This window comes from Phyllopteryx taeniolatus, chromosome 14 (assembly GCF_024500385.1).
Source record: "Phyllopteryx taeniolatus isolate TA_2022b chromosome 14, UOR_Ptae_1.2, whole genome shotgun sequence".
In the NCBI taxonomy this organism is placed as follows: Eukaryota; Metazoa; Chordata; class Actinopteri; order Syngnathiformes; family Syngnathidae; genus Phyllopteryx; species Phyllopteryx taeniolatus.
Genome location: NC_084515.1, coordinates 10,846,806 through 11,252,281, shown reverse-complemented (window position 1 = coordinate 11,252,281; position 405,476 = coordinate 10,846,806). Strand labels below are relative to the sequence as shown.

The following is a 405,476-nucleotide window of genomic DNA, read 5'->3' as shown; positions in this document are numbered from 1 at the left end:
CCCGACCTGCTGCTGTTGTTGTTGTCGACGTTTCAGCTTCTGTGAACTGACTCACCCTACACACATACACACACACTTAAGCATCTTTGGCTTTTTAGGTTGAATGTCCAACAGGGGAGAGTGTGTGAATTCAATCTTAATTGAGACCAAAATCCCTAATTGAATTTCTATTGTGTGAGTGGAGCATTAACAATGTATACGTAGTATTACCAACCTAATTGCTTTACAGCTAAAGTATGCAATGCAACAAGTTTACCTAGTGACATTCAGTAGCAAAACGTGTGTGTACCTGCCAGTGTAAGCAAAGTACTACTCTAGAGAAGTAACAATATTCATACTAGTGACACATTGTCTGTATATGTGAAGTGCTAATGGAGGTTTGTCCCACCGAAATCCAATAGTCGACGGTGGGAAAGTTGCTGATAGAAACTTTTTGCCGCTCCGAGGGCACTGTTTGCTGCACACACAGGGTAAAGGGTGGTGGTGGGGGGGCGGTTGGCCAAGTTCCCCCCGGTTCCACCGCCTCTGGACATCCCCATTATTAGTTTCTGGTTCTAGGTTAAAGCTAATCATTTTTTTTCTAGGGTATTCAAAGTGAGTGTTAATTACGCAATTAAGAGGCTAATTTGGTATTTGTTGTTATTTGAACACGAAACCAGGCAACTTCAAGAAAATCTATCCATCCATCTACCTATCTATCTATCTATCTATCATTTCAAGCTTTTCTTGATACTTGCATAAGTCATAATAGATAATATGTATGTTTTCTGACCTTTTTGCAGTATCCTACTTTCGTACCGGCACGCGAACGCACCGTTGACCAAGAGGCGTGGCTTGCTTTAAACTACACCAGTGCAGCAACAGGTGCAGTCGGGACGTAGCTTTCCGCGTGTCAACACGCTTTATTTTGTCACTTAATCGAATAGTCAACAATTTCATTAACTTTTTGGTTGTTTAGCAAACAGCAGAGGTCGCGAGGTCAGCTAAAACTAATATATTATCAAGTTTAAAATTTTTTTTTTTTTTATATAAATACTCGCGTGAAAGACTCACCTGCATGCGCGTCCACACTCACGTATGAACTTACGTTGTGATTGTTTAGGAGTCACGGGAGATGTTTTTTTTTAAGCAGCTCCGATAAAGGCGGCTTCATTTGTGGAACCAGGATGGAAGTTACTCGGCGAAATGTGAACTTTTCGCCGCTGCTCGTCGTCTTGTTCGGTGAGTAGTAGTCGGTTTATGTTGCCTTCATGTGCGTGGCAGCCGAGTAGGGATTTCGAAGGTTTCCTTGTATTTGTAGTCAACTTGAAAGAATAACGCTACGTTTGTACTTCTAACCTTACTTTGAACGCTATTACGGATACATATTTGATCAAACATCGTACCGTTAGCGGTGCTTGTGAACTGGCGTGACAAATGTGGCAGGTATTGATAAGAATATTGAGGAAATTGGGGCTCCTGTGCAAACATTTGGTCTAGAAGTGACACACTGAAAGCGTGGGATACAAACACGGCTTGAAGTCAAACATTTGTACTTTGAAACCTGGCCTTTTGTGCTTTCTTTCGTTTTGGTTTTTTTTTTTAAACTAGAGGGGTTACTGATTGATGAGGCTGCTGATTAATGATTACAGCGCTGATATGGGCCGAACAGTAGCTCAGCGTGAAAAAAACAAAAAACGTTTAAATGACAACAACTCGGACAAACGCGAGTTCGCTTGAACGCACCACAGCTTTGCTGCCACACAAGCTTTTCCAGTTCTCAATACAAACTTGCCTCACAAACATGATAATTAACACACACTTGCCTCATAACAATACATATTTCATTTTGATTAATTGGCATTATAATGAGCGTGCACATAACCAAACCAGCTGCATAGGAAGAAAAAAACACCACAAAGTGAATCACTTGAGATTTGACTGAGCTTGACGGGATTTGACATGTTGTGTTTACATTGCTGCCAAATGTGCAATCTGGATCACATCTGGTTTTAACTTGACATGGGATGTTGTCATGGCGGTTGTTTTTTTCTTTTGTTAAATTCTTATGCAATTGTGTTCGCATTTAATTGAATTATTTTTAATTTAATGTTAATTGTTTTTTATTTTGGGCCCCTCTGAAGTGTTTCACATCTTTTCAATTGAAAAAACAAAACAAAAACATGCGCAATTGGCTAAATCTCTTTGAAAAATAAACAATTTACTCATAATGGAAGACTGACTGGTACAGTAAATTACAAAAACATAACACGTAAGATATTTTTAGATACATTTAAAATGTTAATATATATTTTATTTCAAGAATTGTTTTTTAACAGCAATTGTCTGAACTTTTAAATTAAGACCACTGATCATTTGATCACCCGATCACAAAAATCTTAAGAAGGGGACAGGAAATGGCGTACCAATAAAAACCCATGACCTGGCAGCGAGTGTCCGCAAGAAGTTCGGCAAGAAGTCAAAGAATGCCACATGGCCGCATTCTGTTCCGCCGCTCCCCCCCCCCTCCTCCATACCCGTTGCAACAGACTCGGCATGTAACACGGACACCCTGAACACATTATCAAGGCATCAACACAGTAAATTATTTTGTCTTTTTTTTATTGGCAGTATTTTCTAAATTACTATAAGAAAAAAAAACACTGGGAATTGTCTGGGAGTTGTCTTTCTAGTCAGGCTGTCACCATCTTGATGACGATAGTGTCGGAATAGACCATACGGGAATAACCTTGGGCAGTGAGCCACATCCTGCTTCACCGCAAATCATTATCTGATCGCATGTACATTTCAACAGTAAAAAGAGAAGATAAGCACTGTACGATACAACTGAAATCAACTAAAACTAGTCACCCTTTTTACAATGGCAATGTAAGGAACTAGAATCGGAGTCGCTTCTTGTGAGTGTTCTCATTTTGGATTTGCATGTTTGACTGTTTGTCCAGTTCAATAAATGGCTGAAAGAGCATCGACTGTGACTCTCCCTGCCCACACGGGCGGGCATAACAGTACCTTAATTACTCATTTCTTTTCTTTTTTTCTTTTTCCACCAGCGGCGTGCACGCACGGCGTCTTCATCGAGCCTCTCCGGGCCGTCACGTCTCAGCGCTCGCTGGCCGAGAGCGCCACTCGGCTGCCGTGTCGCTACCGGGGTGCCGTGGACGAGAAGGTGGTGCAGGTGACTTGGTACAAGGAGCTGCGTGACGGCACCAAGGACCAGATCATCACCGCCCACTTCACGGAAGGACACACGGGTAGGCAAAGCAGATTCAGTGTTACGGGCGATTTGGTTGTTTTTGAGTTATTACTGTTTTATGCCAAGCCTTCAAAACTTTTTCAGCAATACTCCGCTTCACACGCAATGAAAAAATTGCCAATGTTCGAAAATGTAATCGGCTATCTGTCTGGTATAGTATACAGTATGTGATTCAAATTTGGGCATAATTAAACAGTCGAAAGTGGTTTGTTTCTGAGGGAACCCATGAAGTTGTCAGAATGACCCTAACATGGCCACTTCAAAACAGAATTGTAAACTTCCTGTCTTTTCGGCTACGACTTCTGAAGAAATTTTTTTCGTACCTTGTTATTACATTTCATGTAGTTGTGTTTTATGGTGAAACATCACACTTGGTCGCCATGTTCCATCCACCCGGAATGATGAAAACTCAAATGTTTTAAAATTTGTCCCCCTGCCTAGTATAAGAGGTTCCGACTTGGTCAGACTTGGACGAAATTTGTAGTTTAAAAAAAAACAAAACAATTTATTAGTTTTTGAGGGAACTGTAAAAGTTGTCAAAAATTGCCCCTTAACACCAAAATGCCAGACTTTTTTGGTGAGTCTTATGATAGACGCACCAACCAGACGTTGCTAAGTACAGCTGTCTTCTGGGGCCGAATTAAAAAAAATAAAATAAATAAATAAATCCCGGGAATGTCACCAAATGTACATTTTTCAATAAATTGACCTTAAAATGTTGGTTTCAAACCAAAATGTCAAACTTCCTGTGTGTTTTCTGGCATGGCTTCTTTAGACTTTTTTGTGGGTATCCTCATGATAGACAATCCTATCAAATTTCATGTTGCAAAGTGAAACTGTTTTGAGGGGCATATCCCCCCCCCGCTCCCCAAATCAGGGGGATACCACCAAATTGACCCTAAAATGCCCTCTTTGGGCCAAAATGGCAGACTGCCTGTGTCTTTTTTTTTTTTTTACCTGGATCCTGTTTTTGTGCCTCTACTCATGATAGACATAGAAACGTAACAATTTAATAGCAAAGTGAAACTGGCTCTATGAATCAACTTCTCCTCCTGATGCATTGTGGGACATGTATTTTTGTTTTGTTTCTTTAAACCCGTGCTCCTTCCTTCCGACAGAGTTCGGACGCTACGCGGGTCGCGTGAGGTTCGAGAGCGACAACCCCATCGCCAACTCGGCTCTCCTCGTCCCCAACACGGAGGAATCTGACGACGGCACGTACACCTGCCACATCTCCACGTTCCCCAACGGAAACTTCGAGAGGCGCATCACGCTGACCGTGTGGGGTAAGTTTTGAATCTGCCTTTTTTTTTTTTTTTTTTTTTTTTTGCTCCGTCCATATGTTACGTGGTTGTCACGTCTTGAAGCAATGGAGGCGTTATTAAAGCCACTAGTTGAAGGTTCAGGCCCGACTGGTCTTCCGCCTAAATGGGTTGCCGAAGGAAACAAAACTGGAAGTAAACCGGGCTGAGAGCATTTGAAGTTCAGCGAGGACCTGGTTTTGAAGTCAAATAAAAACTAAAACAATAAATCAAATAAATTAGGAAATTTAGAAAAATAAAATCAACATGGACTAATACAATAAAAACACGATTACTTACTTGAATAATTAAATATTCAATACAACAGTAAATAATATAGATAAATAATCAAATGAAATACAATTAAAAATATAAAATAAAACTAATTTCAAACATTAAATAATGAATGAAAATAAAAAGTGCAGCAAGGAAGAAAAGCACAAAAAACATCAAAATATTCATAGAACAATAATTAGTTTTTGCATTTTTTCTGTTATTCAAGTAACTAATAACATCGTAAATACACTACAATACAAATGAAAAGTCAAAAAAATAACTATAAATAAAGAAAATAATGTAATAGAATTAAGTATATTAATAAAATACATAATGTAAACAATCAAATAACACATGCAAAATGTAATTAAAAAAATCAAGTGAAATAAAAGTAACAAATAATGCAAATCTCCAAATAATTAAAATCATACCCCACTTCATTACAGCTATAGTTGTTTTTAAAGTTGAGTTATTTTATGACATGGCAATTTTTTTACCCAGAGACCTCGCTGTCAATCAAAAGCAGCAGGCGGTATTACATTTTACCTTGAGTTTCTGTTGAATCAGCTCCCGCGCGTTTTTCGCCCCGTTCTCTATTCGTGCAAGGCACAAAGGGCTTGCTTTGTTGTTTATGCTAACTTCCTGTTTTGTGGTTTGTGCGTGAATCACTGTCGTGTGTCGGTAATGGGAGAGTAAGCGCACAAAAATGTGTTTATCTCCAAACGGCATAAGTGACATTCAACTCCGTGACATTCTACGTCGTCTTGTCATCGTGTAGGCACGTGCACAAATAGACCCTTAGTGGGGCTCCAGCACCTGCCCTTTTGACCTTGATGAAGAAAGTACCCTTTTTTTTCTTCATTCATCAAGATTTAAAAAAAAAATTAAAATGACCCTCTCTGTCATCAATTCCCCCCAAAAGCATTTTGATATCTGATCTGGATTTGCTGACCACCTCTTCCTCGTTCACCTACACTTAGCTCTCATTCAGTCCCGAGCAGAGTGAGAAGTACGGTCCAAAATGAACTACAATACTTAACGTTATAACGTGGCTGTCCGCTGAAAACATTACGTAGCTACTGGAAGTAAAATGTCAATATTTTATTATTATAGGATCCTGGCCCAAACTCTAAAGTCACCTTTACTCAAGGGGATATTTTCATGCAAACATTTACAGGATAAATGGGTAAAGGTTTACAAATGAGGAATAACGTTGCGAGATAATTAAAATTAAAAACTAATATACAGTGGACATAAAAAAAAAAATCTGGAACCTGTTCAACGCAAATTTCTTAATAATCTTTTAGAGATGGGAAGTAAAACTAAACAGCTGAGCTAGTGGTTGCACAAGTGTGCACACCCTCTGGGGATGTGGCTGTAAAAATTACATAGAACATTAAAACTCATGTTACTTGCCACCATTTCAAGTGCCTCTGGTGGAGGCCAAATCAAGTTCAGATGTTCTGGTAGGCTTTTTCTGCCCATTTTTTATTTATTATTTTTTTTTTTTTATATATATATTAGCAGAAGTCAGAAGGTTTTGTGCTAAGACTGAGTATTGTTTGTATCTGTTCATATTTTGGTCCACTCATTTCCAGCTGAAGAAAAACAGCCCCAAAGCATGACGCTGCTCTTCCTTTAGTGATGAGCAAAGTTGTGTTTGCGTCAAACATACCTTTTGGAATTATTATTATTATTATTGGAATTATACAAATTTTACTTTGGTTTTATCGGCCGTAACACATTTTCTTCCAACATGTGTTTGGGAGATTGTGTGTGTGTGTTAGTGTTAGTTATATTTTATAAGATAAGGCTTCCATCTTGTCAGCCTACCCCAGAGCTTGGACAAATGAAGAAGACTGCCGATTGTTGTCACCTGCAGTAGTCTGTACTTGCCGCAAATTTCTGCAATTTCTTCGATGTTGCTGTCGACCTCTTGGCAACCTTCCTGAACAGTTTTCTTCTTGTCTTTTTTTATATCAATTTTGAAGGGGCTCTCATAGTTTTATTATTGACTGTGTTGTTTTGACAAAAATAAATATATAAAATTGATTCTACTGTTTCTTCTTCATTTTATAATTTTTGCCATGGGTTTTGATGGCCTTTATTTGGCTTGAGCACCTGCCCCCAATTATGTCTGTGCGTATGCCTGTCAACATGCTTTTTTTTTTTTTTTTTTTTTTAAATAAAAAAAAAAAAGACTTTAAAAAGCCTTGTCTGATACTCGAAGACAGATGTTGTTGTTCTTGTTGCCTTGACAGAGGAAACAAAGCAGCACAAACACAGAAAAACATTCACTCTGACACACCCGACTCATGACTTAGTTGCAGCCATTTATAATCGGGCACTGATTAGTTATTTTTATTCTAGGAGAAACATAACAGGGTGTTGTAGTCGCCCAACTATTGCATGTGTTAAACTCGTGAAAGGGCCCCAAGTTCATAGAGAAATGAATATATTAAGATCAATTAATGAAGTATGCTTAAACCAATTCAATAGTGTTCTTATTGAGTCCAAAAGGACATTAAAATCAGCACACACACCAAAATAATTCGCAGAAATCTGTATAGAAATTATAAGAATAACAGAAATTATATGTACTGTATCGTGGAAAAAGACTACATTAAATTAGAGGTGCAATAATATAACGCAAAATAAATTAACATTGATACAATCGATTAAATTATATAACATGTATATATAGATATAAACATGTTGAATTAAAAAACATTTAAATGTTTGTTAAAATGTAATTTTATTTTCTGTATTTCTTCCTGTCATATTTAATTTACTCAGTTTATTTTCTTTGTTCCATTTTTGTTTTAAGTACAAATCTTTTTTTATTTATTTAACAAATACATATATAATACAAGATCCATTGATATTAATATTATGTATATTTTTTTTATATTTAAAATATAATATATTTATGTAATTGTCGCCATTACAATTTTTAAAATGTTTGTTTAAAATTGTACATTTTAGTTTTTGTTTTATTGTATTTAATATTTTGTCATTATACTTTTCCATTTATTTTTTAATTTACTTGGTTTAAAATTTTATGTTTAATTACATTTTCCTTTTTTTTTGTTGTTGTTTTATTGTGAGTGCGAATGGGTTTTTGTTCCTATGTGCCCTGCGATTGGCTGGCAAGCAGTTTAGGGTGTACCCCGCCTCCTGCCCGATGACAGCTGGGATAGGCTCCAGCACGCACGCGACCCTAGTGAGGAGAAGCGGCTCAGAAAATGGATGGATGGATGTTTTATTTGTATATTAATATCTAAAGAAATATCCCCCAATTCAGTCAAAATTCCTTGTTCACATAACTAAACTAACCTATTCTCTAAAAGCACAAGCAAACCACAAGTGATCCGAACACCTTTGCCTACTGTAACCACCGCTTTTATATTTTCATTCCAGTCCTTCCCATCTCTTCGCTGGAGCCGGCGGTGCTGGTGGAGGGCCAGTCGTTCCGCGTGGCCGCATCGTGTCGCGCCGTGGGCCGCCCGCTGCCCACCCTCTCCTGGGAAACCACCGTGCCGGGCCAGGCCCAGAACCGCACCAGCGAGGGGGGCTCGGTCTCCAGCTACTTCTCGCTGCACCCGCTGCGCAGCATGAACGGCAAGCGGCTGGACTGCTTGGTGCGCCACGCCGGCCTGGAGCGCCCGCGGAGGATTGCTAACCAGCTGGTGGTGCACTGTGAGTACACCGACACTGATTAACACCGATTAATAGGTCACTCATCAATGTGTGCTTTGACGTGTGATGACATTAAAAAAAGGGGAACTAAACCTTAAGATGTCAAAACTTTCTTATATTGTTATATTGGATAACGAGTGGAGCTGACGGGCTTCCTGGGTTCCAATTTGATCAGGTCTCCTTGCTGGGCAATCGATTGCTGAACTGAGTCAGGGGGCGAAGGCCACCACTCACTCTGGGAGCAGCAGTTGGAGTTGCAGTTCCTACCGAGCCATTTTTAACAAACCGGGCTTGCTCAAATGGAAGGCAACAAGCTAGTAGTTCCATTAATTTCACTGCCTTTGACGGCTGTCGAATTCAAATAGCCATGTTAACGTGAAGGCCTGGCAGTGAATGAGTTTTAACTGTGACGTCGCTTCCTCCCTTTCACCGGAAGGACGGACGGATACACGGCACATTCGCGCGACTTTTGCAAACGGAATGACATCAAAACGGTGACCTTCGTCGGTGAGTTTACGCAATAAATACAACATATTTTTAAGTAAACAGCATCAGATAAGGAAGATATGCACGTGTAAAATGTAACCGGAAGTTGTAACAGCTAGGGTTTGGTTCTCCCTGTAAGGTCCATATCCTGGTACTGGGGGTTGAACCACTTAGTCGACGAGTGGACTTTACTACTCTGCATCGAGGTTTAGCGCTTAAGTCGATTGATCGCTACTCACGTGTTTTTGGTATCTCATCTTCCAATTTACAGGGGACTTTCGACCCGCCGTCGCCGGACGACAACGCTCTGTGGAGTCGAAGTCGATTAATCGATGATGTCGTTGATATTTTTTTCAGCACAGTACAGGGGTCCCCACCCTTTTTTGCGCCACAGACTGGTTTCACGTCAACACGTATTTTGACAGAGAGGCATAGAAATGGATAAAAAAAGCATGTGGGTGGAGTAAAACTATAAAAGAATGATATGGTGTCGATATTGTGGATTTTCCCCTATTGCGGGTGGGTCTGGAACGTATCCCCCACAATAACGAAGGCTCACTGTATTGGAACTACCTTTTGATCTCCACATTCAACGGGACCATGTGTTGTCACGTTTGTTTACATCTCACGTTTCGTTGTCACGCTGGCTCATGTTGTGTTTTTATTTGTGTCCGTCAGATCCCCCAGACGCCACCATCACCGCCGCGACGGACAACTGGTTCTCGGGTCTCGACCAGGCGGCGCTCACCTGCAATGCCGGCGGCTTCCCCGCGCCCCAAAACATCTCCTGGACATGGTGGGACTTGTTGGCACGAGCCGGCGCACACGCAGTCACATTTACACGCACTTAAGAGGAATGTGTCATGATCCGCGGATGACACACAACGGCAGTTAGGAAAGTTACAAGGGGGAATATTTTCTCAGGAGCAGGAGACGAGTGCTAAGCGCTTAATCATTGTGTCGTGATTTAACTAGTACTATCATTGGGCTAAAACACACATTAGACGCGCACACTGGCACCAAACTGTCCATGGTCAATAGATACTGTGAATACAGACGTGAACGTGGACAGCATTAGGGCTGTCACGATCGAACCTTATTTGAAACGATTATACTATAGCCATTTCGTCGAGTCATCGCCGCCGAAAAAAAATCTATTCTTTATTTTTTCTTATTTATTTTACTACTAACATGCATTTTAATCTTACTGGACTTCTATCCTTAAACTGCATATGTTGGTACTGAGTGTATGGTATAAACTGAATTTGAGACAACAAAATCAGCCTTTGCTAAACAGTTAGCAGTCGCGATTAGCATTAGCACGCTAGTGATTACAAAAAAAAAAAAATATATGCCAACTACCATTCAGCTCACTCATACTGTACATGTTATATGTACATTACACATCTAATGGTGTCTTAAAAATCACTTACAGATGCTCCTCTGTCGTTTTTGGCAACGTTTATCAGTGGCCCAACAATGTGTCCATCTGCAATTTATATCCGTGTTAAACATGGTTTGGGGGTAACTTTTTTCCTTTTTTTTTTTTTTTCTCTTTGGTCCCGGCAGAGCTTCAAGGCAGGAATTCTGCGTCAACCTATTTTTGAACTCGACTCAGCAGAGTTATTCGAATCTTTTTATTCCCCCCGAGCCCTAGACAGCATTAATAGTCTGCAGCATTGATGTTCCACATAGAAAATAATCCACATGTATCACTAAAGTAACTAAACATGATAAAATAATATAAAATCAGACCATGCTATACATAAGATATATGTACAGTGGGTCCGGAAAGTATTCAGACCCACTTAAATTTTTCACTTTCTTATATTGCAGCCATTTGCTAAAATCATTTAAATTCATTTTTTCCCCTCATGAATGTATACACAGTACCACCCCATATTGACAGAAAAAAATGTAATTGTTGAAATATTTGCAGCAACACCCCTGTCTATGTAAGACCTTACAGCTCACAGTGCATCTCAGAGTAAAGCAGAATCATGAGGTTGAAGGAACTGCCTGAAGAGCTCAGAGACATAATTGTGGCAAGGCACAGATCTGGCCAAGGTTACAAAAAAATTCTGCTGCCCTTAAGGTTCCTAAGAGCACAGTGGCCTCCATAATCCTGAAATGGAAGACGTTTGGGACGATCAGAACCCTTCCTAGAGCTGCCCGTCCGGCCAAACTGAGCAATCGGGGGAGAAGAGCCTCGGTGAGAGAGGTAAAGAAGAACCCAAAGATCGCTGTGGCTGCGCTCCAGAGATGCAGTCGGGAGATGGGAGAAAGTTCTAGAAAGTCAAGCATCACTCAAGCCCTCCACCAGTCTGGGCTTTATGGCAGAGTGGCCCGACGGAAGCCTCTCCTCAGTGCAAGACACATGAAAGCCCGCATGGAGTTTGCTAAAAAAACACCTGAAATACTCCAAGATGGTGAGAAATAAGATTCTCTTGTCTGGTGAGACCAAGATAGAAATTGTTGGCCTTAATCCTATGCGGCATGTGTGGAGAAACCCGGGCACTGCTCATCACCTGTCCAATACAGTCCCAACAGTGAAGCATGGTGGTGGCAGCATCATGCTGTGGGGGTGTTTTTCAGCTGCAGGGACAGGACGACTGGTTGCAATGGAAGGAAAGATGAATGCGGCCAAGTACAGGGTTAACCTTCTCCAGAGTGCTTAGAACCTAAGACTGGGCCAAAGGGTCACCTTCCAACAAGACAATGACCCTAAGCACACAGCTAAAATAACAAAGGAGTGGCTTCAGAACAACTCCGTGACTGTTCTTGAATGGCCCAGCCATAGCCCTGACTTGAACCCAATTGAGGATCTCTGGAAAGACCTGAAAATGGCTGTCCACCAACGTTCACCACCCAACCTGACAGAACTGGAGAGGATCTGCAAGGAGGAATGGCAGATGAGCCCCAAATGCAGGTGTGAAAAACTTGTTGCATCATTCCCAAAAAGACTCATGGCTGTATTAGCTCGAAAGGGTGCTTCTACTAAATACTGAGCAAAGGGTCTGAATACTTATGTCTGTGTGATATTTCAGTTTTTCTTTTTTAATATGCAAAAATTTCAACAATTCCGTTTTTTTTCTGTCAGTATGGGGTGCTGTGTGTACATTAATGAGGGGGGAAAATAAACTTAAATTATTTTAGCAAATGGCTGCAATATAAAAAAAGAGTGAAAAAATTAATGGGGTCTGAATACTTTCCGGACCCACTGCAGATGAAAATGTTAACTAAAGCAGTAAGAATAGTCAGTGGCATTGTATGTAGCAATATAGTGTATGAACAGAGAACTACGTTCCGTGACGTGAACGTGAACACAAGCAGCAAGAATAGTCAGCAGTGCGCTACATGACTAAATATCAACAATGATGATATATGAATACTATACTATACATACTATAATAACAGATGTGAACATAAACAGCAGCAGAAATAGTCAGAAGCATTATATATGGCAAAAAAAACCAACTTTCCTCCACCTTTGTCTTTCTTATGCATAGCAGGTTAGATGGGATTCATCTACATGAAACTTGAGCTGACTCCATTTTGGGCTTGGGTGGGGTTGTTGGCAAAAGGAGGACTATTAAGTGATGTGTGTGGTGAAACTGGGGGGCAACCTGATCCAACAGTCTCCATTGTGTGTGCTTTCATCCCACTAAACTGACATTTAGAGGGAATTGGCTGGGTTTTTGTGGCTCAGGTGCCTGCAAATTGGTGGTTACACTTGATCCTTACAAAACTATAGAATAAAATAAATAACTATTAACCCGCACAAAATGTGATTAAGTTGCTGAAGTCATAATGACAATAGGATGAGTGACATTAACGAGGAGCACAATAGAAGATGGTTGAACATTAGAGTCAGAACACGTAGGATGGCGGCACTTAAACGTAAACCCCCATCACGTGAAGTAGGAGTAATGCATGCCGACTGACTTCCGGTCTTGCCTCCTTGATGGCGTGCGCAGGAGGGGCGGGGCTCTGCCGGACGGCGTCACGGCGTCAGGAGCGCGTCTGACGTTCGACCGAGGCTTGCGTCTGGACGACAGCGGCCTATACCAGTGCGCTGTCCGCAACGAAGTGGGCGTGGCCAAGGCTGACTACTTGATGACTGTGACCGGTGAGTGTTTTTTCTGTTTTTTAGGTTTTGACTTCATGAGACAAAAAACGTTGATTGTTGTGCTGCAACTTTTCCGTCCCTTTGTGGTGTATCTCACCAATTGTACTCACAAGCACTAGGCACAGTCCATCACGGTCCAAATATAAGCAGTAGTACCAAAAATCACAAAACTAACTAAATTAAGATTACTCACTAAATTTTATTTAGCAAGTCATACATTTTTCATGTTTTTTTTTTTTTTTTTTAAGAAAACGGGGATCCTATAGTTAAAACATATGATGGGCGAAACTGAGATTAGTTTTGGATTCCGCACCCAAAAATTTGTTAACTCAACCAAAATTGTGTTCCCCAGTGTTATTTTCTTCAGTGATTAAATGTAAGGATTTTTATAAATTTGTGTTTTAATTTATGGCTATTTTTGTTTTATTTATTTTATTACATTGTTTTTATTATTATCAGTGTTTTATTTTTAAAAACATCTAAATTAAATATAGGATATAGGATTCTGATTATTGTATAGTATTATTATTGTTTAGTCACTAATATTTGTATTACTTAAAAAATATCAGAAAGAAATCCTAACTTTTTAAAATGACATCCTGAATCCTCACCCTAAATATAATAAATAAATAATATTTATTGAAACTTATAATTATCTGAAATGAGCCTCAAGACCCAATTGTTTTTAAAGTAGCAGATGCCATAAGAGCGTGTGGGTGTACCTAATGAAGTGTCCAGCAAAGCGTGTATCTTCAGTACATTATTGCCATGTGAACACGTCACCATGTCTGTTAGCCTCTTTCCTCGCAGAGAAATCTCAGCGCAAGGAGTTGCTGGCATCCGACTCGTCCACCCTGATCATCATCATCGGCGCCTCGGCCGCGGCCGCCGTCCTGGTCATGGCCGTCGTCGTCCTGCTGCTCGTGCGCCACCACAGACGCCGTAACAAAAAGCTGGAGAGGCAGCTTAGCGTCAAAATGTGAGCCACAGCAGAAATAGAAAGTCACACACACGTTGAACATTTTAACACAAAGCCGTTTTTGTTGTTTCGCCTCAGGGAGGAAGTCAACACTTTGACCCGGCAGGCTTCCTTTAGGAGGCTCAACTCTGTCGGCTCTGACCCACGAGCACAGGTACACAAAAACACACACTTGAGGTAGTTATTTGTGTCTGTTTCTGTTTCCACTGCATGCGCCACATAAACACATCTGCAACATCAATTGGCATGTTGTCCTTATAACTTAAACAAATGATTTAAAAAAAATAAAATAAAAAAAAACAAAACACTGCTCTTATTGTAAAATGTGACATTCTTTTTTAGTTATATTTTGGAATATAGTCATTAAAAATATTGTATTTATTTAATTTTAATTATTTTTTAATTTTGTAACTATTATTAAAAAAAAATTATTTACCTGGTTTCTTATTTTTTTATTTATGTTTGAATTTGTTTTTCAATTCAAATTATTTAAAAAAAATTTAATTTACGTTTTTTTATTTTTCAATTTAAACTTTAAAAAATGTATACCATTTATTATACATTTGACTTTGACTTGTTTGTTATAAATTTCATTTTTTTTAAATTATTTTTAATAATTGTACTTTTTGTTAACATTTAAATTTGTTTTTTAATTTAGTTTTTTAAATTTTATTACTTTTCAGATCAGATTATTATTTTAAAATCTTATTTCATTATTTCACACAGCTTTATTTTTATTTCAATTACTTCTTTAATTTACTAACATTTTATTTGAATTTTAATGATAAAATATTTATTTGCTTGTTTTTATTTTCAATTAAAATGATTTCTAATCCTTTGTTTACTTGTTTATTTTTTCCTTTTACTTTTTACTTGTTTGATATTAAATTTTTTTATGAAATATTTAGAAACCTTCACAAGGGTAGAACTAAAATGTTTTTTCCCCCTCTAATAAAGACTTGATCTTACAATTAGAATTTCACGTATTCCAGTTGATTCTCATCGCATCACTAATATCCAATAAAAAGCTTGCACAGTATTACCATGTCAAGTCATTTTTAATAATAATAATATATTTGTATAGATAGGAAAAAAAAAATCCTAAATGTTAACCGCCTAATCCACGCCATTTCTTGTTCCCAGTCTGAAGACTATGCTCTGCTCAGATCAGACAGCCGCATGAAAACCAGCCAAGTGTCTCTGGTGAGTCCTCCCCGAAATCCTCCATTTTGACTATTATCGGAAATAATAATATTAATTTTACTATTTCAATGTCGTCTGCCCTGCAGGAGCGGCCCATCTACAAAGGCAGCCAGTCCACTCTGGGCGGCAGGTGGGCGCCCCTGGGGGGTTCGGAGGGGCCGGGCCGCCCCGTCGCCTGGCACGACGAAAGTGACAATGGCAGGGTGGGAGTGACCGACTTGGAGACAGATGACCCCAGGGGGAGGGCCAACTCATACCGGAAGAGCAGCAACATGTCGCTGGTACTGGTCAGCATCTGATGAAAAACATTCTCACCATAATAATGTTTTATTTTAATATTGAAATTCTTTTTTTTTTTTTTTTTTTTTTCACCCAATTTCTTATATATATATTTAGCAAACCTTCAATTAAATTTAAAATTAACTGAAACAATAATTTTATGAAAATACAATTTGTTTTTATATTTTCAAATTCTGATTTCAATATTTCATCTTTTATTATACTATATGTATTATTTAGATTTAATTTAATCATGTTAGATGCATTTAACAATCTAAAATATTAAAAAGTCCGAAAACATTTATTTGTAATTTGAGTGACAATCGACAAGTGAACATTTTTAAAATATAAGAAAAATATTTCAATGTAAAAAAAATTTTTTTTTTTATTATTGTACTCATATCTTTTTGTATTGAACTATCTATGGCTGTATTTACTGGTGTGTGTGTATATTTGTGTATGTATAAATAAATACTGTGTGTGTGTGTGTGTATATATATATATATACATAATATATATATATATATATATATATATATATATATCCACACACATACACAGGGGGATTGAAAAGTAACTGCCTATTTTTAAGTACTTGTAATTTATTTCTGAACTATAAATCTTACAAGAAATGAACATGAGAAGAAAGTGTATTGCATGGAGTTTTATTTCAAATTCGATATGGGCGCCAGCATTAGCCAGCAGTTTCTCAAGCCGCCTGGGAACCGCATTCATTGATTTCACAAGGAGCTCTTGTGGGATGGAAGACATAACTTCTCGTATTCGTCCTTCAAGTTCTTCCAAAGTCGCTGGTTTGGTAGAATAGACTTGCTCCTTTAATCATGGAACATACACAAAAAAAAATTGAGAAAAATATTACATCCATGCATCTATTACAACATATGAATAAATTATCAGTATTTTAAAATGGGGAGTTACTTTTCAATCGCCCTGTGTGTATACATATAACTATATAATGTATATACAGCATGTACGTACTATCTATAACATTGTGTGTAAACTTGCAGGATTCTGGTCTTCCATCGTCTCTGCTTCCTTTGAAAGTTCCTTCGGACGACGTCGTGGGACCGAGAGACACGTCGGACGTTGGCGAAATCTCCGTGCCCCCGCCGGAAGAGAATTGGTGTCCCCCGCCGGCACCCCCCGCGGGCGGGCCGGAAGACGAAGAGGATGGCTGCGAATCTTACCAACTGTCCCAAGCGCTCACCAATCACTTCTACTACAGCAATGGCGTGCTCCGGCCACGGCCGCACGCCAACGCCATCCTGCTGCACCCCCATGGTCAGGTCATATAGACAAGTTAGGCCATTGTCACCCTGCGCCTTTTGTACGCAAATGACCCAGTGAAGGCGGGATATTGGCACTTTCACAAAGTAACACAAGATCCCGCAGTCAGATCATTATCGCCAACAAGACATGAACTTTGACCCAGAACTAGGAACTTTAGAAGGACCACAATGTTTAAATTTTGCTCTGGGGTCATTTATTGGGGCCAAAACAAGGCCCTGCTAGATGGGGTAGTAAATTGTAGAGGTCCAGAAACCTTAGGAAAAATTGCTGTGACAGAAAGTTTTTTCCACCAGATGAACTTCACCCTAGAACCTTTGGAGGACTATTGTGAACTATTCTGTAAATTTTGTTCCAGTCAATTATTATGGTACAAAAAGGTACTTTCGAGAGGTGCAAGGACCAGGAAAATTGCTGCATCAGAGCCATAACAGAAGATACTCATTTCCACCATAGGAATGTTACCCTAGAACTAGGAACTTTTGGAGGACCATTCTATGTTTGGAGCTAGTGTCTAAATTGAGTTCAAGTGTAATTTATCAGGGCCAAAAGAGCCTGCAAAATGGGGTAGTACTTTCGAAAGGTCCAGGAACTTTTTGAAAATTGATGCATCAAAGCTGTAACACAAGATCTACCATTTCCACCGTAGGACCTTCGCCGTGGAACTTTTGGAGGACCATTGTGATCTATTGTGTAAATTTACTTCCAGTGTAATTTATCAGGCCAAAAAAAACCTACTAGTTTTGAGAGGTCTAGAAAAATTGCAGTGACAGAAGATCTGGCATTTCCACAGCAGAAACATTACCTCGGAACTAATACCTTTTGGAGGACCATTGTGTGATTGCACTGCAGGAACTATTCAATTATTTTAGTCTTGGGATCATTTATTCGGCCAAAAAAAGACCCTGCCAGGTGGGATTGTAGTTTTGAGAGGTCCAGAAACCTTTGGAAAATTGCCATGACAGAAGATCCGCCATTTGCACCGGAATAATTTTTCTTCTCTAACTCTGAACTTTTGGTGGACCATTGTGAACTATTCTGTAAATTTCGTTCCAGGGTCATTTATCAAGTCACAAAAAGCTTGATGTTGTTGTAGTTTCAAGAGATTTAGCAATCTTTGGAAAACTGCCGTAACAGAAGACCTGCCATTTCCACTATAGGAAGATTACCACCGGAACGAGAGAGTTTTGGAGGACCATTTATTGGTTGCACTTACAGGAGCTTGTGTATGAATTCAGTTCTATGATCATTTATCGTGGCCCAAAAACAAAAGGGTAGTCACCCCGTTCAAGGAACTTATTTTATTGGAACCTTTTAGTTCCAGGACCTGCAACTACCAATAACTAAAGGTTCCTAGAACTTGTGTGTGACGTAGAAAATAATTGCCGTACAGTTGCCTTCAACACAACAGGACGTGAAAAGTGACAGGCGTTAGCCCGATACTACCTTGAAAGCCGGCAAATTTGCGGATCGACTTTAAAACCCTATTACGTATCAGTACCTTTCACTTTTGTATTATTAATAGTTGAACCTGTAAAATTCCACATTTACTGTTTACACCGTTTCTGAGCTACGTGTATGAAATGCAGATGGCGGCAGGGTCAAATGCAGACACGGCCAAACCTTATGTTTTATAGCACAGTGTTGATACTATTGATTGTGTTGCGTTCAACAACTTGAACTGTTTACTTGTAAATGTTTATTCATCAAAGCACAGCATCAGCAATTTAAAAACATTCTTGTATTGTGACATTCTCTATGTAGATAAAACATTTTTGTAAGGGAATGTTTTACTCAATACTCAAGGAAATTTGTTTCAAACTATGCTAAGCTAACTGCTCTGTCAAGAAGCCATGGCTGAAAAGACGCGGGAAATCTACAATTTTGGTTTGAAGCAGCCTCTTTAGGGGGTCCTGGACAAATGGGGGAGGGGGGGTAGATAAATTGCGGACAATTTGGGGTTTCGTCTTTGCGTGGGTCATTTCCACTTTTTGTTGGTGTCCTTTAAAAATGAACTACGGTGCTACCTCAACTTAGATGTTTAATTTGTTCCGTTACCACGCGCACAACTTAAAAACACTTGTATCGCAAATGGAACTTTTCCCATTTAAAATGAATTGAAATGCCATTAATCCGTTCCAGCCCCTCCCAAAAACAAAATGTTTTGGGGCTTATGTTTTTAATAAAGAAAAACAAAAAAAAAAAGCCCTGTAAAATATAAATAAAACAACAAATGTAAATAAATGAACCAAAAGACGCACATAGACACACACGCAGTAGTACATTTGTGTGTTGTGGCGTGGACGAGCGAGTGCCGTCTATTTCTCCTTTCCTGGGTGCAGAGCGGCCGCTCCCGCAGCAGGCAGTCTTTCTTGGCACAGGTTTCATTCCAAAAACCTGAGCTGTGGCGTTCTCTTTGTACACACGCATGATCGGTTGCGCCGTATCTCCGCAGTTATGGGAACAGAACGCCGTCCCTCTTCTTAAGCAGTTTACAGCTCTTCAGAAGTAACAATTGAATAAAAACAGCACCCGGCGGCACGCGCCCAGGCCTGCTAGGCAGAGCTCAGCGGACGCCGCTGCAACGACGACACTTTCCAGGTTTTTTTTTTTTTTGATAGGCTTTGCACGATCAGGTTTTTTGGGGCTGATCACCTGTTAGCAAGCTTAAATAAACCGATCACTGAGATTTAAGAGGAAGAATACGGGGTTCTCCATAATATTAAAGGTCGGCCAGCACGATGAACTCCTTAAGTATCAACGTGCCAACTCTTCTCACTGTCATGGCTATTCGGGCGGGTGCTGTTTGCTTTTCTTTTTCCATGCTGCGTTTTCTTCAACTCGCTGTGCTCCTCCTCATGTTCCTTATACAAGCGCCGGATTAAATTTGTTGTATTGAAGCATTTTGTAGACTTGTCCCCCAAGAGGCACTGCATTGTTGCAGAATGCAAATAGTTTGACTTTTATCCGTCTCAGACACGACAAAGAAGTCTCACATCACTGACATGTTTTCACCGACCCCAAAATTTTGGGTGCGTCGGGAAATTCAATCTGACGTCCTAACTCTACTCTTCAGAAATGGTCCAGTGTAGCAGAGCGCCGTCCCAATATATTTCTGAATGGACCCTTTATTGGCCGTTGCGTACGTATTACGTCACAAGACACGCGACATGGCTAAGAATAAACTAGCTTTGGGACTACACGAAGGCAACGGAGAACGTCCCTTGATCCACGACCAAATGCAAGAACTAACTACAACTTTGCACATGCGCAGAAACTATGCGCAGTAAGTCAAAATGGCGACATATTTTTTTTACATTTTTTTAAGTAAATGCAGCGTGGCAGCAATTGCAGCTCTTGTCAGAATATATTATAAGATTCGTTCTGATTCGAGTCTGAAAATTCCGATTCGAAGGTCGCATTTCCACGCCCACTCGAATCGAGTCACCACTGATTCGTGCGTAGCCCTACTTGTCATGTACTACTGTCAAGTAATGACTGTTTTAGCAAATATGACAAAATGTGATATTTTTTTTAAAATTCCAAACTCCCTTTTAATTGCTTCACTTGAGCAGTGGAGTCTGAAGCGCACTTGTAACTAGTGCTGGGCAATATGGCCTAAATTTGATATAATTTTTTTCCCCCCTAATGTCGATATTCAATATGACTCTTTATTGTATTAAAGTTTGTAAATGTATAAAACTGGACCAGACCAAATTGGTTTACATTGTAAAGCAGAAGGTTTAATTAACAATTATAAATATCACAAAGAAATAAATTACTTTTCCCTGCAGGTATTTCAAAATATAATTATTGATGTACCGAAATGAAAATTCTTGACCAAAACGAAAATGAGAAACCCTAGGCCGAAAACTGAAACTCCAGAAGAAATTATTATGACAATTATTAGTAAAACTGCATTTATGGCTATGATTGCAGAGCTTCCAACCTATAGAAATTCACCTCCAGAACAATTTGTCTGAATTTTCAAATTTTGAAAATTATGTCAAGAACATATCGCCCAGCACTACTGATAACTCAAGTCATTGCTCACAAGTCAAAGCAAAAAAAAAAAAATCGTCCGACTGATGCCTCATAGCTCAAAAAACTTGTTAATTAGGGCACTCGTAAGTCGAGGTACTTCTGTAGTAGAATTTTGATCCAGTTGTTACCAAATTTGAAGAACTTCTACTCTACCGATGACCCCTAAATTTGAGTTTTCGTCATTGCGTGTGGGCGGAGCACGGTGGCAAAATGTATTTTGTTGTAATAATCCACGTATTTCTGTAAATTCCCATTCCCCTTCGTCTTGGAGGGTCACTGAGGTGCTAAGGCGTCCTTGTGCGTACGCTGGTGCGTGCGCAGGTTACTCCTCTGGGAGAAGGACTTGCCGCACATGTCGCACGTGTACGGCTTCTCGCCCGTGTGGATGCGCTGGTGGATCTCCAGGTGGCTGACGCGGTCGAAGCTCTTGCCGCAGAACGGGCAGATGAACCACTTCTCCTTGACCCGCCGTCCCGCTGCGCTTTTGCCCAACCTCTGGTCGTCGAAGATGAAGATGCCGTTATCCAGATTGAACTTCCCCGAGAGGAAGGAGTTCTGTCTCTCGTCAGATTGGCCGGGCCGGTGAGTTTGTCCAAAAGTCACGGGAACCCTCGAGTGACTGGACGCGGCGTGTCTGGCGTCCGCGAGCAACCTGTCGGAGGAAGTATCCAGGATGTCCAAAGCATTCTCGATGAGCAGGATCTCCGAATCCACATTCTGGGAATTGGTGGTCAGGAAGTAGTCCGCCTCCTCTGCGGTGTCGCTGTCGCCAACGGAAACGGACGACCACATGCGGCTCTCTTGGTCCTCGACGGCCTCTTCCACGCCGCGACCCATAGGCCTGTCAATGGGGGCGGCGCCCTCAGCGTCTGTCGCGTGCTCCACAATCATGACGTCATTCTCATCGTCCTCTCGCTTGACGGGGAAATCCCTGTCGGCTCCGTCGTCGTCGTCAAGCGTCTGCTCGCTCATGTTGTCCTGAAGGGGCGGTGCCACTCTCTGATTGGCCGAGGAGTCAGACTTCTCTGTGGCGCTCTGTTCAGCTGTTGGGACACCGTCGGTGGCTAAACCTGGGTTGACAAAAATGCCATACAGTAAACCTCTGTTATATACAGAGACCATATAAAAACACACTTAAACTTCAGCAAAAACACTTTACAACACACTTTTTAATCATATTAAACCTATTTGAACACAAAAAAATGCAAGTGTAAAATCTAGAGTTCCCAGCATATTTGCTGTCTTCATGCTTAAGCCATAACCCTGTCTGATAGTCAAGTAGTGGATTTATATATAACTTATATTTGCCGCCATCTTGTGGAATTTATAGGCACTTATAAACCTTTTCATTGTGTGTGACCTGAGCCAACATTTAAGTTTAAGTGTCCCTTTTGTTCTTTCACGGCTTGCGTCAGAACTGCCAATCAACAGGCCCCCACTCAGAGCCAGAAATATTAAACTGTGGTTGTTCACTCCTATTCGAGGTGCATTGTGGGATACATTCGAACATCACTGCAATATGGCAAAGTCCCTATAAAGGAGACTATATAGCAGATAGTGAGGGATTCCCAGCACAGGCCTAACTTCCGCGTTGCCTGAGACACAACAACAACAACGTATGGTGGCCCTGACTGGACAAAATTTGACGTTATGGTGTTGTAAAATCGCTTTAATCATTTATATTTCAATTAATAAGATTGCACCAATGTTTACTTTATTCCGTAGAATTTGGACGTATATGCAAGCGCATAGTTATATTAAGAAATGTATTTTATTAGACAATTTAAGTGTTGTACCATCGGTGGTGAGCGGCGGCTGGTCGTGTTGCTGCTCCCCGCCGGAGGAGCGGAGCGCCGCGGGCGACACACTCCAATCGCGCCGCTGGTTCTCCAGGAGTTTCCTCTCCAGAGCTTCCACTTCCCGCTCCCGACGGCGGAGCTCGGCGTGGACCAGGGCGAAGGCGTCCTCCCACAGCTGCGCGATCTCCAACACGGCCGCTTGAGCGAGCGTCTCCATGATGGAGGCTAACTTACTCTGGAAAGCCGCGCCGTGAGCCGGTTGCGTCGACATGGCGGATGTTGAAGTATATTAAAACGTAGAGCTGTTATTATTATTTCTTTTGGTTTCTTTCGTTTATAATCACGAGCGCCCTCCCGATGTAGCGAAAACAGACCGCAGTGTGTGTAATGCAACAGAAACAGGAAGTACTAACGGTCACGTGACATGATCCTACGGCGCTGGCGAGGAGACGAAATTCATGAAATCATCACAAACACGCGACGGCTACATGTGCTCGGAGGACTTAGAAGCAAATTTACGGTAATTAATTTCCCACTATGGCGTTCCACTTCGCTTCCAAGTTACACTTTCTTTTTGCGAATTGATGAAACCTTGTAGAATCGAGACGCTTCTGCCCATTTAAAGGTGCGTAAAGCGGTGCGTTCTACGTTTGTCCACCAGGTGGGGTTGGAGTTGCAGTGTAACGCCACCATCGAACTCAATTATGTCTTAGTGTTATAAAGGTGCGTTTGAATTCTAGTACAATTCTATGTTGAAATTACCACGCATCCATTTTCTGTCCTCACTCGGATCACGGGTGAGTCGGAGCTTGTCCCAACTGACTGGGCGAGACATACATCAAAACAAACAAAAACGTTTGGCCTTTTTTAACCAATTGTTCAAGTACCAATATCACCCCGTTGAAAAATAAGGACCAATTAGACAGAAAGATCGAACGATCGCAAGAAAGAAAAATAGTTTTGCAAATCATTATTTACGGGATTGATATAATAAAATAAATACAGTAAAATCATAAATATTTGTAAGACATGCACTGTCAAAACGACTTTCTTTTCTCGACGATATCTCTTCGAGCTCTCTTGTCCACCGTACACAGTAACATAAACGATATATCGATGGAAAAAGACGATTTCAAATTTTTTTAAACTAATTCCACATTTTTTTAATGATACCATTTATATTACTAGCGCTACATAAATGCGTAATATTATTAAAATTTAAAAAATGGGGGGGGGGGGGAATAAAAATTTCGACTTTTGACAGTCGCACATATGCGTTTTTGGGAGAAAATGCAGATTAGCCAACCGGCGTGTCAATCAAAGATGGGCGGGGTCAGTGAGAGGGAAGGGGAGAGTCGAGCTGTCAAACATCGCGCTGAATTATCGCCGCGGGCGGACAAAAACAGCGAACATGCCTCCACTGGTGGGAAGGAGAACATTTTAGAAAGAGAATTTGAGCAACGTCGTCTTCGGCAAACGTGAGGAGGACGTTTTGGGGGAGGGAACGTTGTAGGTTCGTGGTGGGCGAGCTAGCCAACCTCTTTGCTAGCTTGAGTTTTGTTGACAAACGAGCCGAGCCAGCGAGTTAGCTCCCAACACCCACTTACGTTGGACTTCTAACTTGATCTTTTTAAAAAAAAAAATTTGTTTTTTTTACTTTTCCTCGCTACGGAATTACCAAGCATGAACTACCCTCGGCAAGTCCAAACAGGTACGCACACCGTTGTGTATATGTGTGTGTGAGCTGAAACTTTTATTTCCTGTCTGGCGTCACACAACGACAACTTTCTTACACATTTGTGTCGCGTCGGGCTGACTACAGACGTTTACGAAGGGCCTCTAGTTAATGAGATCGCTTCGAATGAGTCCCTCTTGGCAGCCTCAGCCGTCAGCGGCACCTCGATAATAAGTCTCCGGAGCCCCCGCGGAGGGAGGCTGCCCATTAATGTTGCCGGAGCCCCCGCGGAATGACAGCTATGCGGCGTATCGCTGCACTTTGGAGCCAGATGGTCATCGGATAAGCGGGAACTGCTGCTGTTCGCCCGTTTGAATGTCACCTTGCTCAGGTATCCTGCAAACGTTGCACTTAACACGTTTAGATCAGGGCTTCTCAAACCTTTTTGGGTCCTTGAGGTCCAGAAATCTTTGCAAGAGCCCTTTTATAATTCTAACGGGGGAGTACTCAGACTGTACTTAAGTAAAAGTACTGATGCCTGTGTTGAAGAAAAAAAATGCTCCGGTAAAAGTATAAGTACTGATTCAACTCCTTGGGTAAATTACATTCAAAAGTAGAAATGATTTTAGAATACCCATTTCGGGTATTCTCTACAAACAGAATAGTTCCCTCTTTTATGAGCTTTCATAGTGCTCCTACTAAGAAGAAGAAAAGTCAAAACAAAGTCCCGCAGCTCTGCTGATGTCAACTGACCAGAGGTGGAAAACGTACTCGCACTCTTTTCTTTAAAAGTGCAGGTACTTGTGTGAACTTTGGTACAAGTAGAAGTACCTATTCTACTCCTGTACTGAGTTAAAAGTAAAACAAATACAAAAAATAATGAAATAAATATATATTTTTTTTTTTACTGTGAATTACCCGTTTTGAAAACTTTGCTCAATGGGAAAAGACTTTTCTGCACACAATACTTTTCCTCTTTTAATAACTGCCCAGTGGTCGTACTGAACAAAAAAACAACAACATGACGTTGCATGTTGCACGTTGTTGTTCAGGGTTTGCAAGTTTTGGCTTTATTTTTATACCGTCAAAATAATTTGTTCCCATAGCTTTTGCTGATCTTGTGAACTGACTACGGCTGCACCTATTCATGTTATTTTAGAACTGAATATTCTACCGATTAGCCCATCACTTAACTGAGTAATCAGATAAGAAATGATTTTGCATTATTAAACACCAAGCAAATAGCTTTTATGCCTGAAAGAAACGTACACGTTTTTATTCCAACAACAACTCAGGGCTTCAAAACTAAGCTGGTTTATTGCAACTTAGCCATTTAGTGCATTTACAATATGTGTCAACTAATATTGCAAAAACCAACAAATAATAGTACTGTGATGTCTACTTACTGTGGAACATGTATAACGTGCAAATCTATGAAATACAAATTAAATGGGGAAGGCTATTTGGCTTAAGTGTTGTCCTCTTAAGAAACAAAGAGGTTTGTATCTCCTGCAACAACCCATGTGAGAATAGAGAATGGCCCAAAAGTAAAAATCAAAAAATACAACACACAATAAATAGACATTGAGTAGCGGTAACCTACCAGCAAAGAAAGGGTGTGTGTTTGTTTGTGTGTGTGTGTGTGAGGAAGAGTGAAAACAAGAGATGAGTGTGTGTGTGAAAAGGATTTTTTTTGGTGTAGGTTCTTACTCATTCTTTGAGCTGACAACGTCAAACAGTTCTCATAAACAAGGTGATGGATGGAAAGAGCTAGCATAGCCAAATCTGTTGTGGGTTATCGTCGTTATTTTTCTGTGGTTCACGTTTCTCCATGCTGCTGCAGTTCGCTTGTTTGTGTGTCACCTTGTTCAGGTATCCTGGAAACGTAGCTCTTGAGAGCACAGGTGTCAAACTCGCAGCCTGGGGGCATGATCCGGCCCACCACGTCATTTTATGTGGCCCGCAAAAGAAAATCACATGTGTCAACTTGTTAAAAATTGTTGCAAAATTTCAAATGATATGAAAGTACATATGTAATAAATAATAATGTTGAGATATTGCATTTTTTTATTGCAACCCCCATTTTTTCAGTTACTTAAAAATAGTTGAACAAACTTATCCTTTACTTCTGATTTCAAAACTAGTTATCCATTTATGTGTTGTGTAGCTTTCATAATATGATGAGGCGATGTAAAAATTTTTTTACAGTCATAACGCCCCTCTGAAGGAAACTCGAGCTACAATTTGGCCCACAACAAAAATGAGTTTGACACACCTGTCTCAGAGAATTACATCAGGGGTTCTCAAAGTTTTTTTAGTCCAGGGAGCCCTTACAAAGTGAGTCATTCTTTCAAGAGCCCCCTCATACACCAATTATACTCAGGTAGCCAAAGTACTTACACTGTTTACTTTAGTTGGGAGAAGTGCAGGTAAAAAAAAAGATCCAAGAACCCCAGTTTGAGAACCACTGGTTTAGTTTAGGTGTTTTGTCACTTATATTTGGACTAACACCCCAAAGCAATGTTGTAGGTTGCATGGTAACGTTCCTGAGTGTCTAATATTATCAATACAGTAAAACAAACTTTAAACAGACTCGTATTCATTCGAAAGTACCATCATCAGTTCCATTAGTCAGCCAATTGAGACTGAGAAAGTGCAGAAAATGACCCATAAAGGAAGAGAACATTTGGAACAAATGGCTCCCCCCGCCCCCAAATTTGAATGGAGTTATTTTTGTTGTTACTTCTCAATTACAAGTTCCCACTGGGAGCACTTACTAAAAGTGCATACCTGTACGTGAAACGCCATTGTGAGTCACACCAAAGGTTTTAAACAATCAACAAAAAAATATTGCTGAAGAAAAAAATGCCCCAAGAACAAGAGAGAACTGAAGACAGTTGTAATAGAGGTCTAACAGAGTATTATCAGGGATGAAATCCAGCGTCTGATGTCTATGCGTTCCAGATTTCAGGCTGATATGCAAAATGGCAAAGTGTTACTATGAATTTTACAAGTCAACTGTTTTAAAATGTTAATGGCAACGGGAAAAGAAGCTCTCGGAATGTCTGCTGGTTTTGTTGTTTCATCGTTCGATAGCGCCTACCAGAGGCTAGAAGCTAGAAAAGGTGATGTCCAAGAGGATTTTGCCTGTTATTTCATTAGTTCTTGCAGCATGCAGGTGCTCAAGAGTGGCGAAGTTGATGATCCTTACAGCAGTCCCTCCCAGCTGTCAGTTGCAGTCTGATTTTTGTCCTTCTTTGTAGCAAAAACAAAGCAGACTGAAAAGTGTGACCAGATAACTGATTCAATGTATGTTGTGTAGAGGCAGACCATGCTTCCTCAGCAGCCACACGAAGTGAATCCTGTGCTCGGACAAAAAAACACACTTGGTCACCGCAAGAAGGTGGCACTATCAACCATGTAAAATGTAAAGCGCTAAAACAAGCACACACACAACAAGGGCTAAAATGATTAATCAAATGAATCTATTGCAAAAAAAGCCAAAGCAAAATCTCAGCCTCGAAGCTTCTCAGGGATAATTTTTCCACAAGGACTAATGTTACCGCAGATGCACACCCCACTCAATGTATAAAAAAAAAGTTGTCGCGATGGCAGCAAGCCAGGAGGAAAGAGTCTGTAAAAGACAATGTCCAAAGTTTGGGATCATTTCACACTTAAAATAGAAGATAACAAAGTGCAATGGTGTCTACTGCAAAGCAGAACTTGCGTACCACAACAGCTCGTCTTCAATCACCAACACAAGGTCTCGATGTTCGCTAATTTAATATACCATACCACACCTAGTTAGAATGCATTGTAGTGCCCCTACAAGCGGTTGCCTTTCAATCGCTTTATTGAACAAACAGTAACAAAAGATAGAAACATGTAATACATTTATACACGAGCTGCTATGGTCACAACTGACGCCCAGGCCTTCAATGAGCAGACTGGCACTCTCATTCGCTGGCGCACACGTCACTCACCAGGCCAGAGGCCGCCTTTTGAAGCCACACACATTCAAAGTCACAGATACTACAGCGTAGAATATGTGGATGGCGACCCCAAGCGGACAAAAATAATACCTTCAAAATACTCTTAATTACGAGTTGCGTTTCTTTTAAACAAATATTGCAATTGCGATTTAGCATGCGATTTTTCAGGAGGAAGTTTAGCAAACACGAGAAATAAATTATTCTATAGTATGACCAATACAACATAGGATATACTGTCGCAAACAAATAACTCTTTCCTGTAGGCCAGGCCAAAATGTTATCATGAATGGATATGAAGAACAAATCTTTATTTATATTTTACTATTGAATTGTAAAAAGAAAAACCTTGAACCACAGTAGGATATTGACTTGTTGATTTAACGTCATACCCTGTAAAAATGCAATACTGTGTAATAATCCTCTTGCCAGTAGCAGTAGCACTGGTGTCAGTGTCAGCCGAGTATAGAGATAAAGTGGAGAATGACACGAGGGACACTTTTCATCAGCAAGATGTGAGTATAAAAGCAGCTGAAATGGTAAACTATATCAAATGTTGATTAATGGTCTTATCAATTACAGTAAAAGTGTTAAATTTATTCACTTATTTGATAATCCTCAAGACGGATCTCAGGGACTTTATAGCTTATAGAATTTTATCAAATTCAAACTTTTTAGTTTTAAGGTAAACATCCATCCATTTTCTGTACCGCTTATCCTCACAAGGGTCGCGGGCGTGCTGGAGCCTATCGCGGCTAACTGCGGACCAGAGCGAGCCAATCACAAGCGTCGGCATTAGGAGGGGGAAGTGATATGAACACCCTGAACTGGTTGCCAGCCAATAGTAGGGCACATATAAACAAACAACCTTCGCACTCACGGTCACACCTACAGGCAATTTAGAGTCTTCAATCAACCTACCACGCATGTTTTTGAGATGTGGGAGGAAACCGGAGTACCTGGAGAAAACCCACACAGGCACAGGGAGAACATCCAAACTACACAGGCGAGGCTGGAATTTGAACCCCGGTCCTCAGAACTGTGAGGCAGATGTGCTAACCAGTCGTCCCGCATAAACATTAATATTCAAAATCTTTGGTGGTAAATATTAGTAGGCTTACTGTGGCTGTCAAATAAATGTAACATATTTCAAAAGTAGGACAAAGTGGTCTAAAGTATATTGGGCGGGGGGGGGGGGGGGGGGGGGGCACGTGACTATGTTTGCCTTGGGCCCCTAAGTGACTAGCTAGTTACGCCCTGCACCGAGTCATCGCCGCCGCCGCTAGGCATGACAATCAAAGTGGGATTGATGAAGAAGGCAGCTCGCAAGCAACGAGAACTAATGTGAATTGCAGGACACATTGCCCATCGACACTTCAAACGTATGTTGCGGCAATAAATATGTGTGCTTCAATTTGGCGCCAAGCTTCATCGGGTCTTGTGTTTCCCTGTGTGCCGCTCCCCGCAGTTGGGAAAGCCCGTGAGCCTGACTGCTTAGCTAGAAGCGGCTGGACAGTGGATAGAAGCTTTGTATGAAGCGGGGGGGAACTAAACCATTCACACCATTCACATGCAGCAGAATGAGTGCACTCACTTTTAACTTTTGTCACAAAGGGCTTTTGCATTTTGATGTGGGCAATATTCGCTTTGCCACATCCTGTTTCTGTTAGCTATTGACAAGGTGGCGAACGGGCAGCACAAACCCTGCAAATTGGTAGAATACTTGATTCTGTATTCAATAGCTAAAGCCGTTCATACAGCAGTCATTTTTAATCACACGCGAAAGTCAAAATCAAAGTCCTTTGTTCACAAAAAGTATGGGAAATCAAAAAGCTAACATAGCAGTCTACATCTTCACACCGCACAACCGATGGGAGAAAATGCATGACACCAGTCACAGATCGACGTCCTTTGTTCACATAAGACTGCATTTCCCACAAATAATTCTTAGCCGACAACATCATACGACACTTCTTTATTTACGTCTTTTTTACATTGTGTTGTTATCCGCGGAGGTCGAAGCAATTAATCTATTTGACAAAGTAAGGAGTAGAAAGCTAGCCTGAAATGTGCAGAATAAAAGTGAAAAGTATTTGTGGTTTGTTACTTCCCAACACTGCTATCCTTCCTCAAAAAAAATAAGAATTTTATTAAAACCGCAAACATGACCTCTGGGGTAGCGCCTCCAGACAACTATTTTCCCCTCCTCCCCTGCCACCAGTCATCGTAAACATCACTTGTGTGTGATTTATTGCTGACAGCCTCTTAGCGGGTAATCCAGTGGGACACATCTGGGTGGCGTAACTACGGTCTACTCTCCCCCACCCTGGGCTGCTCCCTGAGGACGCCCATCTGGTTTACACTAACAACAGGCCGCATTTTACGCTGCAGAAAAAGAAAATCCCACTCCCTTTTTTTACCCTCTGCTTCCTGTGGTGTTTTCAATGAGTGATCTCCACATACAGTTTGTACAAAGGGTGTAGTTATAGGGAGCAAATATAGAAGGAACACAGGCCTGTTTCTTGTTCAAATAAACATGAGGTAGAGTGCCCGTTCACATAAATGATAAGGCGAATATTTTGTATTTGTGTCACAATGACAGAATCAATAAAACACTATCTTTGATAACGTGATGAGACATCTCTAGTCAGGCGACAGCGAGCTATCTAGCTAGTTGCAAGTGCTAGGAGCTAACTTTAGCAGTTTTCATTGTCGTCTTCTCACATTCTTTTTTAAACACTTAGATTCTTCTTCCAGTCGTAAAAAAAAAACTCAAATTCAAAGATAAAAACTAAATCAGATAAACTACTATTGATAACAAGCGATGACAGGATGATACCCAGTCAACAGCTAACTATATAGCTGGAAGAATACTGCTAGCAGCTAACATTAGCGGTTGTCATTTTCGTCTCCTCGCCTTATTCTTAGCATATAAGTCCTTCGTTTTGCGCAAAAAAAAAAAAAAAAAAACACAAAGTCCAAGAATGAAGCAAAATAAAAAAAAAACACTACCTTTGGTGACACGAAGGTAGCCAGTTGACAGCTAGCTATTGACTAACGCTAGCAGTTAACTTCTAAGGTCGTCGTCTTATATTCTCATTCTCTTAACAACCAGATCCTTCCTGTAAAATAGCCACTAAATGTCAAAAGCAAAAGCACAAAAAAACCTACATGCTAATCCTTTGATGCTCGCTGAACTGAGCTTTCGCAAGGTACGTGGAAATTTGGTGTGACAAACCAAGTCTTAGTGGGACTTGTGAAGCTTATTTTTGCCCAAAAGTTTGGTTGGTTACAGAATTTTTTTTGGCAGGAACCAAAATGCTGGTTGTAGGGACCTGTGAACACAAAATGCCCCCGGCACCCCGCCAAAATACAAAGGCAGTCGATTGTGGTGCGTTTTTGCGGTGCTGCCAGCTGTTTCCAATCAAGCTTGAATTTGAACGGTAATTGCCATTTATTCTCAGCAGCAGTGGTGTTTAAAACAAGCGCGCCTCCTGCTCGTCTATTCTCGCCGGTGAAATTAGAGAGCCGAGGTTGAGGGCTGGCACGAGCCGCTCGCATTTTTCTTGGCGCGGCTTTGTCTCGGCGTTTGAAGTGGACAGAAAACGAGAGAAAGGAGGGAAGAAAGGAATGAGGAGCCTTTTAAGGATACGGTGATCTCATGAGTCATTCAGCTGCTTTGATGACATGTTAATAGAACGCAACAGACGCTGTTTTTAGGTTGTGATCTTATGACAGCGCAACTTGGCTTCGTGTTAATCAAGGCGTCGTTTCTTGACTTTGATACGTGTTATTTTTAACGCATCTAGAGTGCCTTACACTATTAAAATACACAATAATGAGTGTTCATGTGCGCTGGAAAGAACTCCCAGTACTTTTGAATTATGTAAATGACGTTATTGAATGGTAATCACAAGATCAGACTTTTGGTAAAAAGCTGTTGAAGGACATACCATGCACTTTCTAGGCCTGCATTACACTATCATGATATAGTAGGTGATGGGTTCCAGTTCTGGTTCTGTGTTGGGGTGATGTAAAGTTAGGTTTATGAGTTAGGGTTGGGGCTTAGGATGGTGATGTATCTGGAGAGAGGGCAGTGGATTAGGGGTTCGTTTTGGGTTAGGATGATGTCTCTCGATCTAGGGTTGGAGGTTAGGGGCGGGTTTGAGGTTAGGATGATGTCGCTGAAGAGTTAGGGTTGGGACTTAGTGGTTAGGATGACATCTCTGGAGCGTTAGCGTGGTGTTTCTGAAGAATTAGGGTTAGGGGGTCAGATTGACATTTCTGGGGAGTTGGGGTTAAAGTAGAAGTTTGGGTGATGCTGCTGGTGAGTTAGGATTGCGACTTCAGGGTTGTGGTTTTGTTTGGGGTGAGGGTGACTTCTCTGGAGAGTTAGGTTTGGGAGGGTTAATGTAGGGTGTTAAGGTAGGTTTGGTGTGATATCTCTGAAGAGTTAGGGTTTGGGGTCAGTTGACATCACTGGAGAATTTAGTTTAGGGGGGTTTGGGTGGGGTTAGGGGGATTTCTCTGAGAAATTAGGGGGCTGTGGTGGGGTAATTAGAGGTTAGGGTTGGGTGATATCTCTGGAGAAGTGTTTTATTGCTCCAAAGGCCAAAGTCAATACGATTTAATCAAAATCAAGTGTGAGCTCTTGGCAACTATGGATTAGTAGATTTATTCATCTTTCATAGTAGCAACTAATTTGTTTTCTTCCCTCGGTGCGCTTCGTTTGGCCGGAATGCAGGGATCAAACTAGCACACAGACAAAGTTAACCGGTCCGAGACGAGTTGAAAGCGGACTCCGCGTTTGGTTGTGGTAACAAAGTCATCCAACCTGCATCGATCCAGCTGGTGAATGAGTAGGGGTTTAACAGAAATATTGTTGTTTCTATATAGCAACATTATCGCTCACGCTGCAGTATCAGTACATCAAAATCAGATATTGATACAATCAAGAATAGGGCGCGCATGGTGGATGACTGCTTAGCACATCTGCCTCACAGTTCTGAGGACCGGGGTTCAAATCCCGGCCCCGTCTATGTGGAGGTTGCATGTTATCCCCGTGCCTGCGTGGGTTTTCTCCGGGTACTCCGGTTTCCTCCCACATCCCAGAAACATGCGTCATAGCTTGATTGAAGACTCTAAATTGCCCGTAGGTGTAAATGTGAGTGTGAATGGTTGTTTGTTTATATGTCCACTGCAATTGGCTGGCGACCAGTTCAGGGTGTCCAGTGTTTCTGATGTTTCCCTTTTTTGTTACATAGATATCGCAATGTATCATAGATAGCCACTGATATATCCTATTGTGAGATTGTCGCCCCTAAAAATGAGCCAATCAGGTTGGAGCCTTGGGGTGATGGTGACTTAATGACGTCATAAACTGATGAAACTTAGCGAAGACGTCTTGGGTTTTAAGCATGTTGTCTTGCCACTGCATAAGATTCTATTTAATATGCACTCTGCTACATTGTCCATGTCATGATTGTGGTTGCCAACCATGTTTTTTAGCAGTGTTTCACTCGGCAAAACTTTTTTAAATTCTTGTGACCAGTAAGAGACGAGTAATCTCACGTGGTTTGACTTGATGCATTTTCATTTCATTTTTTTTTTCTCTCTGTGAAATAATTATGGAAAAACATGCTATCAAAGGATTCTATTCCTGTCTAATGTCTATTATTTCTGACTCTCGTTTTCATGGAAATTGTTTTCTGTAAAAGAGAAAGGAAATGTTTATGAGCAGAGATAAAAGTGACCTTTCGCCTCAGCAAATTTCCTCTCTCGTCCACGTTGTTAAAAACAGACGGCGCAAAGGTTCACGCCACTTGAGAGCCATTTTCTTGACGAATCTCCTAACAATCACCCACTATTGCAGCCGTTATGTTTCCAAGCTTTATTTAGCAGTGCTCGTGAGAGCCGGTCCACTGATTCACCTGATGTTTCTGGAAAAGTTAAAGTCCTGGAATCGTATCAAATCGTTCTTGGTGATCCTAATACTGTTCTTACATAAAATTGGATCCATTGACTACTAATGATATAATTTTTTTATTGGATTGTTACAGTAACAATTTATAGTCCTTGAATTGAATTACATGATATTGTTCGAATCAGAACCGTTGTTCTAGAATCTAGAATCTGAGCCGATTGCTGTTTGGGTGATGCACCGACCAATTGGGACAAAATCTGACGTGGAAAAATCACTTTATAATCACTTCATATTGTACTGTTCTAGATTAGCCAAATATTGTTATTGAATCAAATTGTAACCTTGACAAATGATACTAATCAAATTGTTTCAAAAAATAATATTACTGTACTGATTTTTAGTCCTTGAATGGCATTGCATCGCATGATTCATATTTCCTTAATTCTCTCTAGGTCTCCACCGGATCACCGCCCTACATGTGAGAGCCCCTCCGCCCAGGAGGACCCCCACAGCCGTGAGCAGCCACCACTGAGCCCTCCTCGGCAACTGGACAACAATCCGGTGCGTTTGTCATGTGGGTACAGCACAGAAGAAGACTCGCGTTACCCCCACTGGTGTCGCCATCTTTATCGTCGTCGTCATCATCGTCATGGACCGGAATAAACGCAACTCGATCGCCGCGTTCCCAACGCGACCCGAACGCGTCGCCGAGGACAGAGATGGTGTCGGGGGGCTAGGAGTGTGCGAGATGGGCACGGGGCCACCATCGCAGGTCAGTCTATCAGCATACGTAGGAAAAGATGATATCATTATATGCACGGAAACGTTGACCTAAAAAGAAAGAGTTAGAAACATAAAGGATATGTTGCTGATTCGTGAATTTATTTTCACCCTTTTGTACTAATAGTTACAATATATTAGGCTTTACACGATCAGGATTTTTGGAACCAATCACCGATCAGCGAGTTTAAAAAAACGATAACCGATCACAAGATAGAGCAATGTGTCTATTTAAATTATTTGTTCATTTACTGTATATACTTGTGTACTGCATACTGAGTATCTTCAAAAGTATTCTCTGGTCGGGTCATGTATTCTAATCAGTCAGGTCAAACCAACATTACAACATGACAGAAATAATGGGTGCTAACTTACTGTAAGTATATTACTTCACGCACACCGAAACTTTAGAGCATGATTCTACAGAACACCGGCATGTTTACGTATAACTGTGTAAGCTAGTAAGCAAGCACTAGCTTGCTAGGCTACATAACGTTTTGTTGCCTGCTTGCGCGCCTTATCGTATTAAAAGTATGTGAACATATCACAAGCAATCCTTGAATGAAAGTCCTCTCAGGAGCACAGGTGACCACCACCACATATTTTCCCCCATTTTGTTCATGCAAACACGCGGCACGATCCTTTGTTGTTGTCGTCGCCGCCATGGTAACGAGTGCATCCAGTCGCGTTGACAAGATAAAGCCCAGTGATCTTAAAAGATGGGATGCGGTAGCATCAGAATACAAGAATTTATTGCAGTAGTCTGACATAGTGCAATCGTAAAAGACCAAATTTGGCTTGTAGTCTGGTCACGGCATTACGCGTGTTGTCTGTCCCACACTGCCGACATGTTTTTTTTTTTTTTTTTAAATAACTCTATTGGCTGTCAGATAGTTAGTACTACGTCAAAATACACGCGACAAGGCAAAAAATACTAGCTTTTGGATTCAAATATTCTGTACAAGATGGGAATGCGGAGTAAATGTCTTTTGCGGAGCTGATCAATGACGTCGTTGATCGGATCGGTGAATTATGACATTATAGCCGATTAGCATAAAATGCTAATTATTGGCCAATACCGATAAGGCCGATCAGATCGGTGTAAAGTCTACAATATATAGTTATAGTGTAGTTGCTGTCCAATGAAAAGATTGAAAAGAAAAATTTCTTTTATTCGCAATTTAAAAAGAATTTTTAGTTGTTTCATCTTCTCCAAAATGTTCCTTATATTTCTGAAAAATCTTTAGTTTTTATTGCTATTCAAATTTGTCTTCAGGAAAAAAAAATTCTCAAACATCATTCATTTTTTTTTTATCAGATTTTGACCAATTTTCCTTATATCCGAAAGGTTCCTGAAACATTTGAGTTCATATTTTAAGATTTCTTGATTTCCCCCCCCCCCCAAAAAAATGTTCTGCAACATTTTTGTTTGTTCTTTGATCTAAAGTTTTCTTGTTTTAAATGAAAAACAAGTCAGAAACATTTTCAGTTGTGATTTGAATGCATCTTTTTTAATCAGAAAATTTCTAAAACATTTTCCTATTTTCTTTTTTTAATTAAAACAATTATTTATTTTTTTTAATTAGAAAATAAAATCTCTGAAACATTTTCAGAGTTGGTTATTTTCCTCCATATTTTTCTTAATTTTATTTCCTTTCATTTGGGGAAAAACATTCTGAAATCTTTTCATCATCATCATCCAAAATCCTCTGCATTTTGTCCATCCATTTTCCAAATCGCTTATCCTTTTATTTATTCCCAAAAAAATCTGAAACATTTTCAGAGTTCATTCTTTTTCATCAGTGTGGACATCCACAACATGGTAAAAAGACTAAAACAAATTATAAGGACACTGGGTTTGACTAAAGTGCTTAGTTGTTGAATCTCAATGCTCTCCTCCAGGTGGGCAGGGTGTGCCCTTCGTCCTACAGGGCCCTCATCAGTGCCTTCTCCTGCCTTACGCGCCTGGACGATTTCACCTGCGAGTGGATTGGCTCCGGTTTCTTCTCAGACGTCTACAAAGTGAGTGGCAATTTACTGCGAATCACATCAGGGTTAACGTGGTGTCTTTACAGTGTGGAATCGTGTCTAATGAAGCTCACGGTCGTTTGTGCTTGGTGGTCTCCTCTGTTCACCGTCTCTGTGACGTTTTGAGGTCAAGATGGACGCCAATCACTTCTGAGACATCACGTAAGGGGTGGGGGGTTGTTAATGCTGTCCCTTACTCCCCTGCGCCACCAGACTTGAGGATGCGAGTCACGCGAGCATGAGGAGCATGAAATTAGGTTGGCATGTCTATCATGAGTAGACTCACAATAAAAGTCGGAAGAACCCATGTCCAAAATGACTGGTTTGAAGCAGCCTTTGTCGTGTCATTTCAAACATTTCCTGATGTTCTTAAACGGTCAACTCCTTCCAAATTTGTCTGATTGCTACCAAAGTTGAACATTTTATACTAGAAAGATGAGTCTAAATTGAGACTTCCCCATTTCACCCCAAAATGTTTATTTATTTATTTTCCACATTTATTGTATTAGGTAGATATTGTGCTGTTAGAAATGCATATTGGTCAAGCTCCTACACTTTTTTTTTTAATTGACTGCAAGCAGACAATGTACATGCAAACAGCAAAATATTTGCGCTAGCTGAGAGGGTTGTCATTTTTGGCTAGTGTTAGCATTTTATGAGCACATGGTGGACCTTCGCTTAGCGACATGATTCAGTTCGCAAGCAGAATGTACAGTATAGTGTTTAAAAAATGTTTTTTTATCAATTGATATTACACTATGACAAGGTGGACATGATGAGCTTGACATCCAACTGCACACGTAATTACGAAACAATTGTAGATATTTCTTTTGCAACTATTCAATGTTTCAGCCTCCTCCTGAAGAAAGACAAACTGCTGGTGGTATGAAAACGGCAGAGGGTTTCTGAAAGGGGGAGTTACCCCATAATGACAGGGTGGACAGCAATTACAGGAAAGCATGCAAAATGTTCAATATGAACATAAAATATCCGTCCATTTTCCACACCGCTCATCCTCACTAGGGTCACGGGTATGCTGGAGCCTTTCCCAGCTAACTGCTGAACTGGTGGCCACCCAGTCACAGGGCGCGTATAAACAGTCACACTCACATTCACACCTACGGGCAATTTAGAATCTTCAATCAACCTACCATGCATGTTTTTGGAATGTGCGAGGAAACTGGAGTACCTAGAGATAACCCACACAGGCACAGGGAGAACAACCAAACTCTACACGGGCGAGGCCGGACTTGAACCCGGGTTCTCAGAAATGTGAGGCGGTAGTGCTAACCAGTCGACCACCGTGCCGCCAACATAAAATAACCATAACCAAAGTTTTGCCAAATAAGTTGTTGTGGACAAGTAAAAAATATTTCATTTAGTATCATTTAACCATTTATTTTTAGTTAACAGTGGAGGACATACCAAAATTATGTACAGCTGATGAAAAGGAAGAAGGCTTATTGTACTGGTATGTGTGCAAATGTTTGGCCACTCAAGACCTCAGAGTTTCATTATTCTGCCACATTTTCATGATGACTGAGTGATTCTGATGAGGTCACCCAAAAAAAAAGTAAAATTATTAAAATTTGTAATTTTGGGACGGAGCAAGGCGACAAAATTAACTCATTAAGTCTTGCTCTCTAGTCATCAGTACAGGACAAGAATATATGGCTATTCAGGTTGGCATGGGGTTGAATGGCGATGAAGCTGGAGAGCAGGGAGAAGAAGATGGAGGATGTGATAAGGACTTGGGGGGGGGGATGAACATTGGGGGTGGGGTCGTTCTGACGAGTGGCCATCTGTTCGTCCCGCTGTCCTGTCAAGCAAAGCCCCCTCCTATTTTCCAGCCAGGCATGCTCACGTTAAGAATTAAAGCTAAAATGTATAATCGACTATCCGGCGTTTCTAAAGTAATTAGGATTAAAATCCTGGTTATTACATCACAGTTAGAGCTCAGACTCACCGAGTAAATCCCCATTCGCTATTCACATTGAATAGCGATTCCTTCCTTCATGTTTCCTTCTGGATTAATCTGTTGCCAATTGAATTTAAAATGGCTTACTTTAGTCAGCATCCCTCACCGAATCATGGTTTTGTTCTCTTTTGTGCCTGTCTCAGTGCTGTAAATATATTTTTTCCTTTCGTCTTGTCCCTTAAGGGGTCGTAATAGCCTGCCACCCTTTTCCATGTAAATATATATTATATACGTCTCTTAAAATGTGTCCTTCATTTTATACAATTTTTTCGTTCATTGGATGTAGCCTACGTAATTTTGGCGTGTCCCACAAACTGGTCTGTTAAATTCAGTGTTTAAAAAGTTATATGATACTAACGGAAACCAATTGTACATGGTTTTATTGTCCACAACCAGTTATTTTATCAGTCATATTGATCACATATATTCTATTTTCGTAATCATATTGAACATTTTGCATGTGTCCCTGAACTTGCTGTCCACCCTGTCATTACGGGGTGACTGTCCCTTTAACAAACCATCCATCCATTTTCAACACCGCTTATCCTGGTTAGGGTCACGGGACGCTGGAGCCTATCCCAGCTGACTTCGGGCGAAAGGCGGACTACACCCTGAACTGGTCGCCAGTCAGTCGCAGGGCACATATAGACACGGACAACCATTCGCACTCACATTCACACCGTCACTGAGTGGGAACTGAACCCACGCTGCCTGCACCAAAGTCAGGCGAGTATACCACTACACCATCAGTGACTTCCTTTAACAAACCTCCTGATGTTTTCAGTGACAAAACAACCAGCAATCTGTCTTTAGTGGAGGCTAAAACAGTGTATAGCTACAAAATAAACATACTTATGTCTCACAATTTTCATCTCATTATGTGTGTAGTTGGACATTGTCAAGTTTACCATGTCCAATCTGTCATAGGGAAATATCAATTGATATAAAAACCTTTCAGAAATTCTAACTATATTTGGTGAACACCATACAGGCAGCTTGATAACTGAATCATGTTGCTAAGTGAAGGTCCACCATTTGTTCATTAAATGCTAACATTAGCCAAAAATGTCCACCCTGTCATTGTCCACCCTGTCAGCAAGCCCGCACATTTTGCTGTTCGCATTTAAATTATGTGCTTGCATTTAATTCATAAAAATGCATTTTTAACACCATAACATCTGCTTACTAGAGTGCAATAAACATGAAATTCAATGGAAACTCTCAACTTTTTGGGGTGAAATAAGCAAGTCTCAAAGGCACCTTCTTGTGATTTTGACTCTGAAGCAGTATTTTTGGACGGACTATATAATGAAGTGTTTTGCCACTCAGTAACTGCTCTCGTTGGACTTCCAGCTGATGCTCTGTCCCAATCAACCAACATTTTATGACCGTTGTGTAATACTGAGATGGTGTGATACACTTATCAGCGTGTGTACAACACATGGCGAGCCTTGCTGGGTTACGTGAGCGTTATCTAACCGCCTGACGGATGGAAAGTAAAATCCCGATGATGCCCAATCAAGGCGAATTGATCCGCTTTTGTTTTTCCATTATCAGATGGCTGACCTCGCTTGCAACCGTGCAATGTTTCCAGCAATGGCTAATCGATGGCTAACGCATGGCTTCGCAGGTGTGCCACCGAGCGTCGGACCAAGTGATGGCGCTCAAGATGAACAAGCTGAGCAGCAACAGAGCCAACATGCTGAGAGAAGTGCAGCTAATGAACCGCCTCTCGCACCCCAACATACTCAGGTGGGTTCCTGCGTGATTCCGTCCCCCAGATAAATTAATAACAAATAAAATGGATACAAGTAATAAAATAAACAATACTTGAACAAAATGTGGGATTGAAATGCTGTCAGACAAAAAAAAATCAAATATTTATAAAATACAAAATATAATTGAACTACATTACAATCAAAATGGAAATACATCCAATCAAATATGTACGAGATATACAGGAATTGCAATTGCATTCATTTAATTGAAAAGTAAAAAAAAAATGAAAAAATAACTGAAATGAAAACAAAATAACCAGATAAATTTATATTAAAAAAGAAATTACTAATTTAAAAAAGGTTTCATTTCTGATAGTATAGCTAAATTAGTCATTTAGAAGTCAATGCATGTCACGAAGTCGCAGCAACTTTCATGTCCCAGTGTGTTGTTGTTGTTTTTTTTTGCATTCAGTAGTGTGTGGGTAGGGGCATGCATGCATAAGTGTGTGTTTGTGTGTTGTTTTACAATGCCATCTTTGTTGTGTATGCCTCCTGTAGCAGGGTGTGTGTTTCTCTGTGTTGTCGGTGGACACTGAAGGGGCTCATTGTTTTGCTCCCAACAAGATGACCTTTTCTTTGGCTAGTGGGAGACCGCTCATAATTGTTTATTCACAAGTTGATCACACACAAAAAACAAAAACATACATTATTAAAGCTTCGAAATGTGATAGGAGTGCTGTGAATAGAAGGGAGTATCTGTTGGACGTAAAAATAAAAAATAGATTTTGTAAAAAGAAAAATGTTTGTCATTGATTGTATAGTATAGGTTCTCATATTAAGAAGTTAATCAAATTTAATATAAGTAATCATTGGATAGGATTGCAAATCCAAAAAAAATAATAATTAAAATTACATTTTCAAAAGTGCTTACTTTTGAATTTATCTCCCCTCAAAAAGCATGTTTTATTGTAATTTTTAGAATACACTTAAAATGTTTTAAAACATTTGATTAAAAAAAGGACAAAACATTATAAATGCTCTGTTTGTTCTGTATTGTTTTGATCGGCAATAAAAAAAAAAATAACGTAGACAATAAAGGCTCACTTTTGAATTGAATCTCGGTTTTAAAAAAATAATTGAATAGTACTTTTAAAAAGCTGATTTAAATTTTTTTTAATAAATAAAATATTTTTAAACCCATTTGACCCAAAAAGATGAAACTTTTAAAATGCTCTTTTTTGACTGTATTGTATTGGGTCCCAAATTTTAAAAGAATGTAAAAAGAAGAAAACAATTTTTTATTGATTGATTCTCAAATCCCCCCCAAAACTAATTTCATTGTACTCTAAAAGCAGGACTGTATTAGTTAATTATTTTTGACCAATTATTTAATTTAAAGAAACCCATTAAAACTTTTTTTTGTTTTTTTTTTATCTTTTAAAAAAGGCAAACATTTTGCTTTTATTGTATTGGATCTCAAACTTAACAATAAAATACCTAAAAATAATTTGAATTGGAATGTATGTATGAATATCTGAATATAAATAAACAAAAAAATAAAAAAATTGACAAAATGTATAACAGTGACGTCCATTAGACAAGGAAGCACATTAGGTGACATAAACACCAGTCAAAATGGATGCCTCACACCTCACTATAAGGTAGTAGGAGCATGTATAAGCATGTTTATGAGGACTCTGTGGAGAACACCTTGACAGACCAGGTGAAGAAGAAAGGTCTGAAACAGCAGACCTGCAGGAAGAGACTCGTGTCTTGTCCGGTCTTGTCTCCTGCTGGAATTTCTGGAATTCTCTCTTTAGTTTTCTTACTTGTGCGCTTTGTCTTATTAGTACTTTGACTTTATTTTTGTTTAAGTGTCCGGTGGTTGACCTATTTTTACTCTTGTATGATAGTAAAGAAACGTTACTCAAGAATCCCAATTGCTCCTTACTGCTCACTTTAAAGGATCCCAGCCTTTTTTACAGGTTAAATGTGAAATAATAAGGCTATATAATGTGATATTTTGTGACGCGATAATCACTACTTGTGCTTTTTTTCTGGGTTGATGCAGGTTCAAGGGAGTGTGTGTGCACGAGGGCCAGCTACACGCCTTGACGGAGGTAAGAGAACACGTTTTTACAGCCCGGCTTTACTGAAATAGTTAAAGGGCTGTGGACATTATTCACCGCCCTGGCAGGTAAAACATTTGCAGCAAAAATAGAAGTGTCATGAAATAGCCGACATGATGCGCGTGTGTGTGTGTGGCCGGACTCTGGTGGCGGCCTCATGCTGTTTTGCTGTTTTGTCATCTGACCCTCAATATGCCCTGAGGGCAAGCGGGGACACCAAGCTCCCTTTGATGGAGAATGAAGTCACTGTGTAGGCCAGACCCGGCCCACATACACACAAACACAAGTATTCCCCATCCTCCATTGTTGTTGTCTTTTCCGGAAGTGACTTTCTTTTTTCTTTTTCAATTTTCCAAGGAATTTGGATTTATGTATTTATTGATGGACTTTTCTTTTGTGATACTTTGACCTGGGCTTAAAATAATTTCCAGCAATAATAATCTGGAGGACAAACTGCAGGATTACAGCTGCAAGCAAACAATGCTCCTTTGTGTCACTCTTTACGCACACATACACACAATATATAATCAAATAATGGACAAGTCTGCAGTACTGAAATAGTGGAGACGCATTAAACATATTATGACAGGCACAGTACCCTTCGCACACGCAGGCGCCTTGGAGGATGATAGAGTTTACCAAGCGTCCAATCAGATTTCACTGATGTCACCCCATTAGAGTGTCATTTCTTACTCAGAGTTATTTAGCAGCATCAGCCTCTTGCCCTAAATCCGAGCCTTGATCCATGTTAACCACTCGCATTCCGTGACGCCTTTATGTCGGGATCCTTGCGTCTTTATGGCGAGGTCAGCGAAGTTCGTTCGGATCAAAGAGCCAAAGAAGCCAGTTGCTCAGCAGAGAGCTAACTCCACTTCCTGTCAAGCCAATCAAAACGCAGTGGCATGACAGTGAGCCTGGCAGGCCTGCAGGAGAGTTGTCTAGTGACCCAGAACCTCGTCTTAGACATTTTGTATTAGTGTCTGATACCACTCTCCTTCCAACTGGTTCCACTGTGAAATGAGTCCCGAGTTCCAAGCATCAGTAGAGCGAGGACCCTATCGAAATTGAAGTGACGGCACAGATGCAATTTTTATCTAATATTTTTGAATTTGAGGGGATTTCTTTTTGTTTATATTGTAATATTTGAATATTTTTCATCTCACATTTTGGGATTTTTCTGCATTTTATATATATATATATATATATATATGTATTTTTATTGTAATATTGTTCTAAAATATTTGGGTATTTTCCACCTAGTTTTATGTCTATTTGAATTTCTTCCCCTTATATTTATGTATTTTCCATCTAATATGAGTATATTTTCCGATTTTGTATTTTTATATTGTGGTATAGTTTTCAAAACTTTTGTCATAGTATTTTATTATTTTAATCAATTTGTGTATTTTCCATCTGATATTTGTGTATTGTTTTTTTCACCTAGATAGATATGTTTTGGGGGGGGTAATGTTTCTGTATTCCTTTGTTAAATATTTTTTTATCTTGTATCGAACATATGTGTAATTTTTCTAATATTTGGATATTTTACATCTATTATGTTTGTATTTATTGTCTATTTTTATTTTCCTCTTTTTTTTGGTGGCATTTGCCTAATATTCTTTATTTGAATATTTAAAAATATTTTTTGTCTTCTGCTTTTGTTCTATTTTTAAAATAATTGTATATTTTATTTAATTTTATCATATTTTGTAATTAAAAAAAATCTGTATTTGTGTATTGTTATATTTTTAATATATATTTTTTGTAATATTCAGTATCCGATTTTGTCCCCTAAAATATATATTTTTCTCTATTTGGGTCTAAAATTGTGAGCATTGTCGCGTTGGCTTTGCGCAATTATCTTTTGTCTTTTGCCACTCCCATTAGTAAATCATTGACGTGTTTATTTTAGCAACATTGTCATTGTACTGATAAGAGTGATCATTTTGCTCACTATCGTTATAGCAGGTTCAGTGTTTGTTTACTACATATACATATTGTACATTTATATTTCTTGCTGTACGTTTGCAGTACATCAACGGCGGCAACCTGGAGCAGCTTCTGGACAGCAACAAGCACCTGAGCTGGTTAGCCAGAGTCAAGCTGGCCAGCGACCTTGCCAGCGGTCTGGCCTACCTGCACGCCAAAGGCATCTTCCACCGAGACCTCACCTCCAAGGTGGGTTGGCTGAACTATGGCCCAATAACAAAATGCGACCTGGGCTGGTGTAGTGGTACTTTATGTGTGACTCAGTACTGCCCTCTGTTGGCTGGACCCTGTCTAGACCGGAGGGGGGCCATCCGAGTGTCTTGATCGGTCGGAAGCTAATCATCAACGGTGTCGGGTGGGGTGGGGGCTGCCCCGTCTCAATTTGGAACAACTTGTAAACCAACCACTTTGGGGGTTCCAGTGTAGTTGGGACATGACTAATATTTACAGGATGAGAAAGTTTGTAAATAATAATGCGGATTTTGCTGTGATCTCTTGCCAGAACTGTTTGATCAAATGCGACGACAGCGGCTACACGGCGGTGGTGGGAGACTTCGGATTGGCCGAGAAGATCCCCGCCAATCTGTACGTGCAACTCCTCCGCTCCGCTTCACTTGCACACTTTAGTTCGCTTACGAGAAGGTCCAAATATTAGAAGCAGTTCTCAGTAGGATGCAAACCACAACCACAAAAGCACATTTTCAGGTAGTTGAGTGTGGTGAGAATTCTTTTAAACACATTTTTTCTTGTAATGTAATTTTTTTCATTTTTTTTTTTTCAAATATTGTTTTATGATTAATGTATTTTATGGCAATGTTATTATTTTTTGAAATTACGTTAAATTTTTTAACTGCAAAGTTTTAATCTCTTTGGCCATGACAATGATAATAAAAAAGAATATCAAGTCATGAATTGATGTATTTTTGGATGCATTTTTATTTATTTATTTACGCACTAATACTTTCTACCAATGGGGTTTTTGTGCAGCACGGAAGGAGCGAAGCTATCAGTCGTGGGCTCTCCTTTCTGGATGGCTCCTGAGGTTCTAAGGGATGAACCTTACAACGAGAAGGTTTGTGTGCATGGACACGGGCCGAGCAACCAGCAGTAGTTCAGTACCGAATGATTTTCTTTCTCTCAGGCTGACGTCTTCTCCTACGGCATCATCCTCTGTGAGATCATCGCCAGGATCCAGGCTGACCCTGACTTTCTCCCACGCACAGAGGTGAATGGAAAACTCAACTCAGCAGCACCCCATGGAAAGTTAGAAAAATAAGGAGGCAGATATGTCTATCATAACATGACACATGGAATGGCCCACCCACTCTTTATCTATAAAAAAAATGTAAAATGGCTAATAATATTGCGACAAAACATATTGCCCGCTCCTAGTGATCCCATTGAGTGAACAAGAGGTCTTAAATTTGAAACATCTTTGTCCTAACCTGCAGATACTCGGTAATCCCGACTAATGAGCATGAATCGAGTGATTCCCCCACCCCCGTTCTATTCACATATTTACACACGGTTTCTTTGTGCCATTGAGCAGAACTTCGGCCTGGACTATCACACCTTCCAGCACATGGTTGGGGACTGTCCGCCCGATTTCCTCCAGCTGGCGTTCAACTGCTGCAATGTGAGTTCATCTCAATGCCCTTTGACAGTCTTTAATTTCCTAAAAAGACAAGAGCAGCAATCAGATTATGTCTCTAATCTTATGATCCCCTCACCCCCCACCCCGAATCTCTAAATCTAAGTGAGCTGCTGGTCTTTATAGATTTTTTTTTTTATAAAAGTCATGAAAAGACTAAAGAGGATCATTTATAGGGATTTACTGGCATCATTTTCTGACCATGATTGATGTTTTTTTTCTTGTTTTTGTTCTTTGTGTGTCCTCCAGATGGACCCCACGCTGCGGCCATCCTTCCCGGACATGGTGCGACACCTGGACGAGATGCCGGTGCACCTCAAATTGGGCGACGCGGCGCACCAGTGCCCCACACTGGCCGGAGAGGGTGACAAAAAGACGGTGGCCCCCAAAGGTTTGTCAAGTATTGCTAGTGGAGTGTTATTTTTAAATAAAACTATCAAGGATAATCAACACACGGGAATGGGGGGGGATTATGTGATATGTTTATTGACAACATTTGAATTCATTAGAGACACACCTGCTTCTTTGTGTAACATCATGGGAAAGTTAAAAGAGAATTTTGGACTTGCACAAGTCTGGTTCATCCTTGGGTCTAATTTTTAGAGGCCGTAAAGTGCCAAGGGGCAGGGGGAATTGGTTTACCGTTAAATAATGATTTTGGACTTCCTGTGTGTCCACTCAAAGGGGAGAAGATTCAGGGCTTGAAGCGTCTCAACCCGCTGATATTCCCCGATGACAAAATCCCGCCCAAATCGCCGCGCCCCCGCCGCAACATCTGGCTGAGTCGCAGCCAGTCGGACATCTTCTCGTGCAAGACGGCGAGGATGGTGAACGTGCAGGACCCGTACTACGAGCCGCCGGCCTCACGGAGGGCAGCAAAGGCGCACAAGGTCAACCCGTTCATGGCGCGTGAGGACCTGTGCGGCGGCAACATCAAGTTCTACGACGTGCCCAGCAAGTCTGTGTTCTCGCTGGTCTTCGACCTGCGCTCGCCGCCGGGCAGCGCCTTCACCAATCGGCCGCCGGGGCACGCCTCGGGCGCCGCCGCCGCTTCCGCGTCCTTCTACTGGCAGCAGCTGCCGGGAAGACAGTGTCACTCCTTGCCGGTGTCGCCCCAGCTGCCTCGCTCGGAGTTCCTGCACCACCACCACGCCATCGTCGCAACCGCCTCGGCCGTCAACAACAACAACAACAATGGCCCCCTGCCCTGCAACACACACCCGCTGGCCTCCACCATGACGCGTGAGTGATCATTAAAATGGCTCTGCGTCAAAATACACTAACCTCCACTATCTTTTACTAATCCAGTATGAGAAATATCCCTTGTTTAAAACCCCGACTTGAAACCTTCATGCGAAACCCTAATTTTGAAATTCTAACACTGGCTTGAAGCCCTAACCCAGGCTTGGAACTCTAATTTTAAACAACAACCATGGTTTCAAACCATCATTTGTAACCCTAACCCTTGTTTGAAACCCTAATTTTAAACTGTAACCCTGGTTGTACTTTGAAATCCTAATTCAGGTTTGCGACTATAATTTGGAAACCCTAATTTCAAACCTCAGCCCTTGTCTGAAATTCTAAACCTGGCTTGAAACCCTAATTTCAAACCATGACCCTATCTTGAAACTGTAATTTGAAACCCTAACGCTTGTTTTGAAATTCTAATCCAGTCTTGAAACCCTAATTTACAACCCTATCCCTTGTTTGAAACCCTAACCCTTCCTTTGAATCCCTAATTTGGAACACCAACCCGAATTTGAAGTTCTAACACAAAATTGAAAACCTCATTGAAACCACTAAATTTGGCTCGAAACCAACATTTAAAACCCTAACCCTAATTTGAACCCTAATTTGAAACCCCAAATTTGTCTTGAAACCTTAACCCTGGCTCGAGCCCTTATTTTGAATTCATAACCCTACCCTTGCTTGAAAGTCTCATTTTAAACACTAATGCTTGTTTTGAAATCCTAACCCTTGTTTGAAACCCTAACCCTGTCTTTAAACCATAATTTGAACCTCTAAAACTTGTTTCAAACCCTTATTTGAAGCCCTACATGCCATACTCATAAAGTGAGTGCATAAAGTGCATAATACTGTATGAGGTAAATTTGTGAATGAGGCCCATTAATTGACTGAAAGTCATTTCCTCCACCACATATTGCAGTCGCAAAATATGCATTATTGCAGTTTTCTCTGTGGATAACAAGCAAGCGTGCGGCTCCCTCCTTCCTCACAGCGGCCGCCTGCCGGTCCGAGGCAGGCCTGACGGGAAGCGAAGCGAGACACAAGGTTGTGCTGAGTGGCTGGGCCGGGAAATACACAGTAGTGGAGATCCCGCCGTACTGCGGGCCGGAGGCCGGAGACGAGACGGTCAGCGGCAGCGGCGAGGACGACGACGTGTTTGGCGAGAGCTGGTCTCCGAACGCCCCCCTCGGCGAGGCCATGGACTGCTCCAGCATGTTGGAGGACCAACACATGCATGTCATGCCACCCCGGGACTGAAGGGGGCAACGTGGACTAAAGAATGTGAAGAAAGCGCATTAAAAGCTTTTCTAACACAGCCTTGATGCCAGTCGCATTCAAAACGCTGTTAATGCTAATATTGTTTATATTTATTATTATTACAGGATGACTTTGATTGTTTCCCTCGATTTCCCACCCCCCCCAAAGATCATGTTTATGTTTTGGCGCCCGAACGGATCTCACCAGTAAAAGTGGACAATTCACCGACCGCTTTGTCGTCTTCCCAACTTCTGACAATGTGCGTCTTTGATCCATTACGGCTTTACTTAGGTTTCCTTTGCCGTCTTTGTCGGTCGTCCTCAATGATTCAAAGTCAGCTTGATGCAGTTCCACACGTTCACCAGCAATCACGTTGTCTTGTTTTTTTGTTTTTTTTCCTATTACATGCGATTAAGAGATTATTTAGTTTGCCTCCGTAGGAACTCAAATGCACTATTTTGTCATCTTTTCTATGCAAAAAAATTATAATTTCACACTGTTGCGCAGAATCGAGGATGTGAGATTTGTGTAAAAAAACAAAAACAAAAAAACAAGTCTTACCTTTGTATATTTGTGTAAAAAAAAAAAAAATTGTGCCGACTGATTTTTGCTTTTAAATAACAAAGCTTCTTCCGAGTTTCATTTCAGTTTCAATAAAAACTCTGACTCGGACCCACTTGGACTTTTTGTCTCGCAAAATTCCGTGAAAGGGAGTTTGAAATTCTCTGACTTGAAACCCGAACCCTGGCTTGAAAATCTTAACTCCTATTTGAAATAACTAAATCGATACCCCCCCCAGTCTTGTATGAAACCCTAACTTGAAACCCAAACCAGGCTTGAAACTCTTAACTAACCCTGGCTTAATATCTGTATTTGAAATCCTAAACCAGGTTTGAAACACTGATTCGTTCACCCAAACTCGGAACCCTATCCTGGTTTGAAACCATACTTCTTAATCTGGTCTTGAAACTCTAATTCGAAACCATAAACCTATCAGGAAACCCTAATTTGAACCCTTAATCCTGGCTTGGAACTAGGGCCCAACCGATATGAAAAAAATCCAATCACCGATTAATCGGATGATAGTAATGAATAAAATAACTTCCTTTTTGGTCTCTTAATGCTTACAACAACAAAAATGAATTACATGCTGAACATTTGACTATTTTACAATAATTTGTCCTAAAGTATTTAACTTTACAACAGAGGAATTTTCAAGTACAAGTCCAAGAGCGTGATATATACTGTTCTCCATCACCACTTGTTGCTGACTCTAAGAACCAGAAGGTTTTGCTGTAAAGCAATATCATGCTCAGGAGCTTCACCTGCAGCACGAACGTAACCCAGTAATCTGCTGATGTTGTTGTAAATAATGGCGGTGTTCCCACAAAACCACGCAATAACCGGGGCGACATTTCATCGTCTTAAAATGCTTATTGGATATAATGGGGTCAGAGCTCAAGTCTAGTGGACAAACAGCTCGAGGGCGTCATACTGTGTGACTTGAACACTGAACAGCATTTACTGTTTCACGAGAAAGGAAGAATATATCGGCGTTTAATTGGCAAAACTCCAACCAATTATGAATTGGCCTACAGATTAATTGGTTGGGCCATACTTGTAACCATACTTCCTAACCAAGACTTGAAACCCTAACCCAAGTGTGAAACCCTAATCCCATTTTAAAATCCTAATTTGAAACCCTACTAACCCAGGCTTGAAACCCTAACTCAAAAACTAATCATCTTACATTAAAGAAATAAAGATGATGAACTGAGTTGTTCTTTCCAGATTCATTTCAGTGTCAATAAAACTTGAAACTCGGAAAGTTGTGCAAGTATCTCGAAACACCCGCGGAAGGGAAATGGACGCCATGAAGAAGAAGCAGCAGCGGTGAAGACTTTCGACCAATCAGAAGAGTTCGCAGCTGAGGAGCTGTTCAGGAAGTGAACAGAGGGGAAGTTTGGTGGTTTTCTTGCGTCACTCGCGCTTTGTGTGTGCCGATGCAGAGTGAAGGTAGGACAGCAATTTTTTGGTCACTTTACACAAAACCGTACCCTGTGGATGTGTTTAAGGCCTGGACTAAAGGCACAAGGTGCCGGGATGTTACAGGGAGGAAGTGATGGAAGGTTTGAGTGACGAACTTCAGGTTTTTAACGCTTCCGCTACATTGACAGAGAGGCCTGCTAGCATCTGTGAAAATGTCAGGATTGGGCAAGGGGGGTCGTCGGTTCACACGTCTACTACCTGTTCTTTGGTTTTGTCTTGTTTGAGGGACCCTAATCCAAAAGAGACCGATGAGATGGTTTTGCTTTCTTGAGTTGGACAGGCATGGGTGTGGCCTTTTGCAAATAAATCAAGTGCATCAGTTTAAGGAGGGAAGTGGTGAACCACATATGCACAATACAGGAGTTCTCAAGTATTTTGGGTCCAGGGAGCCCTTACAGGAGAGACAGTTTTCCAAGGACCCCTTCGTAATCCTAATGCCAATCAAGCATTGTCTAGCATTTTTTTTCCCCATCTATTTGTTACTCTTCTATTGGTTCAAGCCAAATTTTTAGACTAACCCGAAACCGACAAAAAGTCTTAATGTTATAGGAATAAAGGTGAGGGGTTTTTTTTCCAAGAAAAAATGTCATCTTTACAAGAGCAACGATATTCTATCAAGATAAAAGTTGTAATCTTGTGAGCCCGAAGTTGTATTTTTCCAAAAGAAAGTTGTAATATTAAGACATTAAAGTTCAAGTTTACTGAGGAAAGAAAGTCAAATTTTACCTTATTATTATTAAAAAATATATATATTTTTTTACAAAAATACAATGTTATACTCGTATTGTTATGCCTTTCATTCTGGAAAAAAAACACCTTTATTTGCTAAAAATGCGGGGGGGAAAGACTATTTTCTCAACAGTACAGTTTTTGCTCTTGATGAAAGAGAGGACCGTCCTGTAATAGTCCACCTTTTGTTCTAAAACAAAAAAGAAAAGAAAAGAAAAAGAAAAGCAGGGATGTCAGAGTTATGTGATGATATGTCACCATTATATTAGAGCTTCTAATTGGTCCAAAGCTAAGGTAGGGAGGGCTCAATGGTTTCGTATGATTGTTTTATTGGTGGGCGTGTCGCCATATGTAGGTTTGCACATCAATATATGACAATATTATTTATGATGGTGACACATTGGGCGTCTTCTTAGCACATCTGCCTCACAGTTCTGAGGACCAGGGTTCAAGTCCCGGCCCCACCTGTGTGGAGTTTCCATGTTCTCCCTGTGCCTGCGTGGGTTTTCTCCGGGTAGTCCAGTTTCCTCCCACATCCCAAAAATATGCATGGTAGGTTCATTGAAGTCTCTAAATTGCCCGCAGGTGTGAATGTGAGTGCGAATGGTTGTTTGTTTGTATGTGCCCTGCGATTGGCTGGCAACCAGTTCAGGGTGTACCCCGCCTCTCGCCCAAAGATAGCTGGGATAGGCATGCCCGCGACCCTAGTGAGGATAAGCGGTACAGAAAATGGATGGATGGATAATTTATGACTCAAGCTACGGCTCATGGACCCACAGGGGTCTGGAGACCCCAGTTTGAGAACCACCGCAAGATGAGAAACAGACCTGGAAGACTTACTTTTGTCACGGGCCACAACATACTTTACCTCAGAGGGCCATTGTGTGAAAATCATATTAATGTATGTAGGGTGTTATTACATATGCACAATTGCGCCTGTTATATACTGTATAGTTTTAACAACACATTGAATTTGAAATCAGACGTCATGGAAAATCAAATATTTTTGCATTCAACCTCAGTGGTACTTGGATTTTGTTTTGACCTTAAGTTTAATTTGTTGTGTGACCAACCTTGTAACTCAATTTACTTGTAAATCAAATCCATTTTCCCCATTGAAATTCCATTAATCTGTTCCACCCCCTCCCCCCAAAAAAGGTTATGTTTTTAATGAACAAAAATAGCATTTTGATTAATTTGATTTGATTTAAGATATAAATACAGCTCTTGAAAAATATGAGACGCTGCTTTTACTATTTATAGATTTGTTTCAGCAAATTTTACGTTTGGTCTCTTCTTTAAAATACTGAGAGAATAAGTACCAAATTTCAAATACAAATATTGTCATTTTAGAGCTTTTTTTTTTTTGCAGGAAATGAAAATTGGTAAAAATAAATAAAAGGTATTTTTTGTCTTTTTTTTTTTTTTTAATAAAAGAGAATGTAAAGAAATAATCTGGTTTATAGTGTAATTTGAAAGTCATGAAAAACAAGATAGCACTGCATTGCTTGCAAAACCGATTAAAATTAATTAAAGTAGTTTTCTGGCAAAATGGAAGTAAGACATCCATTTAGCAAGAAACACCCCTTCATAGACACTGTGTTTGCTTTAGGGCACATAAAATGATGTGGCAAACCCGATCTGGACCCCGAGCCTTGAGTTTAACACCTGTGCCTTACAAGATCCTTATTTGTACCTTGACAGACCCGAGTCGATCAAAACCACAATGTCCCTGAACTGAGGACAAGACCTCAATTCGCTTTAGTGTCCAGTTGTATCCGGACCAAAATCGGTCTCGATTGGCGGTTGGAATACAACAGCTGCGAAGCCATGAGGAGAGTCCGGAGAAAAGGGGCCAGCAAAGACAAGGTGTTTGGTTGTGATCTCCTGGAGCACCTGAACACCTCCGGCCAGGACGGTACGTTGGCAGTCCTGGACCACAAAACAACCTGACCTTGATTTTTGGGCTGATTCTTATAAGTTTGCCCCTATAGTCCCTCAGGTGTTGCGGTGCTGCAGCCAGTTTGTCGAGGAACATGGCGTTGTGGACGGCATCTACAGGTTATCCGGTGTTTCATCCAATATCCAGAAACTCAGGTCAGTTGTTTTCCCTGTGGCCGTGAATGCGTCGATCGCACTTGTGACCCGTCTTGTCACCTCCAAAAACAGGAGCGAATTTGAGAGCGACGGGACCCCCGACCTCAGCAAGGAAGTATACCTGCAGGACATCCACTGCGTCAGCTCCCTGTGCAAAGCTTACTTCCGGGAGCTGCCCAACCCGCTACTCACGTACCAACTTTACGACAAGTTTGCCGTTGAGTAGCATCTGACACTCAGCACTACTTCCATCTGTGTCGACCAGTTCCTGGTCTCTAGTGTCTTTGTGACATCATATTCATAAGAAACGGATCAGATGAGATTTGACAGAAATATTAGTGGCAAGAACACATTCCTCCGCAAAGCTTTTCAGAAAGTACATCACCTCACATGTTAAATGAGAGTTTCCATGTTAATTGAGATTGCTGCCGAAGATGCAACCTGGATAAGATCTGAAATCAAAGCTTGTCACCATCGGGAACATCCTTCGAAGAATACCTACCAATTGTACAGTGTGTAAAATGTTTGATTTTCATTGCTACAGATTTAAAAGAAACTGATCGGATTAGATTTAACAGACATAAAAATGTCAAATCCTCAAGAAGACACACCACCGCCAAGGCTTTTACTGTCGACATTTATCACCTGCAAAAGCATACCACGACCTCAAATGTTAGTGTTTTTTTGTGTGTGTTTTTTTTTTAACATGGATCCAGGAGAAACTGATTATCTGAGATTGGACAGAAATGAAAGTGTCAAACTCTCAGAACTCCAGACCTCCAACAAGGCTTTTATCACCTGCAAAATCATACCACTGCCTGACCTGTTAGCATGGGTCTGGAAGAAACTGCTCTGGTTTGACCAGTCTCAATACGGCAAATGCGAGTTTAAATGATATATTTATATTGCTGCCGAACGTGCAGTCAGGATCAGATCCAAATTGAATTTGTGGCTTGATATTGGAGGGATTGTCACCACTGGGAATATCCCTTGAAGAATACATACCCGACGGAGTTGCCACCAAACCTTGGCGAACTTGGTGGAGCGAATAGACGTCAGTTGTACCGACAGAAGTGACTGGAATTGATGAAAAAGATAGCTTTTTGCAATAGATGGGCTCCATCCATCAAGCCACCAATAACACTAACGTTTCTTCTTCCTGCTGCAGGAGGCTGTGGCCATGCAACTGGAGGCGGACCGGCTGGTAAAAATCCAAGATGTCCTGAAGGAACTTCCGACGCCGCATTACAGGTTCTCTTGCGACACGTACCGTTTCACGCCGAGAATCGAATGCACTCCTACCAACTGTGTGTCAGTGTTTTCCTGACTCCCTTCAGGACTCTAGAGTTTCTGATGTGCCACCTCGTCAAAATGGCTTCGTACTCGCCCCAGACCAACATGCATGCCAGGAACTTGGCCATCGTCTGGGCCCCCAATCTGCTTCGGTGTGGACGCCACACTTCTTCACCTGTACGAGGCTGCTCGAAAATTCAAATAATTTGTCAAATCTGCTCGTTAAGGTCAAAGGACATAGAGGTGTCCGGCTTCAACGGCACCGCCGCCTTCATGGAGGTCAGGGTCCAGTCCATCGTGGTGGAGTTCATCCTCACACACGTTCCTCAGCTGTTTCCTGAGCCGAGTAAGCGCAACACAAACACGCAAGCCTTTGCAGCACTTGTCCTTTCTGTGCAGTCTTTTAACACTTCTGCTTCATTCAGGTGTGGCATGCAACAGGAGAAAGTCTTTTCCCTCCCCGATGGCCATCTCCGGCCAGGAGGAACCCCTGTTCAAGGCTCAGCCTCCTGCCAACTTTGGACACATCAGTCCAGGGGATGGTCCAATTCCAATGAGACCATACCACGCTATCATAGAAGGCACCGACAAGTGAGTGGACTATTTAACGGCGTGTTCTAAAAGATGTTTGAGAATCACTCAGAGATCCAGAGAACTTCCAGTGTTTGGTCGTATTTGAGTTCTTGTGATACAGTGGCAAACTTTGTTCACCTCAGGAGGAAGGGCTCCTTCAAAGGAAGGAAATGGATGTCCATTTTCAACATTGGCAGTCGGTTTCACGACCCAAGAAGACGGCATAAACACTCGGCTAAAGGTACTTTGAGTAGAACCACCAACACACTCATTTCAGTTGGTTGATGTGGCAACTATTTGGTCTAAAGTGGGGTACAAACATATCGACAGTTGGTCCAAATTTGAGACTTTTGCGTCCTTTGTGATCCAAGTCAGCAAACCCCTTATTAACTCCTATTATCTGATTTCTCTAAAGATTATCTTGAGGGATTATCTTGTGGTGTGCGGTGTGTTAAGAGTGATCCGCTCTAGAAAAGGTCACTCCGACAATTGAAAATGTTAAACCTGTTCAATATTTCCGCTTGCAAATGCACCCGTGTGTGGTAAACACAGAGTTCGGCCGAGCCGCGAACTCTGTGACTGTGACGTGAAATGAAATGATAGCCAATCAGGAACCTTGCTGAAGCTCGTTGCCAGACACAAACAGAGCTGGAGCAACTGGTTGGGTTGAGTCTTTGTAAAATTTGTCTTACAAGTCCTTAACCACAATTAAAAAATGACAAAGGAGAACAGTTTGCAACTGTCATGTAGTTACCAGACAAGCTAACAGTTGGCCCAGCTACTTCTATTTCTTGTTCGACGACGCCTTTTTCTTCGTGATACTTTTCATCAGTCTGGATGCCCTGTGGCCCTGTGCTTGCTCACTCCAACAGTCTTGGAACTGCAAAAAAACATCTAGTTTGGGGGAAGAGACTCGTGATTGTCAGTGGAGAAATGTGTGGTTGGGGACCATGTCGGCCATCTTGAGTTCACCACACACGATGAGCCTGCTTTACTCAGTTCCCAAAAACGCGTGCTAAATGACATGTTCACTCATACTAATAGGTTACATGCGGTGTTGGCAACAGGTGTAAATGTGGTGGAGACGGCTGTCGTTACAAGAGGGTTTGTTTGATTTAATGGGCTTTGAGTCTGTGAAAATGATTAGTGTATATTTGCCTATCCTATGTAACATTGCCTTTAAAACTTGAGACAGCATGCCCGAAAAACTGCTCTGGGTAGAGGCCAGCACCCAATTGTGAAATGACCCAGACACAAGGAATTGAAGATTTGAAAGGAGTTTTGTCATAGGCGTTATGGAATGATTATGACTGGCTCCAAGTCAGCCCTCGGATCATTCAGAAGCATCAAAATTGCAAAATTTCTAAATAGACCATATGTCACAATAACAATTAAATTCTGGCATTTCAACAATGTTTACACGAGCAGAGAGATCCCTTCTCCCCGTGGCCTCTAATTTTTGCGGTGCCGTTTGAAACCCACCTTTCTGACATGGTATGTGAAGACACAAAATCAGCCATCGCAATTTGTCACATGTTTGATAAATCACTTTGCACATGCTAAATTAACCTATTTGGATCTACTCCTCCTAGAATGTGCAAAAGGAACTCCGCGACAATTTTGCGCGTTGGGCAGATCAGCTTCCACATTTATTTGCGTAAGCAATGAAGTTGGTGACTGTTTTTGAACGCGCAAACCTTTAGTAAATCAAATCGTATGAGAGCAGTAGAAACACACTGCAATTTTTACCCCTCATCGTATGTTAAAGCTCAAATTTAAAAAAGGGTAGGTTACGTTAAAAATCGGCATGTGTTTACCCTGCTTTACTACTCCAAATGGACTCGGAACCTATTCCTGTTTATATCACATCTGCAGTTAATACTGTGTTTTGTGTGTATAGAGAAAGACAGACCGGTGTTGCGTCCAGCTCGAAGCATGGACTCACTCAGCATTTCGTCATATTCAAATGAAGGTGCTGCTCTTCTCAACATCATCATCATTATCACCATCATCATCATCTTGCTGCGAGATGTATAAACCTCAAAGTGTTGGTCTTTCATTATTTCTTTCATTTTAGATTGTATACGTCCTCTGCATGCATCACGTTCCGCCAAAATGTCGGGCTTGGAAGTTACGTCGTCACCTAGCCCGTTAGGCGGAAGCGAATATGCCGTGACCTACCGCAGGGGAACGGGACTTGTGAGCGGGGGCACCCAGGGCACCTACACGGCCCTTGACCCCGAAGGCTTGGGAGGCACAGACGGCGACTCTGTCCAAACCAGGTCGCCGGGACTCTCCACGAAGGCGGGTCGGAGAGCGGCCATGCACATCACCGGCCCCACTATGGTCACGGTGCCGCTGCACATCACTTCCAACTTGGCTTTGGGCCTTCTACGGGGAGGCGGGAGCGACCGGGTAGTCCACCGCGGCAGGGATAAGGAGGAAGGAGATAAAGTGGAAAGGAAGGACAATGTAATAATGGAAATGAAAGTTGAAGAACTTAGGGAAAGTAAAGAAGAGAAGAAAGAGATGACACACAGAAAGGAAACTGTCCTAGTAGAAGATGCAATTGCTTTGGTTGACAAGGAAGAAGAGGACAAGAATGAGGAAGCAGTTGGGGAAGACTGTACATTGGAGCTAGCAGCAAAAGAAACATGTGCCAAAAGCTTGGATTATAATGTAGATGAAGATGTTTGTCAACAAGATTATGAAGGTATTGTCCCAAAAAAAAAAAAACGTATCATGACATACGCTAGCTCACCCCTAATTCAAACATCTCAATCACAGAAATGCAAGGAGTGGCATCAGCTGAATGCCATGAAAACAATGTTTTTGATTCTTCTGACGTCCTCAACTCCACCGAGGTAGAGCAGGACGACCAGGAGCTGTCGGGCTATGTTCAAGACAACTTTGAATTCCTGGATCACATGGACTGCAGCGTCTCCTGTCAGGTATTTGTGGTTTGGAACTGTCCTGCTCCTCTCATGTAAGGAAAATGTTTTGCGAAGATGGTTATTGTGTAACTAGATCACCAGGAGTGTCTCCAGAGCTTGTAGAGAGAACGACTTGGGTCTGGTTTGAGACTTCCTTAAAGACTTATGTCTTGAGACCCATAAGTCTAGCTGGGCTGTTTAGCCTCAAGACCCTTGATTAACACTCTGACCAAAAGACCTAGACCAGAAGACATTATTTCTTGCTTGAAAGGCAGACTAACAGACAGAGACCTTGAGGTTTGGGCCAAATGACCATTACCTTGGTAAAACCTAAAAGACCTGAGTGTATAGTATCGTTGACCAAAATTATTGTATTGTGGTTTCACAAAATGTCAACTGTTTCAAACTTTTCTTTTCAGATTCCTCTCCACTTCCTGCCGGACTGTGCTTCCCAAGTAAACGAATTCTCCGTTGAACCTCCCGGACATTCCGACGACGAATATGAACTCATGGAGCAACCCTTGCATCACACCGCGGGGCCCGACACCAGCCCAACCGTGAGCCCTGAATCAAACAGCCAGCTTAAGTCCCACAGGCCGCATAGTGTTGATGTGAACGAGAGACACGCAAAAGCCCTCAGCTTGCCTCACATGACCTCGCCTGTGTGCGAACCAGGGAAATGTTGTTCTGACAATGAAGACGATGCGACAGATGACGACATGACTGACTACTACAGCAGTGATGAAGACAACAGCTTGTTCGCTAAGAGCCTCCCTGCGGACTTCTTTCTAAGTAATTCCTGTGATCTTGAAACAAAAGATGCGCCAGCCATTACTGTAGATAGCATGCCGTTGGACCAGTCATGTGAAGAAAGGGAATTTAATCCTGAATGCTCTACCCGTAAGCAACCAAATGATGGTGATGAGAGCCAGGACGACATAGACATAGGAGAAGAGACGATACCACTAGACGAAGAGCGAGTCGACCAACCGGAGGGCAACAGTCTAAGGTGAAAAGTATTTGCTCTAAAAGAATTGCATTTGCAACATGAAGGACATTATGATCCTTACTAAAACAAGAACTTACTAATCGAAAAGAGAACTCAGTCGAGGGCAGACAGAATTAACACAAGTGAAAACAACAAGCTAAATCAGCACCTTTCTAGAAATCCGCGGCAGGTTTTTCCTCAGCCATGCCTTGCATATTGGTTAAGTACACAGCGATGTTTAACATCTTTAGGGATTTTTTTTAAATGTAAAAGACCGCACACGTGACAAAAATAAAATAAAAAAATCACTGTATGTGCTTTCTGCACTTAAAGTGTGGCATACTGGAGATGACCAACACGGCACACCGCACACAAAACGTGTCTCCCAGATGGCTGTCATTGTACCAAAACCGACATGGGAGAGGCAACATGGTGCCACTGCCACATCCAGACTGCCAGAAAATAATACAAAGTAGAAGAGTAGTGCTGGAGTAGAAGAAAATGGAAGACTCTAGGCTAATGGTTACCTCGTCTGGTCACTACGTTGTGGATGAAAACTCTTCTCCTTTTTTATTGTAATGACTCCCTTGTGAGACACATTATACAAACACTCTACATAACCAGTTGCTCCCATATTTGTATCCGACAACAGTGCCAGCTTCAGCAAGATTTATTATGAAATATTGAACACGTTTAACGTTTACAATTGTCAGCCTAGATTATTTTTCCATGGAGATCATGGAGGGAAAATCTAAAATCAATCTTAACACACCCCACACCAAAGAATAACCGCTCATGATAATCTTTTAGAAACAAACAATAATCTGGTCTTTTTTTATTTTAATCGCAAGAGAAGGAAAATGCTCACTATTGGTCCGATTGTTGGTTTGCATGTAACGCGCGTTCATGCAGTCCTGCCAAGTAATGGGAACGCAACCACTTTGCCAGGTGTGATTAATCAAAATGGATGTCCGGAAATGACTTCAAAGCACTTGTTTTAGAGTAGGAAGAAGCTGAACACTGAACTGTTTTCTTTTCTCTGCAGAAACGACAATTTCAGAATCAAGGAAGATTGTCCAGGACCTCTCCTCTTAGAAGTGCTATCACACCATTGTGAAGACTTATCAACGCAAGAGCACACCGATGAATCAAGTATTAAAGCCAAAGACAATTTAGAGGTGGGAAATGTCAGGCAGGAAGAGGATGAAGAAATCCATCACTTCTCCATCCCTGGTGGTGCTCAAAATGAAACATCTCCAGAAGAGGAACTCCTAGACGTTTCTGAAGAGACCACGGAGGAATGTAAGGAGGACCAGGATGATGGAGAAAGGGGTAAAGGGACTGAGGATGTGAATCCTGAATGTATAATAAGTACACTGGGAAATCTCTCAACAGAAGATGGCAAGGAACTGAGTTTGGGAAGGACACAGGAGGACGGCTTGCGGATGGATGACGCCTTTGTAAAAATCTGGGACGAGCTCGAGGAGGTTGTGTGTGAACTGATCGAGGACGAAGAAAGAAAGACAGTGGCGGTCGGAGATAGCGGCGAGACCAACAAAAGAGTGACAACATTGGGAAAGAACCCAGAGGATATGGAGATCAACTTACCTGAGAGATGTGACCAAGATGGAGCAGTTATGGACACATTAGAAGAAGAAGACGAACCAATCCTTGAGGAAGTGACAGAAACGCCAAGTCTTAGAAATACAGACCTGAAAGCTGTCAGGTCTGACATTCCAGAGTCCAGAGAAGGTGTGAGTGTTGAAGAGCAAGGACCAGAGAGCTGTGTACAGGAAGTGGTTACAGAAGTGTTGATGCCCAAAGACAAACCCATACTTGAGGAAGTGACTGTGAGGCCAAGTCTGAGAGATACATCCCTGAAAGAGGTCAGGTCTGATGTACCGGAGTCTGGAGAAGGCATAAGATTTGAGGAGGGCAACCCAGCGTGGTGTGAACAAGAAGGTACTGTTCCAGAAAAGATGGTGCACAAAGAAGACAGACAAATTTCTGAGGAAGAGACAGTGACACCAAGTCTTAGTGACTCACTGCTGAAAGAGGTGAAGTCTGATGTTCCAGAATCCAGGGAAGAGTTGAGATTTGAAGAGCGAGGACCAGAGAGGCGTGAACAAGAAGGTACTCTCAACAAATTGTTGGTGCCCAAAGTTAGAGATACACCCCTGGAAGAGGACATGTCTGATGTTCCAGAATCCAGGGAAGGGTTGAGATTTGAAGAGCAAGGACCAAAGAGGTGTGAAAAAGAAGGTACTCTTAAAGAATTGTTGGTGCCCAAAGAAGACAAATACAGTTGTGAGGAAGTGACAGTGACGCCAAGTCTTACAGATACACCGCTGGAAGAGGACAGGTCTGATGTTCCAGAGTCCAGAGAAGGAGTGAGGTTTGAAGAGCGAGGAATAGGAAGGCAGCTGGTCATCTCCAAACTGCCCAAAGTTTACCAAGTGAAAGCGGTGCCAGTAGTACCACCCAAGCCCCAACACTGCAAGCTAGCCGCCCGGAGTCTCCGACAACAACAGCAGCAGCGAGAGAGGAGGGACACCGACGCGCCAGACGATGTTGGTGCCATCTGCGGCAGGGACTCGCCCCGGAACAGCGCGCTCAGCATGTGCTTCGACGAGGCTGTCGCCATGGCCACCATGAGGCGAGAAAAGGAGCGCGAAAGCGAGCGAGAGCGGCAACGGGATTGGATGGGTGAAGTCCAGTGACGATCCAAAGCGACACTACTCACTAAAAGTTAATGATATTGGACTTCCGGGTGAAATTTTAGGACGAACCTTTAATGCAGTATAACCTTTAAAGGGGACCTTAAAGGCCCAAGAAAGTGACCAGAAAAATGTCATACCACAGAGAAGAGTATTGTTGACAAGCCTGCCAAATTTGAATTAATAAAAGAAAAACAGCAAGTATATGAAATCAGGCTTAAAAATGGTCCAAAATTGCGACATTATTTCAGCTTTCAGACACTGTTGTTGAAAGCTCTGAAAACCCCACCCCGCGGAACGTCCAGCTGTCAATCAAATATTTGGCTTCTCTCTTGGCTCCTTCCCAGCGATGCACACGCTCTCACGGGCCGCAGTGAGGTACTCTGTGGCGGCCAGGCAGCCTCTGAGCCTCGGCGTAATGACCGGCAGCCGTGCCAGGACAATTTTCCTCTCCTTCGCCTCTGTTGAATTTCAGTTGGCCATTGGCCTTGGCATGCTGCTGTGGCCGCCTCAAGTGCACTTGGTACCTTTATAGTGGTGGAGGGCCGACTCATGCTGGGTGCCCTGTTTATGTCACCTGGCCAAAGAATCTGGACAACTGAGATGGTGAAAAAAGAGCTTAATGCTACATCTCAATAATTCACTACTAAATTGTTCTGTCTTTGCACGTTTTCAACACTTCAAACATATTGAGTGTATTTAGACAATTAACACGAAAATGACTGTACTGGATCTTTCATTTGAGCTTCTCTAAATTTTTTAATACACATCTAACTGTTCAATGTTTCACTACTTTTTGCACAACTTTGTGTTCTCTAAACTGAACGATAGAATTCTCACAGAATTTGTCCTACTACGACAAAGAGCGTACTAGTCAATGGACATCAAGCATACTGAATACCAATTGTGTATAAATAAAGCAGGAAATGTATTGGTCCCTTCATGGATCAAACACCTCCTGTGAATTTTGCCGTTCAGCCCCTTGCTAGATAGATAACAGCAAATTGTGCAAAAAGCACCGAAACACTGAACAGTTGTTTGTGCATTCAAAAGTTGAAAGAAGGTCCATTTAATTTCACATGTAAAGTTTGTAGTGCAGTTTAGGTTCATCCTGAAATTTCCCCCGAAAAGCCCAATATCCCTAATGTTTTAAATGAGTAGTATATTTCTGTTGAAGATTTCCTCGGGACATGTGAATATGGGCCAGTTTTTGGTGAATGTCAAAGTTTGTGACAGTTAGGGGGTCTCTTTCACAGCCAAGTACTTATCACATATCATTGTTAGTCTTTACTAAACTTCAAATTATGCTCACTTCACGTCTGCTAGCTATTCGTGAATATGTACAGTTTTTTAAAGAAATGTAAAATAAACAATGACAGTTGAAAAACCTTGTCTACATGTTAAATACATTAAAAACAATTCTGTATCAATATTGGCACAAAATAATTTATTTGCTCAGAAAGACGACCAACACCAGATTTGTATAAAAATGTCAGCGGTAACCATAACAAGCCAAAATGGCATCATTTAATAATAATTATATTAATATAATTATTCTAACTATATAATGATATGATAATAATAATAATAATAATAATATGTATAACTATCCTAAAAACATGAACATTTTCTACTCAAATATTTGGCTAAAAGATCTGGACCAAAGTGCCAAGATCTTGCTTTGGCCTTTGACCAAAAAACCTAGGGCTGTTCAAGAAGACCTTAGTTTGGCTGGTGACTTTGGCCAGAACACGAGGACCAAAACGCCAATGCCTTGCTTTAAACCTGGACCTAAAGACATGCAGTAAATTGAAATTTGGTCAGAAAAATCAAGGCCTGGCTTATGACTTGCTCGTGTGGAATGGGACTAAAAGACCTGGACCGAAAGACATACTGTAGGTCAACATATGAAGCTTGTCCCCAAAAGACCTACATCTAGCTTGAGATGTTGGCCGAAGGACGAAGACCAAATGAGCATTATTTGAGTGGATCTTGCTTTAAGGTCAGACAAAGACCTAAGTCTGGCTTCAAACATGTCCCCAACAGACCTACTAGGTCTAGTTGAAGACACTGGCCAGAAGACTAGGGCCAAAACACCATGGTCAAGCTTCACACTTTGACTAAAAGACCTCGGTCTAGCTTGAAACTAGATGTAAGACTGGACCCAAAAAGACACTTGAGACATGAACCAGAATAGTAGGACCTAAACACCAAGGTCTTATTCAGGACTTTGACCTAAAGATTAGGACAAACACACATACCTGCAGATCTTACTTTGAGGTCAGACAAATACCCCGGCCTAGCTTTTGTCTTGCCTCAAAAAGACACAGTAGCGCTTGTTGGAAACGTTCGCCAGAAGACAACAAGGTCTTGCTTAGGACTTTGAGCCAAAGAACTGGATCAAAATAATTCTTTTTAAGAAGTCTCGCTTTAAGGTCAGACAGAAAAACCTACACCTGGCTTCTCCCAATAAGTGATTTCTCCACTAACTACAGTGCATTACTTTTTGTCCAGAATCCTACAAAATCCTACCAAAAACAGGACCAGTATTTAGAACTCATCAAATATGTGATACATTGTGTAAAACCAGTTTTTAAAAAGCAAAGAGCTAAAAATCTAAATATAGAGTCCATCATCTAGCAGGACGCTGGAACGATGAGAACTTTGACGACTGTGTTTGTGCTCTCGGTCACTTCCTGTCTTGTCCCTGTCACTTCCTCTCCTCTCCCGGTCACTTCCTGTCTTGTCTCTGTCACTTGCTCTCCTCTCCCGGTGACTTCCTGCATTGACTCGGTTACTTCCTCTCCTGTGACTCTCGGTGCTCCTTCGATGATCCTCCTCGTCCTTGCCGCCTTTCTCAAACTTGTACCGAGCGCTCTCGAGTCGGCTCCCTCGTTTTTCCTCGCCACGTACTTCCTCTTCCATCGCCCACCTGTGGTGACTCCTCTGGCTGGCTGCCATCTTCTCCTCCATGTAGTCCATCGCACTCGATTCGTGACTCCGGTCCGAAAGCCTGCGGTCATCGCTTCTTCCGTGACTGTCTCTAGTCATCCCTTTCTCCCCGTCCCGTCCGTGTATACTAACTGTATCGTCTGTCCTCCATTCCTTTGCTCGAATCCTGTCTGTCATGTTGCTTTCGTTTTTGGCGGATATGGTGCTTCCTCTCTGATGATTGACCCGCTCCTTGATCTCCGGTGTTACTTTGGGATTCCCAGTCATCCCTCTGTCTTGTCGGTAGCTTCTCTCATGTTCTTGCTTCCTTCTGGGGTCCTCCATTGGTTCTTTCCCCCCATGTTCTCGGTGGCTACTCTCCAATTCTGGCTTATCCCCAGAGTCTCCTGTTCTCGGTGGTTCTTTCCCAGCGTCGTCCTTCTCTTTGGGTTTCTCCTCCACTTGTTTACACAATGGTGATTCCTCATTCTTGTGCTTCTCCTTCCTAGCTGCGGTCCGGTTCTCAGTTTCCTTATCCAGTTTGTCCTTTTTCCTTGTCCCTTCAGTCTTCTCCTTGGACTCGCTTTCCTTCTCCACATTTTTGCCTTCCTCGATCCTCTTGTCCAGTTTCTCCTCCAATAGGTCCAGCTCTTGCTCCAGCTCGGCCAGCTTCTTGGGATCAGACTCCAGGTCGTCATCCACCTCCACCTCCACTTCCTCGATCTCCTCATACTCCTCCACCTCGATGCCGTCCATGGTCTTCTGCAGCTGCGTCTTAACCTTATTGAGCTCCAGGAGGCCATCCTGCAGTTCCTTGCACACGTCCCTGATCTTGGAGGCGAACTTTGTCTTGGCGCCTTTGCGCAGCTCATGGGAGTCCTTGGCGAGGAAGAAGACGTCAAGGGCCAGGAAGAGCGCCGACATGACCCCCGTGGTGACACTGATGGCCTGGGCGGCCTTGGCTGCCCCGGCCCCAGCGCCCAGAACCTGCACGGTGCTGATGAGCTTGTCAGTGTTGATCATCAGGGCTTTCCCTGCCCGGCCTCCTTCCTTCACGACATGCTTGATGTTATGGTTCAGCGCCTTCTTGGCGGCACTCTGCGAGTACTTCTCAAAATCCCACTCTTGCAAGGTGTCTATGCCCTCCTGCACGAAATCCATGCAGTCACGAATATCTTTTATCTGCTCCTGGTAGTCCTGGATCATCTTCTCCACCTTCTTGCGGTCCATGTTGGAGTGGACGGCGTCGGTGATGTTGGCTGTGGCCGAGGTGATGCTTCCCGCCGTGGCCACGCTGATGCCAACCGCCGTGACGATGATGGAGGCACCAAAGGTGAACGGCGCCAGGATGAGCCCCGTGATGGTGGCCAGGCTGCCGGCCACGCTGGCCACGCCTCCGCCCACGGCCGCGGAAACCGTCTTCTTGTGGAACTGGTCGGCGGCATCGGCGATGCCCAGCAGCTCCAGGATGCACTGTTGCAAGGACGCCCCCCGCTGGTTGAAGAGGCGCACGAACAGGCGCGCCGCCATGAAGACACGGTCGGCAGCCTCCTCCATCGCACTGCAGACACAGTCATGAAGGGATGTTTACCGGACACTTCATACTACAGAAACACGACCTGATGATATTTAATATTATCCTTGTATACGTCCTGCGACCATCTAGCAATCTAGCTATCCACCAACATAGCCATCCATCTACCAATCCATCAATGTATCACCTATCCATCCATTCATCGAACATCAATCTTGCATCCATGTATCAATCTATCGATCGATCAATCGCTCATTCATCCAGCCAACATCCATTTACTGTGTCATCACTCCATCATCCACCCATCAGTCTATCGCTCTGATCTAGCCACCTATTTATCAGTCTATCCATCAACCATCAATCCAAACGTCTACCATCTATCCATCCATCCAACCAGCTAGCATCCATCCATCACTCATCTACCCATCATCTGTCATTCAACCACCCATCCATCATCCATGTATCCATTCATCTATCCACCTAACATCCATGTCATTATCTATCACAAATCCATCATCTATCATTCAACCATCCATCCATCTATCACTTCATCCATCTAACACCCATTTGTCCATCAATCAATCAATCAATCAATCAAGACTATTCATCTATCACCCATCTATCCATCCATCAATAACAAATAAACAACAAAACAAAGCGTGCGCATACATTCCCTCATCATCTTCTTGGAAATTGGCCGTCTCGTTCCACTCGGCCCAGCCTGTAGAGACAGAAAGTCAAGACCGACCACGTCAGACACACACGCGAACAAACTGAAAAGCTTTTCAAGAGAAAACGCTCTGACGTCACACTTGCCTTCGACGTTGTTCCACCATTCCAACAGGCCGTCGTTCTCCTGCAGGGGAAAAAAAACAAAACTGCATGAACCTCAACTTTGACCTCATGTCATCACGTGATGTTAATTGGGTTGGTGATGGTGGTCGCACGCACGCACGCACACACGCACACACACACACACCTCCTCAGATTCCAGAGGGTTTCCCCCGGTCGGGTACGCTGCCATCTCCACCGGCTGGACTTCCACTGTGCTCTCCTGAAAAAAGAAACACCATAAAAAGGTTATCACACTGCTAACCTTGTTGGCACCACACACACACTAGCAACCTCCGTCGTACATGAAGTTACGAGAGACCTCACTTCGGCGAGCATCCAAAGATTGAGAAGGAACAAAAAGAAACTAACCTGTGCTGGGTTCATCTCCTGCATCTCCACACTTTCCTCAATGAGGGGCGTTTTTTCTTGGGCCTGGGGAGCAAATATGTGAGAGAATGACCGTCGAGGAAGGAGAAAACTCATTCTTAGCAATTTAGTCTTGGTCGCAATCGGAGAAAATCTCTGGGAGTTCGTCTTTGAAGGAACCCGGAAAATTGACCCCAAAATAAAGCAAAATGGCAGCCATCCTGGGTGTTTTCAGCCATGGCTTCTTGAGACTTTTCTGTGGGTCCAACCATGATAGACAAGCCTACCAATTTTCATGTTGCTAAGGCAAACTGTTTTTGTGGGCTGAATTTTAAAAAAATAATACTAATAATTCATTGCTATTAAATGTCATGTTACCTGTGACGACGCACTGAATTTGGGCATCCTGGGAAGAGTTGTCTTGACTCTGAAGGACACGACCTGGAGGAGGTAAAAGAGTGACACGACAGTCAGAGAGAGAAGACATTTTGGGCTTTGCTACTTAGCAACATAAAAGAAGCTGACTTTTCTTTTCCTCTTGATGGTCCTGCTGCGTCTCAGCCCGCCGCCCGCAGGTGGCGCCGCGCCCTCCTTGTCGTCAACATCGTCCTGCGAGCATCAAAAGCAAATTAACGCACGTTATCTCATCTTTCCTCGTGAAATGAAAAGCACCCTAACCTGTTTGTCAGCAGTTTTGGGCGTCCTTTTGAACATGCCTGTGAAGCCTCCTTTTTTCTCCTGCTCAACATAAACATATTGTCATATTCACAGAACAGCGATTACAGTATACGCCTGTCAATCATTGTGAGAAGGGTTCCTAATATTTGGTCCCTAAAGGCATCCATGTACGTACATAGTGTATATAGCGTGCTTACCTTTGCGACGGCAGCTACAAGATTGACAGAACTGCCTGATAGTTCGTCTCCTGACAAGTCGTCCTTGCGGGAAGAAAAAGACCAAAAATAAATCACGTCAGGGGATGACTGGAAAAGCAGTTTTTCCTCATACAATCACGAACAGTGACTGGTCAAAATAAAATAATAAGGAGCGCAGCTCCAAATGTAAAATATAAAAACAATAATAATAAATTCTATTCATTATTTTTTTTTATAGAAAAGAACAAGTTAAAAAGGTAGCAAAAAAATAAAGATTGTAAAATAATAATAGAAATTAACCTTATACAAACACTGAGAGTGATTGTTCCAAATGTCTGTCAAAATAAAAATACAATTCAACATTTCAAATCTAATAAGAAAAAAGGGATTTGAAAATGAAATGAAAACAATTAGAACATGTTAAACTAAAAGGTAATTCTACATACATGTATATTAATGTTACAAAATGACATTTAAAATTAAAAATATCTATCAAAATATCTGTCTGTCAGTCATTTCTCTGGGGTTGCCTTCTGGGACAAAAGAAAATACTGAAAACGTTTTAATCTCTCTCTCAGAGAGAGAGAGAGAGAGAGAGAGAGAGAGAGAGAAATTAAGGAATTTCTAAATAAATAAAAACTTAAAAATAAAATATAAATTCAAAAATGATATTTTTTTTATGTCTATGTAAAATATTATACTATATTACAATACTTAAATAATAAATAAATAAATAACAACATTAAAAATTCATTGTTTTTCCAAATGTCCTTAAATTTGTAGTTCAATTTCCTTATTTTGTTTACGCACTTCCGAAGTGACTGAAGTGTGGCTTCACACACACACACACACACACACACACGGTTTCTCCTTGTATCATCCCAGTTCTGGTAATTCACCTGGACACTTTCTGCCTCCTTGTCGTCACTCAGGGGATCCTGGAAGCAAAAGCTGATGTTAGTTTCTATTCTTCTATCATGAAAACCCCAAAAGAACGCCGAGTAGAAGATCAGCTGACGAGGTCACCTTGGTGGCGGTGGAGCGCGGCGCCGGTTTGGGCGACTTTTTGAACATTACCGCCAAACCTCCTGTCTTTTCCTGGGAACCAAATATTGTGTCAGAAAGGGGGAAAACGGTCCGAGTGAGACATATGTCAACATCATTTGTACCTTTGGTGTGTTTTCTTCTGTCAGGCTTTCATTGCTGGCCGATAATAACTTCTTCTCCTCACCACCGTTTGACTCCTGCACAGCAAGAATAACATCACAAATGATAAATAATAATAATGATAACAATGAGGATAATCTCTTGTGTTGTCACCTCGTCTGCTGTGGCCTCGTCAGCTACTTTCGGAGCTTTCTTGAACATGCCACTGAAAATACTTTTCTCCTTGAAAAGAGGAGGAAAAAAAAGGCATATACTGTGTAAATATTTAAAAATGAAGAAAAAAAAAAAAAAAAGGAATTTAATTTAAGAACAAACATGTTGAAAATTTAACGAATTAAAAAATACAATTTACAATGTAAAGAAAATGTTCAAAAATAGTGTTATTAAATTATTAAAATAAACTAACAATTATTTGTAAAGTACGACTTAAAAACGAATTAAATAAAAACAAAATGAATAAAGTGAAAAACATTTTAACATTAAAAAAATAAAATGTAAAACAATTACAAACTTAAGTGTTAATCACAAACAAATCCAAAAACTAATTACTATAAATATGTATATCAAAAGACCAAATACAAATTCAAAACAACTAAATTAGAAAAAAAAACTATTAAAAAAGTGTATGTTCAATGAAATAAATAGTCAATAATTAAATGATTAAATATATATTTTTTATATAAATATATTCAAATTAAATATTCAACCATTGAGTGTTCATTTTCCCTTTTTTTTTTTTTTTTTTTTTTTTTAAATGTCCATTCCTCATTTTGATGTTTGATCAGTTTGCAATACCTTAGTGTTGGTGTTTTCAGACGAATTGTCATTACTTGACGACTTCTCCTTGTCCTGGAATGACAACTGTGTGCGTTAGTAAAAAATAGCAGACAATTTGTCTCCCTCTTGAAAGCACCAATGAGTAAAATGTGTTGAAGGGTTAACTTGGGGTGACATAACAGTCAACTCACCCATGCAGCCTTGTCATCTCCAGACAATTTTGTTGTTGTTGTTGTTTTCTTCAGGCCGCTGAAGAGTCCACCTTTCTCCTGGATGGAGGAACATTCCATTAAAAAAAAATAATAATAATTTTTTTTAATAAAAAGGAAAAAAAAGATAATATTTTTCAGTTAGTTGAATATAAAAAGTATAATAAAACATTTTAAAAATAGATACAAAAATAAAAACAAAACGTTTCAAATGAGAACATTAAATATCTAAAAACAAAAAAATGTACAAACTTAAACATTAAAAAACAAATGTCAAAATTAATGAAGTAAACATACTTTCATTAAAAACTAAATGTGAAAACATATACAGTATTTGAAAAAAAAACATCTAAAAATGACTTTTTCAAATATTTAACATCTGATTGTGCATTTTCCCTGTTATTAGTAATTTATTATTATTATTTTTTTAAATACCCTTTCCTACATGTGAATGTTTGACTTTTACCTTGGTGTTGGTGGTTTCCGACAAATTGTCATTACTTGATGACTTCTCCTTGTCCTGGAATGACAAGTACGAAAGCGATTTAACATAAACAGCTGGACACCTTGCTTCCATTTTCAACATTCTGTTTTTGTGAAGAGAGATTTTCTGCAATGACAGTGATCAAAACATAATTTTGGAGTAGAGTGGACATATTTTAAGTAACACCAAGATGGGACAGGCTAGTTAAAGGGAAACAAGCGCAGGGCTGCCACTAATTACAACTACTACAGTGGATATAAAAGGTCTACACACCCCTATTCAAATGTCAAGTTTTTTGGGATATTTATAAAAAAAAAGAAAAAAAAAAAAGAGACCAATATTAATCTTTTTTTTTTTTTTTTAAATCTACCATTAATGTGACCTACGACCTAAACAACTCAATTGAAGACAAACGATCTTTTCAAGAGAGTCAGTCAAATTAAACTGAGATAATGTGGTTGCACAAGTGTGCTCACCCTTTTAGAAGTGGGATGCGGCTCGGTTCAGAATGAATCAATCACATTCAAATTGACATTAAGTGGGAGTCGGCACACACCTTGGAACTGTTCATATTTCACCTCACCTTGACTTAGGCCCCATTTCATAACAATATCTCCCAAACAAATATGGGGAAATGTGTGATGGTCCACTCTCTTGTGGTTCCAAGTGCACAAAAAGTGACGCTAACCTCATCCACCATGTTGTCGTTGCTGTAGGATCTTTTGAAGATGCCGGCCAGGCCTCCTTTTTTCCCCTAAAAACACTTGTTTGGGTCAAATAAAAGAAATAGCAATCATAAGCAATAACGCAGAAGATTTTTGATACCTTGGCGACGTTTTCCGATAAGTTCTCTGAGCTCCCAGATGTTGCCGCGTCACTCTTGAGCGCCGCTTCCTGAAAAGCACCACACCGATCAATCAATTAGCATTGGCAATAAAACCATTCATAACGAGAAATGTTTGAAAGAGGCACCTTGTCGCCCTCTGCAGGCTTCTGAGGCTTCTTGAACATGTTGCTGAAAAGGTTTTTGTCCTGTGGTGGGGAAAGAAAAAAAGTTTCACATGAACACAACTAATTATACATAATGACACAACCGCTATTTTTTGCGGGATTAAAATGAATAAAACCAATTCAACAATTGTATTTTTCCCGATTCAATTTCAATTTAATTAAATTATTTTACTTTTATATAAATACAGTAATAATGAATTAAATGTAATGAAAATACAATAAAAGAACAAAATAAAATGGAAATTAATAGAAGGAAAAAATATTTTAATTAAATATAAAAAAGCCAACTTAAAATTAAAAAAAATACCACTCTAGTTTTTGTTGAAAGATTCAAATGAGTGCCACAAAAACAAATGTATTTTTTAAATGAAACTAAATTAAATGAAAAATAATTAAATAAAAAAATTGAATTTAAATTAATTCAAGCTCAAATATTCCTCTACTATTCCGTGAGGGCTTCAAATTGGTTCATTAAATTCAATAAATTAGAATTTGAAAGAAATGGAAGAATAAATACAATTAAATAATTTCAAATCTTTAAATTAAACAGAACAAATTATATGCACAAAAACAACTGTTCTTGCAAATAAATGAAAGTAATATTCCACTAATATAAAGGATTTTATATATATATATATATATATATAAAATTTAGTGAGTAAATTAAAAGAAAAATACATTAAAATTAAATGTAAAAACAAAACTACTTTACATGCAACTATACAACATATGTATTACATTATGTATTTTTATTCAATTAATTTACATTAAAAAAAGCTAAAGCAACTATTAAAGTAAAAACATTTTATTAAGATGTAATAAAGAATTTAAAAAAAGGAATATAAAAAAATAAAACAAACAAACATAAATATTCAACAAGGCAATGAAATTGAAAAAAATAATAATAATACTACACAAACACAATTATCCACCACTGATACAAATTACTCCAAAAAGTTATACATAACATTTAAAACTAATTATATTCAATTCAAATCAATATTCCTCAAGAGATTGAAATAACAGACTTTTTGTTTTCTGTGACATCATCATTGTCTTGAAATGACAACAAATTGTTTTTGTCACCTTGTTGACGTTCCTGTCGGCCGCATCGTCGCCTCTTGCTGCCGTTGTCACCGCCTGCTCCTTGTCCTCCTCGCTATCCTGAAATCACGACGTTGACGAGTTAGGATTGATTAAAACATGAAAATACACTTTAAAAAAACAACAACAACAACATAAAAACACCCACTGATGATTCAGCCCTCTCTCCTTTGGGGGTCTTTTTGAGGAAGACACCAAACCGCCCTCGATCTTTCTCCTGATCCCCCCCCACACACACAAATGTTAACAATGGAAACACACACACACACAATATGGATCGATACGGAAATATGAAATTTTCCACTGCGTACCGCTTTACCCTCAGATAAATTCTCACTGCTGGTTGACAACTGTTTATCCACGCTCTCGTCCTGCAAGTGAGGAAGCGCCAATAAGAATTCATCGTCTCGTCTTTTTTAATATGTAAAGACAAAGCTAATATTGCTTGAAGGGACTCAATTAGTGCATTAAATACATTATATTTTACATCAAAAGTTTCTTGAATAAACACAATTTGATTAAACAAATAATGTTATACATGAATAGTATTTCACTATTTTACTGCATGCAATGAATTACAATCAGGTGAAACATCTAATATCCAATTAATATTAAAATAATGATTTTAAATTAAAAATATCTCTGTAAACACATTTAAATAAAAATAATAATTAGTTTAAATAAAACAATTTATATTCCACATAAATAATACTCCATGATGGGTTAAATTAGTACAATTAATTCAATGAAAATTATATTCTATATTATACATCTATATTAAAATTAGTTTAAAGGTAAAGAAATAGCACAATACATTCAATTAATGATTTTTTTTAAATACAATAAAATAATGCAATAAAAATAATTGGAAATTTAAATGAAACAAATTCCACTCATATAAAAAAGTAATTTAAAGAAAAACATTTTAAACCCAATCATTAAATTACTTTTATGAAATTAAAGAAAAAAGAACATATTCCAAATAAACAATTCTTAATCGGGGTTAAAATGAGTAAATAATAAATTCAATAAAATATATTAAAATGATTATACTAAAGTTAGTAAAGGTAAAAAAGTACAATAAACTAAAAATGTAATTAAAACAAATTAAACATAATTTCAATGAACACCCTATTTCTTGAGGAATTTAAAAAAGTACAAATTAAATGGGGAAAAAAAAAAGATTCAATAATACAATACATACGATAAAATACGAGACAATAATAAAATAAATACAAGTACTATTCCATATACTTGTCCCATCATATTCACTTGACTGAAATATTTCGATTTTTGAAGAATCAAATGTATTTCTTGACCTGCTCTGGCTGAGGTGCTTTGGAAGCCTTCTTGAAGAATCCGCCAAATATTCCTCCTTTTTCCTAAAACACATTTGTCATCATCATCATCACACAGCCATCAATATGTGTACTTCCTTCACACGCCACTTGGGATCACCTTGTTATTTTCCTCTGCGGGTCCGTCGCTGCCCACCGAGCGTTCGTCGTCTTGTGGCTGTTTGATGATCACATCGAAGACAATCATTGATCACATTATTTTATAATATAATATATTTATATATTTTGTTTCAGCGTATTTTTATCATATCTCATCTCGTTTCTCATCTTATTTGGCTTTATCTCACTGAATATCTCCTCTGGTCTTGCGTCTCATCTCGTATCCATATCTCATTTCAAATTTCATCTCATTCTGTATCACGTCTGATTCCATATATCTGCGTGCCTTGTATTTCACTTCTTATTTCGTGACACCTACTGTATCTCATATCGCTTTTTTGCCATCTTATATCATATCTTGTCTTACATCGTATTCCCCATCACGTCTCATAGTTCCTTTCATATCTCATCTTGTCTTTTATCTCACCTCATTTCATATAGCTCATCCTATATTTAACTTTTATACATCACTTAATCTCATTTGATGTCGTCTCCTAACGCCTCATTTCATATGTCATTTCCATAAGTGAGATGAAAAGCTTCTCACTTCCTCTGCGTTGGGAGCGTCGGTCGATCGGGGCGACTTCTTGAACATTCCGCCGAACGCGCTTCCTTTCTCCTGAAACACAAACACACAAAGTTACATTCAACTATCACACAATAAACACATGCATTTAAAATACACACTATACACACAAAAAAAAAAAAAAAAAAAAAAAAGTGTGGGTGAAGTCACTTTTGTCTTTGCGGCGTCGGACAGACTGTCATTGCTCGCTGACAGTTCTTTCTGCGCGCTCGTGTTCTCCTGAAAAGAAAAATCATACTTCAGACTCAGCGCCATCATTCTTCATGTTCACGCTAAAACAATGATAAATATGATGAATAATACAAAAGCGGGAGCCAAAGTTTCACCTCCGTGCCGGCTTTGGGCGTCTTCTTGAGGAATGCGCTAAATAAACCTCCTTTTTCCTGCACAAACAACATCAATCATGATTGACACGCGGTACAAACCGTGTGACAATCTGCTTATGCATATGTCAAATCACAAAGAAAACAATATCACACCAGCAACGAAAGGTCAAGGTCAAAGCCTCACCTCAATATTGTCAAAACGAATCTGCAAAGGTTGAATTGAGGCAACTGGACTCTTCTTGTTTTTTTGAAGACGTTTCACATTTAATCCAAAAGGTTTCTTCACTTTTGAATTTTATACAGTAGGGTGTTGTTGTTGTTGTTGTTGTTCGGCTTGGCTAATACTGTCAAGCCTAAAGTGGCAAACTACTACCAAAAGCATCTCGGATTGGATATTTAAAAATCAATAGGTCCCTCTTTTCCAAATAAAAAAGGTTTCAAAATAAAAAGTTGGTGTACATGATTGCTGCACCTGCTTTTAACCTGTGTAAAACCTTTTATTCCCCATGTACTATGACCTAATGTAATCTGTTATGTACTGTAACTACCGTATATAACACTGTCCAGGTTGTCGTCTGTGTTTTGGTATTTGCTTTTATTTTGCGTTGCTTTACACGCTGGCAGGTCAGAATTGCAAACAAGAATCTGTTCTCAATTGCCTAACCTGGATAAATAATGCTTCAATAAATCAGTTAATGAAAAAAAAAAAAAAAATGAAAACAATATATATAATTAATAAACAATACACTTCAAAAATTGAAATAAATTATACACAATTCGTGCTATCCTGTTTGGATATAAAAAAATATATAATAAATAGAAATTTTAAAAAATAATGATTAAAAAAAACCAATGTAAAACAAACTAATATTATCCTTATGGGATACAACATCTTTTGTTCATTAAATAAACTAATAGGAAAAAATATAATTAAAAACAATATATAGTATAATAAAATACATATAAAATAATATACAAATTCATGTGAACATATTTGTCTATTGGATGTTTATTATTAAAAACTAAAAACTACTATCAGAAAATAAGAACTTTGATCAATGTCATAATAAAATAAAATGTAACAATTAATAAAATACATTCATAATAATGTGCTTTTGTTCAATTGGAATACAACTTATTTTTATTAATTAAGAAAATATTGAATAATAAAATAAGACATTTAAAAATATATATATTATCCTATTGGAGTACAACATTTTAATTAATATTATCCTGCTGGAATATATATTAATTAAATTTTAAAAATGCAATTACACAATATGTAATATAATACATAATGGAAAAAAATGATCCAGTTCATAAAATAAATATTCCTTACTCTTAATTTGTTGGGAAATAAATCATTTTTGTTAATTGAAAAAATATTGAAGAAAGTAAGACAATAAAATCTATATTATCCTGTTGGTATACCACATATTGATTATCTAATTTTAATAATACATTTTAAAAAAAATCTAATAATTAAAAAAATAAAATGTTTTCAAAAAATGAAAAACAAAAAAACCTCACCTTGTTCTCCGACAGGCTGTCCGAGCTGCCCGAGAGATCGCCGCGGAGCTCCTCGGAATCCTACGAGAAAAAACATACAGTAATTGAATAAATCGGAACCAACCATCTCTATCATACTAGCCGCTAGTAACTCGCACTACTGGATCTGTGGAGGGACATAATAGCCCTCTAAAATTTTGAGAATTAAATATTCTGCATTGGTTACCTGCTCGGCTGGCGTCTCTTTGGGGATCTTGGGAGATTTTCGGAGAATGCTGCTGAAAAATCCTCCTTTTTCCTGCAAAGCAAATTCACATCACTGATGAAGATGACGACGACGATGATGATGATAATGATGATGATGATAATGACGTAACAGCACCAATTCACCTCCGAGGAGGGCTTCTGCAACAGATTGTCGCTGCTGTTCGACATGTCGGCGCGGAGAGCGGGCTGCTCCTGGAGTAGAACGTTACAAATGATTCACAGCGCTTCACTTTTGCCACATTTTGATTCATTGATTCTGCACACAACACCCCACAAGAGTAACAAGGGGGGGGGGGGAAATATACATAAATCTTTTTTACTAATGTATTAAAAATAAATAAAAAAACTAAGAACTAGCATGCATTGTTTTAAGCTATTAAAGAATTATACAATTATAAATTTGACCTCGTCCAGCTGAGGTGCTTCTGCAGGTTTCTTCTTGAACATCCCGTTGAAAATTCCTCCAGCATTCGATCGTTCCGACGTTTTCTCGTCTTCTTTGGTCGCCTCGGAATCGCTGTCCACTCTTCCGACCTGACCAAAAAAAATAATAATTAAAAGGATGACGATGAATGCGAAGACCTGAACAAAGACGAAGCAAAAGACGACAAGTTACCGTCACCATAGGAGGTTTCCGGAACATTCCTGCGAGCCGACCGCCGAACTCCTAATAAATATAAAAGTGTGGCTCATGTTACCTTCAAGTAATTTTGTTAAAAAAGAAATGATAGCAAATAGAAATTTTGAAATGCAATCAATTACAAAATAAACACAAATTAAAATGAACAAACTTGAAATATGTTCATTACAAAATACAATGAAAATACAAACGATACCGTCTAAAAATCTAATTTAAAAAATGCAAAGATTGAAAAAGATTCTTTTAAAGCAATGGAAAAAGGTGGAAATGAAATCAAATATGGAATAAAATGGAATAAAATTATAAATTAAAACGTAAATTCATGTTATCTTGTTGGGATAAAATATGTTTTTTAAATTGATTTTTTGAAAGATTGACAAAATAATTTTAAAAGAATATTATCTAACATGATAAATAAGAGAAATATAATAATTATTATTATTACAAAATAAACATTCATGTTATACTGATGGAATGAAATTTATTTATAAAGATAAAACAATTATTTAACAAAATAAATACAAATAATATTATGCAACATTAGTATAATGCTATTAAAACAATAAAATACCACAACAAAATTAATACAATTTGAAATTTTAAAAAAAGAAAAAAACTAAATACAAATTCATGTTATACTATACATTTTTTATTTATTTTTTTTAAATGTTACCCTGTTGGGATAATTTGTGCGTTTTTTAAAATTATTATTATTATAACAACAACCCAATAAAAACAAAACACCATCATATACAAAATACTATAAAAATAATAAAATATATAAATTAAGAAACAAAAGTAAACAAACGTTCACATTATCCCGTCGGGATTTAAACAAAACTGTGCCAATGAAAGGCAACATTTTTGATTGGTCTTTTATTGGCTCTCATTATGCAGCGTTGAGCGTGTGTTCTTTAGCACAAAGTGTCCTTTTTGCTGTCTTTTATCCCTAATGTAAACACGTAACACAATAAAGTCGACGAGCATCCTGGCTTACTTGTTTGGATTCTGCACTTCTGTCTTGTTTGGCTTTGTCGCCGGCCGGCCGTTCCTTTTCCGAAGCCGCTTCGTCCTTGTTGGGATCGGGGGCCGCCTCGCCTCCGCTGACCTTTCGAGGAAGACAAACGTCAACGTCGGCAAACGTGATGACATCATCATCATCATCATCAGAAAACGGGCTGCGCCTCGTACCTTGGGCGTGGACCTCAGGTGCTTCATCACGCCTTTCAGGACACCCTGCCAAGCGCAAGTCACATGCCGTCACGTCACACACACAAGTGTACAAGTACATACACACATGCAAACATACAAGTGTACACAGACAGACACACACACACACACAGACAGAGAGAGAGAGAAAAACAGAGGCACAAAAAGAGTGAAGTACCGGTTTGTTGGCGCTGGCCTGTTTGTCCGGAGCGTCGTCACCTCTGTCCTGGTCGTCAGTCACGTGACTCTGAAGCAGGCAAAACAGCGTGAGTCACATGGCCCGGGAACTGGTTTCGGGTTTGCATTTGTGTGCGTGTGTGTATGAGTGTTGCACACGTGACCACGCCCACACGCTCCCAGAAACCCGTTTAGCCTGAGTCCATCGAACCATCCCTCCGTGCGTCCGGCCGCCTTTGTCTCACCTTCTTTACGCAAGTCAATCTTACACCGTGTACAACATGGCCGCTGCATCCATTTGCTGCCAATGTTTAGATCAGCAAAATGACAGGAAATAACGACTACGCTAAAAGGAAAACATCAGTACATTGGCTTGGACTTGAACCTCAACTACAGCGGCCGTCTTGCACATTTGAAATCATTATTTTTCAATTCAGCTAGCAATCCAAAGCAACGGACACAGGTACCACAGGCAAGATCACATGGGAATTGGCACCCATGAATATGACTGAAGCGTTCTTGCTTTAACGTATTCAAAATGAGTGATCTCGCGCTGACACAGTCCAACTCAATCGTGTTCTTCAGCGATCTTGATTTAACGTACTCAAAATCAATAATGCTCTTGCTCGAACATATTCAAAAGCAATAGCGTTGCTGCTTTACCGTGATTCAAAATCAATAGTGTTTTTGACTTGACATCATCAAAATCAACAGTAGTCCTGCTTCAACACTTGACTCAAAATCAGTCGTATTTCTGCCTTAACATTCAAAATCATGATGCTCTTGCTTCAACATTCCTAATCAATAGCACACTTGCATTCGGAAATCAAGAATGCTCGTCATTTAGGTTATTCAAAATCTGTAGTGTTCTCGCTTGAACACATCCCAAATCAATTGTGTTCTTGCCTTGACAGACCCACTCGAAATCAATAGTGGCCTTGCTTTAGTGTCGCACTCAAAATCAATAGTAAGCTTTCTGTAAAATATTTCAAAAATCAATAAGCATCGTCCTGTCGAAAGGTAGAGAGGTGAGAAGAGAGATGCATTGATTTCATTGATTGTCATATATTCATAAGGTGAGTTGGTTAGTAGATTAGCATGATTAGCATGATTAGCATTAAGCGCGCGTGTTGCTTACAATAAATGTGCTTTTTTTGTCTTTTAGGCTTTGTTGAAACTTGGCCGTCAGCAGGGACGGACGTGTCTGGGTGTGAGGGGAATGAACCATGTTAAAAAAAAATATATTTTATGAAAAATTAAAATATTCATCCGACATACAAGTGACAAACCTGCTTGATGTCATCGGCCGTGTCCGATTGGACGCTTCCGGAGGAAATCTGAATAAAGGAGTCGACCAAGCGTTAATGGCAAACGACAAGATGGCGTCACAAGATGGCGTACCCGCTTGTCGTCGCTGTTGCGCTGGCTGTGTCTCGTCGACCGGTTCCTCTCCTGCACACGTTAACAAAAACAAAAATGAACTTCCTGTGCCCAAGTTGCTGGCCATTGTTGGTACTGCACCTGCTCTCCCCGTCTCGGCGGCGGCACGGGAGTTTCTGGCTTTTTCTCCCTCGTCTCACTTTGCATCACGTTTCGGGTGGCCTGAAGAAAATAATTAAATCACGTAGAAAATGTTTTTTGGGGAGTGGAGGGGGTTGGGTTGGGTTGGGTCAAGTTTTTTTGTCAATACTAATCGCCACAATGAGGGAAAATGTGACATGACATCAATGTTTATTTATATTGCTTTTGAAAAGTTTCAAAGACAACGTTCCGAAAAGCCTGTTGAGGCTGCAATGCGCATTCCAGGCCACTAGTTGGCGATGTCACCTTGTAAAGAAAAAACAATGAACTCCTAAAAAGTCTTTTGCATACAGCCCCCCCTCAAGATTTCGAAGTTACGAACGACGCATAATGAACTAGTTTGATTTTGATACAAACAAAAAAATGCTGATGACACCAAAACATTATAAATGTTTTTCATCAAATTTAATCGCTTTTAACGTTTTCAGTCTTCACAATGACACCATTTTTGTCATCTTTTCTCAAACAACCGTTTTCAGCCCAGATTCGTAAGTGATAGCATTGGTCGTTTTCCAAAAGTTTTCAGTTTTAAAAAATTATTTCCATCTTTAAAGTGAGGTCATGTTAACAAACATCAAAAACATTGACTTTTTTTTTTTTATCATTTCTAACATTTTGATCTACAAAAAAAAAAAGTTTTATTCAATCTTTAAGATATGTTTTTTTTTTTTTAAATGCTTTCGAAGAGTTTAACAAATAACACGGTCATCTCACCTCGCCATCCTTCTCTAATATTTTCAGGCGATACTGGGTTTGGCTCAGTTCCTGCAAAAAAAAAAATAAAAAATTAGAAAATAGCAACTTTAAATATTATTCCAATGACATCAGACCAGCAGCTAATGAGAGCTTGCACGCCAGGGAAATCAGCGTTTCCTTGCGCATTATGAGTCAGGTGATCAAACACTGCCCCCCTGTTGGCTTCCGAAGGAAAACAGGAGGATGCAATCAAGCAATCAACCTTTGAGGTTTACACCAAAATAAAGATGACATTCATTTAAATTAATTTTAAAAGGACATTGAACAAAAGAAACAAAACAAAACAAAAAATAGGACTCAAGGCACAATTTTAAATATTTGTGTTAGTAAAATACTATTTTGCTCGTACGCTGTACTTCGGTCGCGGAGGCACCACAGGAGCGGGCTTGTCCAACATTTCGGCCTCATTTTTTGGAGTCTGTAAACAAAATAGTTATATTTTTACTAAACACGGATTATACACATATGTAAACACTGAGTTGCCGGGCAGATTAAGTACCACAGGAGGCCAGGGAGGCAGTTTGGGCTGTGAAGACAACAAATAGATGACACAGAATTTTAGAAATATGACTTGGAAATGTGATTAACATTTATTTTAGACGTTTCAGTGTCTTTTCACCACCTTGGTTTTCTTCTTGGCTTCAGGCTTCATCACGGACGACTCCATCCTGCTTCCCTAAAAAAAGTTTGCGGTCAGAAACGTCATCTCCAGGGCAACCTGGCTACTTCCACGTGCGTGTGAAAAGGTGGAAGTTGGTATTGACGAGTTCATTTGGTGCCTTGACTCAAAACAATCTCGAATCATCTTTCCCCATTGAAATACCATTTATCTGTATTTTTTTTTCAAGAGAAATAACAGTATTATATTGTACTTTATGAAATATCGTGCAAAATGTAAATAATTGAACAGTTCCTGGATTATAATTCAACAGGCATTGTGCTGCTCCTTCTGGTGTGCATGCCTCGGCCACCAGGGGGCAGTATATTAAATACAGATACACTGCAAGTAAATTTGCTGATGAAACAATGAAGAAAACCGTCAACAACAAAGCTGCAATAATATTAGTCGTTTTTGCAGAGGATAAAGAAGATATGCTTGTGACGGTGTGAATGTGTCGTGGCCGTTTGTGCTCAAATATAAGTGGTTTTAAGGTTGATGTTGTTGATGCTTTATTAGCCTGCCTATGGCGTTTTGCATTGTACGTTAGTATTAAACTAGTGAACTTTTGTGAAGTTAATGTAGTTTGGGTAAATGCAAAATGTGTAATTCTTTGCTTGAAGCCTCTTTGTTGACTAATTGTTCACTACCTGCCAGCACTGTTTGCTGCCACCATAGCAAGCAGTCACAACTCATATTTGCTAAGAACTGAAAAGGAAAACAAATAATCATCATCATCATCTGAGCGATGATTTACTTGTACGGCTGTACAGTTCTTAATTTAATGAAGGATCTCTTTTTTTTTTTTTTTTTTTTTAAACGTTTGACATGTTTCTTCGCATTGGGAATGTTGAACAGAGTGAGAACTCATCCCGAGTTTGGATCGTTGGACAAATAGTAGTTCAAGATCTACTTTTTGGATTTTCTTTATTTATGTATTTGTTTTTGCTACCAGGAAGTGCTTCTTAATCACAATTTAATTGTGAAAACACACATATCCCGGCTATTTGATAGTGAAAAGCCACATTTCCTCACTTATCACGTGGTTCCCGTGAGGCACCAGAGTGCTAACTAACAAAAAAAAAAGTGCAATGAAATTTACATTTATGTCTCGATAAAGCGGTCAAACGTGTGCGATATTACGGAGAACAGACAAACGCGTCACATTTGAACACATCAGCCGCTCAAAAAAAAAAAACACGATAATTTCCGAGAACTTTAAATCCATTTTAAATTTTAATTGAGTGCTTAATGGCGCTCGGCTCACCTCGCTGCTATTCCTCTGTCACCCGCATCCAAACACACACGAAAAACACACGGTCAATGCTAGTCGAGAACATTTCCAAACTTTTCACCACACCCCCCAACGCATCTTCTGCCACGGAGGCGTTCAAAGGCTCCCTGAGAAGCTTCGAAATTTCGAGCTTCATCACAGCGTGTCGGTTGTAATCGTGACACAATAACAGACCCCCTCCACAAATTTTCCTTGTTAGTCAAAGCGTGAGCAGTTTCACAATGTGTCAGTCTTAAATCTTCATTTATATTGCTCATAATCTTACACGAGACTTTTTTTTTTTTTTTTACCAATGAAGCCGTTTGTATTTACATACAGACTAAGACAATTTTGGGGGTTTAAACCTGGCTTTTATTAGCTGTTAAAATAATTACATAAAATAAAGTAAATACAAATCAAAAAATTTAACTAAATACGTTTTAATAAAACATTTGAAAACTGAACGTTTTATCCATTTTTCAAATAAAAATAAGAACATAAATATTTTCAAGAATACATTTATCATTAAACATGTATGGGAGTAAAAATAATTAAAGGGAAAAAGGAGGAATAAAACCTTACTTCAGAACAAAACAAAAGACCTTTGGATGGATAACAACTGCCAAGAATTCAAATGAATTGATTCTCAAAATGGAATTCAGTGTTTTTTTTCCCTTTTCTTTTAAAATAAAAAGCGGTAACGTGGATTGTTAAAAAATAGTATAGAAGAAAATTAGATATATCAAGAAATACAATTAAACTTATTAAAAAATCCAATTAAAATACTTATTTATTCCTGTGTAAAAACTAACATGTTTAAAAGCAAATAAAATATATCAATAATTAAAATAAAAAATACAATATTCAAATATTTTTAATTAAACATTTAAAAACTATACCATCAATTATTACTATTACTATCATTGATATCAATTTTAAAAATAAATATAAAAAAAGTTAAATCAATACAATTATCATTATAAAATATGTTGCTTTTAAAGTAACGATGTATTGTTTTTACAAAGTAAATAACACATTACAATTCAAAAACATATAATCATATTATTTTTGTTATTAAAAATGCAGAAGAAAACAAATCACAAAATATATTTTTTTAAACGAACACAATTACAAATAAAAATACTAAATATTATTTTTAAATGTAACAGTTAAACAAGATTTAAAAAATAAATATAACATTTACAAAATAAGACATTGAAAAACATTTTTTTTAAATGACAAATACAAACAAGAAATTTAATAAAAGCTAAAATAATTTAGAAATAAAAGGCCTTTTTTGTTGTTTTTTTAGTTCCATTACATGTTAAATCTTTTCCGTGATCTGTCTTAATGCAGACGCTGCACAGCTGTTTATCCACTATTGTTTATTGTCTTACTGTACCTTTACGCAATGGCATGACCAAAATTATGCTGCCATTACGTGGACTATCTTTGAGTTTCTAAAAATAATCCTTTGTATGCTGTTATGTTTGTGCATGTTCCTGCTTGTTGGGACTTCTGGCAACTCCCGAAAGATCTCCTATTGCACTGATGCTCCGATGGAATATCTTGCTTAAATCTTAACCATTGTGTGTTAACAGTCAGGAAATGAGCAAACACTCGAACTATAACCCATCCATTTTCTAGAGCGCTTATCCATAATACTCATTAGGGTGAGCTGCAGCCTGGCCTGGCCGAATTTGGGCGAGAGGCGGGGTTCGCCCTGAACTGGTCGCCAGTCGATCGCACTTACATTCACACCAAAAGGCCCAAGGACAATGTGGAGTCTTCGCTGAACCTACCATGCATGTTTTTGGAATGTGGGAGGCAACCAGAGTACCCAAAGAAAACCCACACAACACATGAGAGAACATGCAAACCCCACACAGGAAGGCCAGAGCCCGGATTCGAGCCCAGAACTTTAGAACTGTGAGGCAGACGACCTAACCAGTATTTCAACGTGCTGCCAACAACAACAACAACAACAACAACAAAAAAATAATCATAATAATATTCCTCTTCGATACACTGTATTCATTATGACGATTGAAGATGGAGCAACTTCCCCACCTTGCCCTGCTTTCTGTTTACCAGCACGAAGACAACCACAACCTATAGACACACACACACACACACACTTGCAGCAACATGCCCTGTAAAACAACACCGCCATCATTATCATCATGTGCCAGGCTGATAAATGTGAAGAGCTTACCTGCCGATGATGTCGTCGAAACCTTTTGTTTTGTTTCCTTTGTGTGTGACTCACCTGAGAGAAGAGGAGGAGGAAGGGGCAGGGCGTAACCCACCTGTGCTTGGGTCTCGGCGGGTATGACTCATCAGTTTCAACCTCAAAACTGAAGGAAGAGGGACAAAACTATCCCCCAAGAATAAAGGTTTGGCAATTTTAGCCAATGAATGAAAGAAGGGCTAAGAAAGGACTATGACTAACAAAATGTATGCTGATTAATTCCAATTAATAATGGAAAATGGCAAAAATTAATACGTTTTTAATTAATTCACAGTTTTTGGATTAATAAAATCAAAACAAAAAAATATACAAATAAGTATTAATAGATAAGTGATAACTAGCTAGAGCAGTCCTTCATGTGTGTGTTCAAGGTTCTTATCCTTCTAAATTAAGTTATTTATTCACATTTTTGCAATAATATAATAAACAAAAAAAATATATAAACACACATTTTACTAATACATAAATCACAAATAGCTAGTATTTAGGGTTATTTTCATGCTTCTAATTAATACAAATATTAATTGAATAATTAATACAATTCTAAAATAAAATATAAAAAATATAAATACATTGAAATTAAATTGATGCCATTATAATTATGCGAAAATTCAATTATTTTCTATTAATTTCATAACAATTACAAAATTATTACATATTCATATAGCTACACTTTGTATTTTATTACAGTTTGTATTTAATGTATTTTTTGTGTCAGTTAAAAAACAAAATTATGAAGCTAGACAGATGCTTTATGCATTTTTTCAGTCTTACTATATAAATACATTTATAATGTATGATTAGTATTAAGTACAGAAAATGGATGGATAGTAAATAAAAACAAATACTGTAAAATTAGATATTCATAAATTGCTTCTGTCCTATGATTTGTTTTTTGTATCCAGTCATACATTAAAACAATATTAACCTTTATTTTATTAACACATTAATTAATTCAATTCATTGGCTATTGGATTTTTTTTCAAATTATTTCCCTACATATATATATAATATATATATATATATTTTTTCTGGACATACCACTTATATTTATTTTGATCTTACTTAATTTCATAATTTTTAACCAACATAAACAGCAAAACAATTACATTTTAATGAATTTATGTTTTTTTTTTATTTTTTTTTTTAAATACGTTGAGTGCATTTGTGTATTTTCATACATCTAATTAGTGTATTTTATAAAGTTCTTACCCTGGTTGCCAAACACACAAATGACAACAAAATAACAATCATTAGATTTAGAATCTTTATTGTAATTTCCGCGCACTCTTACTTTTGCCTTTATTTATAACACAATGAATATATTGCACGTAAAAATGTCCACCCACAAGACGACTTATAATAAATAAATTCATTAAATAAAACAGCATGGCGGATTTATCCAGTGAAAAAGTTAGCAATAAATGCATTAGCATTGTCAATCCAGTGAGCAAAACATTATAAAATTTTCAAAGAAGGTTCTCCACAAATATATATTTAACATGTTTCTACATTACAACCAGTCCAGTGCACATTAACGCTAAAGTTAGCTAGCTAGCATATAGTATTTATTACAACAAAGGCACTTGTCTTTTGTGATTTAAAAACAAAAGAATAAGTAAAACATTATTGGCATATCAGAAAGTGTCGTGTTCTATGAGCACAAACCTCGACTCTCGCGGTTATCATTCGTGATCCTAAAACATGCTTTTGAGCACCAAAAAACGAGTGTCACATAAAGCCAACTCGTCAAAATCGTAATCATGTCCCATCTTAGCAAAATCATGTTTTTAGCATCTTACAGAGAAAGAATGAGAAGAAAAAAAAAAAAAAAAAACATTGGAAGTGCTATGAACTTCCAAGATAGCAATGTCACTTCCTCGTATGGGAGAGTCATTTTCAGGTCGGCTACTAAAGAAACAACAAATTTGCGATGTCATCATTGTGCGACAAAATGACAGCTTGGATGTTACTTTGATACTCTTTTAGATCCTTTGAAAGGCATACATATAAATAGTTCTAATATTATTATTATTAGATGCTCCCTTACAATGCAGGACGACCTTAGATAAGGGCTGGGGAACCATTTTCTTAGCATAAGTTTTTTTTGGTTGTCATTAAAAATTGTATGAGTTGTATATTTTTGGTCTTAATGTTTCTCTGGTGTTTGTTTCTGCTTCTCTGAGCTTTGTCTTTTCCTATCGGGGATCATTTTAGTTTTTCTAAAGTCCTCCCGGGGTCATACGAAAATGTAGAGGTTGAATATTTGTGGGACCTCATTACAGTTCCTTTGATGGTCAATTAGTTTTTCCAGTGGCGTGTGGTATCAGGTCACACGTATTCTTTGTTGTCAAGGTCCTTCTTGATGGCTTTCTTAATGCGGTCGATCTCGTCTTCTTCCGAGCTGTCGTAGTCGTAGCCCTCCTTTTTCTTCTCGTCCGAGGCATCGGCCCCTTGTTGGTCTTCGTCCTGCGGCGTGGTGGTGCACTGCAGCTCCTCGCGTATGGTGTTGAGCTCCACCAGGCCGTCGTGCAGCTGCGTGGCCACCTCGCGGATCTTGCCGGCAAACTCGGACTTGGCGCCCTTCTTGAGCTCCTTGGAGTCCTTGGCCACGAAGTAGATGTCCATGCCCACGAAGAGGCCCGTGAGGACGCCGGTGGCCATGCTGGCGATCTGAACGGCACGCGCCGCCGTGCTGCCCGCCACGTTGGCGATCTGCACCACGCGCATGATCTCGTTGGCGTTGACGAGGATGGCCTTGCCCGCCATGGCGCCATCCTCGTAGAAGCTGGAGCTGAGCACGGGGAAGTCCCGGTTGTACGCGTTGTTTTTCATCTTGATGAGGTCGAAGCGCCGCAGGTTCTCGATTCCCTGCTTGATGAACTTGAGACACTTGTTGAGGTCCAAAATCTTCTCCTGGTAGTCCGTCACGATCTTCTCTACCTTCTTGCGGTCCATGGAGTTGTTGACCTGGTTGGAGATGCCGGCGCCCGCCGAAGTGAGGCCGCCGGCCGTGGCCACGCCCAGCCCCACGGCAGTCACGATCAGGGAGGTGCCGAAGGTGACGGGGGCCAGGGCCAGGCCGGCGATGGTGGCCACGCCGCCGATGGCGCTGGTGGAGCCGCCGGTGATCTGGGCGATCTTGGTGTTCTTGTTGAACTTGTCCAGGGCATCGGCCATGCTGTTCAGGTCGATGACGTGCTGCCACAGGCTCTCGGCGCGCTCAGAGAACAGCTTGTTGAACACGCGGATGCCCTTCTGAACCTTATCCGCCGTTACGGCAAACGCCCTGACCACAGGAAATAGAAGTAGATTTTTTACATCCCAATCCTACAGACTAGCACACTAAATTACGAGCTAACTAACCATTAACCGATGCGACCAATCAGAATTTAGTGGTAACTTTGGTGTACTCACTCACATACCAACTAACAAAAAAAGTTTAGTGGTGATTTTTGTGCAAGGGCAAACTATCTAACTAAAAAACTAATCAACTAACTAAGTAGCTAACATACTACTAATCAGAGTTGAGTGTTTTGTGTAATCAAATAACACTAACTGACACAAACTAGCTAACTGACTGACTACTGTTCATACCAATCAAAAATTGAATAATCCTACTTACATTAAAATAATGCTACCAATCAAGGTTTAGTAGTAGGTTTTGAATAATGCTACTAATTTATTCACTCACGATGAACTTATACTACCAATCAAAGTTTAGTGTTAACTTTTACAAAAACCTACTAACTAGCACACTACAAACTAACATTACAGATCAGAGTGGGAAATTTAGCAAAAATACTACTAACTAGGTGATTTAAGTTTAGTGGTAACTTTTGCATTTGATTGATAACCCACGAACTGACGGTCCAACCAACTGACAGACTTATGCAACCAATTACTGTTGAGTGGTGACCTTTGCATAATCCTACTAGCCAACTGATGGACCAACAGCCCAACTAACCCACCCGACAGACTTTCGCTACCAATAAAAGTTTAGTGGTGGCTTTTGCGGAATCCTACTTACTAACCAAACAACTGATGGAACAGACCAAGTAACTAACCAAGTTGACCTAACTGGACTGATGATTAACTAACTAACCTGACTAACTTGAACGACCAACTAACTAACTTGACCAACTAGACTGACCGACTACCGTAATGGTAAATAAATGAGCAATTTGTGGAATATCCATCCCAGTGTCATCCAACACTCACTTAGCTTCTTCTTTCTCCGTCATGTCTTCATTCTGAGGCGTATCCTCCCAAGCTGAGGAAGAGCACATTTTCAAAAAGGCACAAATCAAAAGATTTCACACCACCCATCCTTTTGAATGCTACAACGACCACCATTTCACAAACATTTGTCTTCAAACGTTTAGCGATTGTTGTCCAGTTCATTTTAGTAATGAATAGTCTAGCTGGAGTCTCTGAAGTGTTTTATTGTGACTTACATTCCACAGTGTCCCACCAGTCCATAAGGCGGTCCATGTCCTGGAAGAAGATTGAAAAAATGAAGAATAATAAATAAATAAATAAATAAATAAGGCATTGCCATGGAGACGGGACGCTCTCGGGACCGACCTGTCTGTCTTCGGGCTGCGACGGATCAATGCGGAACTCCTCCAGCTGTTCAAACAAACACCTGTTTCCACCCTCGTTCTGAAACGCAAGTCGTAGTAGTAGTTAGTTGTTACAGTCCACTTGCACTGGGGTCAAGTGTTAGCAGTCACATAAAAAGCAGAACAAGTTTACGAACTGCGTTATTGTTTGCTTTCAAAAATTCTAACTAAAAGTGCAAGTGTAAAAATTATGTCCTTTCCGGAGATTGCCAAATGCTATTAAATATTGTTGGGAGAATTATAATAATTATTAAGTGCTATTATGTTATATTGTCATGCTGCTGCTGTTGTTTTCGAGTACAATTAGGCTGTGGACTGTTTTTTCTCAGATTTCTTTTTTGTCTGGTGACAAAATTAATAGATTAAAACAAAATATATATGTAATTAAAAAACAAAGTAAATGCTATGCTAATGATAAATGCTTTAAATCTAAATGAAAATCTAATAGAACAAAATATAAAAATAAAGCTTCATTTGTTTCAAAATAAAATAATGAAAATACATTGAATTAGAACTCAATAGAAGAAAAAATTAAAACTAGAAAACAATGAATGAAATAACTAAATTACATAATGTTATGCATAAATTATTTGAATCCCAATCAATATCTAATTAAAAGTGTAATTAAATAAATTAAACTAGATCAAAATAAAATAAAAATAAATTAAGTAACAAAATAGAATACAAAAAAATGAAAACACAAATAATTTAACAAAATTTCACCTGGATAACAATAAATTAGAAGAAAAACAATTAAGAGATCAATAAAATGCAAATACATTCTATGAAAATAAAATAAAGAAATTAAAACAAAACAGTTCTATTCTTAATTAGATCATGATAATTACAAAACAATGTTTTTTAATTAAAACAATAAAAAAATAAATCAGGAAAATAAAAATAAATCCCACTGAAATAAAGATAAAGAAAATGAAATTAAATCAAAACTACAATAAATAAAATAAATTTAACTCTACATAAACGATAAATTAGAACAAAATAGTATAAAATATAAAAAAATACATTTTAAACCAAATAAAAATAAACAAATGGCAATTACATAAAATCCCAATTGGGGAAGTGATTTTTGCGGTTTACAGTAGAGGACTATTTTTACAATGTCTCACTAAACCAATTGTTCCAGCTCGATGCTGAAGAGGAGGAAGTGATTCTTTTGTGTGTCGTGTTGTTGCAGAAGTCGAGACTCACGTAAAGGAAAGCGGACAAACAAGTCAGGACACATTGAAGCGGCCTCATCTCGTCTTACATGCCTTCAACACAGCTGCTGCGGCGGCTTTTGTTTTGGAATGCAAAGGGGGGGGGGGGGGGGGGGGCAAAAAGAAACGAGAAAACAGATGCTGACCAAAAGTGTTTTCTCCGAGGGGACGAGGTCACGTGACCGAAACGGCCCTTTTATTGTAACAGCGGTGAGAAAGATGACGTAGTGTCATTGTGTGGGAAGAAAGCACTGACTGGGTGGAACCAGATTGACATCGTTGTGGAGGGTGAAAATGAAAAGTAATTATTGTGTCTCTGGGGGAAGATGGGGTCATATACTTTACTGTATGAGACCTTACAAAACAAAAACATGGGAGATGAAAAAAAAAGTAAATAATAATAATAAATAAAAAAAAAAGGGCCATTAAATGGATGGATGGAAATACAATTCAAACTAAAATGAAAGAAAATTATAACAAAAACATTTTAACAAAATACAAATAAAAAACGAATTGAAACAAATTAAAGTCTACATTGAAAAAAACAAAACAAATACATTTAATTACAAAAAAATGAAATAAAAAAAAAAATATATATAATACAAAATAAATGCCAAACAAACAGATTTAAACAAAATTCAATTAAAATTAACAATTAACTTGAAATGCAAATAAATGTAATCAGGACAATAAATATGAATAAATTAAATGAAAATAAAATACTAAAATGAAACAAGAATAAATTAAATAAAAACAAAATAAAAGTAAATTAAAACAAAATACAAAAACAATAAAAATTGTCTCAATAAAGTAGAAGTTTACCTCTGCATCTGCATCCTGTTTCTGTGCTATTTTGTTCTGCAACACACACAAAATAAAGTCAATTAAAACACTATAATAAATACACAATTAGGTCAGTGAACTTGCTTGACAACAATTTCCAACTGTAGATAAACATGCTGGCTGTCAACGCCACCATACGAAACACTTGACATCTATTAAATTCTTGAACCTTACCTTGACGCGAGGCATGAAGGGATTGTGCCTCTTAGGCTTCTTGACTTTCACCTAAAAATGACAAAACAAACAAACAAACAAAATGTAAACAATGATCGGGAACAATTTATCTTGTAAGGAAGCAAGACAAAAATGAAGACCTCTTCTGTCATGTTGGTGCCATCCTCCTCCCTTTTGTCCTCTTTGGATTGCTCGTGATCTTTTTCTTCTTCTTCTTCATCTTCATCTTTCAGCCCTTCGTCGTCCGATGGAGGCTGTTGTCCCGTGACGGAATCAAGTGTTAAACATGGCCAACTTGCGAAATGAAAACATGTGCCATTCACGTACCTTGGCAGCAGCACGTGACATAAACGGGTTATAGCGCTTTTGTTTCTTCTTGTTCTGGAAAGGTGACATATGGAGATATGGAGATAGTTCACACCTGCTATATCGCGGTTCATCGCTTGCCGCCCCGCTCTAGCGCAGATTTTTCAGCGATAATTTTTTTATGAGTGTTTACAGTTCACAGAAAAGTCTGAATTTAGTGTAGTACCACGGTGCGCCGCAACATGAGTTATAGCTGTTGTTTGCTGGTTGATAATTACTGTAACATCAATGCTAATTACCGCAAGCCCATCTGTTGCATTTCGCATTACATGTTAGCATCAAGCTACAAACTTTTGTTGGACAACATTTTATTGGTTTCGTAAAACATTTAGTTTTTTTTAAATATGCAATGTTTAATTCTCGTTTGTTTGATGTGTCAGTTTTATAGTAAACTTCAACTGGGAGTGAAACAAACAATTTGAAGCAAGCACGCTTGGCCTCTTGTTTGGAGAACTGTGCGATACAGAGAGGGAGAGAGTCTTCATTTCTTTAAAGTCATTTTATATCATCGTCTCCCATTCCTTGACAGTGAGAGTGAGAACGGGCTCTAAGAAATACTTGGGGAAAAAAAATGTGCTTTCATTAGTTTACGTGTGTTTTAATAAGTTTAAGTTAGCTTATCGATTCAGTTCCGCCCATCACACTGCTTGGTCACCTCATCGTTTTATTTATGGCATCACTTGCGAGGATTCTGCCAACAGTGATTCATATCACAGATTTTCACCTATCACAGGTGGGTCCGGAACGTATCCTCCCATGATAAATGGGGGGTTCACTGTATATGAAAATATCTCCACTCGCTGGTCACAACATTCGGTACAAGTGCACCTCACCGCTTTGGCCTCCGCCGGGGTCGCCGCGTCTCCCTCGCAGTCTTCTTTCAGCAACTCGTCATCTGATCGGCTCTGCGAGATAATGATCTGTTAATAGATTCGCATTCTGGCTCCATGTCACATGACGCGTGATAACAACCTGATGCTGGTTCTCCTGCTTTGGCACATGTGCGTTGGCAGCTCGGCTCCTCAGCTCCTGAAATCCAATAGCGGTGCGCAAGAAGCAGGTCAAGCAAACACACTTGCACGTGATTTCTTTGATCTTGACTGCAACGCTGACTGTGTTTTAGGCCAATTCTAGGACCCCTTTTTGACAATTTGAACACTCCTTTGGTTACAGACTCTGTTTTAGGTCAGTTTCGGAATGCTTTTGGAAAACAGGACTTTTGCTCTTGAATGGCACACTGACTGATGTTTTAGGTACACTTTATAACTCTTTTTGACAGCTTTTTAAATTTTTTTTAGGACTCATGCTTTTGAACGCTACTCTGACTTTGTTTTAGGTGGATTTCAGAACCCTTTACGATTGCTTTTAGACAACTCTACGCTGAATGCGTTATTGCAATATTAGTCTTTTGAACTGCTCTTTTTGCACAATTGTCAAAAAAAATATATATATATACACCGGCATTACCAGATAACTAGCAACCCTTTATTGCTCAGTGACTGTTTTTTGTCAATGTCTTTATGTCTTAAAAGTGTTCTGTTGTCGTACTAGAGCGGCTCCAACTACCGGAGACAAATTCCTTGTGTGTTTTTTGGACATACTTGGCAAATAAAGATGATTCTGATTCTTTTGGACGGACACAATCAAACAACACTCGAGGCTCCACCTACCTCCTGCGAAGGCTTGCGTGGGGGAACTTTGGGAGCTTCCTTCTCTGTCCTCTGTCGGGACGTCATGTCGTTGTTGACCTGCAGGAGGCAAGTACTTGCTATTTGTTGGCTCATAGCAAAATAGAAACCTGGCAGCAGGAAATCCAGGTATGAGTCAGTAAGTAGTACCTTAGTGTCTTCAGATGCTTTCGCCTTGGCTTTGTCCTGAACCTGTGTCCCGCTCTTCTCCTGTGAAGACATAAAAGTGACGCCAAGTCAAAGCGGACGCGTCGCCACGAAAGCGCCGAGTGGAACCAAACTGCGGGCAAACCTCTTGGGCGGCTCGACGTGGAAGTGGCGGCGTTTCACTTCGCTGCTTTCTCGCTCTGTCAACGCCGTTGTTTTTGAGCTGGCCAGGACGAATGACACACAGGAAGGATTTAAAGGGGGGAGGATGTGTGTGCGTGTGGTTACAAAGTACTCATGATAATGAAAACACAGTACTTTCTGTTTCCCCTCCACTTGTTTGTCAGCTTCTTTGAGCGTCTCAGTGTCCTCTGTGTCTTTCTGTGCAAAAGAGATAAGTACAAGTTAAAACCTTTTACTTTTGTATTGAAACTTTCTAAGGTCGATAAAAAACATTTGCCACAGCGCTTGGCGAAGAACACAGGGCCACCAAAGGGACCTCATCTCTCGTCCATTTTTTTTGGGTTCATGAAAAATGCAACAAAGGACTGTTTGATTTGGGGTGATGCCGAGTGATGAGGTCAGTGTTTCATTCTCAAGTCCTACAAAGCTGCGTTCAAGACCAAAAGACTGCCAAAAATGTACAAAAGCAGTGAGTAAGGGCTCTGAAATGGTCATACAACACAATCAGCGGTGTATTCGAAACCAAATAAGTTCGAGTTGTCCTGAAACAGTGAGTGTTGCTTTCAAAGCCAAAATAGGAACAAAGTTGTCCTTAAGCACTGTCAGCATATACGTTCAACACCAAAATAGTCCTAAAATTGACTTAAAACAAATTCAGTCTTTTGTTCAAATACCAAATGACTACTAAAATGTACTAAAACAGTCAAACAGGGTTTTCAAATGGTCATAAAACACAGTCAGTGTTGCGTTCAAAAGCAAAGGAGTCTCAGATTTGTCCTAAATCAGTCAATGTTGTTTTCAAAGCCAAAAAAGTCACAAAGTTGTCCTTAAACAGTGAGCATAGATGTATATTCAATACATAAAACAGTCCTAAAATTGACTTAGTTCAAATACCAAAAGACTACTGAAAATGCACTAAAACAGTCAAAAAGGGTTCTGAAATAGTCTTCTTTGTATTCAAAACCGAAGAAGTCCTGGAATTGCCCCAAAACAGCGAGAGCTGGGTTCAAGACCGAAAGAGCACAGCCACTAATAAGCTCATGATCCCATCACCACCAAGGCTCCATGACTAGCACCATCACCTCCAAGCTCAGCAAAAAGAAACAACGTAATTAAGTTACTTTATTGGCAGCCTTGAATGGGTTCAGTTTGGATATGGCTCCCACTACGCCGTTCTGAGGGAGGCGAGGACACATTAAGATGGACGCCACAGAGGACAAAGGTTACCTTTGACACCCCGACCACTGCGCGTGTGACCCGAGGAATGTATTGACCTGTTTGTGGCCGGAGAACTTTTCGCTGGCGACAGGCGTCTCCTCGTCGCTGGAGTCACTCTTCTTGTCCTTTCCGGATCGGAACGGATTCAGCTTGTTCGTAGCGACGGCCAGCTTGCTCTGAAAATAAATGGTTAAGGAAGAAAAAAAAAACAAAACATAAATCCATGAAGTTGGAGAAGACATAAGATTTCCTCAAAACAACTTGTAGAACCTGTTTGTGGGCGGCCTGGTTCTCGCCGTTGTCCGACGTCTCCTTGTTAACATCAGCGTCTGTGTTTTCCTTCTCCTAAACAACCGCGCACAATCTTTTCATATTCATATTTTTGTAGCTTTTCATGGAAAAAAGAAGAAACAAGACGAACGCACCGGTTTGTCAGAGTAGAAGGCGTTCTTCATCATGGCACTGAAACCGTTCTGGAGACACACACACACACACACACACACACACACGTTAATGCTCAAATTCTTCATGAAAGCACATCTTTTGATGAGCTTTATTGATTACCTGCTTGACTTTGGGCTTCTCCGACAGGTTTTCTTTGGAGCCTAGCGACTTTTCCTTAGACTTCTCCGCGAGACTGTCGCTGCTGTCGGAGAGCTCGCTGGCTGCCGTCAAGTCCTCCTAAAATGCAAGAGGGTGTGAGCGTTCAAGAGCAGAAAGACTCCTGAAATTGTCCTACAAGTTCTAGAATTGCCCGATAACACTCAGCGGTGTGAAATAACAAATATTGACTTAGAAACAGTTTGTTACGTTCAAGACGAAAAAAAAAAAATAGCCTTACAATTTTATGAAAATGCTTAAATTTGGCAGACCTAACAAAACAGTCAGATTCCACAAAAACAGTTGTGAAATGTTACTAAATCACAATCTCGCATTCAAGAACAAAACTGTCCTAAAACGCTCAAACACGGTTCTCACATGGTCTTAAAATGTAACGAGACTTGTGTACTTGTAAGCCTTAAATACCATCTTTGTTGCATTCAAGACCACAGGCGTGTTAAAGTTCTCCTTTAACAGTGTCACAAAGCCTAAAAGAATGTTAAAAACCAAGTGTTGTGTTCACGACCAAGAGTCCTGAACCCATCCTAAAACAGTCAGACTTGTGTACTTGCTTTCGAGACTAAAAAAATGTCTAAAATTGTGCTTTAAGTTTGTGTTGCATTCAAGACCAATAGAGTGTCAAAATTGTCCTTAAACACAGTTAGTGTCACAATAAGGACAAAAAGAATTGGGGAAAAAAACATAACTAAAACAGATTCAAATATTGCATTCGAGAGCAAAAAGTTTCAAAATTGTCCTAAAGCCATCAAAAAGGCTGTGAAATGGTCCTAAAACACATTGAGAGACTTGTGTACAAGACGGAAAGAGTTCTAGAATCGACCTACAACACAGTCAATGTTGTGTTCAAGACCAAAAAAAAAGTCCCGAACTTTCCCTTAAACACAGTTCGTGTTGCGCTCAAGACAATATTGTTCAAATTGTCCTTTAACGCAGTCAGTTTTACATTACAAAAAGAAAAAATCCTTGAACAAGATGAAAAACACAAAGTCATAGATGACTATCTAACCTGAGACAGAGTTCTGGTTGCAGCCGGTTGTTTTGGTTTTTTGAACACACTGCTGAAAAGTCCTCCTTTCTCCTGTGGAAACACAAAGAAATGAGAATTTTGCGGGCATCACGGTAACACAAAGCAATAAGTTGGAGTGCCCCTGACCTTAGCCCCGCCCTCAGAGAGGTTGTCACTGCTGGCCGACAGCTCGCTGGATTGAGACAAGTCATCCTGGAGCAGTGGATAAATTGGAAAGTGTTGATAAAAAAAATTTAATGGACAAATACAAAAATTGGCTCTACAGCCGCTCACCTGAGACTTTGTCTTTTCTTTCAGCGGCTTTGGGGATTTTTTAAACATTCCACTAAACATGCCAGCCGACTCCTGGGAAAGAGCACATTAGCTATGGATGTTAGCATTATTCGCGCTAAGGAAAAGTAACGCGTGTAGGTGTTAAGTCACCTTAGCATTGTTATTGTTGTTGACGCCAAGATTATTGTTGCTTCCCGGCTGCTCGCTGTTTTCGAACAAATCGTCCTGGAAAAGAATCTGATTGTTGTCCATTGCAGTAGGATGACTCATATATACATATGGAGGGGGGGGGGGTCTTGACACGTCTCACCTGAGATTGTGTTCTTTTAGGAGATTTTTTAAACATCCCGCTGAACATTCCGGTACTCTCCTACAGGGAAAACATATACATATACATGGCATGCAAGAAATGACAAATAATATGTATATGCATAGTTTAACAGTTCTATACACAGGCAGTGTGTTCAAGAACAACAACAAGTTCTGAAACAGTACAAAAACATATTTAGCTCTGTGTTCAAGAGCAAAAACAGCTCTCAAATGGTCCTAAAACTCCTTTGGCATTGCTTTCAATAGTAAAAGAATCCTAAAATTGCCTAACGGCCAGTGTTGCATTCAATGTCTAAAATGCAGCCTGTGTTATGTTCAAAACTGACAGAGTCGTCCAATTGTCCTAAAACACATTCAGTGTTGCGTTCAAGACAAAAACAATGCCTAGAATTCTCTTAAAACGGTCAGTGTTGCATTTAAGAACAAATGAGCACTACAAGTACACACAGACAGTGTTGCGTTCAATACGAAGAGTCCTCAAATTGTCATTAAAAAATCCAACCTGTGTTGCACTTAAGACCAAAACAGTCCCAAAGCTGTCCTGAAACAAAGTCAATGTTCAATACGCAAGGAGTCCATTTGACATTGAAGTCTTGCATTCAAGGCAAAAATAGTCCTGAAAATGCCATAAAACTCAATCCACAGTAAATTCTAAAGCAGAACATTCCTGAAATTATCCTTAAACCCAGCCAGTGTTGCGTTTAAGACCAAAAGAGTCCTGAAATGGTCTTAAAACACAGACAGTGTTTCATTCAAGAACAAGGAGGTACTACATCTGTCCTAAAACACAGTGTTACATTGAAGACCAAAAGTGTCTTGAGATGGTCCTAAAACATGCTGGCCTAAACACTAAAAGTTAAATTTTTTTTAGGTTTAAAGACCTTTTCATTTTGACATTAAAAACTCACCTTGGTGTTGTCGTTCACGTTGTTGTCGCTGGCAGACATGTCAATGTCTAGAAGATCCTAAAATAACACAATGAGATATTTTACACCACTTTAGATACATGTATAGGTTTAATTTTAGTATGGTGTGTTACCTGTGAGGGCCTGCGTGCATGTCCCCGTTTAGGAGGTTTTTTCAGTATGCCGCCCAACATGCCCGATTTCTCCTGCGAAGGACAAGTGAATTTAGCATCAGATGCTAACCGGTGGGAGCTAACTGTACAAGGGAGCGCTCACCTTGGACGATTTGCTGTCATCTAAACTGGCTGAAAGCTCTGGATTGTGCTGTGAGACCGCCACCTAGAACAAACAACATAGTGTTTTTGAAAACAACTCTGGAAGCGTGACGTCGTCATGCTTTGTCCGGATTTCTTTAGTCTGGCTAACTTCCCTGACAAGAATAGCTACAGAAAGTCAAAGCACCAACAACAACAACAACAACAAACCTGCTGTGGCTCTTTGGATGATTTAGGTTGCTTCTTGAACATGCCCTTAAACATACCTCCTTTGTCCTGGAATATACATAAAAAAAGACATTTATTTGGACGTCTTCATTAGCCTAATGCACGTCATGGAAAAATAGAAATTAGAAACCTTGGTGTTGTCGTTCAGACTGTCATTGCTCTTTGACAGTTCACTGCTGACTGACAGGTTGTCCTGTGTTGTACACATTCACAAGGAAATAAGGAAAACAAAATTGCAAGTTGATTATTACTATTAATATTTTTACAATTATTAGTGACATGGTTGTAGTACCTGTGGTTCCACCAATTTGGAGGATCTCTTAAACATTCCACCGAACAACGTTGCCTTTTGCTGAAACAAGAGAAGAAAATTCTGCTATTTCCACAAATGGAGATTGGTCATAACAACTGCAGATGGATGTACCAATGAAAGGGCACATTTTTATTAGAACTATGTTAAACGATGTTGGCGCTATATTGTGATTCATGTCAAGTGAAAGTTGAGTTTAAAACAACACATTATTTTTGATTGTTTCTGAATTTTTTATTGTTACATTAAAAAACATGGTTTAGTTCCCCCCCAACCCCAAAAAAATCAAGTTTATTTTGTATTTAATTTCAGTCTGTATATTTAATTTGAGCTCTAAAGCCCTATGAATCCTTACATCTGAATTAATAATAATGACAATGCGCAATGTAATATAGTTTATATTTAAAAACAATTATGTAATTGATCAATTCATTTCAAATTATTTAAAATTAATTATAAAACAATACATTTTAATGTGTACTCTGATTTCTATATTTAATTTGTATTACTGATTATTTATTTTACAGTATTATATTTATCTACATGCAGGCAGAATGGTGGGCAAAGTATAAACATTAGCATGATTTTTATATCTTCAACTTTGTTGTTTAATGTTTTAAAAATTATTTTATTAGTTTAATTGCAAGTGGGAATGGTGGCCACAGCGTAAACAAGGAGGCACACAACATTGCGTATTGATCACAACTGCCAGAATCATCTGGAATGCTAATAGTCGCCAAAGCACTGCACATAACACAAGAGCTTGTTGAAAATAAACATTGCACATTTACAAAACTCCACACACTTCATCTAAGAGACTGTGTGCAGCTGTTTTGGTTAGCAACGGCTCTCAAAAAGGTTCGTGTTTGAAACCTAATGCATTTAGCGGCAACAAAATTAAATCATTGTACTTACTACCTGTTTATGTTTTCCTGAGGGGAAAGGGGAGGGGCATTTATTTGTTTCACTCGGATGGCGCGGCATCGCGAGATCTCAGTATTGCTACAGTATCAGCATCAATGTTTTTTTTTTTTTTGTCTCTCTTGATCACATTAAAAACAAAGAATACAATTATTGGACACTCCTATATGTTTTTGGTAATATTCTGAAAAGTGGATTTTGGTACACAATTATTATTTTCATACTTTTTCAGCTGTGCATTTACATAGATTACATAGACCATATATTTTGTTGTATAGTTAAGCTAACGCAAATCACGGAATGTAAATATTTTTACTTATAACCCATATAAAAAATATATATAGCGTCAAGGTGGGAGGGGGCCAAAAAAAACAAAAACAAAAAACAATCAACACTACTATCTCCATGAAATGACACTCATTGAGTAAATGGGTTCTCACCGCGACGTCTCCTCCACCATCACACTCCAAGTCAAAGTCCAGATCACCATACCGATCCTGCACGAACACGTTGAACGTGGTAAATACTTTAATAACAACAAGAAATAATATAATTGTGTGTGTGTAGTATGGCTCCTCTCTCTCACCATTTTGTGTCTGTTTCAGCTTCAGCCTGTGAAGCAAACTCATAAATATGTTCACGTCGTTTTTCCTTTTCTCCGGTTTCGTGAAGGAGCCTTTCCGGACGTCTGAATTAAAAAGGTCCGCCCACCCCTGCTCACTTGAGGGGGGAGCAAAGAAAACCTTCACCCAATTCTTTGAGACGATGTTTAAACAACAACTCTTACAAGACCTGCCGAGCCAGTTCCACGAGCCTCGCCTTCATTAGCGAGGAGGGGGCGTGGCCTGTCTCACCTGCCGGCTGGATGCGTGCTACGTTGAGGGCTACTCGGAAATCTTAACATCCTGTTCGAAATGCCAAAACTAGAAAGAATTGTGTGCTGCGAGAGGGAATAAACTCACTAAAAAAGTGACGATATTTTCACGGAAACCAAGATTCGCTGATATTTGGTCTCATGTCAGTTTAAAATTACCATTAAAGTCCAGTGAAAATGATTGCACAACTTTTAAAAGTTTTTTGTTTTGTTTTTTTTAAATTGTATATGTTAAAATAAAAAGTCCAGTCGCTAATATTTTTTTTTGTACAGGACATTCATTTCATGTTTATGTGCTATTTAATGTTTTCGGAACGTTAAATAGCAATTAATAAATAGATTAAAAAATACAATACTTAAAAAGATCACAATTACTTTGTCAATTCTTTGTGTGCCCCATTTATTTCATTGGCTGTCTTGAAACATTGTTAAATTGCAAAAAAAAAAAAAATTATAGTAAATGATTTTAAATTGTTTTTAAACCCTTTGAGCAGCAGATTCATTTCACAACCTGTCTTGGAACATGAAGTTAAAATAAAAAATACATGAAATTTATAAATAAAATAGTAATATATTTTTCTTTTTATTAGAACTTTTCCGTGCAGCATATGGATTTTACACCCAGTCTAATTTTCATTTTGTAATTTACTTAAAACTTATTTTCATCTTTGTGCACAAAATTGATCTCATGCTGTTTTGGAACATTATGTTTAATTGAAAATAAATTATAGGCATATCCGATAACGTACACACACACACAAACAAAAAACAAAACCAATCAAATATCTCTATTATAAACATACCTCATTTTGTGTACAACAACCAACCAATATCACCTTAATGAATTGAGAAAGTTTTTAATTATGAGAAAGTGTTTCTTTAATGTAATGTATTTTAAAGTACAACAAACAAGAGCACATTGAAATGTAATTTATTATTCTCAACTGTAAAAAGAACACAGACTTTTAGTATATGCCATCTTTAATGATTTTCAAACAAATTTAGCCCACACATAAGCTGATCATGTATAACTTATACAGTAGAAGTCTGCTATGTAAACCAAAGGCACATGTGAGCATGCCAGCATAAAGCCCTCTTCAAAACTAATATTACACATCTTTCCTATTGATATTGCACAAATGGCTAGTCTTTGGGAATAATACGAAAGCTTTGGTTTATTGGGGTCATGCGTGATTCTATTCCCTCCAGGATAGGAAGTAAAGCTTTCCCAGTGCATCGCCGCACACCATCTCTGAGGGCTTTTCCGGGTTCACCTCCAGCAAGACCACAGGACCACTGCACACAAACATTCCCAGCTGGAAAAGAGAGAGCGAGGGAAGGATGAACAAACGTGACGAGAGGAAAGAAAGAGAGATGTTGGCGACTGACTTGTTTCTTGGTGCTTCTGTCCCACAGTTTCACCGTGCGATCGAAGGAGGCTGAGATGATGAGGCTGCGGGTGAGCCTCAGCACACTGATCTTGTCATGGTGGGCCTGAGCGGCGGTACACGGGCACATAATTCAGTTAAAAAAAAGGCGTGTTTAAGAACACCGCATAAACGCACCCCTCCAAATGCCAGCTGCATCCCTTTAACTTCCCAACACATTTGCTGTGCGACCTTTACCATTCCGCTGCACCCCCTGAAACAACATTCTCCAACATCCCAACACACCATCTTCAACACACCACCTTCTAGGGGTATACCATGTACCAGTACTAAAAAAAGTACCACAGTACCTTGTCATCAAAAACGATACTACCCATACCACGCTTTTTAGGTACTGGTATTTAAAACAAAATACAGCGACAGTGCATTAAGTGGGCGGCACCTTTTTCAGCATGTATGCAAGACTGAGAAGTGTCAGTAATGTCTAGGGCAGGGAGATCAATGGCTGGGTGACGTTATGCAAATTAAGACGTACTACTATGTGATATGTTCCTAACAATACATTGTCTTTTCCTATGTTTGAAAGGAAGCACCTTTCATCACTGCCTGACCCGGTGACATATTCCACAAAGGTTAACGACGCATAAACGTATAAATAACGTATAACGTATAAATGTTCAGATCTGGTTAGGAGATTTGACTTTCCGGAGAGGCCCTTTGTTACATCCTCGTTAAACGAAGATGCTGATTAGCCGAAGCAGAGCTCTGTGGATCTGCGATTGATTGCTATTCCTAAAGTCTGTCACAGCTAATTTGAAATTAAATTTGTCAAACTGAATGTGAATTGAGGAAACACTGTGAGAATATAGATTTGAATTTTCATTGAGGATCGAATCTCACATTTTGTTTCAAGTTTACTGGACTTCAGTCACAAACTGATACATTCAATTTCAAATTATACTATTCAGATTCAGTTTTCAATGCAATGATTCAAATTAAACAATACACATTCAAAGTATAAAATTCAAATTGAGTTTTTTAATGCAAGTATTATTACTATTATTATTCTTATTATTACTAGTAGTAGTCGTAGTGGGAGTCGTATCATACATTATGGCGACTTACCGGCTTCTTGCTGCTCCATGAGGAATCTTCTGACGGTTTGTTGAACCACATTTTCCCTGCCACATCTCCACACACCACAAATTCTGGAAAGGCACAGGTTGGACAACAGGCAATATAGAACTGAGGAGAAGCAGCAGTTGCCAATTTGTTTGCTTGTTAGCACCTTTGTCCATGGTCACGGCCGTTATCAAGTCGCTTTTCTGCTCAGCCGACGTGTTCGTCTCCAGGGTCATGGAGCTGAAAGATGAACTAATAGGATTCTGCGGGCCCATGGCAAACTGAAAGCAAAGACAAAACACTCTTACATCAACATGCACTATAACATCGGATAATATGTCACAGCATATCATAGCAATGAGGTGTGGAAACCCCACGCTGGGTACAATACGGTCTCGATACCTTCCCAGTGATTTCGACTCATGCGGCCTGAACGAGACCCAGATTGTCCCTTGATTCCATGCAAACGTTAAAAAATGGCAATACTATTAAACACCGTGGTGGCATCAGTGGACGTAAACTCACGATAAAGCCGACTTGGACATTTGTTTCCGACTCGCCCACCAACCATATGCTTTTCTCGTCGTTTCGGATGAGTGCCAGAACTCCGACTTGATGGTTCCAGCTGTGTGAAATCATGAACACAAACATACGCAAAGTGAGCGTCACTTAACCCTTACAAACTGTTCGGGTCTTTGACCCTGATTTGACTTTCAAAAGCAAAAACACCCGAAAATGTCCTACTTTCACCATGAAATTTGACTTTTCATAAAAGAGACCTAAAATAAAAAACTGTGTCATTCTTTAGTACAAGTGCTACAATGTTTGCATATATTGAGGCTGTTCTAGGTTAAATTTGATACGTCTACTAAAATGGGTTTTAGCTTTACCATTGTTTAAAATCAAGCAAAATTGTGCAAATGGATGGAATCTTGAAACTGTTAATTGTACATATAAATGTATTTTTTATGTCATCATGGTAACAGTTGTAGCGGACATGATCCCCGCAACCTGAGGTGTTACAGTGACTCCCCCACAGCTTGAAGAAGTGCATTCTTCCCTGCGCCCCTGCTGTTTGAGACAGCCACTAGAAGATGCCTACTGGACCCGAAAGTAATTAGCAGGTGCCCTCGAAATCTTGGTTTACAGTCCTTTTCTTCGCGTGAACTAACAGCAGCCAAAGGTGGGATCCTATCTCCGGGAGACCAAGCTGAGACAGATTAATGGAATGCAAATACAGCGGTGAACTATTTGCTTAATATCCAAACATGCACGCAAGGCGACACCCGCTGGCGCTGAGAGGAACTGCAAAGCCGAGCGTGGACTCGCATTTGATGTTTAACCAAAGAAAAATGTCTATTTTGATATTTTACAAACTCTGCCGAATGATTCCAAATGTATGCCTTGATGTCTGTGTCAGTGTGTCAACTTTACAAGCGCAGCTGGGAGATTTTGAGCACAGTTTGTCTTGATGTGACTGCAAGCAGCATGAAATGTGATTTGAACCATAATCAGTTGATTTGCCAAGACTAAAGTGTAAACATTCATTCTATATGCTTGACCTCTGAGTAGAGAGTACAAAGTTGGGAGTATTTTATATTAATATATGATTTTAAACCCATTTTATGGGTCAAAATTGTAGACTAGATTCAAGCTGATGAGTCTGGTCTGGTCCTCAGTCCTCTTCGAAACACCTCCGGGTTATTTAACCCCTGACTCCCGCTGCCAGCCTCTCTCTTGACTCTCTTGGTTCTAAGCTCTTGCTATCGGCTTCCCAGCTACGGGGCGCCCTTCGGCCACCCCTCCCCGTCCTTCTGTTTGGACACGCAGTTCGGCCAACGTGAATGCTGGGATAACAACAGACTCTGCTTCCCAGCCTCTACGTGGGTCACCGCTAGGCGATCAGAGCAACTGCTACGAATAGTACGAGGTACGCTTCCAGCGATTGCTCTGAAATATCTATTGAGTCCCTGAAAAGGCAGGAAGCGAGACGGTCATATTCTCCAAACGAGGCGTGACGAACAAAATTTTTTCTTCTTGCGCCTCTTTTGTTTTCGTTAAATTTTTCTGCATCCTTTTTCTCATTCGACCAAACCTGTCTCCGTGCTTCCCGAGACGACTGAGACAGACCACCCCACCTACCAGCTGATCTACGTTCGTGAGTAACACACCAGTGTTTGCCAGACTGTACAATATTAGTGTCTAATAACTTCGGGGAAATTACTAGCTTCACACAAAATCCCAACTTTGTCCTCTCTGTCTCTCTCGTCTGGACAGGACGCATTAAACACTCGCGTTTTAAACTTTAGTCCAACACACTATGTTCTATTTCCCTTTTCATACACCTATTTTCATGCTTTTTACCATTATTAGTGTTATATTCTTTCTTTAGTTAGACCCCTTTTGTGCGTTTCCCTCTAGATCCCTTGTAGAGGTCATTAAACATTCTATAGAATTCCACTCCTTTGTAGTGTTTTGTGTGGGTTGAGTTTAACAATGAACCTCTGTAGTCTAGGACTCAAAATTTCATAAAATGCAGCAACCTTCAGATTAAGAGACTGATAAAGTTTCTCGTTACTATTCCTAAATTTTATACTTATAAAAAGTGATGTGGTGCCCTCTACAAGACAAAATTTTGTTTGATTTTAACGGTAAAAAACGTAAATCGGACAAACACGGAAGTGAACGCAGGCATTTACCTTCCTTTGTATCTTTTCTCAAAAATTTTATCCGCTACGCAGTGTTAAAGAGGGAGATTGAAACATTCCAAAGAACAGTCTTTATTTGTACCACATTTGCATAAGTTTCCTTCAGAAACATGCACTTGTTGGTCTTACAAGGGCAATGGGGGGGGGGGGCTCTTGAAACAGTGAAGGGGTCCAAGTCACTTATTTATGTAGTCTTACAAGACAGTGGACATTGTTATTACGGGGAGATTTGAAAAAGTCCCGAGAACTGTCTGTCTTTTCACCTGTTGGTCTTTGAAAGGCCATGTGGGAATCCCGAAAAAGGGAAAGAGTAAAACAACAAAACAATTATCAGAAATAATAAACATAAGGTGATTTGCATCTGCAAAAATATACTTCACTTTTTATTTGAAATATTGAATTAATCAATTTATTAATCTCAGAAAGGCTATTAATACATTTGGAAAATATCTGTGGTTCATAATTTGATATAGACAATGAGGATATTCTTGGCTCAGGTCAAAACTGACATACTGTGTGTGTGTGAAAAGTGAGGAGTATTCAAGGGTTAAGTAGATGAAATAAAACCGCCCCGACCCAAGATGGAGAACGACGCGGCTTACCTGTGGACCATCATTGAATTCTGCTTGTCGTCGCCGCAGGTGAAAATCAAACTGCTGTTTGACACGCCAATGAGAACGGAGCAGTACGCCAGGTGTGCCACTTCCTCTGTCACCTGGTGCGACCTCACCTTGACTATGCTGCAACGCACAAAAGTCCTTCAAAAAGGAGCATTTTGAGCTCTAAATACAAGTTAGGGTTTATTTTATTGACACAAAATGGTGCAAATTTTAATCAATATGTTTATATTTAGATAATACAAACAATGAATACATAAATGTAAAAATTAAATAACTCCCTCTAAAAATAAATTGAAAGGATGTCAAGAAAATACTGTACATATTAGTGTATGTGTACATAAATGTGCCTTTAAGAGGCGGGGTCTGGTGGAGTGCTGTGCGACGTTGGTGACCTTGCGGGAGTGTCTGGGTATGAGCTGTGGCTGACAGCAGCTCCTGCATGTGTGTGCTCACGTTTGTGTTTTTCCGTTCTCCAGGCATTTAATAAACTTCATTTATCTTAACATGTGAGGGCATTCCAGTGGCACCTTGATCAAGCTTTAAATACGCTGCCTGTCGAATTAAGTGGAAAAAAAGGCGACGTCAAATCCACAAATACAAAATGCAAACACTCACAAGGAGCACAGAGCAGACGTGAACACAAAACTCAACATCACTGCAGCTCCTCACTCACTAGGCCACACCCTCTTAAAGGCACACAGCTTTGTCTTTCGGCTGAGTTAAACTTTATAAAACAAGTTTATTCCCCTACATCACAGGTGTCAAACTGGTGGCCCGGGGGCCAGATCCGTCCCGCCACATCATTTTATGTGGCCCGCGAAAGCAAATCAAAATTACTCATTGTGTTCTGGTGTAAATACCGGAGATATTTCCAAGCATGTTTTTGTTACCAATCCTCCTTTGAAAAGACATTTAATGGTGGAAAAACATGTTTTTATAGGCTTCTGATCTCAAAACTGGTTATTCATCAATGTGTTTTGTATACTGTATGTAATTATAATATATGTGGTTATCTTTCATTTATATGGGTTCACAGTCGTAGCGGCCCTCCGAGGGAAGTCATAACTACGATGTGGTCCGTGACAAAAATGAGTTTGACACCCCTGTGGCCTACATTCTCTTTCATTATGGTTTTATATTACAATTTTTCTTGATGAAAGACTGCTTTTTCATCAGTCTAAAAAACATTTTAGGGTGGGGCCGGGGGGATCCGCCGAGCCCCCCGCAGAGAATGTTTTGGATTTTAAAATAAATTAAGCAATCTGGAAGACTCAAAGAGTAGAATAAGGCAAAAATAAATAAATAAATTCTTCACACAGGAAAAAATTATTTACACTGCTATAGTACATGTTGATGTACAAATTTAAGATTTAAATTAAATTTGCCTCATTTCTTTGCTTTTTTTGTTCTGGCCTCAAACTTGAGCCAGGCCCATCTCCACCTGCACCTGACGCCTGCTTCAAGCTGTGCCACATGAATAGCATCCTCCTCTTTAAGCACTCTCATTCTGGAAAAGAATTGACTAAAATCATTGTCTGTTTCACTTCATTTTTTTCACTATTACACACTTCAAAGGCTAATCCCAAATGCATCCTCCAGGAAAATAAGTATAATATTTTTCTGTTTTTATTGGCCATTCCTGAATTTGAAGTTAGTTCATTCTGTGCTGTGACATAATCCTGAATAGCGCTCCGTTGCTTAATAAATTTAACATTAAGACCAGTAAACAAATTAGATAATTTTAGCCGCATTTCTTAATGAATACAAAATGTACTAGCGGATCAGCTCTTGTTGCCGATGTTACGTGTGCTTCGCGGTTCCACTTGGGACCACAACCAGGGCCCCGACCCTCAGTACCTCAACGCGAAAATACAGCGCAACAAATACCACACTGGCTGAAGAATGTTGTGTGGAATGGCTCTAGCTGCCAGTGTTCAAGGAGTACGAAACAGCCTATGACGTCAGTGACGGCGCCCCCCCCAAGAAAAACTCATCGGATCAATACGATTTACGTAATTGGCCTATTTTGAGTTCAAAATGGCAAATATCGCCAAAAGGAGACTGGTTTGCATGTATGGAACACTTTAGGTGAGCTTTTCAGCTCTTCCGTACGGGTCGACGTCTACATTTTAAATTGTTTCGTTATCCGTTTACCTGGCGGTGCTGCGATCCTGATTCCACGCCAGCTTCCAAACATCCACACAAGAGTCCGCACAGCTGACAGCAAAGAGGCCGTTAGGCATGAAACAGATGGCTACGACCCTGTTGCTTGAAGCCTGCAAGCAACAAGTTGGTGCGAGTGTGATGACATCATCAGGTTGGCTAGCGTGTGCTCACCTGTATGCGTCCGACCACTTGGCTGCGCAGCCACACCTCTAGCAGGCCCGACTCGTAGCCGGCAAGCAGCACATGATGGTCTGCGTCGGAGAAGCAGAGAGCGGTGACGGCGCCCCGCAGGCTGGGGGGCCGCTCTGTACGGACAACAAAAGGTGGCGAGCTTGTTACATGGACCACCAGGCGGCGGCACGCCAGACCAAAATCGCGTGACAGCAAATGTCAATTCATGCAGAAAAGAATGTGGGCGACTACTAAGCAGAAATAAATAAACTAACAAGTCCAGAACTTGTGTATATGTATGCATCTGAAGTTTATTTTTTTTATCAGAGACAAAATATGTGTTGAATGTTTTTGCCAAGCAATATAGAAATTACACCAGGAATTTAAAATGTTTTCAATATATATTTTGTAAATTAAAATGAAGATATAAATGTAAAAAAATAAACGTGCAAAGAGTACTTTAGAAACAAACAAAATGAATAAGTAAAAAAAAGAAAAACAAAGTTTCAACAACAAAAAATAGCTACGAATGGTAACGTTTTAAGATAAACCACCGATATTTAATTAAAAAAAAAAGATAAAATACTGAAAAAAAACTAAAGAATAAGAAAATGATAAAATACAACAATATATAAAAATAATGACAGCTTGATTAGTAAAATAAATAACAGTAAATGGAGAGGTCAAGCTAAAAAGGAAAACAAAAAGAAAAAAGCTTTAAAAAGCAAAATCAAATAGGGATTTCATCCCTAGTAAGCACAATGATTTTCCAGCAATGTCAAGACATTCTCCTCTGTAAGTGATCTTGCAGAAAAAGTCAAACATTTTAGTAGTTAAATATATCTGTAGCTTCTCAGTTTCCAGGTCATGGTAATCCACAAAGGTTGAATTGAGGCAACTGAACTCGTTTGTTGAAGAGGTTACACCTTTAATCCAAAGGGTTTCTTCAGTTCAAAACATGGAGTCTCCCTATTTATGGTGGTGGCTATGTCCCTTGAATGTGGTCACAGTATGATTGTTGTTGTACAGAAATATAGTAGTAAAATTTAGTATTCAAAGTAGAATTAAGTATTTAAAAAAAAATAATAATAATAAATTATGGTTACTGTGAATTAATCTAACTTTACCGGTTTCCCATGTCCAGCTTCGCAAGGAGCGATCTTCTGACACTGTGAGGAACTCTGGATTGTTTCCCTCGCGAGCGATACTGCGAATGCTACCGCTGTGACCCTGGAAGGTGCTGAAGTGTTCCACCTGTACACCACCAAGAACCCCTTCGTTAGAGTACACTGCATTCCAAATTACCATGAATGTAGGACTTAAGTTACTATAAATACATATTTAAGTATGGCATTTGTTTTTCTGGTTAGGTTTCTGTCAAGCAAACGTATCCTATAAAGAGAGCAGCTGTTAACATTTTATGGGGCTAAAGGGGGGGGATAGTCATAGTGTGGCTACCATCATACCCTGACCTCAACTCCATTGAGAACACCCCAAGATATTAGGATGGATGGCAGGATGCCCACAAGCAGCAACTCCAGGGGTTAAATGTTGCATCTTCAAATAAAATACAAGCAGAAACTACCCATGGACTTATGTTCAATGGATGAGAGAATTATTATGATATTGATAATATAAATAAGAATACAATATATAAAAATATAATGTATACATATTTACTCATAAAATATTGAATTGGCACAATAAAAATACAATACACTTAAGAATAAAAAAATACAATATTAAAATAAACAGAATTACACAAATTAATAAACAATACAACTATAAATAAGAATACAAAAATATTTAAAAATATATATAAATTACAATTCATATATCAATACATTAATTAAAAAAATAAATTACATTACAAAATGGAATGAAATTCCAGCTGCAGTTCATTGTTGTACTATGCTATGGAAATGGAGCAGTTGTCAAAGCGCCTAAGTTACTGTAATTTGATTGCCAAAGAGGTGTTTTGGGTCAAAATAGCATTTTTCTATGTCCATCCATCCATTTTCTGAGTAATGGCTGAAATACGTCAGTTTTGCAACCCCTTTGTTTTGTGGCATAATAATTTGAAGCATTGTATTTTGTGTATTTTGAAAAAGAAGAAGTCATCATGGTGATGTTTTGGCGCAATTACATAAACTATTATTTATAAACATAATGGACCAACCTGTAAGGGCTTCCAGAATCGCACAATTCCATCTTGGGCAGCAGTGACAACCGTGAGATCCTCTGGGTTGTTTTCTTTTTCTTGAGAGAAAGAACGCATGAATAAAAACAAAAAAACAAACAAACAATATGAAAAATATTTTCACTAGAGGTTTACCCGCTTCAGTGACGATGGAGCAGGCGTGGATCCATCCCTCGTGGGCGGCAATGTGGCAGATTTCCACACTGGTCTCCCATTTCCACACGTGCAGGTTGCCATCGGCGCAACCGGCCGCCACGTAAGGCCCCTGCATGTGCACACGCAGCCAATAAGATGCCTGCAGGTATGTTTAATGTGGGAGGAGTCTCACCAGGCAGCAGACGGAGGTGAGAGGACTCGTCCAGGTGATCTCGCGCAGGCTCTGACCGGCCTCGATGTCCCATAAGCAAAGTCTGCCATCACTGGATGAGCTTATCTGCCAATCAACAACAACATGAATAAATATTATTTTTCAAGGAAAAGAGGCGTGACCATGACAAAGCTTGGCTGCTTACAAATTCAAGCACTTTAAAAGCACTGTGATGAAGCAGCATTAAGATTCAAGCATTTTCATTAGTGGTCATCAATTTTGTGATATTTAAAAACTGAGCATAAAAACCCACCTACAATAAATAGTAACAAAAAACAACAACAACAAAAAATTTATACAAATAAATGCAAAATAAAAAATATCAAAATGTAATAAAAAAACAAGTTGACGTGAATGAATAAAGAAATAGTACAATTAAATACAAATATAATTAGATTAAGAATTAATACAAATAAAATCAAAGTATTAATCCAAATAATAATAATAATGAAACAATAAAGTATGAATCTGAGTCAATACAAATCTCAGTAAAATAAAATGTAAAAAAAATAAAGAAAAAATAAAATAAAGAACCAGTCATAAAATAAAACAGTACATAATTAATGCAAAGAATTTAATTTGTGCAATAAATATCCAAATATAAGATAAAATATAAAAAATTTAAAATTTGTACATAAATACATTTTTAAGTCAATGAAAAAATTACAAAAGCAATTAATACAAGTAACAGTCCATGATTCTACTGGAAGGGAGCAGAGTCTTTTCCTACTTAGTCAGTATCAAGAAAATGTGTTAAGTTGATCGCCGGTTACTTTTTCCACATGTTGTTCCATTATAGCTTTATTCCTAAATTGATGAAATTATTTAGAATATTATTTTGGTTTCTCTCAAAATTCATGACAAAGTGAAAAAAAGGGAAGGCCCACCACACAGTCTGAAGTCCAAACACAACTGGTGATCCAGTCTCTGTGGAAGGTCGGGAGCACTTTGGAAAGACCAGGAGCCGTCGAGGTCACGTCCCACACCACCAGAGCCTGAAAAACACTCACACACATTTCCTTAATAAATCGAACATATGTCATTTTGTATTTGTGCAGGTTTGTACTTCAGAAACTCGTTCATACTTTGTCTTTCCCCCCGGAGAGCAGCTGCCCACCGTCAGGGCTGAAGGCCAGGCAGGTGACTGCCCCACTGTGGCCCTTGAGCAGGCCAGCAGGGGGCTCTGAATGGTACTTGTCACTCAGCTCGCTCAGCAGCCACAGGAGTATAGTGCAGTCATCTATTGACCAGACAAAGTTGATAAGATATAAAAGCTGCGCACAGAGATGAAAGGGCACTTGCACCGCCACGCTCACCAGGGACCCCTAGGACTTGATGTAAGTAAACACCCAATTTCATCATTCCAGCCAGTATGGGGCACCTATTTACCATGTTATCACACAACTTTGTGGAATTGGGCTATTGGAATTTCGTCTTTTATGGTGAGTCAAACTTTGCTGCTGTGATCTGTCCACACGTAATGATGAAAATTTAAATGTTGCACGATTTTGCAAACCTGCCATGTTGAGCCATTAACACTGCATCAAAGAGAGAAAGCCATTTTCAATACTTTTTATCAGTCAATAATTTGTAAAAATAACATACCCATGTGGGGACTCACCAATAGTATAGATTTGTGAAAAAAAAACTAAAATTGACTAAATTTGGACTTTGGAGATTTCAGCCAGAAGCCAGCAATATGTGGTTCAAATTTGGTCGCAATTGGACAAATTCTCTAGGAGGAATTTCTTTTATCTTTTTTGTGCATCCACTCATGATAGACATGCCTACCAAGTGGCATGTTGCCAAGTGAAACTGGCTTCAGGAGTTTAAGACATTTGGTCAAGCGTTGAGCTTGTAGAGTTGAGCTCTTAGACTTTGGTGTTTTATGGCAAGTCATGAAACTGGACCACCATGCTTTGCCCACACACAATGATGAAAACTTCAATGTTTTGCAATTTCATCTCTACAGTATCTATATCGGTAAAATTTGGAAGCAATCGGACAAAATCTCTCGGAGTTAGTCTCTAAAGGACCACTGGAAATGGCCAAAATGACTGAAAAGGGACAGCTTTAAAGCAATGGTAGACTTCCTGTGTATTTTTGGGCATCGGTTCTTGAGAATTTTTGGTGGGTTTACTCATGATGACATGCCTAATACACATGTACAGTATTTGTCCCGTCTAGTCACTTCTCACCCGAAGCAGTGGCCAGGTAAGTGGCGTTGTGCGCCATGGCGAGGATGATGCCAAACTGGCTGCCGAACATTTCCTTCATCTCCAGACCTGTCAGTTCTCCGTCCTCCCCGAGGGTCCTCCGCCACAGCCTCACACGCTTGTCGTGGCCCGTGGACAACAACAGCGGCGACGGGTCGGACGACAAGTCACCCGCACATACCCACAGCAGGGACGGCACAGACAAGCGGAAAAGCCCTGACTCCCAAATCATCTCACCTGCCAAAAGAGAAGAAAACCCCTTCCAATTCATCTACTAGACAGCCTTTTTTTTTTTTTTTTTTAAAACGATAAACTGCATCTATCCTAAGCTTGTCTGGTGTTTCCTTCAAGGACCACCTAAAAATCACAGTTTACCCTTACACAACTGAATGATTGTTCCCATTAAATCAATCAACCAATATCTAACAAACCTAATATTCTAATAAAGTCTTCTGTTGCCTTCAAGTATCATTTTAAATCACACAAGTTAAATTGCCTGCCTGTCTACCTATTCTGAACAAATGTGTTGCCTTCATGTATTGTCTGACATCACACATTTAGTTAAATTGCTCTCTCTAACTATCCTTATCGTGATCAAATGTGGTGTTGCTTTCAGGTACCGTCTGAAATAATACGCTTAGTTAAATTCTCTAAAATGTATCTATCAAATCTGGCGTTGCCTCATGGGCCGTCTGAAGTCGCAGTAGTTCTCAAACAAATAATATATTGTACCCAATATCCTTACATATTTATTTGTCAAATTGTTATTCTATCTACAGCATTTTAACAGAGTCTTGTGTTGGTTTGGTTAAATTTTCTCTCTGTCTGTCCGTGCGTGTTCTGGCATGTGAAACCCACCCGAGCTGAGGCGGAAGAGTTTAAAGCCATCACCATGGTAACCCACGGCGACGTAGTCCCCGCTGACGGCTGCACACAGGGCGCCTGCCTCAATCGAAGTGTCACGTTTGCTCTTCTTGTGAGGAGGCTCCTGCACATCCTGAACGAAACATGGAAAAACAGCGTTTTTCTGACACTTAGGTCACGCACATGCGCAAACAACGGTGCTAAAAGGTAACTGCAGATGCGCAAACAACGGCGCGACGTGTGTCAAAACTAACAAGCTAGTCAGTGAGTTACCTCCAATTTTTATCTCTCAAACTTAAGAAAATAAAAATGAGTGGGGGACCTGGACCAAGTAAGAACACAAAAACTTACCACTTGCAAACGGAATGGGAGGAGGAGTATTTTTTCACGATGACATTTTCGAAATGCGTATGCCTCATTTGCCAGTCTGCCATCGCATTACCAAAGAAGGGAACTGTGGAGCGGCATTTTAGGACTGTGCATGGAAAATACGACACCGACCAAACATCTCTGGCTGATTCACTTCAGTGCAAGTCATCGGAGTAAACTCAGGTAATGACAAAAAAATTTTACATTGTTAATTATGTTGTGTTGCGCAAGATTGGCTCATGCGGTAATGCAAGGTACATCAACATACATTGGTGCTGAGCTGTGTCGGCAGCCCAGAATTTTAGCCCACTGGTAGCGCTCTGCGCTCTCTAACCGGAGACATGGTCGCGGCCCCCACCCCCCCCAAAGAAAAGGTAGATCGCGGGAGGTTGGCTGCTTGAAAAGTAGATCTTGGGGCAAAAAAGTTTGGGCACCTGTGGTTTAAGCACTTTTATCTCAAATTTGTTGTTTACAAGTCAAAGCAAAAAAAAGGGCAGAGACAGCTCGTATCTTGAAAAACTCTTAAGCGAGGTCACTTTTAAGAAGAGGTAACGCTGTATAAATGGAACTTACCCGGTGTTTCTTTAAAGTGGCGATTGAGCGTCCAAGTCCACCTGACCATAGCTGGAGCTGTTTAAAAAATAAAAAAAATAAAATTAAAAAAAAAAAAAAAAAAAAAAAATCTTATTGTCTTTGCAAGTTGGCTAAAACACAAATCTACGCAGCAGCCATTTTGTTGTGCCCACCATTTGATCGGAGCCAGCGGTCAACAGCAAGCGGCCCCGGTCGAGGAAGGCGAGGGCGTTGGCGGCCCCGGCGTGCGCCTGGAAGCATCCCACGCAGGTGCAGGCGTCCACAGACCACACACGTACCTCCCCGGACACAGACCCCGAGCACAGCATGGACGACGACGACGACGGTGAGAAGCAGAGGCTGCGCACCGAGCGGCCATGACCGCACAGCCGCTGTCGATACGGAACATAAGCGCGTTCATCAAACGTAACATTTAAAAAACATTTTAAGGCGACTTTGATCAAATTGAAGTCTTTTTGAGAACACGATCAATTCTAACCTGTTAGAGGGCACTTTGCTTAAAGTGAACGCATTTTAAAGCAATTTTGATCAAATTTAAGATGTTTTCAAATGCCACGATCAAATTTTACCATTTGACTAGGACAATTATCAAATCTAACCATGTTCCAAGGTCACATTAATGGTTAATAATACCTTTAGGAACTTTTAAAAAGGCTCCTTTTACAAAATCTAGGACCTTTAAAAGACATCATCATCATCAATTATCCACAGATTTTCACAGTTTCAGCGTGACTCACTACCTAGCCTCCATGAAGAGCGAGGGTGTCTAGGTTCCACCGCTCCAAAAACCAAATAGCTGAATTTGTGAATAAGTGCGAATGTGTGGGGGATTACTGCATTTAACAGTAGGGATGAGCAAATGTGTCAGAAATCATCTCTTTATGGATCCTCAGACACCCTGGTGAAGACCTAGCTGTTCATCTGTAAGGAGCTGCACTATTGACGCAATCGCAGCAGCGACTCACCACTTGGGTGTTATCCTGGAGCCACTTCCACACGACGACCTTCCCATCCCAGCAGCCGGCAGCCAGCAGGCGATCCTCGGGGTCGAAGGTAACGCAGTTCAGAGGGCTGTCGCTAGACAGAACAGCTACCTCGTGACCTTTGGCTGAAGACCACACCTGAGGAGGTCAAGATCTTCGATCAATGATAGCGCAGAGACAGATGACTAGAAGTAACGGTAACTCGCTAACTTTCAGGGTGAAGTCCAGTGAGGCCGTGGCCAGGTGCTTCCTGTCAGTGGTGATGTCGCTGGCCGTTATCACGTTAGCATGGCCTTTAATGAGAGACGTTCTGCGAATGGCCAAGACTACTATGATTAACCAATGCCGCCGTTCTTTGGGGATGTGTGACGAGAGAGGTCGCTTACCGACATCCGTTGGCGGCATCCCAGATCTCAATTTGGCCGTCGAAAGAGGTTGTGGCGAGGTGTCCATCCTTCAGGAGGACGCAGCTGGAGATGCCGTCGCAGCTGCTCACCAGCGACTTCACTTCCTGTCCAGGCGTGACATAGGAAGTATGTCACAAAAACACAAAAATCAAGAAAATTAATTCAGCTTTAGCAATTTTAAAATGCATCGCTATTGGCCATACTACCCCTGTATCTACTTGGTATCAGAACACAAAAAGACAATAGATAAATAAAATCATTAAAATTAATTCAGATTAAGCAATTTGATGATGCGGCCGTCTGACTTATTTGAGATTTATTGGTATCAGTATAGCTACTGTGCCAGTATCTACTTGGAATGTGATTATAAAAAAAAAGGTAACAAAAATGAATTGCGATTCAGCAATTTACTTTATTTATTAAAATCTATCAGTATCAGCAATACTGTCCTTGTATCTGACTGGTAATGGATCACACAAACGTTAAGTCACGAAAATTATTTCCGATTTATCAAGTTGATGGTACCTTAATAAATAAAAAGTGTTGTGAGAGTGTCCCTGTATCTACATGCTACCGGATTGATACCAAATTGTACACTCACATAGATGTAAACAAAACCTCCTTGGTGGAGGTAATGAGCGCCTTCTTTGCAAGTAATTCATATTTACGGAATGAGTTTTTAGGTGTGTTTGTACCTGTCCTGTGTTTGCGTTGATGAAATGCAAAGTTCCCTGTCCGGTCCCAACCACCATCTGTCTTTCGCAGCCCACCGCTAAGCAGGTGGGCTCGGATGTGAAGGTGGACACCAGCTGGCTATGACACAAACAACATACACAGCAAAAAAAACAAAAACATTTGGATTCAAATGTTTTCAAATATAATCTGTCTCAATGGGAAATGTAGTTTTGAAAGTCGATTGGCATCACTGAACAGATTGAAATGTCAGCTATACCTGCTCTCCGTAAAGGTTTGATGGTCGTTGTTAAGCCATTCCACCGCCCGCACACTTTCTCTAGCCAGCAGGCCACGGGCCCAGGTGTTAGCGGGGGTCTCGGGAGGTTCATTGAGGGCCTGTTGGACGAAGAGCACCGGCGACTGGGACAGCACGGCGGCATGGCGCTGCAGGAAAGCTCGGCAGTCGTCAATGGCGGCCCGCTGGTCGTTGGTTAACGGGGACGACTTTCTACCTGCGGGGAAGGAAAGAACAAGCAAAAACATTACATTCCATGTAATTAGGCCAAGCAAGCATCGCACACTGATGACTCACCATGCTCGTTGTAGGTGTCCAGCAAGTGGTGCAGCAAGTTGTGACGCACATTGGCGTACAGGAAGTAATAGCTGGACAACAGGGAACGTAGCACCTCCAGCTTGTCACTTTGTATCTGAGCAGCGAAATAAAGTTTTAAAAAGATCCAATACAACTTTTTTCCTCCAAAAACTATGAGTCTTTCTCAAAGAAATTATGACCTTTAAAAAAAAAAAAAAAAAGTCCTATAAAATGACTATTTTGACAAAAATCTACTTAAGAAATTCAATTTATTATTGAAATAATATTTAAATTCTAAAAAATATGTATTAAAAATACTTTCAGCCATTTCTCTCAAAAATATAGTTTTCTTGAAAAAAATAATTTCAGAAGTTACAGTACACAAATTTTCACTTTTTTCATACTTTTTCCCCCCTCAAAAATTTTGACTTTCTCAAAAAACTGACTTTCTAAAAAAAACGCTGCCTTTTAATCTTTAAAAAAATGACCTTTTTTCTAAATTTAAAAATAAATATTTAGATACAAATATACAATTGACTCTAAAATGTAAAACATGACTTTCTCAAAAAAAAAAAAAAATCAAAAAAAAATTGACGATTGGTTAGAAACAGCTGTCAGCATGATGCAGTGCAATTCTCCATCAATAAACTCCCTCTTTTCTTAAAGGAATACAATACAGTTGCATATATGGCACACCTTGGTTACCTACAGTATAGTTAATCAACACAGTTTAACTGTGCATACGTGTGTGTGCTCGTTCAGAAGGTGACCAACCAAACTAGCAGTAAGCTGCTGGACGGCGTCCGCCTCTCCGTGAAGAAAAGTATCAGCACCCTGAGCGTCGGCCCGCACCCACAGGTGACCTGCAGAGGGACCCGGAGAGAGGAAAACAAACAACTAGCGAAACTTTTAAACAAAAAATGTTTTAGGTTTTTTGTTACCCGCCAACACGAGGTGAGCTCTTCTTCTGTGGTCTTCTGAGGGCAGGAGGACCTCTTCAAAGGCCCGCCTCACGTCGGGATTAGACAGAGTCAGCACGTAGTCGGTGTCGTGGCGCTGAGACGGAATCATCATACTGCAAAACACCATCCATTTAAAATACCGCAACAAGCACAAAAGCACAAAACAAGACATTTGTTGGTCAGTTCACTTTGATCAGATTTGACCTTTTTTAAGGCTATCTAGGACAAATGTAAAGTTCTCTAAGGTCACTGATAAACTATTACCTTTTTTGAGGTCACTTGCAAATTTCTAGTTTAATTTAAATTTAAGGGCACTTTGATCAAATGTAAGCTGTTTGACGACAGTCTTAGCCCACTTGGATCAACTTTCCCCTTTTTAAGACCACTGATTAAATTTATGACTTTTTTGGGCCACTGATTACGTTTGACCAGTGTCTGCGCAAGAGCACATCTGATGGGTGCGCATTCCGTCAACACTCGGGTAGCCCATTTTACTGCTCAAAAAAAGGTTTGAAAATAGTTCACCTTTATTACGAGTTCCATAAGGTAGTTGTCATTGTGTGCCTTTAGTTATGAATAGTCTGAGTTTTATGCACCTCCTTTATTATATTATTATTCGTTACCTTTCAGTTATGTTGCACGTACTGTGAGTGAATGTTGTCCTGTTTCGTGAACTGCCTCATTTTACTTGCTAGTGGCGATTGTCCGCTATTGCCTATTGTGAAGTAAAGCTCTTTGTGAGCAAAGAAAGCTAAAGTGCCTCTCTCTTGTCCTTGCGTCTCATCTTCGCCACAATACAAAGTTTGGCATGAGAGGCTATACTGCAGGGGACAGTGGCTGGGGGGGGGGGGGCACACTAACTCATTTGGAGTTAGTGTCCCGACAGCGGGACTGCGTTTGACCTTTAATAAGACCACTTTATTTCAATGAAAACTTTTTTTTAACGTCGCAATGAGAAAGGTTTATCAGTTTTAAGCCCCTTTAATCAACCTTTGACATACTCACCTTTGCAAGCTTCGCACGACCTGGCTAAACGCTGCCATGGGAACACGTCCTTTGGGGCTCCTGCACAGTGGCAGCACTTCCTGCCATGTGACCTGTCCTTTGATCGAGCATAGGTCGTTGCACGCACTCAGCAATGAATACAAGTCTCGCTCCCTTAGGCCTGGAGATGAAGAGAAGATGATGGTTCGCTAATGAAGCAAAACAGATGAACAATGTGAGTGGTTTGTCATACCGGAGGTGCTGACTGTGAGTGCCGTCAGAGCCCACCGGAGTCCCAGCATGCCGCTGTGGTCTGAACAGAGTCTCTTCAGGCAGTACTGGACCAGCAGATTGAGAGACTGAGGCAAAGCTTGCAGGTTCTCATTCAGCTGAGGCACAAAGACGCCATTTCAAAGTTTTATTAACATGGTATCTGAGGATCACTTTGTCATGCTGTGACGGGACAAAATATATTGCCTCGTTATCACTCAGGATGCATTTTTTTTTTTTTTTTTTTTTTAAATATAATTTACAACACAGGGTATCTAAAAAGGTGTAAGGAAGCCTTTTATAGGCCATTTTGATTTTAAAAATGTGAAAAAAGTCAGAATGTTACTAGAATTTTTTCATTTTTTGGACAACAGTCCAATAACAGTTGAAATATTTCAATAATGAAGTTGAAATAATGTTACGACAAAAAATAAAATAAAATAAAAAAAAAAAGTTAATTTTTCGACAATAGTTTTGGGGGTTTTTTTTGCAAGAAAAAAGTGGTAATTGACGAGAATAACGTTGGGTTTCGGGAACGTGAGAGAAACTGAACCTTGTCAAACGAAGCAAAGTTCCTCAGCTCTTCACAGGCCATGTGCAGGTAGAGAGGACACGCTGCCCCTTTCTTCATGATCAGCGTCTGCAGCTGTAGCAAACACCCAAAATCGTCACAGAGAACGAATCAAATGTGGGAAGATGATGATGATGATGATGAGAAGGAACCTGGTTGTTGAAGGCAGCGTCACTGAGTTTCTTCCCGAAGGTGTCCAGTTCCTTCCAAACGATTTCCTTTCGCTCTGTCATGGTGAGCAGCGGCAGGGTGAAGAGCAGTGTAGAGCTCTTCTTGGACAGCGCGTGCAACAACGACGAGGTGGATGCGGCACTAGTCACCAAACAAACACCCTGACAGCCAAAATAACCAGGATTATGACATGTTGTGATTTCAAATTTTGTCAATCATGTGGAATTAGATGTATCGATGAGGATATGTTGGAGTATTAGGGCCAAAAAGGAAGAACATAAACATATATATACACACACACACACATACGTATATTTATACACACATTTTTTTTACCATGAGAATAAAGTCAATCATTAGAATAAAGTTATATATTTGAGAAAAATATAAAGCTTCAATAAAAAAATTCCAGAATAAATTAGTTTATTTTCAAAGTAAAATGTATTTTGTCAAGAAAAAAGTTGCACTTTTAAGAGATATAAAGCTTGATTTTTTTTTTTAAGTTCTATATTTCCAAGATAGTGTTTTTTTCAGTTTTCTTTCACACAAAAAAGTATTACAATAGTTGTACTCATGAGAAAAAAAAATTGCATTTTTGAGGTGAGGAAATGGCATTTAGAAAGAAAGAAAAACCTTTTTAATTTTACAATAATATATTTTCAAGTTAAAGGTATTTTTACTTTCAAACCAAGTGGTATTTTTCAAAGATAAATATTTTTATTTTTCAAAATAAAGTAGCATTTTTTAGAAAAACAATATTCAAGTAAAAAAAGAATCATTTTCAAGATAAAGTATTTTTTCCCAGTTGTTTGGTTTTCAGAATTTTTTAAAATGTATTTATTTATTTATTGTTTAAAGTTGGAGTGTCACAAGAATAATTAGCATACATTTGAGAAAAGAACAACAACTTCTTTTTAAGATTATAACAAAACAAAACCAAAAAAAAGCCATTTTCTTCTTGGCGGAAAAAGTCTAAAAGAAAAAAAGATTTAGTGACAGACCTGGGGTAGATAGTGTGGTATCCAACCAGAGCTGAGCTGATCCCAGTCATCACGCACAAGATCCACCCCATCTACCAGGAGCACAAGAGGCTTGTTCCTCTTCATGTCTTTCAAAGTGGCGTGAAACTCTGACAGCAAATCCCTTTAAAGATTTCAGGAAACATCCTCGCATCACACACACACACACAAACAACAAAGATGATGTGAACACACTTGTAAGTGACGGGAAGAGTCGATTCCTCCTCTTTCAGCCCCCTCAAACAGCAGACGAGACAGCGCAGGAGGTTCGCCACGGAGCGAGATGATTGGCTTGCTGCTGTCGAGTATGAGATGACATCACAGGCCACATTTTTCTTGGATTTGGTGCCGCTTCTGAGGGCCTCGGCTAGAGCAGCCTGCGTGGGGAGAGGAGATGTCAGAAAAACTTAATGTGTCTTGTCAAATGTCTTACTTTGCCGACAAAAGACTTGTATTTTTTACAAGCTAAAAGTTGAATTTTATCATGAAAAAAAATGTAAACATTTTCTCTGAGAAAGGGGTCAAAATATTACAAGAAGTAAGTCGTATTATCTTGTAAAAAAAGACGCAACTTTACCAAAATAAATTGGTATCATCAAGCACAGTTTTAGGGGTGGAATGATTTACCATGAAGACCGTCTTGCCCTGACCAGCTGGTCCCTCCACCAGCACAGTCCCTCCTTTGGCCTGCGTTTGCTCCACCATCTCCACGGCGGCTGACAGGAGCTTGGCCCGGCTGAGGAACTGCCTTTGCAGCACCTCCTGGTGAACCTCCTGCTCTAATACCCCAGATTCTGCGTTGGCCTCGCCATCCTCATTCTCCTGGGAAGAAAACAAATCGAACTTAATGATCGTTTTGGCAGCTTGGATGAGATGTTGCCATTAAACCGCTTACATCGACAAACTGCTGGACAACAGCCTCCCAGATGTCCTCCAGCACCGCTTTGGCAAAGTGCTCCAGGTTCTTCAAGTAGGGTTTGCCATCCACGACACTGCCCCACTCGCTCGGGTAACTGGCACAGACACGCACAGACACACACAGGCACTCCATTCATTTCTTATGATGGCAGGTTGTCTCAAAACTTTTGTATTTAAAGTGGAGAGTTTAAAAGTGTTAGCTTTTCAATATTCACACACATCATCACGTACGTTTGTCTCCTGAAAGTCTGCTAGCTTAATACTAAGACACTATGCAAAAAGTCATATACAGGCTAACGAAACGAGCAACGATTTTGCAGTGGTTATAACTTTTTAAGCAATGGATATTCAACAGAAACGTCAGACAGACAAAAAATACATTAAGGTATATATTCTTTATGCTTAGCGAAAAACTACTAATATTATTATATTATTAGTTGAAACAGTCTCCTTCGGTGACCCCATCAAAATTAAGTGTATTCTATCTATGTCTGTATTATACTATACCAGGGGGTAGTATAATGTGGTGTCCAAGGCACGCACACAAGCAGGCCAATTGAATTCATGAATAAAATCCTGATGCAAAACAGTTATCATTATTTACATTGTATCACATTGTATCTAATTACTTATGTTTTTGTAAAATACAATACTGTGGAGTGCTATTTTTATTCATCAAACACACATTACTTACCATTGCTGACAGAGCTTAAGTTATATTGGCCAGCACAACTTATTGTGACGACCCTGAGCAATTTACATTGACATGACAAAAACAATCTTACATCCATATGCACAAACTGGGAGGAGTGCGGTCAATAGAAATTCTACAAAATGAAGAGAATAGACTGTTGGGAATAAATTAATACAATATAATGGAACAAATACTAGAATTTAGGTCATAAATGTAGGTCAGTCAGTACTTCTGGTAGTGTTAAGGCCAGCAGAGACTTCTGGTAAATTTATACTCCACCAACATTCAGTACATTTTGAAAGCCATCGAGAGAACTCACTTGTTGGTGAACTTCAGCTTGTGGACTTGAATCCATTGCTTCAGACGCGCCATTTTGGACTCTGCCTCCTTGGATTCAGGGGCAAAGTCGGACTTCCAAGCCACAGGTACTGTTCTGGGGAAGGGGGGTTGGGGGTTGGGGGGGGAGGAAATGAGTGTCTTTTTCCTACATCAGATTTTGATGTATGAGAAAAATCAAAAATACTTGATGACGTCGGGGTCCCTGAAGTAGCATAACATCCGCTGCCTTGCCGCGTCGCCATGGAGAGCCTGAAAGTGACGGATCTCCATATCTGTCATTGACAGGCCCTCGGGGCCCGACTCCAGCTAGGACACAAAAACGAACATTTGACAAATGACAAATTCCTGGAGACAAATCATTAAATGGCTGACAGGGAACATACAGTACATGGCAACATTTTAACAGAATTTGTATCTCTTTGTTTCTTACACAAGATCTGGTAGCATGGCTTTTCAATGCGTTCCAATGAAAAGTGTGCAAAGACTTTTGCAATCAAAAATACACTCAAATCATTATTGTATTTTTTCTAGAAAAGTCGTAATCCTACGGCAACTTTTTTTTTTTTTTAAACAAAAGATCCATTAGCAGAATATAGTCATATTTTTGGAGAAACTAGTCACAACCTTACAAAGAATAGTCATTTTTTTACCATGAAAGTTGAAAAATTAACAGAATAAAGTATTTTTGTTCTACAAAAGTCATAAGAAAAAGAAAAAAAAACTATTAAATTAAATTAAAAAAAACTTGCAATCTTAAAACATATTTTTTTTTACTACTAAAGCTGTAATCATTTGAGAAAAGTCTTTCAAGTCGTAAATTTATGAGGAAAAAGTCAGATTTTGTTTTAAAGTTGTAATCCTGAGGGGAAAAAGCTGTATTTTTTTTAGAAAACAGTCATATTACAATAGTCTTATCTAGAAGTTAAACTTACGAGAAAAACAGGAAAAAAAGCACTATTAGATTAAAATTGTAGTTCTGAGGGGGGAAAAAAAAACAAAAAAAAAACCATGTTACGAGAATGAAGTTTTATTTTTCACAAGGAAAAAAGTCAATGTTTTATTCTACAAAAAAAACCATCTGTATATTAACAGAATATAGATAAGTAGAATAAGTATTTTCTTTATAAAAAGGTAATAATTTTGAAAATGTTATTTTTGAGAAAAAAATTGAGAATATAAAGTTCAACAACATATAAGAAACAATAATAAGAGAATAAACTAATATTTTTTAAACGTTCATGTCAATGTTAGAAGAAAAAAAAAATGGGAGAATATATTGAGAATGAATTCATAGTTTTTTTGAGAAAAGTAATCTAGCGAGAATGAAGTAAAACAATTGTAACATTACAAAAACAAATTTAAGTAAAGATGCATTTTTTCTTACCCATTTGTACGGCGGCAGATCCGGTAGAGCAGGTGCGTCCGGCACGAGTCCGTACCTCTGGCCCAGGATCGCCACCATCATCTGGCTGCGACCCACCTCCGCCAGGCAAAGGGCGGCGGCCCGGTCCGATTCCTCCTCGGTCACGCCCCAGCGCAGCTCCACCTCCTGCAGGTGGAGGTGGTGTGGTGCGGCGCGGCGGCGAAGCTCCGGGAAGACGCTGCGCACCAGGATGTCGCGCTCGCCGTGCATGTCGCGGAAGGTGGACGAGATGAAGACGCGCACGCCACGCCACCTGTGGACAGACCGACGAGACCGTCACAGAGAAAGATTGCATGCGAAACAATCCCCAGTCTCTTGCTGAAAAAAAATCACCAAATATATACTCTAAGATTTTTTTTTTTTTTTTTTGCTGTAACTAATTCACTTTGAATTATCTTAGTATATTATTATTTTTTAAAAAATAAACTCATTTATTCAATTTTACAAAATTATCGTAAGCACATTTTAGATTAAAGTTAAAATTATTGTTTTGAATTATATTGATCAACTTAAACTAGTCACTAGATTCATAGATGTTTTCTTTTTTTACTTCCTTAAATTATTCAGCTTTTTAAAAATTAAAGTAATTTTTATACCTCAATTAAGAATATTTTTTAATGTATTCATTAGTCTTTTTAAATTACCGTAAACTATTTCTTCAGTTTTGTTACCTTAACTTTTTTCAGTCACCCTAACTTATGTTAGGGTGACTGAAAATGTTTTTTTTTTTTTTAAATGTTTTTAAAATGACAAATAGTTTTTTCAAATTACCTCAACTATTTTACTCTCATTTTTTAATTTTTATTACCTTAGCTTTGGGGTGATGGGAATTGACACCAGGCTGTTGGTCATCTCAGGATGTTTGGCTCCTTCTGGCGGTGGGACGTTGTACACTTTGTCCAAATGCTCCACGTGGTCGAGCAGCCTGGATGAGCCTCGCTCAGCCACAAACCTGTTTTAAAAATGTATATATACACACACAAATGTATCAAGGTTGAGCTTTTTCTTGACTGGCTGTAAAATGCAGCAATTCATCCATTTTGTTTTATCAAGTATTTTTGCCTCAATTTTGTGTTTTTTGTTGTTGTATTCTTTTTGAAATATTTATTATTTTTTTTGCTTAAGATTTTTATATTTATGCACCCGATGTGTGTATATTTTTCATCTAACATTTTGCTATTTCTGGTCTTATATTTCTATATTTTCAAATGTTTCCCAGTTTGTATTCAATATTTTTTGTATAATAATTTCTTAGAATCTTTTTGCAATATTTGTTTATTCTTTACCCAATATCTTGGTATTTTCTATCTTTGTATAGTCATGTAATTTTCAATCAGTTTTGCAATTTTGCCAAATATTTGTGTAATTTTCATCTAATAGTTTTGCATTTTCAGTCGAATACTTTTTCTAATATTTGGTATTTTCTAAAATGTTTGTCATAACATTTGTAGTACTTCATTTGAATATTTTTCACTTTTTTCCTCTGATTTGTGTATATTTCATCAAATATTTGTTTGTATTTTATATCTTATTATGTCCATTTTCCTTTTTCTAGTATTTTCTATTGGGCATAGTTTATTAAAGCATCACAATATGATGTTTGAAAACATTTTCCTGAACTGCCCATCCAAAACCAATTTTAGCATGGACTGAAACTGCTGTTTTACCTCAGCATTTGTTCGCTGAAGCCCTTCAGAGACACGTGGTTCGGGTCGGAGGTTTTGGACTCGTACACGCTACAGAAAGCCCCCCCCCCAAAAAATTTTTTACTTTAATTGAGGAACATAGGAGAGATTCTTACCATTTGTCAAAATGATTAAGCCTTACGTGTCCGACATGCAGATTTCAACATAGAGGCATTTGTTGCTCGTTTCTTTCCTGTAGCTATTGATGGCCCACTCCACCTCGTGGCTCGTCCAGCTCTCAGTCAGCATGATGATGTTGTCCGCCTGAGGGAGCAAAGTTTGTGACAAAGATAATTGTAACATTGATGTGAAGTGAACAAACACTTTTAAACCTGCATAACATGGCCGGGCCTTTTAGTCTTAATATTGCCCCCCCCCCCAAAAAAAAGTCTTAATTTTATCAGAATAAGGTGGTATTTTTCTTTAAAGAAAAATAAGGATAAAGTCATATTTTTCAGAGAAAGATGTTGGAATACTATGAGTATGAAACTGTATTTTTTCCGAGATAAACGTCACAACATTACAGGAAGTTTTTTCAAGAAAAAAGTCATAATACCACACGAATGAAGCAATACCTGAGAAAAATCATATTACAAAAATTGTTATTATATTTTGTCATGAAAAAAAGTCATGACAAGAATAAACTTCAAAATTTTGGAAGTTCATTATATTAAAATTATTAATTGATCTTTTTTCCAAGGCAAAAGTCATATTACAAGAATAGTTTTATATTTTCATGAAATAAGTTGTAATTGAAGTGACTAAAGCTTTATTTTCGAGAAAACAACATCACTTTACACAAATGCAGTAGTCACATTTCTTAAGAAGAAAAGTCATATTAGGATAATAGTTATATACTTTTCAAATATGTTAATTATAATGTTATGACAAAGTTGTATTTTGGGGAGGAAAAAGTACGCATGTTATGAGCATTAAGTCGTATTCGTAAAAAAAAAAAAAAAAATGTCCGACCATTACAAAAATTAAGTTGAACTTTTTCGAGAAGTCAACTGGGATAGGCTCCAGCACACCTGCGACCCTAGTGAGGATAAGCGGTACAGAAAATGGATGGATGTTTTAATGTTTTCAGAACAGTCTCATTTTTTAGAAAAAGTCTCTATTATGAGAATAAAGTTGTCTTTTTTTTTAAGAAAACATAACATTTCGACAAAGTCACTCAGGCGCTCCGCAGACCAATTTGTATACAAGCCATTATAAAAAGTCACTTTCATATAATGCATCCCCCTTCAATCTAATTGGAGTGAACATCTGACAGCTTGACAAACCAACAAACCTTGTTTTTCTGGAGGACCCTGTGGAAGCAAGCGCTTAATTGGTGCCTGTTGTCCCTCGTCTCGTTTCTCAAAGCCTGTGAGGACAGCCAACGGCTCAGTCAGTTTGTGTCATATTTATTAATATTTGCGCATCTTCTACGCGTTTGTTATACCTTGATTTGCCGCATAACGCTCCGCACGTTCTCCAAAAGCAAATCAGACTCCAGCTGCGCCTCTGCGTATTGGTAATAGTCCAGCAAGCAGACGTGGGCATCCTCGCAACTGCTGGCGATCATCAGTGAGAGCAGAACAGTAACCTCCAACATCTGAAAATAATCACTAAAGGTCACTTTAAGAGGACAAATGATGGTAAATTGACTTTATTATTATAATTTTTTTTTCTTTAAAAAACACTTTCTCCCAAAAATTTGACTTCATTTCCCTTGCCCCCCCCCCCCCCCAAGAAATATGGCTTTATTTCCATAATGTTAGTGTTTTTCTTCTAAAATATTACTTTATTCTCATTATACTTTGTTCTCTTGGAAATAAATGATTTTATTCCGGTTGCATGACAGTTTTTTTTTTTTTAAACGCAACTATTCTCATAATCATGTCTTTCGTATATGCGACAGGACAATATTCTCTTAAAAATTACAACTTTTATCAGAAAAAAATACGATTATTTTTATAATTAGAGTTTTTTTTCTTGGAAAGGTCTAACTGTTGTAAAATTAAAAAAAATAAAATTATTCCCATATTTTACCTTTTTCTTTTGTTACAATGTGTTACTCTGGTGACACTTAAAAAAAGAAAAAAAAAAAAAAAAAAAAAAAAAAAAAAAAAATTATTCTCATGAAAAAAAAATGCGACTATTTGCGAGAAATTGACTTTTTTTGTGTGTTATGACACATCTAATTTATAAAATATCAGCCCCCTCTCGACCTTACAATAAAGTTGAAACTTTCAGGGGGAAAATAAACAACAACAAAAAACAGTAATATTACAAGAATAAAGTTGTATTTTTTCGAGAAAAGTCATAATGTTCCCGGAATCAAATGGTATTTTATGAGAAGATAGCTGTAATATTACAAGAATAGAATCATAATTTTTCCCAGAAAAAATCAGTTATAACAAAGTAGCACTTTTTGTAATAAAAGTCAGAATATCACAATAAATGACTTTTTTTTTTTTTTTTTTTTTTTTTTAAGAAATTCAACATTCCAACATTACAAGATGATGACAGCAGTTTTAAATTTATATTAAAAAAAAAAAAAAAGCATGTTTTTTTTTTATGGCTGATAAGAAAAAAAATGATCTTACAGAAGGAGCGAGCTTGTCCTCCTCACGCTTTCTCTTCTTCCTTTTATCTTCCTCTTCCACCTCCTCTCCCTCATTCTCACTGTGCTCCGGGTCGGGTGGAAGGCAGAAGTCCAGCTGTTTGTTCCAGGCGCGTCTGTCATTCATGTCGATGTTGATCATGATGACAGTGCGTCCCGGCAGGGGCGGGATATTGTAGCGGCAGGAGATGTGGACCGCCGTCTCCAGAGCTTGCCGATAACGGTCCAGCACGCCGACTGTGTACTCTCTCTGACTGCGCACCATTTCATAATAATACATTTTCATATTTTTAATGAGTAATCTTTTCATAGCAAATGTAAATGTGTAAATACATTTAAATATATACAGTATAAACATCCCCAAAATAAGATGCAGTGGTGGCGTGAGGTAAAAATGACTGGAGGTTGGGGACTACTGCTTTAAACAAGATATTTGAACACAAATGGTGAAGCAACACGCGTTGACTGACATAATACTCACAGGAATCTATTCTTTATCTTCTACGAAAAATGACTAATACTACTGCAGCTTACTGTGTCAGTCGTAAAGCGCTTCTTTGTATATCTCTCTAGTTCTGTATTATATTGCCCCCAGGTGGCGCACACACCAGAAGGAGCAGCACAATGTCCCCATTGACTTAAATCAAAAAAGTGTTCATTCTATTGAATTATATCATTACTGAATGTTATAGCAAATACCAGTTATTTATCTATTTAATAATTGACATTTAAACAACAAATAATTAGAAATAAATAGTATTTGAATACTATTCTCGTTAGCATAGCACTTGTTGTCATACTTGGCCTTGAAGAGTTGATCCTTCTTCATGCGGTATATCCGGTAGACAAAGGGCACGCCGAGCGCCACCCGCAGTCTCTTCCTGCTGGCTGTCTCCCAGTCTAGGCGGCGGAAGCGCTTGCTCTTTGGGAGCTGCTTGAGGATATTCTTCAGGATCACTTGGTTGCCAGGGGCCTTTTGCGGCGATGCTGTGTGTGGGGGGCGGGGGGGGGGGGGGGGCTATATTATATGCCAGATATGTGTGTGTGTGCTGTATGTGTATAGTAGATCTGTATGATACATCAAATCATGAAAACAAATTCTTAGGCCACCCTTGTTTCTTCAATTTCTTTTTCATTTGAATGCCTGCATGGTACCACTAAAGAAATATTACCTGAAGAATACATAAGCTTAATTGTATTATTAAATATGATTTGGGTTATCATCAAGAGAACCATGGAAAATGGCTGGCTATCAGCTTGAACTCTTTTGAGCTATTTTCCTTGTCATCATTATAGGTGTCCAAACAAATGTACCTTTAGTTGTACCAGGCATTCAAAATGACCATGAAACTGAATAAACAAGGGTGGTGTAATGTTTTTCCCATGATTCTATTAATGCATTTATGTTTTTCTATACACTGTGCGTAGGCCGTCAATGGTTGCGCATATGTGCACCACGCATGGCGCAGAGTACCAATTTAGAATAAGGAAGGAGAGAGCCAATGATTGCTGCAATGACAGCACTCGAAATCTGACCAGTCAGAGGGATGTATCGTGCGTCGGCGCCCAGCTGGCACTTTGTAGAGCAACAAATACAGTTTTCCCATTTGTTCCAGTGTTCCAACTCCACATTCTCCAGTTTCTGCAGTGTTTACTTACAGTCCAGTTTTATTCCAGTCTATAATTGACTGGAGTGTTTAACTCAACAATTTGCTTTGCTGCTGTATTATTTTCCACCGTCTCCACTTAGCTTGGTTTTAACGCACAGTGCCGCAGTCGTTTAATAGCGTGTCTCGGTTTTCGCAGTCTCCAGATGTACCGGAAGTGGAAATTAGACCGCCTCAAACCAAGGAGGAGCAGAGACGGGAAGGCACAGTGGAAAACTGCCACAATAGAGCTGCATTCTCTGCTGCCCCTTTGTGGTCATGAAAAATAAAAATATGATGACTCACCAAGAATGCGAAGCTCCATGATGACTTTGTAGGCAGACAGGAACCGGAAGGGAAACTGACGGCTCTGAAGAACCGCTTTCTGTAAACAAAACATAATAGCTTATTGTTATCTATATGTACATCAACCCAAGGATCAAACTTTTTGTGCCAAGATGATGACGAAGGCGAGCGCCTCACCTTATTAGTGAGCCTGCTGAGGATCTTCTTGTGATGCGCTGTACTAATACCCTGATTGATCATGTTCCTCAGGTTCCTCAGCATAGCCATGAAGGGCAGAGACTTATTGTCTGGACACAAGACATGCACTTGTTATCTTCTATTAAGTAAGTAGCTATAAAGGAGCAAATTGTTTCTTCAGGATCCAAATTGTAATTTGGATCAAAATAAACAACACCATAGAGATTTGCCACATGACAGCGACATAAGCACCTGGGCAATTTCAATTGTATTTTCCACAAAGAATTTAAATTGTTATAAAATCTGATTCAGATCCAGATCAAACTTGTTGGACACTGCACATGCTGATCCTGTATAATCTTCATATTAGATAATGGACTGATTGTTTTCCTTAAAAAACAACAAAATAAAAATAAGTTAATTTGGTGGAGGTTTAAAACAAAAACAAAAACCAAAAAAAAGTGTACCAATGAGTTTCTCCCAGGTGGCGGCCTTGTTGCCCTCCAGACTAAGCAGACGTTCCCATGTCTCGGCATCCTTGAGCTTCATCCTTTGACCCGCTCTCTCCCGCTCCCAGTTGCCCTTCAGTCCGCTGTGGTTGAACGCTTTTGGGTCGGCTGGATACCTGCGAACAGGAAAAAGGAGAAGCTGAAGACATCGGGCCCCCTTTGTGTCACTCTGCCTCATTTGCATAATTCTGCAGTGTTGATCTGACTTTCGTCCCAGGATGGCCATGACGTGCTCGGCTGGTTCTTTGATGTGCAGCCTCCTGATCATCTTCTTCATGTTGAACTCGTTTTGCTTTTTGTCCACAGTCTTTTTGGTCTCTACCTGTAGCTACACGTACACACAAGTCACCATTATTCACCCTTAAAATGGATGTTGCGGATTAACATTAAACTTGTATTGACTATTGATTTTTTCCCCCCCCACTTACATATTTCTGCAGAATTGATGCGTCAGATCGGAGCAGGTTGGCCCACTTTTGCAGATCCTCGCTGCTTGGTTTCTGCAGAAAATGAAAGCGATTAAGAGAATACAAGGTGTTTATTTGAAGTACTGATTTGAGAGGAGGCCTTTACAATGGACAGCAATATTCGCAATAATTTATAAAAGGTGTGGTAGCCATTAGAGCTGAGGCTCACCATATTTGGAAATATACAGTGGGATTATCTGTGCCCGATGAATCCAGCTAAATATAATTGTTCCCATAAGAAACCCACAAAATGACCAGAAGACGCAGTGACAGTAAATACCATACCTTGTTCTTGCGCTTGTTGCGGTTGCTCTTACAACGGTGCTTACGTGTGTTGTACTTGGCCAGCTGATACTCTGTAAACTGCTTGAACTTGTCGGCCATGGCCTTTTTCAGGCACATGGGCAGCGAGCGGCTGAAGCACTGCAAGTAGATTCAAAGAGTAAGATGGGATGGAGGTCAGCCATGACAGAAGGGGGCGGGGCTAATATGTTATGACAGGATTGTGGTCAACATACCGTACTGTAGATGCGCACCACCTCAAGCCAGTCGGACGGCAGCTGAACAGTGGCGCAGAAATAGCGGCGCACATGCGACTTGGTGGCCGGGTGATTGGCGGCCAGGGCCAGCAGGAAGTTGGCGGCGATGCGAATGTTCAATTCTTGTCTTGTGTACAGTGCCACCTAGATTGAGTGAAGCACATAAATACGGTCCATAAATGACACAGAAAGCGGGGTATACACATACCGATAACCGGGACTAATTGGACCCCCCAAGTCCCCTTTTCAGATCCAAGTAAACAAAGGCCTGATTATTGGATGTCGCTAAAGATGATCATATATTGAATAAGTACTGTATACATGTACCATACACCAATTTGTAATATGTGTTATTGCAACCTATGGGATTGGAGTGGAACATTAATGTGGACATGTTTGGGATTGCACACTGCTGATTTACTTAGAGGCAGATTTTTTATAAACGTGTCAACATGCATGTGGTGACGTGTGACACTTTGTATTAGTGTCATTTGTTTTGTTTTTTTTCCCCTCCTGTATTCTTCCTGTACCTTGAGAACAAATTGGGGGTCGGACACGGCAATGTCCTTCACCAGGTTGGTGATTGTGGGCCACACGCTCTTCTCAGAGTCCAAGTCCTTCTGACCTGGGGCGGTGCTCTTGTTGACCAGGGAGAGGCACACGGCATTCAGCAGAAGATACTGAGGGGACATAGCGTAAAAAAGTAGCAGGTTGAAAAAATATTAAGATGAACATATTGGGACAGTGACGCACATGACTAGTGTTTTGCCTTGTAACCAGCAATTCTGGGTTTGAATTTCAGTTGAGCATATATTCATATTCAGCATCTTTCAGGACGGAACATCTGGTACGTAACAATAGGCGCCCCCCCCGTGGAACATGTTAAGTAAGCGACAGCAAGTATAACTGCCTTGCGCTCTGGCCCCTCTTCTGCTCTCCTAACAAATACAGTGCAGCTCAACTTCTGGCTAGCAACCATCATGGCTAGCAAAAGCAACTTCTAGCTGCATTTGAACAGCCTCTACTGGGCTCTTCAGATGGATCCATAGCAATAACAAATGTAAATGTGTTTATAGCAAAATAATTCACACTGTTCAAACTGTTACTGTTGTCTGCAGCTTTGATTTCCTAAAATGACGGCCACATTTGGTATTTCCTCTTTACCTTCTTATTCTTTAGCTCATCTTCGATCTGCTGCTTGTCACGGACCACCTCTGCAAATTCCTCCTGTCTCTTGACCACAGTTTGCTCCTTCTCCTGGTGCTCTGGTACGCGCAACTCCATGGATGTGGGAGCAAACACACCCTCCTCAGATGACATTTGATCATCCTCGTCTGAATAGATCTGAAGTGGAAAACACCCAAAAAAAAAAACTACTCGGTCGGCACTGTTGATCAATTGTTGGTTCCGCCATACACAGTGATGAAAGTGACTGAACTGGACAATCTTAAAGTGAGGAAACTGCAAAGAAATAACAATTTGAGAATGGGGCAAATACTTTTTCAGGGTACTGTACCTGTTGTGAATTTTGCCATTCAGCTACTTAGAGAATAGAAAATTGTGCAAGAAGTACTGAAACACTGAACAGCTGGACATGTGCATTCACACATTTAGAGACGGTCAAACTAAGTTCATCTCTTAAAGTTATAATGCATTTTAGGTTCATCCTGAACCCCAATATCCCAAACATTTTTGTGATAAGTAGAGAGAGAGAGAGATGAGATGTTCACTTACAACGCTTGTTTCTTCAAAAGAGCATGGCTGTGCTTCCGATATTTCCTCTCTGACTTCATCATCCTTCTTCTGCTCTCCTTCTCGTGGAAGGAAAGAAGGTGGCTGGGAAAAGCGAGAGAGGAGAGCATCACCGCATAAAGAGGTGGTGAGGAGAGGGTGGGCAGAGGATGGTGTCAAAGAGGCGAGACGGGAGGAGTTCAGAAGTGTGTTGTTGGTGCTGAGGAGCGGCGACGAGACGGAGGACGAGGAGGAGAGGAGGAGGGCGGAGGAGGTGGCGGTCAGGCCGGAGGGCTGGAGGGAGGTGCTCTGTAACGAGGAGGACGTCTGCACCAGGAGCTTGTTCTCCAGACAGGGCGGGATGTAGTTGGAGGACAAGCTCCTGCCGCTCGTGGAAGAGGCAATGTTGGTTTGCAAATCCAGCGCCCTCATGCCTGAAAGGTGATAAATCAATCAATTGGACAAAACATGGCAGACAGATGAGGTGGTTTAGCATTCCTCACTTGTACAAACTGACGACAAAAGAGAAGGGCGTGTTGATAACGTCAGGGAGAGACATTCATAAAGTGGGAACAAAGTCTGCGAAAGCTTGGCTCAAACACACTTGAACAAGATCCAATGCAAAGACTAAATCATATAAAAACGTCTCCACAGTGGTGGGAGGTAATTGAATATTTGTACTTCTTACCCCAATCATGAAGTAGATTTTAAAATAAACATTGAGACATGTGTACATCAAAATCAACTATTTGAACTATTTTTATACCTTGAAAACACAACATTTAAGTAACATTTAACCAATATACTGAGCCATATATTAAAAGAAGTAACATAAAAGTCCTCAAGTCATTTTAGGACGCTTTCCCTCCTGTTTCGGAATACGTTTAAATTAAAGTTTATTTACTTTTTTGGGCGCTTCAAAAATAGCTTAAACTGGTTAAACATGAAGAGGGAAACAACAAGCAAACACTGCGTTGTATTGCTAATTTGCTCTGGCGGCGGCTTAGCAGTGAGCAGCCAGTTCGTATGAAGACAAACTCAAGCGCAGAATTATCGAGAATATTCTAATAAAGCGCACCTGTTTTATTTGAACGTGTGCTGTCAGCGTCTCCTGTCCCGCTGTGTCGTTCGTTCGCCAAGATAGTTCAATCTGGCGAGACACAAACTTGTCTACTTTTCCTGTAAATACCCTAATGCAACCCAGCTGCTTCTATCAAGGGCGCCGATTGGCTGACGTCGGCCAGCTGTTTCTCTCGAAGGCGCCGATTGGCCGGGAGGACGTATCTGTTAATATACCCGCGCGTTGATTGGTAGACAGAGGGCCCATTTTTACCGTAATTCCTGACCTCCGCGCACCCCTAGGTTCTGAAAATCACCTCAAATAGCGTTAAATAAAAACGATGATTTTGAATGGGGGAGCTGTAATAACTGTATGTATAGACAAGAGGAGGCAATGACTTCAAATGAGGTGTTTATTGGTTGAAATGGCAAAGTCGTCGCGAAACACGGTGGCGTTACCGTAACAGTTTGGAGACAGTTCAAAGCAGGAAACGAAGGCGCTCTATTTCCGCTGCAGCAACGAGAACCACTACGTCATAAAAGAAAGGAAAATGTGGACTGGAAGGGCAAACTAAGGCCAGGACAAGAAACGCGAGTCCAGCTTAAATCGCTCCTCGACGTCGGTTGCCAGGCAGCTGCTGGCGGTTGTCGTTTTCCAGTCGAGTCCGCCGCGGTAGAAAGGGTCGAGTCGACGTCGTTGTCGGCGTGTTGCAAACGTTCCATAGCTCGGCTAGCCAAGCTCCATTAGCGATGGGCACGAGAGCGAGTCGCCTCCAGGAAGACCCGGTGGTGTCGTCCACTCTCGGGAAGGATGGCACTGCCAAGCGGGATTCGTACCGGCGACCCCGCTGCGCCAGGCCCACGAGCCTCATGGTGGACTTCTCGGGCAGTTTCGACGACACCGAAGTGAACCGGAGCCGTTCGGAGGAGGGCAGCGACTCTGACCTAGGGCAGCATGGCGCGAGCGCCGACGGAAGCCCGGCCGACCACCACGGCATCCCGGCAAGCATGAACCAGGCGTCCCCGGCGGACGACAACCACAGCGAGGGCAAGGCGGAGGAGGACGGCAGCACGAGCCCGGAGGCTCCAGCCAACGCCGAACACCAGCCCGGGGAGGAAACGGGCCGCACACCCCACCGCACTTTCTCCGAGCGGCTGCCCGGAAATCGGCACAACGGGGGCCGCAGCGTCGGCGCCAGGTCGGCCAGGGTCCGGGGCACTCACCAGCGGCCGGTGTCTGAGGCTTGGATCGGCCTGTACCGCGTCAACAACCGCCATGGCAGTAAGTCGAGACGAGACGTGACCACTCAACATTCCAATGTCCTGTTTAACTCAAATAAATATAAATACGACACTGACGTCACTACTGATTTGATTGACAGTTCGCATCGGTTTTAAGAATAGTACCTAGTCGACTCTACTTTCATCACATTAGTGTGGACCTTTGATTGATTTTAGACTTACTAGTGTGTTAAGTCAAGGAAAACTGTTGAAACTGACACTGTAAATGCCATAAATGTATTTTTTATGGGACAGTGTTTAAGAAGGAGCTCAAAACATTCATGAGAACTGTCTGTGTTTTTTCACCACGTTTCACAGGTTCGTGCAGAAACTAGGCTTTACGCGATCTGGATTTTCGGGGCCGATCAGCGAGTTAAAAAAAACGATAACCGATCACCACTCCTATCGCAAGATGGAGCAAAGTGTCTATTTAATTGACTTGTTCATTTACTGTATTATACTTGTGTACTGTATACTGAGTATCTTCAAAAATATCTTGCCAGGTCATGTATTCTAATCAGGCAGGTCAAGCCAACATTACAACATGACAGAAATAATGGGTGCTAACTTACTGTAATTAAATTACTTCACACACACACACACCGAAAGTATAGAGCATGATTTGACAGAACGCCGGTACAACCGTTGGGGCAAGCACGAGCTTGCTAGGCTACATTACGTTTTGTTGCCTGCTTGCGAGGTGTATCATATCAAAAGTATGTGAACATGCCTCAAGCAAGCCTTGAATTAAAGTCCTCTCCCAAGCACCAGTGACCACCAGCACACATTTTTCCCCTTTTTGTTCTTATCATACACTCGATGCGATTCATTGTTGTTGCCCTGGTAACGAGTGTATCTGGACGCGTTTGAGTTGCCAAGGTAAAGCCCAGTGATCGTAAAAGATACAGTGGTATCGGAATACAAGGTTTTATTGCAGTAGTCTGACACAGTGCAATCGTGAAAGACCAAAGTTGTCGTGTTGTCTGTCTCAGACGTGTTGTCTGTCCCACACCGCTGACATGTCTTTTTTAATAACTTTATTGGCTGTCAGATATTTACAGTACTACGTCAAAAGACACACGACAAGGCTAAAAATAAACCAGCTTTTGGATTCAAATATACTCTACACGAAGGCAACGTGGAGTAAATGTCTTTTGCGGAGCCTATCAATGACGTCGTTGATCGGATCGGCGAATTATGACATTAAAGCCGATCAGCCTAAAATGCTAATTATCGGCCTATACCGATCAGATCGGTGTGAAGTCTAGCAGAAACATGAAAATTTGTTTCTGTGTACATATTTATATGAGACAGTGGAGCTGGTGTTCACAGGGGAGTTTGAAACTGTCCCGAGAACTGGCCATGTTCCCACCACATTTTGCACAGAACCAGGCAGCTGTCAGTTTTTGAAGGGTCATGGGGGATTTTGAAACTGTAAAGGTATAGAACAGCTCAAGAATCATCATGCACACTAAAATGACTCATTGTGGCTAGGCCTGTCACGATAATTACTATGTTACTTGTACTTATTGTTCGATAAATAAAATGAACACGTTAGTTTTTCCGGACTTGATAAATTGTTGTGGTGAGCCAGTAGAGTTGGATGGCTGTGTCATTAGCTGTTTCGTGGGCTGATGGAACGCCGGTGGACCAGTACCCTCTTGACGATATTTGCTCCATCCAATATTCCACAGCTTTCTCCATGTGCAGCATGTAGATTTCACACAACAGAGACACTTTGGGCAAAGTTAACTGCTTATGATGTTCGTTAACCCGCCAGCTAGCGATTTAAGAAGCTAAACAGCTCGCTCCACTGCGGCAATGTCGTTTAAAACGTCAGCGCCTCTCTCAGAGTTATTGTGTGTGTTAGTCCCCAATTAACACAATCACGGGAAAGTCCACTGTTTATTAAGATTACCCTCAGTGACACACTTTATTCAGCCAGGGGTAGGATTTATATCACAGACTGTGCCGGACTGCAGGCAAAATATTTCTGCCATCAATTTTCTTTACCGCTTATCCTCACTAGGGTCGCGGGCTGCTGGATTATGCGAATGAAAAATAATGCGACACATTGCCGACTGGCTGACTTAGAGCCAGTCAGTCACAAAGAGTCGGGCCAAGCTATGAGGTCACGTAAGTATGACATAACTCCTGCATGATGCATAAGTCTGCATCACCGTGCTTTTCCGGGTGTACGTACTGTCCCAAGTTTTACGGATGTGTAAAATAAAACAATGACCCATGTGCGGTCCCCAAAGGGTCAGTTTTCATTTTATTTGGCATTCCTCAGCATGGCGGCACGGTTAGAGCGTCAGCTTCACAGTTCTGAGGGCCCGGGTTCAATCCCCGGCCCCGCCTGTGTGGAGTTTGCATGTTCTCCCCGTGCCTGCGTGGGTTTTCTCCGGGCACTCCGGTTTCCTAAAACATCCCAAAAACATGCATTAATTGGAGACTCTAAAATTGCCCGTAGGTGTGACTGAGAGTGCGAATGGTTGTTTGTTTGTATGTGCCCTGCGATTGGCTGGCAACCAGTTCAGGGTGTACCCCTCCTCCTGCCCGATGACAGCTGGGATAGGCTCCAGCACGCCCGCGACCCTAGTGAGGAGAAGCGGCTATGAAAATGGATGGATGGATGGATTCCTCAGCATTTATTTGTTAGGCTTCCACAAAGAATGTTCAATGTGGGGAAAAAAGCACTTCTGGCTGCCGTCTTGCTCGCTTTCCCTAATCAAGTGGCCGGCCTCACAGATATATATATATAAAAAAACGGCTTGTTACTTGAAATCACCACGAAAGGAAATAAGAAGATAATTTTATGTCGATGGAGTTTGGTTTGCTTAAAGATGTTGGTAAAATGTCAATGATTGTCTCGCTTGTAGTTTTGACCAAAGAATGAGTGGGCTATAGTGAGCTAACTTTATCTATGCTAGCTATGCCTTAGTTGATGAGTCCATATTGAACTCAAGTATTGATGTTGATGAATACACTTTTAATAATACAATTCAACTTGTTTGGCGAAATGTGTGCCTTTGAGTGAATCGTAAATAATAATTTGCCGTAGAGCTCAACACACCGGAAGAGGCGGGCCAGGATCAGTCCTTAAAACCGGAAGTTAAACTCATAACCGCCGTTGATTACAGCGAACGTCAACATATATTTGATTGACAGGTGAAGGGCTCGTCTTCAGCGAACCAACCACAGTCTTGCAGTTTGAGGGTGGGCCTTACTTTCCATAATTTCAGAGGCATAAAAAAACAACGATATTATTGTTTTAGTTTTTGGGAAAATAAACTACATTTGTCACAGTCAAGCAGTAAGACTGTTGTCCAACAATGTGTAAAACTGAAACGGATTTGAGGAACTTGCATTCTTCTGCAGATAATCTCGTGCATTTATGATGAGGGGAGTCATCTGAGGCCGTATTGTGTAAACTGAGCTTCTGGCGTAAGGAATGGAATGACATGCAGGACCACCCTCCCATCATGTATCAGGGCCGTGAGGACAGTTGTCACAACGGAGGCCTGGAAACTGAACGAGAATGCGGTTGACGTGTGTCTTCGAAGAAAGCCTAGTTTCACTTTCAGCGGAGCCAGGTGGTGGCAGTAGATGGGACAAATCACCATCGGGTGTTTGGTCTTTTCCCGGGCAGGCCCTCCAGCCAATGTGAAGGGGAAATGGGGTCAGGAGGAAATGCTGGCGTGGGAAAATGTAGGCCTGGAGGGAACGCTTTGGACCATCTGTGTCGTGCACATAACGGCAAAACTTGTCAACATTTATAAAAAAATAAAAAAACTCAAGCGATCCTCTTTCACACAAAGAGCCTGCAAAATAGCCACATCACAATTATAACCGATAATTTGGCTAGGGCTCCAACTATCAAATATTTTTAGAATCTAGTGTTCTACTGATTATCCAATTGAGTAATCAGATACAAAAGGATTTTCCATGATTAAGTACAATAGCATACATGTGAGTGAGGTGCAGGTATATTTGTGCCTTTGGGTTGGCCATCCTCACATTCTACAGTAGCATCTGACTGAATGTGTAATGGCGTTAAAAGGTGGGGCCTGCTGATTGACGCTGGTGTCGGCGAATGAAAGCGCAGCGTTGGCTGGCTGTTAACCGGCTAATCCGTCAGCCAGTTTGCGTGTTGGGTGACTGCATGAGTTGTGGCCATCGGCAGCTCGTGTATGAATGTTGTTTTCATACAGTTTGTTCAAACAAGGGATTGAAAGTGTCGACTGTTTCTATCCTTGACCAATTGCGGGGGTATTACAATACGCTCTTAACTAGCAATGGCAGGCTATATTAAATAAACTAACATTGGTACCAGGGCTGCGACAACTAATCGATAATATTAAATTGACAAGTGTTGGCAAAGAATTTCATTATTGATTCGTTGTGTCGTGCGGTTATTACGTTGCTCGCGCGATGCACTGTGTTGTAAAATGCCGCAGAAAAGCGGTGTATGTTGGAAGTACTTTATAACCGTGTATAGAGTGGAGCTGGTGTTTTTATTTAATTTTTCTTACATGGCTAGGCCAGAGAGTCATCCAAAGCAGGGGTGTCAAACTGAGTGCAGTTCAGTGGAAAAATGATCCCTTGGAGGCTTCGAGGCATGTTTCTTCAACCTTTTTTTTAATTGAGTTATTCGATTAGTCGTTGCAGCTGTCTGACATTGAGATTTTTACCTTTCACATGTAACCCAGGGAAGAACCTGCGCTTTCACACAGCGATACAGCATCCTGCAATCAGATTATTAGAAGACGTCAACGTCTGGACTACATGTAAAATAGTTTCCTGACAGCGCTAAAAGGGAAAGTGAGTGTCTGGTGTTAAACTTCACACCCGGCCTTTCTGGCATTCCCCTACACACAGGCAACGTCTCGCCTCATTTACATCCCAAGGCTGTGCGCTCGTGAAAAAATTGGCATCAGATTTGTAGCAGAAAGTCAGGATATTTCCACAACTGTTTATGCTTTTACAAAGCGTTGCAATCAGATGATATTGCACCTGGTGTGACGAATGAAATAAAATAGTTCTCCATCGACGACATTTGCTTTTGACGCAACTGGGCAGGCAGAGCGAGTGTCGGGTGTTTAACGTCGCACCCTTCTCCCGCCTCTCTGGGATTGCCAAACACAGAAGCAACATCTCGCCTTTGCTGCAGAGATTCTGCAAAATGTTACGCATCTGAGTCCTAACAGAAGGGTGTTGTCACACTACCAGAATTCCGACTTGGATACGACAGTGCTGTGAAAAAGTATTGGCCCCCTTTTCGAATGCTTATATTTTTGCAGAGTTTCCACACTTTAAGATCATCAAACAAATGAAAATATCAGAAAAATATAACCTAAGTGACCTTAAAATGCTGTTTTAAAATGATTTAATTTAAGGGGGGGGGGAAGAAAAGTTACCTGGCCCTGTGTGGGAAAAGTAATTTCCCGCCTTGTTTGATCATCTTAAACATTAAAGTGGCACTAAACGGGCCCAGAAAATTTACTGTAAATTTGACACACCACAGAGAAGAGTAATGTTAACAAGCCTTCCAAATTTGAGTGAATTAAAAAAAAAAACAGCAACTAATTGTTTTTTTAAAAAAAAAAAAAAAAAAGAAGGAAAAAAAAAGGGATTTCAAAACTAATAAGGGCCACCACTCAGCTCTCAGACGCTGTTGGCGTGTTGAATGGATGCGCCAAAAAGAATCAAACATACTGAGGGGGTCATAGCTTATACGATGTAAAATCACGTTCGGTGGCGTCAACTTAGCCTCATTGTTGGTGACACAATGTCACTGCCGAACACGGCACCTGACAAAAGCGGGACGGTAGGAGGAAGCCCAGGTAGTTAGACAGTCGGCACTGCCTAATTCACTAGTATCAAGTTACCCACAAAGCCATGTTGTCTCTGAAAGTTTACAAAACTATCCGTCGTAAAATGCGCATTGCAGAGTTGGCTGGTGTTGTTGATGTTCAACTCGCCATTTGCGTGTAGCTTTAAAAAGACAATACATTTCCTTTTTAAAAATGATTTCCTCATTTTTTTTGTGAGCTTAAAAAAACCTTACCAAGCTGTTCTGTAAATTGGGGCATCCAGCGAAGACGCATTTTCGCGGTGTACCCATCGTTGGCTTGCAAACTGCACGCTGGAGTGTTAAATGGGCCTTGGTATGGAAGCTAAGCACAGCTAACTCACAACTGAGCAGCACAGCCAAACCAAATGACGTCACTTTGTACTTATATAGTGGGCGAGGGAACTTGCGCTAGAAGGTACGTGCCCCGGGGCTGTGTTTTAGTCCCACCCACAACATCAGGAAAATTCAAACAGTGAGAAAGATGTTTAAGCTATAGCTCAACAATTCAGCACTATATTGTTATGGCTTTGCATGTTTTCAGCACTTCAAAACTATTTTAATGTATTTAGAAACAAAACACGGATTTCTGCTTAGAGCCTTTTCAAAGTGTGGAAACTATGCAAAAACATTAGAATTTGAAAAGGAGGCCAATAGTTTTTCACAGCACTGTATATTTGCATAAAGCACATCCGATACAGAAATGATAGGGCAAAAAAAATAAAAAATAGTCAAAGCAGTGGAGTTATTGTTGGCAAAACATGGAACTTGAAATCCTTCACCTCAAAGATAAAAGGTCTCGAAGATACGAAAAAAGATATTGCATCTATCTTTGCATTTTACAAAGAACGCAGTGAAGGTTAAGTAATGCTGCAACTATTGATGTACCGATTACTAGTATCAGTGCTGATACTGTACGTCTGTACTCAGAGTCTCGGACTCGAAGAAATGCGCCGATACTATGCCACTGATACTTCAAGGTCAAGAAAGATGCCTTATTTTTATTTTAAGCTGACTCCAAATTCTGCTCTGCAAAATGGATGAACTATGCTCCGCCAGCCCACGAGTAGCAGCAACAAACCGTCCAGCAAGCAGCAAGTTTCTTAATCTCTGTTACGGACTTCTATTACGAAGCCTCTTGAAGTGCTGCACATCTAATGAAAAGAAGTTGTCCTTTGACAGTTTTATTTTAGAACTTTGCTATTCTCAAGAAGCAGTCCTGTATTTATTTTTACTAACTTTATTTTGTAGTTAACCCACAGAGGTAACATGGCATCCATATTCCTTCTTGTATGTTCTTCTTTGTCTCTTATCTGCTGTATGTACTGCTTTTATTTAGTTTTCACACCCCACATAACGGAACTACCTTGTGATACAGGCTACATTTTGAGTGAGATGTGTGGCAAGACTGTTAGGAAAAACATGCAGTTGGAAGAGTATGCCAGTCATGACGAGTTGCTACTCTAAAACGTTTTTTTGAGTGAAATTTGTGTTTGGTCTTTTTTAAGAATATTACATTTTTTTAAAAACACTTTCATCAGAATTGAGAGCCATAATTGCATTATCGGGTATAGGTACTCTGTTACGGCTCTGATGCGACCTCCAAAGGAAGTAAAATGCCATGTCAACGTTGTCTCTGCCATTCCGTGTCGTTGCTGTTTAATTCTGAACAACAATGCGGGGAAAAAGTCCTTTTTATAGTCAGCGTGTAAGGGGCTATTGGCAACTACCTTGACTCACAAAACGCACCACATCCATCATGTGTCTACGTATGTGTGCAGATATCCGCTGTCCTTTCTGCTCCAAGCTATTCCCGGGCGGTCGCATCGAGGATCACCTGTTGAGCTGCCTCACGTCGCCGCCGCTTCCCTACAACAGTAAGTCTGCGTGTGCTTCCTAAATCCCCTCGCCAATAAGAATCATTGATGACAATGTGTGTGTCCGTGCGTCCAGCGGATGTGCTGAGCAAAGACAGCGGCGAGTGCTCCATCTGTCTGGAGGATCTGGTGCAGGGCGAGACCATTGCCAGGCTGGCGTGCCTCTGCGTCTACCACAAGAGGTAATGACCTGCACTCGACTTGTAACTATAATCGATATCACACGCGCGCACGCATGGCGCCTTAGCTAAGACCGCCGAGGTAATCGGATATGTTGCTGCTCTGTTAAAGTAAGTCAAGGTTGCCCCGCTTCAAAATACAACACCCACTAGACATTTGGTTAGGTACAATCTAATGAGATCCAATACAATTATAATGCTGACTTGTACGATTGACAGTCAGGTGTGGTTTCATTCATTTGAACATGCTGTATGCTTTATGGGTCATTCGTTGAAATTGTTGGAAATTCAGGAATCTGAAAGTAAAAGTACAATGTACAAACAATTGTCAAAAAATATTTATTTAAAAAATTAAATATTTTTACTTTGGAATTCCAACATTTTCAGTGAGTGACCCATAAAGCGTTAAATGTTCAATTGAATTCAACTAAAACTAAACAAACAAAATGAGAAAATAATTGTGAAAAATATTTATTGAAAAAAATGTAATCTAAAATTGTTTTACGTTTTATTTTAAAACCAATAGACTGTAAAAAAAAAAGTATGTAGAATTAAAGTGTTTTTACATTTTATTTTTAAGATTACCAATAAAATATACAAAACCATTTTTTCTGAGGTCATGAATTAAAAAAAACAAATTTTTACTTGAGTAACTGTTCAAAATTGACCAGTATAAAACACCTTTTTTTCCCCATATTTAATTCAAACTTATTTTCTTTTTCATTACTGATCGGCTCGGAGGAATCACTTTGTCTTTTTAACTGCCTTTAAATAGTGAGGCATGTGGAGTCCATTTTGAGTTAAAGTTGGCTAGTGTCTTTTTTTTTTTTTTTTTTATACAACAAACTAAAAAAAAAAAATGTTTGAAGGGTTCCGTTTCGGCTAGATGTTTGCAAACAATTTTTTTGCAGATTGTAAAAGTGTTAGCTTTGTTTTTATCTGGACTTTGTGAGCTTTTAGTATGCCGCCTGTCATTGGAGCACAGGAAATGTTTATGTGGTTAGGCAACGCACATGTGCACATCAGGCGTGGTTACGTCACGAGTCTGACATCAGTTGCGTGCAGATGCGATGTTTCCACGCAAGTCTTGTTAAGTTCCTTCTTTGAGAAAGCACATGTTGAGAGGTGTGGTCCCTTTTTGGCTCCTCACGCTGAAATGCAGACGAAATGCAGATACACCCTGCAGACCGCTGGCATTTGGAACCTGGCCATGGCTCTCTCTATCTCTGCCTCACAAGTTTCAATTCCAGTCACTAAGTCACTCAAATGTACACAGACTGTCTATCACTTTCTTTCTGAAAACCTCATCGTCACTCACTATCAATCTCTGTCCCGTTTTCGGGCTCGCTAACTCACTTTGTCACTCTCGCTCGCTGTAAATCTCTCGCCATCACTCAAATTCTGTCGCTCATTTTCAGTCTGTCACTTCCTGGCGCTCGCGCCCGCTCTCACTCAGGCCACTCTTCATTTCTGTCGCGATCTCACGGAGTCTCACACACACACACACACACACACACACACACACACACTTGGCCACTAAGACACTCGCTCGTGTGGAAATGAGACGGTCGAGGAGCTATTTTGAGAAATAATCAAGTTTTACTGTTTGAACCAAATGTGAAGGCGTTTTTTGACCCGTTTTTCTATGAAGTCCATTGATAAGAATGAAGCGAGAAGATAATGATCTGCACGTCCACGAATGTGTTCTACTGAGCTGACCGTGCAATACTCGTACGGCTCGCCGTTTAGTTTCAAATGTGATATCGGTTGTCCTTGCGCCGCAAATGAGTCATTTCGTCGCTGGGTGAAATGTAGTCCAACGAACGGCGTAGCTTGAATGGAATCGCTACGAGCAATCGCGCTAACCCGCCTTGACGAGCTCCCGTGTGGCCGCAGCTGCATCGACGCGTGGGCCAAGGTGAAGCCCTGCTGCCCCGAGCACCCCTCGGACTGACTCCCAGGTCACATGACTTCCCCCGCGACGACTCAGGTAGGCTCAATGATTTTTGTCGATGGTTTACGACGGTACCTTGACTTCCGAGGAGATTTGTGACGATTAATCTATTAGCAAATTCATCGATACCCTTGTTTAACTTCAAATTGTCCAAATCCTTGGGCTTTAAGCCTCTCAACAGTAAGTAGTTATAATTATTCAGTTAATGAAACTGTAAATATTAATAATTACATTTATTTTTTTATAATAAAGCAGATCTTTGTTTCATCAAAATAAGACATTTGCAAACATGTTTTACTTTGAGTAGTTAATAGATGCCACAAGATGGTGTCATAGGGCAACTGTTTGTCTTAATGAAGTTCCTCAACTCACTTCAACAGTTCTGTGGCACCAAGTTGCCACCAGATGGAACAGCAAATTGGTGAGGTTTTTTTTGGTGAATTCTGAGAATAGGTACGAGAAAAAACGATCAATTTGCAAATGCCCAACCGTGAATGTCGGGGTTCACTGAAGAGTTCTATTTGACTTTAATAAAATTGCATAACCCCACAAATTGCTGTGTTTTGGAGGGTGGGGGGGACTGGGACAGATTAATGGCGTTTCCATGAGGAAAAACAAAGTCAAGGTACGGCTCTGTCCTACTTGCCGATGTCGTGTTTTCCCGTCAGCCTCACCTCGGCACTTTTCTCCTTCTTGTTTTTGTTTTTCTTCTTCTTGGCTCCTCACAGGAGACCACATGCCAACACTTTCTCCTTATGGAAGATGTCCGTCAATCCATAAGGAAGTTCCCCGCGGCGTGGACCTCCTCCTATTGGTCCGGACCATTTCACCACAAACTGTCAAATTCCAAACAACCGAAAAGGACGACGGTGGCTACTTTTTGGTTTTAACTCCTCGCTTGCTGGGCGTCTGATGACGTAATCGCCCCGTAAGGAGACGGGACGGTCGCCTCCTGTGTAGCCGGCGGGCGGCGCTTTGATGGAGGCGGGGTCGGGTTTCGTCGTCACCGGCTGTTTAAGTGTTAACATTTTTAAGAGGGGTTAGTTGGTTAGTGCGCTGTTCCGCGCTGGTGTTTGCACCCATTTGAGCACTTTTTTGTCCCTCGAGGCTTTTTTTTTTTTTTTTTCTTATTCAGTTTGCTTTCGAGCGTTGGACTGGAGATGATGCCGAGTGAGTGTTTATTGTGAATTACCCGCAATTCTTTGTTGGTTTTGTTACATCATGTTACATGTGGCAACGGTACTGCTTTTTGAAGCCCATCATCATCTTCCCGACCCCCCCCCCCCCCTCCCCTCCCCCGGATCTCTGGAATCCACTCTTTTTCGCCGTTTCAGCCTTAAAGGGACGGCGCTACCTTTTTGTAATTGTGATATTTTAAAGTATGATATCATAACGACCGTGATTATATAGCTTGACGTATGACTTTCTTTTCAAGCCTATGTGTGTGTGTGTGTGTGTGTGTGTGTGTGCTGCCTTTGCTTGTTCGCTGTTTTTTTTGGGGGGGGGGGGGGGCACTTTAGAAGCCGTCAGAAATCAAAGAATTAAGAACGACTGATGTAGGAAGTCTTTTTATTTTTCTCCCCCCCAATCATCCCCGTTTGGTTTGGAAAGCCGTTGGAGCATTTATTCAATCCTCTTGATATCCAGCTTAAGTCCACGTACTAGTAGGCTCTGTTTTTCCCCACGAATAGTGCCACTTTTGGCTTCCTAGACCGCATTACAAATAAATGCTGAAACATCTTGCCATAAAGCTGTTTGAGCATTTATTCCATATCCAAATGTCCATGTACTAGTATGCGCCACACTAGTAAGACAGTTAAGCACATTAGTAGAATGACTAGACAACACTAGTAGAATTACTTTCTTACTAGTAACGTTTTCCCCCCCCACCATTTTCGCCATTTTTGGCCTACAAGTACGCAGCAGGATTAAATATGAATAAATGCCCAAATGGCTTTTCATAAAGTTGTTTGAGCATTTATTCGAACCAGTCATTCTACTAGTGCGCTATATGACTTACTAGTGAGTACTAGTAAAGAACGTACTAGTACATGAATATGGAATAAATGCTCAAGCGGCTTTCCATTTTCTTGTCCCTGCTGAGGTGCTACAACTCGTCCTGCCACTAGGGGGCAGCCCTGTGCATGTTTAACAAGAAGAAGAAGAAATAAGAATAATGCCAAATTGTTGTGCGTGTGTGTAGATGCTCATTCGATGTTACGTTTGTTGTGGTGATAATTTATGACGTGTACTCTTGAGGTGCGTGCGTGCGTGTGTTTTCAATAAAGTGGGCGGACAGCCCTCATTTAATTCGCGTGGTGCAATACCTCAAATTTTTACCAATGCTAACTCGCAAAGCTCGCTCTGTGTATGTATGTATGTATGTGTGTATGTGTGTGTGTGCGCGCGTGCGCGCGCGTGCCTGTGTGTCCTCAACCAAGGATGGGATTTTGTATAAATAGACCCCACCCCAGATCTGTTCCCCCGCGTGCGTCCCTGTCAGACGCCACAGCTTTCGTCCAGCATATAACGGACGGACAATCTGGAAAGGGAGGGGGGGGAAAAAATAAAAAAAAATACTGCAGAGGCGTCATTTTATTTATTGAATTGTAAATATGTAATGCAATTATAAAAACAAAAAGAAACGGCTGGTCTTTGTCTGTTGGATATACTGTTTCTAATGCTCCAATCTTTTGTATGTCTCAAATTGTTTTTATATGTATTTTTTACAATAAATGTGTGAAGAGGAGAGCTCGTATCCTGTGTTGCATTTACATGTCTTTTCTTTTTTTTTTTTTAGTTATTTTAAAGTCATTTATATAAAAGAAAATAAAAAATCCTGAAAGACAGGAGGCACTGCTGGAGTTTGTTTTTAAAGAAGTATGTTTTAAGTTTGTTATTGAATGTTTTATGTTCAATTGCCAGATGCCGGTATAAAACAAATAAAAAATTAGAATATGGTAAAAAGAATTTTTTTTCTGTATGCATACCTTTATATAGTCATTAAACGCATGGGAAACTACTTTTCCAAAATAGGCTAATTTCTTCCGAATTTCTACATTCAAATAATTTCTGTTATTTCTTGATTGTTTGTTACATAATCTAGTTTCTAGAGAGGTAATTTGGGGTTTTTGTTTGTTGTAAGCGACAGTCATCAAAATTATTTGCACACGTTTAAAAAAAAAAAAAAAAAAAATTATATTTTGCTGTGTGTGTGTGTGTGTGTGTGTAGTGCATCTCTTGAGTTTTACTTTTTGAATTGAAGTACCTAATTAATTAAGCTTTTAAGTGACACTATTCTAATTTATTGAGATGTAGGTGTAAAGCACTTTGTTTCAAATTGCTTTCGCAATTAATTTCGTTAAGCCAATTGTATATTTTTCAGTGGAAGTAATAATTTCTATTTGTTTTTGATTTCTAAGAAACAAAGGTAGATTTTCCCAGAGAAGTCTTTTTTTTTTCTTTTTTTTTATATAATAAAAGTCAGATTTCTCAGAGGGAACAAAATTAATTTATAAAAAAAAAAAAATTTTTACTTTTACAGGTACGTCATATTTTGAAGTTTGAAGTTTTTCTTAATCCAGGTTTTTCAAAGGGAATAAATACCTTTTTTTATCGTTACCTCTTTTTTTGTTGTTTTCCTTCCCCCAGTGGGGGAAAGAGACAGATTTTCTGAGAAAAGGTTTATTTATTTTTTTTAGAACAAAGTTGTACCTTTACAGTATAAAGTTGTATTTTAGTAAATGTAAACAAAAAAAAAAAAAAAAAGGTTTTGTCATGTAAAAACTGCTTGAAGATTTAGCTTTGCTGTGAATCACTCAAGTCCTATCTGGAAGCATTGTGGTGATGCATCAAGAGTGTGACCTTGACACGATGAAGGTCGCGTCCTTTATGGTTACAGCAGCATCATGTCGGTGTGCATGCATCAGCGGGGGGCGGGGTGGGGGTCTCGCTCTGCTAAATAATTGAACAGCAGCGGTGGGCTCCTCTCTGTGCGGATGCGATGAAGAGCGGCATTGGCAGCTCCCAGCATGCAACTGTGCCGCCTGAATAATTTATGGTGGTAACATAAGATTGCAAAGGGGCAAACTCACATGAATATTTCGACGGCTGCTTCTTGATTTTCAGCAACGCCACTGTTTTTGCCAACTACACACCTTAACCTGTAAAATTGATACAACCTTCACTCTAACCTTCAATCCTCCCATAACTATATTATCTATTTAACCTCTAACCTGAAACTCTACTACTTTGGATCTAAAACTTCTGCCTGAAAAAGTACTTGACTCTCCAAGTACCATCAAAATGACCAACATTAAAATTACAGTAGCATGGTGAGTTTTTTTTTTTTTTTTTTTTTTTTTTTTTTTTGGGTGGGTGTATTTTTCATTATAGATCCAAGTGTTCATCAAAAATCTAGATTCAATTAGGCAACTGTAACGTGCAGTTTGAACATTAGCACTTAAGTAGAAGGGAAGAAATAATTCAATTATGATTTGATTTAAATGTATTGAAGATAAAGCTCAAATCAAATGGTACCTAAATAAATGTTTCACAACAAACCGTTTTAAAGGTTAAATGCAAATGTTTTGGACTTGAAAGTTGAAAACAATTGATTTAGGCAGTGATTATTTTGCTTATTACTAAAGGGAGCACACTCACCACTGAGAATCACAGCCCTACTAAAACCATAAGAAGAAAATTATTTTTCTACAAAAATAAGTACTAATAATTTGACAGTACTTTTGCTTTTTTTTTTTTCTGGGGATTTTTTTATAGTAGTATTTCTCTGAAGAAAAAGGTAATAGTTTTCTCTTTTTTTCCGATAAGTCATATTTTTCCAAAATGGCTTTTTTTTTAGACTTTTTTTCTCACATAAAAATTGTCAACATTTTCAAGAAAATAATTCTTGAAAACGTTTGTCCCCCCCCCCAAAGTCAAATAGGGGCGGCCCTAGTGAGGATAAGAATTATGGAAAATGAATAAATGAATGAATCCTAACCTAACCATGAAAAAACGAATATTTTTTTTAATGGTGGCAGTCCTTTTTTTAAGAAGGAAATCCTATTTTTTAAACCATTTTTTTGTCTGACAAAATCGATTTTATTCATGATTTAGTTTTTAAATTTTTTTTACTGAGAAGAGAATTTGGATTTTTTTCTAGAAAAAAAAACCTATTTCTCAAGTCTCATTTTGGGAGTTATTTTTTCTCCCGTGAAAAAAAATATCAGATATTGGGGGGAAAAAGGAGTCCTTTTTTTCAAGAAAAAAAATTGGTATTTTTCTCTAGAAAAAAAAGTTATATTTCTTAATATTTTTGTCAATTTGTTCTGAGAAAAGTCATTTTTGTTAGAAAAAAATGTACGGTAATATTTCTAGGGAAAGTCCTATTTTTGAAAAAAGTTGTATTTTTCCCAAGAAAGTTATTATTCCATGAATACTGTATTTTTATTTTTTATTTTTTTCCACTTCTTAAAACAAAAATTCTTGAAAATGTTTCATTTCTTTCTCAAAGAAATAGCTTTTTTTTTTTCTTTTTTTTCTTAACCCGAACTTCTAAAGCCAATTGAACCCTACCATAACATATCCTGTAACCCATGCTAACCCAGACCCTGTCTTTACTCTAACCCTAATCTTGTGTGTGCATGTGTCCCTGATGCTGCGTGACGTGTCAAGAGGATTTAGCTTCCCGGATGACACAATCTTCTTCTTGTTATTCACCCTGTGTGTCTGGTGTTGGGAGCTGTAATGACACAGCATTTGTAAGGAAAGACAATCTGAGGCGGTGCTGTTGTAAATACACATTCATGTTTAATGACATTTAATAGACTATGTACATGAGAGTATAGATTGTTTTCACTTAAGATTCTCAGCTAAAACATTCTTTTTTTTTTTTTCTTTTTTTTTTAAATCGAACACATTCTGCTCGGACGTACAACAAGTGTACAAAGACACATTGACAGGTGCAGTGGTCCACACTATAGAAAAACACAAAAAAACGAGAAACAGTTCAGTGTAACAGTGACGAGCGCTCATCTTGTACGTGCACTAAAGTGCTAGTGTCATGCAAATATTGGACTGATAACTGCCTGGCAGAGATTCATAATTCCTCATTCTCTTCACACGTGTTTTATATTAAAAATAAAGAAAATACACAAATGACAACGTTAGCGTCAGGAGGGGGGGGCGGGGGGGGGGGGGATGACATCATGTGTCTCCGCTTCGCACCACAGAAGCAGAAGTTCTGTTCACAATTCAAACATTTGGAATTGACGCAGTAAAACGTTCGAGTGAAAAATCAAAAGGTGAACGCGTACACAGAGACCAGTGAGGAACTCAAAGCACCGCAGATGCACATTTACTTGGAGTTGTTGCTCCCTGTCAGCAACTAGTAGGGCCACACGCAAAAGAAACAAAAACAATTGAAAACAAAATTATACTGCAAGTAATTTTGCAGAAACATTTGGGGGATGAAAAAGTCATATTTTAAAAACAGTCTTTATTTTTCAAGAAAAAATATTCTCAAACCTTTTTCCAATTTTTTTTTCTGGGGGGTGGGGGGCAAACGTTTGAAGAAAAAGTATGACATTTTGAGAAACTAAATCATACTTTTCAAGAAAAAGTAAAAAGGAATCAATCATAAAATGAATCTTTGAGTGACAGTGATTTTTGGTGAATGACGTACGTTATTCATTTTGTGAAACAGGCTTTAAAAAAACATTTTTACAATAGGTAATCTTACAAAAAATATTTTTGTAGTTTTTTTTTTCATTTATGTGTGTGTGGGGGGGGGGGGTCAAGAAAAGTTGAATTTTTTTCAGGAAGTCAGATTTTAGAAAAAAGGAAGTCATACTTTGAAATATTTTCTAGAAAAAGTAATCTCATGAAAATGAAATGTATATTTGTGAGAAAAAGTAATATTTTGCAAGAAAGAAATTTGGGGAGAGGAATGTATTTTTAGATAACGAGGAATGTTTTTTCAAGAAAATGGTTTTGTTTGGGGAAAAGTAAACCTTTTTCAAGGAAAAAGTCTAGAAATTGATGAGAATAAGTTATAAGCTTCAACAAAAATCCTTAAAATTTCATTAAAAAAAAAATTCCAGAATAAAAGTAAAACAAAAATGAAGAAAAAAATATGAGAAAAAGATATTTTTGGAGAAAAGAATTTTGTGAAAAAAAAGACAATGATTTTTCCAAGAATTCATATTTTTCAAGAGTATATTTTTTTTCTTGAAAAAAATGCAACTGACAAATAATATTTTGACTTTCAGCTCATCGTACAATTAGTTTTTTCTTTTTAGTGTGGCCCAAACACTCCATCGTATGAATTGCGGCGGCCGTAATATATCATTCAAGTCAAACAAATAAGACAAACAAAAAAACATGCACACATATGGACAAAAGACGAACTCAGGTGTGAAGAGGCACCTTTTATGGAAATGTGTGATGATTTCTATTCTTTTGTTCTTGATGATTACAGTACATTTCAAGAAGTTGTGTTGTTTTTGTTCCCCTGAGGGGTCAGCTGGTGTTTCTCAGGTGACCAATGAGCGTCTCAGTCTTATCTGGGGGAATGAATGAGGGGATGACGTCAGAGGTAGAGGACGAACGTCACGCCGGCGCGTCGCCTTCCGGGCCGCTCGTGCGCCGTCCCGGAGGCGGGAAGGTGAACCCCCTCCCGGACGCGGAGCAGGCGGGCGGAGAGAGGTTGGCCCAGCGCGAGGGGGGACGGCGATTGGCCGGGCGGGCCGGGCGCAGGAAACGGGAGTCCAAGGGCGGAGCCACGGGAGAACGGGGTAGGTCCTGTCGATGACAAACGCGATGAAAGGACGAGACCCACTTGCTACTTACTGGACGTGCCATCGGGCCATCACTACACACCGCAACCTCTTGAGTCCAAATTATGGAAATGTCCCAAAGTCAAACTGTGGCCTTCCTAAAACGTATTCACTGGCACATTTCAAGCATTATGAAATGTCATACAACATTGTCTTATAAATATGGTTGTTGACTAATTGTACTTGTCAGCTACGTCAAAAGGAAATTACATTTCCTGTTCTGTGGTTATCATCACACTTTTCAGCAAATACTGTATATTTACAAAATAGCTTTTTTTTTCAAGTCTATGTTTTTCGATATTTTTTTTCTAAAAACAAGATGCAATGTTTTTTCAAGTAAAGCTCCCAATTCTTTTCCACAAAAAAAGTACTAGAAAAGTAATATTTAATGACAAAATATATTCCCCCCCCCCCTCCCCCCAAGTAAACTAACGTTTAATAATGATAATGTTTCGTTTGTTTTTTTGAGAAAAAATGACTTTAAAAGAAGTCAATCTTATGACTATTTTTCAGGGGAAAATTATAACAAAAAATATTTTCAAGATTTTTTTTTCAAGAAACAAGAAAGAACAGTCTTTTTTAAATATTTATTTATTTATTTATTATATCTATTTTTTCTCATTCAGGGAAAATACCTATTTTTCAATAAAACCTATCTTTTTCAAAAGTATTGTTTTCAGCCTCAAGAAAAAAGATGTAAAAGTACTTTTTAAAAATATTTTTGACAAAAAAGAAAACGTTTTTTTTTCCTCATTCAGGGAAAATACCTATTTTTCAATAAAACCTAAGTATTTTTTTCAGTCGTTTTTTAATAAAGCGTGTTTTCAAGAAAAAAGCAAATATTTTAAGAAATAATATATTTCCATGATTTAAAAAAACAACTATATATATATATATATATATATATATATATATTTAAAATAAAATCTAAAGCATCATTTCAATTTAAGATAGACACTGGTAACAAGACCCAAAAGAGGTTTTATCTGTAGTAGCAAAGTAAAGGTGGTGGTGGTCGTGGTGTGCTTCCCATCACACAGCACAGATCATGCAACGACAGTGAGTAAAAAAACACAAACATGAACCACAAAGGAGAAAAAAAATCCACCTTAAAACACCTTTAAAGCATATTTTGTCCATAAATAGACTATTTGAATCCTATTTGGACTGTACTTCTAAAGAAAGGCCAGCGGTATGTCTCAAGGTGGACATTTCCACCTTAAGTGTTCAGTTAAATGACAAACAAGCAACAACAAGATGTGTACTGTCCAAGGTCTTCCGTCGTCTTGTTAATGCCACATTAAGGAATGGGACTGGAAGAGGAAGTGTGAGGGTAAATGTGGGAATAAAATAAAGATAAAGTTAATTAAAAACTAACTCAAGTGGAGGACGTCACAACCTGTCATGAAATAGTGACAAACACTCCAAAGTACATTTGGAGTGCTTTCGTCACATGAAGCTTTAAAGGAACATACCGCATGATTGATCATGCAAAATTGTGGCTGCGTGTCGTGCTGAACTCCAGAGGGCGCTAAAGAGCTCCACTGGCAAAACAGCAGTACAACAGTTACTCAATGACATGACCTGGAAAATTCATACAGATCCCTGATTTTCTTTTTAAGGTACACATTTTTAATGAAAAAACAACAACATCATTTTTCAAGGAAAATGCTCTTTTTCTATAGTAATTGTTTAGTTTTTTTTGGGGGGGGGGGGGAATCTTATGAAAATAAAGTCATATTTTCACAAGAATCCAGATAAAAAAATGTTTTCAAGAGAAAAGTAATAAGAAAAAAATGCAACATTTTTCAAGAGTAAAAAGTCCACTTGCCAAGAAATCATATTTCTCTCAAAAAGGCATAATTAATGAGAATAAAGTGCTATTATTTCTAGAAGAAAGTAATATTTTTACAAGGACATAAGTGATATTTGTGAAAAAAGTAATATTTTCCAAGAAACAAAGTAGCAATTGCACAACAATAAAGTTGTATTTAGAAGAAGAAATACTTTTACGAAATAAATGAAAATCTTTCTTAAAAGACTCATATTTCTTTCATGAAACAAGTTCTATTTTTTGAGTCCAGGTTAAAAACCCTTCTTTTTTCGTATGCCTTTTAGAGCATTTCCACTTTAAAATGATTTTTCCTGCACTGTGCGCTGTTTTGATTGGATTTTTATTTTTCTCTTTATTTTCAATGTTTATAAGCTGTTTTTTAAGTGCTTTTCATGTAAAGCACATTGTGTTACATTGTGAAAGAAATTAGCTATATAAATACATTTGCTTTGGTTTTGCGAAAGTCATATTTTTGGTGTTTAAAAGCCATATTTCAAGGATAAGAATAAATTAATTTTCTTTTTTTCCACAATAAAAAGGTATCTGCCAAAGTAACAAATCTTTTTGGAAAGAAAAAATACTATTTCAGAATCAGAATCATATTATTGAAGAAAAAACAATTGATATTTTCAAAATAAAAAAAATTCTTTTTTATTTATTTATTTATTTATTTTTAAAAGAGTGTTTTGTGGGAAAGACATTGAAAAACAAGTTGCCTTTTCCAAGTGAAAAAGTATTAATTTTGTGAAAATAAAGTTCTTTTTTTCCCAAGAAGAAAGAGGAAAACAAAAGTTGTAACCCCAGAAAATGATTACATCGCATCATAATTGGCTATACAGTGGTACTGCAACTTAAGAGTGACCTGCCTTAAGAGTTTTTTGAGATACGAGTTTGGCCTATTATTTGTTTTGAATTGCGAGGAAAATAATTAGCTACGAGCGCTAGCTGGCCAGTGGCGGTTCTAGATGAATTTTAGCGGCGGAGGGGGGGGGGTGTTTAAGGCACAGTGTTAAGGGGGTGCTGTCCCCCAGTCTCCTTTGCCATTCACCCAAACCAGGAGGAAGTGCTTAGACCGGTTTTACCGAATGCGGAAGTAGATTGCGCATATACTGGATTACCACTTCACTTTGACGAACATCTGTTATTTTAACGCTGACGCATAATGGGAAACACAACAGACGGGCTAACGAAATTAGCATTGATATGGCGGTAGTCCCATAAACCTTTAAACGCCATACAGAATTTAAACACAAATGGTAGGAACACACGCAGACAGAGCACACAACAATGCTCACAGGCAGCTTAGTTTCTGGGTTTCATTATCAAATCTATGCATAGTGTCTGTGTATTTTCCTTCCCCTTGGTGGCCAGGTCGCACACACCAGAAGGAGCAGCACAATGTCTATTGAATGAAAGTGTGAAATCATGATGCACAAAGTGTTTAATTCTTGTTTCTTGATGTTCTATCGAATGAAGTTATTGCTGTATGTTTTTTTTTTTTTAAAGTACAAGACAGTAGAATGCTATTTTTCGTATTAAAAAACACATTAAAAACAATTTTGGGGATACCGGACTGGATTAGTGGCATTTCCATTCATTTCAAAGGGGAAATCTGATTTGAGAGATACGAGGGTTTTGAGTTACAAGCGTGATCACGGAACGAATAAAACTCATAAGTTATTGTACCACTCTAGTACATTTTACACCCCCACAAAAAAAAACAAAAAAACAAAAATCATATATGGTTTAGAATGAATTTGAACACTCAGAGACACCTTTTGATGACGTATGCCGACGCAACAGCAGCATGATCCTTTAAAGGGGGACTGAGGGTACACGAGAACCTTTGCCATCGTTCTGCCCGTGGCCCTGTGAAGCATGCGTTCAAATGACTGACAGGATGACGGGATGAGAAGGGGTGATTGTCCGTGTGTCTCGGAGGAGGAGGAACTTACATCGTGGAGACTTACAGTCCCCATGGAGTTGTTAGTATGACAGTGTGCTTCTGGAGCAAACACGTGAGGAGAGGGGGGGGGGATAGACAAACCAGGAAAGGTTAAGTCGAGGAAGACGAGAGGGTGACCTGGGGATAAAAATAACAGGAAGAGCTGGCAGCGGTACAGTACGACCGGTCGCCATGTTGGATAAGGGCGAATCGTTACGCTGTAAAAGAGTCATGTTAGAAAGAGCACAATAAGAAAACCAATTGTTGAGTGAGAGTCTCAAGGACAAAGGCTGTAAAAGACACTGCCGGAAATACCCAAAGGGTGCGTTCACACCGGACAAAAATGGAACTATTCGTGCGACACGATGAGATATAAAGTTAACGCAAATGTGTGATTAGGCGCAAATCCGTGCCGGGTGACGTGAATGACACGTTTGACACGAAGTGAGTCCGGCAAATGCAAAAAAAAAAAAATGCGCTTCTTCGTTGATTCGCTCGAGTTTAAATTTTCCAACTCGAGCCACAAATTCATGCGATGCTGATTTGCGACAGCCGATCGGTGTCGCAAATATAAACAGCGTCCTGGAGTTGTTAAGCAGAACAATGGAGAATAAAATCATCTTTTCATAACTCTTGCTACCAATAACGGGACCGTACAAAAAAAAAGAGCAGGCCTGGAGAATGGTAAACAAGGAAGTTGGCGTATGGTGGTAAGCATATTTATGTTACTTGTTTATAGCTGTCGGCTGTACTTTACTATTAACCAAAGCTAGCAATAGCATTAGCCACAACACACAGTCTCTATTAGGAAATATTAGAAATGGTGTTGGTATCTACCAGGGGAAGCCCCTCCTCTTCTCCGGTACGTGTGGTGCGAGTGAAGCAAATTCACATTTGGTGTATGCAGAACTCCCACGGTAGAACTAAAGTAACACAAGGCGAAGGTTCTCTTCGCATCCGGCGTGAACGCAGCATAAAAAAGGTTTGTGGAAGATGTTTTCTCATCGGGATGTAGGAAATGTTCGGTTGGTTTCTTCGTCCTCCTCTTCTTAGAGCAGACATCAGCTTGTATTTGTATTATATCATTGCATGCAAGTTTTTTTTTTTAAATTGTATCAATTTTTTTTCTCATGGCGCTTGTCCTGTCTCTTGTGTACTAACCCGTTAACATTTGTCCCCTGACGATTGTCTGAGCGATTTAGCAAAACATAATGGCTAGGCTCCTAGCTAATGTCCTCTCTGCAACATACTTCAGCTTCAGAAGAGCTGATCCAAGCAACAAAAGTCATTTAATTAGCCAGTCCTTCAATGATTGTGTTAATTCTATCATGCGTAGACGCACAAAAAGTGTCAATAAGCCATGCCTGAAAAGACACAGAAAGTTTGCTATTTTGGTTTTAAGAGGCCATTTTTTTCCATTTTCAAGGGGCTATCAAACACAAAGAGATTTTGTTTGCTATCACATTTGAACTACATACAGTATACGAGACACATGTCTAAATGCAAAGTCTGATTAACTTGCCTTAAAAACGCTAATGATGAAGTGTCCGTGATTATTACCCCACAGCTTTTTGAAATTAATTGTATTTTCTTTGCTTTGGTGAAGATTGATTCTTGTTAAGAGGATTATCTGCAACTTTACCAAAATACTCTTCGGCTAATCCTGAATTACGATGAATCGTTACGCTCATTTATTCGCATGATCCCTTTCATATCTTGGCTGAGCCGACACATTGATTTGGTCAAGAGAAATTCCAACATTTCCATTAAAGTGAGACTCGAATCCCAGTGCAAGTCATGACAATTGTTTCCTAAAACTCCAGAACCCTGTAAGGATCTCTACCTAATCAAATTGAAATCAGAGAAAAAGTAAGGTCATAATTGTGGCCTATGAGGCACTGCTCAGGAAGGTTAGAGACATCTCTATTAACATCGAGCACATCCAACCTTCTCCTGAAGCCCGCAACTTTAAGACTATTCTTCATGACTTGACTTGAATCAGAACAAATTTCCCAATTTTATGACTGGGGACTTGTTTGGCTAATATTCATGAAAGACTGGACTTGACTTTTAGCAGTATCTTACCGTACAAGAAGCACAAATAAGTGAGTTTTTCAGCAAATAGCTGGGGTTTAGATTCCATGGGGGGGGGGGGGGAACAAAATAGCTTGAACCATGAATATGCGGGTGAATACTGTATATATATATATCATTTAAAGCTATAACCATTTGTTTATTATTAAGAATCCATACTAAGTCTATCTACCTCCATGCATCCGGGCTGTGCTCTCTCTGGGTCGGCCAGCTTGTTTCCCACTCCTCCTGCCTGCATCCTCCTCTCGTCTTGTAGCTTCTTGTTGAGGATGCGGGCGGCGTTCTCGGCCAGCGTGTACCCCGGGGGCGCTGACAGGTCCTCCCGAATGCTCACCACCTCGGCGTTCCGGTCACCCTCCGTTTCCACTATCAGCTGCACGGGGCTGGGCGAGCGGCCCCTGGCGCTCCTGGGGTCGGGGCTGGGCTCGGTGGCAGTTGCGGTTGCGGGGCGGCAGTGGCTGGGGGACTTGTTGAACTTCTGCATGGCGTCGTAGACGACTGGCGTGTGGTCGATGATGTTGAAGAGGCTGGAGAGGCCGTCGTTGATGGTGGTGTGGACTGGGCTGTCCCGCGTGGTGGTGGAGCGCGCCCAAGCCGACTCGCTGTTGCCTTTCTGAGGAGTGGTGGGGGTGGCGGCGCGGCTGGTGTTGGGTATCTCCGCCTTGTTGGACGAGGACATCTTGCGCTGAAGTTTGGGCGAGCCGTACTTCGGCGAGCAGCAAGGCCGCTCAAACTTATTCTGGATGACGGGCGAGTACTGGACCTTCCTGGTATTCCGCGACGGGGACGAGATGGGGGTGCCACCACCTTTCGGGGTGAGGCAGCGGTGGGGGCTGCTGGTCAGGTTCCTCAACAGGTCCGTCTGTAGACCCACGCTGATGGTCTGCGTGGTCTGAGTGCCTCGCGTGGTAAAGCCGTTGGTTTGGCAGGCTGTGTCCCGGACCACGGGCCCAGGTGGGGAGCAGATGGCTTTCCTCACAGAAATGGCCACCTCCTTCATGTCATCACTCATGTTCCGAGAGAGCTGGAGCTCCAGCGAGGAGGCGTAACCCACAGTGGGGCAAATGGGGGACTGGTTCGGAGAAGTCCTTAACCCCCCGGATTCTAGAAGGCCACATGGCCACCTTCCGCCAGTGAATACCTCATCTGACCCGCTAGCTGCCTCCCCGTCGCCTCTTGCCTTGCTCCCCTTTGTGTAAAGGAGGTCAGACTCTGGCTCTGGCACAGATCTGGTGGGGCTGTGGAGGATGTGGACCCCATAGGCGTCTGCTCCCACGCCCGACCGGCTGTTCAGGGTGCTGGTGGTGGTCAGGCTGGCGCTGGTGGTTAGGAACCAGGAGGGCGGTTGGAGGGACTCCCTGACCGGGTCCGCTCCCCTCGTTTCTGAGGGTTTGTCAACCCACGCCTCTCGAGCGGAGCCCGGGTCGTCGGCGGTGGATGACGGGAAGTCCCAGCCCTTGTTGTTGAACTCCTCAATGTACTTGAGGTCATCCGGTGAAAGGGGCGGAGTGACGTCATCTTGGCCTCGCTCACTGTGGCGCATCTTATCGGGGAGGAACGGTGAACTGTCCATCAGACGCTGGAAATCGCTCATGGAGCACACCGACTTGGCTCTGGATGGGATGCACAAGCAAAATGGCTCAACAACGGCTCATCAAATCAAATGTATTTATATAGCAGTCTTCATACATTAAAAATGGAACACAAAGTGCTTTACTTACAGGGATACAAACAGACAATAAAAATAGCCAGAAAAATACAAAAAGCCACCCCACCCATAAATGCAAACACACCCATACATATATGCCCGCATGAACAAACACACACAGCACACTTTGACTAATGGTGCAGATATATATGGCAAGGCACTGAGCGTCCAAGTGAGCAAAGACAACCTGTGGGAGTCATTCACACTAAGAGGTGCCACAGCCCGCAGCCGCAGAGGACGGCGCCACAGAGACCACCGCAACCCGGGTAGAACGGGGTGGGCTCTTCACATTGTGCAGAGCCCCCCAGTCCCCACGGTCCGGGGAAACTGCAGGATGACATCTCCGTGGGCAGACCGAACACACCTCCCAGTGTGGAGGCTCCTATCACGAGACACTGGAGTCAAACTTAAAAAGAGGTAGGACAGGACAAAAACCTGAAGGACAATAGGAAATACAATGAAATAAGAAAAACAAATAAATGAATAAATAAGTGAGTAATAAATAAATGTCTCAATAAATAATAAAGAAATCAGTTAAAAGCTAAACCAAACAGGTAGGTCTTGAGCCTACTGTTAAAAGCATCAACAGTCTCTGCGGCCCTGATGCCCTCCGGCAGGCTGGTCCAAAGATGCATTTCCACCCAAAGTGCACTTTTAGTTCTTGGCACTTGTAGTTCCTGGAACTAAAAGTTTCAAGTCACTGCAGACCCAAAGGTTCCTGGACCCCTGGAAGCACTATCCCCCCCGAGCAGGGTCTTCTTTGGCCCCCGATAAATTACCTCAGAATCGAAATGCACGATAAGTCGTCTCGTCAAGGGGTCACATCTTGTTTTTATGTGAATCTTGCACCAGCAGCTGCAAGCTCACCTAAGCAAACTGCCGCCGCCCATCTCCTCATCATGGTACAACTCCGCAGCGCCTTCTCTCTCGGAAATCACATTGAGGGCCTAGAAGACAAAAAGTGCCATAACTATGCATCCATTACATATACATTTTCTAGACCGTTTGTGCTCCTCACAAGGCATAGAGACACGCAAGCATTCACACCTACATACAATTTAGAGTGTTTGTTTCATCTGCACAGTAATTTTCTACCATTTATCCTGTTCAGGGTCGCGGGGAAGGCGGACTCACCTTGGACTGGTTGCCGGCCATTCGCAGGACACATTCACACCTAAGGTCACTGAGCAAACACTGAGGAAAATGTCCAAAGCTGCGAGCTTTACCTCCTGCATACAGGGGAACCTCTTCTCACCCTGCAGCCTGCAGGGCGGGGGGACCTCCAGACCGGCGAGGGGATCCAGAGACAGAGCGTCCAAGAAGGGACTCTCCGTCGGGCTTCTCAGTTTCACGAAGGCAGACCCCCCTTGCTCCGCGAGCACGGCATCCGAGTCGGAGAGGGAGCGGACGGGCGGCACCGGGACAGGGGCGGCGGCCCGCGGGGAACGCGGGGAGCGGGCGCCGGTAAATGAGCCGCCGTCCTCGGTGCCCTCACCTTGCCGGCAGTTCAGCTCCCTCTGCAGCTGACACATGGACAAAGGTATTGGGACACTTTGTGAAGAATGCACCTGTTCCCTGTTATATGAGCCCTCTTTTTCTCAGTTGGGTCTGTTGGGTTCTTGCATTGCGTGGATTGCTTAACCTTAGTTATTAGTTATTTAAGTTATGGTTATGTTGCTTAATAATTGTTAAAAAAAAAAAGTTAAAGATTTCCGCATATTAACATTTTTTTTCAAATATTTTCCCCATGGTTCCTGTGCAAAGTGTTTATGTAATAATAATAATAATAATAATAATATATTACTATAATGGCACATGCTAATAATGAAACAATTATAGATATTTCAAATGTAACAAATTTGCTATATGTTCAATTATTTCTATAAACGTTTTACAATTATGTTTTCATACTTTCAATGCATAGTGATGACTGATAATACAAAGACATCATGTATAATTAAATATGATGATTAAAAGGTCTTATGTACCTTGTTGTTTTATTTATTATGTATGCTATATCTATGTAGAATTTTTAATTATTCATAGGGTTCCAATGCACAGTGTTGACATAATGACATATCACTGTGATTAAATCTAACAAAAATATTTGTATGCAATAAAAGGTTTGACATTACAGTGTATGACATAATATTTTTAAATATTATTTATATATATTTATTATATATTTTTGTATCAACTATCTTTTCAAAGTGATGCAAATATCGTGACATAACACAATAATTCAATCTGATTTTTTTTTTAAAATTATCCCCCAAAAAACAACTCACCAAAAAGTGAAAAAGTCTAACCAAATCGTGACGGACTCCTCACCCTGTCCATCTTGTGGTGGAGTTCACGGGTGCCTCCGTCCCACTCCTGCCTCTGCCGCTCAAACTGCTCAAGCAGCTCGGCCCTCTCGCGGCTCCATCGCTTCTCGCCGTGCTGCAGGCGCCAGCGCAGGTCCAGCGAGGTGTTGTGGCTCTCGGCCAGCAGGCGCCGGTGCTCCTCGCGCTCCTGCTTCAGCGCCCACTCGCCGTCCCGGGACGACGCTTCTCCTTCGCCCCCCTGAGCTTGGCCTCGCGCTCTCCCTCGCGCCTCCTCCTCCACCTGCACGACACGCGCGGTTATTACTCAAGTGCTGTCCTGGTTCAGCTATCGTCACATCACGATATGCAACAAGATTAAAAGTACCATAAAGTTCTGTTTTTGTTGAATAAGAGCTTTTTCTTTATGAACAGGCTTTGCTTAGACTTTGTCTAAAGGTGTGGCAGGGAGGCTCTGGAAAGTGGAGTCATATACAGTGGTGCCTTAGAGTGAGTGCCACTCTATGATTATTTTATGTATTTTTGTTTTTTGAGATAAGAGCCGTTTAGCCGATTTTTTTTTGCTTTGACTTGCAAGCCAAAATTTGAGATTTGTATGGTGGCAGTGAACGCAACTCAACCCACTTCAGTTAGTTTAGTGCTAAAAAACAATGTATACGAGTGCCATCGGTGTTGCGGTGTTATAACCCTTTAAACAACAGCTATTTAAACACAAAGAGTGGAGCAACAAAGGTAGACAGACATTATAACAATACTCACAGGCATCTATTCTTTATCCTCTGTGAAGAACGACTGATATTACTGCAGCTTACTGAGCAATTGTGACCATCTCCTTCATGTATATCCGCATGTCTGCATTATACTGCTCCCAGGTGGCTAAGGAGCGCACACCAGAAGGAGCAGCCTCATGTCCGTTCAATTGAAGCAAAAAAATGAGCAAAAACTGTATAATTCTTTACCTTCTATTTAATTATGTCATTACTGTGAAGTAAATTATTATAGTGCTGTTTCATTAAAAAACATATTACAAACATTTTTGTTGTTTGTTGGGAGGCTGGAACGGATTAAAGGACTTTCCATTGTATTCAATGGGGAAAGATGATGTCAGATACAAATGTTTTGAGTTAAGAGTGTAGTCATGCATCACAAGGCACCACCGTATACAGGGATTCGCAAACTGTGCACATTTGCATTGTCCCACATTTACATTATGTTTGACTTTTTCGTGCACCAACTAATACCATCATGCTGGCATGCTAACAATTACGATTATTCATGTCTTAAAGGCTCCCTCCTACCAATGATTACCAAACTGCAAATGTGAAGGGCAGCGCACCAGCGAGCAGCACGCGATCAGAGCCAGCTACGTCAATTAACTCTCACGGAGGGGCCCGTTGACCTCGGTGTGGCTCCGTGCAACGATACGGAGCGTGCAAAACCGCACAGATTAAGAGTGAGCCCGGATGGATAATCGCCCTCCCAAAATCCCTCAGAACAAAATTTCCTTAATTGGTTCCCACTGTTGTGTGTTATTCGGCGAGCTCTGAGAAAAGTTGTGCGCGTGTGTGAGTGTGTGTTTTTATGATGACATCACGTCATAGATGACATCATAGCTGCGATACGAGTTAGTGCATCACAGTAGGAAAGTGACAAGGGGATCTTGGTGGAATTTTCTAAAAAAGAAACATCGAATGAGCACTCTAAAATCCTCCGTAAGAAATACATTACTGAAAAAAAAAAAATTACTAAAGTACATGACCTATTCGACTGCCCACACTTCTCACAACGTTGGATTTGCGCCCTATTTAAGTCAAGTCGTTTAGGGAAAGTTAAAACACCACAGTAATTTTTAGGGAGTCGACTTGGAGAACACTTTGGAATTTCTGCCCGTATGAGCTTATTTGTGGATATTTTTAGCTGAAACCTGTCAGCGAATCGAAGAAGGGCTTCTCCTAGTAGTAGATCAAAGGGAATAAAGTGTGCACACACACATATATATATATATATTTCGCAATAAAACAATAATGTAGTTTGACAATAGTGTTGAAAATGATTTTTTAAAATATTTTTAAAAATATTAAAGATTTGTTAAAAAAAACAAAATGCTTATTATTATAATTAGTTATTTTTCAAAGATTTTTTTAAAAAACTCTTAATAATCTCTTTTTATATACCTTTAATCTGATTGAGGAGATTCCGCTAATTACACTCCCACACCACCAACGACAACATGTTCACTGTCGCCTCTTTGTGTTCCGTCCTATTTAAGGTCGAGCTGCGCGGCCATCTGCGCGTACCTGAGTGAGTTGGCACTTCATCGCGGCCCATTTCACCTCCCAGGCGGCTTTGTCGTTGGCGTAGGCCTGCTGCAGTTGGCAGCGCCGCGTGTCCTCCTCGCGCAGCTCCTCACGGAACTGCTCGAGCAGGGTGCGCAGCGCCTGCAGCATTCGCCGGTTCTCCCCAAACTGCGAACATGATGGGTGTAAGTAATCATTAAAAAATAAAAATAAAAAAAATAAAAAAGATTTCCAGGTCATTTTAGCAAGGTTAATTATCATTTAAATGCAAAAACAAGCTTACAAGTAACTGTTGTAAATGGTAACACTCCCAACAATAAAATGTTGAGTAAGAAGATTACTGACGTTGAGAAGTTTGTAAAAAAAAATAAAAAATAAATAAAAAAAAATTCTTAAAGGACTCATTATTTTTTAAAATAATTATTAACCAAGGACCAAATACAAATAAAGGACATGGAGTCCCTGTTGATATTATTTACCGGTTGTTAAGATAAAAAGATAAATACATACTTTTAAAAAAAATAATAAAACACTTTAAAAATGCTTTAAAATTATGTATTTTAATCAAAATGAAACAAAAATAATAAAAACTTATAAATTCATTTTTATTTACAACAAAAATGGTTTAAAGTTTATATATATATATATATATAATGAAATATTATTAACTATAATTATCCCCATACAGAAAAAACAACATCATTTGCCTTTTGTCAAAATAAAATAAAAAGAAATTCATACAAAAATAGATTTTAAAAAGAAAATACTTCAATAATTAGTTTTCAAATATTTTTTTAAATTAAAAATTTAAATATAGTATCTATCTTAGGTATCTTAATTTTGTTTTATTTCTGTTAAACTATGCTGCAGGCCAATGAAAAACACCTCTGGCTTATCGTAACTATAGCTATATCGTAACTATAGGCAATACACACAAAAAATCCAGAGAAAAAGCAAAAAACAGATTGAGGTGGTGAGTTAGTGTTCAGCTGCTTTGTCCCATCTGATCCTGTTTTTGTGCTGAGTCTGGATTTTTGATTCATTTTTAGACCATATTTTCCATACACTGGATTGGTCCAAATTCCAGACTATGGGATTACCTGTTGCTGGTACTGCAAGTGTCCATCGGGCGACACGGATGGGAGAACGGACCCTCCGTTGCCCTCAGTCTGCTGCATCATCCCACCCAGCTCGGGGACGCCTTCCAACTTCTCCACCTGCATAGACAAATAAATGCCACCACCTTAAAATCACAGGAATTACAGAGTCGAGATCCCGCCAAAGAATACACACTCACTTGCTAAGATTGCGGCTCTCCTTTCTGACGTGCGAGGAGGGCATTACATTATATTACAAATACAAAATGTGAATATCATCTACAAATCTGTCTCATCTGTTCATTTTAAAAGTCAAATGTGAGCCTTGAGCACAAAAGTTTGCCCACCCCTTCTTCCCATGCTCACCAAGATGAAGTCTCACAATATTTGCTGACCTCAAGCTGCGCGCCGTCGTCGGGAGATGCGCCATCCCTGCTTCCGAGCCTCCAACGCACCAGGATGGACTTGAGCTTCATGTAGAAGATGGCTGTGTTGCGTCGGAAGAGGCGAATTTCTTGCTGCAGGGAGGCTCGCTCCTGAGCCCAGCAAGCTTCCGGACCCTGGAGGAGGCCAGGCAGCTCCAGACGCGGGCGCTGGGGGTCCGGACGCGACCGCTCATCCTCCTGCAAAAACCAAAACATCGGGACCATCAAATCAAATAACTGCCGCACTCCACAAATAGGAAGTCAGGGGCATTTATTAACTCGACTGCAGATGCGAGAAGGTGTCTATTTAGGGATGGCTTTATTTGTAAATATTAAACAATGTTAGTTGTATATTACAATTTATGTTAAATGAATGTGGAGTTTGAAACAAAAACAAGAGAAAACAAGGGGAAAACAACTATTGTGGCACATAAACATACACAACATTATGGAGAGACTACACAGTCAGTCAACTGGAACGCTATTTGTTGCTAAACACAAAGGGGCAGATAACGGCTAACTGCAAATGGCTAACTGCTAACGGGTAACTGCTGAAAGCTACCTGTTAATAACTAAGTGCTAACAATTAATTGGTAACGGCTAACTGCAAAAAGATAAATGCCAATGATAACTGCTCATGGTTAATAGCTAAATGCTAACAGCTAACTGTTAACGGTGTAACATCGTCTTTGATACTGCTTAGGACAGAGTGCACACTCTAGTATGAGACTGATAGCATGCCTCCGGAGGTGCTTCTTTTTTGGTTAGCAACTGCGTACAAAAGGGCTCAAGACTTAATTCTTTAAACTGAGGCAGACTGGGCAGAACAAATAAGTGCCGGAACATAAACATGAAGGTACACAATACTGTGGAGCGACCACACGCCAGAGTCTAAAGATAGACCAAATGCTAATGGTGCTGCTGTTTTGGTTAGCAACAGAGCTCAATGACGCTCAGCAGTTAACTTTTTAAACTGAGGAAAATTGGATGGAAAAAATGTGCATGCTTCCCAAGAATATAAACATGTCTGCACACGACACTGCAGCACCACCATATGCTTGAGCCTAATAGAATGTTCATCGTGCTGCTGTTTTGGTTGGCGACAGAGTTCGAGTATGTGTGACGTATCGCCCTTGAAACATAAGCATGGACGCACACAACATTGTGGAGCGACCACATGTCGGAGTCTACTGCAAAGCTGCCACTTTGGTTCGCCACATAGTTCAAATGGGCCCGTCAATTAACTCTTTCATGTTCATGTTTAAACTAACTCAGTACTCTTTTTTTTTTTTCCCCCTTGATGGGTAAAAAAAAGGAGGGAGGCATTTATGGATGATACATACAAGGAATAATAATTGTCCATATATTGGAGGCAGGGCCATTATTTGAGAAAATCAAATCAAAGAAATCTCCAAGAATAAGAAAAAGTTTTTTTTCTCATACCTGAGGCAACGAGACAATCGGAGAGTCCCGTTCGTCCGCAGCGATTCTCGGCCGCCGTTCGTGTTCCGGACGAAGGTTCACGTCGAGAGCGGGCGCCTCCCGCAGCTGCGCGCAACAAAAACGAGTCTTACTTTTGTCACATGAGAAGAATACGCCGATCATTTTGGGAAAGGCCCTCAACTCTCTTGCTATGGTGCAGGTTAAATGACCTGTTTTAAATCTCAAAAGAAAAAAGATTTGAAACAAACATTTGCATAAGACACCCCCAATTTTACACACAAACAGTGCGGGTACGCGTTTATTTTTTTGCATAGTTACTATAAACATGCAGCAGGTCACATTGACTCATTCAAATTTTTGGGTGTAGCGGAAAAAGAAACATGACAGGAGAGTTAAGGAAACAAACTGTATAATAAACGTATGCTCGCGTTAAAGGTTCAGGAAGGTCACAATGCGACCTGGTTTGTCGGTCAAATGTTTGCGCTAATCCCGCCTCATTCCCTCCCCACCTCTCGGATTATGGAAGGAGCACACGCAGATGTGCTGTAATAGTTACATCACATTCAACCAATTGTACACTTGAACTGACTGTGTGTGTGCGTGTCTAAATTGTGAGGCACCAAGGTGATTGAGTTATTGATGCAAAACGAGACTCAAATCATGGAGGTTTTTTTTTTTGATTTTGTTTTTTTAATCAATTCAAGCAGGAAAGCAAGCAAAGTGAGGGGTGGCAGTGAAGAGTGAAATAAATCATCCTAACTGTGAGTCACTAGACAAGCTGGAATAAGCAGCATAAATAAATGGGAATTTGTCGTCCGCTGTTCAGAAAACTATTTTTAAAAATATATTCCAAAGTCATGTATTATTTTAAATCGACACTTTTTTTTAACAGTGCGGTTACCCTATTTCCTGACATAGAGGCCCAGCTGTGTGTTTTTTACTTAACTGCAGAGGGTACCAGTTATCTGTTAGTAGCAAAGCATTATTAGAGGGGCAGGCTTTAATTTCTACAAATGGATTTAATTACAATATAATAATAGATTGTTGCTGTACTGCTAAAGTTTGTGACTTTTATTTTATAACTATTTTTATATAACAAATTAATTTATATTTTGGCTTCAAACAAAAAAAATTAGGCGCAGGGCTTCATTTTTACAAATACATTTTTGATAACACTACTGATTTTTTTTTATGTTTTCAATAATGAAATGAGACCTAATTAAAATAAAATAGCATATGGTTGCTGTATCGATGCAATTAGTAATTTTCTTCACAATTGTTTGTGTCTTAGATGAAAATGTAAAAAAAAACAACAACAAAAAACGCACATTTATTGGGGGTTTATTTTTACCAATGCATTTTTATTATAATAATATGTATATATGTATATATACAAATACATGTCCCCACAAATTAATGCCACTTAAATCCAAATTACACTATTTAAAAATATATAACCATATTTAGTGCTGTATTAAATTTTGTGAATTATTATTTTTTTTACTATTATTTAGAACAAAATATTTTTATTTGTTTTTTGGATGAAAATGTTTTCAAATACTTGAATTTATTAGTGGGGATGCCTTTCGTTATAAAATGGATTTTTATAAGAAAAAATACTTTTTAAAATATATATATATATTTCACAATAAATTATGATAATTACAAAATCTATAAACTATATAATCATATATCATTGCTATATTTTTTGTTAATACATTTTTTGGTTTGTGTTTCTGCCCAAAAAAATAGGCATCATTTTTATTATTATTATTATTTTTGTTGCTATTGCTTTGATGATTTCAATGCAATTCTGTCAGTGACTTGAAGAATTTGACGATTATTTTGTAAGGTTATTGAGGAAAATAATAACAGGGTTCTAATTGTCCACACAGTCCCACAGGTAGAAGGGAGGGATAGAGGAAGTAGAGGGGGGCCGGTAGGGTGTGGGCGTCACTGACCTCTCCTCTTAAAACCAGGGGTCTGTGGTACCTAGCGAGTCCTGCGGCACATCCCCTGCTCTGGTTGTGGGGCTCCACGCATCGCTCCTGTCCTACTCGCCACTCCAGCTCATCCCTCTGACCGGACTGTGAGTGAGGAAGGGTGGGTGGGGGTCCGGGAAGTGGACGGGTGGGGGGTGCGGAGGGTGGTAGTGGAGGAGATTGTGGTGATGTGGCAGGAGGACAAAAAGACAAGAGGACAACAAAGCGGGTGAGGAAGAAAGAACGCGAGCGGGAAATAAAGAAAAAACAATGAATGGCTGATGAATATAAGCAAAAACGAGGGGATTTCGGTGGGGGCTAAAAAGACAACAACAGACTAGAGTAGAAAAAAGAGCGCAAAGAGGAAGACCAACTTAAAGATGATGGCATATGACAGAGATGAGAAGAGGACGAGAATGAGGATGAACAAAATGGCGGGTTGGAACATCTGAAGGGGGAAGGGGGGGATTCAAGGAGGTTTGGGGGGGTGGAAAGAATGCAAAAGACTCGTTATGAAGCGCATGCAATGACGGACACGTGAGTCCAAACCAAAGCAGCTGGCTTGAGAGGTAATCATGGCAAAAAAAGGTGCAGTGCGACAAGCGAGCGCCAAAAGAGGTGGTCAGGAGCAACAAAATGGCCGCTCAACATGCTCGCGTCTTGTCCAAAGCAGGAAGAAAATTAGCGTGAAAGTCGTTGTTTTTTGTAGGCTTCAAATTAAAGTGCCAGGATGGTGCATTCATCACCCTAAATGACATAAAACATCTTAGAACTACCAACTTAGATGTACAGTAAACCTCCCGCCTAGCCGCCATTCACCGTTTGCGAACTCGCCTCAGATTTTTTTTCTGTGGAACCTAACTAGCAACTATTCGTAGAACGTTTCACCTATTCACGCCTATCAGCGTATTTTTGTGCTCTTTCTGTCACGTCCAAGCTCCTTAGTAGCTAGCGTCGGGCGCCTAGCTTGACGGCGAACAGTAGCGTGATGGAAGATTCCAGTGGAGGTCAAGTGACAGGCAGGCCCTTAAGGCTCTTTGAAGCGTTGACGCCAGAAAAAGCAGGGTGGTAAACTTCTTAACATAATACAGAGAAAGGTTCGGATCGCAGCTCGCAGTGGTAAAAGTTAACGGCTAGCTACTCAACAAAACATGAAGCGTAATTTGCGATATACATTTAGAAAAGCACTGAATTTTTCAATGTGGATGAGATTTAAATGATCAAAAATATATAATTTTTCTTTCAAAAATAAGGGCGTTTCTAAGCCAAGCCCAAACTTTTGAACGGTCATGTGTGAATTTACAAAATGGGCATAACGTTGCATTACTGAGTCAAAAACAGAATTAAATGGCAAATAAGAAAGTAATAATTGGTATTTTTACAGGTTCCAAAGTTCCGGTGCATTTTTTTACTTATCCAAGCAATTGATTTTTATGGGTAATGTTGTGAGATGATTTTGAAATTATATTAAATAAAGTGTTTTGGAATCATAGTTTATAGTATATTTATGGTTTAAACTAATAGAAATATTTTAGGAGGTTCATTGTACCTTCAGTGGATGTGCCAAAAATGGTTCGGTCCTGTTGAACCAGGAGGCCTGCTAGCCGACAAACGAATTTTCTCTATTTGACGTTTGAGTCACGATGTCGTATTATCCCCCCCCCCCCCCCCCCGAATTAAAAACAGTACAGTTCCATCATATTATGTCATCCTCGGATGGCAACCCTAACCCAACCAATCAGGAAGTAGCCTGCGAGCTAACATAAGGATGGAGGATCAAAAGAGTTTCACTTTAGAGGACTTTTGTCTGTTTTACGTTAGAGTCATGACAGAATCGTCCCCTCCTACAACAGGAGACAAATGGTATAGTCGCACGTCCTTACATCATTCTCCATGAACCAGGAAGTAGCCTGCAGGCTAACAAATGAATGGACATAAGACATAAAAAAGTCACTCCACAATGTAAATAATTTTCCGTTTTTGTGTCATGATTTAACCGTCCCCTAAGCTCGCCCCCCCCCCCCCCCCCGAACACCAGAACACAAATGGTAGAGTTATACGTCCCTACGTCATTTGCCATGAACCAGGAAGTAGCCCGCAAGCTAACAAACAGACAGACAAGAAATGGCAGAAACGACACTCTGCGATATTTTCATTTTTGTCATTTCAGTCACATTGTGACCATCCCCACCCCCATCCCAGAAGACAAATGGTGGGGTCCGATGTCCTTACGTCATTCTCTAGGAACCAGAAAGTAGCCTGCTAGCAAACAAATGAAATTACTCCACAATTACGTCACTATTGTTTGAGGATTTTTTGTCGTTTGATTTATAATGGAATTGTTCCCCTTGGCCAAGAAAAAAATGGCACGGTCCTGCAGTCTTACGTCCTTTTTTTAACCAGGAGTGCCCTGCTGAGATATGAATTAAAAAAAAAACAAGCAAATATGCTGATTACCCATCCCAGTTTTGTTCAACCCTGGTGGAGATCAGGCCGACTAAAGGCCCGATTGCTTTAAACTTGTGAGAGCTGCGAGTGCAGAATCCACCCAGCTCCATCGGGACTCAGCCAGTGAGCTCTGCAGGAAGAGGAGGACGAGGAGTGGGAGGGGATGAAGGCAGCTTCCCTTCTCAGCCTGCATGGGCGGTTGGAGAACATTCCCGAAAGCCGGCAAGCTCCCTCCATCATGCAACCCTGCTTTAGAGCCTTTTTGTTTGCCGACACACAACGTGATGTTTGTCTCCTTGGTGACAACGTACAACACAAAACAGTGACGCCCATTAAGAGCCACAGAGATAAGAGGCAGGCCTGTTCAGAAGCCATCCACCATGCAGTCAAGTCAAAAGACGCTCGGATTGCGGCCAAGTGGGCGGGCAATACGTGCGGGCGGCAAGCGAGGCGGCGCTCTATGGGGAGCATGTGCATGGAGATGTAGATGGCAATGTGGCGGCGGCAGGAAGTGATGGCGGCGGGGTAGGGGTGGGCGACGGTGCCAGTGTGGTAGAGCTGGGTGGCTCCCGACAGGCGTCTAAACATTATTCTTCTCAAGACTTCGAAGCTAACTGAACGGGACCTTGTACCCACTTTTCCATGGTGAATCCTCAAAATGATCCAATTTTTGTACCATGCTCCACCCACATTTGATGGCGTAGGCAAAAAAAAAAAAAAAAAGCTTTGCAATTTAGTGTTGTCCATCCGTAAAGGATACCTACTTCCAGTTAGGACTCATTTGGGCCAATTCCTTCGCAGGAATTGGTCAATGTACCAGCCATGGAATTTGCCCAAAATTGCACAATATAATCATTACTCTATAATCATAATCATGAATAAATTATGGCTTCAATATTTGTTATTTTAATGTACAGCATTTATTATATCGACGCAGTTTCATCCTGAATCATAGTAGGCCTGTCGGAGATTTTAACGGGCCATCGTCAGAAATATCTGTCAGTGGATTAATTAGCCTTTCCCGATGTTCTTCTTGTACAAATGTACATTTTTGTATTTCCTGTATGCGCTATTGCCACTGAAATGACGCAAATTTGCCCATTGTGGGACTCATAAAGATTATCTTATATGATCAATATTTTTTATATTAATATACTTTTGACCTCATAGGCCGCTATTCTCAGGTCACGTGTGCGGTGGTGTACATTTATTTACATTTATTTCCGCTTTCAGAGGCATCCTGTGTCGTTGTGTATTATTTTGTCTCCAGACAGACATTAATTTTATTGCTATTTTGCTGTTCCAAGTTTGTTACTCTCTACTATAACTACGTGACAAGTGTACTGCATCACCCAATCACTTCTTCTGATGTTTTGAGACTACGCCTAGCTTAGCAATTAGCATTGCTTCTCCGTCTTTCTCCTGTTAATTACTCCTCGTCCTCCCGACGTGATGACGATACTTTTCAGTAGTCTAGCTTTTTCGCTGCCACAGAAGTGATGATTAAGTGACTTATGCGGCGCACTTTCACCTCCACGGCTCCGTGTTTAGCCGCTAACCAGTGGTAGCTCGTAGGTAGCTGGGGCAGCACAGTGGAAATCAGAGAGCCTGCGCGACTGTTCAATGAGGACATTTCTTTTTTGTTTTGTTTTAAATATAATTTAGTGTTTGCTTCATTGAATCCATTCATGAAATTCACACTCGCCAGTGTCTGAAGCGTCTTGGTGGCCCGACACCCCGCTGTACTGGCCCCGGGACACCGGTAATGTGGAACGCTGGATTTTTTTTCAGATATCCGGAACAATCAGCGTTATGGGCATAACGAGTTAGCCTCCGGTGATTTCCGTAATGAAACAAACAAAATAAAAAAATAAAACGATCCCTACCGTTTGACAGCTCTGCAAACCACATTGTCCAATTTCCTGTTCAATTACATGTCACGGGTTCTTGAGACTTCCGTATGTGTTCCGTTATGATAGACATGTCTACCCAATTTCACGCCAGTCGGTGAAACTGGGGTCAGGGGCTATTTTTTTTCAAACTTTCCAGGTCACTATATGAGTGAGTTTTGCAGGATTGTGTTTGGGACTCCTAAAATAATTGTATTTTTACCAGGTGCTGGCAAAAATGGATTAGTTTTCATGCATGCTGAGGGCCCCAAAAAGCTGAATAATTCGTCAGAAGATAAATCATAACATGATCCAAAAAGGGCCTTTTCATCAACTGGCTAAGAGCCCTCTTTCCACCAAGTAATGCAGTTCAGTTAGGAATTGTCTGCAATTTTTTGTGGTTGTCATTGTGAAGGGTCCCAAAATATTTGACCCGTATCATCCCACTTCTCCACACACTCTTGCTGGCTTACCAGACGAACAGGAGACAGGAAGTTACGAGTTTGCATCAACTGCTTACAGGTAAAGTTGACATAGCGCACCACAATGCACCTCTGTTGCGCTATGGTGTCATGCTATTTACAAAGTTCCGCAAATGCAACCCTGGTAAGGATTACAGATCCAAATAACCCTGCAGCCAACCAAAGTGAACTTTACAGCTTGGTGGAAACTATAGTTACTGTGATAGTTTGGGATACTCTCATCCTTCTGTCAACAATATTCCAGTTTTTATCAAAATGGATTTGTTCATTTATTTTGATGTAGGACTTCCTATTTACAGTTGCAGTAGTCTCATCACTCGGCATTATTTGCATATCTGTTGTCGACTAATACTCGCCACTCTCGGGCTTGAGAACCCTCTGCAGCCTTGGCACAATTGGAACTGTACCAGATTATCCCACTATTTGTCACATCAAACTGCTCTAAATTGCTTGAGAACTGCATCATTTGTCATTGTATCATTAGTACCACTTTTCTGGTAACCTTTCATTGCTTAATGACTCTCTGTAGTGTTTTTGTATGTCCAAAAATTAGATTTGTTCACACTTGCTGTCTGTTGTCGTACTTGAGCGGATTCAACTACCAGAGACAAATTCCTTGTATATTTTTGACATACTTGGCAGATAAAGATGATTCTGAAACAGTATCCCTCCCTCTTAGCTGACCCGCAATTTAACGAGGAATACTGGTGGCCTGAGCACAGAAAAACATTTAACATAGATCTCACCAGACAGTCGCAGGGCTAGGTCGAAGCCGACATTTAGAGATAGAGTATTAGAACATTATATGTAAGGTGGCATATGTTGCATCTTGCCTGGCAAAGAACGCCCAACTGAAATTACCTGGAAGTCCGTCATCAGGTCTCTCCCGAAGGTGCCAATGGGAGAATCCCGCGACATTGAGGTGACCGTAGACAGGAAACTGCTGGACTCCGTGAGGTTTGGCATTGGGGACAGGTCATCCGTCCTGTCCCTTAGTCCATCACCAACATGTTCCAGCTTCTCCACGAAGATGTGCAGCTCGGTGCGGAAAGCTTTCATGCAGGTATTGATAGTGTCCAGGACTTGGGGATCGCCTCCTCCCTGCAGACCCTCTGCCGTAGTTACCAGAAGTTTGCCCTCGAGGATCAGACTGTCCGTATCAGTGATAAGACGGTCCACAGACTTCCCAAGTCTATCTGCCTCTCTTTTCAAATTGGCAAAGGATTCCCGTTCCTCCCTGCGGCGGTTGGCGTGCTCTGCAGCGCTAAGCTCGATGCCATCCGAGGGCCGGATGCTTCCGAACCCCGAGGTGGTGGTTTTCTCAAACAGGTCTTCAGAGTCGCTTTCTCCGCCAATAGGGCCCTCCCTCTTGGGTTGGAGGAGAAGTAGTCGCCCTGCCTCCTCATCTTCAGTCGCTTCCCGCCGGCCGCCCTCACTGTCGGCGTCGCTGTCTCGCGGGCTGCCGGTTCTCAGGCCCAAGTGTGCCGCCAGGTCGCAACGCTGGACGTTGGATAGGAGAACCCGGTTCTCGTACTGAAGCTTCATCACTTTTCCGCTTAGCTCGTTGATCTGCATCCTGGCAGATTTCAGTTCCTCCATCACCATCATCCCGCCGTTGGAGCCATTAGTGGGTTTAAATAATCCTCCTTCACCGCTGTCCTCGCCTGCCGGGTCAGAACTGAATTTGAAGCGATTGAGCTCCGAGGTAAGCTGCCTGTTGTGGTCCTCAATCTCCGTGATGGAGCGACGGAGCAGCTCCGCTTCCTCTTCCACAAACTGAAGGTGACGACGGAGCTCGCCAGCCGACTCAAGTACGTCGCCACCGTAGGGTGACGAGGGCATGCTGGAGAAGGGCTCCCGGCCGAAGCAGTCTCGCTCGTACTGGCAGCGGATGTCGTCGTTTTCGGCCCGCAGGCTGCGATTCTCCACCTCCAACTCCACGATCTTCCTCCCCAGGATGTTGGCTTCCTCCTCCACCAGCTTGAGACGCAGTCGCAGCTCCGCTTCCCGAGTGGAATGGGGGCCGCCGCCTGAGCACTCAGCCAGGGGAAGAGGACAGTCCACATCCCCGTAGACCGACTTGTACTTCTGCAGCTCCTGCTCCAGTTCGTCCTTCTCCCGGCCCAGCTTGGCCATTTTTTTACGCATCAGGCCCGACTCCTCCTTGGCGAACTGGAGCTGGCACCTGAGGTCAGCACTGTCCTCCTAGTGGCGAGACATTTTCATTAGTCTCATATAGACATTTTGTTAAATGAATGCCTCTTACACACAGAGATCCGAAAAATAAATGAATCAGAGCCGTAACAAAAGATCTGGAATTTATTTATCTTTCGCACAGAACCTGGCAAAAAAAAACTATTTTGCCATGACTATGTGCACATCCACACAGCGGCAAGGCATCCCACCGTCTGATTATTGGATATCGTTAGCGCTGCTTTCAACACAATAGGATTGGAGAAGTGAGTGTCAAGCATTGAAATTCATACGCCTGTCCCAGCTCTCTACTATTTTTGTCTAGTCCCATGTCTTTTATGGCTCTGAAACGAGCTCAGAAACCTGGAAAATTGTCAGGTCGTCCTCCTCAGGTGAATAAGTTCAATTCAAATCTAAAAATAATAATATAGATACAATTGAGAAAACAAATCAAATCAAATATGAATATGTTAAAATAGTTTAGCCTTTACCTGGCTGGTGGATTTCTTGTCCTTAAATGAGCTCCCCCGTCGCCTCAGTGCAGTCTGTAAAACAAAAAACAACAACAACAACAACAGAGAATTAGGACGTATTTTATCTTATTCCGGTATTGACTCCAGAAGAGACACATAATGAGAGCCAAAGATGATGTTGAGATTTTATCGATAATAATCCCGTAAAAAATGGAGGCAGCAGAACATTAATCCTCATCAGAGAGCGTTACACATTTCCATCGTCAGGTCAACGTCTCATGACGGATGGAAGCCTTTCAAGTGTTTAACGCAGACTGGAGATAAGATTGCGGCCATGTTCTGAGCTTGCATTAGCGTCTTAGATTCGTCTTTCAGGCCCAGTGAGGAACATCCGGATGGGTATTGGGGAGATTACTCTCTTATTACTATTATATTCAGTTCCTCTGGGAGTCTAGATTCTAAATCTGACACCAAAAATGTCCTGAATATGCCTGTGATAAGTGTGAATGACAATAAAGTTGATTCTTCTTCTTCTTCAGTCATGTCTTGGAATTGTTGAAAGGCGTTGAAAGGAGGGTTTGGTCCCAGTGAGTCATCCAAGAGAAGTCCAAAAGAAGACCTTGACTCAGTCGCTGGCTCAGAGACAGGAAGAAAAACGCCCACTTAGCAACACCACCAAAACATTAACGTAAACTGGGTGGGGGCTGGGGCTTTATTTTCCCATGATCCTTCAATTTTAATTTTACCGAGCTCAAAAAGACTGCTACTCCCTCTAGTTGAATGTCCATCATATACTGTATATTTATCCATCCATCATCCTTTTATCCATCTCACATGAATCTATCATCCCTCCACCATCGACCCTTCCATCCATTCATCCATCTACATCATTCATCTACCATCCATCAGCCACCCATCCATCTAGTAATCTATCATCCAAATATCTATCACTCATCCATCCATCCATCCATTAATCTATGAGCCATAATGCATTTATCATCATCCATCTATGACTGATCCATTCATTCATCCATCCTTCCATCTGTCATCATCATCCATTCATTTATTCATCAACCAACCATTCATCTTCAGAATCCCCTACCCCTTCTCTCCATCCATCATTCTATCATCTATTCATTCACCTATGAAACCAACATTCTGGTAAAGACAGCGTGGGTCACACGACCAAGCCGGCTCGCGTCCGCTCACTTTGGCGCCCCGCTGAGCGCCTCCAACACAACTGCTGTTCTAATCCCTCGCCATGGTGACACAGCTAATCTGTCTGTCTGGGGAGACACCGGATTAGACGAAGCTTCACGAGACCCCTGACCGCCGTCGATAACGAAATCATCGTTTGTTGTAATATACTACAAAAGTCTCAAATCAATAGTGTTCTTGCTCTGAACGTGCCATAACCCTGAAGGTTGACGACAATGGTCTGAAACTTGTGACTTGCAGAACTCTGACAAGGGACATCCACCAATTTGACCCTTGACATTAGCTACAGCTGCCATATTGTGACAGAAGTCATTAAAATGAATAGTGTTCTCCGCGCTGAAAGTTCAATAGCCTCCTCAAAGATAGGCTGAGATGCATGACTCCAAGAAAGGTCAGAAGGTACGTGAACTACAACTTTCCTATAGAGACAGGTGCATCCATCCATCCATCCATCCATTTTCTACGGCGCTTTCCCTCCAAGCTACCACTGTACCTACAAAATAGTAAGGTTCCTTTAAAAAGGCTGAAAGTTTGACGACAGGTTGGGAAGTGGCAAGGAACGGGCGCTACTTCTGACAACAACTAACTTACTTACTTACGAAGAACCTTCAAAGAGCACGTAGCATACAAGCCAACAAGTAGCATGGTTAGCATCACCCATGGCTAGCTTGTCAGGTGTTGCCTCCAAATGCGGGTGGAAGACGACGGAGAAGGAGGACACTGCGGCGGCAGGAGTGTTGTCGTCGCGCTCCACTAATAGGATTTAACGGGGGGAGGGGGACGGGGAGCACTCCCCGAAAAAGGGGGAGCGGAGGCATAGAAGGAGCTTTTGAGGGCAGCTGGATTCAGATAAAGCTCATCTCTAAGACTCACACTCAACTGCGGAATAAATGTCGATATAAATTGTTGCCAGGCCGATTAGAAGTGTCAGATGCAGATGCTAATCCATTTCAGTAGATTCATTAATGCACCCCAGTGAATGTAAACACCACGCAGATAATAAGGGTCCAAGCATGCGGTGGGGATTTTACATCTTTATTATCCATGGCTAAATAAATTGCCACGATATAAAAGGAAAATGAACGCTAATAGCAATGTCTATCATAAGTAGAATCACAAAAAAGTCTTAAAACGCTGTGACCAAAAAGACACAGGAGGTAGGCCGATGTCATTTTGGGCACATTTCGTCCATTTCCAGGAGTCCGTGTTGTAGAGATTTTGCTCGATTGCTACCAAATGACCAGTGACCTGAACTGCGAGGGAGTGCTTTGTCCTGTTTTGCGGAATGCGGAAGTTGATTATAACCCCTATAAAGACAAATTGTAGGTTTGGTCGTGTGGGCGGACATGGCAGCCTTTCCACAATGCAGCAAGACGACAATGTGAAGCCCCTGCATATTTCACACAGATCACACTGATCTATTTTCAGCTTGCAGCACTTGCAGTAAAAGACTGCAGTACACACACGCGCACACACACACACGCACACGCACACGCACGGCATCAGAAGAGAGAACATTTGTCAGCGAGACAGGCGGGATGCGGCATTCCCCGAGGTCACGTCAAGGTCAGATTCCCCCTTCGCCCTCCCCAGAGGAGGAGGGGAGTGCCTCGTAAACAACACACGTCGTGTCGCAGATAACGCATAGATGTGAAAATGATTGGACGTGATATCAGACAAAGAAAAATTATGCAAGAGGTCCTTTTTTCCCGACAGTACGCTTGGAAGAGGCCACTTGTGACTGAAGTCATTACAGATGCTAAACGTCCACCTGCCAGTCTAGCCATAAAACTGTGAGAACACACGCTGTTAGTGTGATGAATAAGTGAGTTGTTGTGTGTGTGTGTGTGTGTGTGTGTGTGTGTGTGTGTGCGCCGCTGAGGGTACACTCGCACGCCGCCGCCTCTCCTAGCTAAGCCGCCGCTGACCCCAGCCAGGGAGCCGACACGCAACAGAGACTGGCACAATGGCGCTTCAATGGGACGTGTCAGTGGATGTGTATAGACACACACACACACGCACACATAAACACACACACTGATGAAGACCCCCCACACGCAACAAGGTGGCAAGCTGTGCACGGAAAACACAACCACCACCACCAAGGCGCCAGAACGTTCGGCCGGCTCGGCAGAACTCACGACGGTGAAGCTTTCCATCACGTCTCACGTATCATTAAGTCAATAAAGTACTTTTCTGAGGCTCAGTCAAGTTCGAATCTTCAAAGTTTGGAAATGATAAGTGTCTTAAAAGTTGAGAGGCAAATGGAGGATTAAAATAAAGTTAAGTAGCAGACTAAGTTTATCAGGATAAGAGCACACCAGAGAGACAAATGAGTCCTCTTATTTAATAATGTCAATGTCTGAATGATGCATATCCTTTCCATATACTGGCAATTACATTCCTCCATTCAGAAGCAGTGGAGTTCAAGCTTGATATGAAAGTTTGTCGAAGATTCTTCGAGAAGTGGGACTGCTCAAGCTAAAAGAAAACCCAATCGGACAACTGCCATCATGTTTATTTTGTGACAGGATGAAAACGTAATCATAATAATCCTAAAAAGGGGAGGACAGAAGCTAGTCTAAGTACCATGAAGGAACCAGAACCAGAGCCGTGACCTGTGGAACTGTGTCACGGGTTATCACGTCTCAAACGCGACTCTGGGCCCTCGTCGTGACCAGTCATCAAATGGCGGGCGGCCTTCGCTGATATTTGACCTTGCGGCTACAAAATCCTTTCTTTAAAACGTCCAGTGACATTGCATCATTGTGATCTACTATCTACTATTATCTAGTAGGGGTTGAACGAGTTAAGATTTTTTTGTAGTCGACTATAATGTGATGAAAGTTGATTTGAAGTTTGGAGTTTTTTTCAGCCCATAGACTTGCTACGGTTCTCATTTTTAGTCAAATCTTTCCACGGGCTTGGAGCATCTGTACGGCCGCATACACTGACGTTAGTGTCGTAAAGCGACATACAAGTGTTGCTTTCGGTGTCGTAAAGTTGGTGTGTGTTGTATTACACGCATTCTATGATCAATAAAGTTGTCATGAACACACAGTTGTTGTCTGTGCGCTATTACACAACATTTGGCCGACAAAGATGGAGTTCCACTTCGCGCCGCTGCCCTCGTTCCTCGCCGCCAGTCACGAGGTAGCGTATCTTTCAAAACTAGAGGCAATTGGAATAGCCGAGGCTAGCGAGGCTAACCGCTATGCTCTTATTTGTCGCCTTGTTGGCCGGACATTTTTCTGCTCTACGTAGCGTCGTCGTCCGACGACAGCAGCAGCTGGGCGACTCGAAAGCCCTTTTTGTGAATTGGCTGACTGGAACATGAGATGCCAAAAACATGTGATTAACGATTAGTCGATTTCAAACATTTAACGTCGATGCGGACTAGTAAAGTTGACTCATTGATTAATCCTTAACCCCAACACACGTTGGCATTCGTTCCAACGCAAAACAAGGAGTGAAAGATCGGTTTTAGCCAAACGGAAAGCAGAAAAAGTCACCTTCGGAAAAAAATAGCATAACAACAAGGGCAAACGGAGCATTAAATTAAGCTCCACCCCCGCAAAAGTCTGTTTTCAGTGTTTGCATGTGTCCAAAATGTCCAAACAAAAAGAATAGGAATGAACACCAGACAACAGAGGGTTACTTGTGCAGGGCGCTTGAATTTGAAAGGGGGGGGTGCATCCAGCTGGCTGATAATGAGACCGCCCTCGCGCAACCTCCGCACGCCTCTCATGCGTGTCCCACGGCTCGCAATTAGTCGCTAACGAGGGGGGAGGGGCCGTGGGGCCGGAGAGCGTTGACTGCGTGCTGTTATCGCCACCCGACAGACGCCACGGGGGGGGGCGGAGATTAGCGATACGAAAAACGGGGGAGAGTGGATTCTGTGGGGAAAGCGCATTGAACGCATCAGTCAGAGCCATACGAGTTCAATTCCCTGCAAAAGTGAAAATGTCCTCGAAATTGGACGAATTTGGTTGTTAACAACCCTGCACAAATGTTTTTGCAACTTTGTAAGGTGTGACGAGTCACTTGAGCCGGAGTACCCGGAGAAAAGCGGGTCCTCGGAACTGTCAGGCAGATGTGCTAACCAGTCGTCCACCGTGCCGCCTAGATGATAATCAATAAATGTGAATATTTTCCCAAATGTAGTTGTAAATATGTGGCCAAAAAATGGTTAAAAAGAAAAAAAAGAAAAGTCGCAGATTTACTGTTCCGGCCAACTTAAGACCAAATTGGGGTGAATGTGGCCCGCGAACTAAGATGAGTTTGACACCCCTGCTTTACAGGGACTTTAAGAGGTGCTAATATTAGCATGCATTGCTAACTTGATTTATCTCACTAAATACTAAGAATGCACATGTGATGAAATTTTGATCAATGACGGTGCAATTTGTCATTTTTAACGGCTATTTTGTGTCTCTGACTGTTGTGAACTCCCGTTTCCATGCTTGTTTAGCGTTGAGCAGAATGTGAGTTTTGTAAACTGAGCGTAGCCGGAAAACCGAGCGCCACAGCAAAGTGGAGACTGTGGAGCATCGCAGTGCACCGTCTAGCGCTGACGTTAGCGTGTAGCAAGTATCTCCTGTGCCTGCCAAAAACTGTGCTTCAAAAATGTCCTTCCATTTCAGAACCCCACCCATTTTTCCGCCACACCAATCAGATTGCTTTGATTTCATCGCTACTGTTCTCAGCCACTCGGAGACATATTTCCATTGTATCTAGCGTTTGCTATAACATGTTGTGATGTATAAACAAGCCTTCAAGTCACAGGATGTCATCGCCCAGCGTTATTTTACGAGACAAAACATGACATCGTCAAGCCGAATTGTAGATCTCGACATTTAAAGCGAGGAGACAGTTTCATGCCGTCCCGCGTGTCTTCGCGTCAACAGACCTCTGCGTCAGCCGGCGGGACGAAAACATAACTCCCAGACGTTAATCCCAATTTATGTCTACCTATGTCTGGCCTACAATATTATTTAACATAAACCAGCTGTCGCCAGTTCAAAGAAAGTTAACGCTGTGACGATGTGGCACTGTACTGAATTATAGATGATCGGCATGTATTTATGTTCAAAGGGAGGATGCGTGGGTATCCAGTGTATGTGTGGCACTGCGGCAGTGAGTCTCCTCACTCATTGGCAGACACACACACACACACACACACACACACGGCAGCAGCAGCACATGCTAACTGGGTCAATGAGATTCCCTCATGCTCTTCTCCCAGCTTCTGATAAGCGACACATACTCGAATCTTCAGCGAAGTTGTCCAAGTGGGGATTGGGGGTTATTCGTGTATGGCTTATGTGTCTGCTGCATGCGCCACATGCAAGGATCTGCTACACCAGGGGCAGGCAATGACCCACCGAGCAGTCGCATTATCAAGCTCCGCCCCCGTCATCATGGTAACGGAAGCCAGTGACAAAATTACATAATGCTGTATGTCTCCTTGAAAGTGAATACCTCAAACACCCATTTTTTTTTTTTTTTATACAGCTTTTGTATTGGATCGTGTACCTAATGTTGTAGCTGATGATTATTGACGGCAGTGAAGCCCTGTGCCCTTTTTGAGTCATGTCACATTGGCCTCTTGCTTGTTGCTAGGCGGGATTTGTGAGGCACAATCATTTTCTGAGTATCTGTCCGACTTTGTCTGCTACTGTATGTAATGAACATCAACTTTTTTTTTTTTTTTTTAATTGGGATTTTAGGGCACAAGTGATTGAATTCTGCCTCGAAACATGTGGTGACATGACCTAAAACAAATGCTTTGCCATGGTGTACGTACAAGTAATCTATACCCACAGGAACCCGTTTTGTTTTCGCTGACCTCTTTGGCCCGCTCCAGCTCGTTGTGCAGCGCCTGCTTGGAGATCTCCACCTCGATGATCCTCTGGCGCAGCTGCTCGTTCTCGTCCTCAGCTCGGCTGCGCTTGTCCTCCACGCTCTCCAGCTCGTTGTGCAGGCGCACCGACACGTCTTTGGCCACCTGAGGTCACAAGACGACCACGGTCGGCGATATGTACGCACTTCTCAGGAAACCCTTACTTGATCTTAACTCATTTTTCTTTCACAGAGTACAACACAACTGTTACAAGTGGTCATTTCTCAAACGAAATCTGAATTCAATTCGGGACACCTTTAATTCATTTCCACGTGCGCGGACGGAGAGACACGACAGACACCTTGAGGTCCTGCTCGAGGGCGCGCAGCAGCTCCCCGTCCACGTGTCCCGTCTGGGCTGCACGCAGGCCCTTCTGCTCGGCCTTCCTCAGGCGGTACTGCAGGATGCGGCAGTTCTTGTTGGAGCGCTCCAGCTCGCGCCGCAGCTCCTGCAGCTGGTACACCTCCTCGTCCATGTAGGTGTCGCGCAGCTCCTCCATCTCCGCCCGCAACTCTTCCGCCTCGTCCTGCAAGCGCAAGGGGTTTTCTATTGAATACGGAGCAGCGATTCACTTGCAAAATGAAAGGAGGATGGTATACTGTTTGTGCTATATACTTTATGTATTGCATATCAAGATGCCACATACAGTATAACAAATGTTTCCATGCTGATTTCATATTTAATACGGAGCAGTGATTGAATTATGGAAATTGAAGAGGATGTACTGTTTATCTTCCATCCATCCATCCATTTTCATTACCGCTTATCCTCACTAGGGTCGGGGGCTGCTGGAGCCTATCCCAGCTATTTTCGGGCAGGAGGCGGGGTACACCCTGAACCGGTCGCCAGCCAATCGCAGGGCACATGTAAACAAACAACCATTCAAACTCACAAATTTAGAGTCTAAACCGGAGTGCCCGGAGAAAATCTACCCAGGCACGGGGAGAACATACAAACGCCACGGGATTTGAACCCCGGTCCTCAGAACTGCGAGACAGATGTGCTAAACCGTCGTCCACCATGCCGGCACTGTTTATGTTTTGAAAAAAAATATATGTAATCAGATGATTTCTTTGCATTGTTGAAATGCGGTTCAATGTTGTGTGTTTTGGGCACCTTCTACCCACTTTACATGAACTCTCAAACACGGCAAATAAATAAATTGACTTTAAATATCATCGGAGCATTCGGAGGAATTTTTATTTTTTGGCGGGCAGGGGATGTGGGGGGGGGGGGGGGGGGGGGGGGCTGCTTACTGGGGTGGGATCATTGATGCACATAGATTACATGAGAGAATATCAATACTTGGTACTGGTGTACAATATTGATACTAAATGCGACTGACAACAATAAGATACGTCACAATATCGATATTTTGTCCCACCTGCATAGCAATAATAATAATAATAACAATATGAATCTCCTGTTTGGTTCATCCCGTTACTGTATGTACTGTACACCCAAATTTTGTGTCGATTGGTCAAAGTGGTGTTGGGGGATGATGATTTATTCATTTATTTAATTTTCTTTGTACTTTCCGCAGTGCACAACTGAGTTGGGTTTTCAGGGGTGGTCATGTTGGGCACCCTAACAAATTTCACAAGGATATTTTGTAGTTTGGACCGCCTGTTGCTGGGGCCCGAATAAGTCCTGATGTTGCCTCCCGCGCCGTCCTTCTTCGAGCCTGATGCAGTTCGACGCAACGAAGAAGCCCCTTCGCTCATTAGCTAACAAAGAAACTGCGCTTTTCCCCGTTCATTTTCCTCAATTGGCTTTCTCCCGCCTCGAGCATCCGGCGGCTTCTTAAAAGATTGCAAGTGAACCTCCAACTCTATTACTAAGCAATTATCAAGCTGTCAAACTAAATCGCGCACGGAAACCGAGTTTGATGCTGAAAGGAGACATGAAATATTGGAGCGTCCCACAGAGATAAGATGCTTAGTTACATCATCATCAGTAGCAGCAGCAGCAGCAGCAGCACTGCCGGACTTCTCTGATCACAAGCGCGTATTAGCATGTAATCCCCAAAGGTACGCTCTATTCTGTTGTACATTTATATTCATTTCTGTGTACTTGATCCAAGCCATCATCTCTCTTTTTTTTTTTTTTTTTTAAATCTCTTAGACTTGCTGTTTATTCTTCTTCTGACATAGGAATCACCTTTTTTGGGGGGGACCTCAGAATGCCTGAAAAGTTGGCAAATTTTGCAAGCTTGGGTATCCTGCTAAACGGTGTCAAAGGGGCTCCCAAAGAAGAACCCCCAAAATTCACTCAGTTGCGCCGACTCCTGCAAGTTAGAAAAACATTCCCCCGACACCGGTTTCACAGATTGACAGGGATTGACCTTTGCCCACATTTGAACTGGGACTCGGGCACTCTTCATCTTCATCGCTGACGTGACTTCATCTCGCTCTAACTGGACGTCATAAAATGAGGAGTTTGTTAAAAAAAAACACACACACACATTTGCACTTATGTCTGCTGTCCATGGACAAATCCACAATGGTTTTGCCGTTTCCTCTGGCGACAGAGGCTTTTACGAGAAACGAGCCGTATTGATTCATTGAGCCTCGACAGGAAATACAAAGGCGAGCGTTTTAAAGAGCGAAGGGTTTACGGTACACTATTTAAAGTAGGTAAATAAAAGCCTTTAAATGGATGAAAAATGCATAATTCACAACTTTAGTCTTACATGAAAAATGAGTACAAGAGACGTGATTTTCAAACCAATTCCAGTGGCAAAATCAATGTTTCTATTACAGAACGCTTCATTTGGTACATGATGCTTTTTTTTTTTTTCAATTTTTCAAAAATGATAATTAACTGAAAATTTCATTGAAAATGTATACAGACTGCATGGCATACAAGCACATTCATGCCATGGCGAACTAATACAAAATAAAAAATAATAATAAATAAAAGAGAATTTTGGCTTTGATTTAAGGTTGAATTGTACTTGGATCAGTTCACTGGCTTATTATGATTTCAGTATTTTATATATATATATCTATAATTTTTTTTAAAAATATATATAGTTTTAAAAAAATATGACTACAGTATTTTACCCGAAGATTACATGGCACCGAGACCTGCATCTCGTTCCTTCAGTTCTTTTCAGGCTGTGAATGACAATAAATGTCAGTGAATGTTTTATAAATATTAATAAACATTCCCTCTCATCCAAACCATCGCCCTTATTAGCATTTTACTCACATAAATTCCCAAATCGAACCTGTAAATCCGACTTTTTTGACAATATGTTTATATTTGGGGCCTGTAATTTGCGGTGGTGTGCAACATTATACTGCATTATAATGAGAGCTGTTCCGGAAATTGTACTAATTGAGCCACATGAGAGGTGTCAAAATATTCGGCGCAGCTCTTGGGATGATGAGAATGTGCCAGTGTATCTAATATTGCAGACAGTGAGAGTACAACTGGTTTAGTCATTGTTACTAGGTGTGTTATATCAATGACATACATGCACATTGTGAGTAGCATGTGTGTGTTTGGGGGAGTTAGCGGATTGAGGAGTACACCAGCTGGCCCTGTAGGAGGCCGCTTGAGCCTGAGCACACATGGGACACGCTCGTCCTGAGGGACGGGGTGGGGGGGGGGTGGCTTTAGTGCGGAGAGCAAAGCTGATTAACCACTAGCAATGTTGTCACTGAGGCCAAGACACACGCAGTAACTCGCTGGCAACACTGTTGCCAGTAAATTACTGTAAATTAACGGGGCTGGGGAGGGACTTAAAAAAGTGGGAGGTGAGGAGTCTTAATTGGATTCTGGAGTCATGCACTACTTGCTACATCACACTCACACACAAGCTGTGAATTATTATTTGCTCAGTACTACTTCGATTAAAGACATTCACTGCCATTGACGGCTTTAGAAGTCAAATATCCATGTTAACTGGGAAGGCTGGCAGTGAATGAGTTAACTTACCTGAATCAGGTGACACTAAGCGAAAGCAGCAATTGGCTCCCGTCTCTTGACCTCTACAATAAGCTTCCTCCAATGGAAACATACCGCTACTACCAAACCCACATTTATATAATAGAAGCATATACAACGACACTTTTCTGCAACGGTGCCACATTGTTAGTGTTCAGTATTTCTACATAATAGATTTTTATGATCACTTTTTCTTGGATCATCCTATTTTCTTGTTATTCACACCGAAATGCTGTGGAGCTATAAATATTACAATGCATGCTAGGAATATACAGTATATTACAGTACACTTAAGACATTGCTGTAAATTCTACAGTTATTTACCACATACCATGCAGTAAAATCTTGTAAAGTGATTACAGTTTCATTGAATGACGTTTCCAATGCATCATGGAATTTTGGTTGACGTCACACACTATAAACAGAGAGTTACCATATATATTTTTAAATCCATGTTTGTATTCTTTGTGGCGCTGATGAGCCACACGGGGAAAATGTGAGAAATTAAGGATTAACGTATTTATTACGGCAACAACAGCTCGTGGCGCAATGCATGCTGGGAGCCACGCGGCTTCTCCTACAAAACACAAGTCACTCTCTGTGTGTCAAAACTGAGTATTATTACTTAATTAAAGGCTTAATTTGATCATATTTTGGGGGGAAGCGACAATAGCTCATAGACCAAAGGGTCAAAGGCATCTAGTTGTGATGAGAAGAGGTGCTAGTCTGCTTGCTGGCTAGTGTCAAGGTGCCTCTGAGCAAGGCATGTGAAGCCCTCTTTGTGTGTGCCCTGTGCTCGCCTTGTAGCGGCACGGCGCCCTAGTGGTCAGCACAAGCGTCTCACACTTCTTAGGTTGTGGGTTGGAATCTGAGTTCAGCATACGTCAGGATCATTGAAAGCTCTACAGTGCACGTGAGAGTGAGTGACTGGCCCGGGTGTACCCCGCCTCTCGCCGCGTGTGTTGAATTTCCCCATGAGGGATTGTGAGAATAATACATAATACGTGAAAAAAAGTTTCAATGAACCAAAACGTTTTGCCAATGTGATTAGATTCGAGCAGGTGTACCTAATGAAATGTCCTGTGAGTGTCATAGTGGGAAAGGCTGCTGCAGTCCAGACAATTCAACTCGACAGTAAATCTTAGGCTATAACAGGTAATTACCTTCAAATAATCGTTCTCAGACCTCAAATCCTCCATTTCTCTCAGCAGCTCTTCCTCGGTTCCTTTGGCTTTCTTCTCCGGACCGGACCGGGCCGGGCACACCGAAGCCTTGGGGGCGGGATGAGGCGCCGGAGCCGCCGGAGTCGCCGGAGTCGCCGGAGTCGCAGGTGGCTCCGCCCGCAGCGGACGATCCCTATCACTGGAGCCGGTGCCGGACTCGGCGTCGCTGCTGGCCACCGGCGCCAGCTCGGACGGGCAGTCCGACAGATCCGAGCTGCTATCGGTCTGGCCGACCAGACCGGTCGGTACCCGGACCGGGGAGCCATGGCCGAGAGGCCCGGTGCACGCCGGGACGAGCTTGCCCTTCTTGGCCTTGGCGAGGGTCGGGCTGCCGGCTGCTTTCAGTTCGCTTCCGGGGAGCCTGCCGGGCTTTTTGGCCAGGCCGGCCTTGGCGTTGCTCCTGGCGGCCGCGGCGGCGAGATTGCGCCTGGAGCCGCGGTTCGGAGCCTGCTGCTTGCCGAGTTTGGGCGATTTGGGTCCGATGGCCGGCGGCTTCGCGGCGCGGGCGTGCACGTCCTTCAGGAAAGGTCTGGCCGGGGAGGGCGCCCGGTTCGGTCTCTTCTTCTCCGACTGGCTCGCTCTGGTATCGCTGCCTGCAGAGCCATTGGAGCTCTCCATCATACACCAGCGGGAGGAGGAGGAGGCTGACGGAGGAAACACTCGGTCCTCCTCGGCACCGTGGGACGGGAACAACAGTTGTGGAGCGTCTTGCCGGTCGGGCTCGAGATGGGCATCATGCGCGGTACCGCGACCACTAGTGTGGACTCACGCAGGGCGTCATTGTGGTCCCCGCGGAGGAGGACGACTGCAGTCACAGCGGATCAGGGGGGAGGAGACGGGCACATTGCACACATGCTGGCGGCTGAGGCGTCGCTAGTCTGGGCTCTCCGTCTCCATCCCCTCCGCCACTACTTCTGTGCTGCGACTCGACGTGTCAGGTCCGCAATCGCTGCGGCTGTGTGACGCCCGTGATTGGCTGCACGGCGCATGCGCTGCTTTGCAACACGTGTGCGCGCCCCCCGCGTGGGTTTAGGATGGAAGCGGGTCCCTCGTGCACGCGCATCCTCTCTCCGCTCGATGCACGCTCCCCTTTGCATTTCAGCTCTGCAGCATTAAATGAAGCAGACGCTTTATTTCACAACCACGTGACTCAGTCAACACGCAATGGACACTTGATGAACATCTTGCATCTTATTACAGGTGCGTCTCAATAAATTACAATAAGGTGCAAAAGTTAATTGACTTCAGTTGTTCAATTCAAAAAGGGAAACTCGTAATACAGAATTCAGAAAGCCAAATCCTCCCAAAATGAGCTATCAAGTATCATTTTGATTGTGTCTCGGAGCTGTATCAGCAATTTTCAGCTTCCGTCCAATCAGAGAAGTATCTATTATTAACCAAAATGTTGGGATTGCTCAGTAGGATGCAGTACAATAGTCGACATATTGTTAAATCAACTCTATATATTTGTAAAAGAAGAATTTTGGTTACGTTTCTGGTACTGGAGCTTATCTCGTGTACGCCAAATGAAAATGTTAAGGAAGCACTTCATGTATACTTCAACTACAAAAGCGTATCTTATTTATAAGTGGTACAGGAAATGGATGGATGGATGTTTGATGTTCGATCATAATTATGTACAACACGTTTAACACAGCTGCAGATGTGTTTTTTTTTAATGTGCTCTATAACTCTAGTTGAGTTGGTCAACACTTACAATATGCATGTAATGTGCCATTATCAACGGGACACCTGCGATTTGCTGTAATAAACAGATGATAAACGACTGTGATACGTGGAGTAGCACTGTTGTTGTCTGCAGATCTGCAGTCAAAGAGCGAGAGAAACAAGTCAGCAGCATGCATAAACAAGACGATTATCAAGAACACACGTGAATGAAAAGGAAGGAAAAAACCTAGGAAGCAATACTCAACATATCCAACACAGACCCCGTGAATCTGGTAATAAATATAGACACCTTTAATTTCATTAGTCCAACAATGCCGCAATAGTTATAAATAGCAACAAATCCAAATTGCAACGAGAAGCCCGAACCTCTCTGACACCATACCTACACTTATTTAATAGAAGAAGAAAAAAGAGCAGTATAAAGGTTAGTGGCAAAAAATTGCTGACAAAAATGGGTCCGCGTGCTTGTAAGCCTTCTAAAAGGTAACCGATAGACATCGCAAATGGATCCTGTAAGGTGGTGTACGGATACCGATTTGTAACATCTGAAAGGGGAAAAGCACTCAGGATAACCTTAGAGAGACATCCGACAATCGGGACTGTGCTGACTTTGATTGCTCACATTTGGCCCGATTTTCAGTATGCGTGTACGGCGCTTCATTGGCAATCGTCCAGTTCCACGTCACAGTCACCCGGCCCAGCTCGGTATTGACCGCACACACACACAAACACAAGGATTTGTGATTGTAACTACTGAACAGGTTTTAACAGTTACGATTTGAGGGCTCAACCGTTTTCCAATTGGGGAGGTAGAAAATCCATCTGAACACACACCACAGGTTATTAAGTCAGTATAATCTTTTCGAGACATCCGAGAATCGGGCCTTTGCTGACCTTGATCGCAAGGGAGGATGCTCGAGTTTGGCCCGCTTTTCGGTATGCATGTACCCCACTTAACTCATTTTAGTATGAACCCACGTCAAAGGGAATAGTGTTTTCTAAAATGCTCGAAGAAAATGTTACGTTGCAGAATTCATGTGCATAGACTTTTTCTTTTTTTTTTTTTTACGTGCAAGTGACGGGACGCTCGTATATTGAGTCGACAAACACAAGGTGGACTTGTTCCCTCACTGTAAAACCGTTTGTCTCTATGCAAAAAATGCTGATTACTCTCATTATCGTCAAATTCCTGCATCTCAGTTTCAATCCCAAACACATTCCAGAGCATTCTGGCCACATAATACCGTGATTAACCACCTACCTACTAATTTATCATCGTTGGCGCATAAAAAAAAAAAACCCCATATATATATATATATATATATATATATATATAGTGTGCTTTTGTCGAGTTAACAAATGACAGTATCGGGTAAAATGAACAAGGAAGAGAAGGAGCTGTAAATAAAGGGGAGGGGGCGGGGTGCTTGCTACCTCAAAGGCACGTGTGTGTGGGTGCACAGCTCGTCAACTGAGGTAGTCTGGATGAGGGTGGACTAAGTGTTACTAAAATTGCGACTTCCAAATCGCTGCTGCCCCCTCGCGGTCAGTTTGGCACACTGCACGTGTGAGCAAAATGTCTGTCGGTTGTTTGGCGTATGTGAAGGTGTTGAAGGGGGTTGGGTTAGGTTGTGTGGGTGGGGTCTCAGCAGCAGCGCACGCGAGGTGGGGGTAACTCCGGAGGCACTTCGGGTTCGGGCTGGAGGGACAGCAAACTGCCGGAGAGCTCCTTGTTGGGAACCTCAAGCGGCATCTGGAGACGGGAAAAGAGGAACAAAAACACAGAGAAGAGTCACTGCACACAGAATACAAAAATGACAACCATATATGAAAATGGTAACCACTCAAATGGCACCCAGAACTAAGCAAAATATGGCCCACTCTATACTTTAATCTTTAATAATTTAGTTGTTTTTCCCCTCGCTAAATTTGATTCATTAAAATGAATGTATTTGTTTTTTTAAGTCCATTTGTATTAAATAATTGGTTCATCTATTCATTGGAAATCCGATACTGTAAAAAAAAGATAAATACACACAAATAAAAAGGGTGGCATGGTGGGCGACTGGTTAGAGCGTCTGCCTCACAGTTCTGAGGACCGGGGTTCAATCCCCGGCCCCGCCTGTGTGGAATTTGCATGTTCTCCCCGTGCCTGCGTGGGTTTTCTCCGGGCACTCCGGTTTCCTGCCACATCCCAAAAACATGCATGCTAGGTTAATTGACCACTCTAAATTGCCCGTAGGTGTGAATGTGAGTGTGAATGGTTGTTTGTTTGTATGTGCCCTGCGATTGGCTGGCAACCGGTTCAGGGTGTACCCCGCCTCCTGCCTGATGTTAGCTGGAATAGGCTCCAGCACGCCCCTAGTGAGGAGAAGCGGCTCAGAAAATGGATGGCTGGATGGATGGATAAATAAAAAGCTCTGATACTATTACACAGAACAAAAGTTTGCCCAATTTCAAATTTGCACAATATCCCCACCTTGCTGAGAATGTCGTCCACGAGCTTGAGGAAGATCTCGTCCACATTACAGTTGTCTTTGGCACTCGTCTCGCAGAAACGCATGCCGCTTATTCGGGAGGAAAACTGCAACACAAGCACGCACACGCACACACACAGTATAGCATTAGCATCGCTAATAGCAACAACAAACAAACAAAAAATCTCAGGGACAAAACTTAAGTTTCTAAAGACTCACCCTTTCTCCTTGTTGTCTGGAGATGATCCGATCGCTCTCGCAGTCCATCTTGTTGCCCACCAGGAGAAGCTCCGCCTCCTCGGAGGCATACTGATGTACAAGACAAAGAGGAGACGGTTTATAAAACGATGCGCACTTGTTCTAACAGTTTTATACACATCCATGACTCAATTCTGATGACATACATACTCGCGACACACACACACTACTATCTAATGAGATCCAATACAAAAGTTCGGCCTTTACAAAGATAATAACGCACATGTTTCATGGACACTTTCAAAGGGATTCAATGAAAAATATGTTTATCATTGTGGTTGTAGTTTGCAGTAGTGTACAACAACACTGCATCATACAGAGAGCTGTTTCTCACATTTTGACTAAGGTTGAAAATTTTAGCAAACTTTCATTGGAAATTTAAAGGCTTGTTTCAAAATTAAGTTTTGGGGGGGATTATAATTTTAATAAACTGCTAATCAGATGTTCAAATTTAAAAATGTTTTAATCTTGTTTGATTATGGCAGTAATTTAATTGTTTTTATGCATTTTATTTATTTTGAATGAACAGCAAATAAGATTTTCAAATTTGAAAATAGTTTAACTCATGTTCGATTGTGACTGTAATTTTGTTTTTTATCAAGTAATTCTTTTGTCAGATTTCTTTGGTAAACTGGGAATTTAATTTACATTTTTTAAATATATTTTATTATGTGTTCTTTATGTGTACTTTAATACATTTTAATCTGTTTAATTAGGGGAGTAATATTATTTGTTTAATACTTTTTTATTTTCATCCATCCATCCATTTTCTGAGCCGCTTCTCCTCACTAGGGTCGCGGGCGTGCTGGAGCCTATCCCAGCTGTCATCGGGCAGGAGGCGGGGTACACCCTGAACTGGTTGCCAGCCAATCGCAGGGCACATACAAACAAACAACCATTCACACTCACAGTCATGCCTATGGGCAATTTAGAGTCTCCAATTAATGCATGTTTTTGGGATGTGGGAGGAAACCGGAGTGCCCGGAGAAAACCCACGCAGGCACGGGAAGAACATGCAAACTCCACACAGGCGGGGACGGGGATTGAACCCCGCACCTCAGAACTGTGAGGCTGACGCTCTAACCAGTCGGCCACCGTGCCGCCTTTTTTATTTTTGTTTATAAATTTTTATAATTATTTTTTTAATCAAATGTAAATGTATTTTAATAAACTGCACATTTGATGTTCAAATTTAGACACAATCTAGTGGATTTTTTTTTTAAATGTGTTATTTATTCATTTTAGGATACATTTTAATCAAAGTATACACAATGTTCCCAATAACTGCATGTTTATATAAACTACCCAACATTTATAGTAAATTCCCAGTGTTGTAGAACTGTCACAAATTTACCAGGATTGATTTTTTTGTTCCTGTTTTGAGCCTCTTGTGTGACTAGTTATAAGGAATAAGGAAACCAAAATACGTCATTTGAATACAGCTCATGAACTGGGAGCGTATTGGGTGACCTTGTCAATCATCTTCATCCACTTGGGAAGGTCGTCGAAGGTCTCCTGCTTGGTGATGTCGTAGACCAGCACGATGCCCTTGGCGCCGCGGTAGTATGCCGACGTGATGCTGTTGAAGCGCTCCTGGCCCGCTGTGTCCCTTTAACATTAATGACATTATCGTCACATTTGACTCTGGGCTCAGTCAGGATAGCTTTCATATTGCCTGTGAAATCAATTAGCTAGACTGTGTCGACAGCCGCACTGCGTCGCGTCACTCGAGTTAACTTCAAGTGTGGACTTTTAAAGGAGACATATTATGCTTTTTTTTTTCCTCTCTCACAATTTAAAAGTTTCCTTTTTTTTTTAACAACATGTTCGTGACATACCTGTCAAAATACACAGAGGATGAAGAATTATAACACACTTTACACACCGTATTTCTTGTCTTGCTGAACTCAGCCCATTTTAGGGGCCAGCCCTGTTTCATGCAGTGAGCCAGCCCTAATCTGGCCCTTATACTGATGGGCCGATGACAATAACAGATTTCATTACCATGACGACTTGAACCTGCCTGAACAATTAAAGCATTTGATTCATGGAGGCAGCAGTTCATACGCTTTGCTGTGTATGTGGCTCACAGACACATCCCCAAACGCAAATGCACACCCATCGCGTCGACAACTTTGCGGAGGAATCAACTCAGTGCTGCTTATCAGAAGCTAACACTGCTAGCTAATGCTAATCTGAGCAGTCAACAAACCTCGATGCAGCTCTGCTTACCCTTTTGCTTTGACACTTTTCTTAAAAATGTATTTCCATCCCTTTATTGAAAAACAGGACCTTATTTCAAATTGACTGAGAAAAGGCTCATCAGACTAGTTGAAAGTGGCTCTGGATCTTTGGCCAGTCTGGCTGATCATGTCATGGGGTGGAAAAACTGCGTAGGGCTTTGTTATTATGTATATTAGCCCTACTTTTATGTAACAGTGGGGTGGGGGGTGCTAAATGTCTCGCTCACAGACACATTTTCAGAAATGATCACGTAAAAGGTTTACGTGGTTGTTTAATTTCACACTTGATGGGTGGACAGGCACTCGAGAGGCACAACTATTTGTATAAAAGTCATTTAAAAAAAAAAAATAATCAATTTTCCATAATATGTCCCCTTTCAAGTTAGGACGCGTCATATGGCAGGCCCTTCAAGTGTTACTGTACCTGCGGCACCCCCGCGAGTCACAGCGGGAGCAGATACTAGATGGCGTCGCTATCCCGTAAAGATGGAAGTGAGGGTGCGGCTGTGATGGAAGCTGTTCAACGTGACAAAGCACACACAGAATGTGGGGAAGAGTGCAAACAAGTAGGGGTGGGGGGTGTTAGTTGACAGGAAAAGATGTGTGAATGAGACAAGCGAGGGTGGTGCCAGCGACACATGCGAGATCAGTGCTCAGCAGAATGAAATAATATGTCAAACATAAAACAGTGCGCGCCATGAGTTCATGTCTTAACGCCCTTTGATATTGTGCTCCATCTGGTTTTGGCACTTTGGCCAAAAGGGGGTAGTATAATTTAGACGTACATAACATGAAGGAGAGTTTCACAACTAAGTGATTCAGTAAGCTGCAGTAATATTTTTTTTGCAGAGGATAAAGAATATACACCTGCAGGTATTGTTATATTGTCTGTCTACATGTGCTGCTGTTATGTTTGTGTTCAAATATCCGCTGCTTAAAGCGTTAAAACTACCTCAACAGTTTTGCTAGCCCGCCTATGGCATTTTGTATTGTGCGTTAGCATTAAGCTAGCGGGCCCTGGGAAGTTATGTGATTTGATTAAATACAAGCCGTGTAATTCTCTTTTAAATTGTCAAAAATCGGATTTAATCACATTGCCACTCAAAAATAGTATTTCTGGCATTGTCACCCTCAATTACAATTTTAATTGAATTGTGGACGTATTTCAATCATTACTCAAGGGGAAATTCATTACCTGTTGACCATGTTTCTGCTAGACTTTACACCGATCTGATCGGCTTGATCGGTATCGGCCAATAATTAGCATTTCATGCTGATCGGCTTTAATGTCATAATTCGCCGATCCGATCAATGACGTCATTGATTGGCTACGCAAAGGACATTTACTGCGCGTCGCCGTCATATACAGTATTTTTTAATCGAAAAGCTAGCCTTGTCGCATGTCTTTTGACATCATTTACGATCACTGGGGTTTGTAAAATCAAAGGCGACCGGATACACTCGTTACCACGGTCACGACGACAACAACAACAACAACAACAATGGATCGCGTGTGTATTGTGTTGGTCAAAAAAGAACAAAATGGGGAAAAACGTGTGGTGGTCACCGGTGCTCGGGAGAAGACGTTTGTTCAAGTTTTCCTTGAGGTATGTTCACTTACTTTTAATACGATACGGCTCATAAGCAGCCAACAAATGTATGTAAATGTAATGTATCTTATGTAGCCTAGCAAGCTAGTGCTAGCACTAACGGTTGTACGTAAACATGCCGGCGTTCTGTTGAATCATGCTCTAATGTTTCGGTGTGTGTGAAGTAATTGAATTATAATAAAGTAATTACTGTAGTTAGCGGCCATTATTTTTGTCATGTTCTAATGCTGGTTTGACCTGACTGCTTAGAATACATGACCTGACTGGAGAATATTTTTGGATACTCAGTATACAATACACAAGTATATACAGTAAATGAACATGTCATTTAAATAGACACATTGCTCCATCTTGTTATCAAATTGGTGATCGGTTATAATTTTTTTTAAACTCGCTGATTGGTGATCGGCCCCAAAAATCCCGATTGTGTGAAGCCTAGTTGAAGCCTCTGCATGTTTTTATCTGTAAAGAGAATACAATGTGCATCTCTTCAGCACTGTACCCTTTGATTTAGACAAACTAAATTTATAAAATGTTATATTAAGACATCTTTCATGACTCAAGTTACAGAGATTTAAAGAAAATACACACGTGACACAGTAAGACTTATCCTATCGCATCCCATGCTACTAAAATACAATATGGTATTATAATTTAGCAGCCTCACGTGTGTGTGTGGGTCATTATTGTGCATTGAGGCAGCAATGATGTGTTGAAGCATGTGACAAATACGGTGGCCGACAGGGGCAAATACACTGAAAACAGCCCTTTGCTGCATAGCAGGGTTGACAAAAGACAAAAAACACACAAACAACTGCAAAAGAAAAACGCTGCAACATAAAAACAATTATCTCGCAGCATTTTTCCTCTGGAGTTGTGTTTTGTGATTGCAGAATTTCTTTCTTGCAGCATTTTTCTTTTGCAGTTGTTCTCTGTGATTGCAGCATTTTTCTCTTGTTGTTGCTTTATGTGCTTGTCTGTTTTTTGTTTTATGTCATTCCTGAATTTCCCCTGTCGGCCACTGCAGACAAACGAATAAAACATGCACAAAACGGATGGCGTTTAAAACCTTGTGCTCACCAGATCTGCAACCGGATCTTCTTTCCCCTCAGCTCCACCGTCTTGATTTTGAAATCCACTCCTAAGGCAAAGAAACACAGGATTTATTACCATAGTTATAATCCTTTCGATGGTTCTCGGTGAGTCGAGTGGAATATCATGACAGAAAATAGAGCTACGTCGTGATGACAGCTGCCTGCATACAGGCGACTATTTTAGGATTGGACATTGATGACGGGACTGCCGAGCTGTTTTGCTCAAAACAACAGAGCAGGAACGGAACATTTGACTGTCAACATCTACATTTATAGAATTCAAAACCACCTTCATGGGTGGAATGATTGGAAGTTTATTTTATTTGAAACAAAGTTGATTAAAAAAAAAAAACATTTAAATGTACAATATTAGGCTAGTTTTCATCTTTAATTTAATGACAAGTGGATGGTGCCTGAATAAAAAGTAACAAGTTAAATAAAGTGTCACAATAAAACCACAACAAATGGGCAGTTCAAGTGCAATGTTACAATAGTGGTCACAATAGTGTTTTATTTATTGTACAAGTAAGTGTAACACTCAAAAGAATCAAATCATTCCTTGTACACTATATGATTACACCGCTGAAACCCTTCTGCTGGCGCCATTTTTGTTCTTTTTAAAAATTGTATTAGCTATTAAATTAAGACCAAACATGAAGCAAGTCACATGAAACACATAATGCGAGGGGGTGGGGGATATTAAACACAACGACCATTTCGATACGGACTAATACCTGAAGTAAATACAATTTGAAATGTGTTTTGTTCAAATGTTTTGCAAGTTAGACTATTAGACTATTGAGAGTTAGCACCACTTGGCTAATTACAGATGCTAACTTGACACATTCAGTAAACATTACATCAAAACCTGTCGGTATTTCAGACAGCCGATTTTCCCCCAGGAAATAGACGAAGACTAATTTTTTGAAGGCATCCACGCAACTTGTATTTGACGGAGCCTTGAGTCCAACCCGGTTAATAGACTGAGCCCTACCATTGTAAATGGTGATTCAAAAACAAGTCACCCAAAGAAGGTGACTTTTTTTCGCCCTCACCTACGGTGGACTTGCAGGCCTCGCAGAATGTGTCGTCGGTGTATCGCTCCATGAGACTGGTTTTCCCCACGCCGCGGGAGCCAATAATGATGATTTGAAGCTTCAAGTCAGCGGGCCTGGGCGGCATCTTCCTGCGGCGCGACTGAGCCCCGAGAGCGGGTGACGAGTTCGAGGAGCTCCCGCCGCCGACCCTTCGCGAGATGTCATATCTCGGATCCATTAGTGACTCCACATTTGTGATTAAAAGTTGGAAGAAAAAAAAAAACAGAACTTTGAAACTTATTATTTGTGGCAACTTTCGTAAGTCTCCTGGGAAGCTTGGGAAACTTTGCTTCCCACTGCCGATTGTTGTTGTCCGGCCATTAGATTCCGAAAGGTGGTGACGTCATTGGCTCGCCTAAAACTGTTTCCGGTTCCGTCGGAAATGTAAAAAAAAAAATTATATATTGAAAATAAATATAATCTAAATCTCAAGGGACTTAAAGGGATTTCAAGAGATCCAGTGTTGCTAAAATGTAATTTTAATGAAATTCAGTTAAATATTTAATTATGTACAAAATAAATTTTTATTTGGAATATTGGTGTATTAATGAATGCGAAACAGGTTAGCCATCTACTGTCATTCACAGTGGCGTGAAGTGAAGGAAGTACAAATACTTCGCTACTGTAGTTAAGTCGATTTTCAAATAACTGTACTTAACCTGAGTATTTATTTTAATGATGACTCTTTTTTTTATCCGACATGGGAAAGTATTTTGTGTGCAGGTTTTTTTAATTAAATTTTTGCTCATAATGCCAAAATGCCCTAGGATGAAATGACCTTGACGAATGAGCATATTCAATTTTGTCTACACACTATAGTTTTGTCAACTGCGTCGAATTAAAGTGTTTAATCTCACACAATAAATCCTGGTTTCCATAACTACTGTTGTTATACAATTATGATGTTATATAACTGCTTCGAATAATCTAGTTAAGCATCGACTATTATTTTGAAATTGGCGACTTTGATACACAGCGCGTATAGCCGTGTGTTTCGGCCTTCGGCAGTACCCGTCGTCTGCGCCACTGAGTGACGTCACGCCTGCCGCCTGCCCCCCCCCCCCCCCCCCCCCCCCCCCCCCCCCCCCCCCCCCCCCCCCCCCCCCCCCCCCCCCCCCCCCCCCCCCCCCCCCCCCCCCCCCCCCCCCCCCCCCCCCCCCCCCCCCCCCCCCCTTCAGTTTAATCCAAACATCGACGACGGAACGTCCGCGGCCAATCGAACCATCACCGAACCTCCCTCGCATCGGCGTTTAGTGACAGCATGGCTGCCCAGAAAATAAACGAAGCCCACGAACACATAGCCAAAGCCGAGAAATGGTAAGCGTAGTTAAGTCGCTATATCGCCGTTAAAGGGACGTTTGGTGCTAGCTACAGTGGCGGCTAAAGGGCCACTGTTGTGGCTTCTTCGTGCGACCGCTTGACAGCTGAATGGATGCGTGTCATCCATCGCTTTATCATTAATGTGATTCATTGCAGCTTAAAGACAAGCCTGACAAAGTGGAAGCCGGATTTTGACAGCGCCGCATCAGAATACGCTAAAGCAGGTACTGTAATGCTCTTAAAAATAATAATAATCATACAAATAAAAAAAACTCAAGGTACACTACACACACAGTGAATTTTAACCGATTTTTTTTTTAATGTGACCCCACAAATCACGAGGAAAAAACCCAAACAATCTCTTGTTTTACAGTGTGTACTGTGTGTACTACGACATGTCTGTCGTAGTACCAAGACTGACCTGTGAGGGGCAGCATCATACTGTCAATATGAACGCAGGTTATAAGACACGCCCATTTTGAGTCTCGTGTCTACGACACCAAACTAGTCGAGGCAAAAATCGTCAGCGCGTTCCATGTTTGTGGACGGCAAGAAATCCGAAAGAAAAAGATCAAGGATGCCGGCACATTGTGCTGCATACGGATGCACACAGCGGTTAGTCATGACAGTGATTTACAAACCTGAATGTTACAGACAAGCTTGGCAAGACCCTCTTCCATCATGCCGACCCGTTGAAAAATGTACTTGACGGATATATTTGTCAGAATTCCAGTTGCTGAATGCATAAACAGAAATCTGTGTTGTAGCAGTTTTTCAAAGTAGTGTGACTATCACATTGACGGATTTCGAAGTGGCCCTCCGATCCTTAGATTAAATTTTTTTGTATGCGCCCCTCGTAGGAAAAGGTTTTGAAATCCTGACCCTTTTTCGAGCAGATTGAGGAGGACAAATATCTCCCAATGCACCCCACACTACAGAATAATCAGTCAAGATAATCTTTCAGCGACATCTGACAATCCTTTGTTGACTGTGAGTGGTATGCTCGTACCTCACTTAAGTATCATGTCGCTTGCTTTTAGCCGTGTGCTTCAAGAACGCCAAGCAGTACGAGCAAGCTAAGGATGCTTACCTGAAGGAGGCTGAATATCACACAGAGAACAAGACGTATCCGTCACTCATTTGTTATTCTTGACTTGCCGTTGCCACTTTTATTGGATTTCTTTCCTTAACTTGTCCCCTGCAGTCTTTTCCACGCTGCCAAGTGAGTGTCTTCTTATCCTTAAAAAAAAACAAACAAACAAAAAAATAAAAACACACGAAACGTTTTTTTTGGTCACGTGTTTGTCCATATTCCTCAGGGCTATAGAACAAGCGGGCATGATGATGAAAGAGCAGAAGAAGATGCCCGAGGCCATCCAGTACATCGAGAAGGCGTGCATGATGTACATGGAGAACGGGACCCCCGACACCGCCGCCATGGCGCTGGACCGCGCTGGAAAGTCAGTATGAAACGCTCAAAAACAAACACACAAAAATAGTGCTGGACGCTTCATTAGGTACACCTGTACTCAACCAGATCTGATGCGAACGTTCTGCCTTCACAATGATAAGCGTCACCAACGCAAAAGCCCCATTTAAGTCCAATTATGCAAAGTATTCATGCAATAAGTGCCCGGTGAGGAGTTATTTAATACAATGTGATGTGTATCTTCCTCCTTTGTGTGCCCAGGTTGATCGAGCCTCTCAACATTGAGAAAGCAGTGGACTTGTATCAGAAGGCAGCTGGTGTGTTTGAGGTAACAATAATATTCCATTGAATTATTCTTCTTCTTATTAATTTCTATTCAACTGTGTTGTCTGCTTGCCGTAGAACGAGGACCGCCTGCGCCAAGCTGTGGAGTTGCTGGGTAAAGCTTCCAGGCTGCTGGTGCGGTTAAAAAGGTAAAAAGAGCGGCAGCTGGCTCTGTTGCGTCTTCGTCGTCGCTAACGGAATTGCGCAATGTTTACGTACGTGCGTGTGCACAAAGGTTGGACGAAGCTGCCGTGGCTCTGCAGAAAGAGAAGAACATGTACAAGGAGATTGAAAACTTTCCAATGTGCTTCAAGGTGAGCGTCTTCTTTCAACCGTAGAAGGGGAGAAAATGGCTTCTTTACAGGGCGCAGACGTCTGCCAAGGCCAAATTAAGTCAAGTCAGAATCTCTTGGGTCCAATACAATCCTTTCGGCGACGCTCCTTTGCATTTTTTTAACTAGTTTTTAAATGAATATTAAATGAATCTCTCTGCCACCCTTTCAAAATCCTTAAGTGTACAGGCAATGTCATATTTTTAATTATCATGCAAATGTAAAATGTTATGATGTTAATATTAGGACGTCGGAGCAATATAACACTTTAATGATTAATGACATCTCACGGGTCTTAAATAAAAATAATAAATTGTTAAGATATAATTTAATTGAAAATATTTTTATTGCATTATTTTTATAACTACATTTTTTGCTATTTACACAAATTGTCATCCGCAATAAATGAACCACGATATACCAAGAAATTACTTTTTTTTTTTTTTTTTTTTCTCCTAATAAAACAATTGATATATTGATAGCATTGCAAGCGTCTGATTTTTTTTTTTTTTATTTAGCTACCACTGTACAAAGAGATGTGATTAACTTACATACCAACAACACAGCAAATGATGGTCATAATCATGAGCTGAATGATTCGTGTTTTTGTCCAGAAAACGACAGCTCAGGTGCTGATCCACCTTCACCGAGGTGACTACGTCGCGGCTGACAAGTGCGTCAGAGAAAGTTACAGGTGGGATCTGTTGATATGCAATTTTTTGTTCCTAATTCCCCAAAAATTTAATAAAACCATGAGAAAAGTTCTGATGTTCTTGCGTCAAAATACGCAAAGGAGAAAGGATGCAAAGGCACCACTGGCTAACTGTACTATATCCCTCCCGGCCCCATAAAACGAGCCTCCATGAGGATTCGATTGCATTTTCACTCTTGGAGGCAGCACTTCATCAGCAAGCAGACGATTTACACTTTTTGAATTGGCAAAGCTGATCCGTGCGTACGGCACGTGCGGCTGACATCGCCAAATACAATCCCCCGCAGCCATGTCAACAACTTAGCCGACTATACAAGTATGTCAGAAGCTAGCGATGCTAACACTGTTAGATAACCCTGATGTGCACGTCCGACAACACTGCAGCTCTGCTTTTGGATTTGACATTCTTCTGTGTAGTCTACTTGGTGAGCAGGCACTTCAGAGACATAACTATTTTTATACAATCAATAAAAAGTAGATTTTCCCTTGTAAAAAAAAAAGTCCTGCTTTTTTGGTGTGCAGCCTGCCGGGCTACAGCGGCAGCGAAGACTGCGTCGCCATGGAGACGCTGCTGCAGGGCTACGACGAGCAGGACGAGGATCAGGTTTACCGCGTGTGCAACTCCCCTCTGCTCAAGTACATGGATAATGACGTGAGTACCACAGTCACCATAGTCATACACCAAAACAGTAGCAACAGTTCACTTAAATCAAGCAATGCAGCCGCAGATTATTGGCACCAATTTTTAACAGGGACTTTGCTAGAATAGCTGCCGATCAAATGAATAAACAAAAATGGGTAGCTTTTTTTTTTGTTAAAAAAACCCAAAACGGTTTAATGCCACTTCAAGTTGAAGTTTGTCAAACTAAACATAAAACAAAGACAATTACGTGTTGCGTATTTAAACCAAGCGCATGGTTTTTTGCCTTAAGAAATTCCACTCGTTTAATGCTAATACACAATGCAGAACACCATATACCGGTGAATGAAACTAGCATCAATGGTACTGTAGTTATATAACCCTTTAATCAATGGATATTTGAACAAACAGGTGCAGCAACACATGAAGACAGACAATATACCAATACTCACAGGCATAACTCTGGCGGCGGCAGAATCCTCGTACCTCCGAAACTGTCACTTTTCAGGAGACCAAAAAAAACCGGCACATTTGTTGAACCATTAACATTGAATTGTCAAAGAGAGTAAGCCATTTTCAATCATTTAGATTGGTCAATAATTTATAAAGATATCAGACACACGTGGGGACTGACCAAGAGTGTAGATTTGTGAAAAATACGAAATTTACCACATTTTGACATAGGAGCTTTCGGCCCAACACCAGCCATATATTCTTTATCTGCTGCAAAAAATGACAAATATTACTGCATCTACTGAGCTGTTTGTCCTTATGTCTGTATTATACTGCCCCCTGGTGGCCATGGCACGCACACCACAAGGAACACAATGTGGGGCTGGAACTGATTAATTTCCAGTGGGAAGTATGATTTGAGATACAAGTATGGTCACGGAACAAATTAAACCCATTAAGGCATTCCAAAAGTATAATAGTGGATATTTTTTTTTTTCCTTTTTAAGTCAAAATAATTGGTAACTTTTCATTAAAAAAATAAATAAATATATATATATATATATATATATATATATAGATACAAATGAATAGCTTTATTTTTATTTAAAAAATAAATAGAATCTGTACATTTTTACAATTGTGCCCAAAAACAAGTGTTCGCTTTTTTAAATTTGTAGTAACAAAAATAAAATATGGGTTGATTTTTGTTTGGTTGAATATTTTTTAAAAAGTTTTTAAAAAATTACAAATAAACTGATATTTTAAAACCAAATTAAAGGGGTATTTTCTACATTGTATTTTAAAAAGAAATTGAGTTAAACTTTTAAAAAATATATATATATTTTTTACTTTAAAAATATATTTTACGTTGAAAAATGTTTTGCAAAAAATAAGGGGTTACATTTTATTAAGAAAATAGTTATCATTTTCAAATGTAAATAATGGAACTTTTTGATTTTGAGTTTAAAAATCAATTGCATTTTTACATGCTGTTGCACAAAAATGGGGTAGCTTTTAAAATGTGCTGGCCTATTTAAAAAAAATAATTCGTAGCTTTTTAGAAATGTATCACTAAAAATAAAAGATAACATTTTCAATTTGAATGTTTTTTTTCAAAGTGGTGGTTTTAAAGAAGTGTGTACATATTCTTTAAATGAAATATGTAAAAAAAAAGAAAAGACACTACCCATCTTTAGACTGCATTGTGTAATTAATTCCCATTCGGACGAATGTTTGTGTTTGCGACATGCAGTACGCCAAGCTTGCCATCTCGCTGCGGGTGCCGGGCGGAGGAGGCAAGAAGAAGAAGGCCGCCGCGGCTCCATCGGGAGTTGCCGGCGGGGACAAGGCCACCGTTGCTGCTGATGACGAAGATGAGTATGAGGGGGGCCTTTGTTAGCCTTAGCCCATCTTCCTTCTTTCCCTTTTAAAACCTTCACCCCTCTGCTGTGATGGCCGCAATCGGCCCACGTTGTGCAAAAAAAAACAAATCTAATAACACAAATAAGACTTCCAGTAGATGTTGCTGATTAATTTTAAGGTGGAAGTATGGAAGTTGTATCATTTCTGCTCATGGTGACGTGCATGTGTACATGTTTTGTGCGTCTTAACAAAAAGAAAATGTGTGTATACCGTAGCTCTTTAATTTATTCAGGGTCCCTATTCCCGGAACAATAATTCACCCAATGCATGATTCTCCAAGCTCAACATAATGCAAATAAATAAAAACAGTTCAAAGGTCAGCTTGTAGACAATTACGTCCTCTTTGTCTACCTCCAGCTGTGTGCACGTTACCCATTTCAATGCATTTGACCCTAAAATGCTGAGTCAGCTTACTGTTCTTAAAGGAAATAATAAAGGGATGATTTATTTCTGTATTTTTTATATATATATATATATATATATTGTGCTCTTGCCCATGTGTACATTCCTGAAGCAAATACTGTATCTGATGTATATACATGCGCATACATCAATAAACAATCCATCTGGTTGGCTTTTTTCAACTGTCTTTTCGAATTGTATCGATCGCACATTTTTCTCTAAATAGTATGACTACAAAAATGCCACGTAAAATGACATCTCTTTAAAAAATAAACCTATTCTTGTAAACGTACAACTTCATGCATAATGTTTGACTATTTTTCTTGAAAATATGCCCTTATTTTCTGAATTATTTGACTGTTATTACTAATAAGTGTATAATTACTAATTTATTCTCATTATATTACGACTTGAAACATGACTACCTTCGTAAAATTGCGACTGTTTTCTCTAGAGTTTGTGTTCTTGTGAAATGAAATTTTAAAAAAATACTACCGTAATTAACAACTTGTGACAACCATTTTTTTCTCAAAATGTTACTTTTATTAAGTTTAGTCTAATATTAGGACTTTAATATTGTTATATTTGGAGTTTATTTTTTAATTGTAAATTGTTTTTTTAAAAACAATATTTTGTAAAATTACATATTTTCCTTAAAATGTTATTGTTATTAAGTGTACAGTACATTATGTGTAGCGTAGTATTAGTATTATCTTGCTACATTACGAGTTTTTTTTCTGGAAATATTATGACTTGAAAAATTATTTTAATATTCCTTTGTATCTTGTAAACTTACTTCTCAAAATATATTACGTTATGCTCGCACAAGTACAACTTTATGATAACTTTTGTCCTTAACTGTGATAGCTTTTATTTACAAAAATAGTATGCGGTTATTCCCGTGAAATTACAACTTTTCGAAATTGTTTGACTTTCTTGAAATACTACGTTTTCCTTGCGATATTGTGACTTTTTTTTTGTCGTTACATCGCAGCTTTATAAATGTATGACTTTTGAGTACCTTCTGCCATCTAGTGGTTCTTCTCCAAACTTCAACGGCTGTCATCTTTCTAACCTGAAGCAAAGACAAAAGGTGAGCAACGGGAGGAGGAAATGCGGAAACAGGAAGCTTGTTAGAGTGATTGTCTGATTGGCTCACCTCTGTCTCTCGTGGGGAATGCTGGGAACCATTGCAAACAAGCTTAGTGAGGCGCCATTTTGTTTTTGCTTTTTTATTGATGACCTCCATCACAGCCTTTATTATCATACACGTTCACATTTCACACTTGTATTACGTCCTCTTATGCATTTGCAATAAAAATTAACAATAATGAAGTGCTTCTCTCATGCTACAATGTCCTCTAATGCATAGTTTTTTTTTTTTGCTTTTTTTTAACCCCTCACCCGCAATAAGCGAGCGCCAGGGAACTTCCTGCTCATCTCACTCTGATTAGGAAACTGCAAAGTGATCGATTGGCAATTAAATCTCATTTTTTTCCCGTACCCCCGGCGGGTTGCCACTCTATGTCGCTTGTGCAATAAACGTTAAGTACGTGGCATGCCGTACTATTAAATAGTTCTAATCAAGTTGGAGCCAACGTATCGTAATACATACAATGAATCCGGGTTTGAAAAGAGCGCTACCTAAATGGTGTGTTAAGTAAAAAAAAAAAAAAACATCTAAGCAAATCGTTAGCCTACTAGCATAGTTGCCCAAGTCATATTTGAAGTTTTTCAAAAAACAAGACAAAACTATTTTTTTAATTGATTGAAGTTAAAAATGACTTAGGCAATTTTGCTATGAACAAGAAGAAGAACCCAAATAAAAATGGTCCTTCATGTGTTCCATCTATATTTTATATATTCCGAAACACAAATCATTGTTTTACTGCAGTTTTTTTGTTTTTCTCTAATAATACTAAAACAAAATTTGAGAAAAAAACAAAAGAGCAAACAAATATTTGTTTCTTTGTGGTTCAGAGATTTAAATAAAAATCACAATCCTTTTTCACTGTATTAAATATTTATAATTAATTTCCACATTTTGTGATTTTATTTTTTTTTTAAATACCAAAGGACACTAAAAATTGTTTTTCGGTTGTTACTCGAATACAAATCTTATAATTTGGAGAGACAACCCCAAAAAAGTATTGTATTTCAAGATAAAAAAATTAAGTTTGATTTGTCATAGTTTTGCAAGTTGCTTTGCTTAAATAAAAATCTCCCAAAATGTTGAAATAAACAACGAAAAAAAAAATCTTATTTTGAGGCAATTTTCATTGTGATTATTTTTCATTTTCACATGTGTTTTTTTCATTGTGGTTTTGGGGTTGTTTCCCCCTAATAAAAATCTGGAAGAAATCCAAAAACATCTGCTCTTGTGTTTTGGGGGAAAAAAAACAAAAAAACTTGCACTGTATCCAAATTTTGTCAGTTTATATTTCTTCCCACAACATTTTGTGAGTGTTATTAAAAACCAAAACAAATGTTTTTAAAACATTTTAGCTGAAACACAAATAAATTCAGATTTTTTTTGGGTCAGTTAAAATAAAAATAAAAACTCATAAAATTGGACATATATAACCCAAAAAACAACATGAACAATATATGAATAGCTTCTGATATTCTGTATGAATATTTTTGTCTTTTGGTTATCTCCATTTTTTTCATTATTATGGTTTTTATCCCAAACACAAAGATGAAGCATCTTTGGTTGTTACTCTCTAATGAAAATATCACAAAGTTTGAAGAACCCCCCCCCCCACCCCCCCAAAAAAAATGTTTTTGGAGGTAAAAAAATACCTCCAATAATAATAATAATAATCTTTTTATTGTTGTTGTCCAATGTCATAATCACTGAGTTTGTGTGTTGTTGTTGTTTGTGCTTTTTTCCACTGTCAGCAGAAACACAAAGATTGTTTTCCCTTGTTTTTGTTGTTTGTCGGAAATGTTGTCCTTTCAAGTGGAATTTTGAATCTGTTATGTGATCACACCGACTGAATTTGTGTGAGAAAAGCGCTTCCTGAGAAACGCGTACATGTAGTAAGACCTCAAAAACAAATCAAACGTGAAGACGTGGTTCTCCCAAATAACAAAACAACTTTTTTTTTTTTTTTTTTTTTGGGCGTTCATGTGTTGCACCTGTCCACATCAGTATTGCACGGTCCCCTGTTCCAAGCATTCCAATCGGAGAAGAAGAATTGTGCTCATTTGGTGTGGGAAGCCCTTTTTGGGGTCCTTGCTAGAGCATTTTTTTTTTTTTTAAGTCTTCGGAGATGGGAACTTTTTACACTGTACGATGTCAGGAAAAGTCTTCGTTTCGTCCGCCGACAGCAGCACCAGCAAAATTTGTGCTCAAAAAGTCAGGAAAAAGTGCGGCGGGCGGGTGAGCGTGTAGAAAAAAAAAACTCACTGGGTCTTCTCACGCGTCCACTTGATCATGGTCTCTGGCGAGCGGTAGAGGAAGATGAGCTTGGCGTACATGTCCTCCTCCAAGTCCAGCTCGCCCGTCTCGCGCACTAGGAAGATGTCGGTGCACAGCTTAAGGATGCGGTCCACGTTGGGCAGCTCCTCGAACATGATGGTGTGCGAGATGCCGCTGAAGAACTCGCGCACGAACTTGCCGATCACCAGCACCACCGATGCGTACAGGCCCATAATCCTGACACGCACGCGCACACACAGCAGCAGGAAACAAAAACATCAAAAACGAGCATACAGCGACAAGTTCAGCTACAAATTTGAATAGTTTTGTATTTCTTAATCAGAAACATTTAGATTTTTTTTGTTGTTGTTGCTTTGTGGATGATTTTCTCCAAATTTTGCAAATATTTTTCTTTTGGATACAAATACAAAAAGCGAACTTCGGAGAGAAATGACAAAAAAATACTGGTACATGTTCTTTGTATCGAGGAGCTAAAAATGAACTTTCGTTGGCCAGCCATCTAACACGAGTATCGCTAATGTACAGGAGCGGTCGTACCCGTATCCGGCCAGGAAGCCGAGGCTGGGCGGGCTGACTTGGTCGCTGAAGACGTAGAGCTCCAGGCAGGCGTCGTGGTTCTGACTCTTCTCGATGGGGCCGCGTTCCATCTGGTTGACGATCCACCACTCCTGGAGCTGACATTTGGCCGTCTTCACTTGATGCAGGCTCAGGCTGATGTTCAGCATCATCTTGTCTGGTGTGAGCAAATTACACCATTTAAATCAGACTTTCGGACAGGAAATTGGCGCAAAATACAAAAACTCAAAAATAAAAGCACATTCTACAACAGTGTTGCAGCCATCTCAACAATATGTTGCCAGACAGGAAGTGGAGGTGGAAGTAAAAAATAAAAGCACATTCTATGACAGTTTTGAGCATTGAGAAGAACCTTTGTCAGATAGAATGTTGTGCTCATATTCAAAATAAAAGCCACCAATCACAAATAGAAGTGGAGGTTATATTAAAAAATAAAAATAAAAGCCCATCCTCTAACAGTGTTGCTTTCATATTAATTAGGGAAGGACTGTGTTCAGGGAGGAAGTGGTGCTAAAATTCAAACTAAAAGTCACCAATCACAAAAAGAGAACGGTGGACAGTCAGGAAGTGGAGGTGAAATTAAAAAATAAAAGCCTTACGCCACTTCAGGTATTAGAACTATGGTCAGACAAAAAGTAGTGGAAAAATTCAAAATACAACCCACCAACCACAATAAATGATAGACTTTTAATCAGACAGGAAGTGGACGTACTATTCAAAAATAGTCCATTCCAGAACAGTGGTGGTTCCATATTAAATATGGAAGAACAAACAGGAAGAAGAGCTGAAAATCAAAATAAAAGCCAACAATTACAAAGAGTAGAACTGCAGTAAGACAAGAAGCTGGGGTAAAATTCAAAATAAAAGCCTGAAAATATAAAAATAATGGAGAAGAAAGTAGGGGTGAAATGTAAAGAAAAATTAAAGCAGATTATATTCAGCGTTGAATCCATTGTCACTCGAGGACTTTTGTAGGCAGGAAGTGGAGGTGAGATGAAAAAAATAACAGTGTTGAGATGGGAAGTAGAGGTGTAATGGCCAAAATAAAGCGGTCTACCTTTATACAATTGCTCGACGGGCTTGGCGTCTGAATCGCTTGGGGCTCTGATGTAGCGCGGGAAGATGTTTTGGAGCGTCCTGCATGTAGAAAAGACAACGTGAACGGGATCCGCGCGCTCTGGCTCTCGGCGAACGGTCCACTCACACGTGCGAGCGGCTGTCGTTTCCGCTGAGCAGCAGCACGAGCTCCTTCTTGGTGTCCTCGCCCAGATTGGTCACCCGTTTGCCGGACGCCGTCTCGGCCTTGGCTCCCAAGCTGAGGTTGCGCTGCACAGACCAGGACACGGTGATGGGGAAGTCCTCGTCCAGGGTCAGCATGTCAATGAGGGTCTTCCTGCTCGGGGGGCTGATGGTCCACAGAGAGTTGGAGCTGCCCTTCAGCTCGGCGATCACCAGGTCGCCCGGCGTGTAGCCCCCAAGCCACTCCAGCGCTGCCTGGCGGTGCCCGTCGCAGAGACGCAAGGTCAGTGTTTTTACGACTTCTATTAAAGCAGCCAACTTTCCTTCATTTTAAAAATCGTTTTGGGCTGTTTCTCTCACAATTTTGGACATTAAAAAAAATATATTATTTCATTATTTTTTTTCACTCCAAATTAGTTTTTCTTAAGAAATCTGAAACACAAAGAAATTAGTTTTACCTTTTATCTCCATATTTGGTGAGGTTTGAATTTTTATTTTATCATTATTATTTTTTTTGGGGGGGGGGGGGGGGTTGTTTCGCTCTCAATTTTGCAAGTAAAAAAAAAAAAAATCAGAAATACAGTGGAACTTCAGCTTATGACAATTTGGTTACAGAGCAATTTTTTTGAAATAAAAATTACCTTGGGTTACATCCTATTTTTGGTTCACGATCAGTGTTGGCATGGCCGCGGAAGGCTCAGAACTTTGTGCTTTTTCTTGTGTCGCATAAACATCATTGGCACCGTGCTTCAGGTATCTAAAAGGGCTGCCACGTCCCACAATGCAACGCAAAAGCTGTGCTGCATTGTGGGAGGTGTTGGCCATTTCGAGCTAGCAGTAACCACAGTGAATGTAAACATCATTCTACCTGGGAAGGCTAAGACACGGCACAGTGCTTTGCGAACCCACTGTTATTTCATCATCAGAAATTCTTGTTTTCCCCCATTTCTATATTGTACAGCATTTATTTTTAACCACACAACGACCAAAATAAGGTCAACGTTCATTCGTGTCATTCAGCGGCTGGAACGGATGAATTGTTTGTTGCGATTCATTTCAGAGCTTAATGTGTGAGGAGACATTTTGCTATTGGTGTTGTACTCACCTCGTCGTCATTGTACAGTTTGACAAAATTGGTAAAGTCTTTTTGCGAGACGCCCTGCAGTTGTTTCTGCTGAGCACTCATGGTAAAGATGGGCTGCCGTGGACAGAAAGTAAACGCCATGATTGACTTGCTACTTGTTCTTTTAAGTTTTTCCCCCTTCTCATCTCACCTGGAAGCCGGCCAGCGTGATCTCGAAGGAGACGTCCAGAGGCGGGTTCATCACGCCGGCCACAGACTTGACGAGCGACATGAAGAGCAGCGGGAACCACACGATGCAGATGAGCAGCATCACTATCATCCCACCCATGCCGTACTTCACCACCTTCTTCTTCTTCTGGCCTCGGGGCTGAGGGTATCTCTGTTTGGTGGAAAGATTGCTTGTTATTGCCACTTGTCGCCTCTCTTCACTCGGTCTGTTCTCCCTCAATGGACATATCAGCGGGTGTTTGTGCTTGTTGCCTTTTTTGTTGCTCGTTACTATACATACTAGCAGGTGCTTCTTTTGCACTTTGGGTATTTTGTCTTTCTTCTCTGTATGTCCCCTCTCAAACCAGCAGGTGTTATTGCTATTATTCTATTTTGGTATTTCTTTTTGTTGTCTCTCTTCTCGCTCTCTGTCCCCTTTCAAACATCATAGTAGCACCTGTTATTGCTATTGTCATCTTATTACTATTTGACTTTTTCCTCTCTGTCAGTACCCTTTCAAATGAAATACTAGCAACTTATTGCTTTTGGCCTTACTTCTGTCTCTTCTCTCTTCTCTTTCTGTCCCCTCTTGAACTAAGTACAGTCAGGTTTATTGCTGTTGCTGTCTGTTTTCTTGCCTTTTGTCATTATTTTTGTTGTTGTCCATTTGTCTCATCTAAAACTAACTACCAGAAGATGTTGTTATCGCTATTATCTTGGGTCTTTCCCCTTGTAAACCACATATTAGCAGGTGTTGTTGCCCTTTGTTCTCTCTCTCTTCTGCCTACCTGTAAGCTCTCAAACGAAGTTCCAAAAGGTCTTATTGCTATTTGCCTTCTGTCTTTCACCAATGAAACCAAATGTAGAATTGTACAGTACTTTTGCTGTTGCTTAAATTTCTCTCTCTTTTGTCTCTGTCAACTTTCAAACTATTATTCCTATTTTCTTTATTTTTCACCGCCCAAACCACATATTACAGGTGTTACTTTCTTTTACTATTGCTGGTTGTGCTCTTTCTTCTCTCTGTACACTATCTGTGGCACAGTAAGATGAACAGACCAGTCGTACTGCATGACTAAGCTGTGGAACAGAACATTTTGGGGAGCAAAGAAAAGTTCAACCAAGTAATCATTTCAAGCAACACTTAGCAATCTCATTTTTCGCTCAGTTCCTCTTCCAAAATGTCACAAGTGGATTTTATTCCAGCACCTTCTCCGACTCTCGCCAGCATTTGAGGATGAAGATGTGCGCATATATGTCCTCCACGCAGATCCAGCTGGACAGAGACAGCGACGTGTCCGTCCACACCCAGTCCATCACGGCACGCAGCTCGGTCAGGAACGGAACCAGACGGAACCTGCAAACAATGCCTGTGTTTTTGTATTTTTGTTTTTCATGATTTTGTATGTCCAGCACGACTTCCTTACCCTTGGAAGAGGAAGAGGTTGACATAATTGTAGCTCTTAGTGAGGAAGTTGCCCAACACGCGGGTGGGATAACCGCAGCGGATCTGATAGGCCGACAACCCGAAGTAGATGCACTTGACAAAATACCACATCTGTGCCACATTGTTCTTGTTGAAACGCCTTGGCGGAGGTTGGAAAGGACACACAATAAACTAATGATATTTAATGCTGAGAGGGCGAGCGGATACGTTCTTACTTCTCGGTGACTCCCGGCAGGATGAAGAACATCCAGAAGTGGATGCCGAACACTAGGAAGACCTGGAAGATGACCTTGCCCATGACAGACTTGCGCAAGTAGAGGGCCCGGTCCACTACCATAGTCCCAAACTGGATGAGGACCATGACCAAAAAAGGTCCGGGGACCTGATCCTCTGAAAGGGACGAAGTGATGTCTGCCGCCGAGTGTTTCTACAAGACAACAGATCAGGATGGAAATTTGTGCTTTCCAGCAGCTTCCTCCTACAACCCCCTAATTCATAGAGTTACCTTTCCAACTGTACCATCTATATCATTTGATGTTGTTTGGAAGTGTCCATGCTGGGATTTGGGTTGTTTCGACTGTACACTGGTCTTTTGGAAATACATTTTGAACTAAGAGTCTTACAGAGATGAATTTCAACCACTACATTTGTAATCAGGCTGTTTTGACTGTCCTTCATTATAGTTGGAAATAACTTTTAAAAATAAAACCACATTGGGATCAATTTTACTTCTACCCCCAACATTCTTAGGTTACCTTTCCAAAGGTACTACACGTATCCTTCTACGTTGTCGAGTTGTTGTTGTTGTATCTGAGCTGGGAATCCTGCTGTTTTGGTGGTCACCGGATCATTATCGTTAGAAATAACTTTTAAACAGAAAATCTGATCTGGCTAAATTCAACTTTGACTCCCACATTTATAGGGGTGAGCTTTCCAACCATACCACTCGCCCTTCTATGGAGCCCGAGCCAGGAATTGGGCTGCTTTGACAGTCCTTGGATCTTTAAAGTTGGATATAACTTTTGAACTGAAAGCCAACAATTGAACTTGACCCCCAGATTTCTAGGGGTGAGCTTTTAAACAGAACCTACATCTCTTTATGCTGTCTGGAAGTGTCAAAGTCAGGAATAAGACTCTATTGGTGGTCCACGACTCACTACAGTTGAAAATAATTCCTTAAGAGAAAGTCACACCCAGGTGAATTTTACTTCTACCCACACATTTTTAGGGGTGAACTTTTCAGCAGTACAACCCTCTGAAAATCTCAGTGTACAGGTGACACCTACACCAAAAGCCCAAAAGCCGAAGACGATGATAATGAAGTCAACAGTGTCGGCGAGGAACATGAGCACATAGACGTCGGTCACAGCGCTGTACTCGGGATGGATGAGGTCGTAGAAGAACTGACGCATGGGTACGTAGAACTCCATGAACCTGAAACGCACAAACCAAGCTATGATCAACTGTATTACACGAAAATCAACACAAAGTAAACGTGAACACTGGAATGTTACAAAGATTGGCTGAAAAAGATGATGTGTTGTACTTCTTGACAGTGTATGCTCTGGCCTTGAAGAGCTGCTCCTTCAGCTTCTCCAGGATCATCTGCTTCTTGGTCTTCTTATGAACGCTGGCTTCGCTGCCATCCTTGTGGCTGCTGCTGCAGGATGTGACACTTCCTGCAGAGACAATCGAGTCAGGAACAAAGCTTCAAACGCAAAGCCCGAAGATGGTCTCACCGCGTTTGGCTCGGGCGGATGAGTGCAGGGATCGGTGCAAGACATGCGAACCCCCGCTGGAGCTTGTGCGCCGCTGGTAGGTGGGCTGCTGCGGGTGATGCAGCTGCACATGACCCGAGTCCATTGAGGTGCCGAAGTTGATGGAGCCTAATGTCTGTGTGGAGCCCCGCCACTCACGTACCCCCGAGGAGGCGGTGGTGCTGGCGGCAGAGCCGGCTTCTGACTCCCTCTCGCTCTCGTCTCTGGGAGTCCCCTCATCTTCCGACTCGCTCTGATGGGACGCCTCCCTCTTCTCCTTAGGGTCGTCCTCGTCCCACAGGCCGTGGCACTGTGATGGCACGGGGTCCCGCTCAATGCCCAAATCAATATGAACAAGAATATCTGCGTTTGTGCTAGCCTACTAAAGCTAACACTAACTGTAAAATAGAGGTGCACTGCACTCATGTTATATAGCTGGATAAAGCTAACAGTATATAAAATAGAAGAGGGCTAGTAGTCATGTTAGGTGGCTAAAATAATCAGTGTAGTGTGTAACCTCAATTTAACAGACCCAGAAACAACAGATTTCAGATTTAACGGACAGAAAACAGTGTCCCCGTTGGAACTGAAAACACCCCCTTTGTTGCGGACAAAGACCGTTAGTTCCACAATTGACCGCTGTCAATTGTTTACTAGTGCAAGCATCAGAGAGCGACTGGGTTGTGCCTCTGTTGTCACAGATATGAAGACTAGATCCGGCTAACCGACGTGCCTACCTGGCGGCAATTTTGGTAGGGGCGACGTTCCCATCAAAGGCAATGCATTGAAATTAGCTTAGCGTCGCCATACGCACGTAGCTCAAAAGGTGTCGTATCTATCTATTCATAACTAGGGCTGACATTTATTCGCGCGCTCATGTCTCATGTCTCGAACATTCTATACTGATTTTGGTACAGTTGTTTTTATGTCAAGCACTTCTCTATGGCACCAATCGTAATGGAGGTGGGAAAAGGAAGCGCGCTAACCTCACGGCTCATGAAAGCGACCCTCGACTCGCCATCACAATAACTTTCTTCCACCAGCTGCACGCCATTATCACTCCTCCCAAGCAGCAGCGATCACTGCACTTTCATGGCTGCACAGTATTATACAATCAAAACAATGTTTAAAGGTAGATTTAGGTCAACTTTAAAACTTTTCAAACTTTTATACATTTATTTACAATAATTTTGTACTGTACTGGGTGTGAAAGTGATTCAAACTAATGGACGAACGGCTTTAACGGACGACCCCACCCCCCTATTAGTCCGTTAAATCAAGTTTCCATGGCTAATGGCAAGTTCAATGCTAATTCAATATGAAAGGGAATAGCTGTGGTTTTGGTAGCCGGCTAAAGCTAACTGTGTGTAAAGAGGTGAGCTGTGGTTGTGCTAGCTGGCTAAAGCCAACGCAAACAGTGAGTGTTGAATATTAATTGTGTATGTAAAATAGAGGTGGGTTCTGGTCCAGTAAGCTGGCTAAAGCTAAATGCTCGTAAAATAGATGTGCGCTGTGGCTAAAGCTAACGCTAACTGGAGTTTACCTTGAGGATGGACCTGTGGAAGAAGAGTGCCAGGAGCTGGACCAGGTCGTAGTGGACGTAGCCATTCTTTTTCTCCACACCGATAATGTTAGGCGGGTGGTATGGGTTGTCCTTCTCAATCTTGTTCTGGTTGAAGGGAAAGAACCCGAACTGGAAGAAGTACTTGATCACGATGGTGACCTGATGAACAAAACACAAACAGTCACCTAAGATAGAGCTTAAATCAGTTTAGTTGTCAACTGTTACGTTTATATTGTCACCAAATGTAAATCCATATGATAATATGGATTTCAAAGAAATTATGTTTATTTCAATGGAATGAGTTTGTTTTAAAACCAATAAAAAGCCAATAGTACATTTCAAAACCAGTTCAAAGCTCATCTAGTCGATTTTAAACCCAGTTTGAAGTATTTTATGACCAGTAATTTTCAAACTCGTATAAAATTTGTCAACTATATTTGAAACCAGTTTAAAGCTCACCAGGTCACTTTAAAAACTGTTTAAAAATTCTTCCGTTCATTTTAAAATAAAACCAGTTTACATTTTTGCCCAGTTCATTTTAAAACCAGTTTAATGGTCAACCAGGTCACTCGAAAAACTGTTTAAATTTTGTTATCATCATTTTAAAACCATATTAAGAGTCATCCAGGTCATTTATAACCGGTTTTATAGTTTGTCCAAACAGGTTTTCCCAGATCTGTTCCCAATTGGTCACGATTTCAATCTGAAGTTTAAAACAAATTTTGATGTTTCTTTAAATGGATGAAATCAAATCAGTTCAAAGCTTGTCCACTTCACTTTAAAACCAGATTAAGATTCACCCAGTCAATTTAAGAATCCGTTTCAAGTTCTTCCAAGTAGGTCATTTTAAAACAAGTTTAAATCTTGTTCGTTTCAACGAATGATGGTTTTTCTTTGGATTTTTTACTATGACGTCACCAACAAAAGGGAATGATGGCGAAGAGGAAAAACTATAACCATGGAACAGGAAACAGGAAATAATTAATTAAATATCAACACTACACGAATTAAGAGATGCTAACATAAACAAAATTATTTTATCCTGGCAATAACTAAAATAATGGAACTTGGTGACAGGGGGGTCAAAATGCGAGGGTTTTTGCTTTATTTGGCACCTCGGTGTAGACGATGGCGGTCATCCAGTAGCGCTTACTGGGCCGTGGCACCGACAGCATGGCCCACAGGAAGATGGTGACGGGCAGTACCAGCGTGGCGAAGTTGGCCGACACCATGTGGTTGATGATGATGACCAGGAAGCAAACCATCTCAGAGTGTGCTACCAGCATGTTGTAGAGGGCATAGCACAGCTGCAGCACCAGTGGCTGGCTCTGGTAGAACTTCTCCGACTGGTCCAGCTCCTCGTCATAGAACATTCTAGCGATAGACGGAGAAAAAGTGGTTAGCGCGTGCTGTTCCTCAGGGTACTGTGCTAGGTACCATTGCTATAGATACAGTTGTGGGCATGTGCACCTTTTGCTAAACTTTAGAAACAGTTTAAAGCTCAAGCAGGTTACTTATTAAATGTTTTAAGTTCATCCAGGTCATTTTAAAACCAGTTTATGGCTCCTCCAGTTAATTAAAAACACGTAAACATTCAGTTAGTTTTAAAACCAGTTTAAAGCTTGTCCATTTCAATTTAAAATGAGGCGGTGTCTTACTTGTTGAGCAGCAGCTCGCTGGCGGTCAACTCAGTGGTCATGGAGGGCAGCATAATATCAGACCTGCTGTCCGAGCGGCTGTCTGAGGTCATGAGCATATGCCGCCGTCTCCTGCCCGCGTCGGTGTCATCGTCGCTTACCTCCAACCGGTCGAAGCTGACTGCTTTGCTGTAGCTGGGCGGCACATCGCCGTCTGACGTCTTGGAGGCATCTGTGTCAGGGGTGCACAGGAGACCCCCAGTGTGGCCTCCGGCCTGCGGAAAGTCCCTCTGACCTCCTCCTTCCCCTCCTCCATCCTCACTCTCACAGATGGTGTCCTCCTGGAGCCGGTGAGAGGGCACTTCCTCTTGGCTGAAAGACCCCCAGATGATGCTCTTCTCCTCACGTTCTACTTTCTGTCCACCATGGAAGACAACACACCCCTCATTGCATTCTGCTTCCTGTCCGTCTTGCATTTCCTCTTCAACTTCCTGGGGATCCGCATCGGATCCGCCACAGGCTCCACTCTCGTCCCCAGGCTCCTCCAGGTCCTGGGACTTCGGAGGAAGACGTCGCCCTTCCTCCCGATGAACCCGATTGTCCTCCACTTCTTCTTCTATGGTTTCCGTTGTGCCCTGTCTGGAGGACATAAGACTTGATAAGGATGCACTACTTACAGTACATTGGTTTGAAAATAAAAGGCAGACAGTGCTTTGGATGAAGATGGAGCTAAAATACTGTACTGTAATGAAAGGTAATATTTACTTACCTCTGCCAAGGAAAGTTGGATCATGCAACACCTATTTTCCATAACATTGTGGAGATGTAGGGCAAATGCCACAGAATAACCCATTAAAAGCATTTTTAAACCTGTTTAAAGCTTGTTCAAGTGTCTTTAAAAGCAGTTACAAGTGTACCCAGTTCAATGGTTGGGGGGGGGGGGGGGGGGGTGTTTATTATTTAAATCTGAATCAGTTCTATTTAAAATCAGTTTAAAGCGCGACCAGTTTGTTTTAACAAACTGTCAGTCTGCTTACAAGCCAACACAATCTACTCCTTGACCGAGGAAAAGCATACATGATGAAATGCAACTCACGCACATGACAAGATGGATGTCTGATGCATGCGTGTGCTTGTGTGTGCATGTGACTGTTGCCCCCTGCACCTGGACACGAAGCTGCTGCCGCTGTCCATAGACGAGTTGGATACGTCCAGGCCATAAATCTTGCGCAGTTTGGGCCGTGCTCGTTCGCTGGTTTTGGGAATGCACTCAGGCATCCCGTCCAGGTCCTCCAGCGTGGACTGACGGGAAAACAGGGTGGTGGCCTCGGTGTAGGCGCTGAGATGCGGCGACAGTGGTGGTGGGTGGAAGAAGCGGAATGAGTATTTGTTATAATAGATATGTCCATAAAATGTTGTGTCATTAGGACAATTTATTTTTTATTTTTTTTGCATGGTACTCAAGCGTTACAGAAAAATTTGTTGTGACTTTTTCATGGGAAATTCTCAAAATCAGCAAACTTTAAAGCTGTGCTCCACCCACATTAAATGCGATCGGGAAAAACTCAATTTAGCGTTGCCCATCTGTCCAGGATACTTGGTACCAATTGAGGCTCATTTGGGGAAATTCCCGCCTCTATGTATGGCTGTGGAATTAGCCCAAAATGGCTGCTTCAAACCAAAATGGCCAACTTCCTGTTCAATTTTGAGCATGGGTCCTCAACACTTTTTTGTGCGTGCTGAGATGTCCACGCAATTGTGTGTCAATCAGGAAAATCCTTTATTTATTTATTTATTTATTTTTTTAACCTGGAGCTAGGGCCTTAAAGATTAAATGAGATGAATGAAGGTGAACCTAATGAAGTGTCCGATGAGGGTGTCTTTAACCAGAATCTTCATGTACCTTGAGATGCTGTCCCTGGAGGCTGTGGAGGCCTGACTCTCCATGTGGTACCCTTTCCCCCGCCGCCGGACTCTCGACGAGTCCCCAGCCGACTCGTCCTCGCTGAGCAAGTCCACGCTGGCCTGCCGCGACATGTTGAGTCGCATGGCCTTCTGGTAGTACACATGAATGCTGTCCCTGGATGGCACATTGCCCTGGTGGAGGTTGAGGGTGGCGTAGGAGTAAGGGGATTATCAACAGATTACATAATAGGATGGGCCTGTCGAGAACCGAATGTTAGTACAGAATGCTGAAGCACAGTATTTTACCTTCTTGACCTCCCTGGTGAGCATGCAGCGCTCGATGCGCAGCACGGTGGAGATGTCGATGTACTCCCGGCACACTTCGTTCATCCAGCGAGTGAAACTGTCCACGGTGGTCTGCAGCAGCACCCACGTGAACTTGATGATGTTGTAAACACGCTTGAAGATGTTGTCTGTACGAGTTTAAACAAGTTAGGAGAAGCTAAGAGGAGGCAGAGTAAAAGAAAGAGAAGACACCAACCAGGACCAGAGTTGTTATCGTCTTGTACTTGGCTGTCAGAAAGCTCGTCCACCTCGATGCCAATGTGAGCTGCTGCACCACAAAAAAAGGATTTTATTCAGTTCATTTAAAACCACTTTGAAGTCTTGTCCTGTTCACTTTAAAACCAGTTTGAAGTTCATTCAGGGCATTTTAATACCGATTCAAAGGTCACCAAGTCTGCAAAGTCTGCCCTAAACATTTTAAAAGCAGTTCAAAGCTGGTCCGGTTCATTTTAAACCCAGTTAAAAGCTTGTCCAGGTATAAAACCCAGTTTAAAGCTCACCCAGTTCACATGTAAACCAGTTTTAAATTTGTTTCATTTTAAAGGAATTTATATCTTGTCCAGGTCATAATTTACCAATTAAAAGCTTCTCCGGTTTATTTTAATACCAGTTTAAGTCTTATCGAGTCCATTTTAAAAACACTTTGAAGCTCCTCCAGTTAATTTTAAAACCAGTAAAAGGTTTGTCAGATTTAGTTTTTAAATCAAGTTTAAAGCTTGCCCTGGTCAATTCTAATCAGTTTAAAGCTTTGCATGCTCACATTAAAACCATTTTAGAGCTTGTCCAGTGCCCTTTAAAACCAGTTTAAAGTTCACCCAGTGCACTTTAAAACCAGTTTAAAGTTTGTCAAGGTACTTTTAAAGCCAGTTCAAAGCTTGTCAAGTTCATTTTAATACTCGTTTAAATCTTGTCCAGTTCAAATTAAAAAGAGTTTAAAGCTAATCCTGTTTTTTTGTTTTTTTTTTGTTTTGTTTTTCTTTTAGTTAAAAGCTCACACAGGTCATTTTTAAACCAGTTCAAAGGTCATCCTATTCATTTTAAAAACAACTAAAAGCATTTACTGTAGTTTTAAAACCTGTTAAAAGTTCGTCCATTTCACATTAAAACCAGCTTGAAATGTCTGATTCCTTTTAAAAACCAGTTTAAATCTTGTGCAGTTCACTTTAAAAACAGTTTAAAACTCGCCCCGTTCCGTTTTTTCCCCACTTACCCTCCTTTTTGTTCTTCTTGTGTCGAACTCCTTTGGTGTATTTCTTCCAGAACTTGCGTTTCTCCTTGGCTCTTGCCTTCAGGGCCGCTTTGGGGTCTTTGATCCACGTGTGATAGAGGAACTGCAGTTTAACGTGAGACATAAGATGATAAGAACAAAGGAGGGATGCGCTCACGTGGCCTGAGCCACAAGCAATTGGAAAAGAGAGTAAACGGGTGACATGCATTCAAAAGGTTAACAACATTTATCAGTCTGTGCAATTTACCCGTTAAGTCACAACAACAACAACGACGACGACAATCATGACAAGCAAAAGGTCACAATTCTTGCTCACAACCACAACTTCATATTCACTTATTGGCTTTTGTAGCAGAACATGAAATGGACACTGGACGCACTTTGTGGGGTCATGCACAAACAAGGAGATAGCCGGTTGTTTACCTTTCCTGCCTTCACTACATACTGAAGCACAGTTTTAGGCAGCTTTATGACAGACTTCGGCAAAGCCAGAACGGCCAACACAAACTTCCTGATAGCTCGCTACAGGTGCGGGAAGACACGGGTGGAGAGAGGGAAAACATGGGTAGCAATGACATGGAGCGAGCGAGAACGGAGTTGTGGAGAGAATGCATATGGATAAGGGACACAGGTTGAGGCAAGGTGGCATGAGGACAACGGGTGGGAAGGATACAGGCGGGGATGGTACATATGAGGAGGGACGGCAGAGGTAAATAGGACACACAGAAAATGACACAGGTGGGGCGGCGATACAGGCAGGGACATGGGAAGGCAAGACAAATGGGGAGAGGGAACAGTTAGAGGGATGGTGGCAAGAGGACAACAGGTGTAGTAGATACAGGTGGGGATGGGACACAGGAGAAGGGGCGACATAGGTGGATAGGACAGAAAATAAATTATACAGGTAAGGAGAGGATGCAGGTAGGGACAGAAGTGGAGAGGAGACAGGTGGATAGAAGGTGGCAAGAGGGAAACAAGTGTGAAGGGTACAGGTGGAGAGAGGACACAGGATTAAGGACAGCACAGATGGAATGGACAGGCGACAAAAACCAGATAGGACACATGGGCAGAGGAGAGTATAGAGTGACACACATTAAGGAGAAGGTGGCAGGAGGAGAATGGGTGTGATGGATAAAGGTGGGGACGATACAGGTGAATAGGACAAAAGGAGAAATTATACAGGCATAGGTGGAGAAAAGAAAATGGAGGAAGGGACACAGGTGGGGAGAGGACAGGTCAGGACGCAGATGAAGGTGACACAACACCAGTCGATAGAAATACAGGTGGGGAGAGGACAGAGGTGGAGAAAGGACACAATTGGAGAAGGCATAGGTGGGCAGTGGGCAGAGGATATAAGCGATGACAGAAGAGGAGGGGGGGGGGGGGAGAAAACAAGGGTAAGGAAATGGGTGGATAAAACATGGAAGACAGAGGCGGACAAGGAACACAGACAGAGAAGACACAGGTAGAACGGATACAGGTGGGGGTAGGATAAAGGAAGAATGCCAGTGAAGAGCACAAAGATGGAGAGAGAGAGAAGACAAGTGGTGTCGGGCAGAGACAGTGGAGAGGGTTAGTGGAGAATCATGTATCAGTGTTACATTAAAGCAGATATATTAGGTTAGAAACGTTTTATTAATATGCAGGCTAAAAATAGCTGACAAGTCAAATAAATCTATGCAGAGAGCACCTGGAAGGCAGACCTCCTCAGCGGCTCCTCGTCTTTCAAATCCTCCTCCTCCTCCTCTTCCTCGCTGTCAGTTTCAAACAAGTAATACTCGCCGCTTCTCACCACTGACAGGGACAGCACAAGGGTTAATTTGGAGGTGCACAAACAACGGCAACAACACGGAAGGAAGGAAAAGACGCTGACTCTAACATGACGAGCACAAAGCGCTGATGTGATGTGTGTTTGTCATTAGAGTCGACAGCAGAGTTTGAAGCGACAAGGCTGACTTGTGTCCTTGAACAGAAGGAGGTGAAGGGGAGACGCTGGGGTACACCGAAATTGGAAGCAGTGGGTGGGGCTGCAATAGCCGACATGATCCATAACCAAATAGGAAACCAGCCTTTTAAGAATAAAAAATTGAAAATAAATCCATCTGTCTGCATCTTTATCCCAGACGTGTCCCACAATTTTATGCTTTCTCGTTCGGCAACCTTGCTACCGTGTGCTAAGGGAATAATAAATCATGACGCTTTTCTTGTGTGCATGACTGCACACAATAAGCAATAGTTTTGCTCCGTCTTTTGGCTTTTTTCGGTCTCGCCCAATGTGGTCCCGATGCAAGCAGCCTGTAACAGCCAGACCAGTCCTCGCATTATCGTACTACAAAGTAACACAGGAATCAATCATGGGGTTTTCAGTTAACTAACTAACTAACTAACTAACCGAATGGCCACCATCAAAACAGAACGCGACATAATAAAGCTACCATGTTATCTTTTTTTTTTTATTCCCTCTATAAAATAGAGTATTGAATAGAGAATAGACTTTCTCCACTGAACTGATGTGACAGGTGTTTCACACCAGTCCTGTAGGTGCCGCATTAAAAAGTGCCAAGTGCCACATACCGCAAGCTTTTTGCTTAAGATAGATAGATGTTTAGCTGTTTTGGGTCACTGCCCCGCTCGACTGTCACAGCCAGACCTGCACCAGAATCGGATGGTTTCTTGTTTGGCCCTTGCACCACCTTGCTACAAAGTGACGTGGAAATCGGGATCTTTTTCGGTAAGTGTGTCCAGTAACTAATAAAATGGTCCTTAAAACATCTCAATTTAATAAACTTGGCAGAAAAGTAAATATTTAATAGCTGGTGATGCGCGTTGGTTTTGATCATGTCTGCGGGCAAAGAATGAAACCTTTTGAGGTGAGAGGACTTCATATCTTTGCATGAACACGTTGTAAAAAGTGAGCGATTACCCACCGCGGGCTCTTCAGGCGTTCAAAACAATACCACAACCTCCGGCCGTTAGTCCTTTTCTCATTTGCCTCCTTGTTCTCGTGTCTATTTAAGGCAATGTCGCCGCACTACGAACACACGTAGTAGATCTTTTAAAGTGGCTCTTCAGCGACAGTCAAGCGGCGTCCTTAAATAGAGACAGAAAAGGACTAAAAAAGACCAGAGGACGACGGCCGGTGCCTTCGAAGCCCTCGGACGGAGTGGGAATCCTCGGCGGCGTTCTGGTCGAGGACACAAGGGCCAATGTGAGTGGAGGAATGAGCTAAAGAGGGGGAGGGGTCAACCTACTGGAAGCATGGTCAACCCACGGCCTCCACCAGTGCTTTTTTTTGGTCTTGGCTTTGGCTCGCTGCGCTCCTAAAATTTAACAAATGACATCAGTGCAAAACGACACAAAGTAAAGGATCAAAGGAAGAGTGGCTATGTTAGCTTAGCAACATCATCAACACGGGCACGGGCGGAGGCCTTCTCCATACCCTCGTCCTCCTCTTCAGGAGGAGGCGGGGCAAGCGTCTGTCCTTCTGTGGACTCCTGCACCATACTCAGCATCTTCTCCTTGCCACGCTTGAACTTCTGCTGCCTCACCTTAATGCGCTCCATCCTTTGCAGACAGACACGCGGGTGGGTGAGTGGCGCTAGTACATGGACTTTATGTAGCATGATACACTCCTTATACTTCCTTGTTCTCAATTAGGGCCCTAATAGGACATCACAATCCTCAAGTAATTGGGTTAGCACTGTGTGATGTTTCAGTATCACTTAACGTGTGGGAATATTCAGCATCTAAGACAACAATTCAACACATTCATTAGCTGTCCATTTTTGAGTGCCTTAACACGCCCAAAAGCTCACCATTTTTTTCCAGCATGTGTATCCTGGTGAAAATGTAGACTATGTATGTATGTATGTACGTAAGTACAATACTTATTTTAGGGGTCCTGAACATTGTGAGACGTTCAAGCCAAAATACAAAAATATATATAAATAAATAGATGAAATACAACACAATAGATTTAAAAAATAAATAAAACTAATTGGCAAAAAACTACAGCATATGTATTATTATTTACTAATAATAAAAGTAATATGAATGACTAAATAATGAATAAAATTAACAGATAGAAACATAAACATACACAAAAAAATAAACTAAATTAAACAAAACAAAAATACAACTAAAAATATTTGATAGTAAAACCACATAAATAAACTAAAATGAAACAATAAACCAAACCAATATCTGTGAAATAAATAAATCAAAATACAATAAAACATTAAATTATAAGAATAAAATAAAATACAACAAAAAGTAAATCAAATGAAATGAGTAAAATAAAATAAAACACCGAAACAATATTATTAAACTATATTATACAAAAATACAACAACAACAAAATAAAAAAACCCATCAAAGCCTATAATAAAATCTGATATTATAACAAAATAAGTAAATGAAACGAATTACAATAAAAATAAACAAAGCTAAATTAGTAAATGAATAATATAAAACCAAAATGAAATGAGAACAAAAGCTAAATAAAACTAAATTAATAAAATAAAACAAAATAAAACAAGTGAAAAATATAAGTAAATAAAAATAAACGTAAATTAGTAAAATACAAATTTAAACTAAATTCAATAGAAAGTGAAATAAAACCATATAAATGAAATAAAACCTAATAAAAAATAAGCAAAACAAAGCCAAGTAAAATAATATTAAATAAGATTAATAAATAATAAATGAATAAAACTAAATAAAAACATCTCACTGTCGCTTCAGCTGCTCCACAGATTTGCGCTCCTCCTCCAGCCGCGCCCGCACCGCCTTCACGATGGTGGCCTGGAAAAGCTCTGCCCCCCTGGAACACAGTACACGCACACACCAGCACTGAGGACGCCATCCGGCTCTCTATCCAGTACAAGAAGGAGACGTGCGTACCTGGAGGCGAGGATCTGCGAGGCTCTGATGTCGGCCACCACGTGCAGGAAGTAGTAGCTCATGAAGACGCGCCGCTGCAGCAGCAGGAAGGCGAAGCAGATGCTATCCCAGATGATGCCCGCCTCATCACTGGGCAGCTCACACCGCTGGTCGACATCTGCTCGGACCACACGTGTCAATGGGACTGCTGTGTGCATATGTTTGTGTGTGTGTGGTTGTGGTTGCCTTACTGAGATGTTCCTGGTTGGTGTTGATGTTGTATTCCTTGATGGTGCAAGCCAGGCTGAAGAGCTGAATGAGCCAGCACTTGTTGGGGATCAGAGAGTTGATGTAGCCGCAAGCCAGGATCTGGAAACGACAATGTTAGGAATGGATAACTGGATGATCATTTTTAACAATACTACGAAAATTGTATCACAACAAATTCCAACCTGATCTCATCAGATTTGAAAGCGATAGAGATGTTAAATATCCAGTAAAGTAAATTAGAGCACATTTTTAAAATTAAGTTTAACAACAGAACATCAAATATTGTATTCTTTATTTTGTATTTACATTTTCTATTTTAATTTGATATTTGTCATTATTTTACATTTTCTTATATTGACTCAAATCTATTTCTACAACACTTTAACAACAACAACCGCAGCTGGAACAAAGTGCTGTTCTTAAAACACAACAACAACAATAATAATAATAATAATAATAATAATAATAATAATAATACTACAAAGTAAGGATAATTTACATCTGAAAAAAATCTCTCATATAATACCTGAAGATTACATGTATGATTGAATAACTTTCTTACATAAAAATTACATTTCCATAAGGTTTGAAATTGTGAATATTTTAATTTTCATATATAATAACATTTCCATAAGTTTTGAAATTGTGAATATTTTAATTTTCATATTTTATAGATACAGTTATTATATGAATTAATGAATAATTCTGATAACAAATCAACAACAAATATTATATATATAATGTATGTATTTTGTATTTATATTTTATTTATTTGATATTTTTGTATTATTCTACATATTTTCTTGTAATCAATACATTAAGATTGTAATCATTATATTATTATCTATTATTTAACGGAATAACATATGCATAATTGTATGTTTTTCCAAATTAATTTTCCATTGTTTTTAAATATAAATTATTTTTTATTATGTCTAATATTCATATTATAATGGAATATTTTATGTTTACTATAAAAATTGAAAAATTATTTTGATATTTGACAGAATTATCTGTATTTGTTATATTTATTATACTTTATTATAATTATATTTTGAATTGATTGTTAATTCTGAGATTCAACAGAAAATAGACTTTTTTAATCTAAAATGTGAGCATGAAATCATTTCTGTGAAAGATAATTTATAAATATTCTTGTATTTTTTATTGTATTAACACCTTTGGATATGATTTGATTTGCATTTCATGTTATATGTTATTGTATATTAATTACAATTTTATTTCGCTATTTGACACATATTATATACATATATATTTACATACATGCATACATTTCCGTTTTCATTGTTACTGTACAATTCATTTTATTTCATATTATTTTTTAGTTTTAAGGCTTTTTTTTAAATTCCTGATGATTATTTTTTTTTTTTTAAGATGTCATAAACATCCATGAAACTTGATAGGAAAAATCACGATGACATATTTATAAACTGACAGAAAGCCAAAAATCTTCCCCGGTGAATGTAATTGTGTCCTTTTGAGACAGGAAACGCTGTCACAAGCGCACAGCTACTTCCCATTTTGAAACGACGCTTGTCCACTCACAGACAAAATGTTCTTCATGGTGATGACAAAGATGTTGTAGGCTATGAGGAAGTCCCAGTAGTGGAGGATCTTCTTGATGGGCTTAAGCAGGAGCTCGCCGCCAAAGAGCAGGAAGTAGAAGCACGCCACCAGGTAGCCCATGCAGAACACGCTGATGCGCGTGGTGCCCGTAATAAAGATGATGGTCAGCACGAACCAGAACAGGTAGCTGAACATGATCACTTTCAGCATGTCCAGGTACGACCTGCAGGGCACAGCTGAGAGATAACAAGCTGCTGCTGCTGCTGCTGCTGCTGCTGCTGCTGCAGTGCTGACTAGAAACACAACTTGGATCACATACCATGCAAAATGAAAATGGTTCCTGCTTGGGTAAAGATGCGGGGGAAAAAGGATAAGCTCGGGGGAAAGGGTGAAGGATGCCATGAAAAAATGTAAAAAAATATATATGAAAAATAAAATAAATAAATAAATGATAAATCATTTTCAAAATAAATGAAACTAAATAAATTTAAAGCAAGAAAAATGCTAGCGAAAAGCTAACTGGTTAATCAAGGAAATTGGTGAGAGGATTAAGCAAAAAATACTACAAACAAACGAATGAAACCCAAACTAAAGAAAAAAAAATTTAATCCAGCACTCCGGTTTCCTCCCAGATCCCAAAAACATGCAGGGTAGGTTCATTGACGATTCTAAATTGCCCGTAGGTGTGAATGTGTGTGCAGATGGTTGTTTCTTTATATGTGCCCTGCGATTGGCTGGCAACCAGTTCAGGGTGTACCCCGCCTCCTGCACGATGATAGCTGGGATAGGCTCCAGCACGCCCGCGAACCTTGTGACGAGAAGCGGCTCAGAAAATGGATGGATGGATGTTTTGTTTAGTTTTATCACACAAAATAAATAAAAAAATACATTTTAAAAATTAACATAAAATAAAAAAATTGAAATAAATAAAACAAAGCAAAAGCTTGTAAAAAGCAAACTTGTCGTGAAGGAATTGGGCAAGATAGTTAAGCTGAAATAAAAATAAAGTAAATAAATAAGTTAAGAATAAAATCACTAGCTGAGTAAAAAGCCAAGGAATACAAATGGGTTTTGAGGTGGGTTTTAAAAACAGGTAGTGAGGGTGCTTGTCTGATGGACACTGGGAGACCATTCCACAGTTTAGGACCAGCAATAGAAGAGGCTCTATCGCCTCTAAGCTTCAGCTTGCACTTTTTTGGTACCTTCAAGAGTAGCTGGTCAGCTGACCTGAGGTACTGGGCATGTTCGTAGGGATGGAGCAGCACAGCAAGGTAAGGTTAAAGATTTAAAGACAAATCGCGGAATGTTAAAATGAACTCTAGTGCACAGGCAGCCAGTGCAGGGAGGCCAACTGTCTAAAACAGAGACAGTTGGCTAACTTGAAAGGCAAAGTGCACACTCTTCTGTAGTATGATGCAGTGCACGTCTACATATCAGCAAAATGCAATGGCACGCATGGCAGCGTCCATTATTCGTGATGGATGTGGTGAAAACATAGGAAGCAGCGTTCATTTGACGGTCTGTTTGGGATGATCAATCGGCGCCTTGATGGGTGAAAATACCTTTTCCATACTTGAAAGCTATTTATTGAGTTAGAGCACAGGGGGAAAAAGTGCCTAAGTAGCGCAGTGACCGACAGAGTGTTTTTGTAGATTATGGATTTCTACCCCCACTGCGACCCGGTATCCGTAATTTGATCCTGGAGGGGGAAACGGCAATGGAATAAGTGCAGGGCGGTAGTGGCGTGCTCTCGACCTTGTGGCGAGGCCTTGTTGATGGACGCAGAGTGTGTTAATAAAAGACGTGTCCACTTTGTGCATCAAAACACTGCAATGTGAAGCGCACGCGATCAATGACTGCGGACGACTAGGGATGCCTAACTCGGCTTAGCCTGTATCTCAAAAGACTTCCACTGCTTCTTGTGACCTCAACAATCCATACACTGGGGGCCCAAAAGACTGGAATGTGTGGCACGTGATTTGCGGCTGTGCACAAGTCCGTATGCCTAACTTGTGACATGCTCCGAGCGCTTCCTCATGAGAAGAGTCATGTGACCTCAACAATCCATACACAGGGGACCCTAAACACTGGAATACAAGGTGCACACAATCAGTGACTGCAGACAAGTCGGGATGCCTAACTTAGTCTTCCTGAGTCGTGACTTGTGACCTTAAAAATCCAAATGGGGGGACCCTAAACCCTGCAATGCAAAGTGCACACAATTACTGGCTGCAGGCAACTCGAGATGCCTAACTCAGCCTTCCCCCGTCACAAAACTCACCTAAGCTTCCTCCCGGGAAGAGTCATGTGATCGCAACTGTCCCTTTTAGGAGTCCCTAAACACTGGAATGCAAATTAGTGACTGCATACAAAACGGGATGCCTAACTCAGCCTTGTTAAGTCACGAAATGTTTCCCCACAAGACGACTCGTGACCTTAACAATACGTACAGAGGGGACCCTAAACACTGGCATGCGAAGCAGGTAGCAGACGGCATACCTGCAGTGGAGGAAGTCGGGGACGGGGTTATGTACGCTGAAGGAGGAAGCGTCCAGGTCCCTGCAGATCTCGACGTTGTCTCCGGCCATGATGCGCACGGCTGCCTTGTTCTCATCATCAAACACTTGCCTCTGCATGGAGGCGCACAGCAGCAGCATGAAGTCGTCTGGAGAAGAGAAGGTCACACTCACCTTAACTGGACTATAAATGTGGCGGAAAGGAGTTGGGGGAGAAAATGTGACAGGACCTACAGATGAGAAAGGACGGATTGGGCCTAGAGAGGAAATCAGGAACGTAGAGCCACTTGACCACCTTGGAGTCGGTCGTGGAGCTCGGGAATCTCCAGGGATAGTCTGAAAATAGGAAAAATGTAAATATTAAATAGCATCTCACATACCAAGTTTCAACTTTTGCTGTTTACATTATAAGCAGTATATATATAATTGGATTTCTATTTTATTTTATATATTAGATTAACTTTTGGCAGAAATATTTTTACATTCAATATTTTATATTAAATTATTTTGTTGAAATGTGTGTATTAGTTATTTTATTACTATATTAATTCTAAACAAATTAGATGAGTTGTGGTATCAGAGACACATGAGACTTGACAAAAGATTTTTATATAAAATTGTATTATTTTTGTTAGAATATATATATATATATATATATATATATATATATATATACAGTATATATATGTATTATAAAATATATAGTGTTTATTTATTATATTATTTGAATAGCATTTGAATAAGATTTGTTTTTAAAAAATCATTATTGACAATTTATGAATTTGTATGTATCATTTTATTATGAACTACTTTATTATTATTAATCAGTTTATTTTGAAAGGGGACAATGCAATTTCATAAAACACATGAAGTACACATGGTTAAAAGAGCTAGAATTAGCCAGAAGGCTAGTTTTCATCTGTAGTCGCCTGGCCATGATGTAAAAAAACAGTAAAATACATCTACAAGACAATATAATACAGGATACATAATCAAAGACTTACTATACTATTAAGAGAGAATAAAACCACAAATCATTTGATCATAACAAAAAAACATCATAACATACTTGTCTTTTAGTGTTGGCAGCTGTTAGTGTTAACTAGCCACATTTTCAGTTTTTTTGTGAAGGCCTTGTAAGCAGTTTAACCTCCTCAGGTACTGAGTTCCACTTACCAGCGCTCAACACTGACCAGGCTAACTTACTGAAAGTGCTCCTGCGCAGAGGAATGAGACTTCTAACTTGTATTTTTTTTAATTTATTATTTCAAATATGTTATATTAAGTTATAATTCATATTTCCTTGTATTTTTGAATTATGTTTTATTACATTCATTGACAGTTAATTTTGATAAGATTTGACAAATATTTTTTCTAAAAGATGCTAAATATTGTAAATATATCATAATTTATAAATATACATTTTTTAATGTTTTATGTACTCTATTTTATTGTATTAACAGTTAAATTGAATAACGTGACGTATATATAAAACTATTTTTATTTAAAGTATTCTAGTCTATTATTAAATTAAATATTTGTATTTAAAAATACTTGTATTATATGTAATATTTTAATTTAAAAAATAATAATTCAATTTTAGTAATTAAATTTTATGTAAATACATGTGTATTATCTAAATACACATATCAGTGATTTAAAAAATAATAATTTTTTATGATCTCATGAATGTCAAAATTGAAAAGAAAAGCTCCTTGGCAGAGGTAATTCAATGGCGGAGATTAAACGGGGAATCGTTTGCAGACCTTTACAGGCTGCGGGCGGGATCCCGATGCAGACGAAGTACTGGAAGGTGAGCATGGAGGCCAGGAAGCAGCAGTACTTGGGCCAGATCTCGGCAATGGCCTTCCTGCGGCGCCGGTACATGACAACAATGAGTGCGAAGGCGTGCAGCATGGCGTAGAAGTCCATCCGCTGGCCAATAACATTCACGCCCAGCAGCAGGCACGTCTGCGGAGGAACAGAGAGAGAGGGGAGGGAGACAATTCATTTATCCACCCGGCGACGTGTTAGCAGGATGTGAACTAGAAAAGCAAAGCCACCTCCAGTCCAAACTTGTAGAAGAAGTAGTTGATGAAGTATTTAATGAAGCACACGATGCCCACGTCCAGGTGTTGGCGGGTCACGTCATGGAAGATGATACGGGCAGCGGGAGGTGACAGCTTGTTCCTCAGACGGAAGTACTGCTGGTGGCGATAGATGGTCACCTCAAATGCCAGCACAGCCAGGATCAGGAGGTTGTGCTGCATGTGCATGCATACACACAAACAAACACACACACACACACACACACACACAAACACTAGTGGAGTCCGTTGTTTCATTTTTGTTTTTGGTTTATTTTTATTAACACTTAAATTTTTCCATTTCAATTTTCATTTATTTTTAGATGTCTACAATAGTACAAAAATCCACTCTTTATTATTTTTTATTTTTATTGTATATTTTGTTGTTGTTGTTTTTAAACTACTTTGGTGCCTTGATTCAAGAGTTGAAATCATTTTTCCCCATTAAAATGTATAGAAATGCCATTAATCTGTTCCAGACCCAAAGAAAACACCAACAAAAATTTTGCAACATGTTTTCAAAACTAAATATAGCACCCTACAGTATTGTACTTCATAAAAACATACAGTAATAATAATTAAACAGAATATAAAGAATTACCGTAACCAGTTTGTGCATCAGGATTTCAGGCATTGTAACCACCGGAATATTGATGCTAGTTTTGTTAGCTCGTGTATGGAATCTTGTATTGTGTGTTAGCATTAAGCTATTTCAAGTTATGTGATTTGGTTAAAAACAAAATTTTGAACAAAACGCTCACCATCTGCTGCTTATTGTGAATTTTACTGCCACCATTTAGGGTTCATAACAAATTTCTGGTCACAACTCAGGACAAAAAAAAAAAAAAATTGGCCTAGTGACGGCTCTCGAAAAACTCGCAGATCAGGTCACTCGTAAGTCGTGGTACCACTGCATTGTTTTTAGATGCTTACAACAGTACTTGACACGGGCCAAAAATGCTCCAAACTTATTAAATTTGAATTTTATCCAGGGGGTGCGTGAGTACCCCCTTGGGGGTGCACTACTAGGTACAGCAGGGATTCCGACACGGTGGTGCATCCCTGGGGGGGGGGGTCTATAAAATCACTCCAGGGGGTGCACATAGGTATTATTAGGGATTCCCGAACTGCGGCCAGTGCATGCCTCTGAAAGTGTGCGAGAACCCTGCAGGGGGTGCGCGAGTGCCCTCACATTCCCAAACTGAGGTGCCATGTGGTAATTTCCACTTACCCTGATGTAGCCCAGCAGGTCATCAGTCTTATGCAAGCCCACCCAGTTAGCAGGATCCACCAGACCACTGTACAGCAAAGAGCCCGCCATTTCCTTCTCCTGCTTGGTGGTGTAGGCCGCCGGCTGTCACAGGGAACCCCAACAGGCTCGTTCAACAATGCTCACTGCTTTAATTCATATCATTACAACAATGATTTCTTACCATGGTGCACTTCTGGGAGTAGGTGAGTGGCTTGATGGACTTGAGCTGGTACAACATCTTGCAAACGATGATGACGCACGTCCAGACGCTGCACACGCTAGATGCCAGGGGGCGATACTGACTGTAGGGCAGCGCAAAGGCCCACGACGCTAGAAACACGTAGTTGAGCAATGACACCTGCGAAGTGGGCAAAATTCTAATTTGAAATAATACCCATCTACAAGGCATGATGTAAAATCATTATCAATCTGCCTTAACGCTTTCTCTACACTGGTTCCTCTCTGGCTATATGTTAGCATGTTAGCAATTTAGGAATCCTAATTTGAAACAGAGACCGACGACAAGGCATGATGTTAAATCCTTATCTACCCATCTTAGCGCATTCTACACTTACTATCTCGCTATATGTTAGCAAACTAACTGTTAGCATGTAAGCATTTTATTAAATCTTATTGGAAATATTACTTCACTACCGGGCAAGATATAAAATACATTTAGATCGACCTCAGCGCTGTCTGTACTTACATTGCTATCTTGATATACTGTACCCTAGCATGTTAGCATCTTCCTATCACAGTCGACTTTAGCACTACAAGCACATGTTGAATGAGGCACAAGATACTCCAGAATTAGCACTATGGGTCCAAGCAGGTTGCATGCTTTATCTTTGAGTTACCTCTCGGATGGAGACCAGTACAATGTAGCAGGAGACAATCTTGATGATGTGGATCTCCAGTAGCCACCAGATGAACAGCTGCAGTTTATGGAAGTACTCAAGGAACTTGAGGAAGAGCACGGCCAGCCGGTCCACCACCAGGTGCCATTTGCTCTTCAGGTCTGGAAAAAACAGCTACTGTCACACAACGTATCCCCCAAAATAGCCACATCACAGCTACAACAAATGCTATCTTTCACAGAGAACCCAATGAAGTAGGACATTAACTTTTTATCCTGAAATAAGATCATCAGATGTGTGGAGACAGCGTCTGGTGTGACCTATAAAATACTTGTCGGTCAGTGCCAATTGCTTTCCACACAACAAGTGAGTATCGGGTGCTAAACTTGACACTCTCAACATAAGATTACGGCATTCACCATGTACACAGGCGTCATCCTGGCTCTTGTACTATCTCTGAAAGTGAAAATAAGCAGACAAATTGGTTGGTGCCATCATTCTGTGTCAGTACCATTTATACAGACCAAGGAACTAGGTAATAGGCAGAAAAAAAGGGTTTTTATGGCCCCTTCAACAAAACGATCAGGTTCCAATAATAAAGTCAGCTCACAATAACTTTTAACTGTCTTGTGAATTATAAAAGAATCCATCAAAATTGAACAAAGAGATTTTTTTACAACAAACATGAAAAACCCGTAAAGCTCATTGGAAGAGGCAATGATTATATTCCATTGTAAATACACTCAGCATCTTTGCTTGCAGGAAAAAGAAGTAACAGAGTGAAGTAAGTGTTTGAGCTATGCACGGTGTCAGGACTGAAAACGCCACATAAATTTGGCCGAGGCAAAAAAAAAAAAAAATGCCCACTGGACAGACTGCTGCCGCTCTGGGTGGGATTAACGGGTGGACTTTGGCCCATGCCAGCCACGTAAATCTTCCAGGCAGGATCTACCTTCCTCACAAACTTGTTCAAAACTGCACCATCACGGATTTAAATGAATTAATTCTTCAGAAGTTGTTGCCCTGTAGACATTCTGTTTTCGGCGTTAGTATCAGAAACATAACGTAGCTAGAATGGTGCCTGGCGGGATTCACCTCTCCTGAGTTGTGTTTAGAGCAACTTGGACCTTGAATGTATTAAGTATCATAAGCCCCTGCACGCAGTCTTTTAATGTCAGAATTTTCCCACCTTTTTCCTTGTTGCCCCACCAATATTCCTCCTTTGGAGGTTGGATCAGGACTGTAACAGAGCCAGAATGATGCCTACGGCACTTATTTGTTCCGCACACAACATTGTGAAGCGACCGATGTCGGCAACTTTTGTCTAAATGAGGCCCTTCAGTTTCGTTTCAGTATAGTTCCAATACTTTGATTTCATTTAATTTTTTTGCTATTTCATTTTTCAGTGAATTCCAGAGGATGGATTCATAAATAATAATCTACAAACGGGTGAACCGTGACTATGGGGGGATTCTCTGTACACGTTTTTCTTTCGTACTGAAGGGAAAAAGACATGTGCGGCAGTGAATGACTGCATTACACAGTAGTCATACCAGAGGAGCTCTGCTCGGTGCTTGGTTCCGGCTCGGTGCCCATGCTGAAGCGCTGGCTGTCGTCCGTTCTGGACTGCCTAGCGTCGGAGAGGCTGCCGGGTTTGGTACCACCGGTCGAAGAAGCCGAGTCGTCTGCCACCACCACCAGTCGCTCGCCCTGCGCCTCTTGCTCGTCCTCCTTGCCCCGGGACAGCGAAGCGTCCGCAGAGCTGGCGCTGAGCATGGTGAGGTCAGCCAGGCTACCTTCAGGGTGAGCCAGCCTGGCAGACATTGGACATTGTTATTACATCCAACAAATAATACACGCTACGTTAGGCCGCTACATTATGCACTTATGAGGACCTTCGATGGCTTTGTGTCTTTAGACATTCGTGTTAATTTGGATTGTTAATCACATGGAAAAAAAGTATGCACACTTTTTTGCACCTTTGCATTTCCTTCATAGCTAATGCTACAACTCCCTCACTCTCACTCACCCCTTAAAGGGCCCACACACGTAACACAAGGAACTGTTTATTTAACGTATTCATTATACATGAAATGATAGATTACAGAAAGAAATGGCATGTAAAATAATATAATTCATTAAATCTCACTTTTGTATTTTGTGTTTCCGTCATAGCTTGTGCTACAGCTCCCTCACTCAACGCCTAAAGGGGTCACAATTACAAAATGTAAAGAACTGAGTCTTTAACTAATTATTTCCAATTATTTACATTTTAAAAAGTGTGCTAAAGAAAATTCAATCGTATTTAAAATTGTTCTGCCTCATTCTCTTTCTGAGGCTCACCCCTTAAAGGGCCACACATGCATAACACATGGGACTGTATCTTTTAATGCGCTATTTCTGATTAATTAGTCACAAAAAAATGCATTAAAAATATAACTCACTTAACTGCACTTCTGAATAGAAGTATACCTAAATATCTATTGCTACTGCTCCCTCACTCTTTCTCACTCACCCTAAGGGCCACACAGACGAATTACTTACAGAAACAATATGGATTTAGAAAAAATATAACACATTTAATCACACTTCTGAACACAAGGGACTGTTTGTCTGACTGATTACATAAAAAAACAGCGTGCTGAGGAAAAAGAATTGCACTTTTATGTTTTGTATTTTCTTCATATCTAGCGCTACTGCTACCTCGCTCTCAATCTCGACCTCAACCCTTAGAGGGGCCATTCAAACTCGCAACAAAGGTGAGTGATTCTTTAATTATTTCTGTTTGGGTCAACAAAATTGTGTCAAGTGCATTTATTTAAATAAAAGGCTATTCATTAATAGCTTAGTTTCTGTAATAGAGTACCACCACTAGTTTCAAAAATAAAAATATTAATAATTAATTAATAATATATTTGTTTATTTTATGAAGATCACGGGGCATTAATCTTTCCCTAGGACAGCTAATACATTTTTACACTGAACTGATGTGGATTAATCAGCGCACTATTACAGTTTCAACAGCTCCATTATGTGCCGACATGTTATGAATTGTGATGAACAGAAATTGTCAAACTACACGTTTCGTCCTCATGAGTCCATAAACAACACAAGACATTCATGCACACGCACTGTAGCTGATTCTCCAAGGGCTCTTTTGCAAACGCTCGTTCTTTATTGAAGCAAGTGAAGCGATGTTGCATCAGGCAAAGCGGTGCAACATTTGTTTTTTGGAGTTACACTCGATCGGAGAGGGGTTTGGCTGCATGTCAATCACGAGCAACTGCGCTATTATTATTATGAGGATGCTCACACTTACTTGCGCTGTTGACTTATTTTTTGCTTGATACTGCTCAGGACAATAAAGTTGCATAGAGTGAGGAGAAGAGAAATTGACAAGAAAACAGACAGAGTGTATGTAGAGAATATTGTTGGTGCTTTAGTTGTGTGTGTGTGGGGGGGGGGGGGGGGGGGGGGGGCTTCAGGCTTTTGGCTAAAGACATCTTATGTCCAAGCATGCTTCTTGATAGGTTTGTTTACCTAGATACGCATAACCTAAAAGAGGGGGGATTTTCTTTTTTTTTTGGGGGGGGGGGGGGGTTGAAGAGGATTCAATAGTCGGGGCTACAGGCACATTGGAAGACATGAATTCTTTAAAATATCCCAAAGTTGTGTTATTGCAGGCCAGGTGGTAATCAGGTAATTAAAAGAAGGGCAGGTTGTAATGAAGGGCCGGCATTTGGATGAAAACGGGTAGTAAGGTAAAGTGGTAAATTGGGAAAAGACAAGTCAGGTTGCAAGTAGGAAAGGACGGATGGAAAGCAGGGACAGGTTAGGTGGTAAATCGGAACAAAGCAGGGGATAAAGTCAAGTTGCAAGTAGGTAGGGGTTGTGTCTTAAGTTAGGCCTGGAGAGGTGGTTATCTAGGGATAAGGTCATATAATAATAGTATTTTCTGGAAAACTGGGACATTTCCAACATCTGACCAGGCAAAGTGAATTGGAACACAGCTTGAACTCTGAACTGCTACTTGTACCAAGATGAAGAATGCTGCTGACTGTTGCTGCAATTCGGGTGTATATCTAGTATAGTACGCATAGTACAGTAGAGTCTTGTGTTTATAAATTCTTCTTATATGGATATGTATTAGCTACTTTACTGATATGTTGTTGTTGTTTTTTTTTTTTTGCTACATAAAATTCCGTCGACTATTCCTGCTGCTATTGTTCATAACACATTCACCGTATAGTTTTGCATTTATGTAATTCATTATCGATACGTTTGTTTTGCTACATACAAGATTGCTGACTATTCCTGGTGCGTTTGTTTGCATTCACATCTGCATGCAGTACATGCAATGCATAGTATTAGCAAGGTCTTGTTTATTTGTTATTTACTACCAAAGAGCTACTTTTTTGATACATGCTGGTTTTTGCTACATACAACACTGTTGACTATTACTGCCACTTTTGTTGACATTCACATCAGCCTATACAGAATGCATAGTATAGCAAGGTGTTGTTTAATCATTATTACTGTATAGCTGTGGCGACCCTGTTTATTTACTTTCAACTGGACTTCATTAGCTTTCATTTCTTATTTCCCAGCTGACTTGAATGCAGCATCAGGTCACATCGTCGGTAGTATGTAGGGAAAGGACAGGTCAGATGGTAATCTTAGGAATAGGTGAGGTGAGTGAGTGTGGCAAGACCCAAGGCAGAGGGGGACAAGGAGAGAACTGAGGACGGTGAATTGGGAGGATGCTGATGGATGTCACAGAAAGCGAGCCTGTTACCCACCTATTCATGATCAGATACACACGCCCACTGACTTTTGCATGGCTGCGAGAGGAGGAGGAGGAGGAGCGGTGGCGCGTGAAGAGATTACAGCAAGTCACACAGGGAGAAGCAGAAACTCACCCCCAAAAAAACCACCACACCATTAACTGTGACACGCGACGCAGGCATTATACCATGCGTTATAAAGGATATTGTGAATTAGGCATGTTTAAGGCAATCTAAAGAAAAGAACAAATAGAAATAATCCAATAAAAGAGGTAAATCCATAGCGATAGCCAGTTATTCATGATAACTGACACCTTGCATAATAGAAATAAACAGAGCCACTAGAAATAATCCAGAGTTTAAAAAAAAAAAGAAAAAGTCCACAGTTCACTTGGTCATGTACTGTATCTTATAATTAATGCAACTGATTCTTTCACTCCTTATTCATGATAACCACCAGTTTGCACAATAGAAATAAAGAGACTGGCTAGAAAGAATCCATAGTAATCCACAGAGTAAAAAAAAAAAAAAAAGCCCACAGTACACTCAGTCATGGACTATCATATAAGTGATGCGAATGCTCCTCTCCCCATGATAGCCACCAGCGAGCACAATAGAAATAAACAGGACTATAAATAATCCATAAAATACAAAACTAATACTTGCACAATAGCAATGAACAGAACAATTACACATACTCCATATATGCGTGTAATGTACACGTCATATGATGATGTAATCGCTCTTCTTGCTGGTTATTCATGATAACCACCAAGTTGCATAACAGAAATAAACACAATGACTAGAAATAATCCATGGGGTAGAAAGAAAATCCACAACACTAGGTCAAGCACTTGCACATCAATGTACTATCATACAATTAATATGATGGCTAGTCTCAGTACTATATCACAATAACTGCCATTTTGAACAACAGAAAACACGACTGGAAATAATCCATACTGTAAAAAGAAAAAAGCCTAGAGCTCACCCTGTCATGCATATCATATCATTAATGCGATCACTTCTCTCTTCAATATGTCACCATAAATGCCACCTTGCACAACAGAAATTACGAGAACTATTAGAACTAATCCGTTAAGAAATAAAAAATCCACGGCACCCTCTGTCAAGCACCGGCACATGCGATGTACTATCATATAATTCACGTGATCGCTCCTCTTGGAAGTACAGTATGTCGATAACTACCACCTTGAACAATAGAAATAAACATGACTAGAAATAATCCTTTTAGTAAAAAAGAAAAAAAGTCTACAGCACACTCGGTCATGTAATATCATATAATAATGCAATCATTCCTCTCGCCAGTTGATCATGATAACCGATACCTTGCACATTAGAAATACACAGAACAACTAGAAATAATCCCAACAATTAAGGACACCAGTTTCACCTGTAGATGGTGCTTTCCTCTTTGGCCACCACCGCCTGCAGGTCGGTCAGCTGCAGGAAGCGGTCGTGGAAGTAATGCAGGTGCAGGATGCACACCAGAAGGAAGGAGGTGGGGATGAAGATCCTGGTGAACAGTTCAGCCACTGAGAACTTCTCAAGGCCCAGGTCCTTGAAACTGCATAGTGGGAATAAAGAGTCTGAAGAATTAACTCCAGTAGGCGATGATGCGATACACTGTAACCACAGTGAACCTCACCTGTCTTTGTTCTCCGCTGAATCGGGTCTGAACTGGAAGGTGTAAATAGCGATGAGGACCAGCATGGTGTACATCACCACGGACATCCAGAAGTACTTCAGGATTTTTCGCCACCACTCGTAGTGCACCTGTGAATGGGAACATGGTCGGTAAGGTTTCAGGGTTGCGGGGTTTAATGGGCAGACGTAAACGGTGGAAATGCATTGCAATTACACAACACGCTCACGGGGACCGAGGGTGACAGTTTTGCCTTTAGGGTGATTCGATTATTTAGTGCTCAATTTTTACGGCACAGCAATAATGGTCAGCACCTAGGCGGGTATTGAATTTGCAATTTGGAAGAAATAAAGCAATAATAACACAGTCTGCAGCCACTTTGTTTGAGGAATGCTTAACAGTTTACGGGGATCATCGTAATATAAGCTGTTAAAAAGATGACTTTATTTTAAGAGTAATTTTAAATGTATTCTTATAAAATTACAAATTACATTACACACACAAAATCTAATTTATCTAGTAGAATTTCATCTTTTTGGTAAGTATTTTATGCCTTCATTCTTCTACTTTTATTACTTTATAGTCGTAATACTGTACTTTTATTGTTACAAAATTATGTTTTTTTTACTTTAAAATTATGACTCATAAAATCAGAAAATTTTATCTTCTTGACTTTATTAGAGAAAAATTACATCTCTGTAACTGGAAAGTTTTATTCTTATAAAATTAGGACTTTAGTCTCAAACTTTTACCACTTTAATTCTATATGACATTCTTATACTTCATTCTCGTAAAACTAGGTATTTTGTCTTTAAACATAACTTCATTCTCATCAACTTGTGACTTTATTCTTGTAATATTACAACTTTTTTTTGTCTTTCAGTGTGCGCCATAATCCCCTCCAGCCTTGCCAGATAATGCACGCAAGTGTGCGTACCTGGTAGAGCGCCACGCAGGAGAGGAACATCATCATGTAGATAATCTTGTACATGACGATAGTCCCCTCGAAGCTGACGAAGAAGAACATGCCGCCGCAGATGTAGACCCAATACTTGACCAACAGGGCCATCACCATGTTGCCCAGCACATGCATGACATCCTGCTCATCCTCAGCCTCAGACTCCTCTTTCTCTATAGGAGACGCAGAGTGTCAATCCTTCATCCATTCATTCAGTCACTCACAGTCTCTTCTTTTCGATTCACCTTTCATCTTTTGGTCCTCCACCTTAACGCCTAAAAGACCCGCCTCCTCCTCCTTTTGCTTCTCTGACCTCTCGGTGAGTGTCTGCCTCAGCAGCAGCCAGAAGCTCAGCAAACACAACACCTGCAAAACATGTGAGAAAACCTTTAGCTACGCCTGCACAAGGCAATCACCAATAGTAAGTAACTAAGTTAAGCGAATAAAGCAAGTAACTGGGTTAAGCAAATAAGTATAGTAAGTTAAGTAAGAAAGTTCATATAAACAGGTATGTTAAATAACTAAGTACATTAAGCAGGTAAATTGGAACAGTAACTTACATAATTTAGTACGGATGTAAGGCGAGTCAAATAAGTAGAAACGTTAAGTAATTCAATAATAAGTACATATATTAAATAATATAAAGTAAGTGAAGTCAATAAATGAAATAAGTATGACAAATCAGTAAAGTCAAGTTAATAATTTAAGCAACTAAAGTAAGTAAGCAAGCAGGTCAGTAATACAAGTAATTTAAGTCAAGTAAGTCAGTAAGGCAGCGAGGCACCAGATGAAGGTGCGTTGAAAAAAATGTATTTAATAATAACACACATTACCAGCACGGATCTCCTGACCAACAACGAACAAGCATCTATCTCACATGATAGTGGATATATATCGAAAAAGATTTAGACCTTGGAGGAGATGGAGTGAAAGAGGTTCTTCTTGGGCACGGAGAGTCCCGGCACATGTGTGATGTCCTCAAAGCTGAAGAAGTACTGCAGGACGATCAAGAGGTTGCCGTAGGCCACCATGAACGGTGATGAAAGCATGGCGTAACGCCGACGGTCGCGCACCATCCACAGCATGCACGACCAGATGAGGAAGACGAAGGTGAACCACGTGATGTACGTGATGCTCCACGCCTGGAAGAACCAGAGAAGAACCATTTCATGTGCATTTTTTTCTATATATCTCTCCTACATGCTTGAAACACAGTGTATATGTAATAATATACGCCGATCATACATTTATATGGGTTCACAGTCATAACGGCCCTCTGAGTGGAACCATAACTACGAAAAATGAGTTTGACACCCCTGCTGAGTGTACAACATCATTGGAGGAGATGCATGTCAAGGTGTGGAATCTCACCATCATGGCGATGAGCGCGCAAATGTAGCTCTGCTTCATGATGAAGTGAAAGACTTTGACCATGGCGCCCACTCCGCGCTTCCTCAGGGCGTCCCCGCTTCCCTCAGACTTCTCCTCTCCCGATGGCGATTCTCCGTCCTCCGGAGGAAGACTCACCTCGTACACGCACACGTCCTCCTTCTCTGCGCCGACGCGCAGGCAAACACAGTTGATAAATCCTAACCTCGTCCTGTAAATCGTCCCAGTGTGGAAACGTTGTGGTCATCTACCAGTAGACTGACCTGTACAATGACCGACGGACTGGTCGCCTTTGTACTGAGGGGTGGCGTACAGATCCAGATAGCGCGGACCATTTTCAGTCACTGTGAAGTCGAAGGATGTTCCGTTGGAGGCAAGCACAACCTGGTTTGAAGAAAAGAGGAAACACACACATCAAGGTGATGATTTTCAAAGTAAAGCAAGAAGGCAAGTAAGTCAAGTCAAGAAAGTAGGGAAAGTAAAGTTGTTGTTGTGACTTCCGGCTGGTCCCATCAGGGTTCGCCACAGTGAGTCACTCGCATGATTTGTTTGGCACAGTTTTATGCCTGATGCCCTTCTTGATGCAACCCACCCACATTTTTTTATCCGGGCTTGGGACTCGCTGTCTGCATGAAAGGAAGCAGCATGTACCACTCCTCCACCAGTCCCAGGTAAGTAAATAAGTGCAATTGTACATTTGTTGGACATGTTACCTCCGTTGTACTGATGGCATCCTGGGTGGAGAGCAGCTAAGGTGACGGGAGAAAAGAGCAAAGAAGGGAGGGCCGGTTAAGACTGCTTTGAACCTTTGCTTGTCATAAATGGAGGCAACTCATTATGATAATATTATGATCCATTTTAAACTCGAGTATTAGCTTATGAATGGTATGTTGAACGCAGGATTAAGCAAAGTAAAGAGACCATAACATGGAGCTTGAATTTGCCCAAATAGTGAGGCCTCTCTTCAGATAAAGAAAACATTATTATGACCCCTTTAGGGATGTTTGTCTTAAACTTCAAAACTGTTGATGAAATCAATGCACATTTTTCTCGTCCGTGCCTTGCCGGGACTCCCACCACATCTGCCTCTTCCTGTTGGCCGAGTTATTTGTCCCGTTTCCGACCAGCTCGTCTTCCTCGCACACGTCTTCCTCCTTGTCGTCCTGAAACAACACAGATAGTCGCTGTGGATGGAGGTCGAGCGTCTTTCATCTTTGGATCGGATTTGTACCGGAAAACATGAATCACTGAAGGCTTTTTTTTTTTTTCTGCTACTAGTCATGCTGAGCCTCTTTTATGCAAAGAGCCCTCAAATTGCCACATTAGAGGTGCAACAAATGACCTAGAAATCATCCGTCTACAGCCGACAACTGCTTTCAACACAACAGGGTGGGAGAAGTTGGAAAGGACGAGGGTGTTTAACAGAAGACAGTCGCTTCTCTTTACGTGAATTTTGCGGAAACTGTGTGAAAGGGGCTTTACTTTATTAGCCAAGGCGGAGGTACACATTTTGTTTTTATAACAAAGAAAAAACCTTTATCTGAGAGATTGTAAAAGGAATCAGCTAAGAACACAAGGTCCATTATAACCTCATTACCGGTACTGAACACGCCTGTCAACTGCGGATTTATGTACAAACCATGTTTTATTATTAGCATCTTCTAAAGTGAACACACACCCAACAAAGGGATCAATACATGAATACAACCCTGTAAGGCTTACAAGCAAGTATTGACCTTGCGCAAAAAAAAAACCACACTAATCTATAACTTCATTACAGGACAAAGGGCCAGTGCTTCAAACTGTGATGTGAAAGTCATTTTAAGCTCCAACACACCATGGAACATCCTCGAGACACAATACAGGTATATTGTGCTAAGAAAGTTCAGCCTCGCTCCAATAAAATAGGTCCTGGCTGGGTTAGTTTCACTTGTTGTAGAGGGACTATGTCCCAGTACTTCTGTCCATAGAGAGCAGCCTTTTACTCAAAACTACACAAAATGACTCATGCTGGTTTAGGTTTTAACTACCAGTAGATGTTCCCCGAAACATCCCAACATGGGTCCAGTGTCAGTTTTATTTCCTGGAGATGGAATGTGTCTTAATACTTTTTTCACCTTAACTTCCCCAAATGGCTCAGAGTTCAATTTCACATGTCCCTATACCCTTGTCTCTAGAGCACATCCTTTTCCCAAACTTTTCCAAAATGGCTCCCAGCTCAGTTTTTATTTTTTTCATAAAAAAATGCCTTTTGGTTATTTTTAGTTTGTATTGATCATTAATGTATATTTAAGTGCCACTATTATGAAAATAAGCAATGTATTTATGAGTAAAAGTGTATGTGGGGGGGGGGGGGGGGGGCCTTACGGTGAGCTGGTCGATGGGCTCCTGCAGCCAGAGGCGTATGAGAGTGGCCAGCGTGTAGTAGAGCAGCAGCAGCATGATAGGGTTGACAAAGTGGTGCCACTTGCGCTTGGAGTGCACCATCAGCTTCCACGTGTGGCTGCAGTCGCTCTGAATGATGGGTGTCATGCCGAAGTACCTGCAGGGGCGGGGGGCACACACAGAAGCTTTTGTTGATGCCGTGTGGCAGAGTGAGCGCCATGTGATAGTGCAGAATTCCAGACAGATCATCAGAAGTTTAGAACGTTAACTTTTCCTCCGTACCCATATGTGATTATGACGTATGCCATAAGGTTACTTTAAACATTCGATCTGTATCTGTTAGGGATTGGCGAATTTGTTGATTCATAAATTGGGAAAAATACATTTCCATTAAGACCTCAATTTCTACATTACTGTTGTCTTTTTAAATGGATGAACCTTGTTGAAAATTCAGAAAGTTATTTTAAATGTAAATTTCCATTTGAATTATTGCATTTGAATTATGAATTTGAAATACAGTGATTATCTCTCATGTATGAATAAACTATCACAATATTACCTCACAGTTGTGAGGACCGGGGTTGAATCCTGTGTGGAGTTTGCATGTTCTCCCCGTGCCTGCGTGGGTTTTCTCCGGGCACTCCGGTTTCCTCCCACATCCCAAAAACATGCATGGTAGGTTCATTGAAGACTCTAAATTGCCCGTAGGCGTGAATGTGAGTGCGAATGGTTGTTTGTTTGTATGTGCCATGCGATTGGCTGGCAACCAGTTCAGGGTGTACCCCGCCTCCTGCCCGATGATAGCTGGGATAGGCTCCAGCACGCCCGCGACCCTAGTGAGGAGAAGCGGCTCAGAAAATGGATGGATGGGTGGCTGGATGTGAATATATTGACACAATTATTTTCAAAATATATTGAAATATAACTTAAGTTTATTTAATACACAGAATGTCTATACATTTATATTAATAACAATTCATGAAACATTTTTATAAACTGATGCAGTTGCGTTGTTCTTCCGGATCAAAATATTTGAAAAACTATGAAAACTCTAATGGTGGCATGGTGACTTAGTGGTTAGCACATTTCCCTCATAGTTCTGTGGTACGAATCCAGGGCGCAGCCTTCCTGTGTGGAGTTTGAAATGTTTTCCCCATGCTTGCGTGGGTTTTCTCCGGGTATCCCGGCTTCCTCCCGCATTCCCAAAACATTCCTGTTAGGTTCAGTGATGACTAATTGTTCATAGACGTGAATGACTATTTGTCTATATGTGCCCTGCAATTAGCTGGCGACAAGTTCAGGGTGTAACCCGCCCTCTCGCCCAAAGTCAGCTGGGAAAGGCTGCAGCTCACCCGCGACCCTAGTGCGTTTGCATTTGTCTTTTTAGCGAAATAAAAAGCAGTATTTTCAAAACGTCGTATGTACTGTGTACGTGTGTGTGGTCCAGGTGTGAAACAAAGTTACTACACAAACCGCAGCCCGTCGCTACGGCAACAGATTGTCTCCTTCCTCATGCATAATACAACAAGCAGGGTGCTTGTAGTAGAGCTCTTAAAAGCCCTGATGTTTGTGCGTGTGCTGAGCGGATGAGTTTGCTACATCCACCCTGCGGCTGCTTTTGTTGCTGTTTTGTTGCCTTCTTCCTGTCTCCAACAACAAGTAAATATTTGCAGCGCTTTAACAAACTCCTGCAGGCTCCCCAAATGTTATGTTAGGTTTTGGTGTGTAAAAGGCAGGGAAAGCACTCGTGCATTAAGGAGTTACAGTACCTACGTCCGAGTGTTTTATAGCGAATCATCAACCTTTGCCGCGAAAGCTCCGCCAACATCCTATGATGAAAACGCACAACTTTTGCAATGAAAGCGGATATGTTAGGGAAAATTGACTGTTTAATAGTTTGCATACAAAAGCATACCAGATCAAAATCAGCTGGTGGACCTTCCGTAATAAATATTGAACAAATAAATAAATTGTAACATTATACTGTTTTAAGCAGAGTGTATTTTAAAAATGTATGCCCGGCCATGTTGTGATGTGTTGACTTATGTATGATAAAGATATTTTCACACCACAACTGATGAATTTGTCTCATGCCGAAAATCACACAACACCCCAGAAATGGAAGATCTTTTTTTCCGCAATGCATCACGGGATATATCGCTTGTCTAGTGACCATTGGTTGCTTTTCAAGATGCATTGTGGGATACATTGAGGGCACTATAAAGAGGATAACTTACTGTACCGTATGTTCAATCCCCAATCAAACAGCATTACACAATGGCAAACTCACCGTGCAGTGCTGCATTATATAGCGGCTAGTGAGTGATTTGGAACATAGCCTACTGTAGGTTTTTCATGATCAGGGGCACACGGCGTGCCGGTTCCCTGATCAATGCCACATTTACAGTGCTTTTTTTCCATTGAGGACCTGACCTAATGTAGCCATCTTCAGGCGCGACAGACTCCTGGAAGAACTGGAACTGGTAGAGGTAGAGGACCACCAGGTGGCCGGCACTGAAGATGGCCATTAGCACGCACATGCAGCTGAAGAGCAGTGTGTCGAAGGTGCGGCGCAGGGACCACCAGGTGCACAGGAACAGGAAGATGAAGAAGTAGACGGATGAGGTGAGGGAGGGCAGCATCATCCCTGGGAAAAAAAATGTAACGCACAAAATGGTGGACTCCGGTGGCTATGGTGACCAAATGAGGCCTTACCTGTGGCCCCCAACAAGATGGTCACCACAACCTTCCCCGCCATGGTGATAAGATTCCCGATGACCTCCTTCACTTTGGACGCCACCGCCGCCACCAGCCGCAATATCTTCATCTTGGTGCTCTCCTTGGCTTCTTCCTCTTCCTCCTCCTCCTCCTGTTCCTCACCCTCGTCTTCCTCTGCCTCATAGCCTCCGTCTGAGTCCTCCTCCAGCAGGATGTGGTCTTCCAGGCTCAGCTTTTCATCTTCTTCCTTTCAGTGACAATGATGGACTTTAGCGTTAACACTTTTCATACAAGTGGAAAAAGAAAGTTAACCACGATTAATGGTAAAAACAATAAAAGTTTAAGTTGGATAACGAGTGACGATGCATCATTAATTACATTGCTGTCTATATCCTTCTCAATATAATATAATTGTACTATATATTCTGTATTAAGTCAATGAATAATTAAGATCATATTTTGTTTACATTTATTATTATTTTAAGAAAATATATTTTAAAAATACATCATATATGAATAACATTTTATAGTATCTTTTTTAATTTAATATAAATATGTTAGCCGGCACGGTGAACGACTGGTTAGCACATCTGCCTCACAGTTCTGAGAACCCCGCGGGGTTCAAATCCCGGCCCCGCCTGTGTGGAGTTTGCTTGTTCTCCCCGTGCCTGGGTGGGTTTTCTCCGGGCACTCCGGTTTCCTCCCACATCCCCAAAACATGGAAACTCTAAATTGCCCATAGGTGTGAATGTGAGTGTGAATGGTTGTTTGTTTCTATGTGCCCTGCGATTAGCTGGCGCCCGGTTCAGGGTGTACCCCCTCTCGCCCGAAGATAGCTGGGATAGGCGCCAGCAGCCCGCGACCCTAGTGAGGATAAGCGGTGAAGAAAATGGATGGATAAATATGTTAATATATTAAAAAATGTACGAAATACTGACAAAAGAGTTAATATTCTATTTATCGACATTTAATAATGAAATGTACATTGCTATATTATATATTTTGTAATTGTCACTATCAGTTAATTTTGTTTTTATAAGTTTGTATATTATACATGAATAGATTGTCATATCCATCCATTCATTCATTTTCTTTTACCGCTTATCCTCACAAGGGTTGCGGGCATGCTGGACCCTATCCCAGCTATCATCGGGCAGGAGGCGGGGTACACCCTAAACTGGTCGCCAGCCAATCGCAGGGCACATAGAAACAAACAACCATTCGCACACACATTCCCTCCTACGGGCAAATTAGAGTCTCGAATCAACCTACCACGCATGTTTTTGGGATGTGGGAGGAAACCGGAGTGCCTGGAGAAAACCCAGGCAGGCATGGGGAGAACATGCAAACTCCACACAGGATTTGAACCCCGGTCCCCAGAACTATGAGGCAGATGTGCTAACCAGTCGGTCACCGCACCAGCATTGTCATATCTATTCAGAATAAATTGTATAATAAGATGATGAATATTTTATTATTATTTATTATTTGATGAATGATTTCTGTAATGCCAGCCATCCATTTTCAACACCGTTTATCCTGGTTAGGGTCGCGGGGTGCTGGAGCCTATCCCAGCTGACTTTGGGCGAAAGGCGGACTACACCCTGAACTGGTCGCCAGTCAGTAGCAGGGCACATATAGACACGGAAAACCATTCGCACTCACATTCACACAGTCACTGAGTGGGAACTGATCCCACACTGCCCGCACCAAAGTCAGGCGAGTGTACCACTACACCATCAGTGACTGATTTCTATAATGTCTGAATTAAAATTGTATAATTATATACATCCATCCATCCATTTAATGAGCCGCTTATCCTCACAAGGGTTGCGGGCGTGCTGGAGCCTATCCCAGCTGTCATCGGGCAGGAGGCGGGGTACACCCTGAACTGGTTGCCAGCCAATCGCAGGTATAATTATATAGTTTTATTATTATTATTATTTATTATTATTATTATCTTTTATTTCCAATCAATTATTAAACTTAATAGAATGGTGTTAAAATTGATATAATTCTCTTGACACGCCTTGTTGAGGCTGCTCCTTGTTTTCGGGGTAAATGATGCAAAAAAACAAAACAAAACAAAACAAAAAAGCCCCCAAAAAAAGCAAGACACTCATGAAAGTTCAAAGACTGCTGAACCGCGATCTCACGAACATCACACGCAGCCGCAGTCAGAACTCCGGTGTGTTCCCGTGACTTCCGAAGCATATTTTCCCCCCACACAGAATTCTCCAAGTACACGCAGGTGAGCAAGTTGGCAAAAATCAAGATCGCACTTGTTCCTCTGCTTGGAAGTGGGCGTTGTCCTGAGCCATGTCCTCGGGTGGCCTCTTCTGGACCAGATTGCGACACAGAAACCAGATGGCCCCGCCCACCATGCACATGCCAATGTCCGGTATGAACACTCTGATGCCGTTTCCTGCGTCCGCACCGATCACGCTGGGAAGACAAAAGGGAAAAAAAAGTTATACAATCCCAGTACACTTGAACGCATCACATCATTGCGAAAACAATAGCTCTTCACATGAGGACTGTTTTCGTTTATCCATCCATCCATCCATCCATTATCTGAGCCGCTTATCCCCACAAAGGTCGCGGGATGTTTCCGTTTATTCAGGTGTTATTTTAATGTGTGTTGCATTCTTTGGTTTTTATGTGCACTTTAATGAAATAATGCCTGCTGCTTTAAATGCTTCGCTCTAAACAAGTGAGTGGGGGGAAAAATGTTCAGTGCAAATCCAGCACCACATATTGTATTATAATAAAGAGGTTGTTTTTTTTAAACATTATTAATTAAATCAAGATTTGTATGGAGAGGAAAAACTACCAAAACAAAACAAAAACCTAACCTACAGTAGCAGTGAGCTTGGCGTGACTCGCTGGGATTTAGTGGTGCCGCTTGAGGACATTATTTACGAGGGCGTCATGATTTTCCCAAAATGACGAACAGCTTTTCAAAAACCTTTAAACTGGCTTTTTATCATCCCAAGTATTGCTCCTGCTTGTGTTTTACGCCAGATGCCAAGGCATTCTGAGCCTGATTAAATTGTTGACAAAAAACAGAACATGGTAATTATCACTCAAATGTAGAACTTTTTTTGGTCATTGACAACGTATGAGGGTATAGTATATTGCCCAACTAATGACATATCTAGAAAGCCATCATTATAACCGTTAATTGGATGCATCACTCGATTTGGTTTGTCACAAATGCATTTTGAGGGGGTGGGGGAATGTGTAGTTTGTAGTTTGGACAAAAAATATATCTTTTGAGACATCAGTCCTGAAAATTGACACACACGCACTTCGTATTATGTACTGTATATACAGACAAACACAGACAAACGAGCATTCGCACTTAAAATTTTTAATTAGACACAATGAAAGAAAAAGTATTGTGTCATTTTTAAGTATACTAAGGTAAATCAAATCAAATTCAGGACTTAACTAAAGACCTAATTGAATTTAAAACATTTAATAAAATGAATGTGAAAACAAATGTGTAAATGAAACTAAAGCCAAAAAAATTACAATTTGAAGAATTTCATTACAACTTTTAATTACACTTTTAAAGAATGACATTATCCATCCATCTTCTATATTGCTTATTCTTACTGGGGTCGCGGGTGTGCTGCAACCTATCCCAGACGGCTTTGCACGAGAGGCGGTGCACAACCAGTCAATTGCACGACACACACAGACAAACAACCATTCACACTCACACTTAAGGACAATTGAGAGACTTCAATTAACCTAACATGCATGTTTTTGGAACGTGGGAGGAACCTTCAGCCATCAAATTTAACGCTTACTACTTACATCCCTCATCGTGCTTGTTGCGCCATCATTAGCAGCACTAAGACCGCTCCAAGACGCTCGCCTTAATGTACATACAATCTGGGTGAACGCGGCTAAAAACTTCCACCACCTGGTAGTGGAGGAAAAAAAGACACTGGGCGAGTTTTGACATTCCCGTACTTGGGAAGCCGCAGCTAACGGGATCAGTGCAGACATGGCGGCAGCCTAACTGGGTTTATTTTTCATCATCAGCCCACGGAGGGACACCAAAGTGCTCTTTACCGTCATTGTCAGGCCTTTACACTGCCTGGAATTTGTTTCCGCCATTTGTTTCCCCTGTGTTGCTGTTCAGTGTAAACTGCGCAAACAACATGCAATGAGGCAATTTTTCACCTTGGAAGTCGGGATATTAAGGGTATTCTACAATGGCGGAAGAAGAATGTGACGTTTCCCGCACTTACTTCTCCTGCCCTGTTGTGTTCAAAGCAAATGTCGCTGCCTCACAACTATTATTACGTCCAAAAAATGTCTTATTACTTATCTGATCACGGGATGGTGTTTCTCTGTGTGACTCGCACAATAACCCACTTTCCCTGGGTTCTGTGTAGAAGGCACAAGCAGTGATTAATCAATTTTGTGGCATCTTGGTGTGAACACTCGCAGAGACCCCAAATCCGGTACTGTAAATGCAAAACCTACGTCCACATTCGGCAAACCAGGTAAAAGCACTTCCTCCTCGCTCAGGTGAATAGGGAAGGGGACCGTTTCAAAGCACCCGTAGGAACTTGAAATGTCTACAATGTCTTTTTAACACAAGATGTTAACACTTATATCCTATTGGTGTAAATAAATGCTACACTGTACATGCATTTAACCTTTATCCAAAGACACCAACCATTAAGAAAAGAAGTTCGGCTTCAAACAATTACGGTATGTCATCAAGCCAAGTAATGGTTTGTAGCATAGCATAAACTGGATGTCAGCTATTCCGTGTTCCGCGGTGGTCACGTGACGTTGCCCATACCGCAGATCGCACAAAGTGTGGTCATGTCAGCATTGCAAAGGGGAGAATTTTCTTTTTGCTGACTTGGCCCTTTACCAAAACATTAGCCAGTCTCGCTGTTCCTGATGACCCAATTGCTCAACTGTGAGATAAAACCAAGCACACCCTCCACGCGTTAACCTTTAGAGGAAAATGCCACACTTAAACACTTACGGCCCACAGCAAAGTACATTGAAACACGTGCACAATAACGTTATTACGCGCACATTTGTGGTCAAACTTTTGCTAGGAATCTTACCTCTCAAATCCAATTTGTCTGATGGATTTCTCCCACGCAGAACCTGCGTGGAAAGAAAATGTTTAGTGAGCATTATTATGATTATATTGAATAAGCAAATAGTGTCCACACTGCTGGTTTGAATAAATGTGTATTGTCATTTTACCCTCCACAGTAATCCCACCTGGGGTTACTGTCCAGACCACACCCACAGTATCTGAAACCACGATGTAGAAATACCCTATTTAAATAGGCCCTAGGCATGTTTTGATAGCATTTACGCTCCTAACCCAAACCTAAAAAGTGAAAGGTTACATAAGAAAATACAAAAAGCTTAACTAAAAATAAAAGTTTCAACAGTGACAAGCTCAGAGGCTAACTATATTATAAAAGGTACCCAAAATATTAGGAACGGTTCTTAGTATGATGCAGTACAGCAAACCTTAAGCACAAAAAAATATATATTTTTACATTAATTTTAAAAAATACAAATCACAAGCCACTTCATCCTTCAATTTATTATTTTTTTTAATTTCTATTTTCTCTTGGTATTTTGTTTTCTTTAAAAAAAAAGCTTTTTTTTAAAAAAAAACACTGCCATGTGCTGCTGTAACACCTACATTTCCCCTATGTAGATTATTATCTGAATTTGTAGAAGGATTTTAATGAATACAGCTCCTGTACTGAATCTCAGGGGATGAAGAATGCCATCTTTCCTTCCGAGTACTTCAAGTGTTCCCGAACGTCACCCCGGAGCAGCGGGGTTTCGTTTCCAGCCATTCAGAGAACTCAGAAAAACAGCCGCAACATTGCCGCCTTTGTTGTGCCGCCAGAAACAAACACTGCCAAGTTAACTCCGAGATTCGGTGAAATATTTGCTGGTTGTTAAGCCTCTCATTGAGGGGACCACAAGTTTGTGGTTTGTGGAGAGTGGCGATACTCCAAAGACAATAGAAGGCAACAGCACAAACCACATTAGTCCTGCATACAACATTAATCACAAAATATACAACTGAGTGTAAGATGAATTTTCCCTTGAGGAATTCTAATTTGTAAGCTAAATTAAAGGAGGTAAATATGCTACATTAGAGTTATAGAGAACAATCAATATACAGTATAAATATAGTACATTCGTGGGGGAATATAGAGCATTAAATACAGGGGTGCACATAAGTGGTGCGGAGACGCGCATGCGTTTTGGAAGTATTAAAAGTGGACAAAAAGTGTCATTTTTGCTGCAGCCCATTTTTTTCTTCATTCATCTATTTTTGAGAAAATAAAAATGACCCTCTCTATAATCAATTCCACCCCAGTTCCACAATATTCGCATCTGTGTCAATTATTTGATTCAGTCATCCACGGAAATCCTTCTAAATGTAAACAATGTTGCATTTTCGAAGAAATATTGTCATACATTAAAAATGTGATCAATTGAGATGAATGAATTACAAATCCTCTAATCAGATTAGATTTTATTTAATCGAGTCCCACCCCAATTGGGTTGTCTAGGTTATAGGTTGCCATTTGAACAGGGTTGTGTAGACTTTTTATATCCACTGTAGCTTCCCTTCAGCTCCTTTGTTAATTGTTGTATTATTGACTGTGGTAATTGTGGTAACAGAAAGAGATCCATCCATCCATTCTCCACACAGGCGGGTGCGGGATTTGCACCCCGGTCCCCAGAACTGTGAGGCAGATGTGCTAACCAGTTGTCCACCGAGCGCAGCAACAGATATACAAATTAAATACATATTACTGTTTTTTTCTTAATTGTATGAATCATTTTGACGATGGGTGGCCTTTTTCTTGGCTCGAGCACTTGCCTCCAAAAATGTCTGCACGTGCCTAAAGTCAATCCATTAAGGTCGTGGGTTGACGGAAAAGAAATGAGTAAATACGGTATATTACAGTTGTGGGGATAATTAATTATGATACATTAGCTGTATAGAACAGTAAACATGGTACATTAGAGATATATATACCATAAAGTATAATGTAAATACGGAACATAAGGGTTGTATGGAACATTAAATATGTTGTAAATATGATATTTTAGAGGTATATATAGTAGATGTTAAATATGATGTTAGTATAGTACATTAGGGCTGTATAGAACATTAAACATGAGGGGGAAGTGAAAGTGTCGTGTTTGGGTGTATTTTTCTGCCTTCGACATCCTTTCCTGCATTTCCAGTCAATGCCTCCCTTATCTGACCTTTCTAAATGTGGTATTCAACCCCTTGACACCCTTTTCCTTCTGGCTGTGGCGTAAACAAGAAGCCTTCCTTCACACTGAGGCGGTTACCCATACCACCCGCCCGCCTCTGCCTCTCCCTTCAGAGAACTTTCTATTTCCTCTTAACCACGTCGGCCACCGTGAAGCGGAGTAGTTCAGCCGAAACCCTCACAAGCACCAGCTGCTTCCGCAGGTCATCTACTGGTCACCACCTTTTCCTTAAGACTCATCTGCCATTCCTCTGTGCTGACTGTGTTTGTGAGTGTGTGTGTGTGGGGGTGTGTGGGGGGGGGGGGGGGCATTTACAAAGAGTTTTGGGGCTCGTGTGCTGTTAACCGTCAAAGACATGGGTGGAGCTGGCGAGAAGGAGGAGGAGGGGGGGACGTCTTATCTCGTCCAAGCTGTCACGTTTTCATGTCATTTTCCTGCCACGCACCGCGCCCATCTGTTGACCAAATAGTAAGACCACCACTTTCTGACTACTACGTGTAGCATACGTCGTTAGCCTCAAACATAATAATTGTACCCCCAATGAAATGCTGGATTGTGCTCGAATAAATAAATACCACACCACACAGATGTGTTTAGAAAAATGAGAGCAACGGAGCTGAGTGAGTGACAGAGGCCCTAATACAATAATGTGTAAACGAGTAAACAAACAAAGTTCACTTTAAAAACCTTTTCTATTAAACATTTAATTTATTTATTACATACAGCATCATTTCATAGTAAACTAATGTTGATAAAACGTACACAAAGTTTTTTTCTGAAATAATACTAAAATACGATTCAACATTCTAAATTAAAACATTACTTAAATTATAAAGGCCCCTGATATTTTCTAATAAAATGCATTTGCAAAAAAAAAACAAATGACATTTAAATGTAAACATTACATTTAATATATTACTTAATATATAAAATGTATTTTAATATAATACATATAATTATAATTAAAAAGCAAAACAAACCAAGACAATAAATAAAATAAATTAAACAAATACATTTCATGGAATAAAAATGAAACCTGAAAAAGAATTTTCAAAATAAAAATGCTTTTGCACAAAAAAAGACTCCCCGTGAATAGGTGCCATTCACTATATAAGTAAATACAGTTTACAATAAGACAGTTTGTACCATCTTCATTCATTCTACTACATACAGTATTTCAGTAAATGATGTTATTTAGGAATAATCATTAAATGCATTACCGTAATAGGATTTAATATTGCAGTGAAAATTAATTTGTTTAAATAAAAGCCTTGCCCTAATACACACTTTACCCCTTAGAAGACGCTTAGTACTCCCTACAGTTGTTTAAATACAGTAAAAAAATAATAATAATAACGGTGAATTCTAATACACTCATTAGAAATTTCGATGTGATCGTTTGCAGCACCGAGTCGTTTACATTCATGAAAATGAGCATCGTACACAAAAAATGAATAGAAGTTGAAGTGTTGAGTGTTCATTTTCTGTGACCAGTGAGCGACATTTCTTAATTACACTGAGTAACTTCATTTTACAAGATAAACACTTAATGGAGTTTTCCGCCTTCCTGGCAGCCAACTCAACATTTTCATTAAGTCAGTTTTGTGAGGGAAGAAGTACTTTTGGTTCATCAATGATTTCCACACTGGGGCTCAGGCCATCAATCATTGCTGCTACGTTGTTAGTTTGCTAAGAATGTGTTGGGAGTTGTGGGATCCTCCAAACACAGATGTTTGACTTTTGTTGCGTCCGTTGCTAATGAATAGTTTGTTACTGGTTTCTTACATTCAATGCATGCCGCACGAGGAAACAGAGAAAGAAGAAGAGATGAACCGAAGGATATACAGTGAACAGAGGACGACGCAAAGTGAAGAGGCAAACTGAAGAAGACGCAAACAGAGAAGACTTAAAACAAGAAGACATAAACCAAAGAACAGATGGAGAAAACTAAAACAAAACAAAGATGCGAACAACAGAAGAAAACACAACCAAAAGAACACCAAAGAAAACCCAAACCAGAACAAGAAACGAACCGAAGCGAGTGCAGACACAAACCAAAAAGGGAATAAGAATAAGACGCAAATCAAAAAAGAAATGCAAACCAAAGAAGTGAACCAAAGAAAAAGACAAACCAGAGAAGACGCAGACCAAAGTAGCTGTGAAGCAATGAAAACCCAAACAGAAGACGATGTAAACCAAAGAACAAACCTGAGGACGATGAAACTCAGACAAAAACGCAACACGAAGACAAACTGAGCTCGAAGATAAAGATGAAACTCAGACAGCGAAGACACAAACCAAAAAAATGCGAACAGAAGACAAAGCGCTCACAAACCAAAAATAGGAACAGAAGAGGAAGACTAAACCAAGGAACAAACCTGAGGAAGACAAAGATGCGACTCTGACAGCGCCGAAACGCGATGCGAAGAAAACAAACTGAAGTAGAAGATAAAGACGCGACTCAGACAGCAAAGAAAACACAAACCAAGAAAATGCGAACAGAAGAAGACAAAGAGGATACAAACCAAAGAAAATAGGAACAGAAGAGGAAGATGCAAGCCAAAGAAGAAAACATGAATCAAAGAATAAGATGCAAACCAAGGAAGAAAATGCTAACAAAGAAGATGCAAACTGAAGATGCAATTTAGATTGCAGATGAAGATGAAGACGACAACAACTCGGACACCAAGAAAGAATACACAAATTCAAGGCCACAACGCCATTTACAACCTTGAAAGTCGCTTTGGTTTATGCTGACAGCCTTGGGGGCCTTCTGCGTGGTACTTACAGTTGAAGTCGGAGCTGATTGAGTTGCCGGCTAGGAGACTGTTGACCGCAATCTGATAGATGATGTGCAGCAGCAAGAAGGACATACTGGTGAAGCACAGCGACTGCAGCAGACGACCTGTGTGGCCTGGACGGAGGACAAAAACCTTGGTCACCCATCAAACCACCCTAAGTCTAGAAACTTCTTTTGACAGGAGCACATACTGTACGAGGTGTGTCAGAAAATTTAAAGGACTGGTGTCACAAAAGATATTTCAAGATATGTCAAACCCAAACTACATGTTTCTGCCCTTCCAAGTAACTTTCCCAGCCTTCTTTGCCACGCCTTCGTAGACTCCTGAAAGGAATCTTCCAGGATCCTGCACAGCTGAGTCATCACAGCCATCTTTATGTCATACTCGACTTCCAAACGGGTCCACTTGATAACACCCCTGAGCTTGGAAAAGAGGGGGAGGGGGGGGGCGAAAAAAAATCACACTGAGCCAGGTCGGGTCAGTTGTTCCGGCATTGTTGTTTTCAGCCAGGAACTGTCGAGATGCTCAGGCCATTGTGTAGCAGGCGCGTTGTCATGATGAAGCAGCCTTGAGTTATCCTGCCACAGCTCTCGCCTCTTCTTGCAAAATGAATGACGCCACAGGATCTCTTTGTAGATGTGGTGGTTGATGACCTGGCCCACATTGAAGGGGAACTCTCATAGTTTGGGTTTGAAATATGTTTTTAAATGACACCAGTCATGGAGATTTTCTGACACACCTCGTACTGTAACTTAAAAAAAAAAATCACAACATGTTACATGGCATGCTAGCGAGTTTGCCCCCTCTGGTGAAGATATGGATTATGTAGTTGATAATGGTTCTCCTTAATGACCTTCACCAAAGCCATATTTTCTTCCCAAAGCTGCCCTCAAATACCAGAAAGCTACCACAGCTGTTGCGCACATGTATGCCGCTTTATAGCGCTCCGACAGGTATTTGGAGAAACGTTACTATGGAGATAGCATGCAACAGTGGGACTCCTTTGATGAAGATCCTGGGACTTATTATGGTGCGAGCAGGTTCAATTACTATTTAGTATGGTGGTTCTGTGTGGAAAAACTTCTCCCTTGGTTCTTTCTGCTTAACTTTATGACATTTAATGCCCCCTCCTTCGCCTCCCTACGGGGAGCACCGTTCAGTTTTACATTACCCTGGCTTAGGTGAAGCGCTACCCGCCGGACCTTATCAAATCTGCTTGACAGACCGCAGGAGGCGCATTAAAACCTTGAGCAATCTGTGCTAATTTCCCCACGCGATTCCCTGGGCGGTCACAAAGCCTGGACAAGAACGCTTGTAAACAGGGAGATCTGGGGAGTATTCTGCAAGAAAAACTGGTGCAAAGGATCAACTTTGCATTGGGAACAGATTTCCCCCCCCCCCATTTTGTATAGAGGCTTTCGTTACCTCACACTCATCTTTTGAGTTCATTTTGATTTTTACAACATGATTGAGCCATCATCCCAAGAGAACCTTTCAGAGGTTTCCAAAACAGAAGGCATTGTCTGGCTTAACAATCCCCGCTTGTTTCCAAAAATGATACAACCTTTGTGCAAGAGTAAAACATTTGAGCCATGATATTGTTAAGTATTCATTGCATACCTGAATCTATTCCATGCTCATTCGAATCACCACGGATACATTTGGTTAAGTGTAATAGAGTTGTGTTATTAAAGTTTCATGTTTTATGGCGAGTCATCAAGCTTTGCTGCCATGCTTCGCCCACACGCAAAGACCAAATCTACAATTCCTGGCAAATCCGTGCCATCCATCTGCCTACAATATGTTGTTCAAGTTTGGTAGAACACAATGTATAAGACCATTTCAGAGACTTTTCTTTTGTGGGTCTACCCACGATAAACATTCCAACCAAATTTCATGTTTGCTAAGGGAAACTGGCTTTAGGGGTGTGTTTTATGATAAGTCGTTAAACTTCACCGCTATGTTCTACCCAGACGGAATGATCACGCCTCAAATTTCTCACAATTTAGCATTGCCCATCTTTGTAGTATACAGTACGTGCGTCCAATTTAGTAAAATTTAGGTGTCTTTTAAGGACCCGTGAAAATGGACAAAATGGCCCAAAAATGGGTACTTCAAAGCAAAATGTCAGACTTACCGTTTGGTTTTTGAGACTTTTTTGTGTGTGTGCGTCTTCTCATGATAGCTATAGGCATTAAATTTTATGATGCTAAGTGAGACTGGCTTTAAACAGCCCTACACAAGATTGTTGGTCCTGCTCTCATTTTATGGAGTTGTGTTATTATAAGAGTTTACAGTACGTTTTAAGGAGATCATCAAACTTTGCCGTCATACTCCATCGACATGCAATGACCACACCTAAAATTTCTTGCAATTTAGCATCGCCGAGCTGTCTAGTACACCTGCATCCAATTGAGTAGAATTCAAGATTCAAATTTTCTAGGACAAGTTAATATTTTAAAGACTCCTGGAAACTCCCAATATGTCTTTAAAAAGGCAGACTTTGTGTGCCCAGTCAGATTTTGTAGACTTTTTTTTTTTGTGTGTGTTTCTACCCATCCAAATGTCATGTTGCTATGGGAAACTGGCTTTTGTCAGTGTTTTATGGTGAGCCATCAAACTTTGCAGCGACGTTCTGCCCACACGCATGCCCAAAACAAAAATTTCTCACAATTTAGCATCTCCCATCTATCGAGTATATCCACCCATGCATTTTCTTTACTGCTTATCTTCACTAGGGTCGCGGGCGTACTGGGGCCTATCCCAGCTGTCTTCGGACAGGAGGCGGGGTACACCCTGAACCGGTCGCCTGCCAATCGCAGGGCACATAGAAACAAACAACCATCCGCACTCACATTCACAACTACGGGCAATTCAGAGTCTTTTGGGTTGCAGGAGGAAACCGCAGTGCCAGGAGAAAACCCACCCAGGCACGGGGAGAACATGCAAACTCCACACAGGCGGGGATTTGAACCCCGGTCCTCAGAACTGTGAGGCAGATGTGCTAACCAGTCATCCACCGTGCCACCCTGTCGTGTACACGTGCTTAAAATTTGGTAGCAATCAAACAAAACCTCTAATGTTTGTCTTTGGTAGACCCCTTGGATCTGGCGAAAATGTCCCTAAAATTGCTGCTTCAAACCAAAATGGCACTTTCCGTTAATTTTTGGCCATGGGTTTTTTAAACGTTTTTGTAGTTCTACTCTTGATTGACATTGCCATTTAATGTTGTTCAGCGAGACTGGTTTCATTTTCGACAAACTACATAAGACGCTAAATCTATCTTTGAGGGACCCCCGGAAATGGCCTTTTTTGTAGCTCTACCCATGATAAACATGCCAACCAAATTTGATATTACTAAAAGCTTTGGGCTGTGTTTTATGAAGAGTCATCAAACTTCACAACCCTGCTCCACCCATACACAAAGACAAGAACTCCAATACCTTATAATTTAGTTGTCCATTTAGTTTTTGTATGGGTGGTCATATGTGGCAGCAATTGGACAAAATTGCCAGGTCCAGTCCGTCTTTGAAGGACCACTGGAAATTGCCAAAATGAACCTAACGTGGCTGCGTCAAGCCAAATTGGCAGACTTCCCGAGTGTCCTCGGTCATGTCTTCTTGCGGGTCAATTTATGATCGACATTGCTATTAAATGTCACGTTGTTGCCAAGTAAAGCTGGCTTCGGGGGCTCAACTTTTTTTTTTTTTATTCCATGAGGCGCTAGCGAACAAAATTTAATACAGCTCCTATACCAGATGTCACTCGATCACGCAAGTGTACCTAATGTTGTGGCCGATCCTGACTAAACAGATGTGTTTGGAGCTGCGGGACGGCATCGGTGAACATTCCTCTTCCCTGTCTCTTTAACTATTGATGAGCATGTAAGTGGTCCACTCTGGCTGTGTTGCTCGACTTCCTGATTGTTATTTCAGCTGGAGACACTTTGGACACTGCCCCGAGATGCCTTTATATATTATTGAGCGCCGCGGGTGCTTTCTTCCATGGTGTGAGGTGTTCTAGTTGGTGACCGCAGTCCAAACCGCTGCTGCCGGAAAAACCTCAGCGGTCGTTTTAAATTCATAGAAGTTAAACTTTAAGGAACGTTTGAGTTAAAGAGCATCAGGAATGACAACCATTACAATTAATAATCTGCCGCACACATTCAATAAAGCCTCAGCGCAGTTCTCACAATTAAAGCCAAAAAAGCTTTTACGCTCCTTTTTTTTTTTCCAGAACCACAAACCAAAACAAATCATTCATGCTTGGAATTTTTTGTTTGTAGTCTAAAATGTTCCTTCTTCACCTCAAGCAGATTAGATTAACACAGGATCGAAGGTGGATCATTTTTATGATTTCAGCCACAGCACTAAGCAATATTAACTTTCAGCCACTGAAATATGGGGCTAATTCATAGCCTGAGGAAAGGCTAGGTGTTATAATGCAGGTAAAACAAGAATCACAGACCTCTGCCAAGCCCAAACTATCATATTTTATTTTGTTTATTTCAAGATATTTTATTTAATGGAGTGTTTGCTGCTACCAGGTTGTATTTTTTGTGTCATTTTAAACATCATTAAGTCTGTTCCATTTGTACAAAATAAAGGCAACTTTATTTTTTGCATTTTATTCTCTTACTTTACCCAGTATGAATGTCTGCGTATATTAACGCAACGGCAGAAGGGAGAGATATCTGCTATTGGTTTTTCAAGGAGAAAAATCTGCAAAACGGGTAGAAAAAATAAGCCGTGAAAACATCCCTGGAAAATAAACATGGATGTACACAACATTGCGGAGCGACCACTTGAATGCTAATTGTTGCTCAAGATGAGCTCAATGCCACGCAGGGACTCAGTTCCAACATGTGGGAAGTCCCCACACTTATTTTGTTGTTCTGGTTAGCCACAGAGTTCAAATGGCCTCAGTGGTTAACTCTTTGATATATGTGTATGCCCGTATGCACCAATATGTAATCCTTGGTGGAGGTAAATATTACATTTCTGAGGTGATGAGATGGTGTGCGTGTGCAAGATGTCTTACCCTGCATGGTGGTAGACGTGGGCTCTGGGAAGAGGGGAATAAGCAGGAGGTAGATGAGGTAGATGAAGGAGAGGACGTTGTACCTGAAGAGACAAGCTGAGGACACAAAATAGAACAGTGTTGGTAATGCAGAAGTCATATGATGCCAATATAACACTAGCACGTCTGATAATTTGTTTAATAGTTGTTTAATTTGTTTGATTTTTTTTTTTTTATGTTTTGGGAGGAAACCGGAATACTCAGACAAAACCCACGCAGGCACGGGGAGAACATGCAAACTCCACACTGGTGAGGCCAGATTTGAACCCGGTTCCTCAGAACTGTGAGACAGACGTACTAACCAGTCATCCACCGTGCCAGGCCTGTTTATTTGATTTTCATTTATATTCAGGTATGCCCAAAAAACAGAGCTCCAGCAAAGCGGAGACTGGAGTATAACGTTAATCTTTTTAATCATTTCTAGCTGCGTATCCCAAGATAATGGAAAGCTACAGCCAAGTGAAGACAGCATAACATAACATCAGCATGTGTGTTCATCTTTTACTTGTCATTTCAAACCACGTATCCCAAGAAAACAGAACATTGTATCGGAGACAAGACTGTGACATATAATGCTAACGTCAGCGTGTCTGTTGCATTTGTTGTCATTTCTATCCAAGAAATTGGAGTGTTGGTAACGTTAGCATGGGTGTTCATTTTTTGACATTTAGCATGTATTGGGAAAAGTATGACAACAATCATTGTGAAAAAAAGTGGACACCTTAGAAAGCACATTAGTCAGACAGTAAAGTTATTTCCTGTTTTGGGAGTCAAGGATGCATCACTACAAATGAAACACACGCACTTTAGAGCAACATGTTCAAACAGCGAAGTGCAAACTTGCACTTCAAGTACAGTATGGATCTATTGATTGATCGAGCGTGTGCCCACGTCATCTGCCGCCTGACAGTTACCTTTTGGATGGTGCTACTATTTTCACACCTTATATTGTTTGCTGCAAGGATGCCTCGCTACTGAAATGATAAATGCATCTTGCGAATCGTGATTAACTCATTTTCAAGTGTAAAAATATTAATAAATATTTATTAATAAATATTTTTTGCAGCAGATTTCGGGAAGCTGACATTTTTTGTCACTAAAGTGGGATTTTTTTGTTTTTATTTTTAAAATTTATTTTAATTGGATACTGCAAAAAAAATTACTTTCCATCATTGCGGGACGTTCAATATCGTGGACGTATGCAAAACACTGGCCTTTAAAGGGTTAGAATAATTTTAATTTTACACAAGTGTGACTAAAACAAATTACAGAAAAAATAATTACTTTAAAGAATACGTGCATATATTGGACCCCCGCTTATTCGCGGTTCGACATTTGTGAATTCACCTATTCGCTAATTTTTATTTTTAAACCTATGCCGCTATTTGCGGAAATCCGTGCTGATTTGGAATTGTTTTCACCCTACTCCCAGTTTATTCACTTTTTTTTAAAACCGATTTGTGTGTTTTTCCATCGCAATTATAAGTGAGCATTATTCACAGATTTTCACTGTTCATGGTCTGTTTTTTTTTCTTTTTTTTCTAATTTTGGGAGGGTTGAATTTGAGGCGGGTTTTTGTTTTTTTTTCCAATATGAAAAAAATATTTCCAAAAAATATCTAGATCATGTTTTTCAATACAAATATAACTATCCATCCATCCATTTTCTGAGCCGCTTATCCTGACAAGGGTCGCGGGACAAATATAACTAAATATGTTAATATGTAATATTTTTACAGCATATTTGGAGAAGCTGACAATTTTGTTTCTTTTTTTCTCAAATGTTTTGTTGTTTGTACCTCAAGTGTCTTTTGTTATCTGCTTATTTCTAAAAATGTGCCAGTGAGTAAGCAGTTATGAATATTTGAGAATTGTGTCATCACAATTTGGCTACATTACACAATAACCGCTGCGACAGCGTGTCGCCGCCCATGACTTTACGAGGCTGGGCGAAGATTCGCCATTTTCAAGCCAATTCTTAAGCTTTGGAGTATTTTGATGAAAGCATGTCACAGAAATGTTAGTACAGTAAAACGACGTAACTGTTTGAAATTGTGGAAAAAATTCATAATGTCATCTTTATCAGCGATACAATCGTGCTTGAACTCATTGTGCAGAACCCTCTTCCCTCTTGACAAAAATGAATTTTTTCTGGAGGTATGTGCAGAGACCTCTCAGGTTCTCTCTTTGTTCTCTAAAATCAACACGCATGTCATTAACAAGCCTAAAAAAAATACACTGACTGGTAAAAAAATGCTGCTTTTATTTATCTTTGCGCACTCAAAGGACCCATTCACTGACATTTGCCTTGGCTCCCCTTACTGCTCCACATAAGTGCTCTCACACTGAAAGCCTAATCTAATTATTAAGAATATACGTGAGCCTCCAGCTAACTGCAAAAACAAAAAAAGTAACGCGAGCCAAGCAGTTTGAAGTATTTATCTGCATACGCTTGACCGCATGCTTCCCGTCTCCCTTTGGTGACTCACTCACCGAGGAGTTATATAAAAAAATAATAATAAGCGCCTTTTGTTTTCAGATATCACATGAAGCAAAAATGTTGAATTGGGCTTTTGTCTGGTCTCCTTTAAAAAAGCCACAAAAGCTGCCACAAAACCACTAAGAAGTAAGAGTTTGGCCCAGAAATATAAACGGGCGTTAAGGAGGCGCAGCACAGCAGCGCGGGCGATACGTGAGGAATTCTAAACCAACTAAAGGCTTTTCTTTTTTTTTTTTTCTTTTTTTTTAATAAACAGAAGCATATCAAGCCACGCCTGCCTTTTACTTCAAATTTGCCTTTGATAGACTTAAAACAACACACACACAAAATGATTTTAGCAATTGTTCATCAAATAAAATATCAATTGAGCTCAATTTTTGCTGTTTGTACTGCTTAAAGCATGAAGATCATGCAAGGGTGGCAAATGCTAACAAAAGCAAACGTGCATGCTAATTAGACCACACCAACTGATGTTATTTTAAAAGACTGTGATAATCAGAATGATCAAAACTCATACTTTCTTTGTCCTGATTAAAGCATCAAGTTCACTGGTCATGAAAAAGTAGCTAATGCTAACTAGTTACTAAAATGTTGAGCATCGAGTAGTAGCAAGCTTGTTTGTCCTTAATGGATTTTCAAATGTGAGTCATAATGAGTGAGTTTGTCCTACTTAAATCATCAAGTTTACGAGTCATGTGAATGCAACTCTTGCTAATGAGTGGGAGTAGTAATGAGCTAGTTTGCCGTCAATAGCCTATAACAGAAAACCTGAGTCATACTTTTTTGTTTATTGGACTAAAGTCATCAAAATTGCGAGTTGTGAAAATGTTCTAATACTAACTTGCCATTAAAAGGTCAAGCGGTGAGTAGTAGCGAGCTAGTTTGCCTTTTATAGACTTTAACAGCAAAGCAAATATGAGTCATGCTTTTATTGTCAGTCATACTTAAATCATTAAGTTTGCGAGTCGTGCTTAAGTGGCTAATGAAAAGTAGACACTAAAAGGCAAACGTGAGTCACACTAAAAGATCAAGTGGCCAGTCGTACAGAGCTAGTCTTCCTTTAATAGACCAATCGCAAAAAGCGAGTGGAGCTTGAGATTCGTGCTAAAGTGGCAAACGCTAACTAGCAACTCAAAAGTCAAGTAGTGACAGTAGCGAGAGAATCTGAGAGGATTTAGCACCTTTTCTTTGCTAACATTGCTGGGTATATCTAGAATCAGAATGACAAAAGTACTTTATGGCATTTACAGTACATACAATACCTTGGCTAACAAACTCCTAATAAACCAAGTAAATTGTCCATTCAGGTCAAGTTTGCAAGTCGTGCTAATGTGGCTAATGCTAACTAGTCACTGTAAAGTAGCAAAAACACAAAGCCTTATTGAGAGTCTACACTCTACAGTCAAAATGCATCTTGTCGTATGGACTCAAACTGTATGTGTGAGCGGCCAACTCACTGCAACCAAATCTCCCCTCGGGTACAAATAAAGTTACCTAACCCAACCTCATTAGAGAGCGCATTGATGCTCTGTTGAGTTACTTGTTGACTTTTGAGACACGCTTCTGCTGCTGTGAGGAGCTTGGCTGAGCCAGGTTTTTAACTGCGACTCCAGTCAGATAAAATATGCAAAACATCATCATAATGTGTGTTTTAGCAGACATCAATGTGTGTAACAGTATACTGATGGTAAACAGCTGTGGTAGGTGTTGTTTGGGTGTTGTACAGTTGTGTAAACAAGGACTCTGCACGTGTGGAGTTTCAAAAGAGGTGATGTTAGATGGCCGTCAGGGAAGCAGGATGGTTAAAAAAAAAAGGGACTACGTAATGTGAGCGGTGGTTGCGAGGATGTGCGGTGTGTGGTAGCGGACGGGAAGGAACTGGCAGGTGTTTGAGTCCCAGAAACAAAAACATCTGCTGCGGTCTGTCGTCACTCTGAGGGTCCCCGACTTTGGTCACTTTTATCACTTGGCTGTAAATGCACTCGAAACTGAGAGGCCATTCCATTTTCTTTTGGATTTAAAAAAATAAAAAATTCATACAAAAATATTTGGACAGTGGCAAGGTGGTTTTTTTTTGCCTTCATACACATCACCACCATGGATTTGAAATAAAAAAAATAACGGTTGATTGAAGTGTAGACTCCCATCTTTAATTTAGGCTTACATACATTTTATGCTGAAGCGATAGTGTAGGGTTAGGGGTAAAGGTTTGGGATCAGGACAGTTTACCCAATGACTGCCCCAAGTTGGCGGACACCTTGACGTATGATCTGGCCATTCGGTGAGGCATCTTGTTTATAACTGTCTTTGCATAGAGCCCATTTAAATACTCTTATCTATTGTATTGGGAATGAGGATAGTTATACTGTTAAAATAACTGACCCAGTTGGTACTATTGGGGTTAGGATTAAGTTTGTAAGGTAGAGCTAGGTTTAGGGGGTTGAAATGCTGTGCTCACACCGGACACTAATTGGAACATTCATGAGACGGGAGTACATATATAGTCAGTGAATAGGCGCGAATTCGTGCCAGGCGACGCGTATGACGCCTTTGACGTGACACGAGTGAGGTGAGCATGCAAAGGTTTGCTTCTTCGCCCATTCACTCGGAAATGTGAACTTCAAGCCACAAATCGCACAGCCATTCAACATGGAGAATGGTGAGCAAAGGGCCAGCCTGGGGGACGGGCCGCCGTGATCGCTCACAGCGGAGAAGAACGAGGAAGAAAAGGAAAAAAAAAATATTTTAAATCAAAAGGCACCAGCCAGGGCACATGTCGTGTTTGCTGTGGCCACTCACGGCGCGCAAACGTGCCGACGACCGGGTGAAGAGGGCAAAGGTGGGAGGGACATATCAATGCACCGAAAATGAAGTGAATCCGCATTCAGTGTGTATATAAATAACGTGATCAAATGTGTGCAAGTAACGCGATGCAAACGTTTGCTTCGCTTCCGGTCTGAACGTAGCATAAGGCTACATTTACATTTGTGGTCCCAGTGGCCGCGGTAGCCCCGTTTGCCCAAAACGTAGTGCGGCGTGGGATTTCGGCCATTTTATTTTGAAGTATTCAAGTCTTGTTTTTTCAAGCTCTGTCACGGCTGTGAAGGGAGGGGGCACAATAAATGTTTAATAATACTCTATTAGTTTTCTATCAATCAAGAATTTTCAAAATTCAAACAATTTTCTATCGATCAGCAATTAATTAACTAATCCATTTCTTGTACCAGGTCATGTAAAAGAGCTTGTTATTCACATACACTGCGTGGTGCGCTTGCACTCTTCCTCTCGCTCTCACTCTGTCTCTCTCACTCACGCATTCAAAATAAAGCGTTAAGCAGGTACGCCACAGCGGGTATCGGAGGGAAATTAAACACGACTTACCTTTCGAAGGATTGCAAGTGGAGTACCGGCATTACCAGATAACTAGCAACCCTTGTTTTGTCAATGTCTTTATGTCTCAAAAGTGTTCTCTGTCAATTGACTGTCTGTTGTCATACTAGAGCGGCTCCAACTACCGGAGACAAATTCCTTGTGTGTTTTTTGGACATACTTGGCAAATAAAGATGATTCTGATTCTGATACATATGCTTCTCGTCCCAGAGCGCCTCCAAGTTTTGATCAACCGTACTACGTTTGTACATACTGTCAGGTTTAGTTACATTCAACCGGTTTTATTACAGCCGACTAGCGTTCTCATTCTCACCATGACTGCAAATGATGGCAAATTTTCAGACAGTTTAAAAATCTCGCTACAGTCTCCAGCTATACACAGCAATCGTGGCCTGTCACATTTGTCCAAACTACCGGTAGTAGTAGGATTAAGGTTACAGTTAGGGTTTAGGGGTAACAGGTTGGAGTTGGGACAACTACCACTACTTTGCTTATTGAGTGACATTTTCATCAAGTCCAGCCGTTCGGCGGATGGAAAAAGGACCTTGCCCAATGACAGCAACCTGCAACATCGCGGTCTGGTGCTGCCGTGTACTATAGTAAACATTCCACTTTACATTTCCTCCTGCTTCCTCTCGGTGGCGACGGACAGGAGTGCTCGTTTTGCACTCCCAAAAGCCATAAATTATTAAAAAGGTACGCTTACGATAAAAGGCAAGTCAATTCGCTCACTAGCAAGCCGCATTATTAATTCATGCTGTTAAAACGGCTTTCCACCAATTAATGGAGGCCCATGCATGACCTCGCAATGGCTTCTGGAAATAACGATGCGGTGGTGATGTGCTGGTGCATTACAGCGGGGATTACGCGCTTAAAAAAAAATAAAAAAAGAGACGGGCTCGGACCACGGTGGCATCCTTATGCATTTGTGGCCTTACCACAAAGTGGCTGCTTAAATACCCAAAAGTAAACACCGGTTCATTGAGGCCGGACCACCACTTGACCGCACCTCAAATGAATCACTCAAAGAAGAACAAGCCGCAAGGTTGAACCTGAAACAGCCACACCTAGACCGAGGACAATATGCGTCAAAAGTCAAACAAATCTCTGGAGTTCAGCTCAGTGAGCATGTGAAGGATTAACTCCACAAGTGTGCTTTGCTTTGTTTGCGATGGGAAGGAGGAAGAGTGATAATGAACGTGGGACAGGAAATGGAACTTAATGTGATCTAGAAAAATGATGACACAAAAAAAGGGTGAGTAGTTTTACTTTGAGTTTTCTTAAACAGTACTTTTTTGATGATTATTATTTTAAACTACAAATTATAAAAATACATAATATTATGTAGACGGCACGGTGGACGACTGGTGAGAGCAGTTCTGTAAGTTCTGAGAACAGGGGTTCAATCCCCGGCCCCGCCTGTGTGGAGTTTGCATGTTCGCCCCGTGCCTGCGTGGGTTTTTGTCCGGGCACTCCGGTTTCCTCCCACATCCCAAAAACATGCATGGTAGGTTAATTGACAACTCTAAATTGCCCGTAGGTGTGAATGTGAATGGTTGTTTGTTTGTATGTGTCCTGCAATTGGCTGGCGTCCAGTTCAGGGTGTACCCCGTCTCCTGCCCGATGATAGCTGGGATAGGCTCCAGCACGCCCGTGACCCTAGTGAATTATATATATATATGTTTTTTTGTTTTTTTTATTAAATCCAGCAATACTAATAAAACGCCACAAGGTGACAGTATTGCGCCACAAACAACTTCTTTTTCCCGCTCCATTACATGTCTGTCAGGCTTCTTCAAACTGACGTATTGGGAACTTTTTTACCCAGGTAGTTTGTGGTAGAAAGAGGGTATTTCAAAATACAACGGTAAATAAGAAAGTTCTTGAAAAACGTCGTATGGTGTAAAAGCCCTTAAAGTGTTAGCACTTTTACTTACATTTAATAATTTTTTTAAATTAAATTCACCGTTTTCCAGAAATAGCTTTGCGTTGCCCTCTCCATTATGTACCTGTCAGGCATCGACAATGGATGAGTAGTTTTACTTTATTTTAATTTTGCTTAATTTGTATAACATAGTCCTTAACTAATTTTTAAAAAAATAAAATATAAAAATATATGAAATGATAAAATATATAAATGATTGTGTGTGTGTACCAGTATACCTTATAAATATAATTTAATTATAAAATGAAACAAAAAATTATATATTTGAATTAAAAAAAACAAAAAAACATAATCAATTCCACCAATATCTATAAATGGCCTTTCTGTCACCCTTTCTATTACATGGAACGGCTGAGCGGTTTCACTTTATTTTAGTTTATAAAATTAGTTTAAAATTATAAACTACATTTAAAAAAAAATTAAAAATTAAAATATTTAAATATTAAGCTTTCTCTCCCCCTCTCCATTACATCTGGCAGGCATCTTCAAAGGCTGAGCAGTTTTACTTTATTTAACTTTAACTTATTTCTACACTTGTATGTTAATATGTCAGTTAATGTAACAAGCTTACTTAAATCATCACCTGTACAGTTCAAAATGTTATGATGGGAACAGTTTTGACCATGTAACTCTGCTGACAGATTTAAGGCTTGACCTTGTGTGCTTTATTTTTAATGGCCGTCATTTCCATGTAAAAAAGGGGCAAAGGTCCTTTTCCCCAAACAACCCCAAAGGCGACATTACTCCTTAAAGTGGCTAATTTAACTTGTTATAAATATTATGACTGCAACTGGGTTAAAGGTACAACGAGCATTTGGAATGGATAGTATTTAAAATCAATAAGCTCCTCTGCAGATGTCATTTTTAAACTTTAATTCACTCACAGCAACGTAAATAAAGTGCCAGAGACCGTTTTCTCCACTTGTTTGGAAGGCAACATTTATTACAAGACACATTCGTCCTTAAAGGTGCGTTCATGTGTCTACTGTCAGATCATATTTAGGCTGAGGTGAGTCGAAGATAACGATAATGGTTCTAATAACATTTCTGTTGATAGAAGACATTTTGTTTGTACTTCATTAGATCTTGGGGAGTAATTGATGAGCCAATTGGGTCTAATGTGGATCAAAACATCAACAAATGCATGTTGCTTGTTTGATCGTTGCTCTTATGTCGGCCTCAGCTGACATAAAAAAGTAGGACAATTTGTTTTTCATAACAAATCCTCCTTTAAAAACATTGCTCTAATTATTTTTATTTTTCATAAATTCTTCACTTGAGAATTTAAAAGGGGTGAAACTTGTTTTCTCCTATCACAATCTTCCCTCAAAATGTTGCCTTCATGGCTTCTGGGTGAACACATTAGTTTTCTTTTTATGTTGATATGAATTAAGTTAAATTACTATGCAAAAGGTAATTTTTCCCCAGCGTCCCTTAGTGTGGCTTAGTTAAACTGTTGCCTTCAAGGAAGCTGGGGGAAACATGACTTTTGTTATTACATCGATATGTAATCGATAAGTGGCTTTGGTAACGGTAATTTTCCTTGGAAGCAATATTTTGAAGAAGATTGTTGGATTGAAATGTTGCCTTCAGGGCAGCTGGGGAAATACTCTATTTTCTTTTCCCATTGCTATGACGTTAAGTGGCTATACTAAAGTACTAATTTTGCCCATAAGCAGCATTTTAAGAACGATTTGAAATGTTGCCTTCGAGGTAGCCGGGGAAATTTTCACTTTGCTTTTTACCTTGCTATCACTCAAGTTAAGTAGCTATGTGAAAGTTAACTTTCCCAGCAGCCATAAAGGCAACATTTCATATCATCCCCTCCTGAACTCTCAGAACTCTAACCTTTCTATTTCTAAACTTATTTATGTTTATGTTATTTATGTCATAAACTTGCCAATAACTGTGCCACTGTCTGATCCCTTAATTACCCTGCGCACATAAATCAAGTTTTCTGAATCTGAATTAAAATGTTTTTTTCAAGGCTCTTTTGGAAGATTACCTTTAGGAAGATTGTGCCTTGGTTAAAATGTTGCCTTCAAGGAGAAATGTCACATTGATAATTGATATTCTTTTAACAATTCTATAAATCAATATAAATGGTTAGTCTAAATGTAATTTCCCCCAGCAGTCTTGAGCGCAATATTTTGAGATGGATTTAGTTGATAAGCTGCCTTCAAGAAATACATTAATATGACTCAAGATAAATAGTTATGATAAATGTAATTTTCCCTCGCATGAATCATGTTAAGTGGCTATGCTTGAAAGTCATTTTCCCCAGTAGCCGTAAAAGCAGCATTTAAAGAACGCTTGTGCATTGCTGTCATTTAAATGTTGCAGTCAGTGAAGTTGGTATTTTTTTATTTAATTTTTATTTAATTTTTTACTTTTTTGTTGGCTTTAAGTTGCTTCCAAGTAGCTATTCTAAACATCTCATTAGGGGTGTTAGTGGAGGTCGAGGGTGGAGGGGGTAAACACGGCGGTGACGTAATCCGTCATCGATCTCCAGTGCCCAAACAGAAAGGCAGAAAGGAAACAGAAATATATATATATATATATTATTATTATTATTATTATTTAAAAAATACTCACCGGCTGCGAGGCAAGCGGGCAGCAGCAGCCTGAAGACCAACCCACACACCACTTCCGAGGCCATGGCGCCTCCGGCCAGCGACAAGAATCTCTTTCTCTCTCTCACTCTCGGTCCTTAGAGTCTCCCTCGCATCCCCTTCCCAAAAACAAAGTGTCTCAAATCCCGCCTGTCACGAGTGTGCGCCCCTGCCCATCAGTCGGCTAAGGCCGGACGAGACACCTGAGCGCCGGCTTGTCCGAGGCGGCGAGAGGAGGCCACTTCCCGGCTTCATTATCACCACCATCCACGTCGGGCAGCTCATAGCCCGGGGGGGGGGAAAAAAAAAAAAAAAAAAAAAACTCTTCTTTTTTTTGGGGGGGGGGCGGTGGTTGCGTTCAAGTCATGTTCGCCACTCAGGTGGGTAAACAGTCAAAAAACAATGTTGCTGAAAAGAAGCAACAAGTTGTCAGGGTGTAACGAAGCGTCTTTGTAGCCGTGTCAAAGTGTAAGTGTGTTACACTTTTGCTAACTTTGCGGAGGTCCACAGCCTCTGCTCGCTGCCTGGTTGGATTGAACACTTTTGAGACACGCGTGGGCTTTCCAAGTCTTATCGCGAGGGCAACTTGTGATTGACAGCTACACCTGCCAATCAAAAGGCTCCTCTTGTTTGAGACCCCACCCTCTAAAAATGGGGGCGGGACTTCAAGACGAACACTTGGAGCAAACTATTAGCAACGACATCACACAAAGAGTATCTAGTTTTTTTTTTGTTACTCTCCACCATTTTTATTTTCACAATTTATATTTTAATCCTTTGGTAAGAATGTTCAACAAGTTTTAAGACGAATCTCTGCTCATTTAAACCCCGCCCCCAAAGAAAAAAAAAAGGATGACCTTACCTGCTCTCGAAAAGAGAGAAACAGTGCCCTCTATTGGTTACAAACGGGGTTGCTCAAGGAGCTGCTCATCCACTGACTGGACTGGAGTCAAAAGAACAGAAATGTTTTTGAAATTAGAAATACGTTCGTACTGAAATAATTGGTAAAATACATAATTATAAAAATATATATAACAGCACTTTTTTATCATTTTGCAGTCTTTAACTGCTTTAAAAAATATTTGAATATTTGTATGATTAATATATTAATCATTAAGTAAATTTATTTGAAAAATTACTATGAATTACAATAGTAATGTTCATAAGAAAAATATTTTTTCAATTCACAACAGGTTTGAAGTGAAATGCAAAAATGTACTTCAAAGGTATGAATGAATAGTAATGTTAAACACAAATAATTTCTCTTTCGAAATGTGTTTGGAGTGGTGTAATTCGTAAATTAAGTAATCATAAAGTAATTGTAACAGCACACTGGTGTCATGTTATTGTCATACTTAAGTAAAAATACTTAAATACTTAAAAAATAATAAAATGTTACTGTGCATACATTTACTTAGGAAGCTGTGAAAGAATACAAATTTAATACGGACATGTTGAATTAATACAATATAAGATTTATTATGACAAATGAACATCCATTACTACAAGTCATTTTTAGTAATTCAGTAATATTTCACAAAGCATTATTCTGTAGCATATCAATAAAATTAGGAGTGCCTTGATCTTTTTAAATGACATTATTCATCAGTTTCTGCAATGCATGATGGGACTGAGCGGCCTGCGTGTTGGATACAAGAAAAGCTTCACGCCGCCACAACATCAACGCGTGGCTCTGACCCAGACAGACCGGATGCTGCTATCGCCAAGGTGACCTAACCGCAGCAGTCGATAGTTTCAGGTAGTGATTTGTGTCAGGACGTGCCGCTCCTATCCCTCCCTGATAGATGCCAATGTTGGGGGGGGGGGGGGGGCGTTTGTCTTCGATCCATTATTCATCCCGCGCTTAAGAGCGACTTATTGACCAGCTCCCGGCCCAAATCCACCTGACTGGTTAAAACGTTGACAATGAATCAGCAGATAATGTGGCTTTGCATCCTGGCCCATAAGCATTGGCAGTAGACCCTTTCATGCAAAGATCCTGCATAGAAGTCTGAAGCAAACAAAAGCTTATTTGCACACACACACACACAAAAACATATCAGCGCATGAAACATGAACTAAAAACAATTTCTCGCAGAGATCATGTAAAAGAACACCTCATAGCATGTGAGTAAGAAGTGAACTAAAGCTTATTTTCCAAAGAAATCCTGCAAAAGAAGATGAATCCAAATGGAAAAAGGAAACCAAAGCCAATTTAACGCAGAGATCCTGCAAAAATCGCATAGGAACAAATAAGTGAGATGCAAACTCAAGGCTATTTACAGCTACACAGAGATCCTGCAAAAAGCCGTAACTGAACAAGTAAAAACAAGCTGAAGCCCATTTCATGTGGATCCTGCAAAAAAAAAAAAAAACACCTCACAGCGCGTACCTAAGATTTGAAGTAATGTTTATTCCACGCAGAGATCCTGCAAAAAAGCCTGCATTGGATCAATGTGAGTGAGAACCAAAGTCGATTTCACACAGAGACCTGCAAAAAAAACTGCATCAGAGCCTGTAAGTGAAAAGCGAACCAAAGCCTATTTCATGCTGAGATCCTGCCCAAAAAAATCCATTGAGAAATCCACGAGAACCACAGCCTAATTCACACCAGCAAACCAAAGGCAGTTTCATGCATCCATCCATCCATCCATTTTCTGAGCCGCTTCTCCTCACAAGGGTCACGGGCGTGCTGGAGCCTATCCCAGCTGTCATCGGGCAGGAGGCGGGGTACACCCTGAACTGGCTGCCAGCCAATCGCAGGGCACATATAAACAAACAACCATTCACACTCACATTCATACCTACGGGCAATTTAGAGTCTCCAATTAACCTACCATGCATGTTTTTGGGATGTGGGAGGAAAGCCGCGCAGGCACGGGGACAACATGCAAACTCCACACAGGCGGGGCCGGGGATTGAACCACGGTCCTCAGAACTGTGAGGCAGACGCTCTAACCAGTCGTCCACCGTGCCGCCCTGTTTCATGCAGTGGTCCAAAAAAAACCCCCAAAAAAAAACCTCATAACATGTAAAATGCGAACTAAAGCCTATTTCATGCAGAGAAAAAAAGTTGCATCGGATAATGTAAGTAAGAAACAAACCAAAGCCTATTTCACACAGAGACGCTGAAAAATAAATCACATCGGAGCAAGTAAGAGAAGCAAATTAAATCCTATTTCTCACGGCGATCCAGCAAAAATGCTGCATCCGAACATCTCAGAAGCAAACAAGGCAATTTCACCCAGAGAAAAAAAGTTGCATCGGTAAGTTGCATCAGATAATGTAAGTAAGAAGCAAACCAAAGCCTATTTCACACAGAGACGCTGCAAATAAAAAAGCATCTGAGCATGTAAGTGAGCAGTAAACTAAAGCCAATTTTTGAACAGAGATCCTGCAAAAAAGCAGCAGCATCCAAACACGTAAAAAGCAAATTAAAGCCTATTTCACACAGAGATCCTGTTAACAAAAAAATCAGAGCAGCGTTTATCTACTTATGTCATTTACACAGAACCCAGCAAGGGCGGGGTATTGTCCTCTGCCACGGCTCTGAAACGACCATCTTGCAGGATCTCTGTGTGAGAGAGGCTATATGCAGTATGTGATAGGACGCCCACCGGGATACATTTCGGTCATCTGCAAACGCGGTTACGGCGCTCAAGGCTTTTCCTTGGTAATGATGTTTCATTTTCACTTAACGCCGGAAAAGGGCGGGAAAATGAGAGCGAACGTTAGCAGTGAGTTGATGATGTCGGCCGGGATAATGGCTTTTAAACACTTGTTTATTGTTGTCATTTCGATTTTTGGAGACGCTGCACCTAATGCACCGGCTGTAACGTCCGACTGTGTAGTCTGCCTGGCGGCACGCACAACAGTCCTCTTTTTAGCACTTCTTTCTTTTTAATCTTACCTTTTATGATCACTTGTGTTTTTCTTTGCCTATTTTAGGGGAAAAAAACAATAAAATAATGTAAAAAATAATGATAATAATAAAAAAAAAAACATCACCCAAAAAAAGTAACAAAATAAAGTAATTTATCAAGATCGAAATTCAATTAAACAATGGAATAAATACAATCATTCTTAAGATTGAAATTGTTCATTCTTAGGATGTATCAGACAAAATAATAAAAAGTAAGTGACAAAACAAAAAAATGGAAAGGTAAACAAAAACCTTTTTTTTTTAAACAACAAAGGAATAAAATAAAACAACAATAATCGAATACAGTAATACATTAAGACGTGGTCTTTTTGCTGAATGTTACTTATTTCTACATCTCCCCTTTTTAAAAAAATCAGGCAATACAATAGGAATAATTTAAGATGAATAAAAATTAAGTACAACATAAAAATACTATGATAACAATATAACCAAAACAAAGATATACAATGAAATAATAACAAATAAAGTAATAAAATAAAACATAAGAAAAATAGAATTTTCAATAAAAAAATAATAAAATAAAAATAATTGAACGTTGAAAAATAAAACGGGATAGAAACAATTTAAAAATACAATAACGTAATACAATATAATTGCAATTTAATAAAAGAAATTAAAATACTGTTTATAAGCAAATAATTAAGAAGTGATAAAAGGAAACAATAAAATACAATAAATAAATAGTATTTTTCAATAAAAAGAAATACGAATAAACATTCTAAAAATAAAATGAAACAAATAAAATGGAGAAAAAGGTACTTTAACATATACAAAGATAACAAGTAAATTAATAAATACAAGCATTAAAATATCGCTTAAAATACAAATAATAAAAGAAAGATACAGAAATAAAACAAAACGCAATAAATGAATTCAAATACAAATAAATACTAAATAAAATATGGTTATTCAATAAAAATGTACACTATTAAAATAAAACCAAATTAAAATAAAGCTATTCTAACAATATAATATATATAATAAACAAAATTACAAGCAAATAAGTAAATCAATTTAAATATTGTTTAAAGGGTAATAAATAATATACCATTATAAAAAAGAATAAAAACAATAGAAAAAGTAAATACATTAAATATGATTATTTAAGAGAAAAGTAATACAATTAAAATATGATAGAAACACAGGGCACAATTTGAGCTGTTTACTTTGACACAAGTTTGGGAGCAGCATCTCTGAAGTGCGGGAGGGACAAAAACGCAACAAGTTTCCCATAATTACCTCCTGGCATGTGCTGTATAATTTAACACATTTAGGTCCATACAGAAGCATCAAACTAAAATTCTAAATTTGATTTTGGAGGGGGATAGGAAATTTCTTGCAGAGAACATACAAGGCCTTACGTTGTTTGTCATCATTATCATCGTCATCATCATCATCATTACCGTCATCATGGTCATTGGCACGAAGTCAGTGGAGCGAAGTGGTGTATCGCTCCGCCTAGTTTGTGGTGGGTTTCAAATGCACAGCTAATTGGATTCCACAATCCTTTACTGTGCAGACCCCACACAGCTCATCCGGTAGGCTGTGCATTAGGTGTAATGCAATTAGAACAGGGAACCAAGTTTGTCAAACAAAAGTTTCCTGCTGAGGCTGCAAATTCACTTAATGGACGGCGGTGCTTCATTATGGCTGCTACCAAAACTTATAAAATGTCACCGACAGTTAACACATTGCACACAAAAATGTTTTTAGTATGAAACAAACCGACCTTTTCCACATATTTACTGTCTTACGTCAGAATGTTGTTGTCGTGTCCCTGTTGGCCGCAAGGGGTCGCTATATTGCCTACTAGTCACGTTACAGAGCGACTCCAAGATGGCGCCCTCCACGGCTGTACTACCGCTGTTACGTTGTTGTTATTGTTGTTTTTTGTTGTTTTTATCGTTTAAAAGCGCTGCTCAACTTCTAAATGAACCATGTTACAAACCCATCAATGACAGCAGGCCACACTTTGTCCGGTGAGTTCGTGGTTGTCACCATTTTGTTGCTCATAGTCGTTGATTTGCTGCTCTGTTGAGGCATATTTTTGTTGTTGTTGGTGTTTTCAAAAACTATTCTACCTCCCTACCTAGAATTAGGAACGACTTTTACATAACATTACTGAGATGTATTTTCTAAAATAATGGTGCGTTTATATCTTATCTTATATGTTAAGTAAAACACAAAATAGAATACAAATATTACAACTAACAACAGCAAGTAATAAAGTAATAAATACAGTAATAAAATAAAATAGTAAAATTAGGTACTAACATGAAATCATTAAATATTTATAAAAATAAAATAAGTGTTGATGAATATAATAAAGCTCAACCCATAAAGTAATACAATAAAAAATAGTTAGAAAATAAAAAGAAAAAATGTTGAATCGTAAAAAATAAGTAAACTAATTAGACATGAATCATAAAGTAAAACAATAGAATATAAGTCATAAAAGTAAACCAGAAAATAATAAAATACAGAAATAAAATGAAAACAATAAATATAATACAATACAATCACAAGAAAAAGAAAGTACTAAATCAAAATAATCAAACATGAATGAAAATAAAATATAAACAAAACATAACCACAACTTAATCAAGTCAAGTACAATAAGTAGATAAAATAATTTTAAAAGTGATAAATCAAAATATTTAAACAAATCATAAAAAAACAAAAAACATATATTGTAGTTTTACAAAAACAATACACAGAAAGCAAGATACCAGTAATGAAAACAATACAATAAAACAATCTAACATTCGTAAAAAAAAATAAAGTCCAACAAATTAAATAGAATCAAAATATACCATCACAATATTCAGTATAATGCATTTGTTTTCATCCATTTTTGGATTTTCCACAATGGTTTCTATTTCATATAGTCCTTCCATCCATACATTTTCCATACCGCTTTATCCTCACAAGGGCCGCGGGCGTGCTGGAGCCTATCCCAGCTATCTTCGGGCGAGAGGCGCCTGCCAATCGCAGGGCACATATAAACACACAACCATTCGCGCAAACATTCACACCTACGGGCAATTTAGAGTCCTCAATCAACCTACAATGCATGTTTTTGGGATGTGGGAGGAAACCGGAGTGCCCGGAGAAAACCCACGCAGGCACGGGGAGAACATGCAAACTCCACACAGGCGGGGCTGGGATTTGAACCCCGGTCCTAAGAATTGTGGGGCAGATGTGCGAACCTGTCGTCCACTGTGCCGCCTTCATATAGTACTTAATGAATAAAAATGAAATGTCTTTTACTGTAGGACGCGCCCTCGGCCCCACGAGTACACGAACGTGTCTGACCTTCCCCGCTCGTGGGACTGGAGGAATGTGGACGGACAGAATTACGTGAGCGTCACCAGGAACCAGCACATCCCGCAGTATTGCGGCTCCTGTTGGGCCATGGGAGCCACCAGCGCCCTGGCCGGTAACCGTGGCGATGACGGCGCGAGACTGCCGGAAGACGACCGCGCTAATGTTTTGTCGTTGCCCTAGACCGCATCAACATCAAGCGCGGGGGAGCGTGGCCGTCGGCGTACCTGTCGGTGCAGAACGTCATCGACTGCGGGCGGGCAGGGTCGTGTTACGGCGGCGACGACCTGGGGGTGTACGCATACGCGCACGAGAGTGGCATCCCGGACGAGACCTGCAACAACTACCAAGCCAAAAACCAAAGTAAGACACACGCCATAAACACCATTTGTTTTCACTTGTTGCTAGGCAGAATTCAGAATCTAAATTTTTAAAAAAAACCTCTGAGGTTGCACAATTTGGAATTTAACCAGAATTTGCTGGGTGAAAAATTTACAAGAGTGATCAGTTCAGTTATAGTACAGTTACAGCACAATACGGTTCAGCGAGCATCAAAGGATTAGCTTGCATGCGTTTTGCTTTTTCTTTAACTTTTTTTTCACAACATTATTTTCAGCTGTAACAAGAGAACAAACTCGAAACCTATTTGCTTACTTTTAACACATTCACTGCCATTGCCGGCTTTAGAAGTCAAATATCCATGTTACCTTCTTTTTACACTTATGTAACAAACAAGAACGGTGCCGTCATGCTCAGTCTTGTTGTAACACCTCCTATGGCCAGTCGGAGGCGTGCTGTGCATATTTTTTGCTCCACACTTCCAGTGTTTCCCTTTTTTGTTCTCTTTTCCCATATTTGTTTTGCTCCCCTGGCAGAGTGCGAGCTGTTCAACCAGTGCGGCTCGTGCGCCTCCGTGGCGTCGTGCGACGTGGTGAGGAACTACACCGCGTGGAAAGTGGACGATTACGGCAGAGTGTCCGGCAGGGACCACATGAAAGCAGAGATTTACACCAATGGGCCCATCAGGTAAAAAGGGACGATGATGACTTACCTCTAACCGCCAGAAGGGGGAGACAAGCGGAATGTTTTGTTGTTGTTGTTTTGTTTGTTTGTTTTGTTTTTGTTGTTTTTAGTTGCTCCCTGATGGCCACCAAGAGCCTGGAGGTGTATTCAGGGGGCATCTTTTCACAATTCCACCCCCTTTCGCTGCCCAATCACATCGTGTCTGTGGCCGGCTGGGGCGTCGCGGATGACAGTACCGAGTTCTGGATCGTCAGGAACTCCTGGGGAGAGTTTTGGGTTGGTTTAATACACACACAATCACACCAGTCAGACACTTTTGACATATCGACCAAGTTTCAGGTCGCTAAGGGAAACTGGCTGAAGGGCTCAGAAAAATGGGCAAATAGAAAAAAAATATATGGCTGACCTCCTGTGTCTTTACGGAAAAAAAATTACCCAAAAATGTCGGCTTCAAACCAAAGTGGGAGATTTCCTGTGTCTTATCGGGAAAGTGTTCTTCAGACTACACATGCTAGACCTTGCTATTAAATTTCATGTTACTAATGGAAAGTGTTGGAGGACCCCTTGAAATGGCCAAATTGACCCCTAATTGTGCGCTTCCAACCAAAATAGATGACTTCCTTTGTCTTTTCAGGCATGGCCTCTTGAGACTTTGTGGGAGGTCTCCTCATGATTGACTTCCAAGTCCACCCAAAATAAATTCCTGTTTGTGTTTTTTTTTTTTTTTCAGGGAGAACACGGCTGGGCCCGAATAGTCACCAGTTCCTTTAAAGGCGGCAAAGGCAACTGGTTTAACTTGGGGATTGAGAAACGTTGTGCATATGGCGATCCTATTGTTATTACTTAGATGATTTACTACAGGGGTGGGCAATATGCAGCATGTGTGCCGTAATAATACTGTGACTCGCAGCAATCCAATAATAAAGGTTCCTCACACTTATGATTTAGCCTGTTTGCTTTATTCAACCTGCGTCCATTGTCACAGGGAGGCGAGGTGATGGTGGTGGTCTCGCCACAATTTTGTGTGCATCCATGTTTGTCTGAACCCTAAAAAAATAAATAAATCTTGGAATGAAATGGTTGAATTATGACTCTTTCAAGATTTGAGATGTCACTCGGACGATTTTGACTTACTAGCAAATTCTTGACATACGAGGGCCATATGGCGGCAGTCAACTCTACTCACTTCACAACAAACTGCAGTTTGGCAGACAGTAAAACAATACTTCCAAAAGGAGGCTTCAACACGTTTAATACCACTCCCATTTGCGGTTTACTGTCAAACTAAACAAAAGAAAGAGAATTACACATCATGTATTTAAAACAACCACATAGATTTGCCTGAGTCCATTTAGCTCAATGCTTACAAACAATGCAAAACGCCATGTACGGGCTAACGAATAGCGTCGGTGTCACAGTGTTGTAAACCTTTAAGCAACAGATATTCGAACACAAATGGTGGAGCAACACATGTAGACAGATAAATCCAGTCCAGTAAATTGAAGCACAAAAATGTGGCAAAACTGTTTAATTCTTTTCATTCTATTTATGTCATTACTGTATGTTTTGTAAGCAATGATAATACAATATTATCGAGTGCTTTTTTTTTTTCTTCTTAAAATTTTTTGGGGGGTTTTTGAAGGACACTGGAATGGATTAATGGCACTTCGATTCATTTCAACGGGGTAAGATGATTTGAGTTAGGACTATTTTGAATTAAGAGTGTGGCCACAGATCAAATTAAACTTGTATCTCAGGCCACTACTGTATCTTGTTGCATCAAATAGAGTTACACGTGAAACGAATTGAAATTGCAGTGTGAATAATAAAAGAATCAATTTAGCAAGTAAGCTGAAACTTGAGCCCAATTGAAGGCTGTTGCGAACCAAAACAGCAGCACCCAGCGAAGCACGTAAACAGACGGATTAACATTTAGGCGGTTTTTGAGATGCAATAAAACTAACAATAAATAAAACGAATGCTCTCTTATGCAATCACTTGAAAATCAACTGCTGCACAATAAACAAACAATTTATGAAATAACATAAAAGTTGATTAAAAACTATTTTTCTTCTTGTTAGCAATGATGGTAGCAATGGTGTATGGTTGTAACTAACACTTTTCAAGAGACCCAAGGAATGCGGCAACATAGTTTTTTCTGGTCACTTGCTGCTGAGCATAATTATGAATTAAAGGTGCCATATTTTACCAAACCAACATTTTCTAGTATTTGTGATGTAATATTGTCTCTATGGTGCCTCAAGAAACATGTGAAATATGAATTCAAATTATCCACGCATTCCTGAGTTCCATGCATTTTTCTGCCGAGAAGCCTGAAATCAGGTCATTTGAATTTCTCGAGCTAATCCACGTCACTAGTGAAGATCTCCGCCTTCCCTTTCCGCTCCCAAGCCAGCGCTGTAAACATAACAAACGTGTGTTCTCACAAGTGGGTCGTGTACAGAGACAACCAATCAGAGGAAAGGGGGGGGGGGCATAGCCAAATATGGACAATACGGATACAAAACTGGGTCAAACAGAAGTAGCTGTCAGATGGGCTATTTTTGGACACTTGTATGACAAAACCAAGGACTTTTTAAAAATGAAATTGACACTTATATACTAAGTCCATGTTAGAGAGTCACTCTATGGAGGTCTAAATAGCCGAAATACGGGACCTTTAAAACTTTGTATACGTACAAATAGTGAAACCTTGATAATTACATTTCAGCCCCAAAAAATTATCAAGTTTGTCATACTTAATTTTTGTAATTTTTAAGTGCAGAAAGGAATAGAGAAAAGGCATGTCTTTCAGATGAATACTGCTGGTCTAAATCAAGCGTTAGTACTTTTTTTTTTTTTGCGCTCAGCACTTCTCCTTGCAGCCATGAAACTTGAAAAAACACATGCTTGAAAAATGGCAAAAACTGAGTTACCCCACCCTAGCTTTTAGTGGCACAACTATTCCTATTATTTCCTATTATATGTGGAAAAAAACAGTTGCGAATTGAGAACCAGTGCATAGAAGTTGTCGACCGATAACAACAAAGACGCTTTGTGCAACACTGTGAACCACTTGAAAGGCTGTTTTTCTGTCCCACACACATAAACAGCAATGTTGTGTCGTGGGTAGAGCACAGGCTGAACATCTGGAGAGGAGCGGGGCCTCCGCCTACATTTTTGCTTTTGGCTCTCCAGGCCACCGGGGCATCAACGCCACAACAACTCGCTGCTATACAATTTAAACACTTTTGAACTGATCTAAGTACAAACGTTGCATCTAGCATCTGAGTCACGCTAAAAACGAAATAAAACATCAAAAGGGCTCATTTAAAAAAAAAATAAAAAAAACTCCAAACACACAAATGCTCATCAAATGCAATAATAAGAAACCTATGGACAAATAAGTGTTCACACTCACATTTATGGACAACTGAGAGTCTTCATGCATGTTTTTGGAATGTGGGAGGAAGCTGGAGTACCCGGAAAAAACACACACACACAGAGAGAGAAGCGCAGGGACAACATTCAAACCCAGAACCTGAGAACTGTGAGGAACGTGCAAACCACTTGTACACCGTGCTGCCCCACCCAACTTTTATGTGAGCTAAAGTATTAGAACTACATTACATTACTACATTACTTTTCCCGGCGACAATCCTCTATGCTAGTTTCACTATGCAAAGTGGAGCGTGGGAGAGAAAGAAACATGGCTAGAAATATGCCAAGACAGATTTAGAACCCTGAAATTGCAGACCCTCTGAATTTATGTCAGCAGTATTGGAGGATTTTAGCTAGCCGGTTGAGAAGAGAGATGGGAATTGCATAGTCGACAAAGCGATTTGAATCCATTTTATACATCACACCATCGCACCTGTGTGTAAGGCTAAATGTCAGATTTACTATTATGGCTGTGATACTTCCTCCAAAGGTGAAAAGTTGCCTTAGTGTTCCAATACAGTATCTTCACCTGCACTGACTAATCCACAAACCATGTCAAATATATCCCTCAAATGACCTGTATTACGGCTGTCAAATGGCTGTATTGAGGACTAGAATGTATGTGTGTGTTTGTGTGTGTGTGTGTGTGTGTGTGTGTGTGTGTGTGTGTGGTGACCACTCCCCTCGCACCCTTCCTGCTGGAGCATTTCGACTTAATGTTACGAGAAAGAAGTCGCTCAACAAACCACGCAATGACTGGTCAAGCTGGTACAACCAGAAGCGCTCTTGAAAACCGGTTTCTTAATCTTAATTCCATTAATCCGATTTTGTCCCATCTGCTACAATGAGTGTGTGTGCGCGTGTGTTAACGAAACTGACTGTCGTTGATTAGCAAAACGTACTTTATAGCAAAGCAAAGCAAAGCAAATGTATTTATTTGCCGCGTTTCATACACAAGGTAACTCAATGTGCTTTACATGATTAAAAGCATTTAAAAACAAAGAAAAAAACAGTTTAGAAAGATTTCAAACAAATATAGTTTCTAGTTGTAGTGTACGTTCCTCTTAATCAGGATTTAGCTGTGGTGTGCACACACCCGCACTCAAATAATGGGAAATTCTTACACACTACCGAAAGTCTACAGCTGGCTGTAATTTCTCTTAATGGTAACTTTAGAGATAATAGTATTCACCTAATGTCAAAATGATGGATGGCCGGAAGCGACGTCACCGGCGATGATTTATGACCCTTGGCCTCTGGCCTTGTTTTGACAGGTTTATGGCTTTGACTTTTGACCTTTAGAGGGTTTGTTGTGAACACGTGACATCATTATGGCTCCCTCTATCAGTCATAAAACAATGAAACGAGCACTTCAAAGGGTCATGAGCAGCCACCTGCCACTTCAAATGGTTATTGAACAATAAAACTGGTACTTTAAAGGGTTATAAAACAATAAAAGTATCATGAGCATTAAAATTGGTACTTCAAAGGGTTATAAAACAAAGGCTGGCACTGAAGTGCCAATCAAAGGATCACGCGAGGTCAGACAGGGTTACGTGAGGTCACATGATGTAATTATGGCAAAAGTCAAACAAGGTCACGCATGAACATGTGACATGTGTGATCAGGAAACATGGGTTGGTTGACAAAGGGACAGTGAGAGGAGTCTACCAGCTTTTAGCCGAAAAGTATATGTTGTAAAATCTCCTTTGATGTCTTTGAAATAACGTTTTACATAACACATTTACCAATGAAACAACATTTTTACAATGCATCTTCTCAACATTAACACATTCACTGCCATTGACGGCTTTAGAAGTCAAATATTCATGTTAACTGGGAAGGCTGGCAGTGAATGAGTTAAAAGTATTCGAAGGTAGAAAACAGATCTTACCATATCAGCACCAAGGAGGATAGGTTTGGATGGCTAATATTCACTCACTGGCGCTTCCTTTGTGGAAGTCTTTTTAGCTTTTAGTGACATTAAAAAAACTAAATTTAAATGGGCGTGCTGGAACGCAAACGAAGCAGGACTTAAAATTAATTTTTGTTTTTTTTGTCATTCTGTTATAACAAATACATGCCTTTGTACCTTTAAAATATATTCTATGTTCATTGTAACCTCATATAATCTTTTCTATTTAGTGCAAGGATAAGAACGTTGACTGTTTCTCTCTCTCTCTCTCTCTCTCTTTCTGATATTGTACTATCACTTTGCTGTGTGACAAAGAAAAATGTCTGCGGTTGGGAGGTTGATGGCAATTGCACGAGGCAGATGATAACTTCCTGTTTCATGTGTGTAAAAATGGAAGAAATAGGGGAACTTCTTGGAGCCATCCGGTTCTTTCATGCGCATTTTATATTCAATTGTATCATTACTCTCAAAGTGCTTCTTCTCCTTTCTCTTGTTTACCAGAGTGTTAACATTTTTCCATTGACACATTCCCTGATTATTCCACTTTAAATATACATATTTGACTGATTCAGCTTTATTTTGGGTGGTATTTAATACTGAAATGACTTCATTATGGTTACTACGCAATGAAAGTCTGTGAAAATTAGGATGTAATTTGTTTTCAAATGCATTTGGCCACATCAGGAAAAATAAGTTTGGATAGTTCTACACAGTTTTTGCATTCCACATAATACATCAAGCAACATATCAACTGGAGGCATATTTACAAGATTGCTTGTGAACAACTGTTTCCATTTAAGCTATTCACCTGTGAAATGTTCCAAACAGGTCTTTTCTTTTTTTTTTTTTTTTTTAGCATTGCTCAACTTTCCCAGTCTTTTGTTTGCCCCTGTCCCGCACTTTTTTTGGGAACGCGTAGGCATCAAATATTTGCACACACACGCAAAATAAAAATAAATAACGTTCATCAGTTTGAACATTAAATATCTCATCTTTTTAGTGTATTCAATTGAATATAGGTTGAAAAGGATTTGCAAATCATTGTATTTACGGCTCACCTAACGTCATTGGATTGACTTTTTTCATTGCAAGGATAGCCTAAAATGAGTTTTCTTTTCTTTTCTTTCTTTCTTTCCATCCATGCAGCGCACTTCCCTTTTGTGTACTTTTATTTTGCAAGCCAAGGGGAAGTGCGTCGCAAATGCGAGCGCGGCTTGATCGCTGGGCTCGACAGACTGCGCGTCTTCTCGCGTTTCGCTTTTGTTTTTCCTCTCAACTTGACCCGACATCTTTTTCCGCCGCCAACATGAGCCGCGTCGGGCCGGGGCCGTGAAGAAGAGGAGGAAGAAGGGCAGGAGGAGGAGGAGGAGAAGGAGGAGGAGGAGGAGGGGGAAAAAATGCCTGATGGGTCGCTCCATCACGTCGTGAGGGGAGCGCGATGCCCTGGTTCGGCGTCAGGTGGCTGCTCGCCGCCTTGCTGCTGCTGCTGCTGCTCGGCGGGGCCTTCTTCTTTTGCGAGTATCTCATCTACTTCCCAGTCATCCTCAAGTGCGAATGGCCCCGGGTGCGGGAGCATGCGCGCGGCGGCGGTGGGGAGGCCATCGACGGCCGGCCGCCGGACTCGCCGCCGGTCCGCGCCATGGTTCTGTCCGACACGCACCTCCTGGGGGCCGTCGGCGGCCACTGGTTCGACAAGCTGAGGAGGTAAATGGTGGGGAGGGACAACAAGGACCTTGTGTCCTCTTTTCTGATTGATTGATTGATTGATTGATGACATAATAATAACCGAGGAGCCGTGTGCGCGTGCGCAGGGAATGGCAGATGGAGCGCGCTTTCCAGACCGCACTGTGGCTCCTCAGGCCCGAGGTGGTCTTCATCCTGGGGGACATCTTCGACGAGGGCAAGTGGAGCTCACACAAGGTCAGGCGAAGAAAAAGGGGGCCGGGGGTTTGTTTATAAAAATAATGTAAAAAAGGAGGTTTGGCATGTAATAACAGCTGCTGATGGCGTCTAATTGAGGCAATACGGAGTACACTATTTGCGGCCCCTATACTCTCTAACAAAAGGGCAACTATACAGTAATTACATTAGTTGTAAAGGGAAAGGAGAAGGGGTCTATTTGAGGTGCGGTGCTTATTCAAGTGTATCACACATGGCTATTAACTCATTCACTGCCAGCCTTCCCAGTTAACATGGATATTTGACTTCTAAAGCCGTCAATGGCAGTGAATGTGTTAATTGGAGGTACAGCATCTATTTAAGGAATTGTAGTGCATTTTTTGCCCTGACTCTAACGGACGCCAAAAACGTTCACCTCTCAAATAAACACTACACCCATTTTTCTTTATGAGAAAACAACAAACGACTTTAAGTGTAATGTTCGCAGTTGGTAAGCGTGCGACATAAGGCGTCATTGTCCCTGCAGAATTGGGAGGATGACGTGCGGCGCTTCAACAGGATCTTTCGGCACTCCGGCGACACGGAGCTGGTGGTCCTGGTCGGGAATCACGACATCGGCTTCCATTACGAGTGAGGACACACTTTGTTGCTTGTAACGTCTCGCGCGTGAGTCTGTGTTTGATAAAGGCCAAGACAGAGTAAAAATCAGTCTTTGTATAAAGTACCCTAAAGCGATACTTGAGTAAAAGTACAACCCCAATTACAATGAAGTTGGGATGTTGTGTTAAAACATAAATAAAAACAGAATAAAAACGATTTGAAAATCATGTTCAACCTATATTTAATTGAATACACTACAAAGACAAGATATTTAATGTTCAAACTGATAAACTTGATTGTTTTTAGCAAATAATCATTAACTTAGAATTTTATGCCTGCAACACGTTCCAAAAAAGCTGGGACAGGGTCATGTTTACCACTGTGTTACATCAACTTTTCTCTTAACAACATTCAGTAAACGTTTGGGAACTGAGAACACTAATTATTGAAGCTTTTTAGGTGGAATTCTTTCACATTCTTGCTTGATGTACAGCTTCAGCCGTTCAACAGTCCGGGGTCTCTGTTGTCGTATTTTACGCTTCATAATGCGCCACACATTTTCAATGGGAGACAGGTCTGGACTGCAGGCAGGCCAGTCTAGTACCCCCACTCTTTTACTACGAAGCCACGCTGTTGTTACACGTGCAGAATGTGGTTTGGCATTGTCTTGCTGAAATAAGCAGGGGCGTCCATGAAAAAGACATTGCTTGGATGGCAGCATATTCTTCTCCAAAACCTCTATGTACCTTTCAGCATTAATGGTGCCTTCATAGATGTGTAAGTTACCCATGCCATTGCCACTAACACAGCTCCATACCATCACAGATGCTGGCTTTTGAACTTTGCGTCCATAACAGTCCGGATGGTTCTTTTCCTCTGTGGCCCAGAGGACACGACGTCCACAATTTCCCTAAAAAATTTGAAATGTGGACTCGTCGAACCACAGAACACTTTTCCACTTTTCATCAGTCCATCTTAGATGAGCTCGGGCCCAGAGAAGCCGGCGGCGTTTCTGGGTGTTGTTGATAAATGGCTTTTGCTTTGCATAGTAGAGTTTCAAGTTGCACTTACGGATGTAGCGCCGAACTGTATTTACTGACATTGGTTTTCTGAAGTGTTCCTGAGCCCATGTGGTGATATCCTTTACACATCGATGTCGGTTTTTGGATGCAGTGCCGCCTGAGGGATCGAAGGTCACGGGCATTCAATGTTGGTTTTCGGCCTTGCCGCTTACATGCAGTGATTTCTCCAGATTCTCTGAACCTTTTGATGATATTATGGACCGTAGACGATGAAATCCCTAAATTCCTTGCAATTGTACATTGAGAAACATTGTCCTTAAACTGTTCGACTATTTTCTCAAGCACTTGTTCACAAAGAGGTGAACCTCGCCCCATCTTTGCTTGTGACTGACTGAGCAATTCAGGGAAGCTCCTTTTATACCCACTCACCTGTTCCCAATTAGCCTGTTCACCTGTGGGATGTTCCAAACAGGTGTTTGATGAGCATTCCTCAACTTTCTCAGTCTTTTTTGCCACCTTTTTCACCAGCTTTTTTGGAACGTGTTGCAGCCATAAAATTCTAAGTTAATGATTATTTGCTAAAAACAATACAGTTTATCAGTTTGAACATTAAATATCTTGTTTTTGTAGTGTATTCAATGAAATATAGGTTGAACATGATTTTCAAATCATTGTATTCTGTTTTTATTTATGTTTAACACAACGTCCCAACTTCATTGGAATTGGGGTTGTACATGCATCTTAACAGAAAACTTTCTTAGAAGTAAAAGTCACCTTGTAGAATAGTAAAAGTCAGTCATTTGCTGTACTTAAGTATACATTTTCTTTTGTTATTTAATACACTTAAGTAATGGAAGTAAAAGGTACAAGTATTAAAAAAGTGTTTTTATTTCGTTTGATTTCTTTTTGTTTACTTCAGTGGTGTAGTGAAAGGATTTATGTGTTGGAAAATGCAACACTACCGGTCCGCCCATAAAAAAAAAAAAAAAAAAACACTTCCTGATTATCATTATCAGTATCTCTACACTACCACATGAGTACAGGCAGGACTGTTAAAATGTATCTGAGTAAATGTGTACATTTTATTTAGGAAAAGTAGTGGAGTAAAAGTTGCCAAAAATATAAATAATGAAGTACAGACAGGCGAAAAGTCTACTTAATTACAGTAGCAAAGTATTTGCACTCTGTTACTATACAAGACTGCTAACACAAAAGTTAAGCAAAACTGCTCACACTTTGACCCGGTAATGGAGTGAGAACAGGAAGGCGTTGGCGCAGCCATACTGTCACCAAATGGCCTTTTAAAGCTACTACAGTGGGGCCTTCAGGTACAAGTTGAATTTGTTCCGTGACCACACTTGTGACGCAAAACACTGAAATCTCAAATCATCTTTCCTCATTGAAGAATGGAAAAGTCATTAATCTGATAATCAGATCAAGCTCCCCCTCCACCAAAAAAGTATCACATTATTTTGTTAAAGTAAAATAGCACTCGGCGGGCGACTGGTTAGAGCGTCAGCCTCACAGTTCTGAGGAGCCGGTTTCAATGCCCGGCCCCGCCTGTGTGGACTTTGCATGTTCTCCCCGTGACTGCGTGGGTTTTCTCCGCGCACTCCGGTTTCCTCCCACATCCCAAAAACATGCATTAATTGGAGACTCTAAATTGCTCGTAGGTGTGACTGTGAGTGCGACTGGTTGTTTGTATGTGCCCTGTGATTGGCTGGCAACTACTTCAGGGTGTACCCCGCCTCCTACCTGACGACAGCTGGGATAGGCTTCAGCACGTCCGCGACCCAAGTGAGGACAAGCGGCTCAGAAAATGGATGGATGGATGGAATACAGCCCTCTACATTATTGTACTTGTATAAACACAGTAAGCTGCAGTAATAGGATAATGAGTATATGCGTATCTAAATGCACCAATGACTTTATGTATTCATTGTAAAAAATAAATAATAAGCTAACCACTGGAAACCCCTCCTTGAGCTGTCACCTTATCATGGTAGAGGGGTTTGTGTGTCCCAATGATCCTAGGAGCTAAGTTGTCTTGGGCTTTATGCCCCTGGCAGGGTCACCCATGGCAAACAGGTCCTAGGTGAGGGACCAGACGAAGCACAGCTCCAAAAACCTTTATGAAGATGAAAAATTCAGGAGGACGTTTTCCCTTGCCCAGACGCGGGTCACCGGGGCCCCCCTCTGGAGCCAGGCCTGGAGGTGGCGCTCGAAGGCGAGCGCCTGGCGAACGGGCCTGCACCCATGGGGCCCGGCCGGGCACACCCCGAAAGGGTAACCTGGGTCCCCCTTCTCATGGGCTCACCACCTGTGGGAGGGGCCATAGGGGTCAGGTGCAGTTTGAGCTGTGTGGTTGCCGAAGGCGGGGACCTTGGCGATCCGATCCCCGGCTACAGAAGCTGGCTCTAGGGACGTGGAATGTCACCTCTCTGGCAGGGAAGGAGCCCGAGCTGGTGTGTGAGGTCGAGAAGTTCCGACTAGATATAGTCGGACTCCCCTCCACGCACAGCTTGGGCTCTGGTACCAGTCCTCTCGAGAGGGGTTGGACTCTCTTCCACTCTGGAGTTGCCCACGGTGAGAGGCGCCGAGCAGGTGTGGGTATACTTATTGCCCCCCGGCTCGTTACCTGTACGTTGGGGTTCACCCCGGTGGACGAGTGGGTAGCCTCCCTCCGCATTCGGGTGGGGGGACGGGTCCTGACTGTTGTTTGTGCCTATGCACCAAACAGCAGTTCAGAGTACCCACCCTTTTTGGAGTCCTTGGAGGAGGCGCTGGAGAGCGCTCCCGCTGGGGACTTCATCATTCTGCTGGGGGACTTCAATGCTCACGTGGGCAATCACAGTGAGACCTGGAAGGGCGTGATTGGGAGGAACGCCCCCCGCCCCCCGCCCCCCATCAGAACCCGAGCGGTGTTCTGTTATTGGACTTCTGTGCTCATCACGGATTGTCCATAACCAACACCATGTTCAAGCATAAGGGTGTCCACACGTGTACTTGGCGCCAGGACACCCTAGGTCTCAGTTCGATGATCGACTTTGCGGTCGTGTCAGCGGACTTGCGGCCACATGTCTTGGACACTCGGGTGAAGAGAGGGACGGAGCTGTCAACTGATCACCACCTGGTGGTGAGTTGGCTCCGATGGAGGGAGAAGATGCCGGTCCAACGTGGCAGGCCCAAACGTATTGTGAGGGTCTGCTGGGAACGTCTGGCAGAATCCCCTGTCAGAAGGAGTTTCAACTCCGACCTCCGACAGAACTTTGCTCATGTTCTGGGGGAGGCGGGAGACATCAAGTCCGAGTGGACCATGTTCTGTGCCTCCATTGCCGAGGCGGCCGACCGACGCTGTGGCCGTAAGGTGGTCGGTGGTTTCCGTGGCCTTTTTGGCCTGTGGGACTCCTGAGGCAGTTGATGGGTACCGGCTGGCCAAGCGAAATGCAGCTTTTGTGGTCACTGAAGCAAAAACTCTGGCATGGGAGGAGTTCGGTGAAGCCATGGAGAAAGACTTCTGGACGGCTTCGAGGAAATTCTGATCCACCATTTGGCGGAGGGGGAAGCAGTGCACCATCAACACTGTGTATAGTGGGGATGGGGCGCTGCAGACCTCGACTCGGGATGTTATGAGTCGATGGGGAGAATACTTGGAAGACCTCCTCAATGCCACCGACACGCCTTCCCATGAGGAAGCAGAGTCTGGGGTCTCTGAGGCGGGCTCTCCTATCTCTGGAGTTGAGGTCACCAAGGTGGTTAAAAAGCTCCTCGGTGGCAAGGCCCCGGCGGTGGATGAGATTGGCCCGACGTTCCTAAAGGCTCCGGATGTTGTGGGGCTGTCCTGGTTGGCACGCCTCTGCAACATCGTGTGGACATTGGGGACAGTGCCTCTGGATTGGCAGACTGACTGCTATTTCGAACTGTTTATAATTCCCTCAACCATGTCTAACAAGATGCTTTCACTGTAAGTATGGTGTTCTTTTGGTGATGAGCAGTGTTGTGTTTGTACCAAACATAGTTTTGGAATTATGGTATAAAGGTTTAACCTTGGATTCCAGTTGGAACTTTTATTGATTGATTGATTGAACGAGCCAGTACTTGCCAGAAATGTCTACAGCGCCTTCAGTCTTGCAGTTGCCTTCCTGGCCTCCCTTACCAGTTTTCGTCTTGTCTTTTCATCCATTTTGGAGGGACGTCCAGCTTTTAGAAATATCACAGTGACAGCTGTGCCATCTTTTGTCCACTCGATAGGGTGTGCACACTCGTGCAACCAAATTATCTTTTTTGTTTGTTTTGTTCATTCAAGGCTTTTGTCTCCCCACTGCAGGATGGACTGGTTCAAGCTGCAGCGCTTTGAGAAGGTCTTCAACGCCTCCTCCACCAGGATCGTCACCAAAAACGGAATCAAGTGAGCTGTTTCGCCTGTTTTTGCCTGAGCAAAATATTAGGACAAACTGTCCGAATGCTGGTTTGTGCTCATCCATGTTTAGCTTCTTACTGGTGAACAGCGTGGCGCTGCATGGTGACGGCTGCCCCATCTGCCAGTCTGTGGAGAAGGAGCTCTTCAGACTCTCCAGGGGACTCAACTGTTCTCTGCAGGCAAGTCGGCAGCACGCACGCACAAACAAAACAAAACAAATACAACAAAGCAAACTCATGGTTTTGCAGAGTTCGGGGGACGGCTGCGAGGGAACGCAGATGTATCCTCCTACACCTCCCATCATGTTACAGGTGAGCTCATTAACCACTGCACCTCAAGATAATAAAGCAAAGCTAATCAGCCCGTTAAAGGCACCATTTTGAAGCCAAAAAAACCCAAAACAAAACATCAAAGCAAATGTCGCTTCATCATGCAAAATAACACATTTATTTTGTTAGCAGCAAATACAATTTAGCATCTTCAATGAATCCATCTTGCACATTTTAAAAAACATTTGTTTTTAAAGATAATTTTGTGTCTTCTGTGAACCAAACATACACGTTTTGGAAAACGTTCAGCATTTTCAAAGAACCTAACTTGTATATTAAAAAATAAATAAATTAATTAAAGACAGTTAAGTGTCTTGAATGAACATAACATTTGTGTATTTTTTTTAAATTAAAAACGAATTACGTTATTAAATTAACCTAACCTGCGTGTTTTTAAAAACTCAGACAATTTAGTGCCTTCAAGCAACCTAACACATGCGGCTCCATAAACATCAGTCAATGTAGCATCTTCAAGGACACTTAACGTGCAAATTTTTTGTAACCAAAGACAATCTAGCGTCTTCAAAGAATCTAACGTATGCGGTTTGTAAACACGGTGTGTAAACATCAATGAAGCTAACAAGCAAAACCCAATCATGTTGGGGGGATGCCTAATAAATAAACAAAAATACAATAATTTTCTCATCTTTTTAAACTGATAATCAATTGAATACTCTACAAAGACAAGATATTTTATGGTCAAAATGATCAATGAACAAGCCTGGAAAGTTAAGGAATGCTCAAAAACACCTGTTTGGAACATTACACAGGTGAACAGGTAAACTGGAAACAGGTGAGTTTTATGATTGCGTATTAAGGGAGCATCCCCAAAAGGCTCAGTTGTTCACAAGCAAGGATGGGGCGACCTTCACCACTTTGTGAACAACTGCGTTAGCAAATAGTCCGACAGTTTAAAAACCTTTCTCAACGCACAATTGCAAGGAATTTAGGGATTTCATCATCTACGGTACAGAATATCATCAAAGGATTCAGAGAATCTGGAGAGATCTCTGCAACAACCATCACTGTATGCCCGTGACCTTCGATCCGTCAGGTGGCAGTGCATTAAAGACCGGCACGATTCTGTTAAGGATACTGCCACGTGGGCTCAGCAACACTTTAGAAAACCATCGTCTCAGTTTGACGCTACATCTACAAATATAAGTTAAAACTCTACCATGAAAAGCTAAAGCCATATATCAACAACACCCAGAAACAACGCAGGCTTCTCTGGGCCTGAGCTCATCTGAGATGGACTGACGCAAAGTGGAAAAGTGTGCTGTGCTTGGACGAGTCCACATTTCAAATTGTTTTTGGAAATCATGGATGTCGTGTCTTCCGGTGCCGGAGGAAAAATACCATCCGGATTGTTATCAGTGCAAAGTTCAAAAGCCAGCATCTGAGATTGTATGAAGGTGTGTTGGTGCTCATGGCATGGTTAACTTACACATCTGTTAAGGCCCCATTAATGCTGAAAGGTACATACAGGTTTTGGAGCAACGTATGCTGCCATCCAAGCAATGTCTTATTTCAGCAAGGAGCATCAAAGACTACTAGCGTATTCAGGGAACCCAATGTATGCCTTTTCACAACCATCAAAGACAAGTTAGCATCTTCAGGGACGCTAATATGTGCTTACATTTTGTTTTGCTTGAATCTAACATTGTAGGAGCAATGATGATGACGATGTTGTTGTTGATGATGCGGTTGCTGCTCTCTAGCACTACCCGTTGTACAGAGTGAGCGATGCGGGCTGCACGGGCACTGATGCCGCGCCGGCCGGACAGCGACACCTTCTGTTCAGGGAGAAGTACGACGTGCTGTCCAAGGAGGCCTCCCAGAGGGTGAGGAGCACTCCCACATCTTCTGTTAAATTACGCTGATGATAATTTTTGTTTGGGTGTCCTCAGCTGCTGCAGTGGTTCAAGCCCCGCCTCATCCTGAGCGGCCACACCCACAGTGGCTGCGAGGTCCTCCATGACAACAAGTACCCAGAAGTCAGCGTACCGTCCTTCAACTGGAGGAACCGCAACAATCCCAGTTTCATCCTGGTGGGTTGCCCATGATCGCCGTCATCATCTAATTCAGTGTGCCGCAGCACATAAAAAATTTTTTTTGCTTTAGTTTTAGGGGAAAAAACAAATAGAAAGTTGATATTCCATTGACACGCCATACAAGCACTTATTAACGCATTCACTGCCATTGACGGCTTTAGAAGTCAAATATCCTTGTTAACGGGGAGGGCTAGCAGTGATTAAGGGAGACTTTTATTTATAATACAATGCACTTTTTGAAAATATTGAATTGTTTTTCCCCCACAAATTACAACATACTGTATATATTTTTTTTCTTTTCTTTTTAAATGTTTAAACTTTCGAAACCTCCATCCATCCATCCATTCATAAATTTAAAAATATCTTATTGTATTTCAACTTTTGAAATATTTAAATTGCAAACCCTGCTTTATAAGTGTTTTCACTTAGTGTTATTTTAATATTTTGAAATATTTAAATTGCAAACCCTGCTTTATAAGTGTTTTAATATTTAATCAATACTATGTGGCAGTTAAATGTATTGTTATGAAAACAACGTTTATAAAAATATAACTAAATAATAAAAATAAAACAAGTTATTTTAGTATTAGTCTTTATTGAAAAAAACAACAACAGCAGCATTCATTTTATAATCAATTCAGTCGTTGGGGTGACTGCCGACCTGTGCTATGCCTCACATATTTTTGCGCTACAACGATTGACAATATTCAACGTACTCAAACACATTCTTGAAATCAAATTAAACCTTTTTGACGATTGTAATACAAATACGAGGACGTACCATTTCTTGTCTGTTTTGCGTTCATTGATATTTTCATGTTGGTTACACGTCAACTGGCCCTTTAAATGGTCCATTTTGTTCTCTCTCCTCCTCTCCCAAAAAGGCGTCCGTGTCACCGGCCAGCTACGCGCTGTCCAAGTGTTTCTTACCGGAGGAGAGCACCGTCATCAGCGTGTACTGCTCCGCCGGCGCGTGCCTGATGCTGCTTGTCCTGGCGCACTGCTTGTGGATGAAGGGCCTGCTGCAGTGCCTCAGCCTTTGCCTGCTGGGGAAGCACAAGCCTCTGTGAAAACTACATTACCCAACACCCCCGGCGTCCAGAAGCCGGAAGTGGAGACGAGCAGTCACTCGGGATACCGTTTTGAACGTGCCAAAAGAACTGTCTTGGTTGGTTTTACCTGAACATTCCACGACACTATGAAGTACGAATATTGTTCAATTATTATTTTAAGTGCGTTTAAATGACTCAAACTTGTGATTATTTATGAAGTGGTGAGTGTAGCTTGTGCCCCCACCCAAAAAAAAAAAGTGGGTTCGTTTTACCCTTCACGTGAGCTTGCCAAGAGGTGGTGCTTTGTCATTTTCAGGTAATTAAATCATCCGGAATGACCCAATTCAACAAAACGAGCCACCACTGACATTTAAGCACTTTGCCTTGTTTTTGGCATCCAGAAACACAAGTTTATTATTATTATTAAATGTCAATGTTAAATGTCAGACGTGCCATGTAATTCACTGTGAACTGAAAACTCACCGCTCATCTCACAGTATATTGGTTTATCGAGAGGTTTATGATCCCATAGGTTGTTTTTTGTCGGTCACCTTCTGTGCCAAATATTTGATGTTTTTTTTTGCCAAGTTGACATTTCTTATCAACTGTGCGTTAATAAATCACCATCTTTAACACCCACGTGGAGTTTTGACATTCGCACGGAAATCATGATATCAAACTCATTTTAGTCTTCAATGAAACCAAGGACAATTGGCTCTTCAAAGAATCCAATCTATGTGATTTTGTAAACTTCAAAGACAATTAGGGTCTTCAAGTAGCCTAATGTAAACAAGACAATTTACTGTGTTTAACGAACTTATAACATGATTTGGTATAGACAATTTAATAGAGGAAATGACCATTTTGCAATGTAAGTTTAAAGACATTATTAATCGAGGAAATGAACATTTTGCAATGTAAGTATGTTTAAAGACATTATCTCCCAAGCCCCTAATGTAAGCATTTGGTAAAAAAACAGACAACTTAGCGTCCTTAAAGATAATGTAGTCAGTAAAAAATTTTGCATCTTCAAGGGACCATAATCTTAAGGTTTTGTAAAAATGAACTCAAGTTGAAGAACCTAATGTGATTTTAACCTGATGTGTTTTGTAAACAGACAATTTAGTGTCTTCGAGGACTAATGTATGTTTTTGTGGAAAACATTTTGGTCTCTTCAAAACAAACAATTTTGCATCTTCAAGGAACAATGTACATTTTTGTATACTTTTAAGAACCTGTGTTTTTTGTTATTAAATATGAAATATAGTTTAGCATTTTTAAGGAATGTACTTTTATAAAAGCAAAGACAGTTTAGAATCCTCAAGGAGCTATACGTGGTTTTGTTAATGTCAAAGACAATTTTTTTGTCTTCAAGCTTTTGTAACCATCAAAGATTCTGCTGCTGTTGATTCTGTAAACATCCATCCATTTTCTGAGCCGCTTCTCCTCACGAGGGTCGCGGGCGTGCTGGAGCCTATCCCAGCTATCATTGGGCAGGAGGCGGGGTACACCCTGAACTGGTTGCCAGTCAATCGCAGGGCACATATAAACAAACAACCATTCGCACTCACATTCATACCTACGGGCAATTTAGAGACTTCAATTAACCTACCATGCATGTTTTTGGGATGTGGGAGGAAACCGCAGTGCCCGGAGAAAACCTACGCAGGCACAGGGAGAACATGCAAATGCCACACAGGCGGGGCTGGGGATTGAACCCCGGTCCTCAGAACTGTGAGGCAGACGCTCTAACCAATCTCCCACCGTGCCGCCCGTTGATAAACATAGAAGATATTCCACTTTTACTGTACTTAAAACAAGCTGAAATGTAACGTCCACTGTGCCGCCCGTTGATAAACATAGAAGATATTCCACTTTTACTGTACTTAAAACAAGCTGAAATGTAAAACTATCTTTGAAGTTCTTGGCATAGCTTCACCTACATCGGCTTGCTTTGAGCACGTTTGGAGAGAACGGTAGGTGAAAAACAACAAAGTGTGGATTCAGGACACACGTGCTGTAAATAAAGCAAAAGAACTCCTCTAATGTGCCTCTTTATTTAAAGAAAAATAAAAATGTCATTTCATCATCCTCCCCGGGCTCGAGCGAGGCGTCGGCCCCTGCAGTCCAAGTCGACTGTGTGTGTGTGTCTGTGTGGGTGGGGAGGGGAGGGGCAGGGGGAGAAGACGTGTATGTGTAGTGTAGCAGAAGAAAAGGCTGATGCTGACTTGTTGGGGGTTTTTTTTGTACAAGAAGAGCTCGTCTTGTTGGGTGCTGCTCACACATTCATAGTGCCTGTGCCTATATCGCATATGGCTCCCAAAGGACCCCCCCCCCCCCATTAGCCCCCCCCCCAAACATGACCAATATTGCACACGCTCATTTATTCAGCTCCATTCTAGACATGCTTTCCTATGTGTGTATGTATACATATTTAGCGTATACATACATAGGTATGTACACCTAGGCACACACAATTAAACATGTATAATTGTACATATATATTTATATAGACTTATAAATTTACATGTACATACATTTATAAAATTATTTTTCCCGCACATTCATACACGCACGCACACACAATGCATGTGTGTGTCTATGTACACAAGATCTCGCACGCACTTAAAAAAAGAAAATAAAAACAGAAATAATGTTAGTTCCTATGAAAACAACACCAGGTTGCAATTTGGACACTTTCAATGGATTTCCAATGTGTGTTTTAAAGCTGTTAAAATAAAATAAAAATAATAATATTACAATTTAAACAGGAGGGCAGAATAAAAATCCCTCAAAAAAAAAAAAAAAAAAAAAAACTGCAAAAAAGGCAATGGTGCTGCAACGTGGTCCTCACTGCAGGTAAGTGGTTAATTTGCATAATGTATATTTTTAGGATTCTTTCCCTTGTTTGTTTTTATTTCTTTTTTAAATAAACAGCAGTTTATTTAGATTTTTTTATAAACCAGAAAAAAACCTAAACTCTACAGAGAAAGTTCCCCCACCCCATTCCGCGCAGTCTCCCAGGTTTTGCTGCCGACGAAAAAAAGAACAAAAACAAAAGAAAAAAAAGTTTTTGACATCAAGCTGTACAGCGCGGTCGAAAAAACATTACTTACATCTGAGCTCGTTTTGTTTTTGTTGTTGTGTTTTTTTGTTGTTTTTTTTTTTTACAGGTACAGCCATAATCAAGGCACAAAGATCTACAAGTAGATTTGTTTTTCTTTTCAATTGAACTTGTACAAAATAATATTACACTTTACAGTCTGTACAGGATAATTCCACCTTGCACAGTGTACAAGAAAAAAAAGAAAAAGGAAAAAAATAATACACTTATCTCCCCTCCCCGCAGGTAAAAAGATGGTGTGTGTGTGTGTGTGTGTGTGTGTGTGTGTGTGTGTGGTGGGTTGGGGGTCCGAGTCTGTTGAGGCGGCAGGGCTAAAGTGCACGCAGCAGCAGCAGCAGCAGCAGTTGCTCCTTTTGGGGGAAAATCCTTCCGGCTTGCCGTACATTTTCATTATCGTGCGCCCCGTCTCTCTTTTCTCTCGGTCCACAAAGTGTTTTTTTGTTTTGTTTGTTTTAAATCCCCCCCCAAAAAAGTGGTGACGGGGTTAATAAATATCGCATTGATGCTACATTGTGTGTTCCTCTTGGGGGAGAATAATCCAAATCATCATCGAGAAAAAAAACTAAAAAAAAAAGGAACCTGAAGCAAAGTGCATTTATCTCTTCATTCGCATGGAGGAAGGCGCTAACGCACGCACGCACACTCTACACTGAGGTGCTATAGGTGTCTTCATGTATCCGAAAAAGACGGGGGGGGATAAAGAAAAGGAGGTAGCCTGAAGCTTAGTGGAATGATAAAATAAAAAATACAACTTAAAAAAAAGGGGGGGGGGGGGGGGGGGGGGGAACATCAAAGGAATCAATCGAATCTTCTCGTCGCAGAGGAATCCAAAAAGTGAAAGGAAAAAAAGAAAAAGAGGAGGAGGATTTGACACACTTCAGTAGTACTTGATGGTCCTCGGGAGGAGGTCTCATCACAAGAGTTCATACTGCCGCAGGTGCATTCTCTGGATGATGTCCCGGCAGTCGTTGAACACCCGCCGGATGTTCTCCGTGTCCACGGCGCAGGTGAAGTGCGGGTAGCAGTAGTGGCGACCGTCGCCGCTCGCCGTGCTGATCCGCTACACCAAAAGAGAGAGATGTGTCACTTCTTTGTGCTCCACAAATTTACATCTACATTTGCACACAGACAGACAGACACACACACAAATCTAATCTGACCCAGCTCCCCCTAAAACAAAACAAAAAAATGGTAACACGTTTTTGTAAGAGGAAAATAGCACTCTACAATATTTTGATGTATAAAAAGATACAGTAATATAAATAAATCAAATGTAAAGAATTAAAACAGTTTTTGCATTTGAGCGATATCATGCATTCATACATGGTGTGACTCTGGGCAATATAACTTGATAAACATGCATATACACAAAGAAGAAGGTCACAACTGCTAAGTGAGCTGCAGTAATTTTGTTTGCAGATTATAAAGATTATATGCCTGTGAGTATTGTTATATTGCATATCCATTGCTTAAAGGGATACAACACCACGACATCAATAGTAGTTTCGTTCTCTCATCTATGGAGTTTTGCATTCTGTGTTCGCATCAGTTATCTGCGGAAGGTCAACGTACCCAAACTGGAAAACAGGGGAAACTGAAACCCATTAATATTCATAAGGGGTCATTTGACCACCTGCCAAAGAGGCAGATTGATGAGTCTCATGTGAGGGTGGTTTGTTTGTGTTGAATAATTTAACTACAAAATACTGTCGTTTGTGCAGTGTGGGTAAAAGCACAGTGTTGATGTCTCCATTTTAAGTGCTTTGCCACCATCTTGTGGCATCGACAAGCAATACCAAACCTATTTTTGGATGTCAAATATTCACAGATTTTCGCGATTCGACGCCCCGCTATTAGCAGGGGTTCACTGTATGGTAGTTGCTGTTTTTATGTGGTCCTTTCCTACTTACAAGAAACTCGTCTCGGATGAAGAACTTTGCTCTCGTCACTCTCGGGTCCTCGCCGGGCTCAGGAGTTGCTGAAACAATGGACAGATGGACAGACAGTTAACACACACGGAATGGTTTGCAAAATGTGTGTGCGTGTGTGGAACCCACCTTCATTTGGTATGGTGTAGCGAGCGTATTCGGGGAAGTAGTCTTCAATTTTGGATTTTCCAGCTAATACCTTCTCGGCGAGCATGTCCTGCTTGTTGAGGAACAAGATGACTGAGATGGTGCGTAACCACCTGCAAAAAGCAAGCGGACGACGCCACGTGTGATTCGAATGGTTTTGGATCACGTTGGACGGGGGGGAAAACCGGATCAAAACGGCGACTCGCCTGTTGTTCCAAATACTGCGGAAGAGGTCGAGAGCTTCTCGTAGCCGGTTAGTGTTGTTGTCTTCCCTTATTACCATGTTGTAGCTGCTGCTCGCCACCACGAAGATGATGGCCGTGACATCTGAGAGTGGACAGAGCGTACAAGGAGATATCGTGAGCGGCGAGGGGGCGATACAAAACAAAACAAAACAAAAACAAAAACAAAAATCACAATAACAACAATGGTTGAGGGTCTGACCGTTAAAGCACTGGATCCATTTTCTCCTCTCGTCCCGCTGGCCGCCAACATCAAACATGCTATGAACAGAGGACACAAAACACTAAGGAACAACTCACTGCCGCCATCTTGTGCTCACCATCCTATTTCCATTTTACTTAAACGTAATTAAAAGAAAAAGTCATTCCAAATTACGACACATATGTATTTTTGTATTCAATATATTTATGGTTATTATTATCAAAATCATTAGATTTATGTTAAATTGTAGTGCATTTTGTATCAGCTAAATTTTAGCATTTGACATTGTAAATTATTTTTATTTTGTGAATGAAATCGCTATTTTGTCTTTACAAATTCAAATTAAATTACAATATAATTTAGGTTAGATTTTTAAAAATTTATATCAATATAGGCAGTTTCAGTCATTTTTAAATTTGATATTGTAATATTTGCGTAAAAATTCTCAATGTAATATTTATACATTTTGCATTGTAAAAATATCTTAGTATTATTATTACAATAGTTAAAACAATTTAATTATTTTGTGTTATCGTTTATTTCAGTCACCTTTTGACATTTGATATAAAAATATTTTCTACACATTTTTTGAAGTGATCATTTTATTTAATTCACAAATAATGTAATGACGATATATTTTATTTTATATGTTTCAATTTAATTGTATTATCACTTATTGATATGATTATTATTGTTAAATCATTAAATATTTAAATATTTCAAAATATTATAATAGATAAAGCAATACATATTCAAATATTCTTGGATAGTTATTCTTATTATTTTTAAAATATTTACATTTACCTGCAACTGTTGTTTATTGTCCGTTTCGTTGACTTTCAGCATCATATTTTTTAATACATAAAGGACCTATTTATAAAATTAATGCGCTATTATTTTCATTCCATATAAGTATTAACATCACTAACACTACACTTATTTAACTTTGACACACTTACTGAAAGTTGACTTTGTCTACTTGGAACCTCGTCTCAAAAATCCCTGAAGTTAACACTCGGCAGCGTAGCAGGTCCTGAAAAACACGCCATGATCAAAACAGGCGAGAAACTTTGCTGCATGCAATGGTTAAGTGACGAGTTTGAGACTCTTCGGGAGGGCTTACCTGGTCTGTGGGCGTGTAGTCGCTCTGTCTTACCGAGTCGATTCTGTCCAGGAAACTGCACAAACACAAAGACAACACACAAATTTTTGAATGACATAAGCGTAGGTTTTTGTAAACATCAAGGAAAAATGATACGTCTTCACCGAGCACTAACGCCAAAAAAAACCCCCAAAAAACAGAACCTGATCAGAGTCTCGTTCACGTATGTTTTGGTAAACCTCAAAGAGATAATTTATCGCGTTTGATGCGCCTTCCAATAGTTTGTCGTAAACATCAAGGCATAGTTAGTCTTCAGTTGAACGGTTTAATGTGAAGCCTAGCAAACATGTTTTTGTAAACAAACGCAATGTAGGCTTCAATAAATCATTACGTGCTTCAATAAATCTAACGTTTAAGAATTTGTACACATCCAAGACAATTTACTATCGTCAATGAACATACCTAAGTTTATGTAAACAAATAATTTAACGTTAAACAAGTCTAACATACACGTTCCTATAAAAAAGAATAAGAAAGAAGAAAAGTTACGTTTTAGAGGGTTTGATAACATGAACGTACAAGTATTTGTAAACATCAAAGACAATTTAACATCCAACAAGTGTAACGATTTGTAAACAAAGAATTTAACATCTTCAACGAACCGAGCGAACATGTTTTTGTCAGCATCCGACAATTTAGTATGGAACATGACACACATAGCCAAGAGTAGAGGTTTTTGTAAACATAAATTTTTTTCTTAGCATCAGAATCAGAATAATCTTTATTTGCCAAGTATGTCCAAAAAAAACACACAAGGTATTTGTTTCCGGTAGTTGGAGCCGCTCTAGAACGACAACAGACAGTCAATTGACAGAGAACACTTTTGAGACATAAAGACATTGACAAAAAACAGTCACTGAGCAATAAAGGGTTGCTAGTTATCTGGTAATGCCGGTACATTTTTTATTTTTTGAGGATTGTGCAAAAAGATGCAGAGTCCTCTAGCATTTAGAGCAGTTCGAATGACTAATATTGCATTAGTCCGGCCGGTGCACTGACCATTGTGCAAAGGGCGCCGAGACTTCAAGGAGTGTATGCAGTTTAAAGTGACGAGTAGTGTGATAATCTGGGACAATGTTGATTGTGCAAATGTTGCAGATACTCCTCAATCAGTGTGCAAGTGGAGAAGATGCTAGTCTGGCATGAGTGGCCAGTATTGGTCAACAACAGATATGCAAATAGTGCAGCGTGGCGAGACTACTACAGTGAGTGCACGAGTAATAGTAATAGTAATTGGCCCGACAGAAATGTGACAACAAACTCAAGTCAAAAAATTGCCAGCATGTTGTAATGGAATTGTTAGGTTAGGTGTTTAAGAAGTTGATGGCATCGACAACACGAACATCAACAAGGCTAACGTGCAAGTTAATTTAAACATCAATGACGATTTAGTCTTCAATGCAACATACTAGTTATTGTTATCAACAACTAAAGGCTTCAACAAACCTAATTTCCAAATTTGGGTAAACATCTTCAATGAGGTTTTTGTGAACTTCAAAGACAATTTTACTTGAAAGCAACATCACAATTTTGTGAACGGTTAGCAACTTCACGTCGTCAACGAGCCAAGCGTTGGAAATGACAATGTCGTCTTCACTGCACATAGTCGTTTCTGTTAGCATCTAAAACACTAACGTCAATAAGACCAATGTAGGCCTACATGTTTATGTAAACATCAGACAATTTCCGACGAACCCAACATGTTTTTGTAAACGTCCATCACAATTAACATCTTCAATGAGCCTAATGTACAAGTTTTTGTAGACATCAAAGATAATTTAGTCTAAGGTGAAAGTTCATAAACGTCAAAAAAATCTGTCAAACTGACAATTCAAATTAGCAGCTTTGATGGCGTCTTTTCAATACAGTCAAAACTGCCAATTTATTATGTTGAGCATAAATACTAAATAGCAAGGGCTCTCAGTCCACTTTTTCCCACCATGCATCTAGGCTCCAAGCAGTCTGGCAAGGAGGGGAGGAGGTGCAGAAGCGGATTGTGTCCACAAGAGGGCACAGCTGCTCAGTCAAGGCTATTTTTGCTGGAGGGATTACATAAAACTGTCGTGGTGTGTGTGTGTGTGCGCGCGCGCGCGGATGATGGCATCGGCGGTAGCGTCAAGGGCCTAGCTCAGGACACACACACACACACACACACACACACGCACGCACACACACGGGGCCCAAGCCATACAAGACTCCAATAATACAATTACTGTTATTAACATGTATTCCCTTTATGATATTAGAAAAATCATAATTGAGAGAACAACAAGCTAAAGTAATGCGAACACAGGAAACAAGTTACATCATCGAGAGTTACTTATTGGATATTTTAATGTTTTTTATTTGGTTTTCTGAATAAATATATATATGATTGGATAACAAAGTATGATTTTTTCCCACTATTAAATGTATTTAAAAATATAATTTAAAAAATGTGTATTTTGTTTTAAATAAATAGAATTATATTTATAAATATACCTTTTCCCCAAAAATATAATTATAAAACATTTATACACATCTATAATTTTTAATGTATTTTTATTTCAGTGAAATATTCAAAATAATATAGTCCGTCTGATTTTTGAATAAATAACTTTTAAATATGAAATTTTTCAATACATTGCTTTTTAAATTTAATTTCTGAATGTTAAAATTATGGCGGAACAGTGACCGACTGGCTAGCACATCCGCCTCACAGTTCTGAGGACCGGGATTCAAATCCCGGACCCGCCTGTGTGGAGTTTGCATGTTCTCCCAGTGCCTGTGTGGGTTTTCTCCGGGTACTCCGGTTTCCTCCCACGTTCCAAAACCATGAATGGTAGGTTATTGAAGATTCTAAATTGCCCTTAGGTTTTAATGTGAGTGTGAATGGTTATTTATATGTGCCCTGCGATTGGCTGGCGTCCAGTTCGGGTGTATCCCGCCTCTCGCCCGAAGATAGCTGGGACAGGCTCCAGCACGCCCGCCCCTATTGAGGATAAGCAGAACTGAAGATGGATGAATGAATGAATGTTAAAATTATATATTGCTAAAATAAATACACAATTTTAATTCAATATTTGTATTATTATTTTAATCACATTATGAATATTAAAATGTATTGCCAACAATAAATAAACTACAAGTGTAACTAATCTAATACATATGAATAAATAAATAAATAAATTTGTATTCAATATTTATATTATGATTTTAATTAAAGGATAGATCCACTCGGGTGGGTTCCAATGCGTACGTCCTTGTATTGTTGTGGTTGTTGTACTGAGGGAGCAGCATGAGAGTATTTTTAGGCAGCCTTTTCCCTGCACAATTGAACAACGTTATAATTACTGAGTGCTTTGTAACTGTCATGTGACACCAGTAATAGAGACAGAGACCAACAGCAAGCGAAGAAAAAAAACACAGGTCATGGATTAGAGCAAAAAAAGAGAGTGAGAGAGAAAGAGAAGCGATTGATTGTTAGCGAGCGGCATATCCAGTCAAGTCATCAGAGTGCGCGTGTGTAGAACTCCGTAACTTCTACTGCTGGGCCTCGTGCAAAGCGGTCGTCATCGCATGCGACTCTGTGCTGCTCATGTGTTCGCAGCCTCTTATGTATTATTATTTCACATTGGCGACGTGATTTTTCATGCTGGGGAAAACAGTGATAAATAATAAAATGATGGGCTGTCGTTTTGATGCACGCGATCATGTTTGAAGTCGGTCGTTTTGTAGGGATGGTTTAAACGCCTTACTGGAAAAAAAAACATATCAATTTCAGACATTTTCAAACTTGAGTTATGGTGCCTACCAAATTTTCTTCACCCATCGGGTGAGTGTGCCGTAACGGCAAACAGAGAAAGACGACGACGCAGACTAAAGGAGAAAAAGTCGCTACTCAGCGAAGAAGACTGTTCATGCTACGCTGCTAAAAAAACATGGCAGAAGGAACACCAGGTGACAGGTATTCCACTCCCACCCCCCTTGCCCCAATATTTTTGTCTAGTATTTTTAATGTAATATTTTAGTATTTCTGTCTAATATTATAGTTCTGTTTTGTTTTTTTTTCCATAATAGAATGGTGCCTGACCAGATGTTTTGCTTTGACATGCAAGCAAAAATTCAAGATACGAGCACTAGATTGTGGCAGCAAACTCAACTCATTCATAACAAGAAGCAGTTTGGCATTTAGTAAAAATTATTTAAAAAAAATAGGCTTTGCTCTGTTTATTGCCACTACTAGTTGTGAGTTGAATGTCAAATTAAATAAAACAAAGACAATTACTGTGTATTTAATAAAACAACCCCACAATTTAGCTTTAAAAATGTCCGCTCGTTTAATGCTAATTTCTTTTCCTTTCAGCTTGTCCCGTTAGGGTGTCGCCACAGCGCGTTATCCTTTTCCATCTACGCCCATCTTCTGCGTCTTCCTCTCTAACACCAACGGCCCTCACTTCTTCCCTCACTACATCTATCAAACTTCTCTTCCTCTAGCTCTCTTGCCTGTTGTCTCTTCAGTGCCACCGTCTGTAATATCTGGATTAGACTAGCAGACAAATTACTCGTGATGGCACTATGTCAGACCACTGCCATAAAATCCTGCCGTGTCTTGAGCAAAACACTGGCAACAGTACACGACATATATTACAATATCATCCAATTCACGTCTTTTACGATCATTGGGCTAAACTTGTCAAATGAAACTGTTGGGGGAAGAGAGACTAAAAAACATGTCAACACTACAGGATAAAACCATTACCATAGCGGCAAACACAATGGAAGAAGAGACGCTAGTTTTGATTGCGGCAATGTTTTGTGTTGGGAAAATTAAAAAAAAGAAAAATGAGAAGAAAAAAAAATTTAAATTTAAAAATAGAAGACAAAAACGGTGTCATCCCTGCGTCCTCCGGACAGGACGGTTTGGGCTGTCAATTCCTCAAGGAGCGCTCGAGATAACGTTCATATACTTTTAATACTGCTCGCAAGCAGGCAACATACCGTTATGTAGCTAGCTAGCTAGCGCTAGCACAAATGTTTGTATGAAAACAATATGCCGGTGTTCTGTAAATACATGCGCTAAAGCAGTGGTTCTAAAACGTATCACCTCAGAAAATACTTTGCTCTCCAAGTACCACAGTGATTAAAGTACAAGTAATGTAGAAGGCCTAAGTGTTCATCAAAAATAGAAGTTTTTATTCTTAAAATGTATGTTCCTTATTGTAAACCATTATAACATTATGGAGGCGTTCAAGTATCTCGGGGTCTTGTTCACGAGTGAGGGAAGAATGAAACGGGAGATCGACAGGCAGATCGGTGCAGCGTCTGCAGTGATGCGGACTTTGTATCGATCCGTTGCGGTAAAGGAGCTAAGCCGAAAGACGAAGCTCTCGATTTACCTGTCGATCTACGTTTCTACCCTCACCTATGGTCACGAGCTGTGGGTCGTGACCAAAAGAACAAGATCCCGGGTACGACCCAGGACACGCTGGAGAGACTACGTCTTTCGGCTGGCCTGGGAACGCCACGGGATCCCCCCGGAAGAGCTGGATGAAGTGGCTGGGGAGAGGGAAGTCTGGGCGTCCCTGCTAAAGCTACTGCCCCCGCGACCCGACCTCGGATAAGCGGTAGAAAATGGATGGCTGGATAACATTATACACAGTTTGAAGATTAACACTGCTCCTAAATAATAATACAAAAATACTGGAATGATGACTCACTTAAAATGCAAGCCACATAAAAGTTAAATACACATTTTACTTGACATTTTTTTGAAAACAGTTTTTAAATATTTAATTCAAGTGTATTTGCACGAAGTCATCTGAGATAGGCGCCAGCACACCCGTGACCCCAGTGAGGATGAGCAGTTATGAAAATGGATGGATGTACTGTACTTGAAAAATAAAATGTACTATACTGGATAAACAATGTTTTAAACAGGCTAAATGCAAGCTTCATTCTAATATATTGGATTGTATGTTATGTTTTAAATGTTTCAAATCGTATTTGTATTTAATTCAGTGATTGTTTTGCATACAACGAGAGGGAGCCTGTGACGACCCGTGCGTGACTCGGACCACATTTTGAAAATCACTGCTCTGAAATTTCAGGAAACATTGTTTTTTGCGAGCGAATGAATGTTGACCACGACGACCAAGAGAGGCGAGGCGCTGCTGCAAGACGCAATCCTTTTGGTGGACGTCAAGGTGCTATGTTGGAGGGTTCTCGTTGATAAGCCACACTACATGAAAGATATATTAAAAAACATGGTAGACTTTCCATTTTGCCGTCGTAGGGCTTCTCTGATGCCAAATCGTTGATCGTGGATAATATCACACTACGAGGAGTTATAAACGTTCCCATTCATCTGAGCAGATACTCTTCTATCACATTGCACACGCTTTCTCCAGCCGTTCCAGCCTGCTTGGACCGGTTTCTTTACTTCCTTACCACACACACCATTGCTCTGGACTGTTGATGTTGACCCTAAGATTTAATGTCCTCCACCCTCGCTATCTCTTTTCCGTGTAACCTCACTCTTCCCCCTCCATCCCTCTCTTTTTTATGCACAAATACTCTGTCTTACTTTGTCTAATCTTCATTCCGCTCCTTTCCGGCGCATGCCTCCACCTGCTTTCACTGCAGTTCACAATGTCATTTGCAAACATCATGGTCCACGGGGATTCCAGTCTAACCTCCTCTTCTGTCAGCCTATCAATCATTATTGCAAAGAAGAAGGGGTGCACAGCTGATGCTTGATTCAGTCCGAACGCCACCTTAAAATGACACCTACAGCACACCTCACCACAGTTCTGCTGCTCTTATACATGTCCTTTATTATTCTAACATACTTTTCTGCCACTTCAGACTTCCGCATGCAGTACCACAGTTCCTCTTCCGTAGGCTTTCTCTAGATCTACAAAGACACCATGCAACACGTTCTGACCTTCTCTATACTTCTCCATCAACACCCTCAAAGCAAATATACCATCTGTGGGACTCTTTCTAGGCACAAAACCAAACTGTTGCTCACAAATACATACTTCTCTCCTGAGTCTCGCGTCCACGACTCCATAACTTCATTTATCAATTTTATCTTGTTGTTAAATGTTTTCATCGAAAACATATTTTGGTCATCCTTTTCTGTATTTAAATTAAAAATAATAATCCGTTTTTTTCTATTATCTACAGTATTTTATATATTTTTGTATTTGTTCATTATTTTGTAATATTTGTTGTAATATTTATATTCATATTTCTTTAAATATTTATTTGCGTATTTATGTAATAATTGCAAATGTATTTTTAATCTAACAGTTGCTTTTTTTGTCTTGTGAATTTTTGTTCAATATTTTGTATTTTCCCGGTAATTAAAAAAAAAAAGGTGATTTCTTTTGGGGGTCATAATTTTCAGGTATTTTTCAATTTATTTTTTGTCAATGTGTATTCTCGTCTAATATTTTTTGCGCCCCACCTAATCTTTTTGCATTTTTTCCTAATGTATGTTCTTTTTTGGTCATTTTTAAGAAGTGAAAAGTGTGACAAGAACTATTGAACAGGAAATGGAACCTCCTGCGACATAGCTAAAGGTATCTAGCTGCTCACTACAATACGCCCGGCACAATTAAAGATCCGTCATGTCCGTCTAAGAGTGATTAACTTGTATTACTCCTTGTCAAAGTTAAGCATTGTAAAACGTTACCTAAAACACCGCCTTGATGGCCTTGAAAATATATATTCAAGAGATTAGAAATGAGAAGAACTTGGACAGCAACTAGTGTCATTTTGTTCATTGTACGAGGTTCCACTGTATAGTTAAATATCCACTTGAGTATCATTACACTATTTGATATATTGTATTTGCTTGTCAGTGTTTATAGATGAGACAGTTGACTCCCGGTGTGTTTTTTTTCTTTCTTCCCATAAGGAATACAGGCCATGAGAGCCGGCAAAATCCAGATGGGGACATTTGACACGGGGGACAACTTGGGCCCCGGGCCCCATGCGGGGGTCACATGTTGGCGGCCATAGGGGGGGTTTGGGGGGGAAGAGGAGCTTTGGGGTCCTGTGCCTAGGACCGTGGTAAAATGGAGCACTTGTACTCGATAAATGCGGTAAGTGAGCACCACTACAAACAAATCCAACAACCCTAACACTCATGTGTTCATTTGATAATTGGCTTGACTTTTTACAAATAGCGCAGCTTCTTTAATTAGCAGCGCGGCGCGGAGGCCAGATCAATAGTTTCCATATTTTGAGTCGCCCGGGCCAGCACCATAATGGACTTTTTCACTTTAGTCTCCGACCCGCTGGCGAGGGACCGCACACGCCAGCAGCATTGTCACACGGACGGGAAGGGCCCAGAGATTAAACCCTTATGATAAAGGACCTGTATCAATGTAAATAGCGGACCCCTGCATATTCGCGGCTTGGCATTCACAAATTCTGAGATGCCAGAAATTCATCCGATCATCATGCTGCGGGTAATTGCATGCTGGTACACACCAGAAATTAATTCATCCAATTCCTGCGACCACTTGTTGAAGCGGACATTCCAGAAATTCATCTGATCACCTGTGGGTTGAATTTCTGGCACACCAGAAATTAATGTTAATATATGTTACATGTGGGACGGGGAAAAATGGTTAGAGCGTCTGCCTCACAGTTCTGAGGACCGGGGTTCAATCCCCGGCCCCGCCTGTGTGGAGTTTGCATGTTCTCCCCATGCCTGTGTGGGTTTTCTCCGGGCACTCCGGTTTCCTCCCACATCCCAAACACATGCATGGTAGGTTAATTGAAGTCTCTAAATTGCCCTTAGGTGTGAATGTGAGTGCGAATGGTTGTTTGTTTATGTGTGCCCTCCGATTGGCTGGCAACCAGTTCAGGGTGTACCCAATGATAGCTGGGATGGGCTCCAGCACCCCCGCGACCCTTGTGAGGATAAGCAGCTCAGAAAATGGATGGATGGATATGTTACAAGTAATTTGCTATGAATTTTGTTGTGTGACTCATCTGTTCAATTACTGCCGAACTGTTGAATTTGTGACACACCAAAAAGTCATGATTTACACAAACCTTCAAGTTCATCGTAGTTGTTAAATTTTCTGCAGAAACACATTCCGCCAGGAATTTATCTGTACCATTTGGGCCACTGCAACATTTACAGAACTCCTCCAGTAACGTTACCCATCACAAACCAGGAAGTACGCTGCACCCAAACTCTAGCTGTTTAAAGTGATACCATTCAGATTTTTTATTTTTATTTTTTGCTCCTACTGTAGTGTTAATAGTTAATAGAACTTGTACGTTCATAAGTTATACCTCATGAACCAGAAAGTCGCCTATCTAAGGCGAGCTAGTCCAAGAGACACAGTCAGCATCTTTTTACGTCTCCCGTACGTCTCCATTTATCAAAGTACCACAATGGTAACGTTACCCTTCATGAAGCACGAACTAACAGCTAGCCTGCTCACTCAGGCTAGCTGGTTCAAGCAACACAATTCAGATTTTTTTCTGCTTCCGTTTTATGTGGACCATTAGGGCCACAGTATCGTTGTATGGAACTCCAGAGTCTAGCCTGCTAACTTGCAATGGCTCATCTTTGAAGCAACATTATGATTTTTTTTATTTCTTTGCTCCGGAGTCACATAAGTTATGGCAGCATAAGCAAATGGAAAAAGTTAGGGAAGAGGGCCGATTTCATTTGAGGATAAACTGATTACATGTTCTGTAAACATGTTCATGTAAACTGATTTGTTCTTTTTTTTTTTTTTTTTAAGACTGCCATGAAAAAAAATTGTGTTGGTTGAATGCGAATGAAAATGCAACAGGATAAAGATCGGATATACACTGTAAATGACGTACTGGCATTATCAAAATGCCAGTCCAATGTTATGTACACTATGTATGTTGACTTTTGTGTCCCAAAACAGCACACTCACAGCGAATTAAAGACAAATAAATAAATACAATTAAATAAATATAAATAAAAACTGGTAAAGCAAAACCACAGACCATTGAATGTGATGTAAATATATTAAAGAAGAGGCGTATAGAGCAATAAATAAGTAAATATGCAACATTAGATATAAACTAATGTAAACTCCAGGAAAGTCTCTTTCTAAAATCTCACACATCACACTGTCTTGTCGGTCAGCCGGTGGAAAGATCTCAGGCCGTCCATCCAAACAGGAACAAGAGATGGATCGCCAAACGAGGCCAATCCATCAACGGCTCGGTGCACCCGTCCTAAATATAGGTGCAGCGGAACAGAGACACTCAAGAAAGTCAAACCAAATCTGGTGTAAACAAAAAACGACTGTTCTATGTCAAGGCCGCATTTCGGCCTTCCTCGTGGCCGCGCCGAGAGGTAATACTAGTAGCGTGCCACTGTTCAATGTCCTGCTTAAAATAGAGCCAAACAGATTTGTGCAGATTAAAGCTAAAAAAAAATTTTTTTTTTTTAAAAATCAATAAACCCCCTTTCGATCACAGCTGCACCTGAAATAAAAAAGCAGGTAAAAATAGTGTGGCCCGAATTATCTAGCAAGGGTTTTAAAACGGCAGCCTCGATGTCAGACTAGCGGTTTTGTTGGGACGTCGAACCCGTCAAAAATGGTATTTTTCCTCTCTACAGCCCAAATCCAAAGTCGATAATAAGCAGTGATTAACATCACAGCTGGTACTGCCGCCTGGAGACTCGGAACACTAACGCTAAAAGCAACATCATTTGTAACATGAGTTTTGAAGGCTGATCGTCCACAAAAAAGTCACAGATATCATGCCAGAAATTAATCTGATTGTCACAGGAAACATCAGTTGAATTTCTGACACATCAGAAAGTAATCCGATCGTTGTGCAGCCAGTCACGAAATTTATGACACACCAGAAATTCATATATTCGTTGTGTGATCACATGAATAATCTCTGACTCGTGTGTTGAATTTCTGGTACACAAGAAATTAATCTGACTGCTGTGTGACCAGTTGTTGAATTTATGACACACCTAAAATGTATCAGATAGTCGTGCAACCGCTCGTTGAATCTTTTACACAAAGATGCATCTCATTGTCACATGACCCGTCGTTTCAATTTCTGACAAGGCAGAAGGTTAATCTAATCATTTTGCAACCAGTCTCTGAATCACATCTGTCTATCTCCGTGTGCTCTATGTGCTCAATTGTACGATACTTACAGTCCCCTCCAAAAGTACTGGAACAGCAAGGTCAATTCTTTTGTTTTTGTTGTATACTTAAGACATTGGGGTTTCAGAACAAAAGATAAATATGAGACAAAAGTTCAGAATTCCAGCTTCTATTTCATGGTATTTACATTTATATGTGTTAAACAACTCAGGACAAGTGCCTTTTCTTTGAAACCAACCAATTTTAAAGTGAGCAAAAGTATTGGAACAGGATTATTAAATTAACTTAAAGTGAATAACATTTAATATTGCCCTGCGATTGGCTAGCGACCAGTTCATAACATGTGACTGATAGGTGTTTTTAGTTGGTCAGGTGTTGCCTTTTAGAGTGATTGCTTAAACATTAGATAGTGCTTGTTTTTGGTTTTGGGTTTCACCTGTGAAAACTGCATTTGCTGTTAAGCAAACATGAAGACCAGAGAGCTGTGTACAGGAGAAAAGCAAACCATTTTGAAGCTGAGAGATGAGGGAAAATCGATCAGAGCTATTGCACAAAACTTGTGTATAGCCAATACACAAATTTGTAATGTCCTGAAAAAGAAAGAAACTACTGGTGTACTAGACTGACATGGAACAGGTCGGCCAAGGGTATCAACAGCAGTTGATGACAGAAACATTGTGAGACCTGTGAAGAAACGTCCAAAGACAACAGTCAGTGACATCACTGCCAACCTCCACAGGGCAGGGGTGAAGGTATCACAATCCACTGTTCAAAGAAGACTTTGAGAGAAGAAATATGCAGGCCATACCACAAGATCCAAACAATCATCAACAAAATGAATCGGAAGGGCAGATTGGATTTTGCAAAGAAGTACAGAAATGATCCACAAAAGTTCTGGAACAAGATTTTATGGACTGATGAGACCAAGATTAACCTCTACCAATGTGATGGAAAGGCGAAAGAAAGTATGGAGAAAGAAAGGATCTGCTTATGATCCAAAACACACAAGCTCATCTGTGAAGCATGGTGGAGGTAATGTCATGGCTTGGGCTTGCATGGCTGCTTCTGGAACGGGCTCACTAGTCTTTTTGTGATTATGTAACTCATGATGTTAGCAGCAGAACGAACTTTGAAGTCTACAAAACCATTTTGTCTGGCAAAAGAAAAATGAATCCAAACTAATCGGGAGAAGCTTCATCAAGCAACAAGACAATGACCAAAAACACATTGCCAACACAACAAAGGACTTCATTGTAGGAAAAAGGGTAATGTCTTAGACTGGCCAAGTCAATCACCGGGCCTTAACCCAATAGAGCATGCATTTTACCTCCTGAAGAGGAGACTGAAGGAGAAACCCCCAGAAACAAACAAGAACTGAAAGCGGCCGCATTTGAAATGAAGAATGCCACAGTCTGGTGAAGTCAATGGGTCGCAGCCTTGAAGTTATTGCAAGTAAGGCTTATGCCACCCTATATTAAATGTCCATCCATCCATTTTCTACACCGCTTATCCTCACTAGGGTCGTGGGTATGCTGTAGCCTATCCAAGCTAACTACGGGCATGAGCCAGGATACATACACCCTGAAGCGGTCGCTAGCCAATTGCAGGGCAATAATAAATGTTATTCACTTTAAGTTAATTTAATAATGCCTGTACCAATATTTTTGCTCACTTGAAAAGTGGGTGGCTTCAAACAAAAGGTGCTCTATCCTGACTTGTTTAATACATCTAGATGTAAACACCATGAAATAAAAGCTGGAATTCTGAAGTTTTGTCTCATATTCATCTTTTGATCTGAAACCCAAATGTCTTCAGTATATAACAAAAAAAAGGAATTGACCTTGCCATTCCAATACTTTTTGGAAGGGACTGTTCATCGTACATCTCCTGTTTTGATTCCCTTGATGAGCTCAAGCGTGAGGATTCTCAGCAAAGGGTGCTATTGCGCATGGCGGCCTGCGGGAGGCATAGTTATGCTCACTCCACCACAGCAGGAGCAGCACACTGACCCTGCCTGTTTTTAGCAGCTAGGTTCCCATGGCAACCCCAGTCGGTCCATACCACTCATCTCCCTCTATCTCGCCAGGCCGCTCCGATTGCATCCTGCCGTTCGCATGCCGGAACCGAGCAGGACCGACCAATCATGTTCAAGAGAGAAATGTACTGTATTGTGACAATCAAACCTCCTTTTATGTTTGTTTCTTTGATACACCAAATATTTTCAAGAGTCAATGCGACCCGGGTCAAAATTTAAAAATAATATTAAAAATCAATACATCCATTTTCTATACCCCTTATCCTCATAGGGTCACAGGGGAGCTGGAGCCTCTCCTAGCTGTCTGGGGAGAAGCAGGGTACTACACCCCAGACGGGTCGCCAGTCAATCACAGGGCACATATAGACAAACAACCATTCACACTCACATTCACACCTGTGGACAATTATTGAATATTACAATAAGACCAGTAAAGGACAATTTATTTAAAGTAAAACTGGCCTATCATGCAAAAATAGACAACATTGTGGATGGGCTCATGGGACATAAAATCCTCAGCGAACATGCAGGAATCCTCTGCGAGAGACTGTTTACCTGCTTCAGTAGCTGCCACTGTTTTGGCTAGCAACTAGGCTTTACACGATCAGGATTTTTGGGGAGAGTTTAAAAAAAAAAAAAACGATAGATAACCGATCCGATCACAAGATGGAGCAATGTGTCTACCTAACTGACTTATTCATTTACTGTATATACTGGTGTACTTAATTGCTAAAAAAAATTATATTTAAAATAAATATATCTAACAAATGAATGGTCTTCTATTAGATGGCAGGAAGTACATACAGTAATTAATGTATCCACTTTTTGTGACATTTTCGTTTGTTGGTGTGCAGTGAGATTTTTCAATTATAAAATATGTGCCTTGGTTTCATAAAGGTTGGAAATCGCTGCTCTCGTCAGATCATGTATTCTAATCAGTCAGGTCAAACCAACATTACAACATGACAGAAATAATAACTTACTGTAATGAAATTACTTTGGTGTTATTACTTCACACACACCAAAACTTTATAGAGCATGATTCGACAGAACGCCTGCATGTTCGCTTAAAACCGTTAGTGCTAGCACTAGCTTGTTAGGCTACATAAGTTTTGTTGCCTGCTTGCGAGCGGTATCGCATTAAAAGTACGTGAACATTCCTCAAGGAAGCCTTAAACGAACGTCCTCTCCCGAGCACCGGTGACCACCAACACACGTTTCCCCCCATTTTGTTCTTATAAACACATGGCGCGATCCATTATTGTGGTCGTCACCATGGTAACGAGTCGTATCCAGTCCAGATGAAGCCCAGTGATCGTAAAAATCGGGAGGCGGTGGTATCGGAAAACAAGATTTTATTGCAGTAGTCTTACGTAGCGCAATCATGAAAGACCAAATTTGCTTTGTAGTCTGATCTGGGTATTACGTGTTGTCTGTCCCACACCGCATGTTTTTATTTTTAATTTTTTTTTTTTAAATAAATATTGGTGGTCAGCTATTTACAGTACTACCTCAAAAGACACACGACAAGGCTAAAAATAAACTAGGTTTTGGATTCGAATATACTGTACACGACGGCGACGTGGAGTAAATGTGTTTGGCGGAGCCGATCAATGACGTCATTGATTGGATCAGCGAATTATGACAAAGCCGATCAGCATATAATGCTAATTATCAGCATATAATGCTAATAATTATCAGGCCGATCAGATCGGTGTGAAGTCGACTAGCAACAGAATGAAAGTGGGATCAGTAGTGTCCCAACAATTTTTTGTCAGAGGAATTTTACTAAACAAATAAACACAAAAAAATGGCTATATAGCTAGTGTGTCTCTAGCTATTTCAGTGCAGGGTTTTCCCAAACCAATTAATGATAAATTCTTGATTAATTTTATAGTAAATCAGTGTCTTTGGTGTTCGTACACAATATATTTTTGCAAGTTCAGGTCAAACGACCTATTTTAAAGCTTAAAACTATTAAAAAATATATATTAAATGTAAAAAATGTGTGAAAATATGTTTTTAATGTACATGATTTTTTAATATTGGCCCACCATTGACACAAGGGGCTTAATGTGAGGCACTTGCTTTGTTTGTTTACAAAATTGATTTTCTTTAGGATTTTACAATATTCACACTGACTAATTTTTATTTATGTATATTTTTTAGATGAAACATGCAGTGGGTCATATTGACATTAGTAGTACAGCCAACACACAAACATAAGACTTAAAAAGATATTTACAGTAACGAGTTGTGTTTCTCCGCATTAAAGGGAGACGCAGATGAGCGCAAACATCGCAGTGCCCCCGTGCCGACTGACTGGGACAGACGGCGTGGCGTGTCAGTTGCGATAAATCCGACACTCGGGGGGGTTATACGAGTTGATAGCTGAAGTGAGGGGGATAATTGATAAGGATGTTGCCTGTCATGGAGCAGTTAACATGGGTCCCGTGAGACAGGCTGACCCACAGTCACAAGTAGCTGTAGTGATGAAAAATATACATCATACAAATAGGAGATTAGCTGCTAACGCTTAATCATCTAAATATTAATCGGTTCTTTCATTATGACGGAATGCAAATGATTAAAAGTAGCTTCCTGTTAATCTCAGCAGATCAGGTGGACGAGACTAGGAGGTGATTTGATGTGCGAGTGATTAACAGGATAACGGCGGTGGAATAATGCGAGTGACACCGCAACAACTGGGTGGACCGCAGCTTAACTGAATGCAGAAACAAAGCATGTAACATGCAAAACGTGCAAACATTGAAGAGAGAAGACTTTGCCGCCCAGACTGTATGCTGATGTTGTTCCACTTAAATCCTGTAGGTGTCGTGTCTGTACATTTCAACCTTTCGACTGTGACAACTAGTCATGAAGATAAACGTTTCAGCCATGTGTGAACTTGGATGTCTAATGCTAAAAACAATGCTAACAACAACGCTCGCCAACATGCCCAAGATAAAGTTTCAGCCATATGTGAATTTGGATGTTTAATGCTAAAAACAATGCTAACAACAACGCTCGCCAACATGCCCAAAAAAAAAAACAATCATCCGATCATCATACAACCTGCTGTTGCGTCTCTGACACAGCAGAAATTCATGTGATCATCCTATGACATGTCGTTGAATCCAACATGCCAGGCATTGATCCAATCGTTGTGTGACCCGTTGTAAAATTGCTGACATGCCAAAAATTCAGATGGTCACAAGATCCCCGGGTTCAAACTCGGTCAAGCTAAAAATCTTCTTGATCGTTGTGCGACCCGTCATTAAATCGCTGACACAGCAGAAATTAATCTGATCGTCATGGAACCCGAGAGTTGAATTTTCGACACAGCAGAAATGAATCCGATCGTTGTTGATGTTTGAAGAAATTACTGTATTACGATATGGACAATATCAACATTTTACATTATGGATTTCTTAAGGGCATTTCACACTGCACTTAGCAGAGCACAGCACGCCGTCAACAAACCCATATATTATGTTTGTGTTGCGAGAGCTTGACGGCAGAACGCTGTGTTGTGTCGCAGTGCGATGCGCAAGGTGGGCATTTGCTGTCTCGGACAAGTTGTGGCGCCACGCCTCCAGTTGAAAAATGTTTGACTTGGGAGGGATGTCATGGTAACGTCAGAAGGCGCATTCAATAGGAGAGTGGCCAGCGGAGTGATTTCCTAGTGCTAACAGCCATAGACCAACCAAAAGTATCCGTGCTACTTCCTAGTAAGCTGCTAAGCAACCACTTCCAAATATGGGCAAGCTTTCACCGGACCACCGTTGTCCTTGTGCACTGCCCGGCGGTGAACACCGGGAAAACCAAGTGTAGTATGAAAAGGCCCTAATAGAGCCTTTCGATTTCAGAATAATGCTAAATTTTTGGCCACCTTGGAATGTACGGTCATCTTTAGAAAAAATGTCCACACAGGTGCAACTTGATCATTATGTATTTAGTGCTCACATTGTGAGGAAGAAACAGTCGAAATCAGACCCACAAAGGGAAACCAGGACATTTTTCGCAGTTCAACTTGACCAGCGTTAATTATAACTGAAACCCAAGTGGTCACATAGGATAGTAGCCCCCAACATCCCACCCACTCAGCTCAGGCCATCTATGCAAACAAACCCCAGAGACTGAAAAGATATAAAAGCTTTCCATAAATAGCCTGTTGTGACCTCCTCTGACCACATTCCGCATGAGGTTAAAGTTGAGTTGACTAAGGGAGTCTGAGGAGGAAGCAGGGCCTATTTTTTTCTCCACCCAGAAGGGTGTGGCCGGCTGGACGATGCTAACAGCTAGCACAACAACTCAATAGGTGGTCTGGTCGTCGTCCATGGAATCGGTGTTTATTATTATTATTTCGATGACTGAATCACGTTTTTAGAATAGATTCTCCTATTGATTTTGGTCGAATAATAGCCCCTACACTATTAACCCCCACTATTTTATATATTTTTTATATTTTACTACTAACAGCTCATTTATGAGGGATGGATTTTGATCCTTAAAACTGCATATGTTGGTAGTGGTCACTGATGGTGTAGTGGTACACTCGCCTGACTTTGGTGCGGGGAGGGTGGGTTCAGTTCCCACTCAGTGACGGTGTGAATGTGAGCGTGAATAGTTGTCTGTGTCTATATGTGCCCTGCGACTGACTGGTGACCAGTTCACGGTGTAGTTTGGCTTTCGCCCGAAGTCAGCTGGGATAGGCTCCAGAGCCCCGCGACCCTAACCGGGATAAGCGGTGTTGGAAATGGATGCATGGATAGATGTTGGTACTGAGCGTATGGTATAAATTTGGTATACAGAATTTAAGACAGCAAAATACTAAATGGTTAGCAATTGCGATTAGCGCGCTATCAATTACCATTTTAGGTAAAAAAAAAAAAAAAAACACCAACTACCATTCAGCTCATCCAAATCATCCCACTGCCCACACTGCTCTTCGTATCAATAATGTTCCATTTGCACTAATGACGCCGTTTGAAACATCACAGTAACTTTGACACATCGAAGTCTTGGAATTTCCACTTTTACAAGTGATTGGTGGATTTTTTTTTTTTACTGAAACTTGTCAGCGTAGCAGACGAAATGAGCCAAGAAATAAGACAATTTTACTTTTTTACTCTAATTTGAAGACAAGATTTTCTATGGGTGACAACATACTTTAAAAACGTTCCCAGAAAAGGCCATTTTTGTAATACAAATAACAAAATTTCTCCGGTTTGGTGCGTTGTACTCAGGTTGAAGTGGCCCGTTCCATCTAGACTCCACATTGTGAAAGAAATCTTGTCACTTTGCCATTTAAAGACTAATTAACCAACTTTTTGGGGTCCTCAACATAACCCAAAATCCAAAACTTTTCAAGCATGTGTATCCTGGTGAAAATGTATGTGTTTTAGGGGTCCCAATCCCAACCTCCCAAAATTCACCCAATACTGCACCCCGAACATTAAAAAATAAACAGCTCCAGAAACCAGTTTCAATGATCGAGACTAAATTAGGTGCCCATGAATATCATAACAGGATGCATGGAAAGGTCTCAAGAACCAATGCTAAAACTAAACTGGGAGCCAGACATTTTAACTTGAAGCAGCCATTTTGGGCAAATTGAAGTCATCAAGTTTGCCGATCATTTTGAGGATTTGCGTGAAAAAAAAAAAAAAGGGAGCGAGCTCCCATTCATATTCTTTATTGGGTTTTTGCAAAAGAGAATGTATGTGTATGATGATATTCTTACACCTCCGATTCATTTACTATCATAGACTTAAGAGTAAAGGGTATATGGTGGGAGTGCTGGGGAGAGGGGGGGAGGGGGGATACGCACATTAACCTAACAGAGGCGTTTTGTGTCTCACCTTCTGCTACTGACCTTCCCTTTGTTTACAGCGCATTGCCGGGATACTCCCTTTGATTCAGCTGCGCACACGTGACCCGCTGCCAGTTTCTGCTCTGCAGTACTGCTGCTGCTGCTAAAAATAGCCTTCGCTTGCCCTGGCTCCACTGCTAGTTTACATAAGCTCTAAAGGGTGGGGGGGAAGGAGGGAGCGACAGAAGTGGGGGGTGGGCGTTCTATGGACGACCATTCCACAATTTCTCCGAACAGCGCCACTGCTGCTGTCCTCCAGCGGTCTGTGCCGTAACCCTCCCGATCAACAGCACTCTGTGTCGTGTGTTCTGTGCGTGTACGTGTGTGTGTATTCCACACACAGACCGGCAACATCCGCCATTCACCACATGCCTCGCTCCCTCCTCTCAGTCCTTTAAAATGGAAGCACATTTTAACCCAAAAATAAAAATCTATTTATAGCCTCTCTCTCTCTTTGGCTTTAACGTAAACGTTTCCCCCCACCACTGCTCAAACCAACTAACCAAACCAGCAAGGAATGCAAGAGGAGTTAATATCACAGGGGGAAAAAAAGACAAAAGCAATCATTTATGAGGTTGTTTTTTTTCTGTTTGTATACTTTTCATTTCATATCTGGGATACGCTCCAACTAGTGGGGATAAGCAGAAAAGATAAAATGATGGATGGATTTGTTTTCTGTATTCTTCATTTAATATTGTTGTATTTATGTCTAATATTTTTGCATAGTTTTTCTAATATATTTTTTCCAATGTATTTTTTCTAATGTTTGTATACTTTTTACTAATATTTTTTTTTTTCCTTTTTTTAAATTTTTCACCAAATACTTTTGTATTTCTTTTCTATTAATTTCAGATTTTTCCTTCGCCTTGATTTTGTATTTGTGTTTTTCCTTCGCCTTGATTTTGCATTTTCCTATTCCAATTCCTATTTTGTAATATTCTAGCGATATACTGTCAGATATTTTTTTTTACATTTTTCAAAATGTTCCTCATATAAGTGAAATTTATTTTTATATTTATTTTCTGATATTTGAATACATTTTATGTAAGTTTATATTTTTCGTAATATTTTTCTTCTCTTCTAATATCTTGTTTTTTTGTATGATAGTTTCACATTTTCTACCGAATGTTTTTGCAATTCCTTTCGAATATATATGTGATTTTCTAATATTTTTGTATTTCTTGAATAAGTTTGTATTTTTTCCCAATTTACTGTATTTTTACCCTCTAACAGTAGTGTATTTCTGTTGAAGTTTGCAATATTTTTATATTATTTTGCCGTAATATTTGTTTTAAATTTTACAATTTTTTACAAGTGTTGGTATATTTTCATTTTGTATTTTTTTTCCTAATACTTGTGCATTTTTCACGTAACATTTTGTATTTTGTCTCGTAATGCACAGAACTTTCAGCCCCCCGAAGAAAGGCCCACAAGTGCATTTTTGCTTTTCGGCCCAAAGACTTTTGTCACCGAAATAAAATGGACGAAACAGGATGCTGATATAACCGCAAGTAAAAACTGTGGACAGCACGTGGTTGTGTACACTATACTTAAAAAAATTATTATTTTTTTAAAATAGTAATAAAATCTCCCTGCTTTCCGCGTTTTGTATTGGGAAATGCTTGCTACGCGGCTAATACAATGCAGAGCTGCAGAGGCAGAAATTCGCTTCACGTCCAGTGTCAACGCAGCATAAGTCACTAATCATCGCCTCCATGGCAGCAATTTAAGCTAGACGTCTGGACACGTATCGTTATCATGACTTCCTTCCTAATGTTTTTGTATTTCTCTTCAGTTATCTGTGAGTGTAGACAGGTTGTCTAATATTTTAGTATGTTTTACCCCACTATTTTTGTATTTCATTTCTAATATTTGTGGGGAGACTGCAAATATTTGTTATTTTTTTCTGAAAATTTGATTTTTTTCCCCCCAATATTTGTGTATTTTCTTTAAATATTTGTCTGTGTGTGTGTGTGTGTGTGGGGTGGGGGGGGGGGGGGGTCTAACATTGCCTCTTTTTTACACCACAACTGTTCGAGTACAAAGATGAGCAGGACTAAAACTGGCATGGGATGAATAACAAGCTATGTAAACGTGGCAAAGCAAAACCGGGTGTGTTGCCTTGACAACCCGAGAGATGGAGTCGACATTTGAGAACATATGACCCCCTCCTCCTCCATGAAAGGACAAAATGGAAAAAATGAAAAACAGACACAGCGGCTAATCTTGTGACATGTTGCATGGTGCTACCCGGGGCAGGTTTAGGCCCTTGACACTTAAAAGCAGATGAAACCGTAATGTGTGGCAGAAGGTATGATACATGGAGAAACCGTTTCAATTAGACTTTAAACCGATTTTATCGGCCTTATCGGTATAGGTCGATAATTAGCATTTTATGCTGATCGGCTTTAATGTCATAATTCGCCGATCCGATCAATGTCCGTAAAAGACATTTACTCCTCGTCGCCATTGTGCACAGTATATTTGAATCCAAAAGCTAGTTTATTTTTAGCCTCGTCGCGTGTCTTTTGGCGTAGTCTTGTAAATATCTGACGGGCAATAAAGTTATTTAAAAAAAAAAAAAAAAAAAAAAAAAAAAACAAAGGTGGCGGTGTGGAACAGACAACAAACACGTAATGCCGGATCAGACTACAAGACAAATTTGCTCTTTCAAGATTGTACTATATCAGACTACTGCAATACCATCTTGTATTCCGATACCAGCGCATCTCGTTTTTTACAATCATTGGGCTTTATCTTGTCAACTCAAATGCGACCGGATACACTCGTTACCGTGGCGACGATCGCGCCAACTATGAGGACAAAATGGGGAAAAACGTGTGTTGGTGGTCACCGGTGCTCAGTAGAAGAGAGGACGTTCGTTTAAGGCTAGCTTGAGGTATGTTCATGTACTTTTAATACGATACGGCTCGCAAGCAGTGAACAAAAACGTTATGTAGCCTAGCAAGCAAGTGGTACCACTAACGGTTGTAAGCGAACATGCAGGCATTCTGTCGAATCATGCTCTATAAAGTTTTGGTGTGCGCAAAGTAATTTAATTACACCAAAGTAATTTAATTACAGTAAGTTAGCACCCATTATTTCTGTCATGTAATGTTGGTTTGACCTGACTGATTAGAATACACGATCTGACTAGAGCAGTGGTTTCCAACCTTTATGGACCCAAGGAATATATTTTACAATTGAAAAATCTCACGGCACAAACGTCACAAAAAGTGGATACATTAATTACTGTATTTACTTCCCGCCATCTAATAGAAGGCCATTAATTTGTTCTGTCTGTCACTATGCCTCACTGGGATAAATAGAGGAACAAAGATACATTATATTATTTATTGTAAATATATTTTTTTGAGCAATTAAGTACACAACTATATACAGTAAATGAACAGGTCATTTAAATAGACACATTCCTCCATCTTGTGATCGGAGATCGTTTTTTAAAACTCGGTGATCGGCCCCAAAAATCCTGATCGTGTAAAGCTTACTTTCAATGTTCACTTGAGTTGGAATTAGACGAGGATTTTTTTTTTTTTTTTTTTTTTTTTTTTTTTTTTTGCATTTCTTTGGCTTCTGTTTGCCTTTCAAAAGCATAATATCATGATAATAATTAAAATGACAACCTTAGAAGTAAATTAAAAAGGAAAGTTGTTACTCAGCAAAGATAAAGTTTGTAATGTTTTATTGTTTTCAACTATTAACAGCTACTTGTATAATTCAGTTTTGCACTCCGCTATTAAATTTTCCTCACAGGATGAATGAAGTTATTAACCATGCCATTTTATTTTCCTCGCATAATAAAACTACCTCCTTGTAGAAAAAGACAGGAAGATGATGTCAAACATGCATGTTACAGTGTTACGAAATTAAGGCAGCCCAGGTTATGGTGATGTTTTTCGCTGTTTTGATGAAATATATTTGTATATAAATTTATGATACATTTTTGTATTATTAATCTATTTTTGTATAATAATTTTGTTCATCTAACATTTGAGTACTTTTATTTCATATTTATGCATTTTGTGTAATATTTTGTCTTAATTTCTAATGTATTTTGTCTCGTATTTGCATGGTTCATCTATTATATTTTTCTATTGTGTATTTTTTAAACATGTCAGGTTGTTTGTAGAGTAATGTATTATTTTCTCATATTTTTGTAATTTCTAAATTTTTTTAGTATACTTCTGCCTAAAGGTTTTGCATTTTAAAAACGTGTACTTTTCATTCAATATTTTTATATCATTTTCTAATACTTTCTAATGTTTGTCATCATAAATACACATTTTAAAATATTTTCCCATTTATTTTTATATTTTTTTTCTTAAGATTTTTGAATTTCTTTGCTAGTATAGTGGTGCCTTCAGTTCACTTCCTTCTATGACCACCCTCGCATCGCAGTACTCTTATCTCAATACTCGCATCTCAAATCATCTTTCCTCCTTTAAATGAATGGAAATGCAATGAATGAGGAAAATGAGAGCATAAAACATGACTGTACCTAATGTACTATCTTTCCTTGTTCTCCTTCTGTGGGGGTGTCCCCAGGGGGAGCTGTAATAATCTTAAGGACAGTGGTTTGTGAAGATGGGAGTTCAACTGAACTTCCAGCAGATCACGTTGTGGAGCTGGTCTTAACACACACACACACACACACACATAATGCGCCTCTGGTACAATTTCAGTCATCTGACAACAGTGTCATCTGATTCCATTAAAGGACATTCAGAAATAATATGGATTGAGAGCTCTTTCAAGAAGAATACACTTTTTAGGACATGTGTGGTCATGTCTATGACTCCATTTCTATCTGAGTAAGGGAGCCAATAGGAGGACAGAAGAGGCGGGGCTTTTGCAGAATGGGACTCACAGCTCCACATGTCCGGAGCAGGCGCTAAAGTGCAACTAATCAAAACATTTTGCTGCAATTGACAGTTTGTAGCTGCGGGTGAGACCAAAATAGATGCACATTTTTGCTTCAGGGATACGTTATTTTTGCTTGTATTTTTAATTGAAAGTTAAAGAAAAGGAGCCGTGACCACACAGCTTGTGATACGAACACTGCAAATAAACATTTTTGTATTTTGTAATTATTTTCTTCTACTGTTTTTGTATTTTCCAAATATTTGTATATTCACCGTATATATTTTTTGTTTTGTCTATCTAATACTTTATTGTTTTCCAAAGTTTACATTTGTCGTCTAATATACTTGTATTTTGTGACTAATATTTGTTTTATATATTTGTGTACCTGTCCTACTATTTGTGTACTTTTAACTTTTACTGCATCAGGTACGTTTGTATTTTTTGTTGTAATATTCTCTTGTATTTGTTTAAATTATTATTTTTTTTTTTTAGTTAACATTTGTGTATTTTAGATTGACTATTTTTATAATTTCTGGGTTTGTATCTTTGATTTCATATATCTGTGTACTTTTCATCTATTTTTCTCTGATATTTTTATATATTTTAAAGATGTTATTTTCCCATTTAAATTTTTTCCAATGTTTGTGTATTTTTTGTAAACAATTTGTAAATTCCTTCTAACATTTGTCTTTTTATCAATTTTTTTGTGGTTGTATTTTTTGCTTTATATTTGTACCAATACTTTTGCACTTCAGTTTGTGACATTGAAACCATGTTGCTGCTGCACTGAGTTAACACAGACTATTTTGCAGGGATTTATTTCATGAAAATCATCGGTTTTGCCGTTCAGCCTCTAAATGGCAACTTCAGCTACAAGCAAAATCATCTTCCCAAAAATCTTGTAAAAAGTGTTGAAATAAAGCAAGTAACGCGTGTGTGTGTGTGGCAGGAGGGGGGTAGAGACCGGCGTATATAAATATATCGCTCTCTCGGGCTCTTCCATGAAGAGAAGAGACTCCTTATTGAGCAAAGCCACTGTTTGCAAAGCTCTGTTTTGCCGGGCCCTCCAGCGACCAGAGCCTGGCTGACAATGGCAGGCATTCTTAGCATTTTACTGCCCCAGATGACTGTGTCAGTGCCCACCTACCCCACCCCCACTGGAGGCCTGGTGGCGGGGTCCCGTGACCAGCACGAAGAGAACCAGCCACAGCCCAGCCCAGGAGAACCAGAACACGGCCCGACTTCCTGCGAGGCCTCTGCAGACACGCTAGTCTGTCCAGGACTCTCTACACCCCACCACAATAAAAACAAAATTTTAAGAGCACACCGGAACTATTTGAAAAATGAAATTAGTATAAAATGAGTAAAACTCAAAATCATCAGTTCACAGCTCCTTTCACACTGCCTTCCCAGAATTTATTCGCCTGTCCCTTTCAAATGGAACTTATTGAATCCAAGACATCCCCCATTCACACAGCCGTTGCAGTTTTACACATTCAGATCATTAGATGCTTTCGATTGCGTTCAAGTTAACACAAATGGGGCGTGTGGCCTATGAGTCTTAAGGGTTAAATCTGGTTGTAGCCACTCTCATGCAGACGGTACGGTAGTGTTATTACTGCTACGCCGGAAGCTGGCAAAATTATCCATGCAACACAATTGTGAAATAGTTAAGATAAACAGTGCTTATAAAACAAAATATTAGCTCAGTGAGTTCATTGCTATAATGACCATGACTACAATGTTCAATGGTCCTGGACTCGAAAAGCAGTTGACAGGTGCCACCAAAAATGGCCCAAAAGTGCATTTTCGGTTTTGGCCCGAAAGAACTATCACCGAAACAACCCGGCCAAGACATGATGTTGTAATGATGCAAGGAAAAACCACGACTGGCACGCAGTTGACTGGAAAAAGGGGCACAAATCGTGAGTAGCCTCAAGACGTTAGCCGAGGCTAACCCCAATGGCCGCTAGCCTTATTAACAGATTCATACCAGCGGCAGCGGGACCACGGAAAGGGACGCAAAGTGAAGCCTCATCGCCAGATTATTATATCCAAAAAGTGTCGGACAACAACTGTGTGCTAACAACAACTTTATTATAATAGTAAGAAAACACCATGACACTTTACATCACTGTAATGTTACCGTCGTAACACTGTGTGTAAATTTAGTTCTATGGTGTACATAACCACAAATATCTTCACATGAAAAAAGTCAGTGGCGCTAAAAGGTTTGGTAACTGAGGCATTTAAAAAAAAAAAAAAAAAAAGTAATTGTGCATTATTGAAATATCAGTGCTAAGTAAATATTTTCATAATTTTGTAATTGCATCATTCTTTGAAGCATTAATATTTATTTGTGCTATTGCAATGTGTGGATCTAGTAAGGTTACTACACAGTCATAGCCATGAATGAAATTGTACTAATAATTTCTTAAAGGGTCTTAAATAATACATTATAAAGACACTAAATATTAAACAATCACTAAAACTCAATGTATTATATCATGAACATAATGTGGCTCAAAAAGGCTTAATGTCAGCCCCTGCACATATTTGCAGAACAGGCATGAATGATGTAATTTATGGATGTATACATAGAGTTTGCTGCTCCTAATCTCTTAACTTTTCTCCTCTTTTGATTTTCTTCCTTACCAGCCACAATGGCTGCAGGTGGAAATTAGCTACATAGCTATAATCTGATGCAGAGCAGCTCTATTGTAGAGTTGAATCTGTTCTGTACATGGTCCTTGCCAAATAAATGAATAAACTGAAAAACTACCACTGCAAACATCAAATCACTCAGATATTACATTGTTTATGTTATTTCACTCTTAATAGTCATCGTGACCACCTCCTGTGAGTGGACTGTGTCCCAATACTTTGACACGTCCGAAGCACTCTGCAATGGAACCAGTCCTGCAGCGGCTGAAAATAGCTGGCGATCAATCAACTGGCAGACACATATCTATGCTGTTAAAACATATAAATGTGCAAAGCGCAGGGCGGATCGATGGATTCCAAAGTGTCGATAGGAACACGCTCTTTGGCTCGCGCTTATTTCCTGTCCACAGGGTGGTTCCAGCATGAGGCTTTCTGGGAAAATTTGCTCCTGGAAATTCTTAGAAGTTTTTTTTTTTGTGGTAAAATATAAACAGTCAAGTGAACAATCGCAATTTGGACAACTTTGGACAATTTGGTCTGTCTGCCTTTTGGGCACAGTTGTGATTCTAAAAATGCATCTTTAGAAAATAAGAAAATCTCATTCGACCACCTTCCAAGATAAATGTTCAAGAACTTCTATTTATACAAATATTCACAGACTAAACAGAGATTAGATTATACTTTAGACCCTCCTTTTTTGGTCTATTTTGCAGGGGTGAGCCCAACTCATGGAAATGAGCCACTGCGCACACCCCAACTCCCGTAGGGCCAAAGAGCACGGCTTTCGTTACCATGTCTACCGGGGTCGGAGTTAGGCGGGTACGATAAAGACTAGCGGCTTAAAAGGTGGATGCTCACCCAGCCTAGCAGTCAAGTCATGAGAGAGAGAGTCATCTGGGCGTGGTTATTATGTAAATGAGCTGTAGCATTACATTGCTGTGGAGGGAAAATTCCAAACGACTTGCTCACAGATCCATTTTCGGAAATTACTTTGTTGTGTTTTTCGCACTTGACGTGTAGGCAGGTACTCCAGGAACCCAACTATTTGTGTAGAAGCAATTAAAAAGCAATTTTTCCATATTATGTCCCCTTAAAAATGCATATTTTAATTCAAGCACCTGAAGGAACCCCCTGGAAAGAAATTATTTTCCATCTAATTTTCAGTTCCAGAGGGAAATTTTTATTCCAATAGGACTTATCGCACTTATATTAACCTTTTACACAAGGCAGCATTGGTTGAGGCCTGTGAGCCCACAAACAGGCTGAGAGCTGAGAAAGAGGAAGTTTGTGCTGTAAGGCGGAGTTTGGAGAGGCCATGTGAGCGTCACCTGACCGCCCCCTCCCTCCTCTATGCTCTCAGGCACAGGACTTGACCCATAGTCAAATTTATGTTCAAGTACTACGGTGTGTTCGGGAAGAAGTAAAAGAGCCTCCTGAGACCAAGGCTGGATTTAAAGAACAAGTTTTTAAGCGACACAATTCAGAGTTTTAGCACAATTTGGATTTGGTTCACGGCAGCATGAAGAGAAAATAAAAATGCTACATTGGAGGTGTATAGACATTATGACATAAAATATGGTACTATAGAGGTGTATAAAACATTTACTATGATTTAAATATGCTCCATTAGAGGTGTAAAGAACATTAAGATGCAAATACAATACATTAGGTGTATTGACATTAAATATAATGTAAACATGCTCCATTAGGGCTCTCGAGAACATTACATATTGTGTATGGAACATTAGAAGTACATGGACCATTAATATGATGTAAATATGCTACATTAGAGGTGTATTAAAAAAATATGTTGTAAGCATGTTCTCCTGGAGTTGTATTGAAGATCATGATGAAAATATAGAACATTAATGTAAAGAGTAGACCATTAAATATGATGACTACGCTTCATTAGCGTTGTATTGAACATTGTGTGAATATGGTACGTTAGAACTACATAGACATTGAATATGATGTAATATTGTACATTACAGGTGTATAGAACATTAAGCATGGTCTAAATATTGTACATTAGAGGAACCATTAAATCAGTCAGTTAATGTTACCTTCATTTGTATCAATGACTGGTAAAGAGTCAGTCCAGGACAATTACGCAGTAGGCAATATTTATTATCGTATCCTTGATATTGACACTAGTGACTAGTGACAATACTAACATGGTATTAACGTTGGACATGGGTCATAAGAAATATATGTAAATGGGTCATACGAAATATATGTAAAAAAAACAAATTAAAATAAATAATATAGGCACTAAATCAGAGTTGGACACTTAGACCTGCATTGTAAATCCACTAAAAGTCACTGATTAAGTGTGCCTTTGACCAAACCCTGTCAGATAAGGGCAGCCAACCTTTGGGATGGGGAGGGGACACGAGTAGCCCGCACATGTCCTCGTGCTCACCTACAAGTCAATCGAGAGTACAAGAAGAATTTTTTTTTTTTTTTTTTTTATAAACAGGCGTGTGGTGGCGCTGCAACAACCTCCCAAACATCAGCTCCAGCCTTGCCACACACCGCACCTATTATCAGTATTTCCAAACAGCACCAGGAGTTGTACAACTGTTTTAAAACAAAACAAAAAAACACTGTGCAGGTGCCAGGCTAAAAAAACATTGTGACCCATATACACCTTTGTCTGGCTGGGATTTAGCAATCCATAGGAGATTGTTGTTCAATGGATTTTAGCATACACTGTGCAAGTAATCAACCGCGACAGAAAGTCAAAGCTACTTTGACTGCTCACATTGCACATCCGGGCTGCAGCTGTTCCAGTTAAGTCATGTAGGTGTCGCTAGTGTGCATTTGAAACATGCATGTTTTTCAGATGTGGGAAGAAACCGCAGTACCCAGAGAAAACTCACTGTCAAAACTAATCAAAGAGCCATTTTCGTGGTCAGATAGGCACCACCCAGTGCAATAAATAAGGGGTGTGAAGACATATGTAATAAAAGGAGCAGAGGGGCAGAGCAACGCCAGGCCAAAAAGTGAGGGGGCTCGTGCTGCAAGTGCCCCCCCTGGTTACACCGACTCTGGTGGACTCTGAATGCTAAAGATAAAAACAACACAGGGAAGACCAAATTTCACACCAGAAATGTAGTCGATCATCGTTCAACCGGTCACCAAGGCCAATTGTCCCTCCTGTACACTACACAACACTTGAACAGACTAAGTTGCCCTTGGGCTCAATTCAAGTGTTAAGTATTGGGCAGCAACAAGTTTAGGCTTAGGCTAGCTTAGGTAGATGCTTTATTGATCCCGAAATAAATTCTGTGCCAATCAGTTATATTGGGATTCCCAATTAAATTTATTCACTCTTTGACTGGACATTATTCATATATTTTGTTTTGCTTTAGGTGTTCATTGACTTAGATACAAGTCTAATGAATTAAACTAAAGAAAATAACGTTCAAGTTAAGATAATTAAATGGTATAAAAGAAAGTCTAAACTAATGACTAATAAAATATGATAGCAACCAACCAACTAACTCACAAATGAACTAACCAACTGTGACCCTCCAGTCAAATTACAAAGTGCCGAATGCCACACACAGCAAGCTTTCCCCCCCCCCCGCATCTGGTGAATCTTGCGAGTCACTGCCCCATTTGGCCCTTATGCAAGTGGACTGTAACCAGCACAGGTGAACATTCCTTCCTTGGACTGTAACTGCACAGAGACTGAATGGCTTTTTGCTTGACAGGTAGCTACATTATTGCAACTCACAGCTTGTCACATCAGAGGTCCCCACTCCGGGTCACTATGTAAGGCAGCCAAAATATTAGAACAAGCCACAACCGAAGCAATAAACACATTCTTGATGATTATCTTTGCAAAGGCAGATAACATTACAATGTATTAGGTCATGCAGGTGTACCTTATGAGATGTCTGGTGAGTGTATTTACTGTAAATGGGGGAAGGGAATCTTCACATTATGTAGGCCAGCTCAGACTTTGCAAATGTCACACACGCGCGCTCGCACGCACGCAAACACACACAAAGAGGAGGTAAACACACACGCGTATAATTTTCCACAGGACAAACGCTCGACTGCCGGTTGTCTTACCACACCAAGAGCAAACACAAGCCAGTCATATTAATACATGACACGACAATGCCGCAAACCGCGGGGCTTTTTGCCTCTGGCCACACACACGACAACAACATTTGGCAGCAGAGCAGGGTCAGAAAAGATGGAAAAACATGCTGCTAATTGCTAAGCTAAACACCGAAATAAGTGATTGGGTGATAACAGTATTCTTGTCACAGGACTGGCTGCAACCGCATGATAGCAGAGTGTAACCCAAGTTTGAACAACAATCTAACAAGCCAATTAATATACATTTGGAGATATAAATGTTAAATAAACCACAGCCTCTCTACCGCAAATTAATTAATGTGTCACTGGAGACATCTGAGAAGAGGATCAGGTTAAAAGTATATTATTATTAATAATAAGTATTTGCGATATAAGATAACCTTTATTAGTCCCATAATGGGGAAATTTCCATCATATCAGTAGCAATAGTGAATATAAGAAATCTAGAAATTTAGAAATCTGAACTAGTGTCCATGCAAAAACTATCAAATTCAATCTATTGTCAAGTTATTTGTTTGTTTGCAAAATAGAGTGCTGAGTTTTGATTGACTTTTGAGATCTGATTAATCAGATTTAATGGACTTGCTTTTTTTTTTTCTTAAAACAAGGTTGAAAACAGAATTGGTAAAGGCCAATTAAAGATTTTTGACGATGGCATGTCGAAATCTCATATACTAGACCACCATTACAAGGTTGATGCAATATAAACATTAAAATATATATATATATATATATATATATATATATAAAACCCATAATTATTACCAATTACGGAGTAATTATGTTGTGCAATTGAACAGTATGCAGAATAATTTTTAACCTATTACATAATATATACTGCAATAACTGTCCCGCGGTAATGTTCTTGACAAAATTTTGAAAATATGGAAAAATTGTTCTGGAAGTGAATTTCTATTGGTTAGCAGCTCTGGAACAGGATATTGCAACTTGCATACCCTACATAGAAATAAGTGTCAAACTCACTATTGTGCGCAGTCGATCAGCTGGTACTCGTTGGACCTCTCGAAGCACGCCTTTACCCCTTCATCGTCCCACAGCTTCTTTGCATGGTCAAAAAACTCCTGAGGGGGGAAAAAGAAGAGGAAGCGGTGGTGAGCAAGGTAGATGGAGTCTTCAGTGACAATATTGTTACAAAAGGCTCTAGAGAGTAGGGTTGGGACTAACGTTCCGGTTCTCCCGGAATTGTTAAAATAAAAAAAATTCAGTTCCTGGTTTCCATGCCTAGTCTGCCGGCCCGGAAGAAGAAGTGGCGAAAACCAACGAAGAAGAACACGCACAAAGACGTGCTTGTGCACAACGGCGGTGCCGAACAGAAGTGTGTCTTAACTTTGTTAAAATTAATGACCAGTCGCCTCAGTGCAACACTTGGAATAAGGTTATATTATGCAAAGGAGGCTTTCACAATGTGTAACGTCTGACGCGCTCCGAGCCTCAACCTACACCACGTGGAGCTTCACTGAAGTCAACTCTCAGTCAATCGGCTGAGTGAAACAATAAAATACGTCTATACCAACATTGAGACCGCTAATAAGGTGGACACTTGGTTGCATTTTTGCACTGATGTTTATTTTTGTCTTCAAACCAACATAAGAGCCGATGACAGAAAAAAAAAAAAAAAAAAAGAAAGCTTACCACTGAGCTAAAACTTCACCGTAGCAACTTTACATCACAATGAATTGGGACAAAATTCACAAAGATTGTCTCACAGTATCACAAACACCAACCTTGTGCCTCATCGGTGGGTAAGGGAAGGAATCAACTTTTTATAGCATTTGGTTCCTTCAAACTAAAAAAATTAATTAAAATATCACAGGTGCCGTATGAAGTTACTTTTCGTGCCAAAATGCTGAGTTCTGCTGCGTACCCTTCAAAATAAAAGGCGACAAGCTTAAAACAGAAAGTCAAGTTATAACTTGCACATATAAACCATTTGACGTGATAAAACAGTCCCAAATAATGATTTTAACAATGATATATTTAACTTTTACCTGAAACATTAATTAATAAATATGAAGTCAATTGGGTAGGTTCCACACACATTGTCTTTTAATTCATAGGTTTGATATTGATACTAGCTATAAAGAACCCTGAGTCAAATGTTCATTTTAGTCTCTGCTGCGGGCTGCTAAGAAAATGGATGTTCATAATTTGGACACCCTTTATTTAAACCATGCAAACCTTTTTTGACCCAGCCCCCTAAAATAATCGGAATCGAGAATTGTTTGGAACCGGAATCGCTCAAATTCAAACAATGCCTCACCCTACTAGATAGGCTTGTACAACCGACAATAATAATTACCGGTAACTATCAGCCAAATACTGACATAGCCACATAGTGTATTTCCCAAATAGTGTTAAGGGGGTGTTTATTTACCCAACAGTAGAGGGGGGTAGGGGCATTTTTGTAATAACAAGCAATGTTAGCTATATATTACCATTCATCTCTAGTGAAAGTGGAGTTTAAAACAAAATAAAAGCGGGGCCATTGTGGAAAAATGCTGCTGAAACATAAACTATGGCCGGATTGGGCGCACACAACTTTGTGAATCCACCGGAATCTAGTGGTCTTTAAAGACACTGTCTCCAGATAATGCAACATCATCCATTACAGAGGAGGCAGAACAAATAATGTAATTTGCCATGTATAATGCACATTTCCCCCCCAAAAAATTGTCAAAAGTCAATAGTGTGCATTATACATGGGTATAGGGGCAAACGGGAGGGAGGGGAGGGGGGGGGGAACTTTCACATTTTATAAATGTAAGCCTCCATCTAGTGGTTATAAAAAAAGCTGTACACTTTCATTCCAAAATTCCACCGCCCCCTTGAAGTCATGAGAACAGTGTACACATTCATTCTAATGTCACCGCCACCTAGTGGTTATAAAAAAAGTGTAGCCTACACTTTCATTTCAATACGACAGGGGTACGTATGAGTGCATATATGTACTGTTGTGCGGATACGTTTACATACCCTGGCAGAGTTTGTGAAATATTGTTTTTCTTTTTAAATATGACTGATGACTGAACAACAACCATCATTAATTTCTTTATGGTTATGTTTTGTTTAATGATAATGCTTTTCTGAAATGCTCAACCGTTTAATTTGAATCCCATTAAAATAAAACTAAATGTATTTCGCCTGGTCCTTCATGTTTTCTTTAAAGAATTGTACCCATCTTACAACTTTTGCCTGGTTAATCAAATATATGAGCACAAATGGGTGTTTCTAATTTACTAAATAAATGTAGGACTGTGAATTTCAAAATAAGAGCAAGTAAATGAAAAAAAAAGTATTACGTGTTGAAATAAAGTGCTTAACTTCAGAATAATTATTTGAAAAAAACTAACAAAATACAGATCATACTTCATGTTTTAATCATATGGGTAGAGGCAAACTCATGCATTGTAAAAATGTATTATACATCGGTAGAAGGTTTTTCCTTTGGGGGTGCGTATTATACATGGGTGCGCATTATACACGAGAAATTACGGTAAGTATCGGCATTCCTTGGCACATAAACATGGATGCACACAACATTGTCAGCAACTCTTAACACCCTAATCACAGTGAAAAAGACACCATCTCTACAAGAACATATGCATTGTATTATGGAGGAGGCAGACAAGGTGGAACAACCAAGTAGACCCAGAATGTAAACAAGGACACGCACACAACATTGCGGTACGACCACGTCTTTTAGAACCCTAATCGCCATCTCTACATAATCCAATGACGGCTATTATAGAGGAGGCATTGATTCATTCAGTGGAACAAACACTGTAAGTGGCCCGGGAATGTAAACTTGGGTGCAAAACAGCTCATTTACAGTATTAAGGCAACTAATTATCTTAATACGGGAAGTCGCAATGGATGTGTGAATGCACACGTCGCCAAGATGTGTCTGAAAGGGAGAGGAGGGTAAATTCCGGCTCCACTTTTACACCTCTGATACACCCATTTAACGAAACTCGGCCTGCACAGTGAAACCAGCTCCTTTTTGAAAGTACAGTGGTGCCTTGGGATAAAGGTTTAATTCGTTCCGTGACCATGCTTGTTATCATATTCGACTTTATAAAATCATACAGTAATGACATAATTAAATAGAATGAATAGAAATGAAATAATTTTTGGCAAATCTTTGGCTTCAATTCAATGGACACTGTGCTGCTTCTACTGGTGTGCACGCCTTGGCCACCTAGGACCAGAATAATACAGACACACGTCTCCAGTAATATTAGTCGTACTTTACAGAGGATAAAGAATATATGCCTGTGAGTATTGTTATATTATCTGTCTACATGTGTTGTTCTACAATTTTGTTCAAATATCTGCTGCTGAAACAACACCAATGCTATCTATACGTCAGCCAGCCCATTATATGTTAAAGTTAAGCTATGGGACATTAAGGCAAAGTTATGTGGTTGTTTTAAATAGACAACATGCTATTCTGTTTGTTATCTTTAGTTTTGACAGTAAACTTCAACTGGGAGTTACAAAAAGATTTAAGTGGCTTTTTTATGAATTGTTCACTATTTGCCAAATTGCTGCTTGTTGTGAAGCGAGTTGAGTTCACTGCCACCATACAGCGCTCATATAAGGCAAAAAATGTATCCAAACGATCATATCTTGGTAATCACAGGCCAGTCGTATCTCAAGGCACCACTGTGTCTAAATATATTTATGCAGGAAGTTGCAACAGCTGTGTGAACGTGCACTTCGGCGAGTTCTGTCTGAAAGGGACAGACTAATAAACATCGGCTCTACTGATCAATGCCAATTTATCGGGAATGCAGTGTAAAAACCGTCTCCTCTCTAAAAAGCAAAAGTCCCAAACACAGGGAATCTTCCTGTTATTGGGACGATGCAATAAATAACACTGTCATCTTTTTAGTCAGCTTCCTGCTGTGGGACAATGGGGGCATTATGAGAGGCGCTCCCTCTTATCAATGACTTTGAGACATTTCCCAGGACTCTCTGATGTGTGTTTGCCTTTGCCCAAGACGACTGGGCGAGTGTATCGCTCCTCATCCACCTGCACAGGGCTCTGGGTCGGATTCCTCCCCCTCCCCAACCCCCGGAACCACCACATGACCGTATGCGCTCCTCGTTGGCTCTGCGCTCACACTGCAAAGAGGCTCAAAGTAGCTCCCAATCGGAGGCTGATAAATGATCACATGCTCTGGGACACATACTGTAGGCAGATCCGGTGATTGAGTTCAGCGGGGAAGACAACCGGCAACCGTTTACTACACACATATCAGAGAGCAGACCTCCACCAAGGCAATGTACATTAAATGTGCCTGGTGATGAAATATCGTCATGTGGTTATTGTGCCACTCCAGTCCTGAAGGTGGAGGCAATGCGCATTTCTCGCAAAGTGGTGGACAACTTAAATGAGAAGAAGTCGCAGCCAGCAAAAAATGAGCCAGTAAAATATTCACAGGTCCCTAGATAACTAGCTCTTCAATTACGGTATTGCCCGCAAAGACTGAACGGGGGCGTTTATTTACTCAAATACAGATGTGGGAGGCAAGCTATTTTTGGGGGAAAATATTACATAGTACAATTCACATTGAAGTGTAGGTGAGAACAGAAAAAGGACTGTTATGGAGAAATGCGGAACTAATAAGTCCCCCTGGAACATAAACATGGATACATCCAACATCGTGGAGTGACCACATGTCAGAGTCTATTATGTCTATTTGGGGTCACCAACATGGTGCATATGTGCCCTGCGATTGGCTGGCAAACAGTTCAGGGTGTACCCCGCCTCCTGCCCGCAGTTAGCTGGGATAGGCTCCAGCATACCCGTGACCCTAGTGAGGTTAAGCGGTGTAGAAAATGGATGGATGGAGATTTCCAAAAGAAACTAATTTAATGACACAGTTTCTCCCAGTAAAGTAATGGATTACAATTACATACATTTAGTAATGAAATTATATAATCTTGTTGCATGTAATTAGCTACTGTCCAACACCTCTGTTCTTTATTTGGTGCCATTCTAAAAAAAAAATTTAAATACCACTGCTTACCTCTGAGCTGGATCTAACTACCTTTACTGCCATTCTTTTTTTAAATCACACCTGCGTACATCTAAATGTGGGAATGACAGTATTTTTTTATTTTTTTTTTAAACTAGTATAGTTCAAAGTCAGTATTGTGCCCAAGACCAAACCATAGAATTCATGGAGACAAGCTATGGAATGACGATGAGATGTTTAACCATAAAACATTTTGAGCAAATTTGTTATTTCAGAAGTGTGTATCAAATTGGCAGCCCTTTTCATTAATCAGTACCCAACATCTTGCTCTTAATTTCCAAAAGGTTGGTGACCCCTGGTCTGTGAGACTGTTAATCGCTATCTGCCCATAAAAGTAAGACTCACTTAAATTAATCGGAGAAAACGTTTACATGCTCGTTGCTGTTTTGGTTAGCAACAAAGAAGTTAACGCTTGCATGTTCGTGTGAACAAATAGTGTCTCTGAATTACGATGTCACTGACTATTTATTTTTCATAACAGGAAAAGGGAGGCATCTATTTGAAGGCATTTATTTATCCAAGTGGATGATTCACTATATTCATTGGGGAACAGTGTCTAATATGAGGAAATGCTCATAACAAAAAAAATAAAGTCCAAAGCAGCACTAGCACCTCACTCAGGCTCGCTGCTCATGCCCATTCGTGCTGAAACCATCTGGCTATCTTAATATGGGACGTCGCAATGGCTGCGTGAATGCGCAAAGTTGTTTCAGTGAGTTGTGTCTGAAAGCCTAATAAGGCTAAGCGCTATAGAAAATGGATGGGTGGATGCAGTGTGGAAGCAGCTCCTTTTTAAAAGCATCTAATTATCTCAATGCAGGAAGTCGCAGTGGTTGTGTGAGCACGCTGGCACCAGGAAATGCTCATGCAAAAAAAAAAAAATCAAAACAGCAACGTAAGTATGTTAGCTTCGCTTGGTGCGTGCACCCACTCGTGAACGGGATAAACCCGCTAGTCTTTTTCGCAACTTTTTTTTCCCAACATGGTAGCCCCGTTCAACCGCACAAAAGAAACAGCACCGTGTTTGCTTTCTTTTCAGTTGTTCTGAATAAGATTTACTGATTACATTCTCCGTGCGCTGCTTCTTGCCAAATCTCACGACATAGGAGGGGCTCAAAGTCAGAGGACAGGCCGCGTTTGGGAACACTGACGCGGGGTATAGGGTGCACGAAGCAAGGGCGCTTACGGTGGAATTGGGTTGTGGGTGGGTTTTTTGTGGTTGAGATTGTTGGTGGTTGGAGGCAGCGTGTGGTCCCCTGGGCTGTTTTCCACAGAGGCGTGTGACACTGGGCTTTTGAATAAATGCAGTGTGCTGCAGTGCCCTACAGAGCTACTGATAACGTGCAAAGAGACCAGGAGGGAATTTGCTTTTTTTAACCCTTTCCTGTGGTGAGCATTTAGCCTTGGGGACTGACCGTGATGGGGCTTGCGTGTGAGGAAAGTGTTTCCTCCAATCGAACACTGCAGGTCAGGCTGACCCATAAAAGACTGAAATCTTGTGCGACTTTAAGGGGAAATATGGAAAATGGATACACTCTTTCATGGCTGGTTTACAAATAGTTGGGTGTCTGGAGTGCCTGGCCACCCAACAATTGTTTTTTGTTTTTTTTTGTTTCTACAAAGTTAAAGCGGGAATCCGCAACATTTTTTTACGACTGTCGGACCATTTCCCGCCGAAATAGGGAAGTGATACGTACACTACGTACGCTGGCAGCAATAAACCAATGAGAGAACATTACGTAAAGCTACGTACACTACGTACGCTTACCTCCGGTAGGTATACTGTACTACCGGTATGCTGCAAAACAACATTTGTTTGTCTAAGGACCCCCGAAAATGGCATCAGCGAAGAGACATGCTTACGAGGCACAATTCAAACTACAGGCTATTAGTTACGCGGTTGTTAATGGGAATAGAACAGCCGCGAGAGAATTCAAAATCAAGCACAAGAACAGCCGGGAGAAGCGTCTCTACAGTCACCATTCTACTGAAGGCAATAACGATAGCACAAGACATGAAGATCGAACACTTGCAACGAGGTCCGTCTTGGTGTTTTCGTTTTATGAAAACTGTGGCGCAGCAACTGCCAGCGAACTCCAACCGCTGGACATTGGTGTAAACAGGGCGTTCAAAGTGAAGTAGCGAGCGGCGTGGGAGCGATGGATGAGAGATGGCGAACACACCTTTAATAAGATTGGGAGGCAGGGCCGGGCGAGTTACGCCACCATATGTGAATGGATTGTGGATGCCTGGGCTAAGGTATCTGCTTTGACTGTTGTCCGAGCTTTCGCGAAAGCCGCCATCATTGCTGAACAGCCACCTGGCAACGAGAATGCCTCCAACAATGACGAGAGGGAACCCGGCATGTTTGATGGCGAAATTGCCCAGCTGTTCAATTCAGATACAGAAGATGAGGACTTCGACGGAATTGTGACAAAAGTTCGATAAAAAAATAATGTGAGTGTATTTTTAAATAAGTAGTCGAATAAAGTTCAACCAAACTCACTGTTTTGCCTCAGTTACCTTGTTTTAGCATGTGCCGAATAATACGGTGTGCCTTATGTATGGTTTAAGTACAGAAATAGACCCCGTAATTGAGACTGCGCCTTACAATCCGGTGCGTCTTATGGTGCGGAAAATACTGTAAGCGTCGTAACCCTGTTGCCGCTTCACCACCTGTCGTGACGTGGAGATATTCTCCCAGCCAGCTGCCGCGACTTCCTGAATCTCCCTACGGATGTCAATCGCCGGTGACATTGAGCTGAGGTCCGGAGACATGACACATAAAGCATGTTCGAGATGGGAAAAGAGGAAGAAGAGCAGGACGACAAGCAAAAAACATCTTCCAGGTAAGGCTGAAACGATTAATCAAAACTCTTGAATAATTCAATTACACACACTCAAAGTCACAGACATTATAGTGTGGAACGCGAGGCTGGCGACCCTAATATAAAACAAAAATACCAGTACCTCACGTGCACAATTTGTTGTCTAACAATGCAAAATGATTTTTCATTTGATTACTCAATTAAATGATGGGCTAATCGGTGGAATAAATGACACTAAGGCTTTACCAGCCTTAGCATTAATTAAGCAGCACATACTCGAAATTTCGGCGAAGCTGTCGACGAAGATGCTGGAGGGGTTTTGTGTTTGCTGAGGTGTCCACTGCATACACCACAATCACAGATCAGCTAAACTTATTGCCCCCCCCCACGACCTCCCCTAAACTCAAGTGATTTCAACCAGCGACAAATGGAATCTTAAGTGTACTATAATTTTGTTATCCTATGTTCTGTATTTTGTCAGAAGAACATCAGAGATCCTTTAAGACACCTGGGAACTCTTAAATTGTAAATAAAAAAATAAATTAAAAGCCTACATCTCCTTTAAACAAACTTGTAAGAGCGAGTGGGCTTTCCCATCGCAGGGCAATTCCTTTGGGTCAAGTTATTAAAAGACCAAAGGCAATAACCACAAACTCCTCCATTTAAAGCTGACCAATATAATAAAAAAAATTTCGTGGGAACATGTTATTGCCTTACGATTTTGCGATATTCTGGAAAAAAATAGCGGCACGGTGACCGACTGGTTAGAGCGTCTGCCTCACAGTTCTGAGGACCGGGGTTCAATCACCGGCCCCGCCTGTGTGGAGTTTGCATGTTCTCCCCGTGCTTGCGTAGGTTTCCTCCCACATCCCAAAAACATGTATGGTAGGTTAATTGACAACTCTAAATTGCCCATAGGTGTGAATGTGAGTGCGACTGGTTGTTTGTTTGTATGTGCCCTGCGATTGGTTGGCAACCAGTTCAGGGTGTACCCCGCCTCCTGCCCGATGATAGCTGGGATAGGCTCCAGCACGCCCGCGACCCATGTGAGGATAAGAGGCTCAGAAAATGGATGGATGGATGGATGGATGGAAAAAAAATAAACTGCAACACATTGCGAGATCTAGGAAAGTGGAGAAGCAGAAAATTTGTAGAGCAAACAAACAACAAATACGGGAAATTTTTTATCCAAAATAACACCTGATAAAACAGTGATTTTTGGAATGAGAAAAAAAATTGAGAGTGAAGTTTTGTCAATTTGCTTAAAAATTAACATTCTTTTATAAAACTTTTGTTTTTACTATCCATGAATTGTAGAAAGTAACAAAAGACCTAGTAAAGCACATTAATTTTTCTTGAATATTTTGTGAAATTAGGGTTATTTGCTTGCATTCCTGAACAGAAAAATGAGTTTTAGTGGTTGAATGTTACGCTTGAGTCATTTCTGACTTCCCAGAGAAGCCCATTGATTCCTCTTTTCAATTCAAAACGGAAATTTAAATTGAATTGAGTCGGCATAATTACATTTATGGTTTCTTTGCTATGATGACACTGTTATCTTTGGAGACCTTGTTCGACATCATACAAACAGAATGAACGGTAACAACTCATATGGGTTTGTCAGAGTGAGACACTATTACGCTGACATTATGAGTATGTCCGCATCAAAATTGGATTGAAGAATATCTGATTCATCTATCCATCCCTTTTCCGTACTGCTTATCCTCACTAGGGCCGTGGGCATGCTGGAGCCTATCACAGCTGACTTAAATTTGTATTTTTATTTTTTTTCCAAGTTTTGCTTACACTACACCATAATGTTCATCAAAACAGGCCGCGTTGAAATTATGTCACTTGACACGTGCGGTGTAAAAATTAGCACTACTAGTACTATCGGTAACTGCATCCACACACAAAGTAGAGCAGTGGGCGTGGCCGGTGTGAAGTTGAAGCTCACCTGCCACACAACACTGTAACTCTAGCTCTGGGGCAAACAAAAAAGACAAACGCTAACCCGTTTTGTTTTGGGTTTTTTGGGCACGGCACACAGCCCCAGGTGGGCCTTCGCTCAATATTGACAAGTTTAACGCTCCAAAAGGTTTTCACGCGGGCTTTCCAAGAACCTAACATGCTCTACTTTGAGTATACGGAAACATGTTCGGGTAGTAGCAAGGCTACCGTAGCGGCAGTGCTGACATTTGTTTGCGTCTGCATAGGTGTGTGCATGTGGCGAAATATTACTTTCGTTTCCATATAAAGACTTACCCAAAAGGCAACATTGTGTTTGCTTAACAACGTATTAAAAACATTCAAAGATACCGAGCCATATTTCATTTCCCCCAGTTAAGACAAATAAACTCGAATAAACTTTTCCCAACAAAATATGTACTGGGTTTATAGCCACTGAGCACTTTTGAACTTTTTGCTAACCACAACTGCAGCACTGAAGCACATAATCTTCCAGGCGATTTAACTAACAATATGACTAACAAAGTAACAAACAAAAAATAGGAATAACAAACTGAGTTATCTGAACAAACTGTGCAACTGACTAATGAACTGATTGATTAACTAACTTGACTGTTGTACTAACTAAATGACTAAAAAAACAGACAGACAAACTGATCGACGGCATAACCATTGGACTGACTAACAAAATTACTATATGACTGACTATCTTACTGACCGACTGGCTGGCTGACTAACTAAATAATTGACAAACTGAAAAACTGACCAACTAGCAAACTAACTATCTGACTAACTGACTGACAAACTAGCTAACTAACGAACTGACAGACTGACTGGTTGGCCAACTATCTCACTGACTGGATAACTAACAAACTAACTGACTGACTATCTGACTAACTCAGATAGTGTGAATTATTATTATTTCTCCATATTAGTATGTGACATGAAATGTTACATATCGCCAATATTGTTGAACATTAATCAGAAAATGCCAACATATGTACGAACAGAGGCCTCCCCCCCTGCTACACTACGTTCCAAATTATTATGCAAATATCTTTTTCAGATTTTTCTGAATAGTCAACGCAATTGAAAGTCAGTATCGCAAATGACGCATCATTTTCAAGTTATCAACAGTTATGAACATAAATTGGAATGTTTTTGAACAAACCTCCCAATGGTGAGTTGTTTTTTGATAAAAAAACTGAAAATGCACTGTTCCAAATTATTATGCAAAGCAGTTTTATTTTTATAGTTTTATTTTATAGTTTTTAAAGAGCTGAAAATGGTCAGTTGAATTTGAAGGATTAGGAGGCCATATTGAAAACATGAGATGTGGGGAAGAAAACAAAACGTTTTTGGCAACAATATCTTGTATGTGACCCCACCAGTCTAAACAAAATATTCGAATTAATATTGCACTCGTGGAATAAGAATTCAACAGATAAATTCAATTTTCACTGATTTCAGGGGGCCGCCATGTTGGACAATCTCGCCCTCTGCTGTCGACTGAAATTGACGTCACAAGTGCACCCGCGCTTCCATTGCGAACGTCATGTGACCAAACCTGGAAATCAGGATAGTGGGCTCCCCGTGTATGCTATGATGACTAGCAGGACTACGGGTTGATTACACGATGGTTTGAACTTTGAACCCAAACTTGCTTGAATATTGTTCAAACCATCGTGTAATCAACCTGTACTTCTGCTAGTCATCGCAACATACACGGGGAGCCCCCTGATTTGGGAAATTATGCATTTACAGTCCATCCCATTTTTGTATTTCAATAGTATTGTATTAATGTTTCAGAGAGTACTCTCTTTTAATGTGACCTACAAGGAATAAAGACATATTCCTTGTCTGGAGACAGGAAAGAAACACATATTCAGGATTGTCCTCAAGTAAAGGAAGAAAGCTCAAGTTTGCAGTCGACCTCCTGAAACAAAGGAAATTGCTAGCGGGGGAAGGTTTTATGGTCGGACGAGGCAAAGGTTGCATGTGCTGCCAGTGCCAACACGGTGGCAGCCGCCTTTGGACTCTGCTGCTGGTGTTTGGCTTTCGAACTGTCGTAAATGCGGGTAACCCCCGGCATGAAAGAGAAACATACAAACATAGTGGTGAGCTGGGTTAGTCATATTTTGGAAATGGTAGTCCGTAAAAGGAAAACAATTATTGCAACAGTAAGCTCCACCTTTGAGTGTGTGTGTGTGTGTGTGTGTGTGTGTGTGTGTGTGTGTGTATATATATATATATATATATATATATATATATATTTAGAGAGAGTTGGGTTTTTTTTTACTCTGGTGGACTGCTCCATTGATGCGAGTGTGACTCAATCAGAAAAAATAAATTGCCCTATCTGCAATCTTTGTCTCCAAAAAGTCTTCTATGGCCCATGTGACAGTTTCGCAAATATGTGGAATGAACAAACGAATTAATCTCATTGTCCATGAGTATAGTGACAATAAAATGCATTCTATTCTTTACTAACTGGTAACCAACTGATTAACGATCTCTAACTAAACGTCTAAATCACTATCTGACCAGGTAAATGAACTGAACGTCTGGCAAACGGACAAACTTACTAACTTAACTGCCTGACTTAATGACTAACTGGCGAACTATCTGACTAACCTGAATGAAAACCTAACTGACTGACTTGATGACGAACTTCAATAAAAATAGGTTTTTACTTGGTTTAGGTAACAAATAATCACGCAAGCTTGATATGAACAAAGCCGGGAAATAAAGAACTTGCCTCCCCCAAGATGGCGCTAGCCACTGAAAACGCATCAGGTTGCTGACAGGGCCACCATCTTTGGAGTCCCGTCAAAGGCTGGCGACAAGCACACAACAAATTAGAGAAGAGCCCTAACACAGAACAACCAGCATTCATCAGCATTTGCTTTTCACACAGAACCCAATTAATGTGAGACATTGCTATCGTGCGCTTTCACACAGCCACGACTCTCTCAATCAGATAGATAAATACATCGGGGTCAACTGCTTTCAACACAACAGGGGGGGAGAAGTGAGTGGTACCGTCTGTGTTACAGCGCTGATAATATAAAGTGCAGCAGGCTTTTGCTGCATAGTCGTAGCAGCGTACACTGAGGTAGAACTGCGAAATCCGGTACGCAAAACGCGGGTTAAAAAAAACTACAAAGTAATGCTGTATACAGCGAGCAGCAGCGAAATCGCTAACCAAGTGTGGCGAATGGAGAATTCCTTCACAGATAGCAAACGGATAAGTTTCTTTAGCCCACAACGCCGCCGCTGACAACAAAATCAGGGCAACATTCGAACCCCCAACGGTCTTTATTTCAAGCTCATCTGCAGCCCCGCTTTGCTCCGCCGTGACCTCATGTACACAAGAGTGAAACTGAAACTTCAACCTGCATGCTGGGAAAGAGGAGGAGCATCGTACCTGTGAGTAGTCAAAGTCAGAGAGAGGTGCTATGCTCTTGATGTAATCGATCCTGAATTGGTCCTCTGGGTTGGCTAGCGGGACAGGGGGTATTAAAGTGCTCATCGCCGACACTATCGTCTGTACAGTGAGAGGGAGAGAGAGAGGAAAAACATGTATTAATCAGGGTGAATAGAGGAGCGAGCTATTGTGATACAGTAATGTTTAATGCTGTAGCAAGTTGACTGCATCTGAGCCTCACGAGAAAACCCCTGCCGCTATCACTATGAGAGCTGTCTGATGTCCTTGGATATACTTTTTTCGGCCAGGTTTCCAAACGACCTAAAATGTGTTTTATTACCGATTAATTACAAGTTTTAGGTCCCCCTTCAACATTAAACCTACATTATTCTGCTACTAAATCTGTCTAGTGACTTTTGTTTGCGTTGTTTTTATCAAACACGTAGCTGGGAAAGTTCGGAAAACTGTGGACTATGACCATGGTTCTCATTGAGGTATGAGTACCACTGGTGGTACGCAGGCTCCCTCTCGCGTTATGAGAAAGAATCTCTGAATTAAATGTTCACACTGTGCATGTTAGCTTCTTCAACTTTTTTTTTTATCCAGTGCAGAATATTTGTTGAGTACAGTTCAGTTTTACTTGCCTTTTGAGTACAATATATTTGAATTTAATCATTACAGTTCAGTTGTATTTCACTTGGGGGTACAATATATTTTAATTTAATCATTTAGAAATGTTTGCTTTTCAAACATTGATTTAGGTACAATTTTTGCTTAACGTTTAAGTGCAATTTCTCTTTCTTTCTCTCTCTATGCCGCTTCTCCTCACTAGGGTCGCGGGCGTGCTGGAGCCTATCCCAGCTATCATTGGGCAGGAGGCGGGGTACACCCTGAACTGGTTGCCAGCCAATCGCAGGGCACATACAAACAAACAACCATTCGCACGCACACTCACACCTACGGGTAATTCAGAGTCTTCAATTAATGCATTTTTTGGGATGTGGGAGGAAACCGGAGTGCCCGGAGAAAACCCACGCAGGCACGGGGAGAACATGCAAACTCCACACAGTCGGGGCCAGGGATTGAACCCGGGTCCTCAGAACTGTGAGGCTGACGCTCTAACCAGTCGTCCACCGTGCCGCTAAGTGCAATTAATACATTTTAATTTAATCATTATTCGAGTACAGTTTTTGTATTTGCATCTTCAAAGGTATTTGCGTAAAGTCTGTGAACCACTCATCTAAGTTATGATGAGGTAACCCAAATGTTTTTTCCAAATATATTGCACAATCACTGCTATGAAAACATGCACTTGATGTGTTTGTAAAAAGTTTGCCTTTCTTCCGTCACATCACCACTATGGATTATTTTCTTCCGATATATCACACACTTGCTGTAACATATTTGATACGCACTGAGTGAGTCTGCTTCAGTATTACGTAACATTAAACACAACCTGCATTTCTGGAACTGGTCCAATTACTGCTTACTACCGCATTTGCATTGTGTTTCTAACAAATATGTAGCTGCGCAATTTCAGAAATAGAGTGCAATAAAAACACATTTTGTTAAGTATGTTACGTACTGCTTCAGTTCATTTAAACATAGGTTCAACATGCGTTCCTGGTACTACTGTACATCAGTCCAATAACTATTGTTTGGGTTGTTTTGTTCTATCAAACGAGTAGCTAAAAATTAACTTATCACATTCAATAATGTCTTGCGTATACTTCACATGTAAGATGGCTGTCTAAGATATCTTAATGTATCGCAGATGGTTTTCTCTCAATATATGGGACAACCCCTTCGACAAAAATTGGTTCACCTAAATATTTGTAACATACTGCGCAAGTCCGCTTAAACGTTAAATGTACAACGTGCGTTCCAGGTAGTAAATCTGTCTAATTACCGTCATTTACGTTGTGTAAATACAAGACAAACACAGCTGCTCAGTAAGCTGCAGTAATATTAGTCATTTTTTGCAGAAGATAAAGAATTTATGCCTGTGGGTATTGTTATCCTGTCTGTCTACATGTGTGCTGCACTGTTTGCTTAAAGAGTTAGAACACAGCAACATTGATGCCAGTGTCATTAGCTGGTCTATGGCAGTTTGCATTTTGTGTTAGTATTAAGCTACCAGACCTTTTAATCCAAATGTTTGTGGTATTATCTATCACTGTCTGTTGCTTGTTGTGTAGTTGGCTGGCACCATCTAGCACTCTTTAACTCACATTTTTGCTCATAACTCAAGACAAAAAAAATTATCAGTTACGACCATCTAAAAAAAAAAAAAAGTAATTCGAGGTACCACTGAACTTGACATGTAAGACCTTTGTTTTGATCAAAACATTGTACTTCTTTCGTTTCATAGATATTGTGATAGAGGTTGTCTTCCCATGTACCGCACAATCACTGTACAGGAAATCCTCAGTTTACGGCGTGACATAACCCAAATTTCAATGACGTCCGAACTCCTACTCTATCGCTAACCTACACTATTGCAGTAGCTTAGTCATAATTAGAGTAAAGAATTGTATGAAAAACACTTTTTGGCCATAAATATAAAACAATCCAATAAAAAACAGTAAATACGTAAGCAACTGAGGATGCCTTCTTGAGCTGCGAGACCACAAATTCTTCCACGTTACATAAACTACTTCATTGCATGAGATTCAGAAAGCCAAAACATCACGTCTATTCTGTACCATCGTAAAACCGATGACCCCCTGTAATAATAGGGGTGAAATGGGACTACGGGCCAACTCACCACTATGGCATCCTTGACGTTTTTCCGGATGTCCTGGATTTTCTGTTTCTTTTCCCTGCATAGGAAGACAAGGACAGTGGGCAGCTTATGAAAAGTGTTACGTATGGCAGGCCACTAAAGATTGGTCGTCTGGGTGATTTGGAGCCAGACGGGCGAGCTGGGGCGATGGGGTGGACAAAAGATAGGAAGTGGGGTAAGCGGTTGCTCGAGGTACTTCCATTACAATTTGCCTCTGTTTTCGTTGATGGGCCCACAAGCAAAGGTTCCCTGATGCCTGACATGATCGTCCCATGACGGGTGCGTCACAGAGGATCGCTCAGTAGAGTGCACAGAACTCTTCAGAGTCTGACATCTGTGAGTTTGAGCTAGCGGGCTACTTCCTGGTTCATAGAGGACACCTTAAAATGCCAGGATGGAGCCAATTTGTATTCCAGGGGAGGTTGCCAGCTGCACACAGTGAAAAGTAATAAGGGCACCCACTCATCTACCAGGCGGATCCTTAAAAAAAAAACTTTCATTATCCTTAAAAATGACAGTTCCACCATAAACCCTGTCAAAAATGCCAGACCAAGTAAATTTTCTTTCAAAAGATTTGTAAATAATTGAAAGCATTAATAACAATACTGTGGTCATATCTTGTGAATGAGAGACAATATCTGATTCAGGTAGTCTGAAATGTTGTTTACTTGAAACCTGCAGATGTACAAAAAGCATCAGGCTGAATCAGTTTCAGACTTTATGCTCAACTAACCAACCAAAATACTCTAAATGCAACGACAATGTTACTTGTGCTCGGCAGAGGTTAAAAAAAAAAAAAAGCGGTACAGATCTCAAATAATACTTTACAGTGAATTGGACCTTGAATTTTAAAGGAAAACAAGGTCCCAAAGTCAAACTTAAGTCCCAAAGGGCATCAACTGATCTTTGCGCGTTATTTTTAGGATAGCAGCAAAAATTGGCAAAACATGAGATTGTCACAAAAATATGACTTAAAACTTGGCCTTTACTGGATTTGAAAGAATTTTTTTTACGACCCAAAAAAACCCTTGTTACGGTATCAGCTGATCTCCTTTGCGCATCATTTTCAGGTTATTGTCACAGAAAGGTTATGCCAAAAAAGATAAAACTACAAAAACAATTGGCTAATTATGGAAATTTAACAAAACAAAAAAAAGGACCTGTACTGTATTTAAAATGATCGGTTATGATGACAAAAGTACCTGCTGATGTCTTTTGCGCATAATTTTTTTTTAGGTTATTGGTATCAGAGGAGTGATGTCGAAAACGACAGAACTAGTAAAAATGATCTCATAATGGAAATATGACTTAAAACCTGACCACTACTGTATTCCAAAAAGTGCCTGGGAAGGCATCGGGTGAAAAATTACAATAACCACACAGCTAGCAAAAATTAACGTATCACGGGAATATGACTTAAAACATGAATTTTACTGGATTTAACATAATTTATATGTAATGACAAACGCCGAGGACGGCAGCGGCTGATGTCCTTCGTGCATCATTTTCAGATTAGCAGTATTTGCAAAATGATGGAAACAATAGAACTATTTAAAAACTGGATTATCGAGGGAATATGTCTTAAAACGTAACCTGTACTGAATTTAACATGATTGTATAGGACGGAAAAAGTGATTTATATTTGATGAAAAGTGTTGACGAAAACGATGGTGTAGAAATATGACCTAAAGCATGACCTGTACTGGATGTAAATTGATTGTATATTATATCAAATGTTCCTGGGACAGCATTCGTTTTAATTCCCGGGGGGCAAACGAACTCAAACCTGAAAAAAATCGATCACTTCGGACTCCCGGTTGCTCGCAATTATCGTTTGGAGATGCGATTGCACAAAGGTCGCCATCCCAGGCCTGACCGGGTTTACGCTGTCCCGAGTTCCAAACTGAGCGCTGGCCCGATCAATGGCGCGCGCCAGGCCCGCGCTACAAAAACAAATCATCGATATGCACCCCCTCCCCCCCACATCGATGGCAACCTTTCACCTCCCACCTCGCCCGTGAAATAGGAAGTAGTGAATTTGACATGTGCGTGACACGGTCGTGCCGATCCTCACATGTGCATGGCGCCATGTGTGGAAAGGAAGAGGCGAGAGAGGCAAGAGAAATGCAGAGAGAGCAAAGAGAGGAGAGGAGGGGAGGGAATGGATTGGATGTAACTGGGCCCAACAGGCGCTGCGGTGCCTGGGGAAGGAAGAACTGCTGGACTGGCGCTTCGCATGCTGTGGCCTCCTTGCGCTGGTGGGTGATGATGGGTCATGACAATGAGCCTCCATCCATCCATCCATCCATTCAGATACAGTACATCTAGCTAGCTAGCCAATGTGGCCAATGAACACTCACTCTGCGTTGAAGCCGTTGACGTGGAGAATCCTCATCTGCTTCACTATGGTGCTCTTTCCGGACTCCCCAGCACCTTTGGAAAAAAACAAATACACATTAAGGAGGGGGGGGGGGGGACATTTTGAGGGCTTCGCATCAACGCCCCCCAACCTCCCTCCATGACATGCTAGCAAGGCGCTGCTGTAATAGACATGTTGGCTAATAAACGAGGAGCAAAATGGGGGTAGCGGGGGTTTACTAGCTCACATTTCATCATCCCAGACGACTCTTACCGAGTAATAAGAGCCTGTGTGTGGCTTTGTACGCTTGTCGCTCCTTCTGCAACTGTTTCTCGATCTTTTTATTCGCCTCTCGCTGAGCCTTCTCGTCGATGCGTTGGTCTTCAGTCTTGCTGTTGCCCAAACAACCCATCTTCCGTCGCCCCCGAAAATAAGCCCTTCCTTCGCCGACAAAACAGAAAATACAACGCCCGGGATGTGGTTTTAAAATGGTGACGGAATGGGTCGAGTGTTTTTTTTTTAAATAATAATAATTTAAAAAAGAACAATCTCTTGAAACGCTTCTCGAGAAAGGGAGGAATCCGTCCCCCGTTACGATTCCGCTTTTAGCCGCAGCCGAGCGTCATCCAATCCGACTGGTAGTTGACGAAGCAGCCGAGAGAAAGGGGGGAAGACCGAGACGTGTTTTCAAAAAAAAAAAAAAAAACTAAAAATAAAAAAGAGAGAGGGGAGGCTTTTGTAATGTCCGTGAATGTCGCCAAACGTTGCTATCTCCGGCCCCTCTCTCTCTCTCTTTTTCTCTCTCGCTCTCTCCCTCCCTCTCCTCTATCTATCAAGATTTGTGTCTCCTCAACTCAGCACTGCCTCTCGCTGTGGCACCAGGAAGTAGCCTTGGCCGATGGAGGCGGAAAACACGGCGCTTTCGAAACACGCGTGTCCGAATCGACAGGAGCCATTCCCCGATTTAGTGCCTCGCTGTGCTGTTCTCACACCAGTCGGCGGAGGAGGGGTGGAAACCTGGACGCCTCGAACCGCTGCCTGACTAGAGGGGATGGGTCTATAGCTGGGCGGCCTTGACATGAACTAGCAACCAGCTGCAACAACAGGATTTACCAACCTCTGCTACGTTCAAAAACTACCTCGCTATTTTTCATGAACGCCTCTCGCTTTCGAGTAAAACCAGCGATACGCGGTGGGGTCCATTTAAAAACGACAGTCGTGGTGGTCCATGAACGCCTCTCGCTTTTTTTTTTCGACCCCAGAACGTTCGCCCTCTTGTGATTAAAAACTACAAATATGGCGGCCCATAAGCGCCTCTCTTTTGCCAAGGGTATGGACGCTATGTGGACCATAATTATAAATTGAGGTTGTGATTGGAAATCAATCGATGAAAAAAAAAAACAATAAAACCGTTAAAAACCTTTCTAGTTTCAAAATATTCGGAAAACAAAAATATCGACAAAACAGAAAATAAATTTTAATTATATTATATATTGTGTATAGATGTGTTATATATACAATGAACAGTCATGGCGATTCATGAAGGACTAAAATGTAATTGTTAACTGTGGTTGTGATTGTAAATTGTCCAATTAAAAAAATAATGAAAACGTAAAAAAAAAATCTCGTTTCAAAATATTACAAAAATGCAAGTCATAAATAGAATAGAATGCCATCATATATTGTATGTAGAATAATATTTAATCAACGATGAGCTTCTGTCCAGGCAATAAAAAATAATCATGCCTACAATTGCGACGAAATCAGAACATTATCAGTGTTTTACTTTTTTTAATTTATTTTTTGCTTCGTTTGCTTCTTTATTGTTCGTGTTTTTTTTTTTTTGGGGGGGGGGGGATTTTATATAAACCCTTTGGGTTCTTTTCCTCTCCTGCACAAATGTTTGCCTTTTTGTAACTAAAAATATTTTTATTTATCATTGTGCATATCCCAAAAATAAATTTATTAATATTACCGCAAGGTGTGATACAGGCAGGCTGGCATAATTTTATTACTCAACGCTTAAAAATGTCGTTAACATAAGTAACAATCAATCAATCAATAACAAAATGAACACACGCAATCACGCGCGCACGCGCGCACACGCAATGCGCCCCAGTCCCAAATCTGAACCGTAGTCACCAGGGAAAGGTGTCCCACACTCCCCTCGAGTGGCTAAATGTGGTAATGTGTAGGGCACACAAATCGGGAGTTCCGACCATGAACACGTGTAATGTCAGCAAATCTCGCGAGACCTCAGCTCGGCAAGCATCGAGTCAAAGGCTTTTAACTCGTGTGTTTTTTGGGGGTCGATGCCACCAAAAAATGAACTGAACTGCACCTTCAAATTCACACAAAACTACAGCTTAGTGAGCATTCATGTGTTTTGACTTTTTGGGTGTGCGGTAGCAGTGATGGGCAAGAAGGAAAATGTGATGATAACCAAATAAAGAAGGCAAAATGGAATACATGGAAAAGAGTCTTATTTGTAAGTAAATAATCCTTTTCGGACTAAATGTCTTGTGAAACTGACACACCACAGAAAAGAGTGTATACAACCATGCTAAATTTGAATGATTAAAAAAATAATAATAAATCAAGTATATAAAATGAGGCTTCAAAATGATAAAAAAAATGTTTTTTAAATCATGCCGTTCTCTCCGCTCTCAAACTCTGTGGGCGTGTCCGCTGAATGCACTGAAACCACACCCGCTCCACTGTCCAATCAAATACCAGTAATACAACCTGGAAAAATGTATACTTCTTTGTCTAGCACAGGGGTCTCTGATGTGGTGCACGCGGGAGCCAGGTAGGCCCAAAGAACCCTATGAGTAGCCAATGAGCCTATTCGAAAAAGGGCTCACCAGCAATGGGACATTGTGATTTTCTAGGAATGTTGTAGAAGTGATCATTTGAAAATATAAACACTGGCAGACATTTTTAGAGAAATAAAGTGTTGCACGTCTGTCTTCTAATTATTTTGGGAACTCATTAACATGATCATTGTCTTCACATAAATGAATATCAATAATTATCAATAATAACATACTATTAAAGGTAATTGGAGCAAATTTGCACCGAGGTGCACCCCGAGGCGGCCAGGCGGTGGGCACCGATCTCTTCCTGGAGAAATGCGAGGCGGTGGGCACGGGGACTGAAATGTGGCCACATTCCAATATTGCCAGCAGTTAGAAAACAGGAATAGATTGTGGTTGGACTGTATCGCACCGGGTTAGATTCGGGGATTTTCCACGGACAAACTGTTGGAAACAACAACAACTAAAGCAGCACGTGTCATCAGTGCGTGACAAGAAGACAAGATGGATGCCTTGTGTTGTGTGATATTAGATGAATCATGTGGCAATGAGTGTATAATAGCCGCTAACTCTTCACGTATTTTCATCTAATACTTATTTGAAATATTGTTGTGTTTTTTTGAATATGTATGTTTTTGTATTATATTTGTGTATTTTTTCTATTAGTGTATTTTCTTCTAATGTTCTATTTTCTAATTATATCTCTGTATGATATATATATATATATGTTGAGGATTTTTCTTATATTTCTTTGTAGTATTTTTGTATTTTTTATCGAATTTTGAATGTTTTTTTTCTTTGTGCAGTTTTTTTTTAACTAGTATTTGAGTATTTTCATCTAATAGTTGGATATTTTTTCTCATATTTTGTATATCTTTGCCTAATGTTCTTGTATTTTTGCTAATACTTTTGTTTTTCCATAATATTGTATTTTCCTCTATTTCTTCTCAACTATTTTGTGCAATGTTTCATCAAATATTTTTATCTGCTTCCAGTATTTTATATTTTTCATCGAATATTGTGTATTGTTTTCTAATATGTAATAGTATCTTTGTATGATATTTGAGGATGTGTTTTTTTTTGTATTTCTAGTATTTCTGTATTTTTTATTTAGTAGTTATGTATTTTTGTTGAATATTTGATCTTTTCTAACAATCGTGTTTTTGTTATGTTTGGGGATTTTTTTGTGTCTCCTGTTTATCTATCGCCCCAAACAAATTCAAAATGTAAAATGTTTTTCTTAAAAATCAATGTTATGTAAAACTCTTGTATTTAAAATGTAGGTGTCGCCATTTTTGTTGTTCATCAGAAGCAAAAGAGAAGGTTCCATTTTCAGTTTATCCTTTTTTTTTTTTTTTTTTTTAACATCAGTAATTATTTTTCTTACTTTTACAACTCTAAAACAATTCATTTTGTCCCGCAATCAAAGCAGGAAGGTTGTTAACCTACGTGAACGTATGCAAACAGTAGAAGTTCCCTTTTAATTTGGCAGCCTGTTTCATTTGAGGTAGCCTATAAGATGAGAGCGTCTTGTTGATGACATCATGTGAAGTTATGCAATCTGACAATATCGCACAGTGGGAGAGCTGCTTCTTATCTCCGACAGGCGTCGTTCATTTGACAGCCTAGATTGTAAAAGATTTTTTTTTAAAAGTGCAGCTGATTAGTCGCATGAGTTTACAACACACGCTCCAGTGCAAATACACAATAAAGCCATAAAGATAAAGACAGCAGTCACACAGTCCAGTGTCCTTCCCGGATTGTTCCCCTCAATTTGACCCACCACAAAGCATTAGGGGGCTTTGTGGTGGGTCAAATTGAGTCATGTAAAAAAAATAAATGTAAGTTTCCAATTCCATCCTTTTTTTCCTCTAGAGCTTGTCCTCATTTGGGTTGTGGGTGAGCTGGAGCCTGTCACAGTTGACTTTGCGCCGAGTGGTTAGCGGGTCTGCCTCACGGTCGAAAGTTTTAGGGTTCGAATCCGGGCTTCGGCCTTCCTGTGTAGACCTTGCATGTTCTACTCCGGCTTCCTCCCGCATAACAAAATCATGCACGTTAGCTTCGCTGAAGACTTAAATTGTCCATAGGAGTGAATGTGTGTGTGAATGCTTGTTTGTCTATCTGTGCTTTGCGATTGGCTGGCAACAAGTCCTGGTTTGTAATATTTACTGTATGGTTTTTTTTCATGTTTGTGGATTTTTCATGCAATATTTTTTTCTAATAATGATTTTTCATCTAATATTTATGCATTTTTGTTGAATATTTGTTTTGATTTGTCTTAACATTTGGTGTTATTTTCTGTGTGTTTTTGTATAATATTTGGGGATTTTTCGTTTACATTTTTTTAGCATTTGTGTGTAATTCATCTAATATTTATGTATTTTTGTCACAAGCTTTGATATTTTCCTACTGTATGTGTGTTTGTATAATATTCTGAGATCTTTCTTAAATTTTCTATATTGGTTACATTTCATCTAATGTGTAAGTATGTTTTGTAACTTTTCATATTTCTGTTTTGAGTCACTGATGGTGTAGTGGTACACTCGCCTGACTTTGGTGCAGGCGGCGTGGGTTCAGTTCCCACTCAGTGACGGTGTGAAAGTGAGTGCGAATGGTTGTCCGTGTCTATGTGCCCTGCGACTGACTGGCGACCAGTTCAGGGTGTAGTCCGCCATTCGCCCGAAGTCAGCTGGGATAGGCTCCAGCGCCCCACGACACTAACCAGGATAAGCGGTGTTGAAAATGGATGGATGGATATTTCTGTTTTTGCATAACATTTTGCGAGTAAAATATTTGTGCATTTTTCATATATGTATTTTTTCATGTAATATTTTTGTATTGTTTCTAATATTTGTCAAAATTTTTTTGTCTAATACATTGTACTTTTCCTACTGTTTTTGAGCTTTTCATTTATACTTTTGTAATTTTTCTGTAATGTTTTTGTTTTTTATCTAATATCTGTGTATTTTTAATCAAATGATTCTTTTGTCATATTCATATTCAAATATTCATATTTTTCTCCCAATATTCTAAGCATTTTTCTTCCAGTGTTTTGTTATTTGCTTCTATTTTAAAATTTTTATTGAGAATTTTAATATTTTTCTAATAATACTTTAAAATATATTTTTTGAATATTTTAGTTTTTCATCTTTTTCAAAAAAAGATTTCTGATTATTCTTGCTCCAATTCTTTTCAAATTTTACTAATATAGAAACTGGATGGATGCTCTGTGTTGTGGTGATTGAAGATGGTGGGTCAGTTTGACCCGGAACAGAAGAGTTGTCTCAACTTTGTCAACATTACTCCATACAAATGAAATAAAACTATTGTATTTTCTATACAGGTCTCTCTAATGTACTTTTTAAAAATTACCATGAATTTTGGATCATTCAACAGCCTCGGGTCAAATCGACCCGGCAACATTGTTGCTGCTGTTTCTGACAAACCAACGAAATAAAGTAAGGAATTCCATCAATGTCAATAGAGTCATACTAATGCTAAATGCTAACAGAGAGACGATGATACGTGATCGCCGGCCCATGCCACCAAGGAGCGACAATAAAATGGCTTCTCTCCGAGATACAAAAGCCACTTCCTGTTCCAGTCGTCTGCGTTGGTTGACCACAAAGGTTTTCCAAACAACCAATGTAAATTGAGTAAAAAAAAGTTAGATGTGAAAACCATGTAGTACATTTTGAGATACAATTACAGGGCATGTGATGGCTCATGTATGCGGAGATGACGCAGTGGACCAGTCCGAGCGTGTGCGCGACTAATAGGCAATGAGTTCCACTTCTTAACTCTGTGGCCTACTCATGAGTGTAGTGGACGGGGGAAAATGTCCACTCCAACCTCCCGAATGTGTGCCGACCATATTTTCACAGCCATTAAAACAATTTTCAAAAATGTAAATGTCTTAATGTGCTTTTTCAAATTTGACATCGTTACATTGCGAGAAAAAAGTGGTACATTTTTGGGGGGGGGAGAAAGTCACAATGTCGAAAGATTGTTGCTGTTGTTTTTTTGTTTTTTTTAGAAAAGTCAACATTTTATCAGAGAAACAGTCCTTAATTTTTAAAAGTCGTTATTTTATTGGGGAAATGTTGTAATTTTATGGTGACAGAATTACTTAATTTTATGAGGGGGGAAAAAAAGTCCTAAATTTAAGATTAGAAAGTTGTAATTTTATGGTGATAAAAGTAGTGATTTTATGAGAAAGAAATTATACGTTTAGGAGAAGTCCTTAATTTAAGACTAGAGAGTCATAATTTCATGAGAAAAAAACAGCTGAGACTTTTATGAGAGAACAGAAGTCATTTTTAAAATGTTGTAACACATTGTTTTCCGAGCCATCCTTGACGCATCATGACTGTTGGCGTGCACATGCACACTAAATTTATATTTATATAGTTTTGGACTGCCACACATTTAACATATTTAAACGTATTGAAACACACATTGTAAATTTGTACATAAAAATAAATTTAAAGAAAAATGTATACAAAATACAGTGCTTATCCGTGCCTTTCAGCGGCGGGGCATGGTGACGTGGTGTGTGAGTGTCTGAGCATGAGCAGTGGCCTACAGCAGCTCTTGTGCGAGTGTGCTCATTATGTTCATGTATTTTACACTTCTCCCATCGTTCAATAAACAGTTGAAAAATCGTGAGCCTGTCTCTCCTTTCCCACATGCAAGGACATTATAGTAAGTATACTAAAAATTCATAAAACGTAATCTCTAAAAAACACAAGTGACATTTGTGAGGTGGAAATTTGAGGATTTTGACTTTTTTAAATAATAACAAAAAAAAGGGTTCAAAACCTTTTCACTTCCTTACCATTTTTCTGGCAAGAATGATGTTTAATGAATTTTTGTGTTGCCATTGGTTAGTTCATTATCTGGCTGCAGATGCTTCACTCTCACTGTGTTTTCACTTCAGGCAGAGTTTGACGGTTTTTAGTTCTTAAGCCACTACGGAGAGGAGTGGTTGAATCAATGCGAGACGATAACAACAGTAATTTGGTCATAAAAAATGGCTTACTCCGTAACAAGTTGTACCAGCCACTTTTGAAATGATGGCTACGCCCAGCCCTGCTCTCAAACGCACTTGGTGCACTTTGACAATATACTGGACCACAGAACATGGCTGTGTATGCACAGTAGGTTGTCACTTTATCACAAAGTTATAACATTTGGCAAAAAAAGAAAAAAAAAAAAGTCGTTATCACACACATTTAAAGTCACAGATACTATAGTGTAGAATGTGAGGATGGCGACCCCGAATGGACAAAAATGATACCTCCGCATTTAGCATCGGTATTGTGTCATAAAACAAAATATTTTTTTTCCCAATGACTCGATTAATCGAGAGGATAATCAGGGAAATACTCGATTCTAAAAAATATCCGATAGCTTTGGCCCTACTGCTGTTCTTTGTCAAAAAGCGGACGACTCAATCCATTTGCTAACAAAAACAGCAGCACCTACGTAGGCACGTAAACAGCCCCTCAGATTGTAAAAAAAAAAAAAAAAACATTAAATAGTATAATCACAATTTTATGAGAATAAAGTTGTGATTTTATGAGAATGTCATCATTTTCAGAAGAATTAAGTCAGACGAAAGTTGCTAATTTATGAGAAGATTTCTTTCATTTTAAAGTTGGGACTTTTATGAGTGTAAATTCATAATTTTATGAGAATAAAGCTGTCATTTTGTAAGAATTAAATCACAACTGTATGAAGGAAGCGGCACGGTGGACGACTGGTTAGAGCGTTAGCCTCACAGTTCTGAGGACCCGGGTTGAATCCCCGGCCTCGCCTGTGTGGAGTTTGCATGTTCTCCCCGTGCCTGCGTGGGTTTTCTCCGGGCACTCCGGTTTCCGCCCACATCCCAAAAACATGCATGGTAGGTTCATTGAAGTCTCTAAATTGCCCGTAGGTGTGAATGTGAGTGCGGATGGTTGTTTGTAAGTGCCCTGCGATTGGCTGGCAACCAGTTCAGGGTGTACCCCGCCTCCTGCCCGATGACAGCTGGGATAGGCTCCAGCACGCCCGCGACCCTAGTGAGGAGAAGCGGCTCAGAAAATGGATGGATGGATGGATGAAGGAAAAAAGTAGTCATTTTAAAAATAAAGTCAATAAAGTAACTACAAAAATAAAAAGTCAAACATGAAAGTCATCAGAAGAATTCAAATAGCAAAGGCTCATCTCATAAAGGTTTTGCTTTTCCGTAATTTGAGGATCATTTTGGTATATAATTGGCCTCATTGTCATTTTTGTTACAAAAAAATACCAATATTTTGCTAAAAATATTTTTTTCTTGTTTTATGAAACTTTCAAATTATATGACTTGGGCAACTCGTTGGCTGACAATATGACAAAGGTGTAGCGTTTTGAGAAAGTTATGCATTTTTGCATAAATAGTCAAAATAGCCAGTGATGTCAACACAATACTGCTCATTAGAGGTGCAACGATTAATCGGCAACTAATCGATCATCAAATGAATCAATAATTATTTTGATAATCGATTAATCGTTTCGAGACCTTGTTTCACTTGAAGTTGTCCAAATCCGTGGAAGTTCAGCCTCTCACTGGAACGTATTCTGATTAATGTAGTCCTCCATGAAAGCCAGACTTGATTATCTTTGTTTGAATCAAAATAATGCAGACATCTGCTTTTACTTCGAAAACAATGATCAACACTTTTCCCGATTTTCTGACCTGACAGGGACCGAACCAGTAACTGGATCATAATCAATTTATGCTTGTGCATTTTCTGCACTGTTAATTTGAAATAATGTCATGCTAAGGGATGGAAATTTCGCCTTTCAAATCTGATTCATCATCCATCCATCCATTTTCTGAGCCGCTTCTCCTCACTAGGGTCGCGGGCGTGCTGGAGCCTATCCCAGCTGTCATCGGGCAGGAGGCGGGGTACACCCTGAACTGGTTGCCAGCCAATCGCAGGGTCTGATTCATCAATTGAAGGGAAAAAAATAATAATTGAATATCGATTAGAATAATCGTGAGCTGCAGTTGCAGTTACTGCTGCTATATTAGAGTACACTGTGATACTTTGACTGCAGCATGTGTCAGTTTACTTGTATGAGAAGTGTACCGTTCACCGGTGGATATATTCCCAGTGTGTTATTATGTCATCATAAGTGCGAGGCCCAAGTGTCCATGCTGATGACAGCCCGCCTGTGGCACAAGGCCTCCCCGGCGGAGCAGTGACATCATCCGGCCACAGGCCACAGCGACTGCACCGCTGTCACCCAGCGGAAAGGAAGCGGAGGTGTCTTACCGAGCAACAGAAGCCGGTGCGTCTGCTTGTATTCGCGCTTGAGTTCCTTGAGGGCCCGGTCGATGCTCTTGCTGACTTTCCTCGCCTCCTTCTCGGCCTCCTTCTCCTCCATGAGGAGCTTGTCCCAGTTTTTCTGCTTGTGGCCGCTATTGTTGCTTTTGAGCGGCAGCTGCAGGCGGCGTCCACCTCGCTCTTTGGCCGCCGTCGTCGCCGCGGCGGACGACGGCGACGACGACGACGTTGTCCCCTTGCCGCCGCCTCCTCCGTTCTGGATGAGCACGCCGTCCCCCGCCGAGACGTGCTCCCGGCCCGGCTCGCATCCTCCTCCGCCGCCGCCGCCGTCCTCTGCGGTGCGAGCTCCCTGGGCGCGGGTCGGCGCGGATACGGCGGCGGCGGCGGTCGCCGCGTCCGGATGCGGCTCCGAGTCCGAGGCGGCGTTGGAGATGGAGCCGCTTAGGTCGCCGAAGAGCCGTGGGCGCAGACTGTAGCACAGCCCCATGCTGAACGAATTATGTGGCAAAGGGAATCGCTCATAAAGGGAAAACGTGCGCCGGCGGCCCTAACGAGCCATCGTCACACACACGCGCACACGACCGTGAAGTCCGTCGGTCCGTCGGTCCGTCGCTAAGATGTCGCTCCAGTGCCGAGGCGGAAATGAGGAGCACCGGGTGGGCGCCGACATTCGCTACATGACATTGTGCCTTCTAGGCCCCCCGATGGATGCGTGTGTCTCTCCCCTCCTGCGGTGGGCTCGCCCGTAGCTCGGTCTCGGATCACCTGATCGTGTCCGTGGACACTGCGGGTCCACACCAGCCTTTACCGTAAAGTGGACGCTAAGGGCGCAATTTGCTGTGGGCGCTTTTATTGGTGGCATTACGGCATTCCTCCATGCATGGCCAAGGGGTGGGGGGGGGCTGGGAATGCGGTTTTCCCCAAGATTTTACTGAATGGGCCTATAATGACGTCATCTTCATAAATATTACGACCATTTCTCTAAATATTAAAAAAAATCCTCACAAGATGACAACTTTTTTTTATCAATACTAAACTTTTACAATTTTATGACTTCATTCTCATAAAATTAAGATTTTTTTCTCTAATATTTTTTTCCTATTTACTATTCGCAATATTACTTTTTTGTAAAATTACTTTTTTCAAGTTTGCCATATTACCACTTTATCCTCATGAATATCATTCATATATATAAATTCAGTGTTAAGCATTTGGATTTGTCCCCCTCATAAAATAAAACTCAGAACTACACCTTTTTCATTATTTTATGACTATCCTCATGTTTATTCTCTCATAAAAATACTTTTTAAAATCCTCTTTTAAAAGACTTTTTCACACATAAAATTGACTCTTGAAACTTGAACACTATATTGACAATATTACCTTTTTGTAAAATAACTACTTTTTCAACTTTGACATATTACAACTTTATTCTCATAAATATGACCATTTATCTATATATTTTTATTTTTTTCCCTCACAAAATTATATTTTTGTTTTGTTTTTCAAAATTGATTTTGGAATTTTACGGTCCGAAAATTTGGATTTTTTTTTTTTCTTTCAGTTTTTTTTCATAAATCTCAAATAAAATTAAGACTTTCTTGACATTTGAACACTTCTTATTTGTATTATTACAACTTTTTAAACTTTACCATATTAAGACTTTATCCTTGTAAATATTATGACCAATTATCTACATATTCCACTCATAAAGTTCTGACTTTTTGGTCCGAACTGCACCTTTTCACTATTTTATGACTGTCATTAAGATTTTGTCTAAAAAAAAAAAATCTCCCTCATAAAATTAAGACTTTTTTCCCCTCACACTTTATATTTGCAATATGACTTTTTCAACTTTGCCATGTTAAAATGATTCTCATAGTTACAACTTTTCTTAAAATCGTGCCACTTTATTCTCTTAAAATTTCAACTTTTCCTATAATTTTGATCAAGCAGGCATATGAGAGTCATAGAATTTGGACAATGTCCTAATTTTGCGACACATTATTATTGAATGTACAATGCTTCCAGTCACATAAGAACATTTAATTCTTAGAATAAAGTCATACTGCTGCGACGGTCGCAATGATGTAATATACCGCAAAGAAATGTGGAACATTGTGACTGTGTTGGGAACATTTTGTGAAAATGTTACATTTTTCGAGAATGTGGGAAAATTGCAACAAAGCTGGTAAATTCTGAGAAAATTACACCACTTTAAGAAAACAAAGGTTTTGATAAAAGTCATAATTGAACAAAAATCAAGTTGCAAAATTCTAAGTCTAGTGAATGTATGTTTTAAAAGGTGATATATATAAAGTAATTATTTTCACAATAACAAAATCAACAATTTTAGACAAGTTGTATTTTTAGGAGAAGAAAGTTTTGTGAAAGTCATTTTGTTGAAAGATTTTATTTAATTTTAGAAAGATATAGTCAGAACATTGCAACAATAGAGGGGTTGGCATAAAATAATTGTAAAAAAAACAATGTTTTGTGACAGTTGAAAATTCGTAGCTTTTTATTCTACAATAATTCATAAAATAGGCGTTGCTGGAAAAAGTATTGTGAGTGAATTCTTTGTTAGGTGACTGAGTACGTTTGTGGAGACAGAGTCCATCCAAAAGAGTCACACATCAAAGGGTCTTTTATACAAATGTGTTTTATTTCGCCTCTTCCAGTTTTCCATGGACCTTTCTTTTCTTCTTCTTTTTCGGTTTGCTTTCATCTTCCAGAATGACTTCTTCATGAGTGAGGAGACGCACTCGCTTTGTCTTCAAAAGTGCCTCAGCCACCTCTGCAGGCACATGAGGGGAGGAAAGAAAAAAGAAAAATAATCAATATTAAGCGGAAAATGTGGCATTTCATAATAATGAAGTCGTATGAAAAGAACAAAAGTTGTGACATTGTCAGAAAGTTCACATTTTATGAGAATAGAGTTGTAATGTTATGTGAATAAATAAACTAAGACAATTTGTTGTTATAAAAATGAGGATTATTTGAGAATAAATTAAAATTTTGAGTAAAACGTAGTCATTTCACAACTTAGAATAATGTAATAATAGTTGCAAAACATACAAGAAAAGAATCAAGTAAAAATATGACTGGCGTAATTGTACATGAATAAAACTACAATTTTATTTTATTTTTATTTTTTTAAAAGTCAACATTTTAACAAGAAACAAGTCCTTAGGAGATTTTATGCTGTAGTTCTTTTAATTTCAACAAACTAGAATGTATTTTAGGGGCTCCACCTTGTGACGTTGTGGCCTTGGCTCCCTTTTCTTCTTCTGTGGTCTGCCGTTGCGTGGAGGGTTTCCACACGGCCAAACACGTCAGCCTGGCCGTGGTGTTCACTTCCCCGAGGAGGGTGGGACACTCCAGCTCCTGTCAGGTGACATGTAAGCATCTCATGTTAACATACAGACAGAGCGGTACGTGATGACCGTGCAGTTTGGAGGTCGACTGACGTCGTTCGGGCGGAGCTTCCACATTTTGATGAAGCCGTCGTTGGAGGCCGTGACCAACACGTGGTCGTCGTCCATCTTGAAACTGTCCACCGCTTTCACCCTCCGAAAGAAGAGCGAGGCGCCTCAACACTTGCACATCGTTTTAAAGTGATATTGCCGGGCAATATCTCAAATTGCACATTCCTATCGTATATTTTGGATTATATGGCATTTATATTCCAAGTTTAAAAAAATAAGCAGAAGCCCAAAAAACCCTAACCGGAATCAGAAGTTACTCACCGGTTGCTCAGTACTTAAGAAGCTTTTTGACCAAGTACTTAAGACTTAGTCAATAATTATTTGTACTTACACTTAATACTTTTGACTTGAGTCATGAACTTCTAACGTAACAGTATTCTTACTTGAGAACAATTTTTGACTATACCGCCCACCTTCTATTACTACAACTCTTTCAAATCACTTCTTCAAACACTTTTTCCTAGATCGGCATCTTCTCCCCCGTTTTTATTTATTTTTACCCATTGACTTTATGTACTGAATTGTTTATTTTAGTTTTCATGATTGCTACTATTATTCGTGGACCTGATTACAATATTGGTATCTTGTGTTCTATTTGGGGTGTCAAAGCCCTTTCTAAGCATGTTTATAAAGGTTCTATATAAATCCCCCGATTCTTGAATTATGACTTTCTCTCAACATTCGAAATTAGGTTTTATCTTTGGAACAACTACTATTTCCTGTCTAACCATATGACATGTCTCACAATGTTACAACTTGCGACAAATGACATTTGATTTTTTTTTTTGCTTTTAACATTTCAATTGTGAAATTGCAATTTTTCTCATTTTTCTTCGTAACAATATGACCTGCCATTCATTTGAAACTATTACTTTCTCCATAACATTACAATTATATTCTTGTGAAAATTACAATTTTATTCACGTAAAAATTGTGAATTTCTCCTCCTCGTGAAAAAATGACTTTTTTCACCAAACAATTTATTCTTGTGAAATTAAGTATTTGACTTGAAAAATATCACTTTTTTTCTTGTAACATTCCAGTGACACTTTTAATCGCAATGTTAGAGTTGCATTTGTGTGAAATGATGTTTTTCCTTCAAAACATAATGCCATGTTTTTTTTCTTGGAACACCCCGATTTTATTCTCGTAGAATTTGAAAAAAATACCACTGAAATACTATTTCAAAATTCATATTCTTTTCTCACATTACGATGTTTTTTCTCATTTTGTCTTTTTCTGGCAATGGTACAACTTTATTCCCGTGAAATTATATGGCGTTTTTTTTTTCTTTTTTAAATATTTTTTTTTCTCCTTATAACATGACTTCATTTGTGTGAATTTGTTTTCCTGCATTCTGCAAGTACACGGACCTGCACACTCGCCATCGGCTATCATGCTTGATGTCACAGCGATGTTATTAAGACACCTGCAAACTGGTTCAAATTGTGAAAGATGCATAGTATGTGTCGTTTAAATATGTACCTGGTTTCATGAGCTTTGAACTCGCACACCCATTTCTCCTTGGCAACGTCACACAGTCGTACTATTTCGTCATCACCCGCAACAGCTAGGATGGAGTTCTGGAACAAAAGAAACCAAAAATAAGAACAAGAAAGAAAAAGAAAAAGTGCAGTGAAGCAAGGGTCAGAGAGAAAAAAAAAAAACCTGACGTTTACGAAGTTGATGGCCGAGATCCTCTTGGGGTTTTTGAGCGTGCTGGTCAGTGAGGCTGTCTGCAGATCGTACAGGTCAAGCTGGTCGTGGATGACCACCACGTATTTCTCGCCGTCCGGAGACCATCGCACAATGTGTGCGTCTACACACACAAAAACAAAGACACACGCATTAGCGCCTCCCAAAAATACAAAATAAATAAATAAACCTCACATTTTATAGGAAAATACTGACTTTGTTTGATGTTTCTGATGAAGGCTGATCGTCCATTAATGAGATTCCATGTGCTAGAAGGACAAACTCAAACATTACATCAACGACTTTGACATTCATTACATGTACGTGTGTGAGCGTGTCTCACCGCAGTGTTTTATCGGTGCCCACCGTCAGTGCAAGTTTACCAGACGGATGTACAGACAGCGATGTCACATGACCTCTGAAGGAAAAAAGAAAAGCGTTAAGAGAATAAAGTCGCACTTTTCCTGAGAAAATGAGGGTGAAAGAAAGCCACATTAAAGGAATAGTCCTGATTTTTCTATAATTTATTTTAGTATTAACTCTTTAAAAAAAAAATTTTTTTTTAATTAATTTTCTCCTAACATATCAGCTTTATTCATGAACTTTTTCAACCTTTCCCTCATGTTACACCTTGATTTGACCTTTCCTAACAAACAAAAAAAAACGTACATATTTAAATATCATTAAATATAAGAATAAAATTAAAGTCAGTTATAAGAATAACATTTTGACGTTATGTAAATATCCATTCATCCATTCTCGGAGTCCGAATCGGTTATCCTCACGAGGGGCGCAGGCGTGCTGGCGTCGATCCCAACGGACTTTGTTCGAAGAGCGGGGCAGACCCTGAATTGGTCGCCAGCCAATCACATAAATATATATTTTTACATCATCAGTTTCTTCTGAGAAAAAAAATATAAAAAACGTTTTTGATGACTTCAAAAATTAAGTTATAAAAAACATTTTCCCCAAAAGTTGCATTTAAAAGAATAAAGTTTAATAGTATGCAAATCTTTGCAAATATTTTGTATTATTAGGACCATTTAAAAAATAATTTATAAACAATATATTACTAAAAAAATAAATATGATGTTAGATTTGTTAAAAAAATATGTTAGGTTCAACAATAAAGTTTTGATGTTGCGCAAATTTATTGTGTGTTTTTTATTTAAATACTGCGACAATTCACAAAGTCTTTTTTCTTTTTTTCTTCAGGATAAAAATTCTGACTTTTCTGGTAAAATTAGGGCTATTTGTGTGAAATGTTTATTTTCTCTGAACTAAAAATTTTGTTCGTACCATTACAGCTATTCCTCCAAATATTCCGACTTTATTCACAGAAAAATCTAACTTTTTTTAAGAGTATCATTTCTCCTGCCCTCCTTGTAGCAGACTGACTTGTGCGCTTTGATGGACTTGAGGCACTCCCACTTCTTGGTGCTCCACACGCATAAGAGTCCGTCCTCTCCTCCGCTTAGCAGATGTGTCGCGCCGTAAAACTCCAGGCAGGTGATGGAGCCTGAAAAGTACAATTGGTCAGGAGGGGGCGTAGTCACGGCAACCGGAGACGCCACAAGCGTCACTCACCGTCGTGGTGCAGCAGAGCGCCGTGTTCCACCTTCTTGTTCATGTCGTACAGCAACATCGTCTCGTCTTTGCTGCCCGTCACCACAAACCTGCCGCTGGCCGCCACCGCCGATACGGACGCCGTGTGGGCGTGATGTGTGAAATCCGCCTTGGCCCTCCACTCCTGAAACGCCGTCGTCACAAAAGGACACTTACAACATATTACATATACAGACAACAACTTCAATATTACACGTTATTTGTCACAGTACGGCTGTTTTCTCATGAGATTTAAAAATACTTTGCAACATTTTCTTGGAGTATGACTTTTTCAAAATAAAGTTAAAAAAATAAGTTTTCTTGTAATATTACCACATTATTTAGGCATTTTCTTAAAAAAAAAATATATATTTTTAAAAATACTTTGCAACATTTTCTTGGAGTATGACTTTTTCAAAATAAAGTTAAAAAATAAATGTTCTGTAACTGTGTCTTAAAAACATCCTTTCAAATCACGCTTTGAAATCCTAATCCTGTTTTGAAACCTTACTCTAAAACCCTAAACATTCCATGAAACCCCAACCCTGGCTTGAAGCCCTACTTTAAAACCCAGTCCTGGCTAAAAACCATATTTTGAAAGATCAATCCTGTCTTGACACCCCACTTTGAAAACTTACACCTTCCATGAAAAGCTAACACTTGCCTTGAAACCCTATTGTGAAACTTAACATTTTTATTTCACTGCAAACCTGGCTTGAAATTTGAAACTTTATTTTGAAACCCCAACCCTGTCTGAAGCCATACTTTAAAACTGAAAACCTGTCTTGAAACCTCCTTATGAAACTATAATGCTGTCTTGAAACCCTAACACTTGCCTTCAAACACTTTTTTGAAACCCTACATTAAAATCCTAACCCTGGCTTGAAGCTATGATTTAAAACCCTAACAAGAAATCCTAATCCAGAACAATAGAAACCCCACCTTGCAACTCAAACCCTTATTTTGAAACCCTAACCGTGGCTTCAAAACCCTACAAATTTGATAAAGCCCCTAACACTTACATTACGTTCCTATTTTGAAACCCGACTTTAGAATCCCAACACCGATTTTCAATCCATAACCCTGGCTTGAAACCCAAACTCTTGCTTAATATTACAATAATTAAACATTTTAAAGTGTTCAACGTGACTGCTTTTGGCAAACCCTGTACTGGATATCGTTGATATCGGAGTAATTAACGCTAACATTACCCCAGAGTCAACAATAACAACCGAGCTGCTATTCTTTCGTAAATATGTAACGTGTGAATATCCACTCACCTCCTGGTCTGTTCGAACACGGTAACCAAACACAACTTGCTCGTAGCAGCCAGCTATGAGCTCCACGAAGGCGGCCATGACGCTCCACTCGCTTCTTTTCGTCTCTCTCACAGCGATGCCACCTTTTAACACCTACACTAAATGTATCAGGATTAGTAAAGATACATAAGGCGGACAAAATAAGCGCAGTAGAGCAACTTGGGGCAGACTAGAAACACATTATCGCCGTGTCCGTGCTAACTACACGTGAAAAATCAAAACAACGCGGAGATGAGCACAGTGCATTGCGCACGCGCGGAGATCGTCTTCCTTTTTCATCTTTGTCGTTCACAAAGTCTCACTAGCGCCCCCAGGGGTGAGGATGCCTTAGAGTTCACATCGTCCCACGCGACACCGGGCATAGAAAAAAGTGAACAAAGACTGCACTGTTAGAAAAATAAGAAGACAAAAATAGAAGACGATATTAAACAATGAACCTTTTGTGTGAAGGTCAGTTATATTACTGCATTAATAAAGCGATCACGAGATGGGATCCGCCCGAGTCGAGGTGGGCGGCGCTCGGTTAATTTGTCCCTGTCATTGGCTGTTTCTCAACATGACGTCACTTGATTGGCAGCCCGACTAACTGCGCATAAAACGGTTTTACCACTTGAGTACACGGATGTGAGCCAGGTCTGTCTATTCCGAACGCGACCATGGCAAGAAGGTAAGCAAAATGAGACTTACAAATTGAAAAAAAAGCATTTCTGTCTTTAACTTTTACGTCGTTTTGAAACTTTATTGACTCTAAATATGAACTTATTTCATGTAAACAAACCTGTGGGCTGCAAGGATACGCTCAGTAACTGGCGTGCTCCTGGTCGCAGTGGAACAAGTTTTGTTTCATGCTTTTTTTTTTTTTTTTTTTTTTTTTTTTTTTTTTTTTGCACTTCCTCTTGCAAAAAGAAGTGCACAGCTGTACAATGGATGGCATCGAATTTATGAAGAGTTAGTTGGTGTGTTTGCTGTGTGAAGGTCTGCTGGTGATTAGTGGTTACACAAGAGACAAAAAAACAAGAGTCAATACAACACTTATCCACCCCCGTCAAAAAAAGAACGGGGCTATTATGTAAAAACGGAAACTATATTTTGATGATTTGTTGGGTAATCCGTTAGTTATAAACACGCAAAGGAAACTACATTAACCCTCAGAGAAAACAATTGTATTAAAAAAAATATTGTTGAGATAGAATGTTGGGGAAATTTATTTTTTCAAGCTAAAAAACAATTTCACATGTATAAAGTGGCAAGATGAGAAAAACTATATTTACATTTTTTGTGAGAAAAGTTATGTCAAGAAAGTAATTTTTCCCTTAATACAACCCATTTCATGCGAATAAAGTTACTCCAGAAAAAAAACTAACAAAGTTGTATTTTGTGAAGAAAGTCTTGCATTACAAGAAAAAGTTCAATGTTAGGAAATAGTCTAATAAAGTTGTAATATTACCAGAAAGGTCATACTTAAAAAGTCTTACTTTTAAAAAAACAAACTTATTATAGTCACAATATTACAAGAAAAAGTTGTAATGTTACAAAAACAGTTGAATAAAGTCGTAAATATTACAAGAAGTCTTATTTTAAAAACAGTTTAAATTCTTAGAATAGTTGTAATATATTAGATGTAAAAGTTGGAAAGTCAGATATTTACGATAGATGTCATTTCATGCGAATAGTCATAATTTGTGAGAAAAGTTGCATTTTTTTAGAAAGAAACATGAAGTCAGACAATAATAGAAAAAGTTGTAATGAAAGAGAAGAGTAGCACCCCCCTTAAAAAAAAATAAAAAAATTCATCCAAATAGTCATACCTTTCCGAGAGAATTTTTTTTTAATATTGTAAAAGTCAGATTTATTTCCAAGTAACTTTACAAAAGTAAAATTGTTATCAGAAAACAAAATAATTACAAGTGAATGAAGAATTTTCATTCTGCCAACATTTAGTTACAAAGTCAACTTTCATTTTTTCAGTCAAGTGGCCAGTCAGGAGCTGTCTGATGTGCTAAATGAACTGTGGCGCCTGGACGTCAACCGTCTCAAGCCGGGCACCGATTACATCATTGCCCCTCAGGTGAGTACGCCCTAAATTTATCACCTGTCAACAACAAGACATTAATAAATCTTGTGTCGTGTATAACAAGTTCATTCACAATAGTGTGTGTCTGCTTGGTAACGTTACTTCTTTCATGTGTAGGCAATTGCAGCTCAGCCCTTTCCTATATTTTGCAGTAAGTTCCATGTCCTGTTCCGTGGTTGTCATTGTCAGGGGCGAGCCGGCTACGTGGCTCAGGGCAGCAACTATGCCAGGGACCGGGCCAGGGCGCCGCTCTTCAAGTACGTCGATGAGGACAAACTGAAGAACATAGAGACATACGCACGTACGTCTTTTTTTTCTCAAAACAATTCTTAAATGTACAGGGAAAATTATTAGGAATACTTTAACACTCATAAGTGTAAAACAAGCTAACCACTGCAAAATGAAAATAAAATAAAGTAAAGCTACTCAATCGTTTGAGACGCTTGACTATGGAGAGAGAACAGGGAGGTGTTTTCATAGCAATGCTGTCACCTAGTGGTGTTTAATAGGTTGTCCTTTGTCTAAAAAGTTGCTCGGATGAGAGTCCCATCATTGGAACTAAAAACAGGTAGTATACAAACCTAGCAAAATAAAAGTAGTAACAGCACAAACAGATGAACTCAAATGCACATCACCAGTCAGAGAAGATCAAACTTTAATTCCTTTGTTCTAGAAAAGATGGCCAATACCAGCTCCGGCTGAGAGTTCCATCAAGGGAACGAAATCCAAAAGGAAGTAGAAAGCTGACCAAATCGAATGAGTTACACAAGTGTACTCAAATGCGCAACACGGTTTGCAGAAGATCCAAATCAAAGTCTTTGTTCTCAAAATGTTGGTCAATACCAGTGCTGCTGGGAGACCTATTGAGGGAACGTGCACAAAAACAGGAAGTCAAAACCTACCAAAATAAAACCAGTGACAGCGCAAACAAATAGACTCAAATGCAAGATGCCAACAACAGATCCAAATCAGTCCTTGGGTTTCAAAAAGTTCATCAATACCAGCTCTGGCTAAAACAACACCAAATAGAAACCCACCAAAATAAAAGTAACAGCAGATGGATTCAAGCACACCGCACCAGTCGCAGAAGAGTCAAATCAAAATACTTTGTTCACCAAAAGTTGCCCAATACCAGCCCGACTGACAGTCCTATCGAGGGAACGGGAACAAAAACAGGAAGTAAAACAAACAAAATATATACAGTAAGAGCACAAACAAACTTAAATGCACGACAACAGTCACATGTGATCCAAATGAAAAGTTCCTATGTTGACAAAATGCTGGTCAACACTGGCCAGAAGAGAGTTCTATCAAGGAAACAAAAACTGGCAGTCGAAACCTAGAATAAAGTCAAACTACTCACCCGTTAAAATCACCTGATCAGGTCGAGGGAACAGGAAGACTTGAACACCTAATGGTATTAAAGAGATACTGCTGGAAGACATAAGTGTAATGTATTTAAATTGTATTTATGTTAGAAGAGCATATGTTAGCATTCTTGTATATAATTGGGCTTGAATTGTGTCGCTGGGCAGCTAAAGTTTAATATCCTGATCTGTGTGAACGGCAGACTTCATCAACTTGCTGGACAACTACGAGATGTCGACGGGCGTGTCAGAATCGGTGACCCACGAGGAGCTTCAGGAGAATTGCAAGTTCCTGGACGCCGTCCTTGAGACGGACGTCATGAAGGTGGGAAGGTGGAGCGGTGACGATATGACAACAAGAGCGCTGAGAGAGAGAGAGAGAGAGAAGTAAGCATGTGTTGTTGTTTTGCGCTGACAGTGCGCTCACCAGTATCTGGTCAAGAAAAGGCAGTCGTCAACGGACGTGGCGAGCTTCAAAAAGCAACTCTACGACATCTGGTTCCGTCTGTACCACCGTGACAGGAGCGGAGGGTGAGTTTTTGTCCCAGTACCATCGGGGAGTAATGTTATTAACTCACGTGTTAACATTCTTAACTGTCATACAAGCGTAAAAAGAAGTTACCCGCAGGCTAGGCTTGCATAGCAGTCTACATATTCACTCATTCAAACAGATAAACCCCAATGAGTCCAGACGAGAGTCCTATAAACAAAAAGGAGAAAAAAACCTACAGAAATAAAACAGATGCAAATGCAGAGCGATACTGTCACCTAGCGCGTTAAAATTGCTCGTCCTTTGTTCACAAATAAGCGTCCATACCTGCTACAGATGAGAGTCGCATCAAAGTACGAAAATAAAAAGGAAGTAAAAGCTTGCCAAAATAAAATTTGTATCAACACAAACAGATGGCTTCAAATGCAGGTCACCAGTTACAGAAGATCGTTGCTCGAACAAAACATCAGGAAGTAGAAACCAGTCAAAATAAATGTTCAGTAAATGCCGATAAAATCAAAAGCACCGTGCCAGTAAAAAAAGATCCAAATCAGTCATTTGTTCACAAAAAGTAGGTAATACCGGCTCTGGTTGAGTCCAATCAAATGAACAAAATACAGCATGTAGAAACTTGGACAATAAAAGTAGTTACCACAGATGAACTCAAATGTACCACACCAACTGCAGAAGATCCAAGTCAAAGTTCTTTGTTCTCAAAGTTTGTCAAGTTTGTTTCTCTGGATGAGAGGGAGTCAAACGGGAAGTGGCAGCCTGGCGAAATGGAATTAGTGACGACACAAACAGAAGGCTTTAAACGCATGTCACCAGTCACAGAAGATAAAAAAATCATACTCTATGGTTCACCAAAAGCTGAAAAGCTCAAATCAAATGCACCACACCAGTCACTAAAAGGCAAATCAAAGTCCTTTGTCGACTAAAAGCTGGTCAATACCATTCTGGCTAAGGGGACCTAATAAAAAACAAAAACAAAAAAAAAACAAATAGTAAGTAAAAACCATTCAAATTAAAAGTGGTACAGTAACTGCACTTGTACTCATAAGCGTCACACTAGCTGCAGAACATTTAAATCAAATGTCAGTGGTTCACAAAACGTTAGTCAATACTATTTCCAGCTGAAAATTCTATCGACAGGCTATAAACCTACCTAAATAAAATGAGTAAAAAGAAACGCAATGACTGAAATGCACGGCACCAATCACAGGAGACCCAAGTCCTAGTCCTTTGTTCACAAAAAGTTAGTCGGTACCATCTCCAGCTTGGCGTCCGATCAAAAGAACAAAAAGCAATTTAGGATAGCCACGCTTCTTCTGTTATCTTGTGATCATTTGCTGCTGGCTTAAATGAGGTACGGTGTGGTTCCGTGCAGGGAGGACTCGTGCGGGTTTGAGCACGTGTTCGTGGGCGAGACTAAGCAGGGCCAGGAGATTACGGGCCTTCACAACTGGGTACAGTTCTACTTACAGGAGAAGCACGGCCACATCGACTACAAAGGCTACAAAGCTAGGGACAACAAAGACACCGTAAGACAACCGCATCAACGCCGTAGCGACCGGGCGCTTCCGTTGACTGACGTGAAGTCGTCTTGCTCGTTCTTTTTCTGCAGCCCGACGAGGATGACCACGTGCTCAACCTGCAGTTCAGCTGGAAGGGCCTGGTCAAACCCGTGGGCGGGTCCTTCGTGGGGGTCAGCCCCGAGTTGGAGGTGGCGCTGTTCACCATCGTCTTCCTGATGTCCGGTGACAAGAGCACCACGCTGGAGGTGAAGGTGGACGAGTATGTGCTGGAACTGGTGGTCTACAGACACGGACGCTCCATCGGCTCGTCCTACCCAAAGCTCCTCAGTAGCAACCACAGTGACTTGTAGCTTGTTTTTGTTACAAAATCGATTACTTTCGTTTTCTCCCCCCCCCCCTCAAAATTGTACACAAAATACATAAAGTACCCTGTTTACAAAAACTTAATTGACACCGGCTACAACTGAGAGTCCAATCAAGGGAACAAATACAGTAAATAGAAAACTACCAAAAAACAAGCAGTAACAGCACAAACAAATGTACTCCAATGCACCATGCTAGTCACAGAAGATCAAAATCAAAACTGCTTTGTTCACAAAAAGTTGGTTAATACCGGCCTCTGATGAGTGTCAAATCAAGGGAGAAAACTACCAAAATATAAACAGTAACACCACAAACTGACTGAAATGCACGATACCAGTCACAGGTTATCCAAATAATGTGCTTTGTTCACAAACAGTTGGTCAATAGTGGCTCCGAATAAGTCCAACAACAGGAAGTAGGAAACTCACAAAATACAAGTACAGTGGGAAAAGCACAAACTGACTCATATGCACCCTGCCACTTATCGTCCTTTAGCTTGGCGTGCTTACATGCTTAATAGTTAGCCACAATGCTATCAGACACAGGCTCTTTACATTACTATTTGCTTGCCAAAATCAACTTGTTTAAATTACCTACTTAGTAAATGTATTGATCATATTGTACCGAGCAGCTTGTTCGTTTGTTATGTTGCAATAAATTCCAGTTCCTGCTGTTTTTATAGACAAGAAGCATTTTAAGCATTGTATCACGATAAGAAGATAAGCACTGCATCATAAAACTAAAGTGACTCACTGGTCCTGCATTTGTCACTTGTTTTTCCTCAAATTAAGTCAAACGACAAAATCAATAAGGACATGACAGAAGTAACAGAGAAAAATCAAGTTTTATTGTTTGTTTTTTTTTTAAAGATGGCTCACTATTAAATGTAAATGAAATTAACATCTGTGACCTTTATAAACAAACGTGAACATGCTTTATTATACAATGACGACTTATGATAGTTTCCATGTGCATGCGAGCATTGGAATGACACAGCTGTCACTTTACAGGCTTTATTTGACAAAATAATATGGCTTCTTTTTGGACTAAGGTTAATATAATGGCGCGTGTCGTTAGCGCCTCACAGCAGCAATACAAATTTCACACCATCTATTTTTGTTATTGTTCTAAATCAAGGGTATAAATTAGTGCTAATGAGTTAGAGATTTCTTTTGTGCGCTTTCAGGCGTAAACGACACGGATGTCTGTCCTACAGTGGGACCTCCTTTTGGGCTCAGCCATCACACAAGTGTGAAAAGAAGTTGCCACTATAAAGTAAAACCACTTTATGACACCTAGCCTGACTGATGTGCAACAGTATATATCATTAGCCACATGCTATTTCTGTTAGCATCTCCTTGTAAAATTGTTTGAAATATGTCATTAACTGTAGTTCTCATATTGCATAATAGAAGTTAAAGCCATATGGTTAGCCTTAGCCTAATAGCGTAATTGCCCAAGTCATTTTTAACTTACTGCCACAATAGCAATTAAAAAAAATGCCAACGTGCTTTGCTAAAATTGTGTTTTTTCTTGTCTGCGTAGACTCCCAGTCACGGTACTCCATAATTGGACTTGTTTGGATAATTTGTTGGGTTTTTCTCTTGTTTCCAAAAAACATTCAAAATGACTTGGGCAACTATGCTATGTAAATGGCTAACAACATTCCAAAATGGATTAAATTCACCCCCCCCCCCCCCCCCCCCCCCCCCGAAAAGAATTCTACACAAAAAACAGCATCAAATCAAAGAGACAATGCACATCTTCACATTATTTATTTATTTTTTTAACTAATTTAGTCAAAATATAATATTTTAAATAAAGCTTACAACAAGTGCATCCTGTGTGGGCTCACCAGGTTCCCTGCCACTACAATCTCAGCTATATGCAAATTATGTTAAATTTAATCATTTGAAATTGTACCACTTTAGGAAAGTTCCACTGTAATAAAATCAGTTTATTTGAAGGGTTTACATTTCTTTTAATCTGAAAAGTGAAAATGTTTCCTGTTGGATGGTTATTTCCGCACTTTTTCTTTTTCCACTGATTCCCTTCTGTGGTGACATCACCAAAAGCAACAACAAAAAACCAAAACTGATGCACACTGAACTCAAACCTCACAAGATTTGCCGACTTCACGCATGACGACGATTTGAACATTTAGACTTACGAGGTTCCACTGTCAGCTTTCTGCAGGGTTTAGTTTCGCTATGATTGTTTGTATGCGGAAAAATAAGATGAGTGCCAATATATTATTTTGAGACTTGTCTATAAATAGCTTGGAATTATTTGTATTTATTTTTTTACAGCAACGTGGATTACTTTGGTATATTACTGCATAGACGCCACTTGAGCTTATAGTCTTTAATGTGAGATGAGGTCACACGCTCGACCAGCAGATGTTGCTGTCAAACGCCTTATGACTGACCTGGCAAAGTAGCTAGTAGCTAGCTAGTAGTAGCCAATGTCCAAACTTTTTTTTTTTTTTTTTTTTTTTTAAGAGGTCTGAGAGGACAGGGGGGGAAGACACCTCCTGAGTGTGCTTGGTCGCCTTCTACCTGCACATCCACATAGCGTGATGAAGCTAAGTAGCGTAGCATCATGGCAGACTTGGTGGTGTCCTTTAGGTCTTGAATGTCTAGATAAGAAGCTTGGGGAGAAAATATCAGACGATGAGAAGCAGTGTTGAAGGAAACAAGTGGCAGTGTCGAGGGCACGTACCTGCGACCGCTCCACCACCAGCCAGCGCTCTGTGCTCGCCTGCATGTCCTGCCCGCCTAGTGGCTCGCGGAGGCGGACGCGGACTTCCACGCGACCGCCGGTGGGCTTGCGGCCATCCATCACCTGATAGGGAAGTGACTATTTAAATTAAAAAATAAATATTACACATTTTTTTCCACACAATTTACAACAGTTCCCAGGCAACGTAATAACATGTCTGTGGCATGCTTTTGTCAAATACCCCAAGGATCCATTGGTGGATGCAGCATTTCATCACCAAGCCACCGAATTACATTTGTCCCTTGTCAAGATTTCCTTGGTTGTTCAATTTCACACTTGATGAATGGGCAGGCTATCCAGAGACCCAACTATTTGTATACAAGCTACAAGCCATTAAAAGTGACTTTTCTACAATAGGTCCCTTTAAACACAAAGTCGTCATGACAGGTCACGGCTTTACCTCGACGATCTCCCTGATTTCACTGTGGGACTCCAGCTGCTCCAACTTCACGTGCGCCATCCCGATAGGCTTGTCGCTCCGCAGGAAGCCACTTTGCATCACACACACACACACGCACAGGAAATGTTAGTGGAACGAGCGTAGCGTCAAAGGTCATTGTTACATCAGCTGGTGGTGCTTTTGTTTTGGTAGAATTTTATTTTGTGTTTGGGTGCCAGTCCTTTGATAGGTCTCATCTGGAGATGGTATTGAGAAACTTTGGAGAACAAAAAAGGCTTTGTTTCTGATCTTCTGTGATCAATGTGTGCATTTTGACTCCATTAGTTTCAATTGTTACAGCCTTTGTTTTAATAGGCTTCTACTTCCTGTTTTTGTTCCTCTTCTCTTGATAGGACTCCTACTTTTCTCAACAAATGGCTTTGATTTGGATTGTTTGTGACACCAATGATTTGTGCTCTTCTAGGCTTCTTTCTGTTTTTGTTCTTGTTACCTTGAAGAGTCAGTAGTGACTAGCTTTTTTGGAACAAAAGGACTTTGATTTGGATGTTATGTGACTGGTGTCATACATTTGGCTCCAATGATTTATGCTTTTACTTTGGTTGGTTTCTACTTCCAGTGTTTTGTTCCTGTTCCCTTGATAGAAATAGAATCCCAAGCCATTACTGGCAAACGTTTTGTTCATATGTTTGTGCCGTTACTGCTTTAATGTTGGCAGGTTTCTACAACCTGTTTTTGTGTCTGTTCCCTTAATAGGAATCCTATCCAGAGCTGGTATTAACCAAGTTTCTGTGAAAAAGCGACTTGTTTTCACACATTCCAGTCCATCTCCTTGAGTGAATATGCAGACTGCTGCATTAACATCTCTGGCTAACTTTCTAGCTGCTGCACAAGACTCACCCCTTGTGCAACAGCTCCAGCTTGAGCCCTTTGGACGCCACCACTCTCCTGAAGCCGCGGTGGCTGCGGTTGATTGACAGGCTGAAGCTCTGGTTGTACTCTAGTCCAAGACAAAGAGGTTGCAGGTGTGGGTAATTTAGTTTTTAGGGAGTGAACACATACGAAGAGTCTCACCTGGACAGTTTGTGTTCTTGATGACGTTTGTTTTGTGTCTCTGCGGCTGCTCCTGGAAGCATAAACGGCAAACAGATGAGAAAAGTCCAAGGAGGAAATGATGAATATCTGAGCTGGCTCGCTCACCGTGCTGGGGTAGGGGAAGTCAAACTTTACATAAGCGTCAAGGTCGTTTGTTTGGATGCCTGCAGAGAGACGTGTCACACGCTTTCTTCAACAACCTATTTGTGTGTGTGTGTGTGTGTACATATATTTTAGTTATTCATTTATTTATTGTGTACGTGTACCACTGGGAGCAGGGAGATTCATCCCTTTCACGATAACCACCACCATCTCTGTGCTGCTGAGATCTGGGAACATCCTATGAGAATTGAAACATGGCATAGGTCTGCCTATCAATATGTAGCAGCTACCGACACATAGCATTTACAGAAACGTAGCAGCATGAAGCTCTGGCGGCTATCAAGGTGGAGGAGCTTTTAAGATAGCAGGTATGTAGCAGATATAATGCAGGATGTAGCAGCTCACGACACATAGCAGCTATAAATGGCGAGCTGCTATCAAGATGTTTTTAAGATGTAGCTGACAGTTACCATTTAATACTTAGAAGACACTGATATGTGGAAGCTAACGATATGTAACAGCCCTCAAGAGGTAGCAGCTATCAATATGGATCAGTTGAATGTTTGCCCACCTGACCGTGTGGAAGGTTCTGTCCTCAAAGTGATGTTTGGGGGGAGCCAGCCCCTTGGCTTGAGATGCCTTTAGGACCTCAATACTCTTTTTACACGACTCTGCCATCTTCTCGAACCTGATGCAGACAAAAAAATAAATAAACATGTTTATCCAGTAGAGAAGAGTGTCCTAATTGTTACTCCTTACTTGGTGGTCTCCGTGACGTTCCCCAGATGGGTGAACTGCTTGGAGTATGTCAAACATTTCTAACAGGAGACATAAAAGCGGTACAAAATGGTGCCAAACAGAGCAAGTGAAGGGACGGTTCATAGTCAAGCGCTACCTCGCGCTGCTCTTTGAGGATCTTGGCCAGCTGCGTGTAGAGTTGCTCAGCCTTTTCAGAGAGTCCGACGTCGCTGTGGTGTACCAGGACAAAATCGTCGTCCTCGTCACCGGGGGGCGACGGCACCTGTCAGCCATATTCTTGTTCAGACATTTTTAACTCAAGTCGATACAGGCGCTATTAGTAGCTTCTCACCGTGCTGATGTCCACGGCTTTGCCACTGCGCGCTGCCTCAGTCATGGCTTCCAGACCCTTGGCGGTGCGAAGGAAGCTCTTGGCCTGGACCATGTCGTTCTTCTGCTTGGCATGCAGCGCCGCCTTCATGTACTGCTTGCGTCGACCCTCCAGGAACGCCAGCTGCTGCGCCGCTGGAGAACCAAGAAGAATGAAAAAGTAGTAGAAGAAAAAGTAGAAGCAGACGAAAAAGTTGAAGTGGCCTATATGAATAAATAGTAGTAGTAATAGTAGAAGAAGCAGAAGTAAAAACACAATCAGTAGAAGTAGACCACGAAGTAGAAGTAGCCTACATGAATAAACAGTACAGTAGAAGAATATGAAGTAGGTAAAAACAGAAGAATCAGTAGAATTAGAAGTAGATGAAGAAGTAGAAGTACTAGAAGAAGACGAAGTAGTACTAGTCAAGAAAGTAGCGGTTGAAAAATAGAAGTACATGTAGTAGAAGTACACGAAAAAGTAGAAGTAAAAGTACATGTACAAATAAAAGTAGAAGTAGACCTACAGTAGTAGTGTAAAAGTTATGCATAATTTGACGTAGAAGTGGAATTACAAAAAGTAGAAGTACAAGCAGAAGTACTAGACGAAGAAGTTGGAGAAGTAAAAGTAGTCGTAGAAGAAAAGTAAAAATAATTTAAGTAGAAGTAGTACAAGAAGTAGTTGAAGAAGTACAAGTAGTCAAAGAAGTAGAAGTAGAAGATGAGGGATTACAAGTAGAAGTAGTAGTAGTGGTTGCTGGACCCCCTGCAGTTTGCCTACCGAGCGAACAGGTCTGCGGATGATGCAGTCAACATGGGACTGCACTTCATCCGAGAACATCTCGACAGTGCAGGGACCTACGCGAGGATCCTGTTTGTGGACTTCAGCTCAGCGTTCAAGACCATCATCCCTGAACTCCTTTCATCCAAGCTTCTCCAGTTCAGCGTCTCATCTGCCATCTGCCAGTGAATTTACAGCTTCCTGGCGGGCAGGATACAGCAGGTGAGGCTGGGAGAGACCACCTCATCCACACGCAGCATCAGCACTGGGGCGCCCCAAGGTTGTGTCCTCTCTCCCCTGCTCTTCTCTCTCTACACGAACGACTGCACCTCACCGCAAACTCTGTCAAACTCCTGAAGTTTGCAGATGCCACCACTGTCATCGGCCTCATCAAGGACGGTGACGAGTCTGCATATCGACAGGAAGCGGAGCGGCTGGAGCTGTGGTGCGGCCGACACAACCTGGAGCTGAACACGCTCAATACTGTAGAGATGATCGTGGACTTCAGGAGGCATCCTTCGCCACAGCTGCCCCTCACGCTGTCCAGCTGCCCTGTGTCAACCGTCGAGACCTTCAAGTTCCTGGGACTTACAGTCTCTCAGGACCTGAAGTGGGCGATCAACATCAACTCCGTCCTCAAAAAGGCGCAGCAGAGGATGTACTTCCTGCGGCTTCTGAGAAAGCACGGCCTGCCACCGGAGCTGCCGAGGCAGTTCTACACAGCGGTCATCGAATCAGTCCTGTGTTCTTCCATCACAGTCTGGTTTGGTGCTGCTACAAAAGAGGACAAACTCAGACTGCAACAGATTGTCGGTACACCCCTACCCACCCTTGAGGACTTCCACGCTGCCAGGACTAAGAGCGTGCAAAATCCTCTCGGACCCTCCACATCCCAGTCACCACCTCTTCCAGCTCCTTCCCTCAGGTAGGCGCTACCGATCAATGCAAACTAGAACTAGCAGACATTCCAACAGCTTCCTACAATTCCATTGCAACATGCTGCCAATTTATTTATTTTTTGTCTTGAGTTTGTTGTCACATTTCTGTCGGGCCAATTATACATTATTCGTGCACTCACTGTAGTAGTCTCGCCACGCTGCACTATTTGCATATCTGTTGTTGACCAATGCTGGCCACTCATGCCAGAGTAGCATCTGCACCACTTGCACACCGAATTGAGGAGTATCTGCAACATTTGCACAATCAACATTGTCCCAGATTATCGCACTAATAGTTACTTTAAACTGAATACATTCCTTGAAGTAATGACCTTTGCACAATGGTCATTGCACCGGACTTTTGCTATATTACTCATTCAAACTTCTCTAAGTGCTTTTTGCACAATTGTAAAAAAAATAAATAAATAAATTGCACCGGCATTGTTCTCTGTCAATTGACTGTCTGTTGTCATACTAGAGCGCCTCCAACTACCGGAGACAAATTCCTTGTGTCCTTTGGACACACTTGGCAAATAAAGATGATTCTGATTCTGAAGAAGGAGAGGTAGACGAAGTCGTAGTAGAAGACGACGAAGAAGTTGAAGTAAAAGTAGATGAAGAAGTAGACGTAGTAAGAGTAGAATTACAAGAAGTAGAAGCATCAGAAGTAGCAGAAGTACAAGTAGAAGTAGAACCAGAAGTAAATAGACGAAAAGGACAAAGATTTCAAGAAGAAGTAATAGTAGTAGTTGTAGAAGTTTAACCAGCAGAAAGGACGCTGTGACTGCACTTGGTGCGACTGACCTGCAGGTGAGAGATCTTGGGGAGATGTTCTCTCCGGTGAAGCAGATGGAGATCTTCTCCGACCTCGAGACGGAGACGGGACACTCAGTGTACTCTTCTTTGTCTAGAAAACATACGGCAGGCGTTTGCCCCTTTCACTGCAAAATTGCGGCGTCAGAGCCACCATCGAAGGGAATGCATTTTCCGTCTTTGCCTTTTATACAGAACCCAGTGAATTTCCACAACTGTGTGCCCTTTCACACAGTGACACAGCATCCCACAATCAGATAGTTGACACCAGCGGGCGGTGTGACGAATGAAATAGTTGACAGTGAATAATACCCTTGCACATTTGCCACCCAGGTCCTGACATTTCCTTGCATTTTTTCTTTCATGTTGTTCTGTAAAAATGGCATCCACATGGTACAAAGTCGGCAATATTCTGCTTTCAGATATAGTATCAGAGACAGGACGTCGCCTTTATTAACGGTATTCCGTAATGCTGGGAAAGAGGTGTGACATTTAAAACCTGACACTCACTTATCCCACCCTGCTGTGTTGAAAGCCATTGTCACTGTCCGACAACTATTTTACACGTCAGCGATCCCATGTCAAAGGGCTGAGAGATTAATTCAAATGTAATCGTGATTTTGATTTTGGCTTCTCATGATCATAAAAACATAATCGAAGATGTACGATTAATGTGCCAATTGGTGTGGTGCATGTCTCCAAGTTCCTGCTTCGTAAAAGCACCTGAACGTATCAGTGTTATTCTGCCCTCCCAAAGTGTGCTTTAAGCTATTTATTGAGACCCCAGTTGGAGTTTACGGTATAACTACACACAACAAAAATAATTACACACATTGTATATTTAAATAGAGGACAGTATACTTTAAAAAAACGACATTTTAATGCTAGCACTCAATGAAAAAACGTACCAACTGGCGAGCTAAATTTGGCGTTATATCACGGGAGGGATTTACCTTTAAATAATAAATATGCACATACAAATGCTGTCGTAACACGTACACACAGGCAATATAACAATACTCACAGGCATATGTTCTTCCTAATCTGTGAAAAACTAGATAAATTAATAAAGCTCTAGTACAATGTTCTTCTTCTACTCTTTTTATCTTACTATAAGTGTGTCCATGCATGCAACTCAACACACTGCCCCTAAGAGGCACACACAGCAGGTATTTTATTTTGATTTATTGTTTTTTATTGCACTTATTTTAATATATTATGATTTGACTTGTTACTCATTTATTTTCTGGTTGTTCTTTTAAGTTAATATTTAAAGTTCAGTTTCGGTAGTTGAATTAACACAAAGTTTTGAAATCAATGAATAATCGTACATTAAGATCCCACTTTGCTGAGTTCTTAAAATTCACAAGTGGACTAGAATTTTTTTTTTGTTAGGACCTCTGAGTGAAAAAGACTTGAATAAAACAGCCCACCTCCACTTCCTTCTCCTCTTCTTCTTCTTCTTCTTCTTCATCTGCACTCGCAGCATCATCATCAGTGGCGGAGAGCTTTGAGGCGGCCTCCAGCGCAGCAACCAATCCTTGCTCGACCGTCGTCACCTTCTGGCCCGGGATGGGAGGAAAGCCTGTTCAAAAATTTAAAAAAATCCCTTGTAGTTCTTAAATGTTGCGGGACGACATTCCCGAGGCACCACTCGAGAATGGCACCTGGCGGAACGGGGAGCTCGTCAAAGTTGACTGTTTTTCCCGCTTTGTGAGATCGGATGGCGCTCTGGTATTGCTGGTGGAAGAGAAAGGTTTCGGTTAGAGTGTGTAAACAGATGTTGAGACGCATAAGAAGTGCGTTTGTAATTTGCACCTTGGCGATGCGGTCGTGCATGCGGGCCTTGCGCTCGTCTCCGCCGGCTTTGGCCTGAGCTGATGCCTCGGCATACTTGGTACGCCTCTGCTCCAGGGCCTCCAGCGCGTCCCTAGGAGCCGGCGGGGCTAACGGGCGGGACGACAACAGTCAGTTGGAACATTTGGGATTCACATTGTATTACTATTGTGTTATTACAGTACCTGGAGATTCTGCGGCCGGTTGGGAAACATGGGCATTTTGCTTGACCGATGTTGCGCTTCCACCTGCACATTCTGACACAAGAAGGAAGGAAAAAAATAGAAGTTTTTAAAATATGATTGGTATTAAATATATTAACGCTGATTTAACCAACCTGGTGATGGAGGAAGGCCGCTCAGGTCGACAGCTTGTCCTTGTTTCAAGGCCTCGATGACGGAATCGAACTTCTGCATCAAAACGGGTATAAAAAGGATGTCTTTAAGCCACAAGTGATAATATCAACAAAATAAGGACAGATGTGGAAAGCCCTTGTCAAGAATTTTATTTTGATATTTGTTGGTTATCTTGGAAGTGGGCGGCACGGTGGCCGACTGGTTAGAGCGTCAGCCTCACAGTTCTGAGGAGCGGGGGGGTTCAATCCCCGGTCCCGCCTGTGTGGAGTTTGCATGTTCTCCCCGTGCCTGCGTGGGTTTTCTCCAGGCACTCTGGTTTCCTCCCACATCCCAAAAACATGCATTAATTGGGGACTCTAAATTGCCCGTAGGTGTGAATGTGAGTGGGAATGTTGTTTGTTTGTATGTGCCCCGCGATTGGCTGGCAACCAGTTCAGGGTGTACCCCGTCTCCTGCCCGATGATAGCTGGGATAGCCTCCAGCACGCCCGCAACCCTAGTGAGGAGAAGCGGCTCAGAAAATGGATGGATGGATGGATCTTGGAAGTGTTAAACTGCTGAGAAATTATTGAGAAGTGGTGCCACCAAAAAAAAAAAAAAAAAGCATTAGAAGTGATTTCATCTTAATTTTAATTGAAAAGCACATTGGCAATTGCGTCATCATATTAGGTGATATGGACAAAATAATGACAGACGTTAAAAAGCCCTCCCCCAAGACGCTTCATTTGAGGTATGACTTGACTCGCAAATAATTTTTTTTACTCATTTGCTCAAGGGCAATCACCATTAACAAACACACAAATACACATTTACTTTCGCATTGGGTTAAGATGTGCACTAAACTTTACACATCCTACTCCTACTTCCTCTTTTCATTCATCCATTTCATTGGTAAATAATAGGCTTTACACGATAAGGATTTTTGGGGACGATCACCGAGTTTAAAAAAAACGATAACGATGATTTGACCTAACGGCAGCATGTTTACGTACAACCGTTCATGCTACCACTCGCTTGCTAGGCTACATAACATTTTGTTGCCTTCTTGCGAGCTGTATCGTATTAAAAGTATGCGATCATGCCTCAAACAAGCCTTAAACGAACGTCCTCTCCTGTCCTGAACACCGGTGACCACCAGCACACGTAGTTCCCCATTTTGTCCTTATAATACCGTCGGCACGCTGCACTCTTGTTGTCGTCGCCATGGTAACGAGTGTATCCGGTCGCATTTGAGTTGACAAGATAAAACCCAATGATCGTCAAAAACGGGATGCGCTGGTATCGGAATACAAGATTTTATTGCAGTAGTCTGACAGTGCAATTGTGAAAGAGCAAATTTGTCTTGTAGTCTGATCCGGGCATTACGTGTTGTCTGTCTCAGATGTGTTGTCTCTTCCAGACCGCCGACATGTTTTTTTAAAATCAATCCATCCATCCATTTTCTGAGCCGCTTCTCCTCACTAGGGTCGCAGGGCACATACAAACAAACAACCATCCGCACCCACATTCACACCTACGGGCAATTTAGAGTCTCCAATTAATGCATGTTTTTGGGATGTGGGAGGAAACCGGAGTGCCCGGAGAAAATCCACGCAGGCACGGGGAGAACATACAAACTCCACACAGGCGGGGCCGGGGATTGAACCCGGGTCCTCAGAACTGTGAGGCTGACGCTCTAACCAGTCGTGCACCGTGCCGCCTGTTTTTTTAAATATTTTTTTTTTTAAATAACTTCATTGGCCGTCAGCTATTTACAGTACTACGTCAAAAGACACACGACAAGGCTAAAAATAAACTAGCTTTTGGATTCAAATATACTGTGCACGCGGCAACGCAGAGTAAATATCTTTTGCGGAGCCGATCAATGACGTCATTGCTCGGATCGGCGAATTATGACATTAAAGCCGATCAGGCGAGCCGCATAAAATGCTAAATATCGGCCGATACCGATCAGCCAGATAAAATCGGTGTAAAGTCTAGTAAATAAGTAATTTCAGGCTAACTTGGGAGTTTAATAAGTGGTGAAAAGCATATTTTGGCGTATTTGTGTCATCATATGCAGTAAAATGGACAAAACAACAGATGTGGCAAACCCAATCCAAGACATTTGAGGCGTGACTCGATTTGGTTTGTCACAAATATGTTTTCCCCATTAGCATTTTTCACGATGATCCAAACTTCGTCTTGGTGGAGGTAACGACGAAGACGACAACAACAGTGCAACAAGCTCATTGGCTTCATTCAACTGCACATGCAACTTGTTTGCACTCACCTTGCTGGTCCTGAAGTAGACCATGGCTTGCTCCGCCTCTCCCGCTTTCTTGGCTGTAAGGGCAGCCATTTTGTATTCTCTTTGCCTTTGCAGCAACAACGCAGCCACGCGCTCGTTCGCTGTAACGGTAATGAAAAGCAGGTGTCACTTTGGTGAGGTCATTTTGATGCTAGTCGTGACTAGATTTAAGTTAGTTAAGTTTCCCATTCTAAGGTTACACCTCACAATTTTCCCTTTTGCCATCATTGGTATCCTTCTGTGGTGGTGACACCCAAAAGATTTACTTGATGGTGGAGTTACATGCACACGGAGTTGAAGTCTTGTGATTGGCCGATGTCTCATGTGATAGGTTTGATTTTTGAAGCATCTCATGGTTTCCCCAAAGCCCGGTTTGAACCTTTCTTACTAACTTTACTTTCGAGAAGTCCGCTAGCCTTTGGGTTTGGGTTGCAGCTCTGAACACATCTTACTGGACACCTAATTAGTTCTGAGAAGTACAGAGAACTTATAGTTCCTAGTACTTTGTGTGGAAATGATGCTCTTGCTCACAGGTTTGTTGCTTTGTTTATTTGAATCCACATAATACTGACCATCTGAATTTGTGGTTGGTGAGGGGTCCGCCTGCTCCTTTGAAGGGTGGGCCTGCTCTGGTGAAGGATCCGTTCGTTCCTGTGACGGTTCAACAGCGAGTGTTGGTGTGGAGACGGGCGAGTGCTGTTCTTTCTCCTCGCCGTTGGGCGTGATGGTCTCAGCAGGCGACGGGATGGTTGGTGCGGCACTCAGGTCGGCAATCGGGGCTCCGGTGGCGACCGGCGGAGGAATCTCCTCCTCGCTCACTTGGCGCCCTTTCTTCACTGTGGCCAGCATTGTCTCTAGTGTCTATAATGGCAGGAAAATGTGAGCCATTACCGCCACAACCTACCAGCGGGAATATATCAGAAGATTAGACTGGTTAGACTGTTAGATTCAGTCACCTTCAGCCCGCGCTCAAGCCGCCGGGCTTTGGCGCCCTCGCCCGCCGTCTTGGCGTTGTGTAGCGCCATCTTGTACATAGTGAGTCTCTCCTCCAACGTGTGCTCTATGCTGCCAGGCGCAGCCACCACCTCAGGGACGCTTATTTCCTGTCAACATGGGTAGTGGAAAGTGAATTCTGACAAAAAAAAAAGCTGATGATTTTTGCATTTGGAGGAAGAGGGGCATAGCGCATCTGCATCACAGTCCGAGTTCATATCTCCTGGAGTTTGCATGTTCTCACTGTCCGCCCGTTTCCTCACACAATCAGAAAAATGCATGTTAGGTTTATTAAAGACTCAAAATTGTCCATAGGTGTGAATATGAATGGTTGTTTGTCTACATGTGCCCTGCAATTAGTTGGCAACCAGTCCAGGATATACCACGCCTCTCGCCCGGAAGTCAGCTGGGATAGTCTCCAGCTCACCCGTGACTCAAATGAGGACAACCCTGTTTGAAAATGGATGGATGGGGCAGGGTGCCACCAAATGGTGCTTTGATCAAAATATTGAATTGTGAATTAAATTCTGAAATCATTTTAGTTGAATTAAAGAGTGCTTTATTTATTAAACTTGAATGAAGGTATAGTGGTGCTTGACTTCCAATTTTAATTTGCTCCATCACCACGCTCATAAGTCAAAACACTCTTATCGCAAATCATCTTTCCTCATTGACATGAACAGAAAAGCATGTTCTGTTCCATCGCCCCAAAAAACACCAAACTTTTTTGTTACGTGATTTTTAATATAAAACAATAGCCCTTAACAGCATTCCACTTTATAAAAACATACAGTAATAAAATAATTACAAAGAATACAAAGAATTTGTGGATCTTGATTTCATGATTCAATGCCCATTGACATTGTGCTCCTTCTGGTGGGTGCACCTTGGCCACATGGGGTCAGTAGAATTTTGACATACATAATACCAAAACAAAACAAAACAAAAAAAGTTTGCACAACTAAGTGACTCAGAAAGCTGTAGTAATATTTGTCAATTATCACAGAGGACAAAGAATATATGCCTGAGTATTATGACACTGTGTGTCTACAAGTGTTGCTGCACTATTTGTGTTGAAATATTCATTACTTAAGAGGTCATAACTACCGCAACGTAGATGCCAATATAATTAGCCCTACGGCCTTTTGCAGTTTGTAGCTGAATAGAGTTCCTCGTTCCTGAATAGCTGAATTTGGTAAATGATGTGGTTTGGTTAAATACACAACAACTAATTCTGTTTCATGTTTAAACATTAACTGGGAGTGGCAATAAATAGCCATTTTTGAAGACTTTCGCTTCTCGAAATACACTTGTAAGTCGATGTATTACTGTACCTAAAACGACTGAAAGGTTCAACTAAAGTGATTCCATGTTAAATCAAACAGTGTTTAGTGTACCTGCGGCGAAGGTTCGACGGCAGCTTCCGCAGACGAAGAAGAAACAGCCTCGTCCGCCACGCCGCCCTCCCCTACAACTTCCTGTAGCTCAGCCTGGCGGGAGAAAACAGAAAGCAGCCAATGAGAAGGCCACGTGAAGCACAACTTAAGCAATAGTCAAGGCAAAAAGGCCAACCAGAAGGTCTTCGTCGTCCTCCACATTGTCGTCGTCTTCATCTTCGTCCACGTCCCGCATGCACAAGTCAGCCATTTTGGCGATGTCCTCCATGGGCAGTGGACCTGTTGAACAAACAGTGTAAAATTAAAAGTAATATTCGGAGTGCAAATCGCACAACATTGACGACAACACCACGATACTGCCATACTTCATATGTTGGAAAAAAATTCATGTATCATGGTGTCGATCTAAAGAAATAAGGATAAACGCGAAGAGCCAAAACTGACATTATTAGATAATGGACAATAGCGGTTTCAGATGTTCCTGCATCGATACCGATGCATTATTAGAAATCCCTCTTGTAGTGCACACCTAACAACTCAACTGCACTATATAACGCAATGCAGGTTAAGTGGTGGTATTATGTTGTTTTAACTCACTTCTTCCCTTCTGTTTGTTTCTTCCACTTGCAACAGGGGCTTTGCCTCCAGTGATGGCAGCCAGTTCGGCTTCCAAGTCCGGGTCGTCCAAACCCTCTTCGGCCCCCATCGTCATCATGTCTTCGGGGTCCATGCCAACAAACAGGCCCATCTAGGCAGCAGGGAAAGAGCTGGGCTTCACAGGCTTTTGTAACAGGGGCTCTGCGTCACTCTTGTTGTTGTTGTTGTTGTTCTTCTTACCTGCTTGGCTGCGGCGGCGCCCCTGCCTTTGGGGAGCGGCTCTCTCCTCTTCCTGCCGAACATGTTAGTTGAAAGTTGCTCGTCAACGATATCCCGCTGAAACAAACTACAAGACACGACGAGGGCAAGTGTGAGTAAACTAGTCTTCCTTCAGGCCGGCCTCGCTGTTTGACAATTCAAATCATGTGAGCGGCTGTCAGGTGCCTCACCCCCCAAACACAAACACACACACTTGAGTGGTGACATTGTTACCCCAGCGGCTGGTCGTCCGCTTACTTACGAGCTTCCGCCAGTATCGGTGTATTCGTGAACAGACTAAAAAGAGAGCGGCGGTTTAGCGAGAATAACCAGCACTCTTTGATAACTGTCGAAGTTGAGTGTTTGACTTCTTCTTCTTCTTCTTGATTTCCGGCAGACTGGGCACGTTTAGTGCACTGCTGCTCCCTACTGATCAAGTGATGTACAACTATACCAGCGTTCACTTTAATGTAGTGCTAAAAGCTTATAGTTTTGTATACAACCCATTGTAGGGAATAAGAAAGAGAGGCTTTCTAAAGCAATAAATCATTTTGAGACATTTTGCCTAAAACGATTCACTACTTTGAAGCATTGGACACACTTAAAAAGAGCTTTATCTGTTGGCTAAGTCTGCATATTGCTGTTCAAAGGAAGCATTGACAAAGCTTCTTTCAAGGCTTTCATGTCTCACCGTTACATGTATGCCTACAGATTGGGAGGTCAATTTGCATTTAAAAAAATAATAATTCTTATTTGTATAAGTTATATCAAAGTGTGTCAACTCCAGGCCTGCAGGCCAAATCCAGCCCGCCTCATCATTTCATGTGGCCCGCGAAAGCAAATCAGGCGCAACTTCCATATTCTTGCTAAAATCTTCACCAAAATTTCAAGCACTTTTTGCTTACCAAACCCGTCTTTACACTAACTTGAAAAACAGCTGAACAAACTATTATCCTTGAATTCTGATTTAAAAACTAGTTATTCATCAATTTGTTGTGTCTATGTAATAAAATGAGGAGGCTATGAAACATTGATATGGTTTAATGGCCTTCTGAGAGAAACTGTAACTACAACGGAGCCCGCACTAAAAATGAATTTGACACCCCTGTTATATCAAAACCAAATTTATTCATTTAGCACTTTTTGTACATTCATTCATGGCGTTACCTCACACTTTTTGAGTTGGCTAACCTCATAGCCTTTTGAAAGGGAAAATGGACGTAAAATGCTTGTGAAACAGGGATATTGACTGTTAGTCGCTGGCAACTTTATCTGAGGCATTGATGAATAACTGTTTTATTTTTATCAAATGGTCGTTGGATGTCGTGTGTCACGCAATTGTCACAACATCAATGAGGTGTTTTTGCAGTATACATTATGTAAGCTATAAAACCAACAAGCCATCTATCTATATATGCAAATTTAAGTATGCATAGGCAGCGAGCACCACTGATTTGTATCTACGCTACAGCATCTCACTGTGCATCACTATATTAAAAAAAAAAAACTATTATAAATTTTATATTTTTCTATCCCCCTTAGGCTTGTTTGTTGAAAATTATAGAGATATGCTGTATCCAAAAAAAAAAAAAAAAAAGCTTGACACTGCTATTGTTTTTAATGAAAACTCACTACATCCTAGATCAATAAGTACCCTGAACAGATTTGTCCTTTCAACAGGATAACTTGGGTACGGTGTTATAAAATTTCCTTCCTTTGCCTCCAGTATCCCAGGACTATTACAATTGCTGAAATATAATGTATTTAATTTTACTGCGACACTCCAGGATAAGCGGTAGAAAATGGATGGATGGATGCGACACTTTTAGGTGTATTTCCTGTTTTTCTCAGACTGGTTTCAGCAAGATCATCTAACCCCACACTGTGCCCAGCCATCTCCATCCTTTAAATCATTATAAGAATTACACTGATGTTGAGTGCTTTACCTGCTCGCCCACTATTTTATCAGTTACTGTAATTTGTTCAGTGAACTTGTTCTTGTTCGTCTCGATTTTGACAGGCTAGGCGAAATTATGGCCCACTGCTGCCCTCATCAGTTTGTTACTCTTATTGCACCTTTAGCTGTCTTTATACAGGTATTTGTGATGGTTTATTCCAGTTGGGTGGAAGAAATGTAGTTTATTCTTTTGTTTGTGTCATATATTTTACATAATTTATTTTATCTTATACATTAGAAATTGTCAACCAACATGGTGGTATTGGGTTTGGTTTAGAACGCGTCCCAAGCAGTTCATAAAAATATTTCTTCTTCCTTGGTACAATTGGCTGGTTGTCAGCAAACGGCCATTTTTGTAGTGCATCCCTCTACCTTACCGGAGTTTGGATCGAACGGCCATTTTTGTAGTCCACCCATCAACCTCACCAGCAGCTAATTACAATTTGACGAGTCAAACAGCCATTATTGTAATCTTTCCATCCACATCCATGAAATAAGTCATTTTTAAATGAGGTTTTCATACAAGTAGTGTGATATATTGTATTGTGAAACATTTATATAGTCATGGTAAAAAATATTACTGTACATAATAAAGAACTAACATTTAAATTTGTTTTACATTTAACATAGTACTACTCGTTTTTGCTGTAGGTAATGTTTATGTTTTTATATTGTGACAGGCAGGGGA

General features: G+C 40.6%; 18 protein-coding genes and 2 long non-coding RNA genes across 52 annotated transcripts; 9 read left to right on the top strand and 11 right to left on the bottom strand.

Annotated features, from left to right (window-relative positions):
* The first annotated feature begins 1,078 nt into the window (after positions 1-1,078).
* nectin4b (nectin cell adhesion molecule 4b) lies at positions 1,079-18,663 on the top strand. 3 transcript variants are annotated; one of them, XM_061797094.1, is made up of 11 exons: positions 1,079-1,221; positions 3,051-3,251; positions 4,372-4,539; positions 8,251-8,529; positions 9,694-9,811; positions 12,993-13,144; positions 13,955-14,123; positions 14,202-14,277; positions 15,267-15,326; positions 15,413-15,613; positions 16,634-18,663. In XM_061797094.1, exons 1-11 carry the CDS (start codon positions 1,167-1,169, stop codon positions 16,919-16,921), a joined length of 1,767 nt encoding a protein of 588 aa, XP_061653078.1. In that variant the 5' UTR covers positions 1,079-1,166; the 3' UTR covers positions 16,922-18,663. The 3 variants fall into 3 exon arrangements, with proteins under 3 accessions (XP_061653078.1, XP_061653077.1, XP_061653076.1); XM_061797093.1 differs by having other exon boundaries at positions 13,940-14,123; positions 15,413-15,607; XM_061797092.1 differs by having other exon boundaries at positions 13,940-14,123.
* A 382-nt stretch (positions 18,664-19,045) lies between these two features.
* Positions 19,046-23,254, bottom strand: LOC133488774 (zinc finger protein 286A). Its single transcript, XM_061797097.1, has 2 exons — positions 22,754-23,254; positions 19,046-22,027 (listed from the first exon to the last, which is right to left on the bottom strand). The coding sequence occupies exons 1-2, from the start codon at positions 23,025-23,027 to the stop codon at positions 21,231-21,233; spliced, it is 1,071 nt and encodes a 356-aa protein (XP_061653081.1). The 5' UTR covers positions 23,028-23,254; the 3' UTR covers positions 19,046-21,230.
* An 832-nt stretch (positions 23,255-24,086) lies between these two features.
* tesk2 (testis associated actin remodelling kinase 2) lies at positions 24,087-49,369 on the top strand. Of its 5 annotated transcripts, none has more exons than XM_061797087.1 (13): positions 24,087-24,467; positions 34,796-35,115; positions 37,026-37,145; positions 40,760-40,881; positions 42,919-42,967; positions 45,008-45,154; positions 45,468-45,550; positions 45,953-46,037; positions 46,107-46,190; positions 46,515-46,601; positions 46,866-47,007; positions 47,301-47,858; positions 48,856-49,369. In XM_061797087.1, exons 2-13 carry the CDS (start codon positions 34,993-34,995, stop codon positions 49,119-49,121), a joined length of 1,866 nt encoding a protein of 621 aa, XP_061653071.1. In that variant the 5' UTR covers positions 24,087-24,467; positions 34,796-34,992; the 3' UTR covers positions 49,122-49,369. The 5 variants fall into 5 exon arrangements, with proteins under 5 accessions (XP_061653071.1, XP_061653072.1, XP_061653073.1 ...); XM_061797088.1 differs by lacking the exon at positions 24,087-24,467 and adding an exon at positions 24,517-24,822; XM_061797089.1 differs by lacking the exons at positions 24,087-24,467; positions 34,796-35,115 and having other exon boundaries at positions 37,029-37,145; positions 40,687-40,881.
* Positions 49,370-49,943: 574 nt separating this feature from the next.
* Positions 49,944-63,930, top strand: si:dkeyp-68b7.12 (uncharacterized). Of its 5 annotated transcripts, XM_061797085.1 has the most exons (14): positions 49,944-51,137; positions 53,604-53,817; positions 53,894-53,996; positions 54,069-54,213; positions 55,165-55,247; positions 55,334-55,441; positions 55,517-55,635; positions 55,715-55,880; positions 56,006-56,103; positions 57,763-57,834; positions 57,940-58,575; positions 58,650-58,813; positions 59,215-59,804; positions 60,829-63,930. In XM_061797085.1, exons 2-14 carry the CDS (start codon positions 53,730-53,732, stop codon positions 62,501-62,503), a joined length of 4,047 nt encoding a protein of 1,348 aa, XP_061653069.1. In that variant the 5' UTR covers positions 49,944-51,137; positions 53,604-53,729; the 3' UTR covers positions 62,504-63,930. The 5 variants fall into 5 exon arrangements, with proteins under 5 accessions (XP_061653069.1, XP_061653067.1, XP_061653065.1 ...); XM_061797083.1 differs by having other exon boundaries at positions 55,334-55,635; positions 56,009-56,103; XM_061797081.1 differs by having other exon boundaries at positions 55,334-55,635.
* LOC133488768 (uncharacterized) lies at positions 63,929-86,424 on the bottom strand. Of its 6 annotated transcripts, none has more exons than XM_061797076.1 (44): positions 86,302-86,424; positions 82,923-82,976; positions 82,800-82,826; positions 82,650-82,718; positions 82,259-82,309; positions 81,485-81,565; positions 81,365-81,415; positions 81,253-81,300; positions 81,102-81,167; positions 79,965-80,033; positions 79,769-79,813; positions 79,575-79,685; positions 78,554-78,604; positions 78,343-78,471; positions 78,061-78,129; positions 77,897-77,968; positions 77,692-77,751; positions 76,162-76,218; positions 75,986-76,054; positions 75,797-75,868; positions 75,251-75,307; positions 75,112-75,174; positions 74,104-74,163; positions 73,941-74,009; positions 73,775-73,852; positions 72,650-72,709; positions 72,503-72,571; positions 72,366-72,431; positions 71,660-71,803; positions 71,176-71,253; positions 71,003-71,056; positions 70,361-70,429; positions 70,210-70,284; positions 70,067-70,138; positions 69,940-69,978; positions 69,041-69,103; positions 68,844-68,903; positions 68,691-68,774; positions 68,544-68,606; positions 68,169-68,231; positions 67,945-68,019; positions 67,782-67,821; positions 67,635-67,686; positions 63,929-66,992 (listed from the first exon to the last, which is right to left on the bottom strand). In XM_061797076.1, exons 2-44 carry the CDS (start codon positions 82,965-82,967, stop codon positions 65,117-65,119), a joined length of 4,671 nt encoding a protein of 1,556 aa, XP_061653060.1. In that variant the 5' UTR covers positions 82,968-82,976; positions 86,302-86,424; the 3' UTR covers positions 63,929-65,116. The 6 variants fall into 6 exon arrangements, with proteins under 6 accessions (XP_061653060.1, XP_061653059.1, XP_061653061.1 ...); XM_061797075.1 differs by lacking the exon at positions 86,302-86,424 and adding an exon at positions 84,226-84,379; XM_061797077.1 differs by lacking the exon at positions 86,302-86,424 and adding an exon at positions 84,226-84,379 and having other exon boundaries at positions 78,560-78,604.
* A 1,311-nt stretch (positions 86,425-87,735) lies between these two features.
* On the bottom strand, positions 87,736-102,630 carry apol1 (apolipoprotein L, 1). 2 transcript variants are annotated; one of them, XM_061797440.1, is made up of 32 exons: positions 102,420-102,629; positions 102,274-102,330; positions 100,895-100,954; positions 100,733-100,795; positions 100,585-100,650; positions 100,376-100,438; positions 100,234-100,305; positions 100,103-100,159; positions 99,175-99,234; positions 99,015-99,089; positions 98,865-98,936; positions 98,718-98,783; positions 98,571-98,642; positions 97,508-97,624; positions 97,369-97,416; positions 97,214-97,288; positions 97,000-97,119; positions 96,847-96,900; positions 95,861-95,923; positions 95,688-95,765; positions 95,546-95,605; positions 95,378-95,455; positions 94,680-94,736; positions 94,541-94,612; positions 93,669-93,722; positions 93,482-93,595; positions 93,342-93,392; positions 93,147-93,182; positions 91,070-91,147; positions 90,940-90,979; positions 90,704-90,755; positions 87,736-89,771 (listed from the first exon to the last, which is right to left on the bottom strand). In XM_061797440.1, the coding sequence occupies exons 1-32, from the start codon at positions 102,420-102,422 to the stop codon at positions 88,814-88,816; spliced, it is 2,991 nt and encodes a 996-aa protein (XP_061653424.1). In that variant the 5' UTR covers positions 102,423-102,629; the 3' UTR covers positions 87,736-88,813. The 2 variants fall into 2 exon arrangements, with proteins under 2 accessions (XP_061653424.1, XP_061653425.1); XM_061797441.1 differs by lacking the exon at positions 96,847-96,900 and having other exon boundaries at positions 102,420-102,630.
* On the top strand, positions 95,427-95,877 carry LOC133488916 (uncharacterized). Its single transcript, XR_009791772.1, has 2 exons — positions 95,427-95,524; positions 95,614-95,877. It is a non-coding gene; the product is annotated as an uncharacterized LOC133488916 (long non-coding RNA).
* A 991-nt stretch (positions 102,631-103,621) lies between the features above and the next one.
* On the bottom strand, positions 103,622-138,827 carry tep1 (telomerase-associated protein 1). Of its 6 annotated transcripts, none has more exons than XM_061796435.1 (55): positions 138,690-138,827; positions 137,175-137,605; positions 136,605-136,784; positions 135,971-136,120; positions 135,420-135,584; positions 135,187-135,324; positions 134,863-134,934; positions 134,641-134,762; positions 134,393-134,550; positions 133,926-134,035; positions 133,749-133,827; positions 132,597-132,783; positions 131,780-132,050; positions 130,633-130,785; positions 130,480-130,554; positions 129,328-129,449; positions 129,168-129,236; positions 128,309-128,452; positions 127,462-127,753; positions 126,262-126,383; positions 126,058-126,171; positions 125,022-125,139; positions 124,754-124,948; positions 124,322-124,503; positions 124,109-124,250; positions 123,089-123,268; positions 122,919-123,011; positions 122,349-122,484; positions 122,117-122,276; positions 121,091-121,224; positions 120,924-121,012; positions 120,150-120,264; positions 119,835-120,069; positions 119,578-119,695; positions 118,862-118,986; positions 118,686-118,785; positions 118,458-118,613; positions 117,645-117,863; positions 117,472-117,528; positions 116,524-116,662; positions 115,648-115,902; positions 114,535-114,689; positions 114,337-114,444; positions 113,411-113,515; positions 113,218-113,347; positions 113,062-113,141; positions 112,010-112,136; positions 110,883-111,016; positions 110,700-110,821; positions 108,528-108,683; positions 105,743-105,842; positions 105,384-105,498; positions 105,221-105,303; positions 104,097-104,201; positions 103,622-104,023 (listed from the first exon to the last, which is right to left on the bottom strand). In XM_061796435.1, the coding sequence occupies exons 2-55, from the start codon at positions 137,601-137,603 to the stop codon at positions 103,904-103,906; spliced, it is 7,740 nt and encodes a 2,579-aa protein (XP_061652419.1). In that variant the 5' UTR covers positions 137,604-137,605; positions 138,690-138,827; the 3' UTR covers positions 103,622-103,903. The 6 variants fall into 6 exon arrangements, 4 of the variants coding, with proteins under 4 accessions (XP_061652419.1, XP_061652418.1, XP_061652421.1 ...); XM_061796434.1 differs by lacking the exon at positions 138,690-138,827 and adding an exon at positions 138,250-138,404; XM_061796437.1 differs by lacking the exon at positions 138,690-138,827 and adding an exon at positions 138,250-138,404 and having other exon boundaries at positions 108,528-108,665.
* Positions 138,828-138,978: 151 nt separating this feature from the next.
* Positions 138,979-152,124, top strand: zgc:66427 (uncharacterized protein LOC406256 homolog). Its single transcript, XM_061796438.1, has 5 exons — positions 138,979-139,512; positions 147,147-147,242; positions 147,319-147,424; positions 149,318-149,411; positions 150,104-152,124. Exons 1-4 carry the CDS (start codon positions 138,981-138,983, stop codon positions 149,373-149,375), a joined length of 792 nt encoding a protein of 263 aa, XP_061652422.1. The 5' UTR covers positions 138,979-138,980; the 3' UTR covers positions 149,376-149,411; positions 150,104-152,124.
* A 3,040-nt stretch (positions 152,125-155,164) lies between these two features.
* LOC133489333 (microtubule cross-linking factor 1) lies at positions 155,165-195,992 on the bottom strand. 7 transcript variants are annotated; one of them, XM_061798329.1, is made up of 17 exons: positions 195,862-195,992; positions 194,085-195,248; positions 189,269-189,493; positions 188,914-189,072; positions 181,866-181,919; positions 180,043-181,386; positions 174,342-174,467; positions 172,381-172,485; positions 170,908-171,135; positions 170,516-170,632; positions 169,416-169,583; positions 167,126-167,401; positions 166,021-166,317; positions 165,662-165,741; positions 163,259-164,699; positions 161,003-161,052; positions 157,041-157,178 (listed from the first exon to the last, which is right to left on the bottom strand). In XM_061798329.1, the coding sequence occupies exons 2-16, from the start codon at positions 194,763-194,765 to the stop codon at positions 161,014-161,016; spliced, it is 5,340 nt and encodes a 1,779-aa protein (XP_061654313.1). In that variant the 5' UTR covers positions 194,766-195,248; positions 195,862-195,992; the 3' UTR covers positions 157,041-157,178; positions 161,003-161,013. The 7 variants fall into 7 exon arrangements, with proteins under 7 accessions (XP_061654310.1, XP_061654311.1, XP_061654312.1 ...); XM_061798332.1 differs by having other exon boundaries at positions 161,003-161,049; XM_061798330.1 differs by lacking the exon at positions 157,041-157,178 and adding an exon at positions 158,175-160,916.
* Positions 195,993-196,101: 109 nt separating this feature from the next.
* rab12 (RAB12, member RAS oncogene family) lies at positions 196,102-204,977 on the bottom strand. The gene is made up of 6 exons (XM_061798335.1): positions 204,571-204,977; positions 203,502-203,562; positions 200,039-200,177; positions 198,530-198,619; positions 198,313-198,417; positions 196,102-197,586 (listed from the first exon to the last, which is right to left on the bottom strand). The coding sequence occupies exons 1-6, from the start codon at positions 204,788-204,790 to the stop codon at positions 197,479-197,481; spliced, it is 723 nt and encodes a 240-aa protein (XP_061654319.1). The 5' UTR covers positions 204,791-204,977; the 3' UTR covers positions 196,102-197,478.
* A 664-nt stretch (positions 204,978-205,641) lies between these two features.
* Positions 205,642-211,828, top strand: napgb (N-ethylmaleimide-sensitive factor attachment protein, gamma b). Its single transcript, XM_061798334.1, has 11 exons — positions 205,642-205,929; positions 206,089-206,156; positions 206,973-207,057; positions 207,137-207,154; positions 207,252-207,392; positions 207,623-207,689; positions 207,764-207,834; positions 207,921-207,999; positions 208,632-208,711; positions 209,252-209,381; positions 211,075-211,828. Exons 1-11 carry the CDS (start codon positions 205,874-205,876, stop codon positions 211,219-211,221), a joined length of 942 nt encoding a protein of 313 aa, XP_061654318.1. The 5' UTR covers positions 205,642-205,873; the 3' UTR covers positions 211,222-211,828.
* Positions 211,829-212,862: 1,034 nt separating this feature from the next.
* Positions 212,863-281,595, bottom strand: LOC133489332 (piezo-type mechanosensitive ion channel component 2). The gene is made up of 52 exons (XM_061798324.1): positions 281,051-281,595; positions 270,583-270,678; positions 265,530-265,655; positions 260,536-260,578; positions 257,713-257,875; positions 255,428-255,677; positions 255,146-255,359; positions 252,695-252,869; positions 251,371-251,490; positions 251,041-251,076; positions 250,591-250,711; positions 250,310-250,491; positions 249,850-250,080; positions 249,184-249,304; positions 248,918-249,111; positions 247,984-248,111; positions 247,729-247,902; positions 243,084-243,343; positions 241,531-241,691; positions 240,855-241,031; positions 240,653-240,775; positions 239,398-239,598; positions 239,101-239,305; positions 237,569-237,670; positions 237,318-237,483; positions 234,798-235,041; positions 233,213-233,330; positions 232,983-233,139; positions 232,813-232,902; positions 231,520-231,644; positions 231,332-231,400; positions 229,771-229,874; positions 228,063-228,183; positions 227,049-227,120; positions 226,814-226,980; positions 226,506-226,699; positions 225,768-225,941; positions 224,624-225,241; positions 224,081-224,339; positions 222,945-223,124; positions 221,384-221,711; positions 221,191-221,323; positions 220,931-221,078; positions 219,860-220,071; positions 219,625-219,783; positions 219,407-219,554; positions 218,181-218,369; positions 218,012-218,104; positions 216,872-217,161; positions 216,725-216,804; positions 215,629-215,824; positions 212,863-215,307 (listed from the first exon to the last, which is right to left on the bottom strand). Exons 1-52 carry the CDS (start codon positions 281,112-281,114, stop codon positions 215,055-215,057), a joined length of 8,754 nt encoding a protein of 2,917 aa, XP_061654308.1. The 5' UTR covers positions 281,115-281,595; the 3' UTR covers positions 212,863-215,054.
* Positions 281,596-286,834: 5,239 nt separating this feature from the next.
* LOC133489338 (cathepsin Z) lies at positions 286,835-290,297 on the top strand. 2 transcript variants are annotated; one of them, XM_061798343.1, is made up of 6 exons: positions 286,835-286,989; positions 288,286-288,449; positions 288,518-288,697; positions 289,210-289,360; positions 289,468-289,633; positions 290,088-290,297. In XM_061798343.1, exons 1-6 carry the CDS (start codon positions 286,847-286,849, stop codon positions 290,202-290,204), a joined length of 921 nt encoding a protein of 306 aa, XP_061654327.1. In that variant the 5' UTR covers positions 286,835-286,846; the 3' UTR covers positions 290,205-290,297. The 2 variants fall into 2 exon arrangements, with proteins under 2 accessions (XP_061654327.1, XP_061654326.1); XM_061798342.1 differs by lacking the exon at positions 290,088-290,297 and having other exon boundaries at positions 289,468-290,081.
* Positions 290,292-292,958, bottom strand: LOC133489339 (uncharacterized). The gene is made up of 3 exons (XR_009791876.1): positions 292,779-292,958; positions 290,492-290,641; positions 290,292-290,404 (listed from the first exon to the last, which is right to left on the bottom strand). It is a non-coding gene; the product is annotated as an uncharacterized LOC133489339 (long non-coding RNA).
* Positions 292,959-295,918: 2,960 nt separating this feature from the next.
* Positions 295,919-307,195, top strand: mppe1 (metallophosphoesterase 1). Of its 2 annotated transcripts, XM_061798718.1 has the most exons (9): positions 295,920-296,417; positions 296,525-296,633; positions 297,100-297,242; positions 302,562-302,642; positions 302,725-302,833; positions 302,903-302,965; positions 304,705-304,827; positions 304,894-305,034; positions 305,922-307,195. In XM_061798718.1, exons 1-9 carry the CDS (start codon positions 296,152-296,154, stop codon positions 306,105-306,107), a joined length of 1,221 nt encoding a protein of 406 aa, XP_061654702.1. In that variant the 5' UTR covers positions 295,920-296,151; the 3' UTR covers positions 306,108-307,195. The 2 variants fall into 2 exon arrangements, with proteins under 2 accessions (XP_061654701.1, XP_061654702.1); XM_061798717.1 differs by having other exon boundaries at positions 295,919-296,417; positions 297,139-297,242; positions 302,725-302,965.
* A 932-nt stretch (positions 307,196-308,127) lies between these two features.
* Positions 308,128-373,971, bottom strand: LOC133489532 (guanine nucleotide-binding protein G(olf) subunit alpha). Of its 2 annotated transcripts, none has more exons than XM_061798715.1 (12): positions 373,144-373,971; positions 363,025-363,097; positions 360,647-360,701; positions 357,880-357,999; positions 344,576-344,673; positions 312,856-312,910; positions 312,692-312,765; positions 311,733-311,791; positions 311,495-311,615; positions 311,271-311,401; positions 311,124-311,191; positions 308,128-310,273 (listed from the first exon to the last, which is right to left on the bottom strand). In XM_061798715.1, the coding sequence occupies exons 1-12, from the start codon at positions 373,640-373,642 to the stop codon at positions 310,127-310,129; spliced, it is 1,500 nt and encodes a 499-aa protein (XP_061654699.1). In that variant the 5' UTR covers positions 373,643-373,971; the 3' UTR covers positions 308,128-310,126. The 2 variants fall into 2 exon arrangements, with proteins under 2 accessions (XP_061654699.1, XP_061654700.1); XM_061798716.1 differs by lacking the exon at positions 373,144-373,971 and adding an exon at positions 363,297-364,272.
* Positions 373,972-375,799: 1,828 nt separating this feature from the next.
* pak1ip1 (PAK1 interacting protein 1) lies at positions 375,800-381,542 on the bottom strand. Its single transcript, XM_061798713.1, has 10 exons — positions 381,224-381,542; positions 379,926-380,088; positions 379,737-379,857; positions 378,682-378,756; positions 378,555-378,607; positions 378,317-378,462; positions 378,129-378,226; positions 376,626-376,725; positions 376,410-376,542; positions 375,800-375,952 (listed from the first exon to the last, which is right to left on the bottom strand). The coding sequence occupies exons 1-10, from the start codon at positions 381,299-381,301 to the stop codon at positions 375,819-375,821; spliced, it is 1,101 nt and encodes a 366-aa protein (XP_061654697.1). The 5' UTR covers positions 381,302-381,542; the 3' UTR covers positions 375,800-375,818.
* Positions 381,543-381,810: 268 nt separating this feature from the next.
* Positions 381,811-387,846, top strand: si:dkey-222f8.3 (Poly(U)-specific endoribonuclease-C-like). Its single transcript, XM_061798714.1, has 7 exons — positions 381,811-381,929; positions 383,231-383,330; positions 383,526-383,637; positions 384,907-385,028; positions 385,122-385,234; positions 386,581-386,734; positions 386,818-387,846. The coding sequence occupies exons 1-7, from the start codon at positions 381,919-381,921 to the stop codon at positions 387,076-387,078; spliced, it is 873 nt and encodes a 290-aa protein (XP_061654698.1). The 5' UTR covers positions 381,811-381,918; the 3' UTR covers positions 387,079-387,846.
* Positions 387,847-388,849: 1,003 nt separating this feature from the next.
* On the bottom strand, positions 388,850-403,247 carry cc2d1b (coiled-coil and C2 domain containing 1B). Of its 3 annotated transcripts, none has more exons than XM_061798709.1 (25): positions 403,094-403,247; positions 402,814-402,919; positions 402,574-402,724; positions 402,152-402,255; positions 401,977-402,069; positions 400,543-400,689; positions 400,159-400,447; positions 399,569-399,687; positions 397,279-397,351; positions 397,127-397,198; positions 396,924-397,051; positions 396,773-396,845; positions 396,539-396,690; positions 395,097-395,199; positions 392,557-392,729; positions 392,362-392,487; positions 392,226-392,284; positions 392,038-392,154; positions 391,631-391,704; positions 391,470-391,528; positions 391,344-391,395; positions 391,170-391,269; positions 390,273-390,363; positions 389,813-389,935; positions 388,850-389,741 (listed from the first exon to the last, which is right to left on the bottom strand). In XM_061798709.1, the coding sequence occupies exons 2-25, from the start codon at positions 402,874-402,876 to the stop codon at positions 389,730-389,732; spliced, it is 2,553 nt and encodes an 850-aa protein (XP_061654693.1). In that variant the 5' UTR covers positions 402,877-402,919; positions 403,094-403,247; the 3' UTR covers positions 388,850-389,729. The 3 variants fall into 3 exon arrangements, with proteins under 3 accessions (XP_061654693.1, XP_061654694.1, XP_061654696.1); XM_061798710.1 differs by having other exon boundaries at positions 403,090-403,237; XM_061798712.1 differs by having other exon boundaries at positions 403,066-403,214.
* Positions 403,248-405,476: the final 2,229 nt, after the last annotated feature.

Bases quoted from the DNA above. Each gene is read 5' to 3' on its own strand.
- mppe1 (XM_061798717.1), top strand. From the start codon at position 296,152: ATGCCCTGGTTCGGCGTCAGGTGGCTGCTCGCCGCCTTGCTGCTGCTG. The intron at 302,643-302,724 runs GTGAGCTGTTTC...ATCCATGTTTAG, and splicing joins GTCACCAAAAACGGAATCAA to CTTCTTACTGGTGAACAGCG. The intron at 304,828-304,893 runs GTGAGGAGCACT...GGGTGTCCTCAG, and splicing joins CCAAGGAGGCCTCCCAGAGG to CTGCTGCAGTGGTTCAAGCC.
- apol1 (XM_061797440.1), bottom strand. The intron at 100,439-100,584 runs GTTTGTTGTTGT...TGTTTGTTCTAG, and splicing joins CATCCAAAGAGCCACAGCAG to GTGGCGGTCTCACAGCACAA. The intron at 98,643-98,717 runs GTCAGGGGCACT...GTGTTTCCACAG, and splicing joins TCTCTGAGGGCGGGGCTAAG to GAGAAAGGAGGACTTTTCAG.
- tep1 (XM_061796435.1), bottom strand. From the start codon at position 137,603: ATGAGGGCGCTGGATTTGCAAACCAACATTGCCTCTTCCACGAGCGGC. The intron at 122,485-122,918 runs GTTCAGTTTCTC...TTTGTGCCTCAG, and splicing joins ACTTTGCTTCGTTTGACAAG to CTGAATGAGAACCTGCAAGC. The intron at 119,696-119,834 runs GTATAGCTGACA...TTTGTGTCATAG, and splicing joins CAAACCTTTACGGAGAGCAG to CCAGCTGGTGTCCACCTTCA.
- tesk2 (XM_061797087.1), top strand. From the start codon at position 34,993: ATGGACCGGAATAAACGCAACTCGATCGCCGCGTTCCCAACGCGACCC. The intron at 46,191-46,514 runs GTGAATGGAAAA...GCCATTGAGCAG, and splicing joins ACTTTCTCCCACGCACAGAG to AACTTCGGCCTGGACTATCA. The intron at 47,008-47,300 runs GTTTGTCAAGTA...GTCCACTCAAAG, and splicing joins AAAGACGGTGGCCCCCAAAG to GGGAGAAGATTCAGGGCTTG.
- LOC133489338 (XM_061798342.1), top strand. From the start codon at position 286,847: ATGGCGCCCTCCACGGCTGTACTACCGCTGTTACGTTGTTGTTATTGT. The intron at 288,450-288,517 runs GTAACCGTGGCG...TCGTTGCCCTAG, and splicing joins AGCCACCAGCGCCCTGGCCG to ACCGCATCAACATCAAGCGC. The intron at 288,698-289,209 runs GTAAGACACACG...CTCCCCTGGCAG, and splicing joins CTACCAAGCCAAAAACCAAA to AGTGCGAGCTGTTCAACCAG.
- napgb (XM_061798334.1), top strand. From the start codon at position 205,874: ATGGCTGCCCAGAAAATAAACGAAGCCCACGAACACATAGCCAAAGCC. The intron at 207,835-207,920 runs GTAAAAAGAGCG...GTGTGCACAAAG, and splicing joins CTGCTGGTGCGGTTAAAAAG to GTTGGACGAAGCTGCCGTGG. The intron at 208,712-209,251 runs GTGGGATCTGTT...TTTGGTGTGCAG, and splicing joins TGCGTCAGAGAAAGTTACAG to CCTGCCGGGCTACAGCGGCA.
- si:dkey-222f8.3 (XM_061798714.1), top strand. The intron at 383,638-384,906 runs GTACGTCTTTTT...TGTGAACGGCAG, and splicing joins GAACATAGAGACATACGCAC to ACTTCATCAACTTGCTGGAC. The intron at 385,235-386,580 runs GTGAGTTTTTGT...GGTTCCGTGCAG, and splicing joins CACCGTGACAGGAGCGGAGG to GGAGGACTCGTGCGGGTTTG.
- LOC133489532 (XM_061798715.1), bottom strand. From the start codon at position 373,642: ATGGGGCTGTGCTACAGTCTGCGCCCACGGCTCTTCGGCGACCTAAGC. The intron at 363,098-373,143 runs GTAAGACACCTC...TTTTTTCCAAAG, and splicing joins GCACCGGCTTCTGTTGCTCG to GTGCTGGGGAGTCCGGAAAG. The intron at 311,792-312,691 runs GTAAGTGTGTCA...CTCTGTTCATAG, and splicing joins GTAGACAAAGTCAACTTTCA to CATGTTTGATGTTGGCGGCC.
- pak1ip1 (XM_061798713.1), bottom strand. From the start codon at position 381,301: ATGGCCGCCTTCGTGGAGCTCATAGCTGGCTGCTACGAGCAAGTTGTG. The intron at 380,089-381,223 runs GTGAGTGGATAT...ACGGCGTTTCAG, and splicing joins GTGTTCGAACAGACCAGGAG to GAGTGGAGGGCCAAGGCGGA. The intron at 376,543-376,625 runs GTCAGTCGACCT...GTCACCTGACAG, and splicing joins GGAAGCTCCGCCCGAACGAC to GAGCTGGAGTGTCCCACCCT.
- nectin4b (XM_061797092.1), top strand. From the start codon at position 1,167: ATGGAAGTTACTCGGCGAAATGTGAACTTTTCGCCGCTGCTCGTCGTC. The intron at 9,812-12,992 runs GTGGGACTTGTT...TGGCGTGCGCAG, and splicing joins CAAAACATCTCCTGGACATG to GAGGGGCGGGGCTCTGCCGG. The intron at 13,145-13,939 runs GTGAGTGTTTTT...CATGTCTGTTAG, and splicing joins CTACTTGATGACTGTGACCG to CCTCTTTCCTCGCAGAGAAA.
- LOC133488774 (XM_061797097.1), bottom strand. From the start codon at position 23,027: ATGTCGACGCAACCGGCTCACGGCGCGGCTTTCCAGAGTAAGTTAGCC. The intron at 22,028-22,753 runs GTACAACACTTA...TTGTCAACCCAG, and splicing joins GCCGCCGCTCACCACCGATG to GTTTAGCCACCGACGGTGTC.
- LOC133489332 (XM_061798324.1), bottom strand. From the start codon at position 281,114: ATGGCCTCGGAAGTGGTGTGTGGGTTGGTCTTCAGGCTGCTGCTGCCC. The intron at 240,776-240,854 runs GTAAGAAATCAT...TCCCTGTGACAG, and splicing joins ACTCCCAGAAGTGCACCATG to CCGGCGGCCTACACCACCAA. The intron at 225,242-225,767 runs GTGCAGGGGGCA...TATGTCCTCCAG, and splicing joins GGCAGCAGCTTCGTGTCCAG to ACAGGGCACAACGGAAACCA.
- cc2d1b (XM_061798709.1), bottom strand. From the start codon at position 402,876: ATGTTCGGCAGGAAGAGGAGAGAGCCGCTCCCCAAAGGCAGGGGCGCC. The intron at 402,070-402,151 runs GTTGGCCTTTTT...TTCTCCCGCCAG, and splicing joins AGGACGACGAAGACCTTCTG to GCTGAGCTACAGGAAGTTGT. The intron at 392,155-392,225 runs GTAAGGAGTAAC...TGTCTGCATCAG, and splicing joins AACGTCACGGAGACCACCAA to GTTCGAGAAGATGGCAGAGT.
- LOC133489333 (XM_061798326.1), bottom strand. From the start codon at position 194,765: ATGATGGAGAGCTCCAATGGCTCTGCAGGCAGCGATACCAGAGCGAGC. The intron at 189,494-194,084 runs GTAATTACCTGT...TTGCGCTTGCAG, and splicing joins CTGAGAACGATTATTTGAAG to GACGAGGCGGAAGAGTTGCG. The intron at 169,584-170,515 runs GTAATCCCATAG...TCATGTTCGCAG, and splicing joins ACTTGCAGTACCAGCAACAG to TTTGGGGAGAACCGGCGAAT.
- si:dkeyp-68b7.12 (XM_061797081.1), top strand. From the start codon at position 53,730: ATGAGGAGAGTCCGGAGAAAAGGGGCCAGCAAAGACAAGGTGTTTGGT. The intron at 53,818-53,893 runs GTACGTTGGCAG...TTGCCCCTATAG, and splicing joins GAACACCTCCGGCCAGGACG to TCCCTCAGGTGTTGCGGTGC. The intron at 58,814-59,214 runs GTATTTGTGGTT...TTTTCTTTTCAG, and splicing joins ACTGCAGCGTCTCCTGTCAG to ATTCCTCTCCACTTCCTGCC.
- rab12 (XM_061798335.1), bottom strand. From the start codon at position 204,790: ATGGATCCGAGATATGACATCTCGCGAAGGGTCGGCGGCGGGAGCTCC. The intron at 200,178-203,501 runs GTGAGCACAAGG...TTAATGTTAAAG, and splicing joins AAGATCCGGTTGCAGATCTG to GGACACAGCGGGCCAGGAGC. The intron at 198,620-200,038 runs GTCACCCAATAC...CTTGTACATCAG, and splicing joins GGATGAAGATGATTGACAAG to TATGCCTCCGAGGAGGCGGA.
- zgc:66427 (XM_061796438.1), top strand. From the start codon at position 138,981: ATGGGCACGAGAGCGAGTCGCCTCCAGGAAGACCCGGTGGTGTCGTCC. The intron at 147,243-147,318 runs GTAAGTCTGCGT...CCGTGCGTCCAG, and splicing joins GCCGCCGCTTCCCTACAACA to CGGATGTGCTGAGCAAAGAC. The intron at 147,425-149,317 runs GTAATGACCTGC...GTGTGGCCGCAG, and splicing joins CTCTGCGTCTACCACAAGAG to CTGCATCGACGCGTGGGCCA.
- LOC133488768 (XM_061797076.1), bottom strand. From the start codon at position 82,967: ATGGAGTCGTCCGTGATGAAGCCTGAAGCCAAGAAGAAAACCAAG. The intron at 82,310-82,649 runs GTACGAGCAAAA...TTTTTTTTGCAG, and splicing joins CTCCGCGACCGAAGTACAGC to GAACTGAGCCAAACCCAGTA. The intron at 72,432-72,502 runs GTATCAAAAATC...AAGTGTTTTTAG, and splicing joins TATCGGAAAACGTCGCCAAG to GGGAAAAAAGGAGGCCTGGC.